Below are 493,443 nucleotides of genomic sequence, written 5' to 3'. Positions count from 1 at the left end.
TTTTTTTATTGGTCTTATCTAATAATCTTATTTTTTGAAATACTTAATTTTGGGTTTTCACTAGCTGTAAGCCATAATTATGAAAAATAAAAGAAAGAAATGCTTGAAATGTATCACTGTGCGTAACACATCTATAGAAAATACATTTTAATACTTTTTGAGTTGAAGTACTAAAATAAATTAACTTTTTGATATTCTAATTTTATGAGATGCACGTGTGTGTGTGTGTGTGTGTGTGTGTGTGTATATATATATATATATATATATATATATATATATGTGAAAAACTTGTAAATGTAGATAGCCTTTAGAAATATAAGTGTCAGTATTTTTTTTATCAATTAATAAAATGGAAAGTAAATAGAGGAGCAATCCAAATCAAACCAACATTTGATGTGACTACCCTTTGGCTTCATATATGTATTTTTTTATCTAGGAACATACACTGAACAAAATTATAAACGCAACACTTTTGTTTTTGCCCCCATTTTTCATGAGCTGAACTTAAAAGATCGAAGACTTTTTCTATGTACACAAAAGGCCTATTTTTCTCAAATATTCATAAATCTGTGTTAGTTAGCACTTCCCTTTTGCCGAGATAATCCATCCACCTCACAGGTGTGGCATATCAAGATGCTAATAAGACAGCATGATTATTGCAGAGGTGTGCCTTAGACTGGCCGCAATAAAAGGCCACTCTAAAATTTGCAGTTTTATCACACAGCATAATGCCACAGATGTCGCAAGTTTTGAGGGAGCATGCAATTGGCATGCTGACAGCAGGAATGTCCACCAGAGCTGTTGCCAGTGAATTCAATGTTTATTTTTCTACCATAAGCCATCTCCAAAGGCCTTTCAGAGAATTTGACATACATCCAACTGGCCTCACAGCCACAGATCATGTGTAACCACACCAGCCTAGGACCTCCACATCCAGCATCTTCACCTCCAAGATCGTCTGAGACCAGCCGCCCGGACAGCTGCTGCATTGATCGGTTTGCATAACCAAAGAATTTCTGCACAAACTGTCAGAAACCGTCTCAGGGAAGCTCATCTGCATGCTCGTCGTCCTCATCAGGTTCTCGACCTGACTGCAGTTTGTCGTCATAACCAACTTGAATGGGCAAATGGCGTCTGGCACTTTGGAGAGGTGTTCTCTTCACGGATGAATCCTGGTTTTCACTGTACAGGGAATATGGCAGACAGCATGGATGGCGTCATGTGGGTGAGCGGTTTTCTGATGTCAACGTTGTGGATCGAGTGGCTCATTGTGGCAGTGGGGTTTTGGGATGGGCAGGCGTATGTTATGGACAACGAACACCGGTGCATTTTATTGATGCCACTTTGAATGCACAGAGATACCGTGACAAGATCCTGAGGCCCATTGTTCTGCTATTCATCCACGACCATCACCATGCACCATGTTGCAAGCATCTGTACACAGTTCCTGGAAGCTGAAAACATCCCAGTTCTTGCATCGCCAGCATGCTCACCGGACATGTCACTCATTGAGCACGTTTAGGATGCTCTGGATCGGCGTATATGACAGCGTGTTCCAGGTTCTTCCAATATCCAGCAACTTCGCACAGCCATTGAAGAGGAGTGGACCAACATTTCACAGGCCACAATCAACAACATGATCAACTCTATGCAAAGTAGATGTGTTGCACTGCGTGCGGCAAATGGTGATCACAACAGATACCGACTGGTTTGCAGACCCCCCCCCCCCCCCCCCAATACAGTAAAACTGCACATTTTAGAGTGCACTTTATTGTGGCCAGCCTTAGGCACACCTGTGCAATAATCATGCTGTCTAATCAGCACCTTGCTATGCCACACCTGTGAAATGGATGGATTATCTTGGCAAAGGAGTGCTCACTAACACAGATTTGGCCAGATTTGTGAACAATATTTGAGAGAAATAGGCCTTTTGTGTACATAGAAAAAGTCTCAGATCTTTGAGTTCAGCTCATGAAAAATGGGGGCAAAAACAAAAGTGTTGCATTTTATAATTTTGTTCAGTGTACAATGCTTGTACACATCTTTTAACCACTTCCGGGCCACCCACTGTGTATTTACGTCGCTATTTTGACGTTAAATACCGGGGATTATGGCAGCAAATAGCGACCATAACCCCGGTATTTTTTTAAACGGCAAGCGGTCTGCTTTAGCATAAAAGTAATCCCAGTGGCAAATTCACCACAGGATCACTTTTATGGGTGGCAGGAGAGGTGCCCACCCCCCTCCCGCCACTTCACGGTCATTTTCGTTACTTACCGGAGCCGCCTGTAGCGGGTAAAATGATCCAATCCCCTGTGTTGCTGGGCAGGAAGTCGAGTGAGGGCCCCCACTAGAGACTATGCCCTTGGAGGACCGGAGCAACATCAAACGTCACTTCCACCCAGCAGCCTTAAAGGGACAAATTTTATTTTTTTTAATGAGAAAAAATTACTTTTCCTCTTCCGTCCTCTGACAGTCGCAGCCCTTTCATATGTTCTTCACTATTGGGTAAGGGCACCCTCTGCAGGAGCAGGCTAGGTAGTGAAAACTTGATGAAAAAGAGTTAAACAAAGACACACCTTTAGGGGGCTGTCCCTCTCGACATTACTCTCAGCCATTCAGTGCTGCTCTTCAGTTTCTTGCTGCCTAGTTTAGGAGTAGGACTAGGTTCTCTGCTGGGACTCCTGTCTCAGTTTTTATTTTCCTTTGAAAAATGTTTTTATTTTATTTTCTTCACTCACTATCGCTAGATAGTTAGGGGTATCCTCCTGGAGAACTAAAAGCGACAGCCGGGCTGGGCCTCGCACTGGATAATCTAGATCCTTATGGTGTCCTAGCCGGGCCTACGAGCAGGTTAATGGTCCGCCCAGGCCTCACCACGACGGTTCCCCGACGGATGGGGACGAGCCTGCCGAGAGATTTTTCTTCACCGGGACGACAACTCTGGAACGCCCTGTGTTTGTTTCGCCCCTTGGCTGACGGCACCCCCACTCAGGGTGGGAGATGGTCCATATCTGAGCGGAGCCTGCGGTCCATGGTATGGTGAGTGATGCTACCCCCCGTGTCCTTGGGACAGTCATGGGGGGGGTGATGTGGGCCCACTCCATGGGGATGTCAGAACATGCGGTCTCTGTAGTGTCCCCCCTGGCCGGTTGGATGGTCCCTAGCTCCCTGCCCCTTCAGGGGTGTTCTTGCGGCAAACGCTGCTTGGGGGGCCTTTTACCTTGTCCTAGGGGGCCTCCTGGTGGATTCCTGCGGTGGCCAGGGTCCTGACAAATTGGTGCTGTTTTTTTCGGCGCCATTTTGGGAGAGGGCAGCCTGGCTGACTCCGACTGAGGGCAGCGGCTGTTTTCTGCTGTATTTGGCGCCTGTTCCGGCGCCATCTTGGATGTGGGCAGCCGCCTAGTGAGGGTGGCGGCCATTTTCCCTTGTTTTTTTCCTCATTGACTTATATTGGCATCCGTTTTTGTGTGGCTCAGGGCATTTTCGGACTCTAGTTGATGATGTCACTTTCTTCATCCATCTATAGATCCTGCAGGGGTGAGCGGTTTCACTTTCATATGTCTCTGTCATTTGGGGGTTTTTAATGCCTTTTGGGTGTTTTTTTGCAAAAACCACTGCTCCCTCAGATATTTTATCAATGTAAAGGGGAACTCCAGCGGCAGTTGCGGGATCGCGGTGCAGACCGCGATCTCGCCGATTTAAAGTGCCAGTGTCCCCCGTTTTTTGTATTACTGCCGAAATTGGTCCTAGGTTAACCTTTTCCCCGTTGATCTATTTTTTGCGCTTCCGGGACATGCAGAGCACCTTTACCTGCAGCCATTGCTAAATGATGCCACTGTGTACTGTTCAGTACCGGCCGATGCCCTCTCAGTCATCTACTCCAGAGCCTGATGTGGTTTGCTGGGACAGCGTCCCCCTGAGGGGTTCCGCTCTGCACACTTAGTCTTAGTAGGGGAGGTGGAGGGGCCCTCCTCTGCCGCAGCGCAGGAACGCGCTTTAGTTGCTTATTCGCTCTGTCAGGGAAATTTTGTATTTTGTTCATGATTTCACAACATTGTGAATGTACAGTGGCACCATGTTAAGCACGCGCTGGCAGTGCCTAAGCGGTTTCAACGCCGCTATCCTTTTGCAGACGGTGTCACCTGGGGTGGACCGCACTGTTTCCAGGTTGAATAAATCCACGGTGGTGCCCGTGGAGGACTCCCCGGTGTTTACTGACCCGATGGAGAAGCGCGTGGAGTCTTTCCCGCCGCATTTATGTGGCGGCGGGCTCCCCCCGCATGCCTGTGTTCGCTTCCGTGCTAGTTTCACGGATGCGGAATAGGTCAAGGTGCTTATACGTAATTTGGTGGGGGAGTCGGCCTCCCTGACTCTTATTGCCCTGGTGGAATGAATGGCCCGAGCCATGCTGTTCCTGTGTGTCATGGCCCTGGCCGAGGCTCCTCTGGTCGCAAGGTTATCCGCAATAGGGGTCGCGCTTCGCCGCATGGTTTGGGTAGAAGAGCTGGTCGGCCAAACCTTGCCTCCAAACAGATTGTGTATGATATTCCTTACTTGGGGGAACGACTTCTTGGGAACTCCTTGGATGGGGTTGTCAAGGGTCTCACAGGGGGTATGAGTACCCTCCTGCCCCGAGCCGCACAGGCTTATCGGGGGTCCTTTCATGCCTCAGGGGCGCAGGACAAAGGAAGATCCTTCAAGGCCTCCGGCGGTGACTAGTGGTGCTGGTCTGGTAAGCCCACGACTGGTCAGTCTGGTGCTGCAGCCCAGTCTTCTTCCGCCTGACGGGACACCCTCACCCATTTCCGAGGTGGGGGGACATCTGCATCTTGTCCCGGGTTGTCCCAAATTCAGGACCAGGGGGTTCACGAAATTATTCGTTCAGGGTACAAGATCGAGTTTCGATCTCGCCCCGCAGACAGGTTCCTTCCATCAAATCTCCGGCTGTCTCCTGATCGTTTCACGGATCTCAAGAGGGCAGTGCAAGATCTTCTTGCTCACGGCGTTATTGTCCCGGTTCCTCAGCGGGACAGGTTTCGCAGTTTCTAGTCAATCCTGTTCACGGTGCCCAGAGAAGGGGGGGGGGTGCGTCTGATTCTGGACCTATAATCTCTGAACCGCTCTGTGCGGGTGCAGAAGTTCCAGATGGAATCCATCCGAGCGGTGGTGGCAGGGAGATTTCCTGGCCTCCATCGACTTACAGGCAGCGTATCTGCATGTCCCTATCTACGAAGGTCATCAGCGGTATCTCCACTTTGCAGTGGCAGAGGAGCACTTTCAATTTGTGGCGTTACCCTTTGGTCTAGCTTCGGCTCCCAGGGTCTTTACCAAGGTTTTGGCCCCGGTGCTGGCTCTGCGGCGCAAGAGGGGGATTGCAGTCCTCTGTTATGTGGACGACCTCCTTTTGAGGGCGAGGTCATGTGCCACTCTGTCAAGCGATCTGACAGTCACGGTTCTGACGCTCCAGGAATTCGGGTGGACCATCGATTTCCAGAAGTTGGCTCTGGCCCCGTCAGTCCGCCTGAGTTACCTGGGCATGGTCTTGGACTCCGCTCATGCAAAAGTGTTTCTCCCGGAGGACAAACTTCGGACTTTACAGGGTGAGATCAGGTCCCTCAGGGACAATGATCTCTCCTCCCTACGGGCCTGCATGTGGTCTCTGGGGCTGATGGTTTTGTCTTTCGAGGCAATCACTTTTGCTCAGTTTCATACGAGAACTCTGCAAGCAGAGATTCTTGCCAAGTGGAACAAGGATCCTCAGTCACTGGACAGGAGGATATGTTTCAGCTGTCTCAAGTGGTCTGGGCTTTTGTGGTGGCTCCTGTCGCCCGCTCTGAACCAGGGCAAGTCTTTCTGCCTCTGTTGTGGATGGTGATCACCACAGATGCTGGACGGGCTGGGGTGGAGTGCTGGACACCCTGTGTGCCCAGGGTACGTGGTCGGCGGAGGAATCCTCCTTACCGATAAATGTCCTGGAGCTCAAGGCGATCAAACTCTGCCTGTTCCATTGGACGACTCTGTTACACGGTCACCCGGTTTGTGTTCAAAGCGAAAATGCCACGGCTGTGGCTTACATAAATCACCAAGGGGGCACCAAGAGTGCCCGGGCGGCCAAGGAAGTGGCCGAAAACCTGTCTTGGGCCGAGGCGCACGTTCCAGCTATCTCTGATGTTCACATTCCTGGAGTGGAGGACTGGCAGGCGGACTATCTGAGTTGTCAGTCCTTGGTTCAGGGGAAATGGTCCCTGCATCAAGAGGTGTTTCCCCTCCTGTGTGCCCAGTGGGGGACCCTGGACATGGATCTGTTCTCACCAGTCTCACCAAGCAGGTAGGAAGGTTCGTGGCCAGGGCCCGAGATCCTCTGGCAGACGCCACGGACGCGTTGTTGGTGCCCTGGCACTGGTATCGGCTGATTTCTGCCTTCCCTCCGATTCAACTGTTGTCCAGGTTCCTCCGCAGGTTGGTGTTGGAAAGGGTGCAGGTAATTCTGGTAGCTCCAGACTCGGTCTTGGTACGCGGACCTCGTACAGATGGCCGTCGAGCCTCCCTGGTGATTGCCTCTGAGTGAAGATCTGTTGTCTCTGGCTTTCACGCCAGGTGTTGAGAGACAGAGATCTCTCTGATGCTCTCATTCCTACCTTGCTGAGATCTCGGAAGGCTACCTCCAGGAAGATTTACAATCGTACCTGGAAGGCGTGCATTACCTTGTGTGAGTCGCAAGAGTTTCCTCCTCGCTCCTTTTCGGGGGCGAGGGTTTTGGCCTTCCTGCAGGAAGGTGGGGAACAGCGTTTGGAGCTGGGCACGATCAAAGGTCGGTTGCCGGCCTTAGCCATTTTCTTCCAGCGTCCCTTGGTGACTACTTCCTTGATTCGCACCTTTATTCAAGGGGTGCGTCATCTGGCTCCCCTGCAGAGGCTTCTTTGCCTCCGTGGGACCTGAATTTGGGCTTGTCCGTTTTGCTACGGCCTCCCTTTGAGACCATCAGAGAAATATCTCTGCTTGTATTGTCCCGGAAAGTGGCCTTTCTGGTGGCTATCACCTCTGCTCGCAGAGTGTCTGAATTGGCAGCTCTGTCTTGCCGTTCGCCTTATATGGTTGTTCATAGGGGTAAAGTGGTCCTGCGACCTAATCAGTCTTTTCTCCCTAAGGTGGTGTCGGATTCCACCTCAACGAGGATATTGTGTTGCCTTCGTTTTGTGCGAAGCACAAGCTTCCCAAGGACTTTGCCTTGCATTCATTGGATGTGGTCCGGGCGATCAGGGTTTACCTGTCGGCCACGGAGTCTTTTAGGAAGTCTGATCCCTGTTCGTCCATCCTGTGGGACCTCGTAAAGGTTAGGCTGCGTCCTCTGCAACCGTTTCGAGATGGATCAGACAGACTATTGTTCAGGCCTATTCACTTAAAGGGAGGGTGACTCCTTGCCCTGGGAGGACACATTCTACTAGAACGGTGAGTGCCTCTTGGGCGTTTCACCATCAGGCCTCTGTGGCTCAGGTGTGCTGGCCGTCTGTGCATGCTTTCATAAATTTCTATTGACATGATGGCATCCTCGGATGCTTCCTTTGGCCGCAAAGTTTTGAGCGTTGCGTTTTTTGTTGAAGAGACATGTTTTTTTTTCTCTGTGGGGTGAATTTTGCTCTGGGGTTAGCTCGTGTTGAGCTTCTGTTGCCCTGTTGGCTCAGTTTTCTCTGGCCTTGTTGACACGTTGCCGTTTTTTGGTTGCGTCTTTTCCCAACCCTCACACCTGCACTGCTTTGGGACACCCCAATAGTGAAGAACAAATGGAAGGGCTGTGACTGTCAGAGGACGTAAGAGAAAATAGAATTTTCTCTATCGCTCATTGACAGACGCAGTCCTCTTTGATTCATATCAATTGGGTTATACTGCCCTCTACAGGAGTAGGACACTAGGCAGAAAAAAAACGTTCTGGCTCCACCTTAGGGGCAGTCCCAGAGGGTATATCCTCTCTCTCTGCTACAGGATGTTAGTTTTTTTCTGTCTAGTCAGGAGTAAGGACTTAAGTTCCTTGCTGGGATCTTTGGTCCTGGCAAGATTTCTTTTAGAAAAATTTTTTATTTTTTAGGTAGCTTTTTTTCTCCAGTTTTCCTGTGAGATCTTCAAGCAAATCACACCGGATCTGGGTGACGGGCTGGATGTTGAGATCCAGTTACATAGTTACATAGTTAGTGAGATCTGGGTGACGGGCTGGATGTTGAGATCCAGTTACATAGTTACATAGTTAGTGAGGTTGAAAAAAGACACAAGTCCATCCAGTTCAACCCATGATGCGTGTGTGTGTTTGCTTTTAACCGTACATTGTGTACCCCTGTATGTTGTGGTCTTTAAGGTGTACATCTAATAGTTTTTTGAAACTATCTATGCTCCCCGCTGATACGACTGCTTGTGGAAGAGAATTCCACATCCTTACCGCTCTTACAGTGAAGAACCCCTTACGCACTTTAAGGTTAAACCGCCTTTCCTCAAGTTTTAGTGAGTGGCCACGTGTCTTCCCAGCCAGTCTACGAGCGCGTGCAGGCCATAGCTCCGCGCTGGGTCGGCCGCGACACATTCAAGCAAGTATGCTGGAGCCGGGCGACGGGCTGGATGTTGAAATCCAGTGGTCACCCCGGTTCAGCCTACGAGCACGTGCAGGCCATAGCTCCGCGCTGGGTTGGCCGCGACATAGTCCCACTGGACGGGGACTGACCCTGCGAGTTAAACGTCTCGCCTGGACGCCAATGACCAGCAGAGTCACGGCGTCCATATTGGTCGACAGCCCCCCACCTCGGTGGAGAGGGGTTCTGTTAAGAGGGGGTGCCCGTCAGTTCCGGTATGGTGAGTAGATGTTCCCCCTTCCCCCCTGTCGGGTTTTTGGGATACGGGCCCCTCTGTGGATGGTCGGACCTTTTTTGTTTGATATTAAGGTTCTCCCTCTATCCTATGACATGTTCACAAATCTCCCTGTGATAGTGTGACTTGGACACTCCAGCAGGCTTGGTTTGGGAGATGACGTTCCAGCAGCCTTGGTTTGGGAGCTGACACTCCAGCAGGCTTGGTTCGGCTGACTGTTTAAAACATAGAATACTGGCATTTAGGTAAGGGGCAAGCACCTACCTTATACAGAGGGATGCAGAGGCTATCGCCATCCTTCCGCAGGCCGCACTTACAGGCCGCCGCCAGCCTTTCATAAGCCGTCCGCAGGCCGCCGCTAATCCTCCGGAGGAGCCACGCAAGGATCGGCAGTCCGCCGCCATCTTGCTGTAGACCGCACGCCACAGACTGCATTGTCTACAGAGGCCGCCCCGCAGGTCACGCAGGCCGCCATTTTTCCGTAGCCTGGTGTCTCCTGCATGGGGGCAGCCATGTTTGATGTACCCAGCTACCTCGAGGAGTAGCTGGGAGGGCCGGAAGGCGTGTAAAGGGGGCGGAGCCACTTCCTTTACCCGGGAAAGCTATCACAGGACTTCCTAGTCTGCATAGGACAACGCTGACAGCAGTTTGGTAGAAACTTCTCTGCATCAGGTGGTGAGCCCTTGGGGTCTCTCTCTCTGTGGGGGTCCAAAGCAGGTACGCTGAGGGGCGCTATTGCGCTGGGGGATTACAGAAAAAAAAAAAGTAGTTTTATTTTTCAAAATTTTTTACTGGCAAAGTGTCCTGGATTAACATGGACCCTGCCACACATGTATCTCCACCTGATCCCCTCGAGGTGGCTGCAGGACCCTCCAGTTCCCCACTTACTATTGATGCATTATCAGCGGTTTCGGAGTCTTTTGTATCCCGGGTGGAAGTGGCCTGTCAGGGACAGGGTGCAATGAAGCGACCCCCGCCTACCCTTATTTCATCTGAAACTTCAGATTCAGAGTCTGAGCCTGTCACTGCAGGTGCAGGTCCCTCATCTGGGGCTGGTGTCTCGGGTACTGTCTCCTCAGACAGTGAGGACGATGTTTCGGCATCCACCATAGCCCAAGAGGAAGCGTTGGTGAACGCACTAATTGTATCTGTCCGGGAAACCTTAAGACTTCAGGTTACACCGTCGGAAGTAGCTGAGACTGAGATCCCTTTTGGTACTAATAAACGGACCAAAATGGCGAAAGTATTTCCCTTGCCCAAATGTTTTGGTAATGTAATTAAGGAAGAATGGGGTCATCCTAAACGAACCCCTGCTATTTCCAAACGCATTATTAGGCGTTATCCGTTCGAGGAATCCCTCCTCAAGAAATGGACAGTACCACCTGTGGTGGATTCACCAATTTCCAGATTGAACAAAGCTACGGTTATCCCATTGGAGGACGCCCCGTCCTTTAAGGATCCAGTGGATCGTAAGGTGGAAGCGATGTCTCGCGCCATTTTTTCCCTGATTGGGTCAGCTTTTAGACCAGTGATTGCAATTGGTTTGGTTTCACAAACATTGACAGAATGGACCAAGTGGGTACGCCGGGACTTAGAGGGGAGAAGCATCCCCCAGGCGGTATCAGATCTGCTGGAGCAGATGATACAAGGGCTACAGTTTGTCTGTGACGCTGCTCTAGACGCCACTCCATTGTTGGGGCGGGCTTCAATTTCAGCAGTGGTCCTCAGGCGTACACTGTGGCTAAAGTGTTGGTCGGCGGACCAAGGTTCCAAAAAAGCTTTGGCTAATCTCCCCTTTCAGGGGGAGCGCCTATTTGGGGCCAACCTAGATGAGATTATCAAGGATCTCACTGGAGGCAAGAGCACTTTTTTGCCACAAAGTACTAAGGGTAAAGGACCTCGTCAGAGACGGGGGGCCTTCCTTTTCCGCTCATAAGAAATTTTTTCGCTCCGCGGGCGATAAAGCAAAGCCCTTCAAAACTCCTTCAGGAGATTTCAGGGGGCGCTGGTCGGGCAAACAAAAGCCCGGCTCTGCCAGACCTGAAAATAAGACTACTAAAGCCTGAAGGTGCGTCCCCACCCATACCTGGGGTGGGGGGACGTCTTCGCCGGTTTCCGGATCCATGGCTTTCCAGAATCCCGGACAAGTGGGTTCGCGAAGTTATACGGTCAGGTTACAAGATCGAGTTTCAATCATTCCCACCGGTGCGATTCTTCCCTTCCAATATCCGACTATCCCCGGATCGCCTAGAGGCTTTGCGGGGGGGCGGTCACGGATTTAATGCAACAAGGAGTGGTGGTCCACGTTCCTTGGACAGAGCGTTTTCAAGGGTTTTATTCAAACCTTTTCACAATACCCAGAAAAGAGGGCAAGGTGCGTCCAATTCTGGACTTAAGAGCACTCAATCTTTTTGTCAAGATACAAAAATTCAAAATGGAGTCCATTCGCACAGTAGCGGCCTCCCTGCATCAGGGGGATTTTCTAGCGTCCATAGACATCAAGGATGCCTATCTTCACATCCCCATTTACGCAGGTGATCAGCGTTTCCTGCGTTTTTCCGTAGAAGAGAACCATTATCAGTCTTCACAAAGGTGTTGGCCCCAGTTTTGGCGCTGTTGCGACAACGAGGCATAGCGATTCTAGGTTACTTAGACGATCTTCTGCTCCGTGCGGAGTCTCCACAGACTCTATTACTAAACTTAGAGATCACCATGATCTCTTTGCAAGAGTTCGGGTGGCTGGTGAACCTGCAGAAGTCATCTCTGGTTCCCACCAGGAGGCTGGAATATCTGGGTCTAATTTTAGACACATCCAGGGCAAGAGTGTTTCTCCCTGCGGGGAAACTCCAGAAGATTCAATCAACGATTCAGTTGTTACTATCCGACAACTGGCCTTCCCTTCGGACTTGCATGAGGGTCCTGGGTTTGATGGTGGCTTCTTTCGAGGCAGTACCATTTGCCCAGTCCCATACCCGAATCCTTCAAAAAGAGATTCTTCTCAAATGGAATCGGAATCCAGATTCCCTGGACAATCGGATCCGACTGAGCGAACGGACCAGGGAGTCTCTGGTCTGGTGGCTTCGGTCTCCGATGCTCAGCCAGGGGAAGTCATTTCTTCCAATATACTGGATGGACATTCACCACGAATGCCAGTCTATCCGGATGGTGAGGAATTCTCGGCAAATTATCTGCTCAGGGGCTTTGGTCCCTGGAAGAGTCCAGGTTACCGATAAATGTATTGGAACTGAGAGCGATCAAACTTTGTTTGATTCACTGGACCGAGCAGCTCCAGGGCAGCCCGGTTCGGATCCAGTCGGACAATGCCACAGCAGTGGCTTATGTCAATCATCAAGGGGGCACCAAGAGTGTCCTGGCAGCCATAGAAGTGGCCAGCATTCTTCGTTGGGCGGAACGATTTGTTCCCGCTCTCTCCGCGGTGTTCATTCCGGGGGTGGAAAATTGGCAGGCAGATTATCTCAGCCGTCAGACTCTGGATCAAGGGGAATGGTCCCTTCATCCAGAAGTATTCCACCAATTGTGCCTTCGGTGGGACACCCCGGATGTGGATCTGTTGGCATCTCGGCTCAACAGGAAGGTGCGGAGGTTTGTAGCCCGCTCCCGAGATCCTCTAGTGGACGCAGCAGACGCTCTGGTCGCCCCGTGGGGGCAGTATCAGCTACTGTATGCTTTCCCTCCTCTCAAGTTGCTGCCGAAGCTTCTTCGCAGGATAGAGGTGGAGGGAATTCCAGTTATCCTGGTAGCTCCGGACTGGCCTCGTCGAGCTTGGTACGCCGACTTGGTCAGGCTGGTAGCGGACGTCCCGTGGCGACTTCCTCTCAGGGAAGACCTGCTGTCTCAGGGACCAATCTTCCATCCTGCTTTACAATCGCTGGCTTTAACGGCCTGGCTATTGAGACCCAGGTGCTGAAGGACAAGGGGTTGTCAGCTTCAGTTATTCCTACTCTAATTAGAGCAAGGAAAACGACTTCCAGAAAGATCTATCATCGACATGGAAGTCTTGTATCGCGTGGTGTGAATCTCTTGGGTTTCCTCCACGTTCTTATTCGGTGAACCGAATCTTGGCTTTTCTGCAACAGGGGGTTGAGCAGAATCTGGCCTTGAGCACTATCAAGGGTCAGGTTTCAGCGTTAGCAATCTTCTTTCAGAAGCCTTTAGCTACTCGCTCCTTGGTGCGGACTTTCATCCAGGGGGTGCGACACCTGGCCCCGCCAGTGCGCGCGCCTTTACCACCCTGGGATCTTAATTTGGTGTTGTTGGTTCTTCAGAAACCTCCCTTTGAAGATATTAGGGAGATTCCCTTGCTTATGTTATCCCAGAAGGTGGCCTTCTTGGTGGCCATCACTGTTGCACACAGGGTGTCAGAACTGGCCGCATTATCCTGTCGTTCCCCATATCTGGTGGTTCATAGGGATAAGGTGGTTCTTCGTCCAAATCCATCCTTCCTTCCTAAAGTGGTTTCAGAATTTCATCTGAATGAGGATATTGCATTACCTTCCCTGTGTCCTAAGCCCAGCCATCATCGGGAGTTTGCTTTACACTCCTTGGATGTGGTTCGGGCGATCAGGGTATACTTGAAAACGACGGACTCGTTTCGCAAGACTGATTCACTTTTTGTGATCACAGATGGCCCCAAAAAGGGGTTGCCTGCATCTGCCGCGACTATCTCCAAATGGATTAGACAGACGGTGGTACAGGCTTATTCTATTAAGGGTCGGGAGCCCCCGTTCCCTGTTAAGGCGCACTCCACTCGGGCGCTTAGTGCGTCATGGGCCTTTCGCCATCAGGCGTCAGTGCTTCAGGTTTGCAAGGCGGCTACTTGGTCGTCAGTGCATACCTTTGCAAAATTCTATAAAGTTGATGTGATGGCATCGTCAGATGCCTCCTTTGGCCGCAAGGTTCTGCAGGCCGCAATTTGAGGAGACCGGTGGTCTACCTCGAGGGTTTTTGTTTTTTCTGTTGGATTTTTAGTTGAGTCTCATCCCTTTGTCTGATGAGCCTTTAAGACTTCTAGTTGGCACCGGTTGGGCCTTCTAGATTGGATTTTGATTTCCGTTAATCCCACCCCTCATTTGTGGCACTGCTTTGGGACGTCCCAATTGATATGAATCAAAGAGGACTGCGTCTGTCAATGAGCGACAGAGAAAAATTGATTTTTCTAAGATCTTACCGTAAAATCCTTTTCTCTTAGCTCATTGACAGACGCAGTACCCGCCCCTCTACTTTTGAGCTGGGTTGGGTTAAATTCTCTGACACTGCTTTGTGACATAACTAACATCCTGTAGCAGAGAGAGAGAGGATATACCCTCTGGGACTGCCCCTAAGGTGGAGCCAGAACGTTTTTTTTTCTGCCTAGTGTCCTACTCCTGTAGAGGACAGTATAACCCAATTGATATGAATCAAAGAGGACTGCGTCTGTCAATGAGCTAAGAGAAAAGGATTTTACGGTAAGATCTTACAAAAATCAATTTTTTGTAAGAACTTGCCGTAAAATTATTTTCTCTGAGTCCTCTGACAGTCGCAGTCCCCGCCCCTCTATTTTGGGGTTCGTTGTCTTCCTGCACTGAATGGATGAGGGTAATGTCGAGAGGGATAGCCCCCTAAAGGTGTGTCTTCGTGTAACTCTTTTTATCGAGTTTTCACTACCTAGACTGCTCCTGCAGAGGGAGCCATTACCCAATAGTGAAGAACATATGGAAGGGCTGCAACTGTCAGAGGACTCAGAGAAAATAATTTTACGGTAAGTTCTTACAAAAGTTCTATTTTTTTTTTTTTTTTGCTTTTAAGTGTAAATGTCTTTTTGACCCCAGATCTCACATTAAAGAGGCCCTATTCTGCTTATTTCTATTACAAGGAATGTTTACATTCCTTGTAATAGAAATAAGTATGATCAACAAAAAAACATTTTTAAAGGGTCAGTGTAAAAAAAAAAAAAAAAAGTAAAATAGGAAAAAAAAAAATTTAAACGACGCAGAAGCGAACGAATATGCAAGTTGTGCCCACATATGTAAACTGTGTTCAAATCACACGTGAGATGTGGCCACGATCGATCGTTAGAGCGAGATCAATATTTCTAGCACTGGACCTCTTCTGTAACTCTAAACTGGTAGCCTGTAGAAATGTTTAAAGTGTCGCCTATGGAGATTTTTAAGTGCCAATGTTTTTCGCCATTCCACCAGCGTGCTCAATTTTAAAGCATGAAATGTTCAGTATCAATTTACTCGGGGTAACCTTCTCTTTCACATTATAGAAAAAAAATGAGCTAACTTTACTGTTTTCTTATTCAAAAAAGTGTATTTTTTTTTTAATTGCTTTTGTAAGGCCTCTGCAGAAATACGGTGTGACATAACGTTTTGCAAGGATCTCCATTTTTCATTCTAGGGTCTCTTCTAATAATAGATATATAATGCTTGGGGGTTCAAAGTCATTTTCTAGCAAAAAATACTGATTTTAACTTGTAAACAACAATTGTCAGGAATAGGCCTGGTCCTTAACCCCATGGAGCCTAAGCCTTTTTCTGTCATATGTTGCTTACAAGTTAAAATCAGTATCTTGTGCTAGAAAATTACTTAAAACCCCCAAACATTATATATCTTTTAAGCAGAGACCCTAGAAACAAAAATGGCAATTGTTGCAATATTTTATATCATACGGTATGCGGTAAAAGCCCAACTTATTTAAATAATGTGAAAGATGATGTTACGCCAAGTAAATAGATGCCTAACATGTCATACTTTTGAATTGCGAACACTCGTGGAATGGCAACAAACTTCGGTACTTAAAAATCTCCATAGGTGGCGTTTTAACAAATGTTAACGGTTAACTGTTTACAGTTGCTGAAGAAGTCTTGAGCTAGAATTCTTGCTCTTGCTCTAACGATCGCGGCAATACCTCACATGTGTGGTTTGAACACCAATTACATATTCGGGTGTATGCTTGTGTATGCTTTCGCTTCTGCGCGTGAGCAGAGAGGGACAGAACACTTGAATTTTTTTTTTTTTCTCTTAATTTTATTTTTACACTGTACAATTAAAAAAAATAAAATAAAACATTTGATCACTTTTATTGCTTGTAACAGTAATAGTCAGTGACACTGCTGCCTCTAAATCAAGGTAAAAATAATACCGTATATACTCGAGTATAAGCCGACTTTTTCAGCATGTTTTTTTATGCTGAAAAAGCCCCCCTCGGCTTATACTTGAGTCATGGTCTCGCCTTTTAAAAATGGTGCTGCTCGGCGCCAGCATATCACCGCGCATGCGCCGTCTGCCCAGGAACAGCCGAACATGTACGGGCTTTCCGGAGCATCGGTGGCGCATGTGCGATGACATGTTGGCGCCGGGCGGCGCCATTTTTAAATGTAAGGAGCCTCACCGACGGGTAAGTGAGACTCCTCCACAGCCCCTGCATTTCCTCATGCAGTGCTGCGGGCATAGTACAGGACATTCTCCTGTACCATGCCCGCAGCTCTGCATCTCCTGTGCCATGCCTGTACCATCACCTGTGCCATGCCTGCATCATCTCCTATACCAAGCCCACAGCTCTGCATCTCCTGTACCATGCCCGCAGCCCCTGTTTTGTGCCTTGTGGTGGTCCAGTAGCTGATGCATTTCCCACCGTAGGCTTATACTCGAGTCAATATGTTTTCCAACTGTTTTGTGGTAAAATTAGGTGCCTTGGCTAATATTCGGGTCGGCTTATACTCGAGTATATACGGGAACTAGAAAGTGACAAAAAAATTACTAAATAGGTAAGTGTGTCTTATATATAAAGTGCCAGTGCAAATAAAATCCATAAACAAACATCTAAAGCAAAAAAGGGCAATGCAATCAATAATAAAGCTTCTTATAGCTTATGAAGTCAAAAAAGTCTCTATTTGATAAGGCGCTTCATAGGGATGACACGACAGTGTAACGACAATTTTCCGCTTGTGCTCCTTTCACCAGGTGACGTGCAAGCTCACCTCAATTAGAGACCCCTAAGGGTCAATAAAGCATAAATGCAGATCAATCTGATGGACCAAACTCTGGTGTTCAGGTTCCTTTAACCACTTGCCGACCGCCGCACGACTATATGCGGTGGCGGTCAGCCCCTCCTGGGCAAAGTGGCGTATGGGTACGTCACTCGCCCACGAGCCTGTAGGGGGCGAGTGCGTGCCACAGGCGGCGCGCTCCCGCCCCCACTCGTTCACTAACATCCCCGCGCGTGTGACCGGCGGCTCCGATGCCTGCCGGTCACTCGCGATCACTCTCAGGAGAAGGAGAAATGCAGATGGCTGATGTAAACACAGCGGTCTGTCATTCTCCCTTAGATCATGACAGAGGCTATGCGATCCTGCTATTTAGGATCGTATGTCTCTGTCATAATCTAACAAACCACGCCCCTTGACAGTTAGAATCACGCCCCTAGGGACACATTTAACCCCTTGATCACCAATAAAGTTAACCCCTTCCCTGCCAGTGTCATTTTTACAGTAACAGTGCATATATATATATATATATATATATATATATATATAGCACTGATTACTGTAGTAATGTCACTGGTACCCCCAAAAGTGTAAAAAATGTGAGTCAGGGGTCCGATCTGTCCGCCACAATGTCGCAGTCCCGCAAAAAAAATTCCAGATCGCCGCCATTACTAGTTAAAAAAAATAAATAAATAAATAAAAATTACAATCTTTCCCATAGTTTGTAAACACAATAACTTTTGCGCAAACCAAGCAAAATACGCTTATTGTGGGGTTTTTTTACCAAAAATATGTAGCAGAAAACAAATTGGCCTAAAATGTTAAATTTAGATTTTTTTACTTTTTTTTTTTGAGAATTTCATATAACAAAATGTAAAAAAATATTGTTATTTTTTCAAAATGTACGCTCTTTTTTTGTTTATAGCGCAAAAAGTAAAAATCGCACAGGTGATCAAATACCGCCAAAAGAAAGCTCTGTTTGTAGGGAAAAAAGGATGTCAATTTAATTTGGGTACAGCGTCGCCCGACTGCGCAATTGTCCATTAAAGTCACGCAGTGCCGAATCGCAAAATAGGGCTTGGTCTTTGAGCAGCCAAATCCTCCGGGGCTTAAGTGGTTAACCACTTTACGACCAGCGACGTAGACCTATGTAGGCTGGCTTTGCGTGGTTATACCAGGGTGATGCCACGAGATGCATCCCGGTACCGTTTTTTAGAGCCGGTGGTCAGCTTTCCGGCGGTAACGACCAACTCGCGATCGTTACCCCAGCGAGCTGGAGGGGACGTTCCCCACCCCCCCCCCCCTCCCGCCGCCTTCCACGGCTTTGCCCGAGTCTCCCGTCCCACGGGGAGATCCGAGCACCCAGCTGGCACGTCCACCGCCTGGATGGAGTCCCGATCAAAGCCAGAAGCGGCATTGATCGGGTCTCCGATGACGTAACCTGGAGGCGGCGTCCATGACATCACGTCCGGGTTACTCTGCTTCTAAAGGCGGCAGATTCAAAAAGTGACAGTATTCAAAAATGCAGTTTTTGGCGTTTTGAATACATGGATCCTCGATCCCTCCATAAAGTGTACCTGTCACTGCATATTGATATAAACATAAAAGTGATCAGATATTTTTTTTTTTTTAAATGTGTTAAAATTAAAAAAAAATACATAAAATAGGGGAAAAAAATAATTAGCCGTCACCGTTAGCTCGCGCACGAAAGAAACTGTATATGGAAGTCGCGCCGCAAATTAAATCGCTGTTCAAACCACACGTGAGGTATCGCAGTGATTGCCAGAGCGTGAGCAATAATTTAAAAAAAAAAAGAGCTACACTGTAACTCTAAACTGGTAACCATTAAAATTTTTTAAAGCGTCGCCTATGGTGATTTTTATTGACCGTAGTTTGGCGCCATTCCGCGGGTGTGCGCAATTTTAAACCGTAACATGTTGGGTATCTATTTACTCGGCGTGACATCATCTTTCACAATATATACAAAAAAAAAAGGGATAACTTTACTGTTTAGTTTTTTTTTTAAATGCAGTGAAATGAGGGATCCTCCCTGTAAGGGGCGTGGTTGTGGTCATGGCGCCGTGAGACCGCTCGTAGCGAGGCGCTGGTGAGTCATCGCTCCGAGGAAGCGTGTGTTCCCCGCGAGACACGGCGAGACTCTGCTGACGTTCATCCCGGAGGAGCAAGGGGAGAGAGCGGGAGCTCAGCAGCCGATTGGAGACCGGGCAGCGGACCGCGTTCAGCATTGTAGACCGGGAGCTATACTGCTCTATCTTAGAAACACGGTGGCGATCCGAGCCCTGGAGGTCCTAATACACTGATGACTGGAGGAGGAGCGTTTGAAATTAACGTGGCCAGATATAGTCGGAGCTTCAGAACATCTGAAATTTAAAATATTACCCCGCTAAGAGTGGGGAGCCGACCCCAGAGAATATTGCTGCATTTATATATCGCCAGGATAAAAAGCTATATTGCGGTCTATGAGTGGGGAAGGGGAGAGAACGGTTCCTATCACGCCGGTGAGGCATTCAGACATTTCACAGTATTTTATCCGAACTCCCCCCTCACAAGAAGAAAGTGTTTTTTATCTCAGAATGGCGCAGACACGTTCAGGGTCGGCTAACATAAATGCATCAAAGAAAGTTGGCAGTAATCAACGGGATGCAGTTGAAACTCTCATAGTGAGCCAATACCAGCAAGGGACAGACAAAAATACACAGAGTCTAAACTCGCTCCCTCCCCAGAGCTCCCAGACACAGTATAACTCAAACTCAGACATAAAGGATATGTTGGCGGTTATACCTACAAAACAGGACATGTCAGAAATGGCATCTTCAAATGTTACGGCACTGACACAAGAAATTAACTCTCTCAAAGGGCAGATGGATGTAATGTCAAAAAAAATAGAAACGGTGGAAGTAGAGTCAAATGCTTTGAGCATTAGAATGGATCATATGGAGGACACACATAAGATGTTTACTAGACAATTAGTAACTTTAAAACTTCAACAAGATGATGGGGAGAACCGAAGCAGAAGAAATAATATACGCCTTCGGGGGTTAACAGAGGCAATACAGGGCCCAGACTTAAAACTTAGCTATACTAAATATGCTTCTAGAAACTTCCCAAAATGAAGCAATAGAAATAGACCGAGTTCATCGGGTAAAAGCCCCCAGGAGTATGGGAACAGATTTCCCCCAGGATGTCTTAATAAGGATCCATTTTTTTGCAATCAAGGAAAGAATCATGAAGAACGCATGGAAAAGAGGCCCATTTGATTTTGAAGGCTCAACCATTCGGTTATTGCCGGACCTATCAAAACAGACACTCAGGATGAGAGCAATCCTGAAACCAGTATTGGAAGTTATACAGAATGTTGGGGCTAATTATTATTGGGGGCACCCCTTCCACTTGATAGTGGTCAAAAAAGACAGATCATATACCCTGAGGTGGCCGGATCAGCTACCAGGTCTTTTTACATTCCTTAAAGCCCCCCCCCCCTGTGTTGGTTCCAGATTGGTTAAGACTAAAGGGATATAGGGACTCCTTGGGGCATCATATGACCGAGAAGGGCCCGTAAGGAGGGAATGACCCTCGCAAGGGGAGAGGTCTGGCCTCGGGTTGTGGAAGAGGGGTACACACCCGGGGGGAGACACCTTCCAAAAGGGGGGCCCTGAATGAATAAATAAGAATGCTGTTTTTTCTTCTTTTGTCTCTTTATTTTTCTTTTACCTAAAGGGAATACTTAATATAGACTGGGGACCGGGGATAGCGCGGAGAGGCCATAAAGTGTAAACCTGCAAATGATCAATAAAAGGGGAGGAGGGATCACGTTTGGATAGATTAAATTACTGGAAATATAAGTAAATATCCCTGTGAAAGGGATCATAAGTAATGGGCCTAAAACGAATTCCCTAAATAAAATAAGTGCCTATCGTGCTTCCCCGCTCCCCATATTAAATGAAGTCGGAGCGGTGCCTCACCGGGCCCCAAGGGGCAATGTTTGAAGCAAGAAAGTTATTGCTTTATTTTTTTTTTTTCTCTCTCTCTTTTATCTTTCTTTCTTTGCATACTTAATAGTTGTCTCATGGAGCGACCTTCCCACACGCCCCTGAAATAGATAAGTGCGTAGTTGCACTTTGGTCAAGGTTTGACGATTAGGGAACAGAGGGGAACAACAGAGAGGATCAGGCGGGACACATCCCCCCCCCCTAGAGAGCGACGAAGAAAGGGGGGGGGAAGTGTTTCCCTGCCTTTTTTTTTTTTTTTTTTAAGTACCTCCCCCTCTTCTCCTTCCCCCCGACTCCCTCCTCCCCCTACATTGAGGGGTTGGGAATAGTGTATCTCCAATCAAAGACTGAGTGGAGTAGGATAAAATGGCCAGGGCTGTCAGAACAGGTTTGAAGTTGTCCTCGCTAAATGTAAGGGGATTAGCCACCCCAGAAAAACGCATGAGGGTATTAAATGATATAAGAAAGGGCCACACACAGGTGGCTTTTTTTCAGGAAACATATTTTAAATTAGATAGTATACCCAAACTATACAATAGAAATTACCCATGGGCCTACCATGCCCCTTCACCAATCCCGAAATCAAAAGGGGTCAGTATGGTCATAGCGAAAGTAGACTGGAAGCACCGAGAATCAAAGATAGATCCGCAAGGAAGATATCTTATGATTAAGGGCACAATAAGACAAAAGGTAATAACAATGGTCAACGTATATTTTCCAAATGTGAATCAATTAGCATTTCTACAGCAGCTGGTGCCGTTGATACTAGATTTTCGGGAAGGAATATTGATAATGGGAGGTGACTGGAATTATGTGGCCGAACCTTTATTAGACACATCACGAGGTTCCTCCCACTTGTCTTATGCAAAACTCAATGGCCTTAGAAAGGAACTTTCTCTCCTTGACCTTATTGATCCGTGGAGGATCATGCATGCAGGTGAAAAGGATTTTTCGTACTTCTCCGCATCTCATAACACATACTCAAGGCTGGATAGATTTATGATCCCCCAGGTTGAACTGGGAAAGGTTAAAGTAACTACGATCGGAACACCCATCATGTCAGACCATGCTCCAGTACATATTGTTATGGATCTAGACTCTGTACCACCAAAACCACCTACTTGGAGACTGAATGAAGCCTTATTACAGTCTCCAGAACTGAGAACAGAAATAGAATTAGCCTTGACAAATTACTTCAAAGAAAATAACGGATCGCAGACCTCACCTTCTATAGTGTGGGAAGCACATAAATGCGTCATTAGGGGGACATTGATGATGCTGGGCTCCCGTCGTAAAAAAGAATATGAGAGAAAAGTGACGGAATTGACGATACAGATAGGAAAACTGAGCGCCATACACAAAAAATCACTAGAGCAGGCACATTTACAGTCTCTTATCAAGACTAGAGAAGAACTGAATATACTTCTATATCAAAAAACAATAAAAAGTTTAACACTCATTAGGAGGCAAATATATGAATTTTCCAATAAACCAGGGGCCATGTTGGCCAGGGCGCTACGGGGACCACAGAAAAAAACAATAATTGCCCAGATACAATCAAAGAAGGGCGAGAAAGTTGTAGAGACAGAGGAAATAGTGAAGGAATTTAGTAGTTTTTATCAATCCCTCTATAACATAAATACAGGGGGAGAAGTAGACAATGAGGATAGTGGGTTAGTTTCAAAAGCGCGGGAATATGTGGAAAGGTCTGGGATGCCCTCCTTGAAGAAAGAACAGGTAGAGGCAATGGAAGGGGACATTCTAGAGGAGGAATTAGAATATGCTATTAATCAAAACAAACCTCATAAGGCCCCGGGCCCTGATGGCCTAACCTTGCCGTATTACAAACAACTTTGGTCACAGTTGAAAGTCCCTCTATTAGCTCATTTTAATAATATTGCTAAAGGAAGCCAGGTACCCATAGACAGCCTACGGGCCTATATTTCACTAATACATAAAGAGGGTAAGGACCCCTCTTTGTGTGGTAATTACGGCCCTATAGCATTACTGAACTTGGACGCGAAATTATTGCAAATAGAATTATAACATATATCCCGCAACTGATACAATTGGATCAGGTGGGATTTATTCCTTCAAGAGAAGCAAGGGACAACACAACCAGAGTAATTGACCTCATATCCTATGCTCAGCACTCACAAAAACCTCTGATGCTTCTCTCTGTAGATGCAGAGAAGACCTTTGACAGGGTGGCCTGGGGTTTCATCGAGGCCACCCTGTCACATATTGGACTGGGGGATTGGATGAAAACGAGCATTTTGGCATTATATACGAGTCCTACAGCGGCAGTTAACGTAAATGGGTGGAGATCAGATTTTTTTTAAATCAAAAACGGCACACGCCAGGGATGTCCATTATCCCCATTAATTTTTATTTTGACACTAGAACCTTTATTATGTACCATCCGGAAAGATCCAGAGATTAAGGGCTTACACATGGGGGGAGCACACCATAAATTAGCCGCCTATGCAGACGATCTAATTTTCTTCACAACAAAACCGACACAAGAGTTGCCTTTAATTTTAGGGGCAGTTCAGGAATATGGGAAGCTTTCTCATTTTAAAGTAAACCTAGCAAAATCTGTGGAATTGAACATTACAATCCCAGTTGTAGAGTGGAGGGAAATACAGTCTTTTTTTTCCTTTCAATGGACAACAAAGGCACTTAAATACTTAGGAATACATATCACACCCCGAACAGAAGATTTGTATGAGGCAAATTTTCCCCCTTTTATAAGAACGCTCAAGAAAGATATTGCGAGATGGCAAACCCTGGCCTTGACATGGTTTGGAAGAAGTAGCTCCTGGAAGATGAATGTACTTCCACGAGTACTATATCTACTACAGGCTCTACCAATAGAAATACCAGAATATTTTTTTATGCAAATGAAAACTTTGTTGAGAACATTTGTGTGGGCCAATAAAGCTCCAAGAATAGGAATAAATATTCTTACCCGGCCCAAATGCCAAGGGGGGATAGGATTGCCAGATCTGAAGCGTTATTATAGGGCAATACATCTTACTCGGGTATTAGATTGGCACTGCAATGCGAAATTTAAACAATGGGTGAGTATGGAAAATGTACTGACAGAATGTCCAGTCCCCATGGCCCCCTGGGTGCCGATATCCCTTGACGATCCTATATACTCGCATCCGACGATAGGAACTACAATGAAGGTATGTAGAAGTATACAAATAAAAATACTTATTGCCCCCCCAATTTCTCCTATGCTACCATTAGCGGGAAATATGGACTTCTTGCCGGGTTACAATAAGGGAAAAATAAGAAACCTCGCGCGGGGAGGAAAATACATTTGGTAGACATATGGACGCAGGAGAACCCCCCTACCGTGAGAGAGATCATGACATGGTCAGAGGAAACCTTGGACGTTTTTTCTGCATTACAAATCAGACATTACTTAGTAGACCTACAGAAACAGGGATATGCCCCTCGGCCTCTGACACCTTTTGAAACTCTATGTAGAGGAGGAAATACAATCCCACACGCCCTATCGTTCTTTTACTCCCTTTTATCTAAGGAACAAGAGGATCAAACACTGACCTTTATGGATAAATGGGAACGGGAATTAGGATTTAATTTTAATCCACAACAAACAAAAAAAATTTTAGCACTCGCACATAAGGCTTCAATAGCTAATAAATATCAGGAGATTAGCTACAAAATTATGGTGAGGTGGTACAGAGTCCCAGCAATATTACATAAGATGGATAAAAAAAAAAACCCTGACAATTGTTGGAGATGTGGAGAAGAGGGCGGATCAATGTTTCACATTTTCTGGTCCTGTTCCCGGATTAAGGGTTACTGGTCAGAGATTGCGAAGGTGATTAAAAACCTCACTGCAACAGAGGTGGAAGGAGATCCGCACTAGGACAGTGCGCCCACTTTCTGTTTTTCTATATCGTATATTGTGGTGTTTTTATTATAGCGTATTTGGATCACACCAGTCTGAGGACAGTAGCAAGGCATGCTTTATGCACTGGACAGGGGAAGTGAAGTGGTTTGATCCAGGAGACCTTGAATAAAAACAGTTAACCTATATTTAGGCACCACACCTGAGCGCAGAAGTTTGATTTTTGTATCAGTAAGTGCACCGATCCCCCACTGAGCAGAAGGATGACAGCTGTGTCTCCACGCTGTATGCGGAGACACAGCTGTCAGTTTCCCATGCATCTCTGTGAGGGAAATCGGATGGGAACGGACCGTCAGTCCATTCCCATCCGATTCGCTGGACGGATGGAAAATAGGGTTTCCATCCGTCCAGATTTGACGGATCGGGTCGGATGTCAGCAGACATGTCTCCACTGACATCCGATGCCCCATAGGAATGCATGGGGGGACCATTCATATCCGCCAAAAAAACGAACAGGCGGATCTGAACGGTCCGCCTGTGTGAAAGGGGCCTAAATGTTATGGAAACTAACCTGTCAGAAGGTAGCTCTGGGTCTGGAAGCATATGGAGGTTGCAGGGCTTAGGTTCTGTCCAGCTCTATTTCTGTTGAGGGATTTATACATAGGATCGTGTTCAGGATTGTAGACGCTGTGGTATTAAAGTCTCAGCTAGCAATAACCTCAAAGATACCTCTGGATATCAAGAGTTTAGGATTCTTTTAGGTATTAAAGGCACTTCTTTAGAGAAACTTGACCCGCTTCTCGTGTGTCAACACGGGAGGTAAGGTGCTGCATGGCATCTTTCACTTCCTGTAGTTTATCATGAAAATTTTCTGCATTGTGTATGCCAAGGATTCCATGGATTGTTAGGTTTTCTGCACGCCAAAGATGGCTTTCCAATCTGGGCCTGCTAACAGTGCTGCAAGCCATCTCCCGCCAAGTTCCCACTGCCAGTCTGGCAGCTGTTCAGGTGGGGTCTTGGCTCCCAAATTGTGTTTAATTAAATCTTGAGGGGCATCTCCCACCACTGAGTGAACAGTATCAAATGTAAGAGAGGAAGAGGCAGCCTGTAGTGTAGTTGTGGCTCTGTTTTGACCAGGTGCCATGTTGACCTTGTGGGATACAGAGGTTTGGGGGATTAGGGGGGGGGGGGGAATCACCCCATGCACCCTATGCACCCTTGTGTTCTATTTAGGTACATAACCTTAATCTGTAGGAACTGTTTGAATGAAGATCTTATGCGAAAAAAAAAAAAATTTTCATGGGGTATACTTACTTTTTCAAATCTACCGAGTAGCATTGCAAATCAGTTTGTCTTGTGCTGGTCTTATATAGCAACACCAATGCATTTTGACATTAAAGTGTAAGCGTACTTTCAAAGCTTAATTGATCAAGACACACTGGGGGAATTCAACGCCTATAGAGAGTTTGGGCTTCTGTCACTGCACCTTTAAAGAGGTTGTAAACCTCCCAAAAAAAAAAATTGAATGACAAAGGCATAATGAGCTAGTATGCATCGCATACTAGCTCATTTTGAAATACTTACCTTAGAACGAAGCACCCACCCCGCTGACACGGCTGACATGTTAACCCGTTTTCCTACCAGGCTCGCGTCTTCCAGCCATCTGATTGGCCGGAGCTACGATGACTTCACGCCCGCGCATGCGCACAGGGCTCTGAAGGAACAGCACGGACGGACTTTCCTTCAGGGCGCATGCACCAGTGATGTCACTGGCTACATGCAAAGTAAATATCTCCTCCCCTAAACGATGCATGTTTAGGTGATATTTACAGTACCTATAGGTAAGCCTTATCATAGGCTTACCTGTAGGTACAAGTTACAGAGGAAGCTTTACTTTCTCTTTAAGGAGAATAGAACTCATTCCAGGTGACACTGCTTTGGATGGGATACGCTGAGGTTTTTATATTATGAGAAGGAGAGCCTTTTGGGTTATAATCTATATATCCTAACACATTTAAAGAGACGGTTCCTTGGATTGGATAGGGGTTGGAAGGTGTGAGCAAAAGATGACTACATACCTCTGATAACTTGGATCCTGTAACATGCGAGATTTGCTGTTCTAACTCATGGACAGCAACTATATCTGGTGAGTAATATATATATAAGCTACGCTACTAAAGTGAACAGTGCTATAACCACACATATGTATAAGATAATAAGTGATAAAGTCCATAAAAGTCTCTTATCAAAAAACTTTTCAATGTGATGAGTCCAATATTGTTAATTCACTAAATACATTGGGATCTTCACCAATAGTACAGGCTGCTACCAGAACTGAATGTAAATGCGCAGATTAGACAATTGGCACATCCAAGATCTCCAAAGGGATATCGCAATCCGGGAACGGGTGCTCCTGCTGTATTGCCCAAACTTGGACTATAAAGTAGACTCAGCCGGTATCATGCCACGTACATATAAAAAAGGAAATTACATCCCATAGCGTAAAACTGATATAATAAGAACGTGAATAGAGGAAATACATAGTGTTTTGCATGAAAGTGGGTCACACAGACCTATAAAGGATCCACACAGTGGCAGATGTTCCAAAGGTTCCAACTCCTCAAATAGTGTATTACCACCACCAGATGTACAAACTGCTTACCGGATATAATAAAAAGCCAGTGCAGAATAATGGAATATATTTAAACACCAGACTTCACTGAAGGAATAGCAGGACAGTGACCACCACCATTAATGCCAACTGCTTACCAGAAGTAAACATGTAAATTGCCATACAAAGATGAAAGAATGGGCAATCTAGAAGTGGATCAATTCAGCCAGCAGGGACAGTAGCCACCACCTAAGTCTGCAAACCGCTTACCAGATGTAGATTTATATTCAGTCAAATAGATCCACCACAAGGCCTCCTGAAATCCAGCACTTAAAATCCAGTGTCCAGATCCAGCAATTCAGAAAGGGAGACTCAATTGACCTCCAATCGATAATTGGGTTCAGACTCAAGGGGCGTCAGTCACCGAATCCATGGTAGCAGAGTGCAGTGTGTGTGTTGTCCGGTAGTCGGTGCTCTCCTCCTGCTGTCGGTGCGGGGACTGTCCCCATCCAGGTGCTGTGATGAGAGGTGAGCAGGCGGGCTGGCAGTGCGGTAGACGTGGAGTGGAGTGATCGCAGTTCCTGGAAGTCTGTGCTCTTCCCTCCGCTCTATTCCCAGCGGGATGCTTTCAGTTCTCATCGCTCCGGAGCGCTCAGTCATACGATTTACAATGAACACCAGTGCGTGAGTGCATGTTTTTGTTGTTGGTGGAGGCCACACTGGGTGACTGAAGTACTGGAGGTGGAAGACCACCACCTTGAATTTATTACCTTCAATTTTTTGCACAAAACTCACTTTGAACTTCCTTTTTATGCTTGCTTTTGAACATTTTTGTTCACTTTCAATGTATTATTAGAACACTTCAGGTGTTTTATGTTTAAATAAGATGTGTTAAGCTCTGCAATTTTCCATGTTATCTTATCTGCACTAATTGCAAGCAGCTGTTTACACCATCAAGCGCTGACATTACTTTTAAGTAAGCTAAAGTGACCCATCCTAACACCATTCAGTAGCATAGTTACCTCAATCATGCAACCTCAACCCACTACGTTGTTTATATTTTTAGGGCTGAAATTCCTTCCCACTCTCTGCACCTTGGACCTTAACCACTTCCATACAGAGCAGTTACACCCCCTTGCTGCCCAGACCAATTTTCAGCTTTCAGCGCTCTCAGACTTTGATTGATAATTACTCAGTCATGCAACGCTGTACCCAATTTTTTATCATTTTTTTCACACAAATAGAGCTTTTATTTTGGTAAAATTTAATCACCACTGGGGTTTTTTTTTTTTTTTGCGATATAAGGCCCCTTTCACACAAACGATCTGATCAGATCCGCCTGTCAGTTTTTTAGGCGGACCTGATCGGATCCTCCATGCATCCCTATGGGGCAGCAGATGTCAGAGGAGACATGTCCGCTGGCACCCGCTGCCATCCGCATCCGATCCTGTCTGTGAAATCCGGACGGATGGAAACCCTATTTTCCATCCATCCAGGGGGACCGCTCTCATCCGATTCCCCCATAGAGAGCAACAGGGCTCTGACACCTACCTCTCCGCACACAGAGCGGAGAGGGAGTGGTCACCTGCCTGCTCAGTGGGAATCGGCAGATCGATCCCCCCCCCCCCCCCCCCCCCCCCGCTGAGCAGCACTGAGGCGGACCGTGTGAAAGAGCCCTAAGTGAAAAAAGAGCGAAAATTTAGGGAAAAAAAAAACATTTTGTTTTAGTTTTCTATTATAAAATTTAGCAAATAAGTATTTTTTTGTTCATAAATTTGGGCCAAAATGTATACTACTACATATCTTTGGTAAAAATAACCCAAATTAGTGGTTATTATTTAGTCTGTGTGAATGTTAGAGTCTACAAGCTATGGTTCCAATAATTGAAAATTGATCACACCTGATGTACCGATGGCCTATCTCATTTCTTGAGTACCTGAAATGGCCTGGATTGTAGAAATACCCCCCAAATGACCTCTTTTTAGAAAGTAGACATTCCAGGGTATTTAGTAAGAGGCATGGTGAGTTTTGTGAAGTTGTCATTTTTTCCCACAATTCTTGGGAAAATGAAGAAATCGTTTTTTGTTTTTTTTTTACACAAAATTGTCATAAGTTATTTCTCACACACTTTATTGGCATACTTGCAATTACACCCCAAAATACATTCTGCTACTCCTCCTGAGTATAGCAATATCACATGTGTGAGACTTTTACACAGCCTGGCCACATACAGAGGCCCAACCTTCAAGGAGCACCTCCAGGTTTTCTAGAAGCATAAATTAGGCCTCTTTCACATGGGCGTTCCGTATGTCCGTATATCACCCCATCCGTTTGCAGGTGATATACGGACATAATTCATGTCAATGGGATTGCGGATGACCATCCGCTGACATCCGATTTGTGTCCTTTCAGTTCTGATCTGTTTTTTGGAACGGAACAGAACCCTATTTTTCTTCCGTTTAAAAAACAGAAAGGACGCAAAATCGGATGTCGGTGGTGTCATCCGCTGACATCCGCAATCCCATAGACATACATTATGTCAGTATATCATCTGCAAAACGGATGGGATGATATGCGGACATATGGACCAGATAACACAAGTGTCATCCGTGTCCGTAAAAAAAAAGAAAAAAGTGCCGGAACGGATCGAAATACGGTCCGCTCCGTGTGAAAGAGGCCTCATACATATAATTTTCTTTTGAATATAACTTTTGAAGGCCCTGGAGCACCAGGACAATGGAATTACCCACAAAATGACCCCATTTTGGAAAGCAAACACCCCTACATATATTCTATGAGGAATAATGAGTCTTTTGAACATGTCATTTTTTTCCACAAGTTTTTGGAAAATGTGGAAAGAAAATGAAAACATATTTTTTTTTACACAAAGTTGTCAATTTATAAGATATTTCTAACACAGCATGTACATAGCAAAAATTACACCCCAAAATACATTCTGCTACTCCTCCTGAGTATGGATCGACAAAGTGTTCCTGCCAGCATCATTTGTCTATGGCCCGGTATGGAACTGGTTAAAGACTTTTATTGGTCTGTCTCTGGCCTCAAGGGAAAGCTCATTTGAAACCTGTAGGATTTGAATGAGATTTTTGTATTTAAAATAGGATTTTTTTGATATCCTTGTGATTCTTACACCACTAGTTTTTATTTTTTTTTTTATTTAGCCCAGCCGGATTGAACGAAAAAAAAAAAAACTCCCAGCTCAGATTGGAGCCGCTGTACTAACAATCCTGTGCTATTGTGTTCTGACAGGGGGATGGCCACCCTACCAGAATACTCGTGTCAACGCTCTCAGGCATTGGCTGAGAGCGCTGATCAGGAGCCGGTCCACTGCTGGTTTTCCAGCATACACGTTCTGTCAGACCGGCTGCCATTCACATGGGCTAAATGTCGGCTGTTTTTTATTGAACTGGCCGATGTCGCTCGACATTCAACCCATGTTTATGGGGCTTTAGTAATATATCTAGCTTTGTGGGGCTGATTGTTGCAAGCTAGAACTAAACCAGTTTGTATAAAAAACATGGCAGTAGTGGTACATCTATCCATCTCAGATCTTGCAGGACTGCTGTACATTACACAATCCTTACGGCTTCACTTAATATACTATGTAGTACAATACAACATCAGCACACGGTTTGGTTATACTCCTATCTAAAGTGTTTATTCTCTTAACCACTTGCCGACCGCTCACGTTGCTGCTACTGCAGCAGAGCTGCTCGGCTGGGTCCAGCAACGTGGGCCTACGTCGCTGGATTCCTCCCTCTCTCGGCGTGAGGCTTGCTCCCGCTGTGTTTAGACACAGCGGGAGTCGAGCCAGGGGAGGAGAGGCGGTGATCACCGCCGCTTTTCCGCGAACATCGGGGAAACACTGAGGAAATTCGTCTGCTTGTGTAAACAAAGCGTGCGGATCTCCTCTGTGACAGGCAGGGATAGATCACAGGATTCAGCATAGCTGAACCTGCGATCTGTGTCACACAACCCCCCTCCCCCCACACACATCAGTAAGCATGAGGCACACATTTAACCCCTTGATCACCGACAGTGTTAACCCCTTCCCTGCCAGTGTCATTATTACAGTAACAGTGCATATTTATAGCACTGATTACTGTAGTAATGTCACTGGTCCCCCCAAAAGTGTCAAAAAGGTCAGTTAGGGGTCCGATCTGTCCACCGCAATGTCGCAGTCCCGCAAAAAAATCGCAGATCGCCGCCATTACTAGTAAAAAAAAAAAAAAAATAAACAATAAAAATGACAAATCTTTCCTGTAGTTAGTAAACGCGATAACTTTTGTGCAAACCAATCAAAATACGCTTATTGTGATTTTTTTTTTTACCAAAAATATGTAGCAGAAAACAAATTAGCCTAAAATGTTAAAAAATTTTGATTTCTAAATTTTTTTTGGGGGGGAATTATATATCAGAATGTAAAAAATATTGTTTTTTTTTTTTTCAAAATTGTCGCTCTGTTTTTCAAAAATTAAAAATCGCACAGGTGATCAAATACCACCAAAAAAAAGCTCTATTTGTGGGGAAATAAAAGGGACACTGTAATTTGGGTACAGTGTCGCACGACCGTGCAATTGTCTGTTAAAGTAACGCAGTGTCGAATCGCAAAATATGGCCTGGTCAGGAATTGGGTAAAATCTTCCGGTCTTAAAGTGGTTAAAAATACGCTCATTGGGAAAAATTTTTGTCAAAGACATGTAGCTAAATACATTTTGGCCTAAATATATGACAAAAATTGAATATATTGGATATTTTATATTGGATATTTTTTAACTGTCAAAGTAAAAAATGTCAATTTTTTCTCAAAATTTTCGACCTTTTTTTATTAATATTGCAAAAAATGAAAAGCACAGTGATGATCAAATACCACCAAAAGAAAGCTGTGTTTGTGGGAAAAAGAGGACGTAAATTTGGTTTGGGTACAGCGTTGCATGACCGCACAATTGTCAGTTAAAGTCACGCAGTGCCAAGTTGAAAAAAGTGGCCTGGACGTTAAGCAGGAAAATCCTCCGGTCTTAAAGTGGTTAACAGTTGCTGGTTGGTATGTAGTTTACTATGTTTAATTAACCACTTACCGCCCGCCCGCCGTCATATGACAGCGGGACGGTGCAGCTATTATCCTGGGCGGCCGTCATATGACGTCCGCCCATTCAAGCAGGGCAGGCGCGCGATCGCGGGCGCGCCGCCGTGCACTGCCGGTGTCGGCGTGTCCCTGGGACACAGCCGGTCACCGGCAGGGGGGAAACAGCCAATAGGCATGGCTGTTTCCCACGTGATCGGCTGTGTTCCAATGACACAGCCGATCACAATGGAGGCGCCCGGGAGATGACCGCGCATGCGCGATCGGGAGCGCGCAGCGCGGTCATGTCGGTGGCACTGTGTTCCGTAGGAACACAGCTGTCACCGGCAGTAGTAAACAGTCACTGACAGTGACTGTTTACTATGTGATCGGCTGTGAATCCATTCACAGCCGATCACAAAATGTAAACAAAGAGCAGTAACTCAGTGTTACTAGCTCTTCTCTCCTCATACAGCTTCCAGTGTGAGGGGAGCAGAGCTAGAAATAGTGAGTTACTGCTCTGTACCCCTGTAAAAAGTAAAAAGCACACAAATAAAGGTCCCCACACACAGTCCTCAGCCCCCCCCCCCCCCCCAATGTCCCCTGTCACCCAACAGTCACCTCATCAGTGCCCAGAAATTGACACTTATAAGGCTACGTTCACATGTGAGAGTAGCGATCGCAGGCAGAATAACCGCGATTCTGCCCGCGATCCGGAAATCATTGCAAATCGCGGGACGCCTGTGCGTTGCCCCTGATTTGCAATAGCACCCCAAACGCTGTGCGATGTTGCCGCCATTTCCACCTGCCGAATCGCGGTAACATCGCGCAAACATCGCATGACGCCCAAAAAAGGTACAAGAGTTTCTTTGGGGCGTCATGCGTTGTTTGCGCGATGTTACCGCGATTCGGCAGGCAGAAATCGCAGCAACATCGCACAGCGTTTGGGGTGCTATTGCAAATCACGGGCAACGCACAGACGTCCGGCGATTTGCAATGATTTCTGGATCACATGTGGACATAGCCTAAAGTTCACCGGTCACCAGAGACTGTGATCAGTACCGCCGTGCACCATCGCCCGTCACCTATCAGTGACCATCGCCCGTCACCTGTCACCCCATCAATCACCGTCACCTGTCACCCCATCAATCACCGTCACCTGTCACCCCATCAGTCATCGTCATCTGTCACCCTATCAATCATCGTCACTTGTCACCCCATCAGTGATCGTCACTTGTCACCCCATCAATCATTGTCACTTGTCACCTCATCAATCATTGTCACCTGTAGGTGCATCAATCTTCGTCACCTATCACCCCATCAGTCATCGTCACCTGTCACCCCATCAGTCATTGTCACCTGTCACCCCATCAGTCATCGTCACCTGTCACCCCATCAGTCATCGTCACCTGTCACCCCATCAGTCATCATCATCTGTCACCCCATCAGTCATCGTCACCTGTCACCCCATCAGTCATCGTCACCTGTTTGCCATATACATGCAATCACTTACTGACCGCCTAACGACTATATGCGTCGGCCATTAAAAGCTAAATACTGGAGTTATGGCAGCAGATAGCCCCCATAACCCCGGTATTTTTTGAAACGGCGGGCGGTCGGCTTTCAGATAAGGGTGGTCCCAGTGGCGGATTCGCCGCGGAATTACCCTTACGGTGCAGGGGAAGAGGTGCCCCCTCCTGCCGCGTCCCAGACGTTTTCCCAGCTTACCGGACCCGCCGGCAGCGGGAAAAACTATCCGGTCCTGGATCCTCAGAGACAGGAAGTCGAGTGAGGGCAAGATGGCCCTCACTCAACTCTATGGTCTTGGAGGACCGGAGCTACGTCAAGACGTTGCCTAGCAACCGGTTTAAAGGGCCGCTTTTTTTTTTTTTTGCTTTTTTTTTTTTCCTCTTTCAACAATTTTTTTTTTTCTTTTCTTTTTTAGTGTAGTTGTGAGGTGTGAGGTCTTTTTGACCCCAGATCTCACAATAAAGAGGACCTGTCATGCCTATTTCTATTACAAGGGATGTTTACATTCCTTGTAATAGGAATAAAAATGATCAAAACATTTTTTTTTTTAAACTGTGTAAAAATAAAAAAATAATAAATAAAATAAACAGGAAAAAAAAAAAAAAAAATTAAAGCGCCCTGTCTCCGTTAGCTCGCGCGCAGAAGCAAACGCATACGCAAGTCCCGCCCACATATGTAAACGGTGTTCAAACCATACATGTGAGGTATCGCCGCGATCGTTAGAGCGAGAGCAATAATTTGAGCCCTAGACCTCCTCTGTAACTCTAAGCTAGTAACCTGCAGAAATTTTTAAAATGTTGCCTATGGGGATTTTTAAGTACCAATGTTTGGTGCCATTCTGTGAGCATGCGCAATTTTTAAGCATGACATGTTGGGTATTTAATTACTCGGCGTAACATTATCTTTCACATTATGGAAAAAAATTGTGCTAAATTTACTGTTTTCTTATGTTTTAGTTCAAAAAAGTGAATTTTTTTTCAAAAAAATCGCATTTGGAAGACTGCTGCGCAAATATGGTGTGATAAAAAATATTGCAACGATCTCCATTTTATTCTCTAGGGCAGTGGTTCTCAAATCCGGTCCTCGGGACCCACCAACAGGCCAGGTTTGCAAGATAACTAAATTACATCACAGGTGATCTCATTTGCTTCTCAGTGATTGCAGTATTCTAGTCTGCATCCCCCAAGGTAATACTTAAAATCTGGCCTGTTAGTGGGTCCCGAGGACCGGATTTGAGAACCACTGCTCTAGGATCTCTGCTAAAAAAAAATATATAATGTTTGGGGGTTCCAAGTAGTTTTCTAGCAAAAAAAAAAATGATTTTAGCTTGTAAACACCAAGTGTCAAAAATAGGCCCAGTCTTAAAGTGGATAAATGGACAACTTTGTGTAAAGCGCTACTTGGATGTTAGGCCTATGTATGGGGCCAGGCTGTGAAAAAGTGTTACACATGTGGTATCGCCATACTCAGGAGGAATAGCAGAATGTATTTTGGGGTGCAATTTTTGCTATGTACATGCTATGTGTTAGAAATATTGCATAAATGGACAGCTTTGTGTAAAAAAAATGTGTTTTCATTTTCTTTCCACATTTTCCAAAAACTTGTGGAAAAAAATGACATATTCAAAAGACTCATTATGCCTCAAAAATTATACGTTGGGCTGTTTGCTTTCCAAAATGGGGTAATTTTATGGGGGTTTCCATTGTCCTGGTGCTCCAGGGCCTTCAAAAGTGCGATAGGTTGTCAGGAAATTATATGTGTAATTTGTGCTCCTAGAATGCCGGACGGGGCTACTTGAATGTTAGGCCTCTGCATGTGGCCAGGCTGTGAAAAAGTCTCACACATGTGGTATCGCCATACTCAGGAGGAGTAGTAGAATGTGTTTTGGGGTGTAGTTGCAAGTATACATATGCTGTGTGAGAGAAATAACCTGTTAATACGGCAATTTGTAAAAAAAAAAAAAAAAAAAATCAAAATTTTGCAAAGCATTGAGGGAAAAAATTACAACTTCAAAAAACTCACCATGCCCCTTATTAAATACCTTGGAATGTCTACTTTCCAAAAAGGGGTCATTTGGGGGGTATTTGTACTTTCCTGACTTTTTAGTGTCTCAAGAAATGAGCTAGGCCTTCAGTACATCAGGTGTGATCAAGTGTGATCAATTTTCAATGATTCGCACCATAGCTTGTGGACTCTATAACTTTCACAAAGACCAAATAATATACACTTACTTGGGTTATTTTTACCAAAGATAAGTAGCAGTATAAATTTTGGCCAAAATTTGTGAAGAAAAATTACTAATTTGCAAAATTTTATGACAGAAACAAAGAAAAATGCGTTTTTTCACAATATTTTCAGTCTTTTTTTATTTATAGCACAAAAAATAAAAAACCCAGTATTGATCAAATACCATCAAAAGAAAGCTCTATTTGTGTGAAAAAAAGGACACAATTTTTGTATGGGTACAGTGTTGCATGACTGAGTAATTCTCAGTCAAAGTGTGAGAGCGCTGAAAGCTGAAAATCGGTCTGGGCAGGAAGGGGGTGAAAGTGCACTGTAGGCAAGTGGTTAAACTATTTAAACACAGGCAGCATCAACAACCAGAGTGTACTTAACCTTGCCTCTACTCAAACAAAAAAAAAAAGTTTATTTGGATTTTAACTTTAAAGCTTATTTGTTGTTCCCACACAATTTTATTAACAATGCAAAAGACCATTTATATCTGTATCATACTCGGCATACTCTTCTGTTTTCTATGACCTTCACAGCTTTCCTGTTAGTCCTTCAAACATTCATCCCAAAAGTCTCTTCATACTTATGTACCGGAATTCATCTGGTACTTCCGCTTACTGAACCTTTACCATCATTTACTGTTATTATGTGTTTTGAAATTGCCAGAATTTTTGCTTCTAAGGTCTGTCTCTGGATTTTGGGCATTCTCTTGCAGAATATACAGTACATTGTATAGAACATGGTTAACCCACAGGAGACCGCTGAGAAAATATAGTCAAACATATAAGACAATGGAAGTTTCTAAACCACAAACCTTTTGCATCTCTGCAAAAATAGTGTTTCCTTCTGCTCTATTGTCCAGGATAAGACATTAAAGGATTTTGTCTTCCCATGCAGGAAGTTAGCCTGAGTATTGAAAAAAATGAAGATATAATTACAGTATGTGATGGACATTTCCTCTGAAGAACAGATCATAGTTTGAAGGCAAAATGAAGTTTAAACTATGAATGGGAGACTCTTAGAATCATGTGCTATGCAACTGTCTGAGGGCCCATTCACACATTTGCATTGTGGCAACATGCACTAAAAAGTGGGCTACCACAGTGCATGACAATGCACCTACTCCTATTCACAGTGGCATCATTATGAGGGTGCAGACTGCACCCGGGTGTCATCAACCAGAGGGGCAACACTAGAGGTGCGAGTTGCATCGGGGGGCAGTTTGACTATGCCCCATAAAATGTCTGCACTGGTCTGGCAGAGGTGCGTTAGTGTGGGCACTGGGGACATCTGCCTTGCATCAGTTACCAGGGTTCCACGTGCTGTTATCGGCTCCTATGTGGCAGCCGGCATCTCTGCCGGCTGGTGCGGCTGCCTGTACACACTGCAAAGTGGATGCCTCCTCAGCTCGGACATTGTACACAGACAGGAGGAGGAGCCATGAAGGAGGGACACCACTGCGTGAGCCACGCTGATCTGAGGACTGCAGTGAGTTTACTATGAATGGAGGACTACAGGGGAGGGGGGCATAGTAACTGGGAAGTGGGGTAGGTAAAAAAGGGTGTACGGTGACTTTCAGTTCCAGAGCCACATGTTGAAGGTGCATGAGGTGGGGAAAGCTTACAAAGCTGGCTACCCACCCAGAGGTGCAGCAGATTGCCCTCTCCCGCCTGCCACACACCCCAAGGAGCAGTGTGGATGGAACAATACCTCATCCACGGCGGCCCCGGTCGGATTCCAGGCACTCTCCCACACCCTTCGATGCCATGATCTTAGCCACAGCAGGAATACCAGCCCAGCATGTCACACTGGCTCCCACGCTATTGGAGGATTAGTACGGTAAGATGGCCCAGGCTGTAGCTGCCCTGCTATCACCCACCATCACTGCAGCTGTGGACAGACCAGTCTCAAAAGGTATTAATCGGCTGCGCAAGGAGCTGAGAGACCATGCAGGCAGTATATCAGAGGCTGAACAGCGCATATCAGAACTGGAGGATGAACTCCAAAGTTCTCAGGCAGCAGCACACCAAGCTTCCCAGACCCAATAGTATATTCTAGGAAAACTAGAGGACTTAGAAAATCGTTTCCGCAGGAACAACCTAAGGATCAATAGCCTCCCTATAACCCTACAATTCCGGCTCTCTAGTGGACATGTGCACCACCGGCATCCCTGAAGCCCTGGGAATCATGTCTTCATGCACAGTAGAAAGAACTCATTGTATAGGGGCCCCTCCTAACAAACGATGCTCCGCACATCCCATCATTGTCCGTTATCTTAATTACAGTACTCGGACAGGGTAGTCATACTAAAATCCTTCCGGAATGCCGTACCTTTCAGATGAATGAAAACAAGCTGATGCTTTTTGCTGACTATTTACAAGAAGTGTTCCCAAACAGAAGGCATTCCAGCCAATCTGCTCAGCTCCCCACCTAAAGGGTGTCAAATTCACTCTTGCTTACCCCACTATCCTACGGCTCACTGATCAATCAGGGGAGACAAAATCCTTCTCGCACCTTTAGAAAGCATCTTCTTACCTCCACCCTTTTTACATAATCCACAGGAGATTTCTACAATGGAAGCCACCCCTCACCCAACTGGCCCCAGGAATCAGCGTAGCCCACGCAAAGATCCACCAAAGAGGCTTCGCTACCCCAATGACCCCAAGCCGGGCTTTGCTTTACCTCCTGTTTTTTTTTACAGTGACCCTCTTCAAGTCCCAAGAGTCATTATTCTCTGTTTATCATTTATTGACAGACGCAGCTCCATATTCTTCTTAACCATTGGGTTATGCTGCCCCCTATAGAAGTAGGACAATAGGCAGGAAAAAACTTTACCACGCCTAAGGTGCAGTCCCTGAATGCATACATCCACTCACTCTGCTATAGGATTCCGTTTTTTCTGCCTAGTTTAGGAGTAGAACCTAGTTTCTGGCTGGGACTTCAGTCTTAGTATGTTTTTTTTCGTTTCAAGAGAACCTTTGTTAAAATTTAAATTTTTTAGCTAGTTATGTTCCTGAGAGACTGCAATCAAGAGCTGGACTGGGTTTCGGACTGGATATCCTAGATCCTTAAGGCCTCCCAGTCCAGCCAGCGAGGGTATAGCCCTGTGCAAGGCCTCGCAAGTGAAACACCTCGCAGCATGCCCCTTGGCCATCAGCACCCCCACCCCGAATGGAGAGGTAGTCTGTCTGGAGTGGCACCCACCCAATTGTCAGTATGGTGAGTAGTGTCCCCCCATAGCTCTTGTGGTCTCGGGCTGGAAATGATCCCCTCCTTGGGATATTTGGACCCCCGGGTTCCCTTCCATTTCCCCCAGCCCCTCTAACAGTCACGGTGGTCTTTTGGCCCCAATCTACCCCCCCCGGGGTTAGGTAGGAACTGGCTTTTTCCGCTTGCTCCAGTAAGGGGGGTGGATGCAGTTGTTGCCGTCCAGATTGCAGACGGGGGGTCTTTGAGCAAGTTCCTGGCCCCCTGGGGGTTAGTGATGTCCTTTGGACTCCCTTCGGTGGTTATGAAAAAAGCAGAAAAGCGCCTCTGAGTGTAGACTTTATTAGTACAAGATATAAACCACAAATGGCAATTCACAAGGGAACACAGGCAACAGGCTGTGGGATTAGTATGGTGACATTGTTCCTCCTGGTGAGAAGGCCGTCCATCTAATCAGCCCAAAGCTTTCCGCCGGGGGCATCGTAGTCAATCAAGGAAGAGATGCCGGCAGTCTCCTGTAGAACATCCGGCTCCAAGACAGAGGCCGTGAAGGTATACGATACATGGAAGAGAAGTGTGTGACATCACCGGGGAGCTATGGCAACACGACGCGTTTCTGAGCATGCGCGAGGCTCTGGCTGAGCATGCGCGCTCTTTCATCAGGTGTACGGCAAACAGAGTTCTTAATGCTTAAATATAGTAGCCATAATCTGTGAGTGGGCGGGGGATAAGGAGTCTAAAGCTAACAGACTAACAAATAATTGGCTGATAGCACTACTACAGGATTGTATAAAAAATAATATATATAGGGATAAATGTATATAGACCATGTAGTTATATAAATCAATAAAACCATTAACACGTTCGTAGAGCTAGACACCACTTCTATCTTAAATCTAATAAGCCTGATACCCTTTTGGCACGCATGCTAAATAAAGCTCACAATCCCTCTAAACATATCAAACTTAAGATAGAGGACAATTACTATTCTAGCAATCCTGTTAAAATTCTAGCTAACTTTAGATCTCATCTTGCTGCCCTTTATAACTCCAGAGGTTCTATCGACCTTGACCGAGCAAATTCCTTTTTCTCTGACCTAAATCTTCCTACCATCCCTTCTCCACAACTAGATTTTTTAGATTCTCCCATTTCACAAGATGAAATATTAGCAGCAATCAAACCGTTGAAACCTAATGAAAGACCGGGGCCAGATGGGTTTTCTACATTATATTACCAAACGTTTTCCTCTAATTTGACTCCTCTTTTGGCTAATGCTTTCAATTCCCTTCTATATGGTGCATCCTTTAGACGGGAATCTCTCACAGCCGCCATATGCATGATACCTAAACCTCATACTGACGACTCTATCTGGTCTAACTACCGTCCTATATCCCTGTTAAATTTGGATATGAAAATCTTGGCAAAAATTCTAGCCTTAAGATTTAATAATATTATCGGAAAACCTTTTCACAGAGACCAAGTAGGTTTTATTCCTGGCCATCAAGCAGGTGATAATATTTGTCGGGCGTTACTATTTTCCCACATTGCTAGAAAGAGACACATCCCCACCTGTTTCCTATCTTTAGACATTAACAAAGCTTTTGACTCGGTCTCCTAGTCTTACATGGATTTTGCCCTACGCAAATGGGGTTTGGCCCTCATTTTTTAACATGGGTGGCCACCTTATACAATGAACCTAGAGCATACATAAAATACGCTGGATACAAATCGGAACTTTTTCCTGTGAAAAGGGGTACAAGACAAGTTTGTCCCTTGTTGCCCCTACTTTTTACCCTATTAACCACTTGCCGACCGCTCACTGAGCTGGTACTTTGGCAAAGTGGCTTGTTATCGTCTGGCTACTTAGACCTACGTCACCAGACACTCCCCTCTCTCGGTGGCGCGCCCGCGGCGCTGGAGGCTCACTACCGCTGTATTCAGATACAGCGGGAGTCGGGCCAGGGGAGGAGAGGCGGTGATCACCGAGGATCGTCGTGGATCGAGTGAGGAAATCCGCCCACTTGTGTAAACAAAGCAGGCGGATCTCCCCTGTGACAGGCAGGGACATATTACAGGATTCAGCATAGCTGAACCTGCGATCTGTGTCTTTGTCACACAAAAACCCTCCCCCCACACACGTCAGTAAGCATGAGGCATACATTTAACCCCTTGATCACCAATAAAGTTAACCCCTTCCCTGCCAGTGTCATTATTACAGTAACAGTGCATATTTATAGCACTGATTACTGTAGTAATGTCACTGGTACCCCCAAAAGTGTCAAATATGTCAGTCAGGGGTCCGATCTGTCCGCCGCAATGTCGCAGTCCCGCAAAAAAAATGGCAGATCGCCACCATTACTAGTAAAAAAAAAATAATAAAAATGACAAATCTTTCCCGTAGTTAGTAAACGCAATAACTTTTGCGCAAACCAATCAAAATACGCTTATTTTGATTTTTTTTTTACCAAAAATATGTAGCAGAAAACAAATTGGCATAAAATGTTTAAAAAAAATGTTTGGGAATGTTATATATCAGAATGTAAAAAATATTGGGTTTTTTTTTCAAAATTTGTCGCTCTTTTTCTCAAAAATTAAAAATCGCACAGGTGATCAAATACCAACAAAAGAAAGCTCTATTTGTGGGGGAAAAAAAGGGCATCAATTTAATTAGGATACAGCATCGCACGACCGCGCAATTGTCCGTTAAAGTAATGCAGTGCCGAATCGCAAAATATAGCCTGGTCAGGAATGGGGTAAAATTTTCCGTTCTTCAAGCAGTTAAAAATACGCTCATTGAGAATTTTTTGGGCAAAAACATGTAGCTAAATACATTTTGGTCTAAATATATGACAAACATTTAATACATTGGATATTTTTTAACTGTCAAATTAGAAAATGTCAATTTTTTCCGCAAATTTTTCGCTCTTTTTTTATTAATATCGCAAAAAATGAAAAGCACAGAGGTGATCAAATACCACCAAAAGGAAGCTCTTTTTGTGGGAAAAAAAGGATGTAAATCTTGTTTGGGTACCGTGTTGTATGACCGCGCAATTGTCAGTTAAATTCGCACAGTGCCAAGTTGCAAAAAGTGGCCTGGACCTAAAGCAGGAAATTCTCCAGAGGTAAAGTGGTTAATTGAACCACTCGCCCAACACATCAGACTAAACCCGTCTATCAAAGGGATCGAAATGGGGGGCCATCACCACAAACTGTTTGTTTGCCGATGATGTTCTTCTATCTCTCTCTTCCCCTCATATCTGCACCCAACCCGATTCATGCTTTGCACGAATTTAGTATTATTTCAGGCCTACATGTGAACCTTCATAAGTCTACAGCATTGAATATTTCCTTATCCACAGAATAAATCCACTTGACCCAGTCCGCATTACCCTTTTCATGGTCCTCACACCACCTTCCTTATCTTGGAATCAAAGTTACAGCTGATATATCTAGTTTGTTCTCGGCCAACTACCCCCCCTTGCTGAAAAAGATTAATGATCTCTTTAAATATTGGACATCTCTTCCCCTATCCTGGTTTGGAAGGATTGCAGATACTTCCTAAATTTCTGTATCTTTTCAGAGTCCTTCCGATACCAATACCAGCTAATTTTCTACCTATTTTACAACAGAAAACTTTGAATTTCACTTGGGGTGATACTAGCCCGAGGATTGCTAGTAAGACTTTATTCCTTCCGAAAATTTGAGGTGGTTTAGGGTTTCTTATCTTTAATACCTACTATATAGCTGCTCAGATTGCTCCAGTCACCAAATACCACCCAACACAGGAAATACTATAGTGGGTTGCTATTGAATCTACTGAAATTGATTCTCTCTCGATCTCCAATCTTATATGGCTAAAACCCAAATCTCGTTCACCTATTCACAACCCTATTATCAAACACACACTTTTAATCTGGGACAGAATGAAAACACCATAGGGCCTCCAATCAACATATAACCCTTTGCTCTCCTTTCTTAGAAATCCTTCCTTCTACCCAGCTTGGGTATCCCCGTCATCCTTCCACAACTGGGTCATATTGGGATTAACTAGACTGCAATTTGGTCTCTGCATCCGATTTCATATCTTTTCTTGATTTAAGTGCTTCCACTTCTCTCCCTTCCTCTGAACTTTTTCGATTTTTACAAATTAAAAACTTTTCTTCCCCGCTTCCGTGTGGAACTGGCACTCTGAACCATCTTTCTCCTTTTGAACGAGTTTGCTATAAAAAACCCCACGTTAAGGACCTTATTTCGCAACTATACTTGCAACTTCTTGTTAAACCTGAAGAAAGACCCCTGATTATGTAGTAAAATGGGAATCTGATCTGGGTCGCCCTTTGAATAACACAGAATGGTCGGATATATGGTCTAATACAAAATCCTCCTCCAACATTATTGCGTTAGAGGCTTCTTATAAAGTATTCATGCATTGGCATTTGGTGCCCTCCAGAATGGCTAAATTTGCACCACAACTCTCAGCACTCTGTTTTCGTGGCTGTTCGGAGGTTGGTACCCACTTTCACACCTGGTGGCTATTCCCGATTGTTTCCTCTTTTTGGGGAGAAGTCTTTCGACTGGCCTCTAAGCTTTTTCATATGCCACTACTGCCAGACCCAACAATTGCACTTTTAAATGCAAAACCAGACATTCTTACTTGCACTCAGTTTAAACTCCTTATGCAACTCTTAACAGCCACTAAACAGACTTTTGCCAAAGCATGGAAATCCTCTTCTTTTTGTGAAACTAAACAACGAGTCAACATTTCGATGATACATGCCAAGATGTCGGCCTTGGATAATGGCACTTTGAATAAATTCGACATTCTTTGGAAAACTTGGATTTCCAAGATGCTTCCCCCAGACTTCAATAAAACTGTTTTATTTTCTTGGTAACATTCCTACTCATCATATTATATTGTTTCCTTCTGCCTTGCCTTATTCCCGATAATTGTTCCCACTTCTTTTCTCTATCTTCTACTCTTTTTCCTTTCTGGCATTCTTGCCTTCTGTTTTCTTCTCCTTCCCTCTATTTATTTTTATTTTTTTTATTATTTTTTTTATTATTATTTGTTTGATAGTAATCTTTTGATACAACAATTTACTTTCTCTACTAGATTTGAACAATTGGATGACTATGTGCCATGCTATATTAGGCTGTTCTTATGTTCTATGAGATACTTTTATTAGTCAAGATATGTAACTTTTTCGAAGATCCTTTATTTGTGGAAGGTTCCCATTACCTGTTCTCTTTCTGGGTCACAGCTTGAACTCATTAGGGTGACCTATAGGGAGGACACAGACACACTCTTCCTATTATTGCAACCCCATTGACTTCCACTTCTACATTATTTTACTTATTAACTGTTCATTATCGCTCATTGACTCTCTCTATATCTTGTATACTGTACCATTTGCCCACTCTATATTTGGACTCTATCTTCTTTACATTTTTGTTGTATCCTTTTTACACTTCTTTTGTATGTACATAACTCTAATAATATACTTTGAACAAGAAAATCATTAACACGTAAAAAACAAATTTTAAGAAAAAATGTATTAATTAAACATAAATAAATGAATCAAAAAACCAAGGATATACATCAGAAGAAAAAAAAGAGAGGAGAAGGGTGAGAAGTGAGACATAAGAAGGGGGAATAAAAAGGAGAAGGAGAAGGCAAGAAAGTAGGGAATATATAGAATTTGAGATACTATGTATATCTGTATATACTAGCAAGGGAAAAGGTTATAGAACGTGTTCTCTAAAATCCTGAAGGGATATAGGACCTGGAAATATTCATCCATATGAGGTGATATAAATCTTAGAGATATAGTGCCTGAAAAAATTCTTACATGTAAGGTGCAAACTATAGCTTCATGAGACACAATTCACAGTATAGTATTTATATCTAGCTCTTCATTTCATTTCATTGATACCCTTGCTCTCTCGAGGGGCAAGGGTATCAAGGGTTTATATCCAAAATGTGTCCCAAAGGCATAACCTAGAAATACGTTCCGCTTCGGTTAGGTCTTTAGAGATGGATTCAATCCCCCAAACTCTAAGGCCTGCCGAAGATTGATTATGGCAATCCAGAAAATGCCGAGGTACACTATGTTGGTCACTGCCTCCCTCTACAAGACGGCGGTGTTTTCCAAAACACTGCCTCACAGGTCTGATAGTGCGCCCAACAAAGAGAAGTTGGCATGGACAGATAAGGCAATAAACAACTTCGTCCGTAGAAATATTGTAAAAGTTTTCCAGCGGGTATGTCTTGCCTTTGTGTGTGAAGCATTTTTGTCCATGCTGGACAAAATCACACATTTTGCAAAGTGTCTTGTGGCAGGCAAATATTCCCTTCAAGGGAAACAAGCATAGGGGATGTTTTGCCTCTTTGATGTTTTTAAGTTTGCTAGGCGCAATTTTATTTTAAGAGTAGGGGCCCTCCTATATGTTACTTTAGGCCTATCCAGAATAACAGTGTTCAGGTGGGGGTCTTGTTTAAGAATATCCCAATGTTTATAAAGGATTTTTTCCATTTTCCTATACTGACAATGGAATCTGGTGATAAAGCGAACTGGCGGATCACATGGGGTAGAGGATTTTTTAGGGGGCTTTCCAGGAAGAAAAGCTAACTGAGCTTCATCTACTAGAGTTTCAGGGTATCCCTTGTCTAGGAATTTTTGTTTAAGATATTTCTCTGGGTTACATATTCAGAGTCACGCGTACAGTTCTGTCTTAAACGACAGAATTGGCCACTTGGGATATTTTTAATCCATAGGGGGTGATGGCAGATATTAAAGTGCAGGTAAGAGTTACCTCTCGTAGGTTTGATGTAATTTGTAGCGAGGATATTACCATCCTCATGTCCAAGTTCTAGATCTAGGAAGGGGAGAGTTTCTGCATGCCAAACTGATGTGAACGACAAACCAAATGGATTTTTATTGGAATGGCTAATAAACTGGTGGATAAGATTAGAAGGGCCATCCCAAATGACGATAATATCGTCAATATATCGACCAAAAGAAATGAGATGTTTGGTAAAAGGGTTATTTTTCAAGATAAAGTGCATTTCCCAGAAACCCATGGTTAGATTAGTGTATGATGGGGCATAATTTGCACCCATAGCAGTGCCATGGGTTTACAGGTAGAAATCCTTATCAAACTGGAAATAATTGTGTCAAACCGAAACGGGTGGCATCTAGAATAAATGCCACTTGATTGGGGTGTAATAATGAGCCCAATATCATGAGGTATAGAGGTGTAAAGTGAACTAACATCTAAGAACAGCCAAAGATAGCTGTCCTCCCTTCAATAGGGGGTAATCTGTTCCAGCAGATTGGTAGTATCTCGTATATATGACTGGGGCGGTTCCATTTGCTCAGTTCCACATGAGACCTCTGCAAAGGAGTATTCTTGTTAAGTGGAACAAGGATCCAAAATCTTTGGACAATCTGATTAGGTTGAGTCAAAATGTAAGAAGTGCCCTTTGGTGGTGGCTCCGTTTCTTGGCCCTGCGTCAGGGCAATCCCTTCCTTCCATTGTATTGGACCATGGTATTCACGGATGCCAGCCTGTCAGGCTGGGGGGGGAGTACTTGGAAAGCGTTGTGTCCAGGGGACATGGACTCTGAAGGAGTCCAGACTTCCGATCAATATTCTGGAACTCAGAGCGATAAAGCTTTGCTTGACTCACTGGACAAATCGTCTGTGGGGTTGTCCAGTTTGGATACAATCAATCAGACAATTCCACTACCGTGATTTACGTCAATCATCAAGGGGGCACCAAGAGTGTCCTGGCGGCCCGGGGGTGATGGAGATCTTAATATGGGCAGAAAATTTTGTTCCAGCCCTCTCTGCCACTGTTGGGTGTTGGATCAGGGGGAATGGTCCCTGCCCCGGGAAGTGTATAACCTGTTGTATGTCCGGTGGGGGACACCCAATGTAGACCTGTTAGTTTCTTGTTCAACGAGAAGGTACAGAGGTTTGTAGCCAGGTCATGGGATCCTCTGACCGATGTCATAGACGCACTGATGGCTCCTTGGGGTCGGTATCAGATGATCTACGTGTTTACTCTGCTGAAAAACTTCTGCCAAGGCTTCTGCGGTGAAAAGAGGTGGAAGGGGTTCTGGTCATTCTGGTGGCCCCAGGCTGGCCTCGACGGTCTTGGTATGCAGATCTGGTAAGGTTTGTCCCAGATGCTCCTTGGAGACTTCCTCTCAGGGAAGATCTGTTGTCTCAAGGGCCAATCTTCCATCCTGCTTACAGTTACTGGCTTTAACGGCATCGCTGTTGAAATCCCGGTATTGAAGGATAGGGGTCTTTCTGACTATCAGTATGATCCTACACTGTTGAAGGCTAGAAAATCTACCTCCAAGAAGATTTTTCATCGTACGTGGAAATCGTACATCTCATGGTGTGAATCGATTAAGGAGCATCCACGCTTCTATTCAGTGGCTGGGATATTGGCTTTCCTCTAAAGAGGGGTTGAGCAGCAGTTGGCCTTGGGTACTATTAAAGGCCAGGTGTCGGCTTTGGTGGTGTTTTTTTAACACCCTTTAGCAACTTATTCTTTGATTCGCACTTTTATTCAGGGAGTTTGTCATGTATCTCCTTGGATACCGTCCCTGTTACCTCCGTGAGATCTTAACTTGGACCTGTCTGTTCTTCAACAACCTCCCTTTGAAAACTTAGGGAGATTCCTCTGCTTACACTGTCACAGAAGGTAGCCTTTTTGGTGGCTATTACCTCTGCCCGCAGAGTGTCTGAATTGGCGGCGCTGTCCTCCCATTCTACTTCTCTGGTGGTCCACAGAGATTAAGTGGTACTGCGACCCAATCAGTGGTTTCTTCCTAAGGTGTTATAAAAAATTAAAAATCAGCGCTAAACTCTGAGTGAGGGGGACCACTCTCTCTACCTTCAGTAGACAATGTTAAACAGCTAATGATCACAATGATCAGGTGATAGATAAATATGTATAAGTGTATAGGTGAATACCAAACGAAAAATGTGAAAAGAAAGAAATTATATAAAAATGGTGGAAAAAACAAATGCAGTATTCTCAAATGAACGTCAAATAGTGGACGATCTGCTGAATCAAGATCTAAGTGCTCATATAAAATTTACAAGTGACTAACAGACAATGATGCAAATCTTATAAAAAATAAATAACAATAAGCAGTATATAGATGTGCAAATAGCAGTATGAGGTGATGTTGAAGTAAACAATTCAAAAAGTGCAGCAGTGCCAAGTTGAAAGTGCATAAATTGTCCACAAAATCACTCTTAAATAAATAACAGTCCAATGTAATAATTAAAGTGCAGAGTGCCAAAAAATAGTGATATCTTCCAGTGCAATCCAAAGGTGAGGTTACACTTCCAAACACAGCAAAGTGAGTGTGTCCCGGTGAGCTCGCAATCCAACACCGAGTGCAGTGGCCGCTCACCTCCACAACACTCAAAAAGAGCGTTAGGTATATATCTCCAAGCTCCTCTCCTCAATCTTCCGATATATGTATACTATCCTCCCGCTGTTATGGATTAGGTGGTTTAGACTCGGTCCACGCAGGTAACACTTAATCCCTGTGTCTAGTGCTCAAACAAGAGAGACTCTCATGGTGTGGTACGTCGGGTATACTTTATTTATGCCAAAGTTACAGACTACTTACAAATAAGAAGATCAAAAAGTGCAGACAGTCTCCAAATGCATCCTCCGATGCGGTGAGATCCGAAGCTTCCGGTCTCGGCCGAAGACCGGAAGTGACGTCAATACGGTTTGTCCCTGACGCGTTGCGCTACGAACACACGTAGCTTTCTCAAAGGGGAAAAACAGCTTGGAGATATATACCTAACGCTCTTTTTGAGTGTTGTGGAGGTGAGCGGCCACTGCACTCTGTGTTGGATTGCGAGCTCACCGGGACACACTCACTTTGCTGTGTTTGGAAGTGTAACCTCACCTTTAGATTGCACTGGAAGATATCACTATTTTTTGGTACTCTGCACTTTAATTATTACATTGGACTGTTATTTATTTAAGAGTGATTTTGTGGACAATTTATGCACTTTCAACTTGGCACTGCTGCACTTTTTGAATTGTTTACTTCAATATCACCTCAACATCATCTCATACTGCTATTTGCACATCCATATACTGCTTATTGTTGTTTATTATTTATAAGATTTGCATCATTGTCTGTTAGTCACTTGTGATTTTATATGAGCACTTAGATCTTGATTCAGCAGATCGTCCACTATTTGACGTTCATTTGAGAATACTGCATTTGTTTTTTCCACCATTTTTATATAATTTCTTTCTTTTCACATTTTTCGTTTGGTATTCACCTATACACTTATATATATTTATCTATCACTTGATCATTGTGATCGTTAGCTGTTTGAGACCATCTAACATTGTCTACTGAAGGTAGAGAGAGTGGTCCCCCTCACTCAGAGTTTAGCGCCGATTTTTAATTTTTTATATCACTGTGATACGTGGGGACACTATCAAAATCAGCTGCTTACTTTGGAGGAGTTCCACGTCCATTTCTAGTTCCCTACTTGTACTAGTCATCGGGTCGCTTACCTCAATATAGCGCATAAGTTTATTTCTTTTTATTCTTCCTAAGGTGGTTTATGATTTCCATTGATTGAAGACATTGTGCTGCCTTCACTCTGTCCTAAGCCCAAGCATCCCAAGAGAATTGCCTTGCATTCTTTGGCTGTGGTTTGGGCAATTAGGATTTGCCTGGCGGTTACTGAGTCTTTCAGGAAATCAGACTCTCCTTTTGTCAGCACGGAAGGGATTGGCTGTGTCTGCTGTGACCATATCCAGATGGATCAGGCAGACGGTGGTACAGGCGTATTCACTTAAGGGTCAGGTTCCACCTTTCCCTGTAAAGGCGCATTCTGCTAGCGCGCTGAGTGCCTCTTGGGCCTTTTGCCATCAGGCGTCCGTAACACAAGTTTGCAAAGTGGGAACTTGTTCACTAAATTCTACAAAGTAGATGTGTTGGCATCCTCGGATGCTTCTTTTGGCCGCAAGGTTTTGCAGGCTGCTGTTTAAAAAGAGCAATTTTTTTTCTTTGAGTGGGAATGTTGTTTCTAGGTGAGCTCCAGTTATTCCTGGTTGAACTCCATGTTACCTGGTTGGCTAAGTTTAGCCTTTGGGGAGTTATGTTCTTTCTCTGTGTTGTTTTCCCACCCCTCATGCAAAACTGCTTTGGGACGTCCCAATGGTTAGGAAGAATATGGAGCTGCATCTGTCAATGAACAATAGAGAACTAGATTTTTTACTTACCGTAAAATTATTTTCTCTGAAGTTCATTGACAGATGCAGCTCCCACCCCTCTCTTTATGAGTGGGTTGGGGTTTTTTTTGTTCTGACTGTCAAGGTCTTACCTTGCCTTCCTGTTGGCAGCCATCTTGGACATGTGCAGACTGCTGTCTCTTATAAACTCTGTTTGCATCATCACTTGTCTGCTGCCTGGGTCTCCCCCAGTGATGATGTTGCACACCTGACTATATATATCACCTGATGGCTTTCAGACCTTGTCCTTGTGTTTGTGCTCCAAGGTGCATCACTGCTAGCAGTCCTCTGTTCTCTGTGTTTTCTCCGTGCATGGCTTGGCTTGACAGAAGACCTTCCTGGCTCTCAATTCCGCATCAGCAGACACCCCACATCGGTTGACGACCTGGCTTCGCCAGAATACCCGCTTCTGGACTCAACCCCGGCTTGGATGACTACCCGCTTCCGAACTTGACCCCGGCTGTTCTTGATTTCGCTCCTCTATCTTGCTGTGCATTTATTATTGTTGCATTATTAACTGCTTTATTTTACTTGCATCTTCGTGTGGTCTGGTTTTCTGGCACCCTTACACTGACACTGCTTGCAACAAAACTGGATGCTATAGCAGAGCGAGTGGGTGTATGCCTTCTGGGACTGCCCCATAGGCGTGGTAACGTTTTTTTTCCTGCCTAGTGTCCTAATCCTATATGGTTAAGAAGAATATGGAGCTGCATCTGTCAATTATTTTCAGAGAAATGGATATTATGGTAAGTCAAAAATCCAGTTTTTATTGCCATGTGCCTCATACTCTGTGTTTGGTATCTGTTGGATCTCTAACTGATATGTACTTTGAACCTTCACGGAGAAGTGGATTGGTTTCTCCATGCAGCGGACCTGAGAGAAACCTCCCGTCCCCTAGAACACCTAAGTCTCTGTTTCCTTTCATCTGCGACTCTTGGTCAATGATTACCGCCCCCCCTCACCGGTTACACTGTCCTATAAATGGAGAACTATGTGTGGAAGAAAGTGAAGTCCAGGCTTCTACTGTTATGAGGTAAATTGACCACCCTTTTCTTTTGTGCTTTTCCTGCCTCTGAAAGGCTTATTAATTTACCGCTCTATCTCCTTACCCATCTCCTCCCCTTACCCTTGTCAGAGATTGTCACCTCCTTCTCCCTGCCCCCCCCCCCCCAATCGCCTCTTCCTCCCCCTTAGCAACACACCTAACTTTCCCCATTCATAACTAGCCTTCCAATCTTAGACCGCAGTTCATACACAGTGTGTGGTCCCTTTCTAGGTCTCGCTTGCACCATAAGGATCGCTTCCTGGTATGTCAAAGGACTACACTCCCCTCATAAAAGGATGGTGGTGATTCACCACCTCAAGCGACTCAAAACTGACATTGCTCTCCTCCAGGATATGCATTTTTCTTCTGAGAATTTGCTTCGTATGCGTAAACTTTGGCGTTCTGATCCTTATCCAAAAAAATCTTCCTTGCAAGGTAGTCTCAGTAATCCCTTCAAACCGCATCCTCACATCTGTCCTCTTGCCTACATCCCCCTCACATGGAGGGCGGTGAATTTAATGTAGTCATTAATGCTATAGAAGACAAGGCATTGGTTAAACACAAACCCCCCCACACTCTTTCCCAACCACCGGGTAGCCCTCCATTAACCTTTGAAGAAGGTAGCCAGCTTATTGGTATCTGGAAACTAGCTCACCTGGAAGGCAGGGATTATACCTTTTACTCACCACCACACCACACTCTGTCTAGAATTGACTGCTTTGTAACTCTGCACTCCTTCCACATCCGAATTACACATTCATGAGATTGCGATCTCAGATCACGGTCCCATATCTGTCTACATACATAATTTTACCCCAGTTCCTGCTTGGAAGACATATCGCTTTCCTTCATACCCCTCACACAACCAGGATCTCCGCAGGGTACTTCAAGAGACCTGGGCAGAATATGAAGCTGAAAACTCCGTATGTAGCGATGACCCCAACCTGATCTGGGAGGCAGGTAAAGCTGTGCTGCATGGTAGGATTATCACCTTCATGGCTGGCTAGTATAAAAAAAGCGTGCTCAACAAATCCCAAGATACGAGGGATCACTTACGCTCCGCTCAAACACAGTTGATGCAAGGCAATTCCCCCGCTCAAATTTGACCTGTGGGCTGACGCACAGGAATGTATCCACCAATCTCACCTTGAACTTAAATACCATAAATTTGGTAACAAGCCAAGGAGATTGCTTGCCAAACTGTGCCAGATGCCCATACCCCCCACACACATATCTGCCTTCAAAAACGCCCAAGGTACCCTTACCTTGTCTGTAAAATATGTCAATGTAATCTTAGAGCAGTGTTATGACAAACTGTATGGTAAAGATTCAATATATGTGACCACAGCCCCGGATTTTTTACATCGAGTCATCCTCCGATAGATGCCTTGCTTCTATCCCAGCTTAATGCTTTGGTCAGTGACCAGGAGGTGTCCAAAACTATATCAACCGCAATCAATTGAAAAGCCCCAGGCCTCGATGGCTATACCCTGAATTTTATAAAATGTGCACGGATATAGTAGTCCCAGCTTTAGTTAAGGTCTATCAGGAAATTCTAGCTGGGGGTGAATACCTACCATTCAAATACCAGGCTTATATCAAATGAATTCCCAAAAAAGGTAAAGATCCCACGGAACCAAGCTCCTATAGGCCTATATCCCTCCCTAACCATTTCAGCTCGGGAAGGTTTTACCCTCTTCCTGACCAGGCCATTTTTTGCGATAAGGCACTGCATTGCTTTAACCAATAAGTGTGCAGTGGTGCGACGCTGTACCCAAATAAAATTGATGTCTTTTTTTACCCACATCTGACACTAAGTGACCTTTTGGGGACCAGTGACACCAATACAGTGATCAGTGCTAAAAAAAATGCACTGTTACTGTATAAATGACAGGGAAGGGGTTAACACCAGGGGCGATCAATGGGTTAACTGTGCTCCTAGGGAGTGCTTTCTAACTGGGGGGAGTGGATGCACTAGAGGAAAAGAGACCTGTGTTTCAGCTTAGCTGAAACACATGATCAATCTTTTACTCCCTGAAAGAACAGCGGCCTGCCTTGTTTCTATAGGCAGACCGCCGTTCTGTCATTCCTCCGAATGATCGTCAGGTCTCAGCGGCCATCGTGCGCCAGTGCGTGCCCCCTACATCACATGCACAAAATCATGTACATGTATGGGATTTCGCGCAGCCGGGCTGCCCTGCCACAGTACAGTGTTGGGGGTAACTAGTTACAAAGTAACTAATTACAGTAACTAAATTACTTTTTTTGGTAACTAAGTAAAGTAACTAGTTACAATACTAATATTGGTAACTACACTACTTTACTAGGCTATAGGAAGTAACTACACTACTTTACTAGACTATAGGAACGCGCTTTCCTGCGTTACCCAAGCCGTGCGATACAATCGTTATTTCGAAGAATAGAGAGGGATGAAGTTTATGAATTTTTGTTGCACTTTATGTTTTATTCTGTTTTTTCAGGTTTTGTTCTCATGTAACCCAAAGCCTGTGTTTATACAATAAACTCTATGCAGAAAGGGTGTCATGTATCTTCTTCTACACGGTCAATTAAGAAAGAGGAAAGTAAAGTAATAAGTAGTGAAGTTACTTTTCAAATGCAGTAACTAGTAAAGTAATCTCATTACAATTTACAGAAGTAACTAGTAACTAGTTACATTTTTTGAGTAACTACCCCAACACTGCCGCAGTATATAGCGGTCCGAAACTGGTTAACCTAGATTCAAAAATCCTCTCAAAAATCATAGCCAGCAGATTAGCCAAAATAATGCCCATCCTTATTCATCCTTCACAGGCAGGATTTACCCAAGGGCACTCGGTGTCGTCCAACATTCGCATAGTCATCACTGCCCTTAAACATGCTAGAGCCAATCCCGACAGCGATATTGCCATAATCATCTCACTCAATGCGGAGAAGGCTTTTGATAATGTCAGTTTTACCTGGTTGGATCTAGTCCTTCAATTTTGCTTTCTCTGGTCCCTTTTTACATTTGGTCTTCACTATGTACTCAGCCCCCAGAGCAAACATTGTAGCAGCGGGACACATATCAGACAGTGTCAGACTTAACAAAGGTACCAGACAAGGCTGCCCCTTTTCACTGCGCCTGTTCAACCTGGCCTTGGAACCCCTATCTTGGTACCTGCTCTTTCAATCCAACCTACATGGTGTATGCATAGGCAACCAAGAACTTTGTCTAGCTTTGTTCGCAGACAATCTCCTCATTTTCACTTCTAATGCCAGAACAGATATGCCCTACATCCTTTCGAGCCTGCTCAGGCCTACGTATTAACTTCTCTAAAAGTGAGACTCTCCACCCTCTGTCACGCTAGGACCCGCTCATGAGCAAATACCTCAACCTTCATGGTTGTCAAGAACCACATATTTAATTTAAGCGTAAAGATTGGTAAACTGCCTTCCTCTCTCTACCACCTTAATTTCTACCCGGTAGTTACTAAAATAATATGAGAGCTGGAGACATGAATGGACCTCCCACTCTCACTCCATGACAGGTGTCACCTCTTGAAAATCATCAGCTTTGCCAGACCTCTCTACCCCCTCCAGACCATCCCCCTTTTAAAAGCGCCACACAGATGTGCAAAGACTGCAAAATGGTTTATAAAATTTTCTTTGGCACAGACGCCGCCCCTGCATTTAGCTGTGTAGGCTCTTCCTGCCTAGGAGCGAGGGGGGAGCTAGTGTACCCAATATAAGGATATGCAACCTATCATGTTTATTGAGAGAGTGCTTGGATTGGATATCACAAAGTTTACAGTATTCCAACCAGGAACTGGAGTCCCAAATGGTAAGCTCGTACAGCCTACTGGCTCTACTACACTGCAATCTAAACTCCCTTCCTCCAGCCCTCAAACAAAACCTATTAATATGGGATACGCTGGTGGCCTGGCAAGAAACAAGACCCAAACTAAACCTGTCCCCCTGGGTATCCCACCATCTCCCAATTCATGGGAACCCTGCCTTCTCCCAAGCACAACACTATGCTGGATATGCTGTGTGGGCTTCTAAGGTTTGCTCAACTATTTGACTTGTCCACTGGATCACCCCTTCAGGTCTCCCAAATCTTTACACGCTTTTATCTCCCTGCGCACCATTACCTCTATTTGCATCAGGCCAGCAACCATGTTGTGGGCTTGTGCCCCGACAGACTCCATAGATTATGTTTATCTGCCCTGGACATTCTCTTGGAAAAACCAACAATTTAAAATCTCAACCATCTATAGGCCGCTTCACTCTTGCCTAAGCAAGGCACTCATATCCAACTCAGTGGCTGCTTGGTGTAAAGAGCCATGTTCCCCGGAGGCTGTGGATTGATCTTGGCAGGCTACAATACCACATGTGTCTTTGTTGCCAAGAGCCTACACTCCTCATTTGTCTGTTGGGACCTCACCGGATAAACTACAATGCCCTCTGTGGTCAAGCCAGATCAACACTATTTTACAGACTCTGGTCCCCCCCACTTCTGACTATTGAGAGCAAATTGGAAGTTTAGCAGCTTTTGTCACAAGAGGTCTCCCAACCAAGAACTGCTTCCCCCTGCTTTTTGGATACCTGGACGCAACCTCCCCAGACCAATCCAAAGCCCAGCTGGTAACCACATAGCATTGCGAAGCTTGGTTGCCAGCCTTGTACATGTCTGTGAGACGCGCCATCCTGAGAAAATGGGCCTCCAACATTCCCCCAGCTCATTCTGATGTTACACAAGAACTCATGAGCCTACTACATAAGGAAAAACTGGATGCAGAATTATCTCACTATGGGACAACACCCATTTTCTGAACAAATGGACCTACTATGTTAGAAAATTTCTGCCTGCAAAGGACCATGACAGCTACTTGTACACTCAGGAGGCCACCCCAGCCTTGTTACCAATCCTGAAGTGATCCCCTTTTGCTAACCCATCTAATATCTACATATGGAAGCTCAGCCCTAATATAGAAGATATCCCTCCTAATGTGGCTATTCAAGCTTTGGACTCTTCTTTTAGATCTACCAGCTGGCCACACATAAATATTCTGGTTCCCCCTTGTACTATTCACCTCTTACTGGCCTCCCCTCTCTTTTGTACCCCCTCTAATGCTGTGTGCACTGGTACCTTGAAAATGTGTAAATTGCTTTACACAACGTTACTGTTACATGTTTAGATGTTTTAGTATCTCTGTACCTCAGGGGACTATTTTCTCCCCCTGAGGATCTAGCTCACCAAGGAGGCTGCTGGCTGGGGCATAAACCCCCCCCCCCCCCGCGATGCAGGTGGAGGAGCGTCCTTTCCACAGCCATCTCTTCCCCATTTATTCCAGTTTCATCCACGTCTCCAATTTCTAATACCTAATCTTAACCTTTTTTTCACGTAGCCTCAGTCTTCTATACCCCTTACCCCATATTACTATAGCTTGCCAAGAGTTTTCCCTTTCCTCCTGGCTCTGTGCTACACTGCAGTTTGCCTGTTAAGCCCCCCCCCCCTCTCTTCCTCCCTCAGTTCCCCTCCTCAAGGCTTCAGTAACTCGGGTTATTGGGCAGAGTGGGTGGAAGTCAAACCATCCCCTCTGATTTGTCTCTTCATGTTTTCATATGCTGTACTTTCAATACAACAAGGTTTTTCTATTATGTTCTGTTGAACTTACCAAGTTGTGAGAGACCCTGACCCTACTCTTGTCCCCTCAAACATTGTATTATTATGTTTTGAAAAACTCAATAAAGCTTATAAATAAATGTACATGTGGAGTAGTGATTTGGGGGGTTGAGAGTAAGAGGATATGTACTGGGTAAGGGGGGGGGGGCGCTTTGGGAGGGGAGAGGTCTTGTGCTAGAAGGGGGAGTGGATTTAAAATCCCCCCCACCCCTCCTTAGAGCACAAGTCCTCTCTACTCCCAGATTACCCCCAGCATATATCCGAACCCACCTTCTATCACAAGTCCTCTCCTATCCCAACGTGCCCCCCCAGTACATATCAGCCCCTCCTTCCTACCTTCTAGCACAAGTCCTCTCACCTTCCAAACCACCCCCATTACATATCTGCTCCCCTCCCTTACCTAGAACAAGCACAAGTCCTCTCCCCTCCCAGAGCACCCCCCAGCACATACCCCACCTTCTAGCACAAGTCACCTCCCTTCCCAAAGTACCCCCCAGCACATACCCCACCTTATAGCACAAGTCCTCTCCCCTCCCAGAGCCCTGTAAGCACATACCCAACCCACCTTCTGGCACAAATCCTTTTCCCTCCAAGAGTGCCCCCCCAGCACATATTTGACCCCGCCCAAACCACCCTCTTGCACAAGTCCTCTCCCGTCCCAAAATACACCCCAGCATATATCCAAAACCTGAATTTTGTTTAGCCATGCCCCCTCAAGTCCCTCCCAATGTAAATTTTGACCCCACACACTTTTTGCCGCAGCGTGCTACACACGCTTCAGATCTCGGCCTTCCTTAAGTGTTATATGGGAAAAAATTATTTGGGGGGGGGGGGGCTCAACCCTACTGTCACCATTGTCTCTTTGTCTCCTCAGTTTAGAGATGGTCTTATATCTATGGGTAGTCTGTGACCTCTGCAGACACCCCTTAGCCAACTGATCACACGGAGCAACTGATTATGTGGGTTTGATTTTCCAGGCAATCTGTATTTTCGTCTAAATGGCTGGCTTCACCAAAACCATACTGAGACAATACTAATATGCTGACAATCATTCTCTGCTCAGATCTTGTTAGGTCTGTGTCACCCCCTGATCACCTTCAGTTAACCCCTTCACTACCCTGTCACAGCGTCATTAGTACAGTATACAGATCTTTTTCCTGATTACTGTATAATTGTCACGGGTGACGTTAGCATCAATCCAGGATAGCGTCAGATTGCCAGCCACATATTCAGTAATACATTTTAACCTTTAATTTGGCAGTGACAAACACTAAACCCCTCCATTACTAGAGTAGTCTCTGAATGGATCAATATCTGAATGCATCTCATCTCCCCAATAGTATAGTATAGTGTTCCCAAAACGCAGTGTTAGCAGGATCAGCCCCGACACCTGCCAGCACCTGCGTTTAGCCCCTCTGCCCAGCCCCCAAGAAGTGCAGTATCAGCAGATCACTGTCACTTCCGATATACAGCACACAAAACCGCAGCGTTAGCAGAGTCAGGCCCGATCTCTGCTAGTGCTAGTAGTTACATTTTTTTGATAGCGGTTCAAACAGTTCTTGACAACCAAGAGCTTTATTTTACCTGTGAGTCGCACTAGGTACCTATACATTTATTGGCCAAAATGTCCAAACAGAGATACACTAGTGAAGAGTCCTACACGATGCTGAGCATGACAGATGAGAGCGATGGGGAAGCCTCACTGTCAGAATCAGGCTCAGTATTCGAACCTGTAGAGAGCAGCGGCACTGTGACAGATAGCTCTGACAACTGAGTAGTAATGTTATGTAATGGTATCAGCCAATGATCAGACCAGTGGTGATGTGCAATTTCTACTTTACTTAACAATGTGGAACGTAGATTACACAGGAGATCATGTGAACAGGGGTTTGCAGTACAAAACAGCAATATGAGGAAAGGAGAAATATTCATAAAACGTGTGAAAACAATTCTATTGCAGTTCTAGTAATGGCCACTAGATGGCAGCAGAGTGTTCTGAGTTCAGTTTACAGATAGGAAAAGATCTGAATATTCTCACGTGTTCCCAGAGATTGATCGTTCATTCAGCAGACTGGGAGTTGAGGGTATTTCCTGCTGGCACAGACTTCACACAGGCACTGCTAATGCTGACTTTGGTCAGGAGGCTCTGGGGGCCGTAGATAGGACCAACCGACTGCTTGGACAACTTCTCCACATGGACTGTAACAGAGTCCTCTCCAGTGACTGGGGCTTGGATAAATACTGCATGCTCTTGTGCTCACTGCTGGTGGCCCACACACCAGACTGATCGATTGATGACCCAGCACCTGGGGACAGCTCACTTGCCCAGTCACTGCTGTCCCATCAGGCAGGATCTCTCTGAGCACAGGAAGCTGGGCGGAGCTGGCATTTATACTCCCTGGGCATGTCCTGGAACTCAGGGGATGCTGGGAGCCCAGAGGATTGTGGGGAATTTAGTTAAAGGGACTTGCACCTGCATCTGGATAAAGGGGCACACCACTACACTCCACCCCACTTGAACTTGCGATCCCAGGCAAGTTCACAGACCATACAAAGTCCTCTTGTGCAAAGCATTCAGGTGGTTTCCCAAAGTTGCGCCTCTGAGAACATCTCAAGGGTTGAGGTTCAGGCTCTTCTCCAGGAGCAGGCAAAGGTGCATCCTCACTTTCAGGCCTCTCCGTAGACAGTGGGTCAGAGGGCTCCACAGCAGGAGTAGGAATCTGAGCTGGGCAATCATTGGGTTGCACGGCATCGTCTGTACCTGTAATCTCTCCTGAGAGACTTGGAGGTAGCAGTGGGGGAACAGGGAGTAGCCAACACTGATTCTCTGTTGGGGTTGTTACTGGTGGCTCTGAAACCTGTTCTTCTGGCTCTCTAGATGAGCTCCCATGAATCTCCCTGTAGCTTTCAATAGGCTTAAGGAGCCTGCGGTGTAGTCGTCTTGGCCTGTCTTGAGTATTTTGCTTCTGTATGTCATAGACTGGTACTCCTCAGATGGGTTGCCGTAACACAACTCCAGGCATTTCCTCCCATGGATTTTGTAGCTTACCCTGCTGATGTGCACCTTTGCGCCCGATCAGGACCCTGTCTCCAGGTTTCAGGTCATGGACCTCCGTTCCTGACTCTTCTTGTTCCACCCAGGTTCGATCCTTTACGAACTGTTGGACTTCTGACAGGCGTCGCCTCCACTCTTGAATCCAGGATGCTGGAGTATACTCCAGTTCTTCAGTGGGGACAACACCCCATAGATCTGTGGGTCCCCCAAGAGTACGGCCGAACATCACATGGTAAGGAGAGCGACCTGTCACTGAGTGCACAGTATGGTTATACTTCCAAACCCCTTCAGCCAAGTAATGGGTCCATCTGGTTCGTTTCTCACGGGCCAGTCCTCTCAACAGCTGTATCAGGGTACTATTAAACCTCTCACATGCTCCGTTACCCTGTGGGTGGTATGGGGTCGTATGCATCTTTTTGACACCTAAGGAGCGACACCATTCCTGGAAGAACTCACTTTCAAAGCAGGGCCCTTGGTCTGAATGTATCTTCTGAGGGCAGCCATAAGGGAGACAGAAATGCTTCCACACTGCTTGGGCTGCAGTCTGTGCAGTCTGGTCATGAGTTGGCACGGTTGCTGCAAACTTAGTAAAGTGATCCACCATAACAAGGACATAGCGATGTCCATCTTCTGACATGTCAAGGGTGAGAAATTCAACTGTTAGTACTTCCAATGGGGCAGACGTGTTCCAAGTCATGGGAGGCACCTGGGCCTTAGCCCCTTTTGTCACGGAACATACCGCACAGTGCTGAGATATCTGATTGATCAACTGGAACAGCCCCACACACATGGCTTGCCTTTTGAACCAGGCAAATGTCTTGTGGACACCCCAATGTCCTCCTTCCACATGGATTCTTTCTGCCACTTGTCTAGCTCTGGCCCTTGACAGTACGACCTGCCAGGTTACCGAAGAGTCATGGGGGAACATTATTCTGCGATACAATATGCCATTTCTCAAGAGGAAACGTGACCATTCACCCAACAGTTTTTGTGTCTCTGGCAGCAGTCGCGATCTTTCTCTTCTACTGGGCCACCGCTGTAACTGCATCGCCTCTCTTACTGGGGTAATCACAGGATCATTCTTCTGTATTTCCGCCCAGTTATACTCTTCCAATACATGGATGAGGTCCACCCGTGGTTGACTCTTAGGTCTAGCCCTCATTACGGGTGGAATTTCTTCTTCTTCAGCCTCTTCATCCACATCTCGCTGTGGTTGTACTGAAGGGTACCGTGATAGGGCATTGGCCACGTGTTTGTCCTTTAGTGCTGCAAAGGTAAGAAGCAGATTTCTAACTTCTTTGGGTGGTCCCAGTTGGGTAGGACATCGTTTCAACAGCTCGGGCTTCAGCCCCTGGATGATATTCATGCCCAATATCACCTGCGGCTGTCCTTTTCCGGATACACGTGTAACCACCACACCTTTTTGGCCAAGGTCCTGTCCCCACAGTTTTACCTTCATCCAGGTAATCCCAACCACTTCTATAGGAAGTTCGTTGGCAGCTGTCAGTGAGGACCATGGGGTATCTCGACTCATTTTCTTCTTTGGGAAGTATTGCTGGAACAAAGGTTCTGGTAGAATAGTGACTTGGGAGCCAGTGTCGAAGAGACACTCTATCTCTTGGCCATCGAAGTACCCATGTACCACAGGGCAATCGACCCCCACGTCCTCCGTGTGTGACTGGGGAGTCGTTTTGCTGGACCGCCCCACTGCTTGACTCCTAGCGGCGGGGCGCTCTGGGTTTAATGGCCCCCTTGGTATTTGATCAGGACAGTCCCTCAAGCAATGTCCCTTTTGTTGACAGCCCCAACATGGGGAGGGTGACCTCTCCCTTCTTGGTCGCCGGCGGGGCGGTGATCGATTTCTCCATGAAGGGATGTTCTCCCTTGGATTATCTCGCTCGCGCCACAGCGTGGCAAGTTCTGTCTGGAGCTGGGCCATTCCTTCTGTCAGCTTGTGGATTGCCACCTCCCATGGAGCTATTTGTTCAGTTTGTGGCAGTTTACATGGTTTATCCCCTGTGCTGGCCATGAGAACGTCCACACTGGCACGTCTGGGCTCTGAATACAGGATAGCTGCTTCTAAAATTTCGTGGAATTTTAAGTTTGGGTTACTTCTGTCCTTTTCTTGTAGCTTTTCCCTGACTTTGTCAGACAGAAGTCCATCCAAAAACTGATCCTTCAGCCACCCGTCTGTATCACTCCAGCCAGCACGTCCTGCTCGCCTCCTCTCATTGCGTCGGATCTTGGCTGCTATATCCTGCAGTTCCAGAGCGTACTGCGGAATGGATTCTCCCACTCTCTGCCTTCTACTGATAAAGCGAGCCCTAAAATCCCCTAATGCACCCGGTTGGGTATATACTGCTTCCAAGCGGCTGATTATCTTGTCTAGGGAATCCTGGTCCTCTGCTGGAAGGTGCAAAATTAACTTCCTTGCTTCCCCTTCAAGGGCATTAATGGCCAGATCTGCCTGCTGTATGGGTGGCACCCCATATGACCGGATCAAGCCCCGCAATCTCCTAATCCAGTCATCCAAGTCCTGATCTGGTCCTGTGTACATAGGCAGTTGCTGTGGTAGCAATCCTGCCAGTAATAGGGAAGCTATGGCAGACTGTTTGACACCCTCAGTGCTGCTTCCCTCACCACTGACTGACATGGCTGATCCTGTTCGTGACGCCAAGTGTTATGTAATGGTATCAGCCAATGATCAGACCAGTGGTGATGTGCAATTTCTACTTTACTTAACAATGTGGAACGTAGATTACACAGGAGATCATGTGAACAGGGGTTTGCAGTACAAAACAGCAATATGAGGAAAGGAGAAATATTCATAAAACGTGTGAAAACAATTCTATTGCAGTTCTAGTAATGGCCACTAGATAGCAGCAGAGTGTTCTGAGTTCAGTTTACAGATAGGAAAAGATCTGAATATTCTCACGTGTTCCCAGAGATTGATCGTTCATTCAGCAGACTGGGAGTTGAGGGTATTTCCTGCTGGCACAGACTTCACACAGGCACTGCTGATGCTGACTTTGGTCAGGAGGCTCTGGGGGCCGTTGATAGGACCAACCGACTGCTTGGACAACTTCTCCACATGGACTGTAACAGAGTCCTCTCCATTGACTGGGGCTTGGATAAATACTGCGTGCTCTTGTGCTCACTGCTGGTGGCCCACACACCAGACTGATCGATTGATGACCCAGCACCTGGGGACAGCTCACTTGCCCAGTCACTGCTGTCCCATCAGGCAGGATCTCTCTGAGCACAGGAAGCTGGGCGGAGCTGGCATTTATACTCCCTGGGCATGTCCTGGAACTCAGGGGATGCTGGGAGCCCAGAGGATTGTGGGGAATTGAGTTAAAGGGACTTGCACCTGCATCTGGATAAAGGGGCACACCACTACAGTAATCCCTGCTAAGATCAGGCGTACCCGACCCCTTTCCCAAGTTGCTGAGGTGCAACAATCGCATGGTTTCCTATATGCAGCAGAGTGTCAGTACTAGTGCCGCTCAACCTTCCGGTGCACTGACGAGCACCAGCAGCCAAGTACATCCTGGTCATAGACAAACCAGCACTGCAGTAACAATTGGTGGTGTGGTAAGTCCCATAAGTGCAGTTCAAGCTGGTGTGGTGGCTAGCACTAGTAGTGTCCTGCAGCCACCAAGAATTTAAAGACAGGCCTGTAGAGCCCATAATGTCCTTTCTGATGCGCTGGCAAATCCTAATTGGGAGCCCACCACTTCTGCAGCTCCCCTACTTCCCCCGTTCACTACCCAACCTGGAATTCAGGTGGAAACAGCGGATTTTTTTTTTTTTTTTGCGTGCCATATTTTCTATGTACAATTTTTATTAAATTTTGTAAAATAAACGTCTTTTTATCTTAAATTTGACATCGACATATGTTATTTCAAGAGTACCGTTTAAAGTCAAATTTTGGGGAAAACCTTTTGGTTGTTTAATAAATCAAAAACATAAATATTAGCAAACTAAAAAATAGTCCTACTAGACTATGATTAACTCATAAGTATTCAGTAATGCAAAAATTACAGGTGATGCTGCGTAATCATTAAAAATAGTACTAATCCTGCAGACCAATTTTCATGTAACATCTTATTCTAGAATCTTGCATGAAAAATATGGGCCTATTCACAATATTTTGTTGCATAACACTTCCTGTGTAATGTACAATAAGGACTCAGTGTAGTGATTGGTGTTTTTCCGTCCTAGACAAACACCCGTCACTGTTGGGACACATAGCAATTCATTTTTTTCTACATATTTTTTCAACTGATATATTTTGCTCAAAATGTATTCACTGCATGTTTTTTTTTTTTTTTTTTTATCAATACATTTTTATTAGGTTTTTACATAAACAAACAAGAAACCAAAGAACATGACAATTGCAATGTGGTGCAACATGCACTAATAAAACAGAAATACACAGGATATAATTATCAAAGGTATTACAGTATCTCCATACAGTCAGAAAATATGTAAAAATCAAGCGTTAAAATGAGGAACATAGTAAAGGAGCCTCATAGACAAGAAAGAAGATGATATCTCGTAGAAGGGGAGGGTGGTGCACCGCTCTATCCACCGACGTCCCCTCCACCCCCGCACCCCCAATACCCCCAATGGGAACTAACTGTACAGGGGGGAGGGAACGCCGGTATCCCGACCAGGCCCCATTGTAACGAGATGTCCGCCTCTAGTGGATAGTGTAGTGATCAGTCAGTTGTGTTACCCTTTAAAGTCCGTCCACATCTTCCATCTGATATTGAAGGCTGCACATGAGCCCTGATTAATAGCTAGCAGGCAATCAAACAGGTGATTGCGATTAAACGCTAATCTAACATCAGATATGTTGAGTTGGTTTTGAGTGCCCCAATTGACTAGTATGTTGTGGCCAGTGATGGAAGTAACTGCGTTAAACGGCGTTACTTAACGCAGTTACTTTAGAGGGTAACGAGTAATCTAACTGACTACTCGTCCCGTCAAGGTAATGCCGTTGAAATTACTTTGGCTGCGTTACCGCAATTACATCTACCGCCACTAGATGGCAGTGGTGTAATTCCTCATCTCCTGTCCGCAGCACTGGCCTCAGTCAATGAGAGAGAGAGAAGCAGCAGCACAGGCCTGGAGGAGGAGGACGCAGCCAGACAGACCCCAGTGTGCTGGGCTGGCCACCACCACCACCAGCAGCCAGGCAGCACCTCCACCAGCAGCCAGGCAGCACCTCCACCAGCAGCCAGCCAGCACCTCCACCAGCAGCCAGCCAGCACCTTCACCAGCAGCCAGGCAGCACCTTCACCAGCAGCCAGCCAGCATCTCCACCAGCAGCCAGCCAGCATCTCCACCAGCAGCCAGCCAGCCAGCATCTCCACCAGCAGCCAGCCAGCCAGCATCTCCACCAGCAGTCAGGCAGCACCTCCACCAGCAGCACAACAGGTACCAAAACAAAAAAAACTCAGTAACAGACAGTCAAGACAGGAGGACTCAGACCCCCACAGTGCACCACACCACCATCAGCCACCACCACCACCTACCCACCCTATACACCCATTGACCCTTATATACACCTACCCACCCTCCCTATACACCCACTGACCCCTATATACACCTATCCACCCACTCTATACACCCACTGACCCCTATATACACCTACCTACCCACCCTATATACCCACTGACCCCTATATACACCTACCCACCCACTCTATACACCCACTGACCCCTATATACACCTACCCACCCACTCTATACACCCACTGACCCCAATATATACACACCCCCACCCTCCCTATACACCCACTGACCCCTATATACACCTACCCACCCACTCTATACACCCACTGACCCCAATATATACACACCCCCACCCTCCCTATACACCCACTGACCCCTATATACACCTACCCACCCACTCTATACACCTACTGAGCCCTATATACACCTACCTACCCACCCTATATACCCACTGACCCCTATATACACCTACCTACCCACCCTATATACCCACTGACCCCTATATATACCTACCCACCCACTCTATACACCCACTGACCCCTATATACACCTACCTACCCACCCTATATACCCACTGACCCCTATATACACCTACCCACCCACTCTATACACCCACTGACCCCTATATACACCTACCCACCCAAGCTATACACCCACTGACCCCTATATACACCTACCCACCCTCCCTATACACCCACTGACCCCTATATACACCTACCTTCCCACCCTATACACCCACTGACCCCTATATACACCTACCCACCCTCCCTATACACCCACTGACCCCTATATACACCTACCCACCCACTCTATACACCCACTGACCCCTATATACACCTACCCACTGACCCCTATATACACCTATCCACTGACCCCTATATACACCTACCCACCCACTCTATACACCCACTGACCCCTATATACACCTACCCACTCACTCTATACACCCACTGACCCCTATATACACCTACCCACCCACTCTATACACCCACTGACCCCTATATACACCTACCCACCCTCCCTGTACACCCACTGACCCCTATATACACCTACCTTCCCACCCTATACACCCACTGACCCCTATATACACCTACCCACCCACTCTATACACCCACTGACCCCTATATACACCTACCCACCCTCCCTATACACCCACTGACCCCTATATACACCTACCCACACACTCTATACACCCACTGACCCCTATATACACCTACCCACCCTCCCTATACACCCACTGACCCCTATATACACCTACCCACCCACCCTATACACCCACTGACCCCTATATAAACCTTACCCGCCCTCCCTATACACCCACTGACCCCTATGTACACCTACCCGCCCTCCCTATACACCCACTGACCCCTATGTACACCTACCCACCCACTCTATACACCCACTGACCCCTATATACACCTATCTACCCACCCTATACACCCACTGACCCCCAAATACACCTACCCACCCACCCCATACACCAGCAGTGTACCACGCAGGTACCACAGTGCCACTCTCAGCAAATACCACGCAGGTACCACTAACCAAATACCACGCATACAAGGGGCATATAAGTTATTTGACATATTTAAATATTTTTTTAAAGTAAAGCAATAGTTACTTTCCCTGGTAATTAGTTACTTTTTTACTGCTGTAACTAACTCAGTTACTTTTTGGGAGAAGTAACTAGTAACTATAACTAATTACTTTTTTTAGGTTACATGACCAACACTGGTTGTGGCATGCCGCTAGTAATATGCAGTGTTGGAAGTAACTGTGTTTAAGTAAACGGCGTTACTTAACGCAGTTACTTTTCAGGGTAACGAGTAATCTATCAGATTACTCATTGTCTCCCTGTAACTCCGCTGCCGCTACTTCTGGCTGCGTTACGCCGTTACCGCAATTACATCTACCGCCACTAGATGGCAGTAGATGTAATTGTGTTCCCCCTCCCTCTCCGAGTCCTCTATGACCGCTGTCCGCGGTCCTGGAGAGAGAAGAAGAGGAGGTGACTCATCGAGTGAGTCACGTGACGTCACGCGGCGCTGTCTCACAGACACGGCAGCAGCAGAACAGCGCGCCAGCAGCAGCAAGAGGACAGGGGAGAGCGGGCATAGAGTCCGGCGGCGCTCCGATTCCCACCAGTACCCAGCCAGGCCCATTGCCGCCCACCCACAGTGCCAGTCTAATAAAATATAATACAAGTACAGTCAACATTAGTACTGGTCAACCAGGGCACGCAGTAAGTTACAGACCAGCACTCCAGCACAGTCAGACAGTTTAACCACTTTACCACCGGAGGATTTTCCTGCTAAAAGACCAGGGGTTATTTTGCGATTTTTTACTGCGTGACTTTAACGGACAATCGCGCGGTCGTGCGACGCTGTACCTAAACGAATTTCACGTCCTTTTTTTCCCACAAACAGAGCTTTCTTTTGGTGGTATTTGATCACCTGTGCGATTTTTTGATCACGCGCTATAAACAAAAAAAGAGCGTAATTTTTGCAAAAACAACAATATTTTTCACTTTTTTTTATATGAAATTCCCCCAAAAAAAAATGTAAAAATCAAAATTTTTTAAAATTTTCGGCCAATTTGTTTTACGCTACCTATGTTTGGTAAAAAAAATCGCAAAAAGCGTATTTTGATTGGTTTGCGCAAAAGTTATCGCGTTTACTAACAAAGGGAAAGATTTTTGTCATTTTTGGTGTTTTTTTTTTTAACGAGTAATGGCGGCGATCTGCGATTTTTTTTGCGGTACTGCGACATTGCGGCGGACAGATCGGACCCTTGACTGACATTTTTGACACTTTTGGGGGTACCAGTGACATTACTGCAGTAATCAGTGCTATATATATGCACTGTTACTGCAAAAATGACACTGGCAGGGAAGGGGTTAACAGTATTGGACAGGGAGGGGTTAAGTGTGTCCTAGGGGCGTGATTCTAACTGTGCAGGGACAGGTCTACTAGTGTAAAAACGAAGATCAACAGTTCTACATAGTAGAACTGTTTGATCTTCACTTTTACACAGGGAGAACTGACAGGTGGCTTGTTTACACAAGCCGCTCTGTCTTTCTCCCGCTGTAGCGGCGATCGTAGTGTGACCGGCGGACATCGGGTCCGCCAGTCACACTCCCGCACTCCTCCGTGAACGAGCCGAGGCGGGCGCGCGCCTCGGCGGGCGCGCGCCCGCCCGCTATTGGCTCTGGAAGGAGTGACAGGCGAGCGACGTAGACCTACGTCACTCTGCCTGGCCGGGGCCGACTGCCGCAGTAAATATACTGTGCGCAGTCGGCAAGCGGTTAAAAACGATATAGTCCAGCCCAGGCCAGGAGGAGACTCCATCACCAGTCCACCACACCACAGGGCAGTAGGGCGCAGTGGGCAGCAGCCAGCAGGAAGAACACCACCAGTCCACCAACGAGTCCAGTCCAACACACCCAGCCAGCCCAGAGGAGGAGAGAGGCACAGAGACAGGCAGGCCTGAGGCCTGCAGGAGGAAGGAGCCAGAGGGACCCGGACAACAGTGTGCCTGCCAGGCCAGAGACCACACCACCACCAGCAAGCCCAGCACAGCAGGTAACAAAAAAAAACTCACAGTCAGGACTCAGACCCCCCCACCAGCCACCACCAGCCACCTTCCACACCACCACCAGTGTGCCACGTCACCACCAGTGTGCCAAGCGCCCACGCCACCACCAGTGTGCCACGTCACCACCAGTGTGCCAAGCGCCCACGCCACCAGCAGCCAGGCACCCGCCCGCCACCACCAGTGTGCCGCCCAAGTCACCACCAGTGTGCCAAGCGCCCACGCCACCACCAGTGTGCCACGCCACCACCAGCCAGGCAGCTGCCCCCCACCAGTGTACCACACCCACGTCACCACCAGTGTGCCACACCCATGTCCCCACCAGTGTGCCACGCCACCACCAGTGTGCCACGTCACCACCAGTGTGCCAAGCACCCACGCCACCACCAGTGTGCCACGCCACCACCAGCCAGGCAGCTGCCCCCCACCAGTGTACCACACCCACGTCACCACCAGTGTGCCACACCCACGTCACCACCAGTGTGCCACGCCACCACCAGTGTGCCAAGCGCCCACGCCACCACCAGCCAGGCAGCCGCCCACCACCAGTGTGCCGCCCACGTCACCCCAGTGTGCCAAGCGCCCACGCCACCACCAGTGTGCCACGCCACCACCAGTCAGGCAGCCACCCACCACCAGTGTGCCACACCCACGTCACCACCAGTGTACCACGTCACCACCAGTGTGCCAAGCGCCCACGCCACCACCAGCCAGGCAGCCGCCCACCACCAGTGTGCCGCCCACGTCACCCCAGTGTGCCAAGCGCCCACGCCACCACCAGTGTGCCACGCCACCACCAGTGTGCCACACCCACATCACCACCAGTGTGCCACACCCACGTCACCACCAGTGTGCCACGCCACCACCAGTGTGCCTCATCACCACCAGTGTGCCAAGCGCCCACGCCACCACCAGCCAGGCAGCCGACCACCACCAGTGTGCCAAGCGCCCACGCCCCCACCAGTGTGCCACGCCACCACCAGTGTGCCTCATCACCACCAGTGTGCCAAGCGCCCACGCCACCACCAGCCAGGCAGCCGACCACCACCAGTGTGCCAAGCGCCCACGCCCCCACCAGTGTGCCACGCCACCACCAGCCAGGCAGCAGCCCACCACCAGTGTGCCAAGCGCCCCACGCCACCACCAGTGTGCCACGCCACCACCAGCCAGGCAGCAGCCCACCACCAGTGTGCCAAGCGCCCCACGCCACCACCAGTGTGCCACGCCACCACCAGCCAGGCAGCCGCCCACCACCAGCAGCAGCCAGCCAGACCAGGCAGCAGCAGATACCAAAAAAACATAACATACCACAGTCAGGACTCAGGAGTTAGAACTCAGGAGTCAGACTCAGCTCAGGTCAGCCACCAGTGCAGTGCCACACCAGCCGTCAGCGACAATGGCGACGAGCTGGGTAAAATCAAAGTTAGCATTCTCGAACTGGAAGTACCGGCACTACTTCTCCCTAATTGAAATTAAAGGCAAGAATGTTTATGTAACATGCACGCTATGCCCAGGAAAAAAGACTTTATCCGTGTCTGCCTCAAGCAACTCAAATCTTATGAAGCACCTCACATCAACACATGCAAACATGACACTTGTTGCTGCTAACCCAACCCCGAATGCAGGTAGCGAAGGAGACAGACCCACTGTGTTAAAACAAGCAACGTCGATTTTGCGAGTCAGCAACACGTGACCAAGCCCGAGCTAAATACATTGATTGCAAGGTATGTTGTTGAAAACATGCTCCCCCTGTCCACTGTGGTGTCTGAGTCATTCAGGGCTATCCTTGCTAAAATACCAATACGAGGAGGAGGAAAGGGGGTTGCCCCATGCCGAAACACTTTTGCTAAATTCATAGACAGTGAATATGAAAAAATGAATATTGAGCTCAAAACGTCATTTGAGGAGTTACAGTATATTTCAACTACAGCAGACATCTGGACTTGCCACAATTAAAGTTATCTGGGTGTGACAGCACATTGGATCAATCCAAATAACATGGAGAGAGAGAAAGCAGCTCTTGCCTGCAGACGGTTTAAGGGGCATCATAGTCATGACGCCATAGCACTTGAGCTTGACAATATACACTCAACATATGGGATAACACACAAAATCACAGCAACAGTGACTGATAATGGCTCTAATTTTGTTAAAGCATTTAAGAGGTACCAGCCACTTGAGGAAAGTGATTCTGAAGAAAACGATGAAGATGAGGTGACGTTTACAGACATTAATGATGCTCTGCATGCAACTGGTGGTGAGGATAATGATGGTGATGTGATCACTTTGCCCCCCCCCCCCCCCCACAAGAGATGTGCATCACACACACTAAATCTGATTTCATGCACAGATGTGGACAAGTGGCTGCTGTCAAAATCTGCAACAAAGGCTGTTTATAGAAGTGCTACTGCCAAATGTACTGCACTATGGAACAAGACCAGTCGATCAGCTTTGGCTACTGAAACAGTTGATGAGTTGGTGTCAAAAAAGCTGCTTGTACCTTGCACAACACGATGGAATTCCTTCTATGATGCCCTGGCTCGAATCTGTGAAATATCTATGGTAGACCTTAACACCATTTCCTCCAAATTAGGACTGACAGCGATAACAGAAAGGGAACACCAGTTTTTAAAGGAGTACTGTATTGCGATGAAGCCCCTTACAGTTGCCTTGGATATACTTCAGGGAGAAGAGAATTGTTTTCATGGTACACTCCTACCAACGATTGAAACATTAATGCTGAAAACAGAAGCCCTTCAAAGTGGTCTGCAAATCCTGAGGGACCTTCCTGACGCCATAATAACAGTAAGAACTTTAATTTAATATTTTATTATTTATTAAGTGAACATTGCTGTAGTACTCATATAATAATAAATACAACTGCTACTAATTATGATTATTATTTCAGGCTATCAAAACCAGATTTTCTGATGTCCTGGGAAATGAAGAGGCTATACTTGCTGCCGTAACTCTTCCGAAATTCAAGCTTCGCTGGCTGCGCTCGCAGGAGTTAAAGGATAAGGCTAAGGCAAGTTTGCTGGCAGAGTGCCGAAGAATTGTCCTTGAAGAACCACAACAACAAGGTAACAACAGCACATCTACACATCACACAGAGTCAGCCAAAGAGAACGATTTCTTTTCCTTTGAGGAGGACGAGGAGGAAACCTCCTCTTCAGCAGCAGAAAACCAGGTGGCAGACTATATTAGATCTTCAGCACAACACTTTAACTCTCCGTGTGGATTTTCTCTCATCAAGAAAATTGCACTACGTTACAATGCTGCTACTCCATCTAGTGCACCTGTTGAGAGACTTTTCAGCCTGGGCAAGCTTGTCTTCTCTCTGAAGAGGAACAGATTCGAAAAGCTTCTCCTCCTACGATACAACCACTGGTTTAGTTGTTAGATGAGAGCAGTATAGATTAACCACTTGCCTACAGTGCACTTTCACCCCCTTCCTGCCCAGACCGATTTTCAGCTTTCAGCGCTCTCACACTTTGACTGAGAATTACTCAGTCATGCAACACTGTACCCATACAAAAATTGTGTCCTTTTTTTCACACAAATAGAGCTTTCTTTTGATGGTATTTGATCAATACTGGGTTTTTTATTTTTTGTGCTATAAATAAAAAAAGACTGAAAATATCGTGAAAAAACGCATTTTTCTTTGTTTCTGTCATAAAATTTTGCAAATTAGTAATTTTTCTTCACAAATTTTGGCCAAAATTTATACTGCTACTTATCTTTGGTAAAAAAAAACCAAATAAGTGTATATTATTTGGTCTTTGTGAAAGTTATAGAGTCCACAAGCTATGGTGCGAATCATTGAAAATTGATCACACTTGATCACACCTGATGTACTGAAGGCCTATCTCATTTCTTGAGACACTAAAAGGTCAGGAAAGTACAAATACCCCCCAAATGACCCCTTTTTGGAAAGTAGACATTCCAAGGCATTTAATAAGGGGCATGATGAGTTTTTTGAAGTTGTAATTTTTTCCCACAATGCTTTGCAAAATGAAGATTTATTTTTTTTTATTTTTATTTTTTTACAAATTGCCATATTAACAGGTTATTTCTCTCACACAGCACATGTATACTTGCAACTACACCCCAAAACACATTCTACTACTCCTCCTGAGTATGGCGATACCACATGTGTGAGACTTTTTCACAGCCTGGCCACATACAGAGGCCTAACATCCAAGTAGCAGCGTCCGGCATTCTAGGAGCACAAATTACACATATAATTTCCTGACAACCTATCGTACTTTTGAAGACCCTGGAGCACCAGGACAATGGAAACCCCCATAAAATGACCCAATTTTGGAAAGCAAACAGCCCAACGTATAATTTTTGAGGCATAATGAGTCTTTTGAATATGTCATTTTTTTCCACAAGTTTTTGGAAAATGTGGAAAGAAAATGAAAACACATTTTTTTTACACAAAGCTGTCCATTTATGCAATATTTCTAACACATCGCATGTACATAGCAAAACTTGCACCCCAAAATACATTCTGCTATTCCTCCTGAGTATGGCGATACCACATGTGTAACACTTTTTCACAGCCTGGCCACATACATAGGCCTCACATCCAAGTAGCGCTTTACACAAAGTTGTCCATTTATCCACTTTAAGACTGGGCCTATTTTTGACACTTGGTGTTTACAAGCTAAAATCATTTTTTTTGCTAGAAAACTACTTTGAACCCCCAAACATTATATATTTTTTTTTAGCAGAGACCCTAGAGAATAAAATGGAGATCGTTGCAATATTTTTTATCACACCATATTTGCGCAGCAGTCTTCCAAAAGCGATTTTTTTGAAAAAAATTCACTTTTTTGAACTAAAAAATAAGAAAACAGTAAATTTAGCCCAATTTTTTTCCATAATGTGAAAGATAATGTTACGCCGAGTAATTAGATACCCAACATGTCATGCTTCAAAATTGCGCATGCTCACAGAATGGTGCCAAACATTGGTACTTAAAAATCCCCATAGGCAACATTTTAAAAATTTCTGCAGGTTACTAGCTTAGAGTTACAGAGGAGGTCTAGGGCTCAAATTATTGCACTCGCTCTAACGATCGCGGCGATACCTCACATGTATGGTTTGAACACCGTTTACATATGTGGGCGGGACTTGCATATGCGTTTGCTTCTGCGCGCGAGCTAACGGGGACAGGGCGCTTTAATTTTTATTTTTTTTTTTTTTCCTATTTATTTTATTTATTATTTTTTTATTTTTACACAGTTTAAAAAAAAAAAATGTTTTGATCATTTTTATTCCTATTACAAGGAATGTAAACATCCCTTGTAATAGACATAGGCATGACAGGTCCTCTTTATTGTGAGATCTGGGGTCAAAAAGACCTCACACCTCACAACTACACTAAAAAAGAAAAAAAAAAAAAATTGTTGAAAGAGGAAAAAAAAAAAGCAAAAAAAAAAAGCGGCCCTTTAAACCGGTTGCTAGGCAACGTCTTTTGACGTAGCTCCGGTCCTCCAAGACCATAGAGTTGAATGAGGGCCATTTTACCCTCACTCGACTTCCTGTCTCTGAGGATCCGGGACCGGATAGTTTTCCCCGCTGCCGGCGGGTCCGGTAAGCTGGGAAAACATCTGGGACGTGGCAGGAGGGGGGGGGGGCACCTCTTCCCCTGCACCGTAAGGGTAATTCCGCGGCGAATCCGCCACTGGGACCACCCTTATCTGAAAGCCGACCGCCCGCCGTTTCAAAAAATACCGGGGTTATGGGGGCTATCTGCTGCCATAACCCCAGTATTTCGCTTTTAATGGCCGACGCATATAGTCGTTAGGCGGTCAGTAAGTGATTGCATGTATATGGCAAACAGGTGACGATGACTGACGGGGTGACAGGTGACGATGACTGATGGGGTGACAGGTGACGATGACTGATGGGGTGACAAGTGACAATGACTGATGGGGTGACAGGTGACGATGACTGATGGGGTGACAGGTGACGATGATTTATGAGGTGACAGGTGATGATGATTGATGAGGTGACAGGTGACGATGATTGATGGGGTGACAGGTGACGATGATTGATGGGGTGACAGATGACAATCACTAACGGGGTGACATGTGACGATGATTGATGGGGTGACAAGTGACGATCACTGATGGGGTGTCAAGTGACGATGACTGATGGGGTGACAGGTGACGATGACTGATGGGGTGACAGGTGACGGTGATTGATGGGGTGACAGGTGACGGGCGATGGTCACTGATGGGTGACAGGTGACGGGCGATGGTGCACGGCGGTACTGATGGCAGTCTCTGGTGACCGGTGAACTTTAGGCTATGTCCACATGTGAGCGTAGCGATCGTGGGCAGAATCACTGCGATTCTGCCCGTGATCCAGAAATCATTGCAAATCGCTGGACTCCTGTGCGTTGCCCGTGATTTGCAATAGCACCCCAAACGCTGTGCGATGTTGCCGCCATTTCCGCCTGCCGAATCGGTAACATCGCGAAAAAACAACGCATGACGCTCCAAAGAAACTCTTGTACCTTTTTTGGGCGTCATGCGATGTTTGCGCGATGTTACCGCGATTCGGCAGGCGGAAATGGCGGCAACATCGCACAGCGTTTGGGGTGCTATTGCAAATCAGGGGCAACGCACAGGAGTCCCGCAATTTGCAATGATTTCCGGATCGCGGGCAGAATCACATGTGAACGTTATGGGTGTCAATTTCTGGGCACTGATGAGGTGACTGTTGGGTGACAGGTGACATTGGGGGGGGGGCTGAGGACTGTGTGGGGACCTTTATTAGTGTGATTTTTTACTTTTTACAGGTACACAGAGCAGTAACTCACTATTTCTAGCTCTTCTCCCCTCATACTGGAAACTGTATGAGGGTAGAAGAGCTAGTAACAGTGAGTTACTGCTCTTTGTTTACATTTTCTGATCGGCTGTGAATGGATTCACAGCCGATCACATAGTAAACAGTCACTGTCAGTGACTGTTTACTACCGCCGGTGACAGCTGTGTTCCTACGGAACACAGTGCCACCGACATGACCGCGCTGCGCGCTCCCGATCGCGCATGCGCGGTCATCTTGTGGGCGCCTTCATTGTGATCGGCTGTGTCATTGGAACACAGCCGATCACGTGGGAAACAGCCACGCCCATTGGCTGTTTCCCCCCTGCCGGTGACGGGGGGTGTCCCGGGGACACCCCGACACCGGCAGTGCAGGGCGGCGCGCACGCGATCGCGCGCCTGCCCTGCTTAAAGTGCCGCCGTCATATGACGGCGGCCCAGGATAATGGTCGCACCGCTCCGCCGTCATATGACGGCGGGCGGGCGGCAAGCGGTTAATGTATTGTTCATTTTCACTGAGAACGAACAACATGTTAATCTGCATGGAGAGTTGGATAGTGTTCTGTTTCTTGTGCAGTATTATACTAATTAAATGCCAGATTTTCCTCTGTTTCTTATTACACAGGTTTACAGTTGTGTGTCTTAGTTTTGCAGTTGAATGCAAAGTGTGTGAACACTGAACATTTTTTTTCAATATTTAATTTTGTTACTGTACTGAATATATAAGAGTTGGATAGTGTTCTCTATAACGAACACTATCCAACTGTTAACTATTCAGTACAGTAACAAAACTTCTGTTTATTGTGCAGTAGGCCTAATATACAGTTACAGAGATTTGCACTAATGGCCAGCTTTTCCTTTGTTTCTTTTTACACAGTTATACAGATACACAGATAATTGCACTAATTAAAGGCCAGATTTCCCTTTGTTTCTTAAGAAACAAAGGAAAATCTGGCCTTTAATTAGTGCAATTAATTATCTGTATAATTGTGTAAAAAGAAACAAAGGAAAACCTGGCCATTAGTGCAAATCTCTGTAACTGTATATTAGGCCTACTGCAAAATAAACAGAAGTTTTGTTACTGTACTGAAAAGTTATGAGTTGGATAGTGTTCTGTTCTCCAACTCGTAACTATTCAGTACAGTAACAAAACTTCTGTTTATTGTGCAGTAGGCCTAATATACAGTTACAGAGATTTGCACTAATGGCCAGATTTTCCTTTGTTTCTTTTTACACAAGTTTACATTTGTGTGTCTTAATTTTGCACTTGAATTTTAGTTTCAATATTTATTTTTTATATGTTTCTATGCATATCATTCATATCTATGGCAGGCTGCAATCTATTGAGTTTGGTTAAAATAAATACCAAATGTTCTAAAATACTGTATATAGTGTTTTTATTCTTCAGTCAGTTAATATAAACATCTTTGCTATTAAAGATGTTATAGAACGTAATTGCATTATAGAATATTAAAAAAAAAGTCACAGTTACTTTGCTGAGTAACTAATTACTTTCTCTATGTGGTAACTGAGTCAGTAACTCAATTACTTTTTGGGAGAAGTAATTTGTAACTGTAACTAATTACTTTTTTAAACTAAGATGAGCAACACTGGTAATATGTGGCACACAACTTGTCTCATAGATAAAGGAAATTTATCGATCCCAAGATTGAGTAGGGCCAGACCCATTAAGGGTTTTTGTATAATCCCTGTTAAGGAGGAAATCATTTGAAAGATAAGCTTCCAGTATCCCGAAAGACATGGACATTCCCACATAATATGGGTTAGATTCCCCACCTGTCCACACTGTCTCCAACATTGGTCAGAATGATGGGGTGAGAATTTGGAGAGTTTGTACGGCGTGTAATGCCATCTGTGAAGCAATTTAAGCATTGTTTCCCAATGTCCCATACATTTAGAAAAGCGATAGTTAGATTGAATCACCCTCTGCCAGTCTGACAATGAATATGATGTGTCTAGGTCTTTATTCCACTTCTGAATAGCCACTGAAAGCTGGAATTCTGTTTTATATTGGAGAGCATTGTAAATAAGAGAAATCTCACCTTTCCTGTGTGTTGGAGCCGTGAGGAAAGCCCAAACAGGGGTAAACGTATAAAACAGGTAAGGGGTATTTAGACAGAAATAGTGAAATACGAAAGTAAATAAAATATAGTTTGGGAGGGAGGGAAAAACGACCCTGTATGTCTGAACACTTACTCTAGATGAGAGGTAATAATAGAAAGGCGCTGACAAGCGAAGAGGCCGCCCACTTTATGAGCGGAGGTGTCAGAGACTAATCCATGCTGGAACTTGTAGTTCTCTTGTAGCTAACACAGGCCGCCTGGGTACAGAAAATAAATGTTACCTGACTGGAAAGACACTAATAAGTGAGGCACACAGATCTTCATTCAAACAGTGCCCACAAATAAAGGTGATATACTTGAACAAATAAAGTGGACAAGGAGACAGGATACCATCAATCTTGGGATGGTTGTATCAGCTGACACCTATATTCTGGAGTGAGGAGAACTTTATTCCCTATGCTATGTTCATCTGACATCTGGTAAGCGGCTTGCAGTGTGCATACACGCCGGGTGAAGGTGCATGGGAATCGAGTTGACATTTTTATATGTTTAATACTCACGCCATACATAAGTTTTATCTGGTAAGAAGATTAACCTGTCGGTGGTGGGGATCATCTCACGTGGATATCACAATTATTGAATTGAGTTAACAACATTCACATCATTATTCAAGTCACAAAAGTTTATCAGTTCATTTTTGCACGTTATTACACATGGATGGAATCTTAATTTTGGACTTTTTCTTCACATATGTCTTAATTATATTTGCACCATTGTGAATAGTATAATTTTATTAAATTTAGCGCACCAATTATTTTCCACAATCATTTAAGCACAACACCTTGGTAGCAGCTTTACGGAAGTTTATCAGCGCACCTTTAATTTTACACATGTGGAAGAAGGTGCTCTGGTCAGATGAAACCAAAATCAAACTTTTTGGCAACAATGCAAAACGTTATGTTTGGCGTAAAAGCAACTCAGCTCATCACCCTGAACACACCATCCCCACTGTCAAACATGGTGGTGGGAGCATCATGGTTTGGGCCTGCTTTTCTTCAGCAGGGACAGGGAAGATGGTTAAAATTGATGGGAAGATGGATGGAGCCAAATACAGGACCATTCTGGAAGAAAACCTGATGGAGTCTGCAAAAGACCTGAGACTGGGACGGAGATTTGTCTTCCAACAAGACAATGATCCAAAACATAAAGCAAAATCTACAATGGAATGGTTCACAAATAAACATATCCAGGTGTTAGAATGGCCAAGTCAAAGTCCAGACCTGAATCCAATCGAGAATCTGTGGAAAGAACTGAAAACTGCTGTTCACAAACGCTCTCCATCCAACCTCACTGAGCTCAAGCTGTTTTGCAAGGAGGAATGGGCAAAAATTTCAGTCTCTCGATGTGCAAAACTGATAGAGACATACCCCAAGCGACTTACAGCTGTAATCGCAGCAAAAGGTGGCGCTACAAAGTATTAACTTAAGGGGGCTGAATAATTTTGCACGCCCAATTTTTCAGTTTTTTATTTGTTAAAAAAGTTTGAAATATCCAATAAATTTCGTTCCACTTCATGATTGTGTCCCACTTGTTGTTGATTCTTCACAAAAAATTACAGTTTTATATCTTTGTTTGAAGCCTGAAATGTGACAAAAGGTCGAAAAGTTCAAGGGGGCCGAATACTTTCGCAAGGCACTGTAGGCGAAAGCGGACATCCCTGGTGGGTACCATTGGTAATTAGGAAGGATTTAGAGAGGAGACCAGATGTATACACTCTGGCTGATGGGCAAGAATACAGGGCCATTATAGCAGACTTGATTTCCCCACAAAACCCGAATCGGGATAACACCATGTCCATATATACTGCCATTCCACCCTATTGAACGCCTTCTGCGTCAAGGGATGACAACAGAGAAGGCGTTCAGGAGGTCTCTGCACAATGAATCACATTCAGAATTCTTCGGGTTGCGTCCGAGGGCTGCCTCCCCTTTACAAACCCTTGTTGGTCATTCTTAACCACTTTCCGACCGCCGCAAGTACATATACTGCGGCGGTCAGCCCCTCACAGGCAAAGTGATGTATATATACGTCACTAGCCTGTGAGGCTCTGGGGAGCGAGCGCGCGGGGTCACGGACCCGATTTCCGCCGGTCACTCGGCGATCGTCGGTGGAGAGGGAGAAAGGCAGGCGGCTGATGTAAACAAGCCGCCTGTCATTCTCCCCTGTGTATGAACAGTGATCATACGGTTCTACTATGTAGGACCGTTGATCACTGTTCCTACACCTCAAGCCACAGCCAATCACAGTTAGAATCACGCCCCTAGGGACACACAACCCCTCCCTCTCAAAAAAAGTTAACCCCTTCACTGCCAGTGTAATTTTACAGTAACAGTGCATATGTATAGCACTGATTACTGTAGAAATGTCACTGGTAACCCCAAAAGTGTCAAAAATGTCAGTCAAGGGTCCGATCTGTCCGCCGCAATGTCGCAGTACCGCAAAAAAAATCGCAGATCGCCGCCATTGCGCGTTAAAAAGAAACAAAAATGACAAAAATCTTTCTCTTTGTTAGTAAACGCGATAACTTTTGCGCAAACCATTTTTTTTGGGGGGAATTTGATATAAAAAAATTTGAAAAATATTGTTATTTTTGCAAAATTGACGCTCTTTTTTTGTTTATAGCACATGATCAAAAAATCGCACAGGTGATCAAATACCACCAAAAGAAAGCTCTGTTTGTGAGGAAATCGCAAAATAGGCCCTGGTCAGGAAGGGGGTAAAATCTCACGGGGATTAAGTGGTTAATCAATAGTGGAATAATGTCAGATAATCTAAGGGCAAGAATTTTTGCATAGACTTTGACGTCTGAATTTAAGAGGGAAATGGGTCGAAAATTAGCTAGCATAATTGGTTCTTTCTCTGGTTTGGGAATGGTGATTATATAGACTTGCAGCATTTCCTTGGGAAAGGCGGAAGAGGCAGCAGCTCGGGTGAACACCGAAGACATATAAGGAGCAAGGTGTAACGCTCCTGCGTTTTTGTAGTAGGCTGGATTTGCAGCTGCAGAATCTCCACTCAGTAGTCATGTAGAGATGTGTTGAATAACCAGATCCAACTCTCCAGACTCATCACTGTGGGCTTGTCAGCTTCAGCATACAGATATACACACTCAATAAGATGTTCCTGGAGTGATAGGATGTATATAACAGTATGAAGATGATGTGCTGAAGGGACAGGTGTGAACAGTGACAGAGATAGCAAGCACTTGATAGAAATGTTCAGGAGAGTATTAGATGGTATTAGGTAGAATGCAGATAGGTTAGTAATCGAGTATGGTAACAGGTGGTAAGGACAGCAGATGACAAATACAGGATAGACTAACCCAGTGCAAGGATAGATGGTAGTAGACTCAAGAGCTAGCAATCTATGTAACAGTGCAGATGATAGATTTAGTATGCATAGATAGTAACAGTCCTTATGTGCAGAGGTAGATAGTGTAAGTAAGGTTATGGAGGATTCCCCTGTAGGGTACTTATCACTAGTAAAGTTAGTAGTAGCAGGGTCCAGTAGTAAGGGAGTAATCCAGTAGCGAGATACAGGGATCGGTAGCGAGGTTCCGGTCTGTTTCCAAGTAAAAGGGAATAGCTGGAGGTTCCGGTAGCAAGGTAAGCTTGTAAGCATGTGGACACACGGCAGGTTGAACGAACGATGTGAGAGAGAACGCCGGCGGTTGAAATAGCCGCTCTGCGGCGCTCGGCGATGACGTCATCCGTCTTAAAGGTGTATGCGTACCACCTAATTAGAAAGGTGGGACGCATATTTGAAAGAAAAGGGGAAAATAAGGGTACCAGAGGTACCAGAATCTTACAGTACCCCCCCTTAAGGCCGGCTCCGGAAGGCCTATAGCACTGGTTTTTCCGGGAATTTCGAGTGAAATCTTCGTATAAGCCTAGGTGCGTGAACATCAGTGGTATCCAACCAGGTGTCGTCTTGGGGTCCATAGTTCTTCCACCTTATGAGATACTGGAGTCTTCCTCTGTGGATACGAGAATCCAAAATCTCCTTAATCTCATATTCTTCTCCGCCTTCAACTTGTACTGGAGGTGAAGGCAAGATGGTAGGCCTTATTCCCTGATTAGGAACATGGGGTTTCAGTAGCGACACATGGAAGATGGGATGGATCTTGAGATCTGCTGGTAAGGTGAGCTGTACTGCAGCTTTTCCAATAAGTTTCTTAATTGGGAAGGGTCCCAGAAATAAAGGTCCAAGCTTTTTGCTAGGGATCTTTAATCTTAAATTTCTTGTCGATAGCCAAACAAGGTCCCCAATAGCATACTGAGGAGAAGGTCTTCTACGTAGGTTGTAGTACTTCTTTTGTTGGCTATGGGCGTGTGAGATAGTGGTATTAAGTAAACCCAGAGAGTCCTTTATTTGGGTAAGATAGTCTGAGGCTACTGGGTTAATTGATGGTAGGATGCGTGGTGGAAGAAGTGTGGGATGAAACCCATAGTTCAAGTAGAACGGACTTTGCTTAGTAGTACTGTGGGTTGCGTTGTTATAAGCAAATTCCGCCAGAGGGAGAAGGTCCACCCAATCATCCTGTAGGTATGATGTGTAGCAACGCAGATATTGTTCTATACACTGGTTGACTCTTTCAGTCTGTCCGTTGGTCTGAGGGTGGTAGGGAGAAGTGAGCTTTCGCTCAATCCGTAATATTTGACAAAGAGCTTGCCAAAATTTGGAGATGAACTGTGAACCACGGTCGGATAAAAGAGTCTTTGGTATTCCGTGTAACTTGAACACATGTTTCATCAGTAGTTCCGCTGTTTGTTTGGATGAAGGTAGTCTACGGATAGCGACGAAATGTGCCATCTTTGTCAGGTGGTCCACTGACACTAGAATGGTATTAAATCCTTTAGAAGGTGGTAGTTCTACTATAAAGTCTAAGGATACAACCTCCCATGGAACCTGGGGTATTGGTAGACTGCAGAGTAGACCAGATGGTTTTGTAGTGTCAATTTTGGACCTTGCACAGATGTCACATGAAGATACAAATTTTTGTACAGACGTCTTCATATCAGGCCACCAAAACTGCCTAGTAAGCAAATTAAGAGTTTTCGTCATACCCATATGTCCTGCCATGGGCACATCATGTGATAACTCCAAGATCTTGGTACGCATAGTAGGGGGTATGTAGAGTTTGTCGTTGTAGTAGAGGAAGCCTTCTGCATCAGTACTTAGTTGTGGTGGAGGTGAATCCAATCTTATACTGTGCAAAATCTCTTCCTTCAGGGAACGAACAACCCCAATAATACGTTCATAGGGTATTATAGGAATAGAAGGGATTTCAGCGCAGTTATCTTCGGTTAATCGTGATAGCGCATCCGCTTTTTTATTTTTGTCTGCAGGCGTGTAGGTCACTAAGAAGTTGAATCTTAGGAAAAATAATGACCATCGTACCTGCCGGTGGGAGAGAGTTTTGTTAGTCTGGAGGTATTGAAGGTTTTTGTGATCTGTATATATTAGTATTGGTAACCGGGTACCCTCAAGTAGATGTCGCCAATTCTCCAGTGCCAGTTTTATGGCAAGCAACTCCTTTTCACCCACTGGGTAATTCACCTCTGGGCTGCTTAATGATTTTGAAAAGAAAGCAACTGGGTGGAGTGGTGAAGTATTTGTTGGTCGTTGGGAGAGAACTGCTCCTACTGCCATATTTGACGCATCTACCTCCAGAATATATTGGAGGGATGGGTCTGGATGGCGTAGTATGGGAGCAGAAGTAAAGTTTGATTTTAACAAGCAGAAAGCTCGATTTGCTTCTTCTGACCATTTGAATGGTTTCTTTATACTTGTCAATTGTGTGAGAGGTCTCACAATGGCAGAAAAGTTCTTGATGAACTTCCTATAGAAGTTTGAAAATCCAAGGAATCGCTGTAATGCCTTACGAGTTGTTGGTATAGGCCAGTCCAGAATACAGGATATCTTGCTCATATCCATCTTAATTCCGGTTTTGGATATGATGTATCCCAGGAATAATATTTCTTCTTTATGAAATAGGCATTTTTTTAATTTCACGTATAGATTGTGTGCGAGTAATCTGGATAACACAAGTCTTACATGTTTTATATGTTCAGGGAGAGATCGAGAATAGATAAGTTTATCGTCCAGATATACTACAACACAGACATCAAGTAAGTCTCTAAAGATGTCGTTTATGAACCTTTGGAAGGCTGCGGGAGCATTACACAACCCGAATGGCATCACAAGATATTCGAATAATCCGTATCTGGTTCTGAATGCTGTTTTCCACTCATCTCCGTCACGGATTCGGATTAGGTTGTATGCCCCTTTCAGGTCTAATTTAGAGAAGTAAGTAGCCCCACGCACTTGTTCAATGAGTTCAGGGATGAGCGGTAAAGGATAGCGATCCTTTATTGTAATCGTATTTAATTGCCTATAATCGATAATAGGCCTAAGACTTGAATCCTTATTGCGGACAAAAAAAAGTCCTGCAGCTGTGGAAGAAGTAGAGGGTCTGATGAACCCTTTTGTCAAATTCTCATCCAAGTATTCCTTGAGATGAGAAAGTTCATCCTGTGAAAGAGGATAAACATGACCGAAAGGCAATTTGCTGTTAGGGAGTAGATCGATAGTGCAATCATAATCCCTATGGGGAGGCAACATTTGGGCATTTTTTTCAAGGAATACTTCGGACAGATCCTGATAGCATAGTGGTGCAATCTCATCTGACACCACAGACAGGATCTTTCCATAAGATGGGAGGTTACACGTAATCTCACAATAGTGAGAAGGGAAAGACAAAGTCAGTTTTTTCCAATCTATGATTGGTTGATGTGTGTGTAACCAGGGGAGTCCCAAAATAATAGAAAAATGGGGTGAAGATAGTATATCAAAAGTGGTGGTCTCCATATGAGACTCGTTAGTAGTGACGAGGAGTGCTTGTGTCTGGTTGGTGATTGGACCAGAAGATAGTGGGATACCGTTAATGAAACTAACAGAAACCGGTTTAGGTTTTGAAATAATAGGTATTTTATTTAAGGTAACAAAACATGTATCAATATAGTTTCCACAAGATCCGGTGTCGATCATAGCCTTGAGTAATCCTAGTCTGGTCCCACTGTAATGTCAAATGAACAAAGAGATAGGGGTTAGAAAAGGAAGTCGTTAATCCTCCTAGCAAAACATGTGAACACTCACCCTCTTTTTTGCGGACAAGGGGACAGACGCTTATCAAATGATCCGGGGATGCGCAGTACATGCAGAGGTTTCTGGATCTTCTTCTGGCTCGTTCAGTAGTTGATAAAGGTGGGCGTATGGTTCCTACCTCCATGGGAGTAGGGTCAACGGCCGAAATCTGAGAAGGACTAGACAATGGCATTCCCATTTTCTCAGCCCTTCTTTCACGCAGTCGCCTGTCGATGTTGATACTGAGTTGTATTAAGGCATCCAAGGTGCCAGGTAAATCCGCTCGGGCGAGCTCGTCTTTAACAGCTTCTGACAAGCCGAGTCTGAATTGAGTTCGCAGAGATGTATCATTCCACCCTGAATCAAGGGTCCATCTTTTGAACTCAGCTACAAAGTCTTCTACAGGTCTCCTTCCTTGTTTTAAAGCCCTCAATTGAATATCAGCAGTACTCTGCCTGTTGGGGTCATCATATAAACTAGCGAGTTCCGCTAGGAATAAAGAATAGGAGTTCAGAAGCTGATCATTTTTTTCAAAGAGAGTGTCTGCCCAGGCCCGTGGGTCACCCGTTAAGTATGAGATAATGGTACAGACTTTAATTTGATCAGTAGGGTATGTACGAGGTTTTTACAAAAAAAGTAATTGACATGCGTTTTTGAATTCACAAAATTTTTTCCGATCACCTGTAAACACTAGAAGAGGGTTTATTTTAGGTTCAGGGGGTTGAGCAGCAGTGAGCCGTGAAAGACGGGTTACTTGCTGTATCAGAGTCTGATTTTTTTCTTTTACTTCAGTAAGAGCAAGCATTAATGCATTTACTTGTTGTGTTAATTGTGTCACTTGAGTGGGCAATTCTGCTGAATCCATTTTTAAGGTTCGTTCAATCTGTAACGCTCCTGCGTTTTTGTAGTAGGCTGGATTTGCAGCTGCAGAATCTCCACTCAGTAGTCATGTAGAGATGTGTTGAATAACCAGATCCAACTCTCCAGACTCATCACTGTGGGCTTGTCAGCTTCAGCATACAGATATACACACTCAATAAGATGTTCCTGGAGTGATAGGATGTATATAACAGTATGAAGATGATGTGCTGAAGGGACAGGTGTGAACAGTGACAGAGATGGCAAGCACTTGATAGAAATGTTCAGGAGAGTATTAGATGGTATTAGGTAGAATGCAGATAGGTTAGTAATCGAGTATGGTAACAGGTGGTAAGGACAGCAGATGACAAATACAGTATAGACTAACCCAGTGCAAGGATAGATGGTAGTAGACTCAAGAGCTAGCAATCTATGTAACAGTGCAGATGATAGATTTAGTATGCATAGATAGTAACAGTCCTTATGTGCAGAGGTAGATAGTGTAAGTAAGGTTATGGAGGATTCCCCTGTGGGGTACTTATCACTAGTAAAGTTAGTAGTAGCAGGGTCCAGTAGTAAGGGAGTGATCCAGTAGCGAGATACAGGGATCGGTAGCGAGGTTCCGGTCTGTTTCCAAGTAAAAGGGAATAGCTGGAGGTTCCGGTAGCAAGGTAAGCTTGTAAGCATGTGGACACACGGCAGGTTGAACGAACGACGTGAGAGAGAACGCCGGCGGTTGAAATAGCCGCTCTGCGGCGCTCGGCGATGACGTCATCCATCTTAAAGGTGTATGCGTACCACCTAATTAGAAAGGTGGGACGCATATTTGAAAGAAAAGTGGAAAATAAGGGTACCAGAGGTACCAGAATCTTACACAAGGATCGTAGAAAAAGATTTATAGTACTCATTGGGTAGTCCATCAGGACCAAGGGATTTGTTTTGTGGGAGAGATGCTATAACTCTACAAATTTCTTGCTCTGAAATAGGGTCCCTAAGTAGTTGCAGTTGGTGCGGGGTCAAGGAAGGAAGGTTAAGAGTATCCAAAAAGTCGGAAATTTGAGATTCAGCAGAGACATAGTATTATCGTCTCTTAAGTTATATAGGGTTCCGTAATATTCAGCAAAGTCTTATCTTGGGGATTATATCTTGGGGATTATGAATTTTTTGTTTAGATAAGGGATGTATAAGATACGCGTATAGATGTATAAGATCCTATTTTTGGTTCGAACAGCTTTCAGGCGATGGAAACAGCAGATTTTATGAGCTGTTTTTCACAGAAGATCTGTACAGATGTATTGTGGGCAAAAGCATCTTATATGCGGATCAATTTATCTCCGCAACACCCAAATTTGACCCTTTCAGAGAAATTGCATGGAAAGGTGTCACTTTTTCTGAATTTGCAAACTTTCTGGGCCCATCTTTCATCATGGGCATTACTAAAAAGAGTGAGTTGCGGTCACTTTGGTGCACTGACCCAATTCATTATATGCCTGTGTTCTCTGCTGCCATGGCCAGGACTTAGATATGAGCAAATCTTGCGGTTCATGCATTTCAATGACAATGAACTCTGTAGTCCTTGCGGTGACCCTGGATATGGCCGACTCCACAAAATTCGTCCCCTCGTTAATCACTTCAACCAAATATTTGCAACTTTGTATATGCCCCAACAAGCTGTCTGCGTTGATGAGTCCCTAATTAAGTTTTCTGGCTGCCTTGATTTCAGACAGTTTCTCCCCAGCAAGCGTGGTAGATATGGGGTCAAGATGTAAAGGCTCTGTGACAGTGCAACAGGCTATACATGTAGTTTCTGGATTTACGAGGGAAAATATAGCAGTGTGGAGCCCGCCCACACCCCCCCCCCCCCCCCGACTGCCCAGACTACATAGGAAGCAGTGGCAAGATTGTTTTGGGACTTGTTGTAACCCTTATTTCAAAAGGGGTACCATTTTTATACGTGGACAATTATTACACAAGCTTGCCATTTTTTAGTCACCTGGCGCATGTGGCACAGAATGTTTTTGTTCTGTCTTCCATTCATGCAGGTACGACAGTCCAAATTACAACGGCGACTGGTGTTGAGCAGCCCCTCTGTGTCCATGACTAGAACCTTAACATGGGAGGGGTGGACTTCAATGACCAGATGATGCCCTATTTGCCTGTAAGGCCAGACGCTGGTACAAAAAAGTGTCTGTATACTTATTCCAATTGGCTCTGCTGAACGCTTATGTGCTATACAAAGATACAAAGCGTCAGGAAGAAGTGGATCCTTCCTAAAATTCCAGGAAGAGATCATTACAACCCTTCTGTATCCAGAGGGTGCTGTGGCCCAAATTCACAATTCAGATGCAGTGAGCAGGCTGCATGAGAGGCATTTTTTTAGATGTCCTCCCTGGTACCTCTACCCAAAGAGCACCCCATAAAAAAAAAGACACCGTGTCTGTAGAAAACGGGAATATAGGCGTAACACCCACTATTTTTGTTCCTCCTGTCCTGGCCAACCTGGTCTCTGCATCGGGGACTTCACCCGGCTGGACTAACCTCTTTTTCCTATTCAGGAGCCAGATTTTTCCCACTCCCTCTTCCTCTTGTCTAAGGTCTTGGTATGTCTGGGCCAACATTGGATGTATTTTAGTGGGGAGGGTCCCCTTCTGCAGCACAAGCGGTGCAAGTAGCCTCCTCACTAAGTCAGTGTTTGTCCCAATGGTGAGGGAATTTTTGTCAGCCCCTGGGGGACGAGGGCACACTATGGCCAAGGTGTCAAAAGTCTCAGCCTCTCCTGCTGTACTTGGGTCGAAAGTGAGTCTGACTGGCAGGTAACCATCATATGGGAAGTTCTGAGTGCCTAATCCCCATATCTCTAGTTCTTCCAATTTCTGTAATGGCAGGTGCTTGAGATGTCTGTCTGGGCTCCAGTGTCCAGCAGGGCTTTCGTATAAATCTCCTCTACTTGGATGGGGACAATTGGGGAGGGTCCCACTAGCTTGGGGGGGGGGGGGGATCCACTGATTGCAGTACCTTTAGCCTGCTCGGTGGCTTGTACCTTCGCCTTTGGTTTTGGGGGTCTCTCACTTTTCCGTCCTGACTTGTTGGTGACCCCAGCAGCCAGGGGCATATGAGTCGGTGTGGAGTTAGCTATTACAACCGGGCGCCCAGTTGACTCCTTCACTGGGGCCCTTTGAAGTTTCCCCCCGGCTGTTTGGATTTTGTCTCAGTTACTGGGCTTGGGCACATTCGCCTGAGATGTCCTACCCCTCCACATTTGAAGCAGACTCTGTGTTTGTTTCATAGGGCGGTTAATGGTAGGAGTCTCCGGAGCCTTGAGTGGCGGGACTTCTTCTGTCTGGGGTTTCACCAGACGAGTCATCAGCATGGTCATCATCTCCAGTATTTCTTTCTAGGTCTGGAACAGCTTCTCCAGTCCAGTCTGACTTACGGGTAGGTGGTGTACAGGTGAAAGCCATGATCCCTGTTCAACACTTGCTGCCAGCACATTCAGTTCCTGAGTGTCTGAGGGGACACCTATCTGCTGTATTTTAGCACTTGTGGTGCTAGAAGCTTGAAGTTTCCTCTGTTTTTGGTCTCTCTCAATCTCCATCTTATCTGCTTTATTCACTTTCTCAATGAGGACCTCATCCGGAGTTGAGGGATCTTCCAAATACTGCTTCAATTGTAGCTTGATATAGTCACTCCTCAATCCCGTATTTACAGATCTCCGGAATTTCCTCTTAACTAGCTCGGCTCCAAAATGCTCTCCGCTTCTTTCTTCCCTTGATGCGAACAGCAGGCGGTCCTTGAGCTCAATGGCCCGAAATAGGAAGTTCTGAGGAGTCTCTCTACTATCCTGTGTCATATTTATCAGACGATGAAACAGCTCAGTGGCATCTTCCTCCTCATAATAGCTTTTCAGTATCCTCTTGAGCTGGTTCAACGTCAATCCACTCTTCCTCTCCAACATACCCCTGACACTTGAACCTGGGCTGATGGCATAGATTACAGCCTCTCTAATTTCTGGTTCCAGATATCCTTTCTGTAGCCCCAATTCTATTTGGTGTAGGACAGTTTGTCCTTCTGCCCCTTTTCTCCCATCTGGCCATCAATGTGGAAATCCTTCCGGATGGTTACTTCCTGCAAGCGGCCCTGGGTGCGTTTCTTCAGCACCTTCCCAGGGTTGGGTATTATCTGGCTATCTCTCTGGTCCTCCAAACCGACACGTAACCCATTAATACGTTCAGCTATAATACTGGAGGTCTCTTGAAACTTCTCCTGTATGTCACGGTACTGTCGTATCAGATCAGCCAGCTGTCGTTCAGTGCATAGGTGCAGTCGGTCCCAGGATCTGGTTTCACTGCGACCACGTAAGCCTTTCTGTTCGGGGGCAATGTTTGTACCACCTCTTTAATTTGTTTCTTTCCCCAGTCACTCCCTGGGAATTCAATGGCCACACCTGCTTCTGAGCGTGTCCCCTCTGCTTCACACCACTGGACTACTTTGATGGGGTCCATGGTAGCCTGAAGGTGGACGGGCTTGCTTGTAGAGTGACAGGATCCCGGACGAGTCCCCCACGTGTAGCACTGACCCCTTAAAAAGGGCTGCTGGTTTGATCTGGGCCTGCACTCTACCAATAAACCCCACTAACTTGGCTCAATCCCCTTGGCACAGCTGTGATGCAATGCAATACAATACAATGTAAGATAGTACAAAATACCTGTATTGTCACTCCAGGATAAGACAACAGCACAATGGATTTCAATATAAACAATTAGAAAGAAACAGTATACATATATATATGTCTATACCTGGGAGCTCCCCCTACTTTATAAGCTATGTGTGAGATCTCACTTTTTGGAGTACTTAGTCCTAGATCTTCTTTTCTTCGCTAGCTAAAGTGGCTCCTTGTGATTTGTAATCCACAGTTTTGGTGAATTAAATTGAAGTGAAAATGCTTCTGGTGTAGCTGTAACAACTATTTTAGCATTTCTTGAGACATCAAGGTAGATAGGCCTCAAACCTTCTCAGAATCAGTTGCTCTGCTCCTTCGTGGAACTATAATTTCCAGTGAGGCCTGTATATGAGTCTAACTGCATGTGAGATTTAACAAACTGTGGGCCGTGACCCGCTCACCCACTGGATAGAGGCTCTGTGTGGTGACTGAAACTTGCTTCTCCGTCAGCTGGACCAATCGCTCCGTTCAGCCCCACTGGGTGGATCCCGTCCTCCGATGCTCGGATGAGTGTCTCTGGGTCTCTGCAATCTGGCCACTGTCTCCCCACAGGTCCTCTCAGGCAGGCCACACGATTCCAAGAGACCTAAAATGGCTGATCCGCCCCCTTTTATCCCCTACCCAACATGCCCTGCACAAGAAGGTGTTCATGGGTAGGTCACCAAACCTCCCAAAACCAACAGTCACTTCCTGTCTCTTTCAGAAAAAAAAACATATCTGCATTACCAGTATTTGGTCACTAGATGGCTCCAACTACTCAAACATAGCAATGTCCATGGACATTTTATTAAAGTATACAGACACACATCAACATAGGAGAATATCAGTGCTACAATAATCTGGATGGGGAACCTGAATATAGGCACTCTGTTCATCTTTGACTCTTACGGACCAGGCCTGGCCTGATCTATCTGGGCGGCGAACTTCGACCCTGTCTATGTAAATTGAACGCCCATAGTTCCATTGGGCCTCAACAGCATTAAATCGTTCCTTTAGTTCCGCTTCTGGTGAGTCTCTATATGGCTTAGGAATGAATAGAACGTCCCCTATAACCTCATCGCACCAAAGGTCTCTCTGTTTCTCCACTAGCAACATAACTTCTCTTGGGGCATAGGGATAATCATACCCATACTCTAGCGCCACTTTGCATTGCATCCATCTCTGCATTCTGGACAATCTGGGAAGGGTTTTCCTGTTGTCTCTACCCGCTGAATTAAATTCTCATAGGCTGCATTCTGGTCCCCAGCCCCGGCAATATTGGCAGGAGGGGACAACTTAGGGATCCTTTTCACATAGGCCTCACAAAACCCCAACTTTTGTGCCAATTCCCCTCTTTCCATGGCCTCCTTGGCCTCCTTATCAAAGGTAACAACAAGTTCAGGACCTGGGGAACTGCTCCCAGCTTCTGACCCCCAGTCCCACTCTGTCTCATCAGCTGACCCCCAATCGTCAATTCCTTCCTCTATGGATCCATATCTGCACTGGAAGGAGGAGGATCCTATATTCACAACTCCAGTATCCTCACCACCAGAACTTGTGGGTGAGGCCTTAATGGCCTCAGACCGTGTGTGCTGCGGAATGGTGATGGGAGCAGACCCTGCTACTGCTGCGGTAGATGTATCTTCCGGCCATCCGTTGGCCCCTTGTACTGGCATGCATCCTCTCCCCAGAGAGCCTAGTGACCAAGTCCCTCTCACAGATAATGCTGGCCCACTGTCAACTGGCATGGCCTCCAGCTTCATGATTACACGTAGCATGCCCCTTCCACCTCCGCGGAGTAACCTGGACTCTGTACCGGTCACCTCCTGGGTGAGCCCGGACTCCCAAGTCACATACAACTTCTTGGGCTGGCCCGCAGCAACAGATAGCCACATTGCCCACATTGGACCCACGCTTGCACTCTCAAAGTTATATTTGCACATTGGGGACATACCACTCCCAGGTACTCCAGGCCGCCTCCCGTGCACAGCGCGAGTCCTCCTTCAGGCACCATCTGGATGGATCTGCTCCGGAGTCTGCCTAGCAGGGTCTCCGCCGATGGATGCGGTGATAGCGGTCACACTCTTTTGCTCTTTTACAAATGCCATGTTGCTCTCTCCTATACGTGTCTCTCTCGGAGCAGCACCCGAAGGAGGGGGTATTAATAGCACTCCTGATTTGCTGGATGTTTCCACCATCTCCACCCTCTTTCCTTGTTGGGCAGTGGCTCCTTCTGCTAGGCAGGTCCGTGTGGATCGCGCTTTCCCGCTCGGTACAGTAACTCTTCCCCTGCCATGCTCTCTTCCTCTAGCCCGCAGGGAAGTTACTGCAAAACGGACCACATCCCTCGCTAGACGTGCATCCACTCTTCTTACTTGCACCGAGGCCACAACTGCGCCTCCCTCTCCTGGTGCCAGCTGTCCCTACTTGCCAGGGAAATATCCCGCTGTCATAAGCACAGCCAATAGTCCTCTCCCCAACAAATGTGCAAGTAAGGCCCTCCATACTGTCTCCAAAGATAGTCCCACTGCCTCTCCTGGCATGGCCGACTGCAATCTTCACAGTATCCTTGCATTGCTGTATAGAATGAATGTCCTGCTGTCACAAGCACGGTCAACATCAGTCCATATAACTTGTACACACCTGGCACCTTGCTCCTCGTCATCTTCCCTGTCCCCACTGGGATCTCTCCCTATTAAGCAGTTGCAGCATTTGTATGCTTTCGCTCCCTTTCCCCCTGCTTTCCAATGCCTGATAGCAGAGTACATTTCATGGTCCGTGTGGAAGCTTCCCATCATTTTACAGGATTTGCTTGGACACCTCCGTTGCCATGGGCAACCCTCCATGTGCACTTCAATCTTCATCCAACTCTCCCTGCCTCCCCCAGATCCAGTCTCAAACTTGGCTTGCAATTTGAATAACAGTTCTGGGCACAAAAATAGAAGTTTCCGACATTTTCTTTGGCCGTTGCTAGGGGCAACCGACCCAGTAACCCATGGCAAAATCCCGGACTTGCCCCTAAATCTAGCAGAATTTCCAGCATTGGTGCTGGGGATGGGTCTGCCAGGGTTACAGCTAACAACAACAACAGCACATTTAAGCTTGTTGCCCAAGTGTGAGAACTGAGACAATGAACAATCTGGCATCTTTGGGTTTTTTGTTTATTTTATATGGGGATGGGAGAAGGGAATGAGTGGGATACTCCTCTGGCTCAACTAATTACAAAAATGGGACATTTGAGAAAAAATGCCTTCTAGCGCTGACTTGGAGCCGGCTGAATGCCGACCAACGCTTACTGGCGTTTGTTAACACTGACTTGCTGTTACTAAACTGAAACTGACGTCTAACACTTCTGTTAGCTCAAAAGTCCTTTGCACTGCTTTCTCCAGTCCTCCCTGACTGAGGTAGCCATTTGTAGTTACTGCTGCAACTCTTCAACACTTTAACACTTCAGGGGCAACCACTGGAGCCTCCTTTACTCTTCAGCGCATACACTTGCACCCCCTTTTCTACACTTCCACACTGGCTAGCTAGCTCCTGGATCCCTCTGACCTTCTCCGGAGTGGTCCCCTCTCCTAGGCAGACCCCAGGGGTAGTTTGCAGTACTCACGACTCAGAATGCTTTCCTGAAACTCTTCCCCAACAGCTCTGCTGGTCCTCAGCACACTGGATCCTTCTCTGCAGCTCAGCTCAGCCTGGTATCTCCTCAGGCAAGCCGCCTGGGACACCCGTTTCTTCTGACAGGAGTAGAGACAGCCGTCACCTCCCTCCTGCTTCCCGCCAAAGACAATCTGACATGCGCACCCCACAGACTTATACCCCCTCCCAGAATGCTGTGCGGCAGAATCTGCCCTTCCAGGAGAGACACAAGCCCTGGTGTGCTATTGGCCCCACTATAACTTTACCTAGCACCTACCTTGGAGGGTGCTACAGTAGCAACAGTACTGGGGAGTATAGAGGAAGGAGAAACCAATACAGGAAGAGGTCTGAGAGGTTGCTATGTGCAACGTTACTACAGGGGGTGCCTTCAAAATATTACTTGCAGGGGGAAGTGTGGTTACTGATAGCAGGGTACTATTCTACCAAAGGCAAGGTACACTAAGCAGCCGCTGTGGTTGCTAAGGGTAATCAAGGACGAGAATATTCTTGGTGCTTAGAAGCAGATCTGAATTGGTGTAAATCATATGAACCTGGGGATAGGATCTCTGACCAGGCTGGTAGCAGAGGCTGAACTTAAGCCAGTTTGTGTTTCCCTTGCTCAAATTGCTCAGTTAAAGAGTGAACAGCAGTAACACAACCCAGCAACAAATAATGAATAGGCTGAATACTGCTGGAAAAAAAAACCTGTACAATGTTTCAGCAACCATCCCAAAAATCCAGTCGGGTAACAGCTGCAAGAAAAACGTAATTTATTCATAAATGATCTAGAGGAGGGGATATCTAGTACAATCTCAGTATTTGCAGATGATACTAAATTAGGCATGCCAATATCTTCTATGCAGGATGTGGAAATCTTGCAAGCAGACCTGAACAAAATAACGGGGTGGGCAACCACATGGCAGATGAGGTTTAATGTAGAAAAATGTAAAGTAATGCACTTGGGTGCCAGAAACCAGAAAGCAAGCTATTCACTAGGGGGTGAACCTCTGGGTGAGTCTAGGATGAAAAAGGACTTGGGGGTACTGGTAGACAACAGGCTTGGCAGTGGCATGCAATGCCAAGCCGCCGCAAGCAAAGCCAACAGAATACTGGGATGTATAAAAAGGGGGATTCACTCCAGAAATAAAGAGATTATTCTCCCGCTCTACAAGACTCTGGTCCGGCCACATCTGGAGTATGCTGTCCAGTTCTGGGCACCGGTCCGCAGGAAGGATGTGCTGGAACTGGAGAAAGTCCAGAGGAGGGCAACAAAAATAATTAGGGGAATGGAGGACATCGGCTATGAGGAAAGACTACAAGCACTGAACCTATTCTCTCTGGAGAAGAGACGATTGAGGGGGGATATGATATCAATGTACAAATACTGTACTGGTGACCCTAGCATAAGGAACAAACTATTCAGAGAAAGGGAATACAATAAGACACGTGGCCACTCACTAAAACTTGAGGAAAGGCGGTTTAACCTTAAAGTGCGTAAGGGGTTCTTCACTGTAAGAGCGGTAAGGATGTGGAATTCTCTTCCACAAGCAGTCGTATCAGCGGGGAGCATAGATAGTTTCAAAAAACTATTAGATGTACACCTTAAAGACCACAACATACAGGGGTACACAATGTACGGTTAAAAGCAAACACACACGCATCATGGTTGAACTGGATGGACTTGTGTCTTTTTTCAACCTCACTAACTATGTAACTATGTAACTATGTAACTATGTATGTGAACCCTTTGGAATGATATGGATTTCTGCACAAATTGGTCATAAAATGTGATCTGATCATCATCTAAGTCACAACAATAGACAATCACAGTCTGCTTAAACTAATAACACACAAAAAATGAAATGGTGCCATGTTTTTATTGAACACACCATGTAAACATTCACAGTGCAGGTGGAAAAAGTATGTGAACCCCTAGACTAAGGTTATCTCCAAGAGCTAATTGGAGTGAGATGTCAGCCAACTGGAGCCCAATCAATGAGATTAGATTGGAGGTGTTGGTTACAGCTACCCTGCCTTATAAAAAACACACACCAGTTCTGGGTTTGCTTTTCACAAGAAGCATTGCCTCATGTGAATGATGCTTTACACAAAAGAGCTCTTAGAAGACCTATGATTAAGAATTGTTGACTTGCATAAAGCTGGAAAGGGTTATAAAAGTATCTCCAAAAGCCTTGCTGTTCATCAGTCCATGCTAACACAAATTGTCTATAAATGGAGAAAGTTCAGCACTGCTGCTACTCTCCCTACGAGTGGCCGTCCTGTAAATATGACTGCAAGAGCACAGTGCAGACTGCTCAATGAGGTGAAGAAGAATCCTAGAGTGTCAGCTAAAGACTTACAAAAGTCACTGGCAAATGGTAACATCCCTGTTAGCGAATCTACACGTAAAACACTAAACAAGAATGGATTTCATGGGAGGATACCACAGAGGAAGCCACTGCTGCCTAAACATAACATTGCTGCACGTTTACAGTTTGCACAAGAGCACCTGGATGTTCCACAGCAGTTTTGGCAAAATATTCTGTGGACAGATGAAACCAAAGTTGAGTTGTTTGGAAGAAACACACAATACTATGTGTGGCAAAAAAGAGGCACAGCACACCAACATCAAAACCTCATCCCAACTGTGAAGTATGGTGGTGTGGGTATCATGGTTTGGGGCTGCTTTGCTGCATCAGGGCCTGGACGGATTGCTATCATCGAAGGAAAAATGAATTCCCAAGTTTATCAAGACATTTTGCAAGAGAACTTAAGGCCATCTGTCTACCAGCTGAAGCTTAACAGAAGATGGGTGTTGCAACAGGACAATGACAAAAAGCAACAACAGAATGGCTTAAACAGAAGAAAATATGACTTCTGAAGTGGCCCAGTCAGAGTCCTGACCTCAACCCGATTGAGATGCTGTGGCATGACCTCAAGAAAGCGATTCACACCAGACATCCCAAGAATATTGCTGAACTGAAACAGTTCTGTAAAGAGGAATGATCAAGAATTACTCCTGACCGTTGTGCACGTCTGATCTGCAACTACAGGAAACGTTTGGTTGGAGTTATTGCTTCAACCAGTTATTAAATCCAAGAGTTCACATACTTTTTCCACCTGCACTGTGAATGTTTACATGGTGTGTTCAATAAAAACATGGCAACATTTCATTCTTTGTGTGTTATTAGTTTAAGCAGACTGTGATTGTCTATTTTTGTGACTTAGATGATGATCAGATCACATTTTATGACCAATTTGTGCAGAAATTCATATCATTCCAAAGGTTTCACATACTTTTTCTTGCAGCTGTAGTAAATGGAGGAGTGAAAACATAATGGCCCTGAGAGGTAAAACCGAAATAACAATCCAGAAGAGACCCGAACAAAAGACTGTATTTCACTTAGGGAGTATCTGCCCTCATCAACCAAAGTATGTGCTGTCCGAATGTTTCCCAACAGTTTCTCATCAGTGAGACCCTGCCAAAATAAGAGACAAAGTGTATATTTCATATAAGAAATTCCACATGGAGAAGGGCGTGGCTGAGTAATGGCGGTGTTAGGTGGTGCTCAGCGTGAGCTCCCCGCCGCTCCCTCCCTGAGCGTACGATCGGCTGGATCTCGGTATGTGTGCAGATACCGCTAAAAAGCCCTCAAGGGATGCCTGCTAAAAGGCTCAGAACCCGGGGAAGCAGCCGCCAAACACCGGCGCAGACCCATATCCAGGAAGGAATTGCAGCGGGTGAAATAGGACGCTACTTTACCAGTATTAGGAAAGCGGTGTCCACCGGCATCAGTGAAGTGGAGTACAGCGTTCCGGAGCTGCCTGGGAGCGTGAGTGTGGGAGAGGAGTCAGACGAGAGTACGGCGGCTCAGCAGCTGATGCGAGTGTTGGTGGGGGAGATTCCTTCCATAAGTGATCTTCTGGTGACCCTGGAAAGTGAGACAGGGGGAACCCAGGAGATGGAAAAAGGAACCAGGGAGACGGTGGCACAGCTGACCAGGGGTCTCTATGGAGGGGGCTATACAAGAGCATTTGGAGGAAACAGAGCAAAGTGGTGCATCAAAGGATACACATAAAATAATGAGAGCTGCAAATCTGGAGCCAGATATATGGACACTATTAAGAGCATTACCAACCAAATTAGATATAGAAAATATGATGTCAAAAATGGAAGAAACTCATCGGCGTGAAATGCAAGAACTGTGCAGGGAAGTATGTGGTATCTCGGATAAGGTGCTTAATGGTGAGAAAAATGTAACATCTTTATGGGGCAGAATAACAGAGGTTGATGAATACGGGGACATGATGGCCTCTATGCAATTAAGGATGGAAGATCGGAGTCGCCGGAACAAGTAAAAAGAGACCAACTCCAGGAGACGGTAAGAGATAATTTTCTTAAAATAATAGGTTCTAACAATACCACTGCCGTAGTACTGGATAGGGTCCATAGAGCCCCGGGACTCAAAATGGCTGACTCCGACAGAGCAAGAGATGTAATCTGCCGGGTACATTATTTTTCTCAAAGAGAAGAGATACTCAGGAAGGCATGGCTCAAGGGCTCTATTGAACATAATGGGGCCAATATCAGAATACTACCAGATCTGTCCAGAGCCACACTCACCCGCAGGGCTATATTACGCCCAATACTGAAAAAGGCCAAGTCTCTGGGCTTCACATACCATTGGGGCTACCCGTTAATGGTTACATTCCATAAGGATACCACATACTATACCTTGCGATCTAAGATGGATTTACATGGTTTATTTGAATACTTAGGCACAGAAGAGATACAAGTAGCAGACGGGAGAGCAACCTTACCCCCAATACTTGGAAAATAACATTTATAGGAAGAAAGAACCCAGAAATGCATAGAAATTAAGGAGAACTGACTGTGAATTAAGAGTTAATGGTCCCAGAATGGACAATAAATTGGTTCTCGCAATGGATGATCAAATAGGATCTTTCCTTTTTTTTTTTTTTTTTGGATTCAGGTTACTACCTTCCTTTTTTTTTTTCTTGTTGTTCTTTCCCCCTCATCTCCCCCTGTTTTGATATCTCTCCTCTGTCCCCCTCCTAAACCTAGAGGAGGAAGGGGGTATGAATGTGATATTAAGGGATACCGGTGAGGTGAGGAGGAAGACATGGTATAAGAGGAAGGTTATTGCCTTGCCCCTCATAATTTTAAAAATTAGAGAATTTTTTTTTTAATGAGAGGCAAGGATAGGAAACAAAACGTTTCTCTCTCCTTACTCCCTGCCTTCCTCGGCAACCCCCCCTCTCCCCACTTATAGGAATTGATGAATTAGAATGTGAGAGGAGGTAATTACCTAGACATAGTTATTTAATTACACAGATACACGGATACACATAATTGTCAGAAAAGACACTTAGGCCGTAGGCCTTTTTCCCTTTTTTTTTTTTTTTGAATACTATATTTTTACACAGAAGCTTAAATACACGGTATGGATACCTTTTCCTCTCCTTTTTTTTCTGGGGGGTAGGAAGGGATATCCTCTTACACAAGGGTTTTTTTTTTTGTGTGGAAAGTATAGAAGTAACTAAGAACACTAGGTATTAGTAAAAAGGATTATCATTTTGTGTTTTTTTTTTTCTCATCCTCTTCCTTTACATAGGAAGGGAACACGAATCCACATTTTTGGCTTGGTTTGGTTTGTTTGTATCTATTAAATTTTGTTTGGAGTGATTTGGGGATAGATATATATTGGGGGTTTCCTTTTCTTTTTTTTTTTTTTCTTCTGTGTCTAGGGGTCTGAATGAATCAAAGATCATGTTATCATTGCTTTGGGGGGGGGGGAGGGGGTGATGGAGAGGTGGGAGGGAGGGAGAACGATATTTTGAACATGATATGACAATGGGGATGGAGGTTATTAGAACAAAGGCAACATGTGTTGATAAATAATTTAAGAGTTATGGGATCCGTCAGGTCCAGGGGGGGAGAAGGCTTAATCTTGCTCCGTAGATTGCTTCAGCCACGGACCTAATTAGGTAAATGCACGGGACACTTGAGAGTGCTGCGTGCGTTTAAATAACAAGTTGTTATATAGTGAGGGGAGGGTGGGCCAGGTTTGGGATTCTGGGGTTTTTGGGGGGGTTTTTTTCTCCTCTCCTTCCCCGTATCACCTCCCTTTCCTACCTCCGGGTTTAAACGGGTTTAAATGGCGACTATAAAGAGTATGACATTGAACGCAAGGGGTCTAAACATACCCGAGAAGAGACATATGTTACTAAATGATTTGAGACGGTCCTAAATAGACATAGCATTAATACAGGAGACACACTTTAAAGAAAATAAAGTACCTATATTTAGAAATATAAACTACCCGTGGGGATACCATTAGACGAATAAAGAGGCTAAATCAAAAGGGATATCGATACTTATTGCCAAGAGAATACCATGGATCCTGCATGAAACACATAGATCTAGAGGGGAGGTTTGTTTTCATCAAGGGATCAATAGGAGAGGTGAAGATAACACTGGCAAACATATATGCCCCTAATTGTAATCAAGTTGGTTTCCTCACGAAGGTCTTGAATAAGTTGTCAGAATTTGTGGAAGGACAATTATTATTGGGAGGGGATATAAATATACCCTTAAACCCCCTGATGGATACTTCAGTAGGACGTTCTTCAAATTCCCCACATATCGGTAAACGTATAAGTCAAGAATTATATAAACATCAACTTTTGGACGCATGGCGTCTCACACATCCTGGGGAAAAAGATTATATTTTTTACTCACCTGTACACAGAATATACACAAGAATAGATTATTTTTTTATTCCTCATAGACCGTTACATGCAATAAAACAAAATTGAGATCGGATCACGCACCAGTTATCTTACAGTATTCACTCTCTGAAACCCTATCCCTAGGGAGTCGGTTTTGGAGATTGAATGAGAGCCTCTTACAGACACCAGAAATTCTCAGGGACATAGCAGAGGAACTAAAATGTTATTTTCAAACAAATAAAGCCCCGGGGGGAGATCCGGGTATTCTGTGGGAGGCTCATAAAACTGTGATCCGGGGGATATTGATTAAACATGGGTCGAGGGTTAAAAGGGAGAGGGAGAAAAAAATGGTAACACTATTCTCATCTTTACATGAGCTTGAGAATAATCACAAAAGGAACCCAACGCCCAATATGGAGACAGAAATGAACCATGTACGGAAACAGATTACAGACCTGTTAGGTTATAGAGCTAAAGCCTCCCTGCAGAAGAGCCGTAAAATAGGATACGAATCAGGAGACAAGTGCAGGAAATTGCTGGCTAGTGTGGTAAAAGACATGAAATTGACTACAGATATCCCTCAAACTTTATCATCTAAGGGTAGTAAAGTATCGTTGCCCAGACAGATCTCCCAGGCCTTTGGAGATTATTATTCCACCCTGTATAATTTAACAGATTATTCACCACCTATAATACAGATGGAGGAATATGTGGCCTCAGCCCAAATGCCTAAATTGTTGGAGGAAATTTTCAGGGAACTGGACTCGCCAATAGAATTGACAGAAATGCAACAAGCCTTGAATATGATGAAGACTGGAAGAGCGCCGGGGCCGGACGGCTTTACCCTTCAGTATTATAAGGTGTTTTTCCAGATTTTGGGACCTTACTTGTTAAAGTTATTTAATGATGTTGGGCGAAGACCAGCTCTCTGCAAAGATACGTTGAGAGCACATATTACGGTTATACCTAAAGAGGATAAAGATTTAACGCGGAAGTTACAGGCCCATATCACTCCTTAACACAGATCTAAAACTTTTCACGAAAATAATAGCATCCCAATTAAATCAACATTTACAATCATTGATTCATCTGGACCAGGTGGGTTTTATACATAATAAAGGGGGGAGAGATAATACTACTAAAGTATTGAATTTATTATTTGAAACAGACAGATCTCAAATACCATGCGTTTTTTTAGGCACTGACGCAGAGAAAGCTTTTGATCGTGTTAACTGGAAATTTATGTTATCAACACTTAAACACATTGGTTTGGGTGATATTATGATACAAAGGATATTCTCTATATATTCTGACCCATCAGCACAGGTGAAAGTAAATGGGATTTTATCAGACCTTTTCAATATTAAAAATGGGACGAGACAGGGATGTCCCCTATCTCCTATTCTTTTTGTACTCTCCCTGGAACCCTTTTTGTGCAGAATAAGACAAAACCCGGACATTCAAGGTATCTCGATGGGGAAAGAACAGCATAAAATTTCGGCATATGCAGATGATTTATTATTTACAATAACAAACCCGCTAATATCATTACCTAATCTTATTAGGGAATTTGAACAATATGGGGTCATGTCCAACTTAAAGATACATTTTAATAATTCGGAGGCCATGGGTATATATATTATCTAGTAGCTCTTTACAGACGATAAAGCAAAACTTTAAATTTAAGTGGTCAGACAAAGCAATAAAATACCTGGGTACGTATATACCGGCTAATTCTGCTTTATTATATGAATTAAATTTTAAGCCCCTTTTGACTACAATTCATCTTAAATTGGAAAATGGAATACGGGCCTATATTCCTGGCTAGGTAGGTGTAATCTTATTAAGATGTCTATATTACATAGATTTTTATATCTCTTTCAGACATTGCCTATTAAGATCCCAATTTGTTATTTTAAACAGGTAAACTCAATATTTATAAAATTCATATGGGCGAATAAGAAGCCTCAGATATCAAGACAGCTACTTACTCTTCCAAAAAAATATGGAGGAGCAGTAATACCAGACATTCGTAAATATTATTATGCTTCACATGTCAGGAGGCAAATTGATTGGTGTCGCCATGGTGAAACAAAGTTATGGGTGAAAATAGAACAGACAAATACAATGATCCCCCCTGGAAAGGACATTATGGTGTTATGAGAACTTACCGGCAGAATTAAAATTACACCAATTGATAGGGACGACCTTAAGAATATGTTCACAAATCTGTCTCCAGAACGATCTTACTTCCTATGATTCACCACTATATCCTATAATAGGGAATCCACGATTTGTCATGGGACTAGAAGCACAACCTTTCAGAAATCTCGGTAAATCGGGATGTTTCCAAGCTTCTCATTTCCTGAGAGAGAATAAATGGCCCTCACTGGAGATACTAATGGATGAAGGAGGTGCTTTCAGACTTTCTTTCTGGAAAGCACTTCAACTTTATTATTTCTTAAGATCAATCCCTAACCCACAGAAATACAGTCGTCAACTTACGACATTAGAAGAATACTGCTCTGATTCAGGGAATATATCTCATGTGTTAGCTAAAATATATAATTTGATAAATATTCCTAAAATAGAATATCAATTGCCTTATTTTGATAAATGGGAGAGGGAATTATCCTGTCCCTTCTCCACGGAGCAGAGACAACAGATGATTAGTCTTGTTTTTAAATCGTCTATATGCACTAAATTTCAAGAATTAAACTTCAAAATTTTGACAAGGTGGTTTTATACACCATATAAATTACATAAAATAGCGATAAATAATTCTGATAGATGCGTTCATAAAAAACAATTATCCTGAACTGAGAGTGATAAATAAACCATCAAAAAAATGTGCCCTTCAGTGCAATTTCTGTGCAAAATACCAATACATAAAGTGCAGATATTATAATGTAAAACTCCAAAAATGCAAACTATATGCAAACAGTCCATAAAACAGTTCTTTGAGGTAGCAGAAACTTGATGCTTATTCTTGCGGCTTCGGGGTATCCCCCTTAGGGTATCTACTTACCACTATGTGGTGATTTTGAAGCAGATTGAAGTAGAGTGAGCTGTTGTTTCTCATTTGTCTCCTGCAAAGCTGTTTGGACTATATTGGAAGCGATCCTTCTTCATTAGACGGTGTTCTCAGGTGTCCTCATAAAATAAAGAATTGCTGGACATAGTGAGGACCGTTTAAAATGTATATTTATTGTGTTAAAATATAATGGAATACTCACAAACATACAACATGAAAGAGCCTGTATGTGCCTATACTAGGTACGGTGGTGTACCGCTCCTCAGCGTTCTCCTTCCCGACCTGAAGTCACGTGGCTGCCTCTCGGCCAATGGCTAGACGCGTTTCGCTGTGAACACAGCGTCATCTGTAGCTGGCTAATTAGAGGTGCCACCAGTGTTATAAAGCCGTGCTAAGCTATCCTTCCAGTGTGTTGAATATTTAACTATGCTTGTTACATTTAATAGTTTCTGACTTTACTGGTATCATGGATCTGATACAATGTGTTTTTTATTGGTCTGTTCAGACTATGTGTTATATTTGATACACAATATTACTAGTTATCTTTCTAAATATTTTTGCTTGCCCCCTAGTGGTTCTATATGGTATATAGCTTTTATCGGATCACTTTTACTACTGCCAATTCTTATTGACTTATTGTGAACTTGATTCTACGTTCTCTATGTCTAATATTGATTCCTCATTAGGATATTTTAAATATTGTTTGTAAATGTCATGCATTCATCACTAAGTATAACCTCTATTGCGATATCAGATATATGCTAAATGAATAAGTGAATAATTATAATTAAATCGACCCCTAGTGTTCTTAGTGGGTAACTACTACCACAACTTATGTTGTAGCCATACATACGCCAATTTATAACCGATTAGTAACCAATAAAGTGCTACAATCTTTCTATAAATAAATAAAAAACATGAACAACTATGTATTTATGGAAATAAGTTAATATCAACTAAAAAAATAAATAAAATTAAATGGATAAATTATTTAAAAAGTTTAAAAATCATTTATGAAACAATTAATATCTATTTCTACGTTTAAACCCTTTGGTACCATACTTCCTAATTTATGTATCCACCATGTTTCGTTCTGTGAGATAGCTCTTGTCATATTTGTGCCCCTCCAGTGTTTGACAATAGTATCTATCCCACAGAATTTCAACTTGCTCGGATCTTTGTTGTGGCAGATGCGGAAATGGTTGGACAAACTATGCTTTTGGAACCCATTTTTAATATTTTTAATGTGTTCTCTTAATCTAATTCGGAGTTCTCTTGTTGTGCGTCCCACGTACTGGAGACCGCACTCACATTCTAATAAATACGTAACGTGTGGTTCTACAAGTAATAAATTTATCAATTTTAAAATGTTGCCCAGTAACTGTGGATTGGAATTGTGTTTCCTTTCTTCGCTTGTTGTTTTTTCTGCATGTGCGACATATAACACAGTCGCCGCATCTATAATATCCTTTTTGGTCTAAAAATGTATTTAATTTTCTCGGAGGGTCTGGTATATTTTTTGCCAGTTTATCCTTTAAAATAGGGGGTCTCCTGTAAATAAAATGTGTTTTTTTGGGTAAAATTTTGCTAAAAGTTGGATCTCTCAATAAAATAGGCCAGTGTGTTTTAAAAATATGTTCTAGCTGTTTATATTGTTTATTAAACTCTGTGCAGAAAGCCATTTGATAAGAGAACGTAGAATCAAGTTCACAATAAGTCAATAAGAATTGGCAGTAGTAAAAGTGATCCGATAAAAGCTATATACCATATAGAACCACTAGGGGGCAAGCAAAAATATTTAGAAAGATAACTAGTAATATTGTGTATCAAATATAACACATAGTCTGAACAGACCAATAAAAAACACATTGTATCAGATCCATGATACCAGTAAAGTCAGAAACTATTAAATGTAACAAGCATAGTTAAATATTCAACACACCGGAAGGATAGCTTAGCACGGCTTTATAACACTGGTGGCACCTCTAATTAGCCAGCTACAGATGACGCTGTGTTCACAGCGAAACGCGTCTAGCCATTGGCCGAGAGGCAGCCACGTGACTTCAGGTCGGGAAGGAGAACGCTGAGGAGCGGTACACCACCGTACCTAGTATAGGCACATACAGGCTCTTTCATGTTGTATGTTTGTGAGTATTCCATTATATTTTAACACAATAAATATACATTTTAAACGGTCCTCACTATGTCCAGCAATTCTTTATTTTATGAGGACACCTGAGAACACCGTCTAATGAAGAAGGATCTGCACTTTATGTATTGATATTTTGCACAGAAATTGCACTGAATGGCACATTTTTTTGATGGTTTATTTATCACTCTCAGTTCAGGATAATTGTTTTTTATGAACACTTATTTATTTATTTACTATTTTATTTATCTTAAATAGCAGCGCTGCAATCACTGACCTTCACTCATTTAAAGCACTAGCACTTTCCTTGCAGCAGGCAGCTAATTTACAAGCACTTAATTGATTATCTTCACACCCCATAAGCGCGAGGTCCACAGTCCTGAAATTCTGATAGATGTTGGCGATGCTCGGTGGAAGAGGGCACATTAATACATATTTTTTGGTCATGCCCTAAATGATCAGATTACTGGGGAAAAGTTAGAGAAGTAATGCAAAAGTTTTCAGAAATAGACATACTGGAAGATGCGTTTTTTTCCCTTTTACAGCTAAGTGGGATTCCAGGGAAGAAATATAGAGGATCTTTATTATGCCATATGGCAAATGCAGCTAAATCTTGTATCCCCCTCAAGTGGAAGAAACAGCAGCCTCCAACAATTAACTGTTGGATACGTAAAGTAGAGGAAATAAATAAAATGGAAGACTTGGTTTTGACAGGCCAACATAAAAGGGAAAAATATACAGAAACATGGGGTGCTTGGAATATGTTTATAGTATCGAACCACGGGATAGATAGGCTGGAAAAAGACACGATAGACTCTTAAGTAATAAAAAGATAACCCGGAAAGAAGGGGAGGAGATACTCCTTACCTACCTTTCCTCCCCTCCCCCTTCCTCTCTCCACCCTTTCCCTCCCCTTTCTTTTTTTTTGTTTGTGTTGTTGTTTTTGTTGTTGTTGTTTGTTGTTTTTGGGGTTGATTTGAGTTATAGAAATAAAGAAGAAAGGGTGGGAGGAGTATAGTCGGAAATTAGCTGTGTAACAACAAACAGATGAAGTAGGAATTTACTTGAATAAGATATGTTTTGTTTATTGTTTTTTTTCTATTTGGATTATACTGTCTCACCCGATAACTTTAATAAAAATTATATTTGAAAAAAAAGAAATTCCACATGACAAATCACCTTCGCTTTAAGCATCTTAAAGAAAGGAAAGTAAATAATCAAAGCAAATGGCTTTCAATTCCTAGGTGTAGCTGATCTGATCATAAGTAGGCGTTACTGCTATGTCAGGAATTCAGCCGCTTGGAGAAGAGACACATTTATTTATAGTGAAACAAGAGACACGCACACCCCAGCAAACAGTAAACATGAACAAACCCTAATGAACCTAATGACTGACTATATTCAAAATCTATACAATATGAGGGACAAGGGTAGCCGGGAATACCAGGGATGCAATGAAAGGGGGAATCAAGACAAGAGCAAGGAGCAGGAGTAAGGCAACAGGGTACAGGATGCAAGATAGCTCAGGACCTGGATAACCAGAACAAAGGATCTGGCAGCAAGGAGGCAATCAAAACAGTGACACAAGGTGTGATAGTAGGAGCAGCCTTATACAGTATAGCCACCTAGCAGCTTAAACCAGGTGGAGCTGATGGGAGACACCTGCTGGTAGACAGTGGAACTGCAGTTAACAGCCCAGAGCGCCACAGTGCAACCAGCAGGCAAACTAACTCATAACACCCATTTTTCATAATGGGCTTTTTCAACTCCTCCCTGGGAGTTGTGGGGGCCCCACTTATTTTAGTACCCTTTCCCAACGGATTACCCATGGCGTATATCAACTGTTACTAAAACCCCAACCTGGTCCACCTGACTGCAGTGCTTAACCACTTAGCTTTTCTTTTTTTTTTTTCCAAATTCTTTTTTTTATTTAATAGGGAAATAGGAAATCCAACAGCATATGATCAGACAGAGTAAATCCTGTAACACAGTTACAGTAACCGTAAATCCAAATATTATGTAGACGTATAATGAAGATAAAAGAAAAAGGCAAGACTATCTTTTCGCAAACAATCAGTAAAAGCATGCTGGACAAAATATATTAGTGTAGCCCTGCCCCCAAGGGGGTGGCTTATTGCATGGGTATCCTCTTCACTTCTTCGGCCCTGAGCCTGCTGCGACCCAACTGACACTGTCATTCTGAATGATTGAGACCACAAGGATTGCAGTGAAGAAACAGTTTACTGCTTTTGACTTTTGAAATAAACAAGAATATACAAACAGAATCAAAGATAATACAAATGTTGCCAAGGAAGTAGATCCTGAATTCCCAACCAAAGATTTAGGTTTAGCCCAGCGCTCAGGATCTGGAACACAGGCCGCACATGCATATGCAAATAAATGCGTATGTATGCTAGAGGACTGCGTTCAGCAACAATAAAGACACATTGAATTGTATTAGTGTACTTAGAGAGTGACCACAGATTAGAATAACTACACTTTGGTAACTTAATGTAGAATAAACAATATAACAATGCTGGATTACTATCAGAGTGCCCTCTGTGTACTAATAGGGGCCCCCTTTATGCTGAATTGCAAGAGTCTCCTGGAGAGTGAGGCCTCACTAGTCTTCACCGGCAAGGAAATCCCAACAATCCAAGGAAAGTAATTGTAACCCAATAAAGGTAATGATGATAAACTGTGTTCCCCCAGGCAATCAATAATTGTAATCCACAGAGATCTAGGCAAACAGATCCTGATGTGTCCCAACAATTAACAGCCTAAGACTGAGTAGAGGGCTTGAGGCCTAGTTCACCCACCTCGCACTATAGGTATAACTGCAGTGTCCAGTGGTTTAACTATATGTCAGTAGGGCCTTGTTGAAGCAAACAGTTTGATAGTCTTGCCCTGACTCAGCCTAGGTCTGTGACTAATGCAGATGTAAATACTGGATGTCTCTCACCCAAACCGGGAACTCCGCTCTCCGCTGCGGCCAGGCCCCGCTCTGCTCATCGTCTCCTCCTGCCTGCCAGCAACCTTCCGCTCGGTCATGCCACCGAGACTTCGCCACACACTCACACTGCTCGCTTCAGCTCCAGTGTCCGCCACTAGGCCTCGGCCTATTCTCCTGTGATCCGCAGCAGCACTTGCCTTGCCAGGATCCTTTGGTATCGGGAAGTCAGTAAATTGTTGAGTAATCTTTTGCACGTCTGACCGGTACTGCTTAGGTTTGGGACAAATCCAAAAAATATGGAGCAGAGTCCCCGGTTCCTCACGGCATCCCCAGCAACGATCCAAAGTCTCTGGGAAGTATTTGCAAAGAACCAACGGAGTATCATTTATATTTTCTCCAGATTAAATCAATTGCCACTAGGCTCGAATACTGTACCTGGGTCTATGGCTGGCAGATACAGTAACGCCTTGAATTCATTACCAAAAAATGACATGGTGCTCCCCCTGCTGAGTAGTCCTGAAAGTTCCAAGCAGGGGGGTTCAGTTACTTACAGTATTGCCCCCCCCTTAGTCAAGAATCGCACAATCTAAAGCCAGCTATACATGGGTCAAATTTCAAAATAATTTTCTTTCGAAAATCTTATTCAATAATTTTTGTTTGAATTTTGCACCATTAGTGGCCACAGCAACTGCCTATTTTTGTGCAGCAAAGGAATGTAAGTGATCGGGCATGTTGGAAATTTTTTGAAAAACTAACGATTTTCTAAATAATGATGGGAAGATTGTATGAGAAATATAATCGTAAAAGAAATGTGCATGAGCACAAAAAACTAAAATTCCTGGGAAGAAAAGAAGTTTCCTGGCTACTAAAATTCTTTCCTGTATCAGCAAGAGGTGAAATTGAAGGTTTAGTTGGTCGAATTCCAAAATCAATGGTGACATCATCGGATCACAAAATGCACAAAACTTTTGATTTTCGAAAGAAAATGTATTTGGAATTCGACTTGTATGTATGGCCGGCATAAGGGTAGTCTTACCTTTGATCTCCCAGAAGATATCGCTAAATTAATAACCCTCCTTATACAATAATGGTGCTTTCCTAAAGAACAAACAACCAATGATATACAGGGGACTCTCTCTTACGTTATCCTTCCAAGTTTTCTGAAATAAAATCACTACAAAATGACAATAATGTAAATATACAGTGAGGCAAAAAAGTGTTTGATCCCCTGCTGATTTTGGACATTTGCCCACTGACAAAGTAATGATCAGTCTATAATTTTAATGGTAGGTTTATTTTAACAGTGAGAGACAGAATGACAAAAATATCCAGAAAAACGTATTTCAAAAAAGTTATAAATTGATTTGCATTTTAATGAGTGAAATAAGTATTGACCCCTTCACAAAACTAAACTTAGTACTTGGTGGCAATACCTTTGTTAGGAATAGCAGAGGTCAGACGTTTCTAGTAGTTGGCCACCAGGTTTACATACATCGCAGGAGGGATTTCGTCCCACTCCTCTTTGCAGATCCTCTCCAAGTCATTAGGGTTTTGAGGCTGATGTTTGGAAACTCAAACCTCCAGCTCCCTCCACATATTTTCTATGAGATTAGGTCTGGAGACTGGCTATGCCACTCCAGGACCTTAATGTGCTTCTTCTTGAGCCACTCCATTGTTGCTTTGGCCATGTGTTTTGGGTCATTGTCATGCTGGAATACCCAACCACGACCCATTTTCAATGCCCTGGCTGAGGGAAGGAGAATCTTACCCACCCATCGTCCCTTTGATGCGGTGAAGGTGTCCTGTCCTCTTAGCAGAAAAACACCCCAAAGCAGATCTTGCTTGGAGCCCAAGGCCGAGAGAGATTGACAGTTATTTTGTGTTTCTTCCATCTGTGAATAATTGCACCGACTGCCGTCACCCTTTTACCAAGCTGCTTGGCGATGGTCTTGTAGCCCATTCCAGCTTTGTGTAGGTCTACAGTCCTGTCCCTGACATCCTTGGACAGCTCTTTGGTCTTGGCCATGGTGGAAAGATTGGAATCTGATTGATTTATTGCTTCTGTGGACAGGTGTCTCTTTTACAGGTAACAAGCCAGAAACCTTGCTGATTGATAGTGAATACTTATTTCACTCATTAAAATGCAAATCATTTTATAACTTTTTTCAAATGCGTTTTCTGGATTTTTTTGTTGTTATTCTGTCTCTCTCTGTTAAAATAAACCTACCATTAAAATTATAGACTAATCATTTCTTTGTCAGTGGGCAAACGTACAAAATCAGTGGAGGATCAAATACTTTTTTCCCTTGCTGTACCTTCCTTTAATGTTCCATACTTGTTCTGTTATAAGTGGATGACAGGGTTCAGCTCTATTTTTAGTACTTTACTGAGGCACATAAGCAAGAGACATACATCACTTAGCCCACTGCAGACGTTTATATTTAAAATCTTCCTGGGAATGTGACTGTTGATCAATGACTTAATTAGGTGACCAGATATTTAAAATAAAATCCAGGGACTTTTTTTTTTATTTTTACTAGTAATGGCGACAATCAGCGTCTTATAGTGGACCCGCGGTATTGCAGCGGACAAATCGGACACAAAGTGAAACTTTTTGGGAACCAGTGACACTAATACAGTGATCAGTGATGGGAAGAGGTTAACATCTAGGGCAATCAAAGGGTTAAAAGTGTGCCTAACAAGTGTTTTCTCACTGTGGGGGAGGTGCTTTTACTAAGGGAAGGCATAGATCCCTTGTTCTTTCAGAATACCGCTACCTATCAGATTCTGCAACCGGAAGTGACGTATGGACTAGAACAACTTTCTGCGCATGCGCCAAGCATTCAAACATGGTCGCTATGTGTTCCAATAGGTTTCCTAATATGACAGAACACAAAGCAGATGTTTGATAATGTGACAGAACACGAAGCAGAGGCGGACATCTTCTTACACCCACGCAAGTCTTGAATTTTACGCTGTGAAATAGTTTATATCAGTATATAAGGTGAGTTAACTGCTAAAATACTTGCGTGGGTGTAAGAAGATGTCCGCCTCTGCTTCGTGTTCTGTCACATTATCAAACCTATTGGAAGGCATAGCGGGCATGTTGGAATGTATAGCGCATGCGCAGTAAGATGTTCTCATCCGAACGTCACTTCCGGTTGCAGAATCTGATAGGTAGCGGTATTCTGATAGAACTTCCCTGTCCCTGCATTGCAGGAAGACAGAATCAATGTTTTCCGTACTGACAGAACGGGGATCTGCCTTGTTTACATAGGCAGACCACCGTTCTGCCTGTATAAAGAACGATTGGCAGGCAGGGCCAGATTAACGTATGGGGCTATTGGAGCTGCAGCTCCAGGCCCCTACCTTTATATAGGCCCCAGGTTGGCCATATTCACTGTTACCGCTCTTCTGTCACTTGTAAACACAGAAGTCTGGCTTCTATGCTCGCTTCCCCAGGCAGCTCCCTCAGAACCTCCCCACACAGCACGAAGGCTGGACAAGGAGGGACAGTTGCAGATGCATGGATGTGTTTATGGGCTTCAGAGACAGCATCCCATGTTGAATTAGGCATGCATGGCTGCACCCTTCCTCCTCTGGGTGCATGCCAAGGCACAGCCCTTAAGGCCCTTCAAAATCCTCAGCACCAAGCCCATGATGCTCTTAATCCGGCCCTGTTGGCAGGTACCGGCAGACATATGGCCCTTTTCCACTGCATCGAACGGATCGGTTTGGCATTTTCCACTGCATGGTACCGCATGGTACGGGTTGGTACGGTTTGGTACAGCGGCGCTTTTACACTACATGGTACGGCTCGCTTAAACAGTACCACCTCGGTTGGGGTTCCAAGCGGGCCGTACCTATACCATATCCCACAATCCTTTGCATGCAGCCTTGATGGTTTGTCACTACTAGCCACTGATTGTTTAGAGAATTGTTGTAATCCCACCCACTTACTACTTTAGTGGAAAAGCAAACCGAGTCGAGTAGAGCCTTTACAGTGCTGAAACGTGCCGACTCGTACCACGCAGTGGAAAAACAAACTGAGCCGAGCATTGCCAAGCAGTGCCGAGTGGAGCCGAGCTGGTACTTGCAGTGGAAAAGTGCCAATAGAGTCTGCCGGACCTGCTGATCAGCTCAGATACCCAGAAATGCAGGATCACGTATATATACATGATCTTGTGCAGTGCGACTGCCCTGTAGCAGTAAATCTGCTATAAGGCAGTCAGCAATTGGTTAAGCATTATGGTCATCAGCATTACGATACCTCACAAGCAGCAGTGTGAGGTGACACACTGTGACAGTGCACTTGCTGCCAGATCCATGATAGAGTACCTGCTGCCTGTGAGTTACGATATTATTCAATATGCCAGAGAGACAGACACAGAGCAATGTAGTCTATTCACAGACACCCCCAAAGCACACCTTTGCCTTGAAGGCACTAACAGCCCCACGATCGCATCCGCTTCCCCTCTGTTCTTGTTGCTGGACACAGTCAGCTCAGGTCTGCTGCCTCTCTCTGCTTGTTGCTATCGCCTGCCTCACAGCCTCTCAAGTCTCACTCTCCGGGCCCCGGCTACTACTGGGTGCGGAGCGGAGCTGAGCAGAGGAAGATCACTCCGCCGGGGAAGGCAAGGAGATAGGCTGGCTGCTGGCTGGGACTTGAGCCAAAACAGAAGAACATGCAATTGGGAGCAGAATGGACATGCGCCCCAAACTGAAGAAATAGTCCCTCCACTCCGACCAGCAGATGATCATCAGAAAAGAGCACAGATAATGGAAAAAATACACCCCCCCCCTAAGCTAGTAAGAATGGCAGAACTGTTTTTTTTTTTTTTTTTTTTTTTTTTCTGCACTGACTGCCTTTGAAATTGCCTGGGCTCCTGTTCAAATCCAAATCAGGGACAAAATTGGGGACAGTGTCCTCAGTCCGGGGATGTCTGGTCACCCATGTTAAATTTTCTTGTACAATTTTCTGTTAGATTTACCGAAAACTATATAATATGAGGTCAAAACTAAACACTTTCAATTGTATCCAATTAGGCAGGCCTTTGTACTACATAGTTGAAGGTAAATTTAAAGAAAATTGTACAAAAAATTGTACAGAAAATTATATAATGTATGGGCAGCCTAACTTAATAGCTCTATTGATTATTATTATTGCTAGCAGTGGCTCGACAAAACACAGTAAAATATAACTAAATACAATTTTTAGCTATATGAAGAGGTGTTTAAGCAAGACATTTTTGAGTCACTACTTTTGTTTTCACATTCTTCTTATCTTAACAGCTTACAAGAGGCAGTGTAGTTTTTAGAAAGAGATAAAGACAGCAACTCAGTACAGCTTATGGAGAAAAGAAGAGAAGAAAAGATAAGTAAGTGAATTTGTCTCTCACTTTTACAGTAGAAATGTTAGGCAAGGTCACTACTCTCTGTCAGTAGAACTACGTGTACCAGCCTGGCACTCTGCTAACCTATTAAAACACCATGTTATTTAGCAATCAGCCTGTTTGCAACTCCTAATTACAGGAGTAGTCTGAAAGATAGAGTTCTTTTTACTGTTGGATCAGATCCATAAAAATGCACTTTACCTGTGCCAAACAAATCCTAGGGACTTCTCAAAACCCACAACTGCTATATGGTAATGTGTTAGTAATTAGGAACAAACTTCCCACTCTACCACACTAGCTCATAAGTGTGTCCAACTTACCATGGAGTAAACACTTACCACATCCAATTTACACATTCATACGCCTAGGTGGATATATTAGTCGTTAAGGCAATATACAGTTGTGTTCAAAATTATTCAACCCCCCCCCAATGCTGTAAAGGGTTTTAGGGAATTTAGTGTACATTTGTAATTGTATTCAGAATAAAATCCTACAAGGACTTCTTAAAGAACCATATGCAACTAAAATGACATCAATTGGTTTTGTAATACAGTAGTAAATGTTTCTTTTGTGAACTCTTCATTGACACAAATATTCAACCCCTTAAAGACTACCACTCTGAAGAACAGAGGTTCATTGAAGTGTTTTCAATCAGGTATTGAAAACACCTGTGGATGTCAGGGAGCAGCAATAAAGCCTAATAAGCACCAATTAGGCAGCTTTAAAATGACTGTGATACTCAGCTCCTTCTAGACATTTACTGGTGTGGTTACAAACATGGTGAAGTCAAGAGAATGGTCCAGGAAGACAAGAGAAGAGGTGATTACTCTTCACAGGAAGGGCAATGGCTATAAGAAGATTGCAAAGATGTTAAACATACCAAGAGACACCATAGGAAGCATCATTCGCAAATTCAAGGCAAAGGGCACTGTTGAAACGCTACCTGGTCGTGGCAGAAAGAAGATGCTGACTTCGACTGATGTGCGCTACCTGAAGCGTAGAGTGGAGAAAAGTCCCTGTGTGATTGCTGAGGAACTGAGAAAAGATTTGTCAGATGTGGGTACTGAAGTTTCTGCTCAGACAATACGGCGCACACTGCATAATGAAGGCCTCCATGCCAGAACTCCCAGGCGCACCCCCTTGCTGTCTCCAAAGAATAAGAAGAGTCGACTGCAGTATGCCAAAAGTCATGTGGACAAACCACAGAAATTTTGGGATAGTGTTCTGTGAACTGATGAAACAAAATTAGAACTGTTTGGGCCCATGGATCAACGCTATGTTTGGAGGAGGAAGAACAAGGCCTATGAAGAAAAGAACACCTTGCCTACTGTGAAGCATGGTGGGGGGTCAATCATGCTTTAGGCTGTTTTGATTCTGCAGGTACAGGGAAGCTTCAGCATGTGCAAGGTACCATGAATGGAATGGCAGGAAGGAGTTAGCTTAGATTTACTTACCAATCAGATCTTAATAAAATGTATAAATATAATACACAACAGACGTTTTGGCTTGGAATTTAAAAAGGCCGCGGCCGTTTATTACTGGTTTACAAAAATATCAATAAATAACCAAATATAAATACATTAAAAACCGCAACCCAGTCATGAACAACTCGGGTTGAATGCATAAATAATCATCAATCATTAAATATTATCCACCAACCATAATATGAACAAATGTCCCCCTCTGCAAGCAGAGGTGACCTAACCACATAATAATTGTGGCCGCGACGAACCAAAGGGGAGGGAGGGAGGGGAACGCTTGGATGAGGGATTAGAAAAGGACTGAGCCCTACACCTTAGGCTGTCTGTATAAATAGCCCCCCAAAGCCAGTTATGGCGGTCTTTTTAGGCGGGCTAAAAGAGCGGGAATGCACCCCATTCGCTCTTACAATAGTGGTACCACCAAATCTCTCCAGATACTGGTCCAGAACTGCCTGGATACCATAAAAAAGGCGGTATTTTTGAGCGGGAAGAGTGCCCAAGGAGAAACCAGGGGTCAAAAGTTTGTTACTTCAAGTCATATGAATATTAATAAAAATGGCTGACATTACCCTAAAACCTATATTTTTTCATACCTATAAAAAAACTAATGTAACTGCTCCCTTCCGCCATCCCATATAAAAGTGGGGGCTATAAGAGCCCCCCTTTTACATATTCTCTTCAGTACCAGGAGATATTGGATGACAATGTGATGCAGTCCGTCACAAACCTGAGGCTTGGGAGACGTTGGACCTTTCAACAGGACAATGATCCCAAGCATACCTCCAAGTCCACTAGAGCATGGTTGCAGATTAAAGGCTGGAACATTTTGGAGTGGCCATCACAGTCACCAGACTTAAATCCGATTGAGAACCTCTGGTGGGACTTAAAGAAAGCAGTTGCAGTGCACAAGCCTAAGAATGTGACTGAACTGGAGGCTTTTGCCCATGACGAATGGGCGAAGATACCCGTAGATCGCTGCAAGACACTTGTGTCAAGCTATGCTTCACGTTTAAAAGCTGTTATAACTGTAAAAGGATGTTGTACTAAGTATCTGTGAGTACCTATTGCTACCTGAGTATCTGTGAGTACCTATTGCTACCTGAGTATCTGTGAGTGCCTATTGCTACCTGAGTATCTGTGAGTACCTATTGCTACCTGAGTATCTGTGAGTGCCTATTGCTACCTGAGTATCTGTGAGTACCTATTGCTACCTGAGTATCTGTGAGTACCTATTGCTACCTGAGTATCTGTGAGTACCTATTGCTACCTGAGTATCTGTGAGTACCTATTGCTACCTGAGTATCTGTGAGTACCTATTGCTACCTGAGTATCTGTGAGTACCTATTGCTACCTGAGTATTTGTGAGTACCTATTGCTACCTGAGTATCTGTGAGTACCTATTGCTACCTGAGTGTACTAGGAGTGTGGTGCGTCTGACCGGGCGGTGCGACTGTGTGTTGTGCGTCTGACTGGGCGGTGCGACTTAGTGTTGGGCGTCTGACCGGGCGGTGCCACTGAGTGTTGTGCGTGTGACCGGGCTGTGCGACTGAGTGTTGTGCGTCTGACCGGGCTGTGCGACTGAGTGTTGTGCGTCTGACCGGGCTGTGCGACTTAGTGTTGTGCGTCTGACCGGGCTGTGCGACTTAGTGTTGTGCGTCTGACCGGGCTGTGCGACTTAGTGTTGTGCATCTGACCGGGCTGTGCGACTTAGTGTTGTGCGTCTGACCGGGCTGTGCGACTGAGTGTTGTGCGTCTGACAGGGCTGTGCGACTGAGTGTTGTGCGTCTGACCGGGCTGTGCGACTGAGTGTTGTGCGTCTGACCGGGCTGTGCGACTGAGTGTTGTGCGTCTGACCGGGCTGTGCGACTTAGTGTTGTGCGTCTGACCGGGCGGTGCGACTTAGTGTTGGGCGTCTGACCGGGCGGTGCCACTGAGTGTTGTGCGTCTGACCGGGCTGTGCGACTGAGTGTTGTGCGTCTGACCGGGCTGTGCGACTGAGTGTTGTGCGTCTGACCAGGCTGTGCGACTTAGTGTTGTGCGTCTGACCGGGCTGTGCGACTTAGTGTTGTGCGTCTGACCGGGCTGTGCGACTGAGTGTTGTGCGTCTGACCGGGCTGTGCGACTGGGAGTGTTGTGCGACTGACCGGGCTGTGAGATTGTGAGTGTTGTGCGACTGACCGGGCTGTGAGATTGTGAGTGTTGTGCAACTGAGTGAAGCGGAGTACCAGAGGGTGAGAAGGTAGAGTTAGGAAGCCAGGTAATAGCCACATATGATAGACTTAAATTACTGAATCCCCATTAGATTAGGTTAGTAGGTACAATGCCCGGCGGGTGTGGAGATGCGACTCGGTGTACATCTTGTGATATGTATGCGTTCCTCAGACATGTGATCGAGGGCGAATACATATGCGCAAAATGTAAGCACGTTGCTTCCCTGGAAGCTCAGGTCCTGAATCTAGGGAAGCAGCTGGCAACACTGAGACGAATGTCCATACCGGAGGAGAGCCAGGATCGTACCAGTCAGGTGCAGGCAGGGGTCTGCACAGAGGTGGGCGGAGTATCGAAGGTGCAGGCATCAGAGCAGAGTAAAGGGGTGACAGTTAGGAGGGGTAGAAGGGGACAAGGCAAGGAGGCTGATCCTGGGCTGGAGCATCCCAATAGATACGCCACGTTGTGTGATGTTGGGGAAACCAGTCAGGGACCAGCATTGCTGGAGCAGAGTGACGCCCCTAGCTGCCAGGGGAAGAACTCCTCCAGTGAGGCCGGGAGAAAGGGAAAGGAAAGACAGGTGCTGGTGGTAGGGGACTCAATTATTAGAAGGACAGACAGTGTAATCTGTGACAAAGGCCGTGTGCGCCGAACAGTCTGTTGTTTGCCGGGCGCTCGGGTTCGGCACATCGCGGATCGGGTGAACAGATTATTGGGTGGGGCTGGGGAAGACCCAGCTGTCATGGTACACGTGGGTACCAATGACATAGGCAGAGGAAGATGGAGAGTCCTAAACGATTTCAGGGACTTAGGCGCTAAGTTGAGGACTAGGACCTCCAAGGTAGTATTTTCCGAAATACTACCTGTACCTCGAGCCACACCAGAGAGGCAGCGGGAGATTAGGGAAGTTAACGAGTGGCTGAGGAGCTGGTGTAGTAAGGAGGGTTTCGGGTTCCTGGAGAACTGGGCCGACTTCTCGGTCGGCCACCGGCTCTTTGGTAGGGACGGATTGCACCTAAATGGGGTGGGTGCAGCCGTACTGGGTGCGAGGATGGCCAAAAAGTTAGAGGGGCTTTTAAACTAGGGAATGGGGGGGAGGGTACAGATGTAGAATTAGCCAGTGGAAAGCAAGTTTCAGAGGGCAGAAATGGGGGCATTAGCGGTAGGGTGTTCGGAGCTCCTATACCCAGGATGGGTATGGGGAAAAATCAAGAGAGCAGCGTAATAACAACAAATGAGGATATATGTAACCAATCAAAATTAAGAGGTTTGTATACCAATGCCAGAAGCTTGGCCAACAAGATAGGGGAGCTGGAGCTGCTGATGTTTGAGGAGGACTTAGATTTTGTGGGGATAACTGAGACTTGGTTTGACAGCTCTCATGACTGGATGGCGACCATTCAGGGGTATTCCCTTTATCGCAGGGATAGAGAAGGTAAAAAAGGGGGAGGGGTATGTCTGTATATTAAGAACAGTATACAGCTAAATATGAGGGATGATATTAATAATGGAGCTAAGGACGAGGCAGAATCCCTATGGGTAGAGCTTCAAAGGGAAGGCACGGCGGGGAAGGTAATATTGGGCGTATGCTATAGGCCCCCCAACCAGAGGGAGGAGGGTGAGGCGGACCTCATGTTACAGATAGGATTGGCAGCAAGGATGGGAAATGTCATTATAATGGGGGACTTTAATTATCCAGATATAGACTGGGGCAGAAGGAACCGCGCACTCAGCCAAGGCTAGGCAGTTCCTAAATGTTTTGCAGGACAATTTCATGGGTCAGATGGTGAATGCACCGAAAAGAAACAATGCGGTACTTGACCTACTGATTACCAACAATACAGACCTGCTCACGGATATAGAAATACGGGACAACTTAGGAAACAGTGACCATAGGTCAAAAAGTTTCAGTATTAATTACAGTTATAGGAAGCAGAGGGGTAATATAAGGACGCTGAATTTCAAAAGAGCCAATTTCCCAAAACTGCGCTCTCTGCTAGAATATATCCAATGGCATAGAACCCTGGGAACAAAGAACACGGAGGAAAAATGGGAGTGCTTCAAGAGCATACTTAACAGGGGGATTGGCCAGTGCATTCCAAAGGGAAATAAATTTAAAAGAGCAAAGCTAAACCCTGGGTGGCTAAACTCCAACATAAAAATGTATATTAGTGCTAAAGAAAAGGCCTTCAAAAAATACAAAACTGAGGGGTCATTGGCAGCATTTAAGCATTACAAGGAGTGTAATAAGAAATGTAAAAACGAAATCAGGGCGGCTAAAATAGAACACGAGAGACATATAGCGGAGGAGAGTAAAAAGAACCCCAAGAAGTTCTTTAAGTATATAAACAGTAAGAAAGTGAGGCCAGAACACATTGGCCCCATAAAAGATGATAAAGGAAATATGGCCACTGAGGACAGAGAAAAGGCGGAAGTGTTAAATAATTTCTTCTCCTCAGTCTTCACGAAAGAATCGGGGGGCTACACTAACCCAGCTTGTAAGGCCAAACTAAATAATACACCCCAGGAAGTGCCGCCATGGCTAACAGAAGATAGACTTAGAGCTAAACTAGAGAAACTTAACATAAATAAATCCCCGGGACCGGATGGCTTGCACCCAAGGGTTCTTAAAGAGCTCAGCCAGGTGATTGCCAGACCATTATTCTTGATCTTTAAGGATAGTTTACAGACGGGTATGGTGCCAGCTGATTGGAAAAAAGCCAACGTGGTACCAATATTTAAAAAGGGGCCGAGATATATCCCGGGTAACTATAGGCCGGTCAGCCTAACTTCAGTAGTATGCAAAATTTTGGAGGGGATGTTAAGGGACCACATACAAGACTTTAGTAATGAAAATTATATTATTAGTAGTAATCAGCATGGATTCATGAAAAATCGTTCGTGCCAAACCAATCTATTAACCTTCTACGATGAAGTGAGCTACCACCTAGATAAAGGAAAGCCTGTGGATGTGGTGTATCTGGACTTTGCAAAGGCCTTTGACACCGTTCCCCACAAACGCTTACTGTACAAACTAAGGAAGGTAGGTATGGACCATAAGGTGAGTACCTGGATAGAGAACAGGCTCCAGGGGAGAGTACAGAGGGTTGTAATTAATGGGGAGTACTCGGATTGGGCGGGTGTGGAAAGTGGGGTCCCCCAGGGTTCTGTCCTGGGACCAATCCTGTTTAATTTATTCATAAATGATCTAGAGGAGGGGATATCTAGTACAATCTCAGTATTTGCGGACGATACTAAACTAAGCATGCCAATATCTTCTATGCAGGATGTGGAAACCTTACAAGCGGACCTGAACAAAATAACGGGGTGGGTAACTACATGGCAGATGAGATTTAATGTTGAAAAATGTAAAGTAATGCACTTGGGGGCCAGAAACCAGAAAGCAAGCTACTCGCTAGGGGGGGAACCCCTGGGTGAGTCTAGGATGGAAAAGGACCTGGGGGTACTGGTAGACAACAGGCTTGGCAGTGGCATGCAATGCCAAGCCGCTGCAAGCAAAGCCAACAGAATACTGGGATGTATAAAAAAGGGGATTCACTCCAGAAATAAAGAGATTATTCTCCCACTCTACAAGACTTTGGTCCGGCCACATCTGGAGTATGCTGTCCAGTTCTGGGCACCGGTCCTCAGGAAGGATGTGCTGGAATTGGAAAGAGTCCAGAGAAGGGCAACAAAAATAATTAGGGGAATGGAGGACATCAGCTATGAGGAAAGACTACAAGCACTGAACGTATTCTCTCTGGAGAAGAGACGATTGAGGGGGGATATGATATCAATGTACAAATACTGTACTGGTGACCCTAGCATAAGGAACAAACTATTCAGAGAAAGGAGATACAATAAGACACGTGGCCACTCACTAAAACTAGAGGAAAGGCGGTTTAACCTTAAAGTGCGTAAGGGGTTCTTCACTGTAAGAGCGGTAAGGATGTGGAATTCTCTTCCACAAGCAGTCGTATCAGCAGGGAGCATTGATAGTTTCAAAAAACTATTAGATGGACACCTTAAAGACCACAACATACAGGGGTATACAATGTACGGTTAAATGCGGACACACACACACACATCATAGGTTGAACTGGATGGACTGATGTCTTTTTTCAACCTCACTAACTATGTAAATATGTAACTATGTACTAAGATTTAATGTCACTTGGGGGTTGAATAAAACTGATAATGATGTGAGCACAGAAAAGACATTTGTGGTTATTTCATTATAAATGTTATGTTATATTTGTCTGACCTACACGTGCCTCTTTGATTTAATTAATTGTAAGCAGGATGACTGAATTATCAAAATCAATGTCAAACTGGCCAAAACAATCAATTTCAGTGGGGGTTGAATAATTCTGAATAGAACTGTACCTTGATCTTCTTGAGGCTGCATCCTTGTAAAGCAACAACTCTAATGGTAGCTACTTCTAGGAACCCACACACATTCAAAAAGTTAGTTTGACGGTAATCCAGACAGATAAACCTAAAAACAAGTACCAACTCCGAGGTTCTTGAATGGTGTATAGACTTGAGGTTCTATACCTGCCCAACCACAGAAGTCTTCAAACTTAATGGTAATAAAATATTCATTGAGGCGCCTCTTATTTGAAGAGTTCAAGTTGCTAGGGAGGTCTGAAAGTTCAAGCCTCAAACCATCCGACTGAACATCACTATTTTGTTTAGGGGGGGAGGGGAGGTGGCGATATGACAAGCAGCAAACGTATGTTGGGTAGTTTCAAATTAGGTACGGTATATTTGACACAGGCTGTACACACATGTGGGGGGACCGCCAGAATTTGTAATCATCGTACAGCCTTTTATAATCTTTACACAGCATTGATTAAAGGGATTTAATGTTTTTTTTACCTGCAAAAAGATGTGCATTTATTATTTTTTCTAGAAATGTGAACTCAGTGGCGGCTGGTGCTCAAAATTTTGGGGGGGGGGGGCGCAAAAAGAAAAATGTAATAGGTATTGCTTCGCGTCAAAAAACGCAGTAAAAAATTGTGTGACTTTGAAGTCATGGTACAGGCATGGCACAGGTGATGGTATAGGCATGGCATAGGTGATGGTACAGGCATGGCACAGGTGATGGTATAGGCATGGCATAGGTGATGGTACAGGCATGGCACAGGTGATGGTATAGGCATGGCACAGATATGGTATAGGCATGTCACAGGTCATGGTACAGGAGATGGTATATGCCCCCTTTCAATGCAGTGACCAGCGTACATGCCCCCTTTCAATGCAGAGACCAGTGTACATGCCCCCTTCAATGCAGAGTTTAGCGTGCGTGCCCCCTTCAATGCAATGAACATTGTGCTGTGCCCCCTTCAATGCAATAAACACTGTGCTATGCCCCCTTCAATGCAATAAACACTGTGCTGTGCCCCCACAATGCAGAGTTCAGCGTGCATGCCCCCTTCAATGCAACTGTGCTGTGCCCCCTTCAATGCAATGAACAATGTGCTGTGCCCGCTTCAATGCAATAAACACTGTGCTGTGCCCCCTTCAATGCAATAAACACTGTGCTGTGCCCCCTTCAATGCAATGAACACTGTGCTGTGCCCCCACAATGCAATGAACACTGTGCTGTGCCCACTTCAATGCAATAAACACTGTGCTGTGCCCCCTTCAATGCAATAAACACTGTGCTGTGCCCCCTTCAATGCAATAAACACTGTGCTGTGCCCCCTTCAATGCAATAAACACTGTGCTGTGCCCCCTTCAATGCAATAAACACTGTGCTGTGCCCCCTTCAATGCAATAAACACTGTGCCCCCTTCAATGCAATGAACTCTGTGCTGTGCCCCAACAATGCAGAGTTCAGCGTGCATGCCCCCTTCAATGCAACTGTGCTGTGCCCCCTTCAATGCAATGAACACTGTGCTGTGCCCCCACAATGCAGAGTTCAGCATGCATGCCCCCTTCAATGCAACTGTGCTGTGCGCCCTTCAATGCAATAAACACTGTGCAGAGTTCAGCGTGCGTGCCCCCTTCAATGCAACTGTTCCGTGCCCCCATCAATGCAGAGTTCAGCGTGCGAGCCCCTTTCAATGCAGAGTGCCACAGCATTGTCCCCAATCACTGCAGAGCGCCACAGCATTGTCCCCCAATGATTGCAGAGCGCCACAGCATTGTCCCCCAATGATTGCAGAGCGCCACAGCATTGTCCCCCAATGATTGCAGAGCGCCACAGCATTGTCCCCCAATGATTGCAGAGCGCCAGCATTGTCCCCCAATGATTGCAGAGCGCCACAGCTTTGTCCCCCAATGATTGCAGAGCGCCACAGCATTGTCCCCCAATGATTGCAGAGCGCCACAGCATTGTCCCCCAATGATTGCAGAGCGCCACAGCATTGTCCCCCAATGATTGCAGAGTGCCACAGCTTTTTCCCCCAATGATTGCAGAGTGCCACAGCATTGTCCCCCAATGATTGCAGAGCGCCACAGCATTGTCCCCAATGATTGCAGAGTGCCAGCATTGTCCCCCAATGATTGCAGAGCACCACAGCATTGTCCCCCAATGATTGCAGAGCACCACAGCATTGTCCCCCAATGATTGCAGAGCGCCAGCTTTGTCCCCCAATGATTGCAGAGTGCCAGCATTGTCCCCCAATGATTGCAGAGTGCCAGCATTGTCCCCCAATGATTGCAGAGCGCCACAGCATTGTCCCCCAATGATTGCAGAGCGCCAGCTTTGTCCCCCAATGATTGCAGAGCGCCAGCATTGTCCCCCAATGATTGCAGAGCGCCACAGCATTGTCCCCCAATGATTGCAGAGCGCCACAGCATTGTCCCCCAATGATTGCAGAGCGCCACAGCTTTGTCCCCCAATGATTGCAGAGTGCCACAGCATTGTCCCCCAATGATTGCAGAGCGCCAGCATTGTCCCCCAATGATTGCAGAGCGCCACAGCATTGTCCCCCAATGATTGCAGAGCGCCACAGCATTGTCCCCCAATGATTGCAGAGCGCCACAGCTTTGTCCCCCAATGATTGCAGAGTGCCACAGCTTTGTCCCCCAATGATTGCAGAGTGCCACAGCATTGTCCCCCAATGATTGCAGAGTGCCAGCATTGTCCCCCAATGATTGCAGAGCGCCACAGCATTGTCCCCCAATGATTGCAGAGTGCCAGCATTGTCCCCCAATGATTGCAGAGCGCCAGCTTTGTCCCCCAATGATTGCAGAGTGCCCACAGCATTGTCCCCCAATGATTGCAGAGTGCCAGCATTGCCCCCCAATGATTGCAGAGTGCCAGCATTGTCCCCCAATGATTGCAGAGCGCCAGCATTGTCCCCCAATGATTGCAGAGTGCCAGCATTGTCCCCCAATGATTGTAGAGTGCCAGCATTGTCCCCCAATGATTGCAGAGCGCCAGCATTGTCCCCCAATGATTGCAGAGCGCCAGCATTGTCCCCCAATGATTGCAGAGTGCCAGCGTGCGTGCTCCCTTCAAACTTACCTGGCGGCGGGGCGGCTCAGCTTCTTCCTCTTCTGCGGCGGGTCCTTCTCTCTCGTCTGGGCGGCGGGAACCGGCGGGCGGCCTGCTCCGTTCAAACTTACCTGGCGGCGGCGTGGCTCAGCTTCTTCCTCCTCTTCTGCGGCGGGTCCTTCTCCCTCGTCGTCTCGGCGGCGGGAACCGGCGGGCGGCCTCTCCTCTTCTCTGAGCGGCGGTGACGGTGAGTGACTGACGCACGCACCGGCACTGCCCCCATTGCGACGTCAGCGATATCCTGGATGATGATTGGTCCAGGCTGTAGACTGGACCAATCACAGCCAGGATATCAGAAAGTGGGGGTGTCCAACCGCAAAGACTTGCGCCCAGGATACCCCCCTACCCCCCCAGAAGGCAGCCAATCGGCGCCTCTTCTGGGACGTAACCCCACCCCCCCCAGCCACCAGTTCCTTGGGTTCAGGCCGGCGAACCCAATTTTTTTTTTGAACAACTTTATTTGTTCGTTTTGTTTTTTTCTTTTTTTTTTCTTTTTTTTTTAGGGGTAGGGGGGCGGCGCCCTGGCGCCCCCTATGCACGGGCCGCCACTGGGTGAACTTAACCACTTCCTGCCTGCCCTATAGGCAATTGACGGCGGGAAGGTGGTTGCATTATCCTGACCGGACGTCATATGACGCGCAGAGCGGCAATCGGTGCTGCGGTTTGTCACTCTGACACACCACATCTCCGATCTTGGTAAAGAGCCTATCACAGCTGGTCACATAGTAAATAGGAAGTGCCGTTGATCATCTTTCCTCAGTTTGTGCCTGACAAGGGGGGTCTTCACTGGTAATCAGAGCATTGATTACCAGTGCAGACCCTTGGGGGGGTGCAACTAGAACCACCAGGGATGCCAACTCATGACCCCAAGGATGCCCACCCATGAGCCCACCATGGCCACCAGGTATGGCAATCAGGGCTCAGGGAGCCTCCAGTGCCCTCCCCATCAGTGCTGCCTGCCAGTGCCCTCCCCATCAGTGCTGCCCACCAGTGCCCATCATTACCATCTATCAATGCCGCCCACCAGTGCCCATTATTGCCCACCAGTGCCACCTATCAGTGCCGATCAGCGCCACCTATTAGTGCCAATCAGTGCTGCCTATCAGTGCCCATCAATGCTGCCTATCAGTGCCCACCAATGCTGCATATCAGTGCTACCTATCAGTGCCCATCAATGCTGCCTATCAGTGCCCACCAATGCTGCATATCAGTGCTACCTATCAGTGCCCATCAGTGCCGCATATTAGTGCCACCCCATCAGTGCCTCCTCATCAGTGCAGGAAAAAAACGTTTCTATTTACAAAATTGTATAACGTAAACAAAAACATTTTTTTTTTTTCAATCTTTTCGGTCTTTTTTTATTTGTTTAGCAAAAAAGAAAAAACCTTGTGGTGATCAAATACCACCAAAAGAAAGCACTATTTGTGAGGAAAAATGCCATAAATTTGGTTTAGGTACAGTGTTGCATGACCGCGCAATTGTCATTCAAAATGCAATAGCGTTAACAGCTATAAATTGGCCTGGGCGGGAAGGGGGAAAAGTGCCCGGTATTGAAGTGGTTAACCTTTAAAATGGCTGCAATCCATACAAAATGGCTGACAGGTGATTAAAATGAGCACTTCAAGCCAAATTCCTACACAAAACAATGGAAATACAGCTTCACTACATTGCTTGCAAACGTAACATTTTCTTTATCTGCATTACACTGCGGTAACTGCCATTATAGGCTAAATGGCATATTTCCAATTCTCCCATGTAACTGAGCCCACAGTGTGAGTGCACTGGCAGCAGCAGCACCATCCATCTATGTGGCTGAGAATAGTTCTTGCTTGTCACACAAGTTCTTCCTGAGCTCCACCTTCCTAGGACATGCTTCCAACCAGCTAAAAGCTTCTGTTAGTCCCAGCCCGCCCTTGTCACAGTGTAATCGAGGAATAGGAGAAGAGAGGGATCACTGTGTGCATTAAAGGAACAGAAGGGATTGAGATCATATGTATGGATTGCCTCTTGTTGTAGAAGACTTCCAGGGTATGTATTAGTGGCCTTGTTTACATAATTTGTATACTACTTCCCCTACAGCACACAGCAAGCTGACCTCTGTTTGACTGTAAGAGGCACTCCTAATCTCTATGTACATGTGAGCATTGCCAGCTCTGCTAAACCAGAGGCAATGAGGATGATTATATATGTATATATATATATACACACACATACTGTACGTACGTGTGTGTATGTATATTATATTATAAATGTTTGTAGGTTTCAGTGTATAGCTGTACAAATGTGTATTTGTATATTTACATAGCATTTTAGATTAGTTTTACTATTTGGTTACAATGAAACAAAGCAGAGAAAACCAGCAAGAGTTGTACATGGATATTATCACAAGGCTGGGTTGCACAGCAGTGACACTTTGCAATACGTGTTTTTGCACTGCATTATTTGGCCTCATTCACACGGGTAAACCTATTTGTATACCTGTGCGAAGGGCTGTCTTTGCTTGCATGGGATGCGGATATGTGCTCATGTATCCGCGTGCAGGCAGTTTTCTTTTCACCTCTATTAGGTCACAGTGGCAGGTCCAAATTTGACAGCCGTGCGGGTGCGTGTCCCCGAATGCACAAAATCTGCACACGTCTGCATTTGAGGATATGCACCTAGGCGGCTGTCAAATTGGGGCTAGCAGCTGTGTCCATACAGCCACTGTGTCCCAATAGACATAACTAAGACTGCTTGCATGCAGATGCACAGACCACCTGCACATCTTGTATGGTTTGGTACACTTACGAGGCTGAAGCCTAAAAGTCCAGCTCTGGAAAATGACGTCAGTGAGGACGCTGAATAAGGGGAATCATGTGAGTATAATTTGCTTCACCAAAAAGGAAAATGCAATCACCCAGGAGGATGGTTTAAGTCCCGGTTCACATTTGTGCGATGCGGGAACGCTGCGAATATGCAGCGTGATCCCGCATCGCATCCGCACACTGCCATATGCGATACGCAGGGGGTGTAAATTAAAAGTTAACGACACCCCCAGGTGCGATCGCATATCGCAGTGCAATCTGCAAGTTCGCACAGAATCGGATCGCACTAGGGTGAACCACTATGCGATCCGATTTTGCTGCGGATAAAAAAAAAGCCTCATGTGCGTGTTTATTGCGGACACAGTGCAAATTCAGCCATACAAAGTGTATGGCTGAAATTCGCACCGTACATGAGATCGCATGTAATTTAGGAGCAGTGCGCTCCGAATTACATGCAATCTCCGTAATTGCACAAATGTGAACCGGCACTAAAGGGGTTTGAGAGAGGAAGTGGCCAGAGTTGGGTTTAAAAAGCAAACAATGCAACCTTATCAATACACCTGCGTTGCAGTATACCAGAATGCACAGTAACGCCCTGCCATGTGTTGTGGTGCCCGTGTGTTAGGCAGCCCTTTTTTAAACGAATGGTCTGCCTTAATGCAACAAGCGTTACTTTGCACGTACAATACTCTTTGTAAACCAGCCCTTATGTGAACAAATCACCAAATAACCCCTTTGCTTTATAGTACATCACTGGACACAGAGCCATATTCATTCCCATATGGGTTATACGCCACCTATAGGTGAATGGACACTGGCGACCAATCAGACAGGAAGTCCCCTCCTTAACAGGAAGTACAGTACCTCAGTTTTTTTGCCAGTGTCTTAGGCTAAGTTTACATGTAGGCGTTTTGGGGCGTTTTTGGGGCGTTTTTCTGCTCTAGGATCAGCTCAAAAAACACTCATCAAGACAAATCCTATTCATTTCAATGGCCCTGTTCACATCTGAGCATTTTGATGTCTTAAGCAAAACGTCCAACGCTCAAAAAAGTACAGGAGCTTCTTTTTGGGCAGATTACATGGGTTTTTATTTTTTTTCCATTGGTCACTTGTCGACCTAAAAACGCCTGCGCAATAACGCCTGTAAAAGGCCTTTAAAACGCCTGAAAAAACGCCTAAAAACGCCTGTAAATAACACCGCCAAGATGTGAAGCTAGCCTTTAAGGTGATGGCCACGGTTGAGAAGCTCTCCATATTTTTTATGTTTTTTCAAAGAAGAAGAAAGAAAGGTTATGCTACAATCCCTGATCAAAGATCTCTGAATCTAAGGGGTTTGCAATCAGAACCATCCAAAAGAGTCAAAGACTAAAAGGATGGTACCTTAACCTCGAGAAAGGAGATGCAAGGTTTTGCCTGTAATGTTGTCCTTTTTAGGCACCGGACCCTGGGATCCGGACCCTTGGTAAAACCATCCCCAAAGGCGCTCAGGCAGGGTGCTGACTCCCCACTTCTGGGGAGTCAGGACCTGAGGAGTCATACTCAGCCATCCAATCCCAGAGATTGTCTCTCACTGAAATGATCCGGTTTGGATACAAACGACCTCCCTTAGAGATGTCTGAAGTCTCTTTTTCCTCTCTAGGCTCATTGCTCCCTCCTCATAGTCCTCAGGCTTTTCCCTTACATCTGCAGGTAATGTACAGTATGCTGATTGGGATCATCATGATAGGATTTTTGTTCCTCCCAAAAGGTTTTCACTGTTGAGATCCTATGGAGGAAAAATTCACGAGAAAATGGGGTATACCTCCTGTGCATGCTGCCATTTCTTCTGTTAACAACAGTTTAGCTTGTCCTGTGGATAATGCCCAGGTTTTTAAAGATTCAACTGATAAGAAGTTGAAATCTTTGCTAAAGGCTTCCTTTGCTGCTGCAGGTTCTGCAATACAACCAGCACTAGCAGCTATAGGAGTCTGTCAGTCTTTAGAAGACCGTATTAAGCGAGTTTCCAGGACAGTTCCTTCTCTAGGAGAGTCTGTAGTGGATTTGACAGATCTACCTTGCACTTTGTTTTGCAGTGGATGCTCTTAAAGACTTCATATGACAAATGTCACGGTTTGCATATGCGCAGAATCCTATGGCTAAAAAGCTAGTTTGGGGAACTACTGTGTAAAAAGTTGCTGTCTGGCCTTCCTCTTTCATGGAGAATGCCTATTTGTTAAAGGTCTGGATAAATATATCCAAAAGACTTCAGGGGATTAGCAAACGTCCTCCCAGTGCTTCTAATCCCAGGCAGTTGCGAAGGCCCCAGCCGTCTGGATCTAGAGCCATGCCTTCAGGGCAAGGGCAGAAGAAACCCTGGGCCCAGAGATCTACCAAGTCTACCTCTAAGCCAACCTTGTGAAAGGGTGCCCCCACTCAATCGGGTGGGGGAAAGGCTGCTACGGTTCTCGAAGGTCTGGTTAGAAATAATTCAGGACAACTGGGTTCTTTCCGCTATCTCGCAGGGATACGAACTGGAATTTTGGGTTTTACTGCATCCTCGGTTTGTAAAATCAGACATACAGTGGGTACGGAAAGTATTCAGACCCCCTTAAATTTTTCACTCTTTGTTATATTGCAGCCATTTGCTAAAATCATTTATGTTCATTCTTCTTCCTCATGAATGTACACATAGCACCCCATACTGACAGAAAAACACAGAATTGTTGACATTGTTGCAGATTTATTAAAAAAGAAAAAATGAAATATCACATGGTCCTAAGTATTCAGACCCTTTGCTCAGTATTTAGTAGAAACCCCCTTTTGATCTAATACAGCCAGGAGTCTTTTTGGGAAAGATACAACAAGTCTTTCACACCTGGATTTGGGGATCCTCTGCCATTCCTCCTTGCAGATCCTCTCCAGTTCTGTCAGGTTGGATGGTAAACGTTGGTGGACAGCCATTTTTAGGTCTCTCCAGAGATGCTCAATTGGGTTTAAGTCAGGGCTCTGGCTGGGCCATTCAAGAACAGTCACGGAGTTGTTGTGAAGCCACTCCTTCGTTATTTTAGCTGTGTGCTTAGGGTCATTGTCTTGTTGGAAGGTAAACCTTCGGCCCAGTCTGAGGTCCAGAGCACTCTGGAGAAGGTTTTTGTCCAGGATATCCCTGTACTTGGCCGCATTCATCTTTCCCTCGATTGCAACAAGTCGTCCTGTCCCTGCAGCTGAAAAACACCCCCACAGCATGATGCTGCCACCACCATGCTTCACTGTTGGGACTGTATTGGACAGGTGATGAGCAGTGCCTGGTTTTCTCCACACATACCGCTTAGAATTAAGGCCAAAAAGTTCTATTTTGGTCTCATCAGACCAGAGAATCTTATTTCTCACCATCTTGGAGTCCTTCAGATGTTTTTTAGCAAACTCCATGCGGGCTTTAATGTGTCTTACACTGAGGAGAGGCTTCCGTCGGGCCACTCTGCCATAAAGCCCCGACTGGTGGAGGGCTGCAGTGATGGTTGACTTTCTACAACTTTCTCCCATCTCCTGACTGCATCTCTGGAGCTCAGCCACAGTGATCTTTGGGTTCTTTTTTACCTCTCTCACCAAGGCTCTTCTCCCCCGATAGCTCAGTTTGGCCGGACGGCCAGCTCTAGGAAGGGTTCTGGTCGTCCCAAACGTCTTCCATTTGAGGATTATGGAGGCCACTGTGCTCTTAGGAACCTTAAGTGCAGCAGAAATCTTTTTGTAACCTTGGCCAGATCTGTGCCTTGCCACAATTCTGTCTCTGAGCTCTTCAGGCAGTTCCTTTGACCTCATGATTCTCATTTGCTCTGACATGCATTGTGATCTGGAAGGTCTTATATAGACAGGTGTGTGGCTTTCCTAATCAAGTCCAATCAGTATAATCAAACACAGCTGGACTCAAATGAAGGTGTAGAACCATCTCAAGGATGATTAGAAGAAATGGAAAGCACCTGAGTTAAATATATGAGTGTCACAGCAAAGGGTCTGAATACTTAGGACCATGTGATATTTCAGTTTTTCTTTTTTAATAAATCTGCAACAATGTCAACAATTCTGTGTTTTTCCGTCAATATGGGGAGCTGTGTGTACATTCATGAGGAAGAAGAATGAACTTAAATGATTTTAGCAAATGGCTGCAATATAACAAAGAGTGAAAAATTTAAGGGGGTCTTAATATTTTCCGTACCCACTGTACCTGCAGATCCTCTAAAAAGATGTCTTTTTTGGGCTCTGGACCATTTAAGGTCTCAAAGAGTGATTAAAGAGGTTCCGGAAGACGAAAGATTCAGGGGTTTTTACGCAAACCTTTTCGTAGTCCCCAAGCCGAATGGAGATGGGAGACCTATTCTGGATCTCAAAGCTCTGAACCAGTTTCTAAACATTCATACTTTCCGAATGGAGTCAGTTCGCTCAGTCATGACCTGCCTGCAGAGAGAGGAATTTCTCGTAGAGATCGACCGATTATCGGCAAAGCCAATATATCGAGGGCCGATATGGACTTTCCCTAATATATCAGAATCGGCTTTTTATTTACCGATATTTCAGGGAAAGTGCTTGTACCGGGGTGATGCCTGCAGCTAGAGGCATCACCCCGGTACCGGTGTCCATAGCTGACAGTCGGCTGTCTTGTAATGACAACCGATGCGGCTCGCTGTCATTCCAAGGAGCAGGAGTGGACGTCCCCCCCCCCCGCCGCTTTCTCACTGGGAGACCCGTTTCTTTGACATGACATCACTTCCGGGTTCTGGCGGCACCGAATTAAAAAAATTGACAGCATTCAAAACAGCCAAACTTGGCGTTTTGAATGCGTAAGTGCAGAGGAGGGGTACCTATAGACATTAAAAAAATAAAAACATTTTTTTTTTTTTTAATGTCTGAAAATATCGGCAGATATCGGCCAAAACCGATACCCGATGACCAAAATATCGGTATCGGCGGTAAAAAAACGATATCGGTTGATCACTAATTTCTAGCATACATAGACATCAAGGATGCATACCTTCACGTGCCTATTTTTCTGGCCCATCAAAGGTTTTTACGCTTTGCAGTAGAAACGTGTCATTTTCCGTTTGTGCCCCTGCCCTTTGGGTTGGCCACGGCTCCAAGAGTGTTCACAAAGATCCTAGCTCCAGTATTGGCTACTCTAAGGACTCAAGGGATATCAGTGATAGGATATCTAGACGATCTATTACTAATAGATCAATCAACTTCAGCTCTAAGCTGGAATGTTTTCCAGACAGTTCAGTTCTTAGAATGTGTGGGTCTGATTCTGATCTTGGCAAAGAATGTCCAGCTTCCAGAATATCTGGTTTTCCTTGTGGACACAATGCAGGCAAAGATATTCTAGAAAGGAAGGTCACAGACCTGAAGGATCTGGTTTGATCCCTAATAAGGCAAAAGTATCCTTTGGTACGTCTTTGCATGAGGTTATTGGGGAAGATGGTGTCCTCATTCTTCTTTGAAATTCCATGCCAGACCTTTACAGAACAACATTCTGTCAGCATGGAAGAGAAAGGTTCAGTCCCTAGACTGGTGCATGTCTCTCGTACCAAAAGTATGTCAGAGTCTAAGTTGGTGGTTGATGACCAGAAATTTTGGAGAAAGGGAATTCCTTTCTTCCAGTAGTCTAGAAAGTAGTGATTACAGATGCCAGTCTCTCCAGCTGGGGAGCAGTTCTGGAGAAAGCCACTGTCCAGGGAAAGTGTCTTCTCATCAATGTCTTTGAAATCCGAGCAGTTTGTCAGGCTTTAAAGTACTGGACGCCCAGGCTTCGGGGTTACCCTGTCAGGGTACAATCCGACAATGCTACAGCTGTGACTTACATCAATCATCAGGGAGGCACCAAAAGTTAGTCAGCCCCGAAGGAGGTAGATCTGATCCTATCCTGGGCAGAAAAATTTGTTCCATGCCTATTAGCGGTTTTCATTCCAGGAATAGAAAACTGGCAGGCAGACTTTGAGTAATCAACAGATGTTTCCAGGAGAATGGTCATTGCACCCTGAGATCTTTGCATTGATCTTCCAACGCTGGGGGGGGATCCTAGATATAGATCTGCTGGCATCCAGGTTCAACAACAAGTTGAAGAGATTTGTGTCCAGGACCAGGGATCCACTCGCAGTTGGAGTAGATGCCTTGGTGACTCCCTGGGAGGAGTTTTCCCTGATCTATGCCTTTCCTACGGTTCAGCTTCTGCCGCGTCTGTTACGCAGAATCCAGCTAGAGGGGAGACCAGTAATCCTGGTAGCTCCAGCATGGCGGGGGGAAGGTTTTGGTATGCACAAATTCAAAAATTGGCAGTGGCAAGGCCTTGGGTTTTTCCACTGCGTCCGGACCTGCTCTCTGAAGGTCTAATATTCCACCCTGCTTTGCAGTCTGTAAATTTGACGGCTTGGCTATTGAAGCCTTGATTATGAAAGAGTGGGGTATATCTGGCCCTGCAGTTTCTACCCTGATAAATGCTAGAAAACTAGTCTGTAGAGGCATTTATTACAGAGTCTGGAAATCTTACATTACCTGGTGTGAGGAAATGGCATCTCCGCAAATATATCATTGGGAGAATACTAGCCTTCTTGCAAATAGGGGTAGATATGAAATTAGCGTTAAGGGCCGTACGCACGATAAGAAAATTGGAAGTAAAATTTTGTCCGACTTAACGATCTGCCGATTTTCGGATCCTTAGTATAGTGGTTTCGACAGCCAATTACAAATTTTCGTATGACAAAAACTGGATGTGCAGGCTACTAAATTTTTATAGTACGTGAACACAAAGTGCGATTTTTCGTTTAATTAGTACAGTTTTCGTCCGAATAAAATCATAACAGCAAGACTAGGCATTCTCGGAAACTAGAGAATACATACAAAACAATTCAACACATGACATCACTTCTGAAGTTGAATTCTGTCATACGAGAATTTTTGTATGAAAGTAACCTCTTCACTTACCATATGAGACTAGCATGCAACAAAAAACTAAAGAAAATTTGTCCGATAATCTGATCGTGTGTACGAGGCTTTAGGCACTATTAACCACTTTGCGACCGCCCGCCGCAGCGCAGGCGCTCCTGCGCAAACCGCAAATAGCTATACATTGGTCGCGCGCAGGGAGCTAGGGGGCGCGCTCCTGCCCCCCCTCATCAGCGGGGCAGCCGATGCATGGGGCAGGTGGCTCCGACTACCGCTTGACACCCGCGATCGTTCCCCCGCTGAGAGAGAAGGACGGGCAGCTGTTGTAAATATAGCTGACCGTTCTTCTCCCTGGAATGATCATAGAGCCCCTGTGATCCTTCTATATAGGTCTCTATGGTCATTTTACAAGCCACGTCCCCCCACAGTTAGAATCACTCCCCTAGGCTCACATTTAACCCCTTGATCACCCATAATGTTAACCCCTTCCCTGCCAGTGTCATTATTACAGTAACGGTGCATATTTTTAGCATTGATTACTGTATTAATGTCACTGGTCCCCCCTAAAAGTGTCAAAAATGTCAGTCAGGGGTCCGATCTGTCCGCCGCAATGTCGCAGTCCCGCAATAAATCGCAGATCGCCACCATTACTAGTAAAAAAAAAAAAAATATGTAGCAGAAAACAAGATGGCCGAAAATGTTAAAAAATTTTGATTTTTACATTTTTTTTTGGGGAATGTTATATTGCAGAATGTGAAAAATATATATTTTTTTTCAGAATTGTCGCTTTGTTTTTGTATATAGCGCAAAAAATAAAAATCGCACAGGTGATCAAATACCACCAAAAGAAAACTCTATTTGTGGGGGAAAAAAAAGACATCAATTTTATTTAGGTACAGCATTGCACAACCGCGCGATTGTCCGTTGAAGTAACGCAGTGCCGAATCACAAAATATGGCCTGGTCATTAAAGGGGGCAAATCCTTCCGGTCCAGAAGTGGTTGAGGATCAAATTTCAGCCTTATCATTTTTTTTTCCAGAGACTGATCGCTTCACATTCCTTGGTTTAAACCTTTGTTTTAAGGGGTATTATGTATGCTTCCACAAGTGAAGCCACCATTGTGTCCCTGGGATCTAAATTTGGTGCTGGCAGTTTTACAGAAACAGCCCTTTGAGCCCATTGGCATATTCCCCTGGTTCTTTTGACCAGAAAATGTGTCTTATTGATTGCGATAACTTCAGCCAGAAGATTATCAGAACTAGCAGCTCTTTCTTGTAAAGAGCGATTCTTGATTTTAAATCAGGATAGGGTGATTCTATGTCCACCCCCAGTTTTTTTGCCCAAGGTGGTGTCCGCTTTTCATTTGAATCAGAACATTATACTTCCTTCTTTCCAAATCCTCAAACAGCGGAGGAATTACATTCTTTTGATGTAGTATGTGCATTCAAGATTTACTTGAAAAGTTCAGCTCAGTTCAGCTCAGATTCAAAAGACTGACCTTTTGTTTGTGCTGCCAGAAGGGCACAGGAAAGGGCAGGCAGCATCTAAGTCTACGTATGGTTTGAAAGGGAAGTTTCCACCTTTTCCGGTAAAGGCACACTCTACCAGAAGAGTAGGTGCCTCTTGGACAGTTCACCATCAAGATTCTATGGCTCAGATTTGCAAGGTCGCGACTTGGTCGTTGGTGCATACGTTCACTAGACTCTATCAAGTGGATTTTAGAAGGAGTCTGCATTTGGCCGCAGTGTTGTGCAGGCAGCTAGGGTGTCCCCCCTCCCCTCAAGTGCATTGCTATGGGATGTCCCATATGGTAATGAATTTTACTCTGTGTCTCGTGATGTATGATAAAGAACTATGGATTTTTCTTCCAGCTTACCTGTGAAATCCTCGGTACAAAGAGGTCACTCCCCTCTTGTATGGGATGTTTATTGCTTGCTACAAAACTAATGTACTTCCTGTGTAGGAGGGGTTATATAGGGGGACTTCCTGTCTGATCGGCTGCCAGTGTCCATTGCCAGTGTCCATTCGCCTATAGGTGGTGTATAACCCATATGGTAATGAATATGGCTCTGTGTCCCGTGATGTACTCCAAGAAATGGATTTTACAGGTAAGCTGTAGAGAAAATCCATATTTTTTTCACCCAAAACTAAAACAAGATTTTCTGTGAAAAACTTGCAATGTTCCTGAACAAAGTGTAAAAAGACTATAAAAATATGAAAAAACAAACACAAAAGAATGAAAATATGTTACGTGTCCAGGAATTTAAACTTTTAATCTAGTATAGCCTATATAATCAAGTCCATTCGTGCTCCAACCCTCTGCAGTATCTTTTTTGGATCAGTGAAAGAGGCTTTAAAATATTGACACCTTGTATTAGGGAGTCAGATAATGCATTTAATTGTGATCTCTATATGTGGCAGGCTTTCGAGAAAATTCCCTTATTCGTCTCCTGCTCCATTTCCACTGTATGTTTGTCCAAACTCCAATCAACAGGTGTCCATATTCCTCTCTTGATGAAACATTCGTATGCAGCTCCACAATTTATTTCACCCCTCAAAAACTAATGACTGCTATCAAGACGGAAAATGAAAATGATTGTGCAGCGTACGTTTTTCCTGCGCATATTCACTATTACACTCCCATAACAATCCATGTGTACCGGCTTTTTAAGATTAATTCCCAACTGACCTCAGTGAATGAAGAACTCAGTCCAAACATTACATGTACTACCATTTTAAAAAGCAACAGTCACCAGTGCTCTAGGTGAATGGAAGGCTCACTGGATGGATGTGCAATAACCTAATTGGATATGCAGTCAATATTGTTCCATTCTTCCGACAATATATGTGCATGTACAAATCTTTCAACCCTCGGATGCTCACAGTGGATACCAAAAAAACGAGAAGAAAAAATGATTGTGCAGTGTGTTTTGACCTAACTTGCATACATATGCACTGTTATACTTACATAACAATTTAACATGCGTTAAGGATTACAAAACCCTGAAGTTCTCAACAAATTAAAAACTTGTTTCACAATTTATACATACTACCCCTTTAAAACCACAATCACCAATGCTCTGGGTGAATGGAAGGCTTACTAGATGCATGTGTATTAAGGGCCACACCAGGTCCTGGGGTCTTCCCCTTTTTTCCACCAGAGGACTACCTTAACCTGCCCTCCCACCCAGATTCTCTGTCCACTCCTCCAGAGTCAAGACAAGTGATCAGCCACCTATAGTCACCTTTTTATCAATAAAAACCTCAAAATCACTTTAAAAATGCAGAAAAACAGCCACAGGTTGCAGGAAAGAAATTTGCAAGATTTCCCCATCAACACAGACAGCGCTGACAGGGGAATCCCTCGACGGGGGAAACCGTCCCTGCCAGGAGAAGACATTGATTATCGCTAGTGGCTATAACAGCCGCTTGTGATAATCGCAAGCTAATCCAGCAGGCTGGTTGTACCCAAGTTTTTAGATAGATCTTGGTACATTCAGCCTGCTTATTAATGGTTTGAATCTCAGCCAGTTCCTGCTGAACCAACTGAGATTCAAACCGTTTATGGCCGGCCTAACGTTGTTACTTTTGTACTTACTCTTTCATTCATCTGCAGATCACAGAGTTAGCTTTATCTGCATATGCTGTCTTTTAAAGCAATCTGACAAGCAAGAGCCCTTTCACACAGGCGGTCCGATAAGGTCCGCCTGTCCGTTTTTCAAGCAGACCTTCTATTCACCCCATGGAACAGAGACATGCTATCTGATCTGATCCAATCCTGTCTGCCAAATCCAGATGGATGGTGACCCTATTTTCCATCCATCTGGAGGATGGTATCCGATAAGATTGGGTGAAAATGGACAGGCGGTCCATTTTAACCTGATTTCCCCATAGGGGAGAGCAGGACACAGTGAGCGGAGACGGGATCAGCGGAGTGATCCCCTGATGAGAAAAGCGGAGTTTGCCGAGCGGACCACCCGTGTGAAAGGACTCTTAAAAGACAAGAGAAATTTTTTGTTTTTTGATTTTTCTTTTATAATTTTTTATTTCTATTTTTTTTAACCTTATATATTTCATCTTTTTTCATTTGTATTTGTTTTGTTTGTCCATGTAAAAACGATTCTGGTCCATAGGGGGTATGCTGACGTGAGATGGGAAGTGGTCAAATTCAAAAAACATGGGAAACTGTTAATGTAATGCAGAGATGTACTAAATGTGTGGGTTTTTTTTTTTTCATATTTTGCCTGGACATACACTTTAAGGCAGCTTTGTGGTTTTTAACCACTTCTGGACCGAGCCCATTTCTGACACATGTTGTTTAGAAGTTAAAATCTGTATTTTTTGCTAGAAAATTACTTGGAACCCCCAAACATTATATATTTTTTTTAGCAAAGACTCTCGAGAATAAAATGGCAGTCCTTGCATTATTTTTTGTCGTGCGGTGTTTGTGCAGCGGTCTTTCAAAAAATTATTGGGAAAAAATACATTTTACTGCATTTAAAAAAACTAATCGGTAAAGTTAGCCCATTGTTTTTTATATATTGTGAAAGATGATGTCATGCTGAGTAAATAGATACCTAAAATGTTACAGTATGAAATCGCGCACACCCGCAGAATGGCGACAAACTACGGGCAATAAAAATCTCCATAGGTGATGCTTTAAAAAATTTTAACGGTTACCAGTTCAGAGTTACAGAGTAGCTCTTTTTTTTAAATTATCGCTCTCACTCTGGCGATTGCGGCAATACCTCACAAGTGTGGGTTGAACAGCGCTTTCACTTGCGGGCGCGACTTCCGTATACGTTTTCTTTCGTGTGCGAGCTCACGGCAAGGGGGGCACTTTAAAATAATTTTTTTTCCTATTTATTTTATTTAATTTTTGAACATTAGCACAGGTTTTTAAAAAAAAAAAAAAAAAATCTGATCACTTTTATTGCTGCCACAAGCAATGTAAACATCCCTTGTGACAGAAATAGGCAGTGACAGGTACTCTTTATGGAGTAATCGGGGGTCTAAAAGACCCCAGACCCATCCACTGCACTTCCATGTATTCAAAATGGAAAAAACTGCATTTCTTGAATACTGACACTTTTTTAAATTTGGCGCCTTTAGCCACCAAGTAACCCGGACGTGGCATCATGAATGCCGCTTCCAGGTTACATCATCAGAGACCCGATCCAAGCCGAATCCAGCTTAGTTCGGGACTCCAACCAGTCAGCGGATGTTCCAGCTGGTTGCTCTGGTCTCCCGGTGGGACGGGAGACCCGGGCAGAGCCGCGAAAGGTGGCAGGAGGTGGGGGGCGTCCCCTCCCGCTCACTGGGAAAACGACCGAGTGGCTCCCGAGCCGCATCGGTCATCACCACCCGAGAGCCGACCGCCGACTCTAAAAAACGGTACCGGGATGATGCCTCTAGCTGCAAGCATCACCCCGGTACAACCACTTCTTGCAGATCATGTAGATCTACGTGAGTTTGTGGGAAGTGGTTAAGGCAATGTATTCAGTGTGATTTTTATGGCTCAAGGTTAAAAAATTGCCTTTAATTTAATTTTTTTACATTTTGTAATTTCTCAATAAGAGCTGCTTGTTGCATTTCTTTCTAGGTGTGCTCAATGTGAAATGTTTTCTTATTAGGTGCATACTGAGTACATCTAGAAAGAAATGCTGCAGGAACTTTTATTGACGGTGCTTTGTTGACGAAGCAAGCCAGGTGACTGGAAAAGCCTTGTGATCACATGTCAACGCTTCAGATGAATCCAGAGCAGTCAAAATATTAAAGCTCTTAAGGGTGCATTACAGCCAGGTACCTGAGAACCATTTAGAAATGGCAGCATATATATTTTTTGGTACAATTTTCTTTCAATAAAATGATAAGCTTTCTCTGAATTTCTGCTTTTTTTTGTATACCAATAAGCTGCAGGCTGGGTCACTTCCCACCCATATCATATATTTTGTTCCCTAAAAGTCCCAAGGTTTATCCTACTCTATATGTAGATTATATATTGATTTAAACCGATCTGCCATTAGAGGCTGTACAGCTGTACAGACTGTTTAGACAGGAGTTCTTAACTAATTTATTTTTTCCTTGTGCCATTGTTTCCATTTTTATTTTCTTTCTGTCACTGTAACTGTCATTAGCCATTCAACATCTGTTTTTTCTTCTGGCAGGGTTTGATTGTTGGAATTGTGCTGCATTAATGGAATGAAAAGGAAACTTAACAAATGGGTTTGGACAATGAGAGGAAGATCTTGGAATGTTGCTGAAGCCTGAAATGTAGGAGTATAGATCATATCACAGAACAGCATTGACTCACTTTGGGGAGTTTTGTCTAAAACACATTCTGCATTGCTGTTTACATTTTGAAAAATTGCCTTGAATTCCTTCACTTATTTCCATCCGGCTCAGTGTTTTTGTACCAACTGCAAGTATGAAGTGGCTCTGCAAACTTGATGAGTCTCGAAAGTTCTGGGTGAGCATTATGTTTTTGTATGACTCGATACATAGTAAGTATTTAAGTGATGAAGTATACCTACCCCCACCCACCAGCTGCATACATAATGAATCTTGTAGCCTTGACCCACCATACTGTTTATATATTTTGGGTCCAGTCTTCTTTCTGCTGGCTTGTGCTGACAAACTAGGTCTGTATAGACTTCTTTGAGACTGTCTTCCTTGCATCTTCTACCTTGGGAGACAGTTCCATATGTCTATGGGAAACGATTAAGTAGGTGCACCCAGTGCAACAAGGATTTTACAGCAGGGTGGGAGGTGTCTGAAAGTACACAAATCTACAAACCTTTCTGCTATTCACTTTAAAGGGTTTTCTCATGTAATATGGGCCTACTATTAAAGAGGCAAAAATACAAAGAAGTATTCCTGAAGCATCCAGTCAGATTTGTTCCTTTACTTTTCATAGCTGTACTTGAAAAATAAGAGCATTTTTCGTTTTAATTTTGTGCTATACAGTGTTCAGCATGTGTAGAGTAGGGATCGACCGATATCGGTTTTCGCCTCCTCCAACCATTAGGTGGTGATGCTCATGTAAGGGTAAAACCCTTGCCATAAGTGACACCCAGGTGATACCGCTCCGTCCGGCATACGATCTCGGAGAACACGTGTGTGGTCACGTCCAGCCTGACCTCCGAGATCGTCATCGTATGCCGAACAGAGCGGTATCACCCGGGTTTCACTTACGCCAAGTGGGTGAGAGACGTATCGGTATCGGGGGGCTGGGAGATGGAGCGGGTGAGAGACAGAGCAGTTTTGAGTGGATGCCGAACAGAGTGGTATCACCCAGGTATCACGTACGGCAAGTGGGTAAGAGATACTGATCTGCCAGCAGATCTGCTAATGTGGAATTGCTTATATCTTTAATTGTACATATGTGAGTGGCATATTCAATAACATTTGTAAACAGAATTATGCTATGTGACATGATTTTACCCTTACAAGAGCAATATTTGGAATATCGCCAGTTCCGGGGCCGATACAGATATATCGGCAAAAGTCAATATCGCCCCTTGATAATCGTCGATCCCTACTGTAGAGTTCTTAATCTTAACCATTGCATAAAATGAAGTTAAGTAACAGATAAGGGAAACTTCCTTTAAAGTATTGCTATGGTTCTGGAACAATGTTATGTTCGAAGACAGAAGGGTACTGCGTGCAGGTCAAGCTTGTTCTGGTGCTGTGTTCCATATCTTGTATATACTTGCAAGTTGAGATGCTGGACCAGTTTAGGGGCTTTTGAGTTGTGTACATATTCATGTACATGACTGTGCATTGTACATAACCTGTGTAATCACTCTCTTAGGACCATCAGCTGCCATGTACTGCTGTCAATTGAGGTAAACTAGGAGATGCGGCTGTACGAACTAATGCTTAACCACTTTACCACCGGAGGATTTTGCTGTCTTACGTCTGGGCCACTTTTTGCGATTCGGCACTGTGCGAATTTAACTGACAATTGCGCAGTCATGCAACACAGTACCAAAACGAAATTTATGTCCTTTTTTTCCCACAAACAGAGCTTTCTTTTGGTGGTTTTTGATCATCTCTGCGATTTTTTTTTTTTGCGAAATTAATAAAAAAATGCGACAATTTTGAAAAAATAACAATATTTTTCTACTTTGACAGCTAAAAAATATCCAATATATTCAATTTTTGTCATATATTTAGGCCAAAATGTATTTAGCTTCATGTCTTTGACAAAAAAATTCTCAATGAGCGTATTTTTAACTGCTTTAAGACCGGAAGATTTTACCCCATTCCTTACCAGGCCATATTTTGCGATTCGGAACTGCGTTAATTTAATGGACAATTGCGCGGTCATGCAACGCTGTACCCAAATTAAATTTATGTCCTTTTTTTCCCCACAAATAGAGCTTTATTTTGGTGGTATTTGATCACCTGTGCAATTTTTACTTTTTGCGCTATAAACAAAAAAATAGCCACAATTTTGAAAAAATAACAATATTTTTCACATTTTTTTATATGAAATTCCCCCCCAAAAAAATGTAAAAATCAAAATTTTTTAGCATTTTAGGCCAATTTGTTTTCTGCTACATATTTTTGGTAAAAAAAAATTGCAATAAGCGTATTTTGATTGGTTTGCGCAAAAGTTATTGCGTTTACTAACTAAGGGAAAGATTTCTGTCATTTTTGGTGTTTTTTTTTTTAACGAGTAATGGCGGCGATCTGCGATTTATTTTTTTTTTTTGCAGGACTGCGACATTGCGGCGGACAGATCGGACCCTTGACTGACATTTTTGACACTTTTGGGGGTACCAGTGACATTACTACAGTAATCAGTGCTATACATATGCACTGTTACTGTAAAAATTACACTGGCAGGGAAGGGGTTAATTTTTATTGGAGAGGGAGGGGTTAATGTATGCCTGGTGCTTACTGACGTGTGTGGGGGGAGGTGACTGAGTGACACAGGGACAGATCGCAGGTTCAGCTAAGCTGAACCCTGCAATCTGACCCTGCCTGTCACTTAGGAGATCCGCCCGCTTTGTTTACACAAGCGGGCGGATTTCCACACTAGATCCCCGACGATCGGGGAAGAGCAGCGGTGATCACCGCCGCTCCTCCCCTGGCCCGACTCCCGCTGTAACTGAATACAGCGGGAGTGAGCCTCCAGCGCCGCGCGCGCCGCCGAGAGAGGGGAATGTCTGGTGACGTAGGTCTACGTCGCCAGACGATAACGAGCCACTGTGCCGCAGTAGCAGCACAGTTAGCCGGGGTAAAGTGGTTAAAGCACCGGCATGGATGTATGCTTTGAACACACACTATCTGCGTTTAGAGCAAATGTCTGTGCAGCCTCTGTATGGGTGTGTGCATGAAGCATAAGTTGGAACGAGTTACATAGTTAGTCTGGCTGAAAAAAGTCACAAGTCCATCTAATTCAACCAATAGAGGTAAAAAGAAAAAAAAAAAAAAAAAATATATATATATATATATATATGTGTGTGTGTAATTGAACACACACATATACATAGAGTGGATATAAAAAGTCTACACACCCCTGTTAAAATGTCAGGTTTCTGTGATGTAAAAAAATGAGACAAAGATTGATAATTTCAGAACTTTCAACGTTACCTATAAATATTAGTATCCAGTTATATTATGCGTATCAATGAAAGAATCCAGGCCTTTCTTAAAACAATCTACTGAGCTGGCCAGAACCAGCTCTTGAGGGAGTCTATTCCACATTTTTACAGCTCTTACTGTAAAGAAGCCTTTCTGCCCTTGTTGTTTTAACTTTGGATAGTAAAACCTTTTTTCTCTTTCGTTCATTGGCAGACACAGCTCCTGATGTTCTTAACCATTGGATTATACTGCCCCCTACAGGAATAGGACACTAGGTAGAAAAAAAAGCTTGACTATGCCTATGGGCAGTTCCAAGGGGTGTACTTCTACTCAGCTGTAGGCACTCAGTTTTTTTCTGCCTAGTCAGGTGTAAGGACCTAGTTCCTTGCTGGGATTTTGGCAATTTTATTCCTTCTCTAGTTTGATGTTTTTCTCTTTTTCCTGTGAGAATCTACAATCCACTGCTGGACTGGGCGACGGGCTAGATATTTGAAAAAATCTAGTGGTTATCCCAATCTGGCCAGCGAGCGCCCGCAGACCAGAGCTCCGTGCTGGGTTGGCCGCGACAGGCCCCATCCTGGACTAGGACGGTCAGCGAGTTAAACGTCTCCCAGATACACATATGACCGGGCGCCGATAGTCTGCGTCACAGTGTTACCCTGGCTGAAAGCCCCCACTTTGTTGGCGAGGAGGTCTGTATTGGGAGTGTTACCTGCACGCACGCTGGACCGGTAAGTAGATGGCCCCTTTCCTTTTTCCGGACAGTAAGTGGGGCACGGGAACTCCCTGGGGTGGTCGGTCCCTCTGGGGTTCATCTCCACCCGCCCGGCATTGTACATGCCCTGTGTCCCCTTGGCCTTTCCCCTCCACTCCGGTTTGTCTGTACTGGGGGGTCTCCCTTGGGTTATGTGTTAGGCCTAGGGAGCGGGTGATCGGGCTTCTGCGGGTCCGCCCTCCATGTGGTTGGACCCACCGGTAATTTAGGGCGTGGCTGTGCGGCCTGCTGGCCAGACACTCCGTGGGGCGGCTCAAGTGAGGGCGGCTGAATCTGCTGCTGCTCCTCCCCCCTTCGTTGCCTCTGTTGGTCCCCGTTCCTTTGGAGCCACACACTTGTGGCTGGGCGTCCGAAAATTTAGGCCGCGGCTAGCGGCCTACCTGCCGGACGCTACGTGGGGTGACTCTAGTGCGTGGCCGGGCCCCTTCTTCTGGAAGGGCCCCCTTGTGGTTCCTAAACGCTTTTCTGTGAGGTATCCCTTGCGGAGTCACTACTCCAGAGGTGGACTATTCCACCAGTGGTGGACCCCCATGTCCCCAGGTTGGACAAGGTAACCATAAGCTCGGTAAAGGAAACTCTGACCTTAGGGATCTGGCTGACAGGAAGGCGAAGGCTGTGGCCGCAATATCTTCTCGACTGCTGGCTTGGTGCTCAGGCCAGTATTGGCCATTGCCCTGGCGTCTCAAACACTGACTGAGTGGGTTAAGTTTTTGTGCCTTGACCCAGAGGGTAAACAGGTTCCCCTGCCTTGGCTGTCAGTTGGTCCAGGGACGGCGGTTTGTCTGTGATGCCGCTTTGGCTCCGGCTTCCCTGCTTTCTAAGCTGCCTGTTTTGGCAGTGGGCTTAAATGTTTGTCTACGGACTAGACTCCTGGGAAGCTCTGACTGCCTTCCTCCTTCAGGGCGATCGCCTGTTTAGGATTACCATGGGTGACATCTTTTAAGTCTCACACAGTGGGGAAGGGTACTTTTCTTCCACAAGAATGGAAACAGCTCTTCGTAGCAGACGTAGTCCAGCATTCTCGGTTGACAAGAAGTTTTAAGTCCTCCTAGGGTGGTTACAAGCAGCCCTGACCAGGTACGCCGAGAACAGGATTTTTTCTAGCCCCTCAGACAAGGCATCTTCAGTCTGAAGGTGTGTCCTCACTCGTGCCTGGGGCATGGGTACGTTTTCACTGGTTTCCGGGCCCGTACACCTCCTTGGTGAACAACCAATGGGTCCACGCAGTGATGCTGTCCGGTTCCAAGTCGGAGTTTCGTTCTTGCCCTCCGAAAAGGTTCTTTTCTTCCAATATGTGTCCCGGACCGCTTGCAGGCTCTCCTTGGGGCGGTGCATGGTCTGTTTTTTTTTCAGGTATTGGATTTGTTTCAAGGCTTTTATTCAAGCCTGTTCACGGGCCCTGAGAAGGACTAGGTTCATCCAATCTGGCCTATAGAGCTCTGAGCTGCTTTATGCGAGTATGGAAGTTCAGAATGGAGTCCATTCACAAGGATGCTTCCCTGCACATTCCAATGTGTGCCCGACTCTAGCGCTTCCTTCGTTTTGCTGAGGGAGGGGAGTATTACCAGTCGTGGCATTGCCCTTGGGTCTCGCCTCTGCCCTCCGGGTCTTCATAAAGTGTTGGCCCCGGTGCTGGCATTGTTATGTCAGCGGGGGATCGGGGTACTGGGCTACCTGGATGACCTTCTGAGAACAGAATCCCCTCCTGCTCTGGTTGACAACTTTGAAATCAGTATACGAATTCTGAGGGAGTTTGGCTGGATTCAGAATTTTCAGAAGTCTGCTCTGGTTCTTTCCACAAAACTGGACTATCTGGGTCTGACTCTGGACTCCGCCTTAGCCAGAGTGCTCCTTCCTCTGGCCATGTTCCAAAAATTGCAGGCTGCGATTCATCTTCTGTTGTCATTCCTCCAGACTTGCATGCAAATGCTGGGTCTGCTGGTGTCTACCTTTAAGGCGGTTCTGTTTGTGCTGTTTCACACAAGGTCCCTGCAAGGGAGATTCTGGTCAAATGGGACAAAAATCAGCAGTCTCTGGACAATCTGATCCAGCTGAGCCAGAGAACGAGAGGGTCCCAGATATGGTGTCTTAGTTCTCCGGCGCTTCAAGAGAGCAAAGTCATCACCATGGATGCCTGCCTGTCTGGGTGGGGACACTTCCTCACTGCCGCCGTCATTTTGGGATTTTTTTTTAGCAAAAATATGTTGCAGAATACAAATTGGCCTAAATTGATAAAAAAAAATTAGATTTTTTACATTTTTTTTATTGGGAATGTTTTATAGCAGAAAGTAAAAAATATTGTGTTTTTTTTTTTTTCAAAATTGTCGCTTGTTTTTTGTTAATAGCGCAAAATATAAAAACCACAGAGGTGATCAAATGCCACCAAAAGAAAGCTCTATTTGTGGGAAAAAAGGACATCAATTATATTTGCGTACAACATCGGACGACCACGCAATTGTTAGTTAAGGTAACGCAGTGCGAAATTGCAAAAAATGGCCTGGTCATTAAGCACTTCAATACCGGGCACTTTCACCCCCTTCCTGCCTAGGCCAATTTTCAGCTTTTAGCACTGTTGCATTTTGAATGACAATTGCGCGGTCATGCATCACTGTACCTACACCAAATTTATGTCATTTTTTTCTCACTAATAGGGCTTTCTTTTGGTGGTATTTGATCACCACAAGGATTTTTATTTTTTGCTAAACAAATAAATAAAAAAAGACTGAAGCCCCGTTCACATACGAGCGACGCTACTTCCCGGGGCGACCTCCGAGGTCGCGGTGCGAGCAGCGCGCCGCGACCTTGGAGCGGCCGGCACGGACTTTATAACATTGAAGTCTATGGCGGTCGCCTCCTGGTCGCCCCAAAGAAGCTCCGGACAAAATTAAAACAGCAAAAAGTAAATAAATCTTTGCCACTAAGTCAATTAGTGGCTTACTAAAACAAAAGGTCCCTGCCTAAAGGACCTGGAGCAACTGACTCCTGCTTGGGATGCCTAACTCTCTGCAAATCAAAGTCCCTGCCACACACGGGCCTTGTCTCCAAATATGAGCTATATTTATCCACACAGGTAGTCCAGTGCTCAACAGTCTTACACAGAGAAGAACTGGTTCCAGGGTGGAGCAAAATTCCTGAGCAGGCTGGGAGTTTTATGGAGCCCAGAATAACCAGATCTCCTTCATCTAATCTTGTAATCTAATTAACTGGCTCAGTATCCTCATTAACTCAAAGAAAAGAAAATGTTTAGCAAACAGCCTGAATCTGGGACACTTTCATATTGTGTCACTATGGCTGCGACAAATTTGAAAATAATTTTCACCATTTCATAGATTGCAAAACTAGAGGTATTAACCACTTAAAGCGGAGTTCCACCCAAAAGTGGAACTTCCGCTTTAGGGAGTCCTGACCCCCCGACATGCCACATTTGGCATGTCATTTTTTTGGGGGGGGGGAGCGGGTACCTAGTTTTGACAGGTACCCGCTCCCACTTCCGCTCGGAGCGCCGCGGCGCCCTGAGCGGAAGTTCTCCTCTCCCCCTCCCTCCCTGCAATCTTCTGGGACAAGTCAGAGGTCCCAGAAGATTGCCGGCCAATCACGGCGCGCAGCGCGATTCGCGCATGCGCAGTGGGTACCCGGCTGTGAAGCCGCAAACTGTAACAGCCGGGTGCCCACAGCAGTGATGCCGGCGCCGAGGGAGAGGATCGAGGCTTCCGGCGGCCGCATCGCTGGACCGTTGGACAGGTGAGTAAATGGCTGGAACTCCGCTTTAAGCCCCGGAAGATTTTACCCCCTTCCTGACCAGGGGGTTTTTTGCGATTTTTTTACTGCGTGACTTTAACGGACAATTGCGCGGTTGTGCGACACTGTACCTAAACGAATTTGATGTCCTTTTTTTTCCCACAAACAGAGCTTTTTTTTGGTGGTATTTGATCACCTGTGCGATTTTTTGATCATGCGCTATAAACAAAAAAAGAGCGTAAATTTTGCAAAAATAACAATATTTTTCACATTTTCTTATATGAAACTCCCCAAAAAAATGTAAAGATCAAAATTTTTTAACATTTTCGGCCAATTTGTTTTATGCTACATATGTTTGGTAAAAAAAATTGCAAAAAGCGTATTTTGATTGGTTTGCGCAAAAGTTATCGCGTTTACTAACAAAGGGAAAGATTTTTGTCATTTTTGGTGTTTTTTTTTTTTTTTTAACGAGTAATGGCGGCAATCTGCGTTTTTTTTTTGCGGGACTACGGGCGGACAGATCGGACCCTTGACTGACATTTTTGACACTTTTGGGGGTACCAGTGACATTACTGCAGTAATCAGTGCTATACATATGCACTGTTACTGTAAAAATGACACTGGCAGGGAAGGGGTTAACTGTATTGGAGAGGGAGGGGTTAAGTGAGTCCTAGGGGCGTGCTTCTAACTGTGATGGGACATGGCTACTAGTGTAAAAACAGAGATCAACGGTCCTACATAGTAGAACCGTCTGATCTCCATTTTACACAGGGGAGAATGACAGGCGGCTTGTATACATTAGCCGCCTGCCTTTCTCCCTCTCTACCGACGATCGCCGAGTGACCGGCGGACATCGGGTCCGCCGGTCACACGCACTGACTCCTTAGTGAACGAGCCAGGGCGGGCGCGCGCCTCAGCGGGGGTGCGCTCGCCCGCTATTGGCTCACAAGCCGGTGACAGGCTAGTGACGTATATATACGTCACTTTGCCTGGCCGGGGCTGACCGCCGCACTATATGTACTTGCGGCGGTCGGCAAGTGGTTAAAAGTGGTTGTAAACCTCAGTCATGAAATATGAACAACCCTTATCCCTCTATAGCATTTACTTGTCTCAACTAAGAGCACTAAGTGTAATTTCTATCTGTTGGTTTGTTCCTCTGCATGTGTTACTTCTGTCAAGTTTTCCTGACACCAAGAGCAAAAAGGTGACAGGGGAGCTCCAGCTGATTGACAGCCTCAGCTCTGTTCCTGTGTGCTGTGTGAAGGGAGGGGGGTTCCCTTCCCTCCACTCAGCTCTCAGAACTCTCCTCACTGAGCTCTGCAGAGTGTAACTTCCACTCTCCTCCCCATTTTTTCTGAATGCCCAGCCAAGCTTAATAAATGCTGGACTTTGAATGGCTGTAGAGAAGAGAAGGCTGCAGATAGACAGTTATAACTTATGTAGGAGGATTTGTTTTAGCTTTGTGTATCACCTGAGGCCAGTCGCTTCACTGGCCATATGTAAGGGTCTACAACCACTTTAAGACAAACTCTAAGCTGGAGGTCAGAGTTTTCAGAGATGCGGGTATATATATATATATATATATATATATATATATATATATATATATATATATCTGCTTCATTGGTTGCTAAGATGCAGGCTGCTAGCGGACTAGTAACCAATGAAGCAGGGCTGAACGTGGACAATGGGCTATCTAACAGCTATAGAACCTGCTAACTGCCACTGTCGATAACAAAAGAGACAGACCTAATGGGGAACTAGTCTCTCAAGAGTTCCTCGGCATTGTCCACCCACCCCACAGCAAAACTCTTAACTGATGTGCCAGTCTGTGAGACGGGTGCAGTGGCTGAGCAGGGAGCAGGGAGCTCAATAACACTAAGGCTGGCCATACATTATACAATTTTCTGTACAATTTTCTTGAAATTAACCTTCAACTATGTAGTACAAAGGCCTGCCTAATTGGATACGAGTGAAAGTGTTGTTTAGCTTTGACCCTATATTATGTGGTTTGTGGTAAATCTAACAGAAAATTGTACAAGAAGATTGAACATGTATGGCCAGCCTAAGCCTCAGTGTTGGCTGCCTCTTGCTATAAATTCAAGCACCTGTTCCCTAAAGGTACATTAATCTATCACATGCATCGACAACAGTGACATGAATGCGAGACAGAATTCTAAAGAGTATCTTTGACGCTCTTTATGAATTCCTGGGTAAATGTCCCATAACACATCATTGGAACAACAGGAATTTGTATCCCTGTCTAGTACGGTAATTACCATATATATGTATTTCAATGTGAATACAAAACCCAGAATATATATTTATATAAATTAAAACAGGCTTGGTCTTCCTCTTCCTGTTTTAGTGAATTCCCATGTTTATGTACAACTAGAAATACACTGCCCTTAGAGTCGGTTCACACTAGCGTGACTTGTCAGGCGACTTGTCAGCCTGACAAGTCGCGCTCCCTCGCGGTCCATTGACCGCTACAGGACCCGTTCTAATAGGAGCGACACAAGTCGCTCCGACTTAGAAAAAGTGTCCTGTACTACTTCGGGGCGACCTCGGAGCGACTTGCATAGACTTCCATTATGTGAAGTCCCTGCAAGTCGCTCCGAAGTCATGGCGCAATGTAATGCACAAGTCGCCCCCGAAGTAGTAAAGAGTCGTGTGGCCTCAGTGTGAACCGACTCTTAAAGCTTGGTTTGTGTCCAGCCAAAAATATACTCACATACCATCCCAGGTAGCATGGATTAAACATTTACTATATACACAGATCTTGACACATGGATACCTGGATTCTGTACCATGTGCTAAGCCTTCTACTTCCATTAACCTGCAAAGGATCTCTCAAAACTGTTTGTCACAGGCTAACTAGGTGCTTCTAGAAGTATTGTATTGTATCATTTTAAGATCGGCTTTTGGAGGCAGGAAAAAAACCCTTCTGGTTTGCGTTTTTGATTGGAACTTTCTGGCAGAAAAAGCCATAAACACTCCTAAGCTCTCCTAAACTCCTGTGCAAAAACGCACTATATTTTTTTCTGCCAAGGGAACTGTTTTTTTTTTTAAGCACAGTGTGCTTGGAGTCTAAATATAATTATTTATTTTAGAATCTCTTTTCTTTTATCATGTGCTTTATTAAACGTATCCAGGGCAAGTTATAAATGGTGAGGTTCCTAAACCCTTCTGAAGCGTGGGCCCTGTGCCGTGCTGTCACATATTTTTGTATCTCTGTGTGCTGGGAGCAAGCTTTGGCTGGCAGCCAGTAAGACAGGCTTCTTATCATATGATCATTGTGACCGTGGCAGGGGCAACTGCATTCCTAAAGTTGTGACCGGGGTACAGTTAACAGAGCAAGAACCGGAGAAATATTTAAAAAGAATAGCAAGAGCATGTAGGTCCTACAATAAGCAGCTCATAAACGATAACGTTGTTTTTTTATCTTTTGGCATTAACCAATTTACCACCGGAGGATTTTGCTGTCTTACGTCCAGGCCACTTTTTGCGATTCGCCACTGTGCGACTTTAACTGACAATTGCACCGTCGTGCAACGCCGTACTCAAACAAAATTTACGTCCTTTTTGCCCACAAACAGAGCTTTCTCCTGTGCGATTTTTACTTTTTGCGCTATAAACAAAAAAAGAGCGTAAATTTTGAAAAAATAACAATATTTTTCACATTTTTTTATATGAAATCCCCCCCCAAAAAAATGTAAAAATCAAATTTTTTTTAAATTTTTGGCCAATTTGTTTTCTGCTACATATGTTTGGTAAAAAAAAATCACAATAAGCTTATTTTGATTGGTTTGCACAAGATTTCTGTCATTTTTGGTGTTTTTTTTTTTAACGAGTAATGGCGGCGATCTGCGATTTTTTTTTTTGCGGGACTGCGACATTGCAGCGGACAGATCAGACCCTTGACTGACATTTTTGACACTTTTGGGGGCACCAGTGACATTTCTACAGTAATCAGTGCTATAAATATGCACTGTTACTGTAAAAATGACACTGGCAGGGAAGGGGTTAATTTTAATGGAGAGGGAGGGGTTAATGCATGCCTGGTGCTTACTAACGTGTGTGGGGGGGAGGTGACTGAGTGACACAGGGACAGATCGCATGTTCAGCTATGCTTAACCCTGCAATCTGTCACTGTTTGTCACTTAGGAGATCCGCCCTCTTTGTTTACACAAGCGGGCGGATCTCCAAATTCGATTCCCCGACGATCAGGGAAGAGCGGCGGTGATCACCGCCGTTCCTCCCCTGGCCCGACTCCCGCTGTGACTGAAAACAGCAGGAGTGAGCCTCCGGCGGCGCATAGCGCCGCCCACAAGGGTAAGAGTCCAGCGACGTAGGTCTACGTCGCTGGACGGAATCGAGCCACCTTGCTGCAGTACAGTCCCAGTGACTGGTCGGCAAGTGGTTAAAGTGGTTGTAAAGTCAGAAGTTTTTTTAATCTTAATGCATTCTATTCTCCTTCAGTGTGTAGCTGCCCCCCTAATACTTACCTGAGCTCCATCTCTATCCAGCTATGTGCACCTCTGCCTCGGCCGTCTGGGACTCTCCCCCCTGATTGGTTGAAACCCAGCAGTGGCATCATTGGCTCTCTACTGACAATCAAAGTCAGTTAGCCAATAAGGAGAGAAAGGGGGCGGGGCCAAACCCCGGCTCCATGTCTGAATGGACACACATTGAGCTGGTGCTCGGCCCCAGTTCTCCCATAGCAAACTGCTTGCTGTGGGAGCACTCAACAGGAGGGAGAGGCCAGGAGAGCCAAAGAGCTGAGAAGAGAAGGATCCAGGCTGCTTTGGGTAAAATGACTGCACAGAGCAGGAAAGTATAATATGTTTGTTCATTTTGAAGAAAAAAAATAGACTTTACAATCACTTTCAGGAGTAAAGGTTTTTTCTTTTACTGAATTGGTTGTGCTGTGTGGTGAGGCAATACAGAATGTACATGCCTGGATGCTTTAGTGACCTTTCAAGTAAATATATAACCTCTTGCACACAGGAATTTTTTTTCCTCCCCTGGATGCCTTTGCTTCAGGGGAGTAAAAAGCAGCGTTAAAAGTGCGTCTAAAGCTGTATTTTGTAAACACGTTTAGGTGTGTCAAGCGCGTGGGCCAGTCACGTCCAAAGTTTGGCCTACAGGCCAATTGCTGCCTGTGTTTCGGTTTAATACGGCCCCAGTGAATCTCTGAGCACCGCTGGGATCTCTGGCGCTTTTAACGGCGCAGGACTGCACGTCCTCAGTCGGCGATCTCGCGATCTTTCGTACGTCGCGGGATTTGGTGCGGTCCTATTCCCTGCGCTGTGTGTTCACCACACACAGCCACCTGTAGGCTGCTATCTCGTGGAGCCGACCGAGGATCAGAGTCATTTGTACAATTCTACTGCCTGTTTTAACCACATGCCTACTGGGCACTTAAACCCCCTTCCTGCCCAGGCCAATTCTCAGCTTTCAGCACTGTCACACTTTGAATGACAATTGCCCGGTCATGCAATGCTGTACCCAAATGAAATTTTTTCTTTTTTTCTAAACAAATAGAGCTTACTTTTGGTAGTATTTAATCACTACTGGGCTTTTTATTTTTTACCGAACAAACAAAAAAAGGCTGAAAATTTTGTTAAAACAAAAAACTGTTTTTAAAGGTTTTTTATAAAATTTTGTAAACAGGTAATTTTTCTCCTTCATTGATGTGCACTGAGGCAGCACTGGTGGGCCCTGATAGGCACTGATAGGCTGCACAGATCAGGCGACACTGATAAGGCGGCATTGACAGATGGCAATGATGGGTGGCACTGAAGGGCACTGGTAGGTGGCACTGAAGGGCATTAATAGGTGGCACTGATGGGCAATGAGAGGCACTGTTAGGTGACACTGATAGGCAGTACTGATGATGAGACACTGATAGATGGCAATGGTGGGCATTAATAGGTGGCACTGGTGGGCACTGGCAGGTGGCACTGACCTGCACTGGTAGGTGGCGCTGGTAGGCACTGGTAGGTGGCCCTGGGGCACAGATGATTTTCTCCTCTTCGGGACTGATGTCCCTCTGACAGCAGCCGGCGATCGGCTAAAAAAGCTGATCTCCGGCTGCTGTTTACATCACATGGTAAGGGGCTGGGATCGGAAGGACTCACTGATCACAGAGCGAGCCGGGCGTGCTCAGCAGGGAGCGCAAAGGCAGCTCATGCATGGTAGGACGTACAAGGACGCCCTCCCGGCACTTAAGGTCTACGCTGTAGCCATCTTTCGGCTTTAGTGCAGACGGAAAGTGGTTAAGAAGTTTTTCTGTAAGTGCGATTTTATTCATTAACCACTTGCCGACCAGTCACGTTGACTGTACTGCGGCAGAGTGGCTCATTCCCGTCCAGCGACGTAGACCTACGTCGCTGGACTCCTCGCCTTGTGGGCGGTGCGCGCGTATTCAGTTACAGCGGGAGTCGGGCCAGGGGAGGAGCGGCGGTGATCACCGCTGCTCTTCCCTGATCGTTGGGGATCGAGTGTGGAAATCCGCCCGCTTGTGTAAACAAAGTTGGCGGATCTCCTAAGTGACAGGCAGGGACAGATTGCAGGGTTCAGCATAGCTGAACCTGCGATCTGTCCCTGTGTCACTCAGTCCCCTAACCCCTTGATCACCAATAAAAGTTAACCCCTTCCGTGCCAGTGTCATTTTTACAGTAACAGTGCATATGTATAGCACTGATTACTGTAGTAATGTGACTGGTACCCCCAAAAGTGTCAAAAATGTCAGTCAAGGGTCCGATCTGTCCGCTGCAATGTCGCAGTCCCACAAAAAAAATCGCAGATCGCCGCCATTACTAGTTAAAAAAAAAAAACAATAAAAATGACATAAATTTCCCGTAGTTAGTAGCTGCAACAATTTTTGCGCAAACCAATCAAAATACGCTTATTTAGATTTTTTTTAACAAAAATAGGTAGCAGAAAACAAATTGGCCTAAAATGATAAAACATTTTGATTTTGAAATTTTTTTGGGGGGGGAATTTCATATAAAAAAATGTGAGAAATATTGTTATTTTTTCAAAATTGTCGCTCTTTTTTTGTTTATAGGAAAAAGTAAAAATCGCACAGGTGATCAAATACCACCAAAAGAAAGCTCTATTTGTGGGGAAAAAAAGGACATAAATTTTGTTTGGGTACAGCTTTGCATGACCGCGCAATTGTCTGTTAAAATAACACAGTGCCGAATCGCAAAATATAGCCTGGTCAAGAATGGGGCAAAACCTTCCGGTCATAAAGCGGTTAAAAATACGCTCATTGAGAATTTTTTTGTCAAAGACATGTAGCTAAATACATTTTGGCCTAAATATATGACAAAATTGAATATATTGGATATTTTTTAACTGTCAAAGTAGAAAAATATTGTTATTTTTTCAAAATTGTCGCATTTTTATTAATATCGCAAAAAATGAAAATCACACAGGTGATCAAATACCACCAAAAGAAAGCTCTGTTTGTGGGAAAAAAAGGACGTAAATTTAGTTTGGGTACGGCGTTACACGACTGTGCAATTGTCAGTTAAAGTCGCACAGTGCCAAATCGCAAAAAGTGGCCTGGACGTAAGACAGCAAAATCCTCCGGTGGTAAAGTGGTTAAACACTTCGTTTTAAATACAGTACGCAGTTAGATCCTTTTTTTCCTATTATACCTTCATGTGCTGGCTGGCTGAGACATTATTTCGCTGGTTAAACAGGAGACACGACTGGTCCTTGCATACAGGGGATTGCCATTCACTAAGCTGTGAGCAGGTAGAACGCTGAGGATCATCTTCCACTCTTCCCTTCAACCTTTCTTTTTGGTGGAGTAAAGTGTGTATGGCCTGCTGGTAATACAGGGGTCTTACAGTGAGGTCCCTCAAGCGTTTTCAATTCATCAAATCTGGCCCTCTTTGAAAAAAGTTTGGACACCCCTGGCTTGGGCATTCATTCGATTGGCCAGAATTTTATTTATTCTGGCCACTGGAATGAATGAATTCTCAAGCGCTAAACTCACCTAACGTTTAACCACTTTACTACCGCTTACGGGAATACTACTGCGGCAGTGTGGCTCGTTCCCGTCCAGTCACGTAGTATTAACGTGACTGGACTCCTCCCCTTCTGGGCGGCGCTTGCGCGCCGCCGGAGGCTCGCTCCCGCTGTTTTCATTCACAGCGGGAGTCGGGCCAGGGGAGGAGCAGCGGCGATCGCCGCTGCTCTTACCCGATCGTCGGGGATCGAGTCTGGAGATCCGCCCGCTGTGTGTAAACACAGCGGGCGGATCTCCATAGTGACAGGGAGTGACAGATCGGACTGTTCAGCATAGCTGGACATCCGATCTGTCCATGAATCACATAGTCACCTCCCCCCCTACACGTCAGTAAGCACCAGGCATACATTAACCCCTCCCTCTCCAATAAAATTAACCCCTTCCCTGCCAGTGTCATTTTTACAGTAACAGTGCATATATATAGCACTGATTACTGCAGTAATGTCACTGGTACCCCCAAAAGTGTCAAAAATGTCAGTCAGGGGTCCGGTCTGTCCGCCGCAATGTCGCAGTCCCGCAAAAAAAATCGCAGATCGCCGCCATTACGCGTTAAAAAAAAAACACCAAAAATGACAGAAATCTTTCCCTTTGTTAGTAAACGCAATAACTTTTGCGCAAACCAATCAAAATACGCTTATTGCGATTTTTTTTACCAAACATATGTAGCATAAAACAAATTGGCAAAAAACTTTTAAAAAAATTGGTTTTTACATCTTTTTTGGGGGGAATTTCATATAAAAAAATGTGAAAAATATTGTTATTTTTTCAAAATAAACGCTCTTTTTTTGTTTATAGCGCAAAAAGTAAAAATCGCACAGGTGATCAAATACCACCAAAAGAAAGCTCTGTTTGTGGGAGAAAAAGGACGTAAATTTCGTTTGGGTACGGCGTTGCACGACCGCGCAATTGTCAGTTGAAGTCGCACAGCGCCGAATCGCAAAAAGTGGCCTGGACGGAAGACAGCAAAATCCTCCGGTTGTAAAGTGGTTAAGTGTGTTTACATGTGTTGGGATTTTTTTTTGTGGTAAAAAGTTCTTCTCCTGAATGAGCAAGTGATGTTTTTTTTCTGCATCTAAAGGCCTGTAAAGGAGGGGCGTTTACAGGCAGGAAAAAAAAAGTCACACACCCATAAAAGTCACGTTTTTGATGCTCAATGAGCATAAGGCCTAACTGTTAGAGAGAGAGAATTTTTCATCCTCAGAAGAGACCAGCTTGGTGATTACTATGAAACTGAGAAGTGTAACTAGGAAAAGTGTGTGAAAACATTTTTGGAATTGTATGATATACAGTAAGGTTCATGTTCTGTATCACACATTACCTGATTCACTAAAAGGGGAAGTGTCTTTTTTTTTTTTGTTTTGTCTGACTCGTTCTGTACATGAACCTTCCAGCTACAGTCAGGTCCATAAATATTGGGACATCTACACAATTCTAATCTTTTTGGCTCTATACACCACCACAATGCATTTGAAATGAAAAAAAGAAGACGTGCTTTAACTGCAGACTTTCAGCTTTAATTTGAGGGTATTTACATCCTAATCAGGTGAACGGTGTAGGAAATACAACAGTTTGTATATGTGCCTCCCACTTTTTAAGGGAGCAAAAGTAATGGGACAGATTAACAATCGTAAATCGAAATTTCCCTTTTTTAAACTTGGTTGCAAATCCTTTGCAGTTAATTACAGCCTGAAGTCTGGAAAGCATAGACATCACCAGACGCTGGGTTTCATCCATGGTGATGCTCTGCCAGGCCTCTACTGCAACTGTCTTCAGTTCCTGCTTGTTCTTGGGGCATTCCTTTCAGTTTTGTCTTCAGCAAGTGAAATGCATGCTCAATCGGATTCAGGTCAGGTGATTGACTTGGCCATTGCATAACATTCCACTTCTTTCCCTTAAAAAACTCTTTGGTTGCTTTCGCAGTATGCTTTGGGTCATTGTCCATCTGCACTGTGAAGTGCCGTCCAATGAGTTCTGAAGCATTTGGCTGAATATGAGCAGATAATATTGCCTGAAACACTTCAGAATTCATCCTGCTGCTTTTGTCCGCAGTCACATCATCAATAAATAGAAGAGAACCAGTTCCATTGGCAGCCATACATGCCCACGCCATGACACTACCACCACCATGCTTCACTGATGAGGTGGTATGCTTTGGATCATGAGCAGTTCCTTTCCTTCTCCATACTCTTCTCTTCCCATCACTCTGGTACAAAGTTGATCTTGGTCTCATCTGTCCATAGGATGTTGTTCCAGAACTGTGAAGACTTTTTTAGATGTTTGGCAAACTCTAATCTGGCCTTCCTGTTTTTGAGGCTCACCCATGGTTTACATCTTGTGGTGAACCCTCTGTATTCACTCTGGTGAAGTCTTCTCTTGATTGTTGACTTTGACACACATACACCTACCTCCTGGAGAGTGTTCTTGATCTGGCCAACTGATTTCTTCGGTTGGTTTTTGCTATCGCTCTGATGGGTTTGTTTTGTTTTTTTCAGCCTAATGATAGCTTGCTTAACTGATCGTGACAGCTCTTTGGATCTCATATTGAGAGTTGACAGCAACAGATTCCAAATGCAAATAGCACACTTGAAATGAACTCTGGATCTTTTATCTGCTCTTATATGGGATAATAAGGGAATAACACACACCTGGCCATGGAACAGCTGAGCAGCCAATTGTCCCATTACTTTTGGTCCCTTAAAAAGTGGGAGGCACATATACAAACTGTTGTAATTCCTACACCTTTCACCTTATTTGGATGTAAATACCCTCAAATTAACCACTTTACCACCGGAGGATTTTGCTGTCTTACGCCCAGGCCACTTTTTGCGATTCGGCGCTGTGCGAATTTAACTGACAATTGCGTGGTCGTGCGACGCCGTACCCAAACGAAATTTACGTCCTTTTTTTCCCCACAAACAGAACTTTCTTTTGGTGGTATTTAATCACCTGTGCAATTTTTACTTTTTGCGCTATAAACAAAAAAAGAGCGTTTATTTTGAAAAAAATAACAATATTTTTAACATTTTTTTATATGAAATTCTCCCCCTAAATTTTTGGCCAATTTGTTTTCTGCTACCTATGTTTGGTAAAAAAAAATCACAATAAGCGTATTTTGATTGGTTTGCGCAAAAGTTATTGTGTTTACTAACTAAGGGAAAGATTTCTGTCATTTTTGGTGTTTTTTTTTTTTAACGAGTAATGGCGGCGATCTGCGATTTTTTTTTTGCGGGACTGCGACATTGCGGCAGACAGATCGGACCCTTGACTGACATTTTTCACACTTTTGGGGGTACCAGTGACCAGTGCCGTAGCGTGGGGGGTGCAGGGGGGGCGGGCCGCACCGGGCGCAACATCTGGGGGGGGGGGCGCATCTGCAGTGTCACTCTGTCTGTCTGACTTTGACATACACAGTTCACACACCGTCTGTGGCTGCCTCCATCTTTAGGCTGGGAGATGTCCAGCGCGGCCGCCCTATGGCTGAAAATGGCGGGTCGGGCGGGGCTGGACTGTGCCTCACCTGTCCATTGGTGTAGGGTGGGGTGGCGTTTCAAGCCAAGCCCCGCCTATGCCGCCTCTCCTCACAGCTCTGTCAGTTTAGCAGCGAGTGAATCAGCAGCCTGGCGCTGTCACAGAGTGGGTTTTTTTGAATCACCTGATTAGAGCCAGAGGCTCTAATAGGCTTCAGAAAAGGGTGGACCCGGGCCGCAGAGCAGTGCGCCCCGAGCCCACCCATTGTGTGACAATAGCGAATGAAAATCGGATCCTCTTCCTGATTGGCCAAAAGGCGAGTGCATGCCATTGGCCAAGGAGGAGGCGGGAGGACCCGAGGAGACGCGGGGAGCTGAGGAGAAGCCGCCGCTGAAGGTAAGTCTCTCTGCATTGAAGGGGGCACGCTGGTCTGTCTGCATTGAAAGGGGGCACGATGATCTCTCTGCATTGAAGGGGGGCACGCTGGTCATTCTGCATTGAAAGGGGGCACACTGGTCACTCTGCATTGAAAGGGGGCACGCTGGTCATTCTGCATTGAAAGGGGGAATGCTGGTCTCTCTGCATTGAAAGGGGGCACGCTGGTCACTCTGCATTGAAAGGGGGCACGCTGGTCATTCTGCATTGAAAGGGGGCACGCTGATCATTCTGCATTGAAAGGGGGCACGCTGTTCTCTCTGCATTGAAAGGGGGCACGCTGGTCATTCTGCATTGAAAGGGGGCACGTGGGCCATTCTGCATTGAAAGGGGGCACGCTGGTCTCTCTGCATTGAAAGGGGGCACACTGGTCATTCTGCAATGAAAGGGGGCACGCTGGTCTCTCTGCATTGAAAGGGGGCACGCTGGTCATTCAAACTTGTATTTAGATGCATTTTACTTTAATTACATCAGTATTTTCATAACAAACAATACATGTGCTTAGGGGGTAAGGGTTTCTTTAACTAATCTAGTGGAAGAGACTCTAGTGCTAAAATCCCGCGGGCTAGGGGGCGCAAATTACTTGCCTTGCCCCGGGTTCTGACAACCCACGCTACGCCACTGCCAGTGACATTACTACAGTAATCAGTGCTATCAGTGGCGGCTGGTGCTTAAAATTTTTGGGGGGGCGCAAACAGAAAAATGTAATAGGCATTGCTTTGCGGCAAATAACCCTGTAAAAAATTGCGTGACTTTGAGGTCACAAAAGTGTGAAAGGGGCCTTCAGTAATTAAGGTATAGCGTGCCCCCTTTCAATGCAGAGAGACCAGCGTGCCCCCTTCAATGCAGAGATCATCGTGCCCCCTTTCAATGCACAGTGACCAGCGTGCCCCCTTTCAATGCAGAGATGCCCGCGTTCCCCTTTCAATGCAGAGATACCAGCGTGCCCCCTTTCAATGCAGAGTGACCAGCGTGCCCCCTTTCAATGCACAGAGACCAGTGTGGTTCTCTCTGCAGGTTCCGCTATAACCTTAGACTTGTGATCTCCCCCAGAAGGGTGCACACAGGGGGGCAGGTACACTTCATAGGACAGATACTGATGATGGGTATTATAGACAGGACAGGTGCTCTACATAGAAGGACAGATACTGGTTGGGATGAGTGGCAGATGGGATGAGTGGCAGATGGGATGAGTGGCAGAAGGCATGGGTGGCAGATGGGATGAGTGGCAGATGGCATGGGTGGCAGATGGCATGGGTGGCAGATGGGATGGGTGGCAGATGGGATGGGTGGCAGATAGCGTGGGTGGCAGATGGGATGGGTGGCAGATGGGATGAGTGGCAGATGGGATGGGTGGCAGATGGCATGGGTGGCAGATGGGATGGGTGGCAGATAGCATGGGTGGCAGATGGGATGGGTGGCAGATGGGATGGGTGGCAGATGGGATGAGTGGCAGATGGGATGGGTGGCAGATGGGATGGGTGGCAGATAGCATGGGTGGCAGATGGGATGAGTGGCAGATGGGATGGGTGGCAGATGGGATGGGTGGCAGATGGGATGGGTGGCAGATGGGATGGGTGGCAGATGGGATGGGTGGCAGATAGGATGGGTGGCAGATGGGATGGGTGGCAGATGGGATGGGTGGCAGATAGCATGGGTGGCAGATGGGATGAGTGGCAGATGGGATGAGTGGCAGATGGGATGGGTGGCAGATGGGATGAGTGGCAGATGGGATGGGTGGCAGATGGGATGAGTGGCAGATGGGATGGGTGGCAGATGGGATGGGTGGCAGATGGGATGAGTGGCAGATGGGATGGGTGGCAGATGGGATGAGTGGCAGATGGGATGGGTGGCAGATGGGATGGAATCGGATGAATGGCAGCAGGGATGAGCACTGCTCTCTCCTGGCTGCCTCTATGAAAGCACATCCTGCCTGAACGGTAAGCAGCTTCTTCTCTCATCACTCCACATGTGCTTCTTGCAAAACACACAGAGTGAGACCTCCCCCGAGAGCTGCACTGTCGCTGCCTGTGTGTTTCCTCTCACTCTGCATTGTCTGCACACACACACACACAGGCACACAGACAGGACAGAGAGGACCACACTGAGTCTGTCTGAGGCACTTACCTGTCACTGCTGCTGCCTGGCATGCTGCTGCTCTCGGGAGTCGGCCAGTCGGGACTCTCTGGAGAGTGGAGTGGAGACAAGACGTCCTCTTCTCTTCTTCCTCCGATGCGTGCCATCCCGGAGCCCGCTCTGACCATCTGACGGCGGGAAGGTGACGTACCGCCCCCAGCAATGATGTCCTGAATCATGATTGGTCCAGGCTGGAGTCTGGACCAATCATGATCCAAGACATCACAAAAGGGGGTGGTGTAGCGCAATGCTCTGCGCTACAGTTACGCCCCAGAAGGCCGCCAATCAGCGCCTCTGCGGGTGGAAAACCCCACCCCCCCATAGGCACCAATGAGGCGGGGTGGTGTAGCGCAATGCTCTGCGCTACAGTTACGCCCCAGAAGGCCGTCAATCGGCGCCTCTGCGGGTGGAAAACCCCACCCCCCATAGGCACCAATGAGGCGGGCGCCCCTTGTGGGTAAAATTTTTTTTTTTTTTTCTTTTTTTGGGGGGGGGGGGGGGGGGGGGGCGGCGCCCCTGCGCCCCCTATGGGCCGGCCGCCACTGAGTGCTATACATATGCACTGTTACTGTAAAAATGACACTGGCAGGGAAGGGGTAATTTTATTGGAGAGGGAAGGGTTAATGTATGCCTGGTGCTTACTAATGTGTGTGGGGGGAGGTGACTGAGTGACACTGGGACAGATCGCATGTTCAGCTATGCTGAACCCTGCAATCTGTCACTGTTTGTCACTTAGGAGATCCGCCCGCTTTGTTTACACAAGCTGGCGGATCTCCAAACTCGATTCCCCGACGATCGGGGAAGAGCAGCGGCGATCGCCGCCGCTCCTCCCCTGGCCCGACTCGCGAGCGCCGCCTACAGGGGGAGGAGTCCAGCGACGTAGGTCTACGTCGCTGGACGGAATCGAGACACTTTGCCGCTGTACAGTCCCAGTGTCTGGTCGGCAAGTGGTTAAAGCTAAAAGTCTGCAGTTAACCACTTCCCGCCCGCCCTATTACAAATTGACGGCGGGAATGTGGTTGTGTTATCCTGACCGGACGTCATATGACGGCGGCAGGATAACACAGCTCTGGGCGCAGAGCAGCGATCGGTGATGCGAGGTGTCAGTCTGACACCCTGCATCTCCGATCTCGGTAAAGAGCCTCTGACGGAGGCTCTTTACCATGTGATCAGCCGTGTGCCAATCACGGCTGGTCACATAGTAAAACAGGAACAGCCGTTGATCGGCTTTCCTTAGTTCGTGCCTGACAGGCACGAGTAAAGGAGCGCCGATCGGCGGCTCCCCTGACAGGGGGGGGGGTCGGCACTGGTAATCAGATCATTGATTACCAGTGCAGACCCTCGGGGGGGGGGAATGCCACTAGATCCACCAGGGATGCCCACTATGACCCCAGGGATGCCCACTATGACCCCAGGGATGCCCACTATGACCCCAGGGATGCCCACTATGGCCACCAGGGATGGCAATCAGGGCTCAGGGAGCCCCCCATTGCCCTCCCCATCAGTGATGCCCACCAGTGTCCTCCCTATCAGTGCTGCCCACAAGTGCCCATCATTGCCATCCTTTAGTGTCGCCCACCAGTGCCCATTATTGCCCACCAGTGCCGCCTATCAGTGCCCATTAGTGCCCATCAGTGCCGCCCGTCAGTGCCGCCCATCAGTGCCCATCAGTGCCCACCAGTGCCGCCTATCAGTGCCCATTAGTGCCCGTCAGTGCCACCTATCAGTGCCCGTCAGTGCCACCTATCAGTGTCCATCAATGCCGCCTATCAGTGCCCAGCAGTGCCGTCTATCAGTGCCCACCAATGCTGCATATCTGTGCTACCTATCAGTGCCACATATCAGTGCCTATCAGTGCCGCATATCAGTGCCGCCTATCAGTGCCGCCCCATCAGTGCCACCCCATCAGTGCCTCCTCATCAGTGCCTGTCAGTGCAGTCTCATCAGTGCTCATCAGTGCAGGAAAATACTTACTTATTTACAAAATTGTATAACATAAACAAAAAAACTTTATTTTTTTTTCAAACTTTTCGGTCTTTTTTTATTTGTTTAGCAAAAAGTAAAAATCGCACAGGTGATCAAATACCACCAAAAGAAAGCTCTATTTGTGGGGGGAAAATGACATAAATTTGGTGTAGGTACAGTGTTGCATGACCGCGCAATTGTCATTCAAAATGCAACAGCGCTAAAAGGGGAAAATTGGCCTGGGCAGGAAGGGAGGGAAGTGCCCTGTATTAAAGTGGTTAAAGCACATCTTGTTTGTTTCTTTTTAGGCTCGGTTCACACTATTGCGATGCGGGAAGGCTGCGAATTCGCAGCCTGTTCCCGCATCGCACACGCACCCCCGGCAGTTCACACTGCCATATGCGATCCGCTGGGGGTGTCAATGTAATCTTAACGACACCCCCAGTTTGATCGCATATCGCAGTGCGATCGTGCAGTTCGCACAGGATCGGATCGCACAAGTGTGAACCGCTGTGCGATCCGATCCTGATGCGGCAGCAAAAATGCCTCCTGTGCGTCTTTGCTGCGGGTGCGGTGCGAATTTAGCCATACAAACTGTATGGCTAAACTCGCACCGCACAGCTGATCGCATGTCATGTCGGAGCAGTGCGCTCCGACATGACATGCGAACCCGGCACACGCAGAAGTGTGAACCGGGTCTTAAGTCCATTGTGGTGGTGTATAGAGTCAAAAGGATTAGAATTGTGTCGATGTCCCAATATTTATGGACCTGACTGTACATAGCTATACCTGCAAAAGGGACCAGCCTGAATTGATCAAGCAAGATTTTCTGACTAAAGTTCCACTTTTAGTCTCCGTTCACACTGGGGCAACCTGTGAGGCGACCTGGTCGCCTCACAGGTCGCCGTAGGTCGCCTTCCATAGGGAAGCTGCGGACCCATTCTAATAGGAGCGACACAAGTCGCTCCGACTTAGAAAAAGGGTCCGGAGCTTCTTTGGGGCGCCCCGGAGCGACCGTCATAGACTTCAATGTTATGAAGTCCGTGCCGGCCGCTCCGAGGTCGCAGCGCGGCTCGCACCGCGACCTCGGAGGTCGCCCCTGGAAGTAGCGTCGCTCGTATGTGAACGGGGCCTAAAAGTCGCTGTTCGCCGCCATTACTAGTAATAAAAAAAAAAATATCATAGCAAACCAATCAATATACGCTTATTGGGAGTTCTTTTTACCAAAAATATGTGGCAGAATACATATTGGTCTAAATTGTTGAAGAAATTAGATTTTTTTTTTTTGGGTTATGTTTTATAGCAGTTAATTGTTGGTATTTTTTTGTTTATAGCACAAAAAAAATAAAACCACAGGTGGTGATCAAATACTATTAAAAGAAAAGCTCTATTTTTGTGGGAAAAAAAGACAAAAATATTATTTTGGGTACAGCATTCCATGACCACGCAATTGTCAGTTAAAGCAACGCAGTGCCATATCGCAAAAATGGCCTGGTCATGAAGCGCATAAACCTTCCGGAGGTCAAGTTGTTAAGTAGATTTCTAGATTCATTGTTTATCCTTCACAGTACTAGAGGCCTCTTTCAGGAATGGCATAATATTCCACTACAAAGTTTTTATAACTAGTATTACAGCATTCCAAAATGGATTGAAGCTATTCTGAGAGCAGGTGGCCTTATACTCATTGTTACCATATAGTATAATATATTGTTAGGTGCTTCCATTAGTTTGGCCCTTCCCTCTAATTTTAGAGGGAAGGGCTGCTCGCACCGCGACCTCGGAGGTCGCCCCGGGAAGTCAGATCGCCCCAGTGTGAATGGGGCCTTAACAAACTTCAAGATTGTTTAGATTAATAGCAGTATATTAAAAATAATAAAAATACAATGTGTACATAAATATTTGATTTTGCATTGTGACCATAGATGCTGCCAGCAGACAGCATTGTTAATTTTGGCAGCAAATTTCAATTTAGTTTTTGTCCCGGTTCACATTTGTACGATGTGGGAATGCTGCGAATATACAGCGTGTTCCCGCATCGCATCCGCACCCCTGGCAGTTCACACTGCCATATGCGATATGCTGGGGGTGTCAATTAAAAGTTAACGACACCCCCAGATCAGATCGCATATCGCAGTGCGATCTGAAAGTTCGCACAGAATCGGATCGCACTAGTGTGAACCACCATGCAAATCTGATTCTGCTGCGACCAAAAAAAGGGTCCTATGCGTCTTTTAGTGCGATTGCGGTGTGAATTCAGCCATACAAGCTGTATGGCTGAATTTGCACGGCACAGAGATCGCATGTAATTTTAGGAGCAGCGCTCTCCGAATTACATGCGATCTCTGTCATCGCAGAAATTTGAAGCGGAACTTAATCTTAGGACTAAAATGGCATTTTAGTTTTAGTCCCGTTTTAGTCTTCTGCAAGTGTTTTAGTTTTAGTCGTATTTAGTCGACTAATTCTCCAGTACATTTTAGTCATCTCTAAACGAATGGGTGTAGTAGTTCAATTGTCATTTGCAATGCATTATTTAAGCATTTCTCTACAATTTCCAAACTCATTATATACTACTGCTGGAGTGAAAAATCGAATATGTTATTATTTATGGTATTAAGCTTTGAGCATGCACTAGCACAACACTACACAGACACAGATTTACTCATTTAAGTCTTTATTTAGGCAAAACAGTTTTGCCAAGAATACTGCTTTTTTGACCAAAGGGGGTAACATAAAAATGTAATTAAAATACAAAAAAATAAAAACTTTGCAGGCTTGTGATGATGATGTCAGTCATGCAGTGCACATTTACATGAACTTTAACAGGTCAAGAAACTGAACAGAACACAATAAAACCTTTCAGCAGCTTTACCTGGTGTCAAAGGGACTGCGTTAGCTCCGTGAAAACTGGAAGTTGGGTAAACGTCCCTGCCTCACATTCCTTTTTGTTTTCGTTCGTTAACGAAAACCGATTTGATTTTCGTCATAGTTGTCGTCATTTGACGAAAATGTGCTATACTTTGCGTTTCGTTTTCATCGCTTGAAAAATGACATTGACGAAAACGTTTTAGTTGACGAAATAAACACTGGCAGACAGGCAGCACCTATGACATGAAAGGAGATTTTTCAGGTAGGTTTATATTGGATTGTGAAAAATAACTTTTCTTTGTATTGCTATTACAAAGCTGATGTTCTAAAATGAAAGAAATATAACTTCTGACAGTGTTTGTGCAGTAAAGGCTTAACGTTCTCTGCACTAAAGTAAAAAATCTTTAAGCTTCAGCCCCCCCCCCCAAATACTTACCTGAGCCAGAACTCAGTCCAGCTCTGTGCCGGAGAGCAGTGGCACTCTCTCTCTCCTTCACTGAATTCAACGAGAGCTGTCAATCAAATCCAGTGATGAGGGAGTGGGGGGTGGGGCCAAGCTGCACTGTGTGGGGCAATAAATGCAAACAATGTGTCTTGGGAACGAGCCTACACCAGCACTCCCCCTAGCAAGTGGCTTGCGGGGTACTCAAAGGCAGGTAGAGCCAGGAGCCCAGGCAGGGGACCCCAGAACAGGAGGATCAGGGCTGTACTGTGCAAAATCATTCCGCAGAGCAGGTAAGTATAACATGTTTGTTATTTAAAAGAAAAAAGGATCCTTTAATACCACTTTAATTTCCTGGTGATAACTGCATTCCCAGGGACAGGAAGTAATGGAAAATCTCTCTAGTGGGGTCACAAAAATAAAAGCAAGAAAACTATAATTATAACGAAAAGAAAAAATATGTTTTTACCAAATGCTGTTTCCTACGCTAGTTTGCTAATTGTGAATGTCATAAGAGCTCGCCATACAGTACATTGATCAAGACTGGGCTGGTTAAATAAGGACTGGCCAAATTTGAATCAGAGTGTGACCATCACTGCTTAACAGAAGTTGATCGTTGATCAACTTTTGTTGAAGGAGCATGTTGGAAAATTTTCCTTGATCAATGGCTGCGGCCACTGATCAGTGTATTCTGACAGCAGCAGATGTCGCTGTCAGATTACAATGTTCTGGCGGGGAGGGGGGGGGGGTACTTCATCGATCTTTTTTAGAGTCAGACTAAAATAAAACTAATCACATATTGTCAGCTTTACTGAGACGTCCTCGCCCTTTTTGTAATTACTATTTATATTCACAGTACAATGAATCCTAAAATTAGAGGGAAGGGCCAAACTAATGGAAGCACCTAACAATATATTATACTATATGGTAACAATGAGTATAAGGCCACCTGCTCTCAGAATAGCTTCAATCCATTTTGGAATGCTGTAATACTAGTTATAAAAACTTTGTGCCATTCCTGAAAGAGACCTCTAGTACTGTGAAGGATAAACAATGAATCTAGAAATCTAATTAACCACTTGACCTCCGGAAGGTTTATGCGCTTCATGACAAGGCCATTTTTGCGATATGGCACTGCGTTGCTTTAACTGACAATTGCGTGGTCATGGAATGCTGTACCCAAAATAATATTTTTGTCTTTTTTTCCCACAAAAATAGAGCTTTTCTTTTAATAGTATTTGATCACCACCTGTGGTTTTATTTTTTTTGCGCTATAAACAAAAAAATACCAACAATTAACTGCTATAAAACATAACCCAAAAAAAAAAATCTAATTTCTTCAACAATTTAGACCAATATGTATTCTGCCACATATTTTTGGTAAAAAGAACTCCCAATAAGCGTATATTGATTGGTTTGCTATGAGATTTTTTTTTTTATTACTAGTAATGGCGGCGAACAGCGACTTTTAGGCCCCGTTCACATATGAGCGACGCTACTTCCAGGGGCGACCTCCGAGGTCGCGGTGCGAGCAGCGCGCCGCGAACTCGGAGCGGCCGGCACGGACTTCATAACATTGAAGTCTATGGCGGTCGCCTCCTGGTCGTCCCAAAGAAGCTCCGGACCCTTTTTCGAAGTCGGAGCGACTTGTGTCGCTCCTATTAGAACGGGTCCGCAGCTTCCCTATGGAAGGCGACCTACGGCGACCTGTGAGGCGACCAGGTCGCCTCACAGGTCGCCTTAGTGTGAGCGGGGACTTAGCAGGACTGCGATATTGCAGCGGACAAATCGGACACCTAACTGACACTTTTGACACTTTTTGGGGACCAGTGACACTAATACAGTGATCAGTGCTAAAAAATATGCACTGTCACTGTACTAATGACACAGGCTGGGAAGGGGTTAACATTAGGGGCGATCAAAGGGTTAACTGTTTCTAGCCTGTACTTACTCACTGTGGGGGTGGTGCTTTTACTAGGGGAAGGCAAAGATCTGTGTTCCTGCTTTGCAGAAACACTGGCTCAATACCTTCACTTCTGACAGAAGGACAGTCTGCCTTGTTTACATAGGCTGATTGTCATTCTGCCTGTGTCCTGTGCAATCAGCAGGTGCCGGCAGACATCCTGTCCATGATACCTGCCACTGGGCTCTCGCTGTGTGATGATCACAGCAGGAGCACATCACCAGTGGCACCCACGTGCGCCCGAGGCTCGGAAGTTTTAGATCACGTACTAGGTATGTGATCTGGCACAGATCGGTCGCCCTGCCGTAGTAAATGTATAGTTGGCGATCCGCATAAAAGTGGCTTGTACTTCCAGATTGCTTGTCCTGCGTTTAGTAAAGTTAAATGCAGGAGTACCAACATAATTGAAGCCTTGCAGTGGCTGTCAGAATGCCTTCCTCAGCCTTATTTCACACTTTCTATTGTAGGGTGGTAAAAATAGAAGGTTGTTGCATGTTGATTGGTAGATCAATTTCTGTACAACCATCCTGCCCATATATGGATCAAAATTCGGCCAGGCCCCGACCTGTTGAACTGGCTGGCTGGCTGGCTGAACTGGCTTTCGATCCATGTATGGTTGCCTATTGTACCTAATAAAACAGGCATACTGTGATCATATAATAGAACTCCTTGAAGCTCTGTTTCCTATGTATGGGCAAACTTTAAGAGCCCATTCACACTGCCGCGACTTGTCAGGCGACTTGTCAGCCTGAAAAGTCGCGGTCCATTGACTGCTACAGGACCCGTTCTAATAGGTCGCTCCGACTTAGAAAAAGGGTCCTGTACTACTTCGGGGCGACCTCGGAGCGACTTGCATAGACATTCATTATATGAAGTCCGTGCAAGTCGTGCTGAAGTCGCGGCGCACGCGACTTCACAGGTGGCCCCCCAAAGTCGTGCTGCTTCAGTGTGAACCGGCACTAAAGGGTCTTCAAACATTGCTACTACATTATAACAAATAGAAAGTTATTAGTTGAGGAGTGCTGGTGTTTGTATAAGGCCCTGTTCAGACCTCAGTGTTTTTCAGCTTGTAAAACGCTCAGCTCAGAAGCTCCAAAACGCCCGAAAAGCAAAATCCCATTCATTTCATCCCCTTCACATCTGAGCATTCTGTCGCAAACACCTGAAACTCAAAAAAGTACATAACTTCTTTTTGGCAGATCACAAGCGTTTTTGACCCCATAGACTTCAATAGAAACACCTGCATAACCATGGTAAGCGATCATTTGTATCGTGAAACGCGTCAACCTGTCGCATGTTCCTGTGATGCACTAACAATGTATTTATTGTTTATGAGGGATTAAAACACTTCCATTTCATTAAATTCCTGAGTGCGGTCTACTTTCCTTTGGCTATGCAGTATCTGGATGACGGATCCGACTCGCACCGGAATGTTTTGCCTCACCTGAGCGGCTTTTCTTTGTTAGTATCAATAGAAACACCTGACTTGAGCAGAAAAACGCTCGTCCATACACATGGAGGTCGATTTACTAAAGGCAAATATACTGTGCACTGCAAGTACAGCTGCTCTAGCTCTGTGGGGAAGATCTGAAACGAGAAGAAGCTCTGCTGATTTCTTTCATCCAATCATGCGCAAGCAAACATTGTTTTTATGTACCTTGCATGTGAATGAGTATTCTATATAAAGTAAAGCTTTTCCTCATTTACTAAGTTCTGGAGCAACTGCACTTGCAATGCACAGTATGTTTGTCTTTAGTAAATACACCCCTATGGTGGTGTTTAGTTCTGTAATGTAGAGCTCTAGACCTCATCACTTGTTTTAATAATGCAAATTCACTTGAATAGGTCACATTCAGCAACAGCACTGCCCGCCAAACAAGACATTGGGGATCATTTTCACCCTGGCTGCAAAGCATCGCACCCACGGCATGTGTAAATCATCATCCAACTTAACCACTTGGAGACTTCACCGCCGCAGATATACTGCCGCAGATTGGCTCGACTGCGTGAATTGCCGTATCTGTACAGCGATCCGCGGGGAGCAACCCATTCGCCAGCGGGGAAGCTGATTCACGGGGCAGGACCGTTGTTTACTCTGCTATCAACACAGAGCTCCTGTGATCCTCCTATTTAGGAACACAGGTCTCTGTGTTGATGTCACAAGCCCATCCCCATCACAGTTAGACAACACCCCCTAGGCTAACATTTAACCCTTTGATCGCCCCTGGGTTAACCCCTTCCCTACCAGTGTCATTATTACAGTAACAATGTATATTTTTAGCACTGATTACTGTAGTAATGTCACTGGTCCCTCTCAAAAGTGTCAACAATGTCTGTTACGGGTCCGATCTGTCCGCTGCAATGTTGCAGTCCCGCTAAAAATCACTGATCGCCGCCATTACTAGTAAAAAAAAAATAATTAATTAAAAATAAATAAAAATGACATAAATCTTTCCCCTAGTTTGTAGACACGATAACTTTTGCGCAAACCAATCAAAATATGCATATTGGGATTTGTTTTACCAAAAATATCTAGCAGAGTACAAATTAGCAATTTCAGAATTGTTGCTCTTTTTCTGTTTATAGCACAAAAAATAAAAAGCGCAGAGGTGATCAAATACCACCAAAAGAAAGCTCTATATGTGGGAAAAAAAGGACATCATTTTTTTTTTGGGTATAGCATCGCACGACTGTGCAAATGTCCATTAAATTAATGCAGTGCCGAATCGCAAAAAATGGCCTGGTCATTAAGGGGGAAAATCTTTCGGTCTAAAAGTGGTTAAGGGGGTCAGTAAAACCGCCTGTTTTTACTGCTCCCCAAACACAAGTTCAAAGTGGTTCTAAAGTTAAAATGTTTTTTTCGCCTTAATGCATTCCCTGCAATAAGGAATCAATGTTAGTGGGGCATAGTGAATGCCCAACGCCATGGGAATGTGGCTGCTTTAGGTAGTTTAAACATTTAAGTGAGGGATCGTGTCATTGTGACCAACCAGCCGCTTGTTTCTTTAAGCGGTGGCATTTTTGAATGGATAGTTCAGGCGGGAAATGTATGAGGCGCTCTGATTGGTCGGTTTACATACAGGTAAGGCGGGAAAGTCACGCGGCGGCCGGGCGGGAAACACGTGAGCCACGTGCGGTTAGTGTCACGGGCATAGGCCTATATAAAGAGCTGCGCGGCTTCATTCTCCTCAGTGTTTCGGAGCGGCTTGGCGAGCTCCCCAGCCCCCCTCCCTGTCGTGGCACCATTATGTGGTCTGTCACTCTTGTATCAAGGGGGGACTTATTTGAAATGAAAAAATAATTTTATTGGTCATCACTCGAGTTCTATGACTGAGTGATATTTGGTTTGCTGGAAGTTAATTAATTATTTATTGATTATTATATATTTATATTCAGACTTTTTTATTGTTTTGATGATTAATAAAAGTTGTTTACAACATTTTAAACCAATAAATGTGCCGCGGCCCATTTTTTTATCCATCCATGAGTGGTGTATTTTTATTTATACTATTTTTTAGGTTAAATGCCCATTCACACTACCGCGACTTGTCAGGCGAATGGTCAGCCTGACAAGTCGCGGTCCATGCAGTGCTACGGGAGCCGTTCTAATAGGAGCGACACAAGTCGCTCCGACTTAGAAAATAGTTCCTGTACTACTTCGGGGCGACATCGGACCGACTTGCATTGACATTCATTATATAAAGTCCGTGCAAGTCGCGGTGCGTGCGACTTCACAGGTCGTCCCCGAAGTCGTGCCGCGGTAGTGTGAACCGGCACTAAAGGTATTATTTTTAAAACATCAGGTTGGTTAAATAATAAACAATGCAGTCTACAGTCCCATGTTTTAGCACTTGCTGAGTGTCCCCAACCCAAACACTTGCCTCTATTGGTCCAGCGCTGTTCCCTGCGTCTGGTCTAATTTCATTCCCTGCTCTCACAAGAGGCTGACTGCTGCTGTTAGTCAAATGCCATGAGGATAGAGTGGGTGGCATGACCAAGCCTTACTGTGTGTGTCAATAGACACACACAGCCAGGATAGGGAGCAGGTGCACACGTGTGTCCCCATAGCAACAGCAGAACAGAAAAGGAGGAGCGAAGAGAGCACCAGCAGGAGACCCCATAAGAGGAGAAAAGGAGCTGCTCTGTGCAATACCATTACACAGAGCAGGTGAACACTGTATAACATGTTTATTATTTTAATTAAAACGAAATGTTGCCTTTACAATTACTTTATTTGAGCCCTTATGGCAAGTAAGACAGTTTGCATGTAAAATGTTGTCTGTTGAGAGCTTAGCAGCTTGTCTACACTCACACAGGTCAACAATGGCGGCTCTGGTTTTATAACGATACAATTTCACCTCAGCTTCATCTGTCTAAACTTCTCACTCAACCAATAAACAAATCCATTTTCTACAAGCCTTTCATTTTTGTAGTGCAGAAAGTTGAGATTGCTCAGTTAGTATAAGGAACTACAATTATTTAGAATTATGGTGCCCTTTTATTTTAGGTTGCTTTTATTTCTGGGATTTAGCTTGTAAGACTGTATTTAAATTGTTATTTTTATTTTTAATTTTACTGTTTTATTTAGCATTCAAACATGAGTAGTTGAGAAAGTTCACATGTAAAAAATCTTGTAAGTTATTATTGGCGATCTTGTTTTATTAATTATGATTTTTGAGCTGATGACACATGGGCCATTGTTTTTTCACAGAAATATGTTGATGCTATAAATCGCCAATGTCAGCAATTCACAGCAACTTGTAGCTAGCAATTTAATCATAAAGAGTCGCTTCTAATTGACTTCAGCATTGAGTTGTGCTCTGCTACAAATTTCTCTCCCTCAAAAATTTGTAGCTAAGCATATAAAAGCATTAAGGCTAAGTTCACATGTGGGCGTTTTGGGGCATTTGTGGGGCGTTTTTCTGCTCTAGGATCAGCTCAAAAAACGCCCAACAAGACAAATCCTATTCATTTCAATGGCCCCTGTTCACATCTGAGCGTTTTGACGTTTTAAGCAAAACGCCCAACGCTCAAAAAAGTACATGAGCTTCTTTTTGGGCAGATTACAGGCGTTTTTATTTTTTTTCCATTAGTAACTTGTCAATCTAAAAAAGCCTGCACAAAAACGCCTGAAAAAACACCCATAAAAACGCATGAAAAAACACCTAAAAAAAGCCTGTAAATAGCAACGCCAAGATGTGAACGTAGCCTAAGAGCGATTGTCACTATCCATTTTCCCCTGAGCTGAAACACTGATGAATCTCAATTAATGAGTGACAGAACTGCAAGGAGCTTTAAAAATGTCACTGATAATGATCCTATAGAAAGTCATTATGATTTTCTCAGCGACAAAACGCTGTAAAAAATGGGGGGTAATCACTGCGAGAATATCGCCTATGTGTCATCAGCCATATTGTGTAATGATTTGTGACTCTAACAGTGCTGTTTTATTTTGACAGGATGTAAATCAGACGTGGAACACCAATAATCCTGACTTTTCCTGGTGTTTTCATAAAACAGTTTTGTACTGGATACCCTGTTTTTATCTATTTATCTCTTCTCCACTCTACATTTTCTACCTCATACGTCATGACCGAGGTTACATAAGGATGTCACTGCTCTGTAAAGTAAAGACTGTAAGTATTCTTCAATTACATTCTGCTAAACTTATTGAACTGTAATAAAGTCAGTGTCTCTCTTTTTCAGCATCACTTTCCAAATATAAACTAAACCATGTGTTTATGTATGAATCACTCTACTTTTATAGATCCATTATCTAGAGGCCTTTCAACTTTGTTTTACACTACTTTGACTTTATAGGCACAGAGTTTCACTGGAAAATGTACTTATTCAGCAAACTGGGAAATTGACAGCGTCACGTGCATGTGACTTTACAGATGCTTACATCATTGGATTAGTCAGTGCATCCTCAAATTTAGTTAGAGTATCTTTTAATAAAAAGCGGAATCGTTACTGATCTGTTGCTGTGTTTTTTTTCCCTTTGGCATACATAATAAGTAGAGGTTGACACATTATTACACATTGTTGGAACCAGCCAGAGCCTGCAGTGGCAGGAAACTTGTACAGTAAAACCTTGGATTGCGAGCATAATTCCTTCTAGAAACATGCTTGTAATCCAAAGTACTCTTATATCAAAGCGAATTTCCCCATAAGAAATAATGGAAATTTAGATGATTCATTCCACAACCATTTATTCATAAATCTTTCAGTTTATAGTCCATATAAAAAGATTATAGCAATGTGATAGGTTGTGTAACCATAAAATGTCCATCCACAAATGGCGCCCCCCACAAGGGGATTAGAAGCAAATTCCAGCAGGAGTAGAAAAGAGAAGAGAGGCGCCTCTAAGTGTAGCAATATGTTTACATTTAATGAAGGTACATCATTTAGCAACTCACATGGCTGATGATTAAAACAGGGAAATCTAAGTATGCAGGCGTCCGGGGTAAAGCTGTCCACATAGACCGTCCTCCTCACCGCCAGCTCTCACTGCCGTCAGTCTGCAGTTGTGACCAGGAAGACTGCCCTGCAGTAGAGCGATCTGAAAGTGAGGCTTGAAGCGCTCATGGAGTGCAGTGTGGGAGGGATGACGTCGGTGGCGGTGAGAAGAACGGTCTATGTGGACAGCTTTACCCCAGATTCCTGCATACTTAGATGTGCCTGATTTGAGTTGATAAATGTTGAACCTTCATTAAATGTAATCATATAGCTACACTTAGAGGCGCCTCTTTACTCTTTTATACACAGTTGTGATGTGATGCTACTTATATATCAAGACATCGCTTGTTTATCAAGTCAACATGTATAGAAAAATGTTGCTTGTCATGCAAAACGCTCTCAGACCAAGTTACTCTCAATCCAAGGTTTTACTGTACTTTCAGTTGACAACAACAATATACACATCATACTCTCTGGCATTTAAAGGGACACCTTTTTCAAAATATTTAGCCAGAGGACCCATCATTGATATGCACAAAAAGAGATCAGTAATACTTTTTATACCCTATCTTCATTGTGCTAGCGTTAAAAGTTGGAAAGACAATTTTGTATAGTCAGCACTCTGTGTTCCAAAGGGTCAGTTTATCAAGGATACCTACCTCTATCGTAGCTGCTGGAGGTTTAAACCACCTGCAGATTATTTATATCTCCCAAGGACGTTAATGGTAAGAACTTGTGTCTGCACAGCAGCTGTGGCCATTATGATGGGTTCCCACTCCACCTTCTTGGATTTCGTAATTATTTTATATTATGGAGAATGCAACACTAGTTGCTGGAACTCACAAAGGTGGGCAGAAACACCCAAAACTACCAGGTGAATAGAGACAGTGTAAGGAAACATGGTCTCATTGTTAGAAGGTGCAAGAAGTCAACCAAATCCTACCTATAGATAAACTATAATTTTTGGGTGGAATGGCTGTTTAGATATTATTTTTTTTAAAAAAGCAAATTTTAAAGTATACAGTGGGTACGAAAATTATTCAGACCCCCTTAAATTTTTCACTCTTTGTTATATTGCAGCCATTTGCTAAAATCATTTAGGTTCATTCTTCTTCCTCATGAATGTACACATAGCACCCCATACTGACAGAAAAACACAGAATTGTTGACATTGTTGCAGATTTATTAAAAAAGAAAAACTGAAATATCACATGGTCAAGTATTCAGACCCTTTGCTCAGTATTTAGTAGAAGCCCCCTTTTGATCTAATACAGCCAGGAGTCTTTTTGGGAAAGATGCAACAAGTCTCTCCAGAGATGCTCAATTGAGTTTAAGTCAGGGCTCTGGCTGGGCCATTCAAGAACAGTCACGGAGTTGTTGTGAAGCCACTCCTTCATTATTTTAGCTGTGTGCTTAGGGTCATTGTCTTGTTAGAAGGTAAACCTTCGGCCCAGTCTGAGGTCCAGATCACTCTGGAGAAGGTTTTTGTCCAGGATATCCCTGTACTTGGCCGCATTCATCTTTCCCTCGATTGCAACCAGTCGTCCTGTCCCTGCAGCTGAAAAACACCCACACAGCATGATGCTGCCACCACCATGCTTCACTGTTGGGACTGTATTGGACAGGTGATGAGCAGTGCCTGGTTTTCTCCACACATACCGCTTAGAATTAAGGCCAAAAAGTTCTGTTTTGGTCTCATCAGACCAGAGAATCTTATTTCTCACCATTTTGGAGTCCTTCAGGTGTTTTTTAGCAAACTCCATGCGGGCTTTCATGTGTCTTACACTGAGGAGAGGCTTCCGTCGGGCCACTCTGCCATAAAGCCCCGACTGGTGGAGGGCTGCAGTGATGGTTGACTTTCTACAACTTTCTCCCATCTCCTGACTGCATCTCTGGAGCTCAGCCACAGTAATCTTTGGGTTCTTCTTTACCTCTCTCACCAAGGCTCCTCTCCCCTGATAGCTCAGTTTGGCCGGACGGCCAGCTCTAGGAAGGGTTCTGGTCGTCCCAAACGTCTTCCATTTGAGGATTATGGAGGCCACTGTGCTCTTAGGAACCTTAAGTGCAGCAGAAATCTTTTTGTAACCTTGGCCAGATCTGTGCCTTGCCACAATTCTGTCTCTGAGCTCTTCAGGCAGTTCTTTTGACCTCATGATTCTCATTTGCTCTGACATGCATTGTGATCTGGAAGGTCTTATATAGACAGGTGTGTGGCTTTCCTAATCAAGTCCAATCAGTATAATCAAACACAGCTGGACTCAAATGAAGGTTTAGAACCATCTCAAGGATGATCAGAAGAAATGGAAAGCACCTGAGTTAAATATATGAATGTCACAGCAAAGGGTCTGAATACTTAGGACCATGTGATATTTCAGTTTTTCTTTTTTAACCGGTTGCCGACCGCCGCACGACTATATACTGCGGCGGTCAGCCCCGGCCAGGCAGAGTGACGTATCGGTACGTCACTCGCCTGTCACTGACTTGCGAGCCTATCGCGGGCGGGTGCGCGCCCGCCGAGGCGCGCGCCCGCCGCGGCTCGTTCACAGGCAAGTCAGTGCGTGTGACCGGCGGACTCGATGTCCGCCAGTCACACTGCGATCGCTCCTGTGAAGGGAGAAAGACAGAGCAGCTTGTGTAAACAAGCTGCCTGTCAGTTCTCCCTGTGTAAAAGTGAAGATCTGACCGTTCTACTATGTAGAACGGTTGATCTTTGCTTTTACACCAATAGGAATGTCCCTACACAGTAGAAAGCACGCCCCTAGGACACACTTAACCCCTCCCTGTCCAATAAAGTTAACCCCTTCCCTGCCAGTGTCATTTTTGCAGATCACTGGTAACCCCAAAAGTGTCAAAAATGTCAGTCAAGGGTCCGATCTGTCCGCCGCAATGTCGCAGTACCGAAAAAAAAATCGCAGATCGCCGCCATTACGCGTTAAAAAAAAAAACACCAAAAATGACAAAAATCTTTCTCTTTGTTAGTAAACGCGATAACTTTTGCGCAAACCAATCAAAATACGCTTTTTGCGATTTTTTTTACCAAACATAGGTAGCATAAAACAAATTGGCCGAAAAATGTTAAAAAATTTTGATTTTTACTTTTTTTTTGGGGGAATTTCATATAAAAAAATGTGAAAAATATTGTTATTTTTGCAAAATTTACGCTCTTTTTTTGTTTATAGCGCGTGATCAAAAAATCGCACAGGTGATCAAATACCACCAAAAGAAAGCTCTGTTTGTGGGAAAAAAAGGACGTCAAATTCGTTTAGGTACAGCGTCGCACGACCGCGCAATTGTCCGTTAAAGTCACGCAGTAAAAAATCACAAAAAAACCCCTGGTCCTTTAGCAGCCAAATCCTCCGGGGCTTAAGTGGTTAATAAATCTGCAACAATGTCAACAATTCTGTGTTTTTCTGTCAGTATAGGGTGCTATGTGTACATTCATGAGGAAGAAGAATGAACCTAAATGATTTTAGCAAATGGCTGCAATATAACAAAGAGTGAAAAATTTAAGGGGGTCTGAATACTTTTCGTACCCACTGTAAGTCTATACAGAGCATAAGGTTAAAGTGGGGCTGAAAGAGGGACGTAAGGGTTTGGCTCCAAAAGAGGGATACATACACACATCAGTAGGTGGCTTCCTGGCTCCTAATGCCTCCTACACACGCATCGATTATTGGCCGGGAATTTTCGGCCAACGTCCGATCGGCCGATTTTCGGCTTGTTAGTATGATGCTTCCGACAACCGACTCTGACTTTTCGGCTAAAAAAAAACTGGTGTGCATGCTATAAAATTTTTGTTGGCCGTCAACACAACAGCCGATTTTCCGTCAGTCAGTACAGATTTCGGCAGACAAAAATCTGATGAGCAAGACTGGGCATGCTCAGAGAAGAAAAAACACACGGAAAGTAAACCATCACATTACATCACTTCTGAAGTAGATTTTTGTTGGCCAAGAAAATTCATGTGCAGTCGAGGCACATTCCAACCAACAAAACACCACTCTGGACAAAAGTCGGACGACCGGTCGGCCGATAATCGTTGTGTGTGTACGAGGCATAAGTAGTAGAAATAAAACCTTTTGGTTTAAGTTCAAATAAAGGAAGGCCATGATGTAATCTATGATGCACTGCAGTGTTATATTGTTTCTGCAGCCTGATGACTCCCTGGCTATAATTGCCTGTGACAGCTGTGTAAAATAAATCAAACCGTTGATTTACTAGAAACTGTCAAGGACAAAGCTTATTCTTCCCACCACTGAAACCATTTACCTTTAAGCAATAAAACAAAATATGTACGTATGCCTTTATTTGTGTTCATAAAACAGAGCTCTCTGTGTCTAAAAACCATGCAGGGCAATGAACTGGTAAACAGGGCTGTTACTAGAATGATCAGGCTGTGGATAGGAGCCAACCTGCAGTTCTCTGCTTGGCACTCTCCTGGGTTTAGTTCAAATATAAAAACAGTCTTTACATTGAAGCTAGCTCCCAGCGGTATGCATCCCACAGGGTTTGGCAGTAATTTGAACACATTTTTTGCTATATGGTTTAGGGAACAGAATAATAAAAGATGCATAATGCCAATAATACTATAAATGATTCTGCATTTATATTTTCTGTCTAGTAGGATTTGTACTGTTTTTATAACCTTGTTACCAATATTTGAAACCTGACTTTTTAGGTTAATAATTCTTGTTTTTTTTTTTCTTTTAGTGTCTTGCTGCGTTTCTGGCAGTAATCTGTTATACAGACCTTTTCTACACTGTGTGGAACATGACACATAATTTTCCAGAACCGCCAGTGCTCCTTATCAGTCCATTAATTGTTGGAGCCACAATGGTAATGCAAAGCACATTCTGAATTATTTTTCTTTATAATTGTTTTGTTTGTAAGGGTTAGGGTTATAACGTAGATTGGAAGTTCTGTAAGGATTGTGCACCCCCTTTTTTTTTGGGAGTAAATACCCCTCCCTCTTTGCTCATTTTTGGAGCATGACCCCATAAACTGAACCTGTGAGGACATAAATATTGTGCTACTATTGCTGAATTATTAGCATCCCAATCCTGGCTTCATTATCTGATGCGCTACTGAGCTGAAAAAAATCTATCACTGAAGACATTTGAAAAGCCCAAACATCATCCTGCACATTTTTCTTTCATGTAGTGACTCACTATGTACGTATGCTTGAACCAAAATGAGAGTCTTGAACCCGAAACTTGAAAGCAACCCTGCACTACAGAAAATAAACTCCAGTAAACATTATGGGCGAGATTAAGGCACAGTTTACGGAGCATTACCATTGAAATTAGTGGAGGCGGCTGATAAGCGGAAATCTCCCCAGAAAGGGACATGCTGCTTAATTTTCAACACAACGCTATTGCACATGTGTATACTGCACTGTGTGGTTCACCTGTAAAATTCATGGCAGGCATTGAAGGGGGGGGGGGGGGGTTAAGAAGCCATCAAAAACACTGTTCAAAAACAGCTTAACCACTAGACCTACGTCGCTGGACTCCTCCCCATTTGGGCGGCACGCGCACGCCGCCGGAGGCTCGCTCCCGCTGTATTCAGTTACAGCGGGAGTCGGGCCAGGGGAGGAGCGGCGGTGATCACCGCCGCTCTTCCCCGATCGTCTGGGATCGAGTGTGGAGAGCCGCCCGCTTTGTTTCAGCATAGCTGAACCTGCGATCTGTCCCTGTGTCACTCAGTCACCTCCCCCCACACACGTCAGTAAGCACCAGGCATACCTCTCCAATAAAAATTATCCCCTTCCCTGCCAGTGTCATTTTTACAGTAACAGTGCATATTTATAGCACTGATTACTGTAGTAATGTCACTGGTACCCCCAAAAGTGTCAAAAATGTCAGTCAAGGGTCCGATCTGTCCGCCGCAATGTCGCAGTCCCGCAAAAAAAAATCGCAGATCGCCGCCAGATCGCCGCCATTACTAGTTAAAAAAATAAAAATGACATAAATTTCCTGTAGTTAGTAGCTGCGATAACCTTTGCGCAAACCAATCAAAATATGCTTATTGCAATTTTTTTTTTTTTTTTTACCAAAAATATGTAGCAGAAAACAAATTGGCAAAAAAGTTAAAAAATTTAGATTTTTACATTTTTTTGGGGAAATTTCATATAAAAAAATGTGAAAAATATTGTTATTTTTTCAAAATTGTCACACTTTTTTTGTATATAGCGCAAAAAGTATTAAATTGGGTACATCGTCGCACGACCGCGCAATTGTCTGTCAAAGTAACGCAGTGCCGAATCGCAAAATATGGCCTGGTCAGGAATGGGGTAAAATCTTCCCGGTCTTAAAGCGGTTAAAAATACGCTCATTGAGAATTTTTTTGTCAAAGACATGTAGCTAAATACATTTTGGCCTAAATATATGACAAAAATGGAATATATTGGATATTTTTTAACTGTCAAAGTAGAAAAATATTGTTATTTTTTCAAAATTATTGCATTTTTTTATTAATATCGCAAAAAATGAAAAGCGCAGAGGTGATCAAATACCACCAAAAGAAAGCTCTGTTTGTGGGAAAAAAAGGACGTAAATTTTGTTTGGGTACGGCGTTGCATGACCACGCAATTGTCAGTTAAAGTCGCACAGTGCCGAATCGCAAAAAGTGGCCTGGACGTAAGACAGCAAAATCCTCTGGTGGTAAAGTGGTTAAACACAGGGTATTGCTAATGTGAACAAGCCCTAAGAACGACACTTTCCAGGATGGTCAATCTCTTGGGTCACCAGCAGTGCTCTGTAGTTCTACTGCTCATTTCCACATTATTACGATATTCTGTATTGCATGGTTGTCAACAGGAGGAACTAATAAGAGCTGCAGTAGATCCACATACCCAAAAGTGATGGTCTCCCGGGCAGATGATTTCATAGCATTGTATCTGTGTTCATATAATTGAAAAACTTTATAAAGCACTACTGATGATAACATGCATTCCTGCATTACCATTCTTATTTTTTTCTTTTTTGCAATAACAGCTTCTTGCTGCATGTCTTATTCAGTATGAGAGGATGAAAGGCGTGCAGTCATCAGCTCTCCTGTTGGTGTTCTGGATCTTGGTTCTAATATGTTCAGTCTTCCAACTTCGAACTAAGATCACAACTGCCATTTCACAGGTAAATTAGAAATTACCGTAGTCATTTTAATTCCGGTAGAAAAACATTTGAGTATTTAGAGGAGGTTTTCATGAATTGAATTAAACAATGGAACAGAAGTTTAAAATAAGCTTTTACTAAACGACCAAAAAGTGGTTAGGGTGGAACTTTACCCATAACAGATTGATAAAAAAACAATGTTCTTTAGCTAAGAACATATATTCCACATTAATAATTATGCTAACAAAAATGGTGTGTGCTATAAATTGCCCCCAGCATTGCTCCTGTTTCTTCTTGCTGGAGGCTCCTTTTTTTCTGAAGCCCAAAGCCCCAGCAGTAAATCATAATGCGAGACTAAACCTATCGATTTACCAGTTTCAAAAAACTGTTTGATTTGATTGTGTCCTCAACCCAACTGTCGATTCATCAAATGACTGGTGTCCTAACTGATCACATGTGCAGCACCATTGTAGTTGCAGTTCAAACAGAATCAGCTACCTTCAATGTAAAAGTATAGGAGGGTTTAATTCCGCTTTAAGGCCGTCAGCAGATCAGCCTCTACAAATTCAGCATTGCATAAAAGAGGAGAGCAACTGAGTATATGCAGAACAGGATGAGACGGAGTATTACTGGATTTGAAACAGTACAGGCACTTATTTTTAATATTTTACATACAGTAGCTATACCTGCAAAAGCGGCCAGTCTGAATTGATCTAGCAGGACTTCATTTTCTGACAAAAGTTCCACTTTAATGGTTTGAAAAAACAGTTACATTCCTTAGTTACATAGTTACATAGTTAGTGAGGTTGAAAAAAGACACCAGTCCATCCAGTTCAACCTATGATGTGTGTGTGTGTTTGCTTTTAACTGTACATTGTATACCCCTGTATGTTGTGGTCTCTAAGGTGCCCATCTAACAGTTTTTTGAAACTATCGATGCTCCCTGCTGATACCACTGCTTGTGGAAGAGAATTCCACATCCTTACTGCTCTTACAGTGAAGAACCCCTTACGCATTTTAAGGTTAAACCGCCTTTCCTCTAGTTTTAGTGAGTGGCCACGTGTCTTATTGTATCTCCTTTCTCTGAATAGTTTGGTCCTTATGCTAGGGTCGCCAGTACAGTATTTGTACATTGATATCATATCCCCCCTCAGTCGTCTCTTCTCCAGAGAGAATAGGTTCAGTGCTTGTAGTCTTTCCTCATAGCTGATGTCCTCCATTCCCCTAATTATTTTTGTTGCCCTTCTCTGGACTCTCTCCAGTTCCAGCACATCCTTCCTGAGGACCGGTGCCCAGAACTGGACAGCATACTCCAGATGTGGCCGGACCAGAGTCTTGTAGAGTGGGAGAATAATCTCTTTATTTCTGGAGTGAATCCCCTTTTTTATACATCCCAGTATTCTGTTGGCTTTACTTGCAGCGGCTTGGCATTGCATGCCACTGCCAAGCCTGTTGTCTACCAGTACCCCCAAGTCTTTTTCCATCCTAGACTCACCCAGAGGTTCCCCCCACTAGTGAGTAGCTTGCTTTCTGGTTTTTGGCCCCCAAGTGCATTACTTTACATTTTTCCACATTAAACCTCATCTGCCATGTAAAATAATGAGCGCAGACCAGCACCTACTCTTTCCTTCATACAGCCAAGGTATGGCAATCTCATTATTTTTCATATCAGTACTGACTTTTGATGTTAGATGATGTTTATTATGTGTAATAGGTGTGAAAATGATGTCATCATAGGTGGGTGTCATCTAAATGCACTGTTTTCTATTGGTGGTATGTCTCTATATATCCTCTGCTCACGAACTGCACTGTATCACATGCCTGATGAAGGGGTCCTGTGCGGCTCCGAAACGTTGCACTATATTTTTCTGATGTGATCTTATCTTGAATAAAGTTTTTTTGGACTGCTTTTGCAAGATCCTTGGTGTGCTGGCGAATATGTATTTACTTGTAACTAATCCAGTTGCCAACTGGTGATCGCTTCAGCACCCAGTACACACGAGCCTACAAACCAGGAAGGTGTGCAATAGGAATATGAACTATATAATATATGATATCGTAACTGATCACTTGATTAGGAACATAGTTAAATAGATAGTCTGGTTGGAAAAAAAAAAAAAAAACACAAAGTCCATCTAGTTCAACTAATAAAAATGGAAAAACAAAACCATTTTTTTTTATCATCCTATATCCACAATCCCATACCCACAGTTGATCCAGGCAAAAACTACCAGCAAAGCATGATCCAATTTGCTACAGCAGGAAAAAAATGTTCTTTCTGATCCCCCAAGAGGCAATCGGATGATCCCTGGATCAACTTTACCTATAAATGTTAGTATCCAGTTATGTTATGTACATTTAGGAAATAATCTAGGCCTTTTTTGAAGCAATCTACTGAGCTGGATAGAACCAGCTCTTGAGGGAGTATATTCCACATTTTCACAGCTCTTACTGTGAAGAAGCCTTTCTGTATTTGGAGATTAAATCTCCTTTCCTCCAGACATAAAGAGTCGACAGTTCCAGATAAAAAAGAAGCAGCTTCCTTGGCTGTAAAGGATAGGAGAGTTTAATTCCATTTTAAGGCTGTGAGCAGATGGTCCTCTACAAATTCAGCAGTGCCTAAAAATAGAGAGCAACTGAGCATGTGCAGAGCAGGGTGAAACAGTGCATTACTGGATTGTAAATAGTATAGGCACTTATTTTAATGAATAGGACCTGGATCTTTTTCTTAGGAAAACCATCTACGGTTTATCAGTTTCCTGCAATTTTGTTGGGTGTGTTCCTTCCTACTTTCTCTGGCAATTAACTTTTGTTATTAGGGAAGAACCTGGATCAGGGCCCAATTCACTGACTTCCTTGCAAAGAATGTTCTTGGTTAATAATCAGTTCTGTGGATGGTGACCCCCCCCCCCCCCCCCCTTTGCACAGCATCTTGTAGTTTTGGTAGAACCAACTTCAAGTTTAGGCTGAGGAATACTTTAAAAGACAGGTAGTTCTGCCATCTGTCTGTATTGTATCAACATCCTGCATTTCCATAGCAGCAGCTTGGATTGTCAAGCAACCTGAGATTCCCCTTGACTTCCATACTACGCTCATTAACTCGTGGTGAGCGCTCACACTTATCTGTGAAACAGGTGCTTTCTGTAGATATAAAATGTAATGGAATCACATTATCTGCAATTTTCCGCACAGTAACATGCCTAACACTTTAAAGTTTGAGGTACATTGTACTGTATTTGCAAAGGACACCATGAGAGCGAGTACAACTCTATTAATCAATTCATATTTTAATGTAGGCCAAGGTTTTGGTTCAACAGGTTCTTTTTTGAGCTAGATATAATGTAGTTCTGATTTAAAGATAATAGATGGGGTCACCACTGAAACATTTGTGAAGCATCTTGATGTATCCCAGACTCCTAGTTTATCATATAGATAAAGCCTATATCCTGTGGCTCTGGATGTATAGTTGGATCCTGGGCCATAAATTAATTGTTTTCATGGGTTCTCTTAAATGAAAAATAAGCCCCTTGTTTTAAGGTTGAAAGGGGTGACCTGTACATACCTTATGTGTTTGAAAGGTTCCGCTGTGCTATATGGTCATTTTCGAAGTGCTTATGATTCTGAGCCCACCTTGCTATAAACTGACAGGTTATTATTTTTTAATGTAACCCATTCTAACTGTATGTCCTCTATTCTGATTTGTGCAGGCAGCAGAGATTGACAGAATGCGTTATGCGCTTTTCATGTCATATTTCGTGCTGGTGCTGATCCAGTGCATTCTTGCATTCTTCAATGATCAGCCTCCTTTCTTCTCCACCGTGAAGAGTGAGTTGGTATGTGACATGTATATGTACTTCTCAGTTTTCTTTGCTTCATAGTCTATAGAATTTTTTAGACAATTTGTTCAAAAGAAAAATAGCTGACAGGATGACCAAGCAACACTGTCGTGCCAGAAAAGTAAAAAACCCTATGTGCTTACTTGTTTTGGGTTAGTATGAAAAGAAGAGGGTCAGTTTGATGGCCATACAACCCACCTTTGCATAATGAGATGTCAGCAATAGTGTTTGCATGAAGAAACGTTTCATATAATGGTTATTCATCACAAAATGCATTTGAAGTTACAGGCGTCCAGGGGATAATAGGTATAAAATCTATGTCTAGGTATACAGTCAGGTCCATAAATATTAGGACATCAACACAACTCTAATCTTTTTGGCTCTATACACCACCACAATGGATTTGAAATGAAACAAACAAGATGTGCTTTAACTGCAGACTTTCAGCTTTAATTTGAGGGTATTTACATCCAAATCAGGTGAAAGGTGTAGGAATTACAACGGTTTGTATATGTGCCTCCCACTTTTTAAGGGCCCAAAAGTAATGGGACAATTGGCTGCTCAGCTGTTCCATGGCCAGGTGTGTTTTATTCCCTCATTATCCCATTTACAAGGAGCAGATAAAAGGTCCAGAGTTCATTTCAAGTGTGCTATTTGCATTTGGAATCTGTTGCTGTCAACTCTCACTATCAGTGAAGCAAGCCATCATTAGACTGAAAAAAAAACCCATCAGAGAGATAGCAAAAACATTAGGTGTGGCCAAATCAACTGTTTGGAACATCCTTAAAAAGAAAGAATGCACCGCTGAGCTCAGCAACACCAAAAGACCCGGAAGACTACGGAAAACAACTGTGGTGGATGACCGAAGAATTCTTTCCCTGGTGAAGAAAACGCCCTTCACAACAGTTGGCCAGATCAAGATCACTCTCCAGGAGGTAGGTGTATGTGTGTCAGATCAAGAACACTCTCCAGGAGGTAGGTGTATGTGTGTCAAAGTCAACAATCAAGAGAAGACTTCACCAGAGTGAATACAGAGGGTTCACCACAAGATGTAAACCATTGGTGAGCCTCAAAAACAGGAAGGCCAGATTGGAGTTTGCCAAACAACATCTAAAAGAGCCTTTACAGTTCTGGAACAACATCCTATGGACAGATGAGACCAAGATCAACTTGTACCAGAGTGATGGGAAGAGAAGAGTACGGAGAAGGAAAGGAACTGCTCATGATCCAAAGCATACCACCTCATCAGTGAAGCATGGTGGTGGTAGTGTCATGGAGTGGGCATGTATGGCTGCCAATGGAACTGGTTCTAGAAACATAGAAACATAGAATGTGTCGGCAGATAAGAACCATTTGGCCCATCTAGTCTGCCCAATATATCTGAATCCAATGAATAGTCCCTGGCCCTATCTTATATGAAGGATAGCCTTATGCCTATCCCATGCGTGCTTAAACTCCTTCACTGTATTTGCAGCTACCACTTCTGCAGGAAGGTTATTCTATGCATCCACTATTCTCTCAGTAAAGTAATACTTCCTCATATTACTTTTAAACCTTTGCCCCTCTAGTTTAAAACGGTGTCCTCTTGTGGTAGTTTCTCTTCTTTTAAATATGCTCTCCTCCTTTACCGAGTTGATTCCCTTTATGTATATTCTCTTGTATTTATTGATGATGTGACTGCTGACAAAAGCAGAAGGAGGAATTCTGAAGTGTTTCGGGAAATATTATCTGCACATATTCAGCCAAATGCTTCAGAACTCATTGAACAGCGCTTCACAGTGCAGATGGACAATGACCCAAAGCATACTGAGAAAGCAACCAAAGAGAAAAGGGAAAGAATTGGAATGTTATGCAATGGCCAAGTCAATCGCCTGACCTGAATCCGATTGAGCATGCATTTCACTTGCTGAAGACAAAACTGAAGGGAAAATGCCCCAAGAACAAGCAGGAACTGAAGACGGTTGCAGTAGAGGCCTGGCAGACCCTGGATGAAACCCAGCGTCTGGTGATGTCTATGCATTCCAGACTTCAGACTGTAATTGACTGCAAAGGATTTGCAACCAAGTATTAAAAAGTGAAAGTTTGATTTATGATTGTTAATCTGTCCCATTACTTTTGGCCCCTTAAAAAGTGGGAGGCACATATACAAACTGTTGTATTTCCTACACCGTTCACCTGATTTGGATGTAAATACCCTCAAATTAAAGCTGAAAGTCTGCAGTTACAGCACATCTTGTTTGTTTCATTTAAAATTCATTGTGGTGGAGTGTAGAGCCAAAAAGATTAGAATTGTGTTGATGTCCCAATATTTATGGACTTGACTGTATTTATTATTTAATGCTATTCAGTCCTAAAGTGATCCTGTACTCTACCCTCCCAGAGCAAAGTAACCTGTTCACTCGATAGGTCACCCCCTCCACGAATGTGTCTGCTGACAGCGGTTCTCTCTTTTGCATTAGTTGTCATCTTGCAATAACCTTTTTTTTGGGGGCAATGTGAGCTGTAAGGTAATCTGTACTTCTTATTTATACATCTAATCGCACAGCTTGTATAGTTTCCATTGACTTAAGCTGGCCATACATGTATTAAATATTGGCTAGTTCTTGCTAAACTGGCTGACATTCTTTCCCTGTACGGCTGTTTTTTAACCCCCTCCCTCAACAAAATTCTAATTTCTCTGTCGCTCATTGACAGACACAGTCCTCTTGATTAATATCAAATCGGGTTATACTGCCCTCTACAGGAGTAGGACACTAGGCAGAAGGAAAACGTTCTGGCCACACCTTAGGGGCAGTCCCAGAGGGTATATCCTCTCTCTCTCTCTGCTACAGGATGTCAGTTTTTTTCTGTCTAGTTAGGAGTAAGGACCTAAGTTCCTTGCTGGGATCTTTGGTCCTGGCAAGATTTTTTTATAAAAACTTTTTTTTTAGGCAGCTTTTTTCTCCAGTTTTTCCTGTGAGATCTTCAAGTACACCTCCCGCAGGCCGCACAGGCCGATGACTACCTTCCGCAGGCCGCTGCCATCTTTCCACAGGTCGCCGCCATTCTCCCGCAGGTCGCGCGGGGCCGCCATCTTGGCGTAGCCTCATGTCTCCAGCATGGGGGCGGCCATTTTGGAGATGACCAAACACCTCGAGGAGTAGCATGGGAGGCGCCGGAAGGCGTGTAAAGGGGCGGAGCCGCCTCCTTTACCCGGGAAAACGATCCAAAAGACTTCCTGTCTGTAAGAGACAGCGCTGAGAGCAGGTTGATAGAAACTTCTGTGCATCAGGTGGTGAGCCTTGGGGTCTCTCTCTCTCTCTCTCTCTCTCTGGGGTCCAAGCAGGTAACACTGAGGGGCGCTGTTGCGCTGGGGGACTACAAGAAAAAAAAAAAAAAAAAGTTTTTTTCTTTGCAATTATTTTTTGTTTGCTGGCAAAGTGTCTTGAATAATCATGGACCCTGCCACACATATATCCCCACCTGATCCCCTCGAGGTGGCCGCAGGACTCTCCAGTACCCCACTTGTGATTGATGCATTATCAGCAGTTTTGGAGTCTTTGGTATCCCGGGTGGAGGTGGCCTGTCAGGGACAGGGGTCAAGGAAGCGACCCCAGCCTACCCCTATTTCATCTGACACTTCAGATACGGATTCTGAGCTGGTCACTGCAGCTGCAGGTCCCTCTTCTGGGGCTGCTGTCTCGGGTACGGTCTCCTCAGACAGTGAGGAGGACGTTTCTGCCTCCGCCATAGCGCAAGAAGAAGCGTTGGTGGACGCACTAGTCATGTCTGTCCGGGAAACCTTAAGTCTTGAGGTTACACCGGCAGAGGTAGCTGACACTGAAATTCCCTTTGGTACCAGCAAGCCTACAAAAATGGCGAAGGTTTTTCCCTTGCCCAAATGTTTTGGTAATCTAATTAAAGAGGAATGGGATCGTCCGAAACGAACCCCTGCTATTTCCAAACGCATTGCTAGGCGCTATCCGTTTGAGGAATCCCTCCTTAAAAGATGGACGGTACCACCAGTGGTGGACCCACCGATTCCCAGACTAAATAAAGCCACTGTTATCCCCTTGGAGGACGCTCCGTCCTTTAGGGATCCGGTGGATCGAAAAGTGGAAGCGGAATCCCGCTCCATTTTTTCCCTGATAGGGTCAACATTTAGGCCAGTGGTTGCCATTAGTTTAGTTTCACAAACATTGACAGAATGGACCAAATTGTTACGCCGTTACATAAAGGGGAGAAGCATCCCCCCGGCAGTATCAGATTTGCTGGAGCAGATTATACAAGGGCTACAGTTCATCTGTGACGCCGCCCTGGACGCCACTCTCTTGCTAGGGCGTGCATCTGTTTCAGCAGTGGTCCTCAGACGCGTGTTGTGGTTAAAGTGCTGGTCGGCGGATCAAGGTTCCAAAAAAGCTTTGGCTAATCTTCCTTTTCAAGGGGATCGCCTGTTTGGGGCCACCTTGGATGACATTATAAAGGATCTCACTGGGGGCAAGAGCACTTTTTTGCCACAGACTGCTAAAGGTAAAGGACCTCGTAACAGGCGAGGACCTTCCTTTTCCGCTCATAAGAAGTTTGTTCGTTCCGCTGGGGCGGGCGATAAGGGGAAGCCCTCCAAAGCTCCTTCAGGGGGTTTCAGAGGGCGCTGGTCGGGTAAACAAAAGTCCGACTCAGCCAAACCTGAAGATAAGACCAATACAGCCTGAAGGTGCGCCCCCACCCATCTCTGGGGTGGGGGGACGTCTTCACCGGTTTCCGGATCCATGGCTTTCCAGAATCCCGGACAAAGGGGTTCGCGAGGTCATACGGTCGGGATACAAGATCGAGTTTCGATCACTTCTACCGGTGCGATTCTTCTCTTCCAACATTCGACTATCCCCGGATCGCTTAAAAGCTTTGCGGGGGGCAGTAATGGATTTGATGCAACAGGGAGCGGCAGTTCCCGCTCCTTGAGCAGAACGTTTTCTTCACTTTTTCCAAAGATCATTCCTAGTTCCCACCAGGAGATTGAAGTATCTGGTCCTGGGACTGATGCTGGCCTTCTTAGAGGCAGTACCTTATGCCCAGTCTTATACCCGAATTCCCCAAAAGGAGATTCTTTTCAGATGGAATCGGAATCCCGATTCTCTGGACAATCGGATCCGGTTGAGCGAGCGGACCAGGGAGTCTCTGGTCTGGTAGCTTCGGTCTCTGATGTTCAGACAGGGGAAGTCATTTCTTCCGATAGAATCCAGGTTACCGATAAATGTATTGGAACTGAGAACGATCAGACTTTGTCTGATTTACTGGACCGAGTAGCTTCAGGGCAACCCGTTTGGATTCAGTCGGACAAGGCCACGGCCGTGGCTTATGTCAATCACCAAGGGGGCACCAAGAGTGCCCTGGCGGCCATAGAAGTGGCCAGCATTCTTCATTGGGCGGAACGATTTGTTCCGGCTCTCTCCGCGGTATTCACTCCGGAGGTGGAAGATCGGCAGACAGATTATGTCAGCCGTCAGATTCTGGATCAAGGGGTATGGCCTCTTCATCCAGAGGTATTTCACCAGCTGTGCCTTCATTGGAGCACCCCGGAGGGGGATCTGTTTGCAGCTCGGCTCAACAGGAAGGTGCGGAGGTTTGTAGCCCGCTCCCGAGATCCTCGAGCGGACGCAGCAGACGCGCTGGTCGCCCCGTGGGGACAGTATCAGCTACTGTATGCCTTCCCTCCTCTCAAGTTACTGCCGAAACTTCTTCGCAGGATAGAGGTGAAGGGAATTCCAGTTATCCTGGTAGCTCTGGACTGGCCTCGTCGACGCGGGTACGCCGGCTTGGTCAGGCTGGTCACGGACGCTCCTTGGAGACTTTCTCTCAGGGAGGATCTGCGGTCTTAGGGACCGATCTTCCATCCTGCTTTACAATTGCTGGCTTTAACGGCCTGGCTATTGAGACTCAGGTGCTGAAGGACAAGGGATTATCAACTTCAGTTATTCCTACTTTAATTAAAGCAAGGAAAGCGACTTCCAGAAAAGTCTATCATCGCACATGGAGGTCTTATATTGCGTGGTGTGAATCCTTTGGATTTCCTCCACGTGCCTATTCGGTGACCCGAATCTTGGCTTTTCTGCAACAGGGGGTTGAGCAGAAGCTGGCCTTGAGTACTGTCAAGGGTCAGGTTTCAGCGTTAGCAATCTTCTTTCAGAAACCTTTGGCTACCCATTCCTTGGTGCGGAATTTCATCCAGGGGGTGCGGCACTTGGCTCCGCCAGTGCGTGCGCCCTTACCGCCCTGGAATCTTAATTTGGTGTTGTCGGTTCTTCAGAAACCTCCCTTTGAAGATATCAGGGAGATTCCCTTGCTTACGTTATCCCAGAAGGTGGCCTTCTTGGTGGCCATCACTTCTGCACGCAGGGTGTCAGAACTGGCCGCATTATCTTGTTGTTCCCCATATCTGGTGGTTCATAGGGATAAGGTGGTTCTTCGTCCGAATCCATCCTTCCTTCCTAAAGTCGTTTCAGAGTTTCATCTGAATGAGGACATTGTATTGCCTTCCCTGTGTCCTAAGCCCAGTCATCCTCGGGAATTTGCGTTACATTCCTTGGATGTGGTTCGGGCAATCAGGGTATACTTGAAAACTACGGACTCGTTTCGTAAGACGGATTCACTTTTTGTGATCACGGATGGCCCCAAAAAGGGGTTGCCTGCATCTGCTGCGACTATCTCCAAATGGATCAGGCAGACGGTGGTACAGGCTTATTCTATTAAGGGTCGGAATCCTCCGTTCCCTGTTAAGGCGCACTCCACTCGGGCGCTTAGTGCTTCCTGGGCCTTCCGCCATCAGGCGTCAGTGGTCCAGGTTTGCAAGGCGGCTACCTGGTCGTCGGTTCATACCTTTACAAATTTTATAAAGTTGATGTGATGGCATCGGCGGATGCCTCTTTTGGCCGCAAGGTTCTGCAGGCCGCAATTTGAGGAGACCGTTGGTCTACCTCGAGGGTTTTTTCTGTTGGATTTTCAGTTGAGTCTCATCCTTTGGTTTGATGAGCCTTTAAGACTTCTAGTCGGCACCGGTTGGGCCTTCTGGATTTAAATTTTGATTTCTGTTATCCCACCCCTCATTTGTGGCACTGCTTTGGGACGTCCCGATTTGATATTAATCAAGAGGACTGCGTCTGTCAATGAGCGACAGAGAAAAATTGATTTTTGTAAAATCTTACCGTAAAATCCTTTTCTCTTAAGCTCAATTGCAGACGCAGTACCCGCCCCTCTACTTTTGAGTTGGGTTGGGTTAAATTCTCTGACACTGCTTTGTGACATAACTGACATCCTGTAGCAGAGAGAGAGAGGATATACCCTCTGGGACTGCCCCTAAGGTGTGGCCAGAACGTTTTCCTTCTGCCTAGTGTCCTACTCCTGTAGAGGGCAGTATAACCCGATTTGATATTAATCAAGAGGACTGCGTCTGTCAATGAGCTTAAGAGAAAAGGATTTTACTGTAAGATTTTACAAAAATCCATTTATTTATTGATTTTTGTGGAGCTGCATGGAAAATTCTAAGCTGAACAGCACTTGCATCCAGTCAGATGCAGAACTGTTTGGGTATTCTGACAGCCATCACAATACTATAGCTGGCACTGCATATTTGGCCATTCACACTGTTTAGTGACTCTGTCCTGAGATCTACAGGGGCTGGCATTGCTGGCCTCCTTCAGAAAACATTTGTTGTGTGGCTGTGTGTTTGTGCATCACATGGGACAGGCAATGCTACAGCCGAGTCTCCAGAAAAGTTCCAGTATTCCTTACATCTATACTTGTTTTAGGTATGTGACTCAGAAAGCATTGCATTGCATTGACATGCAAGCCAGGCAGTTGTCTCAATTTCGCTGCAATCAGCCCTCTCTCTCTCCCTCCGTGAAACCTCAAAGGTTAATAGTTTCAGATCTCAAACCTTACAGTACAATCACTCAATTGACCAGTAACACAATCTTACAATTATTAACATTAACATACATATAATAAAAAAAAAACTCCACTGTATTAAACCTGTTACAGTTAAAACATATAGCACCACACATCGACAGATCTCTAAATCGGTTCAATAATCCTAAAAGCCTAAAAATGACATGGCTCTTTACCCATGTGATTGGCTGTGTCCAATCACAGCCAGTCACATGTAAATGAGGAAGTGCCGTTTTTCGGCGCTCCTCGCCTCACACTTGTCAGAGTGTGTGGCGAGGAGAGCCGATCAGCGGCTCCTGCTCGAAGGGGAGTAGAAGACAAGTAATCAGGGCACTGATGATCAGTGCCCTGATTACAATACAGTAAAATAAATGCACATCAATGACCGCAAACATGGCACATCAGTGACCCCAATCAGTGCCAAACAGTGACCCAATCAGTGCCCATTAGTAATGCCAGTCAATGCCCACCAGTGCTGCCCATCAGTGTCCACCTATCAGTGCTCATGAGTGCTGCATATCAGTGCCACCTATCAGTACCCATCAGTGCATCATATTATTGCCACCCAATCAGTGCCCTTCAGTGCCACCTCATCAGTGCCCATAAGTGCCACCTCATCAGTGCAGCTCATTAGTGCCCATCAATGTCGCCTCATCAGCGCACATCAGTGAAGGAGAAAAACTACCTTTTTACAAAATTTACTGACAGAAACTAAGAAAAACTTTTTTGTTTTCAAAATTTTCTGTCTATTTTCTTTTTTTTTAGTAAAAAATAAAAAACCCAGCTGTGATTAAAAACCACCAGAAGTAAGCTTTATTTAAGTAAAAAAAATGATAAAATATTCACTTGGGTACAGCATTGCATGGCCGCACAAGTGTCATTCAAAGTGTGACAGTGCTGAAAGCTATAAAATTGGCCTGGGCAGGAAGGGGGTGAAAGTGCCCTGTATTGAAGTGGTTAATCAGAGTATAGCATCAAGTGAATTAAACTTCTGGGATATTGATCTGGTCAGTTAGGTAGCAGAGGGGGTTCTAAATCAACTTCAGCCGCTTTGGTTAATGAATTTAACAACAGGGACACTAGATGGGGAACAATGAGACAACCCCCAAAATAGGAATGGTTTTAAAGGTGGAGGCCACTGAAATTTTTTTTTTCCGGACTCATTTTTTCTGACTGTTTATCACTGGTTTTGCGTTTGGCAAGGGTCAGTGTTACTATTGGTAGCATGAGGCGATACCTGGACCCTATAAAGGTTGCACAGGCAGTCCAACTCCTCCAGGATGGCACATCAATAGTGTCATTGCCAGAAGGTTTGCTGTGTCAAGAGCATGCAGGAGATTCCAGGAGAAAGGCAGTTACTCTAGGAGAGCTAGACGAGGCCCTAGAAGGTCCTTAACCCATAAGCAGGACTGGTTTCTGCTCCTTTGTGCAAGCAGTAAGCCAGAGCCCTACAAAATGACCTACAGCAAGCCACTGGTATGAATGTCTCTGACCAAACAATCAGAAACAGACTTCATGAGGGTGGCCTGAGGGCCCGATGTCCTCTAGGTGCCCTGTGCTTTTCACAGATGAGAGCAGGTTCACCCTGAGCACATGTGACAGACAAGAATGGGGATGGAGAAGCCGTAAAGAACGTTATGCTGCCTGTAACATTGTTTAGCACAACCAAGTTGGTGGTGGGACAGTGATGGTCTGGGGAGGCATATCCATGGAGGGACGCACAGACCTCTACAGGCTAGACAATGGCACCCTGGCTGCCAGTATCTTTATGAAATCCTTGGACCCATCGTCAAACCCGATTAAGGAATTGATACCATTGAATGGCCCCCACGCTCGCCTGACTCAAATCCAGTAGAACACCTCTGGGACTTCATGTTTCAGTCCATCCGGAGCCGCCAGGTTGCACCTCAGTCTGTTTAGAACCTCAGTGATGCCCTGGTCCAGATCTAGGAGGAAATACCTCAAGACACCATCTGTCGTCTCTTTAGGAGCATGCTCCGACATTGTTAGGCATGCATACAAGCATGTTGGGGCCATCCAAACTACTGAGTACCATTTTGAGTTGCTGCAATGAAATTTCAGCAAAATGGATGAGCCTGCTGGATAATTTTTTCACTTTGATTTTTGGGGGTGTCTTTGAGTTCAGCCCTCTGTAGATTGAAAATTTTCATTTTCATAAACCTATGTGGCATCCTTTCGTTCCTATTACATTACCCAGTCCATATCAGTATAGATATCCCGCTTGATATAGCTTGACGAATTACCCTTACAGGGTTTTTAGCTTTTCCATCCAAAGAAAATACACTTTCAGCCTCAAGGCTTATACATGCAGCACTCCTGGCTTACACATACCGCAGTGCTTCTCAGGCCTTCCACTTTAGGCCCTGGTCTGTCTCCTGCAGACCATTTCCTTGCCAGCACTGGTAATAAAGATACCAGCCCCTCACTGCTCTGACTCTCAGGCATGGGTCTTTAGCTTTCCCAGTGCACACATGCACTCTCTGGCTTCTCCCTTGCATGCCTAGACTCCTCGGGAGGGTGGAGCCCAGAACCATGGTCAGGTGTCTACAAAAAAAGACCAGCACACACCTTAACAATTAGTGTGTTGGCAGTTCTAAAAATCTGGACCCAGGATTGGAGATTTCATCCCACCCGGTTCTCTAAGAAATCACTAGGCTCCAGGTCTCAAAGTGGATTTTTCTAAACAATTTTTCCTACCAATTAAGCAAACCCCCTGGAGCCCCTCAACCTGCCTGGTTGAGAATTCTGGGTTAACATCACCCTGGTAGGCATTGCTCTGCCACATACCCCCCCCCCTCTTGTTTAGACCGAGGAGGGCGCAGAACACACAAGCCTAAATTCTTAAATTTTGCACCTCCTGTGTTTTTTCTTTATTTGCTGATTTTGTTTCCCCACGAAAGTGGAGTTAACCTTTAATTTTTAACCTGTGCCATCTGGTGTTTCCACCAACATCAGCTCATTTGGCACGGCATCATCAATTACCACATCATTAGGCCCTTTGTGGATCACGGACACGACCTCTTCTGTGCGGCTCGCCCTTACCTGGTGCTTCTACCTCGGGAGGAATATCATTTGCAGTAGCGAGTGCACCCTTGCATATAAGTTGCTCATACCTTCTATTGTCAGCATTGACAGACTGCATTAACCCAATATTACAACCCAATATTACCATGAGTATTTTCAAACATTTCAGTTTTAGCATTCAACATGATGTTATCACCAGGTTCAAGTACCTTCTTATCCATCAGAGCAGCACCATTGTTGTCCCGTGCAACCTCTGGCTCCAACACACAGTTTTCCTGGGGGTTTCTATCGACACCTTTGCGGCCAAGTCACAGTTGCTAAGGGAGAGAGCACATTTTATTTATTTACTTTTTATTTAGAGGTTTGCAGCAGATAAGAAAAATATAACATATATTCCAGTTCACTGCAAAGGTACCTCTTTGATTCTGAGAGTGGTTGCAGAGAAGGAACCTATGCCCAGAAAACCTCATAGCATAGTAAGCACAAATGTACAGAAGTCAAACATACCGAAGCCTACCTGGATCCGTGCACATCCAACAAATTTTTCTGTATGTACAGTATATTATAGAAAAAGGGTAGTACAGAAAAGAGAGAAAGCAAGAAAAAAAAGGGGGGGGGGAGGGGTGAGATAGGGAAAGAGCACATATTTAACCATATTCATTAAGACTTTATTATCTCCAGCGAGGTACTCTAGCCCATTAGCAACTGAACCATCAACTTTAGCCAACACAATAGTAGTAGTTTCACGCATCCCATTTTTACATTTAATTTTAACACTTGCCTCCCCACTGGACAGGGCAGTGCAGCGAGGCAATCCTTTTCCACACTGACAGTGGATCTCCCATTTGGGGTTACTTCCACTTCAATGTGTGTAGTCAAATAATCAGTCTTTTCCATGACTTTATTAGCAACACTCCTACCCATCAGTGTAACAGGTGTTGTCATGTTCACTTGAGTACGTTGTCCAACCCTCGCCGCTATTTTACTGGCCAACTCTCTCTGGTGGCCACAGGATGGGACTCCAGCAGGCATCTCTGGAGGTTTAGCACCTCCTGCAGGCACAACAAGAAATTCCTCTCTGTTGCTAGGGGTGACTGCAAACTTTTTGGAGCAGATATATGGGCTTGCAGACAAGGGAGAAGACACTAGTGCTGACGTTAGGCCACTGTCCGATACTGGGTCGGTAGTGGCACCCATTGTCGTATGAATTTATGATTCATTTTATTTTGGCTTTTACTTTCACATCCAATAAATACTACACTATGGAGATTTCATGTGGCTCCTGGTGAGCTTTATTTACCACAACTACATCTGGATGGTGCGAGTTGCTGAAGAGCCTTCCCACAACAGATATCGGATCTACACGAAGTGCGTGTTTGCTGCTGTAACGGCAGCCATCTTTTCCCGTGAGTGTCCATTTCACAGGAGTGCAGGGGATGATTCTGGAGCACTGTACTGGATCACTTCTTCACTTTTCAAGTCACCACCAATTTTTTGTGCACATCTGTGAACTTAACTTTGAACTTTGACTAATAAGTTTATATTGCTGGTCATATCGTGGGACTGTGCATGTAAATCTATATTTTTCACTATATTGGTTTTTTATTGTTGATTTTCATTCAAAATTGTATATATATATATATATATATATATATATATATATATATATATATATATATATATATATATATTATATAAAGTTGTGCTCATAAGTTTACATACCCTGGCAGAATTTATGATTTATTGGCCATTTTTCCAAGAATATGAATGATAACACAAAAATTTTTTTTTTGATTTTGGCCTGATAACATGCACACAAGTTGACATAAATTGGTTTGAATGGCTATTAAAGGTAACCATCCTCTTCTGTGATCTGTTTGCTTGTAATTAGCATGTGTATATAAAAGGTCAATGAGTTTCTGGACTCCTGACAGACCCTTGCATCTTTCATCCAGTGCTCCACTGACGTTTCTGGATTCTGAGTCATGGGGAAAGCAAAAGAATTGTCAAAGCATCTGCGGAAAAAGGTAGTTGAACCGTGAAAAATAGGAAAAGGATTTAAAAAGATATCCAAGGAATTGAGAATGCCAATCAGCAGGGTTCAAAATCGCATCAATAAGTGGAAAATGAGGGGTTCTGTTGAAACCAAACCACGGTCAGGTAGACCAACTAAAATTTCAGCCACAACTGCCAGGAAAATTGTTCGGGATGCAAAGAAAAACTGACAAATAACTTCAGGTGAATACAGGGCTCTCTGAAAACATGTGGTGTGGCTGTTTCAAGATGCACAATAAGGAGGCACTTGAAGAAAGATGGGCTCCATGGTCGAGTCGCCAGAAGAAAGCCATTACTACGCAAATGCCACAAAGTATCCCGCTTACAATACGCCAAACAGCACAAAGACAAGCCTCAAACCTTCTGGCACAAAGTCATTTGGAATGATGAGACCTCAACCACAACCATAAACCCTACATTTGGAGAGGAGTCAACAAGGCATATGATGAAAGGTACACCATTCCTACTGTGAAACACGGAGGTGGATCGCTGATATTTTGGGGATGTGTGAGCTACAAAGGCGCAGGACATTTGGTCAGAATTGATGGCAAGATGAATGCAGTATGTTATCAAAAAATACTGGAGGAAAATTTGCATTCATCAGCCCGGAAGCTGTGCATGGGCCGTACTTGGACATTCCAACTTGACAATGATTCTAAACACAAGGTCAAGTCGACCTGTCATTGGCTACAGCAGAATAAAGTGAAGGTTCTGGAGTGGCCAACTCAGTCTCCTGACCTCAATATCATTGAGCCACTCTTGGGAGATCTCAAACGTGCAGTTCTTGCAAGACAGCCCAAGAATTTACAGGAACTGGAGGCTTTTTGCCAGGAAGAATGGGCAGCTTTACCATCTGAGAAGATAAAGAGCCTCATCCACAAATACCACAAAAGACTTCAAGCTGTCATTGATGTTAAAGTGGTCATTACACAGTATTAAGAACTGGGGTATGGAAGCTTTTGATCAGGGCCATTTGGGTAGTTTCTGTTGTCATTATGATTTAAAAAGAGTAAACACAGTTGATTGATAATAAATGGCTTCAGTCAAACACTAACCATGAGTGAGTGCCGGTTCACATTTATGCGATGCGGGAACGCTGCGAATATACAGCGCGTTCCTGCATCCCATGCGCAGCACAGGCAGTTCTCACTGCCATATGCGATATGCTGGAGGTGTCAATTAAAAGTTAACGAGAATCAAATAAAGAGATTATTCTCCCGCTCTACAAGACTCTGGTCCGGCCACATCTGGAGTATGCTGTCCAGTTCTGGGCACCGGTCCTCAGGAAGGATGTGCTGGAACTGGAGAAAGTCCAGAGAAGGGCAACAAAAATGGTTAGGGGAATGGAGGACATCAGCTATGAGGATAGGCTACAAGCACTGAATCTATTCTCTCTGGAGAAGAGACGATTGAGGGGGGATATGATATCAATGTACAAATACTGTACTGGCGACCCTAGCATAAGGACCAAACTATTCAGAGAAAGGAGATACAATAAGACACGTGGCCACTCACTAAAACTAGAGGAAAGGCGGTTTAACCTTAAAGTGCGTAAGGGGTTCTTCACTGTTAGAGCGGTAAGGATGTGGAATTCTCTTCCACAAGCAGTCGTATCAGCAGGGAGCATTGATAGTTTCAAAAAACTAGTAGATGGGCACCTTAGAGACCACAACATACAGGGGTATACGATGTACAGTTAAAAGCAAACACACACACACATCATAGGTTGAACTGGATGGACTGATGTCTTTTTTCAACCTCACTAACTATGTAACTATGTAACGACACCCCCAGATCAGATCGCATATCGCAGTGCCATCTGAGAGTTCGTAAAGAATTGGATTGCACTAGTGTGAACCACCATGCGATCTGATTCTGCTGCGGACCAAAAAAAGGGTACTGTGCGCGTTCAGTGCGATTGCGGTGCGAATTCCGCCATACAAGCTGTATGGCTGAATTTGCACTGCACAGACACCGCATGTAATTTTAGGAGCAGTGCGCTCCAAGTTACATGCGATCTCTGTGATTGCATAAATGTGAACTGACACTGAAAGAAAAGTTTTTGTGTTATCATTCATATTCTTGAGAAAAATGGCCAAGAAATCATAAATTCTGCCAGGGTATGTAAACTTATGAGCACGATTGTACATTCTTTTCACTTAAGCACTTTTTTGGACTTTATTTTTAATGTGTTGTCTATTTATAACACAGTACAGTAAAACCTTGGATTGCGAGCATAATTCGTTCCGGAAGCATGCTTGTAATCCAAAGCACTCTTATATCAAAGCAAATTTCCCCATAAGAAATAATGGAAACTCAGATGATTCGTTCCACAACCATTTATTCATAAGTCCTTCAGTTTATAGTCCATATAAAAAGATTATAGCATTGCGATAGGTTATATAACCATAAAATGTCCATCCATAAATAGCCCCTTCCACAAGGGGATTAGAAGCAAAATCCAGTAGGAGCTACAGAGTATCAAAGAGAAGAGAGGCGCCTCTAAGTGTAGCAATATGGTTCCATTTAATGAAGGTTCAACATTTAGCAACTCACATGGTTGATGAATAAAACAGGCACATCTAAGTATGCAGGCATCCGGGGTAAAGCTGTCCACATGGACTATCTTCTGCACCGCCGGCTGCCAGTCTGTAATCCTGACCGGGAAGACCACTGCAGTAAAGGGATCTAAAAGCGAGGGGCAGCATGGAAAGGATGACGTAGATGGCGGTGCAGAGGATGGTCTATGTGGACAGCTTTAGCCTGGATGCCTGCATACTTAGATGTGCCTGTTCCAATCATCAACCATGTGAGTTGCTAAATGTTGTACCTTCATTAAATGTAACCATATTGCTACACTTAGAGGCGCCTCTCTTCTCTTTTATACTCAGCTGTGACTTGAAGCTACTTGTATATCAAGACATCGCTTGTAAACCAAGTCAAAATTTATTTGAAAATTTTGCTTGTCTTGCAAAGCGCTCTTAAACCAAGTTACTCTCAAACCAAGGTTTTACTGTATTCACATTTCACTGTTGTTCATTCACCTTTGGTGCTACACACTTTTTCTTAAGAAAACGGCTTTTGCTCAGCAACTTTATATCCAGCCATATTCCACAACCTGGGACAAGAAAAAATGCTGTTCCCCAGTTGTCCACATTTCTGACATCATACATTCTCCCAGCTGCACTTTGCTGGCTTTCCAAAGCATGATGACATCTCTTCCCGAAAACGTGTTGCTTTAAACTTGCCACAATCCTCTGTAGGCAACACTTTTCTCACCCCCTCTGCAGACTTGACATCACAGCCATTGCTACGGACAACCGCACTCCTCCAACTTATGGTAAGCTTGTTGCTCTCTCTGGGCACTCAGAACAGGCTTCCCAAACACAGATGTACTTGCTTGTACTGGAGGCTGTGTCAAAAGGGACTTGGGGACAACGTGCCCACACTCACTGCACTGCAAGCAGCGTTCTGGCTTTAAAGCCTTGACAGGGCTTCCAACACTACCTCCTCTTTCAAGTTTAGGACTTTGCACATTGATAGCTGGCCTACTTGCACCAGCATTGCCATGGGCAACAGCATACACTTCCCCTTTACCTGGAATTGGTGCTGTAATACTCCCCAGCAGCTTCATCTACGCAGTCACTCCTCAACACGTATGATTAATCCAGCAACGAAAGGGCGCACTGTCTCTTTAAAGCAAGTTCATTTTCTCTTTATGCAGGTTCTGCTCACATACACACAGAGAGGTGCTGTCTCATGCACCGAAAAAAAAAAAGTTCATATAACAAATAAACTTTTTTGCAGCGATATCCAGTTCTGCTTGCTGCATCTGCCACCACTTATGAAGTGTGGCACCGCTAGCGAGTGCAGTCCACACCAGAAATGATCATTTAAGATCTTGTTGGCCAGCTTTTATTAACCTCTTCAGGTCCGCCCCATAGCAGTTTTCCTGCTACAGGGCGGCACCTGTGTAGTGGATCAGGTGTGTGTGTGTGTATATATATTTATATATGATCCGGGTAGGGCGCGCACATGAACGCCGCCAGCAGCTTACTCCCGCTGTGATCACAACGAGAGTGCAGCGTCAGGTACTACGGACTTGATGTTCTCCAGCATCCGACGATTGGACTATTGTTCAGTACGCAGGCAGGATGGTGATATGATTATGTAAACAAGGCAGATGGCCATTCTGTCAGTAGGGAAGGCATTGATCCTGTTTTCCTGCAAAGCAGGAAAAGCACTGCCCTTTTCTAAAAATATGTAGCTAAATACATATTGGCCTTAATTGATGAAGAAATTACATTTTTTTCAATTTTTTTATTGGATATGTCCTATAGCAGAATGTAAAAAATATATATATGTTTTTTTTCAAAATTGTCTTTTTTTGTTTATAGCGCAAAAAATAAAAACCGCAGAGGTGATCAAATACCACCAAAACAAAGCTCTATTTGTGGGAAGAAAGAACATAAACTTTATTTGAACTCCAAGCGTAAATTTTATTTGGGTACCAGCAGGGGCGTCGGGAAGGGGGGGGGGCTGACCGGGGCTATAGCCCCAAGTGGGCCCCCAAAAAGCCCTGGGTCTCCTGTTGCTTGTTTAAAATTATTAGCCCCGAGTCCCAAGGCCTTGGGTACGCCGGGAACTTGGGGCTACATAGCTCAGTGGTGTAACATTTCTAGTGATTGGTGGGCGATATGGGGCAGCCACAAGGAGAGTGAATGCAGCTGTCAAGTTTAAGCATTGATGTTGGGCGGGCCGGTATGCAGGGCTCCGCCCCTTTGTTCTGTGCATAGACAAAAAGCAGTTGGCCAGGGAGGAAGGTGGCAGGGGGCGGGACCAATTGTAACTGCTGTATGTGCATCCATAGCGGTGTATAATAAACCTGAATTATACACTGAATTATGCACCCTGTACGAAACACACTGCAGAACCTTGCACCCTGTACGAAACGCATTCCTGAACCTTGCACTCTATGCAACGCATTCCTGAACCTTGCACTCTGTACAACGCACTTGAACCTTGCACCCTGTACAACGCACTCCTGAACCTTGCACCCTGTACAACGCATTCCTGATCCTTGCACCCTGTACAACGCATTCCTGAACCTTGCACCCTCTACAACGCAATCCTGAAGGTTGCAGCCTGTGCAACGCATTCCTGAACCTTGCACCCTGTACAACGCATTCCTGAACCTTGTACCCTGTACAATGCTTCCACACTTAGCGTAACGCACTCTTCCACAGTTTGTGCAAAACCATTTGCAATGAAAGCGTGTTTATTCTTTTTTTTTTTTTTATTGCTTGTACTGGGGTTGTGTCCTTGAGACTCCAGCTTGTGGGACAGCAATCAAAGATTTTTTTATAAGTACAAGGAAGCGTGTTTTTTTAAGCATTTGGCCACGCCCATTTTGCCACGCTACGCACCACAGTTCACTTCCTCTCTCAAGTGTCCCTCATTCTGAAGTTCGAAAGTTGTGAAGTATGGGGCTAGAGTATGCAGTTTGCACACCAGCGCTGAATAGAGAGCGGTAGCTGCCGGAGTTGACTTTCCAAGTTACCCAGCAGGTGATATTGGTTGCTCGGACCACCTAGCAACCAGTCACCTGTTGGGTAACTTGGAAAGTTAATTTCGGCAGCTACTGCTCTCTATTCAGCGCTGGTGTTTCTCTCTCCAGTTCTGCCTCTGTCCTGCCCCAGGGAGGGGGGCTATGTATTGTAAAGGGTTCCAGAGGTGTGGGGGGCTGTGTAATGCAAAAGGGCTCCAGAGGTGTGGGGGGGTCTGTGTAATGTAAAGAGGTCCAGAGGTGTGGGGGCTATGTAATGCAAAAGGAGTCCAGAGGTGTGGGGGGGGGGGGGGGGGGCGCTGTGTAATGTAAAGGGTCCAGAGGTGTGGTGGGGCCCTGTGTAATGTAAAGGGGTCCAGAGGTGTGGGGTGGGCTGTGTAATGTAATTGGGTCCAGAGGTGTCGTCCCATCAAAATGCTCTAATTTGTGTTACACTCATCTTTAATCCAGCACCGGGCAAAGCTCCCTGGCGCTTATCTTCACGCCCCCTTCTGATGTTGGAAGGGGGCGTCTTGGGATAAGATTTATCTTCGGGCTGAAGCCCCTGGTCTTTTTCCTACCTAGCAACACCCCTGGGTACCAGCGTTGCATGACCGCACACTTAGTTAAAGCAAGCCAATGCCATATCGCAAAAATGGCCTGGTCAGGAATGGGGGTAAATCTTCTGGAGGTTAAGTGGCTAAAGAAAAGTTCAATACGCCTAAAGAAACAAAAATTTATGAATTTTCCAATACACTTTCAGCCTCCAGGCTTATACATGCAGCACTCCTGGCTTACACATACTGCAGTGCTGCTCAGACCTTCCACTTTAACCACTTATGGACCGGAAGATTTTCCCCCTTAATGACCAGCTCATTTTTTTGAGTCGGCACTGCGTACCCTTAACAGACAATTGCGTGTTCATGCAAAGCTGTACACAAATAAAATTGATGTCCTTTTTCCCCACAAAAAGAGCTTTCTTTTGGTGGTATTTGATCACCTGTACGATTTTAATTTTTTGCGCTATAAACAAAAAAAGTCGAGACATCAGAAATTGTGGCCACGATATACAAGTCTAGCCGAGAATAGCTTGTATAAGATCTGGGGGCATTTATTGAACAAACTCATGCAGTATATATACCCCACCAGGTCAGGTGAGCCTGATTACATTATCATATGCAGATGAAATTGTCCACAGAAACATAATTAACCTGAGCTAAATAAATAGTCTCCTGGACAGAAACAATAGGTGAGTTAATTAACGATTAACAATGAGACAGACATGCTTAGCAGAAAACACATAACACCTCAATACACAGACAATAGCAGGAGACCACCAGTAACAGACTGTCCGTCTCTTACATTGAAGAACAGAGGCCAATGTGACCAGCTCTTTCAATGAACGTGTTCAGAATCAAACAGGCCAGGAATAGTCTTTAGGGCAAATACAAGAAAACAGTTCCTCAAAAATGTAACAAGAAAAAAAGAAATATAGCAATAACAAATAACAGGGTAAATGTGGGCAGAAAAGGTCCCTGCAGCTAATGTCTGTGACACCTTCAAAATAGCATCAATTCTTCTAGGTACACTTGCACACTGTTTTTGAATGAACTCGGGAGGTAAGTTGTTCCAAATATCTTGGAGAACGAACCACAGATCTTTTGTGGATGTAGGCTAAGGGTTTTGTTTGGCCAGGTATTTGTTTGGACAGTGGAGCGCTGACTCACCTGCTATTCGTTAGCAAGTGACTTTTGACTGTGGTCATAGGTGTGCACAGCCTATCGCATTAGGGTGTGCACCTCAAAGCTCAAACACATATGTGTGTGTGAATGTGTATATATACTGACAGTGTCAGTAGAGCAGTAGAGGCATCAGTAGAGCAGAAATTGGCGTCAGTGGTTTTTATTTGTATTATTTTATTTTTTTATTATTTTTTACAATTTTATTTTGTTTTTACAAAATTTTTAGGAGCCCTGTTAGGGGGCTTTGGTGAAACATCAGGGGTTTAAACAGGGGGAATCTATGCCACACAGGGTGATTAGGGTGTGCCTGGGCACACCTGGCACACCCTGTGTGCACACCTATGACTGTGGTCTTCTGCAAAATGTCTTTTTTGGGAAGAAATGGGTAGACAAATTCCTATGTAATGCAGTGGACACATGTAAAGAGAAACTTTGTTCAAGAGATATCTTCAAATCTTTTTCTATTAATTGTGTTTTTTGTCTGATTTGCACTGCCATAATTTCAGACCAGTATGAACAGAATTTATAGGAGAATACCAGAAAAGCTTAATATTACAGGATACAGTAATGACATGGAGGTCAACAGGAATCACCAAGCACTGCAGTGGCCCAGTCTCAAAGAAAACTTCAGCAGTAGTGATGAACCCAGGCTTATTTGGATCCTTGTCCAAACCCACCTCAGTGAGCCTGCCAGGAAGCTGTCACCTGTACTGTGCCAATCATCTGCGACCGGAGCATGCCACACCATGCAGCCGCATGTATAAAAGGGACTTGTATTTGTGTAGCTCTGGGGTGGGGAGGGCCTTGGCACTTATGACTGTTCTAGTATAGTGACAGCTTTCTAGCAGGCTTGCTCAGTTGGGTTCGGACTAGGATGCAAACATGCTTGAGCTCATCCCTATTCAGCAGTAGATTACTTAGCATAAGTAAGCAATATAGTCACTTAAAATAAATCATCTATTGCCAGCCTTAAATACTTTGTTTCAGCCCTCTAATTGTCATTTTTGCTAGAAAGTTTGGTCTGGTAAAGAAAGTTAAAAAAATAACAGACTTACTGCCTGGATTACCAGTTAAAAATAAAGGGGAAAAAATTAAAAAAGAAAACAAATGCAGCCACCATATTTAAGGATTGGTAAGCTGTAGTATATTAAATGTTTGCTTTTGGGTTTAAAATGCTTTAACCTTTAACAGACCAAAATGGAGAAAGTAAGAGAATTTCATTGTTATGCCCCATACACACGTGCAGATTATCTGCAGACTTTTGTCTGCAGACTTACCAAAACCATATAATATGAGGTCAAACCTAAACACTTTCAATTTGTATGCAATCCGGCAGGCCCTTGCACTACATAGAAAAGGTAAGTCTGCAGACAAAAGTCTGCAGATAATCTGCACGTGTGTATGGGGCATTAGGGTTTATATACCCTTTAATGTTTTTTTAAGGAATACTGCATACCTGCATTATATTGTGTTTTTACAGGTATATTTGCCTAGAGTGCAGATTTATCTTGCATTTGATTTATTTTCTTCTTATTGTTAATATTGTCATTATTATTATGATTTTATATTGCTTCTTTGTATTCCCTAGAATCCAAATCCTGTGACAGATGCTTCTTTTATTTCACAAATGACATTCAGCTGGTTTACTGAGTAAGTAAGCAAACATTAAGATCTGTTAGATTTAAATATTGTATATGAAAGTTCCAATTAAAACATAATATAAAGAGAGGTGTTCAGTCATGTTTGCAGTAAATGTGTTGTTTTCATACACATAATTAATTCAATATAGTCACACTCCAAGCAGAGGATGCGATTTTGATTCTAAATAGTCCACACACCATCATCAATCAGTCTTCTATTTTACTGGGAGCTCTATTTTTTGCCAGAAGCCCCACCCTCAGGTACAATCTTGTATTCCAAATTATCCATACAGAAGCTATGGTGTTGGTGTTTAGTTTATACCTTAAGTCTTAGATTACAGAGGCAAAGACTTGTCTGTTGCATAATAAGGTTGTGGTGATAGTACTGCATTTGCTCATTTTATAGTTACAATTGTAGTTATTTAGATGAGATTGTTTTATTTTTGAACAGTTAATTTTATTTTATTCAGCAATCTAGCTGCAGGAAAGTCTGTTCTTTGAATATTTTAGGTTAGCTCATTTTTAGACCAAGGCTCTTTTAGGGCTTGTTCACACCAAAGTTTCTGCTTTCTAGCTATGTTTCTGCATGTGTGTTTTTTTATACGTTAATTCCTTTTGGTGCGGTTTTCATGCATTTTTTAAGCGTTCTTCATTTTGCATTTTTCCTCTATTTCTCTTCTTAGTTCAGGGCAGTGTATTCTGGTGCATTTTGCCACATTCCAGATGCGTTCCATACAGAATGGCACTGGAACGCACTGCACTGGTGTGAACTAGAGCCATTGTCAGGGCCTGGATTTACATTTCAGGAGCCTATTGGCAAAGAATTCTAAAGCACCCAAATCCCCCCCCCCCCCCATTACACTCAGAATGCAGGGTTACGGAGTGAGTTGCGTTCAGAATGCAGGGATCGGGAGTTCATTGCGTTCACAATGCAGGGATCAGGAGTGCATTGTGTTCACAATGCAGGGATCAGGAGTGCATTGCATTTACAATGCAGGATCAGGAGTGCATTGTGTGCACAATGCAGGGATCAGGAGTACATTGCGTTCACAATGCAGGGATCAGGAGTGCATTGCGTTCACAATGCAGGCATCAGGAGTACATTTCGTTCAAAATGCAGGAATCAGGAGTACATTGCGTTCACAATGCAGGAATCAAGAGCACATTGCGTTCACAATTGAAGGATCAGGAATGCATTATGCTCAGAATGCAGGGATCAGGAGTGCGTTACACTCCGAATGCAGGGATCAGGAGTGTGTTGCGCTGAGAATGCAGGGATCAGGAGTGTGTTGCGCTGAGAATGCAGGGATCGGGAGTGTGTTACGCTCAGAATGCAGGGATCAGGAGTACGTTATGCTCAGAATGCAGGGATCAGGAGTATGTTATGCTCAGAATGCAGGGATCAGGAGTGCATAATGCTCAGAATGCAAGGATCAGGAGTGTGTTTTGCTCAGAAGGCAGGGATTAGGAGTGCGTTGCGTTCAGAATGCAGGGATAGGGAGTGTGTTGTGTTCAGAATGCAGGGATTTAGAGTGTGTTGCGCTGAGAATGCAGGGATCAGGAGTGTGTTGCGCTGAGAATGCAGGGATCAGGAGTGCGTTACGCTCAGAATGCAGGGATCAGGAGTGCGTTATGCTCAGAATGCAGGGATCAGGAGTGTGTTGTGTTAAGAATGCAGGGTTAAGGAGTGCATTATGCTCAGAATGCAAGGATCAGGAGTGTGTTTTGCTCAGAAGGCAGGGATTAGGAGTTCGTTGCACTCAGAATGCAGGGATAGGGAGTGTGTTGCGTTCAGACTGCAGGGATTTAGAGTGAATTTTGCCTAGAATGCATGGTTCAGGAGTGTGTTATACTCAGATTGCAGGCTTCAGGAGTGCTTTACGCTCAGAATTTAGGGTTCAGGAGTTTGTTATGCTCAGAATGAAGGGATCAGGAGTGCATTATGCGCAGAATGCAGAGTTCAGGAGTGCGTTGTGTTTAGAATGCAGGGTTCAGGAGTGCGTTGCTTTCAGAATGCAGAGTTCGGGAGTGCGTTGCGTTCATAATTCAGGGTTCGGAGGTGCTTTGTGCTCAGAAAGCAGGGTTTGGGAGTGTGTTGTGCTCAGAATGCAAGGTTCAGGAGTTTGTTGTGCTCAGAATGCAGGGGTGAGGAGTGCCTTGCTCTCAGAATGCAGGGTTTAGGAGTGTGTTGAGCTCATAATACAGGGTCCAGGAGTGCTTTGTGCTCAGAATGCAGAGTTCAGTAGTCCGTTATGCTCAGAATGCAGGGTTTAGGAGTGTTTTATGCTCAGAAGGCAGGGTGTGGGGGGGGAGATGTAAATGGCGGTAGAGGACACTGCTATGGGGGTGGCCCTGCCCATAGCCGTGTTCTCTTTGCCCTTCACACCACCTCCCCCCCCCCCCCCCCACACACACACACACACACACACACACACACAGTAGTGGAGGCTGAGGGGGAGAGGTAGACCGACACAGAATCTAGAAGGCAAAGTCTGCGGCACAGGGACCTGTTCGTGTCTACCTTTCATCTGCCCACGGTTGAAAGGTAGACCGTGGGTGAGGGGTTTCCGACCCCCGGTTTAAAAAAAAACATGAAAGAAAAAAAAAAAAACTTGTACAGACGGGCCGGGCGCCCTCTAGGAAGGGTGCCTACAGTGCCTAGTGTTAAATCCGGCCCTTGCCATTGTAATACATGGAAAACACTATTCATGGATTTTTTTTTTGCACTGGACTGCATCTGGTGCAAACCAGCCTTTAAATCTTTCTGGTGAACACATTTCATTAGACAAACAAACTCATGTAGTTTCCAAGCTATTTGTTTTTTTTTTTGTTACAGGTACATACAGTATCTCTCAGTGAATCAACTTGGGTATTTTTAGCATAACCTTAGAGATCATGGCAACAAGAAGAGATAAACCTCTGTCCAGTTTGAGGAAGATGAACAGAAAGCATAAAGCCAATAAAGATAGTGCTTTCTTCAACAGAAGCACACTATTTTCCCCAGTAAAAGCAATACCTGAAAGCAGGTAGCACAGCATATGATATGCGCTAAAGTTTTAAGGAAATTAAAAAAAAGACTGCATGAATATTCATCCAAACTAAATAAACCTCTATATCAGGGGTAATGAATTAAAATTCAAGGAGGTCCGGTCGCTAAAATTTTCTTTGGGCCGAGGTCCGAATCTGAAGTCTGTGCTATGACTCAGAAAGATGGGCAAAACAAAACGTGTAAATCAGCGTTGCTCTTAACATAAAATATGCCCATTAGAGTGCCCCTTAACATAAAATGTGTCCATCAGCGTGACCCTTAACATAAAATAAGGGGCACACTTGATGGGCACATTTTATGTTAGGGGACACTCTGATGGGCACATTTTATGTTAGGGGACACGTTGATGGGCACATTTTATGTTAGGGGGCACTCTGATGGGCAAAACAAAACATGTCAATCAGCGTTGCGCTTAACATAAAATATGCCCATTAGAGTGTCCCTTAGCATAAAATGTGCCCATCAGAGTGCCCCCTAACATAAAATGTGCCCATCAGCGTGACCCTTAGCATAAAATTTGCCCATCAGAGTGCCCCCTAACATAAAATGTTCCCATCAGAGTGCCCCCTAACATAAAATGTTCCCATCAGAGTGCGCCCTAACATAAAATGTTCCCATCAGAGTGCGCCCTAACATAAAATGTTCCCATCAGAGTGCGCCCTAACATAAAATGTTCCCATCAGAGTGCGCCCTAACATAAAATGTTCCCATCAGAGTGCGCCCTAACAAAAAAGGATCCCATCAGAGTGCCCCCTAACATAAAATGTTCCCATCAGAGTGCGCCCTAACATAAAATGTTCCCATCAGAGTGCGCCCTAACATAAAATGTTCCCATCAGAGTGCGCCCTAACATAAAATGTTCCCATCAGAGTGCCCCCTAACATAAAATGCTCCCATCAGAGTGCCCTATAACATAAAATTTGCCCATCAGAGTGCCCCCTAACATAAAATGTGTCCATCACCGTGACCCTTAGCATAAAATTTGCCCATCAGCGTGCCCCTTAACATAAAATATGCCCATCAGCGTGACCCTTAACATAAAATAAGGGGAATGCTGATGGGCGCATTTTATGTTAGGGGGCACTCTGATGGGCACATTTTATGTTAAGGGTCACTCTGATGGGCACATTTTATGTTAAGGGGCACGCTGATGGGCAAAACAAAAACGTGTCCATCAGCGTTGCTCTTAACATTAAATATGCCCATTAGAGTTCCCCTTAACATAAAATATGCCCATTAGAGTGCCCCTTAACATAAAATTTGCCCATTAGCATGACCCTTAACAACATAAAATAAGGCGCACGCTGATGGGCACATTTTATGTTAGGGGGCACTCTAATGGGCATATTTTATTTTATGGGGCAATCTAATGGGAACAAATGTGCCCATCTGTGTGCCCCTTAACAAAATATGCCCATCAGTCTGCATTTTCTAAAAATAAGCAACCCCCTAAAAAAATGTGCCCCACATACCTTTGGGAGCAGAAAATGTCAGAGCCAGGAGCTGCGAACATCAGGGGGGCGGGGCGTGGTGTGCATGTGATGTCACGCCCCAGCTCGCGGCTAGGCTGAGTGTGAGTCAGGAGCCGCAGTTAGGAGCAGGGGGGCGGGCGCGCACTTGACGTCACGCCCCAACTCGCAGCCGACTGGGAGGGAGCCGAAGGATGAAGCAGGGGGTGGGGCGCACACACGGGATGTCACTGGTTGCTTTGACACCCGCGGTCCCAGCAAACCAATGACTACATACAGTGGCAGCCTGACGGGTCCGGGCGGAAGCATCGTGCGGGCCGCTCCTGGACCGCGGGCCGCCATTTAATGACGGCTGCTCTATATAGTACACTGTAAAAGAAACGTATTTTTACAAAACATAAAATCATAAAGTCCTGTATAAAGTTATCTTTTTACTAATGGATGAGAACTTAAACTATAAATATTCCAAATAAGCATAACAGTGCTGCACAGTGCCATTGAAAATGAATCTTGTCATCCCTGAATCAAATCAATCCTTTGATTTGACACCACCTCAATATAACAAATATACTGTATGCTTACTGGAGAAGCGTGAACCTCAGATGTCTGAGTGATCATTAGGAATGGGCCAAACACCCCCCTTTTCGGTTCGCACCCGACCATCTCGAACAGGGAGAAAGTTCTAGCGAACATGCAAACACTATAGTCTATGGGACACGAACATGAAAAATCAAAAGTCCTCATTTTAAAGGCTTATATGCAGGGTATTGCTATAAAAAGTGTGTGGGGACCCGGGTACTGCCCTGGGGGACATTTATCAATGCAAACATTTTTTTTAAAACAATTGTTTTTAACCAGCTTCCACCTGGACACCGCACATATACGGCTGGTAGGGAGCTTCCTCCTTCTAAATGGACATTCCTAAACATCCTTCAGAAGGAGGGAGATCACGCGGCCGCCTGCCAAAGTAGCTGCACGATCCTGATGTGTCTGTGCCCCCCACACACAGCGCAACACCGCTCGGCAGGAGGGCTCTGTGATTGGTCTTCCTGATCACATGACGGCTGTGTCCAATCACAGCTGTCATGTAATGTAAACACAGCCGTTGTCGCGGCGATCGGCTCGGCTTCTCCTCACACAGAGCCTGTCAGTGAGGAGAAGGAAAGCGGATCTGTGCTGCCAGCCGAGGATCAGTGAGTTTACAGCACTTTTACTGCTTTTTACTCACTGATCACCTAGCTAGTGTCCCCAACACAGTAAAAACACCTGTCGCACATCTGCCCCAGTAAAATAATCTGTCCCAGTGATCATCTGCCACATCTGTCTGTGATCATCTGCCACATCTGTCTGTGATCATCTGCCACATCTGTCTGTGATCATCTGCCACATCTGTCTGTGATCATCTGCCACATCAGTCCGTGATCATCTGCCACATCGGTCCGTGATCATTTGCCACATCTGTCTCTAATCATCTGGGGCACATCATCTGCCACATCTGTCCGTAATCATCTGCCACATCTGTCCATAATCATCTGCCACATCTGTCTGTAAACATCTGCCACATCTGCCTATAATCATCTGCCACATCTGTCTCTAATAATCTGCCACATCTGTCTCTAATCATCTGCTACATCTGGCCCAGGGAACATCTGCCACATCTGGCCCAGGGAACATCTGCCACATCCCAGTGATCAACATATGTCACACATCTGGCCCAGGAATTATCTGCGCACATCTATCCACATGGCCAAAAAATTATCCAGGGTCTTCAAAAATGTTATAGGTAATCAGGAAGTTAAATGTGTAATTTATGCTCCTAGATCGCCTGACGGTGGTACTTGGATGTTGATCCTCTGTATGTGGCCAGGCTGTGGAAAAGTCTCACACGTGGTATGGCCATACTCAGGACAAGTAGCAGAATGTATTTTTGCTATGTACATGCTTTGTGTTAGAATTTAACTTATAAATTGACAACTTTATGTAAAAAAAAACATGTTTTCATTTTCTTTGCACATTTTCCAAAAACTTGTGGAAAAAAATGACACGTTCAAAAGACTCATTATGCTTCGTAGACTATACATTGAAGTGTTTTCTTTCCAAAATAGGGTCATTTTGTCGGTAATTATATTGTCCTGGTGCTGAAATTAAGTAAATTTAATGTATAATTTATGCCTTCAGAACGCCTGACGGTGCTACTTGGATGTTGGGTCTCTGTATGTGGCCAGGCTGGGGAAAAGTCTCACACATGTGGTGTTGCCATACTCAGGAGTGGCAGAATATATTTTGGGGTGTAATTGCAAGTTTATCTATGCCATGTGTAAGAAATAACTTGTTAATATGACAATTTTGTGGAAAAAAATAAATCTTCATTACCCAAACTATTGTGGGCAAAAAATTGCAACTTCAAAAAACTCACTATGCCTTTTAATAAATACATTGGGCTGTCCTCTTTACAAAAAGGGGTAATTTGGGGTGTATTTTTCCTGCCATTTTTGGGCCTCAGGAAATGAGATCGATAGTTGCCACATCAGGATTGATCAATTTTTAATGATACGTAGCCTAGCTTGTAGGCTCTATAACTTTCACACAAACCTATTATCATACACTTATCATGATTTTTTTTATCAAAGACATGTAGCAGAATACATTCTGGCCTAAATTTATGGCGAAAATTATTTTATTTGGCTTGTTTTAAAACAGAAAGTAGAAAATATTGTTTTTTTTTTCAAAATTTTCACTCTTTTTTCGCTTGTATCGCAAAAACTAAATAACCCAGTGGTGAATAAATACCACCAAAAGAAAGCTCTATTTGTGTGAACAAAATGATTAAAATTTAGCCAACAGTACAATAGTAATTGTCATTCAAAGTGCGAGAGCACTGAAAGCTAAAAATTGGTCTGTAAAGGAAGCGGGTGACAGTGCCCAGTATTGAGATGGTTAAAGGAGCAGTGATTTTATTGATGCTTATAGTGAAATGATAAAAATGAAAGATTCCTTTAAATATCATGCCTGGAAGGTCCCCTTAATGTTCCTGTAAAGTGGCGCATCTGTACGATGTATGGAGCCTGCTGCAGCAATACTGACGTTTCTAAAGGAAAAAATATCATTTAAACTTGCTTATGGCTGTAATGTATTGCCGTTTTCCAATTTATGAAAGCTAAAAGACACTGCTCTACTGATGTAGCCTTTCAAAATGAAAGTCTTCAATTGGTTAAGAGGCTTAGTAGACGAGGTTATAATCTCAGTGACTTAAGAAAGTCTTATGAAAACTGTCCCAAGAGATATTTTACTTGGACAAAAACAGACCAAGACTGATGATAACGCAGGCATGCATAGGGAAATACTCAAATCAATCTGGTAAAATTTTTAATATCATTAAAAAATATTAAGGGGGTGATGTGCTACACATTGACAAAGATCTATCTAAAACCCTTCTGAAAAAAAACCCATGATCACATACAGAACAGGTAGAACTCTTAGAGACATGCTAGTGCATAGTTATGGTGCATGGCCTTTTGGTGTGTAGGAAAGCGCACCCTCGTCTAGTTCTAGTATATCACATAAATGGCATCAGAGACTCTACTTTCCTGTAGTCTTCTCCGCCTCATAAAATCCACATATATGCTGGAAAGAACACAAGCAGAAGACTCCACTATGTAATTCAGTGAAGGAAATTTTTTAATTAAAATCGTTAAAACACTCACATTTTAACCACTTAAGCCCCGGAAGATTTTACCCCCTTCCTGACCAGGGCCTATTTTGCGATTCGGCACTGCGTGACTTTAACGGACAATTGCGCGGTCGTGCGACACTGTACCTAAACAAATTTTTTTCCCACAAACAGAGCTTTCTTTTGGTGGTATTTGATCACCTGTGCGATTTTTTGATCATGCGCTATAAACCAAAAAAGCGTCAATTTTGCAAAAATAACAATATTTTTCACATTTTTTTATATGAAATTCCCCAAAAAAATGTAAAAATCAAAATTTTTTAACATTATTTGTTTTATGCTACATATGTTTGGTAAAAAAAAATCGCAAAAAGCGTATTTTGATTGGTTTGAGCAAAAGATATCGCGTTTACTAACAAAGGGAAAGATTTTTGTCATTTTTGTTTTTTTTTTTAACGCGTAATGGCGGCGATCTGCAATTTTTTTTTTGCGGTACTGCGACATTGCGGCGGACAGATCAGACCCTTGACTGACATTTTTGACACTTTTGGGGTTACCAGTGACATTACTACAGTAATCAGTGCTATAAATATGCACTGTTACTGTAAAATTACACTGGCAGTGAAGGGGTTAACTTTTTTTGAGAGGGAGGGGTTATGTGTGTCCCTAGGGGCATGATTCTAACTGTGATTGGCTGTGGCTTGAGGTGTAGGAACAGTGATCAACGGTCCTACATAGTAGAACCGTATGATCACTATTCCTACACAGGGGAGAATGACATGCGGCTTGTTTACATTAGCCGTCTGCCTTTCTCCCTCTCCACCGACGATCGCGAGTGACCGGTCACACGCGCAGGGGGGGGTCCGTGACAACGCGGGAGCGGGAGCGCGCCTCCGGCGGCACACGCTTGCTCCCGAGACCCTCACAGGCTAGCGACGTAGTACTACGTCGCTTTGCCTGTGAGGGGCTGACCGCCGCAGTAAATAGTAGTGCGGCGGTTGGCAAGCGGTTAATATGCTTAAACAGTGCTGTAAAAATAAAGATGTCCTAAATAGCAGCTCACGTTGAGCGCAATAAACCTAATTTCAGGAAGAAACCCATCTAGGCATATAAAATAAATATAATAAATGTGACACAATATTTGAAAACACAGCTAGCTGATTAGTCGCTGGATGATTAATCGTTGTGGGCGTTACTTAGCGTTAACTAGCATTTATTCAAGTCGTCCCTGCCTATTGTGTATAGTTCTATTCAGTTGGAGTATCCCACTCATCCCTTCTCCTATCCAAGTTCCAAATAAAACATAAAAACCAAAGATACTGTACTGATTCTTGTCTGAGGCAAAACACTTGGGAAAATGCCAGAATGTTCTATTGTTGCTAATGGTAACCCAGGGGAACCCGTAACCAGCAGCTCCCGTGGGAGTAGTGCTACACGAGCATGCTGGAAAACCAGCAGCTTAACGACTCCCGATCAGTGCTCTCAGCCATTGGTGATCTGGTGGGGGGGCAATCCTGTTCAAAACTAAGGAAGGTAGGTATGTGACACACCACACGGTCACGATTGAACTTTGGAACCTATTAAGGACTTTCTACATAATAGGATAAATTGCACATGGGACTATACAGTAATTATTTAATATATGGACATTCACTATATTTTATGTAGCACTGCACTTTTTTTTGTTATTCTGGGGTTTACTTAAGGTTGTATATTCACCTTTATAAGTGCTGACTGCTTGTTGAATATTTTATTAGCGCTCGCTTGTTTCATTTTGTTCTGCTTCTAACTTCCGCTTGTTTAGTTAAGCATTGAAAAAAAACCTAGAAGCTGATTGGTTTCTATTCAGAGTTAGCTAGCTAGTCCAGATATTGCACTCTCCAGTTTCTAGTAAATCAACCCCATGATCTGCTTTCATGGGCAAAATTTGAGTCCTTTTGGAGGCCTTAGATAACTGGGGTCACAACCGCAGACCTCACGTGACTGCATTTCTGACTTTATTTTGGCTTGGCTGCAGACACTCTGTATAAGTAAGAGGTAGACAAGGATGATCTCAATTCGGGTCAGGATGAAACCTCTTCAGCTGAAATTATATCCAAGTTTAAATATACAGTTACTACACATTTAACACTGTACACTGCTGTTTAGCAATAGAGCAGCCTGAGCCTGCTCACCCAAAGGTAAGCATGGAGTCCCTACAATTACCAAGCCTGCTAAAACCTTTCAAGTTCATGCATTCTTAGAGTCCTGATGTATGGTGGCCTCACACTGAGAGGTTATTTGCTGTTCCAATACATTGTGATCAGAAATATCCTATTATTGGATAATTGGATTATTGGATTGGAGAATGCTGTGGACCCTTCCATCTCTTGTCTTAAACAAGATGCTTACTGTAGTGGATAATCTTGTGTTCAAGGACCCAGTGGATAAAAGGCTAGATGCCTCCTTTAAGGCCCCACCATACAATCTGGGTTGCATCCATGGCAGTTTGCCAAATGGATTCTTCCTTAAATCAAAGCACTGACGAATAGAACAGTAAACTCACAGTTGGCACAGTTCACTCTCCCTCCCTCACACTCGGCTTCTGTGTGAGGGAAGGAGAGCTATATACCGCTGATGATCTAATTTGTTTACACTTGTGATTGCTTGTGATTGGACAAAGATATCACATGATAAAAGATTGCTGTGATTGTTCATTTATCAAGACCTGTGATTGTCCTCCACACAGCTATCACAGACACTTCCCAATGTGTGCCAGAGGGGGTGCGCGGGAAGCAGGTTCTTCGTACGTCAATAGATGCCCTCCCAGCAATATGAGTCTGCACTGTAGCCATCATTCGGCTTTAGCACAAGTGGGAGGAGGTTAAAGTGTTACTAAACCCAGGACCCTGCATTCACTATATCTGGTCTCCCACAGTGCACAGAACATGGACATGCAATAGTTTTAGTAATTATAAACTGCTAAATACCTTTTCTCATCAGCAGTATATAGCACCCTTGGGACTTGTGTCAGTGTCTGGTTAAAGCTTGTAGGAAGAGTTTTCATTCTGCTCTCACTGCCCTATAAGACTGGAGGATCCCTGACCCTCTGTCTGGACAGTGCTGATTGGCCCTGTGCTAAACACATACAGTGAACATTTGCTGCAGAGAAGGGCTGGACAGAGCTGCGAGAAGCCGGAAACCGGAAGCAGAAACTTGTGTGTGTGCGTGCAGGCAGCGTGCAGCGTGTGCTGTGTGCAGAGAGAGGAGGAGGAGAAGGTGCTGCGGGGGGAGCCGGTGCGAGTGCGGGAGATCTCGGGGGAACCGAGGTGTCCGGTGACTGAAGGGGAGGATCATCTGAGCGGCGGCAGCATCGGCAGAGGACCAAGAGGGACTGAAGGACTGAGTACCCCCCACCCCACCCCTCAGAAGAGCGGCGGCGTCCGGGCTAGAACCCCCCCTCCCCCCCTGAAAGGAAGCGGGCGGCGAGCGGATCGGTAACCCCCCCTCCCTTGTTGCGGCGGCGGCGTCCGGTGCTAAGACCCCCCCACTGAAGTAAGAGCGGGCGGCGAGCGGTGCGGTAACCCCCCTCCCCCTTGTTGCGGGCGGCGTGCAGTAAACCGTCCCTTGCGGCGAGCAGTGTGGGAACCCCCCCCCCTCCCCACAGAGAGGAGCAGAGGAGACTAGCTGACCGGGAAGTGACCGAGGGAGGCGGGGTGCTGAGAGGAGACTGACCGACTGAGAGAGGAATCACCGCCAGGAACTGCTAGTGACAGGCTTAATGGGACACACACTAGGTAAGTAAGACTGGTGACTGAGATTGAACAGTGACTGAGGGTGTAGTGTAGTACCTGAGTATCTGTGAGTACCTATTGCTACCTGAGTATCTGTGAGTACCTATTGCTACCTGAGTGTCTGTGAGTACCTATTGCTACCTGAGTGTCTGGGAGTACCTATTACTACCTGAGTGTTGGGAGTACCTATTACTACCTGAGTGTCTGGGAGTACCTATTGCTACCTGAGTGTACTGTGAGTGTTGTGCGTCTGGCCGGGCTGTGCGACTGAGTGTTGTGCGACTGAGTGTTGTGCGTCTGACCGGGCTGTGCGACTGAGTGTTGTGCGACTGACCGGGCTGTGCGACTGTGAGTCTTGTGCGACTGACCAAGCTGTGCGACTGTGAGTCTTTTGCGACTGACCGGGCTGTGAGATTGTGAGTGTTGTGCAACTGAGTGTCAAGCGAGTGTAGCGGAGTACCAGAGGGTGAGAAGGTAGAGTTAGGAAGCCAGGAAATAGCCACATAGGATAGACTTAAATCGCTGAATCCCCATTAGATTAGTAGGTACAATGCCCGGCGGGTGTGGAGACTCGGTGTACATCTTGTGATATGTATGCGTTCCTCAGACATGTGATCGAGGGCGAATACAAATGCGCAAAATGTAAGCACGTTGCTTCCCTGGAAGCTCAGGTGCTGAATCTAGGGAAGCAGCTGGCAACACTGAGACGAATGTCCATACCAGAGGAGAGCCAGGATCGTACCAGTCAGGTGCAGGCAGGGGTCTGCACAGAGGTGGGCGGAGTATTGGAGGTGCAGGCATCAGAGCAGAGTAGAGGGGTGACAGTTAGGAGGGGTAGAAGGGGACAAGGCAAGGAGGCTGATCCTGGGCTGGAGCACCCCAATAGATACGCCCCGTTGTGTGATGTTGGGGAAACCAGTCAGGGACCAGCATTGCTGGAGCAGAGTGACGCCCCTAGCTGCCAGGGGAAGAACTCCTCCAGTGAGGCCGGGAGAAAGGGAAAGGAAAGACAGGTGCTGGTGTTAGGGGACTCAATTATTAGAAGGACAGACAGTGTAATCTGTGACAAAGACCGTGTGCGCCGAACAGTCTGTTGTTTGCCGGGCGCTCGGGTTCGGCACATCGCGGATCGGGTGAACAGATTATTGGGTGGGGCTGGGGAAGACCCAGCTGTCATGGTACACGTGGGTACCATTGGCAGAGGAAGATGGAGAGTCCTAAACGATTTCAGGGACTTAGGAGCTAAGTTGAGGAGTAGGACCTCCAAGGTAGTATTTTCCGAAATACTACCTGTACCTCGAGCCACACAAGAGAGGCAGCGGGAGATTAGAGAAGTTAACAAGTGGCTGAGGAGCTGGTGTAGTAAGGAGGGTTTCGGGTTCCTGGAGAACTGGGCCGACTTCTCAGTCGGCCACCGGCTCTTTGGTAGGGACGGATTGCACCTGAATGGGGAGGGTGCAGCCGTACTGGGTGAGAGGATGGCCACAAAGTTAGAGGGGCTTTTAAACTAGGTGACGGGGGGAGGGTTCAGATGTAGAATTAGCCAGTGGAAAGCAAGATTCAGAGGGCAGAAATGGGGACATTAGCGGTAGGGTGTTCGGAGCTCCTAAACCCAGGGTGGGTATGGGGAAAAATCAAGAGAGCAGCCTAGTAACAACAAATGAGAATATATGTAACCGATCAAAATTAAGAGGTTTGTATACCAATGCCAGAAGCCTGGCCAACAAGATGAGAGAGCTGGAGCTGCTGATGTTTGAGGAGGACTTAGATTTTGTGGGGATAACTGAGACTTGGTTTGACAGCTCCCATGACTGGATGGCGACCATTCAGGGGTATTCCCTTTATCGCAGGGATAGAGAAGGTAATAAAAGGGGAGGGGTATGTCTGTATATTAAGAACAGTATACAGATAAATATGAGGGATGATATTAATAATGGAGCTATGGATGAGGCAGAATCCCTATGGGTAGAGCTTCAAAGGGAAGACACGGCGGGGAAGGTAATATTGGGCGTATGCTATAGGCCCCCCAACCAGAGGGAGGAGGGTGAGGCAAGCCTCATGTTACAGATAGGATTGGCAGCAAGGATGGGAAATGTCATTATAATGGGGGACTTTAATTATCCAGATATAGACTGGGCAGAAGGAACCGCGCACTCAGCCAAGGCTAGGCAGTTCCTAAATGTTTTGCAGGACAATTTCATGGGTCAGATGGTGAATGCACCGAGAAGAAACAATGCGGTACTTGACCTACTGATTACCAACAATACAGACCTGCTCACGGATATAGAAATACGGGACAACTTAGGAAACAGTGACCATAGGTCAATTGGTTTCAGTATTAATTACAGTAATAGGAAACACAAGGGTAATATAAGGACACTGAATTTCAAAAGAGCCAATTTCCCTAAACTGCGCTCGTTGCTAGAAAATATCAAATGGGATAGAACCCTGGGAACAAAGAACACGGAGGAAAAATGGGAGTGCTTCAAGAGCATACTTAACAAGGGGATTGGCCAGTGCATTCCAAAGGGAAATAAATTTAAAAGAGCAAAACTAAACCCTGGGTGGCTAAACTCCAACATAATAATGTATATTAGTGCTAAAGAAAAGGCCTTCAAAAAATACAAGACTGAGGGGTCATTGGCAGCATTTAAGCATTACAAAGAGTGTAATAAGAAATGTAAAGATGAAATCAGGGCGGCTAAAATAGAACACGAGAGACATATAGCGGAGGAGAGTAAAAAGAACCCCAAGAAATTCTTTAAGTATATAAACAGTAGGAAAGTGAGGCCAGAACACATTGGCCCCATAAAAGAAGATAAAGGAAATATGGCCACTGAGGACAGAGAAAAGGCGGAAGTGTTAAATAATTTCTTCTCTTCAGTCTTCACAAAAGAATCGGGGGGCTACACAAACCTTGCTTGTAAGGCCGGACTAAATAATACACCTCAGGAAGTGCCTCCATGGCTAACAGAAGATAGACTTAGAGCTAAACTAGAGAAACTTAACATAAATAAATCCCGGGACCGGATGGCTTGCACCCGAGGGTTCTTAATGAGCTCAGCCAGGTGATTGCCAGACCATTATTCTTGATCCTTTAAGGATAGTTTACAGACGGGTATGGTGCCAGCTGATTGGAAAAAAGCCAACGTGGTACCAATATTTAAAAAGGGGCCGAGATGTATCCCGGGTAACTATAGGCCGGTCAGCCTAAAATCAGTAGTCTGCAAAATTTTGGAGGGGATGTTAAGGGACCACATACAAGACGTTAGTAATGAAAACGGTATTATAAGTAGTAATCAGCATGGATTCATGAAAAATCGTTCTTGCCAAACCAATCTATTAACCTTCTACGATGAAGTGAGCAGCCACCTAGATAAGGGAAAGCCTGTGGATGTGGTGTATCTGGACTTTGCAAAGGCCTTTGACACCGTTCCCCACAAACGCTTACTGTACAAACTAAGGAAGGTAGGTATGGACCATAAGGTGAGTACCTGGATAGAGAACTGGCTCCAGGGGAGAGTCCAGAGGGTGGTGATTAATGGGGAGTACTCGGATTGGGCGGGTGTGGAAAGTGGGGTCCCCCAGAGTTCTGTCCTGGGACCAATCCTGTTTAATTTATTCATGAATGATCTAGAGGAGGGGATATCTAGTACAATCTCAGTATTTGCAGATGATACTAAACTAGGCTTGCCAATATCTTCTATGCAGGATGTGGAAACCTTGCAAGCGGACCTGAACAAAATAACGGGGTGGGAAACTACATGGCAGATGAGGTTTAATGTTGAAAAATGTAAAGTAATGCACCTGGGGGCCAGAAACTAGAAAGCAAGCTACTCACTAGGGGGGAAACCTCTGGGTGAGTCTAGGATGGAAAAGGACTTGGGGGTACTGGTAGACAACAGGCTTGGCAGTGGCATGCAATGCCAAGCCGCCGCAAGCAAAGCCAACAGAATACTGGGATGTATAAAAAAGGGGATTCACTCCAGAAATAAAGAGATTATTCTCCCACTCTACAAGACTCTGGTCCGGCCACATCTGGAGTATGCTGTCCAGTTCTGGGCACCGGTCCTCAGGAAGGATGTGCTGGAACTGGAGAAAGTCCAGAGAAGGGCAACAAAAATGATTAGGGGAATGGAGGATATCAGCTATGAGGAAAGGCTACAAGCACTGAACCTATTCTCTCTGGAGAAGAGACGATTGAGGGGGGATATGATATCAATGTACAAATACTGTACTGGCGACCCTAGCATAAGGAACAAACTATTCAGAGAAAGGAGATACAATAAGACACGCGGCCACTCACTAAAACTAGAGGAAAGGTGGTTTAACCTTAAAGTGCGTAAGGGGTTCTTCACTGTAAGAGCGGTAAGGATGTGGAATTCTCTTCCACAAGCAGTCGTATCAGCAGGAAGCATTGATAGTTTCAAAAAACTATTAGATGGGCACCTTAGAGACCACAACATACAGGGGTTTACAATGTACGGTTAAAAGCAAACACACACACACACATCATAGGTTGAACTGGATGGACTGATGTCTTTTTTCAACCTCACTAGCTATGTAACTATATGTAACTGTGTAACTCTCCCAAGAAATAAAAGCTCTCTGGCAATACACACCAAACTGAGCATGTGAAGCTTGTCGTTTTGGCCTCTAAAATATCCGTAGAGGAGTTGGGAGACACTGGAAGAAGGTGAGGATCAGAGGAGACATGATCAAACAGCCTTTTTATACAACACAGAGGATTAACCTCTTAGGTTCCACAGTAAGTAGAACAAGCATGCTTTACTGTATATACACACTGATTTTACTGTTGTGGGTTTAGTAACACTTTAAGGTGCACTCTACCAGATCTGTTAGTTTCATGTGTCTGTTGGCGTTGTTTGCGGTGTTTCCTACCCCTCACTTTTGAATGTCCGAATGTTTAAAGTACAACTAAAGGAAACATTTTATTTTATTTTTTGCTTAGTTCTGGACAGAGTGGAGATGGATCAGAATACCTGTCAGTTTTTATTGCTCTCTGTGGGGTCCCCCCAAATCCCTTTAGGTCTGGTATGTATTTTAGGGGATCCCCACACCCAAATAAAAAAAAGAAAAATAACAGGCCGTATGCCTTCAACATGGATGGGGGGGGGGGGTGCTTTGTTGATGGGGAAAAGGACCTCTTCCCCACAACCCTGGCCAGTGGTTGTGGGGGGTCTGTGGGCGGGCGGCTTATTGGAATCTGGAAGCCCCCTTTAACAAGGGGGCCCCCAGATCCTTCCCCCCTATGTGAATGAGTAGGACCTGGCATGGTATTAATTGGGGAGGGGACCCCATGCTGTTTTCTTTTTCTGAATTTTTTATTGCCGGCATTCTTTTTTTTAAATTTCAGCTGTTAGTGGCAGTCCCGACAATCCGCTATTCTAAACACAGAATTCAAATCAGTCAATTATTTTTCGACGGATCCGAATTTGAATTGTTCCGAAAATTTGGAATTTGGCTTCTGTGTCTTCTAATGGGGACACTAGTTCTGACCTAGAGGTTCCCAAGGGATTCTGTTTTGGCTATGTGACAGGAAGTAAAGGGAAATCTCCCCAACACAGATGCAAAAAAAGAAACTGACAGGGGTTATGACTCTCCCTTGCCCTATTCAAAATGGAAAAAAAGAAGTTTAGTTCTACTTTAACCCCCCTGGTGGTATTCCCGAGTGTGGCTTGGGGTTAACTTTCAGTACCAAAAGCGGTAACCCTGAGCCACACTCGGGATTACCCCAGAATCACACTCACTTTCCCTGCGATCCCTGCCGTCCTTCCCGCTGTCCTCCCTGGCATCCTCACACTCTCTCCCCACTCTGTGCAGGGCCAATTGCCGGCACTTGCCCTCCGGTTCCCTTCCCTGCGATCATTGTGACACAGGAGGGTGGAATCGGCGGCAAATTCAAAAGTGTAAATACACAAATGACATCCTACCAAGCTGTGATCCTAACGGATTACACTGTATAATGCCATTTCAGCACAGGATTGCACCTGGTGACTTTTCCAGTGCCCTGCCTGTGCTTTTCCAGTGCTTTGTGCCTGGAAAATTTTAAATGACCATGGCGTCCAAAAAGCGTTCTTTTTGCGCAAAAGCGCTTTTAGACGAACTGGAAAACAGTGACAGCGAAACTCAGTTACTTGTAGAACTGAGCGATAGCGATTCGTGGTAAAATTCTTCATCAGGTACGGAAAGTGACGACAGCGACGATTCTGATGTCTCTTTCTGGCACATAGCTTGTGGAATTTGGGAAGTATATCAAATGATTCTTCAGAATTTCAAACAGAGCTATGTGCCAGAAAGAGATCTCATCGCTGTCATCACTTTCCGTACCTGATGACGAATTTTCCCACGAATCGCTATCGCTCAGTTCTTCAAGTAACTCAGTTTCGCTGTCGCTGTTTTCCAGTTCGTCTAAAAGCGCTTTTGCGCAAAAAGAACCCTTTTTGTACGCCATGGTCGTTCTCAATTTTCCAGGCACAAAGATCTGGAAAAGCACAGGCAGGGCACTGGAAAAGTCACCAGGTGCAATCCTGTGGTGAAATGGCATGATACAGTGTAATCTGTCAGGATCACAACTTTGTATTATGTCATTTAGTGTAATTACATTTTTGAAATTGCCGCCGGTTCCACCCCTCTGCATCCCAACGCTTGCAGGTAAGGGAACCGGAAGACAGGTGCCGGCATCGGCCAAGCACACAGCGGGAGAACAGGGGGAGGACGGCGGGGGAGGACGGCGGGGGATCACAGGAGAAGGTGAGTTTTAAAATGTAAAAGAACAGATTTCCATGCAAAACAATGTACCGCTTTTAGCACAGACATCTGGACATAATCAGACTGCTAGGGAGGTTAAAGACTAAAGATCCTGTGTCCTGTGCTGTATGACTAAGACAATAGGTTTTTGACTTATCTGTAAAATCTGTTTCTTAGGATACAGTACAGAAAACAGGTCTCTCCCCTGTTTTTCTGATCTCTGTATTGTTTGCTACAAAACTTAGACTAGCTGGTATCTTCATGCTTGATCTTCAACTTGCGAAAATCATCAATGAATCCTATCCTTAAAATCCTATTTGGTACATTGATTTAATTAATAAATACCGCCTATATGTTTTTTATTATGAGATGAAAGATGGACATAAAATGTGAAAAACAGCATTTTTATTTGTTTTGCACAACCATTTTTTACCAAATGTAATCTTTTTAATCATGTATAACACATTTTTGACAACTGTAGGCTTGATACGTTTTTACAAACCTTCAACCTGCAAATGATCACCATAATTGATTATAATGTTGATCACATGTTTGGGAACCACTCTCATTGGTTTCTGATCGTTAGACTGAGACCTGTGGCCAAAAAATACAGTGCAGTCTTTGAATTAGGTGTGCTTACTAGAATACCTCCACCTTTTGATCATCTCTGCATGCTTTATGTATTGATTTGCAGCCAAGTGATTTTTGGCAGTTTTAGTTAAAAGAGAAGTATGGGTTTAAAAAACCAAAAAAAAAACATTTTATATTCATCTAGGTGCATGCATCATCAGCCTGATGTCTTTCTTCAGCTCTGCACTGAGAACTAAGCGGTCTAATCGCTCAGTTCTCTCCTCCACTCTGAGCAGAAAGCCGATGACTGTCAGTCACCGTCTCTCTGCTCTATCCCACCGATTCTGGGCTGTAGAGGGGGCGGGAACGACTGGCTCAGTCAGCCAAAGGCTCGCTGAGAGGTTGAGCCAGCTGCCGATCCAGGCATCTGCATGGATCCTGACATTAAAGTTGGAGTCTTTGCACAGCCTGGACCGGCTGAACGGAGTGCACTGCTGTGATCCATGGTGTGAATGGAGCCTTAAAGAGTATAGTTTGGCATAAAGCTACAGTTTAGGGGTAAAATGTTTTCTAGTTCACATTATTTGGACCTAGCCAAAAAAGTGTATAAATTAAAAGGAGTTTTTACAACCGTTGCCATCTGATGAGATTTTTCCTTTTACTCTCTGATCTGACTCTGGAACTAATAGTGAGAAATAGTTTTTATCCATTGAAGCAATTCTTTCCTCTGACATTTGATTAATAATTTGTTGCACAGAGAGATTATCTGGTAATGTCAGTAAAGAAATTGCTTGTTAACCACCATAAAAATCACTCCTTGTTTGAAGCCAGGAGTCAGAGTCTTATATCATGAATTTGCCTATTGTCTCAATAAAAAGTTATGAAAAAATGGCATTACATTTTTATATTGGTTAGTACTAGCCTATCACTACCCTACTTATCCTGTCACTTTTTTAATTTCTTTTTTTCTTTTTTTTTTTTATAAGGATTATGTTCAGAGGTTACAAACAACCATTAAAAGCTGAAGATATTTGGTCCCTGAGGAAATCCGACACAGCTGAAGAAATATTACAGAGGTTCTCAAAAGAGATACAGAAAGAATGGTATAAAATCAAGCTGTAAGTGCCTTTTAGATTTTAAAAACTGCTATAAACATATTATTTATTCCTATTACTGTTCTATAATAATCTAACCATTGCATTTTCACATTAACTGTTTACATATTAGATACAAATGTATGTGTTCTTAATTTTACTTTCAGACATTATGTAGTTTATTAGGAGATAATATGTCGTAATAGGAAAGGGAATTAACTTTTTTGCCAGACATTAGTCTTTAAAACTGTGAGAAGATTACTGTTCACTGTTCCCTATTCACTATGTATACTTCATGAGCCATTGCCAATTCATTATACAAGAGTTTCGATTTTTAAGTGTTTTTTTTTTTTTTTTTTTTAACGAACTGTTTTGCATCATATACCTTGGAACTCATTTTATAAAGATTAATAAATATACATAACATTTTCAGAAGAGCAACTATTTTTTATTAAAAAGGTATCTATATTTTACACAGTGTTTTGTTTTAAATACAAGGCCAGCGCATGGTGGTACATCTCCTGTAGGTAAAGCACAAAAAGTCTGAGGCTGCGCTAGATGCAAACACAGAGATTAACTGGGTGCAGAAAAATAGTGAAATTGAATTTCACATTTCTGAATTAGAAAAATTCACTAAACATAATTCCTTATGCAGTTAATATTATAATATATTCTCAATAACAGGTTGGAGGTACGCACTACATTCTCTAAGCCACAAATAAAAAAAGACACTCAGATCTTGCAAGATGACGAAACCGAAGTGTTGCTGAAAAGTCCAAGCATGCAGATGAACAATCACTCACTCCTAAAGATTATCTTCAAAACCTTTGGTCCCTACTACCTGCTGAGTGTCCTGTTAATGGTTCTGTACACTGCATTCCTCTTCATCAGTCCTGAACTAATGAGGTAATCACCACTTTCTCCTAAAAAATGGCATTTATATTGACAAGTGAATGATAAACTGAACATAAAATAGAATGGGGGTCCATAACTTGGTTACCAGACTACATTTCAATTCATTTCCCTTATTTTAGATGCTGCCCACCTCTCCCTAGTGTCAGTAATGGGGTCACATTCAGACATAAAATCCTAAAGACCTTTCTTTTTCTTTTTTTTTTTTTTTACAGTTTTTGGACTGCTTTAGATTGATATAAATAAGTGGATACATTGTTTTCTTACTTCTATCTTCATAAATGTATTATGGTAAAACACAATTACAAGAGTAGACATAGAGTCCAAATGCACGCTAACCACTTATAGGTCCTATGATCCTAACCTTACAATTTATACAAAATATGTAATAATTTTCACACGGAAGATCAGTGGTTAATACATTTAGTAGTACTAGCCAAATGATCAGCTCTAGTCCATCAGCACCAAATAAATGAAAGAATGTCAAATTATATAGAATTAGCAGAACTTTGTAAAATAACATTGTGTCCTAATATAAGGATGCTTACCTGTCCATGACTGGTCTGGATTAGTGCACAACATTATTTGTTACACTTTGCTTTTAAAATAATACTTGTGAAATATTTGTACTGTCTTTGATATCAAAATTGCTTTGCTGGCATGTAGATCCTAATGCCTTTGGTATTTTCTGAGGCCCCTGCTGCACACTTGCTTTTAGTGTATTTATTTATTTTTTGTTTTGGATAGAGGACTGGGGGATGAACAAAATCCCTTTTAGGTTTTAAGGCAATAGGAAGCTCCTTTGGAGAGATTCCTTTTTACTTCGTGTCTTGTAAAATGATTGTCTCCAGGGCAGGAAGTAATAGGAAATCTCAGCAACATAGAGACGTAAAAACTTTTTTAGGTTAAGTAGAGGAATGTCAAAACCTCTTTCAGTTTATTTAATTTTTATTTTTGTATGCTTCCCTTTAAAATGATATGCTAAGACAGTCTGTCTGGACGGTATGGTTACCTGCTGACTTGCACCATCCACAGGCAGCTTAACTCTTCAATATGGCACAGAAGTTGAATCTAACACAATTTTACTAAATGCAGTACAGAAGATTGTTTTCTTCAGTCTTTTGAATTGTAAGAAAACAGTGACTTTCCTGAGTCTTTGCGAAAAACGAAAGCCTCGTACACAGGCGTCGAAAATTGGCAGGGAATTTTCGGCCAACGTCCGATCTGCCGATTTTCGGCTTGTTAGTATGATGCTTCCGACAACCGACTCCGACTTTTTGGCCGAAAAAAATCTGGTGTGCAGACTATAAAATTTTTGTTGGCCGTCAACACAACGGCCGATTTTCGTGCAGTCAGTACAGATTTCGACAGGGAAAAATCTGATCAGCAAGTCTGGGCATGCTCAGTGAAGAAAGAACACAAAGAAAGCAACCCAACACATGACATCACTTCTGAAGTAGAATTTTGTTGGGCGAGAAAATTCGTGTGCAGTCTAGGCACATTCCAACCAACAAATCACAACTCTGGACAAAAGACGGACGATCGGACGGCCGATAATCGTTGCGTGTGTACGGGGCTTTACACTGCCGGAGGGAACATGGAAAAAGTGGGACTAGGTAGGACTAAATCAAGCAGCACTAAACAGAAAGAAGGACAGAGGAACATTCCAAAATCACATTAAAATCAAGTTTTAGTGGCCCAAAACTGCAACTGGATGTCAGTATACTACAAAACAGTAACAATTTCATACAATTACAATACAATAAAATTGTATACAATTTACAATCACAATTTATATACATGTATAAAACATAAAAAATACATATAATTAGGCTAGAGCACCTGTTAAAGGTTTTCCCTCACTTCATGTCTAGTGAAAGGATGTCCCCAAAAACAAAAAGCCCCTGAAATTAAAAATAAACAAACCATATCCTCACAGTGTGTGCTTCCCCCGCACTAGGCAATCCAAAGTGAGCCCCCCAGCACTCAGTAGGTGATTGATGGCCTCAGATGTGCATGTGAACCAATGGAATGTGTGAGTGGGGGGTGTCCTCTCCCTCCACACAGGTCTCAGATTACACTCAGCTCTGTGCTATGCAGTGTGTGACATCACATGTCCACCTCCTGGAAGCTGAGAAACACTAAATTGTGTACTTTGGAAGGCCAAGGAGGAGAGAATATTGCAGATAAACAGGTACAAACTATGTAGGAGGAATTTAGTAATCACCGTGTATCGCCCTGATTCTAGTCACTTCTGTAGGCTTATGTGGGGGCTTATTATCACTTTCATTTGTTTAACTCGCCACTTTTCTTAGGGATCACTGGTAAGGCTTTGCTATATTCACACCAACTTTATATTTGATGCACCCCAGACCAGCTAACCCGATAATGACAAGTCCACCTAGTTGTCTTACCTGGTCTAAATTACTGAAGAGATTAGTGAATTTTGAATTGCTACTGAAATCCTTAAATCAGAGGTGTAACTAGAACCTTCAGAGTCCCGGTACAAGAAACCATGATGGGCCCCCTTGACACCCCCCTTCCATCCGAGCCATGGGCTTCCAAATTTGGGAGGGTGTCCGTAGACATCCTGCCAGGACCCTGCCTCTCCCGTGCCCCTGGGGCATGCATCCAGCACACTCTGTGACTGCTGTGTCCTTTGGATGATCACAGTTCATGGTAAAGGGTCAATCACAGAAGCTCTTACCATGTGATCTGCTAATCACATGTAAACAGACTTGCCATTTATTGGTAGCCTTTTTTCTCCCACTCCGTGTCTGTCTGAGAAAAGGTGAGCCATTAAATGGTAAGAATGTCAGTGCATTGTTTACACTGATGATCAGTGCCCTGATCATCAGTGCAGCCTATCAATGCCCCCTATCAGTGCTCATCAATGCCACCTATCAGTGTCCATCAGTGCTGCCTATCAGTGCTCAATGCCCATCAGTGCCACGTATCAGTGTTCATCAATGCCCATCAGTACCACCTATCAGAGCTCATTAATGCTGCCTATCCCGTGTCCATCAGTGCTGCCTGTCAGTGCTCAATGCCCATTAGTGCCCCCTATCAGTGCCACCCATCAGTGCTCATTAATGCCCATCAGTGTAGCCTATCAGTGCTAATCAATGCTGCCTATTAGTGCAGCCTATTAGTGCTCATCATTCTTAGGTATCAGTGCCCATTAGTGCCTTCTATTATCTCTGCCTATCAGCGCCACCTATCAGTGCTCATCAATGCTGCCTGCCTCCTTAGAAGGGCTCTGAGCTGAGAGGGTCTTTTTCATATAGCTCAGAGCTGGCATTGACAGTTCCCCCTCCTTTCTCCTCCCTTGTACGGATAGGAGAGGAGACAGCTTATCTGCTCCTCCCCGCCTCTCTCCTCCTGTGTGCACTGAAGCTAATGAGCTCACACTTCCCTCGATGCGCACAGGAGGAGAGAGGCAGGGGGAGAAGGAGCAGATCGGCTGTCTCCTCTCCCTTTCATACGAGGAAGGAAGGGGAGCTGTCAATGTCAATTGCGGCTCTCAGCTATATGAGAGAGATGCTCTCAACTCAGAACCCTGCTACTAGAAACCCTGCTAGGGCCTCCCAACAGCGGTGGAACACCAGGGCCTTGTCACAAGTGCGACTGTTGGGACCCTGGTAGCTCCACCACTGCTTTGAAGTGCTTCTTTTAATCTGTTAAACTTTTTTCCATATGTTTTGGTTTCCAGTTTCAATCTGCTAAAGCTGCTAAAGCTGTCCTCCAGTATGATTTGATACTTTAAGGTTAGCCATACACACAAATAATTTTTTAGTCGGCTTGCAGCTACTATATTCTGATGGCTTGTGGCTCTGATAGGATTTTAGTCAAAGAATATTCATCAGAAGAGTGCACAACAGGCCACCCAAAAAACAATATTCCTATGGTTCATCAGGAACCAGACAAAATTTGATCAGTGCATTGCCAGCTTTGGCAGTAATCTGGTAAACTTGTTCACTTGTCTTGACATAAAGAACACTAGTCCCTATACCAGGTCTGAGCAATGTCACATGGGGAGCGCACCTAATAGATTGCAAGAATCTCCTTTCAAAAAAGCGCAGGGCCTATTGTGGCTTTCAGAGTGCTGTATAGGAATACTGGCTAATGCTTACTGTACAGTAATTGGAGTGAGTTCGGTTGTGGTGGTAGGGGGTTAGATAAGGACAGGTAAGCTTTTTAATTGTAAGGACTGGTATTTTTTTTTTTTTTTTTTAAGTGCAGGGTTATTAATAAGCATGTAGGCAGGTACAAGTTGACGGGAGAGTGCAGGACGAGAGGAACTTCCTTTCCACTTAGTCCTCTGCATAGCTCCCAACTGTCCCTGATTTTAAGGGCTGTTCCTATCTCGGAATACAGAAACAAAAAATCTATAGAAAAGTGGGATTGTATATATAAATCCAGTCAATAACTTAAACTAATGCGTTCAAAAAGAGAGAGGGAAAGATAAAATAGTAATGGAAGATTGGGGTGGTGTATAATTGGAAGCTGCATATATGCTTACATACATGCAGGTATATAGGCAAGATTTGTAGGTTAAATGTTTTAATTAGTAATTATAGGTTGTAATTACCTTAAAATAAACTTCAGATGGAATCCTAGCATTAGCGCACAGCCCAAGCCAGAAAAAATTATGAATGCCCTGTCGACTCAATATACTGTCCACCTGGATGTATAATTTGGGAGTCCCAAAACATCAAAAACTGGATTTTTGTCTTACAATAAAACCCTTTTCTCTGATGTTCATTGACTGACACAGCTCCATATCTTTTTAACCCTTGGTCTCCATAGGAGTAGGACACTAGGCGGAAAAAAGTTTGACTTCGCTCATAGGGCAGTCCCAGGGGGTATACTCCCACTTCCTGCTCTAGCTCTTCAGTTTTGTAACAAGCAGTTTCAGAAGAACATAACCCCTAGCTCATTAGAGGGGTGGGTGCTGTGTCCATCAATGAACATCAGAGAAAAGGATTTTACGGTAAGACAAAAATCCAGTTTTCTCTTTCGTTCATTGATGGACACAGATCCATATCTTCTTTGACCCTTGGGATTTCCCAAAGTAGTGTCAAAATGAGGGGTGGGAAGAACACAGCAATAAACATACTTCCCAAAGGCTAAACGTGGTCAACCAGGAAAAACAGGAGCACAACTAGGAAACAACTTGAGATCACCTGGCAAAAATGTTCAACCTCAAAGAGGACTAATTCTCTCCAGCAGCTGCCTGCAAAACCTTGCGGCCAAGGGGGGCATCAAAACATGCCAACATATCTATTCTAGAAAATTTTGTGAAAGTGTACACGGATGAACAGGTAGCCGCCTGCAAACCTGCATCACTGATGCCAGATGACAGAAGACCCAAGAGGCACTAAGCACCATTGCAGAAGGCGCCTAACAGGAAAACGGAGGATCCTGACCTTTAATATGACACGCCGTCTGCCTGATCCATTGGAAAAGGTTACAGAAGATGTGGCCAGCCCCTTACGGGAACCATTCGTAAGGACAAACAGGGAATCTGATTTGTTGGAACAACTCAGTCGCCACCAGGTATACCCTGATTGCCCGAACCACATCCAAAGAATATAAGGCAATATCTTTAGGTAGCTTAGGCTTAGAACACAAGGAAAGCAACACAATGCTTTTATTTAAATGGAAACCAAAGACGACCTTAGGAAGGAAACTGGTAGGTACGAAGCACCACTCTATCTCTGTGAACCACCAAGTAAGGTAAACAACAAGACAGCTGCCAGCTCAGACACCCTCGATGTAGAAGAGAAAAGCCATCAAGAAAGGCTACCTTCTGGGACAGTGTAAGCAGAAGAGTCTCGCGAATACTTTCCAACAGGGGTTACTGAAGAACCGACAGCACCAAGTTGAGATCCCATGAGGGTAACGGAGACCGTACTGGGCGAGCCAAGTGGCAAGCCCCCTTAACAAAGGTGCAGACCACAGAAGGCGTAGCCAAAGGACGAAGAAAACAAAGCGGCAATGGTTGAACTTGGCCCTTAAAGGTACCCGAGGCTAGTTGCTGCTCAACATCTCGTTGGAGGAAACCAACTCCGAATCACCAAAAAGCCCCTGGGGATTCACATCCGCAAAGTACGCTCCTCAAAGGCGATGGTAAATCTACCTAAATTTTGATTTACTAGCTTGCCAACTGTAACAGATCTGTGTACCAAGACCGACGAAGCCAGTCTGGAGCCACTAGGATGGCCGTAATCCCTTCTGCCTCGAGCCCACGCAGGAATCCTGGCAGAAGTTCCAGAAGAGGAAAGCTGGATTTCAGACGACACTGGCTCCAAAGGAGCCACCAGTGCATCCATGGCGTCGGCCAGAGGATCCTAAGACTGCCACAAACCCAAACACCTTCCTGTGGAAACGAGAGGCCAACAGGACCAACTCAGGAGTCTCCCACCAGAGACACCGGTGATAAAACACCTCCAGAGGAGGTGTCCAGTATATCGATCAGTAGTCTGGATGCTTCCAGAGGCCAGACCCCCTGAACAATCTGTGTCAAAACACGCCACCCCACCCGGACAGGCTGGCATCCATGGTGAGCACTGTCCAGTATAGGGGAAGGAAAATTCACCCTGTCGAAGCGACGGAGAGCGAAGTCACTGAAGTAGGGACCTTCTCTTACCCCGGCTCAACAGGATCAGATTGTCTACAGACTGTGGATCCTAACTTCACATAGCAAGGAACTCTCTTGCAGAGGTCTCATGTGGATAGATTTTGGAACTTGTCCCATGGGAGGAACATCCTGGGTGAGACCGAGAACATACCAAGATAGTCCAACTAGGTGGATGGAACCAAGACCAATAACTGGAAACCAATTTTCCAACCAAACTCCTACCCCGGACTCCTAGTCCGCACAGTAATCTCCTGGTTGTACGTTAGAACAGTCGGAGACTCTGCTCGTCAAAGAAGATCACCCAGGTACTCCAGTACCACAATCCCCCGCTGACGCAATAATGCCAACACCGTAACCAACACTTGTGAAAGCCCAAGGGGCTGAGGTGGGACCTCTTGACAATGCTCCTTGCCCACGGCAAGCGAAGGAAGTGCGAATGACCTACATATAACAGAATATGATGATAAGCCTTGTTAATAACGATAGAGGCCAGAAGATCCCTTTGAAGTAGGAGTGCCACTACCATACGAATGGACTACATGCGAAACATCTGTACCCGCACAAAACGATTCAGAACTTGAGGTCCAAAATTGGACGTACCTCACTTTCATTTCTAGGCTCTGCAAACATGTTTGAATAAAAGCCATTAAGCAAACGTTCCTAAATCTGAGACCGGAACAATTACCCCTTCTAATAGCAAGTTTTTCAGCGCCCCGAAAAGACCACGCAGGCGGTCTGGGGATAAACGCAGGTTGGAAGGAGTGAAGCACACTAGAAGAGGAGACTCGATCTTGTAGCCGGGCCGATCAACTCATGGACCCACCTATCTGAATCAGGGGGGTCCACGGGTCCAGAGAAAGCAAAAACGTCTTTCCCCACCCCAAACACGGGTGATGGCGCCCCTTCAGGCAGAAGAGGCCTTGTCCTCAGGTCTGGAAGGACCGCTCTCTGCATACCAGACCAGGTCTGCAAAGAAACCTCTGGAGGAGGTCCTTCCAGAGAGGCCCCAAACAGGCGATTCCCCATAAAGGGAAGATCACACAAGGCCTTCTAGACTGCCTGGTCTGCAAACCAGTATATTAGCCATATCATGCGCCGAAGGATCATTGCAGCCATGGACAGCCCGGAGACTACGTGAGCCGCATCCGGAGAGGCATTACAGACAAACTGCAACCCCTGGACCATAAAAGCCTGCCAGCTCCCCAAAGGCAGGTGGAGGCTGTTCCCCCTTCCAGATCTTGGTGCAAAATCTTTGCTCATTTGGGAAAGTCAGGGGACCAAATCTATGGTGAACACCAGCCCAAGGACGGAATTGGCCACAGTAAAACATGTGGCGGACCAAAGTCCCAGCTCTACTGTCAAAAGGATCTTTTAAAAACCGGAGACTCCTCCACCGGAATTATTCAGCCTGGAGACCTGAGAGTCCCCCACAGGTGAGACCCCTCAAGGGAAACCGACTATGGAAACGCTCAAGCACCGCCATATTCCGTTTAGAACAAGTTCACTGACTCGTGACAAACTTGTCATAGTAGGTAGGAAAAAACATCTGCCGCTTTTGAGGAACTGCGGCCCCTAGGAAACCGGCGCCTCTGGCGCAGTAATGGCTGCATCACAATTTTTAAAATTACCTGCACCAATACATTCAGTGCATCCACCAGCGCCTTTGCATGCGCATGTTCAGTAAAAGAGGAATCATCCTCACTGTCAGAATACCCGAAGTGCGTGGACGCAGACCCAGATAAGTTGCTATATACTAAGCTCCCCCTGAGAACATAACAAGCAGGGGAGGTCACCGACCACAGTCCTGCAAGGAGACTCCGGCTAAAGGTCCACAAAAGGACCACCTATTAGACCTGCAAAAAAAAAATAAGAGGGTCGCCCGCCACAGAGGACATAATAGGACAGAGTCCCTTTGGAGGGGGGGGGCGCCATTACGCAGACGCGCAGTCAAAATACCCTCACTCACAAAATAATAACGAGGTCCTTACTCCTGACTAGGCAGAAACAAACTGAAGAGCTAGAGCAGGAAGTGGGAGTATAACCCCTGGGACTGCCCTATGGGCTTAGTCAAACTTTTTTCCACCTAGTGTCCTACTCCTGTGGAGAGCAGCATAACCCAAGGGTCGTGGAAGATATGGAGCTGTGTCTATCAATGAATAGAAGAGAAATATGTCTAAATGAATAAAATGTCAGACATATCCCTGAGAGTTTATCTCCCATAGGAACATATTTAAGTATAATCACTTCAAATCACCAAGAAAAGGAAGTGCTCATGACCTTATAAAATCTGGTTGTATTTTCAGATGCACAGCACATCCATGTCCCAGAGATCCCCAAACAGACTATGGCCATATCCTCATTGCTTTAAATATCTGGAAGGTGAACCTCCACCCTCATCAAGAAGCCACCCCAGGTCCAGAGTCCATCAATTTGAAGTAAGGGACTCAGGAAGAGTGGGCGGGTTCCTCCCCACCTGCATCTTCTCAGGCCGAAGGAAACTCAGCCTGGGGTAATGGCGAGGGACCACACCAAACAAAAGCCTGCTTACTTCCGGTCGTGGCCGTGAACCGGAAGTGACATGGCACCGGAAGTGATGTGAGGCAGCCACGTCACATTTACCAATCATAGAAATGGAGGAGGACAGGAAGCTGGACATAGCATTGCCTCGAACCTTTGGTATTACCAAAATACCAAGCGGCTCTCACCCCAAGGGATGGAATAACATATGTGAGGCATAGAAAAGAGGCAGTGCAAACAGATGGAGGAGGTGGGGGCAAGGACCATACCTAAAAGGACCAAAACACCAAAGAGAAAAGAAACAGCATATGTTGCTCCTAAATATATATTTATATAAGATTTGACATTACTGTAGCACTATGAGAGACTGCAACAAGAGTGCCTACTGGTTCATTTTGATTCACCCGGGACCTCATCAACATCCTCGCCGGCATCCAGGACCAGATTGGGACGAGGTGGCTGGTGTTTGCCTGTGGGACGCTACAGATTCCTGTATCTGACAGGACCTGTCAGGAGAGGAGATGTGCATTGGAGCTGGCTTTTAAGACACCTGGAGTGTGTACAATGCGAGTATCCCTTTTCTATCTGGTAAGCGTACACCCCTAGCATGCTTCACTGCGGTTGATTGAGTGTCCTCTGGTGGCGGATTCATCCATTCTGTATCTACACTTTGGAGCCATTTGACTTGGACTTTACTGTTCGACCTTTTAGATTATTCTTTTATCTGCATGGACTAATTTATACCTTATGAATATTTGAATCATTGTTCATTTATGCCATTTATCAATTTTTAGCGCAGCTAACTATTCCATATTACTGTAGCACTACTCCCTTGGGAACTGCTGATTACAGGTTCCCCTGGGTTACCATTAGCAACAGCACAACAGTTCAACATTTTCCAAGTGATTTTTGGCTCCGTCAGGAAACAGTCTAGGAGCTTTGGTTTTTGTGTTTTTATTGAGAACTTGGATGGGAGAAGGGAATGAGTTGGATACTCAAACTTATATAACTTTGCACAATTAGCTGGGACAACTGAATAATGCTGAGTGCGGCTAGGCCGCTGCATCACCTTGTCAGTAGCAGTGAAGTAGTAAGAAATTAACTGTCTGAGATAAACTGTACTGTACTGTAGAACAATCTTCAGGGCGCTTCCTGGCACCCCCTTTGTTCCTATTCTTCAGGGTCAACTACACGGCACCCCCTTTACTGTTACACTTCCTGTGTGAGCTAGCTCCTGGATCCCCCTGACTTCTCTGGAGTGGTCCCCCTTCCTGGGCCAGAGCCTTTGGCAGGTCACTCAGTACTCACGGACACTGTTTTTCCCAAGAGACTCTGCCAGCAGTTCCACCATCAGCACTCTGGATCCTCTGCAGCTCAGCTCCACACCTGGTTCACTAGGCCAACCGCCTAAGACCACCTTCCTCACACTCTGCAGGAGGAGAGACAGCCGTCCACCTCCTCCTGGGACTCTGCTTCCCGCCAAAGACGCCCTGTCACATGTCCCCTCTGTATTTATGGTCAATTCCAGCATGCATTGCAGGAATGCCCTCCCTCTGGGACTGCCATGAAACATGATGTGTCACTGGCCAGGTTTCCACCACTGTCCAACAAGCTCCCTTATTGAATACATTGGGGACACTCCCTCAGACCCAGTGAATCACACCTGGAAACATGTGACAGGCAAACTAACAGATCAGGCTCCCCTGATAAGCAGAAGGAGCAAATAGATGCTTTTTCCTAGCACTTACCTAGGAGGGTGCTGCACTACAAATGAGTAACTTGGCATATGTATCCACTCACATAAGAACCTAATCTTAGACAATGACCTAGAAAGTATCCATATAAGAGAAATTAAATAACAAGGGGAAGAGAAGGGGAGTAAAAAAAGGGGGGAAAAGGGGGGGGGGGATAGGGGGAGGAAAAGGGAAAGAGGAAAACAAAAAAAAGGAGATGTATGGGGGGCTCGACAAAAAAACGAGAAGGGGATTTCAAAATAATTCTAAACCCTTTTTTAAAAAGTAGCATAACTAACAGCATCATTAAGAACTAAACCTAATGTTGACCGTAGGTTCACTATCCATTTTGCTTCTTCTTGTAGGATCTAAATATTACTTCTGGAGGTATATAAAAATTCCACTTTTCTATAGATATTTTGCTTCTGTATTCACAAATAGAGATCATACCTCCTTAAGTATCAGTTAAATTAACAGGATATCACTAGCTCACTTGTTTACATCCTATCTTGGAACAAAGTTTCTCTGTCCCTCTTTCCTCCTCATTTGTCTGTCATTTTGGTCTGATCTGTATAGTTGTATATAAAATGCACTACTTATCTATCAAAAAGGGTTTCCTAGTGGTAAACCTTTCATCCAATTTCTAAAGTGCTGCATTTGTAATTTCCAAAAGCAAATATAATGGAATTGTAGTGGTAAAAAAAAGCACTTGTGGGTTTAAATTAGGGATCGACCAATTATCGGCAACACCGATATATCCGGCCGATATGCACTTTCCCCGATATATCGGAATCGGCCCCCGAGGTTTCCGATATTGCCGATATTTAGGGAAAGTGCATGTACCTGGGTGATGCCTGCAGCTAGAGGCATCACCCCGGTACCGGTGTCCATAGCCGACGGTCGGCTGACTTGTAATGATAACCGATGAGGCTGAGAAGTCGCTCGGCTCTCATTACAAGGAGCGATTGGGGACGTCCCCTCCCGCCGCCTTCCGTGGCTCGCCCGGGTCTCCCATCCCACTGGGAGACCCGGGCATCCTACCTCCACCGCCGCCACCAAAGAGAAAACCCGGGTCTCCATGTAATGTGTACTCGGCGCCAAATTAAAATAACTGACAGCATTCAAAACAGCCAAACTTGGCGTTTTGAATGCTTTTCAGTGCCCTCCACAAGGAGTACCTTTAAAAAAAAAAATGTTTTTTACATGTCCAAAAATATCGGCCGATACCGATATCCGATGACCAAAATATCGGTATCGGCATTAAAAAAAGGATATCGGTCGATCACTAGTTTAAATAATCGTCCTTTTTTGTACAATTCTCCTTTAAGTGGGGCATGACAGGGGTGTTTCCTATGCCTACATACTTTTGCTAATAGGTGTCCCTCATTCCCACCTCAGAAAGTTGGGAGGAATGCCTCTGCATAGTCATCAAGTGTGCTGCTGTCTGATTGGATGCTGTCACCCGGGTGACCCCTCAGCCATCTTTAGTGAGGGCAGAGCTTACAAAAAGCCCTGGCTCACTGCTGTTTGCACGCATTCCGCATCTAGTTACTTGAGGGACAGGAACTTGCTTGTCAGCAAGAGTGAACCTTGCTTAGGTAAAGGTTTCAGAGGAGGCTTCCAGAGCTTTTTAAAGAACTTTTCCACTACTTTTGCTTAGTGCATCTGTTTCTCAACCTCTCCCTGAGCCAGGTGCAACCAGCCTCAGTGTATTGCTCTCTCACTGTAAGTCCTGCATACTGATGTGTGTGTTGCTGCTCATTTCTGCTGTTGTATTTGGAACAGTTTGACAGTATACTTCACATTCCCAACCACTGTGTGTGCTGTGCCTTTCCACAGAGTGCCTACCGCCTGGGTCTTCCCCCACCTTTCAGCCTACAAGCGGCATGATATCTATTTGGATCTGCCAGTCCCCAACCTCTCTTTGAGGACATTTTAATCCCTATGCTATTTTGAGTCTTCATTTCCTTCTCAGCATCTCTTCTCTGCTAGGTCTTTACCTTCAGTTTCTCCCCCTGGGACAGTATGCAATGTATTTATTATATTGCCTGGGACCATTTTAGTCCGTATAGGATCTATTAATAGCATCTGTTCAGGAGGTTTGTTCCCCTTTGACCCCTGGCTAACACCTTGCTGTCCATTGCATGCAGCTCACATAATGCGTTTTACCGTTTTTAGAGTTTACATTTGTTCTAGGTAAGGTTAGGCACCAGTTCGTCCTTGTTCTTGTCAGAAGGAGTAGCTTAGTTGTATAAAAAAAGAAAACTTCTAAACATACAGATGGCAACCCCCCCCCCATATAGAATTTGTCATGATGTATTGCAGACATTATAACATTATGGTTGTACAGGGACTGAACAAATGCATATGTTAACTTTATGACCTTGAGGTTGTGTGGAATAAAAGAATTTGGATGTAAAAGAGTAAAGGTTCAACATGACAAAGAGGTTATAAACAAAAGATCTACAATAATAACTGAAGACTTTCTAAGAAGAATGGTCTAGCTGGTATGTCAAGTTGTGAAAGATGCTAGGAATGCAGCCATTAAAAATAAACATATTTCTTGATCGTTGGGAGATACTGTACAGGAAGATATTTAGAGATGTAGGATTATGCAGCCACCTTTAGGATACTGGACACTGGAAAACAGAGTTGTTGTAAAAGATTGGCATAGACCCTGCTGCTTCTAGCATGCCGCTGTTGTTTGCTATTGTCCTCAGGCATTGGACTTTTTACATCTTTTTGGTTTGAGCAGGACTCATTTTTATCCTAGAAAGATTTGTTTTGTAGCTGTAGCTTTAAAGTGCTCACTATTGTAGCTTTCTGGATTGGCTAGAACTCTACATCGCCAGCAAATTTGTATCTAGTTCCCATGAGGAAGGCTTGTAATGTGGGTTTCAGAGTGTTGTATAGGAGTACTGGCAAATGCTTACTGTATAGTGATTGGAGAGAGTTTTGGTGGTGGTAGAGTATTATTTAAGAACAGGTAAGTTTTTTAATGTAAGAACAGGTATTTAGTTTTTTAAGTGCAGGGCTCTTTACTTTCAGGATTTCCTATGCTGTGGAGGTATAACAGAGATCTAACATTTATAAATATTATATATGTAGGCAGGTGCAGGTTGGCCTTCCTACATAGGTGGCACTGTTGCATCCCACTTACTGGGAGAGTGCAGGATGAGAAGAACATCCTTTCCACTCGGTCCTCCTCATAATCATCGGGTGGGCTGCTGTCTGATTGGACGCTGTCACCCGGGTGACCCCCTCAGCTGTCTTTAGGGAGGGCAGAGCTTACAAAAAGCCCTGGCTCACTGCTGTTGGCACACATTCAGCATCTGGTTCGGTAAGGGACCTGCTTGTCAGAGAGCGCAAATCTAGCTTAGGGAAAGGTTCCATAGAAGGGGGGACAGCATAGGGATTGTTTCAGAGCTTTTTGAGCAACTTTTCCGCTACTTGTGCTTACTGCATCTGCCTCTCAGCCATTTCCTGTGCCAGGTGCCACCAGCCTCGGTGTGTCTCTCTGTCTCTAAATACTGCTGTTTGTGTTGCTGCTTATTTCTTACTGTAGGAAAGACTCTGCTGTTGTATCTAGAACAGTTTGACAATATACTTCATATTCTCAACCACTGTGTGAGCTGTGCCTTCCCTCTGGGTGCCTACTGCCTGGGCCTTCCACCACCTTTCAGCCTACAAGCGGGATGATATCTATTTGGATCTGCCAGTCCCCAACCTCTTTTTGAGGACATTTTAATCCATATGCTATTTTGAGTATTAATTTCCTTCTCAGCATCTCTTCTCTGCTAGGTCTCTACCTCAGTTTCTTCCCCTGTGACATTATGTAATATACACTCATCAAAAAAATTAAAGGGACGCTTTTTAATCAGAGCATAGCATCAAGTCAAGTAAACTCCTGGGATATTGATCTGTTCAGTTAAGTAGCAGATGGGGCTAGTAATCAGTTTCAGCTGCTTTGGTTTTAATGAAATTAACAACAGGTGCACTAGATGGGCAAAAGTGACACACCCTCCAAAACAGGAATGGTTTTACAGGTGGAGGCCACTGACATTTTTTCCCCTACTCATCTTTTCTGACTGTTTTTCACTAGTTTTGCATTTGGCTGGGGTCAGTGTTACTACTGGTTGCATGAAACGATACCTGGACCCTATAGAGGTAGGGGGCAGTCCAAATCCTCCAGGATGGCACATCAATACGTGCCATTGCCAGAAAATTTGTTGTGTCTCCCAGCACATTTTCAAGAGCATGGAGGAGATTCCAGGAGACAGGCAGTTACTCTAGGAGAGCTGGACAGAGTCGTAGAAGGTCCTTAACCCATCAGCGGGACTGGTATCTGCTCCATTGTGCAAGGAGGCCACTTGCGTGTATGTTTCTGACCAAACAATCAGAAACAAACTTCATGAGCGTGGCCTGAGGGCCCAGCGTCCTCTAGTTGGACCCTGTGCTTACTGCCCGGCACCATGGAGCTTGATTGGCATTTGACATTATACACCAGAATTGGCAGGTCCGCCACTGGCGTCATGTGCTTTTCACAGATGAGAACAGGTTCACCCTGAGCACATGTGACAGACAGGTAAGGGACTGGAGAAGCCATGGAAAATGTTATGTTGCATGTAACATCGTTCAGCATGACTAGTTTGGTGGTGGGTCAGTGATGGTCTGGGGAGGCATATCCATGGAGGGATGCACAGACCTCTACAGGCAAGACAATGGCACCCTGACTGCCATTAGGTATCAGGATGAAATCCTAGGACCCATTGTCAGACCCTAGGCTGGTGCAGTGGGTCCTGGGTACCTCCTGGTGAACGACAATGCTCGGCCTCATGTGGCGAGATTATGCAGCCAGTTCCTGGAGGATGGAGGAACTGATACCATTGAATGCCACCACCCTCGCCTAAACTAAACCCAACAGAACACCTCTGGGACATTATGTTTCGCTCCATCCAACACCACCAGGTTGCACCTCAGTCTGTTCAGGAGCTCAGTGATGCCTTGGTCCAGATCTGGGAGGAAATACCCCAAAACACCATCTGTTGTCTCATTAGAGCATGCCCCGACATTGTCAGGCATGCATGCAAGCACGTGGGGGCCATACAAACTACTGAGTATTATTTTGAGTTGCTGCAATGAAAATTCAGCAAAATGCACTAGCCTGCCATATATTTTTTTCTACTTTGATTTTTGCTATGTCTTTAAATTCTGTAGGTTGATCATTTTAATTTCCATTAAACAATATGGCATCCTTTCATTCCTAACCTATTACCCAGTCTATATCAGTAAATATATCCAGCATGAGATTTCTCCCCATTGAGATCTGATGTGTTTTTAAAGTGTTCCTTTAATTTTTTTGAGCAGTGTATTTATTATATTGCCTGGGACCCTTTTAGTCAGCATAGGAACTATTCATAGTCAGTATAGTAGCTATTCAGGAGGTTTGTTGCCCCTTGACCCCTGGCTAACACCTTGCTGCTCAATGCATGCAACTCACTAAAGAATTCACCATTCTTAGAATTCACATTTGTTCTAGGTATCGTGAAAGATAAGACCAATTCATGCTTGCGCTTGTCAGAAGGAGTAGCTCATTTGTAAAAATAAAAAACACATTAGATGTGTGTAGCTGGCTTTTAAACATACAGATCAGTGTTGCCAACCGTCCGTAGATTTACGGACAGCCCGTTAAAACAGGGCACTTTTCTCCTGCCCGTAAATGCCCGTAGCAGTGCCCGTAAATCTAAGGCGGCGGCGGCACTGTCAGAACTGCGCATGTGCGGCGCGCAGTTCCGGAGATCCCCGTCGGACGAGTGCCACGGCCGGCCTCTGCCTCCACCCCCCGACGCCGCCTCCGCCCTCGACCCGGAGTTAATTACATCGGACGAGTCACTCTGCCACCCACGGCCCGCCTCTGCCTCCACCCCCGACACCGCCTCCGCCCCCGAGAGTTATTTACATCGGACGACGAGTGCCACCCACGGCCCGCCTCTGCCTCCGCCTCTCCTCATTTAAGTTTTCCCGCCTGTGTCCCTGGCCCTGCGTGAGGAAGCCGGCCCGGGAGTCGGGACTGGAGGAGGAGTACGAGACTACGGGGGGCGTGAGCTATGGAGGGGGGTCACCGTCACCACACCGTCACCTACCTATCCATGCTGCTGGGCACCATGCTGGCCACTGACCGACCGTCCGATCAGCCGCAAGGTAAGTCAGACTCAGACTGAGCCGGCTCCTCTCATCTGGATGGAAGGGTGAGGGGGGGGGCACACACTGGCCCTGGCATCACGAGAAGTTGGAGAAGATGTTTCATGTGTAACTTGTACTGCCTTGCAATGATATGAGGGGAGCTACTTACCTACCCGTGTAATATCAGGGGAGCTACCTACCGGGTAGGTAAGTAGCTCCCCTGATATCACACAGGTAGGTAGGTAGAAGGATGGGTATGTCCTTCATGTCCGCAGTGTCTGCCCACCTTCTGTACCATGTCCGCAGTGTCTGCCCACCCCCTTCACCTTGTCCGCAGTGTCTGCCCACCCCCTTCACCATGTCCGCAGTGTCTGCCCACCTTCTGTAACATGTCCGCAGTGTCTGCCCACCTTCTGTACCATGTCCGCAGTGTCTGCCCACCTTCTGTAACATGTCCGCAGTGTCTGCCCACCCCCTTCACCTTGTCCGCAGTGTCTGCCCACCCCCTTTACCATGTCCGCAGTGTCTGCCCACCTTCTGTACCATGTCCGCAGTGTCTGCCCACCCCCTTCACCATGTCCGCAGTGTCTGCCCACCTTCTGTAACATGTCCGCAGTGTCTGCCCACCCCCTTCACCATGTCCGCAGTGTCTGCCCACCCCCTTTACCATGTCCGCAGTGTCTGCCCACCTTCTGTACCATGTCCGCAGTGTCTGCCCACCTTCTGTAACATGTCCGCAGTGTCTGCCCACCCCCTTCACCATGTCCGCAGTGTCTGCCCACCTTCTGTAACATGTCCGCAGTGTCTGCCCACCCCCTTCACCTTGTCCGCAGTGTCTGCCCACCCCCTTTACCATGTCCGCAGTGTCTGCCCACCCCCTTTACCATGTCCGCAGTGTCTGCCCACCTTCTGTAACATGTCCGCAGTGTCTGCCCACCTTCTGTACCATGTCCGCAGTGTCTGCCCACCTTCTGTAACATGTCCGCAGTGTCTGCCCACCTTCTGTAACATGTCCGCAGTGTCTGCCCACCTTCTGTAACATGTCCGCAGTGTCTGCCCACCCCCTTCACCATGTCCGCAGTGTCTGCCCACCTTCTGTACCATGTCCGCAGTGTCTGCCCACCTTCTGTAACATGTCCGCAGTGTCTGCCCACCCCCTTCACCATGTCCGCAGTGTCTGCCCACCTTCTGTACCATGTCCGCAGTGTCTGCCCACCTTCTGTACCATGTCCGCAGTGTCTGCCCACCTTCTGTAACATGTCAGCAGTGTCTGCCCACCCCCTTCACCTTGTCCGCAGTGTCTGCCCACCCCCTTTACCATGTCCGCAGTGTCTGCCCACCTTCTGTACCATGTCCGCAGTGTCTGCCCACCCCCTTCACCATGTCCGCAGTGTCTGCCCACCTTCTGTACCATGTCCGCAGTGTCTGCCCACCTTCTGTAACATGTCCGCAGTGTCTGCCCACCCCCTTCACCATGTCCGCAGTGTCTGCCCACCTTCTGTACCATGTCCGCAGTGTCTGCCCACCTTCTGTACCATGTCCGCAGTGTCTGCCCACCTTCTGTAACATGTCCGCAGTGTCTGCCCACCCCCTTCACCATGTCCGCAGTGTCTGCCCACCCCCTTCACCATGTCCGCAGTGTCTGCCCACCCCCTTCACCATGTCCGCAGTGTCTGCCCACCTCCTGTACCGTGTCTGACCAGAGTCTGCAGACTCTGATGTAAGGGGGAACTCTGTGCTGGCTGGGTTATGGTAACCCAACCTTCATGTAAATTTGAGAAATATGTTTTTTGACTTTTGTTTAACTTTAACACATTGCTAATAGCACTAGCTATATGTTTATAGTTAAAATATTGATATTTGCACGGTTTAGCACTGAAAATTGTTATTTTAGGTACTTTTTTCAGTGTCCGTAAAAAATTGGTGCTGTCCGTAAATTTTGGACGTTCTGCCAGTAAATTTCCCTCCGGGGGGTTGGCAACACTGATACAGATGGCAACCCCCCATATAGACTTTGTCATAATGTATTGCAAACATTATAACCTTATTGTACAGGGACTGAACAAATGCATATGCCATCTTTATGAGCTTGAGGTTGTGTGGAGTAAAAGTATGGAGCAATGTAAAAGAGTCAAGGTTTAACATGATAAAGTTCATAAACAAATGATCTACATAACTGTAGACTTTTAAAGAAGAATAGCCTAACTGGTTTGTAAAGTTATGAGTGATGCTAGGAATGCAGCCATTAAAAATAAACATATTTCTTGGTCGTTGGGAAACACAGGAGGATATTAAGAGAGGTAGGGTTATGCAGCCACCTTCAGCGGACTCTAGACACTGTCAATCCGAGTTGTAAAAGATTGGCATAGACCCTGCTGCTTTTAGCATTCCTCTGTTGTTTGCTATTGTCCTCAGGCTTTGAACTTTTCTCATCTTTTTGGTTTTAGCAAGACTCGTTTTTATTCTAGACAGATTTCTTTGGGAGCTGCAGCTTTAAGCCCCATTCACACCCGTGCAGCTTTGAAATCGAGCTACTTCAGCTTGATTTCAAAGCCGCACATAAGTGCGATTTCATTGCGGCTTCATTTAACAGAAGTAAGTCACAATGAAATGCGTAAAAAGGAGTGCAGGAAACGTTTTCATAATCAAGGTGACATAAGTCGCAGCAAATTGAACGGCTCCATTGCCGGCAGTGAGGTGCCACTTGTTATGCAATTTGGAACTGTCAAATCGCATCACAAGTCGCACTGGTGGGAACGGGGACTAACGTGCTTGCTATTGTAACTTTCTGTATTGGCTAGAACTCTACATTGCCAGTGAAGTTGTATCTGGTTCCCATGAAGAAGGCTTATAATTTGACCTTAGGGCAGGGTGTGGGATAGTAGACTAAGTGCCTGGAGCTATGTATTTTACCTGCAGAGCGCTGTACAATGTAGTGGCAAGTAATTTGTCAATGTCCAGGTCTGGAAGTAGCCCAAGCAAACACAGTTTAGGCTCTAGGGCATGGTGTCCAACCTTTTGGCTTCTCTGGGCCACATTGAGTGTAGAGAAATTTTCTCGGGCCGCATATAAAATATATACTATAGTTAAGGTATATAAGTAATAAAATGCCGCCGCGTCTTCCCGCGCCCCTGACACAAATTTAACATAACTAGAGGATGATCAAATGAAATGTAATCAGTATACAGAGGTTTACTTATTCTGAGAGATATTAAAGGAACACTTCAACCACCATGACCACTTCAGTGATTTGAAGTGGTCATGGTGGTAGGAGTCAGAAACACTGCACATGCTCGCCTCCCCCCTCCCCTGCGAGGCAGCCTCTGCCTACCGTTAGTTGGAAGCCACTGTGGCCGTGCCCCCGACCCGACTTCCTTCCTCCTCAGCAAAAAAAAAAAATTGTCAGGGGGCAGTGGGCCGCATTGCCTGCGGTTGCGGGCCGCAGTTTGGACATGCCTGCTCTAGGGCAATTGATGAACACATTTGGTCATGTAGAAAGCAAATCATCTGAAGCCAGAATGTTTGGATAACCGGGCAGGCCATAATCAAATGATAGAAAAAACTAGGTGTTGAGGCACATAGTAGATATGTTGGGTCAGGGATAGGCTGATAACAGGCAATTCTCTGGGGTGTTAAGTACACCCTAAGTAGTATATATAGTTGTGTTAACCGGTCTGACATTTTGGGGGATACCATTTTGATGTTACATAAAAATTTCCTCCCAATCAGTATCTTCCATAGCTCCAAGGTCAGATTTGCATCTAATTTTAGCTTTGTAGGCTAGTGCTGTAGTACTGGGGAGGCGAATGGTGGAGTAGAGTGTGGAGCTTAATCTAGTTAATTCTGGTATAGTATCAAGTATATTATCTAGTATAGCGAGGGTAGTTAAGGAGGAGTTTTGTGGTGGGAAATTTGGCTTGTAGGGCATGCCAAAGGTGAAGATATCTGAATAGGAGATGATTGGGGAGAGATAATTCATCTTTTAATGCTTGTAATGTTTTGAGTCCTATGGGAGTCCTAATTTGGTGTAGGTATATTATTCCACGAATTGTCCAAATACTGTAGATCTGGAATTGTCAGTAATTCAGCTAAGTCATTATTGAACCACAGAGGGCTGTGGGAATGGATCAGTGAAATGTTAAGTTTATGCAGTGCAAGTTCCCAGATACGCTGGTGATGTGTAACATACCATCTTTGTGTTTGGAGGGCCCTTTGGCAGTTTAACTCTAAGAATGGCCTGAAGAGGGGTGTGAGCTGAGTTATTGGGGCTGTTGCAAACCAGAGACTGATATCACTGAAGTTCTGTTTTGTTGAAGTAGTAAAGTCGAGACAGTTGGAAGGCCAAATAATAGTCGTGAAAATCGGGGGGAAAAGATGCTTCACCAAGTGTTGTAGGTAGGGCTGCAACTAACGATTATTTTCATCATCAATTAGTTTGCCGATTATTGTTTTGAATAATTGGATAATAACCTTAAAAAAGTGTGGTGTATAATTTAGTTAATATGTAAAGTTTTAAAAAAAAAACAAAAAAAAAAAAACAGAGTTAGTCTTACCGGTAACTTTTTAGGAGTCGTCCAGGACAGCATAGGAGAGACAGGCTCCACCTCTGGAGACAGGAAACAGACACAAACAATCATGTGAATAAAGGGCGGTCACCATCCCCTCTTTCTCAGTCTTCTTACCCGAGAACTCCCCTATAAAGGGTTTCTGAAACAAGAAAAAAAAATACTCGTCCAAGGATACAACAGCATATAGGGAGGGAAACCTAGTTACCGGTAAGTCTAGAAACTCCTAGAAACCGAGTTACCGGAAAGTCTTTCTCCAGTCGTCTGTCCAGGACAGCATAGGAGAGGATCAACAAGAACTTACCAGATTGGGGGGGGGGGGGGACAACCGCCTGGAGGACCTTTCTACCAAACACATGATCTTGCGCTGAGAGCAAAGTTCATGTCTGTAATATTTAATGAAGTTCGAGCAGCTAGACCATGTTGCTGCTCGGCAAATTTGTTCTGGTGTCGCGCCAGCTCGCTCCGCCCAAGAAGCAGATAATGCCCGCTTGGGGTGAGCCAACAGGGAAAAAGGGCATTCCTTTTTTAGGATTTTATATGCCTCCACAATTGCCTGTTTGATTCAATGAGCAATTGTGTTCTTTGAGGCTTGATGCCCCAATTTTTTATCAGAATGTAGAATAAACAAAGCATTCGATTTTCTAATGCCTTCGGACAATTCTAAATAGCGCAAGACACAAGCCTTCATATCCAGAAGGTTGAATTCTGTTTCCTTAGGATTAGATGGAGATGCACAGAAAAAAGGTAAAACAATCTCTTGGGCCCTGTGGAATCTAGAGGCCACTTTAGGTAAGAATCCCGGTTCTGTACGCATTACCAGTCTCTCCTCAAATATTTGCAGAAATGGTTCCTTCATTGAAAGCGCCTGCAGATCACTAATGCATCTGGCTGTAGAAATTGCAACCAAGACCGTAGCGAGAGTAACCCCCTTCAAGGACAACCTTGTAATACGATTGCCAAATCCCATCGTAGCAGGTTTTCTAGGCCTTGAGTTTAAGGTGGGTCTGCCATTGTTACCATTAACACTCTCAGCCCATTTGAGCTCTGAATACAGGTGTGAGAACTGAGACAACGACCAGTCCGGCATCTTTAGTTGGTTTGTTTTATTGTATTTAGGGCATAGGCGAAGGGAATGAGTGGGATACTCCTCTGGCTCAACTAGGTACAATTTTGGGGCTCTTCAAGAACAATGCCTGTTAGCGCTGTCTTGACTCCAGCCGACGCTAGCCAACGCTTCCTGACACTTGAATATACTGTATCACTGAAAACTGTGCTGGCACCTCGACTTTAATTCAGAAGATCCAGGACTGTAGAATACTTGACTTCTGACACTGCTTTGCTCAAAAGTCACTGAACAGCTCCCTCCAGCCCTTTATTAGCTTGAGGTAGCTCTTTGTAAATTCCTGTGCTGCTGCAACTCTCAACCTGTACACTGTACACTGACTCTTCAGGGCCCAAACTGCAAGTGCCCCCTTTAACTCTTTCAGGGTCCTCAACCTAGGTACCCCCTCTAATACTTCAGGGTCCTCCGAACACTTACGACTAAGCGGACGTTAATCCGTGAAATGCGTCAACTACTATGCGTTCATCTCTTGTCTCTGACTATATTATGGATACACTTTGAATTGATTTTATATATTTATATGAATAAAACAGATTTTATATTTTTCACCTTCAAGTTGGAGTGCGGCTATTTCTCTCTATACATTATACTAGACTGCACCTATGCCAACTCTATACCACATTACGCTGAACCTTTACCGCATCCGAACCACATCTACCTTGCAACTGTGCTGAGACTATACCATACCTATACTGTACATATATTGCATTTAGGTTAACTGGGTCTGTCGTTAAGTGCAAAGATGCTTTTAAAGGGCCTCATTGATAGCCAGCAGAACAATATTTCAAAGGACTTCCCCTCCCATAATCAATATTCTGCAAGCCCCCTTAGTTTTACTGCCCCCCTCCGCTACCATCCTTGTTTTTTTGGATAGTCAGTCTAGGACTAGCATTGACCCTATAAATGCGCTCTGGCAGTATAGTTCCAGCACTCGGTAGAATAAACTTTACTACTGCTCACTGCTGCACTTAAAGAGGCCTTGCTACTGTTTATACTGATCTAGGCACCAAGTCATCTTTTGCTTAGTCCTTACTGTTAATCACTTTGTAAACTAAATTGGATTATTTCCATTGTTAATCCATTTTATGCATGCCTAGTTACCAACCATATTGGGTGACAATATACTGTATTGAGTTTGCCTTAAGTACCTGGTTTGGTGCCTTCTTTCTTAGATTTAGCACTAGTATTGGGTACTAAGTATTACTTTTGGGGATTCTCTGTGATATTGTATGTTTGTACACTAAACCTGGGGTGCCAGAGGGGCTGAGGTTCTTAAGAAGGTCAGGCTAAGAACAGAGGACCCATCCTATCCAGAAGCTCCTACACTTGTATCAAACAGAATATCATTTGTATTTCAAAGGTTTTTTGTTTTTCCTTCTTCAACATTTTTAAAATTCACTTTAAGCAAGTATAAGCATTAAGGTTCCAATTAAAAGGAATTAAAGGAGTGAAAAAGCCATCAAAACAAATCAGTGTGTAGCATGAAAGAGCATTTTTTTTTTTTTTAAATCTAAACTTTTATTGAACGTAAAAATCAATACAGAAGTATATCAGCATCGTTTACCACATATAGAATATACATAAACATACTGTATGTAAATGGGTACAGTGATACTAGAGAGGGATACAGTCACTACAACTGAGACCATAGCATAGGCCAAGTCTCTAGTCCTCCAGACTAGAAAATATAATTAGTAGGTAAACTGCATACTGTATATATATGTATGACAAGGTTGTGACATAAGTAATAATTTTTGTTTAAAAACGTATAAAGAAAAAGGTGTACACCAACCAGCAGGGGCATACCTAGAGCATTTGGCACCCAAGGCGGATCCTATCACTGGCACCCCCCCCCCTCCCCAGGCGGGCAGGCGACGCACCGCACATCAACATGCTGTCAAGTGACGTCGCGTGTAGCGCTTCTGCGCACTGTTGCTCGGAACCCAAAATATTCCTCCTCCCTCTGCTCTCCTCGGCGGCCAGGCCCCTTCTCCTCCTCCTCTGCAAAAACGGCGCCGACTGACCTGAGGCGTCAGACAGAAATACATGTAATTGGCAGTGGCACACTTACTATGTGCAACTGCCAGTGGCGTCACTAGGGTTGGTGTCACCTGGTGCAGTAAACCATGGTGCCACTCCCACCAAAATGATTTTCCTGTTTTCTGAAAGTACGTCAAAGATGCAGCATGCAGGACTTTTGGTGCGCTTTCAGAAAATGCAGAAAAAAACATGCAACCTAATAGAAACCTATAGGACTGCAGCTATAACGTCGGGTAAAATGCAGAAAGACCCCTTTTACATTACACAGCCCCGGTACCTCTGGACCCCTTTACATTACACAGCCCCTGTACTTCTGGACCCCTTTACATTACACAGTCCCCGTACTTTTGGACCCCTTCACATTACACAGCCCTCCTACCTCTAGACCCCTTCATATTACACAGCTCCCCTACCTCTGGACCCCTTCACATTACACAGCCTCCATACCTCTGGACCTATTTACAATTTACAGCTGCTGCACCTCTGGACCCCTTAGCAATTCACAGCCGCTGCACCTCTGGACCCTTTTACATTACACAGCCCCCCCATGGGCCTCTTTACATTACACAGCCTCCCCATTGACCCCTTTACATCACACAGCCCCCCCCCATGGACCCCTTTACATTACACAGCCCCCAATGGACCCCTTTACATTACGCAGACCCCCATGGACCCCTTTACATTATGCAGCCCCCCCATGGGCCCCTTTACATTACACAGCTCCCCTCACACCTCTGACCCCCTTTCATTATCCAGCCCCTCCTTTAGACCCCTTTACATTATACAGCCCCCATGGAACCCTTTACATTATACACCCCTCCCATGGAACCCTTTACATTGCACAGCCCCTCCCCCTCCCATGGAACCATTTACATTATACAGCCCCCCCATGGAACCCTTTACATTATACAGCTCCCCCATGGAACCCTTTACATTACACAGCCCCCGCCCCCCCCCCTTCCCCAGCTCTCCCCTTCCTACCTAATTAGGAGGAGAGCAGAGCAGGAGGCACTGAAGCAGAATGGGAGAGAGAGAATCACCAGCCCTGAATAAACGGCGGGAACTGCCGGAGTTAACTGTGTTAGTTAACAGCAGCTGATTGGTTGCTAGGGGGTCCTAGCAACCAATCACCTGCTTATTAACTTAGAAAGTTAACTCCAGCAGTTCCTGCTGTTTATTCAGTGCTGGTGATTCTCTCTCTCCCGTTTTGCTTCAGACAGTTCCCCCTGCTCCACTCTCCTGTGTTAGTGAGCAGCAGAGGCTTTCTGGCATCCAGCCCTGGGTGTCACCCCTCAGGCGGGTGTCACCCTGGTGCTCCCTGACACCCCCCAATGTGTGGCATCTGGGGCAGACCGCACCCCCCCCGCCCCCCTGTTGATACACTGCTAGCCAGTGTTCATAAGGTGGGGGTCTTGGAAACTAGACAATTTGTGGTTGTCTTTATTTATATCTGCAATAATCTATTCATTAGTAAATCCTGGTGAGTCCAGCCAACCCTGCCAGACCGGGTGAAACTTACGCTTGGCATTGCGATGTCGGTATCCTAGTTGCTCTCTCAATAATATAGAATTAACATGGTCAATCTAATCTTTAACAGTAGGAGTGGAGTGACTCATCCAATATCTGGCTATCATCTTTTTAACCAAATACAAGAGGCGTTGAATCATTAAATATGTCCCTGATGGACATAATTCAGGGTCCAGAAGCCTAGTAGGCATATTAAGGAGTCAGTCGTTTTATGAATTTGAGAGACCTATGAAACAGTTTGTACCACTTGCGTCCAGTATCTTTTAAGTTTTGGACACCTCCACAACATATGGATAAAGTCGACCCTGTGAGAGTTGCACTTCGGGCATAGAGGCGAATCCCTTCTACCCCAATGAAATAATTGGGTTGGAGTTCTATATGATCGATACAAGATGAAAAGTTGGGAAAGCCTATGCGAAGAGGACAGGGATATAGAGGGCACTGATTCTAATGTCAGTTCCTGATGTTCATTATCGATCCCACCTATGTCCTCCACCCAAACCTCCCTGCTTCTAAATAGTACCGGGTTCTGTATGCTGATAAGCAGCCATTGATATGTGCTAGAGATTAACCCTTTCTGCTCCAGAGCCATTACCACTTTGGTCAACATCAAGGACTCTTATTTATGTAGTGCACTGTTCCGCTGTTGGGCTTTGATTGGATGCCTTAGCTGTAGGTATTGGTAGAAGTGTTTATGAGATAACTGAAAATCAGAGTGTATCTGTTCATAAGATTTAAATACACTACCAGAAAATATTTGATCAATGTATAGCAAGCCCTTATGTTTCCAACCATGGACGTCCTCTAATTTAGCCAATTCTGGGTAAGTTGGGTTGTTCCATAAAGGGGTAAATTCAAAGCAGCCTGTTAGTTTCATGAGATTTGTTAGGGCCCCCTACACCCCCCTGCAGAAGAACTGCCATGGGTGCTGAGGGTGGCAGTGCAGGTAATGCCATTTCTAAGTGGAAGATTACAGTTAGGTCAGGGTTTGAGACACTAATAAGCTTAGCCAATGGATCCCCATTTTCTATCTGGCCCCAGCCAGCCAGTTGTTGGATCTGGGCAGCAAAGAAGTACATTTTGGGGTGTGGTACCGCCAGGCCTCCCCTATCCTTGGCATGTTGGAGAGTAGTAGGTTTAATTCTAGGGTGCTATTTCTTCCAAATAAGGTCCCTGAATTGAGAATCTATTCTCTTAAACCAGCTCTAAGGAATCCACATGGGGGAGTTGTGGAAAACATAGAGCAGCTGAATTGCCAAAATCGATTTTATCAAGTTAACCCTGCCAACAACAGATAGAGGGAGCTTACACCAACTACAGCACTTTACACACTGTTTATCTAGGAGAAGTGCTAGATTTAGTTTCAGATATTGGGACGGTCGGGAGAGACGGTCACTCCTAAGTATTTGAACGTGGTGGCTATAGGGATCTGCTGCACGTCAGATGGAAGTGGCTCCCCCCATAGGATCCAGAGGCATAAGAATGGATTTGTCCCAATTAATAGTAAAACCCGAGAGGACACCAAACCCACAGACAAGCCGCATTAATGTTTGCAATCAGCCATCAGTATCTCCAAGAAACAGTAGTGCATCGTCGGCGTAGAGGGAGATTTTTTCCTCCAGCCCGCCGCTACGAAACCCAACTATTGATGGGGTATTTCTGATACAGATGGCCAAAGGCTCAATTGCCAAGGCAAAGAGAATAGGCGACAAGGGGCACCCCTGTCTTATACGTCTATGCAGGGAGAAGAAGGAAGACAATTCCTTGTAAATTTGAATCCTGGGAAAGGGGGCCGAGTATAGAGCCCTTTCCCAATAAATAAACCCATGTCCCAAGTCAAATCTAGAGAGGACCTTCCAAAGGTAGGGCCGCTCCACACTATCAAACACTTTAGCTGCTTCCAGAGATAAAATAGCCAGATTATCTACCAGTATTTGTAAGTTCATAAAGAGGTATCTAATACTGTGTGCAGGGGATCTTTTGGGGATAAACCCGGATTGGTCTGGGTGTATTAGTTAAGCAGCAATTTTGGAAAGTCTACTAGCTAGTATACGGGCTAGAAGTTTTACGTCTGTATTCAATAGAGATATAGGGCGATAAGAGTCTGACAAGAGCAAGTCTTTACCAGGCTTAGGTAGCACTATCACAATGGCCTCCGCATGTAATTCGGTAGAACCCCAGTGCGTGCTCTCTCATGTTTGGTCTCCAGAAGGACTGGGAGAAGAATTTTGCCATACTTCATGCACACCTCGGCCGGCAGGCCGCCTGCGCCAGGAGATTTATTGGAGGGAGCCTTGGCTAGAGCTTCCGTGAGCTTCTCCGAGGTAATAGGTGCATTAACAGAAGCAATTTCATCTGGGTCAGGTTGTGGGAATGTGCAGCTGTCTAAAAAGGAAGACACTTCAGACGGTGCACCAGCAGTCTGAGAGGTATATCAATAGTGGATAGCTCCTGCTGCGCCCTAGCCACCATTGCCAGCATATAACCCGTGTTCTCACCTTCTTCAAAATAGTGTTATAAAAAACATCTATTTTCTCTTACGTCCTCCGACAGTCGCCGCCTCTTCATATTCGTCACATATGGGGTATTAGACTTTGCTCCGAAGGAGTAGCTAGGCAACAGAATATGTTAACAATAAAGCTTTAACATATCCCACCCTCAAGGGGTGGTCCCCTCAGTCAATACCCTCCTACTTCCTGCAACCATATCTCAGTTTTAATGTCTAGCTTGTCAGGAGTGGCTGGCTCTCTCTGTGCTGGGACTTTTTGTCCCAGACTCTTTCTTCTTTTTAATATTTTGTTTGAGTTTTTCTCTCTACCTTTACTTAGCTGTTATTTTTGTCAGCATTAGTTAGTTCTTCGGACGAAGAGGATCATGCGGACTGGGTCTCGGGCTGATCCCCCTGGTCGCAGGTCGTGGGTCAGTGGCTTCCCAGTCTGCCATCGAGCGTTCAGCCAGGTAACGCTCCTGGCACAGTGAACGACCCATCCCTGTTCGGTGCAGGGATGATTGGTGAGGTGGCTACCTCACCGGACGCTGTGCGGTTTCTTAACCTCCATTGTGTGCGTCTTGAATTGCGACTCTCCCTGCCTCATGTGCAGCGGCTTGTTCGCCTGTGCGGGTTCCCCACGCCATGTGAGGTAAGTGTATTTATGTGGGGACCTGTCTGTCTGGGGGGGTCTCAGTCTGGGACTGTGTAACCTGCCTTTAATCACACTGCTTGTCTCCCTATCTCTCGGCTGCATGCTGTGGGCTGCAAGGGGGGGGGGAGCTGTATGACACTGTGTGTGTCAGGCTGGGCAGTGTGAGAAGCTGTGTGCTGTGGGGCATGTTTTTTCTTGGCATGTTTGGGCATATACAGCGATCGCTGCGGCGATCTACCATGTATCCATATATTGGGATGTAATGTGTGTGTTTTTATGCACTGTGGAGCGGCGTTTTTCGGCGCCAAACGACGCCATTTTACCGGCGCCCGCTCCGGCCGCATGGTTTACATGCACGGCGGCCATTTTCTTGTAGCCTCCATAGGCTTACATAGAGCGCCCTGGCAGCATCACTTCCTCTTTCCAGGAACACCGATCGAGGCAGCAGCAGCAGCGGGGTCTCCTCAGGTTTTATCCTTCTGTTCTTGTCATCCATTGCCTGTACTCAGTTTGTATATTCCCTGTGGGGGTCTCATTGTGCCTGAGTGTGGTGCGGTGGGCTGCGCTTGCCGCGCTTGCTAAAAGGGGGCAGTTAACCCTTGGTTGTCTGGCATTACAGGGGCAATGGATTCTCAGGAGGGCAAGTTTCCTACAGTATTGGTGGAAAGCCAGGGGACCGCTGTTTCCCCCCCAGGGGGGGATTTAGCCACTATTGTGGCTGGCCTTGCTGCCCAGGTGCAAATGCTGGTGGCTGCTCAATCTACTAAACGGCCCAGAGTTGCTCTGTCCTCTGATTCTGAGGGTGAAGGTGATGGGGCTGTTCTGGCAGGGACCCCCTTATCGGGGTCCCGCTCCTCTCTTGATCTGGTGGGGTCTGAGGTAGAGGCTGAAGTTGAGGGGGTTGATAATTCTCCCCCTGGCTCGCCTGAAGAGCTTGCAATCATGGATGAGTTGATTGCTTCCATTAAGCAGACGCTACGTTTGCAGGACGAAGTGTGTCCCCCCGCTGCCTTGGCGGCTTATGGGACGCAGAGAAAACGCAGGACGCCGCAGGTTTTTCCCTGCAATGCTGATTTTCAGCGCGCTGTTAAGGATCAATGGCGCGATCTGCGCAAGCCTTTTGCGGTACCAAGTAAATTCAAGCTGCGTTATCCTTTCTCGCCTGCCACTGATGAACGGTGGTGTGTGCCTCGCCAGTGGATCATGCAATTGCGGTTTTGAACAAAGCCACTGCGATTCCTGCAGAGGGTTCCCCTGTTTTCCGTGATGCCACGGATAGGAGACTGGAGTCTCTTGCCCGTCATACTTATTCTGTTACGGGTTCTATGCTTAAGGCTCTGTTTGCTTCTCTCATGGCGGCCCAGGCGATCGCAAGTTGGACGCAGATGCTTAGGCGCGTCCTAGTGGCCGATTCGGCCTCGGCGGCGACCCTGGATATGGTGGATCAGATCCACCAGGGTGTCATGTATCTGTGTGATGCGGACCTGGACCTGATTCCGTTGGCTGCACGTGTGCACAGCGTGGCGGTGTTGTCTCGCCGCCTGGTTTGGTTGAAATGTTGGTCGGTGGACCAATCTTCACGTAAGACCTTAGCCAATCTGCCTTATGATGGGTCTCGCCTTTTTGGGGAGTCCCTGGATGTGTTGATTAAGGGGATCACCGGAGGTAAGAGCACTCTCTTGCCCCATTTCCCCAAGGCTAAGGGGGCTTCTGGGAAGAAGCATGCAAATTTTCGGCCCCCTCAGGGGTCCTTTCGTGCCTTTCGGCCGCACTACAAGGGCAAACCGTTCAAAGGCCAAGGCTCTCAGAAGAAGCCCTGGTCTGGGAAACAGAAGTCCGGCCAATCCGGACCTGCGGCCCATAACAGTTCGGCCTGAAGGGGCGCCCTCACCCAGTTTTGGGGTGGGGGGACGCTTGCTCGGTTTTCTTCAGCCCTGGTTGGCCTGTGTGCGGGACAGATGGGTTCTGGAAATCGTTCGATCTGGTTACAAGATCGAGTTTCTCTCTCGGCCGGAGAGCAGATTTTTTCCCTCAAATCTTCAACTGTCTCCAGAGCGCCTGCGGGATCTGCACCTGGCGGTGCGGGACCTGAGGGCTCAGGGAGTGGTGGTTCCGGTGCCTCATCGGGACAGATTTCGGGGGTTTTATTCCAATCTGTTCACCGTGCCCAGGAAGGAGGGCAAGGTTCGTCCGATTCTGGACTTGAAGGCTCTGAACCGCTCTGTGCGGGTTCGCAAGTTCCGCATGGAATCCCTGCGCTCGGTGGTGGCTGCCCTGGTTCCGGGGGAATTCATGGCCTCCATCGATTTGAAGGATGCGTACCTTCACATCCCCATATTCGAGGGTCATCAGAGATACCTTCGATTTGCCATTGCGGAGGATCACTACCAGTTCGTGGCGTTGCCCTTTGGTCTCGCCTCGGCTCCGCGGGTCTTCACCAAGGTGCTTGCACCGGTTCTGGCATTATTGAGGGCCCAGGGCATTTCTGTCCTGGGGTATCTGGACGACATTCTGGTTCGGTCTGCGACCAGACTGGGTCTGGAGGAGGACCTGTCTGTCACAATGCAAACTCTGCAGGAGTTTGGTTGGACGATAAATGTTCCAAAGTCGACACTGAGTCCATCGGTTCGTCTCCCCTATCTGGGAATGATACTGGACTCGGTGCAGGCGAAGGTCTTCCTGCCGGAAGACAAACTCAGGACTCTTCAGGAGGAAGTCAGGTCCCTCAGGGACGTTCCACACTCGTCTCTGCGGACGTGTATGAGATGTCTGGGATTGATGGTCTCGGCCTTCGAGGCGATTCCTTTCGCGCAGTTTCACACGCGGGGTCTCCAAGCGGAGATCCTGTCCAGGTGGGACGGGCGACCTCAATCTCTGGATCTTCAGATCTCGTTGAGTCATCGCACCAGGGAAAACCTTCTGTGGTGGCTCCAGTCCCCGTTGGTGTCCGGGGGCAAGTCGTTTCGTCCGATCTCGTGGACGGTAATCACCACGGATGCCAGCCTGTCGGGCTGGGGTGGTGTTCTGGGCGTTCTGTCCGCCCAGGGAACTTGGTCGGAGGGGGAGTCTTCCCTCCCGATCAACATTCTGGAATTGCGTGCGATAAGGCTCTGTCTTCATCGCTGGACGGACCGGCTGCAGGGCTGCCCGGTTCGGGTGCAGACGGACAATGCCACGGCGGTGGCCTACATCAACCACCAAGGGGGCACCAGGAGTGCCCGAGCGGCTTGAGAAGTGGCCGACATTCTGTCTTGGGCCGAGACTCATGTCCCGGCGATAACGGCGGTTCACATTCCGGGAGTGGAGAACTGGCAGGCGGACTATCTGAGTCGCCAGACCCTGGATCAGGGGGAATGGTCTCTCCACCCGGCTGTCTTCCAGATGTTGTGCGCGAAGTGGGGTCTTCCAGATGTGGACCTGTTCGCGTCTTGCCTCAACTACAAGGTGAAGAGGTTCGTGGCAAGGACGCGCGACCCTCGGGCAGACGCGTCGGACGCGTTAGTGGCCCCGTGGCATCAGTACAGGCTGATGTACGCGTTTCCACCGATTCAGTTGCTGTCCAGGTTCCTTCGCAGGTTACACTCGGAACGCAGCACGGTGATTCTTGTGGCACCGGACTGGCCTCGCCGGTCCTGGTACGCAGACCTCGTGAATCTGGCGGTCGACGCCCCTTGGCGTCTGCCTCTTCGAGACGATCTACTGTCTCAAGGACCGATTTACCATCCTGCTTTACAGTCGCTGGCTTTGACGGCCTGGCTGTTGAGACCGAGGTCCTGAAGGAGAAGGGTCTCTCTCCAGAGGTCGTTCATACTTTGATCAACGCGAGGAAGTCTTCCTCGGGGAAGGTTTATTACCGTACTTGGAAGGCCTATTTTGCCTGGTGTGAGTCCAGGGGGTTTTCACCCCGCAAGTACTCGGTTTCCCGTGTGCTGTCTTTCCTTCAGACGGGTGTCGATCAGCGTTTGGCGCTGGCTACGATAAAGGGTCAGGTGTCTGCGCTGGCCGTTCTGTTTCAACGTCCCGTGGCTTCCAACTCCTTGGTTGGCACCTTTATTCAGGGTGTGCGGCATCTGGTTCCTCCTAGGAGGGATCCTTTGCCCCCTTGGGACTTGAATCTCGTTCTATCTGTGTTACAACGTGCTCCTTTTGAACAGATCAGGGAGATCTCGTTGTCTATGTTGTCCAAGAAGGTCGCCTTTTTGGTGGCGATCACTTCGGCTCGCAGAGTGTCGGAACTGGCGGCTTTGTCCTGCAAGTCTCCGTACCTGGTTGTTCATTTGGATAAGGTGGTCTTGCGACCTAATCCTTCTTTTCTGCCGAAACGAGTTTCGGAATTCCATCTTAACGAGGATATTGTTTTGCCTTCGTTGTGCACGAAGCCTAAGCATCCAAAGGAGGTGAGATTGCACTCTCTGGATGTTGTTCGGGCGATAAGGGTTTACCTTAAATCGACTGAGTCTTTTCGTAAGACGGACTCCTTGTTTGTTCTTCCAGAGGGTCCTCGGAAGGGCATGGCGGCTTCGGCCTCTACCATCGCCAAATGGATCAGGCAGACCATTGAACAGGCCTATGCCTTGCAGGGGAAGGTTCCCCCTGTGCCTGTGAAGGCGCACTCTACTAGATCTCTGAGTACGTCTTGGGCCTGCCGTCATGGGGCTTCTGTAGCCCAGGTGTGTAAGGCGGCGACTTGGTCGACCGTGCACACTTTCACGAAATTCTACAAAGTAGATGTTCAGGCATCGGCGGATGCTTCCTTTGGCCGCAAGGTTCTTAGTGCGGCTGTTCCATAGGGTCCCTTGTTGGGGACTCCTGGCTGTTGGGATAGTTTTTTTGTATCCCCTGGTTTTTTGTCTTTTCCTGGGTTGTTGCTCCTGTTGAGCACTTATTTTTGCTGTTGCCCAGCTGGTTTCCTTCCTTTGGTAAGGTTCCTTTCTTTGATGTGGAGACTGCGTTGCCTTTCGGCGCGGATGCGTTTCCCACCCCTCATGTTTGCACTGCTTTGGGACGTCCCCATATGTGACGAATATGAAGAGGCGGCGACTGTCGGAGGACGTAAGAGAAAACGGAATTTTTGTAAAATCTTACCTGTAAAATTCCTTTCTCTGAGTCCTCCGACAGTCGCCGCCCCCGCCCCTCTTTTGGGGTTTGAAAGTATACTCTACTGCTATTCCACTAAAACTGAGATATGGTTGCAGGAAGTAGGAGGGTATTGACTGAGGGGACCACCCCTTGAGGGTGGGATATGTTAAAGCTTTATTGTTAACATATTCTGTTGCCTAGCTACTCCTTCGGAGCAAAGTCTAATACCCCATATGTGACGAATATGAAGAGGCGGCGACTGTCGGAGGACTCAGAGAAAGGAATTTTACAGGTAAGATTTTACAAAAATTCCGTTTTTTTTCTGCCGCCGAGATTACCACCAAATGATATAAGGCTTGAGACTCCAGCCACAGCTTGTGGGTAGAGGGATTTGGATTTGCCACTAAATCAGCTTCAGCATCTACCCGCGCACCGTGCTCTCCCACTCTCCAGATCTACGTTTGACCCCTTTCATTTCTCAAATTATGTGCCCCGCAGGAAGGCTTTCATTGCGTCCCATAGGGTAGTCATTGAAGCCGTACCTTTGTTACGTTGTATGAAATCTTTTAAGTCATTCATAATAGGATCTGATTCTGGGAAGAGAGTTTACCAGAATGGATTATCATACCACATAGGGCGAGTTAGTGAACCAGCAATAAATAAGCATACCCATAGGGGAGCATGATCTAACACTAAATGGGTTTCATAGTCTGAATCTTCTATATGCGGGAACATTTCAGTAGTGCCCAGTGCCAAATCAATGCAGAACATTCCACCGTGTGTTGCCAAAAAACACGAGTAACATCTCCTGGTGTCTTTCCCTCCACACATCCCCGACTCCAAGCTCAACTAGTAATTTAGCAAAGGCCGCAGGCCTCAATGAGGTGGGGGCCGTCCTCTGTACCGGGAGAATTAATCTAGGGCTTGATTAGGGCAATTATTGTAATGACCCAGCGCCAAAACAGGGATGTTTGGAAATTGGGCCATAAATTATGCCAATAGTTTCAGGATCTCAGTGGAGAAGGGTGGGGGGATGTACACCGAGGCCAGTATACACATAAAGCCATTTATCTTACACAGTACAAAGACATATTGGCCATTCACATCCAGCTTCTGCCGCACACAGACAAATGTCACCTCTTTAGACACAAGAATACTGACTCCGCTGGAGAAGGAAGAGTACAGTAAATGATACTGGAGGGGATGAAAGACCCTTCTTAGAACAGAAGGCATTTACTGGTTTAATTCCATCAAGTACCCTTTAATTGTTTTATGAACACTCTCATCTCCTGTAACTTTTCCCCCTCCCATTCCATCACCCTTATCTACTCCTTAGCTGAATTTTGTGGGTTTTTTATCTATTTCTTTTTGTAAGTGATTGTTTCTTATCATTTTACTAAACCTCTATGCATTTGTTCTGCATTGACAGAGAAGAAGGGGGTAGATAAGTGTTCAGATAAAGAAAGTATCCGAGACAGTACTCAACTGTGTTGTTACAAGTGCACCAATACATCTACAGCCACCCTAAAAGAGAAGTTCGGGAAAAAAAAAAATAAACACACATACTCAGCTAGGTGGAAGTAGCATCAGACTGATGATGCATCTGTCCTACTCCGCCTCTAAGACCGAAAACCGAGCGATCAAAGATTACTTATCGCTCTGTTCTCGGTCTTCGTGAGCAGAGAGCTGGTGAATGACTCACTGGAGCACTGGGCTGTGGACAGGGCAGGGGTGCTGGCTCAGGCTCCCAGCTGTGTGCCTTGGCCCTACTTCTCCTTTAAGCATTTCCACAGAACAGTATTTGGTAAGAGTCTGTAATGAAGGTTGCACTTTAGCTCAGCTCCCTAGGGCAGCAATGGATTGTATAGCTAGCAACAAGTTGGATATGTTTTAGCACATAATATATTGTCATCTGTAAAACCTTTGGTCACTTTGTCATTACTCTTGCCTAGGTTGCTTCTGGAGCGGTTGAAGAATCCACTGTCCCCAAATTGGCAAAGCTTTTTGATTGCTGTCCTCCTCCTCATTTGTCCTTGTGGTCAGTCCCTATGCCTTCACCAGCATGACTACATTTGCTATGTCACTGGGATGAGACTCAGAGCAGCAATTGTGGGTAGTGTTTATAATAAGGTATGCTCTACTTTTACTTTCTCCTTGAATGTTAAGTCTTTATTCACATTTTGAAGGAAACAAATATATGATCGGCCAGATTTTAAGTCTTTTGGGAAATTGAACAGAAATTCACATTATCTTGATCCTGCAGTAAAGGATGCAGATTCAGAAACTGGTAAAAGGCAGGCACCTTTCAAGCGATTGCACACTGGCAAAAAAGCTGTGAGGGCCCACATATAACCCCTGCCAGCAATCCTCAGTTTTCTCTTTCATTCACTGACAGATACAGCTTCAATTCTTTAGATCAGTGGGCTTAGCTGCTCTTTCTTCAGGAGTATGACTAGGCGGAAACCTTTTTGGTTATGCCCCTGGAGCAGTCCCAGCTCTGCACACGACAACAGTCATGACCAAAGTCTCAGCGTACCTCAGGCCGCAGCACCCCCATTCCAAGATGGTGTGGTGGACTGCTGGGAGTGGTGCTGCCTGGTGACCATGGTATGGTGAGTAGTGTCTCCTCTGCTTTCCTGCGGAATTGCTAGGGTGGTCGCGCCCCCCCCCCCGGGGGATGCTAGGCCCCTACTGTGTCCTTCCTCCCCCTTGTGCTTCCCCTTCTCTTTTGTGGGGTTCCCCCCTAAGTTTGTACCCTTATCTGTCCCCTGTCTGTACCTGGGTGCTGCATGGGAGGGTCCCCTCCTGGGGTCTGCAAATTCTTCTCTGGGTTCCAGTGGGGTCCAGGGTCCCATGCAGCACCACGTGGTGCCACCATTTAGCCGTGGTCTCTGTATTCCTGGCTTCGGCGGCCATGTTTGTAAGGTGTCTTGGGAGTATGTTCAGCCCAAGGTGTCTGGACTCGGGAAGAGTCCAGGTTGCCGATCAACATTCTGGAAAATCGGGCTATCAAACATTGTCTGTTTCAATGGACGGATCGTCTGCAGGGATGCCCTGTGTGGATACAATCGGACAATGCTACAGCTGTGGCATATGTCAATCATCATAGAGTGCCCTGGCGGCCCAGCAAGTGGCTGGCATATTGAGGTGGGCAGAACAATATGTTCCGGCTCTCTCTGCTGTGCACGTTCCCGGGGTAGAGAATTGGCTTAGTCGGCAGACGTTGGATCCGGGAGAATGGTCTCTTCACCCTGAGGTTTTCCATCAACTGTGTCTTTAGTGGGGGACTCCCGATATGTACCTGCTGGCTTCCCGTCTCAACAGGAATGTGCAGAGGTTCGTGTCAAGGTCTCTGACGCTGCAGAAGCTCTGGTGGCTCCTTGGGGTCAGTATAGTCTGTCTTATGCTTTTCCTCCAATATGACTTCTGTCGAGACTGCTATGCAGAATCGAGGTAAAAGGAATTCCAGTCATTCTAGTGGCACCAGACTGGCCTCGCCAGTCTTGGAACGCAGGCCTGGTAAGGCTGGTAGCAGACGTCCCTTGGAAACTTCCTCTCAGGGTAAGATCTTCTGTTTTAGGGACCAATCTTCCATCCTGCTTTACGGTCGCTGGCTTTAATGGTGTGGCTATTGAAAGCCAGGTGCTGAAAGACAGAGGGCTGTCGGTGTCGGTGATCCCTATGCTGTTGAAGGCTAGAAAATCTACTTCCAGGAAGGTTTATCAGGAAGTTTGGAAGGCATACATTACTTGGTGTGAGTCTCGGGGGGTTTCTCCCAGCTCCTTTTCGGTGTCTCGCCTGTTGGAGTTTCCACAATTGGGTGTAGATCAATGTTCGGCTCTGGGCACCATCAAGGGCCGGGATTTCCACCTTGGCTGTTTTTTTCCAAAGGCCATAGGCGGTGAAGTCCTTGGTTCACACTATTGTGCAAGGAGTTCGCCATCTGGCTCCTCCGATGCGATCCCTGGTACCTCCATGGAATCTCAATTTGGTTCTGTCGGTGCTTCAAGGGCCTCTCTTTGAAAATATTTGAGAAAGTCCTCTGCTCACTCTGCAGAAGGTGGCATCTTACTAGCTATTACTTCCGCACGTCGCGTGTTGGAGTTGGTTGCGTTGTCCTGTCAGTCACCTTACTTGGTGATTCATGGGGACAAAGTGTTGTTATGACCCTGTCAGGCATTCCTTCTTAAGGTTGTCTCGAGGGTCATTTGAATGAAGACATTGTGCTACTGTCCCTATGTCCTAAGCCTACGCATCCTAAAGAAATTGCCTTGCATTCTTTAGATGTGGTAAGGACGATTCGGGTGCATCTGGCGGTGACTGAACCAATTAGGAAATCTGATTCATTGTTTATTCTTACAGATGGACCTCGTAAGAGGCAGCTGCATCTGCTGCGACCATTTCCAAGTGATCAGGCAGACGGTGGTGCAGGCCTACTCCATTAAGGGTTAGGTTCCTCCTTTCCCTGTTAAAGCGCATTCTACGAGGGCGCTTAGTGCCTCCTGGGCCTTTTGTCATCAGGCGTCAGTGGTTCAGGTGCACAAGGCGGCTACGTAGTCATCTGTACACACATTCACAAAATTTTATAAGGCGTTTGGCCACAAAGTTTTGCAGGCTGCGGATGTTTCCGCTTCTTGAGAGTGACATTTTTTCCTGGTGGTGAGCTCCAGTTGTTCCTAGTTGAGCTCCTATTGTTACCTGGTCGGCTATGTTTAGCCTTGTTGGGAATTCTGGGTTTGCTGTTTTTTTCTACCACCCCTCATGTTGACTACTTTGGGACATTCCACTGGTCTGAAAAATTGAAGCTGTGTCTGTCAGTGAACCAAAGAGAAAACTGGATTTTTGTCTTACCGTACAATCCTTTTCTCTGAGGTTCACTGACAGACACAGCACCCGCTCCTCTATTGCGGTTGAGTTATTTGTTCTTCTGACACCGCTTGTTAGAAACTGGAGTCCTACAGCAGAAAGTGATGGAATACCCTCTGGGACTGCCCCAGGGGCCTAACCAAAAAGGCTTCCGCCCAGTCATACTCCTGAAGAGAGAGCAGCTAAGCCCACTGGTCTGAAGAATTGAAGCTGTGTCTGTCAGTGTACCTCAGAGAAAAGGATTTTGCAGTAAGACAAATAATCCAGTTTTTTGCTTGTGTCTTTAGGTGTTGGATGTACTCTCTCTAAATAGTGTTTTCTAAATGTTACTTGCACTTACTGAAATTATTTAATCATTTTTCCTTTCCACACTGTGGCCACAGCAGCATTTTGTGCACCTTTCTGGATCAGGGTCCCTTGGCGAAAGCTTCGGGAAACGTACCTAGACCCTGCCAGTTGGGACGAAACGCCTCTATTGCTGCTGCAGGCACTGGATCCTGCATTAGACTACCACCTTGGTGCATAGTGCAGTATTTTGAGTTAGCCACAGGATGTTATACAGTTCCAGGACAGAGGCGATCCACACTGGTGTGACCGAATCCTTGAAGACCCCCTACTTGAGGGGGTACACCTTCCTGTAGTGGGTGAAGTCAGGGGAATAAGATTTAAAGCAGAGTTCTGGGCACAGAAACCATTTTTCAACAAACATACCCCCGGGACAGTCAGGGCTAGTACATTCCACAATGGCTAGCCTCTGATCTGTCCCGGTTCGCACTTACCTTTTAGAAGAAATACTCACAAAATTTCTTCCACAGCGTTGCCATCGCTGTTGTGGGCAGCTGAAGCCAGCGTGATCCTCTTCGGCGTCCTCTTCCGCGTCTTCTTCTCCCAGAATGCGCCTGCACCGGCCCCTCTCGTCACTTCCGGTGCGGCGCCGCATTCCTCCACAGCTTCTGGGCATGCCCAGAAGCTGTTTAGCGGGGAATTCGGCGTTGCCCCGGAAGTGACGAGCGGGGCCGGCGCCGTCGCATTGATTCCTGGGAGCGATGACGTTCAGCTCTCAGGAATCATCGCAAGACAGGAAGTGACGTCGGAGCCGCGGCACAGAGGGAGGAAGTAGAGAATAGGTGAGTATATTCAATCTCCAATTACAAGGTAAGTGAAAAAAAAAAATGCCTAACTATCCAATTCCTTTTCAGGTGAGGGAGACCAAGCGGATGGGCACAAAAAAAAAGTTTGTTTTTGTGCCCGGAACTCCGCTTTAATTTCCCTATTCTTTCTATGTTGAACCTGCTCATTGGAGTCAGTGAGTATTGAGCCCTATGTTTTCCCAAATAGGAATCCTATAGGAATCTTGGCTCTGCATGCCAAAAATATGTTGACTGGGTGTCTTGGGCAGCCAGGGCCTAATAACACTGCTTGGGCATCACCTTGGACAGCCATGGGCAGTCCTACCACCTTTCCTGCGGTCCTGAATGGTGCAAGTCCAGTGCACATGCATAAGTTAGAGTTACAGCCAACTTGCCTGCTCTACTATATACTTAAACATTTTCAAGACATTCCTGGGGTACTTGAAAATGCATGAGAAGACACAAGGAACGATTCCCTATAACCCTTCCTCGCACTCAAATACCCTCAAATACCCTAAAAGAACTCCCCCCTCAGATAAATGCCAGACCAGAGGAGGAAAGAGTGGATGAGAGGGAAAAAAGTCCATGTTAATGTTCTGGCTATCAATGGGGTGGAAGGGGTCTTGGTAAGCCCACCTGGGGATTCAGCCTCTGATAGTATTCTCAACTGTCTTCCCTCTGATTGTCTTTCCCCCCTCAGACATTTATATTGCCCTGTCTAATGTATCTCAATTGTCCTGCCGTAGTAGGGCGGGTTTCGTTGCATCCATGTTTGCCTTTATACTATATGTCAGAGTTTTGGCCTTATTCAGTTCATCAGAAAACCCACTCCACAAGCATCTGTCTCTGATACAGCTTTGGCAGGGGTCCTAGACCTGGCTGGATTTAAGAAGGGGCCTTAAAAGCTGCTTTCTCTGAAATGGAAGTTTCTCTTAGGAGGACCCCCCCCCCCCCTTTGCTTTATTGTCACCAAAACTTCATTACATTATTTTGCCATTGTTTGATAAAGTAAGGACTTGCCTGGTGTTTAAACAGCTGGAGACCAGTAAACCTCTGGTTTCCCTTAAAAAGTGCTTAAAAAGCATCAAAGAACTTTCCTGTAAACTCCTTTGTGGGAGATATACTGTATGGCAGCAGCCTGAAAAAAGTGTATGCTCCTCCTAAGCACTATTGCTTGCCTCTACAGTTTATTAACAGTTCCCGTGGAGGATCTCCTAGCTTTCAAGGGCACCCTGGATAGGAGATTTGAGGTCCTCTTCAAATCCACTTTTGCCCTGATTGCTCCGATAATGCATCCTGTTATTGCAGCTATGGCGGTATGCTAGACCCTGGCAGCAAATTCCAGCTTTAAGCCCATCTACACACTGACAAAGCACCCCCACTTCTTCAATTGGGGGGAATTCTCTGGCCTTCTCGTTCATCTGGGTTTGGAAAATTCCAAATCTTTGGGAATTTGGGTCTCCGCCCCCCTCCCAGGTTCATGACTGCAAGCCTGCCCTTCTCATTGCAGCAAGCAGGAGCTCTTGAGCTTGCCCTTTGACAGCCACTGTCCTTGAGGGTAATTGTAGCTGTGTCGGTGGGGGAAAAGTTTTGGGGTTTTTACTCCTGCTTGTTCCCAGTTCCTAAGCCAAATGGAGATGTGCACCCCATAGTGGGCGCCAGGGTCTTCAACAAGTATTTGAGAATATGAAAATTCAGCATGGAATCCACCAGGTTGGTCATTGTCTTTCTTCAACAAGAGGAGCTCCTGGCTTCACTGGACAGCAAAGATGCTTATCTACATGCCCTGTTTAGCCTCCACATCAACAAATTCTAGTTTTTGGCCTGAGTGAGCAACATTTTCAATTTGGAGTGCTCCCTTTTGACCAATTTACATCGGCTCGAATGTTCAGAAAAGTCTTGGCCCTAAAACTTGCTTTACTTAATTCTTAGGGTGTTCACATGGGATACCTGGACAATCTTCTGTTCAGAGCGCAATCTGCCCATGTTTTGATAAACCACGTTCAATGGGCAGCTCACCTGTTGCAAGCTTTTAGTTGGATACTCTGCTTGTACTTTGACTCATCATTTGGAGTACCTAGGCTTTGTTCTTAGACATGACCCTGTCTGAAGGTTTTTTTATCAGAAAAAAATTGGTCGCTGAGATCTCATGGACTCATTGCTCCCGTGATCAATCTTCATTGTGGTTTTGCATGAGGGTCTGATAGAGGCATCCTTCGAGGCAGTGCCATATTTCCTGATTCACTCCCAGGAGATTACAACACATCATTGGGACAAGCAAACTTCTTTGGATTGCCCCATACAGCTGTCGGTAGAGGCCAGACACTCCTTATTATAGTGGATACCTAATCTGGTACCCGAGGCAGGGAAGTTCTTTAGTCCTAATATCAATTATTCTAACCTTTCAGTGCTAGGGAAAGTGATGATACAGGGAATCTCAACCTCTTACATCCAGCCAGGTCTAGGACCCCTTCCAAAGCCCTTCCAAAGCTGTATCAACATTCTGAAACTCAGATCAGTTTTACATGCCCTTCAGAGATGAGAAAACTGCTTTCAAAGGCTTCCGTTGCAGGCTCAGTCAAACAACGCCAGGGCTGTGGCCTACACCAATCAGATTGACCAGATTTCAAGCAACTCAGAGCGAAGTGGACCTCTATTATGCTTTGGGGAGAACATCATGTTCTGGCCTTGTCAGCCAAACACATTCTGGGTGTAGAAAACTGGCAAGCAGATTTTCTCAGCTTACCTGTAGCTGGTCAGAAATGTGGGATACCGGACATGAATATCCTTGCGTCAAGTTTCAACCACAAGGGGGAGAGGTTCGTGTGTTGAGATCTGAGGGTCGTCGCAATGGATGCACTGGTGATTCTGTGGGATCAGTTCTCCCTGACATGCCTTTTCTCGGCTAAAGATCCTTTCCCATCTGATCCATCAGACTGAGTTTTAAGGTATTTCAGTGATTATTGTGGGCCAAACTGGTCCCAAGAAAATCTTGGCATTCAGTTGTACTCTGGCTGATGCCCAATGGCAGTTTCCTGACTGTCTGGATCTACTGTCGCAAGGTCTGGTGTTCCACCCTGCTTTTTGTCACTAGCTTTGATGGCTTTGCTGTTGAAGGCCAAGTACTGAGAGATAGGAGCCTGGCTGACTTCAGTCATACCTATACTTTTGAATGCTAGAAAATTGGCTTCTTATAAGGTCTATCATCGCACTTGGAAGGCTTTTTTATTCTGGTGTAAACAGTGGAAGGTTAGTTCTAACCAGTTCTCCATGGAATGTTGTCCTTTCTTCAGTCAGGACTGGGCCAGCTGTTGCCCCTGGATACGTTTAAGGGTCAATCTTCAGCCTTGACTTTCCTCTTTCAACAGCCGTTGATGTTGTATTCTCTTGTGAAGGCCTTCGTGCAAGGGGTGACTTATATTTTCTCACCCCCAGACAGTCACTAGTTGCTCCATGGGACTTGAATTTGGCTCTTTCTGTGTTGCAGACTCCTCCATTTTGAAGCCATTGGGATATACTGTATCTTTGGCCAATCGAACTTGTAAACGTTTTTCTGATCGCTATCACTTCGGCAAAGAGTGTGCAGAGCTTGCTGCCTTATCTTGTAAGGAACCTTCTCTGGTAGTTCACAAGTATAAAGTCATCCTTCAGCCTAAGGTTTTTTTTGCTTAAAGTGGGTTCCTCTTTTTACCTCAATCAAGACACAGTGCTTCTATCCTTTTGTCCTGCTCCAAAACACCTCTAAGAAGGGGGAAATTCACACTTTGGATGTTGTGTTAGAGTCTACCTTGCTCCCACAACCTTTTTTTTTTTAATCCAATCTTTTTTTATTGATATAAAAGAGAAAGGCATCTGAACATTACACGGACGGAATGGTCAATATAAGTCATACATTATAAAAATACAGAATACAGTGCTCAATCTGTGCGAGCAACGTGCAAAAGAGAGAGAAACCAAACAAAGGGAAAATAAAGTAGAGCAACACGAGCCTATAGTGCAGTAATCTATGCACAATGACATTTCTTTCTGGTTTTCTGAAGTAATATATTTTTCTGAACCAAATTAACTTAATGGGTATCAGAGGTGAGTGGGGTATTCCAACTTATGTAGCAATAAAACAGACTATATTCACTTAGATTTGTAAGAGTCTATTCATTACTAGTTGTGTAGGAGCAAGACCAGGAGAATCCAGCTCTGCCACAAAAGAGTACATTTCTTTAACGCATTTAGATGGCGATAAGCCAGTTGCTCCCTGAGTAGGAGAGAGTTAACATATTCAACCCATTTCTTTCTGGAAGGTATCATAGGCAATATCCAAAACTTGGCTATCAGCTTCTTAGCCTTGTACAACAGTCTCATTATCATAGTGTATATGCCCGGTGTATACTTTTCAGCCTCCAAGACTCCAAGCAAACACACCAGGGGGGTTAAGAGGAATAGGCATTTGAGCAAGCATGGGGATGGTTTACAGGACCTTGTTCCAATACCTCGTAAGTTTTGGGCATCGCCACAGCATATGTTTAAAATTGCCTCTATGTACATTGCATTTGGGGCATAGCGACGTATCTCTCCTCCCCAGTCAGACAACGTAGCAAGCGTGTGATAAGCTCTATAGAGAATAAATAGCTGCGAGAGCTTGTGGGAGGCGGATAGGGGAGTTACAGGAATTGTTTCCAGAGCCATGTCCCATTGATCACCATCAGTATCTATCACCCAGTGAGCCCTGCATTTCATGCTGCCACATCCTTGATGAGTGTTCCACTATTGTAAGGTGGATCTGTTAGGTTGTGATTCAGATTTACTTGGTGAAAGATAAGGTTCCTACTTTTCCTGAGAAGGCTCATTCTACAAGATCTGTTGGTGCATCCTGGGCTTTTCAACATCAAACTTCTACATTGCCAATTTGTAAGGCTGTGCCCTGATCTTCAGTTAACATGTTTACTATGTCTTTCCAGATGGATGTTCAGGCCTCGGCAGATGCTGCCTATGCCCTTAAAGTGCTTCAGGCTGCTGTCTGAGATTAGTCTGGCCTTTATCAGTTGTTCTGAGGGTATGTTGGCTGTTGTTTTGCCGTTTTACCCTACCCCCATCAGTACAGCTTTGGGATGTCCCAGACATTTCTGTAATGTAAGATTTAAAAAATTGGATTTTTTACTTACTGTAAAAATCAATTTCTTGGCAAAGTACAGGACATAGGACAACCACCCTTCTGTGAATGTTATTGCTTGCTACAAAACTAGGATTGTGGGGAGTTGGAGGGGTTATATGGGTTCCTCACAGCTTTTTTGTCATTGTCCAATTAACTGCCCATAACCTGTTCATCTCTGAATCTGCCTGTGTCCTCTACTATACTCCAAAAATAGATTTTACAGGTAAGGCAACAATTCCATTATTTTAATCTATGGCTCAAGTAAAGTGGGTCGCTGTTATATATAAATATTTATACAATGCAATATCCTACTAAGTGCTCCCCCACTAAAAATATCCATGTGATTAGTAGTAAAAAAGTAATATAGTATAACCTATGCTGCACACAACCTAATGAGATGTGCTGAAATGAAAAAAAAAAAAAAAAAAAAACCACAAATACATTATCCAAAAAAACAAATGCTAGCAAACATAAGGCGCTTTTCCACTGCATGGAACCGAATGGTTCGGCTCGCTTTTCCACTGCATGGTACCGCATGGTACGGTGTTGGAACGGTTCGGTACGGTACGGAACCGAATGGTACGGCTCGCTTAAACAGTACCACCTCGGTTGTGGTTCCAAGAGGGCCATACCGGTACCATATCCCACAATCCTTTGCATGCAGCCTTCACTGTTTGTCACTACGAGCCGCTAATTGGTCAGAGAATCGTTGTTATCCCACCCACTTTACTTTAGTGGAAAAGCAAACCGCACCAAACCGTACCGAATCGTTCCAACACCGTACCATGCAGTGGAAAACCAAACAGAGCCAAGCAGGGCCAAGCAGGGCTGAGTGGAGCCGTGCCGGTACTTGCAGTGGAAAAGTGCCAATAGAAATCTAATCTGGGATTTCTGATGATGCCTCTATAGGCAAAATGCTTAGAGATTGGGTTGCTGCCTAAGACCTGTGGATAACCATCTGATGCCATTTCCTGGAGTGGTGGAACGCATGCGAGCCAGGCAACCGCTGCTAGTGGCGAAGGAGAGTGAGTTCCTAATTCACCTGGTCTTAGTTGCCTAGGGGCACTGTACGGATCTATCGAGCTGGTGCCAGCCAGGGCACTTTTAAATGTAAGCACAACTACTGCAGAGTTGTTGTTAAACGTTTTTTAGATTTTATTGAACAGTGTTACACGATCACCTTGTCATTTGTTTTCTATGCCAATTGCCATCGATTGTTTGAGGGGAGGATGCTCCTTCATGTGGATTGCCTGTAATTTTGGAAGAGTTCTGAAATTCTACATAAAGTTGCATTTACCAAAAGGCATGTATGGTCCCTGGGACCTGGGGGCTCGGGTAAATGCGTTTAATATCTGCACGTGGTGGAGCACTGGATTTTTTTGAAGAAGAGCACCAATATTGCACAAGCACCATTTATGGTCACAGAAATTATCACAAACAAAATAAATAAATACATTTTTTAGTGAACTGTCACAATATACAGTGGACTTTTTTAATTTATGTTTTTTTTTGGGATCTGCTTTTGTTTTTTTCTTTTTTTGTTTAATCAATCAATCAATTATTTTTTTTCCATTTATGTCAGTATTTCACCATGTACACTAGGGCTGCCACGACGCGTCGACTACTAAAAATCGTCGACGTGCGTGAAAGGCGTCGACGCGTCAACATGTGACGTCACACGCCCCCTGGCTGGCCGCATCACCGGCTATCCTTGGCTGTGTATATGAGCGCGTATCCCTCCGCTGGGAGCTCGGGGTGCGGAGGGGTACGGCGTTGCTAGGTGGCACTGTGACTGTGTGAGAGGCGGCAGGAGTGGGACATGCTTGCTGGTGAAGTACAGTGAGCGCTGCTGGATGGAGAAGCGGAGGATGGAGTGCCCGGCTCTGCCACCGGGCTGGAAGAAGGAGGTCATTAGGCAGCTCGGGCTGAGCCATGTCTACTACTTCAGGTACCCGGGAACACCGAACTTTACACTGACAGGAAACGCCACGAACTTTGCAGCGGTTTACTGATAGCGCTGAGCTGATTGCCTGCTGCTCCTTGTCTCCCTTTACTTATTGGCTGTTGCGGCCTGCACAGGAATCTGGATAGCCAAGCCTTCTAGGTTTCCACGATTGGCTGGGTGACTTAATCTGTGCGCTCATTGGCTGCATTTATTCCTACTGTTTTCTGCTTCCCTCATGATTGGCTGTTTATCACAGCTGAGATTGTTAACTTTTTTGAATATGGATGTGGGTGCAAATTCCTCTTCCTGTATTTTGTTTTGGGGCACTTTCTTGTTTTATTTCTATAGTTTTTTCTATAGTTTTAACTGGGAAGAAATTATTTAAATTCTATTAACCACTTCTGGACCGGAAGGATTTGCCCGCTGAATGACCAGGCCGTTTTTTGCGATCGACACTGCGTCTTTTAACTGACATTTGCGCGGTCGTGCGACGCTGTACCCTAATAAAATGTCCCCCCCCCACAAATAGAGCTTTCTTTTGGTGGTATTTGATCTAGGGCTGCCACGACACGTCAGAGGGAGGGGGGGGGCTTACTAAGTGGTCTGTACTAGGTGGGAGGGCTTACTGAGGGGTCTGTACTGTGAGGGGGGCTTACTAAGTGGTCTGTACTAGGTGGGAGGGCTTACTGAGGGGTCTGTACTAGGTGGGAGGGCTTACTGTGGGGTCTGTACTGGGAGGGGGGCTTACTAAGTGGTCTGTACTAGGTGGGAGGGCTTACTGTGGGGTCTGTACTGGGAGGGGGGGCTTACTAAGTGGTCTGTACTAGGTGGGAGGGCTTACTGTGGGGTCTGTACTGGAAGGGGGGCTTACTAAGTGGTCTGTACTAGGTGGGAGGGCTTACTGTGGGGTCTGTACTGGGAGGGGGGGGCTTACTAAGTGGTCTGTACTAGGTGGGAGGGCTTACTGTGGGGGTCTGTACTGGGAGGGGGGGGCTTACTAAGTGGCCTGTACTAGGCGGGAGGGCTTACTGTGGGGTCTGTACTGGGAGGGGGCTTACTGAGGGGTCTGTATTAATTACAGGATTAATTAGCTAATCAAAAAAACACTCAAGCAAAAAAAATAAAATAAAAATAATCGTTAGATTAGTCGACTAATCGTAAAAATAATCCATAGATTAGTCGACAGACAAATTAATCGTTAGTTGCAGCCCTATTGTACAGATTGTTTGTGTTAGTGACCTCATCACCGATACCACAAGTATTAGATTTCTATGTTTGCTAGCATTTGTTTTTTTTTTAGTTAATGTATTTTTTTTTTTTTCATCTCAGCACATCTCATTAGGTTGTGTGCAGCATAGGTTATACTATATTACTTTTTTCACTACTAATCACGTGGAAATTTTTAGCGATGGAGCACTTAGTAGGATATTGCATTGTATATATATTTATATATAACAGGGCCTCATTTTACTTGAACCATATTGTTTGTTGTGTTGATCACATTTAAAGGGGATGCGGTTATTGATAGGTTGCACTTTATATCAAAGTTGGCGCCATCTTGAGGTATATACATTATTTTGAGGTGCCTATACATTTATACATTTGTGTTTTGAACTAATATACTATATGGTATAGTATGTGGTTTGGTGACATTAAAATATTACACGTTACCCTCTTCTATCCTATCCTTTAATGATTCCGATCTAAATTTGCTACTGATACTCTCCTTTATAATATACTTCTTTATTTTGCCAGGTGTTAGTCCTTTCCAGCTCTGGAAGGAAGGATTCTTCTGCTGGGGAGATTGTAAATTTGATCTCCACTGATATCCAAAAATTAATGGACTTGGCAACGTGTTTCAACTATTTCTGGTCTGCACCTTTAACAATTATTGTGGCAATGTATTTTCTATGGCAGGTACAGTATATCAACTCAAAATGTTTACTGCTTAAATTATACTAATGGCTAAGGACAGTAGTAAAGACTCGGATGTAGCTCAGAATTGTTGATAGGTAAAGCACTACAAAAGACATTAAGAATGTTAAAATGCTAAAAAAAAAAAAAAAATATATTACATCTTAGAGTTCCATCAACTGACTTAAAACCAGAGAAGCCATATCATGTCTTTGTCTTCGTACCATAGTATAGATCTACATCTGTATGCAAAGCTAGTAAACTATAAAACGGTACAAGCCTAAATTATATCTATTGGCAAAATATAAAGCAATCTTACAGTGGGGAAGCATTTAAAACCCTGTCAGTTTATTTTTTTGCTGTCTGCATTCCTTTGGGGAATTTTCACTTTACATCCTTTCCTAGACACACTTGCTACAAAGTGAGGGAAACTTTCGTACTAGACAGCTGTCACCAGAGCTTCCCCTTGGAAATTTTTCCCTTGATTCCTCTTCTCTTGGCAGCTCAGAATTTGGGGTCTTTTTCCTCGGTTGCAGCCTCGTAGCTGAAATGCAGGAGCGTGAATCTCCCCAAAATCTCAATAAAAACCAGCAAAGAGCTAGAGATGTTGGCCATTGGGCTATAGCACCACTTGCAGCAATACGCCCTAAAGGAGGCCCCTACTGGTGGCCAACCCTATCCCCCCCCCCCCCCAAGGCCCAAAGTCAGCATGTGCCCCCTCCATCTTCCTTCATCTCCTTCTTTCTAAAAGGTTTATGGGGAGGAGGCTCTCAATTTCACAGCTTGACAAAATTATTTGGCTGCTTGTGTGCACAGCATTACTAGCAGCTGTGTACTCCTTTCATTCCTGGGGGAATTGTTGTTTAATCTGTTGTTGCGCTTCTTTGAGATGTTGCTGAATCTTTTAATGAACAAAAGAGAAATTAGGACTCTTGTACCAACCACAATTTTTTTTCTGCATGTAGAGGGGGGGGGGGGGGGTTTAACCACCATGAGGGGCCACCCCCTAGACTATACTGTTAACTTTCTCCCTAGTTTCCTACTCCGAGTGACGCTATAAAACTGTGTTCAAGGGTTCGAGTCTTTCGATGAACAGTGATAAAAGGAATTTATAGTTGGTACAAAAAGTCCTATTTCTCATTTGTACTTTAGGGGACACAGGATAAAGTAGTTCAGATACATTTGGTTGATTCTTAGTATAATCATTCCTACTCCCTTCCTGCTCCAATTTTTTGCTATTGCTCTAAAAAAAAGCAAAAGCCTTCAAATCTTTTTCTATACTTTTAGCCAAGATTCTTTTTTCTTCTTGCAAATTTCTACAGTTGCTGAGGAGCCAGAAGTGGCTCATTTTGCAGATTTCCAAACTGGCTGATTCTCAGCATTGCCTCAGAATCGTGCTGTACCCGCTCCTTGTTGTGAGGATGAAGTGAGGCTGGACACGAAATGTGTCCTGCTGGCACAGGGATCTGCTGGAGTGCAATGTGCCTAATAGTATTTTATAGGTCCAGGGCTGCAGCCATCTGTCCCTAAATTCTCCTTATGGAGTATGCCCACTTAGAAGGTAAATGTTATTTGGAAAAGGCATATACCATGGATCTTGCCTCTATATCCCCTGTGTCTGTGTGAGACGCACATGGACCTCGACTGCAGTATGTCTGGGTGAGACGCACATGACCTCGACTGCAGTATGTCTGGGCTTTGCCTTTGTGTGCAGTGAATCTGTGCTTTACTTGCTTTGGTTTTTTTCCATAAGGGGTTAACGTTCAGTGTTCTTGCTGCAACTGTTTTGGTCGCAGGGCTTCCGTGGGAAGGAGAGCTGAGGCTGACCACTGCTGTCTGGGCCCTTGGTCTCTACTGCTACTGCCCTAGTCTCCTCCCTGTTATCTTATTTTGCATTTACGTTGGGCTTCTTTCTGCCTTACAGTGACAAGGCATTAGGCCTTCCTGCTCTAGCAGTGGTTTGTGAGTACTCCTTGTGGTCAAACCCTTACCATGATACTTAGTACGGCAGATCATAAAGGCAAGGTTATTTGTCCAGTGAGCCTTGACAACTTATGGTCCTCTTAATAGCAGGCTTGCATTGTAACTCCTAGGGCAGTGATGGCAAACCTTGGCACCCCAGATGTTTTGGAACTACATTTCCCATGTTGCTCAACTACACTGCAGAGTGCATGAGCATCATGGGAAATGTAGTTCCAAAACATCTGGGGTGCCAAGCTTCGCCATCACTGTCCTAGGGGAACTAACACCAATAGCCCTGTCTAAGTCACAACACTCCTTACCGTTTTCCTTAACACCTTCAAGAGTGATTCCCTAGTCTATATTATCTAGTTAGGAATTATTTTCTGCTATGTCTGAGTTAATGGGGAAAATTTGAGCCATGTTAGTTGACTCAAAAGGCAGGTGCCACTAGTATCCTTCTACATTCTTTCCTCCAGGGTCCATCACTGCTTTCCCTTGGGCTATAGCTGCTCCTGTTCTTCCTTAATGTAGGGGGAATCTCAAATTCAGTCATTTACACTAAAGTGTAAATTAAGCTAATCCAAAAGATTAAATATACAATTATTTACTTTCATATGTAGTCACATACATACCTTTTAGTTAGCAATGTGGCATTTATTAGCCAGAAATATACACTGCTCAAAAAAAATTAAAGGAGAACTTTGAAAACACATCAGATCTCAATAGGGAAAAATCTCATGCTGGATATCTATACTGATATAGATTGGGTAATGTGTTAGGAAAGAAAAGGATGCCATATCGTTTGATGGAAATTAAAATGATCAACCTATAGAGGGCTGAATTTAAAAACATCCCAAAAAACAAAGTGAAAAATGATGCAGCATGCTAGTTCGTTTTGTTGAAATTTCATTGCAGCAACTCAAAATGGTACTTAGTAGTTTGTACGGCCCCCACATGCTTGCATGCATGCCTGAAAACATTGGGGCATGGTCTGAGACAATGGATGGTGTCCTGGGATATGTCCTCCCAGATCAGGACCAGGGCATCACTGAGCTCCTGAACAGACTGAGGTGCAACCTGGTGGCATTGGATGGACAAACATAATGTCCCAGAGGTGTTCTATTGGATTTAGGTCAGGCGAGGGTGGTGGCCATTCAGTGGTATCAATTCCTTTATCCTCCAGGAACTGGCTGCATAATCTCATCACATGAGGCCATGCGTTGTCGTTTACCAGGAGGTACCCAGGACTCACTGCACCAGCCTAGGCTCTGACAATGGAACCAAGGATTTCATCCTGATACCTAATGGCAGTCAGGGTGCCATTGTCTAGCCTGTAGAGGTCTGTGCCTGCCAATTCTGGTGTTCAATGGCAAATGCCAATGGAGCTCCACGGTGCCGGGCAGTGACCACAGGGCCCACTAGAGGACGTTGGGCCCTCAGGCCACCCTCATGAAGTCTGTTTCTGATTGTTTGGTCAGAGACATTTACACCAGTGGTCTGATGGGGGTCATTTTGTAGGGCTCTGGCAGTGCTCATTCTGTTCCTCCTCACACAATGGAGCAGATACTGGTCCTGCTGATGGGTTAAGGACCTTCTACAGCCCTGTCAAGCTCTCCTAAAGTAACTGCCTGTCTCCTGGAATCTCCTCCATGCTCTTGAGACTGTGCTGGGAGACACAACAAATTTTCTGGGAATGGCATGTATTGATGTGCTATCCTGGAGGAGTTGGACTGCCTGTGCAACCTCTATAGGGTTCACATATTGACTTATGCTACCAGTAGTGGCACTGACCCCATCCAAATGCAAAACTAGTGAAAAACAGAAAAGATGAATAGGAAAAAAATATATAATATAAAATATATAACAATATAATATATTCCTGTTTTAGAGGTTGTGTTATTGTTGCCCATCTAGAGAACCTGTTTATTTCATTATAACCAAAGCAACTGAAACTGATTAACAACCCCTTCTGCTACTTAACTAACCAGATCAATATCCCAGGATTTTACTTGACTTGATGCTATACTTTGATTAAAGAGCGTTCCTTTAATTTCTTTGAGCAGTGTATATACAAAAATTCTTCTTCCTTTTTTTTTGAGGGTGGTGATGCTAGCTCTACATAGTCTCAACATGTGTGCTATATAGCCATCCACGTTGGTGCATTCCCAAAATAGACTACGTTGCGATGTGCCAATGCACTACATCTTAGGAGATGTAGTCTGAGGAGAGCAGTGCACTGATCATTATATTCATGCACTGCTCATACATCAAAAAGAAAAGTTCTTATGTGGATAGCATGGTGAGGGGAGAATCAGGATTAAAGAGTTACTTCACATTTTCAGAAAAACAATTAAAAGATGAACTCACACTATACACCCTCCCCACCCTCTACCAGATCCCTGCTGTACCTGCATCTGTGGATGATGACATTTCAGTGCCTGAGAATTTAAAATAATTTAAGCAAGGATCAAAAAAATTCTGATTGGCCAGCACCGCCACATGACTGCTATGACCAATCAGAATCACTCTGATCGATCCTCGAAGCCCTACAGAAATAAAGAGAAGAACAGGGATTTCAAACCCTTGACCACTACACTGCCTACAAAGGATTGGGGAAGGCATAGGGTGTTAGTTCACCTTAAAGCTAAACCTAAAAATATCAGTCTGGGTTCTGTTAAAAATCTGTAAAGGCCCCTTGCACATGGGGCTGTCCAGCTGCAGTGTATCACTCCTGGCATTTTAGTGCGCCCAGGAGGGACATGTGCAGCATCCAGCTTGTCAAAGTCTATGACAGGCTGCGTCTGGACAGAACTAAATGTTGTATTGAGTAGTACTTGCATTTAGGGACCTATGCAATCAGGGACGACAGTCCAAAAGACCTGCATTCCAAAGTCTCCTCCCTGAAAGCATAGGAGGGCACTAAATACCGGTACCACTCAGTACAGCAATCAGCCCTGTCCAGCCACCGCCTTTCATCGATTTTGACTGGATGCCTGTGGCAGGGCTGAATGCTGCAGCTGGACAGGCTCATGTGCAAGGGACCTAAAACTTTTCCAGTACATTCACTTCTACAACCTGTGTTGTATAATGATTAGCCTAATCTGTTTAAAGTCTTTACAGCTTCCAAACACTTTGTCTAGCAATATTTCCCATTAAATAGGGGTTGCCAAAGTGGGCTGTCTCTGTAGTGGACCCAGCCATTTCCTGTCTTAACAAGAATGGCTGCAACTGTAGAGGACATTCCAGTGTTTAAAGACCCTAACCAGTGTTTAAAAACTCATGCATGTGGCTATACTCTACTGTGTTAATGGGCTAGCAGATATTATACACCAAATATCCAGAATACTCCTCCTTTTGATATGCATGCAGAAAACCCTCTGACTCAAATGTTTGTCTGCAGAGGATCTGTGCAAAAAATGCCTTGTGCCTATGCCCTTTGATGAAAATGCCTCTTTGGTAAACCCATGGACAACTTTTACTAGGATGTCACCAGATGGAAAAGTACCCTTTTGCTTCTGTAAAATATCAGTTTAGTAAACCCTTTACTTCTGAGGCTAAGATGAATAAGACTGGACCTCCAAATCCAAGGGGGTGCTCCTACTTGTCAGAGTGGGAAGACATCTGTTGGACTTTGCGGTCATCTTGTCCTAGGACAGTCCAGATGTTTGGGTCCAGAACACCGCATCCAGATGCTTCATGCTGGAATTTCAGTCTCATTCCCCTTCATGTTGTCAAAGCTGCAGACGTCTCTGCAAAGATCAGCAGATCTGCACGCTGCACTGGCGTAGCTCCTGGGTCCCGCAAAAAGTGAAATGTTCTAAACACATTCCTTCAGGTATACAAATTCTGAGTGGAATCTGCAGGTCAGTCATTGCTTCTCTCCATTTAGGAGACCTTCTATCCTCTATGACCATCACGGATGTCTATTTGTATGTTCCCACCTTTCCAGCACATCAACCCTACCTGCATTCTGCAATGAGCACATAGTATTACTTACTTGTTGCCCTTCTCTTAAGGCTGTCCCCTGCACCTCAAATCTTGACCGAGGTGCCAGCCCCTGTTATTGCTCCGCTTTGCTCTTAGGGAATCCCTACAGTGGGATATATGGATGACCTTCTTCTGAGGGAGCAGTTGGCACAGGCTGTATTCAATGTTCAATGGACTGTCCAGACTCTGCCAAGGTTCTGGAGGATCTGAAATCTCTAGAAGTCAGCACTGGAACTGTCTCATTACTTGGGGTAGCTAGGCATGGTCCTGTCTGAGGTTTTCCTTTCATAGGACAAATGCCAGACTTTCCGTTTCCATGTTCAGACTCAACAGCCCAGGAGACAACTAACCCTCTGCTTTTCCATGAGATGGTGGCTTATTTCAAAGCAGTTCCATGTGCCCAATTTTATTCCAGACCTTTGCAGCTCAACATTCTTTCAGTGTGGAACAAACAGGCTCAGTCTCTAGACCATCATATATGTCTGACCCACAAAACCAATCTTGCCATGGCCTGGTGGATCTCGAGTCCTGCACTGGAGTTTGGCAAAACCCTTCCTCTGGAACATTCTTATGATGGACAGCAGCCTGTTGGGCTGGGGTAGAGTCCTTGGTACTCTTTCACCGATCCATAGCCTGGAACCCAGACAGACTTGATTATGCCTTTAATGTTGACCTCTGGACTACAAAGTCAGTTAATTGGGGTTCAGTCATATAACGCCATGCCAGTGGCTTACATCAACCATCAGGGAGGAACCAAAAGTTTCTCAAATTAAAAAGAAGCCATTCAGACACTGGCTTTGGCACAACTTCACGTTCCAGCCCTGTCTACCATGCACATCCAAGGTGGGGAAAATTGTCAGATGGACTTCTTTGGTCACTAGTGTCTGGATTCCAGAGAATGATCTCTTCACCATGTGTTTAAAGACCTTCATCACAGGTGGGAGGTTCCGGATGTAGAACTCAGACTCCTAGGGACCAGGGATTCTCTAGCCTTCACAGTGGATGCTCTTTTTACTCTGTGGGATCAGTTCAACCTGATATACCCCTTTCCTCCTCTAAAACGTCTTCCTCTCCTACTCCAAAGGGTCTTGATAAATGGCATTCTGTGGATTCCCATTGTACCAAATTGGTCCAAGCGAATGTGATACTTGAACTTATAAACTCTTGGCAGACTCTCTGGTGGCTCCCATAGACCTATTTCACCAACTCCCCTAATTTCTCAGTCACTTGTTTACCAGCCTGGCTGTTGAAACCCAGGTCCTAAAGGAACAGAAGCCTGCCTGATTCAGTTATCCCTGTGTTTCTAAAGGTTTGAAATAGACGTCTGGCAATGTCTGCTGTTACACCTGGAAAGCATATTTGACATGGTACATGCAGGGAAATTCCATCTTAGAAAGAACAAATCTTTTCGCCAGCCCAGTCTGAATCAACATTTGGCCTTGAGTTACCATCATGAGCAAAATCTCAGCCATAAATGTTCTTTTTCAAAGACTGCTTGCCTCTCACTTCTTAGCGAAGGCCTTCATACTGGGTGTCACACACTGTGTTCCTCCTGTTCATCATCCTCCAGTAACACTGTAGGATATTAGCCTGGTTCTGTTGATTCTAAAGAAATTCCCCTTTGGCCCTACTGAGGTTATTTCTTTGCTTCATTTTACAAGATTGCTTTCCTTGTTGCCATGACCTCTGTGAGGTTTCTGAGTTGGTATCCTTAACCTGTAAAAAACACTTTCTTGTGTTACACAGACACAAGGTTGTCTTGAGGCCCCAGACTTCTTTTCATTCCCCAGGTTCACCTAAACCAGGATATTCTTATCCCTTCTCTATGCCCTACTCCAGTGATGGTGAACCTTGGCACCCCAGATGTTTGGGAACTACATTTCCCATGATGCTCACCTACATTGCAGAGTGAATGAGCATTATGGGAAATGTAGTTCCAAAACATCTGGGGTGCCAAGGTTCGCCATCACTGCCCTACTCCATGACAGCCAAAGGAAATTTCCCTTTTAATTCTATCTTTCAACTACAGCTCCCTTTAAGCATTCTGTCTCTCTGTCATTCCTGAAGGTCTCCATAGTGGAAATCCTGCTTTATGTTCCATTGCAGCCAGATTTGACATCTCACTCATCATTGAATATACTAGACTTGATGGCAAGATCCCCCTTTCCCTGTCAAAACAGGCTCCATCAGATTGGTTAGTACTTTCTGAGTTTTTAGCATCAGGAATCTGTTTCTTCAAAACTGCACCTGGCTTTTGGTTCACATGTTTTACTAGATGGATGTTCAGGGCTCCTCTGATGCAGGCTCTAGACCTAAATTTCTTCTGGTGGCTCTGTGGAGCCCCCACTTCCACCACACAGTTGAACTGCTCTTAGGTGTATTCTGGGATGTTCCTGAATTACATTACCCTGTGTCCATTCGTGTATGAATATGAAAATAGGATTTTTGACTTACCATCAATTCCTTTACTTGGAGTACATAAAGGGACATGAGTCCCTCTCCTCTGTTCTTCTGATACACTCCTACTACTGCTTTGTTGAAACACTGGAGCTTGATGGGAGTGAGAGGGGTTATATAAGGCTGTACTTACAGCTTTTTTTGGCAGTGTTCAATCTCCTCAAAGCAGTAGAAAAGCCCCTTGATATACCATGGGACAGAGTGAAAACGATCTTTAACAAGCGGGCAAAATGTCACAACAGTGAACTTACGAAAAACTGGATGTTCCTCTGAAATTGATAAAAAAAAAAAAAAGAAGAAAACCCTCTTTGGGGCCTGCCAAAAGGCCTACAGCAACATTAAAGGAGATACAGGAATTTCTGGGAAGTACTTGTGTAATACGTGTGACAGCAATCTCCCGTATTCTTCATATGTCTGGGCTGTGGGGTAGGTTGGTAAGATGGAAGCCTTTTCTTACTAATAATACATCCAAATCAGGCTGCACTTTGCAAAAACCTACATCAAGCCTGTCAAAAGCATGTGGGAAATGTAGTATATTGTAAGTGTAATGTTATGTATATATGGTCTGATGAGACCAAGATTGAACTTTCTGGCCATAACTCCAAAAAGTAAGTTTGGCACAAAAATCCAACATTGCATCACCAAAATTCAAGGGATGTATAAACACATATAATGTCATTCAATTATGGCACAAAACCTTAAAAATCTGAGGATGAAGAGGAATTTCACCTTTCAGCGTGGCAACGACCCAAAGCATACTTCCAAATCAACAAAAGAATGGCTTCAGTATGAGAGAGCTCTATAAAAAGTAAAAGAGTCCACTAGTCTCTTAAATGCAGTTATAAATTGAGGTGCACACGATCAAGTCAGTCAGGCAGAAATACAAATAAAACCACCACCAACACCAAACATACTGCCTCTGAGCCTAAAGCCGCATCAAAACGGCATAGTAGTATCCACAGAGATTAAGAGCCACAAGCCCAACTCCTTAGTGATAGTGCTCCCTCCGTGTACACAAAGTATCCTTATTGGAATTCAGAGGTATATGAATCTCAAGGATGCAAAGAGGAGATACTCATGGGGTAATACGTTCAAATAGTATCAAATTTATTAAAAGATTCAATTAAATGCACCCACGTTTAATCAGGATTAAAAAACGCTGCAAATCCATAGAAACCCATTTGTTTCTAACCACAAAGATGGCCGCTACATCCCGCAATGCGATGAGGTCACGCGTCCAGCTCTCTCCCTCTCTCTTCAAGCCAGTTATCGGCTCTCCTCTCCTCATGATGTCAGTATGAGGAATAGAATGCCAATAACCGGCTTCTGTTTACATCGTGATCAGCTGTGATTGGACACTGCTAATCACGTGTTAAAGAGCCATCATTTGGCTCTTTACCTCAATCTGTTATCAGCAGTGTCGCCAGCGCAATTGGCACAATCACGGGAGGACATCATATAACGCCCTCCCAGAACTGGCCAGCCGCACTGTAGCCGTCATTCGGCTATCGCGCAATCGGCAAGTAGTTAGGAATGAGTGGCAACTCCGCACATTTTTAAATAGCAGCGTGTTTTAGCTGCTGTGGTTGTGAGAACAGGTGCAACTGCAACCACTCACAATAGTGTGAACTAGGCCTTAAAGATTTCAGTTTGTTTTCAATAAATTGCACATACAGTGTAAGAACTTACATTAAAGGTGGATTTGGTCTGATTTTTTTACATCTCAAAAACATGGCTAGCAAGCTAAACATGACCACATTGCAATATTTGAACTTTAAATTAATTAAACATGTCTGAGACTATTTAAAACTGGTGCCGTTACCCATTGCAACCAGTCAGATTCTGTCTTTTTCAAAGCTGATTGGATGAACTTTAGTGGAGACAAAGTTGTGGCAAAGTTTGCCTCAGACACATTTTTTAACTTTCCTCCCTCCATAGTTTAGGACATCATTTAGAATACTGTGTCCAGTTCTGAAGGCCTCACTTACAAAAAGATATTGATATAAGATAGAACAAGTCCAGAGACAGGTAACAAAATTGATAAAAGGCCTGGGGTATAAAAAATATTGAGAGCGATTTCAGGAACTTAATATGTACAGTCTGGAGGTAAGAGGGAAAAGGGGAGGCATGATTGAAACTTTTAAATACATCAAGGGGGTGAATAAGGTTCAGGAGGGCAGATCTTTCAATATGAAAGCAATGTCAAGAACACAGGGACATGACCACAAACTAACTGGAGGAAAGTTCAAAACGAATTTTAGAAACTATTTTTGTTACTGAAAGGGTAGTTGATGCTTAGAATTAACTTTCAGCGGAGGTTCTGAGACAGTCAACAGTAAATACAAACAAGTGGCCAATGCCCTCACCTATAACTGGTCTTTGCAGCAAGGAGCACTGGAAGGAAGAGGTATGTCAAACAAATACAAAGATTTCCAAGCTCAAACTTACCAACCAGCCAGCGACCGAACAAATTGTCCTATCTCACAATATGTGTTAAGAAAAGGGGTTAAGTCTGCACACATTTGCAAATACATGCTTAGGCTACAGGCCCTGTCAAGGCACCGTGTCCACAGTAAATAGCTTCAAACATGCTTGGGACAAACATGGATCTATACTTTGACAAAAAAGTTAACGAAAAAAGAAAAAAAAAACCCTGAAACAGATAGAAACCAAAAAAAGAGAAAAAATGGGCAGACTGTATGGACTTCTCTGTCTTTTTTCTGCTGTCACTTTTCTATGTTTCTATATCTCTACATCTACAGTATCTCACAAAAGTGAGTACACCCCTCACATTTTTGTAAATATTTTATTACATCTGTTCATGTGACAACACTAAAGAAATTACACTTTGCTACAATGTAAAGTAGTACAGCTTGTATAACAGTGTAAATTTGCTGTCCCCTCAAAATAACTCAACACAAAGCCATTAATGGTAGAAAAATATACTATGTATATTAGCGCTCCAGAGAGGTGGTTTCTAGAACCTGGTATATGTAAATAATTTATATAGAAAACTATATAAATAAATAAATAATATAAATAAATAAATTCCGTGATAATAAATTAAATGCAGCTGCTAGTAAAGTGCGGGTGCCAATGTTGAAAGAGAAAGTATTCACAATAGTGATACCTCTAGCGCTTGCTGTTCCCTAGTGGAAATACATATAATTACATAAGTGCTAAAAATACATTGTGGAAAAATTAAAAGTTCAAATATATATTAATGGTATTAGATCACTTCAAAATAATTGTCCATCCAGTGTATAGTGATAAATCAATCAACAAATTAAATAAATCAGTAAAATTAATAAAAGTCCAAATCCAATATGTGTAACTAAAATGCTGATGCTTCTTCCTTAATAGCTTTGGTGCTTCCTTTCCTGTGAAAAATAAATAAATTGCCCACTCACCAGATACTGTGGGTCCTATATGTCTTATGACATTAGAACCAATCGTGCTTCAATAAGAAGATCCTTTCCAGGTTCGGATTCCCTCTCCCTGGATAGGGACAGGCGCTGCGGTTACTCTTTCACCATGGGATGAGTCTCCTCTAACCACGGTCCAATGTATGAGATGTGCTTCCCTGTAAATCACCTCCAACCACAAGCCATGATGGGGGAATAAATGGATAGTGTGGTATTGTTTTTCCAAAAATTTTTTATTACACACACTCCGCACACTCAACGGTATAAATCCATAAAAGTCCAATAGGTGAGTAAAAAACAGGTGTCATACACTTCCACAGTTCAAATAAAATTGCAGCAAGGTGAGGAAAAACCGTGTTCAATCCAAAAGTGACAAACAAACAGGACAGGATCGTCATACACGTGCGCTTGTAGAGTGGAGAGCGGTAGTTCCGGTTTGCGTTCCACCCAAGCAACGTATGACGTCACGGCGTGCGTTCCATCTAACGCGTTTTGTCATTGGTTAGACGTCTTCAGAGGTGGAGTCACACGTCTAACTCAGTTCTTATATGCCGGAGCTGCCGCTCTGCACTCCGCCCATCTCCGCCCATAGGTTTTTTTTTGTCGGAAACAGGAAGTGACTCCATGTCCCCGCATTAACATTGTGCTATACAAGCCATAACAAATATATTTGTGCAACCTAACTTTGTTTCCTAAAAAACAGCAAACATTCTCCCCTAGATCAATAGCACTTGGCTTTCATACCGTGTGTATGCTATTTTTATTAACATTATATTCATATATAAATGGTTCTCAACAATACTTTTATTAATAATACAATTTTCTAAAATCATTATAGATTACGTTTTTAACCAATTTTTATACAGTTTTATGGCATCTTAAAATTTTATAATTTGTATACTGCATAAAAATTAATTTTATTAAAAACTATTTTTATTATTAAAAATTAATATTTTTACTTCTATAATATGTGGATATATTTAAAACATTATTATTTATATTACATATTTTTGTATTAAATGTGTAAAATTCGTGAGTGTGGAAACATTAATATTAAATAATTACAGAAAAACATTATACCGTATTTAAAATTTTAAAATATTTTTTTAAATATTTTTAAAAAATATATATATTTTAAGGTTAGGCAGAGAAATTAATTTTGTATAATTTATGGATTTGATATGAAACAGTTAATATCCATGTCGATGTTCATACCCTTGGGTTGTAGGGTAGAAAGTTCATATATCCACCGAGACTCGTTTTGAGAAACGGCGATCCGCATGTTATTACCCCTCCAGTTTTGCTCAATCCTGTCAATGCCCAAGATGGTAAGAAAGGTGGGGTCCCTATTGTGTACCAGTCTAAAATGTAGGGAAAGACTATGCTTTTTGAATCCTTTCTTAATGTTGGCGATGTGCTCACCCATACGCACCCTGAGTTCTCTTGTGGTGCGGCCAAAATATTGAAGCCCACATGGGCAAGTGAGGAGGTAAGTGACATGGGTACTACGGCATGTGATTAATTTCTTTATGTTGTATTTCTTTTTGGTTACATTTGATTGAAATTCAAGTACTTGTCGTTTTCTAGTTTTCACAGTTCTACATGATTTGCACCTTCCGCATGAGTAGAAACCTTTATAATCTAAAAAAGTTAATAGTTTCTTAGGGGGATCCGGGACATTTTTCACCAGTTTGTCTCTGAGGTTAGGTCCTCTTTGGTATATGAACTTCGGGCGATTCGGAATAACCTCCCTCAACTTTTCATCTCTCAGAAGAAGGTGCCAGTGCTTTTTTATGATGTCTTCCACTTCCTTATATCTTACGTTGTATTGTGTGATGAAGTTCAAAGAGTAATCCTTATTTTCTTTTTTCTTATCTTTTAAAAGTGTTTCTCTGTTCATACCTTTTACATCTTCTCTAATTTTTTCCAGTATATTTCTTTTGTATCCTTTTTCATGGAACCTGTCTAGAATCATATCCGATTGGGTAATGAAGTCCTGTTCATTGCTGCAGTTCCTCTTTAGGCGCAACAGTTGTCCCTTAGGGATTGCTTTTATCCAGTTGGGATGGTGTCCACTGTGAGTAGGGATATAACCATTCCTATCTGTTGCTTTAAAGTGTGTTTTAGTGCAGAGTCCACTTTCTCCCTTAAATATGGTGAGGTCCAGGTAATGTATTTCATTCTTATCCCATGTCCCACTGAATTTTATTTTGTAACGGTTATTGTTCATATCTTCTATATATTCCCTCAAAAGTTTCTTCCGATCCTTTCCAAACGATGATCACGTCATCTATATACCTTCGGTACATTACCAATTCATCTTGTTTTTTTTCCCCAGATTTCCTCTTTTTCCCACTTGCTTAAAAAAAGGTTGGCTACACTGGGTGCATAGCGGGCGCCCATGGCAACTCCTTTGTGTTGGCGATAGTATTCTCCCTGGTGCCAAAAGTAATTACTCTTCATTGCCATCTTCAAGAGTTTTAGAATGAATTCTTTTTGTTCCGATTCCAACTCTAGTTGATCCTCTATGGCCCACTTGATGGCTGACAGGGCATCCTCTTGTTCAATGTTCGTATATAACGATTCCACATCTATGGTGGCTAAAATGATGTCATAATTTTCCCATGTGTGTGAATCGATAAGATTAATGAGGTGTTTGCTATCTCTGAGGTGTGATGGGTAATGTGTAACCAGAGGTTTCAGGTAGGTATCTAGGTATTCTCCTATGCGTGAGAAGAGGGAATCTATCCCACTGATTATAGGCCTACCCGGCGGTTTTTCAGGGTTCTTATGGACCTTAGGGAGTTGATAAATGACAGGTGTCCGGGGGGCTTCGGGAAGTAGATATCGGTATTCTTTGTTGGTAAGTATTCCCTTTTTATGTGCCCTCTTCAGGTATTTCTTACATTTCTTTCTGTATATGTTTAAAGGATTACTCGTGAGTTTCGTATAGGTTTCTTCATCATGCACTAGCTTGTTGAGTTCCTCATAGTAATCCTCTTTTTTAAGGATCCCTTTGATCCGCGGGGCGGATGACAACATTTTTCCTTTGTTCCAATTCTCGTATACCCATGTTAATGTTCTCTTTTGGTTCATGCCATTTTCTTTTCATCGATTTTAAATCTTGCTCCACCATTGATTTAAAAGTATCCACAAAATGGTTATTTCCACATTTTGGGTTAAACGTTGATTTGTTCTCTAATCCACTTTTCACATATTTATTGTCATTATTTAAAACTTTAAAAACTGGTTTATTTGAAAAATGTTTCTTTATGTTAATTTTTCTCACAAATTTTTGTATATCCACAAAAACTTTAAAAGGATCTAAAAGTTGGTCAGGGGCATATTTTAGTCCCATATCTAGTACTTGTAGTTCTTTTTCTGAGAATTCAACCCCGCTTAGGTTAAAAATTCCCAGGCCTATTGGGCCCTTTTTCTTTTTGCCCCCGCCACCTCTGCATCCTCTGCGTCTCTTACCCCCTCTTGTTCTTTTCGAGATGGGGGGTGTTGGTTGGGTGGATTCTGGTAATATGGTTGGTAACCTTGTTGAGGCGGTGGGGGTTGGGGTTGCCATCGTCCTCCTCTGCCCCCCCTTCCTCTCCCGTAGTATGGTTGATTCCAACCTCGGTTCCAGCCGAGGAGGACAATGGCAACACCAACCCCCACCGCCTCAACAAGGTTACCAACCATATTACCAGAATCCACCCAACCAACACCCCCCATCTCGAAGAGAACAAGAGGGGGTAAGAGACGCAGAGGATGCAGAGGTGGCGGGGGCAAAAAGAAAAAGGGCCCAATAGGCCTGGGAATTTTTAACCTAAGCGGGGTTGAATTCTCAGAAAAAGAACTACAAGTACTAGATATGGGACTAAAATATGCCTCTGACCAACTTTTAGATCCTTTTAAAGTTTTCGTGGATATACAAAAATTTGTGAGAAAAATTAACATAAAGAAACATTTTTCAAATAAACCAGTTTTTAAAGTTTTAAATAATGACAATAAATATGTGAAAAGTGGATTAAAGAACAAATCAACGTTTAACCCAAAATGTGGAAATAACCATTTTGTGGATACTTTTAAATCAATGGTGGAGCAAGATTTAAAATCGATGAAAAGAAAATGGCATGAACCAAAAGAGAACATTAACATGGGTATACGAGAATTGGAACAAAGGAAAAATGTTGTCATCCGCCCCGCGGACAAAGGGGGGGGGGGGCATAGTGATCCTTAAAAAAGAGGATTACTATGAGGAACTCAACAAGCTAGTGCATGATGAAGAAACCTATACGAAACTCACGAGTAATCCTTTAAACATATACAGAAAGAAATGTAAGAAATACCTGAAGAGGGCACATAAAAAGGGAATACTTACCAACAAAGAATACCGATATCTACTTCCCGAAGCCCCCCGGACACCTGTCATTTATCAACTCCCTAAGGTCCATAAGAACCCTGAAAAACCGCCGGGTAGGCCTATAATCAGTGGGATAGATTCCCTCTTCTCACGCATAGGAGAATACCTAGATACCTACCTGAAACCTCTGGTTACACATTACCCATCACACCTCAGAGATAGCAAACACCTCATTAATCTTATCGATTCACACACATGGGAAAATGATGACATCATTTTAGCCACCATAGATGTGGAATCGTTATATACGAACATTGAACAAGAGGATGCCCTGTCAGCCATCAAGTGGGCCATAGAGGATCAACTAGAGTTGGAATCGGAACAAAAAGAATTCATTCTAAAACTCTTGAAGATGGCAATGAAGAGTAATTACTTTTGGCACCAGGGAGAATACTATCGCCAACACAAAGGAGTTGCCATGGGCGCCCGCTATGCACCCAGTGTAGCCAACCTTTTTTTAAGCAAGTGGGAAAAAGAGGAAATCTGGGGAAAAAAACAAGATGAATTGGTAATGTACCGAAGGTATATAGATGACGTGATCATCGTTTGGAAAGGATCGGAAGAAACTTTGAGGGAATATATAGAAGATATGAACAATAACCGTTACAAAATAAAATTCAGTGGGACATGGGATAAGAATGAAATACATTACCTGGACCTCACCATATTTAAGGGAGAAAGTGGACTCTGCACTAAAACGCACTTTAAAGCAACAGATAGGAATGGTTATATCCCTACTCACAGTGGACACCATCCCAACTGGATAAAAGGAATCCCTAAGGGACAACTGTTGCGCCTAAAGAGGAACTGCAGCAATGAACAGGACTTCATTACCCAATCGGATATGATTCTAGACAGGTTCCATGAAAAAGGATACAAAAGAAATATACTGGAAAAAATTAGAGAAGATGTAAAAGGTATGAACAGAGAAACACTTTTAAAAGATAAGAAAAAAGAAAATAAGGATTACTCTTTGAACTTCATCACACAATACAACGTAAGATATAAGGAAGTGGAAGACATCATAAAAAAGCACTGGCACCTTCTTCTGAGAGATGAAAAGTTGAGGGAGGTTATTCCGAATCGCCGAAGTTCATATACCGAAGAGGACCTAACCTCAGAGACAAACTGGTGAAAAATGTCCCGGATCCCCCCAAGAAACTATTACGTTTTTTAGATTATAAAGGTTTCTACTCATGCGGAAGGTGCAAATCATGTAGAACTGTGAAAACTAGAAAACGACAAGTACTTGAATTTCAATCAAATGTAACCAAAAAGAAATACAACATAAAGAAATTAATCACATGCCGTAGTACCCATGTCACTTACCTCCTCACTTGCCCATGTGGGCTTCAATATGTTGGCCGCACCACAAGAGAACTCAGGGTGCGTATGGGTGAGCACATCGCCAACATTAAGAAAGGATTCAAAAAGCATAGTCTTTCCCTACATTTAAGACTGGTACACAATAGGGACCCCACCTTTCTTACCATCTTGGGCATTGACAGGATTGAGCAAAACTGGAGGGGTAATAACATGCGGATCGCCGTTTCTCAAAACGAGTCTCGGTGGATATATGAACTTTCTACCCTACAACCCAAGGGTATGAACATCGACATGGATATTAACTGTTTTATATCAAATCCATAAATTATACAAAATTAATTTCTCTGCCTAACCTTAAAATATAATTTTTTTTTAAAAATATTTAAAAAAATATTTTAAAATTTTAAATACGGTATAATGTTTTTCTGTAATTATTTAATATTAATGTTTCTACACTCACGAATTTTACACATTTAATACAATAATATGTAATATAAATAATAATGTTTTAAATATATCCACATATTATAGAAGTAAAAATATTAATTTTTAATAATAAAAATAGTTTTTAATAAAATTAATTTTTATGCAGTATACAAATTATAAAATTTTAAGATGCCATAAAACTGTATAAAAATTGGTTAAAAACGTAATCTATAATGATTTTAGAAAATTGTATTATTAATAAAAGTATTGTTGAGAACCATTTATATATGAATATAATGTTAATAAAAATAGCATACACACGGTATGAAAGCCAAGTGCTATTGATCTAGGGGAGAATGTTTGCTGTTTTTTAGGAAACAAAGTTAGGTTGCACAAATATATTTGTTATGGCTTGTATAGCCCAATGTTAATGCGGGGACATGGAGTCACTTCCTGTTTCCGACAAAAAAAACCTATGGGCGGAGATGGGCAGAGTGCAGAGCGGCAGCTCCGGCATATAAGAACTGAGTTAGACGTGTGACTCCACCTCTGAAGATGTCTAACCAATGACGAAACGCGTTAGATGGAACACCACGCCGTGACGTCATACGTTGCTTGGGTGGAACGCAAACCGGAACTACCGCTCTCCACTCTACAAGCGCACGTGTATGACGATCCTGTCCTGTTTGTTTGTCACTTTTGGATTGAACACGGTTTTTCCTCACCTTGCTGCAATTTTATTTGAACTGTGGAAGTGTTTGACACCTGTTTTTTACTCACCTATTGGACTTTTATGGATTTATACCGTTGAGTGTGCGGAGTGTTTGTAATAAAAATTTTTGGAAAAACAATACCACACTATCCATTTATTCCCCCATCACGGCTTGTGATTGGAGGTGATTTACAGGGAAGCACATCTCATACATTGGACCGTGGTTGGAGGAGACTCATCCCATGGTGAAAGAGTAACCGCAGCGCCTGTCCATATCCAGGGAGAGGGAATCCGAACCTGGAAAGGATCTTCTTATTGAAGCACGATTGGTTCTAATGTCATAAGACATATAGGACCCACAGTATCTGGTGAGTGGGCAATTTATTTATTTTTCACGGGAAAGGAAGCACCAAAGCTATTAAGGAAGAAGCATCAGCATTTTAGTTACACATATTGGATTTGGACTTTCATTAATTTGTTGATTGATTTATCACTATACACTGGATGGACAATTATTTTGAAGTGATCTAATACCATTAATATATATTTGAACTTTTAATTTTTCCACAATGTATTTTTAGCACTTATGTAATTATATGTATTTCCACTAGGGAACAGCAAGCGCTAGAGGTATCACTATTGTGAATACTTTCTCTTTCAACAAAGCCATTAATGTCTAAACTGCTGGCAACAAAAGTGAGTACACACCTAAGTGAATACCGTATGTCCAAATTGGGCCCAAAGTGTCAATATTTTGTGTGGCCACCAATTTTTTCCAGCACTGCCTTAACCCTCTTGAACATGGAGTTCACCGGAGCTTCAAAGGTTGCCACTGGAGTCCTCTTCCTCTCCTCCATGACGACATCACGGAGCTGGTGGATGTTAGAGACCTTGTGCTCCTCCACCTTCAATTTGAGGATGCCCCACGGATGCTCAATAGGGTTTTGGTCTGAAGACATGCTTGGCCAGAGCATCACCTTTACCCTCTGCTTCTTTAGCAAGGCAGTGGTCATCTTGGAGGTGTGTTTGGGGTCGTTATCATGCTGCAATAATGCCCTGTGGCCCAGTCTCCAAAGAGAGGGGATCATGCTCTGTTTCAGTATGTCACAGTACATGTTGGCATTCATGGTTCCCTCAATGAACTGTAGCTCCCCAGTGCCGGAGCACTCATGCAGCCCCAGACCATGACACTCCCATCACCATGCTTGACTGTATGCAAGACACACTTGTCTTTGTACTCCTCACCTGGTTGCCGCCACACACGCTTGACACCCTCTGAACCAAATAAGTTTATCTTGGTCTCAATAGACCACAGGACATGGTTACAGTAATCCATGTCCCTAGTCTGCTTGTCTTCAGCAAACTGTATGCGGATTTTCTTGTGCGTAATCTTTAGAAGAGGCTTCCTTCTGGGACGACAACAATGCAGAATGATTTGATGCAGTGTGCAGCAATGTTGGCAGCACTCATTTGTCTATTTCCTAAAGACAACCTCTAGATATGGCGCTGAGCACGTGCACTCAACTTTGGTTAACCATGACAAGGCCTGTTCTGAGTAGGACCTGTCCTGTTAAACCGCAGTATGGTCTTAGCCACCATGCTGCAGCTCAGTTTCAGGATCTTGGCAATCTTCCTATAGCCTAGGCCATCTTTATGTAAAGCAACAATTCTTTTTTTCATATCCTCAGAGAGTTCTTTGTCATGAAGTGCCATAATGAACTTCCAGTGACTAGGATGAGAAAGTGAGAGCCATAACACCAAATTTAACACACCTGCTCCCCATTCACACCTGAGACCTTGTAACACTAACGAGTCACATGATACCAGGGAGGGAAAATTGCTAATTGGGCCCAATTTGGACATTTTCACTTAGGGGTGTACTAACTTTTGTGTGTTGAGTTATTTTGAGGGAACAGCACATTTACACTGTTATACAAGCTGAATACTCACTACTTTACATTTTAGCAAAGTGTCATTTCTTCAGTGTTGTAACATGAAAAGATATAATAAAATATTTACAAAAATGTGAGGGGTGTACTCACTTTCTGAGATACTGTATGTAGCTCAGCTATGTCAAAAATCCAACACTGGGCCTTTTTTTATGATAAACCTGACAAAAGCTTTAATCTCTTATACAACTGAGTTGTGAAACAGGTTTGACTACATAACTAATGTCTGCTGGTGTTTAAAAAACACTGAAGCAAATGAGGAAGGGAATGTTGGAACATTTTAAACATATTTTAAACATTTTAAATATTCAATATTTAACCCCTTCATGCTGATATTACACAAATATTCGGCCCCACTAGACTGGGCTTTTTTCCGTGGGGCCACATATTTGCGTATCTCCCGTTGTGCTGGGAGCACAGAGACCCAGCACACAGACCGGGGTCTCACCATGAGCTCCGGGCCTGGTACTAACAATTAGGACTCAGAACTCGAGATTCTGGGTCACCTGATCACTGTGATAGCCTCTGATTGGCTATCACAGTGATCAGTCACAGTGAAGCCCACCCCCATGTTTTATTTCTCTGTGAATGGAGGAGAGAGATACTCTTTGCAGAGAAAAAAAAATGTGTGTTAAAAAAAAATAATAATACTGAAACAAAATAAAAAAAAAATGCCTAGATCAAGGTTTGATCTAGGTCAGTGCCAGGGTTTGTGTTTGGGTCAGGATCAGGGTCAGTATTTTTTTTATTTTTTTATTCTTTGGACAGAATTTTTTTTTATATTTGTTTCAATGTCAGTTAGTGTCAGTGTGTTTTAGGTAATATAAAAGTAACCCAAAATGTGAGCTATTATTTTTGGGCTGTACCAAGGGTACATATAACAACTAACTTACACATATTTGGTATAGCTGCGATCAACAGGAGCAGGAAAATTTTATTTGGGTTGTTCTTTAATGGAAGGTTATGGTAGTACCAAAAAATATACAGCTACATTTTAAAAAAAATATATATCATTTTTTTCACTATTTTGGGCTAATTTTCCTTTGATAATAAAAACAAATCAGGAGATATCCATTACCATTTACCACCAAATAAAAGCCAAATTTTTCCTTAAAAAAAAAAAAATGTAAGGCTTTCCTAACACATCAAAGTTGCAAAATTGTGCTTAGGCATTTAAATTTGCTTTACCCTTAGGCATGAAGGGGTTAAAATTGTAAATATTTATATTTTAAGGAATATTTTTGTTCACTTTTTCGGATAAAAAAAAAAGTGCATTTAATTATTTCTTAGAATACTGCTGAGTATTGCATCCATGATAAGCAGATCATGGGTGCAATGTCTGGTTCCTGCAGGCTCTCAGTACAGCTGTCTGCCCGTATCTCCCTTACAGGCGGACAGCTGGCGGACAGCTACTGAAGTGCAGGAAGAATCAGTGAACTATGAGGGCGCTCAAAAGTGCCCTGGCAGTTTATTGAGAACTACACCCTGATTGCCATGGTGGAAGATGGGACTTCACAGAACTCTGGGAATGAATGATGCAGCTGTGTGGGCAGAGCTCCACACAGCCATGCAGGTTTTTAATTGTGACAGCTATTACAGGATCCCCCGCCCACTGTCACAATGGGTTACAAAAGGTGAACTTAGGTTCAATTCACACTACTTGGACCTGAAAGTTGCGCAGCTTACGGTGCAATTTCGCGACTTGATGCATCGAGTACTACTAAGATACAACTTGATGTGTCTTTGAAGTTAGGGAGGGGCTACACTGCAGGGAATGCCTGGGTAATCTTCCTGTAATGTCTGATCCAAATCACATTAAAATAGATGAGGATCCGACATGGAGGCGACTTCTATTAAAGTCTATGTGCACAAGTCTGATAGAAGTCTCCTTGAAGTAGTACAGGAACCTTTTCTAAAGTCGGAATGACTTCAGTAGTGCTAATTGAGACAGCTCTTATTGACTTACATGAGATTTCACATGTCATGCGATTTTGGGTACCACAGTGTGAGCCAAGCCCAGAAGTTAAATACAGTATTTCAAACATTTTAAACATATGAGAAAAAAAAAATATGTAACCAAACACATTCTTATTAATATTAATCATTAACAATATTATTAAAGTGTATGTAAAGCTAAAACTTTTTTCTCTAGCGCTCATTGACAGACGTAGTCCTCGGTGATACACCACCTTCGGGTTATGTTGCCTCCACAGGAGCAGGACTAGACAGGAAATTAAAAAGCTCTGGCCACACCCTAGGGGCAGTCCCAGAGGGTATATCCTCTCTCTCTCTGCCTCAGCAAATCAGTTATTTTCTGTCTAGTTAGGAGTAAGGACCTAGATGCCTTGCTGGGATCTTAGGTCCTGGCAAGAATTTTTTTCTTAAAGGATTTTTAGACAGCTTTTTTTCTCCAGTGTTCCTGTGAGATCTTCAAGCAAGAAAGCTGAACTGGGCGACGGGCTGGATGTTGAGATCCGGTGGTCACCCCAGTTCAGCCTACGAGCGCGTGCAGGCCATAGCTCCGCGCTGGGTCGGCCGCGACAAAGTCCCATTAAAAGGACTGAACCCGCGAGTTAAACGTCTCGCTGAAACGCCAAAGACCATGAGTCACGGCGTCCGTATCGGTCGACAGCCCTCCCGCCCCGGTGGAGAGGGGTACTGTCAGGAGTTGGTGCCCGCCTGGTTCCGGTATGGTGAGTAGTATGTTCCCCCTTTTTCCCTGACGGGTTTGTGGTGAACGCGGGCCCCTCTCTGTATGGTAAGAAAGAGTCCTTTCTATCCTATAACATGTCACAGATCCTCCTATTTTGAGTGTGATTTTATGTGTGCAAAAAGCCAGGAGGCTTGGTTTGGGAGCTAACAATCTATTGTATACATGTTTAAAAGATGTAATCTGTGGCATTCTGGGAATCTTATGGGTTAAGTATAAGCTACCTACCAGTCAGAAGCCACGGACATGTAGACTGCCTTCCAAATCTGATCTCCAGCTATTAGCAGGCCTCCCGAACGGCCATGCGGTCCGCCAGGGCCGGTACCGCCAACCACGCCATATCCCCATGCAGAGAGAGTGTTGTGTGCCCTGCAGCACACCGCTATTCAGCAGGCCGCCGCCATTTTTCTTGCAGGATCGCACGAGCCGCCATTTTGGCGTAGCCTCGTGTCTCCAGCATGGGGGCGGCCATGTTTGAGGTGATCCTACACCTCGTGGAGCTTGGGGGAGGCGCCGGAAGGCGTGCAGAGGGGCGGAGCCGCCTCCTTTCTTCCTGGGCAGCCAGCCAAAAGACTTCCTGTTTGTCAAGACAGCGCTGTAAGCTGTTGCAGTTTAACTCTGAGCATCAAGTGGTGAGCCTGGGGGTCTATCTCTCTCTCTCTCGATCGATAGCTAGCAGGTAACACTAAGGGGCTTTTTTGTGGCGCTGGGGGTCAAAAAAAAAAAAAAAAAAAAAAAAAAGTTTTTTTCTTTACTTTTGAATTATATTATCCAGGAAGTAACTGGAGTTATCATGGACCCTGCCACACATATTCCCCCACCTGTTTCCCTCGAGGGGGCCTCGGGACCCGCCGGTGCACAGAGTACAGAGTCATTTACAGCAATTTTGGAGTCTATGGTGGCTCGGGTGGAGGCGGCCTGTCAGGGACGGGGGTCAAGGAAGCGACCCCCGCCTACCCCTATACTATCTGACACCTCTGACTCAGATTCAGAGATGGTCACGGCAGTTGCAGGTTCCTCTGCAAGGGCTGTTATCCCAGGTAAAGCCCCCTCAGACAGTGAGGAGGACGCTTCTTCTCTTGCTATAATTCAGGAAGAAGCATTGGTGGACGCACTAGTTGTGGCAGTGCAAGAAACCTTAAAACTTGAGGCTTTACCGGCAGAGGCAACTGAAACAGAGATGCCTTTTGGTACTAATAAGCCCATCAAGACGGCGAAGGCTTTTCCTGTACCTAAATGTTTTGGTAATCAGATTAAAGGAGAATGGGAGAATTCTAAACATACCTTTACTATTTCCAAGCGTATTGCTAGACGCTATCTGTTTGAGGAATCCATCATTAAGAAATGGACGGTACCACCAATCGTGGATCCGCCTATTTCCAGGCTGAATAAAGCCACGGTTATTCCAGTGGAGGACACTTCATCCTTTAAGGATCCGGTGGATCGAAAGATAGAAGCAGAGTCCCGCACTATCTTTTCTCTGATAGGGTCAGCATTTAGACCAGTAATCGTTATTGGTCTAGTTTCCCAGACACTTACGGAATGGGCGAAGATGGTACGCCAAGATCTTAGGGGAAAAGATATTCCCCAGGAGACATCTGATTTGATGGAACAGATCATACAAGGGCTACGGTTTATCTGTGACGCAGCCTTGGACACTACTCCCCTATTAGGGCATGCATCTAAGTTAGCAGTGATCCTCAGACGTGTGCTGTGGTTAAAATGCTGGTCAGCTGACCTAGGTTCCAAAAAGACCTTGACCAATCTCCCTTTTCAGGGGAATCGTCTATTTGGGGCCAACCTAGATGAAATCATTAAGGATGCCACTGGGGGCAAGAGCACTTTTTTGCCACAGGCTGCAAAAGCTAAGGGACCTCGCAACAAGCGAGGACCTTTCTTTACCGCCCATAAAGGGCGCCCGGCTGGTACTAGCGGGAAAGGCAAGACTCCTCCAGGAGGGTTCAAGAAGGGCTGGTCGGACAAGCAGAGGACCAACCCAGCCAAACCCGAAGTAAAGGAGTACACAGCCTGAAGGTGCGCCCCCACCCGGTTTCAGGGTGGGGGGACGTTTTCACCGGTATTCAGGACATTAGATCGAGCATCAACCACTACTACCGGTGCGATTCTTCCCTTCCAACATTTAAGTACCACAGGAAGCGGTAGTTACCGTTCCCTGAATAGATCTTTTCCTTTACCTTTTCCTAAGATTAGTCCCGATACCTCACAGGAATCGGATCTGGTTGACCAGATAGGCCAAGTAGCCTCTAGTCGGGTGACTTCGGTCCCTGAGGTTCAACCAGAAAAGATCACCTTTCCTGATAACTATCAGGTATCTGATAAATGTGTGGGAACAGAAAACGACCAGACTTTCTCGGATGGTCGGGGCCAGATAGCTCTAGGGACGCCTGGTTCAGATCGAATCAGCGCCAGTGGTCCTAGAAATTCTAGGCTGGCCTCCTCAAGCCGGCCTGGCCGACTTGGACATGTTAGTCGCAGACGTTCCGTGGGAACTTCGTCTCAGGGAGTGTCTGTGGTCTCAAGGACCAATTTACCTTCGTGCTTTACAGTCGCTGGTTTTAATGGCCTGGCCATTGAGACCCAAGTACTGAAGGACAGAGGTTTGTCTACTTCAGTCATTCCTACCCTTATTAAAGCAAGGAAAGCGACTTCCAGCAAAGTCTATTATCACACATGGAAGACTTATATTGCGTGGTGCGAATCTTTAGGATTTCCTCCACGTACCTATTCGGTGACTCGAATATTGGCCTTTTTGCAACAAGGGGTTGAGCAGAAGCTAGCCTTGAGCACCATCAAGGGTCAAGTTTCAGCATTAGCAATCTTCTTTCAGAAGCCTTTAGCTACCAAATCCTTGGTGCGGAATTTCATCCAGGGGGTGCGGCACCTGGCTCCTCCAGTCCGCGCGCCCTTACCGCCCTGGGATCTTAATTTGGTTTTGTCGGTTCTACAGAAACCTCCCTTTGAAAACATCAGGGAGATTCCCTTGCTTACTTTATCCCAGAAGGTGGCCTTCTTGGTGGCTATTACTTCTGCTCGCAGGGTGTCAGAACTGGCTGCATTATCATGCCAGTCCCCATACCTAGTGATTCATAGGGATAAGGTAGTACTTCATCCTAAGCCATCTTTTCTTCCTAAGGTGGTTTCAGATTTTTATCTGAATGAAGATATTGTACTACCTTCCTTGTGTCCTCAGCCCAAGCATCATCGGGAACATGCGTTGCATTCCTTAGATGTGGTTCGGGCAATCAGGGTATACCTGAAAGCTACGGAATCATTCCGTAAGACGGATTCACTTTTTGTGATCACGGATGGCCCCAGAAAGGGTTTGCCTGCATCTGCCGCGACCATTGCCAAATGGATTAGACAAACGGTGGTACAGGCTTATTCTATTAAGGGTCAGAGTCCTCCGTTCCCTGTTAGGGCGCACTCCACTCGAGCGCTCAGTACTTCCTGGGCCTTTCGCCATCAGGCGTCAGTGGTCCAGGTATGTAAGGCGGCCACTTGGTCGTCGGTACATACCTTTACAAAATTCTATAAAATTGATGTGACGGCATCGGCGGATGCCTCATTTGGCCGCAAGGTTTTGCAGGCCGCAATTTGAGGAGACCGGTGGTCTACCTCGAGGGTTTTTTTCTGTTTGAAAAAAAAAAAAAAAAAAAGAAAAATTTTTTTCTCTCTTTTGTTGAGTCTCATCATTAAGGATGAGCATTGTAAACTTCTAGTTGGCACCGGTTGGGCCTTCTAGATTGGGATTTGATTTCATTTTCCCACCCCTCAGTTGTGATACTGCTCTGGGACGTCCCGAAGGTGGTGTATCACCGAGGACTACGTCTGTCAATGAGCGCTAGAGAAAAATGGATTTTTGTAAAATCTTACCGTAAAATCCTTTTCTCTTAGCTCATTGACAGACGTAGTCCCCGCCCCTCTGTTTTTTTGAGTTGGGTTAAAATCTCTAAGACTGCTTTTTCACATAACTGATTTGCTGAGGCAGAGAGAGAGAGGATATACCCTCTGGGACTGCCCCTAGGGTGTGGCCAGAGCTTTTTAATTTCCTGTCTAGTCCTGCTCCTGTGGAGGCAACATAACCCGAAGGTGGTGTATCACCGAGGACTACGTCTGTCAATGAGCTAAGAGAAAAGGATTTTACGGTAAGATTTTACAAAAATCCATTTTTCTTTAGTGTTAGAGTAGGAAAGTGTTAGAACCCCTGTCAGTTTATTTTTGTTACTTGTTGGTGATATTTGTCATTAATTAGCGCAAATAAAATGAAGTGAATATCTCTCTTTGGGCTCCATTTACGAAAAGCGGTATCTAGCACTTTAAGAAATGTGGTAAAATACTGTGCAGTGTTTTTCAAAAAAAGTTTTTGGTATTCACAACAAAAACACTACTAAAATACTGCATACTTTATGAAGTGATGCAGTATTTTAGTAGCTAAAGCTTGTGGTATTTTAACGCTAGCAGTAGCTGGCATCCTTAACAACCAGTGACTGTCATGCCAGGGCATGCTGGGTCAACGGCATCACAAGTTTAGTTTATTTAGCAGCGGGAGGTGTTGGTGCTGTCAGGCGGTGGGAGCCAGCATCTGTTGTGAACCTCCCTCTTTCTTTTTCTCGGGCAGGCACTGGCTGTGGTTATCGTGATTTACGATGGATTTACACCGGATGACTCTTTTTTTTTTTTTTTTTGATAAAGAACTTGTCAAAAACTGTGTCTGCCTTTATTTTGACTTTTTCAGCACTTTTTGGGTGAATGAGTAGGGGTACTATGTACCCCTACTCATTCACATGGTGGGGGGGGGGGTGGCTGGGATCTGGGGGCCCACTTGTTAAAAAGGGCTTCTAGATTCTGATCAGTGGGGACTATGTGCTTTGGGGGGGGGAGGTGGAGCCCTCTGTCCCAAAGCACCACCCCATGTTTGAGGGCATGTGGCCTGGTATGGTTCAGGAGGGGGGGTTGGGGGGGGGACTGAATGGTCAAATAAGTGTCTGGTATGTATTTTGAGGGGGACCCCATGCCACTTTTTGTAAAAATTTTGGCATGGTTCGTTTTTGAATTTTATTCTGTGATTTTATTTTTTTTTAATGCCAGCAAAGCTTTTCTTTACATTCAGCTGTCGGTGAGGAACCCTCCTTAACCACCATGGTTGTTAAGAACACTGGCAGCCAACCTCTCCTTAACAACCAGTTAAAATCATACGCATTCCTTAAATACTGCATGCCTGGACCACTACTTTATTACCACATGCATTTAATTATTTTCTTTCTCTGAATTGAGTTTAACGTCTGTTCATGTGGTATTTATCTTTTTCAGAATTTTGCATGCAGTATTTAGGTAAAATGTATCTAGACACCTAAATACCGCACGCAGGATGCTTTTGTGAATGGAGCCCCATGGCAACTGTCAATAGTATAGTTGTCCCCGCTGAAAGATTAAAAATCCCCTCTTGATTGGATGATAACTGAACAGTTTTGGGTTGCCAGTCACTCTCTGTCCCAGCGACATACGGAGGGTGAATTTCCCCATCAGGGTCACAGACAGCCAAAGTCTGACAAAACAAATCTTTCTCCACGGTCCAAAACTTTAAAAAAATTGTTTTGGGTAAGCATCCACTTTATTAATTGGAGTTATTAGATTTATTTAGTTATGTAACTATCTTGTATATTAGTGAGCACAGTATACAGGGATACGGAATATGATGATGAACATGCACACCTACACAGGTTGAACCCGATGGACTAGTGTCTTTATTCCACCTTACCAACTAGGTAATAATGGTCTGTAGTCCATAACACCATTCGTATGGGTTTCTGAAGCTTACAATGATATAATGCTTTAAACTAGATATACAAATCTATATAAGCTTGCAATGTTTTTTGAACGTGTATGGAAAATTAAAAACCATATAAATACAAAGAAAATATACAAGAACCACAGAAAAAGGTGTATGCGTGAGTTACAAACACCATATAATACAGTTTGTTTGCCTGGGGGTTGCCAAATGCAGCCGCTTCATTCCATTGCTGAGAAAGCCCAGAGATGGAGCCAGGAGCTGCTGGTAATGAGCTGCGCCATGTCACCGTGTTCTGTGCTATGGTGATAGAAGGAGAGGTGTGTGTGGGCAGAGGGAGCATGATGTGCTACATGAATGTCACTGCACCACTGCCTTACCACAGCAGAAGGGGACCCAGATGTGTGATGGAGAGGAAAGTGTGCCATGAGCTGTATGGAGGGGTGGGATGCATGGTGAGGTGTGCTATGAGTTACATGACGATGTGTAATGTGTAGCTCACTGATGTGATATGGCCGGACAAGAGAGAGTTGTGAGCTGAAGGGTGATACATAATATGTGCTAGAAGCTTACAGTGTGATGGAGATGTGAAATGTTCTGCATGGCGATGGATGTTGGCACTTTAAAATAAATAAGTTGATTTTGTGTCCCAGTTTGGGCACTAAAAGGTTTGCCATCACTGATATAATACATATTGACAGGCATTTAAAAGAAAGCTGGACTCTGAAGAGTATGTAAGCTTCCATTTATCCATCTCTCCGGAAAATATGAGTTACTTGGCTGTCATACCAAGCCATGGGCTTTTAAGTTTCTGAGGCTCTGCCCTTGAAAATGTATGTAAATCTGGACATTGCTCTTACTTTCCTGATATGCATGCTTGTCAGTGACTAAAAATATTAATGCAATTATTTTTTCAAGCACAACGTTTCTTTAGTGTTTTAGTTAGCAATCTGAAATTTGCGATATGTAAATAATGTATAGCCTATAAAGCTTATTTAGTATACAACAGTAAGAACATCCCCTCCGCTGACAATAGAAATTTGGCAAGTTAAAGCTGGCCATACACTGTTAGATTTTCAAACAATCGTCCCTGAAAGAATGTTTACCTGAGCATTCGAGGAACCCAAGAATTTTCATTCAATTGCAACGATTTTTCATTTCATTGATACATCATTGAATGTTCATTTACTGCAACAAATCTTCATCAGTATGCCATACCAATGTATAGAATTTTAATGTTCGATTTACAATCCTTTACAATTTTATAAAAACAATACAAAAACTTTTCCCAACTGATGACCACAATAATAGTTAGAGTTTTGTTTTTTTTCAGATAAGAAATGATAAAATATTTCTGTTAAAAAATTAAAGGAATGTTCCGAAAGCAAATGTTTTCAAACAAGCTTCTACCGGTGACAAGGATAAGGAAGTTACAGCCATGAAAACCTTTCCTTATAGCCTTATCATCCAATGACCAGACCTTCAACCATCAGAATACTTTTTTAGCTTTTCAGGTTGCCTTTGATAGGCCATGGGGTGAACCACTTGGTTGAATAGCAGTGGTAAGCTATCTGGCTGCCATTGTAGCCATGGGTGTTACTAGTACAAATGATTTGGGTACAAATTGCGATACATAATTATGCTGCAATGTGGTGGCATGGGAGAGACGACTCAAGACAGCCAACTGCATCATTAATGACAATTATCTAAAACCGTTAAACAAATTCTCATTTGTGTCCCATGACATTTTAAGTTGATTCCGTAGCTCATAGCTATGCTGCATTTGTAGGTCCAAGTAGGCATATTTGTATATCGTTGACACCACAGGGCACCATCGAATATTTGCTTAAGATGAATGCTCATTGATGTAGTTAATCATTAATAATAACTGCCTTTCTCATATGCCATATGCTGTTTGTCTATATACTGATCCTATTGTTTTCTTTCCAGACGCTGGGAGTTGCAGTGTTTGCCGGGGTTGGAGTGTTTATATTAAACCTTCCATTTATGACATTGTTTGGAGTGGTGATCAAAAAGCTGCAGGTAAAACTACATTCTATAATTGTTTTCTAACCTATGCATTAAAAAAATGTATTTGTCTTGTCATATTTTGATGTTTTTCAACAGACTGCTAAAGCAAAGGGCTTACACCAGGGGGTGGACTGGGTTGGGAGGCAGGCTGCTTTGATCCCCTGAAAAAAGATAGCACCAGTGGACTGCCAACCCCCCCACCCCCCCATCCAAGCTCAGCCGAGGGCTGCCGCTGGTCAGGTGCGCAAGGAGGGGGTGCGCAAAGGGGGGAGAGCTCAGGAATAAGTGTGTGCAGTGGCTAGAAAGTGACTGCAAGGAGGGAATGCGGGGGAGAGGAGGGCCCAAAGCCAGCAGGCAACTACAGAAGGCCCGTGTGTGACAGCTCTGTGGGGTAGTCAGGCAGTCACTGTTTGGGGGGTCACTGATGTAAGGGGTGAGTGGAGACCCTAAAGCCCTTATGTTTCATGAATGTCATACCTGTGAAATATAATGGAGGGTCCCTAACCCACAGCTTGATTAGAATGGATATACATAGGTTCTGTGGAGTTCCCCTTTAAATTAGGGTGCGCACGGACTCTGATGTACTGTAAAGGGGAACTCTGATGTAAGGTGGCTCCAGGAACTCTGATGTAAGGGAGATTCTAAAGTAAGAGCAGAAAAGGGGGCCCCCTACTAAATATGTGAAAGAGTCTCACTGGGAGACTGTAATAAAGTGCCCCGTCATGGATGGCTCTTCTCCCTTGCCAGCCCCGACCAGTTTGGGAACCTACAGTCTGTACAGTGGGTGCTGTCCATCCCGACCCACCCAGTGAGCAGGGAATACCTGGAGCGGAGCTTCAGCTTGGGATGGGGGTCGGAAGGAGGCAGAGAAGAGGAAGAGCAGACGGGGGGGGGGGGGGAGTCGCTGCACCATGGGCCTCTGGGTTGTACTTGCCCCTGGGCTAGAAGTTGCAGTCAGCCCGTGACTTTTTCAATGGTCTGTGAACATTTATGTAAATCTTGAAATATATTTCATGAATGTTACAGTATCTCACATTTTTGTAATTATTTTAGTATATCTTTTCATGTGACAACACTAAAGAAATTACACTTTGCTACAATGTAAAGTACTGAGTGTACAGCTTGTATAACAGTGCAAATTTGCTGTCCCCTCAAAATAACTCAACACACAGCCATTATTGTCTAAACTGCTGGCAACAAAAGTGAGTGCACCCCTAAGTCAAAAGTTCCAAATTGGGCCCAAAGTGTCAATATTTTGTGTGGCCACCATTATTTTCCAGCAATGCCTTAACCCTCTTGGGCATGGAGTTCACAAGAGCTTCACAGGTTGCCACTGGAGTCCTTTTCCACTCCTCCATGACGACATCACGGAGCTGGTGAATGTTAGAGACCTTGGGCTCCTCCACCTTCCGTTTGAAGATGTCCCACAGTTGCTCAATAGGGTTTAGGCTTGGAAACATGCTTGGCCAGTCCATCACCTTTACCCTCAGCTTCTTTAGCAAGACAGTGGTCGTCTTGGAGGTGTGTTTGGGATTGTTATCATGTTGGAATACTGCCCTTCTGCTCAGTCTCTGAAGGGAGGGGATCATGCTCTGCTTCAGTAAGTCAGAGTAAATGTTGGCAATAATGTTCCCTCAATGAACTGTAGCTCCCAAGTGCCAGCAGCACTCATGCAGCCCCAGACCATGACATGCCCACCACCATGCTTGACTGTAGGCATCAGATTGACAGAAAAAGAGAGGTGTTCTATTGGATTTAGATCAGGCGAGCGTGGGGGCCATTCGATGGTATCAATTCCTTCATTCTCCAGGAACTGGCTGCATACTTTAGCCACATAATGCTGGGCATTGTCATGTACCAGGAGGAACCCAGGATCCACTGCACCAGCATAGGGCTTGGCAATTAGTCCAAGGATTTCATCCTGATTCCTAATGGCAGTCAGAGTGCCATTGTCTAACCTGGAGAGGTCTGTGCATCCCCCTATGGATATGCCTCCCCAGATCATCACTGACTCACTAGCAAACCAGCCGTGCTGAACACTGTTACAGCAGCATAATGTTGTCCACTGCTTCTCCAGACCCTTTCACGTCTGTCACATGTGCTCAGGGTGAACCTGCTCTCATCTGTGAAAATCACAGGGTGCCTGTGGCAGACCTGCTAATTCTGGTGTTCAATGGCAAATGTCCAGCTTCAGATGACACCCAGTAGGAGGGGCAAAACACGTCAAGCAGGAATCTAGCGCCAGACGTCATTTCTGGTCGGTGGAACGCACCAACGGCATTTCTGGTATAGTAGTGAACCGCGCGTTGAGGCGGCGCTCTCCCACTATACGTCTAAGTGCATTACTATCATCAGATGTAAGTGTATATCTTTTGCTTTTTATCCTTAATAAACGGTGTTACGCTATGGAGGCTATTTGGGTACCGGAGATTCCAGGAATCACAGGAGATAAAGCCATTCCCCACTGTCTGAGTCCACTGGGAGAACCTGGGAGAAATTCTTGTTCCAGCATCCACTAAGTGGCAAAGCAGTCTCTGAATATATGTTTGATCTCCCCATTGTTTGGTGAGTGGGGACACAAGAGGGTAGCACGGAGTGGTCTGCCCTTATAATTATTCAAGCACAAGCACTTTTATAAGGATCATCTATTTTTAGCTGTTAAAGAGTACAAGCACTTTATACATAAGGACTTTATCTGACCAAATCCAAAAGACTTTTTTCAGTCGTTTCATGTATTTGCACTTCAGTTCAGTGATATAGCACCGGCACTTTAATTTATTTATTTATTATGTATTATTATATAGTAATGTATTGTTAATGCACATTGAAGATTTGTTGTTTACATATATATATATATTTATTTGGTCACTAGAGCAGCGCTGATAGTTTCCTATTTTTCAATCAAGGTTCACATTACGTATATCAGCAGCAGCCTATGATAGAGTATTAAGCTATTCTTAATTAATGATATAGGAAGAGCAGCGCTGATACATCTCTCGCTACAGGCAGCATAATGTTGTCCACGGCTTCTCAAGACCCTTTCACGTCTGTCACATGTGCTCAGGGTGAACCTGCTCTCATCTGTGAAAAGCACGGGGCACCAGTGGCAGACCTGCCAATTCTGGTGTTCAATGGCAAATGCCAATTGGGCTCCACTGTCTGGGGCACTGAGCATAGGGCCCACCTGAGGACGTCGAGCCCTCAGGCCACCCTGATGAAGTCTGTTTCTGATTGTTTGGTCAGAGACATTTACACCAGTGGCCTACTGGAGGTAAATTTGTAGGGCTCTGGCAGTGCTCATCCTGTTCCTCCATACACAAAGAAACAGATTTTTTTTTGGTTGAAAATGTAATCTTTATTTGCATAAAAGATATACAAAAAACAATACTTTTGTCGGGGTACATTCTCCCCTGTACTGCGACGCAGCGCATAAATACACTACATTACAATACATTTCCGGTCATACTAATAAATACATTCAATCACATACATTCATTCTGCGGTATGATGCCTGATGTGTTGTGCGGAGTAAGGATACCCCGAGCCATCACATCATGCATGACGCCGCAATACCCCTGAAGCATGAAACTAAATAACATTGTCTATACGTTACGTTACTCAAACTGTATCAATACTATAACATTTCAAAAAAGCAACAGGTGTGATGGGGGGGGGGGGGTAAGGGGAGGGGGATGAAATCACAGGCCCGAAGCTTTATTGAATGGACAAAGACACACAAGGGAGAGTGGGGGAAGGGGAAATCTTCAGACCTCCTCTTCCTCCATGAGATTCATCAGGTTATAGTCTCTGAGCAGACTGTGAACCAGTCTGCGACAGTCCTCGATGGACATCCTCTCCCGCTGGTGGATAAGGCGCTTTCTGGCGCACCATAAAGCGTCCTTAAAGCAGCACAACACCCGCCAGGCGTTGTCAATGTCCTCCTGTGAAAATGTTCCGTGAAAAAGTCCATTCAGCACAGCAAAATGTGTGATGGCAGTCTGTGGAACAAAGTCTCTAAGTTCAGGTTCCAAGGCCCTCAACAGGCTCTGTGCAAATGAGCACTCCCAGAAAACGTGGAAAGACGTTTCCTCATGGATGATACAAAAGGGGCAGTGCCTGTATCTGCACAAGTTTCTGGCATGCATAAATGTCCTGAGTGGCAAACCCCCCTGGACAGCCATCCACGCCAGATCTTTATGCCTGTTGGTGAGTCTCTTTAAAGAAACATTCCTCCAGACCACTTTGCAAGTGGCTGAAGGGAGGCCTGGAACAGTCTCAGCAATGTCCGATGCTCTGATCAACTTGTAGATAGTTTTTGGTTTCCACAAGTCGGGCTTAACTCCATGCAGCCCCAGCTCCTTGATGAACTTGAAAGTGTCCAAGTAGTACCAAGGAGTGTCCCAGTTGTAGGGGATGGAGCTGTCCCATTTGTCCCATCCAAGGGACCTCCAGAGAGGCAGGAGGAAAAAACGGGACATGGAGTTGCCTCCAGAGTCCGGAGTTCTGTCAATCAAAGTTCTGCGGATGCAGTTGCAGGCAAAGAACACCCCCAGTAACGTTGCGATGTCGGGCACGCCCTTACCATGCAGCCCCAGCTCCTTGATGAACTTGAAAGTGTCCAAGTAGTACCAAGGAGTGTCCCAGTTGTAGGGGATGGAGCTGTCCCATTTGTCCCATCCAAGGGACCTCCAGAGAGGCAGGAGGAAAAAACGGGACATGGAGTTGCCTCCAGAGTCCGGAGTTCTGTCAATCAAAGTTCTGCGGATGCAGTTGCAGGCAAAGAACACCCCCAGTAACGTTGCGATGTCGGGCACGCCCTTACCGCCCTTGAGGGGTTCCTTGAACATGACTGCTCGCTTCACTCTGTCCATCTTGGAGCCCCAGATGAAGTGGAACACCGCCCTGGTGATGGCCTTGAAGGTGTTGACCCGGGGAGGCCAGGCCTGGGCGAGGTACTGCAACACAGGGAGGATCTCGCTGCGGAGTACCAGTGTTTTCCCTTCGATGGTGAGTTCTCTGAGGCTCCATAGTCCAAACTTTTGTCTCATCTTGGACAGTCTCTCCTCCCAAGACTTCAGGGCTGCGCCCTCAGCTCCAAACCAAACTCCAAGAATTTTGATGAAGTCCGCCTTGATGCTGAAAGGGATTGATGCAGAAGAAGGCAGGAACCACTTTCCGAAGAGCATGATCTCTGACTTCCCGCAGTTGACTTTTGCCCCTGAAGCTTTGCCGAAGTCCTCACAGGTCTGGACGAGCGAGTCGATGGAGCGCTGATCAGCACAGAACACCGTTACGTCGTCCATGTAGAGTGAGCACTTGACAACCCTTCTGTCCGGTCCCGGTGCGGTGATCCCTCTGATCTCTGGGTTCTGTCGGATGCATTCGGCAAAGAGCTCTATACAGCAAACAAAAAGCAGAGGTGAGAGAGGGCAGCCTTGTCTGACCCCAGAGAGAACAGGGAAAGGGTCAGTTTTCCAGCCATTCACCAACACCGTGCTACAAATATCATTGTACATCACATTCACATACGAACAAAACATGTCCCCAAGACCAAACCTGCGCAGAGCTCTGCACATAAACTCATGGGAGACACGGTCAAAGGCCTTTTCCTGGTCAAGACTGACCAGGGCCGCGTGCACACGGCGGCCTCGAATGTACTGGACCGTGTCCCGGACAAGCGCAAGGCTGTCCGCAATCCTGCGGCCAGAAATGCCACAAGTCTGATCCGGGTGGATGATCAGTCCGATGACAGATTTCAGCCTGTTGGCCAGAACCTTGGCGAGGATTTTGTAGTCCACGTTCAAGAGAGAGATGGGACGCCAATTTTTCAGATCCCCTCTCTCCCCCTTACGCTTATACAAAATCGTGATCATCCCCTCCCTCAGCGACGGAGGCATTGTGCCCTCCACCACCATCTCCTCGTACAGCTCGAGCAGGTCCGGGCCAACGAGATCCCACAGCGCTACATAGAGCTCCGCTGGGAGACCGTCGCAGCCCGGGGTCCTGCCCTGCCTGAAGGATCTGACGGCAGAGTGCAGCTCCTCCAGCGCCAAGGGGGCGTTGATTGCCGACATACCTGCAGGATCAAATTGGTTAGTGATACCTGTCAAGAACCTGTCGGCCTCAGCCGTATCTGTTTCTTTCGGGGAGTAGAGGTTGGTGTAGTAGTCGCTGACCACTTGCATCACAGCCTCCTTCCCCTTCTGGAGTGTTCCGGTCTCGTCCCGCAGCTCAGACAAGGGAGTGTGTCCTGAGTGAAGTTTCCTGAAAAAGAAAGAGTTACATTTCTCACCTTTCTCAAGATTCTCCACCTTGGAACGGAAGACGAGGTGCCTGGATTCTTCCTCGAAGTGTCCTTTCAGGCTCTTCTTGGTGTCCTCCAGGTCCTGCCTAACGTCCCAGCCGCAGTGGTGAAGGTCCTGCAGGGACTGCATCTGACGTTGCAGTCTCCTGAGTTCCCTCTTCCTGGCACACACTTGCTGGCGTCCCCTTGCCTGAAAGAAGCTGCGTAGCTTGACTTTCACAAACTCCCAGTAGTCGCTTACCTTTCCGAAGAACCTCTTGTCCTCCTTCCAGGTAATGTAGGCCTCCCTGAGTTCCTCCAGCAGTTCCTCATTTTCCAGCAGGGTACCATTCAGCTTCCAGGAGCCCGGACCGGGGACAAAGCCCTCGCCCAGGTCACCCCGAAAGTGAATGGCCCTGTGGTCAGAGAAAAAGCAGGGGACCAGGGAGAACCCGCGATGTCTGACTGTCTTGGAGGTGAGCACGAAGTCTATCCTAGAACGCACAGATCCATCAGGACGGCACCACGAATAGTTCACGGAACCTTTCCCCATGGATCCCACGGCGTCCTTCAAGGAAGCCTCCGCAATCATCTCCTTGAGCTGCCTAGACGTGGTGTCGAGCTTTGCGTACATGCTGGAGCTGCGCCCATCCTCCTCAATCGGACAGTTAAAATCACCGCCGATTACTACTGCCCTGGTGGTGACGAGTTGGGTCCGCAGGGTCTGGAAAAGCTCCCGTTGCTCATTCTTATCTGGGGAGGCGTACACGTTGATGAGCCTAACTGGCTCTCCCGCCCATGAGCCGTCTACGACCAAAAGACGGCCACAGACGAGCTCCTGGACGGAGTCAACCGTGAAACGACCACCCCTGACAAGAATGGCTACCCCTGCAGACTTACAATCGACACCCCCGGACCAGTAGGAGGGACCATGGGTCCACTGGGAGGACAGATGAGTGTACCTCCTCGAGAAGGGTAGGGCACACTCCTGAAGCATGTAGACATCACTCTGCTGAGTGGAAAGAAAAGTCAGCGCCACCGGTCTTCTAGACGCATCCTTGATGCTCCTAACATTAATGGAAAAGATGGAGATCTCTGCCATCATGTAAAGGAGATGAAGGGGCTAGCTAGCAGGTGGGCTGAACTTACCTCCCCTGAGGGGGGGGTGGTTCTTCCACTGCCTCTTGTGCCTGTCCGGTGTCCTGGTTCAGGCCGTTCTCCTCGAGGATGCTGTCCATCAGGTCCTGGGTGAGGTCAGTCCCTGGGGGGGCCAGATCCTTACCTTCCTGCATTTCACCTTCGTCTTCCCCCGCAGACTCGAGGTCCTCGAGGTCCTCCACCACTGGGTCCAGTCCAGCGATGTCATGTTGCTGGGCCACGGTGGGCCGCTTGGTGGGATCTTCAGTTGTCTGACTATCTAGGTTCCGTTTCCGGCCTTTGCTGGTGGGGGTGGCGGTGGGCAGGGTGGGGAAGTCCTCCATGGAGGACAGGGCGGGGGGGGGCTGGGAGGGGGGGTGGGGCAGGTGGGGTCACCTCCGACTCAGAGGGGGTGGGGAGGGATGGGTCGGAGGAGGTGGTAGGGGCCTGGGGAGGGGGGGACTCACCAGTGGCTTTCCACGGTTCCTTCGCTGTCTTTTCCCCTGGCTTCTTTTTCCCAGTGCTGTCTGGAGCTTTGCCCTTGATCAGGGCTCCAGCGTAGGACCGGGATCTCTGGGGGCAGTCTCTGTAGACGTGCTCCGCCAATCCCCAAAGGTTACAGGTCTTGGACCTCGGGCAATCCTTGGTCTCATGGCCTGTAGCCCGACAGAACCTGCAAGAAGGTTCCTGACAACCCATACCTACGTGACCCTGCTTGCCGCACCTGTAACAGGTCTGGGGCATGTCTGCGTAGTACAGGAGTCCTGCGGAGGCTCCCAGAGAGAAGTAGGGCTTCAGGTGCTGGAGATCCCCCGAAGGCTCTCTCCTTAACCTGCAAGAAACTACCCACTTACCTGTCCAGAAGCCGTTGACATTGAGGATTCTGACTGGGTCTTTGGCCACGATGCAAAACCTCTGGAGGTAGGTAGCGATGTCTTTTCCTGGGGTATGGGGATTCCTCATGGACACCGTCACCCGCCTTTCATCCCGTTGAATGGGAGTATTCGCAACAAAGTTGCGGAAAGGGGAATCCGGGCCACAATTCTTCACTGCTTCCCAGTACCTTCTACAGACCTGTAGAGACACAAAAGTTATATAAAATATACCTTTCATGAAGGTCTGTACGGACAGGGTCTCCGCCTTGCTGAACCCCTGCTCGAGGATCATTTTCTTGCCGAAGATTTCCGGGGTCATGTCGGGGATTCTTCCGTCCACCTCCTTCAGCTGCAGCACCACTGTCTGCCTCATCCAGGGTTCCAGGGTAGGAAGCCCGTCTGCGGACCTGGTTGGCCTTGCTGAGCCTGACTGGCTAACGGCCGCCGGGGTGGGGGTGGAGGTTGAAGCGACTTCTCCCGGAGCCTTGGCAGAAGTGGCGGGGACGTGCTTTCTCTTCCCGGTGCTCTTCCCCATGACGGAGGAGTTTGTCGGAAGTCGCTTCAGGCAAACTTCGGCGGCTTCCTTCTTATTCCTCGGCCTCTTCACTCTTTCGTAGCATTTAAAAAGGCCCTTGTGCGCCTACTGCCCGAAGGTAGTAGCGCAGAGGTGGGGGGGAGGAGGGAAGATCGCAATCTCGTTCCTTGTGGGGGCTAAGCCTCAAGCCCAATAGCAGCAAGTAGGTGAAGCCGAATCTAATCGAAGATCCTACAAGGCCGAGCAGAGGGTACCCCACAAGGACCAAATGGCTTGGATAGATACAAGTGTTTCTCAACGTCCTAGCCGTAAAGCAGAGACACCCCTAAGGGCTAAAGTCGATACTACACTTGATCTTAGCCAAAAGGCCGAGAAGCGATCGCAAAGAAACAGATACCGGTCCTGCTCATGGGTTAAGGACCTTCATACGGCCCTGTCCAGCTCTCCTAGAGTAACTGCCTGTCTCCTGGAATCTCCTCCATGCTATTGAGACTGTGCTGGGAGACATAACAAACCTTCTGGCAAAGGCCAGAAGGTTGTGGATGTGCCTTCCTGAGGGAGTTGGACTGCCTGTGCAACCTCTATAGGGTCCAGGTATCGCCTCATGCTATCAGTAGTGACACTGACCCTAGCCAAATGCAAAACTGGTGAAAAATATTCAGAAAAGATGAGTAGGGGAAAAAATGTCCGTGGCCTCCACCTGTAAAACCATTCCTGTTTTGGGGGTTGCCTCATTGTTGTCCATCTAGTTCACCTGTTGTTAATTTCATTAACACCAAAGCAGCTGAAACTGATGAGCAACCCCCTCCACTGCTTAACTGACCAGATCAATATCCCAGGAGTTTAATTGATTTGATGCTGTACTCTGATTAAAAAGTGTTCCTTTAATTTGTTTGAGCAGTGCATATATATATATATATATATATATACATATACACTATATAATTAATGCACAGCAACACCTAGTGGTTAGTTTAATATTACCTAGTGGCTGATTTATTATCTAGTGGAGATACATGTCTACACGGAGTGCAGAGTATGCCAGAGGAATGCTGCATGTTTGAATTTTTTTACTATGCATTGGTATATTGTTAGGTTTCATCCAGATGGGTGTTGACGCCCGCTCTGCATACAGGCCATATTTGTTTTTGTGCTTGCATCTGTTCTTGTGCACAGTCAGCCTATAGAGGTGAATGCAGATGTAGCAGCTTCATAGACACAGCCGCTTGTTAAAAATTAACATAAATGCAGGAGCAGGTGCACAGATCCAAACACAGACAGTCTATACATGCGACTGTGTATGGAATCTATTTTCTATTGCTTTGAAAGAAGTCTTTTGAAGTCCTGGTGACCACTGCACTGAAAGAGAGTGAAATCCAGCATTTTGGGTTTCCACCAAAACAGGAACAAAAGGGAAACATTTCACTGGGTACACTAGTTCTTGTAACAGATGTCTAAGACATATGTGTCAAACACAAGGCCCGCAGGCTGAATCTGGCCTGCCAGGCCATTTCATGTGGCCCTCGCACCTCTCCTGCAGCTGCAGTACCCCCTCATCTCTCCCCCCACCTTTTCTCAGCAGTCGGCAGCTGCGATTCATTCTGCACATGGACACAAACAGCTATTTCTACAGAATAACAGAGTAGGAATTTGCAACAAAGTCTGTTAAAATCCCTACAATGTGCATTGATCATCTAGAATGCAATGTTTTTATGCTTTAAGGGCAGTCAGGCTAAAGTACTGGGAGCTCCATCTCAGTTGGTACCAGTGGGTACCATTTTAAAATACCCACCACCACCATCTCCCTGTATTAATGGTTAAGGCTGAGAGAATTAAAATTCATAGGCAATAACACCAAAGATTATTGCTCAAGAGGATATCCAATTGCCTCCTGGGGGATCAAGAAGGAATTTTTTCCCTGCTGGAGCAAATGAGACCATGCTTCATAGAGTTTTTTTTTTGCCTTTCTGTGGATCGACTGTAAATATAGGATTGTGTATAAAGAGGTTTTCTATTTATGTATTTTTTTCTATTGGTTGAATTAGATGGACTTGTGTATTTTTTCACCCTAACTATGTAACTAATCACTGACATCATTAGCCTAGAGGAAGCATTATCCCACTGTTTCTCCTGCTTCTGAAACACTTCATGGGTGACATTCAGCTGCCCGCCTATGGTTACTTGGTCATCTCTGGCCACCTGGGACTTTTATCAGATCCAGCTAGCTGGGGTTGCAAGTATGTGAGGTCTTGCTTCACATTGGGCTCAGTTGTTTTCTTGTACGCAGTGCAATATGTCTTTTAAAAGACATACAGAAAACAGTCCCCCTGCAAAGTACAGTCAGGTCCATAAATATTGGGACATCGGCACAATTCTAATCTTTTTGGCTCTATACACCACCACAATGGATTTGAAATGAAACAAACAAGATGTGCTTTAACTGCAGACTTTCAGCTTTAATTTAGGGTATTTACATCCAAATCAGGTGAAAGGTGTAGGAATTACAACAGTTTGTATATGTGCCTCCCACTTTTTAACCACTTTACCACCGGAGGATTTTACCACCCAAGGATTTTGCTGTCTTACGTGTTTACACAAGCGGGCGGATCTCCAAACTCGATTCCCCGACGACCGGGGAAGAGCAGCGGCGATCGCCGCCGCTCCTCCCCTGGCCCGACTCCCGCTGTGACTGAAAACAGCGGGAGCGCGCCTCCGATGCCGCGCTAGCGCCGCCTACAGGGGGAGGAGTCCAGCGACGTAGGTCTATGTCGCTGGACGGAATCGAGCCACTTTGCCGCAGTACGGTCAACGTGATGAGTTCTGAAGCATTTGGCTGAATATGAGCAGATAATATTGCCCGAAACACTTCAGAATTCATCCTGCTGCTTTTGTCAGCAGTCACATCATCAATAAATACAAGAGAACCAGTTCTATTGGCAACCATACATGCCCACGCCATGACACTACCACCACCATGCTTCACTGATAAGGTGGTATGCTTTGGATCATGAGCAGTTCCTTTTCTTCTCCATACTCTTCTCTTCCCATCACTCTGGTACAAGTTGATCTTGGTCTCATCTGTCCATAGGATGTTGTTCCAGGACTGTGAAGGCTTTTTTAGATGATGTTTGGCAAACTCTAATCTGGCCTTCCTATTTTTGAGGCTCACCAATGGTTTACATCTTGCGGTGAACCCTCTGTATTCACTCTGGTGATGTCTTCTCTTAATTGTTGACTTTGACGCACATACACCTACCTCCTGGAGAGTGTTCTTTATCTGGCCAACTGTTGTGAAGGGTGTTTTCTTCACCAGGGAAAGAGTTCTTCGGTCATCCACCACAGTTGTTTTCCGTGGTCTTCTGGGTCTTTTGGTGTTGCTGAGCTCACCGGTACGTTCTTTCTTTTTAAGGATGTTCCAAACAGTTGATTTGGCCATACCTAATGTTTTTGCTTTCTCTCTGATGGGTTTGTTTTGTTTTGGTTTTTTTCAGCCTTATGGTGGCTTGCTTCACTGATAGTGACAGCTCTTTAGATCTCATATTGAGAGTGCAAATGCAAATAGCACACTTGAATTGAACTCTGGACCTTTTATCTGCTCCTTGTGAATGGAATAATGAGGGAATAACACACACCTGGCCACGGAACAGCTGAGCAGCCAATTGTCCCATTACTTTTGATTCCTTAAAAAGTGGAAGGCAGATATACAAACTGTTGTAATTCCTACACCTTTCACCTGATTTGGATGTAAATACCCTCAAATTAAAGCTGAAAGTCTGCAGTTAAAGCACATCTTGTTTGTTTCATTTCAAATCCATTGTGGTGGTGTATAGAGCCAAAAAGATTAGAATTGTGTTGATGTCCCAATATTTATGGACCTGACTGTATAACCTCAGCCTATACTCCCCTACTGCTTCTAGGGGCGATTTTACTAGTATTCTCAGAAAGGATCAATGCCAATAACCTAGATCCTGGAATCCCCATTATTTTAGGGTCACCCTCCTGAGAGCCCTTTTCAGCTCTGTCAGGTGGCTGGACCCCCTCCACAAGGTCCCTTATTTCCATAGATTTGTTGTTGGTTTATTCAAAATGATTAGAGTGATCTGCTCACAGAGGCTCTAAGTGCCCTCCACGGCAGAGTCTAACCTGTACTCCACTGGGCCTCCTTCTTTAAGTTCCCCTGGGGCCACATTATCATCTTTGATTCAGATGCAGAATCTTTACAGTCTACTCTTGATTAAGCGGATTTTGAGCAAATTCCATGTGAATCACATTTACAAGCAGTTGTCTCTAACCTCATTAATGCAGTTCATTCTACCCTGCTTTTGCAGGATTAGTCTGCTGTTCTAGGCCTAGGTTTTTTTTTTCAAAAGCTGCAAAGGCTTTCCCAATACACTTGGTATTTAAAACATTCTGGACTGGTTGGTCTTTACTCTGGACATGCAATGTCTGTCCAAACTCCCTTCCATGAAAATTACTGATTATGTATACTAGGCTTGTATTTTCCATGCTGTTAACCAAATGTTTATTTCTATTAGACAGCTTAAATTGATTGTAATGGCAAGACATTTTTTACCTTAAAGAGAAGTATGGACTTGCTTTTTTTGTTTTTTTTTTATAATCATACTTCGCTAAGTGGATGCAGCATCAGTTTGATGCTGCATCTGTCCCCTGTCCGCTCTAACACTGAAAACTGAGTGATCTAACACCACTGAACGCTCGGTTCTCACAGCTCCCTGAGCAGAGAGCTGGGGACTGTCAGTCACCACTCTACTATGCCCCCTCCTCGCTCACTGGAGCACTGGGCTGTGAAGCTGAGAGGCGGAGCCGGGTACAGTGCAGACATGTGGGCTGATCCCGACTCCATGGTCACCATCTTGCCCAAGCCTGGACTGGCTCTGTGATGTCAGCAGACAGACTGCTGAAAACAGGTCAAAACAAACTGCACTTCTGTGATCCATAAGAGAAGCACAGCCAAACGAGCTGTTTTTCTATTTTAATGGATTCCTTGCCCTAGTATTTGTATGCCCCCCAATACTTACCTGATTCCCGAATGGATCCAGCTATTTTCCCATCTGTAGCTGCTCTCTCCTCTTCTTTCCTTCAATCACAGTAAGGAGGCAGCAACTGGAACCATTCAAAATCAAATCCTGTGATAAGGGAATGGGGGGCTGGGCTGGGCTGAGCCACGCTATGTGCATCATGGGAGCGAGCCTACATGACTGCCCCCATTGCAAGCAGCTTGCTATGGCAGCACTTAGGGTAAAGGAGGAGCAGAGAGCGACGGCAGGGGAACCCAGAGGAGAACGTTCAGTGTTGCTCTGTGCAATACCATTTTACACAGCAGGAAAGTATACCATGTTTTATATTTTAATTTAAAAAAGGAAGCTTTACAATTACTTTAATAATGGCAATAAACAGAATCAGACTAAAAACAAATGTCTATCTGAGAAAAGGAGCATTATGTCATAAAGGGTATGAAAACTTCTCACCATCACCATGATGGTATCTAAGTGAGGAAGACTTCCAATTCAGAGCTATAGCCCATTGTGTAGCCACACATATAGTGTGAATTCATTTTTCTAAATGATATGAGACATTTGAAATGAGTGCAAATGGAAGACAGACAGGCATAGTTAGTATAATTAGGTGTCCTATAAGTTTAAATAAACTTTCAGAAATATTTTGCCATATGGGTCTCAATTTTTCACAGCTCCAAAACATGTGGAGTAAGGAGGCAGGGATGACATAACCACAAAAACTTTTATCGGAAACTTCTGGGAATATTGTGTGGAGATTAAAGTGGTTTTAAAGGATGAAGGCTGTTTTTATCTAAATGCACTTTCTGCATTAAGTTAAAAAAACCATACTTAACTGAGCTTGCTCTCTATCCATCAATGTGCAATGAGCAGTGGCTATCTCAGCTCTATTCCTCCTGACAGGCTCGGAGACAGCCATTGTATCCCACTGATTACAATCACAGCCAGTGAGGAAAGACCAGGGCGGGACTGATTTATGCTGTCTGTCTATGGACACTCATAGCCAGCTCAGGAGCAAGCCCTCACGAGTGCCCTCATCACAAGCGGCTTGCTATTGTGGCCACTCAACAGGGGGAGGAGCCAGGAGTGCTGGTGGGTGACCTAGGTAGAGGAGGATCGGCAGGGCTGCTTTGTACCATTGCTCAAGGCTGTGATGCCTCTTCGGTCAGGCGCCATCTACATTGGAAGAAGCAGACTGCACATGCCTACATTACCCCCCCTCTTCAACAGATGTTGTCCTCAGCATCACAACATGGAAACAACAATGATAATAGTGATTAAAGAACAGTAAGAGTATGGTTAGGACAAAAAAATAAACAATTTCCAAAAACATAGTCAGAATATCTTGCAGGGAATTGCCCAGGGTTAGACCGCAAAGGGCACCAGCTCTCTTGATTCTCTGCTGAATTACTTGACAAAGGATCAACTGCAGGCAGTGATGTGAGGGCTTCGGGTGGTAAGGGGCCAAACAGGTCTTCCGCTTTCTTCTCACCTAAGCCCAGGGTCAAATCCTCGTACAAGTCAGTACAGTCTGTGGTACTGGATGGGGGTGGATGGGCCTGCCAGGCTCCCGACACCAGAGCCATCAGGCTTTTGCGCTAGGAGAGTCCGGAATATCTTGCAGGGAGCTGCCTGTGGTTAGACTGCAAAGGGTGCTGGCTCTCTTTTTTCTCTTCAAAGTCACTTGACAAAGGTTTAACTGTAGACAGTGATGCGGGGGCCTCAGGTGGTAAGGGGCCAGACTTGTCTTCCGCTTTCTCCTCACCTGAGCCCAGGATCAAATCCTTGGACAAGTCAGTACATTCCATTGTACTAAATGAGGTGGATGGGCCTCCTGGGCTCCCAACACCAGAGCCACCAGTCTGTCAGGAATCAACAGCAGCTAGGGAGACTAGACACATATAGCTACACATGGAATTAATGTAGATATCCTTAAAGCGAGATTTATTTACAGTGAAACACACAAATAAGCATACACAGCAAACAATGAACATAGGAAACTCCAGCAAACAACCAGCACCAAATATAAAAATAACGAAGGAACCTAAGAACAGACTATCTACAAATATATACAATATAAGGGACAATGATAACAGGGAATACAGGGATGCAAGGAAGAGGGAAATCATGACTGTGTACTAGGGCAGAAAACAGGAGCAAGGCAGAGGGGTACAGGTTATATAAAGCTATGAATAAGGATCACAGGAACAAGGCTCTAGCAACAAGGAGGCAATCAAATTAGTGACGCACTGGTGAAAGAGAGGAGCAGCCTTAAATAGCCACCTGACAGCTGAACATAGGTGTAACTGATCATTACAGCCTGCTGGCTTCTAGGAGACATCTGCTGGTGGACACTGAAACTGCAGAAATGAGCAGGTGAACTGAATCCTAACACAGTCTTTGAGCTAGGAGAGGCCAGCTACTTGAGCACGAGGGGCTGCAGAAACCAGGCAGTGGGAGCTTAATGCTTTGGGGGAAGATCTGAGGTGTCAAATGCTTCCCAGTCATCGGCAGGCTTCCTGGAGTTACCACCTAGCACACAAGGTCTCAGCATATTTCTTTGTAGTTGCTTCTTTACGGGGTCAGGCCCCTCCAAGACCAGATCATAGACAGGGCTAGGTGGAAAAGGCTAGATAAAAACCAAAAAATCCGCGCTTAGGATAAAAACTATAAAAACCAAACTTTGGCTGCAGCCCACTTAAAAAATACAGCCCAAAGGGATGTATCAAATGTATATAAAAGAAAGAAAGTGATTGGCGCTGCCAAACATAGGGTCTTTGAACAAATAAATAAGGTGGGTTGTCTAATAATAATAATTAATCAATCTATAGTATAGTATATGGGGTTAATTTTGTAAAGCGGAGTGATAGTGTTAAAATTGAAAAATATTAATAAAAAATAAAAAACTCCTTGAGGGTGTGTAACAACAGTGTAAAATAGCTATATATATATATGCTTATGAAAAAAGTGCAACGTGTCCAAAATTGAGAGGTGTGGTCCCTCAAATGAAAAACCAAAAGTGCTATATTTGACGGGTGTGGTCACCTATAACAAAATTAGATAAGATTGTAAAAAGAAATCAATTATTCCAGCTGTCCCCAAACAGGAGATACGGCTGACTAAATAAATAGGGAATTGGCGGGCTAACTAGATATATGTCCGTGATTATGTGTGACTCCAATGTTCATTGAAAAATTAGATCACATGTAAAAAATAAATTAAAATCAATACAAAGTGCAGGCCCAGTGATGTGACAATTAGTGCTCAATACGAAACTAGATGATAATAAATAAATAGGTGTTATATCAAAGGTTAAAAAAGCATGTATGAATCCATAATAAAATTCATAAATATAACCTACAATAAATATATGTAAGTCCGCAAATCAATAAAAGTGCAAACACAAATTTATATGAAAAAAAGTGTCCAATATTCTTATAATTATATTTATATTTATAATTATAATTATATAATTAGCCGCAACTTCCTCTTTCGCGGTGCGCGCTTGGAAACAGCGTGCATACCAACCGCCGGATGTGCATCCCAAGCCTCTGGATCAGTAGACGGAAGTGATGTGGTCACGCTCTTTTGAGCTCTTTTGAGAGCGTGACCACATCACTTCCGTCTACTGATCCAGAGGGCTTGGGACGCACATCCAGCGGTTGGTACGCACGCTGTTTCCAAGCACGCACCGCAAAAGAGGAAGTTGCGGCTCCTATGCCATACGGACGCATTATTTGCAAGCTGTTAATGTGAGTACCTGTCTTTATATATGAAATAAAGGATTTAAAAGCAATCCTTCACTATTGGAAGCATTTTTTCTCTTATATATGCCCCGGGATTGTTCTGGTTATTTTCCAATCGATATTGATGCTGTAAGCCACTTTTTATGCTGAGTTGGAGTGCGATTGAGGAGACTGGGTGTCACCAGGGACCAGATTACCGTTGTGAGGGAGCGATCCCCAATATCGATCCGTGGTCTACCCCTGTAGGGGTTCTTGGCTCTGGTAAGCGTGGGACCTAAGGAGAGGGGGAGCACCTTATCTTTTCGCCCACTCACTGCACTCCGGGCAACTGCAAAAAGAGCACCTTAATATCTTCTATGGACTTTGCACTATTATAAGAATATTGGACACTTTTTTTCATATAAATTTGTGTTTGCACTTTTATTGATTTGCGGACTTACATATATTTATTGTAGGTTATATTTATGAATTTTATTATGGATTCATATATGCTTTTTTAACCTTTGATATAACACCTATTTATTTATTATCATCTAGTTTCTTATTGAGCACTAATTGTCACATCACTGGGCCTGCACTTTGTATTGATTTTAATTTATTTTTTACATGTGATCTAATTTTTCAATGAACATTGGAGTCACACATAATCATGGACATATATCTAGTTAGCCCGCCAATTCCCTATTCATTTAGTAAGCCGTATCCATCCCCTGTTTGGGGACAGCTGGAATAATTGATTTCTTTTTACAATCTTATCTAATTTTGTTATAGGTGACCACACCCGTCAAATATAGCACTTTTTGCACTTTTGGTTTTTCATTTGAGGCACCACACCTCTCAATTTTGGACACGCTGCACTTTTTTCATAAGCATATATATATACTGTATATATATAGCTATTTTACACTGTTGTTACACACCCTCAAGGAGTTTTTTATTTTTTATTAATATTTTTCAATTTTAACACTATCACTCCGCTTCACAAAATTAACCCCATATACTATACTATAGATTGATTAATTATTATTAGACAACCCACCTTATTTATTTGTTCAAAGACCCTACGTTTGGCAGCGCCAATCACTTTCTTTCTTTTATATAGGTGGAAAAGGCTGCCCCAACACCCGATACGAGGTGCGCTCCCACTTGGGCTCCAGCTTACTCCTTATTGTGTGTTTGGTTTTCTTTACCAACACCTGGTCCAGATGTTTTATATGTTCTTCGGAAGTCTTGGAGAAGATGATGATATAATTGAGATAAACTATCATGGACTCAAAATTGAAGTCTCCAAGACATCTTTCCATTAGGTGTTGGAAGGTGATGGGGCGTTACTGAGGCTGAAGGGCATGCAACTAAACTCAAACAGCCACAGCGATGTGATGAAGGTGGTCTTTTCTTAGTTCTGGTCCCGTACCGGGACTTGCCAGTAACCGTTGGCCAGATCCAAGGTGGAGGAGAACTTGGTTTGTTTAAGGTCCATTAGGGATTTCTCAACCCGAGGAAGTGTGTAGGCATCATGGTGGGTTCTTGTGTTGAGTTTATGGTAGCCCACACAGAACTGTAGTCTACCATCCTTTGTTCGCACTAGGATGACAGGAGCGGCCCATGGACAGCAGCTTTCCCAAATCTCTCCATTCTGTAGCATATTGCGAAGTAACTCCTTAACCTCTTGGCATAACTTTGGGGGAATGTGACAGCACCACTACTGCCATACCATGCCATAGCTGCCAGTAGAGGGACACATACCACTTCCGCACCTGGTTGGGCCTCAGTGATGCAGCGGCGAGGCACCGTGTACACCATGTCTGAAGAGGCAGGACCTCAAAATGCATTAGCCAGTTACTGTGGATGTTTCATCTTTGATGTGATACCGCGGGCACTGTAGCCATTCTGATGTAATATGCCTTTATCAAGTGTCTGTGAGTATCCTTTTTATACAATAAAGCTTTTTACATTGAGGATAATGCACTAGACCGGTGCTCCCTCTGTCTGTTTCTTAATTTCAGTCATCCGGACATCCCCAGTCTTGTGGGGGCAGCAAGTCGGCAAATATCCGAATTTGCCTGGACGGAGAGCCTAGAGTAGAACCTCATTGGAGCCGACCTTCAAGCGCAGGAGAATTGTGTGGTGTATATGTTGAAGGGTTCTAGTTGTTCCCATGCTCCAAATCTCTACACATAGAAGCCATACTCCAAGGCAGTGACCTCTGACTTGTCTTGTGTCAATCAGAGATGGCTTCTTGTCTTGTTGGAACTTCAGGTTGTTTGTCCCAGAGGTCACCCCTCTGCCCCAGGAGTCAATAGTTTAATGACAGCCTGGAGGGGTTTCCTGAATCCAGACTGCCCACAGTTCTTGCATTTGTGTCCATAGCAGCCACACCGACAGCATTTCCAGTCCTCCTCGGGGTCCCTGCGCAGTGTGTTCTCACCCCTATGGTGTTGGGGTGAATCCTTTTTAGAGGGGGCTACTTCATGTTTTAAAGCGGCCACATCCTGAGCTAGCTTTGTAAGGTCAGTTTGCATGGCTGACAGGGGTTAAGGTGTCAAGGCCTCCTCCTTGAGATATGCAGGTTCAAGTTGCTTGGTCATGGCCACCATTACATCCTTGTTCCTGCACAACTATGTCCACCACAGCATTGTGGAAGATGATGGCAGGTTTAACGTTCTCTTGCAGGGCTCTATGGACTGGGCCAGCCTTCATGCTAGCTATGAACTGATTCCTTAGTATATTGTCTAAATCAGTGATGTCAGCACAGCCTTGTACATCCCTCTTGAGATTTTCATTGTGCTGCTGTTTACTTAGGAAGAATCTTTGCCTCAGCTCCGGAAGCGATATCTTCTCTAACAGGCCCTCCCAAGTGAAACAAAATCTGTTCTAAGGTAGCTCATTCCTATTCTAGCAGGCATCATCCTCTGAAGCATTAAAAGCCAACTCCGCTGCCAGCTGGGCCAGAACCTGGAACAGGCGTGCTGCACTTTCTCTCCTCCCACTCTGCCAAAGGAATGTTAGAGCCATTAAACTTTGGTATTAGGGCTAAGGCTGATCCTAGCAAAGCCATGCTGGAACCCAATCCTCCTTTCTCTTCCACTGCAAGGCAGTGTGGTGCGGCGGTAATACCACACACAGTCTGGGAGCAATATAAAGAATATAAAACAAACCCAGTGGGAAGACATCCCAACCGGGAACATTCACGAATTCCAACAGCACGTAGAGATGTAGGTTCCAGCCGAACTGACAGCGTCTGTTTGAAGGGGCAGCATGCCATCAGGCTGTCTCATGCTCAAGTGGCAAGGAGTACAAAGAAATAGTGAACCTTACGTTTCCCTTCTCGTCACAAACCTTTCCCTACCGCTAGTACTGGCCCTGACAGACAGGGTACTTGTCCCTCCACTACCCACTCACAAATACGTGCCAAAACCTGGGGAGCAGGGACTTAAAAAGACTCTGCTGACCCAAGATGGCCACCAAGGATCACCTGGATGAACCAGAAAAATATAGAGAAAACCAAGTTTACCCTGACTTCTTCTCCAGGCTGTGATGCAGCTCTGGTCGAATGCCATCTACAGTGGAGGAAGCAGGCTGCACCTGCCTAGAAGTGATCTAGTACATATATAAAGGTTACAAAGCATAGTATTCCACTCTCATGCAGAGCATTGCATCTCACAATCCAGTTCCCACTTTACCCTGTGCAGTAATTTATCCAATGAGGGGTTGTCTGTAAACACACCATGAAGAGCAGAAACCAGTCCCAGAACTCCTATTTCATTTTAGCAGGTAAGAGAGAAAGGAAGCATCCTGTTATTAACCAAGACCAATTACTTCGGTCTGCTTTTCATACATGAGACCAAATGTTGTTGAAACAACAATGTGTATCTTCAGGTGGATACCCTATTACATATCTTTGAATACTCTTTTAGGCCTGGTTCACACCTATGCAGTTTGCAGTTTGCAAATTCCTGGTGCCATTAGTATTTTTCAGTACACGTTTTTGTTCCATTGAAGTCTATGGAACCAAATACCAGAAAATAGTCCCTGGCCCTTTCCATTAAATGTACCAATGTGAACGTGACCCATAGGAAACCATGTTAAATGGGCTGTAGTGTGTTTCTTCAAAACTGAAAAAGCACTAAAAAATGTATTGATGTGAAGCATGCCTCAGGCACCTTAATCCCTTATTGTTTTACCGACTTTGCACTTTGTGAGCAGAAATGTTGATCTTTGAAAACTGATGTTTACCTATTGTTTTTGCTAGCCTTGGGGTATATTAATTGAAAAGGCATGTAGACTAATTTATTAGAGCACTAAATAGTTTGTAAAATGCAGGTATTTTTTGCAATTGAGTAGTTTGATCGGGCTGCAGTAAATGTAAATTCTGTTGTCATTGTTGTCTGTGTTACAGTACTTTGCATTTGTTTTTGTAGCTCTTTGATATGCTAATTGTACTTATTTAAAAAAAATAACTGTACTTTTAGAGAAAGGACAACTGTCCCCCTACGCACAAACCACTGAATGTAACCCCTTTCCTATGCCATAGGTGCATACATGAATCAAATGGCTACTTTCTGCAGATATCTTTAGAACTTCCAGGCAAAATCATCCTTTCCTCTGGCCCGTAGAGATTCGTGAGGTTCTACTGAGTAGGTGCTCTAAGTGGAAGGGAATATTTTGGAAGAAGGCTCTGAAGATTCATAGAGCCATACAAATCATGTAATTATGCATTTGGGGCTGGAAAGGAGTTACTTTAGGTTATGGCAGAGGGGAGGTTAGGCAAAAATGGATCAAATGTACTTTCTTACCTTCTATGACTGTTACCCTTTAAGCCACAGAAAAAGAGACACAACAATTGGTCATATAGTGCTTATGATTGACATATATATTTTCATGTCTCCCCTCTGCTTGTTTTCTAAAGGAAGAACAGATGAAACAGAAGGACAGTCGTATAAAATTGATCTCTGAGGTCATACAAGGTATAAAGGTGTTGAAGCTGTACGCTTGGGAGACTGCTTTTATCAAGAAAGTTGAAAGTTTCAGGGTGCTGGAATTAAAAGCAGTGAAGAAGTATGCACTACTGTTGTCTGGAGCTCTGGCGTTATTTGTGGCCTCACCATTCTGGGTAAGCAAGATTGAATGCAGGTTTCTCCAGCTCTTAACTTTTTATAGACCTTACAGCATTAATTGTAGGCAAACAGCTAAGTTGACAGTCAAATTACAGTCGGTATAGAAAATAATCACCCCCACCCCTTTAAAACTATTACATTTTGTTGCTTTGCAGCCTAAAATTAAGACAGACACCGTTTTTGTTTTATCCAGCTATATTTACTGAGTGCAACTTATAACATCCAAGTGAAAGATATAACACCAACAGAAAATGTCAGAAAAAAATTAAATTCAACAACAGAATCATGAGTTGGAAAAAGGATTACCCCCTTGTGTCAGTATTTTGTAGAACCACCTTTTGCTTTAATTACAGCCTTTAGTACATTGGAATATGCCTCTACTAACTTTTTTACATCTAGAGTTTGCAATATTTGCCCACTCTTGTTTGCAGAACTGCTCAAGTTCAGTTAAATGTGATGGTGACCATTTGTGGACTGCAGTCTTCAAGTCATTCCACAGATTTTCAATGGGGTTTAAGTTTGGGCTCTGACAAGGACATTTAGCTTTTTCTGCTTCAACTACAGTGTGGTCATTTTTGCTGTGTGCTTTGGGTCATTGTTGTGTTGGAATGTGAACCTTCTTCCCAGTGACAACTTTCTGGCAGAGGGCAGCAGACTTTCCTTGCAAATTTAATGGTATTTTGCTCTTTCCATTTTATACTAATCTGACAAGTGCTCCAGTCCCTGTTGCAGAGAAACACCCTCGTAACAGGATATTGGCATGGATAAACCCCATGCTTTACTGTACGAATGGCTTTATTTGGATAGTGAGCTGTATTGGATTTCTGCCATACATATTGAGGCAAAATAATTATATTTTAGTTTCATCTGACCAGAACACCTTTTTCCATGTGGCCTCAGAATCTTAAAGGTGCGTTTTGGCAAAGCTCAGTCGTGACTGCATGTGGCCTTTCTTGAGGAGGGGCTTTTTTCTTGCAACCCTCCTATACACCCATACAAGCCACATTAGTGGAGAATTTGTGATATTGTTGTCACATGAACAAAATTATTTCTCTTTGTTATAAATTCCTGCAACTGCTTCAGAGTTCCTGTAGGCCTCTTGGTAGCCTCTCTAAACAGTTTCCTCCTGGCTCCCTTGTCTAGTTTGGAGGGATGTCCTGTTCTAGGGAGGGTCTATGTTGTACCAAATACGTTCCACTTCTTAATAAAAGACTTTGCTGTGCTTCTAGGCATTGATTAGGCCTATGACATTTTTTTTGTATTCATCTCCTCACTTGTGCCTGTCCACATCTTTATCTTGGAGATCTTTTGACAGTGCCTTGCCACTCATAGTTCATTGTTTGTTTCATTTGCACTACCAGGGACTCTTTTCATGCTGAGCTTATCAAAATGACCACAGCTGATCACAGTTGAAAGTCAAATGGCTTTGTGTGCCATTGAGAAGGTAATTAGCTACACCTGTTTGAGTTTACAAGTCATCTTTAGGCAGGGGGGTGATCCTTTTTCCAACTTAGTGATTCTGTTTTTGTTTTTATTTTTTCTTACATGTTGGTGTTATATCTTTTACTTGGATGTTATAAGCTGCACTGAGGAAGTACAGCTGGATAAATCAAACATTGTGGCTGTCTTCATTTTAGGCTGCAACGCAACAAAAGGTGATTATTTTAAAGGGGGCAATTCTTTTCTATACCCACTGTATATGTGTTTGCATTGACTTACCTTTTGATTAAGACAGCCCAGTCAGGGTTCTGAACTCTCTTTCTCCACTGCAGTAAATCATTACTCTTTGTCACAAGCATATTCTAACCTGTGAAGGAGTACTGGCTCACTGATGAGTAGTGTTGAGTCAATCAGTCTGCCAGATGCAGTTATTATTGCAAACTGGGCTTATTCCTAGTAAAATAAATTGCATAAGGTTTTGGTAATTTGTTCCAAACCAATGCGTGCCATTTGTCCTCCACATGTGCACATTTTCATTATTTGATGGGCCTTCTCGTGAAGTCTGGTTGTTTGCATTCCCCATATATAAGCAAAAGAGCTCTCCGGCTGCAGCATTTAGTAGTGTGTTATTTTTTTTTTAAGAAGTTCTCTGCTTAAAGTGTGAAGCCTAGGTTCACACTGACGCAGGTTTGAAATTGTGCTGGTTCAGCTGAACTCGGCAGAAAACCGGCATTTTCAGTTCGACTTTTGAGGGCGATTTCACAGACATCTGTGCTAATTTCAAATCAGACCAATGTGAACGTGGGCTTAATGAGAGTTAAAATTTATGCACACATTGTTCCTATCATGATGAAGAGTTTGAGAATGAGATGAGAATGATTTTTGAGGTGGTGGTATCCAGGGATTGCATGAAGTGATATGGGATCTCCAGTAATCCCCCAGTGTTTGCACAGGAATTCCTGTAATTATTGATCTTTGTTAATGCATGTGTATGAATATATATGGAAATATAAAAAATATTAGAATTTGAGAAATTGTATGCCCATATCAAGGAATTATTAAATACAGTAAAGTATTGTGGTTTATTGTGTAATATTTTCTATGTAAAAATGTTGTTTAGGTAAGAGTATTCAATAACACAAGAGACTATATAAGTACCTGGAGGGGGCTTGTAATCTATATTACATGAAATAATTTCTTAGGGCTCTTTCACACGGTCCGCCTCCACTGAGACGGCGGATGACAGCTCCGTCTCCGCTTGCAGTGCGGAGAGGGAGGTGTCACAGCTCCCGCTGCTCTCTATGGGGGATCGGATGAGAGCGGACCGCCTGTCCGCTCTCCTCTGATCCAATCCGATCCCTGAACGGATGGAAAAATAGGGTTTCCATCCGTCCAGATTTCACGGACAGGATCGGATACGGATGGCAGCGGGTGTCAGCGGAGGTGTCTCCGCTGACATCCGTTGCCCCATAGAGCTGCATGGAGGATCCGATCAGATCCGCCTAAAAAACTAACAGGCAGAACTGATCGGATCGCCGGTGTGAAAGAGCCCTTACTGTGTTTTTCTGCCCCCTTGTACTGTCCCCCATGAGCACTGGAACCTCTCATTTGTTTAGCATGAGCAATGCTTTAGAGTTGCAGTCATGTGCATTGCCCTACACACACTACAAATCCCATAGTCCAGTGAGCAAAAGAGGGTAGCTACGTTCCTAGATTCAGTGGGACCATGGAAAATGAAAATTGCCATCTCATAACAGGAAGTTGGAGAACAGCCAAAAAAAAAAAAAAAAAATTGGAGATCAGATATCAACAGAAAGTACTTTTTTTGAGTTAAGAATACATACTTGGATATTTTTTTTAAACCAGACTTTAGTGTCACTTTGTTTTTAGTGCGGATGTATGGGGAGGGGGTTGCCTCATCAGCTATAGAAATGCACAAAGACATGTGAAACAGTTACTTCATTGATAGACTGATGTAAATAAAAGTATGATTTTTTTTTTAAATAGCGTAAGCTTACTTATTTTCTACTTTAATTGGATTGTGGTTGCTGTAATAATCCTTGCAAGTAAGCAGCACACTCTTCTCTAAACACATTATTTATCCAAATACTATAAGTATATATAACGACAGATTAATCTGAAATGAGCTATGACATTATGGTTAGCAAGTTTTGCATAAAAAAAAAAAAACGAACTGCACAAACCATGGGAAATGCCAGCTACATGTTTAGGACTATTTAACGCTTTTTTTTTTTTGTTATATGGGCAAGGCTGTTTATTTTTTTCCCCCTTATATTTCAATGCCTAGGTTTCTCTGACCATGTTTGGTGTCTTCTTGGCTGTGGATGATAAGAATGTCCTGGATGCACAGAAAGCCTTTGTCACTATAATATTGCTTAATATTCTCAGGATCCCTCTACGTATGTTCCCAATGGCTGTCACACTTATTTTCCAGGTACAAAGCATTCCTATGCATGTTTTCATCTTTTACTATAAATTCTTCTAACACAAATCTGTCATGTTGGTTTGCTTTGTTTTCAGTCATCTGTTTCCCTAAAACGTTTGGCCAAATTATTCTCTGAAGATGAAGTAGACCCTGGAAATGTGGAGACTTTAGAACATTCTAGCAGTATGTATGTCAGATATGGCGTTACCTCCTTAATTTCATTAAAAAGGGATGCACAGGTTATTTAACATCTTTTATGGGTTCAGACTTTCATTGGATGCTTTATTTTGTTTCTTCCCAAATTCCAGGACTTCACAATACAAAAGCACATTAGATTTCCAGAACTAGGTATTTTTTTTTATCCAGAGAAAGCTTTAACATAGCAGGCAGTTTGTTCTGTAAAAATGTACAGACAGGTACATCTTGAGCAGCACTAATTCACATTATATATACATTTACATGGGAGATATTTGCCGCAAGTTTACTAACAAGACCCCAAACATATTACAGTTTTGTATGTGAATCACCCAGATTGGATATTAAACAACATTTAATCCTAACAGCCTTTCCATAACTAGATCAGCCTGGGGCAAGCCCAGGGACATTCAGCCATAAAGCCCATAACTTTTCATACTTTTTCAAGCATCCCCTGGGTTGGTAAATAAGCTTTTCCATCCTTATAGTATTGCCCACTGCTGTGATTAATTCCTTTACTGTAGGAGGATTTTCAGACTTCCAGTGCACCATTACAAGCTTACGTGCCAAGGACAGGGATCTCACAAATGCCTCTCTAGTGTATTTCTCCCAGTCAAATTCATCCAATTTGCTAAGTAAGCAAGGCTTAAGACCCAAGGGTAAGGAAACTTGGCAGACTATGTTCAGAGTGTCCACCACCCCTTTCCAATACATATGCAACTTGGGGCACCTCCATATTAGGTGTATTAAATCTCCATGGTGTCGCTTACAACTTGTGCACATTGGATTTGGTAATAAGCCTATAACATGCAATCTCTTGGGTGTGAGGTTTACCCTCATGACAATGTATAGCTGGCTCAGTCTCTGCGTCACATTTAATGAGCTTGTCGCCACTGTTTGTAGAACTTCCTCCCATTGGTCTCCTGTAAGCTGTCCAATGTCTCTCTGCCACTCTCTGGATGTTTTTTTCAGGAAAGATTGTAGTACCATTGCATAACATTGTGATATAAACCCTTTAGATGTTTCTGCTTCTTTGGTTAGTGTAAACAGAGGCATCAGGGACATACATAGTTCACTCCGAAAGTTCTTCCCTGCGCTATCACTGCATGTCTCAGCTGCATGTAATAAAATAGCATGGAGTCTGATAGATTCAGTTTCCCCTTCAGCTCTTCAAAAGTTAGCATTATTAAATTTTTAAAGATTTGGCTAAGATATAGCACTCCATATCCCTTCCATTTAGCAACATGTTGTAGCTTAGCTAATTCCAGGTAGTTCCCATTTAACCAAATAGGGCTATATTCCATGAATCCTGTCACTCCCTAAAGATATTTAGCTTTAATCCATTTTTTCTGAATAATATTATATGTCAGGTATAGTTTTTATGGTTTAGCGAACTCCTGAGCTTCCAGGGCCAGAGGCTGGGATTCCGATCCTACCATGTGCAGCATCACATAATGTGACAAGCTCACCTTACCCTTGCATTGTCCCAATAAGGTATTGCAATTAGGCCAAAATATAATAAAGCCTTGGGGTTTGGTAAGGCCAATCCACCATCGTTCTTAGGAGGCTGTAGATGCTCGAGTTTTATTCTCGGAGTCTGACTTTTTAAAATTAGAATGCAAAATATTGAGTTTACAATTCTAAATGTTTTAAGGGGATCATCAGTTAATACGAGCTCTAGATCGCTGGAATAATGGAGATAAATTAGGCATCTATATTCCATGATATTACGTGTTACTTGTACCCCTATATATTGAAAGGGAGGGGTTGTTGTGATAGGGCTATCTGGGTACCCCTGATTTGTGTCTGTTTCATCGATCCTCAACAGGGTCGACTTGGACCAATTAATTTTGAGTCCTGACTAGTTCCCAAATTCCGTGATTATGGCCATAGTTTCCCTCAGAGATCTATCCGTGTCCCCCAACAGTATCAGCATGTTGTCTGCATATAGCATCACTTTTTCCTGCCTATCACCATAGCAAAAAACAGTGATGTCTGTGTTGTCTCTAATCTTGATTGCCAAGGGTTTGATTGCTAGAGCAAAAAGCAGGGGAGACAATGGGCACCACTGCCTTGTGCCTGTCCCCAAGTTAAAGGTGCAGGATAGTTTGCCTGATGCCCTAATGGCAGCCTGTGAGTGGCTCTATAACAACCTTACCCATGAGATTTATACCTCTCCAAAACCAAATCTCTTTAGAACCTTCCATAAATATGGCCACTCCATGCTATCAAAAGCTTTCAAAGCGTCTATTGATAACAAAGCTCTGTGACCCACATTGTCTGCCTTAGACTGCATGTTTAGGAACAACCTCCTCAAATTTACTGCAGTGGATTTATTCGGCATAAAGCCAGCTTGATCGGCATGGATAATAGAAGTGATTACCCCATTCAGTCTGAGTGCCAATATCTTAGCTAGTAGTTTGATATCGCTCAGTAGCAATGATATAGGCCTATAGGATCCTGGGTCCACTGGATCCTTACCAGGTTTCAAGAGTGGAATGATATTGGCGTTAGACATAGAAGGGGGCAAGAGTTCCTGTTCCCTTGCAGCATTAAAGACCTTCAGAAATTTTGGTAGTAGTACTTCTGCATACTGTTTGTATATTTCCATTGGAAGACTATCCTCCCCTGGTGCTTTATAATTAGTAGTTGTGGCAACCGCTGCTTGCAATTTCTTTATGGTAAGTGGGGAGTCCAGTTCCCCTCTTGCTTTCGAGGTAAGTGTAGGAAAGGATATCCCATTTAAATATCCCTTCAGTTCAGAGGGAGAGTACCTAGAGGTAGGTAAGTATAAATGCTCATAAATTGATGCCAACTCCTGTAACACTACGTACGGGAACTGCACTAAGCAGCCAAATTGGGATTTAATTACTCCTAGAGCGGGCGAACAGTTATGTGAATTAGCAATTTTGGCCAACAGACACCCGTGCTCTCCCCTTCCTCAAACGCTTGTCTTAAAAATATTTTTTTCTCCCCTGAGGAGGACAGTAAGTGCTCATTTGCTGATTGAACAGACATCTAACTCTCCTGTGTGGAGTCTGCGGGATCCTGTATATATTACTGTTCCAAAGTCTGCACTTGGGATTCAAACTCCCCCGTCCATTTGGGCGAGGCGCACCTAAATTGGGTTATTTGTGATATAAGGATACCTTTCAGAAATGCCTCAAATATGTCCCGTTGGATGAGAGGGGAGTCAGTAGGGTCCTGCCATTCAAAAAACTCAAGTATTCTCCGGTTCGTCTCTGTGTGGGATGGAAATAATTTCAACCAAAAGGCATTGAATTTCCAGGGTGCCTTAGATAGTGTGGTGGATGGAGAGGTTATAAGCCGTATCACCATATGAGAGTGGTCTGGTAAAATAAAGGGAATGGTCTTCCACGGTCCCATGTATATACCTCTATCCCGAATCCATTTGCAAAGAAAAAAGGGTGCCCTTGGGGTGGGACTTTATATGAGGCATGTACACTCAGTGACCATAGTATTGAAATGGTAAAAGATAACAAATTTTATTGATGCAATCATATATACATGGTAACAGCAATGATAAAACAGCGCAATGGGCATATAGCATGTAAACAATGCAAATAAATAACAAATAGATATCATGGGTTGCACTCATATATTGTAATAACTCGACTCGTTTCGTGAGTCTTGAATATGCTCACTCATCAGGAGTATATATGAGATAAAATGTATCTATAAATAAACAATAAACAACATGTTAGTAGGTATAATTGATGAGTGTGATGTTACAACATCCGTATGTAAACAATGATGGAAAAATCGCACTCACATATAACCCAAAGACATATGATGGATACGTGCTCCCACCCGACGGGGGCTGCCATAGTCTAACCCGGAAGCTGACAGGACTTGAACCGATGGCGAACACGGTGGGGAGGCAGGTGAGGAAACAGGGTTGAGAAAAAGTGAGGCTTCTGCTTGATGGTGAAGCATGAGCTGGAAATGAATAAATAAGCATCTCAATGGAGTAAAAAACTAAATTGTCAGTATCACATATTGATATCCAAAAAAGTCAAAATGAGTATAAATGTATAGAAGTATGCGAAATAAATCAATCCAAGCAAATGATGTATAAGACAGGGGCAAGTTGCATCTGAAAATATAGGCTGTAATATATATAGCTAGAAGGTTGAGCAATTGGAGTACTGTGTCATATTGAAGTGATAAACAATAAATGAATGTATAAAGATATAAGAAGAAGTGTGTGGGATGTAACGAAAAGAGGGAGCAAAAGTAGAGGGAGTATACATAGGGGGCAATGTGGAGCCCAAAAGATTGCATCAATAAAATTTGTTATCTTTTACCATTTCAATACTATGGTCACTGAGTGTACATGCCTCATATAAAGTCCCACCCCAAGGGCACCCTTTTTTCTTTGCAGAGTGGTCTGAAACACATTTCAGCCTATATAGGACCACAGAAACAGATGGAAGCACACCCGAATTACCAATGGCTTGGTCAATTCTGGATAGGGAACTATGAGTTTTGGAAACGCAGGAGAACTGTTTATGTAAGGGGTTCCTAATCCTCCATACGTCTATCCACCCTACCTCTTGTAACAGCCTCATCAGGGGAGTGCCCCTTAAGGAGGCAGAGGCCTGCGGGATCAGATGTTTTGTCCAAGAATTAAAGTCCCCGACAATTAGGAGTGGTAGCTCCGGCTTCCCTGCCAAAAATCACAGTAAAGTCTGTAGCACGGCCGCCATGAACCGTGGGGAAATGTACACGCTTGCTTATATAGACACTAGGGATCCAATGCGGCAGTGTAAGGAAACAAATCGACCATCAGGGTCTATTTTAACATAATATTCCTGATAATCCAAAGACCCAAATACCAGAATACTCACATCCTAAGAGAACGAGGTGTGAGTAGAGTGGTATGCCCACCCCACCCAGGAATATTTCAGGCAACTTTGTGTACCTATAGAGAGATGCGTTTCTTGAAAACACACTATGGCTGGATAGAATTTTTTATGGCAGTTATAGATCATTGTGAGGCATATGCATACTCCTGACATTCCAGGAAATCACGGGAGTACCAGACATGATAGAAAATCTGTAGGCAACACAAGCATATGTCTCAGTGTATAACTGGGCTTTTGGCAAATGATCAAGCATGTAAGGTGCCCAAACGGGCAATAGATTGCCCTGGTATTCTGGCAGATTCTGTTTTCCATTCGTGCTGTATTAGTAATAGGACTGCTGACTGTGACCACGAATATTCAGTCCCAGCGGGGCCACCTATTGTCCTTCGACAGAAGTGTAGATGCTGGTTCTTCAAAGAATTGTCCTGTGCAAACAGTAGAAAAAAGAAAAAAAGAAAAAGACACCTGACCTGCCAACAGGACAGACCTCACCATCATGAGAGGTTAATCTCCAAACCAAGAAGACAAACTGCAAACTTGTATAAGTGTAAAAGCTCAGTTGTTTCCCTTCGTAGCTCTCAACCTGGTTGGCAATATCATGTCCCCCAGCTGAACAAATTTTTGACTATGTAAAGAAGTAGGGGAGCCAAAAAGAGAATGTGGCAGCTTCTTATCTCGTTCACTGTATCCTGAGTATTAAGACTAGGCTCAATCTCCTTCCTCATCTTCCCCTCGACATCGCAAGGCCTGTTCGTTACTGTCCAGCCAGACTGCTGATTCACTTGCAGATTCAAAGAAGTGCGCCTGGCCGCTAGCCATGACACACAGCTTTGCAGGATACAACATCGCATAGGGTAGCTTTATATTCCGTAGGTATCTCTTCACCTCCGAGAATTTGGCTTGACTTTTCTGTAGCTCCGCCTAGAAATCAGTGTAGAATGATACCCGGATCCTATTATATAGTACATTGGCTCGCTCACGGGCCTGACGCAGCACTGCCTCTCTGTCTCTATAGTGCAGGAGTCAGGCTAGTATCGGTCTGGGTGGATTTCCAGAAGAGAGTGGGCGGCCTGGGGTGTTATGAGCCCTTTCTTCTGTAAAAAAGGCCTCTTTGCCAAATAAGTAAATGTAAAGTTTTCCACAAAAGCTGCGACATCTCTGCCCTCTGTCTTTTGGAGTAGGCCCACAATGCAAATATTGTTGTGGCGTAGGCGATTTTCTATGTCCTCTGCCTGATTGTTAGTCTCCTTCGCCATCTGGTATGAAGTGCGAGCTTCACGGGCCAGAGAGAGGATCTTGTCCTCAATATCGCTCACCCTACTCTCCACAGCAGTTGTTCTCTCACTGATCTTTTGTATGTCTTGACGCATCAGTGAGACCTCTTCCCGCAATCCCCCAAATTGATCCTTCAGGTTCAATTATCATTATCTACCTGAGCAAGGCTGCTTGGTCTGTCTTCCTCCTGCTGTCCCAGCTCACTCTGCCCAGCATAACTGGATGTCCCTACTCCCTCCTCCTGCTCTGCATCCAGTGCCCCTGATAGCTTTTGGGAATAATAAAGCATATCCCGCAGAGGGGGGTCCTTACCCTGTTGTTTTAGAGGCCTCCCCGCTTTGCTGCCTCCTTCCTTCAGCTTTTCAGGAGATCGTGGTGTGCGCTTGACCATCCAAGGCCACTGCTCCCTCAATCCCTTTTATCGTCATCCCTCTTGTTCAGAGGGCCGATTGATGTTCCCAGGAGATGCACCGGAGCCTGAGCCAGCTGTACACCCCGGTAAGGTGGCGGTATTTCAGCTAGGGGAGAACACGTCCTCTCACATGCCGCCTGTGTTCACGACCCCCCCCACGAACTGGATATTTATGGTAAATCTGCTTTCTACATTTCATGCAAGAAGCACACAGTGTGGTTAAAATTTAACATTCAATAAATATTTTTTCCAATTGTGCATTTTCAGTCTGCTGTAACTGTAAACCTATATTAGTTACAAGGTTCCCATAATTATGTATTCACTTTTGTTTATGCTAACACAATTTTACTGAGCTCTGTATTCAAATACCACAATGAGGCCTCTTGCACGCTACTGTCTAAAATTCCAGGGTTTTTAAGCATACAGGCATTTCTTTTTTCTTTACTGATTTAAATGCAGCCCTTTGTTTTCAAAGTGCCTGTACACATAGACGTAAAAAGATGTCCTGCGTAAAGATGACAAAAAAAAAAACAGGAATCTAAACTGTCAGAATGTTAATTTGAAGAGGTTAAAAATTCCATTCTGAGAGCTAGAATTTATTTTACTTAATACACATAAATAATTGCAAAAAAATTTGGCCAGGAATGTTCAAACATCTGTACCGTATGCAAGTACCTGCAGAGCAGAATCATGGGAATAGCAATTATACGCATATCCTTTTACCTATAAATCATCCTTGAGCTGGTGGATCTGTAATTCTAAAGCTAAAAACTGTAAAAACGGATATGGTATTGGTGTTTTGCATGTAACTAACTCACTTTTAAAATTATTTTAGCAGGTGTGCTTTTGTTTTTCAGAGAATGACATTGTGGTACAAGATGGTACATTTACATGGTCTGCAACAGATGAGCCATGCCTTAGAAAGTAAGATTGTAATACAGTTTGCATTGCAAATGAAAGAACTATACAATGTAGAGTTTTGCAGTGATATTTGGTGTAAAAAAAAACACAGATTATACTTGACCTGTAATTAGCCTCCTGCATTATGGAGAGCTGTGATTAAATAGTGAAGTATTAGTAATTCACAGATGAGGTCCTACCTTTTCTTTTACTTCCAATAATTTAAAAGTGAGCAGAATGTATGCTGACGACAAAGAGAAAATAATTTTTTTTTTTAATGTTTATTTTTTTAGTACAAAACAACATATTTACCAGGACTCGAGCATTTCCTTTTGCCTCTGTGAACAAATGGTTACTATTGTTAGCACCACTGAGATTGTTATGGTTTTTCTCAACTCTTGCCACTGTCACTTTTGCTGGAAAGCTTGATCTGTGTGTATTTAGGGAAAAATCCAAATAAACATATGGAGAAAACAGCAGAATGTGCTGCATTTGCAACAGTGGGCAGTAACACACAAACTCCTAGGTTACAGGAGCCAGGAAGAATTAGTTGCTGGGGGGAATCTAAGACATATAAGAAATGAAGTGCTGACACAGCTCACTAGGTCCCACCTTTTACTAAAATATCACTTGTGTAGACTGATCTAAATATTCATAATAATATTATCAAATGTATTACCTGCATAGAGTTACCAGAGCACAATATTGTTCACAATTGTGGTCCTTCAAAAATCGGTGTTCCCTTTCTTCATATAAAAATCATAATGCAATATTTTATTCTGTTTCAGCATTAATTTATCTGTTCAGAAAGGTTCATTGGTTGCTATTGTTGGTCAGGTTGGCTGTGGAAAGACTTCACTTCTCTCTGCATTACTTGGTGAAATGGAGAAAGTGGATGGTACCATTGCCCTAAAGGTATGTATAAACCTGGCTGTTCTAATTTCAGATTTCATTAAAATATAATGAAACCAGAATATTAGGATTGGTGTGAAGTAGAGCTGCATGATTATTCGTTAAAAAAATTGCGATCTCGATTCAACCCCCCTCACGATTTTAATCCAGCATTTCCACGATTCATGTTAACAAAAACACAAAAGAGAGCTCAAAGCCACCCTAGTGTAACTCAGCTTTAATATGGTAAAGTTAAAAACACTACAATAGTCAAACATTGTTTGCAGATAGATACAGCATTAGGATTCAACTCAGGGGAGGACTGGCAGCCTTGGGCCTGGGGGGCAAGTCCAGTCAAGTGGCCCTTTGAACCACCGAGCTCACCATCTATGCCCACCTGGTTTATAATTGATGTTATAAAGCAAGACAAATATGATACAATGTGGTAACATAATTTAATGTTAATAGCAACAAAGGAGGTTTAACAAAAATAATGCATCAATGCAGCCTCACCAGTGCCCATCAGTCCAGCCTCATCAGTGCCCATTAATGCAGCCTCACCAGTGCCCATCAGTCCAGCCTCATCAGTGCCCATTAATGCAGCCTCACCAGTGCCCATCAGTCCAGCCTCATCAGTGCCCATTAATGCAGCCTCACCAGTGCCCATCAGTCCAGCCTCATCAGTGCCCATTAATGCAGCCTCACCTGTGCCCATCAAGGCATCCTGATCATTGCCCATCAATGCAACCTGACCAGTGCCCATCAATGCAGCCTGATCAGTGCCCATCAATTCAGCCTCACCAGTGCCCATCAATGCAACCTCACCAGTGTCCATCAATGCAGCCTCTCCAGTGCCCATAAATGCAGCCTCACCAGTGCAGCCTTATCAGTTCCCATCAATGCAGCCTGATCAGTGCCCATCAATGCAGCCTCACCAGTGCCCATCAATGCAACCTGATCAGTGTCCATCAGCTCAGCCTCATCAGTGAAAGAAGATTATTGGTGAACCCAACAAAAACTGCGCAAAATGAATGTGATGTATAAATAAATAAACACTACTCATATCCATAAATGTGTTTAGGGTGAAATTGCTTCCACTCTGCGAGCTGTAAAATCAACGTGAATAACGTGACAAATGAAAAAGTGAAAAAATGTGGCGCTCAACAGTTTGATAAAACACAAAATAAATTATTCTAATGTGAAAACATTCGTGCAAAAAAACAGTCTCTAGTGTCCAAAAAAAAAAAATGGGTAAAGCAAACAGCCAATGATGGAAACACAGACTTGATAGGAGTGAATCTCAAAAAAGCCTCCACCTCCACACGATCACCCAGTGAAATGTATAGGTACCGCTTACCAGAACCACTGGACCCCTTAGTTATAGGGGGTCAAACATGCTTATTGATCCACATCAGATCTGACCTTGCACATCCCCCTCTCACACAGGTGACAGTGTGTAGCCAAATCGATGGAGTATTAAAGAACCGAGTCATAGATGGAGAGAAATGACAAACAGGCTCTCATGGTGCAGTATTACTCATCAAAGGATCATTTATTGATATGAAATGCACTTACTACAATCCGAACAATGAAAAGCCTTAAGATCAGTTTCAGTTTGCTGGGGATAGGAGACGCCGCTCGACGCCTGCGTTCCTTAGACCCGGAAGTTTACGGTCTCACGTTCCCAATCTAAGGGTCTAAGGAACGCAGGCGTGGAGCGGCGTCTCCTATCTCGCCTGTGTGAGAGGGGGATGTGCAAGGTCGGATCTGATGTGGATCAATAAGCATGTTTGACCACCTATAACTAAGGAGTCCAGTGGTTCTGGTAAGCGGTACCTATACATTTCACTGGGTGATCGTGTGGAGGTGGAGGCTTTTTTGAGATTCACTCCTATCAAGTCTGTGTTTCCATTATTGGCTGTTTGCTTAACCCTTTTTTTTTTTGGACACTAGAGACTGTTTTTTTGCACGAATGTTTGCACATTGGAATAATTTATTTTGTGTTTTATCAAGCTGTTGAGCGCCACATTTTTTCACTTTTTCAGCCTCATCAGTGTCCACCAGTGCAGCCTCATCAGTGTCCACCAGTGCAGCCTCATCAGTTTCCATCAATGCAGCCTCATCAGTCCCCATCAACGCAGCACCACCAGTGTCCATCAGTGCAACCTCATCAATGCAGCCTGATCATTGCCCATCAATGCAGCCTCACCAGTGCATTCAAGCTCAGCCTCATCAGTGCAGCTTGATCAGTGCCACCTATCAGTGTCCATCAGTGCCACCTACTAGTGCTGCATATCAATCCAGCTTACTCATTGCTCCTGATCAGTGCTTACCATTGCCGCCAGATTCTCTGCCCTGCTGACCCCGTCCTATGTCCCATTGACCCCCATCCTCTGCCCTCATGTCCCAGGGTCTGATAAGGAAGCCGCAGCCATTCATTGTGAACAGTATACTGTGGCTGGGGTGGTATACATTTAGATGGGGGGTGCCGATTTAAATCTTGCCTAGGGTAGCACAAAAATAAAATACACCACTGGACACTGATGCATAGTGACTAGTGGCAGTCATTAACCCCTTTGTGCTGCATTAGTTGTACCAGTGTCAGTGTTTATTAACCATTTCATGCTGCACAATACAGGGGTTAATTAACACTGACACTTGTGCCACTGTCACTAATGCAGCACAAAGGGGTTAATTAACTGCCACTGCTCACTAATGCATCAATGGCAGTACATTAACCCCCTCCATGCTGCATTTTACAAACAGCATTGTAAATTAACCCCTCCCCTCAATGAGTTAAACACTTCAGCCAGTTCACACAAGGTGTATTATCAGCCTCTGAAACTCACTTGCACAAGGCTTCACTATCCTCGTGAGTATAGGGAGAGAACCTGAGGGAGAGGCAGGGATAGCAGTGCAATGGGGTGGAGAGATGTGAGGCTGCAGCTGTGCCATGAGGGGATCTAGGCTGCAGAGGGATTGCTGCTATGCTGAGAGAGGACCACGTGGACTTCAGATACTAGGGCAGGCTTGAGAGGGAAGACCTGAAATGTGGTGCGATCTCTCACCTTGCCTTTTAGGAATGGAATGTTGACCTAAGGTCATCTACATAGCTTCCTCGCAGTTCTCAGCAGAAGCACTCTCCTCCGTCCTTTCTTCCCGCCTCCTGGCCTCTTGATGATATCAAACTCTGCCGGGACTAGAAAGCATCTGTCGGGTGGAGATCACTCCGCCTGACAGGGAAGTGACTGGACTCACCAGTCAAAAAGGCCACTCGCTCCGCACCGATTCCACCCTGCAGACAGGCATGACACCCGTCGGCCGCCGCTACATAGTATTATAGTATACTTGCAGAGCTGCAGCAGAGCAGTGAAGCTCCGACCGCAAGTATAACACAATGTAGCGGCGGCCGGCGGGTGTCCTGCCTGTCTGCAGGGGTGGAAGCGGTGCGGAGCGAGTGGCCTTTTTAGGAAGCATCAGAGCGGCCTGGAGGGCAATTGCCTCCTTGCCTCCCGGCCCAGTCCGCCCCTGATTCAACTGTGGCTGCACTCCTAAAACCACCTCAAGATCCCGACAGTGGGGAGGGAGCTGTGGACATTCAACGTAGCTGCTCGGATCCTGGAAGCTTTCCACCTACACGCACGATCCTAATGCTTTCCCCTCCTGGACACACAAACCCACACGAGCAGGATACAGGGGGAAGAGAGTGTGGACGTCACACAGGGGTCATGACAACGCGTTGCGGTGGAGTGGCCTCCTTCCTCAGGTCACTGCTCCACTCCTCCGAAACGCATTTGTATCCTGCTTGTGTGGGTTCATGTGTCCTCGAGCACAGCGCTGGCATGACCAGGTGCATGCACATTAGGATCTGCACGTTGAACGTGGTGGTGGATAGCCTCAGATGTGCTGCCAGGGTACGGGCAGCTAGGTTGAACCTCTGCAGCTCCCCCTTTCCCTGTGGGGCTCTTGAGGTGGTTTTAGGAGTGTGGTCACAGTGGAATCCTTATGCTTATCTTCAAACAATGTGGGTTTGACCATTGTAGTGTTTTTAACTTTACCATATTAAAGCCAAGTTACACTGGGACAGCTCTGCACTCTCTTCTTTTGTGTTTTTGTCTAGATGTGTTTCTTCAACCCAGAGGATCCATAGAGAGCAGCAGCACCCTTTGACTTGTCAAAATATCACCAATAGCTAGCTGGAGGGCTGTACTACACTGTTGATCAGTGAGCCTGCTAGTTTTTTCTTTTGCGTGTATTTTTTGCCACGATTCATGTAACCGGTGCATAGCTGTGCTCTGCTCAGAGCTGTCAAAAAAAAAAAAGCAGCTGCCAAAGTTTATCACAACATTGCTCAGTACTTAGATAAAAAGAAACATTTTGGTTTTTTTAGATCCAAGAGATGAACTTAGGCTCCAAATGAGCACATTTTAACCACTTTACCAGTTCAGCTCTGGAAGTTTTTACCTCCTAATGACCAGGCCATTTTTTGCAATACGGCACTGTGTTGCTTTAACTCACAATTGCGGGGTCATGCAATGCTGTACCCAAAAAAATGTATGTCTTTTTTTTCCCACAAATAGAGCTTTCCTTTGGTGGTATTTGTTCACCTCTGCTTTTTTTATTTTTTGCGCTATAAACAAAAAAAATTTACCATAATTTTGAAAAAAAAAAAACAATCTTTTTTACTTTCTGCTAAAAAAAAACCACACCATATACAAAAAAAAATCATCAATTTAGGCCAATATGTATTCTGCTACAATATTTTTGGTAAAAAAATCCTAATAGGTGTATATTGGTTGGTTTGCGCAAAAGTTATAGCATCTACAAACTATGGGATACATTTATGGACTTTTTAATTTTTTTAATTGTTTTTACTAGGAATGGCAGCGATCAGCGATTTTTAGCGGGACTGCAACATTGCGGCGTACAAATCTGACACGGAAGTGACACACTTTTTAGGGACCAGTGACACCAATACAGTGATCAGTGCTAAAACAATGCACTGTCACTGTATAAATTACACTGGCAGGGAAGGGTTTAAGTGTGCTCCTAGGGAGTGCTTTCTAACTGTGGGGGAAGTGGATGCACTAGAGGAAAAGAGAGAGCTGTGTTTCAGCTTAGTTGAAACACAAGATCATTCTTTTCCTCCCAGACAGAACAGTGGTCTGCCTTGTCTATATTGGCTCCCGCTGTGCCGCTCCAGCGGCGCGTGCGTGCCCTCGACATATCATGCACAAAATCACGTGCATGTGTTTTGCCTCAGTATATATGTGGTGGGTGGTCTGAAACTGGTTAAAGACCAGGCCTTTTTCTGACACGTGTTGCTTACAAGTTAAAATCAGTATTTTTTTGCTAGAAAATTACTTAGGACCCCCAAACAATTATATATATATATATATATATATATATATATATATATATATGTGTGTGTGCGCATATATATATATATATATATATATATATTTTTTTTTTTTTTAGCCCCTAGAGAATAAATAGTCGTTGCAATATTTTATGTCACACTCTATTTGCGCAGCAATTCTTTCAAAAGCAATTTTTTGGGGAAAAAATACACTTCAGTGAATTAAAAAAAAAACTAAACCGTAAAGTTAGCCCAATTTTTTTGTGTAATGTGAAAGATGATGTTACGCCAAGAATTGTGCAAGAACTGTGATCTTTATTCTAAGCAAAAAAATTATGATTCTCATTTCATCCAGAATCGTTCAGCTCTAGTGTCCAAGAATGAAGATAATACATTTATTTTATGGTCATCTTTATTGATTGATTCAAGGCGCACATGAAGGGAAAGATTAGTTAAACACAATTTAAATCATGAGGTTGGAGAAGTTAGAGATATTTAAGGGGACTGACGGCACAGGTGTGGCCAGTTCAAAAAAGATGTTATGGCGGGATGAAAATGTTGCAGCAAGTCACCGCCTGGTCATACAGATAAATATACATCTGGAGCAAGGGATGATAGGTTATTTTGGATCGAGGTAAGCAGACAGAAGATGGTGTTCAATGTTTAACTTATAATACATGACAAACGATTGCCAATTTACCATGTTTTAGCTTAAGGGACCATACAGCAGATTCTACTTGCCTGGGCACTCAATTTGTCTAACGGGATGAGTCACTAAGTATATCTGCAAATAGAGCATTCTAATGTGCAAACCAGCTAACTTCTATGGTTGCTGGTGCTGGCCTGTCACCGCCTATGTCTCATTGCTGCTTAGGTGAGGCTCCCATCACAGTGAAGGACTGACTAGTAGCAAAGCATAGATAGGGTAAGCCAGTGACCATGAAAGTAGTATGCCGTTTGCAAGCTTTGACTCTACTCAGGAGTTTCCAGCACCTGGTAAATGAGAGGCATACCTTTTAGTTGATTTTTTTAAAAATGTATATTTCATATGTTTTATTCTGCATAGTGTTCGTACTGATGTTTATTTTCCTGCATTTTCTGGTCTTGTTTATAGGGCTCTATTGCATATATACCTCAACAGACTTGGATTCCAAATGCAACCTTTAAAGAAAATGTCCTCTTTGGAAGGCAATTTGACAAAGACTGGTATGATAGTGTCATTCAGGGTTGTGCATTGCTGCCTGATCTACAAATTCTTTCAGGTGGTGAGAACACTGAAATAGGGGAAAAAGTAAGTACTGCTGTAAATGTTGTAATTTTGTAATTTTTGGCATACATTCTTTATAATTTGTTATTTATTTTCCATCTCGATTCTGACTACTGCATCAATACAGAGAAAGAATGTAACAGCAAATAAAAGTCATTTTTTTTTTTTTTTTTAGGGTATAAACTTGTCAGGTGGACAGAAGCAGCGAATAAGCATCGCTCGGGCTGTGTACAGGAACTGTGATGTTTACCTATTAGACGATCCTCTTTCTGCAGTGGACGCACATGTTGGGCAGCATTTGTTTGAACAGGTCATTGGACCCAATGGCTTACTCAAAGGAAAGGTGAGTTAGTCGATAAGCACTATGTACATTTCTTTAACACTGATAATATAACAAACGTTAAAAATGTTAAATTCCTAACAGCCAGAATACCAATACACTGCTATGAAACAGAAACAAACATAAAGTATGGAATGTATTACACAACTGTATAACTCACATTTATCAAACTTAGGTTTTTTGTTTTTGTAAAGTTTCGCACAGACAAATGGCTTTAGATGAGGTTCTTATAAGCTCAGTTTAGTTATAAAGATCATCGATCTCTAAGAACATATTTTCTGTTTTATATGTATAGAAACAAGCAAAAATAGAGTTGAATATAACTAAAACAACCAATGCACTGTTAAGGTAATCTTACATTTCTACCTGACCTCAGAGAGTGTGACAATTTTATTTTTGAAAATTTTTTTATTCAGTTTAGAAGATTAGAATATAAAATGGAGCCTATTGGGCATTCCAAGGCTCGGTACTCTACATAGGTAAGGCACAACCAAAACCTGACAAATTGTATTACTAAAACTTCTAACTAAACAAAAGTTCACTCATTTACCAAATAAGCACACTTACAATATGCTAGGGCACAAAGACACCCAGGGCAAACTGACAAAAGATCGCATAGGAGAGGCATTCTCCGTGATTTAACCCATTTAAGATTGTAAGGTAATATCGGTAAAGACACAAGGTTCACCATAAATCCTGATGTAAGTCAAAGCAAATCTATTAGGAGATTTGGGGTCTGCATTAGTGGAAGGAGTGTCTACCCAAATATTTCACACTTTATTATATTTTTTTAGACAACCCCTTGATAAGTACGTGACCGTATATAATGGTAGTCGAATTTACTAGCTTTCTCCATAAGTCAAGGGTAGGGATTGCCAGGGATTTCCATTTTAGCACAATTGCTTTCTTGGCATAAAACAATCGTAGCCCCAAGAAAGTTTTACAGGCTGTATGATACGCCAGAGGGACCACCAGCCCCAGCAAACACACATCCACTGTCAGTGGTACCTTAATAGTAGTTACTGATGGAATGAAGGAGGCTATAGCTGTCCAGAAAGTTTGGGCATGGGGACACTGCAAAAAAAATGTTGAGGTTTAACTAAAGTGTCATCTCTGAGTAGAGTCTCGAGGGCTGAGGCAAAGAATAGAGCACTCTAAAGAATAGAGTGACATTTAAAGCCAAACTGTGGCCACATATTTTAAAATTAGGATAAAGTGCAAATAAAGTTAATTTTCTGTCAGCTTGTTTTAATTTCTGTCTGTAAACCCATTAGAGAATGTTTCTCTTTCTTCTTGTCCCTGTGAAGCGTATACAAGCGATGGAAGATAGGAAGGCACAGCGAAAATACATGCATTGTTGGACGTTGTAATCCTTCCTCACTGAACTTAACACGTGCTTTAGTTATTGTCTGTGTCCCCATCATAGAGATTTTTCATAGGAAGTCAGGGGAATTATCCTCAATATGGACAGCAATAAACTATCAACTATCCAGAATGTAAGATGTAATAAAAATGTCACTGGAAATATGCTTTAACCACTTTACCACCTGAGGATTTTGCTGTCTTATGTCCAGGCCACTTTTTGTGATTCGGCACTGTGCGAATTTAACTGACAATTGCGCGGTCGTGCGACGCTGTACCCAAACGAAATTTACGTCCTTTTTTTCTCACACACAGCTTTCTTTTGGTGGTATTTGATCACCTCTGCGATTTTTACTTTTTGCGCTATAAACAAAAAAATAAGCGTTTATTTTGAAAAAACAACAATATTTTTAAAAAATTTTTATATGAAATTCCCCCCCAAAAAAATGTAAAAATCAATTTTTTTTAAAATTTTTGGCCAATTTGTTTTATGCTACCAATGTTTGGTAAAAAAAAATCACAATAAGTGTATTTTGATTGGTTTGCGCAAAAGTTATTGCGTTTACTAACTAAGGGAAAGATTTCTGTCATTTTTGGTGTTTTTTTTTTTAACTCGTAATGGCGGCGATCTGCGATTTTTTTTTTTTTTTTTTTTTGCGGGACTGAGAAATTGCGGCGGACAGATCGGACCCTTGACTGACATTTTTGACACTTTTGGGGGTACCAGTGACATTTCTATAGTAATCAGTGCTATAAATATGCAGTTACTGTAAAAATGACACTGGCAGGGAAGGGGTTAATTTTATTGGAGAGGGAGGGGTTAATGTATGCCTGGTGCTTACTAACGTGTGTGGGGGGAGGTGACTGAGTGACACAGGGACAGATCGCATGTTCAGCTATGCTGAACCCTGCAATCTGTCACTCCTTGTCACTTAGGAGATCCGCCCGCTCTGTTTACGCAAGCGGGCGGATCTCCAAACTCGATTCCCCACCGATCGGGGAAGAGCAGCGGCAATCGCTGCCGCTCCTCCCCTGGCCCGACTCCCGCTGTAACTGAAAACAGCGGGAGCGCTCCTCAGGCGGCGCGTGAATGCCGCCTACAGGGGGAGGAGTCCAGCCACTTTGCCGCAGTACGGTCAACGTGACCGGTCGGCAAGTGGTTAAATTGCAGTGTCAATTTGCTTCAATAGGTAAAAATATTTAAAAAGGCCTGTTCTGGAAGAACAGGCATGCTGCAATTGCTGACCTCCTTCTAAAAACAGTTACCTAGCTCTCTTTGGGCATCAAAACATTCTGAATCACTTATGTGAAACAAGAATGACATTTAGAAAGTCCAAGTAAAGGCAGAACTCCTGGACTCCTTGTTCCCATGCTTTAGAGAGGTTTGAGGGATAAATAGACCCCCCAAAAAAGTAATATATTGCAACTTACAATCCTTAGATGCGGTGGCTACCCTTTTCAGCAAATACAGAAAATACCTGTTAATATTATCAGAAATGCAATATCCTTGTCACTTCTTACCATAAACTGCTATTTTCTGTAAACTACCAACTGCCCTGCCTCCCATGTAAGGGAGATGAAGAGATACAGATGTTTGTAGTACATATTAGGAGAGCAGCCTAGGGTGGCAACCATGGCTAATTCTGTAGATACAGTGGAGGAGTAGCCACCCAAGGACAGAGAGTGTATTATTTGCAGGGTTTCCGGGTAAAAATAAAGCAAAAGAAAACAAATGCAGATACCATACCACAGACTGGTAAGCTGAAGTATATCACATTTTTGGTTTTAGATTTTGATACACTTTAAAGCCATAAAATCAGAATGAAAGCCAGGAAGAGATAGCTTTTTAAGAAAGAGAGACCAGAAATGGCAGCCTCCATAATATTCTGTCAAGGTTTTCTTCTTGTTACATTATGGGAAATCTGAAAGCCTCTGTATGTCATCCTACACTGATAGAAAAAAAAAAACGATTATGTAGAACTCACTGCTTGGGGGAGAAAATAGACAGGAGTAGGTGGTTGAAGTAGTATCAGTATTGTTCTTTTCCAGAAGCATCTCTATCCTTTTGAACTCACAACTAGTGGACAATAGGTGACAGAAAAATATATGGGACTCTTGTAATAGTATCACTCATTCATTTAAAGGCTATATTAGGCAAAACTGGAGAGAGAGATCACGTGGTGCATTGACCCAGCAACATGTATTTTTGTCGCACCATGGCACTTTTTTTGTCGCACTTCTATAGTTAGTCAATAATACTTTCAGTTAGATCAGGAGTTCACTCAGCAAGTAAATGTTGCACTCACATGTTAAAAGCATAAAGTAGGCATATATACGTCCCATATCGCCGGTCAAAGAGGCACCTAACTCGTCCAGTCCTCCGGGCAACATTTACATTTTTAATAAAGCTATTGTGTTGATGGTACTTCACTATTTGGAGCCATTCTTTCTCCCTATGATACCATTGATCTGAGGGAAGTGTGTGAAGGGGATCTTTATGCAGCAGTGGTGAATGGACCCTGGTTTTCCATACGTGTATTCCCTACATCTGTTTATGATTCCTGCTCAGTTCGCTCAAGTGTGAGAACACCTGAGCATTGATTTCTGGTGAGTTGCCATTTCTTCTATCTCTCGGTGTGACACCTGGTGGTGGATGGTGATCCAGTAACAACTTCACGCACCCCTGGATTTTATGGACTTGAAGGACATTATTGTTTTTCTTTTTACTTTTTGAGTGTTTACCAAGCAATATCTTTGACAGCATGCTTATAACACTTTGAGTCATCTAACAGTGATTTCATGCGCTACTTCTTTTCCATTTATGTACTACCAAATTTACCACACCTGCTCCCCATACACACCTAAGATCTTGTAACACTAACGAGTCACATGACACCGGGGAGGGAAAATGGCTAATTGGGCCCAATTTGGACATTTTCACTTAGGGGTGCGCTCATTTTTGTTGCCAGCAGTTTAGACATTAATGGCTGTGTGTTGAGTTATTTTGAGGGGACAGCAAATTTACACTGTTATACAAGCTGTACACTCACTACTTTACATTGTAGGAAAGTGTCATTTCTTCAGTGTTGTCACATGAAAAGATAGAATAAAATGTTTACAAAAATGTGAGGGGTGTACTCGCTTTTGTGAGATACTGTATATATGTACAAAAGTTTTAGGCAGGTTTGAAAAATACTGTAAACTAAGAATTCTTTCAGAAATAGAAGTGCAATGGTTTGTTTGAATACTGGGTCTCAGCAGGATTTACTGAATAGTGTGTTATATTCAAGGCGATTAGGCCTATTTGTTAATTAGGTATGAGTCCCCGCTCACGTCGGACCAATTTCCATGCGATTTGGCATGTTAAATCGCATGCAAAATCACAGCTTATTGCCAGCAACGGCACTGTCCCAATCAGTGCAGCGCCGCAGTGATTTCTAAAAGTAGTTTCTGCACTACTTTTGGCGACTTTGGGGGCGATTTCAATAGACATCTGTGCATGAACCCGCACAGATGTCATTCAAATCGCCCCGAAACTCGCACTGAAATGCGGATTTTAAATTGTGCGAGTTCAGCTGAAGTCGCACGATTTTAAACCCGCATTCATTGTGAACAAGGGCTGAACTGCAGTCTGTCAATGAGCAATCACCCAAATAGTATTCATTATTTATTAACATATACAAAACTGTGCAAAAATGTTAGGTGGGTGTGAAGAAATGCGGTAAAGTAAGAATGCTTTCAAAAATATATATTTTAATTGTTTATATTTTTATCAATTTACAAAATGCAAAGTAAATGAACTGAAGAGAAATCCAAATCAAATCAATATTTGGTGTGACCATCCTTTGCCTTCAAAACAGCAGGTACACTTGCATCCTGTTTTTGAAGGAGTTCTGCAGGTAGGTTGTTCCAAACATCTTGGAAAACTAACCACAAATCCAATGTGGATGTAGGCTGCCTCAAATCCTCCCCTTTAATGTAATCCTAGACAGACTCGATGAGATCAGGGCTCTGTGAGAACCAAACCATCACTTCCAGGACTCCTTGTTTTTGTTTTTTTTTTACACTAAAGATAGTCCTTAATGACATTGGCTGTATGTTTGGGGGTCGATGTCCTGCTGCAAGTAGGGCCAATCGCATGCCTCCATGATGGATAAGTATCTGCCTGCATATCTCAGCATGGAGTTGGAGGTTACAGTAGATCAGAATCAATAGGGTACTTAATTTGCAGAAATACAGCCCTAAACTTGCAAGGAACCTCCACCATGCTTCACTTTTGATGCAAACACTCATTATTGTACCACTTTCCAGCTCTTCAGCAAACAAACTGCCTTCTGCTATAGTCAAATATTTCAAATTTTGTCTCATCAGTCCAGAGCAACTACTGCCATTTTTCTGCACCCCAGTTCCTATGTTTTTGTGCATAATTGAGTCCCTTAGCCTTGTTTCCACGTCAGAAGTATGGCTTTTGGCTACAAATCCTTTCATGAAGACCACTTCTGGCCAGACGTCTCCTGATAGAAGATGGGTGTACCTGGGTTCCACTGGCACTGCTGGACTTCTTCTGATGTTAAAGGTAAGTAGGCATGATGTGTCTTTCATCTGCTGCATTAGGTTTTCTTTACCTATCACTGCATCTACGGTCCACAACGTTGCCCGTTTCTTTGTGCTTCTTCAATAGAACTTGAACAAAACATCCTGAAACCCCAGTCTGCTTTGTAATCTTTGCCTGGGAGAGACCTTGCTGATGCAGTATGACTAACCAAAAACTTAAAAAAGACAAAGAATGCATGCACATGGGTCACCAACCTGACCCCGGAGTCATTTGTGCACTCACTAAAATGCAGAAAGTGGGCTATATGGTCAGTCAACCAAAATATAGAAAAAATGGCAGACTAAAGAAAAATCTGCCAGAAAAGGACTATATAACTGAGCCTATTTTAACCAATTTCTTGTAAGTGTTTTTAAAATTGTGTGGAAAAAATAGATCGCTGGCATACTGCACTGTAAAGTACAGAGGTGTCTTCTCTCTACTTTCATGAATGCACAAATGACGTCTAGACATACCCTTTTGTACTTAAATAAAATTTCTCTGTCGCTCATTGACAGACGTAGTCCTTTTTGATTCACATCAATTGGGTTATGTTGCCTCCGCAGGAGTAGGACTAGGCAGAAAGAAAAAACGTTCTGGCTCCACCCTAGGGGCAGTCCCAGAGGGTATATCCTCCCTCTCTCTGCTACAGTGAATCAGTTTTTTTCTGTCTAGTCAGGAGTAAGGACCTAAGTTCCTTGCTGGGATCTCTGGTCCTGGCAAGATTTTTTTTAGAAAAAATATTTTTTTAGGTAGTTTCTCCAGTTTTTTTCCTGTGAGATCTTCAAGCAAATTACGCCGGATCTGGGCGACGGGCTGGATGTTGAGATCCAGTGGTAACCCCAGCCGGCCTACGAGCGCGCGCAGACCATTGCATTGCGCTTGGTCGGCCGCGACACATTCAAGTAAGTATGCGGGGCCGGGCGACGGGCTGGATGTTGAGATCCAGTGGTCACCCCGGTTCAGCCTACGAGCGCGTGCAGACCAGAGCTCCGCGCTGGGTCGGCCGCGACAGAGTCCCATTGGAGGGACTGACCTTGCGAGTTAAAAGGTCTCGCTTGGACGCCAGGAACCAGAGAGTCAAGGCGTCCGGAGTGGTCAACAACCCCCCACCCCGGTGGAGAGGGTATTGTGAAGAGAGGGTGCCTGTCGGTTCGGTATGGTGAGTAAATGTTTCCCTTTCCTCGTTATGAGGCATTTTGTAATACGGGCCCCTCCATACATGGTCAGAGTCTTTCTGACACTAAAAGTCCCCCGTGTAATACAGAATGTGTTCGGTGGGCAAGCGGACTTGGTTTGGGAGCTAACACTCTACCCAGCAGACTGCAGTATTACAGCAGACATAGGAGGTATAATCCTACCTTGATTGTAGTGGACCTCCTGCAGGTCGATAAACCGCCATTAGCGTGGTATGCAGGTGGATGTGCTGGGAAAACGCTATTCCGGCAATCCGCCGCCATTTTGCTGTAGACCAGGTACTCGAGCGTCCGCAGGTCATGCCGGCCGCCATTTTTTTGGAGTCTATTGTCTCCCGTATGGGGGCGGCCATGTTTGAAGAGCCCAGCTAACCTCGAGGAGAGCTGGGAACGCCGGAAGGCGTACACAGGGGGCGGAGCCACTTCCTTCTACCTGGGAAAACGAGCACAGTTCTTCCCAGTCTGTAAGAGACAAACGCTGACTGCAGTTGTTAGGAAACTTCTCTGCATCGGGTGGTGAGCCTTGGCGGTCACTCTCTCTCTCTCCGGGGGATCAAGAAGCAGGTACACTGAGGGGCGCTATTGCGCTAGGGGGATACAGATAAAAAAAAAAAAAAAGTTTTTTTCTGGCAAAGTGTCCTGGGTTAACATGGACCCTGCCACTCATGTATCTCCACCTGATCCCCTCGAGGTGTCTGCAGGATCCTCCAGCACCCCGCTTACGATTGAATCATTGTCAGCTATTATGGAGACCTTTGTGTCCCGGGTGGAAGTGGCTTGTCAGGGACAGGGCGCAAGAAAGCGACCCCCGCCTACCCCCATTTTATCTGAAACTTCGGATTCAGAATCTGAGCCTATTTCTGCAGTTGCAGGTACCTCATCTGGGATTGGTGTCTCGGGTACTGTCTCTTCAGACAGTGAGGAGGATGTTTCGGCATCAGCCATAGCCCGAGAGGAAGCGTTGGTAAAAGCACTCATTGTATCTGTTCAAGAAACCTTAAGATTACAGGGTACTCCGTCGGAAGTAGCTGAGACTGAAATTCCCTTTGGGACTAAAAAACGCATCAAAGTGGCGAAGGTTTTTCCATTGCCCAAATGTTTTGGCAATCCGATCAAAGAAGAATGGAGTCTGCCAAAACGCACTTCTGCTATTTCCAAACGCATTAACAGGCGTTATCCGTTTGAGGAAGCCCTCATTAAGAAATGGACAGAACCACCTGTGGTGGATTCACCAATTTCTAGATTAAATAAAGCCACGGTTATTCCATTAGAAGACGCTCCATCTTTTAAGGATCCGGTGGATCGCAAGATAGAAGCTATGTCTCGCACCATGTTTTCCTTGATTGGATCAGCTTTCAGACCAATAATTGCTATTGGGCTGGTTTCGCAGACTGTAACTGAATGGACCAAATGGTTACGCCGGGACTTAGAAGAGGTCCCTCAGGCGGTATCAGATTTGTTGGAACAGATGATACAGGGGTTACAGTTTGTGTGTGATGCGGCGTTAGACGCCACTCCATTATTGGCGCGAGCATCAGTTTCAGCAGTGGTTCTCAGGCGTACACTGTGGCTAAAAGGTTGGTTAGCCGACCAAGGTTCCAAAAAAGCATTGGCTAATCTCCCCTTTTTAGGAGAGCGTTTATTTGGAGCCAACTTAGATGAGATCATTAAGGATCTCACGGGAGGAAAGAGCACCTTTTTACCGCAAAGTGCTAAGGGTAAAGGACCTCGTCAAAGACGGGGGCCTTCTTTCTCCGCTCATAAAAATTTTTTTTCGTCCCGCGGGTGAAAAAATTAAGTCCTCCAAAGCTCCTTCAGGAGGCTTCAGGGGACGTTGGTCGGGCAAGCAAAAGCCCGCCCCTCCCAGACCTGAAGATAAGTCTACTAAAGCCTGAAGGTGCGCCCCCACCCATAACTGGGGTGGGGGGACGTCTTCGCCGGTTCCCGGATCCATGGCTCTCCAGAATCCCGGACAAGTGGGTTTGCGAAGTCATAAGGTCAGGGTACAAGATCGAGTTTCGATCTCTCCCACTGGCGCGATTCTTCCCTTCCAATATCCGACTATCCCCGGATCGTTTAGAAGATCTGCGGAGAGCAGTCACGGATTTACTACAACAAGGAGTGGTAGTCCACGTTCCTTGGACAGAACGCTTTCAGGGGTTTTATTCAAACCTATTTACAATACCCAGGAAAGAGGGCAAAGTGCGTCCAATTCTGGACTTAAGGGCACTCAATTCCTTTGTCAACATAAGAAAATTCAAAATGGAATCCATTCGCACAGTAGCGGCCTCCCTGCATTCAGGGGATGTCCTAGCGTCCATAGACATCAAGGACGCCTATCTTCACATTCCCATTTACGCAGGACATCAGCGGTTTCTACGTTTTTCCGTAGAAGAGAACCACTATCAGTTTGCGGCGTTACCTTTCGGTCTCGCCACGGCTCCTCGGGTCTTCACGAAGGTGTTGGCCCCAATGTTGGCACTACTGCGCCAAAGAGGCATATCGATTCTAGGTTACCTAGACGATCTCCTGCTTCATGCAGAGTCTCCACAGACCCGGCTACAAAACCTAGAGATTACTATGATTTCTTTACAGGAATTCGGGTGGCTGGTGAACCAGCAAAAGTAATTTCTGGTTCCCACCCGGAGGCTCGAATATCTGGGTCTAATTCTAGACACATTCAGGACAAGAGTTTTCCTTCCGGTAGGGAAACTCCGGAAGATTCAATCAGCAGTCCAGTTGTTACTATCCAACAGCTGGTCTTCTCTTCGGACTTGCATGAGGGTTCTGGGGTTGATGGTGGCTTCCTTCGAAGCAGTCCCATTTGCCCAGTCCCATACCCGAATTCTTCAGGAAGAGATTCTTCTCAAATGGAATCGGAATCCGGAATCCCTGGACAATCGGATCCGATTGAGCAAACAGACCAGAGAGTCTCTGGTCTGGTGGCTTCGGTCTCCGATGCTCAGCCAGGGAAAGTAATTTCTGCCAATATATTGGACGATAGTGACCACGGACGCCAGTCTATCCGGATGGGGAGGAATTCTCGGTCAGTTATCCGTCCAGGGACTTTGGTCCCCGGAAGAATCCAGGTTACCGATAAATGTATTGGAACTGAGAGCTATCAGACTTTGTCTGATTCACTGGACCGAGCAGCTCCAGGGCAGCCCGGTTCGGATCCAGTCGGACAACGCCACGGCTGTGGCTTATGTCAATCACCAAGGGGGCACCAAGAGTGTCCGGGCGGCCAAGGAAGTGGCTTGCATTCTTCGCTGGGCGGAACGGTTTGTTCCAGCTATCTCTGCGGTGTTCATTCCGGGGGTGGAGAATTGGCAGGCAGATTATCTCAGCCGTCAGACTCTGGATCAGGGGGAATGGTCCCTCCATCCAGAAGTTTTCCACCAGTTGTGCCTACGTTGGGGCACCCCGGATGTGGATCTGTTGGCATCACAATTCAACAGAAAAGTACAGAGATTTGTGGCTCGCTCCCGCGATCCTCTAGCAGAGACCGCAGACGCACTGGTCTCCCCATGGGGGCAATACCAGCTAATGTATGCCTTCCCTTCTCTCGGGTTACTGCCAAGACTTCTTCGCAGGATAGAGGGGGAAGGAATTCCAGTAATCCTGGTAGCTCCGGACTGGCCTCGCCGAGCTTGGTACGCCGACTTGGTCAGACTGGTGGCGGACGTCCCGTGGCGACTTCCTCTCAGGGAGGACCTACTGTCTCAGGGACGGATCCTCCATCCTGCTTTACGATCGCTGGCTTTAACGGCCTGGCTATTGAGACCCAGGTGCTGAAGGACAAGGGATTGTCAGCTTCAGTTATTCCTACTCTAGTTAAAGCAAGGAAAGTGACTTCCAGAAAGATTTATCATCGCACATGGAAGTCCTACATTGCATGGTGTGAACCTCTGGGATTCCACCCACGTTCTTATTCGGTTAGTCGAATATTAGCTTTTCTGCAACAAGGGGTTGAGCAGAAACTGGCCTTGAGCACTATCAAGGGTCAGGTCTCAGCATTAGCCATCTTCTTTCAGAAACCTTTGGCTACTCATTCCTTGGTGCGGAATTTCATCCAGGGGGTGCGACATCTGGCTCCGCCAGTGCGCGCGCCGTTACCACCCTGGGATCTTAATTTAGTATTGTCGGTTCTTCAGAAACCTCCCTTTGAAGATATTAGGGAGATTCCTTTACCTACGTTGTCCCAGAAGGTGGCCTTCTTGGTGGCTATCACTTCTGCACGCAGGGTGTCAGAACTGGCTGCATTATCTTGTCGTTCCCCATATCTGGTGGTTCATAGAGATAAGGTGGTTCTTCGTCCGAATCCATCCTTCCTACCAAAAGTGGTTTCAGAATTTCATCTGAATGAAGAAATTGTACTACCTTCCCTGTGTCCTAAGCCCAGTCATCCTCGGGAGTTTGCTTTACACTCCTTGGATGTGGTCCGGGCGATCAGGGTATACTTGAAAACGACAGACTCGTTTCGCAAGACGGATTCACTTTTTGTGGTCCCGGATGGACCCAAAAAGGGGTTGCCTGCATCTGCCGCGACTATTTCCAAATGGATCAGACAGACGGTGGTACAGGCTTATTCTATTAAGGGTCGGGAGCCCCCGTTCCCTGTTAAGGCGCATTCCACTCGGGCACTGAGTGCGTCATGGGCCTTTCGCCATCAGGCGTCAGTGGTCCAGGTGTGCAAGGCAGCTACCTGGTCGTCGGTGCATACCTTTACAAAACATTATAAAGTTGATGTAATGGCATCGTCTGATGCCTCGTTTGGCCGCAAGGTTTTGCAGGCCGCAATTTGAGGAGACCAGTGGTCTACCTCGAGGGTTTTTTTTTCCGTTGGAATTTTTATTTGAGTCTCATTCTTTGTTTATAATGAGCCTTTAAAACTTCTAGTTGGCACCGGTTGGGCCTTCTAGATTGGATTTTGATTTCTGTCAATACCACCCCTCATTTGTGGCACTGCTTCTGGATGTCCCAATTGATGTGAATCAAAGAGGACTACGTCTGTCAATGAGCGACAGAGAAAATTGGATTTTTGTAAGATCTTACCGTAAAATCCTTTTCTCTTAGCTCATTGACAGACGTAGTACCCGCCCCTCTATCATTGAGTTGGGTTGGGTTAAATTCTCTGTTACTGCTTTATAACAGAACTGATTCCCTGTAGCAGAGAGAGGGAGGATATACCCTCTGGGACTGCCCCTAGGGTGGAGCCAGAACGGTTTTTCTTTCTGCCTAGTCCTACTCCTGCGGAGGCAACATAACCCAATTGATGTGAATCAAAGAGGACTACGTCTGTCAATGAGCTAAGAGAAAAGGATTTTACGGTAAGATCTTACAAAAATCCAATTTTGTCTTTTTTACGGTGGTTATTTTTCATATTTTCATTCTTTTCCATTTCCTACTTTGTGAATAATAAAGCTTTTTTTCTAATTTTGGATTTACAGTAGTTAATGATTTTGGTTTACCCAACCCCCGGAGGCTGATATATATGGTCCTTTTTTGGCAGGTTGTTCTTCAGTCTGCCAATTTTTGTATACGATTTCAGTATTACTACCTTGTGTCTTGTTGCTGTTTTCTGTCTTGCCATGGTGTATGACCTGTGACATGAAACTGTCTTCCACAATCTCATCTTAGTAGCAGAGTTTGTCTGTTCCTTCCCCAGCTTTAAATCTCATATAAAGCTTTTTCTGTTTTAATTAATGGCTGTTTTAACCTACATATGATATTGATGATCATTAGCACCTGCTTGTTATAATTGGTTAATCATACACCCGACTTTGTACAAGTTTAAGAAATTATGCTAGTTTGAAGCTAAAGGGTAGTCACACCAAATATTGGTTTGATTTAGATTTTTCTTCTGCTCGCTCACTTTGCATTTTGTAATTTGATAAAAAAATAAACAATTAAATATATATTTTTGAAAGCATTCTTACTTTACCGCTTTTTTTCACACCTGCCTAAAACTTTTGTACAGTGCTGTATATTTAATGAAAGATGAATACTGATTGGGTGATTGCTCATTTACAGACTGCAGTTCATACTTAATTAACAAATAGGCTTAATTGCCTTGACTATAACACACTATTCAGTAAATCTTGCTAAGACCAGTATTTATGTGCCTTAGACAAATATAATGAAACGTATGTCAAGTTGCAATGAGCTTATACACTCTTACTTTTCTCAGACACGTGTTTTAGTGACTCATGGCATTAGCTTCCTGCCACAAATGGACATGATTGTTGTGTTGTCTGATGGAAGAATTTCTGAAGTTGGCACATATAGTGAGCTTCTTAAAAAGAATGGAGCTTTCTCAGAATTCCTGCAAACATATGCACTTACTTCTGAAGAAAGTGATGAGTCTTCAGCAAAATGTAAGTTAATATATATTAAAATGCCTTTCATATCATTCTTTTTTTTCATATATATCTTTACATAAGAAAGTAGATGCTAGAAATGGTTTGTGTAATGTTATAGAACTACAATGGATTCACCCAAGTCCTTGAGGCTTGAGACTTCTCCCTAGAGCAGTGGTTCCTAACCCTGGGTATACTTAACTTGGAACTAAGCCCGCCAGCGGCGCCCGCACATCGCTGAGACAGCTGACATCTTCCCCGGTGTTTCTACTGGGTTTGTGGGCTCTGGCGCTGTGAGTGGCTGGGGTCGCGATGATGGCACTGGGAGCCGCCGTTTACGGCATGGGCTCTGAAAGTCCGGCACAGTAAGCTGGACCTTCAGAGCGCTTGCGCCGATGACTTCGTCAGCCGCATGCACTCTGAATATCTCCTAAATTGTGCAAGTTTAGGAGATATTCACAGTACCTACAGGTAAACCTTATTTTAGGCTTACCTGTAGGTACAATTACAAAAATGGACTATGTGTGATTGAACCGGAAGGGGAGCACTGGGTGTTAATTCACAAAAGTTGGAATATGAGCCACCTGGCACTGTTTGTATCACTACCTAATGGACTTTTTTTTTTCTTTGGACTCAATTTTTCATGTGAATAACACTTTTTCTTATCTTGTGTACTATATTCTTGCATTCACACTGCATGATTATATTTATTTTGTGGCGTTTATAATTATTGGATTATACAACATTTATACACATTTGACAGCGTATTGCGCAACACTGTTAAATTTCTATTCACATGAATAATGTACATTCAGGTGAAAAGTGGAATGTTGGGGAGTCTAATCTTTCAAAAATTAGTAAGTAATTTCCCTTCTGCATGTCTGGCAAGGATCACAATTTACAGATGTTCTGTATAAATTTGACATATTGTTAATGGCAGAGTTCTGGGAATGTGGAGTTGCATTCATCTATTTGTCTTTTGAGCTATAACTTCTTTTCTGATTGCTTAGTATGCACATTCAAAGGTCAGGATAGAATCTTTTGGGATCCAGACCTATTTATCACTTGAGGAATAATCTTGATAAAGGGGTACAGAACCAAAAACATTGGGGTTGATTTAATAAAGGCGAAATTACTGTTCACTTTGCAAGTGCAGTTGCTCCAGAGCTTCATAAATGAGAGGATTATCTGCTAACTTCCATCATCCAATCATGTGCAAGCAAAAATGCTTTTTTTTTTTTGTTTTTTTTTAATCTTCCTTGCATGCGATTGGGTACTCTTTGCAAAGTGAAGCTTCATCTCATTTACTAAGCTCTTGTAGTCCAACTGCGCTTGCAAAGTGCACAGTCCATTTGCCTTTAGTAAATCCACCCCATTGTGTAGCTAAGTACATCACCTCATACACCTATATATATGTTAACTGCTATTGAGTCATAAAGGCAATGTGATACATACCTCTTTGTGTTCCATGTAAACCTAATGAGACAATGATTAACATGAATTTGCAATTACTACCTTTCAATTGTGTGGATATTTTATGTCAAACAACACAGCAGCCCTGACCTTAGACATTTACTCAAAGGTTGTCCACTTAGACCACTTCCCCAACAGCACTGGTTATATGCAGAAGCTTTGCTTGACTCCAGGATCTCCCCTTTGTGGAGCAAACAAACCTGTCTTTAATTGGCTATCTGTTCTCTCAGGTACGTTCACTTGTTAGCCCTGGCTCTGCCAGTGTCTTCAACCACATCTACATTGTGACAGCCAGTGCTGCTACCCCCTTAGTATATTGTTGTAGGTTTTGTCAATGGTATTTAATGTAGTCTTTTAGGGAGGCCTGTATTTGATTATGTATAATTTTATTAATAACTTGGCAATAATGTGTGTTGGTTTAATTCAAGGCCAAGAGGGGAAGACAGGAGATACACTAAAAACGGACTGTGTTGCTTCCACAAGGTAATACATTTAAATCTAATAAATTCTATTGTTCTTTATGGTTTTTGTACATGTAGTAACCTATAAATTCAATCACAGGAAGGCAAAAGACACAGAGATGGATGGAGGTATAGAAGGAGATGCAGATGCTGGAAAGCTTACTGATGCAGACGTCGCTCTTACAGGGAGGGTAAAGTGCATTTTTATTACACGAGTTGTATCAATACAAAAACATTTAGGGGAGAGCAAACGGTATTGCTGGGTTTATATAAGATCACTGCAAAGAAACCAGACATTTACTCTAGAGGAGTTTTTGCATTTTGATATTTATATTGAATGCCCAGTGCAAATGTTATATTTCTAAAAGCCACAATGGTGCAATGGAGGCTGTGGGATGTTCAGTGTTGTTCCAGCACACAGCCTGTGATTAACAGCCTGGGGTCTATTCCTTTGTTTTGCCTGAAGGTGGAGGGGGCGGTTCCTTTCCCACCAATCATTTCTCAGCTCTCCTCACTGAGCTCTGCAGAGTGCGTTTCATCTCCCCACCCTGCTTTTTGAAAGCTCAGACAAGCTGTGAAAATTCTGGAATTTGAACAGCTGTAGAAAAGAGAGGGCTGCAGATAAAAAGGAATATATGTACGAGGATTTGTTACATCTCTCTGAGGTGATTGAAGAAACTGCATATAGCCTCATGAAGAAGCAGTTAACTAACCTGATCGCAAAGGATGCACGGATAAACAGTGACCTCTTTTTCTCTCTTCAAAAGAGGAATCTCATATCACATGGCCTCTGGCTTAAAACCTTTATGCAAATACACTTAACTCTTCATATGCAGAAGGACTTTGTAAACATACCAGCGAGAGACTAGGGCACAACTTCATACACAAACTTTATGGTAAAAGTTTATGTTTAAAGTGCGCTATCCTAAAGGTGCATGTATATCATCAAATTCCTTCAATGAAACGTGGTATATACATGACTTCAGAATATAAAAATTGTTCCAGTGAAAAAATATAAAATACTAGTGACAGATTGGTAGAAAATAACTTCAACCTGTACCAATAACAGTAGTGTGATTCAGTGGAATAGTTAATCATAAAGGTGTGTCTAAAAACCAATAATAAGTTCATAAAAAGGGTTCACAAAAGCAGTCCCATATAAAATAAACTTGGTGATACATTGTGAATATATTTTGATAAATAATCCAGATGCTCAAAATGTGAATTAAGGCAGTGGCCGCTTACCAGCAAGCTGCGAGCAAGCAGCTTTGAATTGCCCGACTTTCCAATGCAGGAACACGATCCCCGTCTACTTAGACTCTCAAGCCTACACAAGAACAGCTGATTTAGAGATGAGCGACCCGGCTCTTCAGAGAACGGACTCGATCCTCTTCCACTCTCTGCTCACACTGCAATCTACAGCACAGCAAACTGTATGGTAAAAGGATAACAATCAGGAAACAAAAGCACTAACCAAATTAAAAATGAAATGGAAACTTTACAAAGGGGACTTCAAAAACGTGTCATTACCAAAAAGCAAAAACAAAAAAAATTCCAAAAACTAAAACTATACCAAGAGCAAACTCTTTGGATACAACCCAAACAACTTCCAGTGTCCTGGAAGCCAATCCAGAATCTCAAAATATTCCATTTGATTATGCTGCCCTTTACTGAAAATGAGGATATAACAGGGAAACTTGGAATCATCAATATGTCAGAAAATTTCAGAAATAACAGTCCTCTCCAAAGGCCTTACACCATGCCCTATCACCAAATTGGTTCATTTACAATTATTCTCAGATATAGAGGAATTCTTCAGGAGCAATGAAAATAATCTAATGACAATATAATGTTTTATTTTTTTAATATATATATATATATATATATATATATATATATAGAGGTATCTCCTCTTTGGTAGGGATTTTTAAGGCAATTATATGACAATATGTATACAAAAATATATCTTTTATTATTCACTTTAGAAAAAATGTTAAAAACAATTATATTAAGGGGTATGTGAGATGATTACAGCCACACACACCTACACAGGTTGAACTGGATGGACTATTGTCTTTATTCAACCTCACCTACTATGTAACTATGTAACTATGTAACTATGTAATTCATATACCATATTATATATGCCAAGAGAAATGACCTGTAATGACACATCATGGATTATGAAATATTTAAAACTTGCCAAAGAAGTGGTATTCCCCAACTACTGCTTGTTTCATTTCATGGTGGTTATTACAACCAAGGATGGTTCCCAGTACGTGGGGGTATCCCTATATACATATACTGTATATATATATAAATATATATATATAAAAAGTTAATTAAGGGATGATGGCAATTGCACCCTCAGCCATCTGAGAAATTTCATTCAAATGACAATAAAACGTGACAAAAAGAAAAAGAGCAGCAACTTTACACCTGCATAAGGAAGTAACGCTAAACTGGACACCTATATTAACAGCTTTAGACTGCAAGTTACATCTCTGATATCCACACAGCAATAGAATTTTATTTTAATATCTTTCACCACTGGAGCGAAAGGTTATAAGTGATTTTCACAATATTCATCATCAAACCAGCAGATAAAAGGAGAAGCAGTTTATGATGGATACAAATATATACATACAAGAGGGCCAGAAGCAACTGGCAAATGCTACTTATTACAGACAACTGGAGTATCCTCTGACCCAGGATTTCACTCAACAATTAAAAGGTCTCATTACAACACTACAAACCCACATTTGCAACATTTACAACCTATATATGGTTGTAACATGTTGCTAAGTACCAGCCTCCCTCACTACCTGAGACCCAGCCCCTCCCCCCCTTAAAGTGAGATGGATTTCTCTCCCCCGCAGGGGCTGTCACATTTAAAATCAGTGATCTGAGACTAAAGCAACTGATGGCAGACAGACTTTAGTTCTCAATGGACTACAAAAGCGCTAGTCAGCGCCCTCCTAGACCATTGACACTTCCTTCAGCACAGTAACTGACAGCCCATATGGAGGTATGGGCAGAGAGCTGTAGGAAGTGTCTGCAAGAGAGAACCCCCTTGCTTAATACAAACAAAGGTTTTAAATATTACAGGACCATAAATCTTATAGTGTGTTTTTAACAAGATGCTACATTGTTTGATAAAATCTGTTTTTATTGCCTTGTAATAATAAAGTAAAAGTATTTTTTTAAATTTGTTCTTCCAAAACCAAGTGTCTGCAAGAGCCTGAAATTGCACCCGAAATTCACTAATCGCAGATGCAATGTTTTGCAGGCTCATGTGTAAAAAAATAATGCACTTTGTTTTACCTGCAAAATTTTTAAAAAGTGCAATTTAACATGCACTTTTTTTTTACCTGCAAAAACATGTTCAGTATTTTTTTTCAAAAGGTGAACTTAGCCTTTAATTTAGCTTTAAACATGTTGTCAGTGCAACCTGTATTGTGATATTTTAGAGCTTCATTTTCTCTTACAAAAGGTATTCAAACTGTGAATGTTTAACCCCTTCATGCCAAATGTACGCAATTATGTGGCCCCACTGGACTGGGCTTTTTTACATTGGGCTGCCTATTTGCGTATCTCCCTTTGTACTGGAAGCACGCCGCACAGTGTGCTCCCAGCAGAGACCAGGGTCTCACTGTTCTAACTATAGCCTCTGATTGGCTATCATAGTAATCAGTCACTGTGAAGACCGCCCCTGTGTTTTCTGTCTTTGTGAATGGACCAGAGAGATACACTGTATTACTCTCTGTCCTTACAGAGATAGAAAAAAAAAAAGTGTGTATAGAAAAAAAAATTCTAATAATTAAAAAAAAAAAAACCTAGATCAAGGTTTGATCTAGGTCAGTGCCAGGGTTAGTGTTTGGGTCAAGGTTAGGGTCCGTTTTGGATAGGATCTTTTTATTTATTTTTTTAAATTCGTATAAGTGTTAGTGTGTTATAGGTAGGATTAAAAAAAGCAAAATGCGCACTATTGTTGTGAATTTATTTTATTTGTTATCTAATTGCTTTGTCTGTGTGCAGCTCCTTTAGGGGGAGATTAGGCCAGCTGATGCTAATCTGTTTGCCGCGTTCTGACACACTTAACTTGGCTTAAGGCATACTTATTTTGTTTTTGTTATTCTTCTTTATCACTTCTTTTGGAAGACTCTTTTAAGATTTATTATCTGTAGGCTGAATATGTCATTATGTCTTCCATATACTTCCTCTTGTTTGGAATGCAGCCTTGCCTTTATCCCCTCCGCTGGAACGCATACAAACAAGTAGCCTGTCTGTATCATGTGACACTTCCTACGTCCCTGATTATGACCACTTTCGTCAATTTAAAAGTCATGCCTATGCTGTGGATGGACACCTCAGATGACGGCTGATTGGCCGAAATGCGTCAGTTAACCTTTCCACTGCAGCATAGACATGCTGAGAACCACGGACTTCCACTTTTGAGTGTACACTGATTTTTGTCCTTCATTGCTTGTAAGTAGTTTTTTAATAAACGTTCATTGCTGTTATCAACTTACTACACTATGAGAGTATTTATTTGCTTGTGGATGGACTGACTAACCCTGCTGGATGGAATTGGTTGGATCATCTTACCACACATATACCTATTAGTCAGATCGGCTTCATGTGAGGAGCATTAGCCTGTCAGGAGTCTGATTTATTGCCTATACATCTCGGTCTTCTGGTAAGCAGTAGTCAGACTCACTGTGGTGCCGAGTGTTTCCTGCCCAATTCTCTGGTGTTGGTCTGTTTTACCCTTTATTGTCCACTGACTCTGGACATGTGATTTCATATTGTACATCAATACTTCACTATGAGTTTATTTTCTTTTTGCTGGATCTCGATTATCTTCTGCTTCTCTACCTTGAGGGAACTGTGGATGTACAGCTGAGTTGATCATGGTCTGTCGATGTTGATTTTACTGTTTGGCTTTATGAATTTTATCCGCTGGTAAGGAGTTAGAATTACTCATCTTGGTGACTGGTGTCTAAATGCACTGAAGCTGTTGAGGATTTGGGATGTTTTAGCGCCGCTTTATGAACTTTACTCAATATTAAAAATATTGACAATATTATGTTTAGCTGGCAGCTTGTTTTGTCTATTTATGCTCATGTAATTTTAGTGTGGATTTTTACCAATTTTTTTATAAGCTTATTACAGACCAGGTTATGTATTGTATTTTCCTTATATTATAGAAATATTTTCTTACTAATCTTTCATATGTATACTATTCCTAGGTCAAGTTAACCGTGTATTTGGAGTACTTCAGAATTATGGGCAAGTGTTTTTTGGTAACAAGTGCAGCCTTTTTCATCATTCAACAGTTATCAGCCCTGGGGCATAATTACTGGATTGGGCTCTGGGCTGATGATCCACCTGTGAATGGTACCCAACAGAACACTGCAATGAGACTAGGAGTGTACAGTGTACTGGGCATAATGCAAGGTATGTAAAAGAAAAATTATAGATTTCTGTTTACTAGAATATATACTTAAATATATAATTTTTTGTGGTTTCTGTAAAATGTACAGTAATGCCTCTATTATTGACTAATTACAATTGATGTGATTTAATAAAGGAAATACAGAAGGGCAAGGGAAGCCCTGAAGACTAGCTTTATTTTTGCATTGCAGATTTACATGAGCATGACCATGTGGAGGTATGCATTTGCTACCTAGCCTGGACTTTGACATTTCTACCTTTTTTTTTTTTTTTACTAACACCTTTAGTGATATCAAAGGGCATATCATGCATTTGGTATGCCAGCAAACTACAGCATACGCTCTTTTGCAATAATGAAATTGACGAATGTATGTTGTAACAGATGTGTACTGTATGTATCAGTGCACATTGCATGCACATGTTAATAATGTCAAAATACGATTGGTTGAACTGGGATACTAAGTTTATGTCACAGAGAGGGTTTTAGTATTCCTAAAATTATACTGTATTTGTTTTATGGCTATTTGAAATATGTCGTAAGATAAACAATGCTAAGAAAGCTTATTGAGGAATGATTCCCTACCTAGAAACCGAACAGGTCCACTTTGCATGATAGATACCGTGAGAATGATTGTATTCACGTAAAATGGTCATTGGTGACCTGGTGAGGTGATAGATATTGTTTACTTTAAATCTATAATATAGAAGACTCCCTTTTTGTTTAAACCTTTTACTGATTTTACGTAAGAACTGTTGACCTTTTGATATGTTAGACAACTTTGAGAAGTGGAGATCTACCTGAACAATATGAAAGAGATCAAAGATCTCTCTAACTGAATAGTAAGGAAAATGTAAAAATTTAAAATGTCACTGTAAAAATATAAACTTTGGGGGTATATCCAAGATGGCACAGAGAAAGAACGCACAGTAGCTGAGCTCTGCTGATCCGTATCATCTATCCTACACACATCGGATGCGGTAAGCTCCCCAAGCGCTGGCAACAACACCCCAATGCCAATCTCGGGGCATGACCAGGGATAAAAGCCAACCTCTTATATGCCACACAGGGAGATCACTGGACCACTCAGTGGGGAAAGAAGGCCCGGCTCCCGGCGCTATCTTAGCTCACATGGTTACGCAGAAGGAGGAACCCGGGCTGCAGCCTCGGCTGAGCTTTGCTGCGGTCATGCAAGCGAATACAACCTGCCAAACTGCCCTGGCAGACAAGATAGATCATCTTCAGACCAGTATTGGTTTTATTTACAAGGACTTGGACCTTTCAGGAGCGTGTAATGGAGGTGGAACAGAGATTGTCGTCTAGGGAGGACACAGTGAGGGATCACACAGTAGATGCTAAAAATTAAAGTTAAGGCACTGGAAGCTCGGGCTGAAGATGCAGAAAACCGTAACAGACTAAATAACCTGTGGATCCTAGGCCTTTATGAGGGGGTGGAGGGGGCCAATCCCACCGCCTTTACGAAACAACTGCTGCAATAGTTACTACTGAAAGCTAGGTTCTCCTCCTCCTCCTCTGTTGAACAGGCACACTGCATACCATCTGCCCCGGGCTCCATGGAAGCTTCCCCCAAGGACCTTTATTTTCAGGCTGCTACACTTTGGGGACCGCAACCTGATCCTGAGAGAGACACGTCCTCATGGGAACTAATGCTATGAAAATGCCAAAATTCTACTGTTCCCTAACTATTCAGTGGAGACCCAACGCCAGAGGAAATCATTTGATTCGGTGAGAGCAGAGCTTCGTGCCAAGGGACTAAAATACAGCATGTTGTTTTCTGTCCGATTGAGAGTGGAGGATGGAGAATAGGTCAGGTACTTCACCAGAAGATGCTTCGGCTTGACCAGACACGACTTGCAGAGAGTGAACTGTTTCTGCCCTGCTATGTATTGCTCTGAGTGCCAAGGTTTTATATGTTTCCTGGTATTTTTATGTGCACTCTAACTCTTTTTTCTTCTTTGCAATACATTTGCTACTGGCCTTTTGAGTCCTGTCGTTCCCTGTTTTTTTTCCCTTTTACAAGTATATACAGTATTTCACAAAAGTGAGTACACCCCTCACATTTTTGGAAATATTTTATTATATCTTTTCATGTGACAACAATAAAGAAATTACACTTTGCTACAATGTAAAGTAGTGAGTGTACAGCTTGTATATCAGTGTCAATTTGCTGTCCCCTCAAAATAACTCAACAAACAGACAAAAATGTCTAAACCATTGGCAACAAAAGTGAGTACACCCCTAAGTGAATATGTCCATTGGGCCCAATTAGCCATTTTCCCTCCCCGGTGTCATGTGACTCGCTAGTGTTACAAGGTCTCATGTGTGAAGGGGGAGCAGGTGTGTTAAATTTGGTGTTATCGCTCTTACTCTCTCATACTGGTCACTGGAAGTTCAACATGGCACCTCATGGCAAAGAACTCTCTGAGGATCTGAAAAAAAGAATTGTTGCTCTACATAAAGATGGCCTAGGCTATAAGAAGATTGCCAAGACCCTGAAACTGAGCTGCAGCATGGTGGCCAAGACCATATAGCGGTTTAACAGAACAGATTCCACTCAGAACAGGCCTCGCCATGGTCGAACCAAAGGGGTTAATTGCACATGCTCAACTCAATGCTTAAGAGGGTTAAGGCAGTGCTGGAAAATAGTGGTCACACAAAATATTGACACTTTGAGCCCAATTTGGACATTTTCAGTTAGGTGTGTACTTACTTTTGTTGCCAGCAGTTTAGACGTTAATGGCTTTGTGTTGAGTTATTTTGAGGGGGCAGCAAATATACACTGTTATACAAGCTATAAACTCACTACTTTACACTGTAGCAAAGTGTCATTTCTTCACTGTTGTCACATGAAAAGATATAATAACATATTTACAAAAATGTGAGGGTTGTACTCACTTTTGTGAGATACTGTATTTATTTTTGCTCATCCATGCTATGGCTACTTGTAAAATAATTTATTGGAATGTGCAGGGATGAACTGGAGAATTAAGAGTTCCCTGGTTTTCCAATTTATACGCAAATACCTCCCGGATATCTGTATCCTGTAGGAAACTCATCTGGTGGGTGGGAGGACACTTAGTCTTAAAAAGCCGAGGGTGGGCTACCACTACCCTTTACTCACACTAATTTTTCCAGAGGTGTAAGTGTTCTGGTCCACAAATCTCTCCCGTTTAAATTGTTAGATTTGGTGCTGGACTCGGATGGCCGGTATCTAATCATTCATGCACTCCTACGTAGTCTGGAGTTGGTGTTGGTGGGGCTCTACCTCCTCCCTGCGGCACCCATTGTATACTGTCCTGGCTAAGTTGGCCTCTTTTCCTACTGATAATGTTTTAATCATGGGAGAATTTAATATAGTCCTGGGCCCTGGATAGGATAGAATGTCCACTACGGCCTCCTCTAAATCTGATTTACTGGATTGGACAGTCACCTTTCATCTTACCTGGCGGTGGAGGAATCCTGGAGTGAGAGCTTACACCTGTCACTGTGCCTCACATAAAACATTCTCATGTATAGACCTAAGGTTTGCAGGTTGGCCACTTCTGTCCAGGGTCCGTGACACTATCGTTCTCTCCAGGGCTGTTTCTGATCATGCCCAATAATGTTATCCTTGGGTGTTTCTGTGCCTCCAGCGGAGGGTCTCTGGAGGTTATCACAATTCTGGTTGTCCAGTCTGGGGGTTGATGTGCTATACTGAAGGCTCTATTGCTCTCCCTGTATCTTGGGATGCCTTCAAGGCTTTCTCTAGGGGCTTTCAAACTATCAAAAGGCAGCTAAAAATAGAAAATCAGCACAGATCTGACAGCAGTGGAACTCAAGGCCACTGCTTTTGAGGATTCTTATGTACTAACAAAGGACCTACAGATGTACCAGGACGGCTTTGCGGGAGGTTTGTCTCCTCCATACTGTGCATCTGCTCCACCAGACTCAGCGAACAGGTGGAGAAGACGGAACACCTCCTGGTTGGCTAGGGAACAATCGGCCCCAGGTCTCTATACCTCATATTGCTGGCTCTGATGAAGTGCTACTGACAGATCCAAGTCGTATAAATGAGGGTTTTTCTATCGTTCATTGACATACACAGCTCCTGATCTTCTTAACCATAGGGTTATACTGCCCCCTACAGGAGTAGGACACTAGGCAGAAAAAAAAGCTTGGCTATGCCTATGGGCAGTCCCAGGGGGTATACTCCCACTCTCAGCTATAGGCACTCAGTTTTTTTTCTGCGCAGTCAGGAGTAAGGCCCTAGTTCCTTGCTGGGTTCTTCGGTCCTGGCAATTTTTTCCTTTTTAATGCATTTTTCTATTTTTCCTGTGAGAATCTACAATCAACTGCTGGACTGGGCGACGGGCTGGATATTTTTTAAAATCTAGTGGTCACCCCAGTCTGGCCAGCAAGTGAGCACAGGCCTCAGCTCCGCGCTAGGTCAGCCGCGACATAGCCCCACTGAACGAGGGCTGGCCTGCAAATTAAACGTTTCCCTAGATCGTATATGACCTGGCCTCGGCATTATTCTCAGCGTTTTTCGATGGAGAGGAGGTTCTTTCTGGAGCGGTGCCCACCCTGGTGCTGCGGTGCCTGAACGATGGGTGGTGAGTCTGGTGTGGTCCTTCCCCTCTCTGCTCTAGAATTGGTTGGTGCCCTGTGCCTGGCGACCTGTGGTGCTGGGAGCGCAGTGGGCGTGTCCCTAGCAGTGTTTTTACACCTTTTTTGTGGGTCCCCCTTTTTTCACTCAATGAGTCCCTGGAGCACTTTTCAGCACCTGAACCGCTCTCAGAGGCTGCCGGTCCCTCTGGGTCCCAACAATCCCTTACTGCACTGATGGCAGTCCTGGAGTCTTTGGTGTCCAAGGTGGGTTTGTTCCTGGGGAAACAGGCTAACAAAAAGCATCCCCCATCTTCACCTGTCTCGTCTGTCTCATCAGATCTGAATCTGTTTCGGCCGCGAGTCACCGAGTCACCTTGCTGGGTCTGTGAGTCTGTGTCCACACACCCTGATTTCTCAGATAGTGAGGAGGATTCCTCTGCTCCTATAGCCACGCATGAAAAGGCGCAGGTGGATGCACTGATTGTATCTGTTTAAAATGGAGGATGCGGCTAATGCCGCATCGGAGGCTTCGGTTCCTTTTGGCACCCACAAGCTCTCCAGAAAGGCAAGGGTGTTCCCGCTTACTTTGACAAAATTGTGCCTAAACAGTGGGGTTGTCCAAAACGCTCTTTTGTGGTCCAAAAGCGTTTTGCAATGCAGTACCCTTATGAGGACTCCCTGCTTAAAAAATGGACTGTCCCCCCTATGGTGGACTCTCTGGTTTCTAGGTTAAACAAAGCAACCATGATTCCGGTTGAGAAGTCCCCTGTCTTTAAGGACACGGCTGACAGAAAAGTGGAGGCTGTGGCCTGCCATATGTACACTGTGGCTGGTTCAGAACTTGGGCTGGTTTTTACTATTGCCCCAGTTTTGCAAACTGGGACCGAGTGGGCCAAGCTTTTACGCCAGGACCTGGAGGGGGAGCAGCTTCCCCCTGCCTTTGCTGAGCTGGCGAACTAGTTGGTCCAGGGGCTGCAGTTTGTCTGTGATGCCTCTTTAGATGCGGCTCCTTTGATTGCGAAGCTGTCTGTCTCAGCAGTGGTCCCTAAGCATGTTATTTGGCTTAAATGCTGGTCTGCGGACCATACTTCTAAGAAGGCATTATCTGATCTCCTCTTCCTAGGGGAACGTCTGTTTGGAGCTTCCCTGGATGACCTCATTAAGGGTCTCACAGGGGGGAAGAGTACCTTTCTTCCGCAGGCTAGTAAAGGCAAGGAACCCCGTCGTAGATGTGGTCCATCCTTCTCGGCTCATAAGAAGTTTTTACATCCCTCAGGGTCTCAAGACAAGGGATCAAAACCCTTGAGGGCCTCCTCCCGAGGATCCAAATGTACCTGGTCTGGCAACCCAAGAGTGGGCTTCTCCAGACATGTGGACAAGGCTCCCTCAGCATGTGGGGTGGGGGGATGTCTTCGCTGGTTTATGGACCCGTGGACCTCCCTGGTACAGGACAAGTGGGTCCACAAAGTCATATGGTCCGGCTACAAAATCGAGTTTCGTTCTTACCCTCCAGAAAGGTTTTTTTCCCTCCAACTTGTGCCTTTCCCCAGAACGCTTATGGGGTCTTTTTAGGGCAGTGCAAGACTTGTTGAATCAATGGGTGATTGTCCCGGTTCCGACTTCGGAATGTTTCCAGGGGTTTTATTCAAACCTGTCTACAGTCCCCAGAAAGAAGGGCAAGGGGCATCCAATTCTGGACCTCAAGGCCCTAAACTGCTTTGTGCGGGTGCAGAAGTTCCGAATGGAGTCCATTCGCACAGTAGTGGCATCTCTGCATTAGGGGGGTCTTCTTGCTTCTATCGACATCAAGGACGCTTAACTTAACATTCCAATATGTGTTGGTCACCAGCATTTCCTCCACTTTGCTGTGGGAAAGGAGCATTATCAGTTTGTGGCGTTACCCTTTGGTCTCACCTCTGCTCCTCGGGTCTTCACAAAAGTGTTGGCCCCCTGCTAGCATTGTTTCGTCAGCGGGGGATCGCGGTACTGGGGTACCTGGATAATCTTCTGCTGTAAGTCTCCGATTGCTCTGGTGGATATCTTGGAGATTACTCTGTGAACTCTGAGGGAGTTTGGTTGGATTCTGAACCTTCAGAAGTCTGCTCTGGTTCCGTCCACAAATCTGGACTATCTGGGTCTGACTCTGAACTCGGCATTAGCCAGATTGTTCCTTCCTCTGGAAAAACTCAAGAAACAGCAGGAAGCAATTCAACTTCTGTTATCCAGCAGACGGTCATCCTTTCGGACTTACATGTGTTTGCTGGGCCTGATAAAGTCTGCCTTTGAGGCGGTTTCGTCTGCACAGTTACACACGAGATCTCTGCAAAAAGTTTCTGCTCAAATGGGACAAGAATGCGTAGTTTTAAGACAATCTGATCCGGCTGAAACAGGGTACAAGAGGGTCCTTGATCTGGTGGCTTTGTTCTCCGGCACTTCCATTCTCCCCCTGTACTTGACGGTGGTCACCACAGATGTCAGCCTGTCTGGGTGGGGAGGTGTCCTCGGAAAAGATTCTGCTCAGGGGGTCTGGACACTGGAAGAGTCCAGACTGCTGATCAATGTACTGGAGCTCCGAGCGATCAGACTTTGGATCATTAGACAGATCGTCTTCAGGGGTTTCTGGTACGAATTCAATCGGACAATGCCATAGCTGTGGCCTATGTCAATCACCAAGGGGGCACAAGAAGTCTCCTGGCGGCTCGGGAAGTAGCCGGCATTCTAAGGTGGGCAAAACGGTTTAGTTCCAGCCATCTCTGTTGTACACATTCTGGGTGTGGAAAATTGGCAGGTGGATTACCTCAGTCGACAGGCGTTGGACCAGGGGGGATAGTCACTTCATCCGGAGGTGTTTCATCAGTTGTGCCTCCAGTGGGGTACTCCAGAGGTGGACTTGTTGGCCTCTCATCTCAACAGGAAAGTGCAGAGGTTTGTGGCGCGGTCTCAATACCCTCTGACGGACGCCACAGATGCCACATCACCACATGTCAATGAACATCAGAGAAATGGATTTTACGGTAAGGCAAAAATCCAATTTTTGTCACCTACCATCAGGATCTCTATGCTTCCAAGGCAGTATGCACTGAGCAAGAGGTGGAGTTGTATCTGGAGGATATATACCTTCCCTGCCTAACTATCTCCTATAGAGACAAGCTTGACGGTCCTAAAACCCTAGAAGAAATCCAATACGCTGTAAAAACATTACTGTCAGGGAAATCTCCTGGGCCAGATGGGTTCCCGGGGGAATTCTTTAGGTATATGCAGACACCCTCCTTCCATAAGATCAATCACAGAGCCTTGCCATTATCAATGAGAGAAGCGGTAATAGTTGTTCTTCCTAAGCCTGGCAGGGACCCAGATATTTGTTCCACTTATAGACCCATTTGGCTACTTAATGTAGATGCCAAAATCCTGGCAAAGGTCTTGGCCCTGCGCCTTAGTAAGGTTATTACAGCTCTAGTGCATCCAGATCAAACTGGGTAGGGAAACAGACGTCAATATCCATAGGCTACTCACACATGGTAAAGGCGGATGAACACACCCCGGGGGTAGTGGCCTCCTTGGACTCCGAAAAAGCCTTTGGCTCAGTAGAGTGGTCCTACCTCTGGGCTGTCCTTCAATAATTTGGGTTTGGCTCACTATCCCAGTCCTTCCTTCTTGGCTGAGGAACTAGACAGGGCTGTCCTTTGTCTCCTGGTTTATTTGCCCCGACCATGGAGTCTCTGGCCACCAAAATTAGGGCATACAATTTGGTTAGGGGTATTGTGGTGGGAGTAATTGATGAAAAAATATCGCTGTATGCTGATGATGCCCTCCTTTATTTGACAAATGTCACCTCGTTCCTCCCTGTGGCCCTCCAAATTTTTGATATATTTGGCTCCTATTCGGTTATTAAAATCAATTGAGGGAAGTCCTATTTATTCCCACTACACCCAGCTCACCCTAGGCAACCGTCGGGTACCCCGTCTAGTTGGGTGGAGGTGTTCAAATATTTGGGCATAAGAATTGGTGGGGAACAGTCTTCCTATTATGCCCTCAACTTAGAGCCCCTGCTGTGTCGGTTCTCTTAACAATGTATCCCATGGCGTTCTCTGCCACTTACATTCCTTTTGTTGAAAGCGTAAATGCCTAGTTTTATATGGGCGGGAACGACCCAAAGACTATCCCTTTCAACACTACTGTTGCCTCTTGTTATGGGTGGACTATCACTTCCTAATTTCCAGCTATATTACTAGGTGTCGGTCCTGGTTACTGTCAGATGGTGGTTCTTGCAGCCCCTGCTGTGACCCTGGAAGCCACAATCGTGGGCTTGTATTCAACGCTTAGCAACTTAGTTTTCAAAGGTCCTAAAGCTCACACCGAAATGACAACCCTAATGCGTACCACTGTATTGGCTTGGCATAGGGGCTCGGGCTAAATACCATATTTTGGAGTCATTCTCCCCCTCATATTCCCTTGTGGGGATACCCTTCTCTTCCACATATGCATACTCTCCCGGACCCCAGTGTTTGGCATAGTAGGCCTTAAACGTGGTTGTGGAGGGACGCCTGCAGACATTCCCTGAACTCAAGGCAACTTTTCACTTACCTAATTGGATGTTTTCTAGATACTTGCAGCTTATGCACGCCTATGGCAGAAAGTTTCCCTCTGGGATCACATTGGAGTCTGACCCTGTTGAGAAACTGCTGACTTCTGGAGTGTTGGATAAGCCCCTCTCCTCCCTTTACCTGTGCCTATCCGTGGCATATGCTGCCAAGGGGAATTGGCTGTACTCCAGATGGCAAACTGATATACCTGATTTTGAGGAGGATGAGTGGGAAGATGCCTGGGTTCCTATATTACCACTATGGTCTCGGCCAGGGATAAATTCATTCAGCTCAAGTTCCTCCATAGGGTGTACTATATCCCCCAATGCTTAGCAACCATTTGCCTGTCTGTCTCCTCGGAATGCCCAAGATGCCAAACCTGGGGGACTTCCTCGTTCCATATGGTGTGGTCTTGTGCATCCCTGCAGCGGTTTTGGTTGCAATTGGTGTCTCAAAGAATGAAGTAATCAGTGGATAAGTGATTACCTATAGCGCTTGCTTCAAAGTTAAATTAAATAAATTAGCAATATTAATAAAATTCATATAATACCGTGGTATGATGCAAATAGTATGTTGATTTAAAAATAGTATTGCAATAAATAAATATGTGGTAAAGGTGATAGAAATGTATGTCAAATATATAAACCACTAAGTTATAAAACAGTGCCAAAATATATCATTCACATATATAATCCATAAAATTCATGTGCAAAAGACTCTGAAGACGTCTAGCCAATGACGAAACGCGTTAGGTGGAACGCATGTCGTGACGTCACATGAGCGCAGTGGAACGCAAGCCGGAAGTGCCGCTCTCCACCTCGTAGCTCACATATGTGACAGCGTTTTTACCGTTTTTAGCAGAGATTTATATAGAAGGAGAGCTAGGGGCCTGTTTAGATAGAGGGTATAATGGCACCTTCCCCCATATGTACAATATGGAAAGACAAAACGAGGGCAAAGATTGGCCCAGATAATAGGTCAAGCCGTGTCCTCAAAGAGAGGGGGATTTAAATGTGCCTCTATATATCACCAAAATATGCATATATTTGTACAGGATAACAATAACACATATATATTTTAAAAAATTGGAAAATCTTTATTTATACATAGAATAAAAGCAAGTACGTAAGTTCATCTACAATGATTGAGATGGGAGTAACAATATATTGTATAGCATTATAGCATGTGCAGAAAGAATTGCTGGAGCTACGCGTTTCGCATAATGCGCTTCCTCAGGGTCCAGCAAAAAGATGTATTTGAGCAGAAAATCAATTTAAACAATCCTAGATTGAAGAGCACGGTAGATAAGGTGGGTCGTACTTATTTTAATTTAAAAACGGGTAGTGTAGAAAGGGAGCCAGTAAGCCAGGGACTCATTTTAAAGGGTCATATTCATGGTGACCAAAGGGTCACAGAACCAAGTGTAGGGAGTGAATAGAGTGATCCAAATATTAATTGTTAAAGTAAACCCCCTATACCTATATCCACAGGTAGGGGGCAATGGACATGCCCACGTGTATATATAAATAGTCCTTTCAAAGATAAGGGTGAGTATAGTGCACCTCGTGCATAACTAAATAGAGCAGAGTCACCGGGTATACTGGGTATTCGGCTCACTTCATAAGATCAGGTGAATGGAAGCCAAAAATCTCACAAATAGAGGAGCCGTCTGAATACAGACCTGCTAGTGAGCTATAGCAGCTGCTACTCACTTGCAATTTGCTACTCACTTGCAATTGATTTTTATTATCAGATTAGGTTTTCGTAATACCCATAGGTCTCTCCACTTAGCGCGGGAATATACTCTGTATATTTTACCTTCCATTTGCAAGTGGGGTCTGATGTCAACTCGGTGTGTGAGACTTAGCTCTCGGACTGGATCCCAAACTCCAGTTATTGAACATTTTTGCTGACTCTCATATGAGTAGATACATTAGGCTCTTTGTTACACCTCATTTATACACATAGGGATATAGTCCTATGCTGGAAATCCTCTCAGCCCCCATCGGTCACCTCCTGGCTGGCAGCTGTGAACAAGGTGTTACCTCTGTACAAGCTTACCTACCTAAATCGGCAGTGCCCCCAAAAGTTTGATCTGCCTGGATTGATTCTTGGGGCACAGGGGCGGTTTTAAGCGGAGTTCCACTCGTTTTTATGTTTATTAAAAATAACACACACTCACCTGTCCCACGATCAAGCGTTGCGGCCGCCCGAAGCCTTGCTCCTGTCTCTTGCCTCTCCCTAGCAACGGCATCACAAGTGTGAGCACCCAGCTGTGACAGCTTGCGGCTTTAGAGCCAGGTGCGCACTGCGCTTGTGCAAGTCACGCTGCGCCTCCTCAGTGGCCAGGCAATCTTCTGGGACTTGTGACAAGTCCCAGAAGATTGCAGTTAGGGAGGCGTAAAAGAGAACTTCCGCTCTAGTCGCCTAGGCCGCCCAAGCGGAAGCGGGAGCGGATACCTGTCAAAACTAGGTACCCGCTTCCCCCCCCCCCAAAAAAAAAATGACATGCCAAATGTGGCATGTAAGGGGGTGAGGAGTGCTTGAAGCAGAAGTTCTACTTTTGGGTGGGGCTCTGCTTTAATGATGTTGGTCTATCACCCTTTATACAATATCTTTTGTTTTTATTTTTGTGTAGACTTAGGAATTATCCTTCACCTTATTGCCCCCCTCCCCATGTTCTTCCCCCACTACTATAAGATGTACTAACCAGCCGGATATGGAATCCATATTACTGTAATGTTTTAAGGCTTGTGTTCATACTAACTGATGTACCCGTTATGTACTTCTTTGTTATATGTAAAGCTTTGTTCGTGTTTATTTATCTACTACTTTAATAAAAAAATGTATGTTAAAAAAAAATACATACATTTTATATATATATATATATATATATATATATATATATATATATACTTAGTCTACATTAAAGGGGACAGTGTCGATCAGTAGAGTAGTGCACATTGTCAGTAGGGCAGTGAACAGTGTGTGGACAGTGTCAGTAGAGCAGTGGATGATGTCAGTAGGGCATTGGACGGTGTCAGGGGCCCAGGGGAGCACACAGAGGGACCCGGGCAGCAGAAAGAAGGGGAAACTGAGCAGGAGGGGCGATGGAGAGAGGCATTTACTTGAACCATAAATGGCTATGGCTATTATTAAGACTACATGCTGAAACGCGTAAGCCCTGTATTATTTTGTACCATACCTGGATTACCAAATGTAATTATTGTGGAAGATCGAGCAGCCAGCTTTCTTTTATGTACAGATGGGCTGTAATAGCCGTTATCTCTAGCAGTTCTAAAAATAAATAAAAATATTCCCTCCCGAAATGAATCCCCAGTTTGGAGCAATAATGTTGCATCAGAAGGGTATTGGAACTCTCCTAAAGTAAAACACATACGTTCACTTTGAGTTTTACCTTTCCGCTTGTTACAAGCATATACTGTGAGGAACTAAGACATCACAGAAATGAAAAATGCTCTGGGGCTCAAGGGAATTTAGGTAGAAAAAGGCCTGGGGACCTAAAGTGTATGTTTATCCCTACAGAAAAAAATGCAAAGGTGAACTAACACCATACACGGATCAGAACAATGCTCTGTGACAGCACTGACCAATCAGAATTGCTCAAAGCCATCACAGAAGCATGCACAGAGAAGAGCAGGATCGGCTGCGTGGTCAGTTACAGCTAAGCATCACTGAAAGTAAACATAGCAGGATGGGGGGACGGGGACGGGGACGGTGTAGTGTATGGTGTATGTTGTTAGTTTACCTTTGTTTTTTAGATTGTGTCCTATGTTTTGTTTTTATTGTGTGTCAGTTGATTTTCCAGATCTCAGAAGAGCTGCTGTGGAGGTGTATGTGGAGATTAAATTTTTGTTCCCTGACATACTCCACATAAGGGCTTTTTTTTTGTTTCCAGATAATTTTCAGATGCGGACCATCAGGCACTGTTTGTGCATTTCTGTTTATTTTTATCTATTGTGTAAGATGCATAGTCTACTGATGTCATCATTGGGAAACCTGCCAAGAGAAATGCCATTCATTTATTGCTGGGGTGCATATATGTGAACAGGACGTTGTGGCAAGCCTGCTGCAAATGATCAGCCCTGAGTTGCAACAAAAATAGAAACACAGTGATAAAAAGTATTTGGCATACATTGCATTCCCTAAAAATGTCAACAACATTTTTGGGTGTACAGCAAATACCGTGTTCCTCTTCCTCCATTACTGATCCTCCGAACACTATTTTCAGCAAATCCTGGCTGTCAAAATTACAGCTGGGACTTACTTTTGCTTTAGCCTCTGCTGGGTAGAAGTAGTGAGTTTTTTTAAATCATATAAAATGTCTTCCTATTTAATCTGTTATTAATCCTTACTCAACCTTAATCAACCGTAATTGACTCCTTCCTTCCCTCCTACCCTTTTTTTTTTTTAAACATTTTTTTTCTTATATTTTATTCTAAAAAACAAAGTTATTTACAATAATACTAGTGCATTGCAAGTACAATGCGTTTTGGTGTGGCACAATTTTTGAAAAGAGTAAGGCATTTCTTTTATGAATTGCCCCAAACACGTGCCAAATAATGGGATGCCCTAAATGCACATGCTACTTCACACTTGCATGGTGTGGACAAAGCACAAACCTGTAGTTCACAAGGCAGGCTCTATAAAATGTGTGACACAGCAGTACCTACCAACAGGACATAGTGAATATGTGTCACACAATTCAAGGAAGTATATGTCTGGAAATCTTCACAAAGTAAGTTTACAAACTTCAAGAGCATTCCTATTAATAGGAGTGAGCTAGAAATTGAAATCCAGTATGGAAATTAAAGTGTTTGTTATTCCAGAATTTCATATTCCTTAAATGTGTCTGCTGTATCATGTACTTGTATGGAAACGTATCCTGTTCTATTTAGGTATATTGCTTAATTTGTGTGAAATCCCTTGTGTTCTTGCTAGTCCCAATTAAAAACTGACCACACTAAGCAGGAGAGCACAGTGTGGTCAGTTCTCTAGCTATGCTGGAAACTCAGCCTGCTCTCCTCCAAGGATCAGACTTGTCCTGACATGCCCCCCCAGCACAGCCATTCACTGGAGAGTTCAGTGTGCTGCTGCTTCTCCTCCTCCCCCTAGCTCTTATGCAGCTGAGAACAGATATTATGTGATCACTTATTAAAAAGGTATTTACAATGTTTTTTTTATATATATCTATACACAAATATTTTGCCTTTCATTTCAGCTTTAAACTGAATGGTTTGTTTTACAAGGTGAGCGTTTAGAATCAGTATATCAGTATATAGGATTTTAAATTTTGACCGGAGTTATGCATTAACTTTGTGTTTTTCCTCCACAGCTGTATGTATATATATAGCATCTGCCACTATAATTGTTGGAGGAGTGTCAGTGTCCCGTCAGCTACACTGCAAGCTCTTGTACAGCATCATGAGGTGCCCCCTGAGTTTTTTTGAAAGAACACCTAGTGGAAACCTAACCAATCGATTTGCAAAGGAAATGGACACTATAGATAATATCATCCCACATATGTTAATGATGTTTATAATAATCTCACTCACAATATTGGAGATACTACTGGTCATTGCAATAGCCACACCTCTGGCTGCGGTTGCCTTTATTCCTCTGGGTTTACTATACTTTTTCTTACAGGTAATTATTGGTTTGTGTGTGCCACACAGATTTTATTATGTGCACATTAGAAATATATCCAGTATTTCATGACAGGAGTGTTTGGAAAGTTCCTAGTTTTCATTGCAGTGTCTGATGTATGGGTTTGACTCACGTGATTTTAATAGTTGTAGAAGGCAACTGGAGATGTGAATCGAAAAAAAAACAAAAAGAGAGGCTGGGGTGATCTCCTGTAAAAAGTCTGTTTATTCAAGCAACCTTTAAAACCACTTATCATGGTAGTCAGTTGGATGTCTGGTATCTGAGACAAGGCATATAACATCAATATTCGCTGAAAAGCTCACCAATATTTGCCAACAAATCTCTGTCTGCCATATACTAGACACAGATAGTATAAGCCTTTAAGTGTATACCTGCACTATTATCAATGATGTAATCTATTCTATACTTATGGGTGATCCACAGAAAAGCAGATAGTCATGTTAAGAAAATGGATCCATACACAGGGTATACCCCATATGAATTGAAATAAACACTGGATCACGGTTAGTTTCTCATTAGTGCATTCTCTGGAACACATCTTGCTAGATGTATACATGTATGGATCCAAGATCATCACATGACTATCGGGTTTTTTTGTTGGCAAATCTCTTCTGCAAATATCGATATGTCATAGGCCTTGCTTTAGATACCAGATATCTAACCACCCACAATGTTTTAATAAACCATGCAATGTGGTTTTAAAGGGTTTTTTGTAATAAAAATACTTTTTATGGCAGATTAGTTCCAGCCTTTATTCCTCTTTCTGTTTTTAACTTGATCCAATATACTTATTATAATATTATGTTGATACACTATATTACCAAAAGTGTTGAGACGCCTGCCTATACACGCACAAGAACTTTAGTGGCATCCCAGTCTTAGTTTGTAGGGTTCAATATTGAGTTGGCCCACTCTTTGCAGCTATAACAGCGTCAAATCTTCTGGGAAGGCTGTCCACAAGGTTTAGGAGTGTGTCTATGGGAATGTTTGACCATTCCTCCAGAAGTGCATTTGTGAGGTCAAGCACTGATGTTGGAGAGAACACCTGCCCCCTCCTGTTCCTACATGACAGCACACCAGTGCACAAAGCAAGGTCCATAAAGACATGGATGAGCAAAGTTTGGGGGTGAAGGAATTTGACTAGCCTGCACAGAGTCCTGACCTCAACTCGATAGAACACCTTCTCTCCAACATCAGTGCCTGACCTCACAAATGTGCTTCTGGAAAAATGGTCAAACATTTCCATAGACACACTCCTAAACCTTGTAGACAGCCTTCCCAGGAGAGTTGAAGCTGTTATAGCTGCAAAAGGTGGGCCAACTCAATATTAAACCCTACGGACTAAGACTTGGATGCCATTAAAGTTCATGCGCATGGAAAGACAGGTCCCAATACTTTTGGTAATATAGTTTAAATTGTATTGGGTATGGTCTGCAGAAGGCATATGACAGGGTGTTTATTTGAGTTTTTTTGGTATTATTAAAAGGGTTGTAAAGTCAGAAGGTTTTTTATCTTAAAGCATTCTTTGCATTAAGATGAAAAACCTTCTGTGTGTAGCAGCCCCCCTAATACTTAGCTGAGCCCCCTCTCTATCCAGCGATGTCCACTAGGGCCTCATCCGCCCGGGAATCTCCTGATTGGCTGAGAGACAGCAGCGGCACTATTGGCTCTCGCTACTGCCAATCAAACTCAGTAAGCCATTCAGGAGAGAGAGGGATTGGGCTGAATAACAGCTCCGTGTATCCATTCAGACACAGAGCTGCCATTCAGCTCGGCTTGGGTGCCAACATAGCAAGCTGCTTGCTGTGGGGGGCACTCAACAGAAGGGAGGAACCAGGAGCCCCAGCCTGGAACCCGAGAAGAGGAGGATCTGGGCTGCCCTGTGCAAAACTACTGTACAGAGGAGGTAAGTATAACATGTTTGTTATTTTAATAGAAAAAAAGGAGACTTTACAGTTACTTTATTACCAAGAACTCCAGACCTTGAGGAGGGTTGAATAGTTTTCTAGAGGGTGATGTGTGCAGATACAAATAAAAATACTACTCTTGCAGTTACATTTGTGAGCAGTTAGCTGGAACCATGAGGCCACATTTGTGTGTTTTTTAGCATGACATACTGCTCAGTGAGTTGTAAAAACATATCTTAATTGTGTAATACTGGACACAGGCTGGATATTTATAGACTCCATTCCATAGTCCATTCCTATGGTTCCCAACAGAGGTGCAAGACCGGTGGCGAAACGCCAGGATCTGGTCGTAAGTGCGACCTTTGTGACCCTGGTAGTTCTGCCACTAGTGTTTCATTTTTTTTATTTGGCGGGCTTTGATGAGATATCAGGGGTGTAAACAGACCTCTGATATTTCACCTTTGAGACAGAGAAAGGAGATTGAGGACACAGTCCTCAATTTCCTTCTCTGTAGTCTTTATCTACACAGAATTAATGGACAGGGATAGCTCTGTACAGAGCTTCCTGTTCATTCACACACTGATGCATAGTAAACACAGTTTACTACACTTCAGTCATGAATGGACAGAGTCAGTGATCAGTATAAAAAAATTTCATTTCAGAGAAGGAAGGGGGCGGCAATGCTGCAGGGAAGAAGGGGGCCAGGAGACAGTACAGGGGGACTGGAGAGCAGTGCAGAGCACAGAAGTTGCCGGGGAAGATAACAGGGAGGCCTGAAAATAGCAGAGAGGCCCGCGGGCAGCAGAACAAAGCTGGACAGGAGGAGTGGCATATAGAGGAACCAATGACATGGATGTTCCTCCAGCAGCTGCTGAATGCCTTCAGGAGGGAAAGGAGGAGAAGCAGGCATTCAGCAGGTGCAGGAGGAACATGGAAAACATTGGTTCCTTTATATGTCGTCCCTCCTGTCCAGGTGTAGAGAGGAGCCTTACTCCTGGTTCCTAGACCCTTAAGATCCCTCCAGGGGAATCACCACTGTGACGGGTGGAGTGTGAACCTGTATAGGGACCAGCAACATGGAAAGGTTAGAAGGTCTGTCTTGTTATGAGGTCTAAACTGTAGCTTTACAGAAAGCATGAGATTGAATAGCCCCATTTTTTGCAGTGCAGTGCTATCATTGTCTAGAACTCAAATGTGCCAAGCTTCTTCTCCACCCCCCTTCTCTGTTTGAGTCCAATGTGGATCTACCTGCTCTAAAAGCAGTAGAAAGACAAGAGAAAAACCAGACCTGGAAAAGGTGCTAGAGGAGACCGTGGATGTTTTCTCACCCCCATACCCCATACACCTGATGCAATGGGGTTGATTTACTAAAACTGGAGAGTGTAAAATCCAGTACAGCTGTGCATTATAGCCAATCAGCCTCTTAACTTCAGCTTCTTAATTAAGCTTTGACAAAATTCCTGGTAGCTGAATGCAGAGCTGCACCAGATTTTGCACTCTAAAGTTTTAGTAAATCAACCTCTTTATGCTACTGTATATACTCACTAATGTAGACATGCTCACTTCTGCTGTATGCAAAATCTTTGACATCTTCAATCTCCCCTGTAGGAAATGAGGAACTTAGGATGTGGTCATCTTGGTCTCCAGGTTCAACAAAAAGGTTACCCCTGTTTGGGGCCAGAACTAAGGATCCTCTAGCACTGGGATCAGATTCTTTGCCAATTCCCTGGACTAAATTCAGGCTAACATATGCTTCCCTCCAGTACAGATTTCCCCTCATCTGCTCCACAAAATAAAGGAAGGGAAAAAATCAGTGATTCTCACCCCACCAAACTAGCTCATAAGAACACGCACATACTCAAGTCAGCTGTCTCTTTGTTCCATTCTATTTCTCAGTCACCAGCTTTAATGGCTTGGCTTTTGAAACTCTGGTCGTGAAGAGCAGGGGTATCCATACCTGAAAATCATTTTTCATTTGGTGTGAACACAAGCTTTCCAACCCCAGAGATTACTTTGCAACTCACATTCTGGCTTTCCAACAATTGGGATCGGACCAGAATGTGGCCTTAAATACTTATAAGGGACAGGTTTTAGCCTTATCCATTCTATTCTTGAAACCTTTTGCTTCATATTCTCTTGTTAGAATCTTTATTCAAAGTGTCTCACAGATAAGACCCCCCATAACATAACCCTGTGCTTTCTTAGGATCTCAACTTGGCTCTCTGCCCTGCAGAAATGCACTAGGAGACTTCTGTAAAGTGGCCTTTTGGGGACTATTACATCTATGAGATGTCAGCAGCTTTCTCTTATAAAGAGCCTTTCCTGATTCTTGTCAAGGATAAGTGGTTTTGTTTCCAGGCCCCACTTTTCCACCCAAGGCACCTGGTTTTTGGTTCATACTTTTTAAAAGTTTTACCAGGTTGATGTCCAGGCTTCTGCAGAAGCAGTCTTCCTCCAAAAGGTTTTTTCAGCTGCAACCCTTGTTTCTTTGAACTATGGGGACTGTTAGCACTGTTTTGTTTCCCTTGTTATTGCCCACCCCTCTGTTTTATTGATTGGGGAAATCCCAGGTCTATGAATATGCAACCTGAAGGCTCATTGAGCAGCCTGCAGTTATAGGGGTACGCCAAGGGACATGACCTGCAAAGCTTTTGCCATTGTCCACTTATCTGAAGGTAGCGCCCCCAAAAAACCTAGAGTCTATTAATATCCAGCCTGTGTCCTGTACTGTACTTCAAGATATGGAATTCACATGTAAGTCAAAATTGATTTTTTTTAGGATCACTATACACTATAGGTTTCTGCAGACTGGATGATTAATGCATGTTTTTATACTAAGCTTGCCACAAAAGTGTAGAGAAATAAACTGCTTACATTTTACTTGAGAAATAGGTGTTTATTTGAGAAATTAGGGGCTACTATTTACACATAAATATCCAGTGGAATTTACTTTTTTCCAAACTTGGTGTATTTCTTAGGTTGTGCTGAGTAACTTCGGGCCTGTGATAGTAGGTAATGACGATATTCCAAAGAAAGTCACTTAAACAGATTCTAAACCTAAAAGACCCAAAATTATGGTGTCACCTAGTGTAGCTTTACGTCCATACAAATTTTAACATAAGCTCCTTTATGTATAAAGTGGTGCACATGATTGAAGAACTTTAGCAGTGCAGTGAAGGTCATGGTGTTCAGAAGAGTTTGTGAGGATTCACTTTTCGTTTCAAACAATGTACAATATAATGGAAAGAGCCCATACTGATCAATTCGATTTTTCCTGTTTAAGAAAACTATGGACAGTGAAAATGACTAGCTGCTGTGGATGACTTTATCTTGCTCTCTAAATAAATAAAAAGATTTGTGCTGCACTATTTTTTTCTCTTTTGTTTATTGACGGACACAGCTCCTGGTATTTATAATCATTGGGTTGTACTGCCCCATACAGGAGGCTGTGGCCCACCATATGTACACTCTGACTGGTTCGGCAATAAGGCCGTTATTCATCATTGCACTAGTGTCTCAAACTCTGACTGATTGGGCTAAGCTCTTACACCGTGACCTGGAGGGGGAACAGCTCTCCCCTGCCTTTGCCGAGCTGGCGGACCAGCTGGTCCAGGGGCTGCAGTTTATCTGTGATGCCTCTTTGGATGCGGCTCCCCTGACGGCTCGCCTCTCTGTTTTGGCAGGGGTCCTTGGACGTTTCTTTTGGCTCAAGTGCTGGTCTGCTGATCAGATTTAAAAAAAGGCCTTGACTGATCTTCCTTTCCAAAGAGATCGCCTGTTTGGAACTATCCTGGATGACATCAATAAAGGTCTCACAATGGGGGAAGAGTACTTTTCTTCTGCAGGCTACTAAGGGCAAGGAACCTCGTCATAGACGTGGGCCTTCCTTCTCAGCTCATAAAAAGTTTTTTCGGCCCTCAGGGTCGAGTGACAAGGGCTCAAAGCCTTTCAGGGCCTCTTCAGGGGGATTCAAACGAACCTGGTCTGCAAGCCAAGAACGGGTTTCTCCAGACCGGTGGACAAGGCTCCTTCAGCATGAAGGGGCGCCCTCACCCATATAGGGGTGGGGGGAAGTTTTTGCTTGTTTCTGGACCCGTGGACTTCCCTAGTGCAAGACAAGTGGGTCCACAAAGTCATTTGGTCCGGCTACAAGATTGAGTTTCGCTCTTGTCCCCCGGCAACATTTTTTCCTTCCAACTTGCACCTGTCCCCAGATGGCTTACAGGGCCTGTTTGGGGCGGTACAAGACCTGTTCCTTCAAGGGCTGATTGTCCTGGTACCGACTTCGGAATGTTTGAGGGGTTTTTATACAAACTTGTTTACAGTCCCCGGGAAGGAAGGCAAAGTGCATCCAATCCTGGACCTCAAGGCGCTAAACTGCTTTGTGCGGGTACAGAAGTTCAGAATGGAGTCAATTCGAACAGTGGTGGCATTCCTGCATCAGGGGGATTACCTCGCCTCTATCGATATCAAGGATGCCTACCTTCACATTCCAATATGTGCCAGTTACCAGCTTTTTCTCCGCTTTGCTGTGGGAGAGGAGCATTATCAGATTGTGGCGTCACTCTTTAGTCTCACCTCTGCTCCTCGGGTCTTCACAAAAGTCTTAACCCAGGTGTTAGCCTTGCTACACCAACAGGAGATTGCGGTACTGGGCTACTTGGACGATCTTCATCTGAGAGCGGAGTCTCCCTCTGCTCTGGTGGACAACCTGGAGATCACAATACAAACTCTGCGGGTGTTCGGCTGGATTCTGAACTTTCAGAAGTCTGCTCTGGTTCCGTCCACGAAGCTGGGCTATCTAGGCCTGACCCTGGACTCGGGCCTTAGCCAGAGGGCTCCTTCCTCTGGACAAACTCCAGAAATTGCAGGCTGAAATTCGTCTCCTGCTGTCCAACAGATGGTGCCCCTCTGAACTTGCATGCAGGTGCTAGGCCTGATGGTATCTGCCTTTTGGGCGGTTCCGTTTGCACAGTTCCATATGAGGTCCCTGCAAAAAGAGAATCAGACCAAACGGGACAAAACTCCCCAGTCTCTGGAATATCAAATCCAGCTGAGTTGGGAAACGAGGGAGTCCTTGATATGGTGGCTTCGTTCTCTGGCGCTTCGGCTGGGAAAATCCTTCCTCCCCTTGTATTGGGCAGTGGTCACCACAGATGCCAGCCTGTCTGGCTGGGGAGTTGTCCTCGGCAAGCATTCTGTTTAAGGGGATCTGGACGCTAGGAGAGTCCAAACTACCGATCAATGTCTTGGAACTCCAAGCGATCAGACTGTGTCTGGGTCATTGGACAGATTGTCTTCACGGTTGCCCAGTGTGCATTCAATCAGACAATGCCATGGCCGTAGCTTATGTCACTCACCAAGGGAACACGAAGTGTCCTGGTGGCTCTGGAGGTAGCAGGCATTCTAAGGTGGGCAGAACGGTTCGTTCCAGCCCTCTCCGCCGTACACATTCCCGGGCGTGGAAAATTCGCAGGCAGATTATTTCAGTCGGCAGGAGTTGGACCACGTGGAGTGGTCCCTTCATCCGGAGGTGTTTCATCAGCTGTGTCTCCAGTGGGGCACTCCCGAGGTGGATCTGTAGGCGTCTCGGCTCAACAGAAAGGTGCAGAGGTTTGTGGCTTAGTCAAGGGATCCTCTGGCGGACGTCACAGATGCGCTGGTGGCCCTATGGGGTCAGTATCAGCTGATTTACACCTTCCCTCCTCCCAAGCTTCTCCCCAGACTTCTATGCAGGATTGAGGCAGAAGGGATTCCGGTCATCTTAGTGGCTCTAGATTGACCTTGCTGGCCTTGGTACGCCGATCTGGCGCAGCTGGTCACCCACTTTTCCTTTGAAGCTTCCTCTAAGGGAGGATCTTCTGTCCCAAGGACCGATCTTCCATCCTGCTTTACAGTCGCTGGCTTTGACAGCTTGGCTGTTGAATGCCAGGTGCTGAAGGATTGGGGTTTATCGGAGTCAGTGATTTCTACTCTGTTGAAAGCTAGGAAATCTACTTCTAGGAAGTTCTACCATCGTACGTGGAAGACGTACATTGTGTGGTGTGAGTTTCTTAGGGTTCCTCCTTGCTCCTTCTCGGTGGCCCGGATCTTAACCTTTCTTCAACAGAGGGGTTGAACAGAAATTGGCCTTGATTACCATCAAGGGCCAGGTGTTGGATTTGGTGGTCTTCTTCTAACGACCTTTGCCCACACACTCCCTGGTGGGTACCTTTCTTCAGGGTGTCCGACATTTGGTTTCTCCACTGCGGGCTCTTTCAGCTCTGCAAAAGCCTCCTTTTGAAAATATTCTGGAGATTCCCCTCCTTACGTTGTCTCAGAAGGTGGCTTTTTTAGTGGCTACCACTTCTGCGTGCAGGGTGTCGGAACTGGCAGCGTTATCCTGTTGTTCACCTCATCTGGTGATTTACAGGAATAAGATGGTTCTTCTCCCCTGTCCGTCGCCTAGCATGCCTTGGATGTGGTCCGGGCACTTAGGGTGTACCTGGCAGCTACAGAGTCTTTCAGGAAGTCAGACTCTCTATTTGTGCTCAAGGATGGACCTCAAAAAGGGTTGTCCACTTCCTCTGTGACCATTTCCAGATGGATCAGACAGACAGTGATTGAGGCCTATTCCATCAGGGGCCAGATTCCTCGTTTCCCTGTTATGGCGCACTCTACTAGGGAGCTTAGTGCCTCCTGGGCCTTCCCTCATCAGGCCTCAGCGACGCAGGTTTGCAAGGTGGCCACCTGGTCGTCGGTGCACACTTTTACAAAGTTTTTTAAAGTGGATGCATCAGGAGAGCTTTCTTTGACCGCAAGGTTTTGCAGGCTGCTGTTTAAGAGGACCTGATCCTCTTTTAGGGTGTATTGTTTTTTTTCAGGTGTGCTCCAGTTGTTTGGTTGAGCCCCTGTTGCCTGGTTGGCTAATGTTTGGTCTTGAGAATTTTTTGGTTGTTCCCAACCCTCATGTTTAACACTGCTTTGGGACGTCCCAATGGTTATGAATACCCAGAGCTATGTCCGCCAATGAAAGAAAAAGAAAATTCGATTTTTGACTTACTGTAAAATCCTTTTCTCTGATGTCCATTGAGGGACACAGCACCCACCCCTCTGTGGAGTTATTCTTCTCCTGACACTGCTTTTTACAAAACTGAGTGGCTATAGCAGATAGAGGGAGTATACTCCCTGGGATTGCCCATGGATGTAGCCAGAATTTGTTCCTGCCTAGGATCCTACTCCTGTAGGGGGCAGTATAACCCAATGGTTATGAATACCAGGAGTGTCCGACAATGAACATCAGAGAAATGGATTTTACAGTAAGTCAAAAATACTATTTTTTCAGTACTTGTTTTCAAACAATAACATTGTGCTAATTTACACAGGCAATGACACCCACACTGCGTCAATATGACTTTTTTTTTTTTTTGGCCACTGCATCCGATACAAGCTGTGTGCAGACAGCCTATGGAAGTGAATGCAAACCCAATGTCTCCATGGACACAGCCACATGTAAAAATTTGACAGGCATGTAGGAGCAGGCAGGCAGTTTGCATTTAGGGCTGTGCACCTGCTTCTGCGCGTCTGACGAAATTTGCATACAGCTGTTAGTGTAGTTGCTGCATTTGCTTTTTCTTCCAAAGGATGCCTGCACACAGCTCAAGGTGGAGGCGCGAGCATCAATGCCTGTTTCACACAGTATGGATACCAGCTCTTGTGTGAATGAAGCCTAACCAAGTCACTCAAAAATATCACTTTATATTTTTCTACAGAGATTTTATGTTGCCAGTTCTCGGCAGCTGAAACGCCTGGATTCAGTGAGCAAATCTCCTTTGTACACCCACTTTAATGAAACCCTGCAAGGCGTAAATGTCATACGAGCCTTTAAGGAACAGGACCGTTTTATTCAAGAGAACAATTTACGTCTTAATACCAACCAGCAGTTCTACTTCTCCAGCTTTGTAGCAAACAGGTAACTGAAAGATAGAACTGGTAAGCGCATAGAACATTCAAAATAGGGTGATTATTATTAATAAAGGAGATCCTATGGTCACAACTAGGGATGATCGAACGGTTCGGGTCGACCATTGGTTCGACCCAAACATTGGCTGTTCGAGGTTCGGCCGAATTTAGAACTTTTTGCTGAAAAAGTTCGGAATTCGGCAACCAGAACCAACCAAAATGCAATGGGACAGGAAATGGGCTTTAAAAGCCCATGATTGGACCAGAACCATTAGCCAATTGAGGGGGCAGGAGAATGCTAGGAATGTGATTGGAGTGACTAGGGGGTCCCTAGACCAATCATTAGTGAATACGCCCCCCAGTATATAAGATAGCCCCGGCAAATTCCTAGCATTGTAATACAGGGACATGGAAGACAGTGGAAACAGTTCTGTTAATTTTACTTTAAAAGTGTCATTTAGCATTTATTAGTGTGAGGAAAGGGATATCTAGTGTAGTTAGGGTGCTCTTTTACACTTTAGTTAGGTGCAAAAATTTAGCTTCTGTAGGGAAAGTGTTAAGTGTAAGGGGACCGTAGTGTAGTGTAGGGTTAACTGACACTGACTGCTATGGCAGGGTGACCAAACCCTTCCATATCAGGGTGACCGCTATAGAGAAAAGATAGTTTCTCTTAAGTCACATTCGGTGCAGGAATATGGCTTCTCACCGGTCAGCTTGCTTTTTGGCTGCAGGCATTTATAGGGGTTTTTTGAGCACATGTTTGGAATCAGGCATGACATCTGAACATGTGTATAGGGGGTATATATACACACCCATGTATGTATATATACACCTGCACATATATAGGTGTGAAAGGAGCAGAAAACACTACTTGCGCTAATGAAATAATTAACACCAATATAGTTACGCTCCTATCACACCTATATTATGTGTATGTGTAAAATACATATAAGTGTGTGTGTGTATATATATACCCCTATACACAAGTTCAGATGTTTTGCCTGCCTCCAAAAACCCCCAAAAAATGCCTGCAACAACACACCTGGGCGTTTTTTTTTTTTTTTTGGCGCTAGCGTTTTTTTGGGCATTTTTTTGAGTTCTTTGGAGGCAGGCAAAACATCTGAACTTCTGTATACGGGTATATATACACATATACTTATATGTATATATACACCTAGACATATATAGGTGTGATAGTAGCAGAAATATATGCTTGCTCTAATGAAAAAATTAACACTAATATGGTTACGCTCCTATAACACCTATATATGTGTAAAATACATATAAGTATGTGTGTATATATACCACTATACACAAGTTCAGATGTTTTGCCTGCCTCCAAAAACCCCCAAAAAATGCCTGCAACAACACACCTGGGCGTTTTTTTTTTTTGGCGCTAGCGTCTTTTTGGGGATCTTTGGAGGCAGGCAAAACATCTGAACTTGTGTATAGTGGTATATATACACACATACTTATATGTATTTTACACTTACACATATATAGGTGTTATAGGAGCGTAACCATATTAGTGTTAATTATTTCATTAGCGCAAGCATAAATTTCTGCTACTATCACACCTATATATGTCTAGGTGTATATATACATATAAGTATGTGTGTGTATATATACCCGTATACACAAGTTCAGATGTTTTGCCTGCCTCAAAAGACCCCAAAAAATACCCAAAAAAAACGCTTGCTACTAAACCGGCAAGGTGTGAAAAGAGAGAAGCCACTATCCTGTTCTATAAGTGACCTTATACAAACAATCTTTTTTTATGGTTCTGGACATGCTACAGAGCTGAAACTTCACAGGTACACTTTTTAGACCCCCCAGATACTAAATCCAAAGAAATTTTTTCTCAATAATTGGCTCTCTATCAAAAATGAGAATTTGTAAGAACTTTTTTGTGTGTGATTAATAGTCCCTGGGGTATGACCCAGAACCCTAGGCACTTTTTAGGGGCATTTATTGGGTTTTAGGGCTTCAAAATGGTGTTTTTTGATTACCGAAGTTCGGGTCCAATTGATTTCAATGGGGTTCTGAAATCCGGGCCGAACTTTCGGGAAGTTCGCATGTTCTGGCCGAACCGAACTTTTGAAAAGTTTGATCATCCCTAGTCACAACGCACACTTTCATTTTATAACATCAACATTGTAATAGCAATATACAGTAAACAATAGCTACATTTCACAGTCCAATATAAGCTTATTTGAAAAATCTCCTTTCATGTTGTGAGTGCTTCCCATCTGCTGACCATCCCTTTCCACAACTTCCTGGATTCCCTGCATGCTTTGCAGCTTCTACTCTGCATCACTACATATTCCATGGATCCTTACTGCCTAAAATCAGTTATTCCTATAAAGACTCCACCTCCTGAAAGTCCTTCTTAACACTTCTGGAGTTCAGAAGGCAGGCTCTGTGACATGTGTGACACCGCAGTGCCTTCTTACAGGGAAGAGTGAATACATGTCACAGTACGGTATTTAAGAAAGTAGATGTTTGTGGATCTTCACACACAAGTAAGATTACTAACTTGTCGATCATTCAGCTTAACAGGAGTAGGCTAGAAATATAATGTGGAAATTAATATATGATTTAAATTTTGACAATAGATACACTTTAGGAGCAGTATTGTAAGTGGTTGGTAGAACTGGATGGATTTGTGTCTTTTTTTCAACCAGATTAACTATGTAAAGAAAGTCCACTTTTTAGACCAACAGGGTAACAATTGTTTTTTCTATGATCATGTATATTACCATATATTACTGTATATTCAAACACAAATTTTAATAGTCTAGCTGCAATAGACTTTATTAAGAGGGTACTGAAATTCTTACTTTTTATGAGAAAATAGTTCCATGGACACCTTCTAGTGATGTGGCCTGTAAACAGTTACGAGGCACTGGCCGAATAAATTCTGCTGGAAGGTTGCTCTTCCAGCCAAGCCTTTTATTGGACATATATTTCTCACCCACTCTGTGCTACAGTTAACTTCCCTGTTTGAGTGATGACTCACCCCAAAAATATGTGAATAAATATAGAACCAATAAATGTATTATTTGTTTTAAAAAAATCCAAAGAATAGCCACTGTGCTAAAACAACCCTTATCAAATGTTAAAATAATGAAGAAAATCCTTCATAGAAACCCAGCACTAAAGATTATCAAAAAACACACATTGGTGATAAAAAAACAAATTAGTGTGCATATTCACAAAATATGTGAAGAATTTCCACCCAAAATATAGATACACACGCACAAACAGCCGATTCCACCATGTGTTAGTCCATTGTATGCAAAAAAATCCAAGATGTTCCCCTCCACCAGTGCAACACACTGTACTCACCAGATCTATATGCCTGTCTTTCTCAAGAGCACAATTGGTGGTCTTTAAACACTCTCCCTTCAGAATGTCGAGTCAGTGAAGTGTGCCACAAAAGTAAGGAATCTCACATACTGTAGTAAGTTTGAACCATATTTTATTAAAATGCAAAGTAGTATGCTCACAATCATGAAAGGGATTCTAATAGGATAAAATTGAGGGTATTCCAACACTGAGCTTGCAGCCTGCATACAGTGGGGATCGAAAGTTTGGGCACCCCAGGTAAAAATTTGTATTAATGTGCATAAAGCCAAGGAAAGATGGAAAATTTTCCAAAAGGCATCAAATTACAGATTAGACATTCTTATAATATGTCAACAAAAGTTAGATTTTATTTCCATCATTTGCACTTTCAAAATAACAGAAAACAAAAAAATGGCATCTGCAAAAGTTTGGGCACCCTGCAGAGTTAATATCTTGTACTGCCCCCTTTGGCAAGTATCACAGCTTGTAAACGCTTTTTGTAGCCAGCCAAGATTCTTTCAATTCTTGTTTGAGGTACCTTTGCCCATTCTTTCTTACAAAAGTCTTCCAGTTCTTTGATATTTCTGGGCTTTCTGTCACGCACTGCTCTTTTAAGGTCTATCCATAGCTTTTCAATTATGTTAAGGTCAGGAGATTGTGAAGGCCATGGCAAAACCTTCAGTTTATGCCTCTTGATGTAATCCCCCGTGGATTTCGAGGTGTGTTTAGGATCATTATCCATTTGTAGAAGCCATCCTCTCTTTAACTTCAGCTTTTTCACAGAGTGCATCAGGTTACCATCCACAGATGGCATCAAGTTACCATCTAAAATTTGCTGAAATTTTATTGAATCAATTTTTCCTTCTACTCGTGAGATGTTCCCTGTGCCACTGGCTGCAATACAACCCCAAAGCATGATTGATCCACCCCCATGCTTAACAGTTGGACAGAGGTTCTTTTCATTAAATTCTGTGCCCCTTCTTCTCCAAACGTACCTTTGCTCATACCGGCCAAAAAGTTCAATATTAACCTAATCGGTCCACAGAACTTGTTTCCAAAATGCATCAGGCTTGTCTATATGTTCATTTGCAAAGTTCAAATGCTGATTTTTGTGGTGAGGACGTAGAAGAGGTTTTCTTCTGATGACTCTTCCGTGAAGACCATATTTGTATAAGTATCTCTTTATAGTAGAATAGTGTACCACAACTCCAGTGTCTGCCAGATCTTTCTGGAGGGATCGTGCAGTCAAACGTGGGTTTTGAATTGTGTTTCTCACAATCCTGCGAGCTGTTCTGTCTGATATTTTTCTTGGTCTTCCAGATCTTGCTTTAACTTCCACTGTTCCTGATGACTGCCATTTCTTAATTACATTCCGAACAGAGGATATTGACATCTGAAAACGCTTTGCTATCTTCTTATAGCCTTCTTCAGCTTTGTGAGCGTCAACTATTTTCAGTTTCAGTTTTCTAGACAACTGCTTAGAAGATCCCATGGTGCTGATTTTTGGGGCAAGGTCAGATGAGTCTGGGCAATTAAAACCTTTGAGATTGACATCACCTGGTCTTCCCAGACGATGATTGAGAACAATCCATGACACTGGCAGGTCTCTGCCTTGCAAAGGGGGCAGTGCATGCTATAAATTCTGCAGGGTGCCCAAACTTTTGCAGACACCATTTTTTTGTTTTCTATAATTTTGAAAGTGTCAATGATGGAAATAAAATCTAACTTTTGTTGACATATTATAAGAATGTCTAATCTGCAATTTGATGCCTTTTGGAGATTTTTCCATCTTTCCTTGGCTTCTTTATGCACATTAATACAAATTTTTACCTGGGGTGCCCAAACTTTTGATCCCCACTGTATATACACTATATTGTCAAAAGTATTGGGACGCCTGTATATACACGCACATGAACTTTAATGGCATCCCAGTCTTAGTCCGTAGGGTTCAATATTGAGTTGTTTCACCCTTTGCAGCTAGAACAGCTTTAACTCTTCTAAGAAGGCTGTCCACAAGGTTTAGGAGTGTGTCTATGGGAATGTTTAAACATTCTTTCCGAAGTGCATTTGTGATGTCAGGCACTGATGTTGGCAGAGAAGACCTCTCTCGCAGTCTCTGCTCTAATTCATCCCAAAGGTGTTCTTTCGGGCTGCGGTCAGGACTCTATGCAGGCCAGTCTAGCTTCTCCACTCCAAACTCACTCATCCATGTATTTATGGACCTTGCTTTGTGCACGGACACACAGTCATGTTGGAACAGGAAAGGGCTACCCCCAAATTGTTCCCACAAAATTGGGAGCATGAAATTGTCCAAAATGTTTTGATATGCTGATGCCTTAAGAGTTTCCTTCACTGGAACTTAGGGCCAAGCCCAACTCCTGATTAACAATCCCACACCATAATACCCCCTCCAACAAATGATTTGGACCAGTGCCAAAGCAAGGTCCATAAACACATGGATGAGCGAGTTTGGTGGAGGAACTTGATTGTCCGAACCTCAACCTGATAACACATATTTAGGATGAATTAGAGCGGAGACTGCGAGCCAGGTCTTCTATCATTTGCAGCTCCCTGTCACTGGGGAGTGAGGCTGTTTAGCTTAAACTTTAGACAAAAAGGTCTACACTCTGTGTCATTGGATTTCTCATCATCAGTCAGTGAGTCCATCCCCTGGTTTGGGGTTTGTATGGCAATGGGAGAATCCCCTCTCAGGATGGTAATCCACTTGCCAGGGTGTTTCCATCCCCAGGTCTTCAATGTTGCTATCCAGAACAGATATTCTCTTGTTGAAGGATCCTGTCTTAGATCAGCTTTTTTTTCTGGACATCATCTAGGTGTAGCAGTGCCTCTGTCCTTAGAAAGGAATGGGAGTTGTCCTTAGAAAGGAATGGGAGTTTTTCTTGCAACAGGACAAGTAGCCTGGTTTCTATGGTTGATGAGGATAAGACCATTACTCTTGGCTGCACTCTTTCCTCTAAAGACAATGCATTAGAATCTGACTCCCCTGATTTGGTAGTCTCCATACCAAAAAGAGAGGTTTGTGCACCTGGGTGCTCCTTGTCTGCTGCTTGAGGGCGCTGTCAAGTGAAACATGCTGTTTTCCTGCTGCAGATACCTCCTCTTGGTGTTAGGGTACATCCAGGGGAATTTGTGGGATCTGACAAGCTGGGTATAGGTCCTCCTTCTGTGTCTGAACCACAACCTCTTGAGGAAAGTTTCCTATTCCTTGCTACAGTGCTTTGAATACTTAGTTTGATCAGGGAGCGTCAAGGGACTCCTTAGCTGGGTAGACATGGATTGCTTTTGGACGTCCCGACTGTTTCTGAATTCCTCTGTCATTCAATGGAAATGAAAGAAAATGGCATTCTTGGAGTTCATTGAGGGACACAGGTCCTGCCCAGGGGCTTAACTACAGGGTTTGCGGGGGTTGCAATTGCAACCAGGCCCCATGCTCCAGGGGGCCTGTGCGGTTCCTCTGTACACCTGGATAGGAGGGGTGGCGAGGGCAGCATGTAAAGAAATCACTGTCCTCATTTTTCCTTCTGTAGCTGCAGGAGGAAAATGGAGGAGATTGATTCCTTTGTATGCTGCCCCCACCACTCCTCCTATCCAGTTCCTTTTGTGTTCTGCTGTCTCTGGGCCCCTGTGTGCCCCCCGGGTCCCCCCCCCACTGTGCTGCCCCCCCCCCCTGTGCTCCCTCCCCCCCCCCCCTGCCGGCTGCTGCAGGGGATGTGTCACAATAGAGAACCAGGAAGGGGTCTGTAAATATGTAATTAACCAGCTCCTTCCTTTTCTGAATCGACAGATGTCAGTGACATTGTAAATAAATAAAATAAAATGATAAAAAAAAATACAATTAAAATACCAAAAAATAAAAACTACTGACACCAGTGGGTGAACTTCCAGGATCGCAAAGGTCACACTTGCGACCGGGCCCTGGCATTCCACCACCGTGGGGAGGCCCCAAGATGGCAGGAAGAGGGCCAACTGCAGAGCTTGTGAAAGGGTCCTGTTGCGGGAGCGCAATAAAGGGCCCCACAATGAGAGTAAAGGGCCCCAGGATCAGTGGGAAGAGCCCCAGGCTTGAAGGGAAGGGCCCGGCCAGGGGTCCGGGGGGCCCTTCATGGTTTCTTGCACCGGGGCCCTGAAGGTTCTAGTTCTAGTTCTAGTTACACCTCTAGTCCTGCTCCTCTGCGTTTTTTGCTCTTGCTTGTACTGCTTTACCAAAAAACTGAGGTTTGCTGGGTAAAGAAGGAGTTATATGTGGGGCTGGACAATTTTTCTGTTTGCTAGTGTCTATTCTGCCAGTAAGCCGCAGTATAATACAGCTATATCCAAATTCATCTGTATTTCAGTGGACTCCAAGAAATGGATTTTACAGTAAGTACAAAAATTTAAGTTTTTCCACCATGAATTTAGAGACAAGTTACTTAAGAATATTGATTATTTTAATGTTTCTTTTAAATCAACTGATTTGTTTTTTTTTATGTTTTTATTGTGATTTACAGGTGGCTAAGTATACGCTGCGACCTTGTTAGTAATTTCATAGTTTTTACAGTGGCCATTGTAGGAGTTCTGTTCAAGGAGAGCATTTCCCCAGGTTTGGTGGGTCTTGCTGTTGTGAATTCTCTAAGGGTAAGTGTCCAGAGAGGATAATAGCCTCTAGCATTACAAATCTTTACATAATGTGTATATAACCAGTAAAATTCAGGAGAAAATTAATACATGTGTAAGACTGACATGCAAGACTAGGAATTTGATCAGTTTCATTTCATCCAGGCAATCCGGTGATGGGGAACCTTGGCACCCCAGATGTTTTAGAACTACATTTCCCATGATATTCATGCACTCTGCAGTGTAGTTGAGCATCATGGGAAATGTAGTTCCCAAACATCTGGGGTGCCAAGGTTCCCCATCACTGGATGCCATTATTGTACATTAAATGTGGGTAAAATACAGTTATTGTAATTTGTTTTTAATTTATTGTGTGAAATGTTAACTATAGTAAAGCTACATTTCAGGCAAAAAGATAAATACATAGCTAAACACTGAGAGAAAGGTAGCTTCTATAGGATTTGTAATTCTATACAGCTGCTCTTAAAGCGGTTGTAAACCCTAAAAAAAAATAAAAAATAAAAAAAAAAACCTGCAAGACAAAGGCATAATGAGCTAGTATGCATCGCATACTAGCCCATTATTTGTAACTTAACTTAGAACGAAGCCCCGACACGGACCCCCGGACATCGCTGCGGGCGCTGCCATGATCCCTCGCCCTTCCGGGTTCGGCGGTGATTGGCCAGAAGAGACGGCTCCGGCGCAATGATTGGCCGGAGCCGCGATGACGTCACTCCCGCGCATGCGCACGGGAGTGATTTTCCGGCAAGCTCCCAGCAAACATAATTGAAGGTCCCCCCGGACCTTCAGAGCGCATGCGCCGCTCGCGCGAGCGGCTGCATGCACTGCAAATATCTCCTAAACCGGCACGGTTTAGGAGATATTATTTGTACCTACAGGTAAGCCTTATTATAGGCTTACCTGTAGGTAAAAGTGTCAAAAAGCAGGATACTACCGCTTTAAAATCCAGGCATCCCTTCTAAACAACACAGCCAAATCCTTGACCTCTACTGCATAACCTTCCTAACCTACCTTTTGAACAATAAAGCAACAGCATACTGGTAACCTCAGTAAATGCTGTGCTCTCTCTGTTCATTTTAAACTCCCAGTGCTAGTTTTCCCACTCCCAGTCTGAGTGCTGCTGTATGGAGTGTTACAGAAAATCGAATAATGTGGAAAATGTAGGTACTTACAATAACTTAACCTAATTTAAAAATGACTTTTTTAGTGGAACTTCTGAAAAAGCTGTGAAAACTGATGTATGCAATGTGGTTGATTTACTAAAGGCTAATATACTGTGCACCACAAGTGCGCTTGCTCTAGATCTGAGGGGAAGCTCTGCTGATTTTTATCATCCAATCATGTGCAAGCAAAAATGCTGTTTTTTATTTTCCTTGCATGTGATTGAGTATTATTTGCCATGTGAAGCTTTACCTCATTTACTAAGCTTTGGAGCAAGTGTACTCGCAGTGCAAAGTATATTTGCCTTTAATAAATCAAACCCAATGGTTAAATGTTTATGCTCATCTATGGTACTGTGCAGCCAAGCAGGTAAAATGCTTATTGCTTGGTTCAGAAATTCAGCTTGCTGTGTATCCTCCCCACATCCAGCTTGTTCATTAGACATGCCTCATTCTCTTTATACAATTAGCAAAAATTTTATCAAGGAGATTTTAGAGTGATCTTGGCTGTGGGAAGCAGAACTGCATAAATCACACATTGCTATCTGTGAAGACTTAAAATTCTTATGCTGTAAAACAGATGTACTGCAAGTGTGTACTTAAAGAACCTCCGATTTTTTTTTTTTTTTTTAAAAACGAACACTTGAAACAAAAACACATAATGAGCTAGTATGCATCACATACTAGCTCATTATGAAATACTTACCTTAGAACGAAGCCCCGCAGTGGCGACCGCTTACCTGTCTCATGGGCGACATGTTCTGTCGACCTTCTTCCGGGTTTGCGGCATCCGGGCATCTGATTGGCTGGAGACGCGATGACGTCACTTCCGCGCATGCGCGCGGGAGCCGACGGTAACGGCGCGGGTCTCTGAAGGAACGGCACGAGCGGCCGTTCCTTCAGAGCGCATGCGCCAGTGATGTCACTGGCTGCATGCAAAGTAAAGATCTCCTAAACGGTGCATGTTTAGGAGATATTTACAGTACCTATAGGTAAGCCTTATCATAGGCTTACCTATAGGTACAAGTTGCAGAGGAGGGTTTACTTCCTCTTTAACTGTTTGAGTTTTACTGGAGTTTTACTTTAAAGTCTATATAATGAAAATATGAACGCATTTATATTTTTTTTGCAGAATTCAGATTGAATTTTAATTTTAAATATATTTATCTCAAGCAATCCACCAGTTTCCCTAAACGTATTGCTCTGGGTTGGCGATACGTCAAGGACTAAACTTAGGGAAAGATTATGTAGTGAATATATGGCTTGCTTGAGATTGAATGAATTCTTGTGCCATTTCCAGGCCTACCTTTAAAATATACAGCAAAATGCACTTTCCATATTTTACATCTACACAAAGATTCTTCAAACCTAAATACATAGATTTGCCAGTGCTGGTTGCCTATCAGAAACTGCTTATATGCAGCGAGCATTGCGTTTTGCAGGAACTGCTTCAATCTGAATGGAAGGAAGAGTTTTGGAGGATACTGCTGCCTGGCTTTCCTCTTGTTTAAAGGCATTGTACACTTTCAAATGTTTTAGTTGTTTCAACTATGTATTAGTGTAGTTCATAGGTGTGCGCAGCCTATTGCATTAGGGTGTGCATCCGAAAGCTCAAACACACTAAAGCATAGTATACCCAGTTTTCTATGCTTTAGTTTGTGAATGAACACAGTGAGTGAGTGTGTTCACTGTGTTCATTTAGAAAAGGGGCCGATAAATGACATTATGACTAGGCTTTTTCCCTGGTCTCTATCCTGAAACATCCCAGGCAGCAGCCGAGGGGGAGAGGAGAGAAAAGGAGGGAGGAGGCCAGCAGCACTGTGCATGCCTATGGTGTAGTTATAATGCCTTACCCTGTAATTTTGGGCTTTGCTGTTGTGACTGCAGTTTGTAGTGTCATGGCTGATCAATTCCCCTGTGTCTATACAATAATCCACCTAACTTGTCTCAATTCATTAGAGGGATAAGCAACTCCTTGTTCCAGGTCACATAGCAGTGCATGCCTAATCATTTCTCTGTGTTGCATCACAAATGTGTGGGAAATATTGTTATGAAAATAAACACATCTCTTCCAGCATAGTAAGCTGTTTTAAAAGCTCTCACCTGCAAAGCATTAGACTGAGAGACCCAGCAATTTTGGGTCTTGTACAGTAGTTTTGTCAGAGGAAAGGTTAGTTTTCAGAATACAGACAGAGGGCATGCATTAACTTATGCAGTGCCATGCCACCAGGGGCTGACTGGCAACTTTCAGCCCAGGGGGCAAGTACAAACCAGAGGCCCATGGTGCAGCAACTTGGCCCCCTCCTACTCTCTCTCTCTCTTCCCAGCCTCCTCCTGACCCCCATTCCAGGCTGAAGCTCCACTCCAGGTACTCTCTACTCACTGGCTGAACCTGGTTTCCCGACCTGGCCAGCAGGAGCAGTTGGGGGGAGCTGGGACAGCTTGGTCGGGGCTGGCTGGTGGAAGAGAGTCTCCAGTGGGGGATGGAACCGGCCTCTGCTCAGACACAGCTTACACCATCCATGCCGGGGGGAGGGCAGCGCTCTGTCCTTGTCTTTATCCCGCACTCAGTAGGTCAGCAGTGGGGACTTTTTACTTAGCAACACCAGGAATCCTTTAGGCATGTCTGTGGCAGAAGCGGTGCAGTCTTTTTATGGGGCATCAGAGTGGCCCAAGGGGCAATTGCCCCCCTGCCCCCTGGCCCAGTCCTCCCCTGCATGCCACATGCCTCATGTTTCAAACAGAAATTTCTAACAAAGGAGAATCTGATGATTTGCTGTAGGCTGTGCGTACAGGCCAACAAATGACACCATGAATTTCCATGGTCAATGCACATCTTATGCAGGGGAAAAACACAAGGTACGGGTAGGAAGGTTTATAATGCTTTAAAAAATTCTGGGCACTAAGACAGCAAATGTCCTATTGCATTTACAGGAGCTGGTAAGAAGAGGGGCGGGAGGATGAAGCAGTGCTCCAGTTGAAGTGTATAGGGCTAAAAATATGCCTACTCTACATGGTATAATTGATTTTATTCAGCAGCTAAAAGATGTGAAAATCAATCTATGGAAGGTTCCCCTCAGGATGAACTCTAGAACAGTTACACATGGTGAACACTGTCAAGGCCATCTAAGTCCAAAATCCCCAACCTCATACATAATGGGTTCAAATCTGCAGACATAAAATGTTATGAGTAAAATGCAATACAAAAGAAATGTATAGGTGCTTTATGCTGCCTTTCTTCAGGAGTAAGACTAGGCGTAAACCTTTTTGGTTATGCCCTGGGGCAGTCCCAGAGGCTGTACCATCACTTCCTGCTGTAGGACTCCAGTTTTTTCTGCCTAGTCAGGAGTAAGGACCTGGCTCTCTGTTGGAATCTGCAGTCCTGGCATTTTTTCCTATTTAAATGTAATTGTTTTACTTTTTATTACTATTTTTGTTCTGGTGTGAACTAAATGCAACTGTTCCTGTGTGAACTACAATCAACAACCGGACTGGGCGACGCATTGGATTTCCTAGATCAGTGATCCTCACAATAAGGCCCTCCAGCTGTTGCGGAACTACACATCCCATGAGGCATTGTAAAACTCTGACATTCACAGACATTACTAGGCATGATGGGAATTGTAGTTCCTGAACAACTGGAGGGCCATAGTTTGAAGACCCCTGTCCTAGATACTTACGGTCTTCCCAGTCTGGCCTGTGAGCGCGACCCAACTATTAGCTCCACGCTAGGTTGGCCGCAACATAGCCCCACTGGACGGGGGCTGACCGGCGAGTGAAACACCTCGCGAGGTTGCTTAGCCCTGGTCACGAGTCACGAGTACCTCAGGCCACAGCACCACCATTCCAAGATGGTGCGGTGGACTACTGGGAGTGGTGCCTGCCTGGTGACCGTGGTACGGTGAGTAGTGTCCCCCCTCTTCCCCTGCGGAATTGCTGGGGTGGTCGCGGGCCCTTCCTCACCCTTGTGTTTTCCCCCTCGTCCTTTGCGGAGTTCCCCCCTGAGTAGGTGCCATCATCTGTCCCCTGTCCCCCCTGACCCCTTTTAGGGGCATCGGTGGATTTGGGTAGGGGGGCTGCATGGTGCTGGGCCAGAGGAGCGGAGGGTGATGCCGCTCTCAGCTCCCTGTAGGGGATGTCCGTAACTGGGTTCTGCGGGAGGGGGGTCCCTACGGGGTCCCCTCTTGGGGTCTGTGAAATTTTCCCTGGGTTCCAGTGGGGTTATGGGTCCCGTTCAGCGCTGCGCTGTGCCACTATTTTACCTTGGATTCTGTATTCCCTGCTTTGGTGGCCATGTTTGTGTAGTCCAGCGGCCATTTTTTTTTGTTTCCCCATAGAGCTTCAATGGCGGCCATTTTCCTGTAGTCTGGTGCAGTGCTGAGGCTGCGGGGGCCTCTAGTGTCAGGTCAGCGTTTCCTCTTCCTCTTTCCAGCAGTGTGGCAGACTGTTTTGGTGCTCTCCAGCTTGGGTGGTGAGTCTCTGAAGGGCATATATCCTTTCTCTGCTATATTCAGCGCCGCGGGTGTGCTGATTCTTGTGGTGCCCCAGGGGTGCACAGAGGGGAGGAGCCTCACATTTAAAAAAAATATATATTTTTTCTTTGCTGAGCAGCGCAGTTCTGTTTAACCCTTTGTGGTCATGGAGCCTATGGAGCGTGTTTAACCACCTGATCCACTCCTAGAAGCTGCGGGACCCTCTGGGTCTCAGTCTGCCCTGGCGACCATGACGGCAGCCTTGCAGTCACTAGTAGCTAAAGTAGATATGGCCGAAAAGGACGCCTGGCAAGAAGCGCCCCCCGCCTTCACTTGTATCCTCTGCTTCCTCAGATTCTGAGGTGGATTTGGCTGCCGGGGATCAGAGTCAGCCCACTGGGTCTGCGTCTACGCATGCTGAGTGCTCTAATAGTGAGGATGAGTTCTCCTCCTCCGCAGCCGCACATGAAAAAGCGCTTTTGGAGGCCGTTATTGTGTCAGTGCGGGAAACTTTAAAGTTGGAGGACTCAGCTGAGGCGGCGACGCCGGTGCAGTTTGGCACCCGCAAATCGTCCAAGGTGTTTCCCTTTTCTGCCTATTTTGACGAGATTGTCACTAGTCAGTTGGGTTCCCCGAAAGGAATGGTTGGCATACCTAAGCGTTTACCTAGGAGATATCCCTTTGAGCAGTCTCTTCTGAAGAAACTAACGGTTCCACTGTCGGTGGATTGTCAGGTTTCCAGGCTGAATAAGGCCACACTTTTGCCGGTGGAAGATTACCTGTCTTTTAAGGACCCCATTGACAAAAGAGCTGAGGCTCTGGTCCAGTACCTCTTCACCGTGGCAGGTTTAATTTTAAGACCGGTGTTTGCTATCACCATGATATCCCAGACCTTAACGGAATTGACTAAGATTTTGCACCAGGATCTGGAGGGGAGTCAAGACCCTTCTGAGCTGGCGGACCTGGCAGATCAGTTGATCCAAGGGTTACATTATATTTGTGATGCATCCCTAGATGCAGCCCCCTTGGCCGGCAGGGTTTCTGTAACGGCAGTGATCCTTCACCGCATGATCTGATTAAAGTACTGGTCAGCTGACCAGGCTTCTAAAAAGGTGCTGACTGATCTTCCTTTTGTAGGTGACCCTCTGTTCGGTGCCTCTATGGAAGAGATCATTAAGGGCCTTACGGGAGGCAAGAGTACATTGCTTCCACAAGCTGCTAAGGGTAAGGAGCCTCACTGTAAGTGGGGTCCCTTCTTTTCGGCTCACAAGCGGGCCTTTCATCCGTCTGGATCGCAGGAAAAGAACTTGAGATCCACCCATAACTTTGCGGGAGGCTCCAAGAGACCCTGGAATGGTAAGTCTAAAGCGGGCACTTCTGGTTCCACAGACAAGCCTTCCCCAGCCTGAAGGGGCGCCCTCACCCGTGTTTGGGGTGGGGGGACATCTTCGTTTCTTTCCGGATCCTTGGACCTTGTTCATTCAGGATAAATGGGTTCACAAACTGATTCAGTTCAGTTACAAGATCGAATTTTGGTCCTTGCCTCCGGCAAGGTTCTTTCCTCCCAGCTTACGCCTGTCTCCAGAGCGGCTACAGGGCCTCTACGGAGCAGTGCAGGACCTGTTAGCACAAAGAGTTATTGTGCTGGTTCCAGAATCGGAACGTTTCCAAGGTTTTTATTCAAATCTGTTTACAGTTCCCAGGAAGGAAGGCAAGGTTCGTCCGATCTTGGATCTCAAGGCTCTGAAATTTTGGATGGAGTCCATCAGCACAGTAGTAGCTTTCCTTCATCAAGGAGATCTGCTGGCTTCTATCGATCTCAAGGACGCTTACCTTCATATTCCAGTTCGGGTGGACATTGAGTTTTCATAAATCGGCACTGTCTCCGTCCATAAAGCTGGACTACTTGGGTCTGATGCTGGATTCAGCGTCAGCCCGGGTGTTTCTTTCCTAGACAAAACTTCTGAAGCTACAGGATGCTGTTTGACTCCTGTTGTCCAACCATCGATCATCAGGACTAGTATGCAAGTGTTGGGTCTGATGGTCTACACCTTCGAGGCGGTTCAGTTTCCGATCAAATGGAACAAGGATCTGCTGTCATTGGACAATCTGATCCTGTTGAGTCGGGGTTTGAGGGAGTCTCTGCTCCCCGGCTCTACGTCTGGGAAAATCTTTTCTTTACCTGTATTGGACTGTAATCACCACAGATGCCAGGCTGTCCAGAAGGGGAGGTGTCTTGGGAGTGTGTTCGGCCCACGGTGTCTGGACTTGGGGGGAGTCCAGGTTGCCGATCAACATCCTGAAAATTTGGGTGATCAGACTTTGTCTCAATGGACGATCCGTCTGCAGGGACGCAGTGTGCAGATACAATCGGACAATGCTATGGCTGTGGCATATGACAATCATCAAGGGGGCACAAAAAGTGCCTGGCGGCCCGGAAAGTGGCCGCATCTTGATGTGGGCAGACTGATATGTTCCAGCCCTCTCTGCGATGCACAATCCGGGGAATGGAAAATTGGAAAACGGACTATCTCATTTGGCAGACGTTGGATGCGGGAGAATGGTCTCTTCACCTGGAGGTATTAAATCAACTGTGTCTTTGGTGGGGGACCCCAGATGTGGACTTGCTGGCTTCCCATCTCAATAGGAAGGTCCAGAAGTTCATGTCAAGGTCTCGGGATCCTCTTGCCGATGCCAAAGACGCTCTGGTGGCCCCTTGGGGTCAGTATCATCTGATTTATGCATTTCCTCCAATACAACTTCTGTCGAGACTGCTATGCAAAATCGAGGTTGAAGGAATTCCAGTCATTCTGGTGGCACCAGAATTGCCTCTCTGGTCTTGTCACGCAGGGCTGGTAAGGCTGGTAGCAGACGTCCCTTGGAAACTTCCTCTCAGGGAAGATCTTCTGTCTCAGGGACCAATCTTCCATCCTGCTTTATGGTCCCTGGCTTTAACTGCTTTGTTATTGAAAGCCAGGTACTGAAAGACAGAGGGCTGTCGGAGTCGGAGATTCCTACACTGTTGAAGGCTAGGAAATCTACTTCCTGGAAGGTTTACCATTGATTTTGGAAGGCGTACATTACTTGGTGTGAGTCGCGGAGGGTTTCTCCCCGCTCCTTTTCTGTGTCTCGCTTGTTGGAGTTTCTACAATTGGGTGTAGATCAAAATTTGGCTCTGGGCATCATCACCAAGGGCCACATTTCTGCCTTGACTATTTTTTTCCAATGGCCATTGGCAGCGAAGTCCTTGGTTTACACTTTTGTGCAGGGAGTTCGCCATCTGGCTCCTCCGGTGCGATCCCTCGTACCTCCTTGGGATCTAAATTTAGTTTTTGTCGGTGCTTCAAAAGCCTACCTTTGAAAATATTTTAAAGGATATTGCCTTACATTCTTTAGATGTGATAAGGGGGATTCGGGTGTACCTGACGGTGACTGAACCGATTAGAAAATCTGATTCTTTGTTTGTTCTTACAGATGGACCTTGTAAGGGGCAGGCCGCATCTGCTGCGACCATTTCCAAGTGGATCAGGCAGACGGTGGTGCAGGGTTATTCCATTAAGTGTCAGGTTCCTCCTTTCCCTTTCCCTGTTAAAGCGCATTCAACGAGGGCGCTTAGTGCCTCCTGGGCCTTCCGTAAATTCATTATCTCAGAAAATTGGAATATTAAATAAGACCAATAAAAAAAAGGATTTTTAATACAGAAATGTTGGCTTACTGAAAAGCATCTCCATGTACAGTATATAGTATGCACTCAATGCTTGGTTGGGGCTTCTTTTGCATGAATTACTGCATCAATGCAGCGTGGCATGAAGGGGATCAGCCTGTGGCAATGATAAGGTGTTATGGAAGCCCAGGCTGCTTTGATAGCGGCCTTCAGCTCGTCTGCATTGTTGGGTCTGCTGTCTCTCATCTTCCTCTTAACAATACCCCACAGATTCTCTATGGGGTTTAGGGCAAGCGAGTTTACTGGCCAATGAAGCCCAGCAATACCATAATCATTAAACCAGGTAGTGTGGACAGATGCCAAGTCCTGCTTTAAAATGAAATCAGCATCTCCATGAAGCTGGTCAGCAGAGGGAGGCATGAAGTGCTCTAGAAAAGTGTGCAACAACCTTGTGCATATTCATCAATATTCGGCGTATAGAAGAAAGGGTAAATTTAACACTCACAAGTTAGCCACTTGAAAGGAGATGTACAGCCAAAGCTCATTTGGCTGTACATCTCCTATGGATCACAGGAGTGCAGTTTGTTGTGCACTCCTGTGACCCGTTTTCAGCAGAGAGCAGGCTGAAGTCCACTGAGAGCTGGCTGCTCCCAGCCCTCCCAGCTGAGCACTCCAGTGAGCAAGGAGGGAACAGAGCAGAGAACCGCTGACTGACAGTCAACGGCTCTCTGCTCAGGGAGGTGTCAGAACCGAGCGATCGGCGGTGTTCGATCGCTTGGTTCTCTGTGCAGAGGCGCCGGGGGGACAGATCTACATCCACCAAGGTAAGTAAACCTGGGCAATAACCCTAAACCCCATACTTCTCTTTTAAGTCCCAGTGGTAGAGGCCCACAAAGTGATCGCTCCATTTAAAACTAGAATAGCTGCTTATAGGAAACTGAGCTCAAGTAGGAAATCTCTTATCCCAATAATAATCTAGGAGGTATAATGTACAAAAGATGTGCACCAACTTTGATAAGCTTTAATGAATGAAAGAAAAAGGTGCACTCACAGGCCATTGTTTGGAATCAACACTTGTAATTGGCCCCTAAGAAGTGTCCAATACATCCACTTGTGGCCAGTGGTTGAGAATTTAGATGAAGGGAGGCATGCACCAGAGGACACAGTCTGGGGTGGTGGGAGGCAGAGTCAAATACAGGTCTCTGCAGGAAAGTGTAGCAGCCACTTCATGTTTGGGTTTGGCAATGCGTTTTGGGGATATCTTCCTAAAATGCGATTTGTGTGTCCTATAGGAGCTGACTTGCATAGGCTGCTATGTTGGATGGGGAGGAAGAAAAGGCATAGCAAATGGTGGGATGCAGGGTAAGTGAAAAACTAAAAAAAAATCATAATAGAAATGTGTATGCTACAAAAAGCTATTATAGGAAACAGGTCACACTGACAATCATTACACTAATAATTTAAACTTTAATGCATATTTAAAAAAAAACCAATAGGAAAATAGGTATGACTAAAAACAAGATAAAAATATAAAGTTCTGCAATGTTTCTGGATAACATCTAAGCAGATAAAAAAAAACATACCAATTAATTAAAACGAAATAAATAAATAGTGCATAAACTACGATCCATCAATTAAGTGCTGGTTTATTATCAGAGATATCTAATAGAAAAAAAAAAAAGAGATTCAAATGGGACATTTCTAAACGTCATAAAAAATCCTACAGAACCAAAAATAATACATACAATCATACACAGTTGATAACTAAATAGTTAATTCCTGAGAAAACAATTAACTCATTTGGGGCCACTAGATGGAGCTAGATAAATAGAGTCTTCACAGGGCCTGATTCATACAGACAAATGCGTATTTTCTGCACTGACTGCATTCTTGCTGGCAGAGCTAGCAGAAGAGCCTGTGTATGAGACGCACCTACTTGCATTTAGATGCATACAATTCTTTTAATGGCATATGCATGTATGCATGTTTACACGTGTTCATACTTCCCTGCAAGCCTGTGTCCTCCTTTTTTTTGTGTGTGACTGAATGTGGTGCACAATTTTGCATGTAGATGCAGCTGTGTATTTGGGCTCATTGATTACTATAGTGCGGCACTTAGCTGCCTAAAAAACTATGCAAGGTACACATCTAAAAACAGCATTTTTCTGCCAGTGTGAATTATCTCTTAGTCCTTATGAAAACCTCTTCTGAACACTGGAAACTTGACAACTAGCAACGGATGGTTAGGGAAACGTCCATTTCACCGATTTTTCATACCGCGTTTGTGCGCGTTTAGCGGCAGTTATAAGTGTTTGTTAACCTCAGGAGACCATCCCAAATGCCCAAAATGCATGAAAAACAAGTAGTATTAACTACACTGCTCAAAAAAATTAAAGGAACACTTTTAAAACACATCAGATCTCAATTAGGAAAAAGTTCATGCTGGATATCTATACTGATATGGACTGGATAATGTGTTAGGAACGAAAGATGCCACATCATTTGATGGAAATGAAAATTATAAACCTACAGAGGGCTCAATTCAAAGACACACCAAAAATAAAAGTGAAAAAATGATGCAGCAGGCCAGTCCATTTTGCCGAAATTTGGATGGCCCCTACGTGCTTGTATGCATGCCTGGCAATGTCAGGGCATGCTCCTAATGAGACAACAGATGGTGTCCTGGGGTATTTCGTCCCAGATCTGGACCAGGGCATCACTGGGCTCCTGAACAGACTGGTGTGCAACCTAGCGGCGTCGGATGGACTGAAACATAATGTCCCCAGAGGTGTTCTCTTGGATTTAGATAAGGCCAGTGTGGGGGCCATTCAATGGTATTAATTCCTTCTCCCTCCAGGAACTGAGTGCATATTAACACCACATGAGGCTGGGCATTGTCATGCACGGGAGGAACCCAGGACCCACTGCATCAGCGTAGGGTCTGACAATGGGTCAAAGGATTTCATCCCGATACCTAATGGTAGTCAGGGTGCTATTGTCTAGCTTGTAGAGGTCTGTGCACCCCTCCATGGACATGCCTTCCCAGATCATCACTGACCGACTACCAAACCGATCATGCTAAATGATGTTACAGGCAGCATAATGTTCTCCACGGCTTCTACAGACCCTTTCACGTCTGTCACATGTGCTTAGGGCGAACCTGCTCTCATCTGTAAAAAGTCCACGCGCGGCTCCGATGTCCGCCGGTCACTCACTGGACACAGCATAGGTTCATCCGTGCACTACTAGTGTCCTGCGTTTCTGGCTGGCGGCGTTTCCCCTGCCATCTGAGGGTGGGCGGTTTCCCGCTTGATATGAGGCACCCCACGCCATCGGGTACAGGTAAGGACATTCTGTGTGGGGCCTCTGTCTGGGGTCGGCAGTCCAGTGTGTCTGTGGTGTCCCCTGTGTCTGTGCGTTTTGGGCTCCCTGTTCCCGGTCCCTGCGGGGGTTTTTATTCTCTCACAGCAGCGCTGTGTGGGGGATTGGGGGGTCCCTCTCCTGAGGTCACTTTAGGGTGCTTGGAGGTGCATACACATGCGGCGACCGCTGCGGGGTTAAAAACCGCCGGTCCGCCATTTTAAGTGTGGGCAGCATGTCTGGCTTCATTATAGGCATTTATGCAGCATGCTATGTAGTGCTTTTGGTGCCCTGCGGCGCCATCTTGCGTGTGGCAAACGATCGTTCCGAGCCCATGTCGGTGGCCATCTTACCGAATCCTCCCATTACTTTCAATAGGCATCCATTTTCCCTTGGTCTGCAGCCTCAGTTCAGACTCCAGCGGTGACATCACTTCCTTCTTTCTCACAGAGCCGACCGAGGGAGATGGTAACACACTGTGGGGTTCTGTCCTGCTGTTCCTATTTTGTACAATCTTCCTGGTCAGTTTTGTCCCTGCGGGGGGTCTGTGTTCCACAGTCTCTATAGCGGTGCGCTGCGGGGTCCGCGGCGCTCTTAAAGGGCCAGTTTTAAAAACTTTTTATTTCTGTTATGGAATCCCAGGACAGCAAATTCCCTCCAGCTTTGGTGGGGGGATTCAGGGTCCTCTGAATCCTCTAAACAGACTAATTTGGTGGCTGTTGTGGCAACTTTGGTGGCAAAAATGAATGTGCTGATGTCTGAACGTGCTGCTAGGAAAAGGCCTAGTATTTCCCTTTCTTCTGATTCTGAGTGTGACATGGTTGCTGTAGGTGGCGTGGCCCTTTTCGGGGTCTCGCTCTTCACAGGACCCGCAAGAGTCTGAGGGAGAGGCGGAGGTTGCAGGGGTGGATGACTCCCCCCCTGGGTCGCCCGAGGAATGCGCAGCTATGGATGAGTTGATCCTAGCTGTGAAGGAAACACTACATTTGGAGGATGAGCCCACCCCTCCGGGCGTTGTGTCCTCTTTCGGTACACACAGGACCCGCAAGACGGCGCAGGTTTTTCCTTGCCCCACAGAATTTCACCATAAGGTGAATGAGCTATGGCGTAACTTAAAACACACCTTTGTGGTGCCTAAGAAGTTTCAACTTCTCTACCATTTTGCGGCCACTACGGCTGCGCGTTGGTGTGTGCCTCCTCAAGTGGATCACACGGTGGCCAGATTGAACAAGGCTACCTTGGTCCCCACGAGGACTCCCCGGTGTTTAGGGACCCTACTGATAGGAGGCTGGAATCTCTCGCCCGACATTCCTACATGGTGGTGGGTTCCATGCTCAAACGCACCCTCGTGGCTGACTCTGCCCCTCCCACTACAGTGGAGATGGTGGATCAGATTTATCGAGGGGTCATGTATTTGTGCGATGCGGCTCTAAATGAGGCCCCTTTGGCAGTGCGCCTGTCCAGCGTCGCAGTGATTAACCGTCGCCTAATCTGGTTAAAGAGCTGGTCGGCTGACCAGAAATCCAGGAAGACGGTGGCTGACATTCCCTATGCGGGGTCTCGCCTTTTTGGGGAATCCCTGGATGAATTGGTTAAAGGAGTCACTGGGGGCAAGAGCACTCTGCCCCAGAACTCTAAGGGGAAATTTTTCCGTGGTAAGCGGGCCCCCTCCTTTAAACCTAATCAAGGATCCTTTCTTGCCTTCAGGGCGCAGAACAAGGGTAAACCCTTCAAGGTGGCCAGAAAAAGCCCTGGTTCGGCAAACAAAAATGCGGCCAGGCTGGGACGGTGGCTCAGTCCGCCTCTGCCTGAAGGGACGCCCTCACCCGTTTCAGGGGTGGGGGGACGTTTGTGCTGTTTCCTCCAACCTTGGCTGCTCTGAATCATGGACAGGTGGGTTCAGGAAATCATTCGGTCAGGGTACAAGATCGAATTTCTTTCATGGCCGGCAAACAGATTCTTTCCCTCAAATCTTCATTTGACCCAAGGGCGGTTACAGGACCTACATCAGGCGGTGCAGGATCTGCTTGCCCAGGGGGTTGTCGTCCCGGTGCCTCATCAGGACAGGTTTCGAGGTTTTTATTCGAATCTGTTCACTGTGCCCAGAAAGGAGGGCAAAGTGCGTCCGATTCTGGACTTAAAAGCACTGAACCGCTTCGTGCGCGTTCTAAAATTCCGCATGGAATCACTCCGCTCGGTGGTGGCCTCCCTGAATCCGGGGGAGTTCCTGGCCTCTATAGAACTAAAGGATGCGTGTCTACACATCCCCATTTTCGAGGGTCATCAGAGGTACCTCCGATTCGCTATCGCGGAGGATCATTACTAGTTTGTGGCGTTACCTTTCGGTCTCGCTTCGGCTCCAAGGGTCTTTACGAAAGTGTTAGCGCCTGTCTGGGCCTGTTGCGGGCACAGAGCATTGCGGTCTTGGGATATCTGGACGATCTCCTGTTAAGATCGAGTGCCAGTCAGAGCCTGTTGCGCGATCTGTCCACTACTGTCCAGACGCTTCAGGAGTTTGGTTGGACAATCAACATTCAGAAGTCGACCTTGTCACCTTCGGTTCGTCTCCAGTATCTGGGAATGGTTCTGGACTCTGCTCAAGCAAAGGTGTTCTTACCAGAGGACAAGCTCCGGACCCTACAGAACCTACCATTTGCACAGTTTCACACGCGATCTCTCCAAGCGGAGATCCTGGCCAGGTGGGACAGACTGCCTCAGTCCTTGGACCTGAGAGTGTCTCTGAGCCGCCAAACCAGAATGGATCTGTTGTGGTGGCTTCAGTCCCCAGTGGTGTCGGACGGAAAATCCTTCCGGCCAATTCTGTGGACGGTCTTAACCATGGATGCCAGCCTGTCGGGCTGGGGTGGCGTTCTGGGCAACCTGTCTGCCCAGAGCACTTGGTCGGGGGAGGAATCCTCCCTCCCGATAAACATTATGGAATAGAGAGCGATCAGGCTGTGCTTGCTCCATTGGTCGGATCGTCTTCAGGGCCGCCCTGTAAGGGTGCAGACGGACAATGCCACTGTGGTGGCGTACATCAACCACCAAGGGGGCGCCAGGAGTGCCCGGGCGGCCCAGGAAGTGACCAGTATTCTGTCTTGGGCCGAGACTCATGTCCTGGCGATATCGGCAGTGCACATTCCGGGTGTGGAGAATTGGCAGGCATATTATCTGAGCCGCCAGACCCTGGACCAGGGGGAATGTCCCTGCACCCGGAGGTATTTCAAATGCTGTGCGTGAAATGGAGATCCCCCGATGTGGATCTGATCACGTCTCGGACGCGTTGGTGGTGCTTTGGCGTCAGTATCGTCTGATTTATGCCTTTCTTCCGATTCAGTTGTTGTCCAGATTCCTTCGCAGGTTGGCCTCGGAACCGACACTGGTGATTCTGGTGGCGCCGGACTGGCCACGCCGGTCCTGGTACGCGGACATCGCTCACCTGGCCGTAGAGCCTCCGTGACGGCTGCCAATGCGGGAAGATCTACTGTCTCAGGGACCGATCTTCCATCCTGCTTTACAGTCGCTGGCTTTAACGGCTTGGCTGTTGAGAGCCAGGTCCTGAGAGACAGGGGTCTCTCCTCAGAGGTTATTCCTACTTTGATCAAGGCTAGAAAAGCCTCTTCTGGTAAGATTTATTACCGTACATGGAAAGCTTATTTTGCCTGGTGCGAGTCCAGGGGTTTTTCTCCTCGTTCATACTCGGTGGCGAGAGTGTTAGCTTTCCTACAGTCTGGTGTGGACCAGCGCCTTGCGTTGGCCAAGATTAAGGGCCAGGTATCTGCACTGGCTGTTCTTTTCCAGCGCCCTGTGGCGTCTCATTCATTGATTCGCACCTTTATCCAAGGTGTGCGTCACTTGGCTCCTCCCAGAAGGGAGCCCTTACCTCCATGGTACTTGAACTTGGTTCTATCCGTGTTGCAGCGTTCCCCGTTTGAAAACATCAGGAAACTTTCATTACCTATGCTATCTAAGAAGGTTGCATTCCTGGTAGCGATCACTTCTGCTCGCAGAGTGTCGGAGTTGGCGGCATTATTCTGCCGTTCCCCTTACCTGGTAGTTCATAGGGATAAGGTGGTCTTGCGACCTAATCTGTCCTTTCTGCCGAAGGTGGTTTCGGATTTTCACCTCAATGAGGACATTGTTTTACCTTCGCTTTGTGCGAACCCTAAACATCTAAAGGAGTTTGCCTTGCATTCTTTGGATGTTGTCAGGGCGATCAGGGTTTACCTGTCATCAACGGAATCCTTTCGGAAGTCGGATTCTCTCTTTGTACTTCCTGAGGGTCCTCGGAAGGGTACGGCTGCGTCTGCGGCAACCATTGCCAAATGGATCAGACAGACCATTGTCCAGACCTATTCGTTGCGGGAACGGGTTCCTCCCTTCCCTGTCAAGGCGCACTCTACCAGGTCGGTGAGTGCGTCCTGGGCCTTCCGGCATCAGGCCTCGGTGGCCCAGGTGTGCAAGGCTGCGACTTGATCGTCGGTGCACACCTTTTCCAAATTCTATAAAATTGATGTTCTGGCGTCAGCTGATGCCTCCTTTGGCAAAGTTCTCTGTGCGGCAGTGCCATAGGGAACCCTGGCTTTGTACGGGTCCCTGGCTGTTGGGGTTGTTTTTTCCCCTGGGGTTATTTGTTTTCCTGGGTTGCTCATTTTGAGCCCTTTTTTGTTACCCAGAAGGTTACCTTTCTGTACATGTAAGGTTCCTTTCTCTGATGTGGGTACTGCGTTGCTTTTCTGGCGGTTGCGTTGCCCACCCCTCATGTCTACACTGCTTTGGGACGTCCCCATTAGTGAAGACTGTGTCCTCCGAGTCCTCCGACAGTCGCCGCCCCCGCCCCTCTTTTGGGGATTTTTTATACACTATCACTGCTTGCGACCAAACTGAATTGGTATGGCTATTGCAGGGGGTTATTGGACTAGGACAGCCCCCATGGGTGTGACTATGTAGATAAATTGTTCTTTTACAAGTCTTATGCCTAGAAACTCCTGTGGAGAGGAAGCAATACCCCATTAGTGAAGACTGTGTGGGCGGCGACTGTCGGAGGACTAAGAGAAAGGAATTTTACGGTAAGATTTTACAAAAATTCCCTTTTTCCTGGGAGCTATTCTGTTCTTAAGTTTTCTATGTCTTTTTTTTAAGATTTTTCTGGGAATGACTGATGAGATTGAATCTAGTTTGGGGCTCCTGGAGCCCAATTGTTGATGGACTGCAGGGTGGCCTGTAACTGTGGTTAAATGTAGTGATGAAGCATGCTCCTTGGGGTTCTGAGACTCTCTTTTTTTTGGCAGGGACTCCAGGAAGTGTTAATGAGATTGTAACAAACATGTTATACTAACCTGCTCTTTGCAGTGGTTTTGCACAAAGCAGCCCAGATCCTCCTTCTCTGGGGTCCCTCTTCGGCTCTCCTGGCCCCTCCCTCCTGTTGAGTGCCCCCAAAGCAATCAGCTATGCTATGGGGGCACCCGAGCTGAGCCACACAGGGACATGTAGCCCCACCTACTTTTCTCCTCATTGACTGACTAGGTTTGATTGACCATTGGCGCCATTGGCTTCCCCTGCTGTCTCAGCCAATGAGAAGGGGAGTCCCGGGCAGGCGAGACACTCCTGCAACATCGCTGGATCTAGGTGGACCTCAGGTAAGTATTAGAGAGGCTGAGGGGGGCTGCTGTACACAGAAGGCTTTTTATCCTAATGCATAGAATGCATTAAGATAGAAAAACCTTCTGCCTTTACTACCACCTTAAGTTGCATTTATTACCTTGGGGGTGGGGGGATAACCTCTGTCTGTAGATTTATTATGTAAAATGTGTGCTATAATTCTCTGTACAACTGCAGTTTTCTTTAGCTTGCAGAATTGGCCTTTTAAGAACATTCCCTGGAATAAATAAGGACTGGCGCAGTCAGATTTTGCAAAACGTGTTTCACACATGTTCTAAAAATGGCACAGCATGTGCCAAATTTATGTACTTGGAACTTGAATTTGGTGCATGTTGTGCCACTTTTAGAATGCATTTGAGAAACGTTCACAAAATCTGCCAAAAGACAGTTGGTCTAAATTAGCTCCACTTTTGTAAGATATGAACTGTTGGTATTTTATTCTGATCTTGGCACAAGTGTTGCTCCACAATGTAGAAGTGTAAAAAATGAAAACTACCTTTTGCAATTGTAGTTCAAGGAGAAGTAGGTTGTGTAGATCAGCCACATGGGCAACTGATAGCCGAGAAGCATTATTACTACAATGTTCTTAAATTGTCACATATAATAACGATATTGCCAATACACAAACCATAAAAGGTTATATAGAAAGCATTGGGTTATTGTTCCAAGATCAAACTCTTCCCAGTTGCTCATGGTTAATTTAGCATAGGTGGGTACAAAAGTATCTGTATGAAGAAGATGTGTTTCACATAAAGTTTAGTATCGTCTATGAGAAACATGCCTGTTTGTTGTTATTGTCTGGATTGTTGGCTAGAAAATGGTTGGGTGCATTCAACCCTACTTCAAGGGGGATTGAGAAATAGAGAGATCTGTCATCAAGGGAAAGCCAATGAGTGAGTTCCCAGGTATTGTGTTTTAGTATATAGTAAATGTCCCAAATCTTTTACATGGAAGGAAGCGGAGTGACAGTAGGCTGTAAGAAATATTTGCTTCAATGGTAATCCTGTTCATACTGCAGAGTGATCACGTGGAGAGCCTCTACCACTAGGACCTATATTAGTGATGGCAAACCCTGGCACCCCAGATATTTTGGAACTACATTTCCCATGTTGCTCATGCACTCTGCAGTGTAGTTGAGCATCATGGGAAATGTAGTTCCAAAACATCTGGGTGCCAAGGTTCACCATCACTGACCTATAGTATACTTATCCAAGTGGCTCACTTGTGATGATTAAATTGATACAGGCTACCTTAAAAAAAATACAAGATGGCAGATGCAAGACCAGTCACCCTGCACAAAGAGAGAGAGCGGCAGTGACTGGTCTTGATTACAGGAAGCTCCTGCACAAAAGAACTTTTACACTGGATCGCTGCACAGTGTTTCCATTATTTTAATTACTTGGTGTGCTTTGTATATTTCTTCAAACGCCTTTTGTATTTAGACATCATTTGTTTATCCTGAAGGCTAGCTTTACTATGATTATTTTTACTGTACATGGTAATAAATGTTACTTTATCGTTTAAGTTGACAGGTGTCTTAAAAGAAGCTGTTCATACTGCCACTGACATGGAAACAAACTCTGTTGCTGTGGAAAGGGTGAAGGAGTATTGCGATGTGGAGCCTGAGGTTACTATCTACTTAGAATCTTTATTTACAGTTTCATTGTCTGTTCAGTTTTACATGTTTTCACTTTTGAAGACTACATACAGAGTTGTGGTGACAATACAGACTGATTTCTGAAAATTTCTGAAATTCCATTAATTAATGAAAATATTTAGTTAAAGCCTGGGGAAAACAAAAACCCTCCATTGCAGTAGGGCTGTCCCCACACTGCAAAGGTTAAATGCTTCTTTATGTCAAGGGTACCTGAAAGGGCAATTTGTCCCCCACTCCCCTGGAAGCTGGCTCTACCCTACGCTCTGGCTTGTGGACCACCCCATGGTATCCTCAACTCCAGTGCAGGTCTATGGGCCTGCATTGCATTTGACAACATCAAAGGGCATGTGACTGTGGGAACACTGGGGAGAGGAGGCTGTAGGCACTGATCTTACAGCCTGGAGGGAGCAGTGATCAGGTAAGGAAATGTGTTTTTCCTGATTCCCCAAATATAAACTATCATTTAACCCATGCAGTGCAGAGACAGCCCACTGCAAGGGAAGATTTTTGTTTTCTCCGAAAATCAGCTATAAATTACCTTTTTAAATATTATTTCTCTTTCGTTCATTGATGGACACAGCTCCATATCTTCTTGACCCTTGGGTTTAGGAGTAGGACACTAGATGGAAAAAAGTTTTACTATGCCAATAAGGCAGTCCCAGGGGACATACTCCCACTTCCTGCTATAGGTCTTCAGTTTTTTTCTGCCTAGTCAGGAGTAAGGACATAGTTCCTTGCTGGGATCTCTGGTCCTAGCATTTTTTTCTTTTTAACTGGAATGTTTTGCTTCTTTTATTATTTTCTGTTCCTGTGAGAACTACAATGAATTCTGTTCCTGTGAGAACTACAATCAACTGCTGGACTTGGCGACAGACTGGATATCCATGATCCTTACAGTTTCCCCGGTCTGGCCAGCGAGTGCGACCTGACCTCAGTTCTGCGCTAGGTTGGCTGCGACATAGCCCCACTGGACGGAGGCTGGCCGGCGAGTAAACACCTTGCAAAGGACGACCCTGGTCACGACCTGAATGCACCCCATTCCTGCCTGAAGTGGTGTGGTAAGTAGTGTCCCCTATCTCTCTTGGTGTTCTTGGGCCCCTCCCTGGGATGGTCAGACCCCCAGGTTTCTCTCCAGCTCCTCTAAACAGTCACTGTTGATCTTTTGCCCCCCCCCCCCCCGGCTGTGGTAGGAGCTGGCTTTTCCACATGCTCCAGAAGGGGAGGGGGGGTTGGATGTGGTTGCTGCTGATGGGTTGCATAACAGGGGGGTTTTGAGCAGGTTCCCTGCCTCCCGGGGGTTAGTGACTGGGGCAGGGATGTGCTTTTTGCTCCCTGTAGTGGTTGTTGGACTGGGGGAATGAATGTTTTATCATCTGCGGGTACGTGCCTCACAGCCAGATTGGGCCAAAAATGTAGGCATCGGCTTTGCAGTCTACTTGCGGCTGACGGACTAAGCTGGCCAAGCTGTCTGAACTGCTGACCAAACTGGGGAGCGGATGTTTTATCATCCGCAGGTATGCACCTCACGCGGCTGGATTGGGCCAAAAATTTAGGCCGTGGCTTTGCGCCCTACTCGCGGCTGACAGACCAGGCTGTATGAGCTGCTGGCCAAGCTATCCGAGCTGCTGACCAAGCTGTCCGAACTGCTGAAGCTGACAGAGCCGCTGACGGGCATCCCCTGCCCTGAGTGGTCGGCTTCACTGGGGCTCACGTTCTGGCGACTGGGCGCCCTCAAAAATTTGGGCCGTGGCCGCTTTGGTCACCGCCATTGGGGGGCGGCCTCAGTGAGTTTAGCTGAAGCCCCCAACTCTCTCCCTGGGCATCTGCCAGACTGTAAATCTGGGCAAATGCAACTGGGCCTCCACTGAAATTTAGGCCACAGCCTGCAACCTGCTGGGCCATATGGTCAGCCTGGCACCTCCCCTGAACCGGTTGGCGCCGTGGAGGCGCTTAATTTTTAGTGACAGTGTAGCAGCCATTATTGTGTGACCGAGGGTACTCTGTCTGCGCGTCTGTGTCATGGCGAGCAGGCCCCCTCTTCAAGGGGGCTATTTCTTATTATGTCCTATAAGGAGGGGGGCGACCCTCTTGTTTTTTGCGGGGTCTAATAGGTGGTTCTTTTGTGGACCTTTGGCCGGCGTCTACTTGCGGGACTGAGGTCGGCGGCCTTCCCTGCTTGTTAGGTTTTAAGGGTGAGCTTAGTATATAGCGACCCTACTGGGTCAGCGTCCATGCACTTTGAGTGCTCTGATAGTGAGGATGTTTCCTCTTTTACCGCATATGCGCATAAAAAGGCGCTGGTGGATGCACTGATTGTATCGGTGTGGGAAATCTTAAACATGGGGGATGCAGCTGCTGCTATGTCAGATGCGATGGTCCCCTTGGTGCCCGTAGATCCTCTAAAGCGGCAAAGATTTTCCTGCCTACTGTGACAAAATTGTCGCGAGTCAGTGGTGTTGGCCCAAACACTATATGGCGGTGCCTAAGCGTTTCGATAGATGGCATTCCTTGAGAAGTCTCTGTTGAATAATTGGGAAGTTCCACCTGTGGTGGACTCTCAGGTCTCCAGGCTGAATAAATCCACCCTAATTCAGGTGGAGGAGCCTCCGAGTTTTAAAAAGATCCTTTTGACAGGAGAGCCGAGACTTTGGTCCGCAACATGTTTACTGTGGCTGGTTCGGTCCTTAGGGCGGTGTTCAGCATTGGTGTCCCAGACTCTAACGGAGTGGGCAAAGCTTTTGCGCCATGATCTGGAGGGGCGACAGCTTGTCCATGCCCTTTCAAGGCTGGCGGACCAGTTGGTCCAGGGGTTGCAGTTCATCTGTGAGTTTTCTCTGGATGCGGCTCTCTTAGTTTCTAGGCTGTCCGTGACAGCAGTGGTCCTTCGGCGCAGGATATGGCTGAAATGCTGGTCTGTGGCCTTATCTGATCTTCCCTTTGTGGAGGTTCACCTGTTCTCATCCTCCCTGGATTATATCATTAAGCAGGATTTTAAGACAAGGGATCTAAGTCTGTAAGGACCTCCTCTGCAGTTTCCAAAAGGCATGGTATGGTAAGCCAAGAGCAGGTCCTTCCGGACCCTTGGACCTCCCTGATTCAAGACAAGTGGGTCCGGGAGCTGATTCGGTCCGGCTACAAGATTGAGTTTCGGTCTTATCCTCCAGAGAGGTTCTTTCCTTCCTTACCTGCGTTTTTCCCCAGACCACCTGTGAGGTCTCTTCAGGGCAATGCAAGACTTGCTACTACAAGGGGTGATTGTTCCGGTCTCAGAATCTGAACGTTTTTTTCATGGGTTTTATTTAAATATGTTTACAGGTCCCAGGAAGGAAAGCAAGGTAAGTCCAATATTGGACCTCAAAGCTCTAAACCACTTGTGCAGGTACAGATGTTCCAAATGAAGTCCATTTGGACGGTAGTGGCATTCCTACATCAGGGGGAACTTCTGCCCTCTAACGATATCAAGGTAGCTTACCTTCATATTCCGATATATGTCGGTCATCCGCACCTCCTCCGCTTGCCGTGGGCGAAGAGCATTATCAAGAGGTCTTGCCTCAGCTCCTCGGCTTTTCACAATGTGTTGGCCCCGGTGTTGGCGTGTTGGCGCCAGCGGGGGAATGCGGTACCGGAGTACCTGGATGATCTTCTTCTGAGAGCAGAGTCTCTGACTGCACTGACGGAAAATCGGGAGATTACTGTGCAGACTCTGCAGGAGTTTAGTTGGAAACTAAATTTCCATTATTTTTGTTAGATGAGCTCCATTTGTTTCCAAGTTGAGCTCCTGTTTTGGCTATGGGAGGTATGTTTGTTGCTGTGTTCTTCCCACCCCTCATGTTGACACTGCTTTGGGATGTCCCAAGGGTTAAGAATATATGGAGCTGTGTCTGTCAATGAACCAAAGATTAAACTGGATTTATCTTACCGTAAAACCCTTTTCTCTGATGTTCATGGAAGGACCCCTCTATTGAGTTGGGTTATATGTTCTACCAATAAAAGATATTGGTACAAAATACAGATTGCAAAGCATAATTAAAAAGTAGCTCGTTAAAAGGATTTCTGAAAGCTACTCTCAACAACTTAAGAATGTGGTTCACCATTCTTTGGCAACTAAAAAAAGAGAAGCCCCCACTGTAGAAGTGCATTGGGGTTCCATTAACAAAGAATGGCACCACATCACACATGAATCAAAGTGTGTACTTTTATCATGCATTCACTTAACACAAATGTATGAAAACAAAGCCATTGTGCGGCCCTCTGGATGTATCGGGCCACACTTCTGGCTCCCTATATTTGCTAAGTTTCCAGCAACTGCCCTCAGGATAGCACTGCTCTTCCGTTAGCGTTAAGTACACATCCATTTATAAAGGGATTTTGTTTCTTATGTCTCACATGTAATTGTGTATTCTAACAAAAGAACATTTGTTTACTTAGGCTTCATGGACATCAGAGCATGCTTCAAAATTAACACACTGGCCACATGATGGAAGGATTGAGTTAACAAATTATGGTCTGAGGTACAGGAAAGACTTACAAATGGCTTTACAAAATGTTACTGCTTCCATTCAGCCTGGAGAAAAGGTTGGTGTTTTTGTGTGGTGTTCTTGGTGAAGGTCCCTAATTTTTTAATGTCTTGCTGTCTAATGCAAAGTGTTGGTACCTTGGCTTCCATGTAGTATATTCACAGAAAAAACGCTTGTAAAGGCTTAAAAGGTAAAGTTGAAACCCAGACAGATAGATAAACACAAATTTGAAATATATATTGGGAAGTTATTTAACCACTTCAATACTGGATACTTTTACCCTCTTCCTGCCCAGGCCAATTTTCAGCTTTCAGTGGCAGCTTTTAGCCTAATGGGGCAGCTTTTAGCCTAAGGGGGCAACAGTCTAATATCTATGAGCTATATGAAGGCTTCTCAGGCAAAGGCTCATGAGGGAAGATAATGATTAGACAAAGTTAGAAACCTTGTCTCAGTACTCTTGTTTTCCCCATGATAAACAAGTACTGGCTGTGTTTTATCTCACCATCCCTGTCCTGCCTCTAAATACATATGATTTCCTAATATCATTGTTCATAATTATGGAAACACTAGTCAGTACAGATATCTGAGGGGGGTCAGATTATGCCTGCAAGTCCAACTGCCCTCTATTATCTATACCCAGTTGTTGATGTGTCTTGTGCCTCTTAGACATTCAAATCTTAATCTCATCTTTCTAATAGAGATCTGCATTACTGGCAAGTTCAACTACATACTGTAAATGCTTTTGTCTCTTCTTACATTTACCCTCTCAACAGATGATAACTTATAAATGTCTGTATATTGTGGATAGGTGGGCATAGTTGGAAGAACTGGAGCTGGAAAGTCTTCTCTAACTTTGGGTTTGTTCCGAATTCTTGAACCTGCAACTGGATCAATTCATATAGATGGAGAGGACATTTCAAAACTAGGTCTTCATGAACTGAGATCTAAACTAACAATCATTCCTCAGGTAAGATCCACATTAGTATTAACTACCCAAAAAATAAACTGGGAAATGCACAGATTTAAAAAAATGAGTTATGATAAGTTTTCAAACTGACCCTCAGACCTCAGACTGTAGTTGAGCACATGGAGCATTCAGAATGCAAACTGACTTTATGCTCTGTCTCTCTAAATGTGCTCCTCTGTTGGATACCAGTGGCGGCCTGTGCATAGCGGGCGCCAGGGCGCCGCCCCCCTACCCCTAAAAAAAAGAAAAAAAAAAATGACAGCGAACAAATAAAGTTTTTAAAAAAAAAAATTTGGGTTCGCCGGCCTTTGCAATGGAAGTGGTTGCTAGGGGGGGGGGGGGGGTTATGTCCCAGAAGAGGCGCCGATCGGCAGCCTTCTGGGGGCGTAACCCGATCGCAAGTCCTTGCGATTGGACACCCCCACTTTCGGATATCCTGGCTGTGATTGGTCCAGTCTCCAGCCTGGACCAATCATCATCCAGGACATCCGATCCCTGACGTCACAATGGGGGCGGTGCCGGTGCGTGAGTCAGTCACTCACCGTCACCGTCGCTCGGAGGACGAGGGAGAAGCCGCTCTCCTTCCCGCCGCCGCAGAGAGGACGGACTGGATCGAGGAGGGAAGAACCCGCCGCCGCCGCCAGGTAAGTGCATTAAATTGAAGGGAGCACGCACGCTGCACTCTGCATTGATTGGGGGACAATGCTGTGGGCACTCTGCATTTATTGGGGTACATTGCTGTGGCACTCTGCATTTATTGGGGTACAATGCTGTGGGCACTCTGCATTGATTGGGGGACAATGCTGTGGGCACTCTGCATTTATTGGGGGACAATGCTGTGGGCACTCTGCATTTATTGGGGTACAATGCTGTGGGCACTCTGCATTGATTGGGGGACAATGCTGTGGGCACTCTGCATTTATTGGGGGACAATGCTGTGGGAACTCTGCATTTATTGGGGCAATGCTGTGGGCACTCTGCATTTATTGGGGTACAATGCTGTGGCGCTCTGCATTTATTGGGATACAATGCTGTGGCACTCTGCAATCATTGGGGTACAATGCTGTGGGCACTCTGCATTTATTTGGGTACAATGCTGTGGCGCTCTGCAATCATTGGGGTACAATGCTGTGGCGCTCTGCAATAATTGGGGTACAATTCTGTGGCACTCTGCAATCATTGGGGTACAATTCTGTGGCACTCTGCAATCATTGGGGTACAATTCTGTGGCGCTCTGTATTTATTGGGGAAAAATGCTGAGGCGCTCTGTATTTATTGGGGTACAATGCTGTGGCGCTCTGCATTTATTGGGGTACAATGCTGTGGGCACTCTGCATTTATTGGGGTACAATGCTGTGGCGCTCTGCATTTATTGGGATACAATGCTGTGGCACTCTGCAATCATTGGGGTACAATGCTGTGGGCACTCTGCATTTATTGGGGTACAATGCTGTGGGCACTCTGCAATCATTGGGGTACAATGCTGTGGCACTCTGCAATCATTGGGGTACAATTCTGTGGCACTCTGCAATCATTGGGGTACAATGCTGTGGCACTCTGCAATCATTGGGGTACAATTCTGTGGCACTCTGTAATCATTGGGGTACAATTCTGTGGCACTCTGCAATCATTGGGGTACAATGCTGTGGGCACTCTGCAATCATTGGGGTACAATGCTGTGGGCACTCTGCATTTATTGGGGTACAATGCTGTGGGCACTCTGCAATCATTGGGGTACAATTCTGTGGCACTCTGCAATCATTGGGGTACAATGCTGTGGCACTCTGCAATCATTGGGGAACAATGCTGTGGGCACTCTGCAATCATTGGGGACAATGCTGTGGCGCTCTGCAGTGATTGGGGACAATGCTGTGGCGCTCTGAATTGAAAGGGGCATGCACGCTGAACTCTGCATTGTGAGGGCACAGCACAGTGTTTATTGCATTGAAGGGGGCACAGCACAGTGTTCATTGCATTGAAGGGGGCACAGCACAGTGTTCATTGCATTGAAGGGGGCACAGCACAGTGTTCATTGCATTGAAGGGGGCACAGCACAGTGTTCATTGCATTGAAGGGGGCACAGCTTCAAAGTCACGCAATTTTTTTACTGCGTTTTTTGGCGCGAAGCAATACCTATTACATTTTTCTTTTTGCGCCCCCCCAAAAATTTTGAGCACCAGCCGCCACTGTTGGATACTGAAAATCAGCCATTTACCTTCTGAGCTAGAGGTTAGAGAGGAGCTCCAATCTGAGCAAACAAAATTTAAAGTCAGCAGCTACAAGTACTGTAGCTGCTAACTTTTAATATAAGGACACTTACCTGTCCTGGGATCCAGCGATGTCAGTACCCCGAGCCAATTTGTCAATCGGCTTTGGGTGAAGGCACTGGTTTCTTCACTATGGGAAACCGACAGTGAAGCCTTTTGGCTTCATAACCATTTCCTACTGCACATGCACGAGTCACGTTGTGCTTTCTGAATGGTCTCGCCGTCTTCTTAGACCTTTGTGTGTCCCAGAAAGCAGCCGGGGGAAAGAGGAGGGGCTAGAAATACAAAGGAGATCGCTGCAGCAATCTTATCTGAAAGTGGAGGGGAGAGGGGGGAGCAGGTATTTGGTTTTGACGGGTACCTGCTCCTCCCTCTCCCCCAAAAAGTGACAAATGTGGCAGTGGAGGGGAGGAGGGTGCGAACAAGCGGAGCTTCCCCTTTTGGGTGGAGCTCTGCTTTAAGAGCCCCAGAGGCATTCAGGAAGATGAATACAAGTACATTGAGGCACTTTTGAGTGCCTGCCATTATTTTTGAAAATCCCACTGGTTTAAATTGCCTAACAATTGTATTATTCCCCACAGGACCCAGTCTTATTTTTTGGATCATTAAGAATGAACCTGGATCCTTTTGACAGTTACACTGAAGATGATGTTTGGACAGCTTTGGAACTGGCCCACTTGAAAAGTTTTGCTTCGAGTTTGCCTGATAGGCTAGATCACATTTGTACTGAAGGAGGAGAAAATCTAAGGTATATTGTCTATTTTGTACATACAACACAAAAATGACTGCAATGTCATACTTACTAATAGAAAATAAAAAATGCCGTGCTCTAAAATACTGATATTATCTCACCCGTGAACAGTCAAAAAAAGATAAAAACATATAGAATATAATTCAAAACAATCCAATAATAAAGTGACAATATGGTGAATGTCCAATGTGAATTATTGCAACGAATAGTTGAGAAATCCTCCACCAACGTGTCTTGCCTTCATCTTCTGTAAAGAATGCAAACTTACAGGACCAAAATGCTGCCTAACATATAGAGCAGCTGAATGCATTTATTACTGATATGACTCTTCTCAAAGGGAATATATGCAGCATCCGATTAAAATCATTCAGTCATTTATTTATTAAGATGTTCTCCAGACCACAGGCTTTATGTAAAATAATATCTCTTACATAGTTTGTGAGGTTGAAAAAAGACATCAGTCCATCAAGTTCAACCTATGATGTGTGTGTTTTCTGTTAACCGTACATTGAATACCCCTGTATGTTGTGGTCTTTAAGGTGCCCAGCTAATAGTTTTTTGAAACTATCGATGCTCCCTGCTTATACGACTGCTTGAGGAAGAGAATTCCACATCCTTACTGCTCTGACAGTGAAGAACCCCTTACGTATTTTAAGGTTAAACCGTTTTTCCTCTAGTTTCAGTGAGTGGCCATGTGTCTTATTGTGTTCCCTTTCTCTAAAAAGTTTGTTCCTTATGCTAGGGTCGCCAGTACAGTATTTGTACATTAATATCAGATCCCCCCTCAATCGTCTCTTCTCTAGAGAGAATAAGTTCAGTGCTTGTAGTCTTTCCTCATAGCCGATGTCCTCCATTCCCCTAATTATTGCAGCACATCCTTTCTGAGGACCGGTGCCCAGAACTGGACAGCATACTCCAGATGTGGCCGGACCAGAGTCTTGTAGAGTGGGAGAATAATCTCTTTATTTCTGGAGTGAATCCCCTTTTTTATACATGCCAGTATTCTGTTGGCTTTGCTTGCAGCGGCTTGGCATTGCATGCCACTGCCAAGCCTGTTGTCCACCAGTACCCCCAGGTCCTTTTCCATCCTAGACCCACCCAGAGGTTTCCACCCCAGTGAGTAGCTTGCTTTCGTGTTTCTGATGCCCAAGTGCATTAATTTACATTTTTCAACATTAAACCTCATCTGCCATGTAGTTGCTCACCCCATTATTTTGTTCAGGTCCGCTTGTAAGGTTTCCACATCCTGCATAGAAGATATTGGCATGCTTAGTTTAGTATCATCCGCAAATACTGAGATTGTACTAGATATCCCATCCTCTAGATCATTTATGAATAAATTAAACAGGATTGGTCCCAGGACAGAACCTTGGGGAACCCCACTTTCCACACCTGCCCAATCCGAGTACTCCCCATTTATCACCACCCTCTGTACTCTCCCCTGGAGCCAGTTCTCTATCCAGGTCCATACCTACATTCCTTAGTTTGTAAAGTAAGCGTTTGTGGGTAACGGTGTCAAAGCCCTTTGCAAAGTCCAGATATACCACATCCACAGGCCTTCCTTTATCTAGGTGGCAGCTCACTTCATCGTAGAAGGTTAATAGATTGGTTTGGCAAGAACGATTTTTCATGAATCCATGCTGATTACTACTAATAATACCGTTTTCGTTACTAAAGTCTTGTATGTGGTCCCTTAACATCCACTCCAAAATCTTGCAGACTACTGATGTTAGGCTGACCGGCCTATAGCTACCCGGGATATATCTCAGCCCTTTTTTTAAATATTGGTACCACGTTGGCTTTTTTTCAATCAGCTGGCACCATACCCGTCTGTAGACTATCCTTAAAGATCAAGAATAATGGTCTGGCAATCACCTGGCTGAGCTCTTTAAGAACCCTCGGGTGCAAGCCATCTGGTCCCGGTGATTGATTTATTTATGTTAAGTTTCTCTAGTTTAGTTCTAAGTCTATCTTCTGTTAGCCATGGCAGTATCTCTGACTTAATAATTTAAACCGTCAAAGTAAAATCTGTCTCAACAGTCCTCCATGTGGAGGAAGGTGAGTCAGAACTTGATGTGCCTTCTCAACCGCAAAGAAAAAGGCAAAGGGTGTCTTTCCCAATTACAGAAGTAGAGGAAGCCATTTCTCAATGAACTCCATTATATTGACCCCTTTAGTTTTTTGCGCAACTCCAACGATTCTAAGTTTTTTTTTCAAAATGGACGGATTTTCAAAATCATCCATTTTGTTAATATTTGCATTTGTTTTAAAGGTAGAACATAAAAAAGTGACGGCAGAAAAAGACTGAGTAGTTTATCGAGTCTTCCTCATCCTGGCAGCTCTCTGCTGCCCCCCGGTCCCCCCCCCCCCCATGTTTCTAGAATGTTGGCAAACATTCTAGAAGATAGTGGAAGGAGGCTAAAAGGGGCTGCCTTGAATGTTTAGGGGCCTTTGGCCAATCCCCAGGTTAAGGGCCTGGCAGGGAACCAAAGAAGCCCTTATGTAGACATTAGCCATGCCAGCAGGGAGTTCAGGTAGAAGGCAGAGAAGCAGTGAGGGAGGCTGTTGGTGGCCCTTGACGGACCCCTTACTGGTGGAGGGGAGGGTTTAACTAGGACCGTAGCTTGAGTGGCTTACCTGGAGGGATCCCACCAAAGGAGGCATTTGGAGGGATTCAAGCCAGAGAGGCAGTGGGAAGGAGCAAGAAGAGTCAGTGAGTAGATCAGCATGGTGCAGGGACAGACAAGCGGAGAGGCTGCCAGCTGTAACAGTGCTCTTTTGAAGACCACAGTGTGCCAAATCTTCATCTAACCCAGCCCAGGGGAATCCCCATGTGTGTGTCGGTCAGGAGGACTGGGAAGAGGAAAGCAGCCAGGTGTGGCTGGTGGCAGCCAGGCAGGCTAGCATTTTTTTGGAACTGGGATCATTGGCCACAGGGAAGCAGAAGGAGATGTGATGTGCTGTTTTACTCCATATGTGCTACTTTTTCAAGGGACTTGAGAGTTCCTGCCTGTAATGTGGTTTTGCTTAACTAACAAAAAGCCTGTCCGTTCCCTCAGGAGTGAATCAGCAGAAGCTGTGTATAGAGGAACAACGTTTGTTCAGGTGGAAGGAAGAGGAGTCTGTAAATAGTTAGGAAGTGTTCCTGAACTGTTGTCACACTGGGCATCCCATAATTCCTTACCCCATCCAAGTTATCATCCCCTAATAAAACTTAAAAAACAAGCCAAAGACTGATTTCTGTGTCTGGAAGAAAAGGGAAATGCTGTGTGACTGGCTGTGCAGCAGTGGGGAACCCTGACTTCAGCCATTCCTATGGAAGTAGTAGGAATTGTGCATAAGGGGTACATAGAATTGTACAATTATGCATGTTTGCTTAAAAAAACTCTAAAAAACTGTATTAACAATTCTAACCTTTACACTCATGTGACACTAGATAACATTTTCTTCCCCACCCTTCCCCTCATAGCAATGTTTCACTTGTAGTAAAATGTACTTTCACAGAAAGGGATTAATAACCATTTCAAACTGATAAGAGGAGTAGCTCAGCTATGAGGAACTGAATTTATTCTCTCTTGAGAAAAGGAGATTAAGACTCCGACTTAGGGGGCGACCTGTGAATAAAAATGAATGAAAAACTTTTATGAAAAACTTCATAAAATGAATGTCAATGCAAGTCGCCTCCAGGTCGCCCCGAGGTAGTACAGGACCCTTTTTTTAAGTCGGAGCGACTTGTGTCGCTCCTATTAGAACCGGTCCTGTACTACTCAATGGACCGTGACGGTGCACGACTTGCCAGGCTGACCAAGTCGCCTGACAAGTCGTATTAGTGTGAACCGGCACTAAGGGGGATATGATCAACATTTTTGTAAATATTTTATTATATTTTTTCATGTGACAACACTGAAAAAAATTAAACTTTGCTACAATGTAAAGTAGTGAGTGTACAGCTTGTATAACATTGTAAATTTGCTGTCCCCTCAAAATAACTCAACACACACCCCTAAGTTAAAATGTCCAAATTGGGCCCAATTAGCCATTTCCCTCCCTGGTGTCATGTGACTCATTAGTGTATTAAGGTCTCAGGTGTGAATGGGGAGCAGGTGTGGTAAATTTGGGGTTATCGCTCTCACTCTCTCATACTGGTCACTGGAAGTTCAACATGGCACCTCATGGCAAAGAACTCTCTAAGGATCTGAAAAAAAGAAATGTTGCTCTACATAAAGATGGCCTAGGCTATAAGAAGATTGCCAAGACCCTGAAATTGAACTGTAGCACAGTGGCCAAGATCATACAGCGGTTTAATAGGACAGGTTCCACTCAGAACAAGCCTCACCATGGTCGACCAAAGAGGGTGAGTGCACGTGCTCAGCGTCCTATCCAGAGGTTGTCTTTGGGAAATAGACATATGAGTGCTGCCAGCATTGCTGCAGAGGATGAAGGGGTGGGGGGTCAGCCTGTCAGTGCTCAGACCATATGAAGCACACTGCATCAAATTGGTCTGCATGGCTGTCATCCCAGAGGGAAGCCTCTTCTAAAGATGATGCACAAGAAAGCCCGCAAACAGTTTGCTGAAGACAAGCAGACTAAGGACATGGATTAATGGAAGCATGTCCCATGGTCTGATGAGACCAAGATAAGCATTTTTGGTTCAGATGGTGTCAAGCGTGTGTGGCGGAAACCAGATGAGGAGTACAAAGACAATTGTGTCTTGCCTACAATCAAGCATGGTGGTGGGAGTGTAAAGGTCTGGGGCTGCATGAGTGCTGCAAGCACTGGGGAGCTGCAGTTCATTGGGGGAACCATGAATGCCAACATGTACTGTGACATACTGAAGCAGAACATGATCCCTTCCCTTTGGAAACTGGGCCGCAGGGCAGTATTCCAACATGATAACGACCCCAAACACACCTCCAAGACAAACACTGCCTTGCTAAAGAAGCTAAGGGTAAAGGTAATGGACTGGCCAAGCATGTCTCCAGACCTAAACCTATTGAGCATCTGTGGGGCATCCTCAAACAGAAGGTGGAGGAGCGCAAGGTCTCTAACATCCACCAGCTCCGTGATGTCGTCATGTAGGAGTGGAAGAGGACTCCAGTGGCAACCTGTGAAGCTCTGGTGAGTTCCATGCCCAAGAGGGTTAAGGTAGTGCTGGAAAATAATGGTGGCCACACAAAATATTGACACTTTGGGCCCAATTTGGACATTTTCACTTAGGGGTGTACTCACTTTTGTTGCCAGCGGTTTAGACATTAATGGGTGTGTGTTGAGTTATTTTGAGGGGACAGCAAATTTACAGTTATACAAGCTGTACACTCATTACTTTACATTTAGCAAAGTGTCATTTCCTCAGTGTTATCACATGAAAAGATATAATAAAATATTTACAAAAATGTGAGAGGTGTACTCACTTCTGTGCGATACTGTATAAATACATAAGGGGTCCATATAGTGAATTTGGTGTTGAGTTGTTCACTTTAAAGTCAACACAGAGGACAAGGGGGCACTCTTTGCGTCTAGAGGAAAAGAGATTCTGTCTCCAAATATGGAAAGGTTTCTTCACCGTAAGAGCTGTAAAAATGTGGAATAGACTCCCTCCAGAGTTGGTTCTGGCTAGCTCACTAGATTGCCTTAAAAAAGGCCTGGATTCTTTCCTAGGTGTACATAATATAAGTGGGTACTAATATTTTTGGGTAAAGTTGATCCAGGGAATATCCGATTGCCTCTGGGGGATCAGGAAGGATTTTTTTCCCCTGCTGTAGTAAATTGGATCATACTTTGCTGGGGATTTTAACCTTCCTCTGGATCAACTGTGGGTATAGGATTGTGTATATATGGGATTGTATGGTTGGGTTTCTTTACTGTTTTTTGTTTTTTTTTGGTTGAGCCAGATGGACTTGTGTCTTTTTTTACCTGACTAACTATGTAACTATGCTGTACTCCAAAATGCTATTCTGGCAGAAGCTAATAAAATGACAAATGCCAATGCCCATAATACTCTATTTTAACCCTGTTTTATCCTATTAAGAATGAGGTATATTCTTGATAAGTCTGCTCATAAATACGGATAAAATTCTATTATATTCCAAACCAACAATAAATTCCAAGTAATCTCAAAGAAATTCTTTGCTTTCTCCAAACCAAATCTTACATTAAACAATTGGTCCAAATCCCACACCAAATCACTGGTACAATACACCTGAGATAATGCTCCTCACCCCTAACATCTAGATGTAGCACCCTCCTAGCTTTAGGCAAACGTAGTTTTTGGCTCCTCTGTAGCGAGGTTTGATTGCTTTTGGTTGTTCTGGGTTCTTGACTGCTTTCCCCCGATTTCTGTAAAATTCCAGAATTTAGTGAGTCGATACAGCCTCAGCCAAACCCTGATATTAAGAATGGCCAGTAGAGGTTTGAGGTGTGTAGAAAAAAGGCTTGGGCCTGCAAACAGCAGAGTCCTTGCCATGTGGGAAGAAACCTAGCCTGAATACTGTAGCCCTCTGGGGCTGATAGCTACAGTTTAGAAGAGGCCATCTTAGTACCGGCTCCAGCTAGAGCTAGGGGACCCATGTTTAGAGTTCCTGAAGAACACTGCAGGAAGTCCACAGAGTATCTGACCTGGAGGCATACAATAGAGAGGCTGGCTAGTAATGCAGGACAGCATTCAAATACACATCGCACAGTGAGTAAAAGCCTGAAAGATCCCAGAGACTGTTCTGCTATCTTCTGGGGGAGCTCATTTCAGTTTGTTGGCTCAGGCTTTACCTTTGCTATGCGGTCCCCTGAATTATAGTTCACTAGTCATTGAATACAAGTGGGTGGTTGCGCCCTGATGACACAGAACAGTTAATAGTGTCCTCCATTATCTTTCCCATAGTCTGGAGTATTCCAAGGCTTACCCGCATCCTACCCAAGTTATACCAGCAAATAAACTGCAAAAACACATGCGCTGCCTGCTTTCTGAGTTGAGAAACTGTTACATAGTTACATAGTTACATAGTTAGTAAGGTTGAAAAAAGACATCAGTCCATCCAGTTCAACCTATGATGCGTGTGTGTGTTTGCTTTTAACCGTACATTGTATACCCCTGTATGTTGTGGTCTTTAAGGTGTCCATCTACTAGTTTTTTGAAACTATCGATGCTCCCTGCTGATACGACTGCTTGTGGAAGAGAATTCCACATCCTTACTGCTCTTACAGTGAAGAACCCCTTACGCACTTTAAGGTTAAACCGCCTTTCCTCTAGTTTTAGTGAGTGGCCACGTGTCTTATTGTATCTCCTTTCTCTGAATAGTTTGTTCCTTATGCTCGGGTCACCAATACAGTATTTGTACATTGATATCATATCCCCCCTCAATCGTCTTTTCTCCAGAGAGAAAAGGTTCAGTGCTTGTAGTCTTTCCTCATAGCTGATGTCCTCCATTCCCCTAATTATTTTTGTTGCCCTTCTCTGGACTTTCTCCAATTCCAGCACATCCTTCTTGAGGACCGGTGCCCAGAACTGGACAGCATACTCCAGATGTGGCCGGACCAGAGTCTTGTAGAGTGGGAGAATAATCTCTTTGTAGAGTGGGAGAATAATCTGTGAACTGTGAACTTCTGCGTGCCTGGCTGCCATGTGCCTTACAAGGAACGGAACCTGGGATAAATCAGCCAGCCCTGTCTGGGGTCTGTGCTACATGAACAAAAGTTGTGTTCACACATTATCTATTCTTTAAGATGAACTTCAACTTTCTTTTCACTAGAACTGAACGGAGTGATCAATCTCAGCATTGATCCTACCTCTGTACCATGTTGCTTTGTTGTCTGCAGATCCCCTGATTCTCTGGGTTTAGTTTTGGCTTTGTATCATGTGACACTCTGTAAAGCCTGCTATAGACTGTGTTCCTTTCACAGCCACTTCCTGCAGCATCTGGAGCCTAAAACACACCCCTCTGTAAATCTCTGTTTATTAAAAATCTTACAAACATAATAAAAACATATTTACATATATACAAAATAAATAAAAATATATATAAACAAAAATAGCTTACATCAGCATAGAAACAGAAAATTGCTTTTCTCTTACGTCCTCCGACAGTCGCCGCCTCTTCATATTCGTCACTAATGGGGTTATTGACCTTTGCTCCTTAGGAGTAGCTAGGCAACAGAATATATTAATATCAAAGCTTTTAGCATATCCCACCCCCAGGGGGTGGTCCCCTCAGTCAATACCTCCCTGCTTCCTGCATTTCCATCCCAGTTTCTAATGCCTAGCTCAGGAGTAGGCTGGCTGTTCCTGTGCTGGGGCTCTTAGTCTCAGCTTCTTTTCTCTTTTTGATTTTATTTGGAGTTTTTTTCTCTTTCTTTTACTTAGCTGTTTATTTCAGCGTTAGTTAGCTTCTTCTGATGAAGATGATCGTGCGGAGCTGGGTCTCAGTCTGGCCACCCTGGATCCCAGGGCTCAGGGCCAGGGGCTTCCCAGCCTGCCATCGAGCGTTCAGCTTAGGTTTTGCCCTGGCACATTGAACGACCCATCCCTGTTCGCTGCAGGGATGCTATCGGTGAGGTGGCTACCTCACTGGACGCCATTGCGGTTTCGCACCGCAGTTCCACTGCGTCATGCTTGCGACACTCCCTGTCCTCAGTGCTGCGGTTTGGTCGCTGGAGCAGGCTCCCCACACCATCCGGACTGGTAAGTGTAACTCTATGTGGGGACCTGTCTATTTGGGTGTCAGTCTGGGACTGTGTGACCCTGCATGTCTGTGTGGCTGTTGTGCTCCCTGTCAGTTCCTGTGTGGACCTGCTGCCTGTGTGTGGGCTGTGAAGGGGGGGGCTCTCCCGCTCTGCTGAGTGTCAGCAGGAGGCAGTCAGATTTTGGGCATGCTGTGCGGCGATCGCTGCGGCGACCCGCCATTTTTTTGAGGCAAAATCATGGTGGTCGGGCCTGTGTGGTAATGTTTTGGCGCCAAACGCCGCCATTTTGGCGGCGATCGATCAGGCCACATGTCGGCGCCATTTTCCATTTGCCCATAGAATCCTCAGCCGAGCGGCCATGTTTGTGTAGCCTTGCATAGGCTTCATCGGGGCGGTCAGTCTTGCATCACTTCCTTTTGCTCTGGGACAGCGATCGGTGGCAGCAGCCTGTGTGATCGCTCCAGGTTTTTATCTTCCCTTTTTTCCTGTATTCCTTGCCCAGTTTCTTGTCCCTGTAGGGGTCGGTGTATTCAGTGGGTGCGGTGGGCTAAGCTCGCCGCGATCTTAAAGGGGCAGTACTCCTTTTTTCCTAATATTGCTGGGGCATGGATTCTCAGGAATGCAAGTTTCCTCCCACCTTGGTGGGGGGCCAAGGGGCTGCTGCTTCCCCCGAGGGGGCTGATCTGGCCACTATTGTGGCAAACTTGGCTGCTCAAGTGCAGATGCTGGTGGCTGATCGATCCACAAAACGGCCCAGAGTGTCTATTTCCTCTGATTCAGAGGGCAATGGGGCTGCTATGGCTGGAGTGCCCTTCTCAGGGTCTCACTCATCTCTAGACCTTGTGGGGTCTGAAGGGGAGGCTGAGGTGGAAGGGGTTGATAATTCTCCCCCTGGCTCGTCTGAAGAGCTTGCACTCATGGATGAGTTGGTTGCTTCTATCAAGCAAACGCTGCATTTACAGGATGAACCATGTCCTCCATTTTTGATGTCCTCTTATGGGACGCAAAGAAAGCGCAAAACATCGCAGGTTTTTCCTTGCTCTATGGAATTTCAGCGCGCTGTTGATGAGCAATGTCGCAATTTAAAGAAACCTTTCGCTGTGCCGAGTAGGTTCAAGCTGCGTTATCCGTTTACTCCCGCCACTGATGAGCGTTGGTGTGTGCCGCCTCAAGTAGATCACGCGGTGGCGATTTTGAATAAATCCACTGCGATTCCTGCTGAGGATACCCCGGTGTTCCGGGACCCTACGGACAGGAGATTGGACTCTCTGGCCCGTCATTCTTATACGGTTGCTGGCTCTATGCTGAAGCCTATTTTTGCTTCCATTATGGCAGCCCAGGCTATTGCGGATTGGACGCAGGTGCTCAGGCGCACCCTGGTGGCTGACTCTGCCCCGCCGACAACTTTGGCTATGGTGGATCAAATTCATCAGGGTGTCATGTATTTGTGTGATGCGGACTTAGATATGGTCCCTTTGGCTGCGCGTCTTTCTAGTGTGGCAGTCTTGAACCGTCGCCTGATATGGCTGAAATGTTGGTCTGTTGACCAGTCTTCCCGCAAGACTTTGGCTAATTTTCCCTACGCGGGATCTCGCCTTTTTGGCGAATCTTTGGATACTCTGATAAAGGGTATTTCTGGGGGTAAGAGCACTCTCTTGCCCCAAAACTCACAAGACTAAGTTTGTTCGTGGTAAGAAGAATACCTCGTTTAGGCCCTCTCAGGGGTCCTTTCGTGCCTTTCGGTCGCACTATAAGGGCAAGCCCTTCAAGGGACAAGACTCCCAGAAGAAGCCGTGGACGGGTAAGCAGAAGTCCGGCCAGTCCGGGTCCGCTACCCATAACAATGCGGCCTGAAGGGACGCCCTCACCCGGTTCTGGGGTGGGGGGACGTTTGCTCGGTTTTCTTCAACCCTGGCTGGACCGCATTCTGGACAGATGGGTTCAGGAAATCGTTCGATCTGGATACAAGATCGAGTTTCTCTCTCGGCCGGCGGGCAGATTTTTCCCCTCAAACCTTCAGCTGACTCCGGAGCGCTTGCAGGATCTGCACCTGGCGGTGCGGGACCTGCGGGCCCAGGGAGTGGTGGTTCCGGTGCCTCATCGGGACAGATTTCGGGGGTTCTACTCCAATCTGTTCACTGTGCCCAGAAAGGAGGGCAAGGTACGTCCGATTCTGGACTTAAAAGCTCTGAACCGCTTTGTGCGGGTTCGCAAGTTCCGCATGGAATCCCTGCGATCAGTGGTGGCTGCCCTGGTTCCGGGGGAATTCATGGCCTCCATCGACTTGAAGGATGCATACCTTCACATCCCCATATTCGAGGGTCACCAGAGGTACCTTCAATTTGCCATTGCGGAGGATCATTATCAATTCTTGGCGTTGCCCTTTGGTCTCGCTTCGGCTCCGCGGGTTTTCACCAAGGTGCTTGCGCCGGTTCTGGCCTTATTGAGGGCCCAGGGCATTTATGTCCTGGGGTATCTGGACGATATCCTGATTCGGTCCGCGACCAGTCAGGGCCTGGTGAACGACCTGTCCATCACAATGCAGACTCTGCAGGAATTCGGTTGGACGATAAATTTTCCGAAGTCAACGTTGTGTCCGTCGGTTCGTCTTCCCTACCTGGGGATGATTCTGGACTCTGTTCAAGCGAAGGTCTTCCTGCCGGAAGACAAGCTTCGGACACTTCAGTGCGAAGTCAGGTCCCTCAGGGACAATCAGTGCTCGTCCCTCCGGACGTGTATGAGGTGTCTGGGATTGATGGTTTCGGCTTTCGAGGCGATTCAGTTTCACACACGGGAGCTTCAGGCGGAGGTCCTGGCCACGTGGGATGGGCGTCCGCAATCTCTGGATCTGCGGCTGTCGTTGAGCCGTCTCACCCGCAGGGGTCTTTTGTGGTGGCTCCAGTCCCCGGTGGTGTCGGGGGGCAAGTCCTTTCGTCCTTTGTCGTGGACGGTGATCACCACGGATGCCAGCCTGTCGGGCTGGGGTGGTGTTCTGGGCGTTCTGTCCGCCCAGGGTACTTGGTCGAAGGAGGAATCCTCCCTTCCAATCAACATTCTGGAATTGCGAGTGAAAAAATCTCTGTCTACTGCGTTGGACGGACAGGCTTCAGGGCCGTCCAGTTCGGGTACAGACGGACAATGCCACAGCGGTGGCCTACATCAACCACCAAGGGGGCACCAGGAGTGCCCGGGCGGCTCGGGAAGTAGCCGACATTCTGTCTTGGGCCGAGACACACGTCCCGGCGATATCTGCAGTTCACATTCCGGGGGTGGAGAACTGGCAGGCGGATTATCTGAGCCGCCAGACCCTGGACCAGGGAGAATGGTCCCTTCCCCCGGATGTCTTCCAGATGTTGTGCGCGAAGTGGGGGTCCCCAGATGTGGACCTGTTCGTGTCTCGTCTAAACAACAAGGTGGAAAGGTTCGTGGCAAGGACGCGCGATCCTCGGGCAGACGACTCAGACGCGTTAGTGGCGCCCTGGCATCAGTATCGTCTGATGTATGCCTTTCCACCGATTCAGCTGCTTTCCAGGCTCCTTCGCAGGTTGGCCTCGGAACTGCGCACGGTGATTCTGTTGGCACCGGACTGGCCTCGCCGGTCTTGGTACGCAGACCTCATGAATCTGGCGGTCGACGCTCCGTGGCGTCTGCCACTTCGAGGAGATCTCCTGTCTCAAGGACCGATATTCCATCCTGCTTTACAGTCACTGGCTTTAACGGCCTGGCTGTTGAAAGCCAGGTCCTGAAGGATAGCTGTCTTTCCCCTGAGGTCATTCCCACTTTGATCAAGGCTAGGAAGGCCTCTTCGGGGAAGATTTACTACCGTACTTGGAAGGCTTACTTTGCCTGGTGTGAGTCCAGGGGGTATTCCCCTCGCTCGTACTCGGTGTCGAGAGTGTTGGCTTTCCTTCAAACGGGCGTGGCCCAGCGTTTGGCGTTGGCCACGATTAAGGGTCAGATTTCTGCGCTGGCCGTTCTCTTTCAACGCTCTGTGGCATCTAACTCTTTGGTTAGCACCTTTGTTCAAGGGGTGCGACATTTGGTCCCTCCTAGGAGGGAGCCTTTGCCTCCTTGGGATTTGAACCTTGTTCTGTCCGTGTTGCAACATGCTCCTTTTGAAAAGATTAGGGAGATCTCGTTGTCTTTGTTGTCCAAGAAGGTTGCCTTCTTGGTGGCGATCACTTCGGCTCGCAGAGTGTCGGAGCTGGCGGCCTTGTCCTGCAAATCTCCGTATTTGGTGATTCACTTGGATAAGGTGGTCTTGCGACCTAACCCGTCTTTTCTTCCGAAGAGGATCTCGGAATTTCACCTCAATGAGGATATTGTTCTGCCTTCGCTTTGCGCAAAGCCTAAGCATCCAAAGGAGGTGGCGTTGCATTCCTTGGATGTTGTTAGGGCGATCAGGGTTTACCTGTCATCGACTAAATCCTTTCGCAAGTCGGATTCTCTCTTTGTCCTTCCTGAGGGACCTCGGAAGGGCATGGCGGCGTCGGCTGCGACCATCGCCAAATGGATCAGACAGACGATTGTGCAAGCCTATGCTTTGAAGGGGAAGGTTCCTCCTCTTCCTGTGAAGGCGCACTCTACCAGGTCTCTGAGTACGTCTTGGGCCTATCGTCATCAGGCTTCTGTGGCCCAGGTGTGTAAGGCGGCGACTTGGTCGTCCGTTCACACCTTCTCAAAATTTTACAAAGTGGATGTTCAGGCATCGGCAGATGCTTCTTTTGGCCGTAAAGTTCTTAGTGCGGCAGTGCCTTAGGGTCCCTTGTTTGGGCCCTTGGCTGTTGGGAGTGTTTTTACCCCTAGGTTACTTGTTCTTTCCTGGGTTGTTGCTCCTGTTGAGCACGTTTTCCTGTTGCCCAGTTGGTTCTCTTACTTTGGTAAGGTTCCTTTCTCTGATGTGGGTACTGCGTTGCTTTAGGTGCGGCTGCTTTTTCCCACCCCTCATGTCTACACTGCTATGGGACATCCCCATTAGTGACGAATATGAAGAGGCGGCGACTGTCGGAGGACGTAAGAGAAAACTGAATTTTTGTAAAATCTTACCTGTAAAATTCCTTTCCCTGAGTCCTCCGACAGTCGCCGCCCCCGCCCCTCTTTTGGGGTTTGTTTATGTACTCTACTGCTATGCTACTGAAACTGAGTTGGAAGTGCAGGAAGCAGGGAGGTATTGACTGAGGGGACCACCCCCTGGGGGTGGGATATGCTAAAAGCTTTGATATTAATATATTCTGTTGCCTAGCTACTCCTACGGAGCAAAGGTCAATAACCCCATTAGTGACGAATATGAAGAGGCGGCGACTGTCGGAGGACTCAGAGAAAGGAATTTTACAGGTAAGATTTTACAAAAATTCTGTTTTTTTGGCGGAAAAAAATAAATAAAAAACATAAAGAAAACTAAATATACCAAGACACATTTTTCATATTATTATTATCATGATTAAAATTAACAAAGCCCTAATCTCCACCTAAACACACCCTCAGGCTAGGAAACCATTAGACATTTAGCCCATACATGCAGCCTTTTTCCAAACATCCAATCCTATAAAAAATCTAGGGGGCGTGAAAGGACAGAAAGAAAAGCCGCGCACCCAGAGACTGACAGACAGCAGCCCACACCCCTCTGTAGTCTCTACAAATGATGTAACTTCCTTCACAGTTTTGATGGTGGGTGGGATTAAATACATCCTAATTAGCATTCAGTCCTGCCCAGTCACAGTTTAACCCTCACCTCCTCCCTGATCATTCTTGTTGCCTAAAAACTTCCTTCCAAGCACATTCCATTCACACCTCAGTGTAGTGGAAATGCATGTTCTTGCTTGTGGTTCCTTGCACATTTTTCAAGCGTAAACGTGTACTTAAATGGGCTGCCCCTCATGCAACAAATGCCCCAACGTAGCAATAAAACATGCGTGTGAATTGCCCTGCGTTCGTAAATGCGCAGATGTAAACGAATGGTAACCCAAGCATGATGTGCATTGCCACACATTTTCCTAAATGCACAGCAAAGCACACGTTTTCTGTGCGGGTTGCCGATCGTTTGGAAACGTGAAGATGCAAATGTAACCTAAAGCAAGTAGTACTGCAAGCGTGACGCACATTGCTAGACGTTTTCAAAACACATGGCAAAGCATGCTTAGCTGTAAGTTGGACAGAAGACAAGACATGTAGTGCATGCACTTGGGATCCAGAGGCTTCCTGAGTGTATGAAGATTTTTACCTTTGGCAGTTTTGTCATATTCTTGAGCTTTAAATACCTCAACAATGCAGTAAATGATGCACTTTCTTTTTTTTTAAAACTGTGTTTAGTGTTGGCCAACGCCAGTTGGTTTGCCTGGCAAGAGCCCTTCTTCGAAAGACCAAAATCCTGGTGCTGGATGAAGCCACAGCAGCAGTGGACCTAGAAACTGATGACCTCATCCAGTCAACTATAAGAAAAGAGTTTGAAAATTGTACAGTGATAACCATTGCACATCGACTCAATACAATCATGGATTACACACGGCAAGTAGTTTAAAAAGATCCACTTTTAAAATTATATTAACAGGGTTATACTTGTATAAATGTATATTTTTTTAAGCTTATATCTGTAATAATGGACGGATAAAACCTGATGCAGCAGTACAGCAACTATTCATAGAATCACTGTTGTCAATACATCTCATCCAAGGGATAACCAAGTCCTTTAATTGGTATGTTAACAGCTTACAGTTTCAAAAAGAGGACATTGCCTGCCTTATTTGGTATTAAAGTTTTAACAAATTCTCCTGTGCTACAGTGGTGTGTGATGAGGGAAAAATAGATGTTTAGTGGTCTTTTGTTGGTATCACTTGTGGTCTTGCGGCCCCCTCAGGACCAAGGGTATCCAATCCATACTAAAAAAAACAATAAGAGCAGGGCGCACTGACCTAGTGCATTACCACTAAATAGGTTTATTTAAAATTTTTTAAATAATGTACATTATAGTCACAAAACAACCAGCAGCACTGTTTGGCTCTGAGGAAGAGGGTTCGTCCTCGAAATGCGTCAGCCGCAGCAGATCCGTGCAGACATCTGCACACTATCCAGCACCGTGCAGTGCCTTGGCTACCTTGGAGATCTTTTGCTTGATTATTACATGTATGCTATCTACAATTGTTTTGTGAGTATAGTGTACATTGTTAAACCTTTGCAGTGGTAATGCACTAGGTCGGTGCACCCTTCACTCATTGTTGATTATTTTGGCACTATACAAAGGTTCCAGATAAGTACTGACGACTCACAGGGGAAAATTCAGGGTTACTCTATCCTTTCTTACCTGACAGATTATTTTCTTCTTGAAAGCTGCATTATGCTCATTTTATATGGGTCTTTTGGACACCATGGGGGGTGACTCTCTATATTCTACCTAACCCATAGGAGGTATCTGTAACTTCCAAACTGCTGCTGACATGTTCTCTGAAACTAGGCTCAATTGTTGTTCCTCTTGTGTGTAGTCCAAGGTGCAACATGCTTTTCTGTAGCTGAACAAGCTTATCCATCAACAACCAACTTTTGTGACTCCTGGCACCTGTTCCTGGGCTTCCACAATTGGGCCAATTCTTCACACCCAACATCACTCCTAAGAGCATCACACAATAAATACAGAACAGATATGAACAAAAGTCTGTAAGTCGTGAAATTTCTAAAGAGGATGTGTCACTTTTTGACATGCTGCTTGAAATAATCACTTTTCTTCCAATGTTAACGTGACACACCAGGCTGCCTTTGTAAAAAGTATTCTTGCTGCTCATAGTAACCATTTTTTTCCTCCAGTGTTTTTAATGGGAAAATGCTGATAGGTAGCATTTTTTTTCATTGTTTACTATACAGTCATACTACCGGTGGCTAACTGGGTTTTGCCAGTTTTTCTTTTTCAGAGTGGCAGTGAGGCATTACAACCTTATCTGCCTAACAGCTAAGAGCCACAAGTCTCTGCAGTAGATAAAGGCCTTTGGGGGCAAGAATTAGGATTCCTGTATGTACAGTATGTGCAAAAGGATTTGCAGGAATTGAATCAAAGAATCATCAGTGGACTTAGCTTAACTTTAAGGCTGTTAACATTGGATGTTCTTTGTTTTTCCCAGTGCAGCAAAATGCATTGACAAGAGAAAATATCACATTGTTTTTCGAAGGGCATGTTCATACAAATGTTTTACATTGCAGTGTCTTGTTAAAAAGTCATGTATGCTGCATTTTAATTGTGTTTACCTGCAATTTACCATTCAAGTTAAAGTGAATTTAAACTCTGCCATACTTTTATAAATACAAAAGGCCCCCAGGAGGTTTATGTCACAATGGGCTCTATTTACAAAGCTGTATGCTGAGCTGTGCATGCGTGGCTCAATGTACATTACTGCTGACTGGCAGAGAGGAGGGTCTCTTCTTTCATAAATCCCCACCTATAAATTAGTGCCTTTAAAAACGTTGCGTTTAATTGCATTTTACCAGAAAAAACAAATATCTATAGTGCAGCTCCTTGAGTTAATTCTAATGCATGCATTTTTGGCATTGCCTGTTTACTCGATAAAAAATAGAATCATAAATTCACTGATAGATGGACTGAGACATTTTTATGGGATTGAGAAAAAAATAAATGTCATTGCCTGAGCTGAATATTGTGGTGACATTGTCTTCAGTGATGAAGAAACAAATAACACAGCGCAAAATAGTGAAAAAATAAACATTCACTTTCTATAAGCCCCCGTTCACATAGGGGCGACACTACTTCGCACCACGACCTCCGAGGTCGCGGTGCGAGCAGCGCGCCGCTACCTCGGAGCGGCCGCCACGGACTTCATAACATTGAAGTCTATGGCGGTCGCCTCCGGGTCGCCCCAAAGAAGCTCCGGACCCTTTTTCTAGGTCGGAGCGACTTGTGTCGCTCCTATTAGAACGGGTCCGCAGCTTCCCTATGGGAGGCGACCTGCGGCGACCTGTGAGGCGACCAGGTCGCCTCACAGGTCGCCCTAGTGTGAACCGGCACTAAATCTTTTGTGCTCAAAATCAAGATAAATATTAGTGAAATGTTTTTATTAAACAGAATATTCCCCAAAAAATAAAAATAAAACCAAAATATTGACAATCGACATGTGTCCAGTGAAATTTTTGGTGCAAAAAAATATATAGAACACAAATAATTAAATGTCCAAAATAAGGATGTGTCCAGTGAAGGAATATATTCCATGCCCAGTGCTCTCTTCTAAATAAACGGTGTCAATCCTTGCTTCCTCATGCAATCTGTTGTGATCCACACCCCACCTGTGAATGCACTTACCAGATGATGTGGACCCCTTAGCAGTACTGCATGTGGGTCAGTAAAACTTTAAACTGGTAACAGGGCAAAGGAAAACAGATAAACTTCATAGTGTAATACGTTCAGTAATTTAATAGGTAAAAGCAGAGTAACACAGTGCATCAGGCATGTATTCGCATATCCTAATTGTGATAGACATCAGGCAAATACTGGTTAGTCCAACGTCTGAATCCTGTGAAAACGCTGTGGTGTGCACCTTCCTGCTTGCATTCCATTCGGACCGGAAGTGACGTTACTGGCGCTACTGTCAGCCAGAAATTGCGTTGATGCGTTTCGCCCCCTTTGCTCTGAGTGATGACCATTGGGGGACCAGTATAAAAATTCCAATCTCTCTCCTGTCCTGTGTGACCATCAAAGAAGAATCTTAAGAAGTGCCAAGCACTTACCAGTTTTAAGTTTTACTGACCCACATGCAGTACTGCTAAGGGGTCCACGGCATCTGGTAAGTACATTCACAGGTGGGGTGTGGATCACAACAGATTGCATGAGGAAGCACGGATTGACACCGTTTATTTAGAAGAGAGCACTGCTCACGGAATATATTTCTTTACTGGACACATGCTTATTTTGGACATTTAATTATTTGTGTTGTTTTATAAATTTGTTTGCACCAAAAAATTCACTGAACACATGCTTGTCAATATTTTGATGTGATTTTTATTTTTTGGGGAATATTCTGTCTGATAAAAACATTTTACTAATATTTATCTTGATTTTGAGCACAAAAGATTTATAGAGAATGAATATTTATTTTTTCACTATTTTGCGCTGTTATTTGTTTCTTCATACTGTAATTGATCACATGGTAATGAACAGCTGAAACGAATCTAGCAATATGTACATAGAGCAGGGAGGACGTTTGGTTATATAATGTCTTAAGTGAGATCCACTTCTTTACAATTATTTGGCAGTAAGAAGTGATTAATGCTATAGTAGAAGACATGTTTCTAGGCAGTTGCTCAGAAATAATTCTAGGGAACTATTGTTATTAAAAAGTTCTTCAAATGTTTAGCTGTTTCCAAAAGGCAAGCACAGCATTTTTATGCTGAATATGTGCTAAGTCAAAGCTCAACTATCAACTGAAACTGCCAAGAAGTACTTTGTTACTCTCCTGACAATAAAAAATTACTTGCAAAAGCCAAACAAACATGAGGGTGAAATAAATTCACAAGTGACATCACTGTTCAAAGATGTCAGTCGATTCTACTGAAATGAAAAACTACATACACTGTGGGGACCTGCTACTACAATGACACCTTCATTGCATACAGTTGATCTATATGCTTTAATCTTTGTTGGGACCACAAACAAAAAAATAATATATCACTGCTTACCAGTCCTTAAATTTGGTGTCTGTTTCATTTTCTTTATTTTTCTTATGCTGTTTTCCTTTATTTTCACCCAGTTAACTGGCCAAAAACATGCTTAATGTTTTAGAATGCAATGGAGAGACCTTTGGACAGCAGCATCAGTTTGGGGATAGAGTAGAGTTAGATACACTAGCAAGTTGGATGGAATAACAACTTAAAGCTGAATTCCAGCTAACACTTTTAAGCAGTTACAGCAGCATTTTTTTTTCTTTTGGGATTAAGGTTTTACATAAATAAATGAAAGGTGACCATTTTTAAAAAATTGTGTGTACTCAGATGCACAGCCAGTCTATTCCAGGCATTTGGGAGCTGGCAGAGACTGGCAGCACAACTGTACACCTGCGTCGGGTTTCCCACACGTGCACAAATGCTGCCAGCTTCTGTAGAAGGACACTATAGTGCCCCCATGGCATTTGTGTGCACAAAGTTGCAGCTTAGTAACAGACTATGACTCCGTAACCACACCTGGGGCATACAGTGCATCCAGAAAGTATTCACAGCACTCCACTTTTTCCACATTTTGTTATGTTACAGCCTTATTCCAAAATGGATTAAATTCATTATTTTCCTAAAAATTCTACCCCATAATGACAAAGTGAAAAAAGTTTGTTTTAAATGTTTGCAAATTTATTAAAAATAAAAAATCACATGTACTGTACATAAGTTTTCACAGCCTTTGCTCAATACTTTGTTGAACTTTGTTGGCACCAATTAATGCTACAAGCTTGGTACACCTTTTTTGGGCAGTTTCTCCCATTCTTCTCTACAGGACCTCTCAAGCTCCATCAGGTTGGATGGGGAGCGTCAGTGCATAGCCATTTTCAAATCTCTCCAGAGATGTTCAATCGGGTTCAAGTCTGGGCTCTGACTGGGCCACTCAAGGACATTTACAGAGTTGTCCCATAGCCACTCCTTTGTTATCTTGGCTGGGTGCTTAGGGTCGTTGAGCTGTTGGAAAATGAACCTTCACCCCAGTCTAAGGTCCAGAGCACTCTGGAGAAGGTTTTCATCAAGGATGTCTCTGTATATTGCTGCATTAATCTTTCCCTCAATCCTGACTAGTCTTCCCGTTCCTGATGATGAAAACATCCCCACAGCATGATGCTGCCACCACCATGCTTCACTGTAGGGATGGTATTGGCCAGGCGATACAGGGTGCCTGGGTTCCTCCAGACATGACACTTGCCATTCAGGCCGAAGAGTTAAATATTTGTTTTATCAGACCAGGGAAGTTTGTTTTTCATGGTATGAGAATCCTTCAGCTGCCTTTGGCAAACTCCAGGAGGGCTCTCATGTGCCTTTTACTGAGGAGTGTCCTCCGTCTGGCCACTCTGCCATAAAGGCCTGATTGGTGGAGTGCCGCAGAGATGATTGTTCTTCTGGAAGGTTCTCCCAATCTCTGTTTGGCCGGACAGCCCGCTCTAGGAAGAGTCTTGGTGGTTCCAAACTTCTTCCATTTATGAATAATGGAGGCCACTGTTCTCATTGGAACCTTCAATGCTGCAGAAATTAGTTTTGTACCTTTCCCTAGCTCTGTGCCTCGATGCAATCCTGTCTCAGGGATCTACAGACAATTCCTTGGACTTATGGCTTGGTTTGTGCTCTGACGTAACTCTGGGACCTTTTTATAGACAGGTGTGTGCCTTTCCAAATCATGTCCAATCAACTGCATGTAAACTGCAATTTACCACAAGAGGGTTCCAATCAAGTTGTAGAAACATCTCAAGGATCAGCTCAATTTTGAGTGCCATGGCAAAGGCTGTGAATACTTATGTACATGTGATTTTTTTTTTTTTTTAATACATTTGCAAAGATTTCAAACAAACTTCTTTCACATTGTCATTATGGGGTATTGTTTGTAGAATTTTGAGGAAAATAATGAATTAAATCCATTAGAATAAGGCTGTAACATAATAAAATGTGGAAAAAGTGAAGCGCTGTGAATACTTTTGGGATGTACCGTAGCAATTCCAGGAGGCAACGGTGCCTGGCCTAGGCTGGAAACCAGAAAGTTTTGCCTTGCAACACAAAAAAGAAACACATAGGTAACAACTAGAATTTTTGTAGCATTTGTGTAAAAGGGGAGGGGGAGGGACAGAATCTGAAATTGTTGTTTTAGTGAGTTAGGTTCCACTTTAAGCTGCAACATATTGCATTTTTGTTTTGGTGTTTACAACCACTTTAACTTAGTTATGCATTATAAGAGCTGCAATAATATAAAAGCTCCTTTTTAACACTGTCTCTAATTTTTACAGGGTTATTGTCTTTGACAAAGGTGAAATTGTGGAATTTGACACACCTACAAGGCTACTGGAAAATAAGGGACTATTCTATTCCATGGCAAAAGATGCAAATGTAATTTAACTGTTTTGGAAACTGGATTTAGAGTTACTGGTCAGTAGACTCAGGGAGCAGACAAAGAGCTGCACAACAAAAATCAACAGAAAATGTGACTTATTGCAAAAAAACCAAACAAAGCATCTTCTTCCTAGCAAAGTGCATTTTATGTAAATGTAACCTCTGTACCTAAATATTTGTTTTTGTTTTCAATACTGAAATGTAAATTATAAGTGTCATTTTAAAAACCTATATAACATTTAATATAGCCAGGGATACCTATCAATATTGCAGATATGACCTCTGCTCTTATTTTGTCTTGTCTTCCCAAGTGCTTTGCCAGCTGTTGCTCATAGGCTCAAGAATCCTACTCTATGCTTTCAGCATGTCTGCATCTGCACTGAAATTGCATAGCATACTAAGGCCCCTTTCAAGCTGGCTTTCTGATCAGGTCCACCTGTCAGTTTTTCAGGCAGACCTGATCGGATGCTCCATGTACCTCTATGGAGCAGCGGATGTCAGCAGAGATATCTCTGCTGACTCCTGCTGCTATCCGATCCTGACCGTGAAATCCAGACGGATGGAAAAGCTATTTTCCATCCGTCTGGAGGATCGGATAGGATCGGATGAAAATCGACAAGCGGTCCGTTCTCATCCGATCTCCCATAGAGGAAAGCAGGGATCTGACAGCTCCATCTCTGCAAAGTAAGCAGAGACAGAGCTGTCATCCGCCTGCTCAGCGGGGATTGGCGGATCGATCCCCGCTGAGCAAAACGGAATCTGCCGTGCGCACCGCTCATGTGAAAGGACCCTAAGACATAACAGCAGCTGCTTCACATTCCTGAATCTCAATAGCACTTAATACCTCAATAACCGATTTTAACTTAGCAAGACGATAATCTACTTAGATATTATCTGTTTAGGAGAAATGCAAATTAATGTTTGCATTTGCTAAATATGTGAATCAAACAATTTAGGAAACCAAACTATAAGGATTCACAAACTGCATGATGCCATACATATTAGACAGATCTGTATATGAATATTCAGGAGAATCAAAAAATGTGCAATCCACCAGTTTGCCTTGTATTCCAACTAATCCACTCCCCACTGTTTCCCAGTCATGTGTCCAGGGAGGTGAGATGGTGGTGGGGAAAAGCTATGCCTTAATAGAGGAGTGAGGTAGGTGGCAGACAAGCACTTTGTTCAGGGTGTTGGTGGGTGGGTGGGATGTACAGTATATTCCTTTCACAAGGAGGTGATGTGGCTGGTGAACCCAACCACCAGAAGTGTTGGGGCTGGAGGGAAGTGGGGTGAATTATAGGTAGGGAGGTGCTGTGTAGCAATGAGACTCTCTGCCTTTATCCTGCTAGATGCATAGTCTGAACTGCTCCAATATACTTGCAACAATGTCTTTTCTGTCCTCCTCCTCCCCTCCCTGGCCAGGCCTCTGACATAGGAAGAGGGGAAAGAGTTGGATGAGGGGTGAGAGTGGGGTACAGCAGTGTGGGATGAGAGGTGAGGATGTAGAGACAGTAGTGAGGAAAATCGGGGTGTGATTGGGGGTAAGGAGCATTAGATCAGAAGGTGAGAAGCAGGGCAACAGTGTCAGATGGGGGGTGAGAAACAGACTAGCAGCATTGGAAGTTAAGGGGATGAGGAGCTGTGGACAGCAATGTTCGACACACGCTGAGCATTTTCACCTTTCTAACAAATGGAGCAACAGCAGAAGTTTTACTGGCACTGACATTGTACATTTCCCAGTCATGTAGTACATACTAATACTGTTGCAGATCTGGGAGCCCAATTGAGATATGGGCAGAAATATTTGGGTCGCCCCACCCACCGGGCTCTGTGCTCTGTCATTTAACAAGGATGCTTGTGGATAACCTGGCTGTGGATGGTGGGGGTGTACAGGGGAGCTGGCAGGGGCAACACTACAGGGGTTGCAATTGCAACTGGGCCCCATTCTCCAGGAGGCCTGTGCAACTCCCCTGGTCCCCCCTCCCCACTGTGCCCCCCCTCCCCCACTGTGCCCCCCCTCCCCCACTGTGCTCCCTTCCCACTCCTACCGGCTGCTGCAGAGGATGTGTCACATTAGAGAACCAGGAAGGGGTCGGTAAATATGTAATTTACCAGCTCCTTCCTTTTCTGAATGGACAGTCATAGTCAGTGACATTGTAAAAAAATAAAATAAAATGATAAAAAATAATGCAATTAAAATACCAAAAAATAAAAACTACTGACACCAGTGGGTGAACTTCCATGATCGCAAAGGTCACACTTGCGACCGGGCCCTGGCATTCCACCACCGTGGGGAGGCCCCAAGATGGCAGGAAGGGAGCCCACTGTAGAACTTGTGAAAGGGTCCCGCAACGAGAGTAAAGGGCCCCAGGATCAGTGGGACGAGCCCCAGGCTTGAAGGGAAGGGCCCCGGGCAGGGGTCCAGGGGGCCCTTCATGGTTTCTTGCACCGGGGCCCTGAAGTTTCTAGTTATGCCTCTGGGAGCTGGAGTACGTTTTGTGTTGATAAAGCACCAATAACAGCTGTGGGGAAGTGCACTGTGTGTCCTAATAAACGTTTTTGCACTGGGGAACCAGAAACAAGGCTACATGTGTCTGTTTCTGTTCCCACTGTGGCAAAACAAATATAGCATATTTTATTTTATATAACTAAGGGCTCGTTCACATGTGTGTTGATTACGAAAAACAAGTAATGCTCATTAACACGCCTGTAACATTTATTTCAAGAATGCTTGATAAATTCCTATGAAAATGTTGTTTTTTAGTGGGAATTGATGTAGAGGAAATTACCTACTTTGAGGCATGATTAGGTTGCAGTGTGATAGTAGACATTCTTGTAAATTCTCTGCAAGATGGATTCATATACATTGATCTCTTTAACACTTGGCTTGGTCCAGCTCAACTCGGCTGAAACAAAAAGCATTTCCTCTGCTCCTATCTATCACTGGCAGTATTGCTGGCTGGCTTGATACTTTTGCCCACACACAGAAGCAAATGGTGTTACATGACTGCTCTGTACCAAGTAGAAGTGTCTGGAGCTGCTCTGTCCTACTTCTCTGCTTTTTTCCCCCATTGCATTCTGGAATACAGGAACCTCCACTGCCTCTCCCTCAGTGCCCAGCTAACACTTTGTAAATGCTTTACTGACACGCCATAAATTATATAGGTGCTGTTAAGGTGTGGCTATAGGGCATTACCATTGAAATCAATGGAGGTGGCTGACAAGTGTTGATGCCTCATGAAAGTGAAATGCTACCTAATTTTTAACACAGCGCAACTCTGTTACTGTATGCTGCCACTGTAATATTCATGGCAGGTGTTAAAGAGGGGTTATGAGGCTTTAAAATGCTAAATAACACCATTACCTAATCCTATATATAATTGTACCACCTAACTGCATATTGATCCTCAGGTGTGCACCCCTTAAGGCCCTGGTCCTCAACCCTGGTCCTCAGGGCCCACTAACAGGCCAGGATTGCAAGATAACTGAAATACATCCCAGGTGATATAATTTTCTGCTCAGTAATTGCAGTACTCTAGTCTGCATCTCCCCAAGGTAATACCTAAAATCTGGCCTGTTAGTGGGCCCTGAGGACCGGAGTTGAGGACCACTGCCTTAAGAGATTACATTAGAGACCTTTCCATAATAAAGGTAAGTGTCCTAACTGTACTCAAATTCCAAGTGTGTACTCTGTTAGTTTGTTATCTATCTCTTGGTAAGGGAGCCTGTTTGTTACTTGAAACCTTAATAAAAAGATTGAAATATAAAAATGCTGAATAAATTTAAAATAGACACACGTGTGAATGAGCCCTTAGGCTGTCTTGTTGACAGGAGTCTATCAATATTTTGTTGCATTGGAAAAAACTTTTAACAATGGGTTAGTGTCATAATATGACATTATTTAACATATAATGTGTAGTTGAGTTGTAATGAAATATCATGTTTCCCAAAGAATGACTATCCAATGAAGAAAGAAACCATCTACCTCTTGATGCCAGTCATCAGATCAAAAGCTTGGCATGTCTATAGCCTATGTAGTTTTTTTTTAATAAAAGATAGAAAATACTAACATTTATACATGAAAATGTGTTTGTTTTATAATTTGTTTTAATGTCGACAATAAATATTTTAATTCATAAACATTGGTTTGGTGTTATTGTTAGGATGGGAGTATGTATAATTTAAATATATAATTACTCTGATTAAATATACGTATAAGCTAATCTGCATAAAGTTTTTGGTATTAAACTCCTAAAGAATTGTTGAAATTTATTTTATAATTAAAGAAACCTCTACGTTACATACAGATGTGTTTGTAAAAATGTTATATCACTCAAACTATATGTATATGTGCATGCTGTGCTCTATATTCTCAAACCAGCGCGCGCTCCTTTTTCTATCTAGATGGTGGAGGATGAATAGTTTGTTCTGTCTTGATTGTGTAGACCTCTAGAGGGGGTCAGTGTGCACATATATACATTACATGGAATTGCAGCACTTAACTGTGAGAGGTTCTTCACTGTTTCTTACACTAGATGTCACTATTCTAGAGCATATAAATTGGCCCCATTTCATCCTCCACCATCTAGCTTGAAAAAGGAGCGTGCGCTGGTATTCCACCGCAGTGCGCATGCTCCAAAACGCGCCGTCAACACGCCGGAAGATCCATAGACGGCGAGTGCGACTCACCCTGCGTCTCGCCCTGCGATCCTAGCCTCAGTCTGACTTCAGACACACCATCCCACTTCCTGAGGGACAGGAACCAGAAGAACACAGAGGATTACTGCCCATCAGCAGTGGCCTCGCGCCAAACATGGATGCAGGAGGACCCATCTATCCACAATTACTTATTTTGATGTAAGTTTTTAATGTACCTCGCTCAATAAATGTTACAGTTCTTACTCAGAGGCGCCTGTTTTCTCTCTTTGTGTAAAACCATTTAGGGATTGCTTAAAAAGCAATTAGGCCTATATCGATGTTGAGTCCTTATGGTTAGAGGGTATTTAGTAGGAAAATCCATTTTTATTTAGTTTTGTGATACTTCAATTCTTTTATTTTTTCCCCTCTGATGATCTTTAATTCGGTCAATCCCATAAAAGGTCATAACCCCTGGATCCCGTGCGTGGGTTTCCCTGAAGTGTCGTGACACACTATGTTTTCGGAAGCCTTTCTTGATGTTAATATGTTCCTGTATTCTCACGTGTAAGGGCCTTGTAGTTCTGCCCACGTATTGTAATTTACATGGACATTCTAAGACATACAGTGGGTACGGAAAGTATTCAGACCCCCTTAAATTTTTCACTCTTTGTTATATTGCAGCCATTTGCTAAAATCATTTAAGTTCATTCTTCTTCCTCATGAATGTACACACAGCTCCCCATATTGACGGAAAAACACAGAATTGTTGACATTGTTGCAGATTTATTAAAAAAGAAAAACTGAAATATCACATGGTCCTAAGTATTCAGACCCTTTGTTGTGACACTCATATATTTAACTCAGGTGCTTTCCATTTCTTCTGATCATCCTTGAGATGGTTCTACACCTTCATTTGAGTCCAGCTGTGTTTGATTATACTGATTGGACTTGATTAGGAAAGCCACACACCTGTCTATATAAGACCTTCCAGATCACAATGCATGTCAGAGCAAATGAGAATCATGAGGTCAAAGGAACTGCCTGAAGAGCTCAGAGACAGAATTGTGGCAAGGCACAGATCTGGCCAAGGTTACAAAAAGATTTCTGCTGCACTTAAGGTTCCTAAGAGCACAGTGGCCTCCATAATCCTCAAATGGAAGATGTTTGGGACGACCAGAACCCTTCCTAGAGCTGGCCGTCCGGCCAAACTGAGCTATCGGGGGAGAAGAGCCTTGGTGAGAGAGGTAAAGAAGAACCCAAAGATCACTGTGGCTGAGCTCCAGAGATGCAGTCAGGAGATGGGAGAAAGTTGTAGAAAGTCAACCATCACTGATATTTCAGTTTTTCTTTTTTAATAAATCTGCAACAATGTCAACAATTCTGTGTTTTTCTGTCAGTATGGGGTGCTATGTGTACATTCATGAGGAAGAAGAATGAACTTAAATGATTTTAGCAAATGGCTGCAATATAACAAAGAGTGAAAAATGTAAGGGGGTCTGAATACTTTCCGTACCCACTGTATGTCACTTGGGTGCTTTTGCAGGAGATGAGTTCTCTGATTTTAAATTGTGAGTTATGGTGAGTGTAACACCATAGGGGGAGATTAAAGCACCGCTGTTGAGCACGGCAAGAGCACAGAAAGCACGGAGCACCTTATACGATTTTGCATAGGAATACCAGCACTGAATACTAACATTTGGCACGCATATGCCATTAGACTGAATATCCTAAGTGGGGACAATTTGCACTTGCCACTTTATCATATATATATATATATATATATATATATATATATATATATATATTGTGACAGGAAGTCAGGTAAATCTGGGAATGTAGTCACAGAGAGGAGACACATTCCCACCTGGTTTGGAAAGTTCACTAATTACTATAGGGGGTCGGCTGCAAAAGGCAGCAGGAAGGTGTAAAGAAGTTGAAAGGCCTTCAGCTGTTCAGAATGAGGAAATGAAGGCCTCTATAATTTGTCCAAAGGAAGTCCTATTGATTGCTGTCTCCTGAAGCCATGTGGGCTGGGAGAAGGAGGACAGACAGATAAGTGCCTCCCGACAAGCTGGTGAGCATGGGAGAAGACCCCCTGAAGTGATGTGCGCTAAGGAGGGTAACCAGTTGTGAACACTTCTCAAGGTGAGAAAACAAACTATTTCTATGTGGAAGAAATAAGGGACATGTTCAATGTGAAGAGGAAAAGGGACATGTTCAATGTGAAGAGATAAAACATGGACTATTGAGAGTCTGCTGTGTGATCAGCCAAGTCTGCCCAACAGTAGGTTGGGGACAGACTTCATTAGATAGGTTCCAGTGTGTGAGAAGGTAGCCGCCCACAGTGGCAAGGATTTATTTTGTTTTATTTTATTTTGGCTGTTTTGAGGCTTGCAATAGTGTGAAGTAAATTGCATGAATAAATCAAAGTGTTGTTTGCAACCACTGCTCGGCTATCTCTCTGTGAAAACGCACCCCCAAAGGGGTCATCCACACCCGCCACTGAGCTAATCCCTCACAATATATATATATATATATATATATACCTTGTGGCATTTTTGCACATTATTGTTTTTTTTTATATTATCACCTTCATTGATATAGGAGTGCACCAAAATATATCACACATTTTAGTGTAAACTATTTATTTTCCATTCATATTTATGTCTATATTTATATTATATACTTTTTAGCACAATATTTTTTCTCTTACGTATTCTGACAGTCGCAGCCCGTTCAGTATTCCTTCACCATTGGGTAATGTGCCCTCTCTGCAGGAGCAGGCTAGGTAGTGAAAAGGTTAACAACAAAAGCTTTACACAGACACATCTCTAGGGGGCTGTCCCTCAGACATTACCCATCAGCCACTTGGTGTTGCTCTTCAGTTTCTTGCTGCCTAGCTCAGGAGTAGGACTAGGGTACCCTGCTAGGACTCCTTTTCTCAGTTTTTTTTTTTACTTGGAAATGTTTTTTCTTTTATTTTCTCACTCACTAACGCTAGTTAGTCAGGGGGATCCTCCTGGAGGGCTACAAGCGACAGCAGAGCTGGGCCTCGCACTGGATAATCTAGATACTTATGGAGTCCTAGCCTGCCAGTGAGCATGCGCAGGTTATTGGTACACCCAGGCCTCGCCACGACGGTGCCTCGGTGGACGGGGATGAGCCTGCGGAGAGCCTATTCGCCAGGATGTCTCAACTTTGGAACACCCTGTGTTGCAGCATCCCTTCCTGGCTGACGGCACCCCCACTCAGGGTGGGAGGTGTTCCGTATTTACCCTGTTTTGTATGTTGGGGTATTTTACTACTACTGCTATTACAACACTGTCAGTAGTATTTTATCGACCCTGATTATTATTTATTGTAAGAGGTTATGTTTATAAAATTATCCTGAGAATAAATAAGTAGTGGAGGTACAATGAGGCTCGGTTCACACTAGGGCGACCTGTGAGGCGACCTGGTCGCCTCACAGGTCGCCGCAGGTCGCCTCCCATAGGGAAGCTGCGGACCCGTTCTAATAGGAGCGACACAAGTCGCTCCGACCTAGAAAAAGGGTCCGGAGCTTCTTTGGGGCCACCAGGAGGCGACCGCCATAGACTTCAATGTTATGAAGTCCGTGGGGGCCGCTCCGAGGTCGCGGCGCGCTGCTCGCACCTGCATGTAAACGGGGGCTGAAATACAGCACATCCTAGTGAACCAAGTCTTATGTACTATTATTTTTTATGTTTAAAAATATTTTGCTACAGTCTAAGCACATGGATTGGCTGAATTTTTCTTGAATACTTTTAATTGCAAAAGTAAGCAAAATACAGAAGTAATTATCTCTTTGCAAATAGGTTACAAATTGGAATGCTTACAATCTCGTAAAAGAGTGAAAACAATAGAACAGTAAAACCCAAAGGAAGGCAAAAAACACCCTTAGTTAGATTTACTGGTGATGGTATTTCTAACAGCCTTTCAGGACAGCACCTGGAAAGAGAGCAGCTCCACCCAATTTTCCCAGGAAACACTGCAGCCTTTAAATTCCCTCCTCTTGCACCATGCCTTCAGTTATAGAGTAGCCTTCAACATGCTGGAAAACAGAGCACATGACAACATACAACCATAACAGGCCATTAAGTCATATTTTAGAAAAAAACCCAGGGAGGGTAGTAGCTGCTGTCCTGAAAGGCTCTTAGAAATACCATCACCGGTAATTCTAACTAAGGTTTTCCTGAGCTGGAAGGACTGGAGGCTCTGAAACACCTCCCTCTAGTACAGCCAGGGGGGTGCTAGGATGGTTAATAAAAAGCAAAAACCTAGAGGTAAGCCTATCCTTTCTCCACCTGAAGAGAGCGCAGCCCCCCTTAACCTTCCTGGCGGTATTCCCGAGTGTGGCTTGGGGTGGAATTTCAGTGCCATTAACGGTAACCCCGAGCCACACTCGGGGCACCGCAGGGGAGCATCGCTGGATCCTGGAAGAGAGGCTACTTACCTTGTCCCCGGGATCCCACGATGTATTCCTGCAGTGTATGGCGACCGGATTTTCCGCCTGAGGCTCTGTGCCCCGGTTTCCGTTTCCTGCGAGCGTTGCGTCGCAGGGGGCTGGAACCGGCAGCAAATTCAAAAGTAAAACACACAAACACACTGATATATTGCAATCCTATTGGATTACATTACTAAATAAAATAAATTTACATTAGTTTGCCCCCCAGTGCCTTTGCCTGCAGTTTTATATGTACTTTATATATTGTGAGGGATTAGCTCGGTAGCAGGTGTGGATAACCCCTTTTGGGGGGTTCGTCACACAGGGAGATAGCCGAGGAGTGATTGAAAACAACAGTTTATGGTTTATTCTTCAAATTTCGTCAAACAAGTGCATGCAGCAAAAACATCAAAAAAATCAAAATAAAACACAAAATAAATCCTGGCCGCTGTGGGCGTCTACCTTCTCACACACCGGAACCTACCTAAGAAGTCTTCCCAACCTACTGTTGGGCAGACACTGCTGGTCCTACAGCAGACACTCAAATGTCCATTTGTGTTTTCTTTACACAGAAAAAATTCAACACCTCACCTTTAGAAGTCTCTCATCTGACTGCTCTCCCCAGCTTACACAGCCTCAGGAGACAGCAATCAATAGACTCCCTTTGGACAAATTATAGAGGTCTTAATTGCCTCATTCTGAACAGCTGAAAGTTTTCTCAACTTCCGTACATCTTCCTGCCTACCTCTGCAGCCGACACCTGATAGTAATTGGTGAATTGTCTAAACCAAGCAGAAATATATCTCCCGTCGGTGACAACACCCATAGATTTACCTGACTTCCTGTCACATACCCCCCCCCCCTCTTGTTTCAACCCTAGGGTTGGGACACAGGTTGCCAGGCACGCATGTGCTCGGGACAAACCATCTGCATTCCCCATTTGAACACCGGGGCGATGGGTTACCACAAAACTAAATTCCTGAAGGGCCAGGAACCACCTATTTATTCTCCTATTGGTCTCCTTGTTCTGTGCCATCCACTTCAATGGGGCGTGATCCGTCACCAGTTCAAACTGTCTACCCAGGAGGTAGTACCGGAGAGAATCCAAGGCCCATTTCACCGCCAAACACTCTTTCTCAATGGTGGCATAATTCTCCTCATGGGCCTTCAACTTTCGGCTGAGGTACATAACAGGGTGTTCTTCCCCATTGATAATCTGGGACAGTACAGCTCCTAAACCCACATTTGATGCATCTGTCTGGACCACAAAGTCTCGTGAAAAATCAGGCGAGTTTAAAACTGGCTGACTACATAAGGCCTGTTTTAAAGCCTGAAAAGCTGTTTCTGCCTCGGGAGTCCATTTGATCATGACAGACTCCTTCCCTTTGGTCAAATTGGTCAGGGAAACAGCCTGTGAGGCAAAATGGGGAATAAAACGGCGATAATAACCTGCAATCCCCAAAAATGCACGAACCTGTTTCTTGTTGGTGGGACGTGGCCAATCCTTAATAGCCTCAACTTTATTTATTTGGGGCTTGATTATACCTCTACCAATGGTATACCCCAGATACATCGCCTCTTCTAGCCCAATGGTACATTTTTTTGGATTGGCTGTAAATCCAGCCTTCCAGATGGAATCCAACACAGCCTGAACTTTTAGTAAGTGTGAGTCCCAATCCTCACTGTGGATGACCACGTCATCGAGGTATGCAGCAGCATAGGCTCGATGAGGCCGAAGGGTCTTATCCATGGTGCGTTGAAATGTGGTGGGAGCATTCTGTAACCCAAAAGGCATCCTCCGATATTGGAAAGATCCGTCTGGAGTTACAAATGCTGTTTTTTCCCTGGCCGACCCCGAGAGAGGAATTTGCCAATAACCCTTGGTAAGGTCTAACGTGGTCATGTACCGGGCAGTGCCTAGGCGATCAATTAGTTCATCTATGCGGGGCATAGGATAGGTGTCAAACTTAGTGATTTTATTCAGGCGGCGAAAATCATTACGAAACCGCCAACTTCCATCTGGTTTGGGCACTAAGACAATGGGACTGGACCAATTACTATTTGACTCTTCTATCACCCCCAACAGCATTTTTTTAATTTCCTGGTGAATGGCCTCTCGCCGGGTTTCTGGAATTCTATAAGGCTTTAACTTGACCTTATCCCCTGGTGTGGTGATGATGTCATGTTTAACTCCAGAGACCCAACCTGGCAGGTCTGAAAACTTCTCCCTATTACGGAGCACAAATTCTTTAACCTCCTGTTTCTGAATTTTGGACAGAGTCTCTGCTATCCCAACTTCAGGGACAGCCAGGTTAACTGGAGCAGAAACTCGGGTAGTCTCAGCGACCAAGGACTCTCTATCCTTCCATGGTTTTAACAAGTTCACGTGATAGAGCTGCTCAGGTTTTCGTCTTCCCGGTTGGCTAATTTTATAATTCACCATCCCTATTTTCTCCAACACTTCATAGGGCCCCTGCCATTTGGCTAGGAATTTACTTTCGACCGTGGGGACCAACACCAACACCCTATCACCAGGTGCAAAAGAACGGACCTGGGCCCCACGATTGTAAATCCTTTGTTGAGCCAACTGGGCTTGGGCTAAATGTGCCTTCACAATCGGCATCACTTGGGCAATTCTATCTTGCATTTGTGCCACATGCTCAATCACACTTCGATGAGGGGAACTCTCCCATGTTTCCCTGGCAATGTCCAGTAGGCCCCGAGGGTGCCTCCCATACAGCAACTCAAACGGAGAGAACCCTGTGGATGATTGGGGAACCTCTCTTATGGCAAACATCAGATAAGGGAGCAGATAATCCCAATTCTTTCCGTCTTTATCCACCACCTGCCTCAACATTTGTTTTAACGTTTTATTAAACCTCTCCACTAACCCATCTGTTTGAGGGTGATATACTGAGGTACGTAACTGGGTCACTTTCAGGAGTTTACAAAGTTCTCTTGTCACCCTAGACATAAACGGGGTGCCCTGGTCAGTTAGGATTTCCTTAGGCAGACCCACCCGGGTGACAACTTGAAATAACTCCTTGGCTATGGTTTTAGCAGAGGTATTTCGGAGAGGAATCGCTTCTGGGTAACGGGTGGCATAATCCATTATTACCAAGATGTGCTGGTGCCCTCTAGTGGACTTCAGTAAGGGCCCAACCAAATCCATGGCGATCCTCTCAAAAGGGACCTCGATAATGGGCAGGGGTACCAACGGACTGCGGAAATGGGGCATGGGTGCATTAATCTGACACACTGGACAGGAAGAGCAGTACAATTCCACTTCCTTAGTGATCCCAGGCCAATAAAACCTCTGGGTGATTCTCTCCCGGGTTTTTTCTGCTCCCAAATGTCCCCCAAGAATGTGCCCATGGGCCAGTTCCAAAACCATCTTGCAGTACGGTTTAGGCACTACCAGTTGCTCAACGGTGTCCTCTATCCTCTGTGACACTCGATATAAGAGGTCCCTTTCAATAATGAAGTAAGGGAGGGCAATCCTCTCGTCAGGGTTAACTAGCTCCCCATCTATCTTCACTACATTCTCCCGGGCTCTTAGCAATGTGGGGTCCCTCAATTGCTCAGTGATAAAATTTTCTCGGTGCACCTTAAGGTCATCCAGAGGATTCTGGAGTAGATGGTTCAGGCTCAGAAGAACCACCTACTGGGGAATCTGGGCAATCCCATAGTTCCCAGAACTTTGGGAAATCCCTTCCCACAATGGCGTCATGTGGCAGTTTGGGAACTAAACCCACTTGGTGACACAGGATACCGAGGGATGTTTCAAAAGTAACTGTAGTCACCGGATATTCTCGAGTGTCCCCGTGTACACAAACTACAGCCATTTTCCTAGGATGTAAGTTTTTTTTCACCACTAGATCACTTCTCACTAAGGTGACCAGGCTACCTGAATCCAACAATACCACAACATTTTTACCATCTAAACACATTCTATATAAAGGTTTCTCATTCCCCTTTACTGCAGTGTATGTGGTTGCAAAAAAGGACTGTCGTCTCTCTGTCAGAAAGTCACAATGCATGGGTTCATCATCCGCTGGGCAAACCGCTGCTACATGTCCCTCTTCCCGGCAACGGTGACAAATCAACCTTCCGGTCCTCTCCTGTGGGATGGGTCTTCCAGGCCGCTCTCGCCAAACATTAGTAGTAGTCCTGCTAATACCCCTAGTTGCTCTTTGGATCCTCTCTCCACCCCCATCCCCTGACGCAGTCTTACTTATAGGTGGGGAGGGTCTGGTCTTGGGGTGAAAAGTCTGTGCATCTCTGGAAAAAGAGGTCAAATTCTCAGTTGTTGGGTACCTTTCGACAAGGTCTACTAATTTGTCTGCGGTTTCTGGACCACCATGGCTCACCTATTTCTGCAGGGTGTTAGGAAGAGACCTAAGAAATTTGTCCATGACTACTCGCTCCAAAATTTCTGGTCCGGACAGAATTTCTGGCTGCAGCCATTTCTTAGCCAAATGGATGAGGTCATACATCTGCGACCGGGGTGGTTTCTTCAGCTGATAACTCCAACTGTGGACCCGCTGAGCACGGACATCCAAGGTTACCCCAAAATGTGCCAATATTTCCACTTTTAATCGATCATAGTTTTTTGTATCTGCAAGTTCCAAGTCAAAATATGCTTTTTGGGCTTCTCCAGCTAATAGGGGGGCCACTAGTCCAGCCCACTGTTCTTTAGGCCAACTCTCTTTCTCCGCTGTTCTTTCAAACGTGGTCAGAAACATCTCAGGGTCCTCATCTGTAGTCATCTTTGGCAATAAGTGGTTTACCCGAAAAGTCGGTATGTTACTGGCCTGACTCCCAGCCTCGGTCTGCTGTCTCTGAAGCTGTTTCACAATGGCCTCCATTTGCTGCTGTTGTCTCTGTTCCAAGCCTACAATGGCCTCTCGGTGAGCTGCCATGCTCTCTTGGTGAGCCTGTTGTTGAGCTGCAATGCTCTCTTGGTGAGCCTGTTGTTGAGCTGCAAAGCTCCGCTGAAAATCCGCATTTGCCTGCTGTTGAGCTGCATTTGCCTACTGTTGAGCTGCATTTGCCTGCTGTTGGGCTGCATTCGATATAATCAGTTGTTTCAGCATCTCCTCCATTTTGGGTTTACTTTAACTGCCCGCGGCACTCCACCATATGTGAGGGATTAGCTCGGTAGCAGGTGTGGTGGGGGGTTCGTCACACAGGGAGATAGCCGAGGAGTGATTGAAAACAACAGTTTATGGTTTATTCTTCCAATTTCGTCAAACAAGTGCATGCAGCAAAAACATCAAAAAAAATTAAAATAAAACACAAAATAAATCCTGGCCGCTGTGGGCGTCTACCTTCTCACACACCGGAACCTACCTAAGAAGTCTTCCCAACCTACTGTTGGGCAGACACTGCTGGTCCTACAGCAGACACTCAAATGTCCATTTGTGTTTTCTTTACACAGAAAAAATTCAACACCTCACCTTTAGAAGTCTCTCATCTGACTGCTCTCCCCAGCTTACACAGCCTCAGGAGACAGCAATCAATAGACTCCCTTTGGACAAATTATAGAGGTCTTAATTGCCTCATTCTGAACAGCTGAAAGTTTTCTCAACTTCCGTACATCTTCCTGCCTACCTCTGCAGCCGACACCTGATAGTAATTGGTGAATTGTCTAAACCAAGCAGAAATATATCTCCCGTCGGTGACAACACCCATAGATTTACCTGACTTCCTGTCACAATATATATATATATATATATATATATATATATATATATATATATATATTGTGTGTGTGTGTGTGTGTGTGTATATATATATATATATATATATATATATATATATATATATACAGCCCTCAAATTTTCCACTCGCCTGCTCGCATTTTGCGAGTGGAAAATGATGTAGGGCAATCGTGGGGCTGCTCCGGGGAAGAGAGAGAGAGGAAGAGGAAACTGACGGATAATGACAGAGCGCAGAGCGTTGATCTTCCCATTGTAACAGCTTTAATTAATTGCCGGGCGCTCGCCGACACACACGGTCCGGCCTCCTAGCCCGGCTTCTTTGATAGACAGAACACCTGGCCAACCAGGACGTGTGACGTCTATCAAAGGAGCCGGGCTAGGAGGCGGGACTGTGTGTGTCGGCGAGCGCCCGGCAATAACAATTAAAGCTGTTACAGTGGAATGATCCGCGCCCCGTCATCCGGCCAGCAGTGGCATACCAATGGGGGGTGCGTGGGGGGGGGGTGTCAAGCCGGTACTCACGCCGATCATCTCCTCTCGGTCATCAGCTGCTCCCTCGGTTTGTGCTGCGCTGCTCGCGGGGGCTGGAAGAAGGTGAGTGCCCGAGGATTGAGCAGCCTCTCTGTGTGACTGGATAGGAGGAGCGGTGGGGCGGCTGCATATAGAGGAATTGATCTTTCCATGTTCCTCCTGCAGCCACTGGATGCCTGATTCTCCTCTCTGCAGGCATTCAGCGGTTGCAGGAGGAATATGGAAAGATCAATTCCTCTATATGCAGCCGCCTCATCCCCCTCCTATCCAACTTCTTTTGCTGGCCCCCCCAGTGCTGTACAGCCCCCCCTCTCCAGCCCCTTAGTGCTCTTCAGTCCCCCCCAGTGCTCTTCAGCCCCCCCCTCTCTAGCCCCCCAGTGCTCTTCAGCCTCCCACTCCAGCCCCCCAGTGCTCTTCAGCCCCCCCCTCCAGCCCCCCCAGTGCTTTTCAGCCCCCCGCCCTCCAGACCCTTGATGGGCACTGATGAGGCTGCACTGATGGGCACTGAAAACGTTGTTATTAATATTTATTTTTGTTACTTCTGCATTAATGCAAAAACATTTAACAGTGTAATTTCATGAGGTAATTTATGAGGGTGTGTTTAGGGGCGGAATTAGGGGCGGGGCACGTTAGGAGTTGGGTGGGACAACTGGTGGCGAGTAACCCTTAAAGCCTGGCTAGTAGCTCAGGACTTTCAATTTTGAGCCCTGTATATATATATATATATATATATATATATATATATATATATATACGTATATATATATATATATACTTTAACTTATTTATAGTTATTTATTATATTATAATTTATGATTTTGTGTTTCAAACTTTATCATACCCGAGATGTTATAAAGAAGAACGCACAGTAAAAAAAAAAAAAATCATATGTAAATAGTTGGTTTGGGCTGCTCGTCCTTAAGAATCACATGCAAAATAATTGTACCGCTTTCAGCACCTAAAATCAGAAACAATCATACTGCCAGGGAGGTTAATGGTTCCCTGCAGTGCTTCCACAATGGCTGAGGAAACACAATACGCACAGGCATGGTGGAAGAGGAGGGAATTTAAAGGCTGCAGTGTTTCCTGGGAAAATTGGGTGAAGCTGCACTCTCTCCAGGTGCTGTCCTGAAAGGCGATTTTCTCCTCATCCAATAATCCCAAAAGGCACACCTCTGGCGTGAGCGCCACCAGCACAGACAGAAGCTGAGATAGTAAAGCTATAAAAGTGAGTCCATTGGGTTGCAATTGACCAGGTCAGATGGTTAAATTTGGCCCCCATCTGAGCGCAGCATAAGCAAGTCAGGGTATAGAGGTGACCCATTGCATGTAACCGCACCGGAGTAAGGTAAGTTTGGTATATAATATATAGTTGTATGAGTTTTATTGGCTGCTGGAGAGGCTGATAGGTGGAGTGTGCAGACCTCCTCCTAATCGTCTTCTGTCAAATCTGAACAAATCTCTTGCCAGCGTGCTCTAACCGGGAGGGGTGCTATACAAATTTTAAGATTCAGTAGATGAAAGTAAAAGATAGAAGCCAATCCCTTTGGACCCTGTGATGGAAGTATTCCCATCAAGGGGTACGTAGAAATAGGGGAATTTTGGATGTCAAACTGAGCACGGTAGGACAGGTATGCCTGAGTGGCAAATAGCGGTAAAATGCACCATGGACAATGTCAAAACATCTACAGAGATAGTCAAGGAACTGGATGGTTCTATTATCTTGAATGTCTGACAAAGTAAGGAGACCAATTCCCTTCAAAAAACACTATCCTCCAATGCTGCAATATGTGGAAAAATGGATTGTCCTATAAAGGTGATTCCAAAGAAATATCTGTGTATTATGATTTTCAGCTTCCCGCCACACTGACCTGGCTAGGTTTAGATGGGCAGTTTTACTTTAAGCATGGAAGATAAATGGGCCTCTAAACCAACTTAAAGATTTGATATGTGTAACACCGAGAGGATATGAGCTTCTTCCCCTAGTGGCAAATTTGTAGATACCCAGGGTTAAAGGTGTTTTAATTGCCCCGACAAATAGTACAAATAAAGATCAGGCAAAGCCATGCCGGCATCAGCCTTGGGACCCTGTAAGGTGTACAGTTTTGCCCAAATAAATGTGGTAAACAAGGAATTCAGTGTTTTGAAAAAACAATTACAGGCGAATGCAGATCGACTGAATTTGTCACACACCTTGCATGGGTTTTTGCTTTTCAAAAAATACCTAACTCTTCATAATAGAATACTCATTTCATGTGAAAACATAACACACCTTAGTCATATTTACATTTAGGCCACATTCACATGGGTGGCTAGAGGTGGTTGGATTGTCGCATTTAGATGCAGGTAAATGCTGCCTGTGGATGCAGCAGCACTCTGTGTTGGTGTGGTATACAAACCTGGCTGATTAGCCACAGGTAGTTTGTTTGCAGCCAGAACTACTGACCTGGGAGTAAACTGTCTGCATCTAGGGCAGTTACATGCGAACAGCAGTGGCACTGGCCATTGAGCTATACAGGGTGCAAATTGTTTATTGTTGATTTTTGCCACTGGAGAGTCTAATTGCCTGTGTGATTGCAGCCCTATGAATCAAAATGGTTTCAGAGAAAATGATTATAAAATAAAATCATAAACATATTGTTGATAAAATAATGGAGCGTTGCAGCAGTTGAAATCTAGAAAAAATAGGTATATGGGTGGAAATTGAATGGACTGTAATTATTTATACGTCATTGGTCAGTTATTTTTTCAGCCTTCAAATGTGTTTCATTTTTTTTTCAGATGTCACACGTGGAGACTGAAGTACTAGAGGTGAAACATAGAGTTGGAGCAGCAGATATAGAAATATAATTTACGCCACTGCTTTGCAACAAATCTGAAATCATTCTCTTTGCAACTGTCATTATTACATTCTGAATAGTAATGTTGGTGTTGCAGTAGTGTTTAAATAAAAAATATTTTTCTACCATCTGTGACGGTTCTTATTTATCCGGGTCATGGAATAGCTCTTAGTAGATAGTCACATTTAATTGGACTTGTTCTGGAATATTGAAGATGTTTCATATTTTCTCCAAGCCACTTCTTTAGTTCCAATTTGTCAGAAAGATACTCCAACATTTATATCCACAGAGGTAGCACAGATAACTTAATTGAATCACTTTACCACCGGAGGATTTTGCTGTCTTATGTCCAGGCCACTTTTTGCAACTTGGCACTGTGCGACTTTAACTGACAATTGCACGGTCATGCAACGCCGTACCCAAACAAAATTTATGTCCTTTTTTTCCCACAAACAGAGCTTTCTTTTGGTGGTATTTGATCACCTCTGCGCTTTTTATTTTTTGCGATATTAATAAAAAAAGAGCGACAATTTTGAAAAAATAACAATATTTTTCTACTTTGACAGTTAAAAAATATCCAATATATTCAATTTTTGTCATATATTTAGGCCAAAATGTATTTAGCTACATGTCTTTGACAAAAAAATTCTCAATGAGCGCATTTTTAACCGCTTTAAGACCGGAAGATTTTACCCCATTCCTGACCAGGCCATATTTTGCGATTCGGCACTGCGTTATTTTAACGGACAATTACATGGTCGTGCGACACTGTACCCAAATAAATTTATGTTCTTTTTTCCCCACAAATAGAGCTTTCTTTTGGTGGTAATTGATCACCTGTGCGATTTTTACTTTTTGCGCTATAAACAAAAAAAAAGCGACAATTTAGTAATCATAAATATGCACTGTAAGTATAAATATGCACTGTTACTGTAATAATGACACTGGCAGGGAAGGGGTTAACTTTATTGGTGATCAAGGGGTTAAATGTATGCCTGGTGCTTACTGACGTGTGTGGGGGGAGGGGATTGTGTGACACAGGCACAGATCGCAGGTTCAGCTATGCTGAATTCTGTAATCTGTCCCTGCCTGTCACATGGAGATCCGCCCGCTTTGTTTACACCAGCGGGTGGATTTCCTCACTCGATCCCCGATGATCGGGGAAGAGCCGCGGTGATCACCACCTCTCCTCCCCTGGCCCGACTCCCGCTGTGTCAGAATACAGCAGGAGCAAGCCTCTGGCGGCGCGCGCGCCCCACCCACAAATGGAGGAGTCCAGCTGGACGGAATCGAGCCACTTTGCCGCAGTACGCTCAATGTGAGCGGTCGGCAAGTGGTTAATCACCATAGAATGTGTAGATGTTGATTGTCCAAGAACAGGATGGGAGGTGTAAAAGTTGTGCAACTGCCCTTTTCTAGTTGCATAATCCCATCATGGTGTCAGGAAGTATGCCCGGTTTTTAATTATTTTCAAATAGCTGGGATGGAGATGTTAAAATCGCATTATATGTGGAAGACAGATGGTGTTGAAAGCACCCATCCTAGTTCAAGAATGGTTGTTCCAGTTTCACATAGACTGTGCACATTTTGGAGAGAGAATACAACTTGTTCGCAAAGGAGGCCAATTATGTCAAACCAGGACAATCATCACTGATTGGATGCAACCACTGTTCAATAGAAATTTTCCCTCCAGCTCCCTTTTCTTCATTTAAAAGATGTCGGACAGAAGGATAGCAACAGGACCACCCATGAAGCCAATTGCGGCTGCTTTATTTAAAACTGAGTGAAATTTGCATAGTGCATGGATACCTTTACGATTCAGAAGTAGATACAAATTGCCTTTCTAATCAGTTTTGCCTGGTGAAAAGAAATGACTTTCTCATTCTAAAAAGCCAGCTATGGATCAAAATATTACCATACCATCCTTCAGTATGTATAACTTATTGATTTAATTATCTGTAGAAGTAATCTAAGCCTATTTTTTAACCTCTCAGAATGATATATAAACAGGTGGGGGGTACTGCGCTTCTGGGTGAGTGAACTATATTAAATAAATAAATAAATAAATCAACTGTACCTAGTGTGTGTGCCTAACAATACATAAGAAGGAAACTAAACCATATAAAATAGATACATATTCATAGTAAACAATTAAAAATATTGGTGCAGTACTCTAAAAAATCACTTAATGTGCTGATGATGTTTTAGTGACAAATAAAGTGCTCAGGTGCATATATATAAAACAAAGTGTCCTCTGTGCTTCACAAAATTAATAAATAACGGTCTGGGTGTAAATAAAGTCCAAATAAATAAGGTAAGTGTTCAGGTGGATAAAATATGTCCACAGGTGCTACTCCTTCACCAAACACCGTGCTGAATAAAGTGGGGTGCTTCTCCTTATCCCCTCTGGGTGTTCTAACCGCTCACCTTAAAGACTAAGGGTATAAGCCTTATCAATAAATCAGGGGACTCCTCTCCAAACTTATGACGTGCTCCACTGGGGTCAGATGTCTGGGCTGCTGCGGGTGACTTGGCTCCCTCTCCCTCTCCAGAATCCCCACGGTCACAATGGATCTCAAAGCAGAATACTCAAGATAGTGCAAGTATGTATGGATAACGGGTACTTTATTATAATATAGTTAAAACTACTCACATTTACTGAGTAAACAAAGCGCAAAAGGATAGCGTCGGAGTGGGATCGCAGTCCTCACTTCCGCAATGTGCGTCACTTCCGGCCCGAAGTCCCTACGCGTTACGCCACTTCCGCGTCACGTGGCTTCTTCAGGGGAGCTTTTTTGTTGTTTTTTTTTAACGCGTAATGGCGGCGATCTGCGATTTTTTTTGCGGTACTGCGACATTGGGGCGGACAGATCGGACCCTTGACTGACATTTGTGACACTTTTGGGGTTACCAGTGACATTTCTACAGTTATCAGTGCTATACATATGCACTGTTACTGTAAAAATACACTGGTAGTGAAGGGGTTAACTTTATTTGGGAGGGAGGGGCTGTGTGTATCCCTAGGGGCGTGCTTTCTACTGTAATTGGCTGTGGCTTGAGCTGTAAGGACACTGACCAACGGATCTACATACTAGATCCGTGTGATCAGTGTCTTTACAGCGAGGAGAATGACAGGCGGCTTGTTTACACAAGCTGCCTGACATTCTCCCTCTCCCCCGCCGATCGCCAAGTGACCGGCGGACATCGGGTCCGCTGGTCACACGCGCGGGGGGGTCCGTGACCACGCGGGAGCGCGCCTCCGGGGGCGCGCGCTCGCTCCCTAGACCCTCACAAGCTAGTGACGTAGCCCTACGTCACTTTGCCTGTGAGGGGCTGACTGCCGACGTAGATCGGCGTTAGGCAGTCGGCAAGTGGTTAATAAAAAAAAAAAAAAAAGAATGATATGCTCATAGACTGAATTATCTGCCATACTTTGCAGAGTAGGTCCCTTAGTGATGTTACAAACGTGTGGGGCAGAAAGCTCTGCCTGTCTTGTTTTTGGCAAACCCTGGTAAGTTTGTCATCAGGAGGTCAGACCATACATCAGCAAAACAGCTGAGCACCTGTTGCGGTCTTTTGGGAGGGGTCTTTTTCCCAGGTCTAGAGCCCAGGCTTGCCCCCCCCCCCCCCAGGCCCTCTTATAGGCAGTGTGCCTAAAAAAGCATACTGTGTTCCTGGAAGTGCCCTCAAGCTTCACTTAGACAGTTGAACCAGCCTAGTGCGAAATAAGAGGTAAGGACCGATTTTCTTCCAGCTCGTGGAAATGAACATTTTTATTTCTACTATTAAGTTGCTGGATTTTTGTATCCTACCCAGTCTACCAGAACACTGTATGTGTTCCCGTGACTTGGGATCAGGACTCCGTACATCAGCCTTTCTCTTTCTTTTATATAGTGGCAGACTGGTGTGCGTGCGCTTTTTTTATTGTTCACTGGTCACACATATAACAGTCTTTAACAGACTACCTGTCACAGTGTTTCCTTGACATGGCACTGTTTGCACCTACATTTTAAGCATATTGAGCTGAAGAAGGAGGCAGGACCCTTTTATTTACTACAAAAAAACGTCCGGTTTACTAATAGCAGGAGAAGCTCTGATGGCCTGGGAAAAAAGCCTCTACCAAGCCTGTGTGTTGCCCAATTCTTATGTAGCACTGCCCCTAGAGGACTGCTGAAGAATGACACTTTTGGATTCCCCTGGGTTACCCGTAGCAACTGCTTGCAGAAATCTTAATACTTTAAGTTCTTGGCTCAGTCAATGATCAGTCTAGGGGTTGTTGTTTTTGTTGTTTTATTTATATTGGGATAGGAGAAGGGATGAGTGGGATACTCCAACTGTTAACTATTCACACTTCTGAGGACTTCTAACTTGAGAATGCGGCAAGGCCGCTACTTCATCCTGCCACTTGAATGAAGATGAGGTAAGTGTTCCTATTTGTGTTTCTCTTCAGGGTACTCCCCCAGTACCCCCTTTCACTGTACTAGCCGACACCCGTCCACTGACTGCACTACCCAGAGTGGTCCCCTTCCTGAGCTGACCCGTGGGCAAGATCCTCTATACTCACGATACTGCTTTCCAGATTCTCGCAGCGCCCCAACTCCTCAGTCAGCTCTCCTGGACCTCTGGGTTCAGCTCCACACTGTAGGTTCACCAGGCCGACTGCTTGTGACCATCACCAACTGCTGCAGAAGAGGAGGCAGCGGCCACCCTTATTCTGGGACTCTGCTTCCTGCCAAAGACCTCTATCTCATGTGCCCGTGGCTTTTTATACACTGCCCCATAATGCACCGAGATCAACTGTCTGTGCCAATCCCTGGGGTAGTACCAAAAGCCTGTGTGTCATTGGTCAGGTTTCCTCCAGCATCCTATGTGCCTCCCCATTGGATCAGCTGGGGACACTCCCTAGACCAGATGAATCACACACTGGGCACACTAAGCAGACCTGACTCACAGATCCTGCTCTCTGTTAAGCAGAGAACAATATAGATTTTGCCTGCTGCTCCTCTGATAGGCAGACAGAGACCAAAGCTATACTCTCTACTTAGCACCTGACTAGGAGGGTGCTACACTTACTAGACCATTGAATATAAGGAAATGTACACCACTCCAGGTGAGGACAATCCAACCCTCAAGCAACTAGGTGCAAGTCCAGTTTGCGGTCTGGATCCACTCAATGTAAACGAAAAGAGGTTTGACCACACTCCAGTGGATGAAGATAAAATGATCCTTTATTGAGATTGTAAATCCAACAAAACAAGACACTCGAGCCACAGACAGTTGATGCGTTTCACGATTCAAGATCGCTTAATCATAACTGGCAATACATCCTTGCATCTGATGTTAAAATAGTAACGGTAACATATGTTCCCAATATGGGAGTAATTAATGATGTTAACTATTAACCAATTACTAACATCCCAGCAAAGACTATATCAGAATGATATATACAACCAATCTATTAAAGAAACATATAACACTATAACATGTAAAAACAATTGAAAGAGAAAATTTATTTTTTTTCCTTTCAAGAAGCTATGGCATTGGCGCAATAAGTGTCATTGAATACAATGTATACAGTGCCTTGAAAAAGTATTCGGCCCCCTTGAACATTGCAACCTTTTGCCACATTTCAGGTTTCAAACATAAAGATATAAAACTGTAATTTTTTGTGAAGAATCAACAACAAGTGGGACATAATCATGAAGTGGAACGAAATTTATTGGATATTTCAAACTTAAATAAATAAAAAACTTTGTAGCGCCACCTTTTGCTGCGATTACAGCTGTAAGTCGCTTGGGGTATGTCTCTATCAGTTTTGCACATCGAGAGACTGAAATTTTTGCCCATTCCTCCTTGCAAAACAGCTCGAGCTCAGTGAGGTTGGAAGGAGAGCGTTCGTGAACAGCAGTTTTCAGTTCTTTCTACAGATTCTCGATTGGATTCAGGTCTGGACTTTGACTTGGCCATTCTAACACCTGGATATGTTTATTTGTGAACCATTCCATTGTAGATTTTGCTGTATGTCTCATGTACCTGGTGTGGAGGTCAATGGAGAGAGGGCTTCCCTTGCGGCTGTAACGCTCCTGCGTTTTTATTGTAAGCTGGATTTGCAGCTGCAGAATCTCCACTCAGTAGTCATGTAGAGATGTGTTGGAATACCAGATCCAACTCTCCAGACTCATCACTGTGGGCCTGTCTGCTTCAGCATACAGATATACACACACTCAATAAGATGTTCCTGGAGTGATAGGATGTATAAGATAGTATGGTAGCGATGTGCTGAAGGGACAGGTGTGAGCAGTGACAGTAATGGTAAGCACTTGATAGTAATGTTCAGGAGAGTAGTAGATGGTAATAGGTAGAATGCAGATAGGTTAGTAATCATGTATGGTAACAGGTGGTAAGGACAGCAGATGACATAGACAGGATAGACGAACCCGGTGCAAGGATAGATGGTAGTAGACTCAAGAGCTAGCAATCTATGTAACAGTGCAGATGGTAGAATTAGTATGCATAGATAGTAACAGTCCTTAATGTGCAGAAGATGATAGTGTAAGTTAGTTATGGAGGATTCCCCTGTGGGGTACTTATCACTAGTAAGGTTTAGTAAGTAGAGGGGTCCAGTAGTGAGGGAGTGATCCGGTAGCGAGATACGGGATCAGTTGCGAGGTTCCGGTCTGTTCCAGGTAAAGGCAAATAGCTGGAGGTTCCGACAGCAAGACAAGGCTTGTGAGCATGTAGACACACATTGAACGAACAACGTGAGAGAGAATGCTGGCGATTGAAATAGCCGCTCAGCGGCGCTCAGCGATGACGTCATGCGTCTTAAAGGTGTATGCGTTCCACCTAACTAAAAAGGTGGGACGCAATGTTTGAAAAGGAAAATGGTAAATAAGGGTACCAAAGGTACCAGAATCTTACGGCGGCTAAGTTCCAGACTTCCCTGAAAGTGAGAACAGGAGGAGTCAGGCTCAAAGTAGCACAGGTCGCCTGTGATGTTTATTGCAGAAGAACTCAGAAAGGTTTCTGATGTGCGAAGTAGTGGTTGCAGCCAGGTGGCGCCTGTGAGAGGTGGCAGGTCTGTGTTTGCACTAAGGCTATGGGAAGTCAGTTCAAGCCAGAGTTCAGAGACAGGAGGATACCAGAGCAGGCAAGGTCAGATAGGGAAGCCGAGATCAGACACAGGTAACAGGAGAGGATATCCAAAGACAAGCCGAGTTCGGGTCAGGAGACAAGCAGAATAGTAAGGACAAGCCGGGTCGGTAAAAGAGAAGTTTCAGGAACAAGGATCACAGGAACACGGTACAAGCTGAAGATCAACAGACAGCCATACCTTGTCTCCTACTTTAAGGGGAGGATTGCCTCTTCGTTTCCTGTCAAAAAACCTCTTGTAGTCTGTCTGAGCCTTTTGCATGCAGTATTGAAGGGTTTGGTAGTTGCTCTGTATAAAGGTAAGCCTGTCTTGCACTGCTGGTACTGCTGATTCGCACATTTTTGCTGGCAGGGCGGAAGGGTGAATTCCGTAATTGGCCCAGAATGGAGATTGGTTGGTTGCTGAATGTAAAGAGTTGTTGTAGGCTCTGGGGGTTGGTTGATCCTTATCTACCTATTGGATAGTGTGGGGTTTGCCGCCGTCCCTATCGTAATCGTTTATGGGGTTAGGTACCTCAGGCCTAAAGATTGGGGGGACTTTATGGGCAAGGTGCAAAGGGTAATGAATAATGCAAATGGTAATAATAATAAAAATAGGATAGTTTACTGTATGAAAAACATAGTATATACAGTACACAGTGGTAAGGTGAGGGGTTGTAGACCCCTAAGTGAAGAGGGTGATAAAGATAATGAAATTGAAATGAAAATGATCTTTATCACCCTCTTCACTTAGGGGTCTACAACCCCTCACCTTACCACTGTGTACTGTATATACTATGTTTTTCATACAGTAAACTATCCTATTTTTATTATTATTACCATTTGCATTATTCATTACCCTTTGCACCTTGCCCATAAAGTCCCCCCAATCTTTAGGCCTGAGGTACCTAACCCCATAAACGAGTTGTTGTAGGCAAATTCTGCCAGTGGGAGCAGGGATGTCCAGTCATCTTGAGAGAATGCAGAGAAACAACGCAAATATTGCTCCAGTGTCTGATTTGTGCGTTCCTTCTGTCCGTTGCTTTGAGGATGGTAGGCGGATGAGAGGCAAAGTTCCACTTGTAGTGTATTACAGAGGGCTCTCCAAAACCTGGAGGTAATCTGTACCCCTCGATCCGAAACGATGTTACTGGGTAAGCCGTGGAGTCTGATAATCTCCTTGATAAAGATGTGGGCAGTTTCTGTAGCAGAAGGAGTACCAACCATGGGCAGAAAATGAGCCATTTTGGACAGCCGATCTACCACTACCAAAATGGTAGTAAACCTTTCAGAGGGAGGTAGGTCAACGATAAAATCCATGGAGATCATCTCCCAGGGACGATTAGGAATGGGCAGGGGCCTTAATAACCCCCAGGCTTTAGCTTTGATGCCTTTGCTGCGTAGACACACTGTACAGGAATTGACATAGGCCCTACAGTCCCGGCTAAGGTTAGGCCACCAGAAGACCCATTGGATGAGCTCGCAAATTTTACGATCCCCAAAGTGTCCGGCTAGTTGGTGGTCATGAAATGTCTTGAGAACCTGAGGCCTTGCCTCCAGAGGTATAAAGACCTTATCTTGGTGCCACAGCAATCCATCCTTTTTTAGTGAAGCTTGTTCGGATTTAGGACATGATGCAGAAGCCTGCCTGATGGAGGATTCCAGACTAGGTTGAATTAGCAAAAAATTTTGGGCAGAAAGAATGGTGCTGGGGGGAGCAGGTTCAGAAGATTCAGGGAACATCCGAGACAGGGCATCTGCCTTCCCATTCTTGGATCCTGGTCGGTATGTCAAATGAAAATTAAACCTGGAGAAAAACAAGGCCCATCTAGCCTGACGAGGTCTTAAGCGTTTAGCGGATCTCAGGTACTCCAAGTTCTTGTGATCAGTAAAAATCATGATTGGGTGACTAGCCCCCTCCAGCAGGTACCTCCACTACTCAAAGGCTACTTTAATTGCCAGGAGCTCCCTATCACCCACATCATAATTCCCTTCGGCTTGGTTTAGTCTCTTGGAACAAAAAGCTACCGGGTGAAGCAAAGCCTTTGGGCCCTGACGTTGAGAAAGCACTGCTCCTGTTGCTACTTCGGAGGCATCTACCTCTAGAACGAAAGGAAGTGCTGGGTCTGGGTGTTGTAGCACAGGGGCAGAGGTAAATAGGGCTTTCAACTGTTCAAAGGCTGCTTGGGATTCTTGATTCCAAAGAAAGCGTGTATGTGAGCGAGTAAGCTGAGTAATCGGGGGAATGATATTTGAGAAACCCTTGATAAATTTCCGATAGAAGTTATCGAATCCTATGAATCTTTGGACTTCCTTCCTGTCTGAGGGCGCAGGCCATTCCATAATTGCTGAGACCTTCTGAGGATCCATGGAAATTCCCTCGGTAGAGATTATGAGTCCCAAGAACTGAATAGACTGTCTCTCGAACTCGCATTTTTCTGCTTTGGCATATAAGCCATGAGTTCTTAGGGTATTTAACACCTTTTTGACATGGTCCCAATGGAGCTCAAGTGAGGCAGAAAAGATTAGTATGTCATCCAGGTAGACAATGAGAAAAAGGTCACGGTACTCTCTGAATATGTTGTTCACAAAGTGCTGGAACGTTGCAGGAGCGTTGCAAAGCCCGAAGGGCATCACGAGATATTCAAAATGACCAAATCTCGTTCGGAAGGCGGTCTTCCATTCGTCCCCTTCCCTTATGCGGACTAAGTTGTAGGCCCCTCTCAAGTCCAACTTCGTGAACACCCGGGCTGCTCGGAACCTCTGAAATAATTCTGGAACAAGAGGAAGTGGGTACCTATTCTTGATAGTGATCTTGTTAAGCTCCCTGTAGTCAACGCATGGTCTGAGGGAGTGATCCTTTTTCTCGACAATGAAGATACCTGCTCCGGCCAGCGAGGAAGATGGACGAATGAATCCCTTGGCTACGTTTTCATTGATGTACTGTCGGAGGACTTCCAGCTCAGTTTCAGACAGTGGAAAAATGCGTCCAAAGGGTATCTCTTCTCCAGGAAGCAATTTGAATGGACAATCATAGCATCGATGTGGGGGTAGAGTATCGGCTTTTCTTTTGTCGAATACATTAAGGAAGTTATGATAAACTGGTGGGATGGCAAGACTGGTATCTGTTGAGGGCTGGATGGACAAACATGCAGGAGGAGCGGCATGCATGGAGATGCCACAGTGTTGTTGACAGTAACTAGATGAGAAGGTAATTTGTGGATTATGGGCCTGTAACCAGGGTATTCCTAGGATGACTGGGAATATGGGAGACCTGATGACATCGAACCGGAGGAGTTCTTGATGACCTGTATCTGTGGTTGCTGAGATAGGAAGGGTCTCTTGGGTAACAGGTCCTGAGCTGGGAGTAGTGCCATCTGCTAGGTGTATATCAAGTCTTTGCTTTTTAGGTTTGAGAGGGATATGAAAGTCTTTCGCAAGATTAATGTCTATGAAGCAGCTGCAGGCCCCAGAGTCAACGATTGCTCCCAGGTTGATTCCCTTTCCAGCCACCTGCAATGAAATGGGAAGAATGATGTGCGAGGATTGAGTCCAGCCGGGTCTAAAAAAACTTGGTGATAAAAAATTGCCCAGAGTCTTAGCTCTCTTGGCCATGACACTAACCCTTTCATAAAAAATCTTAGCACAAATGTCATCGCTATATAGAATGGGTAAATGTTTATAAAATATGTCCCTAATCTCCTAACATTCAAGGCTAAACGCCACTGTCAATGGGGGACACACATTATAACAACTCACCCCATCTTGCCTTGACCTACGTCTATTTCTAGGTAAAAAAAGATCTTTTCTTTGTTTTTTGAAAGCTATAGAATATGCTCTAGAATGCTCTAAAGACCACCTAGGAAAGCTGTAGAGCTGTAGGCAGTGTGAATGAACTACAGGAATGCTGATCTGTGTCCTTGCAGTTTATTTAACCACTTGCCAAACAGTCGCTGTACTTATACTACGGCAGGTCGACTCTGTCAGACAAAACGATGTACATGTATGTCGTTTCGCAGGAGAGCTAGTGGGCACACGCGCCAATATGCCCAATATGCCACAGGGGGAGCAAATCAGCGTTTTCAGCGGCTGCGATATCTGCCGGGCACCTACGATCGCTCCCTGTGGAGACAGAACGACGGTCTGCCGATGTAAACATGGTATCCTGTGTTCCTCCTATTTAGGAATGCCAGATGTCCCGGGGGGACAGATGCAGCATCGGAGCGATGCTGCATTCCCCTAGTTAAGTATGAATGGGTTAAAAAAGAGAAGCCCATACTTCTCTTTGAATTCATATGAATCTGTGAATGTATAAACTTTAAGTTTAATTCACCACTTCAGCAGACAGACTTATGGTTTAACCACTTCTGGACCGGAAGGTTTTACCCTCCTAATGACTGGGCCATTTTTAGTGATATGGCAATGCGTTATTTTACCTGACAATTGCGCTGTCCTGCGGCACTCTACCCAAATAAAATTGATGTCATTTTTTTCCCCCCCACAAATAGAGCTTTCTTTTGGTGGTATTTGATCACCTGTGGGATTTTTATTTTTTGAGCTATAAACAAAAAAATAAGATCGACAATTCTGAAAAAAAAAACAATATTTTTTACTTTCTGCTATAAAACATTCCCAATAAATTTTTTCCTAAAAATCAAATGTCTTCATCGTTTTAGGCCAATATGTATTCTGCTACATATTTTTGGTAAATAGAAATCCCAATAAGTGTATATTGATTGGTTTGTGCAATAGTTATCAGGTCTATAAACTAGGGGAAATATTTATGTCATTTTTTTGTTTATTTATTTATTTTTTTTACTAGTAATGGCGGCGATCAGTGATTTTTAGCAGGACTGCAACATTGCAGCAGACAGATCGGACACCTAACTGACACTTTTGGGGGAGACCAGTGACGTTACTACAGTAATTAGTGCTATAAATATGCACTGTTACTGTACTAATGACACTGGCAGGGAAGAGGTTAAAACCAGGGGCGATCAAAGGGTTAAATGTGCCCCTAGTGGGGTGCTTTCTAACTGTGTGGGGGAGGGACTTGCTGGATGAACACAGAGACCTGTGTTATTAAACCGAGCGATTGGTGATGTTTGATCACTCGGTTCTCAGATGGCTGTACATCTCCTTTAATGATAAGGCTGTGTGGGTGCAAGCACAGAGGAAGGGAGGGGGCAACCAAAACATGTTACACCCTGTATATAGGTGTAACATGTTCTAAAAGGTGAAGTCATCCTTTAGGCCTAGATTACACCTTTGCAGGTTAAAGTTGATGCATATTCTAGGTGCATTTTGCATTTTTCAATACATGTGTTTGATTAATTGAAGTCTATGGAACCAAAAATACAACCTGCTGGTCCCTGGCCCTTTCCGTACAATGCACAGATGTTAATGTGACCCATAGGAAACCATGTTAAATGGACTGTAGTGTGTTTCTGCAAAACTAAAAACGCACTAAAAAATGCATAGATGTAAACCAGGCCTAAAGTAGTTATACATGCATAGGTTTTTTTTGTTCAGATCACTAGTTGACAGGTTCTTGCATCTACACAATACAATGTGGATGCAGGAATTCCCCCTGCTGGGACACTGTATTTGGACGGACGTTTAGGAGCAGTTGGGTGTTTTTTTCAGCAGCCCCTGAACTCGCCTCTATGTTATCTTATCTGTCCATAGATGTTTAAAGTCGTTTAGAGGCAGTTGAGTTTAGTGGCATTTTTTTTAAAGCAAATTACAGAAGTTTACTGGCATTTAACCACTTGCCGACCGCCGCACGACTATTTACTGCGGCGGTCAGCCCCTCACAGGCAGAGCGACGTAGTACTACGTCGCTAGCCTGTGAGGGTCTAGGGTGCGAGCGCGCGCCCCCCGATGCGCGCTCCCGCTCCGGGGCGGTCCCCCCCCCGCGCGTGTGACCTGCGGACCCGATGTCCGCCGGTCACTCGGCGATCGTCGGTGCAGAGGGAGAAAGGCAGGCGGCTGATGTAAACAAGCCGCCTGTCATTCTCCCCTGTGTAGGAATAGTGATCATACGGTTCTACTATGTAGGACCGTTGATCACTGTTCCTACACCTCAAGCCACAGCCAATCACAGTTAGAATCACGCCCCTAGGGACACACATAACCCCTCCCTCTCAAAAAAAGTTAACCCCTTCACTACCAGTGTCATTTTACAGTAACAGTGCATATGTATAGCACTGATTACTGCAGTAATGTCACTGGTACCCCCAAAAGTGTCAAAAATGTCAGTCAAGAGTCCGATCTGTCCGCCGCAATGTCGCAGTACCGCAAAAAAAATCGCAGATCGCCGCCATTACTCGTTAAAAAAAAACACCAAAAATGACAAAAATCTTTCCCTTTGTTAGTAAAAGCGATAATTTTTGCGCAAACCAATCAAAATACGCTTTTTGCGATTTCTTTTTTACCAAACATATGTAGCATAAAACAAATTGGCCGAAAATGTTAAAAAATTTAGATTTTTACATTTTTTTTGGGGGGAATTTCATATAAAAAAATGTGAAAAATATTGTTATTTTTGCAAAATTTACGCTCTTTTTTTGTTTATAGCGCATGATCAAAAAATCGCACAGGTGATCAAATACCACCAAAAGAAAGCTCTGTTTGTGGGGAAAAAAAGGACGTGAAATTTGTTTAGGTACAGCGTTGCACGACCGCGCAATTGTCCGTTAAAGTCACCTAGTAAAAAATCGCAAAAAACCCCCTGGTCAGGAAGGGGGTAAAATCTTCCGGGGCTTAAGTGGTTAACAGGACACTTATCTGTCCAGGGAAGCAGCAACTTCCTCACCTGAGTTAGTTCTTCACTACCCTGGGGGTCCCCAGTGCTGCCATCCTTACTTTGGGCAGCTTGATATGCAGCTTTCAGCTTCCCAGTGGGCTGCCCACTGCGCATGCGATGGTCCTGTAGTCTTCTGGGACCTGTGACATGTCCCAGAAGACTGCGGGGAGGGAGGGGGGAAGGAGAACTTCTGCTTGGATTGCCCAGGCGATCCCAGCGGAAGTGGGAGCAGATACCTGTTAAAACTAGCCCCCCCCCCCCCAAAAAAAAATAGCATGCCAAATATTGGAGAAGAGGACATAAAGAAGAAGTTCCCCCTTTGGGTGGAGTTCTGCTTTAAACAGAAACATAGAGAAAGCATAAAATCACTGTAAGTGATTAAATTAGTAGTTGAAGATGCCTAAAACTGCGGGTTTAACATCACTGGAATGATGTTTGCCTTTTCAGAAATTGCTGCACATTAACCACTTCAGCCCCAGAAGGTTTACCCCCCTTCATGACATGACAGGCCATTGTTTGCAATACGGCACTGCGTTACTTTAACTGAAAATTGCGTGGTCCTGCGACGCTGTACCCAAATAAAATTGATGTCTTTTTTTCCAAGAATTAGAGCTTTCTTTTGGTGTTATTTGGTCGCTTCTGCGGTTTTTCTTTTGTGTTAAAAAACAAAAAAATAAATACATATATTGTTTACTTTCTGCTATAAAACACATCCAATAAAAAAATATATATAAAAAAATAGAATTTCCTCATTATTTAGGCCAATATGTATTCTGCTACATGTTTTTGGTAAAAGAAAAATCCCAATAAGCACATATTGATTGGTTTGCACAAAAGTTATACCGTCTATAAACTACGGGATACATTTTTGAAATTTGTATTTATTTATTTTCTTTTTACTACTAAGACCTCTTGCACACTGCAGCTTGAAAAAGCTCAGTACAGCTTCTTCTTTTTTTTCCATAAGTATTTTTATTGAAAAATTCAGAGAACAGCGTACAAAAAAAAAACCACAGGATGTACAGAAGGCTTCAAGTCATCAATAACAATAGCACGGTGACAAAGTATAGTAAAGCATTCGACTTGTGTAGAGCAGACAGCTTCTTTTTTTTTTTATTGAGCTAAAATACAGCTAAATAATTGTAATGTGCCTACGCACACAGGCGCATAAACGAGCGCCGTGCATTCTTCAGTAAAAACAAAATAAAAAAATCTGCATTTTTAGCCAGTAATTGCACGCAAATATCCATTTACATGTAATACAGAACAAGGATGCGAGAAAAAGCTTCACACTAACGCATTTGTGCGAAAATATGCGCAAACACATACAAAAAAAAATAGATGCTCAAACAGGAGTATTGTGTGCTAGAGGTCTAATGGATCAATTAGCGACTATAGTGGGACTGCGATATTGTGGCGACCAGATTTAACCGGTTGCCGACCGCCGCACGACTATATACTGCGGCGGTCAGCCCCAGCCAGGCAGAGTGACGTATCGATACGTCACTCGCCTGTCATTGACTTGCGAGCCTATTGCGGGCGCGCGCCCGCCGCGGCTCGTTCACAGACAAGTCAGTGCGTGTGACCGGCGGACTCGATGTTCACCGGTCACACTACGATCGCTCCTGTGAAGGGAGAAAGGCGGAGTGGCTTATGTAAACAAGCCGCCCGTCATTCTCCCTGGTGTAAAAATGAAGATCTGACAGTTCTACTATGTAGAACCGTTGATCTTTGCTTTTACACCAATAACCATGTCCCTGCACAGTTAGAAACACGCCCCTAGGACACACTTAACCCCTCCCTGTCCAATAAAGTTAACCCCTTCCCTGCCAGTGTCATTTTTGCAGTAACAGTGCATATGTATAGCACTGATTACTGTAGAAATGTCACTGGTACCACCAAAAGTGTCAAAAATGTCAGTCAAGGGTCCGATCTGTCCGCCGCAATGTCGCAGTACCGCAAAAAAAATCGCAGATCGCCGCCATTACTCGTTAAAAAAAAAAAACACCAAAAATGACAAAAATCTTTCCCTTTGTTAGTAAACGCGATAACTTTTGCGCAAACCAATCAAAATACGCTTTTTGCGATTTTTTTTACCAAACATATGTAGCGTAAAACAATTTGGCCGAAAATGTTAAAAAATTTTGATTTTTACATTTTTTTGGGGGGGAATTTCATATAAAAAAATGTGAAAAATATTGTTATTTTTGCAAAAATTACGCTCTTTTTTTGTTTATAGCGCATGATCAAAAAATCGCACAGGTGATCAAATACCACCAAAAGAAAGCTCTGTTTGTGGGAAAAAAAGGACGTGAAATTCGTTTTGGTACAACGTCGCACGACCGCGCAATTGTCCGTCAAAGTCACGCAGTAAAAAATTGCAAAAAA

The 493,443-nt window shown here is 44.6% G+C and overlaps 3 protein-coding genes across 3 annotated transcripts; 2 read left to right on the top strand and 1 right to left on the bottom strand.

Annotated features, from left to right (window-relative positions):
* Positions 1-72,098: 72,098 nt before the first annotated feature.
* Positions 72,099-72,981, top strand: LOC309557355 (uncharacterized protein; the record flags this gene model as incomplete). The annotated part of the gene is made up of 2 exons (XM_082260035.1): positions 72,099-72,383; positions 72,487-72,981. The coding sequence occupies exons 1-2, from the start codon at positions 72,138-72,140 to the stop codon at positions 72,979-72,981; spliced, it is 741 nt and encodes a 246-aa protein (XP_082116161.1). The 5' UTR covers positions 72,099-72,137.
* Positions 72,982-128,331: 55,350 nt separating this feature from the next.
* On the top strand, positions 128,332-459,047 carry LOC309557354 (multidrug resistance-associated protein 1-like). Its single transcript, XM_082260034.1, has 32 exons — positions 128,332-128,415; positions 142,265-142,566; positions 176,988-177,164; positions 182,698-182,823; positions 184,983-185,120; positions 188,807-188,932; positions 210,831-210,892; positions 231,171-231,302; positions 231,963-232,184; positions 268,699-268,876; positions 281,592-281,753; positions 312,878-312,970; positions 335,480-335,683; positions 339,436-339,582; positions 339,669-339,756; positions 347,202-347,268; positions 348,033-348,159; positions 354,609-354,785; positions 354,937-355,104; positions 368,441-368,627; positions 370,511-370,565; positions 370,644-370,734; positions 375,796-376,003; positions 390,546-390,856; positions 400,536-400,735; positions 408,582-408,708; positions 428,551-428,652; positions 433,111-433,257; positions 434,008-434,166; positions 437,015-437,181; positions 452,167-452,361; positions 458,817-459,047. The coding sequence occupies exons 2-32, from the start codon at positions 142,525-142,527 to the stop codon at positions 458,923-458,925; spliced, it is 4,494 nt and encodes a 1,497-aa protein (XP_082116160.1). The 5' UTR covers positions 128,332-128,415; positions 142,265-142,524; the 3' UTR covers positions 458,926-459,047.
* On the bottom strand, positions 315,575-331,838 carry LOC309557691 (uncharacterized protein; the record flags this gene model as incomplete). The annotated part of the gene is made up of 4 exons (XM_082260468.1): positions 315,575-315,613; positions 317,746-318,353; positions 319,062-319,569; positions 331,761-331,838. The coding sequence occupies 4 exons, from the start codon at positions 331,836-331,838 to the stop codon at positions 315,575-315,577; spliced, it is 1,233 nt and encodes a 410-aa protein (XP_082116594.1).
* Positions 459,048-493,443: the final 34,396 nt, after the last annotated feature.

The sequence above is a fragment of the Pelophylax lessonae genome (assembly GCF_965119305.1).
Source record: "Pelophylax lessonae genome assembly, chromosome: 6".
NCBI lineage: Eukaryota > Metazoa > Chordata > Amphibia > Anura > Ranidae > Pelophylax > Pelophylax lessonae.
The sequence above is the reverse complement of the archived record's forward strand: the minus strand, read 5'-3'. Positions and strand labels throughout refer to the sequence as shown.

What these genes read in the sequence shown, in the direction of transcription:
- LOC309557354 (XM_082260034.1), top strand. Translation starts at nt 142,525, where the DNA reads ATGAAGTGGCTCTGCAAACTTGATGAGTCTCGAAAGTTCTGG. An exon ending in ACATTCAGCTGGTTTACTGA is followed by an intron (nt 210,893 to 231,170) that starts GTAAGTAAGCAA and finishes TTTTTTTATAAG; the next exon opens with GATTATGTTCAGAGGTTACA. An exon ending in GAAGGAGGAGAAAATCTAAG is followed by an intron (nt 437,182 to 452,166) that starts GTATATTGTCTA and finishes AACTGTGTTTAG; the next exon opens with TGTTGGCCAACGCCAGTTGG.